Source organism: Thalassophryne amazonica, chromosome 10 (assembly GCF_902500255.1).
Source record: "Thalassophryne amazonica chromosome 10, fThaAma1.1, whole genome shotgun sequence".
NCBI lineage: Eukaryota > Metazoa > Chordata > Actinopteri > Batrachoidiformes > Batrachoididae > Thalassophryne > Thalassophryne amazonica.
Genome location: NC_047112.1, coordinates 97,863,897 through 98,440,612, shown reverse-complemented (window position 1 = coordinate 98,440,612; position 576,716 = coordinate 97,863,897). Strand labels below are relative to the sequence as shown.

The 576,716-nt window shown below is 42.6% G+C and overlaps 5 protein-coding genes and 1 long non-coding RNA gene across 12 annotated transcripts in view; 1 reads left to right on the top strand and 5 right to left on the bottom strand.

Annotated features, from left to right (window-relative positions):
• The window catches only part of shroom2a (shroom family member 2a), a 126,258-nt gene extending 122,216 nt beyond the window's left edge, over positions 1 to 4,042 (bottom strand). Inside the window, exon 1 of the mRNA XM_034180587.1 lies at positions 3,836 to 4,042. Within this exon, the coding sequence (XP_034036478.1) occupies positions 3,836 to 4,036 (201 nt within the window). The 5' untranslated portion in view covers positions 4,037 to 4,042. The remainder of the gene's footprint in view (positions 1 to 3,835) is intronic.
• Positions 4,043 to 135,094: 131,052 nt separating this feature from the next.
• On the bottom strand, positions 135,095 to 139,940 carry LOC117519585. The gene is made up of 2 exons (XR_004563358.1): positions 139,853 to 139,940; positions 135,095 to 136,008 (listed from the first exon to the last, which is right to left on the bottom strand). It is a non-coding gene; the product is annotated as an uncharacterized LOC117519585 (long non-coding RNA).
• Positions 139,941 to 142,155: 2,215 nt separating this feature from the next.
• Positions 142,156 to 247,514, bottom strand: LOC117519257 (AP-1 complex subunit sigma-2). 6 transcript variants are annotated; one of them, XM_034180579.1, is made up of 7 exons: positions 247,384 to 247,514; positions 246,778 to 246,956; positions 229,235 to 229,343; positions 229,004 to 229,141; positions 185,010 to 185,083; positions 164,467 to 164,475; positions 142,156 to 142,666 (listed from the first exon to the last, which is right to left on the bottom strand). In XM_034180579.1, exons 1-5 carry the CDS (start codon positions 247,384 to 247,386, stop codon positions 185,036 to 185,038), a joined length of 477 nt encoding a protein of 158 aa, XP_034036470.1. In that variant the 5' UTR covers positions 247,387 to 247,514; the 3' UTR covers positions 142,156 to 142,666; positions 164,467 to 164,475; positions 185,010 to 185,035. The 6 variants fall into 6 exon arrangements, with proteins under 6 accessions (XP_034036470.1, XP_034036468.1, XP_034036469.1 ...); XM_034180576.1 differs by lacking the exons at positions 142,156 to 142,666; positions 164,467 to 164,475; positions 185,010 to 185,083 and adding exons at positions 175,363 to 175,951; positions 180,918 to 180,980; positions 208,668 to 208,698; XM_034180577.1 differs by lacking the exon at positions 185,010 to 185,083 and having other exon boundaries at positions 247,384 to 247,513.
• Positions 247,200 to 278,072, top strand: LOC117519256 (retinoschisin-like). Of its 2 annotated transcripts, none has more exons than XM_034180575.1 (6): positions 247,200 to 247,279; positions 256,629 to 256,654; positions 256,743 to 256,920; positions 268,387 to 268,528; positions 268,608 to 268,803; positions 277,791 to 278,072. In XM_034180575.1, exons 1-6 carry the CDS (start codon positions 247,264 to 247,266, stop codon positions 277,941 to 277,943), a joined length of 711 nt encoding a protein of 236 aa, XP_034036466.1. In that variant the 5' UTR covers positions 247,200 to 247,263; the 3' UTR covers positions 277,944 to 278,072. The 2 variants fall into 2 exon arrangements, with proteins under 2 accessions (XP_034036466.1, XP_034036465.1); XM_034180574.1 differs by lacking the exon at positions 247,200 to 247,279 and adding an exon at positions 256,165 to 256,343.
• Positions 278,073 to 297,437: 19,365 nt separating this feature from the next.
• On the bottom strand, positions 297,438 to 353,444 carry LOC117518169 (cyclin-dependent kinase-like 5). The gene is given in 14 exon segments (XM_034179227.1): positions 297,438 to 298,403; positions 298,479 to 298,640; positions 307,013 to 307,135; positions 310,229 to 310,334; positions 310,478 to 310,601; positions 319,143 to 319,248; positions 319,637 to 319,738; positions 320,093 to 320,696; positions 320,698 to 321,132; positions 325,498 to 325,664; positions 341,161 to 341,241; positions 344,254 to 344,443; positions 344,618 to 344,708; positions 353,435 to 353,444. Coding segments are annotated over 14 exon segments (2,664 nt in total). The 3' UTR covers positions 297,438 to 298,040.
• A 239-nt stretch (positions 353,445 to 353,683) lies between these two features.
• On the bottom strand, positions 353,684 to 540,360 carry LOC117518168 (cyclin-dependent kinase-like 5). The gene is given in 19 exon segments (XM_034179226.1): positions 353,684 to 353,742; positions 356,360 to 356,465; positions 356,854 to 356,955; positions 357,310 to 357,508; positions 357,510 to 358,346; positions 362,708 to 362,874; positions 378,360 to 378,384; positions 378,386 to 378,438; positions 381,460 to 381,497; positions 381,500 to 381,569; positions 381,571 to 381,649; positions 381,824 to 381,914; positions 388,985 to 389,044; positions 389,604 to 389,724; positions 392,545 to 392,681; positions 392,778 to 392,823; positions 481,651 to 481,685; positions 510,630 to 510,845; positions 540,342 to 540,360. Coding segments are annotated over 18 exon segments (2,325 nt in total). The 5' UTR covers positions 510,730 to 510,845; positions 540,342 to 540,360.
• Positions 540,361 to 576,716: the final 36,356 nt, after the last annotated feature.

The window sequence follows — 576,716 nt, the reverse complement described above, 5'->3', positions numbered from 1 at the left end:
CATAATGAGGCATCTGACCTTGAAATACACTTGCAATATCATCCCAAAGTCATCTCTAAGGGCCCCATCACACATAGCAAGAATGAGCACGAATGAAACTGAATCAGGCCCATTTTTGGGGGGATGGGGGGGCAATTCGTGCCACATCTGGGAGGGAATAAGAAATGCGTAAGAATGCCGTCCAATTACTCATATTGTGCTGTCCGACCCACCATCGAATGATCCCTGCACATGCTGTGTGTAATGTCTCCAGAACGCAGTTCAAATGTAGGTGTAACAAAGTACAAATGCCAAAATGCTGTCAGAATGCAGCATGATTAATACCCACCATCACACCAGAGGCTGAATGAACCCAAATGCAGTCCGAATGGAAATTCAGACCACATTCGGGAAGTGTCGAGGTGCAGACAAAAATGTCAGACAGCATTCTGAGAGCAGTCTAAACAGTTGGGCACAGTTGTGTGGTGATATAGAGCACATGCTCTCTACTTTCAAGGTGTTTGAGGTGGAAAATGTCAAACGCCGATCAAAGTGCAGTCTGACTGCAATCTAAATATTCGAGTTGGCACCCCAACAATATTCAAAGCAATCTGATTGCTGTTGGGGATGAATTTAAAGCGGGCCACGTCACATCCAGCCAGAATGGTCCTCCTCCACAGCAGCTACAGGGTACAATTATCACCACCACAACATCATTACAAATGCCATCATTTACTGGCCGTATATGAGCCGGATGACAATATATATATTTAGAGGAATACATCATGTGCTCAGATCCATATACAATGAGGCAAATAAGTATTTAATCCACTGTCGAATTGCAAGTTTTCCCACCTACAAAGAATGGACAAGTCTGTAATTTTTAAATCGTGGGTGCACTTCAACTGTGAGAGAACAAAAAAAAAAAAAAAAAAAAAAACAGAAAATCACATGATTTTTAAGTAATTAATTTTCATTTTATTGCATGAAATAAGTATTTGATACGATACAACAGAAATACAGACCTTAATATTTGCTACATTTGTTTGCAATTACAGAAGTCAGATGTTTCCTGTAGTTCTTGACAAGGTTTGCACACACTGCAGCAGGGATTTTGGTCCACTCCTCCATACAGTACTCCTCCATACAGTTCTCCTCCAGATCTTTCAGGTTTCGAGTTTCAGCTCCCTCCAAAGATTTTCTATTGAGTTCAGGTCTGGAGACCGGACATGTCGGCACAATTTCACGTGCCTGTCCATGGCAAATTTCCCTCGAACGTGATCAGATTGTTTCAAATGCTGTTTTCACACCATGAGAATATTTACAATGCAGACAGAATGCAGTTAGAGTCCACCTCGACTGCTGTACGATATATTTCCACCTCAACAATTGGGTGCATTTGCTCAACATTCGGGCTGGCTGTACAACTATGCCGGACTATTTTAAATGCACCTTGACACTTCCCGAATATTGGTCGAATTTCCATTCAGACTCATTCGGCCTCTAGTGTGATGGGGGTATAAGACATACACAAATGTTTTAATTTTCACAAGAAACCTTTGTGGCATTATTTTTGTTGGAAGGCTAGTCTTTGGATACTGCAAATAACTAGAAATGAAGTAATGCTGATTGTATATCTACATTTTTCTCAAGGAGTCTCACAACAGGACAATTTTGGAGCCCTCATATGTTACCAGCTAGTACTCCTTGTGGATGCGAGTTTGTACAATACAGGTTTTACATTAATGCTCTCAAGGTTGATGACAACACTATTATTTATTAATTATTTATTTTAGTCCATGTAAGAAACACAATGAATGAACCAGTAGTAGCACACTGAGAATAACAATCCTCATTAATAATTTGTTACAAGTATAATGAAAAACTGTAGTTTTAAAATCTGCAAAATGCAATTTATACTTGTCCATTCAATGTCAGATTTTACAAATAGACTAACAATTTGACTTTGGTAAAATCTGTAAGGCTTTTTGTCATGTAGTGATGAATAATCAAAAATCAATCATTTTATCCATTTCATTTATCAGGGTTTGCATTAGAGGTTTTGACCACCGTGTCCTGGGGCACAGTAGGTATTGAAAATGTGAGTTCCAAGGTCCAGCACTGTCCCAGCACCTCGAGGCTTTGCCACCTTACACAAGCGCTGAATTCAGTACAACCAGAGCTGCTAATTTCAGGAGTTACTCAAATGTGCTGCAGTGTGCTAAGAAAGGTGGAAAATGATGCCATGAAAGAATAGTGTGTCCAAGATTAGAATCGGCTGGAAATGTGCTAAGATCTTTTTGATCTAATAGCCAGGGGCTAGATTTGATCTAATCTAGCCCCAATTTGAGCCAATTTAATTTAAATATGATGCATACTTCATATTTCATTATTTTGTTATATTTCATGTCATATATCAGTCATAAGTAATGTTAAAATAAATTAATATTGGATGGATATTCTGTTTGTCTGGTATCCATTCTACTGCCTTTTACAGATCTATGCACAACACACAGCCTGTTGTGGAAAGGAGAGAAGCTGACACCAGCAAGGAGAATCAAAGAAAACAGACAATGTTAATTGAAAAAATCAATTTTTGAAAGGACATCCAGTGCATTTTCAAATGGGCGTCATTATCCGCATCCTGAGGACATAGTACATTTTATATCTTGGGTCCAGCCTTGATAATTTTGCATCAGGACATCAGCATGAACCCTGTTTATAAATGATCACATACCAAACATTCTGTCCACTAGTTAACTCCAAATAAAATATTTAGGTTATTTATATTACATGTACTACATTTCTATTCCAATACGAACTGCCAGCTGTCACCCTGTCAATGAGTGTCTTATACTCATTGGTGTCACATTCACTTGGTGTTGTGGCTGTTGTCTCAGTCTGCTCTGACTGTGTTAATAATGCCTCTGTGAGAGAGACCTTTGATTTAGAGCTTCACTCTGTGACTGGAAACTGCCCCAGAGGTGATACTTTATTGGTCACGGGTGATTGCAATAAAACCATTGGCTGGCGACAAGGACTGCATTAGTCCACGTGGATCTGATAACCGTGGTCGACTTTCAAGGTTGCAAAGGGAGCTGAGAAGGTGGGCAGTGATGGCCCTAAAAGTGGACAAGGAGGTGCTTGTTGGAGGAATTTGAGATCAGGTGACATACCACCTTTGGTTTAGTGACCAAAAATGTACCTATTTATAGAGGAATCAAAGCATGTTGCTCCTACAAACAGACACCTCATCCACTACAGTTATGGTGGAAGACCGTTCAGTCCTGACAGGTGCCTCTGCTGTACAGCTACTTTGAGTGTGTGTATAAGACTGATCCTCCTGCAGGATTTTAGACATCTGTGGTGCCAGGGTTCTTGTGGCTGATTTTCCTGTCAACTGTGACTCACTGAGTGTTGGTGAGATCTCAAAAGCAATGAAACAGTTGAGGGCAAGGAAACCTCCAGAGATCTGCAGCATTGGAACAGAGTTCCTTTAGGCAGGTAGATATGTTGTTCTTCTGGCATTGTAAACAATCTTTATTTCAATCTTTAAAATGGGTATCATCCTTACAGATGGCAAGAAAGGATTTACTGTCCTAATCTGAAAAGGGGTGACTGCACGTATTGTAGTAACTATAGGTGTATAACACTGTTCTCTGTGCTGGGGAAGATGCTTTCAAGGATTATTCTCAATAAGACTCAGTAAATTATCTGAAGTATTGCAATGTATAGCAGTAAAAACATACCATGGCCTATGTATCATACACAAGCTCTTTGCCAATAACCAGCACAGCTACACCACAGCAATTTGCAGCTGTCATGGAAATAAAACACTGTTTTACACAATGTTTACCTTAGTTATGAGCAGAGGTTCTCTGTGTTCTAGTCCTCCCCTGAGTGTAAATCCCCATGGTGCACCTCCTGAAAGAAAGACATCAACCAGCTTACAGCTCTCTCCTTCTCTGCTCCTGTGCGCCACATCTCCTGATCTCTCCTGCATCACTTGCCAAAGGCTCTCCTCCCCTGTATAGTGCGGTTCATCTGCGCCATCCATTGCACTGTGAAAGAGACACAGAAAAACAAATTATCAATATCATCTGAAATTAATTCCCCCCACCATTCACCTGCAAACAAGTGCAGGTGAATATGAAAAAAGTGCCATCCTGCTTCATTCGCTTGAGCTTTATTGTGTCAAAGCCAAGTCAACATGAACGTCTTGAAGCATTTATTTTGAATCAGTTGGTGATGTACTGAGGCCTCATCCAGCACAGCTCTTGATGTTTTCCTTTTTGATACAAAGCCCGAGCAATCATCAATCAATTAATCAATCAATTTTTTTATATAGCGCCAAATCACAACAAACAGTTGCCCCAAGGCGCTTTATATTGTAAGGCAAGGCCATACAATAATTATGTAAAACCCCAACGGTCAAAACGACCCCCTGTGAGCAAGCACTTGGCTACAGTGGGAAGGAAAAACTCCCTTTTAACAGGAAGAAACCTCCAGCAGAACCAGGCTCAGGGAGGGGCAGTCTTCTGCTGGGACTGGTTGGGGCTGAGGGAGAGAACCAGGAAAAAGACATGCTGTGGAGGGGAGCAGAGATCGATCACTAATGATTAAATGCAGAGTGGTGCATACAGAGCAAAAAGAGAAAGAAACAGTGCATCATGGGAACCCCCCAGCAGTCTACGTCTATAGCAGCATAACTAAGGGATGGTTCAGGGTCACCTGATCCAGCCTAACTATAAGCTTTAGCAAAAAGGAAAGTTTAAGCCTAATCTTAAAAGTAGAGAGGGTGTCTGTCTCCCTGATCTGAATTGGGAGTTGGTTCCACAGGAGAGGAGCCTGAAAGCTGAAGGCTCTGCCTCCCATTCTACTCTTACAAACCCTAGGAACTACAAGTAAGCCTGCAGTCTGACAGCGAAGCGCTCTATTGGGGTGATATGGTACTACGAGGTCCCTAAGATAAGATGGGACCTGATTATTCAAAACCTTATAAGTAAGAAGAAGAATTTTAAATTCTATTCTAGAATTAACAGGAAGCCAATGAAGAGAGGCCAATATGGGTGAGATATGCTCTCTCCTTCTAGTCCCCGTCAGTACTCTAGCTGCAGCATTTTGAATTAACTGAAGGCTTTTTAGGGAACTTTAGGACAACCTGATAATAATGAATTACAATAGTCCAGCCTAGAGGAAATAAATGCATGAATTAGTTTTTCAGCATCACTCTGAGACAAGACCTTTCTGATTTTAGAGATATTGCGTAAATGCAAAAAAGCAGTCCTACATATTTGTTTAATATGCGCTTTGAATGACATATCCTGATCAAAAATGACTCCAAGATTTCTCACAGTATTACTAGAGGTCAGGGTAATGCCATCCAGAGTAAGGATCTGGTTAGACACCATGTTTCTAAGATTTGTGGGGCCAAGTACAATAACTTCAGTTTTATCTGAGTTTAAAAGCAGGAAATTAGAGGTCATCCATGTCTTTATGTCTGTAAGACAATCCTGCAGTTTAGCTAATTGGTGTGTGTCCTCTGGCTTCATGGATAGATAAAGCTGGGTATCATCTGCGTAACAATGAAAATTTAAGCAATACCGTCTAATAATACTGCCTAAGGGAAGCATGTATAAAGTGAATAAAATTGGTCCTAGCACAGAACCTTGTGGAACTCCATAATTAACTTTAGTCTGTGAAGAAGATTCCCCATTTACATGAACAAATTGTAATCTATTAGACAAATATGATTCAAACCACCGCAGCGCAGTGCCTTTAATACCTATGGCATGCTCTAATCTCTGTAATAAAATTTTATGGTCAACAGTATCAAAAGCAGCACTGAGGTCTAAAAGAACAAGCACAGAGATGAGTCCACTGTCCGAGGCCATAAGAAGATCATTTGTAACCTTCACTAATGCTGTTTCTGTACTATGATGAATTCTAAAACCTGACTGAAACTCTTCAAATAGACCATTCCTCTGCAGATGATCAGTTAGCTGTTTTACAACTACCCTTTCAAGAATTTTTGAGAGAAAAGGAAGGTTGGAGATTGGCCTATAATTAGCTAAGATAGCTGGTCAAGTGATGGCTTTTTAAGTAATGGTTTAATTACTGCCACCTTAAAGCCTGTGGTACATAGCCAACTAACAAAGATAGACTGATCATATTTAAGATCGAAGCATTAAATAATGGTAGGGCTTCCTTGAGCAGCCTGGTAGGAATGGGGTCTAATAAACATGTTGATGGTTTGGATGAAGTAACTAATGAGAATAACTCAGACAGAACAATCGGAGAGAAAGAGTCTAACCAAATACCGGCATCACTGAAAGCAGCCAAAGATAACGATACGTCTTTGGGATGGTTATGAGTAATTTTTTCTCTAATAGTTAAAATTTTGTTAGCAAAGAAAGTCATGAAGTCATTACTAGTTAAAGTTAATGGAATACTCAGCTCAATAGAGCTCTGACTCTTTGTCAGCCTGGCTACAGTGCTGAAAAGAAACCTGGGGTTGTTCTTATTTTCTTCAATTAGTGATGAGTAGAAAGATGTCCTAGCTTTACGGAGGGCTTTTTATAGAGCAACAGACTCTTTTTCCAGGCTAAGTGAAGATCTTCTAAATTAGTGAGACGCCATTTCCTCTCCAACTACGGGTTATCGGCTTTAAGCTACGAGTTTGTGAGTTATACCACGAGTCAGACACTTCTGATTTAAAGCTCTCTTTTTCAGAGGAGCTACAGCATCCAAAGTTTGTCTTCAATGAGGATGTAAAACTATTGACGAGATACTCTATGTCCCTTATAGAGTTTAGGTAGCTACTCTGCACTGTGTTGGTAATGGCATTAGAGAACATAAAGAAGGAATCATATCCTTAAACCTAGTTACAGCGCTTTCTGAAAGACTTCTAGTGTAATGAAACTTATTCCCCACTGCTGGGTAGTCCATCAGAGTAAATGTAAATGTTATTAAGAAATGATCAGACAGAAGGGAGTTTTCAGGGAATACTGTTAAATCTTCTATTTCATACCATAAGTCAGAACAAGATCTAAGATATGATTAAAGTGGTGGGTGGACTCATTTACTTTTGAGCAAAGCCATAGAGTCTAATAATAGATTAAATGCAGTGTTGAGGCTGTCATTCTCAGCATCTGTGTGGATGTTAAAATCGCCCACTATAATTATCTTATCTGAGCTAAGCACTAAGTCAGACAAAAGGTCTGAAAATTCACAGAGAAACTCACAGTAAACGACCAGGTGGACGATAGATAATAACATAAAACTGGTTTTTTGGACTTCCAATTTGGATGGACAAGACTAAGAGACAAGCTTTCAAATGAATTAAAGCTCTGTCTGGGTTTTGGATTAATTAATAAGCTGGAATGGAAGATTGCTGCTAATCCTCCACCCCGGCCCGTGCTACGAGCATTCTGACAGTTAGTGTGACTCGGGGGTGTTGACTCATTTAAACTAACATATTCATCCTGCTGTAAACCAGGTTTCTGTTAGGCAGAATAATCAATATGTTGATCAATTATTATATCATTTACCAACAGGGACTTAGAAGAGAGAGACCTAATGTTTAATAGACCACATTTAACTGTTTTAGTCTGTGGTGCAGTTGAAGGTGCTATATTATTTTTTCTTTTTGAATTTTATGCTTAAATAGATTTTTGCTGGTTATTGGTAGTCTGGGAGCAGGCACCGTCTCTACGGGGATGGGGTAATGAGGGGATGGCAGGGGAGAGAAGCTGCAGAGAGGTGTGTAAGACTACAACTCTGCTTCCTGGTCCCAACCCTGGATAGTCACGGTTTGGAGGATTTAAGAAAATTGGCCAGATTTCTAGAAATGAGAGCTGCTCCATCCAAAGTGGGATGGATGCCGTCTCTCCTAACAAGACCAGGTTTTCCCCAGAAGCTTTGCCAATTATCTATGAAGCCCACCTCATTTTTTGGACACCACTCAGACAGCCAGCAATTCAAGGAGAACATGCGGCTAAACATGTCACTCCCGGTCCGATTGGGGAGGGGTCCAGAGAAAACTACAGAGTCCGACATTGTTTTTGCAAAGTTACACACGATTTAATGTTAATTTTAGTGACCTCCGATTGGCGTAACCGGGTGTCATTACTGCCGACGTGAATTACAATCTTACCAAATTTTCGCTTAGCCTTAGCCAGCAGTTTCAAATTTCCTTCAATGTCGCCTGCTCTGGCCCCCGGAAGACAATTGACTATGGTTGCTGGTATCGCTAACTTCACATTTCTCAAAACAGAGTCGCCAATAACCAGAGTTTGATCCTCGGCGGGTGTGTCGTCGAGTGGGGAAAAACGGTTAGAGATGTGAACGGGTTGGCGGTGTACACGGGGCTTCTGTTTAGGGCTACGCTTCCTCCTCACAGTCACCCAGTCAGCCTGCTTTCCCGGCTGCTCGGGATCTGCCAGGGGGGAACTAACGGCGGCTAAGCTACCTTGGTCCGCACCGACTACAGGGCCTTGCTAGCTGTAGAAATTTTCCACGGTGCGGAGCCGAGTCTCCAATTCGCCCAGCCTGGCCTCCAAAGCTACGAATAAGCTACACTTATTACAAGTACCATTACTGCTAAAGGAGGCCGAGGAATAACTAAACATTTCACACCCAGAGCAGAAAAGTGCGGGAGAGACAGGAGAAGCCGCCATGCTAAATCGGCTAAGAGCTAGTAGCTACGCTAAGCTAGCGGATTCCTAAAAACACGCAAAGTGAATAATGTGTAAATAATTTAGAGGTGATTCAGCAGAAGGAGTGCTTTAGTTAAGGCGCGTAAAGATTACACTGGGAAACAAATCGTAATCTAGATAACTAGACCAATCTAACTGCGCAGATTAAACAGCTAACAGATACAGAAAAACACCGCTGTGCTCCGGAACAGGAAGTGATACAATACCGCAGTGAGAGCCAACCACCAGTAGAGGCAAGCAAGCCGATGTGTGTTCATAACAGATTTTGAAATACTACCGAAGTGTGTTTTAAAGGTCACTTCAGTAATTTCTAGAAACAAGAAAAAGTTTGGCACGATCCCTAGTAGCTACTTGTTTTATCTACTGTTTAAGTGCAGTTTTAGTTTCCTGTCTTGTAAGTAGCTGAACACCCTGCGATTTTGCAAGTTCTCCCACTTAGAAATCATGGAGGGGTCTGAAATTTTCATCTTAGGTGCATGTCCACTGTGAGAGACATAATCTAAAAAAAAAAATAAAAAAATCAGAAAATCACAATGTATGATTTTTTAATAATTTATTTGTATGTTACTGCTGCAAATAAGTATTTGAACACCTGTGAAAATTAGTGTTAATATTTGGTACAGTAGCCTTTGTTTGCAATTACAGAGGTCAAACGTTTCCTGTAGTTTTTCACCAGATTTGCACACACTGCAGCATTGGATTTTGGTCTACTCCTCCATACAGATCTTCTCTAGATCTTTCAGGTTTGGAGTTTCAGCTCCCTCCAAAGATTTTCTATTGAGTTCAGGTCTGGAGACTGGCCAGGTCACTTCAGGACCTTGAAATGCTTCTTACAGAGCCCCTCCGTAATTACCCTGGCTGTGCGTTTGGGGTCATTGTCATGCTGGAAGACGACAGCCAGACCCATCTTCAATGCTCTTACTGAGGGAAGGAGGTTGTTTGCCAAAATCTCACAATATATGACCCCATCCATCTCCCTTAAATACAGTGCAGTCGTCCTGTCCCCTTTGCAGAAGATCACCCACAGAGTATGATGTTTCCACCCCCATGCTTCACGGTGGGGATGGTTTTCTTGGGGTTGTTCTCATCCTCTAACATGGTAAGTGGAGTTGATTCCAAAAAGCTCTATTCTGGTCTCATCTGACCACATGACCTTCTCCCATGCCTCCTCTGGATCATCCAGATGGTCACTGGTGAACTTCAAACGGGCCTGGACATGTGCTGGCTTGAGCAGGGGGACTTGCTGCCCTGCCGGATTTTAAACCATGATGGCATCATGTGTACTAATGTAATCTTTGTGACTGTGGTCCAGCTCTCTTCAGGTCATTGACCAGGTCCTCCTGTGTAGTTCTGAGCTTTCTCAGAATCATCCTTACCCCACAAAGTGAGATCTTGCATGGAATCCCGACCGAGGGAGATTGACAGTCATCTTGTTGTTTCTTCCACTTCTAATAAATAATCATAACAGTTGTTGTCTTCTACCAAGCTGCTTGCCTGGTGTCCTGTAGTCCATCCAGCCTTGTGCAGATCTACAGTTTTGTCCCTGGTGTCCTTAGACAGCTTTTTGGTCTTGGCTACGGTGGACAGGTTGGAGTGTGATTGATTGAGTGTGAAACAGGGTGTCTTTATACAGGTAACAAGTTCACAGGTGCAATTAATGCAGGTAAAGGAGTGCAGAATAAGAGGGCTTCTTAAAGAAAAATTCACAGGTCTGTGTGAGCCAGAATTCTTGCTGGTTGGTAGGTGTTCAAATACTTATTTGCAGCAGTAACATACAAATAAATTAAAATCATACATTGCGATTCTGGATTTTGTTTTTTAGATTAACCCCCAATCTCAATTCACTTTTGTACCCTTTCCCTTTGGCCCTACCCTACGCCTACCCCTTTAAACAAGGGGTAAGGGAAGGGGGTATGCCTCTAGCCCTATGAATTGGGACACCCCCTCCGCCTTAGGAGAAAAAAAAAACTGCCTTGTCAAACTGCCGCCTTCACTGTTTAACATGGCAACCGAAATGCAACTGCTGCAGCAGCCTGTTTGCTCTTTTTATTTTCTCGCCTTTCTGCGTAAATTGCAAGAAAACAGAAGTCGCAGATTTCTTTGACGCATCGCAATCATGTCATGTTAATTAATTTAATTAATTTGTAATTTATAATAGTATTAATAATTAATTAATGTTAATAATACTGCTAATAATTAATCAATAATAGCAATAATTAATATTGTTTGATTAATCATTAATTGATTGATTAGCAATTAATTAGTAATTAAAATAAATAAACACTTGAAATATATCAGTCTGTGTACAATGATGTATACAAGTTTCACTTTTGAAATGGAATTACTGAAATAAATCAACTTTTTCATGATATTCTAATTATATGACCAGCACCTGTATGTACGTTATTGTGGTGTATCTAGTTCTGTTAACCTTGTATTTCTTTTTCAAATTCTCCCATTTTTGCATCCAGCCCTATTCCTTGACAAATAATAACAGTCTATTAGGACATCAGGTTATGTGTTACACATATACATACATGTATGTGTATATATTTTCCAACTTTTTCCCATTAATGAAACTTCTCATTTTCTACCTGAAAGCTTATAGGAGACGAGTGTGCTCAGAGCTCCATTTGTTTACAAAATACACACGTGTTACAGCCCTTGAAATCCAACAGCAGGATCATGTTTCCATTTATGAACAGACGAGTTAACATGCTTATCCTTTATCATGATTTTCACCATGGTGAGATATAAGTGTCTTATTGTAGTGTTTGTGTGTATGTGCATTATAACGCCTCAGTGCATGAGCGAAGTTACGATATTCTTCAAAACAATATACGCAACATGCATCCAGCAGCATACATGTTGCTGTCATAGGCAACTGCCTGTAAAGTTTTTTGGCAAGTTACGAGGTCTGTCCAAAAAGTAACGGACCTTTTTATTTTTTTCAAAACTATATGGATTTGAATCACGTGTGATCAAGCTTGAACCTTCGTGCGCATGCATGGGTTTTTTCACACTTGTCGGTTGCGTCATTCACCTGTTGGCAGGCTTTGAGTGAGCACTGGTCCACCCCCCTCGTCGGATTTTTATTGTCAGTGAAATGGTTGAGAGACTGCCGCTTTGCTCCATGAAAATTTTCAGAAACTGTTAGAGACAGCCAGTTGGAAACCATTCGAAACATTCAGATGGATTTTGGTGAAGATTCTGTCGGAGTCACACGGATTAAGGAGTGTTAAAACCTTTTTAAAGACGGCCCACAGCGGCGGAGGGCGCGCGGCGCACCGAGCAGCCATCGACAGACTGGATCGACCAGATCATTTCTAAACTGAACGCTGTGTTGATCCGGGACATCGTGTGACTACCACAGAAATGGCAACAGAGCTGGACATAGCACTTTTGCGTACATTCCACTGTTACAGGAGATTTTGTAATGAAAGACGTGCGGAGGATGTCCCACGTCGGCACGGAGCCGCTCATTGTGCGTAACAAAAAAAACACCTCTGTGTTGGAAGTCTCACAGGACATGTTGTGGCATGTGCAGCTGTTACACAATTTCTCGGATACTCACGCGACTGAAAAACCATCGAAAGCCGTCTGAATCTTCTGAATGGTTTCCAACAACGGCTTCTGTACTACAGCATCCCCACGAGGGGGGTGGTCCGCCGTGCTTCAAACACTCGTGAGCTGCAGAGTTCAGTGGCTGCAGCTTAGCATGGTGGAAGAAGAGCTAATTCAGCTAGCACCGTCTTTGCTGAAGGCAAATGTTTGGGCGCATTTTGGATTTTATTATTTGCTGCTTAAGAAGGAGCTTGACATGACTTGTGCAGTGTGCAAAATCTGCAAAATGAAAGTCAAGTACTTCGGAAACACTTCAAATCCGCAAGCCCACATGCTACGCCATCACCCGGAGCTAAAAGAGTGGAGCAGCAGTATCTGCCGACTACTGACCAGCGCTTCGCTAAACTGCAGCCAACTCTGAACGAGCAAAGCAGATAAGTAAATTTATATCTAGAATCACTTGATTAACCTTGTAAAGCTGCATTTTCTTAAACATAAACATTTTAAGTAATATAACCATTGACAGAGCTCTTTGAATCGAAAATCGAATCGTCACCCCAAGAATCTGAATCGAATTGAATCGTGAGTTGTTGTACGATTCACATCCCTAGAAAATATTACCATCATCAGACATATTCAGGAGGGAAAGAGGCCTGGTCAGCAGTGTCAGACCGCATCCAGATTACCTTGTCCACACCTGCATGATGGCATCCAAAGCGTATGTGGACAACAGTTTAGGTGACACAGACTGCTGTCAGATGGCCATAAAAGGCACTGAACACTGCCTGATGTCCAACATCATGGATAGCAAACACAGCACAGGAGTGGGAGGCAGCACTGTGTTCCTGTCGTGCACATGCACGTGAGTGTGCGTGACTCAGCTGCGTGTTCATAAGGGCTGTATGCGTGCACCACTGGACACCTTTGCTTAAAGTTTGCTGGCAGTGGGCCAGCAATCGCACCATGCGTCAGACGGAGCCTTTCCAACAAACTTTAATTCTTTTTTCTTTTCTGCTTACTTCAGGAGCACAAGACAACTCTCTAGACCATGATGTCGGTTGGATTATCACATGGGATTTAATTTCTGCATGGTTATTTGCAGCATACAGCAGCCCGAGTGAGAGGCTTTTCACCACAGGTCGTGGTTTGGCTCCTGTGTGCTGTCCCTGGTTCCATGCTGGAGGTGAGCTTCATGTTTAATAATCTTGTCATGGCCTGGCACTACAGTTCCAACATCACACCACCTACAGAGTTTAGATGGTGATCAGTCAATCAGTCAGATCAATATATGTACAGTTGTATGTAAACATTTGGGCACCCCTGATGATTTCCATGGTTTTCCTTTATAAATCACTGGTTTGTTTGGATCAGCAATTTCAGTTAAATATAACATCCAGTAGACACACAGTGATATTTGAGAAGTGAAATGAAGTTTATAGGATTACAGAAAGTGTGCAATAATTTTTTAAATAAAATAGGCAAGTGCATAAATTTGGGCACCCAACAGAAGCTGGCTTGTCCAAATGTGCTTTAGCATACCTCAAGCGACTCAGTTTGTGGCGTGTACGCAGAAAAGGCTTCTGCGCATACAGCATCTCCTTGTGCAAAGTGCGCTGTATAGTTTGAACAATGCACAGAGACACTATCTTCAGCAAGCTCATGTTGTAGGTCTTTGGAGCAGGGCTGTGGGTTGACTATGACTGTTCTCACCATCCTTCGCTTCAGCTTATCTGAGATTTTTCTTGGCCTGCCACTTTGGGCCTTAACTAGTACTGTGGCTGCAGCCTTCCATTTCCTCACTATGTTCCTCACAGTGGAAACAGAGCTGAAATCTCTGAGATAGCTTTTAGCATCTTTCCCCTAGGCCATGATATTGAACAGTCTTTGTTTTCAGGTCATTTGAGAGTTGTTTAGAGGCTGCCATGTTGCCACTCATTAGAAGAGATTCAAAGAGGAGAAACATTTGTAAATGGCCACCTTAAATACCCTTTCTCATGATTGGATTCACCTGTGTAAGTAGGTCAAGGGTCAATGAGCTTCCCAAACCAATTTTGTGTTCCAATAATTAGTGCTAAATGTATTCAAATCAATAAAATGACAAAGATGCCCAAATTTATGCACCTCTCTAATTTGGTTTAAATTATTGCACACTTTCTGTAAATACTACAAACTTCAATTCATTTCTCAAATATCAGTGGTTTGTCTGATATGACATATTTAACTGAAATTTTTGATTCAGACAACCAATGATCTATAAAGGAAAATCATGAAAATTATCAAAGGTGCCCAAACTTTTACATACAACTGTATATTACAGCGGTGAGTTATATTCAGCTCTGTGCCTGAAGTGCGTTATGATGCACTGCACATGAAACCACGGAGAGGCGCAGCAGCACACGGTACTTTCGGTTTGATTGCACGCTGTTCACATTCACTGTCTATGATGAATGTGTGCCCCATATCAACATTACATATCAACATTTTCTTTGCCCTCCCTCACCAGGGCCCAGTGGAGGTAGACATCCCACAACATGTCGGCAGGCTTTGCTGTGACCAATCAATCTCAGAGCTCAATTCAATTCAAAGAGTTGAATTCAAGCCACAGTTCACAGTGAAGACAGTGAAGCATGGTGGTGCAAGCATCGTGATATGGGCATGTTTCTCCTACATGCCCATGGTGTTGGGCCTATATATCGCATACCAGGTATCATGGATCAGTTTGGATATGTCAAAATACTTGAGGTCATGTTGCCTTATGCTGAAGAGAATATGCCCTTGAAATGGGTGTTTCAACAAGACAATGACCCCAAGCACACTAGTAAACCAGCAAAATCTTGGTTCCAAACCAACAAAATTAATGTTTTGGAGTGGCCTGCCCAATCCCTGGACCTAAATCCAATTGAGAACTTGGGGGTGACATAAAAAAGCTGTTTCTGAAGCAAAACCAAGAAATGTGAATGAACTGTGGAATGTTGTTAAAGAATCTTGGAGTGGAATAACAGCTGAAAGGTGCCACACGTTGGTGACTCCATGCCACGCAGATGTGAAGAAATCATGACAAACTGTGGTTATACAACTAAATACTAGTTTCTGTGATTATAAAACTAACATGGTTCTGCTGACAAAACTGCTCCACTTTTTGGATACTGTGGCTCATATTACATATATCACAAATTCACTGCACAAGAACTAGACAGCACACTTAAAGGCCCTTTTCCATTCCACAGTTCTAGCACTGCTCGGCTCGACTCTACTCAGTTTTTTTGCTTTTCCATTAGGGATAGTACCTGGTACATGGTGCTTTTTTGGTATCTGCTCAGGCAAAGTTCCAAGCGAGCTGAGCCAATACTAAAATGTGACATCAACAGGCTGCCAACCACTGATTTGTCAGATTTTGTTATCACTGGAGGAGTCACAAGCGAAACATACAACCATAGACATGAGAATCAAAGCCGCCGTTTTTAAACAGCGGCAACAGCGTTAAGGACCTTTCAAATCACACGCTTCATCAGTGTCAAATAATGCCTCCCTTCGCATCTGACGCATGGGATGCGTCTAACGTGTCACATCGGACGCAACAACAGTGGCAGAGATTTCTACATCACACTGTGGCTTTTCCAAAGCCCCAAAAAAGCAGAGCAGTTGCCACCTTGGTTTTGCATCTGCCAGAAACACAAAAAGCTGAAAAAGTAACTGGCAGTAGAGTGAGTCACCAATCACACTGCTGAACAAAGCTTTTGTTCAGCGACTTTTCAGAGTGACGCCGAGCCAAGGGAGGACTGATCAGATGTCGGGCACACACAGCAGTCGGGTCACAATGCTGGGCAGAGCGAGATACTGCAATCAGGGGTGATGGAGCAGACCCATTCAACCTGAAATTCCTCACTTTTGATATGTACAAACACCCAGTTTGACCAGTGGAGCTTAGTTCTACAAATCTGTCTGAGGTAAGAAAATTTAAAAATAAAAATGTGACGTTGCTGCACTATATCACTACATCGAAGCTACATCACAGCGCACAGTGGTGAAGGTGGATTGTGTTGAAGTTTGACCGCAGCAGCTTGGCGACAAGCAGCAATGAACTTGGGTCATGAGCTTGGATCAGTCTGGGTAAATCGTGGGACCCATAGATTGTTCAGCTAAGGCTAAGCTAACGTTAGCCTATTAAACTGGTGCACTAAATACCATACAAGAGAAGATGCCCTTGATTTTATTCACATGCACATTTGGAGAACCTGAGCAGGCCAACCCTGTAATGCAAATAAAGGTTTCAAAATAAAGATTTTGAAAATTCTTCCCAAAAGTTTTCATAATAAAGGATGCACATCATCATGCCATGCCAAGCCATATCCAAAAGCTGAGGCCGATCTGACAAACAGAGGGATATGCGAGCCACGTACTCACACCCACAGACATTTCTTGCTTTATAGATAGATGTCTGTAAAAACACTCCTAAAACTGTGGGAGTTCAGAGATATCAAAGGTGATTCTGCACAAAAGGACTCCTTTAATAATTATCTTATTAGACCGAAGACCATTTCATATCTGTCCACTGAACACCAAAATCTGGATGAAAAACATGAATCAAACATTTTGAATCTGTTTTAAGCCTGTTCGAGTTCCATGACAATGCTGATTAAAGATTGTTAAAGCTGAACCGATGTTTTGTGCATGAGCGCCAGTAAACGTACAAACTCCTACATTTGAGATTTAGCAAGTTACTTTGGTATAAAAAGTCCTGCATCTAACCCAGTTATTCATCTCAAAAACAGGTCCTTATTTACAGATCAAGTCACTGACATCAAAACAAAATGGAGCAAAGTCATGACAAAACAAAATGGAGCAAAGTGCGTTATAGGTGCTGTAATTAATTAATTAATTAAATTAAAGCTTTATTTTGACAGCCACAATTTTAATACGCAATAACGACAGCTTGCGGTCATTACCACATTGCGCACTGGACTTATTTACAAGCTACCTAGGAAGCTAGCGATAGCTACAATTAGCTTACCCTCACGCATTAGGGATGGGTAATGATAAGATTTTAATCGATATCGATGCCATTATCGATTCCGCTTATCAATCCGATTCCTTATCGATTCCCTTATCAATACCTCCTGTGAATTTTCTGTGTACTAAAAGTAGACTTTACAGGTTTTCTATGTCAACAACATTTTACAGTCTTAAAGTAAATAAGTATGAAATTGGTCACTGGATCCTTCATCTCTACACATAAATAAAATCTGTACATGGTGGATCCTAGATCTCTGGACATAAAAATAAAATCTGTAGCTTTTGTCAAAAGCATTTCCTTTCAGATATTAACGAGACAAATGTAACTCCAAACATAGCCTCTGAGCTTGGCTCAGCCGACTGCGCTGCAAGTCAGCATCAATGTATACTCAACAAAAATATAAACGCAACACTTTTGGTTTTGCTCCCATTTGTATGAGATGAACTCAAAGATCTAAAACTTTTTCCACATACACAATATCAACATTTCCCTCAAATATTGTTCACAAACCAGTGTAAATCTGTGATAGTGAGCACTTCTCCTTTGCTGAGATAATCCATCGCACCCTCACAGGTGTGCATATCAAGATGCTGATTAGACACCATGATTACTGCACAGGTGTGCCTTAGACTGCCCACAATAAAAGGCCACTCTGAAAGGTGCAGTTTTGTTTTATTGGGGGGGGGGATACCAGTCAGTATCTGGTTGTGACCACCATTTGCCTCATGCAGTGCAACATCTCCTTCGCATAGAGTTGATCAGGTTGTCAATTGTGGCATGTGGAATGTTGGTCCACTCCTCTTCAATGGCTGTGCGAAGTTGCTGGATATTGGCAGGAACTGGTACACGCTGTCGTATACGCCGGTCCAGAGCATCCCAAACATGTTCAATGGATGACATGTCCGGTGAGTATGCTGGCCATGCAAGAACTGGGACATTTTCAGATTCCAAGAATTGTGTACAGATCCTTGCAACATGGGGCCGTGCATTATCCTGCTGCAACATGAGGTGATGTTCTTGAATGTATGGCACAACAATGGGCCTCAGGATCTCGTCACGGTATCTCTGTGCATTCAAAAATGCCATCAATAAAATGCACCTCTGTTCTTCATCCCATAACAGACGCCTGCCCATACCATAACCCCACCGCCACCATGGGCCACTCGATCCACAACATTGACATCAGAAAACCGCTCACCCACACGACGCCACACACGCTGTCTGCCATCTGCCTGAACAGTGTGAACCGGGATTCATCCGTGAGAGAACACCTCTCCAACGTGCCAAACGCCAGTGAATGTGAGCATTTGCCGACTTAAGTCGGTTACGACGACGAATTGGAGTCAGGTCGAGACCCCGATGAGGACCACGAGCATGCAGATGAGCTTCCCTGAGACGGTTTCTGACAGTTTCTGTGGCATTGTGCTGTGTGATAAAACTGCACCTTTCAGAGTGGCCTTTTATTGTGGACAGTCTAAGGCACACCTGTGCACTAATCATGGTGTCTAATCAGCATCTTGATATAGCACACCTGTGAGGTGGGATGGATTATCTCAGCAAAGGAGAAGTGCTCAGTATGACAGATTTAGACTGGTTTGTGAACAATATTGAGGGAAATGGTGATATTGTGTATGTGGAAAAAAGTTTTAGATCTTTGAGTTCATCTCATACAAAATGGGAGCAAACCAAAAGTGTTGCGTTTATATTTTTGTTGAGTGTAATTCTTAAAGAACGGACGGCGTCTTCTTTTGGGAGGAAAAACAAAAGTTTTGGTCTGTTGAAGTTAGTCTGTATGACAGCGTTTGGATAGAGGTGTCCTTTGATTTAAAACGGCGAATCGTTTTGACGTTATTAATTCTGAACGGACTCTAACTTGACTCGACAGAGAGTGGCACACCATTTGGAGAGGTCCAAAAGGAACAGAGGACGATTCTCACTTCTTGCCATCAACAAGACAAGAGTCCCAGTTAGTGACTTTAATCCACACAAAAGTGACTCATGTTTGACATCTTGAAATGGCTTTGAGAGGGGTTAAGAAACAGACTTGCTACTTCTGAAAAGCAGCGAAGCAGAGAACCAACGAATCAGGGGGTTGGAGCACAGCATCATTGCTTTCAAGCTTCAAACAGAGCCGCCGCAGAAGAAGCAGCTGATTGCAGACCCGCTGCAGGGTCTGCAATCAACGTAGAGAAATGATCACTTTCCTGATAAACACCCTCAAAACCAACGGCCGCTCTGAAGGACGAATAAGGGAATCATTAGCAAAAAGGCTACTGATGTCAGTGGATCTAATCATTTCTTAATGATTCTCAAAACAACAACAAAAAAAAAAACTGTTTGATACCCAACCCTATCATGCGTCGTCTCTTAGCAGCTTGTGTCCTCTAGTCTTTAGCTGCACTGACACGAGCATGCCTTTGCATGCGTGATGTGTCGTGCTGGACAGTAAACGCATCTTTAATGGGTGCAGACAGGATGCCAGTGCAAGCTATTGCGCACAGAGAATTTTGAAATGTTCAAAAAAATCTTTCATGCACAAATGTCGTGCTATGCGGCGCGATCTAATCTCCAACACTATGTGCAGCTCGTCAAGCGGAGTAAACAAGAAGTGAACAGAGCGAGTGGTGACGTCAGTGGGTCATATCAGAGTGCAGCTCGTCTGATGGATTATAACAAGAAATCAAATCTGTTATAAACATACTTCAACAGCTGCACACAAGAAGCAAAGAACACGCAACTGTTTTATCAAGTCATGATAATGTAAACATGACAAATAATTACCTTTTTAGATGGCTCAAAATGCTTTCTGCAGCTTGTTAGGCGCACACGTGTGCGAACTGCTCCGGCTGCAGCCTCCTCTGTGATTCAGGAAGTGATTAGAACAGTTTCAACAGCCAATTTGCAGAAAAAAAAAGATTAATCACCACACAAAATAATTGATTCATATATGCAGCGTCCAGCACAGAGTATGTGGCAGCCAGTAGAACAAAGAATGGCGTCCAGCTGTGAACACAGCGGGTCGGATCGTCACGACGACGTTCATGCTGTTGCGTGAATTAAAAACAGGCTCGTGTCAGGACACCTTTTGGCTTCATACTGTTGTAAGGCTTCCCAAAGTCCTCCTGTATTTTTCAAGCGTGTTTCATCTCGCTGCCTGCATCCTTCTCTTAAGAACCCACAGAGAAAGCAGCAAGGACACCATCCACCTCGATGTTCTCCATTGTTTATGTGTCGCGTTTACATAGACGTCACGGCAGTATCGCGCAATACCCACGTTGAGGAGGTTCTCAATTGTAATGGAAAAAGGATATGCCCGGCACTAAAACGAAAGTAGAGTCGAGTCAAGCAGAGTAGTGTCAGCCTTTATGAAATAGGGCTGTGTGAAATAAAATTGTGAAATCTGAGGAAAATTTGCAGGGGGTCTGCGGTCTAGGGCCCTGTGGGGCCCCAGAATTAAATGGTAAATGGACTGCATTTATATAGCGCTTTTCCATCTGAATCAGACGCTCAAAGCGCTTTACAATAATGCCTCACATTCACCCCGATGTCAGGGTGCTGCCATACAAGGCGCTCACTACACACCGGGAGCAATAGGGATTAAAGGCCTTGCCCAAGGGCCCTTAGTGATTTTGCAGTCAGGTGGGGATTTGAACCCATGATCTTCTGGACTCAAGCCCCAACACTTTAGCCACTAGACCATCACCTCCCAGAATTACATTTTTATCTAATGATACATTTTCAGCATCTCCTGGAGAACAAATCTCAAAATTAGTGCATATTTAAATGATCCTTTATTCAACCTTTATTTGACCTGTCAATGATAATGTTGAAATAACAGAATATAAACATGGAAGTAGGACCTGGAATGAATTTCCTTTTGAGTGGTTAAACCCAAATTATGCATTAACTCAGAACAGATAAACTACATGAAATTCATGAAGACTATTAAAGCATTTCAAAAATCACAGCTAAAGCTTGGAGAATACTTGGAAATCATGGTAAAATATCAATAACATACCTTATAGTAAAAAGTCACATATTCTTGTGTAATTCATGTAGCCTAAATCCATTCAAAGTCACAATGTCTTTTTTCCAATAAAATAAAGTCTAGATTACTGAAAAAAAAGTCACATAATCTTGTCTAAAATCGTGTTTGAACAGGCACAATGTTTATTTTCCAGAGAGAGAAAAATTCTTACTGTTTCCTGAGTGCACAGTTCGCTTTTTCCGTTTCTTTTATCTTTCAGGTGTGTTCATGAAGCCAGCAACAATTCATCTTCTCTGTCCGACGTCGGTCCGTGACACGGACATGCTGCACATTTCTTTCAAAAACTTCAGAGCTCTAAAGGTTTGCAATGTCCACATGCTACGTTTAGCTTAAGCGTCGCACAGGAGCCACACAGCGTCGCCGCAGCAACCAACCAGCCCCGCTTTACAACTGTCGCAACAGCCACGCTTTGAGAGAGGGATTTTTCTCCTCGAAACTCCGTGGATCCGAGGACACTGATTTGTATCTGTAACACACAGATCAGTGTCTGGGACTTACAGTGAGGAAAATAAGGATTTTGAACACCTTGCGGTTTTGCAAGTTCTCCCACTTAGAAATCATGGAGGGGTCTGAAATTTTCATTTTAAGTGCATGTCCACTGTGAGAGACATAATCTAAAAAAAAATAAAAAAAATCTGGAAATCACAATGTATGATTTTTTAAATAATTTATTTGTATGCTACTGCTGCAAATAAGTATTTGAACCCCTATCAACCAGCAAGAATTATGTCTCTTTAAGAAGCCCTCTTATTCCGCACTCTTTACCTGTATTAATTGCACCTGTTTGAACTTGTTACCTGTATAAAAGACACCTGCTCACACAATCAATCACACTCCAACCTGTCCACCATAGCCAAGACCAAAGAGCTGTCTAAGGACACCAGGGACAAAACTGTAGACCTGCACAAGGCTGGGATGGACTACAGGACAACAGGCAAGCAGCTTGGTAGAAGACAACAACTGTTATGATTATTGATTAGAAAGTGGAAGAAACACAAGATGACTGTCAATCTCCCTCGGTCTGGGATTCCATGTAAGATCTCACTTTGTGGGGTAAGGATGATTCTGAGAAAGCCTCAGAACTACACAGGAGGACCTGGTCAATGACCTGAAGAGAGCTGGGACCAAAGTCACAAAGATTACATTAGTAACATGATGCTGTCATGGTTTAAAATCCTGCAGGGCAGCAAGGTCCCCCTGCTCAAGCCAGCACATGTCCAGGCCCGTTTGAAGTTCACCCAGTGATCATCTGGATGATCCAGAGGAGGCATGGGAGAAGGTCATGTGGTCAGATGAGACCAGAATAGAGCTTTTTGGAATCAACTCACTTACCATGTTTAGAGGATGAGAACAACCCCAAGAAAACCATCCCAACCGTGAAGCATGGGGTGGAAACATCATACTCTGGTGGTGCTCTTCTGCAAAGGGGACAGGACGACTGTACCGTATCGAAGGGAGGATGGATGGGGTCATGTATTGTGAGATTTTGGCAAAAAACCCTCCTTCCCTCAGTAAGAGCATTGAAGATGGGTCAGGGCTGGGTCTTTCAGCATGACAATGAGGCCAAAACGCACAGAAAGGGCAACTATGGAGGGGCTCCATAAGAAACATTTCAAGGTCCTGGAGTGGCCTGGCCAGTCTCCAGACCTGAACTCAATAGAACATCTTTGGAGGGAGCTGAAACTCCAAACCTGAAAGATCTAGAGAAGATCTGTTTGGAGGAGTGGACCAAAATCCCTGCTGCAATGTGTGCAAACCTGGTGAAAAGCTACAGGAAATGTTTAACCTTTGTAATTGCAAACAAAGCCTACCGTACCAAATATTAACACTGATTTTCACAGGTGTTCAAATACTTATATGCAGCAGTAACATACAAATAAATTATATATATAAAAAAAAAAAAATCATACACAGCGATTTCCAGATTTTTTTTTTTTTTTGATTATGTCTCTCACAGTGGACATGCACCTAAGATGAAATTTCAGACCCCTCCATGATGTCCAAGTGGGAAAACTTGCAAAATCACAGGGTGTTCAAATACTTATTTTCCTCACTGTATTTGCACGATGTTATAAAAAAAGAAAAGAAAGAACACTTTGCGACAGACATTTAAAAAAATAAAGTCAGTGACGATCACGATTACAGAGTAAAAAAAAAAAAAAAAGACTAACACCCCCCTCCTCCCCATGATGAAATCCACAGAATTTTGTGGATCCGCAGAGTTTTCACAGCCCTGATAAAAGGAAAAGGACCTTTAAGCTCCTTTCACACAAGGGCCAACGCAGAATTGCGTATTGTGGCGTACAGTCTACGCTGAGTTATGCAGCACTACGCCAGGTTTAAGCCACTCTATGCAGAGGTTTTGCTCCCTATGGAGCAGTATGCTGAGGTCTTCGCGAGGAGGACCTTTTTTTTTTTTGGCAAGTCTGCGCAACACGGCGCTACTGCATGCAAACCTGTGCAACACTGATCTACTGTACACATCCAAAACTGAGTGTGCGCATACAGACTTTTAAAGTGCAGTCGACCGCGATCAGGTTTGATCAAACCTCAATAAGGGCTGTGACTCTCCAAAACTGAGTGTGCGCATACAGACTTTTAAAGTGCCAGTCGACGCGATCAGGTTTGATCAAACCTCAATAAGGGCTGTGACTCTAAACTTAAACACCATCGCTGACGGTGTGATCAGGTCTGATCACACCTGATTTTGGTCGACTGGCGCTTTAAAGTTTAAATTATCACAGCGCTTCAATATTCAGGTCATATCAGACCTGATCAGAAAGCAACCAGAGCTTTAAAGATGAAAGAGTCACAGGACTTCGTTCACTGCAGCGTTTACCACAGCCAGACTCATCAGCATTCTGTACGCAATGAAAATGATCAACCAAGACAAAAAAAACAATAAATAAAATAAAGTTAAATTACTATGTTTCTGACCCGCACCACACCGTGCAGTACTGACCTGAATCACTCTGGTGGCAATGGGGGTGTCGGGTACATGCTGGTCGACAAGGTGTAACAACTGCATTAATGTGTGCTAGCGTTTTAATGAATGGTTTGACAAAGCAACCATACGCTACTATAAGCAAGTCTAGGAACGCAACCAAACCCATCACACACTAGCCTACACAGGGACTACACCAAACGTGCAATTTTCCAGCTTACCTCATACGCATTTTAGCGCAACTGTATGCAAGCCCAGTGTGAAAGGGACTTTAGAGAGCACATACCACCACTAGGTATTTGATGAACTCGATGCCCATAGGCTTCATGCTCAGCTTCCCTGGGTTTTATTGTAATTATTACAAGGTTAGTCAGACAAACTCTTGATGGTTATGGACCAGCAGGTATGAAACCAGTATGGTGGAGGGATATTGCTGAAAGAGTTGTACCATTGTCTTGTTGGGGGAGATATAGATAGTCAATGCCAACAAAGAGTTCACCAAAAAAAACCTCAATGTAGGAGTTTGAGTGGATTGAAAAGTTTAAATCAGATATAAATATCTTTGACAACTTTTATAGATGGAGCACGTGGTGAATATTTATTGAAATGGAATGAATCGTGTATCCGAAGCAACTCGTTCCAGGGATTGTTAACTCCAGATGGATGAATGACACTACCAAAAGCTCATCTGACTTTTCGGTGGATGAGCATAAAGAATTACAACAACAGTTGAAGTCTTGTGTTTTCCCACTCAGGATTCTTTGCTCTGTTGACAAAGGAAAAAGAGGAAAACAAACTGAAGTTGCATAATCCCAGAGCACAGAATACTGGAAAATGATGTACAATTTAAATTTAATTTATTCTTTTGACATACTTTGTAATGCATTGCATATTTGATAAAATATGTAACACTGATTAATCATTCAAGCCATAACCTAAAATAGAAATCATTCGACTGAGCTGTTTCTGTGACTCTTTACAGAGGTTGTACAGAAAGAGCTGAAGATGCCCGAAACTCCCATCACTCATGTTTACATTACGATCCAGTACGTGTGAGAATATAGGTGGAAAGATCCAACAATAAACTGGCCAATTGACACAGATATTGTTCGTGACATGGCACCAAAGTTTCAAATATGAGGAACAATATGTAAAAGATGGTAATTGGACACTTGATGACTCAATAGCTCTTTCGATTCAAACAGAGATGTCTTTGCAGGTATTTGTATAACATCTCAGACAACATAACAGACTGACTGGTAAACAGCATTCTTAGCTTCCACACATCATATTGCAATGATTGTGAGAAATACTGAGTTTAAGTTTTACCGTATGGCAAAATTCAGGGTTTGCATTTATATTACCCAACTTATCGAGGCTTAATGAGCAAAAGCCCAGCAAAGCACATTTTAATATGCACCATATTGGCTCGAATATGGGAGTACTTTTTTGTTATCACCAACTGCTAACGAGAGGTATGCATGCCCATCATCAACAGGCTAATATCATGGTCTTAAATGCAATTTACATTATGGTGCCAAATGTCACTTGTCTGCAATTTAACACCACAATCATTCACACAACTTTAACAAAATCACCACAAGAACCAGAATAACATTCACAAATAACACATTAAATCAGCATTTACAATGACATATTTTACAGTTATCCCAGAAATCCTTGTAGCTGCTGTGCCAGTGATATTCATTTCTGACCACTGTGCTGGCTATTTTGACACATGCTCAAAACCTCTCTTGTTGTCTCCAGGTCCGAATTTTAAACAATATGTGATGGTTCATGTCTCTGGTGTTTGCCTTTTGTTACGACGTCTCTTTTATAACAGCTACTTAATGTCTCCTCATGCTCGCCAGTGTTTCTCATACATGGCATTGTTCCGCAAGTCTGACAGGAGTGATTACTGTTAACCACAACGTAGATCAGCTTCTAGATGTTTTGTGCTATTGGATAAGCTGAACTAAACTAATGGCTAAGATAAGCGAGGCTACTGGGAGAAGTCTGAAGATTGAGAAATGCTGTTTTCCTGTGGACAAAAGACTGAACCATACGGTGAAATTTGACGTGTGTGTGTGTGTACACACACACACACACACACAAGTGAAATCAGAGACACCACTTTCAAGCTATGCAATCATTACCTCTGCCAAAGAGGTTATGTTTTCAGTTGCGTTTGTTTGTCTGTTTGTCAGCAGAATAACTCAAAACGGTTTGAACAGATTTTGATTCAATTTTGTGGAGTGGTTGGAAATGACGAGAGGAACAAGTGATTAAATTTTAGTGGTGATCCAGATCCCGATCCGGATCCCAATGCTAACGCGTTAGCATATCTATGGCAATTTTCAATGTTAAAAGTTAGCATTAAGCAGTTGCAGCTGTCATCACGTTCGGGTGCATTTGTTTTCAAATTGTAATATTTCTTAAATTTATTTTTGTTTATATATTAATAATCTAATGATTATTATATACAATTTTAGACAAAGAGACAAAAAGAAATAGATCACTGTGTCAAGGAGGGAATCTCTTTAAGGTCAGTGACCCTATGGCCTTGTTAGAGAAGTGTTTCATGAATGTTAAAAAATTCATATATTTGCAGTTTAGTTGAATAATAAATTGAATTTTGTCTCTTATTTGTTTTTGTCTATAAGCACATGCAATATCAATATCAGTGCTCAGATGACAGCAGCTTCTGGGAAAGGTGCACGTTGCAATAAACTGTAATGCCAAGCGCTAAGGATACATGCTATCGAGTCACAGCAGATGAAACTTTTTTTTTTTTTTTTACTACTGAGCAAACATCATTGTTAGACTTTTTTAGGTTCAATGATTCCACGGCGTGTAGATGTTATGGCATCAGTGACCCCATGGCCTTGGCGGAGGTTTGCACTCTCTGAGTGCTTCTAGTTTGAAACATGTTTCAGGCATCCATTTCATAATGAGCAGATAGTTGCACAAAAACAATAAAGTTTATCAGTTTGAACATTAAATATCTTGTCTTTGTGGTGTATTCAATTGAATATAGGTTGAAGAAGATTTGCAAATCACTGTATTCTGTTTTTATTTACATTTTATACAACATCCCAACTTCATTGGAATTGGGGTTGTAGTATCATCAGTAAACATTCAGACAATAGAAATTATGGCCTCAAGCAAGTCATTGCAAACAAAACAGGTCCTAAAGCACTTCTTGGTGGTTATGATGCCACTAACTACTGACCACCTTAATAATTCTCCATTCACTCCAACACCTTCCCAATGGCCACCCCAAAACCACTTGATCCAACTGTGGATTCTGCTGTAAAAACCATATCCACATAGCTAAAGCTAAATCTTAGCCAATAGTTTGGTTTCAAAGATGAAGTAGTAAGAACAAAGTGGTGTAACATGCCCTGCTGCTTATAAAACCATGCCAACAATCTGGACAATACCCCAAGTATTTTGTCCTGATGTATTGATTCAAACATTTCAACAAACATGTCACACTCACTGATCTATAGTTTTTGAAATCAGAGTTCTTGAGCTTCTCCCCCCCCCCCCCCCCCCCTTTCTGTTATTTTTACACTGTTGCAATGGACAGATCTCACATTAATTGCGGAAGGTAAGACTGCCATTATTATCTTGGCATAAGTTGGTGTTCTGCAACCCCAGCTTCGTATTACATTATATATATATATACACATACATACACACACACACATTACAGTATTACATAATAACTTCTAGTTATTATTGCAGTCTTACTGAGACAATTTTTTTGTTGTTTTCTGAATACACCGCAGATTTATAAAGAGGCAGAGACAGACACATGTTGATCGCAAGAATTTGATTTGAAAGACAAATTAAAGCCATATTACATTTGGAGACAAAAACAAACCAGATTGAATGTGTGTACTGGTTTAAGTCATGAAATGGACTGTAGCTGAACACATGTGGAGTGACATTCAAGCAACCAATGTTCTCTTTTATGGCTAAAAGTAACTGAATCTGTGTGCATTTTTCAGACATTGTATGAAAATGGCATTTCTAATTTTATTTCTTCATATTTTTTTTTATCAGCTACATCAGGACTCGCACAAGTTAAAGAGTTGGAAGTAATGATTCATAATCTGGTAATATATTTTTTAAAAGATAAGTGTTGATTGGAGTGCGATATGCCCTTTAAGTTCATATTTCGGAAGAAAAATGAACTACTTTCATTTATTCTTCCAAATGTTCTGGATGGAATAAAGTCATCATATAGCTTCAACTGGCTGGCTCACTGCTACACAAGTGCCTCGCACAGACAGCCGAGCTGACCCCGCCTCCTGCAGTGAGCAGAGACACAGGGGCAAAAGCAACACTACTTGATTAAATGTAAGTGACCTTTATGAAAACAAACACGCATGTAAAGCACAATATAGAGGCCAGTAAAATGATCCCGTTTATTTTTATATATCGAATTCTAAGTTGATATAGTAATTGGCGTGAATGGAGATCCCCAGATACATACACACAAAACCAGATAGATGATGTGACAATTACCCATAGATGGAGAAGAATCATCATGGATGTTCACACCTATAGAGGGGAAGATACTGGATCCGACCACTCACTAGTAGTGGCTAAACTTGAACTAGAATAACCAGAGTGAAGCGTAACAGTTTGCAAAAGGCATCTCGCTATGACACATCAAAACCTCAAACATGGGGAAGACGAGTGATTTTAGCAACAATCTCAAGGGCAGATGTCAGCAACCAACAAACTGAAGCACGGAAAGCCACCAGGCCCTTAAAACATACCACCACAGGAAATCGAGACTAATATAGAGGTGATTGTAAACAAAGTGTCTTCTGCAGGATATATGGGAAAAAGAACCCCAGGATACATACTGAAAGTAGTTTAAATATGTAGATGAGAAGGTTTAATATGTATGAACCACAAGTGACTGCCAAAACTGGAGAGAAATCAGAGTGTTGTCACTACCTAGCAAGTTCATTACAAGAATCACCCTAGGAAGAATGCAAGAAGCTGTTGATGCAAGGCTACACAAGGACCAGGCAGGATTTTGTCCAAGCAGCATCATGCACTGATCAAACACCAAATTTATCGATCATCACTGAACAGTCTATTGAATGGAAATCACCATTATGCCTTCAACTTCAAGAAAAACTTTCAAATGATCCACAGGCCAACCCAACAAAGTGTGTGCAAGTAGGTGAAGTCGAGGCATCAATGTAAAGAGCTTTTAGCTTCTGATTCAGATGGAAAAGCGCTATATAAATGCAGTACATTTATTTACAATCTGATATATCAAAGCAGGAATTATCATTTTTGTATACAGTCCTTGATGTTAACCTTAACTTTGTCATAATGAGGCATCTGACCTTGAAATACACTTGCAATATCATCCCAAAGTCATCTCTAAGGGCCCCATCACACATAGCAAGAATGAGCACGAATGAAACTGAATCAGGCCCATTTTTGGGGGGATGGGGGGGCAATTCGTGCCACATCTGGGAGGGAATAAGAAATGCGTAAGAATGCCGTCCAATTACTCATATTGTGCTCTCCGACCCACCTCGAATGATCCCTGCACATGCTGTGTGTAATGTCTCCAGAACGCAGTTCAAATGTAGGTGTAACAAAGTACAAATGCCAAAATGCTGTCAGAATGCAGCATGATTAATACCCACCATCACACCAGAGGCTGAATGAACCCAAATGCAGTCCGAATGGAAATTCAGACCACATTCGGGAAGTGTCGAGGTGCAGACAAAAATGTCAGACAGCATTCTGAGAGCAGTCTAAACAGTTGGGCACAGTTGTGTGGTGATATAGAGCACATGCTCTCTACTTTCAAGGTGTTTGAGGTGGAAAATGTCAAACGCCGATCAAAGTGCAGTCTGACTGCAATCTAAATATTCGAGTTGGCACCCCAACAATATTCAAAGCAATCTGATTGCTGTTGGGGATGAATTTAAAGCGGGCCACGTCACATCCAGCCAGAATGGTCCTCCTCCACAGCAGCTACAGGGTACAATTATCACCACCACAACATCATTACAAATGCCATCATTTACTGGCCGTATATGAGCCGGATGACAATATATATATTTAGAGGAATACATCATGTGCTCAGATCCATATACAATGAGGCAAATAAGTATTTAATCCACTGTCGAATTGCAAGTTTTCCCACCTACAAAGAATGGACAAGTCTGTAATTTTTAAATCGTGGGTGCACTTCAACTGTGAGAGAACAAAAAAAAAAAAAAAAAAAAAACAGAAAATCACATGATTTTTAAGTAATTAATTTTCATTTTATTGCATGAAATAAGTATTTGATACGATACAACAGAAATACAGACCTTAATATTTGCTACATTTGTTTGCAATTACAGAAGTCAGATGTTTCCTGTAGTTCTTGACAAGGTTTGCACACACTGCAGCAGGGATTTTGGTCCACTCCTCCATACAGTACTCCTCCATACAGTTCTCCTCCAGATCTTTCAGGTTTCGAGTTTCAGCTCCCTCCAAAGATTTTCTATTGAGTTCAGGTCTGGAGACCGGACATGTCGGCACAATTTCACGTGCCTGTCCATGGCAAATTTCCCTCGAACGTGATCAGATTGTTTCAAATGCTGTTTTCACACCATGAGAATATTTACAATGCAGACAGAATGCAGTTAGAGTCCACCTCGACTGCTGTACGATATATTTCCACCTCAACAATTGGGTGCATTTGCTCAACATTCGGGCTGGCTGTACAACTATGCCGGACTATTTTAAATGCACCTTGACACTTCCCGAATATTGGTCGAATTTCCATTCAGACTCATTCGGCCTCTAGTGTGATGGGGGTATAAGACATACACAAATGTTTTAATTTTCACAAGAAACCTTTGTGGCATTATTTTTGTTGGAAGGCTAGTCTTTGGATACTGCAAATAACTAGAAATGAAGTAATGCTGATTGTATATCTACATTTTTCTCAAGGAGTCTCACAACAGGACAATTTTGGAGCCCTCATATGTTACCAGCTAGTACTCCTTGTGGATGCGAGTTTGTACAATACAGGTTTTACATTAATGCTCTCAAGGTTGATGACAACACTATTATTTTATTAATTATTTATTTTAGTCCATGTAAGAAACACAATGAATGAACCAGTAGTAGCACACTGAGAATAACAATCCTCATTAATAATTTGTTACAAGTATAATGAAAAACTGTAGTTTTAAAATCTGCAAAATGCAATTTATACTTGTCCATTCAATGTCAGATTTTACAAATAGACTAACAATTTGACTTTGGTAAAATCTGTAAGGCTTTTTGTCATGTAGTGATGAATAATCAAAAATCAATCATTTTTATCCATTTCATTTATCAGGGTTTGCATTAGAGGTTTTGACCACCGTGTCCTGGGGCACAGTAGGTATTGAAAATGTGAGTTCCAAGGTCCAGCACTGTCCCAGCACCTCGAGGCTTTGCCACCTTACACAAGCGCTGAATTCAGTACAACCAGAGCTGCTAATTTCAGGAGTTACTCAAATGTGCTGCAGTGTGCTAAGAAAGGTGGAAAATGATGCCATGAAAGAATAGTGTGTCCAAGATTAGAATCGGCTGGAAATGTGCTAAGATCTTTTTGATCTAATAGCCAGGGGCTAGATTTGATCTAATCTAGCCCCAATTTGAGCCAATTTAATTTAAATATGATGCATACTTCATATTTCATTATTTTGTTATATTTCATGTCATATATCAGTCATAAGTAATGTTAAAATAAATTAATATTGGATGGATATTCTGTTTGTCTGGTATCCATTCTACTGCCTTTTACAGATCTATGCACAAACACACAGCCTGTTGTGGAAAGGAGAGAAGCTGACACCAGCAAGGAGAATCAAAGAAAACAGACAATGTTAATTGAAAAATCAATTTTTGAAAGGACATCCAGTGCATTTTCAAATGGGCGTCATTATCCGCATCCTGAGGACATAGTACATTTTATATCTTGGGTCCAGCCTTGATAATTTTGCATCAGGACATCAGCATGAACCCTGTTTATAAATGATCACATACCAAACATTCTGTCCACTAGTTAACTCCAAATAAAATATTTAGGTTATTTATATTACATGTACTACATTTCTATTCCAATACGAACTGCCAGCTGTCACCCTGTCAATGAGTGTCTTATACTCATTGGTGTCACATTCACTTGGTGTTGTGGCTGTTGTCTCAGTCTGCTCTGACTGTGTTAATAATGCCTCTGTGAGAGAGACCTTTGATTTAGAGCTTCACTCTGTGACTGGAAACTGCCCCAGAGGTGATACTTTATTGGTCACGGGTGATTGCAATAAAACCATTGGCTGGCGACAAGGACTGCATTAGTCCACGTGGATCTGATAACCGTGGACGACTTTCAAGGTTGCAAAGGGAGCTGAGAAGGTGGGCAGTGACGGCCCTAAAAGTGGACAAGGAGGTGCTTGTTGGAGGAATTTGAGATCAGGTGACATACCACCTTTGGTTTAGTGACCAAAAATGTACCTATTTATAGAGGAATCAAAGCATGTTGCTCCTACAAACAGACACCTCATCCACTACAGTTATGGTGGAAGACCGTTCAGTCCTGACAGGTGCCTCTGCTGTACAGCTACTTTGAGTGTGTGTATAAGACTGATCCTCCTGCAGGATTTTAGACATCTGTGGTGCCAGGGTTCTTGTGGCTGATTTTCCTGTCAACTGTGACTCACTGAGTGTTGGTGAGATCTCAAAAGCAATGAAACAGTTGAGGGCAAGGAAACCTCCAGAGATCTGCAGCATTGGAACAGAGTTCCTTTAGGCAGGTAGATATGTTGTTCTTCTGGCATTGTAAACAATCTTTATTTCAATCTTTAAAATGGGTATCATCCTTACAGATGGCAAGAAAGGATTTACTGTCCTAATCTGAAAAGGGGTGACTGCACGTATTGTAGTAACTATAGGTGTATAACACTGTTCTCTGTGCTGGGGAAGATGCTTTCAAGGATTATTCTCAATAAGACTCAGTAAATTATCTGAAGTATTGCAATGTATAGCAGTAAAAACATACCATGGCCTATGTATCATACACAAGCTCTTTGCCAATAACCAGCACAGCTACACCACAGCAATTTGCAGCTGTCATGGAAATAAAACACTGTTTTACACAATGTTTACCTTAGTTATGAGCAGAGGTTCTCTGTGTTCTAGTCCTCCCCTGAGTGTAAATCCCCATGGTGCACCTCCTGAAAGAAAGACATCAACCAGCTTACAGCTCTCTCCTTCTCTGCTCCTGTGCGCCACATCTCCTGATCTCTCCTGCATCACTTGCCAAAGGCTCTCCTCCCCTGTATAGTGCGGTTCATCTGCGCCATCCATTGCACTGTGAAAGAGACACAGAAAAACAAATTATCAATATCATCTGAAATTAATTCCCCCCACCATTCACCTGCAAACAAGTGCAGGTGAATATGAAAAAAGTGCCATCCTGCTTCATTCGCTTGAGCTTTATTGTGTCAAAGCCAAGTCAACATGAACGTCTTGAAGCATTTATTTTGAATCAGTTGGTGATGTACTGAGGCCTCATCCAGCACAGCTCTTGATGTTTTCCTTTTTGATACAAAGCCCGAGCAATCAATCAATCAATTAATCAATCAATTTTTTTATATAGCGCCAAATCACAACAAACAGTTGCCCCAAGGCGCTTTATATTGTAAGGCAAGGCCATACAATAATTATGTAAAACCCCAACGGTCAAAACAACCCCCTGTGAGCAAGCACTTGGCTACAGTGGGAAGGAAAAACTCCCTTTTAACAGGAAGAAACCTCCAGCAGAACCAGGCTCAGGGAGGGGCAGTCTTCTGCTGGGACTGGTTGGGGCTGAGGGAGAGAACCAGGAAAAAGACATGCTGTGGAGGGGAGCAGAGATCGATCACTAATGATTAAATGCAGAGTGGTGCATACAGAGCAAAAAGAGAAAGAAACAGTGCATCATGGGAACCCCCCAGCAGTCTACGTCTATAGCAGCATAACTAAGGGATGGTTCAGGGTCACCTGATCCAGCCCTAACTATAAGCTTTAGCAAAAAGGAAAGTTTTAAGCCTAATCTTAAAAGTAGAGAGGGTGTCTGTCTCCCTGATCTGAATTGGGAGCTGGTTCCACAGGAGAGGAGCCTGAAAGCTGAAGGCTCTGCCTCCCATTCTACTCTTACAAACCCTAGGAACTACAAGTAAGCCTGCAGTCTGACAGCGAAGCGCTCTATTGGGGTGATATGGTACTACGAGGTCCCTAAGATAAGATGGGACCTGATTATTCAAAACCTTATAAGTAAGAAGAAGAATTTTAAATTCTATTCTAGAATTAACAGGAAGCCAATGAAGAGAGGCCAATATGGGTGAGAAATGCTCTCTCCTTCTAGTCCCCGTCAGTACTCTAGCTGCAGCATTTTGAATTAACTGAAGGCTTTTTAGGGAACTTTTAGGACAACCTGATAATAATGAATTACAATAGTCCAGCCTAGAGGAAATAAATGCATGAATTAGTTTTTCAGCATCACTCTGAGACAAGACCTTTCTGATTTTAGAGATATTGCGTAAATGCAAAAAAGCAGTCCTACATATTTGTTTAATATGCGCTTTGAATGACATATCCTGATCAAAAATGACTCCAAGATTTCTCACAGTATTACTAGAGGTCAGGGTAATGCCATCCAGAGTAAGGATCTGGTTAGACACCATGTTTCTAAGATTTGTGGGGCCAAGTACAATAACTTCAGTTTTATCTGAGTTTAAAAGCAGGAAATTAGAGGTCATCCATGTCTTTATGTCTGTAAGACAATCCTGCAGTTTAGCTAATTGGTGTGTGTCCTCTGGCTTCATGGATAGATAAAGCTGGGTATCATCTGCGTAACAATGAAAATTTAAGCAATACCGTCTAATAATACTGCCTAAGGGAAGCATGTATAAAGTGAATAAAATTGGTCCTAGCACAGAACCTTGTGGAACTCCATAATTAACTTTAGTCTGTGAAGAAGATTCCCCATTTACATGAACAAATTGTAATCTATTAGACAAATATGATTCAAACCACCGCAGCGCAGTGCCTTTAATACCTATGGCATGCTCTAATCTCTGTAATAAAATTTATGGTCAACAGTATCAAAAGCAGCACTGAGGTCTAAAAGAACAAGCACAGAGATGAGTCCACTGTCCGAGGCCATAAGAAGATCATTTGTAACCTTCACTAATGCTGTTTCTGTACTATGATGAATTCTAAAACCTGACTGAAACTCTTCAAATAGACCATTCCTCTGCAGATGATCAGTTAGCTGTTTTACAACTACCCTTTCAAGAATTTTTGAGAGAAAAGGAAGGTTGGAGATTGGCCTATAATTAGCCAAGATAGCTGGTCAAGTGATGGCTTTTTAAGTAATGGTTTAATTACTGCCACCTTAAAAGCCTGTGGTACATAGCCAACTAACAAAGATAGACTGATCATATTTAAGATCGAAGCATTAAATAATGGTAGGGCTTCCTTGAGCAGCCTGGTAGGAATGGGGTCTAATAAACATGTTGATGGTTTGGATGAAGTAACTAATGAGAATAACTCAGACAGAACAATCGGAGAGAAAGAGTCTAACCAAATACCGGCATCACTGAAAGCAGCCAAAGATAACGATACGTCTTTGGGATGGTTATGAGTAATTTTTTCTCTAATAGTTAAAATTTTGTTAGCAAAGAAAGTCATGAAGTCATTACTAGTTAAAGTTAATGGAATACTCAGCTCAATAGAGCTCTGACTCTTTGTCAGCCTGGCTACAGTGCTGAAAAGAAACCTGGGGTTGTTCTTATTTTCTTCAATTAGTGATGAGTAGAAAGATGTCCTAGCTTTACGGAGGGCTTTTTTATAGAGCAACAGACTCTTTTTCCAGGCTAAGTGAAGATCTTCTAAATTAGTGAGACGCCATTTCCTCTCCAACTTACGGGTTATCTGCTTTAAGCTACGAGTTTGTGAGTTATACCACGGAGTCAGACACTTCTGATTTAAAGCTCTCTTTTTCAGAGGAGCTACAGCATCCAAAGTTGTCTTCAATGAGGATGTAAAACTATTGACGAGATACTCTATGTCCCTTATAGAGTTTAGGTAGCTACTCTGCACTGTGTTGGTATATGGCATTAGAGAACATAAAGAAGGAATCATATCCTTAAACCTAGTTACAGCGCTTTCTGAAAGACTTCTAGTGTAATGAAACTTATTCCCCACTGCTGGGTAGTCCATCAGAGTAAATGTAAATGTTATTAAGAAATGATCAGACAGAAGGGAGTTTTCAGGGAATACTGTTAAGTCTTCTATTTCCATACCATAAGTCAGAACAAGATCTAAGATATGATTAAAGTGGTGGGTGGACTCATTTACTTTTTGAGCAAAGCCAATAGAGTCTAATAATAGATTAAATGCAGTGTTGAGGCTGTCATTCTCAGCATCTGTGTGGATGTTAAAATCGCCCACTATAATTATCTTATCTGAGCTAAGCACTAAGTCAGACAAAAGGTCTGAAAATTCACAGAGAAACTCACAGTAACGACCAGGTGGACGATAGATAATAACATAAAACTGTTTTTTTGGACTTCCAATTTGGATGGACAAGACTAAGAGACAAGCTTTCAAATGAATTAAAGCTCTGTCTGGGTTTTGGATTAATTAATAAGCTGGAATGGAAGATTGCTGCTAATCCTCCACCCCGGCCCGTGCTACGAGCATTCTGACAGTTAGTGTGACTCGGGGGTGTTGACTCATTTAAACTAACATATTCATCCTGCTGTAACCAGGTTTCTGTTAGGCAGAATAAATCAATATGTTGATCAATTATTATATCATTTACCAACAGGGACTTAGAAGAGAGAGACCTAATGTTTAATAGACCACATTTAACTGTTTTAGTCTGTGGTGCAGTTGAAGGTGCTATATTATTTTTTCTTTTTGAATTTTTATGCTTAAATAGATTTTTGCTGGTTATTGGTAGTCTGGGAGCAGGCACCGTCTCTACGGGGATGGGGTAATGAGGGGATGGCAGGGGGAGAGAAGCTGCAGAGAGGTGTGTAAGACTACATCTCTGCTTCCTGGTCCCAACCCTGGATAGTCACGGTTTGGAGGATTTAAGAAAATTGGCCAGATTTCTAGAAATGAGAGCTGCTCCATCCAAAGTGGGATGGATGCCGTCTCTCCTAACAAGACCAGGTTTTCCCCAGAAGCTTTGCCAATTATCTATGAAGCCCACCTCATTTTTTGGACACCACTCAGACAGCCAGCAATTCAAGGAGAACATGCGGCTAAACATGTCACTCCCGGTCCGATTGGGGAGGGGTCCAGAGAAAACTACAGAGTCCGACATTGTTTTTGCAAAGTTACACACCGATTTAATGTTAATTTTAGTGACCTCCGATTGGCGTAACCGGGTGTCATTACTGCCGACGTGAATTACAATCTTACCAAATTTTCGCTTAGCCTTAGCCAGCAGTTTCAAATTTCCTTCAATGTCGCCTGCTCTGGCCCCCGGAAGACAATTGACTATGGTTGCTGGTATCGCTAACTTCACATTTCTCAAAACAGAGTCGCCAATAACCAGAGTTTGATCCTCGGCGGGTGTGTCGTCGAGTGGGGAAAAACGGTTAGAGATGTGAACGGGTTGGCGGTGTACACGGGGCTTCTGTTTAGGGCTACGCTTCCTCCTCACAGTCACCCAGTCAGCCTGCTTTCCCGGCTGCTCGGGATCTGCCAGGGGGGAACTAACGGCGGCTAAGCTACCTTGGTCCGCACCGACTACAGGGGCCTTGCTAGCTGTAGAATTTTCCACGGTGCGGAGCCGAGTCTCCAATTCGCCCAGCCTGGCCTCCAAAGCTACGAATAAGCTACACTTATTACAAGTACCATTACTGCTAAAGGAGGCCGAGGAATAACTAAACATTTCACACCCAGAGCAGAAAAGTGCGGGAGAGACAGGAGAAGCCGCCATGCTAAATCGGCTAAGAGCTAGTAGCTACGCTAAGCTAGCGGATTCCTAAAAACACGCAAAGTGAATAATGTGTAAATAATTTAGAGGTGATTCAGCAGAAGGAGTGCTTTAGTTAAGGCACGTAAAGATTACACTGGGAAACAAATCGTAATCTAGATAACTAGACCAATCTAACTGCGCAGATTAAACAGCTAACAGATACAGAAAAACACCGCTGTGCTCCGGAACAGGAAGTGATACAATACCGCAGTGAGAGCCAACCACCAGTAGAGGCAAGCAAGCAGATGTGTGTTCATAACAGATTTTGAAATACTACCGAAGTGTGTTTTAAAGGTCACTTCAGTAATTTCTAGAAACAAGAAAAAGTTTTGGCACGATCCCTAGTAGCTACTTGTTTTATCTACTGTTTAAGTGCAGTTTTAGTTTCCTGTCTTGTAAGTATCTGAACACCCTGCGATTTTGCAAGTTCTCCCACTTAGAAATCATGGAGGGGTCTGAAATTTTCATCTTAGGTGCATGTCCACTGTGAGAGACATAATCTAAAAAAAAAATAAAAAAATCAGAAAATCACAATGTATGATTTTTTAATAATTTATTTGTATGTTACTGCTGCAAATAAGTATTTGAACACCTGTGAAAATTAGTGTTAATATTTGGTACAGTAGCCTTTGTTTGCAATTACAGAGGTCAAACGTTTCCTGTAGTTTTTCACCAGATTTGCACACACTGCAGCATTGGATTTTGGTCTACTCCTCCATACAGATCTTCTCTAGATCTTTCAGGTTTGGAGTTTCAGCTCCCTCCAAAGATTTTCTATTGAGTTCAGGTCTGGAGACTGGCCAGGTCACTTCAGGACCTTGAAATGCTTCTTACAGAGCCCCTCCGTAATTACCCTGGCTGTGCGTTTGGGGTCATTGTCATGCTGGAAGACGACAGCCATGACCCATCTTCAATGCTCTTACTGAGGGAAGGAGGTTGTTTGCCAAAATCTCACAATATATGACCCCATCCATCCTCCCTTAAATACAGTGCAGTCGTCCTGTCCCCTTTGCAGAAGATCACCCACAGAGTATGATGTTTCCACCCCCATGCTTCACGGTGGGGATGGTTTTCTTGGGGTTGTTCTCATCCTCTAAACATGGTAAGTGGAGTTGATTCCAAAAAGCTCTATTCTGGTCTCATCTGACCACATGACCTTCTCCCATGCCTCCTCTGGATCATCCAGATGGTCACTGGTGAACTTCAAACGGGCCTGGACATGTGCTGGCTTGAGCAGGGGGACCTTGCTGCCCTGCAGGATTTTAAACCATGATGGCATCATGTGTTACTAATGTAATCTTTGTGACTGTGGTCCTAGCTCTCTTCAGGTCATTGACCAGGTCCTCCTGTGTAGTTCTGAGCTTTCTCAGAATCATCCTTACCCCACAAAGTGAGATCTTGCATGGAATCCCGACCGAGGGAGATTGACAGTCATCTTGTGTTTCTTCCACTTTCTAATAAATAATCATAACAGTTGTTGTCTTCTACCAAGCTGCTTGCCTGTTGTCCTGTAGTCCATCCCAGCCTTGTGCAGATCTACAGTTTTGTCCCTGGTGTCCTTAGACAGCTTTTTGGTCTTGGCTACGGTGGACAGGTTGGAGTGTGATTGATTGAGTGTGAGAACAGGTGTCTTTTATACAGGTAACAAGTTCACAGGTGCAATTAATGCAGGTAAAGAGTGCAGAATAAGAGGGCTTCTTAAAGAAAAATTCACAGGTCTGTGTGAGCCAGAATTCTTGCTGGTTGGTAGGTGTTCAAATACTTATTTGCAGCAGTAACATACAAATAAATTAAAATCATACATTGCGATTTCTGGATTTTTGTTTTTTAGATTAACCCCCAATCTCAATTCACTTTTGTACCCTTTCCCTTTGGCCCTACCCCTACGCCTACCCCTTTAAAACAAGGGGTAAGGTGAAGGGGTATGCCTCTAGCCCTATGAATTGGGACACCCCTCCGCCTTAGGAGAAAAAAAAACTGCCTGTGTCAAACTGCCGCCTTCACTGTTTAACATGGCAACCGAAATGCAACTTGCTGCAGCAGCCTGTTTGCTCTTTTTATTTTCTCGCCTTTCTGCGTAAATGCAAAGAAACAGAAGTCGCAGATTTCTTTGACGCATCGCAATCATGTCATGTTAATTAATTTAATTAATTTGTAATTTATAATAGTATTAATAATTAATTAATGTTAATAATACTGCTAATAATTAATCAATAATAGCAATAATTAATATTGTTTGATTAATCATTAATTGATTGATTAGCAATTAATTAGTAATTAAAATAAATAAACACTTGAAATATATCAGTCTGTGTACAATGAATGTATACAAGTTTCACTTTTTGAATGGAATTACTGAAATAAATCAACTTTTTCATGATATTCTAATTATATGACCAGCACCTGTATGTACGTTATGTGGTGTATCTAGTTCTGTTAACCTTGTATTTCTTTTTCAAATTCTCCCATTTTTTGCATCCAGCCCTATTTCCTTGACAAATAATAACAGTCTATTAGGACATCAGGTTATGTGTTACACATATACATACATGTATGTGTATATATTTTCCAACTTTTTCCCATTAATGAAACTTCTCATTTTCTACCTGAAAGCTTATTAGGAGACGAGTGTGCTCAGAGCTCCATTTGTTTACAAAATACACACGTGTTACAGACCTTGAAATCCAACAGCAGGATCAATGTTATCCATTTATGAACATACGAGTTAACATGCTTATCCTTTATCATGATTTTCACCATTGTGAGATATAAGTGTCTTATTGTAGTGTTTGTGTGTATGTGCATTATAACGCCTCAGTGCATGAGCGAAGTTACGATATTCTTCAAAACAATATACGCAACATGCATCCAGCAGCATACATGTTGCTGTCATAGGCAACTGCCTGTAAAGTTTTTTGGCAAGTTACGAGGTCTGTCCAAAAAGTAACGGACCTTTTTATTTTTTTCAAAAACTATATGGATTTGAATCACGTGTGATCAAGCTTGAACCTTCGTGCGCATGCATGGGTTTTTTCACACTTGTCGGTTGCGTCATTCACCTGTTGGCAGGCTTTGAGTGAGCACTGGTCCACCCCCCTCGTCGGATTTTTATTGTCAGTGAAATGGTTGAGAGACTGCCGCTTTGCTCCATGAAAACTTTTTCAGAAACTGTTAGAGACAGCCAGTTGGAAACCATTCGAAACATTCAGATGGATTTTGGTGAAGATTCTGTCGGAGTCACACGGATTAAGGAGTGTTAAAACCTTTTTAAAGACGGCCCACAGCGGCGGAGGGCGCGCGGCGCACCGAGCAGCCATCGACAGACTGGATCGACCAGATCATTTCTAAACTGAACGCTGTGTTGATCCGGGACATCGTGTGACTACCACAGAAATGGCAACAGAGCTGGACATAGCACTTTTGCGTACATTCCACTGTTACAGGAGATTTTGTAATGAAAGACGTGCGGAGGATGTCCCACGTCGGCACGGAGCCGCTCATTGTGCGTAACAAAAAAAAACACCTCTGTGTTGGAAGTCTCACAGGACATGTTGTGGCATGTGCAGCTGTTACACAATTTCTCGGATACTCACGCGACTGAAAAACCATCGAAAGCCGTCTGAATCTTCTGAATGGTTTCCAACAACGGCTTCTGTACTACAGCATCCCCACGAGGGGGGTGGTCCGCCGTGCTTCAAACACTCGTGAGCTGCAGAGTTCAGTGGCTGCAGCTTAGCATGGTGGAAGAAGAGCTAATTCAGCTAGCACCGTCTTTGCTGAAGGCAAATGTTTGGGCGCATTTTGGATTTTATTATTTGCTGCTTAAGAAGGAGCTTGACATGACTTGTGCAGTGTGCAAAATCTGCAAAATGAAAGTCAAGTACTTCGGAAACACTTCAAATCCGCAAGCCCACATGCTACGCCATCACCCGGAGCTAAAAGAGTGGAGCAGCAGTATCTGCCGACTACTGACCAGCGCTTCGCTAAACTGCCAGCCAACTCTGAACGAGCAAAGCAGATAAGTAAATTTATATCTAGAATCACTTGATTAACCTTGTAAAGCTGCATTTTCTTAAACATAAACATTTTAAGTAATATAACCATTTGACAGAGCTCTTTGAATCGAAAATCGAATCGTCACCCCAAGAATCTGAATCGAATTGAATCGTGAGTTGTTGTACGATTCACATCCCTAGAAAATATTACCATCATCAGACATATTCAGGAGGGAAAGAGGCCTGGTCAGCAGTGTCAGACCGCATCCAGATTACCTTGTCCACACCTGCATGATGGCATCCAAAGCGTATGTGGACAACAGTTTAGGTGACACAGACTGCTGTCAGATGGCCATAAAAGGCACTGAACACTGCCTGATGTCCAAACATCTGGATAGCAAACACAGCACAGGAGTGGGAGGCAGCACTGTGTTCCTGTCGTGCACATGCACGTGAGTGTGCGTGACTCAGCTGCGTGTTCATAAGGGCTGTATGCGTGCACCACTGGACACCTTTGCTTAAAGTTTGCTGGCAGTGGGCCAAGCAATCGCACCATGCGTCAGACGGAGCCTTTCCAACAAACTTTAATTTCTTTTTTCTTTTCTGCTTACTTCAGGAGCACAAGACAACTCTCTAGACCATGATGTCGGTTGGATTATCACATGGGATTTAATTTCTGCATGGTTATTTGCAGCATACAGCAGCCGAGTGAGAGGCTTTTCACCACAGGTCGTGGTTTGGCTCCTGTGTGCTGTCCTGGTTCCATGCTGGAGGTGAGCTTCATGTTTAATAATCTTGTCATGGCCTGGCAATACAGTTCCACATCACACCACCTACAGAGTTTAGATGGTGATCAGTCAATCAGTCAGATCAATAATATGTACAGTTGTATGTAAACATTTGGGCACCCCTGATGATTTCCATGGTTTTCCTTTATAAATCACTGGTTGTTTGGATCAGCAATTTCAGTTAAATATAACATACAGTAGACAAACAGTGATATTTGAGAAGTGAAATGAAGTTTATAGGATTTACAGAAAGTGTGCAATAATTTTTTAAATAAAATTAGGCAAGTGCATAAATTTGGGCACCCAACAGAAGCTGGCTTGTCCAAATGTGCTTTAGCATACCTCAAGCGACTCAGTTTGTGGCGTGTACGCAGAAAAGGCTTCCTGCGCATTACAGCATCTCCTTGTGCAAAGTGCGCTGTATAGTTGAACAATGCACAGAGACACTATCTTCAGCAAGATCATGTTGTAGGTCTTTGGAGCAGGGCTGTGGGTTGACTATGACTGTTCTCACCATCCTTCGCTTCAGCTTATCTGAGATTTTTCTTGGCCTGCCACTTTGGGCCTTAACTAGTACTGTGGCTGCAGCCTTCCATTTCCTCACTATGTTCCTCACAGTGGAAACAGAGCTGAAATCTCTGAGATAGCTTTTAGCATCTTTCCCCTAGGCCATGATATTGAACAGTCTTTGTTTTCAGGTCATTTGAGAGTTGTTTAGAGGCTGCCATGTTGCCACTCATTAGAAGAGATTCAAAGAGGAGAAACATTTGTAAATGGCCACCTTAAATACCCTTTCTCATGATTGGATTCACCTGTGTAAGTAGGTCAAGGGTCAATGAGCTTCCCAAACCAATTTTGTGTTCCAATAATTAGTGCTAAATGTATTCAAATCAATAAAATGACAAAGATGCCCAAATTTATGCACCTCTCTAATTTGGTTTAAATTATTGCACACTTTCTGTAAATACTACAAACTTCAATTCATTTCTCAAATATCAGTGTGTTTGTCTGATATGACATATTTAACTGAAATTTTTGATTCAGACAACCAATGATCTATAAAGGAAAATCATGAAAATTATCAAAGGTGCCCAAACTTTTACATACAACTGTATATTACAGCGGTGAGTTATATTCAGCTCTGTGCCTGAAGTGCGTTATGATGCACTGCTGCACATGAAACCACGGAGAGGCGCAGCAGCACACGGTACTTTCGGTTTGATTGCACGCTGTTCACATTCACTGTCTATGATGAATGTGTGCCCCATATCAACATTACATATCAACATTTTCTTTGCCCTCCCTCACCAGGGCCCAGTGGAGGTAGACATCCCACAACATGTCGGCAGGCTTTGCTGTGACCAATCAATCTCAGAGCTCAATTCAATTCAAAGAGTTGAATTCAAGCCACAGTTCACAGTGAAGACAGTGAAGCATGGTGGTGCAAGCATCGTGATATGGGCATGTTTCTCCTACATGCCCATGGTGTTGGGCCTATATATCGCATACCAGGTATCATGGATCAGTTTGGATATGTCAAAATACTTGAGGTCATGTTGCCTTATGCTGAAGAGAATATGCCCTTGAAATGGGTGTTTCAACAAGACAATGACCCCAAGCACACTAGTAAACCAGCAAAATCTTGGTTCCAAACCAACAAAATTAATGTTTTGGAGTGGCCTGCCCAATCCCTGGACCTAAATCCAATTGAGAACTTGTGGGGTGACATAAAAAAGCTGTTTCTGAAGCAAAACCAAGAAATGTGAATGAACTGTGGAATGTTGTTAAAGAATCTTGGAGTGGAATAACAGCTGAAAGGTGCCACACGTTGGTTGACTCCATGCCACGCAGATGTGAAGAAATCATGACAAACTGTGGTTATACAACTAAATACTAGTTTAGTGATTCACAGGATTGCTAAAAAAAGCAGTTGAACATAATAGTTTTGAGTTTGTAACGTCAACAGCAGATGCTACTATTATTGTGAACACCCCCTTGTCTACTTTTTTTTTTTCTACTAATAGACCAATTTCATAGCCTTACGAGTGTGCATATCATGAATGCTTGGTCTTGTTGGATTTGTGAGAATCTACTGGTACCTTGTTTCCCATGTAACAAAAAGAAATATACTCAAAACCTGGATTAATCTTTTCAGTCATAGCACTACTATTATTCTGAACACTAGTGTATGTAGACTGCGATCAGATGATGCAAAAACTGCATATAGACCGCCGTCAGATGTGCATTCCATCTCGATTGCGCCAAGAGTGTTTTGAACATGTGCAACACACTCGGGACAGGTGAGCGAATGGGACCAAATATGTAGATGCTCACAGATGTTTGTCCGTTGGTCTTTGGACCATAAGTCAATAGTTCCCAATTGTGGCTGGATGTGTCATTCTGACGCAGTTCGGCCACAATCGATGTGTGTGATGGGAGTATTAAGTGAAGAGGAATTCAACCCTTTTTGATTAATGTAAATTTTAGTTCAAATGGTTAGCCAGAAGATAGGCACATGTGAGCAATAATCATGCTGTCTAGTCAGCATTTTGATATGCCAAACCTGTGAGGTGGGATGGCTTACAGTGCTCACTAACAGATTTAGACAGATCTGTGAACAACATTTGAGAGAAATAGGTCTTTTGTGTATATAGAAAATGTTTTAGATCTTTGGGTTCAGCTCATGAAAAATGGGAGCAAAAACAAAAGTGTTGCGCTTATAGTTTTGTTCAGTGTATATTACAGATATTTACATTAATTGTGAAGATTTTAGTATCTTATTTACAATTTGTAAATGTTCAATCAAGCCCCTCTATTTTTTCCACTTGATAATTTTTCAAGGACCACAATGGAAAAAAGTGTTTATGCTTTACTGTGTTATCTATGTGTCATTGATATATTCACTTCTATTTATATTGATGTCTCAATTCATCATAAACAATATTTTATTTACCTTTTAATGGCATCTACAGGAGGGCGTGTGTGTGCGCCTAGATACATGAGCTTTTGAAAAGACCCGAAGTTACCTTTGACTGTGTGCGATGCACGTGCATGCTGACATCTGTGCGATGTCTTGTAAATCACTCCAGAGGTGTTATCAGTTACAAAAACAGCGTTTTCAGTTTTAGAAGTGTTTATGTCTCACTAGCTTTTACATAATATATGAGAAACATGTTTGATTTACACAGAAACACGCGGTTTCGGAGCGGATTGCATCATGTTGGATTAGCAACCAGTCACGTCCCGGTGCCTCACTACTCTGAATGGCTTTCACCGTGTCCTTCTCTAAATTTAGATCTCCATGGCTTCCACTACCCCTTACTGAACTGAGTGATCTACACAGACTGCCGGCTCACATGGACGGTTTATGCATGTACAGAACATGCTTGATGGCTGTCTGCTGTCATCTCATCAGTGTATTTAAATGCAAATTTTTCAGACAACCGCTGCTGGACATCAGCCAGCACACAGTTGATCTGAGTCTCCACTAATCTCACCTGGTGTGCACGAGGCCCAGACCTGCACTGCATGCAGCAAGAGTTGTTTTTAATCAGAGCACCAGTTTCTGTTTTTGACCAAAGTGATTGGACATAACGCTTACATTTCAAAACAACAAATCTCTCTTCATTAGTTATTTCTGGTACAAAAGTGAACATCAGTGATAGATATGAATGGTAGACACAGGCAGCTCTAACAAAAAGTGAAAAGTAGTGTAAATTGAATGAATGAATGAATGAATGAATTAAGCTTGATATGTCTTATGCAGACTTTTTAAATGTCATTTTATCAAAACAATAAAAAATAAAATCACTAAAAAACAATTTGGTACATTACATATTTTCATTCTGGACATTTATTATACACCTTCTTCTTTTTCTTTTGGCTGCTCCCGTTAGGGGTCGCCACAGCAAATTGATTGTTTCCATCTCACCCTGTCTTCTGAATCCTTCTCTGTCACACCAATCACCTGCATGTTCTCCCTCAGCACATCCATAAACCTCCTCTTTGGCCTCCCTCTTCTCCTCCTGCCTGGTGGGTCCATCCTCAGCATCCTTCTCTCGATATACCTTGGATCCCTCCTCTGCACATGTCCAAACCATCTCAATCTCACCTCTCTGACTTTGTCTCCAAATGTCCCACCTGAGCTGTCCCTCTGATATGTTCCTTCCTAATCCTGTCCATTCTCAGGAATCAACATCTCCAGCTCTGCCAGTCTTTTTGTTAATCTACAATTTACTTCATATATTAATCACTTTTGTAACCCAGACTTTGATAAACACATTTCTAACACCAAAACAATTTGTCCATATGAATAAATGTGCATTTTCAATCAAGATTTGAAGAATTTTCCTAAATTGTCACATTTCTCTAGACAGTGTTTGACACAAACATACATAACATATTCTGAAAGCTGAGATTCTTTTGAACATCTTGATATGGAATACATGGGTATTAAAAAAAAATAAATCCTTGGAAGCTGGAGGGTTAAGCAAACAGTTATAGTGCAAACTATTGCAAGCCAAAGCTCAGCGACTCAGTTTATCTATAGAGAGCCCCCGTTTTATCTTGCCACAATCTTGGACCCTGGAGGACTGCTATTTTAACAAAGCAAAAAAAAAAGAAAAAAGGGTAAGCTATAGAAATGCACCAGGCCAAGGTGATCGGTGCAACAGCAGAGAACATGTATGACCTATAAGTGAAGAAAACCAAGGCAGATGGCAACGTCTGGCAACATATGAAGAAATCATCACACACACACAATTTCACAAAACAGCTGAATGCCCTGATTCCCTTAACAGAGCCCAATGGAATACTGGAGAAGCACAATATGGCTCACTTGGACGTTTGTTTTCTGCTGCTGCAAATGTTACTGACAAAATTGAAATAGAATTAGGTATGAGAAGGACAGGTTGCTTATTTTAAAATAAGAAAAATCTCCTAATGATGCCCTCACACAGCAAATATAAAAGACAATGTTAATGAAAAGAGGAAAATTATGTACTTTTGAGGTGGGTAGGAAATGCTGATATTGAAATCAATCAATCAATCAATTTTTTTTTTATATAGCGCCAAATCACAACAAACAGTTGCCCCAAGGCGCTTTATATTGTAAGGCAAGGCCATACAATAATTATGTAAAACCCCAACGGTCAAAACGACCCTCTGTGAGCAAGCACTTGGCTACAGTGGGAAGGAAAAACTCCCTTTTAACAGGAAGAAACCTCCAGCAGAACCAGGCTCAGGGAGGGGCAGTCTTCTGCTGGGACTGGTTGGGGCTGAGGGAGAGAACCAGGAAAAAGACATGCTGTGGAGGGGAGCAGAGATCGATCACTAATGATTAAATGCAGAGTGGTGCATAAAGAAACAAAAGCAAAAAAGAAACAGTGCATCATGGGAACCCCCCAGCAGTCTACGTCTATAGCAGCATAACTAAGGGATGGTTCAGGGTCACCTGATCCAGCCCTAACTATAAGCTTTAGCAAAAAGGAAAGTTTTAAGCCTAATCTTAAAAGTAGAGAGGGTGTCTGTCTCCCTGATCTGAATTGGGAGCTGGTTCCACAGGAGAGGAGCCTGAAAGCTGAAGGCTCTGCCTCCCATTCTACTCTTACAAACCCTAGGAACTACAAGTAAGCCTGCAGTCTGAGAGCGAAGCGCTCTATTGGGGTGATATGGTACTACGAGGTCCCCAAGATAAGATGGGACCTGATTATTCAAAACTTTATAAGTAAGAAGAAGAATTTTAAATTCTATTCTAGAATTAACAGGAAGCCAATGAAGAGAGGCCAATATGGGTGAGATATGCTCTCTCCTTCTAGTCCCCGTTAGTACTCTAGCTGCAGCATTTTGATTTAACTGTTGGCTTTTTAGGGAACTTTTAGGACAACCTGATAATAATGAATTACAATAGGCCAGCCTAGAGGAAATACATGCATGAATTAGTTTTTCAGCATCACTCTGAGACAAGACCTTTCTAATTTTAGAGATATTGCGTAAATGCAAAAAAGCAGTCCTACATATTTGTTTAATATGCGCTTTGAATGACATATCCTGATCAAAAATGACTCCAAGATTTCTCACAGTATTACTAGAGGTCAGGGTAATGCCATCCAGAGTAAGGATCTGGTTAGACACCATGTTTCTAGGATTTGTGGGGCCAAGTACAATAACTTCAGTTTTATCTGAGTTTAAAAGCAGGAAATTAGAGGTCATCCATGTCTTTATGTCTGTAAGACAATCCTGCAGTTTAGCTAATTGGTGTGTGTCCTCTGGCTTCATGGATAGATAAAGCTGGGTATCATCTGCGTAACAATGAAAATTTAAGCAATACCGTCTAATAATACTGCCTAAGGGAAGCACGTATAAAGTGAATAAAATTGGTCCTAGCACAGAACCTTGTGGAACTCCATAATTAACTTTAGTCTGTGAAGAAGATTCCCCATTTACATGAACAAATTGTAATCTATTAGACAAATATGATTCAAACCACCGCAGCGCAGTGCCTTTAATACCTATGGCATGCTCTAATCTCTGTAATAAAATTTTATGGTCAACAGTATCAAAAGCAGCACTGAGGTCTAACAGAACAAGCACAGAGATAAGTCCACTGTCCGAGGCCATAAGAAGATCATTTGTAACCTTCACTAATGCTGTTTCTGTACTATGATGAATTCTAAAACCTGACAAACTCTTCAAATAGACCATTCCTCTGCAGATGATCAGTTAGCTGTTTTACAACTACCCTTTCAAGAATTTTTGAGAGAAAAGGAAGGTTGGAGATTGGCCTATAATTAGTTAAGATAGCTGGGTCAAGTGATGGCTTTTTAAGTAATGGTTTAATTACTGCCACCTTAAAAGCCTGTGGTACATAGCCAACTAACAAAGATAGATTGATCATATTTAAGATCGAAGCATTAAATAATGGTAGGGCTTCCTTGAGCAGCCTGGTAGGAATGGGGTCTAATAAACATGTTGATGGTTTGGATGAAGTAACTAATGAAAATAACTCAGCCAGAACAATCGGAGAGAAAGAGTCTAACCAAATACCGGCATCACTGAAAGCAGCCAAAGATAACGATACGTCTTTGGGATGGTTATGAGTAATTTTTTCTCTAATAGTTAAAATTTTGTTAGCAAAGAAAGTCATGAAGTCATTACTAGTTAAAGTTAATGGAATACTCAGCTCAATAGAGCTCTGACTCTTTGTCAGCCTGGCTACAGTGCTGAAAAGAAACCTGGGGTTGTTCTTATTTTCTTCAATTAGTGATGAGTAGAAAGAAGTCCTAGCTTTACGGAGGGCTTTTTTTATAGAGCAACAGACTCTTTTTCCAGGCTAAGTGAAGATCTTCTAAATTAGTGAGACGCCATTTCCTCTCCAACTTACGGGTTATCTGCTTTAAGCTACGAGTTTGTGAGTTATACCACGGAGTCAGGCACTTCTGATTTAAAGCTCTCTTTTTCAGAGGAGCTACAGCATCCAAACTTGTCTTCAATGAGGATGTAAAACTACTGACGAGATACTCTATCTCACTTACAGAGTTTAGGTAGCTACTCTGCACTGTGTTGGTATATGGCATTAGAGAACATAAAGAAGGAATCATATCCTTAAACCTAGTTACAGCGCTTTCTGAAAGACTTCTAGTGTAATGAAACTTATTCCCCACTGCTGGGTAGTCCATCAGAGTAAATGTAAATGTTAAGAAATGATCAGACAGAAGGGAGTTTTCAGGGAATACTGTTAAGTCTTCTATTTCCATACCATAAGTCAGAACAAGATCTAAGATATGATTAAAGTGGTGGGTGGACTCATTTACATTTTGAGCAAAGCCAATAGAGTCTAATAATAGATTAAATGCAGTGTTGAGGCTGTCATTCTCAGCATCTGTGTGGATGTTAAAATCGCCCACTATCTCGAGGCTGATGTAGTTTCTGTCTTGGCACTGTCCAGTCTCTAAGAATAAACAGGCTAGTTTGAGGCCACTCTTTTTTCTTTAACTCATATATATTTTTCCACTTTATATCCCCAACTGAAACGTGGCACTGTAATATGGATTATGTTCACAGGACATTTGTCCAGCTGACTGTTCTGTTATTATTAGAACCTCGCATCTGACAGGTTGAGACAGACGTCTTGCAGCTATGTTTCGGCACTGATTCACATGCAGGCTGATGAACTCAAACTTTCATTTGAACTACAGATTATTTTGGTTCTTCGAAAACCTTCTATTGTATTTTAATTTACTGACCTCCTGGTGTGGCCAGAATCTTTTTAACTGCATGTAATGACTTTTTGTCATCCATCATTAAAGTGGAGAAACTTTTAAATTATTAAATTTAATAGTGAGAGATTTGAACCGTCACATTGATGATTCATCCTGTAATATGGCTGCTGAGCTCACGTCAATCACAGGCTTTTAACCTTAGGCAGCATGTTTCTGTCACACACATCAAGCGTCACACTTTGGATCTTGTTTTTATCCCCTGGGTTTCAATATAAATAATGGATGTGTGGAGGATGTACAGGTAAGTGACCATAACTGCATATTTTTAAATTTATCATTTTATTTGGATCTCCTTCCTCCTAAACTGATGACTAATGGATAATGAACGATTGTGCCGCTGAAAGCTTCTCTGCTTTGTTTGATTCAAGTATCACTGGTAATGATGTTGACACTTACGTTCTGTCCTTCAACAATCAGTGGAAATCTATCGTAGATATAGTGGCACCTCTGAAACAAAGCTTTCTCCACCTTATAAATCCTTGTAATTGGACAAATAAAAATAGTCATAATTTTAGGAAGAAAAAAAAAAACTGCTGCAAGATGAAAAGCTACCAAGCTTGAAGTCCATAGGTTGCATCTTAAAGATTTAACTACTTATTGCTGCCTATTTCACTGATCTTATAGCTTCAAATAAGAAACACCTTAAGGTCTTGTTTGATGCATTTAATACTATTGTTTCTCCCGTTATTCCTTGTGTATTGGTGTGCACAAAATCCGATTCCAATGATTTTCTACACTTTTTTGTGAACAATGTTGTGGCCATCAGATCAGGCATTTCACAATCATCTTAGGGGTTAGGGTTACAAATTTGGGTGTTGTTTTTGACAAGTCAGGGTCCCTTGAGCATCATTCAAAACAGCTGGTTCAAAACTGCATTCATCATTTAAGGATTATTTGCTGGTGTCAAAAGCTGAACTGGAGATAATTATACATGCTTTTGTTTCTTCCCCTTTGAATGAATGTAATGGTCTTTTTACTTGTCTTAACACATCAGCCCTGGAATGCCTTCAGACTGCACAGAACGCTGCTGTATGACTTAACCAGCACGAACAGAAGAGCTCATATCACTCCAGTTTTGGTCTCTCTTCACTGGCTGCCAATAAATAGTTTTAACTTTTAAGGCCATACATGGATGAGCTCTCCAGTACATCACAGAGTGCTATATAAATAAATCTTACACCGAGCAAAAAAGCAACCATCATGGTAACTTTTAATCATATGATGGTTGATGTGTGCAGTGCCTGAATGCATCGTTTTCTTGTCACCACAGTACTACTACACGCACAGACAGACAGCCTCATTACTACCCAGGCGTTATTATATTCCTTCGACCAGTAAGGTATTAATTTTTTCAATTTAATTTATTTTCATTTAAATAGCACCAAATCACAACAGAGTTGCCTCAAGGCGCTTCACACAAAGTCTAACCTTACTAACCCCCAGAGCAACAGTGGTAAGGACAAACTCCCTCTGAGGAAGAAACCTCAAGCAGACCAGACTCAAAGGGGTGACCCTCTGCTTGGGCCATGCTACAGACATAAATTACAGAACAATTCACAAAATGAATACAATGTCTGTGATCCCAACACTTTTGTTGTGTGTCGGGGGGTGTGGCTGGAGGTTTTGGTGTTGTTTTCTTTTCTTTGCTCCTCAGGTGGCATGGAAGCTGATTTGTCTGTGGAAAAGAAGGTGCTGGCTGAAGAATCCTCACCCTCGTCAATATCATGTGAGGCACCTGGGACTGGTGCTCACGTGCAGCCCTAAAGACTTTCAGCTGTAGCAGATAATTGGATGGCGTTCTGCTTTTAAGGCAGGTGTGAGCCAAGCAGAACTGCCGGGAACTCCACCTTGTGATGTTCGTTTGTGAGACGCTGAGGACCGCACCTGGGTTTGACACATTAAGCCTGTGAAGCAGGGAAGGGTGAGGACACATGCTGTCAGCACACAGTAAAGGTAATTAACTGTTGGACTAATTGTAGATAATAACGTGATGTTTTGCTACATAGTATACGTGAAATTGTGATGAGAATGGTGTGGCTTGCTTCTCACTGTTGTGGCGTGCAGGATAAGTGATCCTCCACTTATTGTGAGAAGCTGCTCATGTGCATAAAGATAAAAAGTATAAACCTTGATGTGTTGCTGATAGCATGTGTTTTGTGAAAGAAATTGCTATAATTGCTAACGTGCCTCACATCTTCTGTGCTTCAACAGAGAGTCAGTTTGTCGTGTCCACCTGGGGGGTGTCTGTTTGATGGTAGTGAGTCCAGGAGCATCGGACGTCTCTCCCCGTGAACACTGGAGAGCGTGCCAGCAGTCACTCCTCTTGAAGGACATTGGGTTGGGGTTTTTTTTGTAATTTATTTAGGCAAAGGTGAAAAATAAATTGTTTTATGTTGATGGAACCGCTTCCTGGTTATTTTTAGTGCTGGGTCCTGTCTGACGCAGGTTCGCTCCTCAATCTGCGTCGACACATAACAACTTTGTCAGGAAAGTATGCTAAAGATTATATAAGGACACATCCGACTCACTTGGCTGTGGCTTAAAATTATGCATGAGTCTATGGGAATGCAGAAACTACAACAGTCTTCGTATAATACATGGCCTCAGATGCTGTTGGCCTCGAGTTATTGTAACTCTGTATTGGCATTGGCCTTGGAGACCAAGGACTTGGACCCACCCACTTGAAGTCCACCTCGGGGAGAGGTAGACTCAAGTACAACATGGCTAATCAGTGGAAACAGGAAAACATTTCAAGTTAAAAAAAAAAATTACAAAAGAACTTACAAGATAAATCTCTAGGGACCAGTTCACCATGCCCTCTGTAGATAAAGCAGTAATAATTCTGCAAAAACCTTTTGTTGAGAGATGCATGTTTTGTTTTTTGTACTTGAGGGAGACATATGTCAATGCATTTAATGAACTTGTATTAAAGATATATGAAAAATATTAGACTTAACATTCTATACAAAAACCAAACTCATCCGCATGGACGAAAAGTCATAGATCTACATGACCACTTTTCCATTTCTTTGTTATGCATAGTATTGTTATTTGCAGATAAACCAACTAACTAACGGCCCCTCCCACCAAAAAAAACTGGTCCGCCCTGTCTTCACTGTGCATGCGTCATTTCAGAGCTCAGTAGCATCATTTCTGAGCATCATCAGCGCTTCACTGATTATCACCTTGTTTCTGCTTAAAACTGCACCTCAGTCATCATCTCAGTGACAGATATCTGAAGCTTTTGTACAACAATCATTTCCACATAAATTCAGCATTATTTCATTATAAAAGACGGCGGACTGATCAGAGGGCAGCAGCAGCATTTCAGAGCGTCAGTATCGACTCGGCAATTATCGCCTCGTTTTCTGCTCAAAATGGCCTCATGTGCCGCTGCACCTCTCAGTGGTCTCATGCAATAATTCGTCATAGCACACGTCAGGTACGGAGCTGAAGGGATCTCACCGCTGTAATATACAGATTACTTGATCACTCTCTAGGAAGTGCGATGTGGAACTCTATCGCCAGGCCATGACAACGTTATTAAACATGAAGCTCACCTCCAGCACGGAACCATGATAATTTCACAGCACAGAGCGCACAGGAACCAAACCACAGTCTTTGGTGAAAGCCTATCACCAGGCTGCTATTTTCTGCAAAAATTAAATCCCATGTGATAATCCAACCAACATCATACGCTGAGTACCAGCAGGGGCTGTGCAAAGGGAGGAACACAGCGCTCCCTCCCACTCTGGTCCCGTGTTGGCCATCCAGACGTTTAGACACCGGACAGTCTTCAGCGCCTTTTATGGCCATCTTATCTGACAGCAGTCTGTGTCATCTACAACCCCAATTCCAATGAAGTTGGGACGTTGTGTAAATTGTAAATAAAAACAGAATACAATGATTTTCAAATCCTCTTCAACCTATATTCAATTGAATGCACCACAAAGACAAGATATTTAATGTTCAAACTGAAAACCTTTATTGTTTTGTGAAATATATTGAATATAGGTTGAAGAGGATTTGCAAATCATTGTCTTCTGTTTTTATTTACATTTTACACAATGTCCCAACTTCAATGGAATCGGGGTTGTATGTTCAATTGAATATACCACAAAGACAAGATATTTAATGTTCAAACTGATCATCTTTATTGTTTTTGTGCAAATATTTGCTCATTTTGAAATGGATGCCTTCAACACGTTTCAAAAAAGCTGGGACAGTGGTATGTTTACCACTGTATTACATCACCTTTCCTTCTAACAACACTCAATAAGTGTTTGGGAACTAAGGACACTAACTGCGAGTGTCATGACTGGGTATAAAAGGCGCATGCCAAAAAGGCTCAGCCGTTCACCAGCAAAGATGAAGCAAGGATCATCACTTCGTGAACTACTGCGTGAAAAAAAAAAAAAAAAAAGAAGTCCAACAGTTGTGTTGTTTCTCAACGTTCAATTGCAAGGAATTTAGGGATTCCATCATCTACAGTCCATAATATAATCAGAAGATTCAGAGAATCTGGAGAGCTTTCTACATGTAAGCGGCAAGGCTGAAAACCAACACTGAATGCCCATGACCTTCGATCCCTCAGGCAGCACTGCATTAAATACTGACATCATTGTGTAAAGCATCTTACTGTGTGGGCTCAGGAACACTTCAGAAAATCATTGTCAATTAACACAGTTCGTCGCTACATCTACAAGTGCAAGTTAAAATTCTACCATGCAAAGCGAAAGCCATACATCAACAACATCCAGAAACACCGCCACCTTCTCTGGACCCGAGCTCATTTGAAATGGACAGACACAAAGTGGAAAAGTGTGCTGTGGTCTGATGAGTCCATATTTCAAATTGTTTTTGGAAATCATGGATGTTGAGTCCTCCGGACAAAAGAGGGAAAAAAAAAACACCTTCCAGATTGTTACCAGTTCCAAAGCCAGTATCTGTGATGGTATGGGGTGTGTTAGTGCCCATGGCATGGGCAACTTACACATCTGTGATGGCACCATCAATGCTGAAAGGTACATCCAGGTTTTGGAAAAACACATGCTGCCATCCAAGCAACGTCTTTTTCAGGGACGTCCCTGCTTATTTCAGCAAGACAATGCCAAGCCACATTCTGCATGTGTTACAACAGCATGGCTTCATAGTAAAAGAGTGCGGGTACTAGACTGGCCTGCATGCAGTCCAGACCTGTCGCCCACTGAAAATGTGTGGCACATTATGAAGCGCAAAATACGACAACGGAGACCCCAGACTGTTGTACAACTGAAGTTGTACATCAAGCAAGAATGGGAAAGAATTCCACCTCCAAAGCTTCAACAATAAGTGTCCTCAGTTCTCAAACAATTATTGAGTGTTGTCAGAAGGAAAGGTGATGTAACACGGTGGAAAACATACCACTGTCCCAGCTTTTTTGAAACGTGTTGCAGTCATCCATTTCAAAATGAGCAAATCTTTGCACAAAACAATAAAGTTTATCAGTTTGAACATTAAATATCTTGTCTTTGTGGTGTATTCAATTGAATATAGGTTGAAGAGGATTTGCAAATCATTTTATTCTGTTTTTAATTTACATTTTACCCAATGTCCCAACTTCATTGGAATTGGATTTTTACCTGTTGTCTACATACGCTTTGGATGCCATCGTGCAGATGTGGACGAGGTAACGCAGCTGCATTCTGACACTGCTGACCACGCCTCTTTCCCTCCCAACTGCATCCGATGATGGTAACATTTGCTGTTCCGGCACATTCATGCTGTCTGTGATGGGGGCTTTACTCTTCTGGGTGCACAAACCGCAGATTATATATAGATCTTTTAAAAAAATAAAAAATGTAAACTTGTCAGCATCGCCCAGGAAAAGCAGTTAACTATCTGTTTAAGTTGTTCATTTCATGCAGCCCTAGTCGATGGGATAATACAGGCATAACAAAAGTTACTCTTTCAATCAATCTGGGTTGGTTTCATAAAGCAGTCTAATCTTGTTTAGTCGACTAAACTCACTTAGTCGACTAATGCTTTGATGTTACTCGTTGCACAAAGTACTTAGTCAGCTAAAGTTTTGCGTTAGACGACTTTTTAGCATGGTACAGAGGAAGGTAATCTTCTGTAGTCGACAAAACGTCAGCGTCTTACCTCAAAAATGGCAGCTACCATGGACCACCGATTGATGGAGCAGGAAGGAAGGAGAGCCTTGCAGCGGGACCAGAATAACCCACTGAAGATGTTTACACATGCCGAGGCTGGGAGCACCTTTCCCCTGGTGCAGGGGACTCGGTCATGTTTGCAGCCGATGACTAACCCAGAAAAAACAAAACTCATGTATTGGAGGCGTTTTTTGTCAACGGCACTGGGGAGGCCGCTTATGTCGTCAACTAACATTAGACGGCTAATCTACAAGTTAAACAGAGATGTGAAAGGGAGCTTAGACGGCTAATGTTGGACGACTAACCTTAGCTGACCAAGTAAGATTACTAGACTGCTTCATGAAACCAGCCCCTGATTGCATCAAAGTTCACCAGATGCAATAGGGTTTGTTCTCATATGTTCTTTTAATGTGGTGAGTTACAAGGCGATTGGATTCATGTTTCAGTTATTGTCTACTATTGATGTCACAGGTGATCTGCACGTGAAAGCAGCCTTGTCTGCTTCATGACGTATTTATAGGCTTTGTAAAGGGATTAAACTGGCATCAGTGATCATAGTATTCCTAACTGAAACACACACAGTGTTCATACTTTATCCATAGAACTGCACATGCAGTCCATTAACAGATTACAGAATGTACCATTAATCATTTCACACTATGTTTAACACTGTGATAGAGTCAAAACCTAAAAAAAAAAAGAAGCAAGCACAACAACAACAGTCAGTTCTTGTCTTCTGATTTACATTTTAGGTGACAAGGAATGACCTTTTTTATCTGCAAAACATTGCAATGATTAGTTCACTTATCTCTGTGGCTGATGCAGAGACAGTGGCTCATGCTTGTGTATCTTGCAGAATTAATGATTGCAATGTTTTGTTTTCTGGCCTGTGACACTACCACTTGGCAGTATAAAAAGTCTTCAAGTGATCCACAATAATGCAAAAAATCTGACTAGGAAGGAGGAAATTTGATCATATAATTCCGGTGCTAGCTCCACTGGCTCCCTGTCCGAGCAGGTGTTAAGGTCTGCTGATAAAAAAAGAAAAAAAAAAAGAAAAAAAAAAAAAGCAACCACACACTGAATGACTGTGCTAATCCTTATTTTATGGAACTTACTGAGTACTGGCGTGAGGTCTGAGGTCTCACAGGACTGATCTGGGGTATGTTCTCAGTGTGAACAAGCTGGCAGATTGTCGGTTCTTTGCTTTTTGTGCTCCAGCTTTAAATGATATGTCGCACCAAAATCATAACAATTTAGATTTAGGCTGTTAGTGACCATCTGATGATCAACTGGGATTACCTTGTGCACAACTGAATTTGCAATTGAAAATAAGAAACATTCTGAAAGGTTTGTTTTTTTTTTTTGTTTTTTTTTAATTACTTACAGAAAGCATTTGATACTATAGATCATACTGTGATATTGGATAAACTACAGAAGTATGGTATCAGGGGACTGGCACAAGACTGGATAGCAAGCTATTTATACAATAGTATCAGTGTGTACATATTGGTGGGGCAAACTCTGAATTCATGAAAAGTACTTGTGGGGTGCCCCAGGGATCCATTGTTGTTTCTTCTATATATTAATGACATATGTTTAGTTTCCAACTCCATCAGTTGTATTTTGTTTGCTGATGATACACCAGTGTTTTGTAGTGTTTTCAGTTGGGACAGACCTTGGACATGATGGAGAAGGAGGATAAAAAGTTTAAACAATGGTTTGATTCAAACAAATTACTGTTCCACTTTGGTAAAACTACGTATCATATTTGGAAACAAGTCCAGGAATTTCTGCAGAAATTTATCATTAAATGATATTGAAATTGTAATGGATACTAAATTTCTTGGCGTTGTTATTGATGATAAACTGACCCGGAAAACACATTAACTTTGTTAAAGCTAAAATGTCAAAAGCCACTGCAATTTTGCATAAAGCAGAAGATTTAATTTTCCAGTGCTCATCAATTATTTTATATCATTCATTGCTCGTTCCATAGATGACCTATTGTATTGAGGTATGAGGAAATACATATAAAACTAATACTAATCTAATATTTTTGTTGCAGAAGAAAGCTATAATTATCAGTAACAAATCATATTGTGAGCCAACAAATCCATTGTTTGCCTACTTACATATTCTAAAATTGTGGGACTTGGTTGAGTACATCACAATACAAACTATGTATGAAGTTAAAAAATAACTGTTGCCACAACATGTCCAGGATCTGTCTAAACTGAGGGACTCCGGTTATAATTTGAGAGGAATTTTAGTTTTTGACAAAAGGATCCGAACTACTGCAAAAAGTCATTGAGTTGCTGTTAAAAGTGATAACATCTAAAATAAAAATATTAAAGTACTTGGTACTTTAGTAGGCTTTAAAAGGCATTACAAGCATAATAATAAAATTGCTAGCTCTAGTTTCAAGACTTAGGTCGATTAGGGCCCGAGTAGGAAAAAGTCCTACGAGGACCCTATTGTAACTGCGCTGTTTTTTTATTATTATTCTTCTCACTTTTGAAATCCAAATTTCGGCCTTTTCCAATGCTCAAAAACTCAAACTTTGCAAAGTTGTCCGGCCGAATCCGAAATTCGATATTTTGGGGGTCTCGCACATGGTTGCAGCAAAATGGCGCCCCTAGAAATTTTTAAAAAACCCTCGCCATTGTTTTTTCTTTTTTTTTTAATTGTAGCCTCACGAAATTTGGTACACATATTTACCATGCTAGGACGCACAGAAAAGTCTCTCAACGTCATGGTGAAATGTCGACAAGAAGTTGGCCATTTTGATTTTAAGTTTCGATTTTGAGGTAATTTTTGCCATTTTTGGCCATTTCCACTACTTACATTTGAACAAACCCGTCCTAGGGATTTCATCCAATCGTATTCAAATTTGGTCCTCATCATCATGATGAGGCCCTGAATGTCTGCATATATTAACTTCCCACCTAGGCCATAGCGCCCCTCAGTGGTAACAGGAAATGTCCTATTTTTAATTTAACAGGTCCTGATGTCACATAGTTAACCCAATCAACTTCATTCCACTTCTAAAACATGCAGAAGAACAAGTTGGTGAATATAGGCGATGATCGCCGTAAAGCATGGGTTAAAGCAATACATTTTCATCTGACTGAAATTTTTTCCTGTCAAAAATCAATGCCAGCAATTTCTTAAAATGGGGCGCAGTGGGGGCACACACTTTTTTCCCCCCTCAATAAATACAATTAACACATTATACAGTATACAAATCTATTCTAAATAGCCCCTAAGGAGAGAGAGAGAGACAAAGCATAAAAAGAATGCAAAAACTGAATATAAAAGGGTGGTGGGGGGCGGCGTGTAATCTTGATTCTGGGCAGTCTGGGGGATGTCCCCCAGAACATTTTTAAAAGAGCAAGTCAAATTTTGTGTATTCTGGTGAATTTTAATATGTATGAAGCCATCTGAAACAACAAAAACTCACTTCAAACTGTGAAGTAAAAATACAGTATTGATTATGGGGGGTCTGGGGGATCTCCCCCAGAAAATTTTTAAAAGAGCAAGTCAAATTTTGTATATTCAGGTGAATTTTAATGGGTATGAAGCCCTCTGAAACAAAGAAAACTCACTTCAAACTGTCAAGTAAAAATTCTTTGTCTTCTGCAGTATTTAGATCGGTTCCATTCTGGTAAATGCACCAAAAGGGTGCTGTGTCACTGGTTGTACAGTCAATAAAATACAAAATTAGGGCCCAAAGAAACTGACAACATTGTTCTGCTGTGCACAAAGTAACACTGTCACCCGTTTTGAAACACACATGTGCACTGAGAAACTCAAACTCGCTTATTCACATTTAATCGGTAAAATGCTCTCACTCGTAAAACAAACTAGGGCTGCAACTAGCGATTATTTTAGTAATCAATTAATCGGTTGATTTTTTTTTTCAATTAATCATTTTTTACTTACATGTCAGTTTTGCCATTATTTCTTTGAGTTATTATTAAAAGGCCTTTGCCACGCAACATCAACGTTTGACCTTAGGGCCCTGTCCCACTGGGGAGAGGATTAATTGCGCATGAATTGAGTATACAAATTGTGGGCATTCGTTGTTGTCCACAACAAAAATGGCCAAAAATGACAAATGTCCCAGTATGAATTACAGATATATTAATAATATATAGCGAATATATGATGAACAATCACGGTTATATAACGCATGTAGTGAGGAAACTGGTCTGACACACTGAGATTATCACAGCAGTATTATGGGTGTATTATGAATGCATCGCATACGTGTTGCGCGTGCACGGCATCTGCATTGCGGTCATAAAATAAGCTCACTCGGGCCGTCGGCATCACTATTCACACCAACAATACAGGCTCTGGAGCATTTGCTGGACCTTACAAGTTGATCACAGAGTTAATGTTCTTGTTGTCATGCGAGGGTTAACTGTTCATGAGTTTGGGGAGCAGGAGGGGGAAGCCACTCGGGGTGTGATACTGTTTTGTTTTTTTTGAGAGTGTCACAATAAACAGACTTCAGCGCGAGTTGTGTCTACACAGCAACTCTTCCTTTTGTTGGTGTTAGGGCTGTGCAATTAACCAAACTTCGATCGCGATATCGATATTTGTATCAAACGATCTCCAAACTCGTATAATCGAGTGAAACGATTTAAGGGACTTTCATCAGGCCAATCCGTCAACGTGTCCCAAGATGCATGACGTCAGACGCGTCGCTTCGGAAGTGGCAAGGGGGCGGGATTGCTACGTCACACTCTGGCTGTTTCCACAAACTGAAAAAAGTTCAGCGATTGCCTTCTTGAATTTGCGTCGCCTGAACCACAAAAAAGCTTTAAAAAACAGCAGTAGAACGACAGCGAGCCAATCCGCACGGAGAAGCCGGCCTTCAGGCATCATTCCTGGGCAGAGCGAGGCAGGCAGCCAGGGTGATGGAGCAGACCCACTCAGTCCGAAATCTCCCACTTTATGGATATATGCGAAGTCCCAGTTTGCCCAACGGAGTTTAGTTCTGCAGCTTTATCGAGGTGAGAATAACGTAAAAATAAAACGTGACGTTTACTGAACTGCTGTGAAGGTTTAATGATCGGCTAACATTAGCTTAGCCTTTTAGAACAGTTGATCTGAGTGAACGCTTTAATTTGTAAATGGTTCAGTCTTTTTTTCAGACACCACAAAAGCTTAACTTTAAATAACTTATTTTTTCGGGCGTTTTTTTCCATTGTTTTTCACCATTTTTTTTTCCTTTTTTATATATAAACTGTTTAGTGTTTCTTTATATTTATTATTTTGTTTGGTTATGTATGGTTATGTTTATTTACTTTGTTTCTTGTAAATTTCTCCAAAAGGAGATAAGGAGACGTGGTCAAGGGAATGATGACAAAAACACAAACTAATGAACATGAATTGAAACAAAAACAATGCAGCTGCACTATGTCCTAGTAGCACAAGTCAGGGAGATGCTCAAAGACACTGACCAGTTGGTCAGTGACAACAGGGAAGGGAGAGGAAAACAGAAAAATAATATATAATATGATATTTTTAATATTTATTTTATTCATTTTATGTTTTATACAGGTAAGATACAGTACACTTTCAATTTGGAGGTTTTGCGCACATTGTCTATAACAATTGTTTTTTTTTTTAGAGTGAGAGAAATGCTGAATAAATGCATTGTGTAACTAAAAAAAATAATCGTTTGAATAATCGTGATTTCAGTATTTACCTAAATAATCGTGATACTGATTTTTTCCATAATCGAGCAGCCCTAGTTGGTGTTAAATAAAAGTCCTGGATTGCAGCAGCTATTACGTCTTTGTGGATTTACATAGCCGGACCAGCACTGACTGGCAGGTATGTCGCTTTCTGCCACATACGAGGTCTGTTAGAAAAGTATCGTACCTTTTTATTTTTTTCAAAAACTATATGGATTTGATTCATATGTTTTTACGTCAGCCAAGCTTGAACCTTCGTGCGCATGGATGAGTTTTTCCACGCCTGTCGGTTGCGTCATTCGCCTGTGGGCAGGCTTTGAGTGAGCACTGGTCCACCCCTCTCGTCGTTGTTTCATTGCGAGGAAATGGTGGAATGATTTGGGCTTTTTTTCCCATCAGAATTTTTTCAGAAACTGTTAGAGACAGGCAGCTGGAAACCATTCGAAAAATTTATCTGGCTCTCTGTGAAAATTTTACGGGCTTCACACAGAATAAGGAGTGTTACTACAGCTTTAAGGACGGCCCACAATGGCACATGGCGCGCCGCACTCCGAGCCGCCATCGAGAGGCAGAAACCACCACATCATTTCTAAATGGATGGCTGTGTGGAGCCGGGACCGTCGTGTGCAATTTCTCTGGTTATCACAAGAGCTGGACATCATCCGATGGCGGCTCGGAGCGCGGCGCGCCATTGTGGGCCGTCCTTAAAGCTGTAGTAACACTCATTCTCTGTGAAGCCCGTAAAATTTTCACCGAAAGCCAGATAAATTTTTCGAATGGTTTCCCGCTGCCTGTCTCTAACAATTTCTGAAAAAATTCTGATGGAAAAAAAAGCCCAAATCATTCCGCCATTTCCTCGCAATGAAACAACGACGAGAGGGGTGGAGCAGTGCTCACTCAAAGCCTGCCCACAGGCGAATGACGCAACCGACAGGCGTGGAAAAACTCACGCATGCGCACAAAGGTTCAAGCTTGGCTGACGTAAAAACATATGAATCAAATCCATATAGTTTTTGAAAAAAAATAAAAAGGTACAATACTTTTCTAACAGACCTCGTATAATACTGTGGGTTTACGTGACGTGTTTGTTATGCATTCACAGATTGTCCGCAAATCAGCTGCAAAGAAGATGTAATAAAAACGCTTTATTCATGGCCAATCTGTATGCAGTCGCTACAACATATTTTAGTTTGTGATGTGGACATGATGGGCACGCAATATATCTGTTTTAAACACTGTCCCCGTCCGCTGTCAAGCCGCAAATCCCTGTCAGTTGCGGATATCAGCAGTTAACGGCAGATATACAGCGCATAGAGTGAGTATGTAAGGCGGATGTTATCCGCAAACAGATTTTTGAACAGCTCAAAAATCCTGGCTGCGGACATGCGTGCCTCTGCGGATGATCACGGGCGTGTTCGGATGATGGCCGACTCATACAGGCATGTTACGTGGATATTGCGGATGTTTGGCGAATATGGGCCAATTTTGTGCACAATCCATACGCAAATCCTCCTAAACTCCAGTGGGACAGGGCCCTTAGTTATGATGTTATATTCTCATCAAAAACATACCTTGAGTAGTGTTTTGTTTTATTTTGCACATACATACACATCACCGACACACCACCAAGAGATTTCCATTAGGTTTCACCTGATTATGAGCATTTTTAGATGCCTACAGAAACTATCTCAACCACTGACAACATATTACAGCAAGAGTCCACAAACGTTTTTTGAAGGCCTGACTAAAGTGTAATATGTTATCTTTAATAAGATATTTTCATGAAAAAAGACAACTGTGCAATTTACTGCATTTTATTTTTTTTTCTTGTGTAAAAACACAGCTTAGATGTGGTTTGACCAAAACAAATTGTCATTAAACTTAAATAAAACAGGGATGAAGTGGAGGTGTAAGAGTAATTCGGTGTTCACAGCAAAAAGCTATTTATTTCTATATTTATGTTCATTGTTAGTTGGTTTTATCTTGTGTTGTTTCTTTTTGTCTGTTTCTCTAAAATTGTATTGTAGCATTATTAGTTATTATTACTATTATTGCTGTTGCTATTATGAATATATAAATAAAACTAAATAAAATATTACAATTTGTAATATATGTTTGACTCTTTTACAGCTTAATGCTAACTTGAACATTGAAAACGCCATAGACATGCTAACGCATTAGCATCGGTCCCATTTTTCAGTTATAAAATACATCTATCAACTGTTTCAGAAGACCTTAACAGGTAGATAATGGTAAATATTACTCACAGACATATGCTCTTTAGAGTTTTAGCGGGGAAAAATTAAGATAAAGCGAAATAAAACAAAGAACCGAAGCAGCAGATCGAAGCATTGCTTCATTGCTTCAAAGCAAAGCCACGCCCTGCTCTACTTGGAGAAGGTCTGGCAATGTTGCCACGAAGACAGGAAGGAGAAGGACTGCGGCTCATGGCAAACAGTAACAAACAGGAAGTCTTCTTGTCTTTTTGGCGTGATTTCCACACGTTGTATTTGAAAGAACTCGTCCTAGGGATTTTGTCCAGTGCACTTCAAATTTGTTTCAGATCATCCAGAGACAATACTGATCAAAAGTTATCGAAAGCTTTTTTTTCTATGTCGAAGGGTGTGGCCGCTATCGCGCCGCCATTTTGAATCTTCGACATGGAACATCAAGTCATGATAACTCCTTCACACATTACCTGATTGACTTGAAACTTCACATGAGTAATGAGGGTCAGCCCCTTAACACACATGACCCCTCTGTTTGTGCACTGAGCGCCCCCTAGTGGATGAACAATCATCTTCTCATAACTCCATGCATTGTCTGATTTGCTTGAAACTTGAACTGTGTAATAAGGGTCACCCCCTGTATGCACCTGCCTACTTCCAGTCACAAGGAGACACGCTGACCTGGGTCAGTGGTCGCGCGGCACGAGGGCCTGTATATGACTGCTTGCAGTCCTAGTTGATTTTGTTATCATTTTCGGGATTGTGTGTTCTGCGCCATTGTTTGTCTGGCTGTGTATTGTAAATTTGAGTTCACTCACTAATTTTGCATGCTTTTTGGGTATTTAAAAGAGAGAAAAAAAAAGCTTGCCAGCTCCACTGAGAAAAAAAAAACACAACAGGGTGACTTTTTCCAATTAACAAATCCCTCATGGTGTCAGGAAACTGTGCATCAAGGAGTGGAGTGTTACGAGCTTTCCAAGCGACGCAGAGAGGCCAGAACCAAGCAGACTGCCCGGAAATCCACCGGAGGGAAAGCTCCAAGGAAGCAGCTGGCTACCAAAGCCACCTGGAAGAGCGTTCCGGCTACCGGCGGTGTGAAGAAGCCTCACCGTTACAGGCCCGGCACCATGGCTATCAGAAATCCACAGAGTTGCTGATCCACAAGCTGCCCTTCCAGTGCCTGGTGAGAGAAATTGCTCAGGACTTCAAGACTGACCTCCGCTTTCAGAGCTCTACTGTGATGCTCTGCAGGAGGCCAGCGAGGCTGACCTGGTTGGCAGCTTGCGGATCAGCAGCTCAGTGGATTTCTGACAGTGGTGGATCTCTCTCAGCGCCACAGTGCCGGGCCTGTAACAGTGAGGCTTCTTCACACCGCCGTTAGCCGGAGCGCTCTTCCGGTCGGCTGTGGTAGACAGCTGCTTCCTCTGAGCTTTTCCCCCGGTGGATTTACAGGCGGTCTGCTTAGTTCTGGCCATACTGAGCTTACGCTGTGAAACTACCGGCCACTTCATTACATCGTCATTAAATTCACTATCCGCTATAACTATGGATCCACTGAACCAACTGCTACACATCGATCACGATAGACAGCTTTATCTCGAGGGTTTAAAGCCTCATAATAAGCTTTCCATTCTCTCTATTTTCTTTCACGCACCACCCGCATAGCAATCCACGATGGAGACGGAAACTGTCCCGCAGCAAATCGGTCACGTTATTGAAAACCCTCTATATTTTTGGTAGCCATATTGAAAAACTGCCACAGTCTATTAGACTTTAGCACTGATTGTAAAACATTTCAGAAACACTTTTCAGTTAGTTTATGATACTCATTTAAAATGTGATATCTTACCAGTACGCTCACAGACCACTAGGAGTCATTCACAGAACACTGTCACCAGATTTCAGTAACAGGGACTGTATATGATCATATTTTTTAATGTCCACACTTGCTTCCCTCAAACCTTCATGGAAATCTGAGGACTTTTTTGGGCATTTGCCTGTGTCAAAATTCCTGGGAGTACATTATCAAATCAATTTCATTTATATAGCGCCAAATCACAACAAACAGTTGCCCCAAGGCGCTTTATATTGCAAGGCAAAGCCATACAATAATTACGGAAAAACCCCAACGGTTAAAACGACCCCCTGTGAGCAAGCACTTGGCAACAGTGGGAAGGAAAAACTCCCTTTTAACAGGAAGAAACCTCCAGCAGAACCAGGCTCAGGGAGGGGCAGTCTTCTGCTGGGACTGGTTGGGGCTGAGGGAGAGAACCAGGAAAAAGACATGCTGTGGAGGGCAGCAGAGATCAATCACTAATGATTAAATGCAGAGTGGTGCATACAGAGCAAAAAGAGAAAGAAACACTTAGTGCATCATGGGAAGCCCCCAGCATTCTAAGTCTATAGCAGCATAACTAAGGGATGGTTCAGGGTCACCTGATACAGCCCTAACTATAAGCTTTAGCAAAAAGGAAAGTTTTAAGCCTAGTCTTAAAAGTAGAGAGGGTGTCTATCTCCCTGATCCGAACTGGGAGCTGGTTCCAGAGGAGAGGAGCCTGAAAGCTGAAGGCTCTGCCTCCCATTCTACTCTTACAAACCCTAGGAACTACAAGTAAGCCTGCAGTCTGAGAGCGAAGCACTCTATTGGGGTGATATGGTACTATGAGGTCCCTAAGATAAGATGGGACCTGATTATTCAAAACCTTATAAGTAAGAAGAAGAATTTTAAATTCTATTCTAGAATTAACAGGAAGCCAATGAAGAGAGGCCAATATGGGTGAGATATGCTCTCTCCTTCTAGTCCCTGTCAGTACTCTAACTGCAGCATTTTGAATTAACTGAAGGCTTTTCAGGGAATGTTTAGGACAACCTGATAATAATGAATTACAATAGTCCAGCCTAGAGGAAATAAATGCATGAATTAGTTTTTCAGCATCACTCTGAGACAAGACCTTTCTAATTTTAGAGATATTGCGCAAATGCAAAAAAGCAGTCCTACATATTTGTTTAATATGCGCATTGAATGACATATCCTGATCAAAAATGACTCCAAGATTTCTCACAGTATTACTAGAGGTCAGGGTAATGCCATCCAGAGTAAGAATCTGGTTAGACACCATGTTTCTAAGATTTGTGGGGCCAAGTACAATAACTTCAGTTTTATCTGAGTTTAAAAGCAGGAAATTAGAGGTCATCCATGTCTTTATGTCTGTAAGACAATCCTGCAGTTTAGCTAATTGGTGTGTGTGTCCTCTGGCTTCATGGATAGATAAAGCTGGGTATCATCTGCGTAACAATGAAAATTTAAGCAATACCGTCTAATAATACTGCCTAAGGGAAGCATGTATAAAGTGAATAAATTTGGTCCTAACACAGAACCTTGTGGAACTCCATAATTAACCTTAGTCTGTGAAGAAGATTCCCCATTTACATGAACAAATTGTAATCTATTAGATAAATATGATTCAAACCACCGCAGTGCAGTGCCTTTAATACCTATGGCATGCTCTAATCTCTGTAATATAATTTTATAGTCAACAGTATCAAAAGCAGCACTGAGGTCTAACAGAACAAGCACAGAGATGAGTCCACTGTCTGAGGCCATAAGAAGATCATTTGTAACTTGTAATTTGAGAAAGTCTAACCAAATACCGGCATCACTGAAAGCAGCCAAAGAGAACGATATGTCTTTGGGATGGTTATGAGTAATTTTTTCTCTAATAGTTAAAATTTTATTAGCAAAGAAAGTCATGAAGTCATTACTAGTTAAAGTTAAAGGAATACTCAGCTCAATAGAGCTGTGACTCTTTATCAGCCTGGCTACAGTGCTGAAAAGAAACCTGGGGTTGTTCTTATTTTCTTCAATTAGTGATGAGTAGTAAGATGTCCTAGCTTTACGGAGGGCTTTTTTTATAGAGCAACAGACTCTTTTTCCAGGCTAAGTGAAGATCTTCTAAATTAGTGAGATGCCATTTCCTCTCCAACTTACAGGTTATCTGCTTTAAGTTGCGAATTTGTGAGTTATACCACAGAGTCAGGCACTTCTGATTTAAGGCTCTCTTTTTCAGAGGAGTTACAGCATCCAAAGTTGTCCTCAACGAGGATATAAAACTATTGATGAGATAATCTATCTCACAGAGTTTAGGTAGCTACTCTGCCCTGTGTTGGTATATGGCATTGGAGAACATAAAGAAGGAATCAATCATCATCGATCTTATGTCATTATATAAATGGTGAGCTAGAGACCAAGAGGACATGACAAGGTAGGTCAATTTGCACTATTTATTGCACCACTTTATTGCAGTTTATACTGCTTTATTATTACTTTATTCAACCTCATCCATTTCCTTTCCTCTTTCAATGTGCTTTCATTAGCATTACTTTCACCTCAAATTATTTTCCTTTTAAAATTAAGACATTGTCTTCAGAGTATTTTTACTAGCGTGCACTTTAATTACAAACTGAAAAGGCCAGCCCGAACCACATGCAAGCTAAAGTGCATGTTTTTTAAATTAAAATGTACCTGCTGTGTATGGCATGTCAGAGCATTGCAGTGATATGACATGCTATCACCTTTTCACTTCAGACTCATGAATGTCATAACCTGCTCTACGAAAATTAATGACAACACACACACACACACACACACACACACACACACACACACACAAAATGCAACTTACTACACCGTAAGTAAAGTGACATGAAATATACAATGACATAGCTAAAATTCTTCTCTAGTACCTGTGCGCAGAACGGGTAGCTCAGCTAATTCATAAATAAGTCTCTCCAAGCTGCCACACAGTAGAAAGCTTTGAAGTGCAGGGTCAGGTAAAAGATCCATTGTCTAAGTTTCTTCATCACATTTTCCCCAACCATGATAAGCAGAAAAGCTGCCCCGCACAATACATGTTGCTGTCTTCATATCCACTGCAACACTGTGGATTAACTGATGGAGGCCATTATTTCAAAAAATATCATGAACTGCAAAAAAAAACTATACTAAAATGCAGAAAAACTAGTTACGTGGGTGTTCTGATCGATGCATCAACAGGGTGCACAGCCGATTCACTGAGGCATATCTGAAAAGATTAATGCAGAAAAGTTGCAGTCCATAGCCATAGGAACATCATTGCCAATGATGCTACACTTTGTAGTTTGTGAGAATACCAGACAGCCTCCCTCACCACTACTGACTGACACTAGTGTGCCTTGAATAGAGAGAGCGGCGTCAACTCAGAAGATGGTCCCATTTTGGTTCCAACTGTGCTGAACTACTGAATGAACCTTTAATGTTTTCAGCATTTTTTAAAATCATTTAACCACATACAGCAACACATCCAGGTACAGGTACTATTAAAATAAATATAAAAATAGTTAAGGTATCAAATTTACAATTTATGATGATTTATTTAATTAATTTAAAGCCTAATTTATGCAGCTGCACAGCTGTAACTCCGTGTCATGCAATGACATGTGCGACAGTTTAAAGTTCTCTGTCTCTCGATTATGCCTTATTCTGGACTAATTTGACCCTCAACAAGCTTTTCTTTCTACAATCATCACCTCCAAATCAAAGGTAAGCTGTACATTTTCCTGTTTTATGGACTTTGTGCTGTAAATTTGCTGACTTTTCTGATCCATTTGTAATCAGCACGCACTGTAAAAACTATTATAATATGATGACAGACAAAGGATTGAAAGCAGAAAATGTGTGTCTGATTTAACAGGTGCACGTCAGGCTTCAGGTCCCAGTCTGAACACGGTTTAAAAAAAAAAATAAACGGTCAGACTTAATCACAGAAATCACTCCGGTCCCTCTTTCCTCTAATCAACCAGTGTCAGAGCTCTGAACTTTCATTTGTACCTCCGCACGTCCAAACTGTTCGGGGATTTTAATGGAAATACATTGCGATCAGGAAGGAACATTTATCTGATATGAGTGAGATGTATGTAACGGATTAGTTACAATCAGAAGGCGCCGAACATCTACGGGGAATCCTGAATCGGGACCTGCGCCTCATTTAATGACCGGGTCAAAATTTCCTTTGAAATTTTTTTTTTTCTGCCAAATGTATTTGATTCATTATCAAAATGCAGCCTGACGTGCTCTGAGTCTGAGCACAGTGTGAGAAAAAAAAATGGTCAGGCTTTTAATCACGGAAATGTCCCACATGCGAGGGGTTTAATGGAAATATACTTGGACGGGACATTTTATCCGATGTGAGTGAAAAATCTGTTATATATGATGTTTATTACTTGGAAACAATACAAAAACTTTGGGACTTTTTTTTGTCTGGTAACTGCGAATATCTTATTTATACGATGATGGTTTAGGTGAGTTTTACTGTACATGGGACTGAACAATAAATTTACCTCTCAAAGCTTTGACGATGATGTCGGCTTCTACCCCACACAGGTGACTTTATTTTCCAAAATTTTTCTTCTGTTCGGATCTGAAGGGAATCTGTACATCTTGAAGCCCTTGCTATGTCTTTTTGTGTCTCAAAATGCACAACCTGGCATTTTCAGTGAATAAATAAATGGAGTTCCATGCAGACAGATTAACAGCGAACGCTATTTAATAGTTCCGTTAATTAGTTAATTAACATTAATTAGTTAATAATTAGTTAGTTAATAGTAGCCATGAGTTACGTGACTGACTTGTCATGTCGCCACTCTATCAAGGCACACTAACACCCCCCCCAACATGTGAGTGTTTGCATGGTAAATATAGCTTCTTACATCATTTTCTCAGTTGAACACCCATTGCCACATTGAACGCACCAAGTTTAGGGCCCCTTCACACATAGTACAAATGTGGTAAAACTGCGCACGAAGCAGGAAACGTATGCAATTCGTGTAAAATCGGAGCTGCCTCTAACGCCACGTACAGCTGTCGCTACAAGTTGGAGCTGCCTCTAACGCCTCGTACACCTGTCACTACAACGACTGGCGCACACGAGTGGCTGAAAGACAGAGGCCCAATCTTAATTCTCTTTTGTACCCCTTCCCCTACCCCTTTAAAACAAGGGGTAACGCGAAGGGGTATGCCTCTAGCTCTATGAATTGAGACACCCCTCTGGCTTGGGGGGGGGGGGGGGGGAACCTGACCGTCTCAAACTGCCGTCTTCACTGTTTGTCAACATGGCAACTGAAGCGAAACTTGTTGCAGTAGCCCGTTTGCTCTTTTTATTTTCTCGCCTTTCTGCGAAAATGCAAAGAAATAGAAGTCGCAGATTTCTTTGACAAATTGCAATCATATCTGAGAATTTTGTGGCATTAATAATTAATTTAATTCATTCATCATTTATAATAATAATTAATAGTATTAATAATTAATGTTAATAATACTGATAATTAGTCATTAATAATATAATAGTAATTAATTACTTAGTAATTAAAATAAACACTTGAAATATATCAGTCTGTGTGAAATGAATGTATACATTATACAAGTTTCACTTCTTGAATGGAATGCCTGAAATAAATCAACTTTTTCATGATATTCTAATTATATGACCAGCTCCTGTATGTATGTTATGGGCTGCATCGAGTTCTGTTAACCTTATAGTTCTTTTCAAATTCTCCCATTTTTTGCATCCAGCCCTATTTCCTTTAGAAATTTCCTTGACAAATAATAGTCTATTAGGACATCAGGTTATGTGTTACACATATACATGTGTGTGTATATGTTTTCCAACTTACTCCCATTGATGAAACTTCCCCTGATTTTCTGCCTGAAAGTTTATTAGGAGACGAGTGTGCTCAGGGCTCCCTGTTTGTTTACAAAATACACATGCGTTACAGACCTTGAAATCCAACAGCAGGGATCACTATTATCCAAAGATTTATGAACATATAAATTAACGTGCTTATCCTTTATCATGATTTTCTCCATTGTGAGATATAAAAGTGTTTTATCGTAGGATTCATGTGTATGCGCATTATAACACCTCAGCACACAAGCTATTACGATATTCTTCAGAACGACAATATACGCAACATGCATCCAGCAGCATACATGTTGCTGTCATAGGCAATTGCCTGTAAAGTTTTTTGGCAAGTTATAACTTTCTAAATAGCGTAATTTGTAATGACAGCCGCTTTCATTTGTGCGGCTCTGGGCGCCATGTTTGTTTCTGTGGAGACAGCAGTAAGCTCCTCCTACCCCTCCAAACGGAGGGAATCTGGATGCACATTCCGTTTGGAGGGGTTTGAAGCCCTTCGCCTTCCCCTCTGCCTCGCTCAAAAAAGAGAATTGAGACACCCCTTTGTCTCTCGTGCCCGCGCAAAATGGAGGGGAAGGGGGAAGGGCCAAGGGTGTTGTGTGGGCCGCTGAAGAGGAGGTACTGCTGGCCCACCACCACCAGATGGCGCCCTGCTTGAAGTGCGGGCTTCAAGCATGAGAGGGCGTCATAGCAACCGGGAGTGACAGCTGTCACTCGTTATCAGCACCAGCTGTCACTCATCCACATCACATCACCACCACCATAAAGGCCGGACTGCAACTCCACCTCCCCGCCGAGATCAGAAGAGGTAATTTCTCTGCTGAACGTGAAACTACATTATAGTCTGGACTCTTTTTGCAGCCGTATTCCTGTGGTGTTCCTTATCCGTTGGATTGGCGTTAGGTGTGATCAGCGACGGCTTCGCTCCACACTCCATCCAGATAAGTGGTTAGACAGGAGCTGCACGAGTGTGTGATTGGAAATGGAGGTGCTCCCTCCCAAAAGAATACAGACTGTGGGATTACTGAGTTTGCGAACTCACACTCATCAATAGTTTTTCTGTTCTCTGCCAGCAGTACCAGGTCTGACAGCTGGAGACGGTGACCACCTGGGGACCCAGGACTTGGCAGCTCTGGTGTTCTTCAGATCCGTTGGCGGTGAAGGCCGTGTGGGATCCGGCTTGGCTCAGGACGGATGTCTCCTATCCTCAAGCCTGCCCACACGTCACTCAAATCTGTAATTCGGTGGTACCTAAACTGTGATTGTCTGTATTTCGTTGTGCACTACAACATTAAATTGTTACTGTTTGGCTTATCCATTGCCCGTTCATTTAACGCCCCCTGTTGTGGGTCCGTGTTCCTACACCTTCACAACAAAGGGGTAGAATTGAGATTCAGCTGTGCCCTGTGAGAGCCCATTCAATCCCTCTCGCGGCAGGTCTCTGCCAAATTCCATCTGACACACACAATTATCCAACACGGCTCGCTTGACACTTAGAAAATGTGTGGCCATTCGCGCTGTTAGCACGAAAACAGTCAGAAGGCGATCACTTTTGAGCTGGATGTGAAATTTGTCTAAGTGTGGCATTGCAAATGTACTCTGTGTGCGCTCCGACAGCCAGGTCAGAGCACACACAGCACCGGGAGGCGCCTCCCAGCTGCTGACCAGACACAAATGAAACATTTTAGTCCCGGGTCATCCCATGTCAATTCAACGAGGGCCTCACGCACTTTGTCTCAGATTTTCTTCAAATTTTAATAAAATATTCCCAGACTATTCAGAACAACAAATCTGAAGTTTGAGGTCTGTAGGCCAAGTACTTTCTGAGATATGGCCAATTTAGTATGCATGGGGTCTGCCGTTTTTTAGGCAAAAATTATGGCCATCATTTCTGGAGCCATCTTCAAGGTAGAATATCTCAGCAAATAATGGACTTAGAGGCTTGAAATTTTCTGTGGCAGTTGTCATGAACACCCAGACTTGGACTATAGTCAAACAACAGACATTGACACTAAACTGTGAAGTTTATGTATGCTCAAACTATGGAAAATATTACATTGCCTATTGCGAGCATCCATGTTTGAGACACTGAAGCATATCATTACACTCAAAGAAGCCTTTCCATTTCTTGGCTACTTAATGCCAGCTATACTGGCTATGAAATATGTAAATTTGGCACATCTGTGATAAACGGTTATTGTGGGAGAAACCTCTGAAATCTGAAAAAAAAAAACATTTTGTGGTCAAATTTTATTAGAAGAAAAGCTCATGTGGGCAGTACATAAAACTCTTCAGTTTCCATTTTGAAGGTATTGATATCTACTTTATGTGTTATAAATATGGCCTTCTTTATGAAACTCCTTCCTGGTTAATTTAAGCATCCAATTATGGCAAATCTTTGCACTCGCGAATGTATTTCTAGTGCTGAAATGACTATTTCATTTTAATAAGCCTAGCAACCGTGGAAACCTTGGGGAATCCCCCTGGCAGATCTATATGCAAGCATTCTGGGATGTGCCATGAATCATATGAATGCAGTGTGTGCACACAATTAAAATGAAATTGCATACAGAGCACGAGCAGCCTGATTCAAAATCTCCACTACTGGACTCCACTTCAACTGCAACTTAATACGCGCATTGTTTTGAAGCAATGAAGCACTGGTCCGACCCGCTGCTTCGGTTCTTTGCTTCGCTGCCTTTCAGAAGTGACACATCCACCTCCTAACCCCTCTCAGAGCCATTAAAATATGTCAACCGTGAGTCACTTTTGTGCAGATTAAAGTCACTAACTGGGACTCCCGTCTTGTTGCGAGAAAGAAATGTTCTATTTAAACAGCTCCAAACACTGCGCTTTCTGCCGAGAGAGTCACGTTAGAAAGATAGAGTCCGGTCGGAATTAATAACTTCAAAGTGAAAAGCTGTTTAAATCAAATGACACCTCTTTCCAAAAGCTGTAATATAAACAATAAACTGCAATCGATCAAACATTTTTTCCTCCCAAAATGAGACGTTCAGCGCTGACATGCAGCAGCTGTTTCAGTTCAGCTCAGACTCTATGGCGAGACATTCATGCCAAAATGTCTGAAAGGAAATGCTTTTGACAAAAACTAAAGAGTGTTTTCAAGTGTTCGTTTGCACTGGAAATTATTTGTTGCTTATTTGTTCTGTAAGAAAACTGGAGTTTAAAATTACCAAAGCTGAAAAATAAAACTCAAGATTTGTACTATGTGTAATGTAATTTTGTTTTTGTTAGAAATGATCTTATGAGATTGGTATCGAAAAAAGTATCGTTCAGGAACCAGTATCGAAGAGAAGGTATCGAAATTTTTTTATTGATGTCCAGCCCTACTTTTACTTGGTAATAAAGTCGTCCATTGAAGAGGAACATATTTTCTTTAGCACTGTAACATAGCATTATAAAACATCAGTGTTGTTAAACATGACATCACTGTTATAAAGTTATAGCAAAGACATATGTGTGCTAAGGCTAATGGAATCATCATCGTTAATGTTAACATTTAAAGCTAAGTAAGTAGCTCACTACTGATGTTAATGTTAGCGGCTAACTACCTCTCCGCTTCAGAATCAGGCATAACGTGTTCCCATCTCAGATCATCCTGCATCGCTGTTGTACTTCCGTGGAAGGCAAGTTCTGCCTTGCAGATTTTGCATTGCACATTTTTCTCTTTAATTTGGTTAAAATGCTCTCAAAGTTTTGAGCTTCATTGTCAGCAAGCCATGATATTGTTTGAGTATACCATTTCCGGTGACATCACAGCTGACCCGGATTAGCACTACTGCACATGTGCATCAAGGACAGAAAGGCAGTGGAAGATACAGCAGCAGTTTGGAGAGAAAAACAAGGCTTAAAAAAACCTGATGACGTTGATTATTAAATTAGTTGCCAATTATTTTGATAGCAGATGTAATTGTGACTAGCCGACTAATCTTCGCAGCCCTAATAATAATACAAGTTGACTTTAAAAAAAGTACACAACAGTTATAGTGGTTTGAGTGACCAACCTAAAGTATCACTTATTTTACATCTAGTTTGAATTTTACAAGAGATTGTATGCCTGATTTTTTTTTTTTTTTTTTTTTAATAACTTACCCGTTATGTCACACACTGCTTTTTGGGGCATTCATAAACTTGTATTTTCTTACTCATTGTTCTGCTATTGAGAATACCCATTTTGAATATATGTCTTCTTTTGAAAGTTCATTCATTTTCTGAATCCCCCCAATTAAGGGCCATTAGGTTCCCAGTGGTCACTGGGTGAGAGGTGGGGTACACCCTGGGCAGGTCGTCAATCTCACAGGACTGCATACAGATAAATGGATTCACGTCTACGGTCAATTTAGAATCACCTAGTCACCTAACCTGCATGTCACTGGAAGAGGGAGGAAGCCTGAGCACCCAGATGGAACACACGTGAATAAAGGGAGAGCATGCAAACTCCACACAGAAAGGACTAGGGAGGAAAGAATCCCAGGACCTTCTCACTGTGTTGCAACAGTGCTAACCACTAATCCACCATGCTGCAAATTTTAAAGTTATTTATTTGTATTTGATTTGGGAAAATATTGATACTTTACTGTTCAAATGCATTTAATTTTTATTTAACATGCCAGTTTACATGTATACGGCTGATATGAAAAATGCACATTCCAAAATGATCTACAATTTGTGCATTTTCTTTTAATTACAAGCATAAACCATTTTGTCGATTATACTGCAATCACAGTATTTCCCAGGATAATGACAGTATGACTTTTTCTTCAAATAGGACAGCTCTGATTTGTAGTCTTGACAATATAAATTAGATGTCTCTGCCAAAATTGCAATGCTGGCAACTTCATTAATACATAAAGAATGCAAACATACCACATACAGATCAATTTTGGGAGCACCCCTAGTGCAGGGGTGGGAAATGATGGCCAAGGCAGTGCAGGCTTTCCTTGCAACCAATCACCTCAGCAGGTGGGTTTGCTGATGAGTTTCTCCCCTGAACATAAACACCTGGGCCAGTATCCACGAAGCAGCATAAGGCTCCCAGTGACATTACGAGAGGCTTTAAGAGAGCTCCAAAGGTGCCAAACTGGTAAGAGTTGGGAGGAAGACTTTTAAGAAGCCTAAGAGGGTGTTAAGCAGAGGAGACGGTGGAACAGACAGAGGAAGGAGAGATATTCTCCATATGTAGGATGACAGTGAGTCAGTAACACGCTACCGGCTTGATCTATGTAATTATTTTATGTTAATTGTTTAGGTTTTTGCTCTATGTAATTATTTTATGTTAATTGTTTAGGTTTTTGCCGTCATATACACACTATTAATATTATCATTAATACAGTCCTGTAATACTGTGCAGAAGTACGGTATTAGAGGACTGGCCCTTGATTGGATAGCTAGCTATTTACGCAACAGGTATCATTGTGTCCATTTTGGGGGGGACAAACTCTGAACTTTGCCCCAGGGTTCAGTCCTTGGGCCGTTACTGTGTCTGTTGTATATTAATGATATAGGTTTGTTTTCAAGTCTGTGAGATGTATTTTGTTTGCTGATGATACGACTGTGTTTGGTACAACCCCTGGCAATAATTATGGAATCACTGGCCTCGGAGGATGTTCATTCAGTTGCTCGCCATTAACCCTCTGGGGCTGACGCCGTCATATACGACGGCTGGGACCAAGCTTTACTAAATTGTAAATAACCTTTTAATGATATGAGATAGAAACTTCCTTTTTTTTCTTGCTGAAAAGTTAACTTCGCGGACTTTCGATCCACCGTCGGCCATCTTGGTCCTCCTCATAGAAGATGTGTGATGACGTGCGCAATGTGAGTGTCCAATCGGAATTGTTTCTCCGTCACATGGCTTTCCAAAATCCAATCGTAGGGCAGATTTACCTCACGTGATATGGCAAAGATCGTTTTCAGGAGTGATATCTTACTAGCTGGCCCATTTGAATAGCCCCCCTAACTGCTCCAATTGCATTTTTGCATTTTTTGAACTTGAAAATTCTTCTCTGTTATAAAGTGAATCAATATGAGGACAAAGCTTCAGCTTTTAGCGCATACCTTTTTTGTTAAGGGTCCAAAAAAGAACAATTTATTCATAAAAAAAAAAAATAATAATATCGGCTAATTTATTGGCTATCGGCAAATCAGCCGATTTATCTATCTGCATTTTTTCATCCAAATATCATTATCGGCATCAGCCTCAAAAAAATCCATATCGGTCTGGCTCTATTTTTAACTGTGTGATCAATAATATGTAGAGTTCGACGAATATTATCCTGTGTCTGTCTGTGTCTGACCACATCCATTTCTAATAAAACGCGCACACAATATAATAAAATGAGCGCACCTTTCGTTCAAAATTATATGACTAAAACTGTCATCCTCATGATGGGGAGACACTTCACCCTCAGCATCCTTTTTAATGTACTTAAACTCCAGATGATGCCATGCTGGGTAGCCAGAGTTCTCTATATGTCCTTGTGCGCCCAAACCATGATGATATACCCTGAACACATCCATTTCTAATAAAACGTGCACACAATATAATAAAACGTGCGCACGTTTTCCTTTCGTTCAAAATGACATGACCTAAATTGTCATCCTCATGATGGGGAGACGCTTCACCCTCAGCAACCTTTTTTAATGTACTTAAACTCCAGATGATGCCATGCTGGGTAGCCAGAGTTCTCTATATGTCCTTGTGCACCCAAACCATGATGATATACCCTGACCACATCCACTTCTAATGCGCACATTCTCTCCACATGCAAAACATTTTGCGATGATACTTCCAGGGCTCCGTAGTTTACGTGTGCACGCGCGAACGTGACATGAGGTCCTCAAACTCGAGCTCCTGCAGCTGCAGTTTATTTGTTGCAGCAACAAATAATGAAACTCCCCGAATTGGGAACGTCTCATGAGGATGTTGTGAACCCAGGGACGGCGCCGCTGGTGACGTTTGTCAGCTTTTCACAACAAATGGAGCACTGCAACACGCTCCGTGTGAGAGTCATAAAACGCAGGGAAGACGAAGAAGGCACACTGGAAATTTTTTTTTCATTATTTATTCCTTTTATTGGTTCATTCTACTGGTGCTTATAGTTAATAAAACTTAAAGTTACTTGCACCAGTGCTAGTGCAGTATAAAATGACATGCACCGCTCGAATAATACAACCCCTGGCAAAAATTATGGAATCACCGGCCTCGGAGGATGTTCATTCAGTTGTTTAATTTTGTAGTAAAAAAGCAGATCACAGACATGACACAAAACTAAAGTCATTTCAAATGGCAACTTTCTGGCTTTAAGAAACACTATAAGAAATCAAGAAAAAAAAGATTGTGGCAGTCAGTAACGGTTACTTTTTTAGACCAAGCAGAGGAAAAAAATATGGAATCACTCAATTCTGAGGAAAAAATTATGGAATCACCCTGTAAATTTTCATCCCCAAAACTAACACCTGCATCATATCAGATCTGCTCGTTAGTCTGCATCTAAAAAGGAGTGAACACACCTTGGAGAGCTGTTGTACCAAGTGGACTGACATGAATCATGGCTCCAACACGAGAGATGTCAATTGAAACAAAGGAGAGGATTATCAAACTCTTAAAAGAGAGTAAATCATCACGCAATGTTGCAAAAGATGTTGGTTGTTCACAGTCAGCTGTGTCTAAACTCTGGACCAAATACAAACAACATGGGAAGGTTGTTAAAGGCAAACATACTGGTAGACCAAGGAAGACAAAGCGTCAAGACAGAAAACTTAAAGCAATATGTCTCAAAAATCGAAAAATGTACAACAAATGAACGAATGGGAGGAAACTGGAGTCAACGTCTGTGACCGAACTGTAAGAAACCGCCTAAAGGAAATGGGATTTACATACAGAAAAGCTAAACGAAAGGCATCATTAACACCTAAACAGAAAAAAACAAGGTTACAATGGGCTAAGGAAAAGCAATTGTGGACTGTGGATGACTGGATGAAAGTCATATTCAGTGATGAATCTCGAATCTGCATTGGGCAAGGTGATGATGCTGGAACGTTTGTTTGGTGCCTTTCCAATGAGATTTATAAAGATGACTGCCTGAAGAGAACATGTAAATTTCCACAGTCATTGATGATATGGGGCTGCATGTCAGGTAAAGGCACTGGGGAGATGGCTGTCATTACATCATCAATAAATGCACAAGTTTATGTTGATATTTTGGACAATTGAAAGGATGTTTGGGGATGATGAAATCATTTTTCAGGATGATAATGCATCTTGCCATAGAGCAAAAACTGCAAAAACATTCCTTGCAAAAAGACACATAGGGTCAATGTCATGGCATAGGGTCAATGTCAATGAGCAGATCTGATTTGATGCAGGTGTTAATTTGGGGGATGAAAATTTACAGGGTGATTCCATAATTTTTTCCTCAGAATTGAGTGATTCCATATTTTTTTCCTCTGCTTGGTCTAAAAAAAGTAACTGTTACTGACTGCCACAATCTTTTTTTCTTGATTTCTTATAGTGTTTCTTAAAGCCAGAAAGTTGCCATTTGAAATGACTTTAGTTTTGTGTCATGTCTGTGATCTGCTTTTTTTCTACAAAATTAAACAACTGAATCTCATCCTCTGAGGCCGGTGATTCCATAATTTTTGCCAGGGGTTGTATGTGCACAAACAAGCACATGCACGTACTATTTTGACCCCTGACAGAGGGAGGGACTTTTCTTCACATTTAGACACTGTTTTTCGATTTTTTTTTTTTTTAAAGGACGCTTTTTGTGGATTATTTATTCAGATGAATCCCACTGAAACTAACAGGTAAGAATTTATATTTGCTACATATATTTTACTCTGCCAATCAATGCATTAATGGATGTATTTTGGTTGTTAAACCCGTAGGGTTCAAAGCATGCAAAAAAAAGGCAGCTTTTAGCTTGTAAATGATGGTGTATATAATACCGAGAAACTGACTTCTAATACTGTGTTTTACTGCTTTTGAAAGATGATGACAGTGTTTGGGGTTTTATTTATTTTTATTTATTTATTGTTCATGTATTCTTTGTGTTTGTGATCCTTGAATTTACCCAGCAGACCCTGCGGCACTTAAAGTGAAACTGATTTATCAGAAGCAGACAGTGTAATCTGATGTGGCCGCGTCCAAATCAATACTAATAGTTATTGGTTATCTGTAATAAAGATAATTTTTTAGCAGTTAATCGGTTTATCGTCATAAAAAAAAAAAAAAAAAACGTTTCAGTTATCTGATTAATGGTTATCGAAGCTAACTTTTGGTTAGCTGTGCCCACCACTGTGTGTATATAGCAAATGGTGAAAGGGAGCAGCGTTTATAGGCTTTTGCTTCAGCCTTCACCCTTTCGGCCGCACAAAACTGGGAAATTGTTTGAGTTTTTGTTTTCTTTTGTATTATGAGAGATTCTTTTGTTACGTATGTGTGTGTGCGTGCCGATTAAAATTCATTCATTATTTTTAGTATTATTAATATTGTTATTTTATCATTTGATTCTTAAATGGACCACAATGGAAATAAGCGTTTTCACTTTCTTGTGTCATGCACGTATTTTGAACATATTTACAATTGTACTTGCAATGAACTTACTAAATAAACTCATGCATGCTTTTAATATATAGATATTCAGCACTTGAATGATATACGTTCAAACATTTTCAAGCTGCGTAACAATTTATTTAATTTTACTGTTTCATCATTACATTAGTTATCCTCACAATTACACGTCTTGAATTCACTGTCCATTCATGACTAGGAGCAAAGAGCGCATTAGTTTTTTTTTTTTTTTTTCTCCTCCCCTTTCCGTGACAACCAATCACAGCTCTTAGAGGACTGCATCATGCCTAGCAAGAGGGTCAACCCAGCCTCCTCACAAAAATAAGTGTTTCTGTCCCTTCCTTGCTCAGACTTGCTCTCAAACACCCCCTGTCTGACTCTTAGGCTAAGAGTCCTTGCCAGGAAACTTTAGGCTAAGTAGCAGATACAGGCCCTGATCGTCAATTAAATCACTTGCTGAGGTGACTGGTAGAAAGGGAAACATGCAATATCTTGGCCCTTCATGGTTCATGATTGCCCACCCATGCCCTAGTGCCACATGCAGCCACATCTGCCATACTACAGAATCACCCTGGGTCTTGAATGGCAACCAACCAGGCAGAGAATTGGTCCTCCATCCTGACATCTCTGAAGTAACCATCCATCTGTACCAAGTACATCTAAACATCACCTCAGGTGACCGTTGAACATTCAAGTCTCACAAAAGACAGTCAAGGTCTGGACATTTGTTCTCCTGCATCACTGGTATCACTGCACACCTCTGTCCAGTGAAATCACGACTCCATCAGCTCTTCCCAGGTGTTTCTCACTCTCAAAGGCAGGGGACCCAGAGACACAAATATCTGTTACAGCTAGCCTGATTGTGGAGGGTGCTGCCCTTGTCTTCTTGCACCCTGTCCTCCCATGCCTCCGCCACACCTAAATTCATCAGTTTCCCTTCACCTTCCCAAACCAAGCAGCAGGATCTGTGATTCCATAATTGTGTCTGTAGCCAGACGTAAAGCTGTTAAATTTATCTGAGCGGCTAATTTAACGGTCATTCAGCGCTCTAGGTGTCGACCCACTGGTTTTGAGTTTCACCTTCATTTGAAGGCCGTGCATAATTTCCAAAACTGACCAGCAGTTCAAGACTAACTTTTACCCGAGGCTAAAATATGGTCATCGGGTATTGAGAAGACTTTGTGTCTGTCCGCCCACCCGTGCTCAACATAAATCCGTTCCCATTACTGCCAGGGTCTTAAAATTCACAGGGATTATTCTTGGGATACAGAACTTGGACAAGTTCAAAGACGGATAACCTTGACCTATTTTAAGAGGTCTAAAGGTCACATTCTGTTTCCTATATTTATGCTCTTACGGCCGAGGGTATTTCAGCATTGCATTATATTTCATCTTGTCAGAGTGCTCAGCTTTTGTGTGTGTTCCCCACAACAAGTACTTTAGTTGAATACATTTTCAGAAAGTTGTGTGGTCTGCTCTGGAGCAAAGAGGAGAACCGTTTATTCCCGTTTCTCTCTGTCACACACTCCTGCTGACGGCATTAATAGCCATGGCATTCAAACAGAAAGCATTGGACATTAGAATCTGGCATCTAATTCACAGCTTTTTGACTCATATGTTTGAACATGACCCCTCCAAATATATTTTTATTCTGTAGATGTTTGTTCACGAATTGTTGTCCATTCACGTCATACATAGGTTCCTTAAAAAATAATGTGATTTTTTTTTAAAGCTCCTCCTCAAATCAAACATCTGCACTCCTAAATCCAAGGTTTTTCTTAATGTGATTTTTGTGATGTTGGTCAAAGAGCAGCAACTTTAAGTCCATCACTGTGCTCCACCTAACTGGCGCCCTGCAGGCCACATGAGACCTGGCCTCTTTTGTGTGGCCATACTTCACCAGGGTGCCAGATGTAAAGAGAGAGAGAAAAAAAGTGGATGCACATGCAACACATACGATGAGTATGTAATTAATTCCACTTGGACGGTAGAGAAAGACACACCTTTGCCAAAAATACAAATTATACAAATAAAGGAACTGAATTAATCTTTACCTCTTTCTTGTTGATTACTTTCATTGGATATAATTTCCCCCCCAAACTCATTAAGATTTTTTTAAGTCTAAGGGAAATAAATAAATAAAATCCCCCTGACTCAAAGGATGAAAACTCCTCCACATGGCCTCTGTACAACAAAAACAATGGAGCTGAAATTAAGCAATCAAAATGTGCTTTTGTGTGTAGCAATTATAAATATATAGCATTAACCATTTATGAATTATAGTCACTCACAGCATTGCACATTTTTTCTAATCGTAGTCATAGAAACTTATAACTCCTGAGTCATTTTCCTTGGTGGCTTCCCTCACTCGTCTCCTTTAGTCCGCAGCCCAAAATGGGTATATGTGCACCCTCCCTCCACAACTCTATGAACCTATATTTCAGAAAGTAAACAAAACAGAATGCCAGGGATTACTTGTGCCCCTGGATGCTTCAATAACAACCTCAGGGATAAACGCGAACTTCTATGTATTTCCTAAGAATGTAACACTTAGAAACAAGTGGCTTCACAATATTGGAAGGGCTGGAAATAAGAGTAAGTTTAGTAACATCAAGCCTACAGCAGCCAGAAAACTTACATGGTAGACACACCAGCAGTTTTTCCACTCATGATTTTCATCAAAACCACCAATACAGTTTTGTCCGCAACTTGCAGCAAAATCGCAGCCACAATTTGACGTGTAACTTAGTAATCCCTCTTGAACCCCCACGCCCACCCAGAGCAACTTTCTCCTGCAGTGTTTTAGTGCAGCAACAACTCTCTTTCTCTTTCTTCCGAGGTTCTGAATCCCATCCAATGAGAAATGCATGTACTTGGCTCAGCACAGAGATGATGAACCCTTACTGGTACAAATGATTTCAAAGATGTATAGCCAAGATTACCTACATTACAACAGTTTTTTTTCCCTTGGAAAAAGCCCAAACATTAAGCATTTTACAAACATTTAACATACACAACCCCTGGCAAAACTTATGGAATCACCGGCCTCGGAGGATGTTCATTCAGTTGTTTAATTTTGTAGAAAAAAAGCAGATCACAGACATGACACAAAACTAAAGTCATTTCAAATGGCAACTTTCTGGTTTTAAGAAACACTGTAAGAAATCAGGAAAAAAAATTGTGGCAGTCAGTAACGGTTACTTTTTTAGACCAAGCAGACGGAAAAAAAAGATATGGAATCACTCAATTCTGAGGAAAAAATTATGGAATCATGAAAAACAAAAGAACGCTCCAACACATCACTAGTATTTTGTTGCACCACCTCTGGCTTTTATAACAGCTTGCAGTCTCTGAAGCATGGACTTAATGAGTGACAAACAGTACTCTTCATCAATCTGGCTCCAACTTTCTCTGATTGCTGTTGCCAGATCAGCGTTGCAGGTTGGAGCCTTGTCATGGACCATTTTCTTCAACTTCCACCAAAGATTTTCAATTGGATTAAGATCCGGACTATTTGCAGGCCATGACATTGACCCTATGTGTCTTTTTGCAGGCCATGACATTGACCCTATGTGTCTTTTTGCAGGCCATGACATTGACCCTATGTGTCTTTTTGCAAGGAATGTTTTCACAGCTTTTGCTCTATGGCAAGATGCATTATCATCTTGAAAAATGATTTCATCATCCCCAAACATCCTTTCAATTGATGGGATAAGAAAAGTGTCCAAAATATCAACATAAACTTGTGCATTTATTGATGATGTAATGACAGCTATCTCCCCAGTGCCTTTACCTGACATGCAGCCCCATATCATCAATGACTGTGGAAATTTACATGTTCTCGTCAGGCAGTCACCTTTATAAATCTCATTGGAACGGCACCAATCAAACGTTCCAGCATCACCACCTTGCCCAATGCAGATTCGAGATTCATCACTGAATATGACTTTCATCCAGTCATCCACAGTCCATGATTGCTTTTCCTTAGCCCATTGTAACCTTGTTTTTTTCCGTTTAGGTGTTAATGATGGCTTTCGTTTAGCTTTTCTGTATGTAAATCCCATTTCCTTTAGGCGGGTTCTTACAGTTCGGTCACAGACGTTGACTCCAGTTTCCTCCCATTCATTCCTCATTTGTTTTGTTGTGCATTTTCGTTTTTTTGAGACATATTGCTTTAAGTTTTCTGTCTTGACGCTTTGATGTCTTCCTTGGTCTACCAGTATGTTTGCCTTTAACAACCTTCCCATGTTTGTATTTGGTCCAGAGTTTAGACACAGCTGACTGTGAACAACCAACATCTTTTGCAACATTGCGTGATGATTTACCCTCTTAAGAGTTTGATAATCCTCTCCTTTGTTTCAATTGACATCTCTCGTGTTGGAGCCATGATTCATGTCAGTCCACTTGGTGCAACAGCTCTCCAAGGTGTGATCACTCCTTTTTAGATGCAGACTAATGAGCATTTCTGATTTGATGCAGGTGTTAGTTTTGGGGATGAAAATTTACAGGGTGATTCCATAATTTTTTCCTCAGAATTGAGTGAGTCCATATTTTTTTCCCTCTGCTTGGTCTAAAAAAGTAACCGTTACTGACTGCCACAATTTTTTTTTCTTGATTTCTTATAGTGTTTCTTAAAGCCAGAAAGTTGCCATTTGAAATGACTTTAGTTTTGTGTCATGTCTGTGATCTGCTTTTTTTCTACAAAATTAAACAACTGAATGAACATCCTCCGAGGCTGGTGATTCCATAAGTTTTGCCAGGGGTTGTATAACCTCTAAAGTTGTGCAATTTACCCACATCACTCACAAGGTAATAACTCACAGAAGCAAGTTAGTCAGAACTTACCTCTATTAGATCCTTTTTCTTGCCCTTTTAAACTTGCAGTTCTACACTTTAACCATCTTTTTTAGTTCCGCTACTGTTGCTGCCTCGAATGGTGAATTAATAACAGCTCCAGGTACATCTTCTGGATCCAGAATTGGTTTACAAGTGCAGCACCTCTCTTTGTTTACATCCATAGAAGGCATACAGATGATCCCATGACACAATGTGTGAGGGCAACTTCCAGGTATGCACACCAACACATGCAATCCCCCTATCTTAAACCTAACCATAACAACAACAACAACAACAACAACCCCTAACTGCAGCCCCTAACCTCAGGCTGGGTATCAATCAAAAATTTTCGATATTGGTACCAATTCAGATACCTTCACTTTGATACCGGTTCCTGAACAATACTTTTTTGATACCAATTTTATATGAGTCTAGCAAAAGAAAATTACATTACACATAGTACAAATCTTGAGTTTTATTTTTCAGCTTTGGTAATTTTCCACTCCAAGCAGTTTTCTTACAGCAAAAATAAATAAATAATTTCCAGTGCAAAAGAACACTTGAAAACACTGTAGTTTTTGTCAAAAGTACTGCCTTTCAGACATTTTGGCAGGACTGTCTCTCCATACCTCTGAGCTGAACTCAGCCTGCTGCTGCACATCAGCGCAGGACATTTTATTTTGGGAGGAAAAAAACATTTTGATCGATTGCAGTTTATTGTTTGTATTACAACGTTTGGAAAGTGGTGTCATTTGATTTAAAGTTACTAATTCCCACCGGAGTCTATCTTTCTAACATGACGGCAGAGAGTGGCGCAGTGTTTTGTGCTGTGAGAACCAATCGGAGGATGAGTCTCGTTTCTTTCTCGAAACAAGACAGGAGTCCCAGTTAGTGACTTTAATACTCACAAAAGTGATTCATGATTGGCATATTTTAATGGCTCTGAGAGGGTTTAAGAAGCGGATTTTCCGCTTCTGAAAGGCAGTGAAGCAAAGAACTGAAGCAGCGGGTCGGAACAGTGCTTCATTGCTTCAAGCTTCAAAGCAATGCATGTTGTTGGTACTCTCAGATGAAGTGCAGTCCGGTGGTGGAGCTTTTGAATCAGGCTGCTTGTGCTCTTTAACATCCACACGCGGACTTGAATGCTGAGAGGAGGACGGGTGGGGACTGCTCTTCTTGCACGTGATTACCCTCTGGGTACCGAAATTTGACACCAAAAGACAAGGTATATATCAATACTCGGTACTACCAAAGCATTTCGGTCGGTGCAACAAAAGAACCGAAGTTTGGTACCCAGCCCTACCCTAACCAGGCTGCAGCTACTTCCATATTTTTACAGTGGGCAGAGCGGTTTGCTTTTAGAAGGAATTAAACATTTGTGTTATTGGTCAAACTGTGCTATGTCAGGGGAAGTGGAGCCAAAAATTGTCCATTTATTACAAGTCATACCCCTATCACAATACTGAACAGTGATTTCACACAATGCAAGTTTTCCTCCTATCTTAATGCAGACAGAGTAGCCCTATTTAATGCGTCCAGGTATCAGAAATACAGGACGGATTTGGAAATGGTCCCAACATGTATTGGTTCTTTCAAATTAAGAGTTCAAATAATTAAATCAGAACTCCACAAGTGATGCTGTAAATTGAACAGCCTGGAAATATTTGTGCTTGCTTGGCATTTTAAATTGGTTTCCTCTGTTCGTATTTTGATTAACTACCAAAACCAGGCCAACTTGACAGGCACTCTGAATTTTAAGCATTATTGTGTTAGTTGCTACAGATCCGGTATTGCGGCATAATCGGCCCCCCTGCCTTCACTGCGCATGTGTCGTTTCAGAGTGTCAGCAGCGATTAACAGATTATTACTTCATTTCTGCTTAAAACTGCACTCCAGTCATCATCTATCTCAGGGACAGATCTTTGAAGCTTTTGTACAACAACATAAATTCAGCACTATTTCATAATAAAAGATGGGAGGGGGGGGACCAATCTGACTCTCTATACCCAAACCGATCAAAGGGAATAATGATTATTAACATCAGATGACAAAGTAAAACCTCGTAAATCATTCTGAAGTGCCGTTTTAAGCAGAAACAAGGCGATATCAGTTAATCGCTGCTGACACTCCGAAATGACACATGCACAGTGAAGGCAGGGGCACCGATTACACCGCGATACCAGGTCTGTAGCAACAGTCAAAATAATGCTAAAAATCCAGAGTGCCTGACTAGTTGGCCTTGTTTTGGTTGTTGATCAAAATATGAACAGAGGAAACCAATTTAAAATGCCAAGCAAGCACGAGTATATTCAGACTGTTCAATTTACAGCATCACTTGTGGAGTTCTGATTTAATTATTTGAGCTCTTAATTTGAAAGAACAAAAACAAATGATGGCAAAAGGGTAATTGCTGTTTTCACGGGGAATTACAAATACGGATCGACGTGTCATTAAAGCATAAATTCGTTGAGGTTATGTAAAGCTGTGTTGCCATACCTCAGACTGACACGCTGACTTAATGCTCTTAAAGAGAATTAAAAAAAAAAAAAAAACAATGGAGCAGCACAATGGAAACCGCCTGCATCGACAACAAGCAAAACACGGCTCAAAACACACCCGCTTCATTTCACAGCAGGGTTTTTACTCAAACACGAACTTCTCACTGAAACGTTGTACAAAAAAAACAAAAAAACAAAAACAGACATAAAACTCCCAAACCTTACCGTGAAATTCCACTTGTGGATAAACCCCGATGAACGAGCTCGCTTCCCACGCAGCTGCCCTTCTTCCAGGTCTGGCGTTACGTTACACATACTTCATTTTTTAAATAAAATAAAATAAACAACAAAAAAAAAAACTTTGAAATACCTATGAAAACTTTTGGATTTACTGCCCACTTGTGCGAACAGTTTTGTAGAAGAACGAGAGTTTGGCGGCCGGTTTTCAGCACTTCAGTCGGTATCTTACCTCCAGATACGCAGAGACAACAAGTGAGTCACAGCAGCAGAGTTTAAATGAGCTAAGCTAACTAACCTAGCTGCGTCCATCCACAAATGGAGTTCATTACGGCTCGAGCGTGCCACCTACCGTCAATTAGCACACACAATAAAACAACCCCGGGAAAGACCGTGTGCTGTTATTGAAAGTTAGAGACATAAACGTTACAAATGATACTCTGTGGAGGTTGTCAGATATTTCTAACACAAGTAAACTCGCTTTTAGACTTAGTTACCGATTATATCGGGCAAATGCTGCACAGCGTTTCCATGACAACCAGCTAACCTAAGACTGGCAATGAAGGTCAAACACAACAAAATTGCGGAATGTTGTTGCCAGGTCCAGTCATTACAAGCAAAATTAGACTTGCTTTTGCAAAAGAAAAGAAAAAAAACATTTATTTTAATTGTTTATTTATGAAACTGAATACTTTATTGCTGCACTTCTGGTACATAGTTGAAGTAATCTACAAACAATAAAGACAAAACATATATACAGAAATGACATAATGAAAAAATACAAATAACAAGGTAGCAAACAAGGTAGAAATATAACATAGTTAAGAAAATTTATGTATGTATGTCCGGGAGTTGCAGTTATGTGGACGTGTTCCTAAAATACTGTATAATGTGGACGTGGCTTGCTAGTTATGATCCAATGTTATGATATGCTTTTACAACCCCAATTCTAGTGAAGTTGGGATGTTGTGTGAATGTAAATTTAAAAAAAGAATACAATGATTTGCAAATCATCTTCAACCTATATTCAAGTGAAGACACAACAAAGACAAGATATTTAATGTTCAAACTGATAGACTTTTTTGTTTTTGTGCAAATATTTGCTCATTTTGAAATGGATGCCTGCAACACATTTCAAAAAAGCTGGGACAGGGGCAACGAAAGACTGGGAAAGTTGATGAATGCTCAAAGAACACCTGTCTGGAACATTTCACAGGTGAGCAGGTTAATTGGAAACAGGTGATTGTCATGATTGTGCATAAAAGGACCATCCCCAAAAGGCTCAGCCATTCACAAGCAAAGACGGGACAAGGATCACCACTTTGAACAACTGCATGTACAAAATAGCCCAACAATGTTTCTCAACGTTCAATTGCAAGGAATTTAGGGATTCCATCATCTACAGTCCATAATATAATCAGAAGATTCAGAGAATCTGGAGAACTTTCTACACATAAGCAGCAAGGCCGAAAACCAACATTGAATGCCCGTGACCTTCGATCCCTCAGACGGCACTGCTTTAAAAACTGACATCATTGTGTAAAGGATCTTACCGCGTGGGCTCAGGAACACTTCAGAAAACCACTGTCAGTTAATACTGTTCGTCGCTACATCTACAAGTGCAATTTAAAATTCTACCATGCAAAGCAAAAGCAATACATCAACACCATCCAGAAACGCAGCCATCTTCTCTGTGCCTGAGCTCATTTGAAATGGACAGACGCAAAGTGGAAATGTGTGCTGTGGTCTGATGAGTCCACACTTCAAATTGTTTTTGGAAATCATGACGTCGTGTCCTCTGGACAAAAGAGGAAAAAGACCATCCAGATTGTTACCAGCGCAAAGTTCAAAAGCCAGCATCTGTGATGGTATGGGGGTGTGTTAGTGCCCATGGCATGGGCAACTTACACATCTGTGATGGTACCAACAATTCTGAAAGGTACATACAGGTTTTGGAGCAATACATGCTGCCATCCAAGCAACGTCTTTTTCAGGGACGCCCCTGCTTATTTCAGCAAGACAATGCTAAGCCACATTCTTCATGTGTTAGTAAAAGAGTGCGGGTACTAGACTGGCCTGCCTACAGTCCAGATCTGTTGCCCATTGAAAATGTGTGGCACATTATGAAGCCCAAAATACGACAACAGAGATCCCAGACTGTTGAACAACTGAAGTCATACATCAAGCACGAAAGGGAAAGAATTCCACCTACAAAGCTTCAACAATTAGTGTCCTCAGTTCCCAAATGCTTATTGTGTGTTGTTAGAAGGAAAGTAGCACCGGTATCACAGTCTTTTATACAAAGACACTGGTAGCATTTTTTGAAAACATGGCTGTGATTGGTCCATCTGATACGTCGGCCGCTATTGGCTATCACGCCACTCTCTGTGATTGGCTGTGGCATACCGCCGAAAATGTAAGTTGTTCCACTCCTCCAGAGACTGTGGTACCAGTGCTACATTGTAACAAAGGCTGCAGCAAATCAGAGAGCGGTGTGTCTCAGCCAATCAGCAAAACGTCAGAATCCTGACTAAAAGTCACATGACCAAATAACCCCATACCGAATCATTTGCATTGACTGGGGATGTGGAACCAACTTAGAAGGAAAAGTGATGTAACACAGTGATATACATACCACTGTCCCTACTTTTTTGAAACGTGGTGCAGGCATCCATTTCAAAATGAGCAAATATTTGCACAAAAACAATAAAGTTTATTAGTGTGAACATTAAATATCTTGTCTTTGTGGTGTATTCAATTGAATATAGGTTGAAGAGGATTTGCAAATCATAATATTGTTGTTTTATTTACATTTCACACAATGTCCCACTTCAATGGAAAAGGGGTTGTATTTGCACAGGATGAAAAATATATAACTATTGAAAATCTTGAGTAAAATGGTCAAAAGACATACATACAATTATATATATAATATATAGATATATATAATATATATATATATATATATATATATATATATATATATATATATAAAGCTGACTCCAAGTGTAGAAGGTCAGAGGCCTCTGAGTTGCATGAAAATTATTTTGAATTTGAGAATTTTGATTCCCTGAGTTTATGTAAAGGTCAAGGTGACTGAGTTGTGAAATGAGGAACAAAACAGGGAAAGAAAAACCTAATGAAATTGACTGGTGCTCTCCAATTGTGCGAATAATGCTGGAGAAATATGGGGACAGTTGTCTCATCCATGTGAATATATGGGTGAGATATTTTGAGTTCCCAGCAGGAGGTAGCTTAAACAGAAATCAAGTGGACAAACTAAAAGAAAATATGGATAAACAGAAGGCAAAAGTTATGTAAAAAATGAGAGACAGTGGATGTGACAGAGAAATGTTATACCGCGTATGCCATATGAACGTGATTTGAGAAATAAAAATAGAAAGAAGGGAGAAGGAATGTTGAAAAGGACCTAGAGAAAAAAAAAGAGGCGCGCGCGCACGCGCGCACACACACACACACACACACACACACCACACCACACACACACACACACCACACACACACACACACACACCACACACACACACACACGCAGGTACCCGCGGGACAAACCTTATCAGCTAATAATCCCTTCTCTTCTCTTCCTCCACCTCCCTACTCCCCCAACACCCTCTATCCGAGCCTGGCTGTGCCTGAAGTCAAAGGTCCAAGTCCGCGAGGGGAGGACTGGTGTTCTGTTTATCCCTGGCCCCAACCAGATTCACTAGTTGCAACGTCGCTACAGGAAAAGTGACTGCTTTCTGTCACGCCTGGAGACTGACAGGTGAAGAACTGCCCAGCCTTTTAAAGACACTTGTTCCAGTCCAACCATACCTGAAAATCCAAGCTGTGGTTGAAAGACCATCTGCACAAAGACTGAGAGCTGAAACCATCACCTGGGAAAACGCCAGCAAGTACTGTACTGATAAGTTAATGAGTTGCAGTTTTACCCCCTGCCACTAGATGGCTGCAGATATGACGTACCCATGGATGTGTGTCTGTGCGTTGGAAGTCATCAGTAGATGAAGAATGAACATACATATCACTGTGTACCTGTATCCTCCTGACTCACTATGTTAATAAATAAGTTTAATGACGAACCCAAGTTTCTTTCATAACATTAGAAACATTACATGGTACCAGGAGTGGTCCAACAGATGTCATGGAAAGTGTGAAGCCGCCTGAACCTCTGAATTGGACTGGAAATGTGGACTGTGAGTGGTGAACGTTCAAACAACGATTCAAGTTGTACCTGCAAGCACTGGGCCTGGACACAAAGCCAGACGCGCGGAAAATAGCACTGCTTCTCACCGTCGAGGGACCTCAGGCTGTGCAAGTATTTAATACGTTCGTATTTGCTGAAAGGGATCACCAGGAGCAGTTCGACAAAGTCGTGGAAAAGTTTGATGAACACTGTTCAAAGAAGAACGAGACCTTCGAACGGTATGTATTTCGATCCCGCATACAATTGCAAACTGAAAGTTTTGATGCTTTTGTGACAGATATGAAATTGAAAGCAAAAACATCTAACTTCGGAGACTGAAAGACTCAATGATTCGTGACCAAATAGTGTTCGGAGTGCACGACAAAAAAGTGAGAGAGAGGTTACTACGAGAAGCTGAACTAAAGTTAGCTGAGGCTATTAAAATTGGCAATGCGAGCGAACTGGCTAAGCAGCATGCAAAAACATTCAGTGGGCAGAAGGATCAGGAGGGTGCAACGGTGCCCGTGGCTGCAGTGAATAAGCAAATGCAGAAACAGAAAAAACAGAGTAAACAACAAAAACACATGGAGACGTTTTCATGCAAATGATGTGGCAATCAGCATGCACCTAAGCAATGCCCAGCATTTGGCAAAACGTGTAGCAAATGTAAAGGGAAGAATCACTTTGCTAAGCAATGCTTTTCCAAAGGGAAACAGAGTGGCAGTGATCGAGTCCACACAGTGGAAGAAACGGAGCTTGCTGATTCGTTCTTTGTCGGCATGGTAAGCGCAGGCTGAAGATAGCATGGCAGCACAGCCAAAAGACATTGAACAGTGCACAAATGCAACCTGTGTTGGAAAGGACAAGTGGATGGTGCCACTGGAGATAAACGGTGCTGTCATTCCACTGAAGTTAGACACAGGGGCAAAGGCCAATTTAATCAGTGAGTGCGACATCAGAGCAATGAAGGTGAAACCACGCATCCATCCCAGCTCAGTGAAGCTCAAAGCCTACAATGGACACAACATTGACACAAAAGTCACATGCAAACTAAAAGTGAAAATTAAAGGGAAAAGAGCATCACCTTATGTCCGTTGTTGTTCCGGATGGACATGACTCATTATTAGGTGACACTGCATGTGAAAATTTAGGGTTAGTGGAAGACGGTTTACTGCATTAACAATGTTAATAGCCAGACCAGTGTGGAGTCAATAGTGAACCAATACCCAGACATCTTCAAGGGGTTTGGAGTCTTACCATTCACCTACAAGATACAACTGAAGGATGACACACAGCCAGTTGTCCATGCTCCCAGGCGTGTTCCAGCTCCCCTACGAGAAAAGCTGAAACAAGAACTGGATAGAATGATGTCACTGAGTGTGATAAAGAAAGTGGAAGAGCCCACGGAATGGGTGAATTCGATGGTGTGTGTCAGAAAATTGAATGGAGAACTACGTGAGTGCATGGATCCAAAAGATCTGAATAACAACATAAAAAGAGAACATTATCAAATACCTACCAGAGATAACAAAGCGAGATGGCCAGTGGCCAAAATACTTCAGTAAATTGGACGCCATCTCAAGGCTTCTGGCAGTTAAAAACGGCATGAGGACAGTACAAAGTACTGCACTTTCAATACACCATATGGGCGCTACTGCTTCCAGAGAATGCCTTTGGCATATGCTCCGCTCCAGAAGTATTCCAATAGAACGATGGAGCACATCATAGAGGGCATTGAGGTGTACGGGTATTAAAACTTTCCTTTTGCTAAAAGCTTATAGTTAGGGCTGGATCCGGTGACCCTGAACCATCCCTTAGTTATTCGTGCTAGTACTCATAGACTGCTGGGGGTTCCCATGATGCACTGAGTGTTTTCTTTCTCTTTTTGCTCTGTATGCACCACTCTGCATTTAATCATTAGTGATCGATCCTGCGCCCCTCCACAGCTGTCTTTTTCCTGGTTCTCTCCCTCAGCCCCAACCAGTCCCAGCAGAGACTGCCCCTCCCTGAGCCTGGTCTGCTGGAGGTTTCTTCCTGTTAAAAGGAGGTTTTCCTTCCCACTGTCGCCAAGTGCTTGCTCACAGGGGGTCGTTTTGACCGTTTGGGTTTTTACGTAATTATGTATGGCTTGCCTTACAATATAAAGCGCCTTGGGGCAACTGTTTGTTGTGATTTGGCACTATATAAATAAAATTGATTGAATTGATTGATTGATATGTCGATGTTATGGGGATCTACTCTTGAGCAACACAATGAAAGGCTCATCAAAGTGCTTCAGAGAGTCCAGAAGTACCAGCTGAAGCTGAACAGATCCAGGTGTCAGTTCGGAGTGAAGGAAATCACCTTTCTTGGTGATAAGTTGTCAGCAGCCGGTGTTGAACCAGACAAAAGCACGATCAAAGCAATACTGGAAATGCCAAGACCGAAACACAAAAAAGGTGTGCTGTGTACATTAGGCATGATCAGTTTCATTGGAAAATTCATACCGAACTTATCCTCCAAGACTGTACACTTAAGAGAGCTACTGCATGACAGGTGTGATTTCAAGTGGACGTCTGAACATGAGGCAGAATGGTCCCGTCTGAAAACAACTCTTACAACAGAGCCAGTGTTGACGTTTTTCGATCCATCTAAAAGGATAAAGATATCCACCGACTCATCAAAGGATGGTACTGGAGCTGTTCTGCTGCAGGCATGTGGAGAAGACTGGAAGCCCGTCGCCTATGCGTCAAGAACGATGACAAGTGCAGAGTGCCGCTACGCTCAAATTGAAAAAGAGTGTTTGGGACTGGTGTACGGTTTCCAGAAGTTCCATGGCTATGTTTTGACATGCAGTTTGTACTTGTAATGTTTCTAATGTTATGAAAGAAACTTGGGTTCGTCACTAAACTTATTTATTAACATAGCAAGTCAGGAGGATACAGGTACACCGTGATATGTATGTTCATTCTTCATCTACTGATGACTTCCAACACACAGACACACATCTGGGGGTACATCATATCTGCAGCCATCTAGTGGCGGGGGTAAAACTGCAACTCATTAACTTATCACTAGATCCCCTTTTTCTTGAGATGAAAACATCACACACAAACTATTTTACCAGCAATCTCATAACTAGCAATTTTATCTAGCAATCTTTATCTAGCAGTCCGTATCTGTGTATTATTGTTTTTCTTTTAACACTCATATATAACTATGAACTCATTGTTTTTTTTTTCTTTCTTTCTTTTCAACTGAACATTACTTAATAAACAACATAAACATGAACTCAAATTTCAATGAAAAGGATACAGCTCATAGTCCTTATACGAGGTCTGTCCATAAAGTATTGTACCTTTTTATTTTTTTCAAAAACTATATGGATTTCATTCATATGTTTTTACGTCAGACATGCTTGAACCCTCGTGCGCATGCGTGAGTTTTTCCACGCCTGTCGGTGACGTCATCGCCTGTGAGCACGCCTTGTGGAAGGATTGGTCCGCCCCCTCGTCGGATTTTCATTGTCTGGAAGGGCGGAATGAAAAGGACTTTTTTCCATCAGAATTTTTTCAGAAGCTGTTAGAGACTGGCACCTGGAAACCCATTCGAAAAATTTATCTGGTTTCAGTGAAAATTTTACAGGCTTCACAGAGAATAAGGACTTTAACCTACAGGTTTAAGGACCCTTTAAAGGACGGTCCCGGTGCGCCGGCGCTGCGAGCTGCGACGATGTGGCACAAACCACTGGATCATTTCTAATCTGATGGCTCTGTGATACGAGACCGTCGTGTGCTCTTTCTCTGTTATCACAAGACCTGGACATCAGCCATTTTCAGGCAGATTTCACTTTTAACAGAGATTTTGTCATGGAAAGCCGCGCGGAGGCTTCGCGCGTCATGACCGATTCGCTGATGAAGCGAGACAAAGGAACACCTCCGTTTCGGCGTGTTAGAGGACAAGTTGGGACATGTCTATCTCGGCTTTCAGTGCTTACCAGTCAAGTGAGTATAAAAGAACTTGTGGAGAGCTGGACATGTCCCAACTTGTCCTCTAACACGCCGAAACGGAGGTGTTCCTTTGTCTCGCTTCATCAGCGAATCGGTCGTAGACGCGCGAGCCTCCGCGCGGCTTTCCATGACAAAATCTCTTGTTAAAAGTGAAATCTGCCTGAAAATGGCTGATGTCCAGGTCTTGTGATAACCAGAGAAAGAGCACACGACGGTCTCGTATCCACAGAGCCATCAGCTTAGAAATGATCCAGTGGTTTGTGCCACATCGTCGCAGCTCGCAGCGCGGCGCACCGACCGTCCTTTAAAGGGGTCCTTAAACCTGTAGTTAAAGTCCTTATTCTCTGTGAAGCCTGTAAAATTTTCACTGAAAACCAGATAAATTTTTCGAATGGTTTCCAGGTGCCAGTCTCTAACAGCTTCTGAAAAAATTCTGAGGGAAAAAAAGTCCTTTTCATTCCGCCATTTCCAGACAATGAAAATCCGACGAGGGGGCGGGACCACTCCTTCCACAAGGCGTGCTCACAGGCGAATGACGTCACCGACAGGCGTGGAAAAACTCACGCATGCGCACGAGGGTTCAGCATGTCTGACGTAAAAACATATGATGAAATCCATATAGTTTTTGAAAAAAATAAAAAGGTACGATACTTTACGGACAGACCTCGTAGATTCAGCCTGTCAGGTGCTTTGACAGTGCGCGATGATCTTCTCAACACTGGCACGTCAGTCTCTACAGCTCTCTGGTGGATCATCTGGCGGTGGATCATCTGATGGCGGTGGGGGCTGGATCTCCCTGAGAATCTTCATCTGTCTGTTTTTGCCAGGTGTCTTGTGTTTTTAGTAGACTCCGTTGATTTCTTCTGAGAACTTGACCATCTTCTGTTTTGACATTGTAAGATCTTGGACTCACTTCCTCAAGAACTGTTGCTTCTTACTCCAGGTGTTGGAATCATGTATTCTCACTGTGTCATGCCTAGCCAGTGGCACTAAGCTTTTGTTGACTTGTCATAATTTGCTTTTGTCTCTTTTGAAGATGTTTTTGTTTTTGCTTCACTTCCTTTTGTTCTGTTCTGAGGTGTATGGAAGTGTGGTGCGTAGTCTGCGTCCCATAAGAATTTCTGCAGCTTAAAACCTTCCTTTTTGAAAAAGCTTATAGTTAGGGCTGGATCAGGTGACCCTGAACCATCCCTAGTTATGCTGCTATAGACTTAGACTGGCTGGGGGGTTTCCCATGATGCACCCAGTGTTTCTTTTATTCACCTCTTTTTACTCTCTATGCACCACTCTGCTTTTAATCATTGGTGATTGATCTCTGCTCTCTTCCACAGCATGTCTTTTCCTGGTTCTCTCCCTCAGCCCCAACCAGTCCCAGCAGAAGACTGCCCCATCCCTGAGCCTGGTTCTGCTGGAGGTTTATTCCTGTTAAAAGGGAGTTTTCCTTCCCACTGTCGCCAAGTGCTTGCTCACAGGGGGCGTTTGACCGTTGGGGATTTCTGTAATTATTGTATGGCTTTTGCCTTACAATATAAAGCACCTTGGGGCAACTGTTTGTTGTGATTTGGCGCTATATAAATAAATTGATTTGATTTGATTTGCAGGGGACAGGCCATGCTCCAAGAGGCGACGCTCGATAACTCAGCAGGAGCTAAGTATGGATCTGAATGACTTTCTTGCAGCTGTTTGACTATGTGCATACCTTTCTCTGCCTTTCCATTTGATTGGGCATACAGGGGACGAGAAGTCACATGGCGAAAGTCATATTCTGTGCAAGATCCTGAAACTCTTTGTGTTTATAACTTTGATCACGGACAAACTGAGGAAAGTGGACATTTACCGTTTGGCATGCTTTGTATTTTGAGTCAAGGGTGAACGCCACCAAAACGGAACGTTGATAGGACAAATATGTTTGGAGAAACTACGGATATTAGCTAACAACACTGAACAACGGATGTTGATAATTACATTCTGGACTCACTCACCATTCCAGCAGGGGGCTGTAAATCATCTATGTATTAAAAGCAAAGTGTCGTCTGTGTACATGTTTATGTGCATGTGTGCATGATTTTATTTAGTAAGTTCAATGTAAAAATATATGGATGACACAAGAAAGTGAAAACACTTATTTCTATTGTGGTCCATTTAACCCCTTAATGCCTATTGTTGCATATATGCTACAATATTTGACTCAAATATGCAACATACCAAATTGACCAGTATGCCTGTTGTCGCAAATTTGCAACATACCATTATTATTATTATAACACCAACATTACCAAAATACCAAAATTACTATTTATTTTTTGTGCAAAAGTGAAATGAATAATCTCAACATTATTTACCATCTACTTAAAGGCAAAAACACACACAAACATTTTTTATATACAGCTATATAAATTCAGGCGTTAAGGGGTTAAAAATCAAATGACAAAATAGAAGTAATAAAATAATAATAATCCTGATAATAATAATAATCCTGATAATAATAATAATAATCATAAGGATAGTGTTTATATGACAGTGTTTATAGGATAGTAAGTTAACATAAAAAATTATGTAATTATCAGGAAATAAAGGATTGGTTCTTACTCTAAACACTGTTGAGGTCTAAGATTCTAAAAACTTTCTGGACTCACACGCCATTCCAACTCATTGTAAAAACTTTGCATAATTTATTACCACCCTTGATAAATGTCAGCTACCTATTTTATAAACACTACCCAGTGTGTTTGAAAAATGAGCGCTAGTAAAAATATATATTATTTCACTTTAACCTTCCCTTCACTACAGAACCACATTGGATCCTGGTTAGAAACCACCCAGACAAACAACTGGTCAGTCCCTACCCTCAAAAGCAGCCATATGTCTGCCACAGCCAGGTGACACATGTGTGTCTCCTTGACCTTCTCTAGCCACGGTGGCCAACACTGAGGCACATTGCATGAGGGATCATGCCCAGAGAAATGTGCTACATAGTAGTTGTGCCCTTGCAATACAAGTCATACTCCTCTGCTTGGTCATTCTGGCAGTACCTAAGGATACTCCAAAGAGACCAAGTATCAAGACATCTAGTCAGACTCTCTTTGGCCTGTTCACATTTGTAAATGGAGTTCATACATGTTTGTGGAGGGAAAAAAACCTCATATTTAAGGCATTAAAACAATAAATCCCGACTGTCTAGTTCAGCAGAGTTTCGTGCGAACGTAAACTGCAGACCTAACATCATAGTCTGTGTGTTGACATTGACAATGAACAATCCTTGCAGATATCCAGATTTATTTTGACATTATTACTGTATTAGTGCTGTATTGATGGTCTCTTGCCTTTTTATTGCTGTTGTTATCCCTCATGGGAGGTCTTCCAAGCATGTCCAGCTGGGAGGAGGCCATAGGAAAGACCCAGTTCACGCTCCCTAAAGTGTGCCGTGGATCCCAGATGGGTTGGAAATGCCTCAGGATTTTTCAGGCAGAGTTGGAAGATTTAAACTGAGGATAGGGAAATGTGGGATGAGCTGCTTGCTCTACTGCCGCTGCAACATGGACCCGCATAGGCCGAAAATTAATGAATGAGGCTATGTGCTATAAGTAATAAGTCCCGTAGGCCCTGAGGTCCACTGATGCAAGCCTGTTGTGTGGGCCGCCTGAAGAGGAGGTACTGCTGGCCCACCACCAGAGGGCGCCCTGCCTGAAGTGCGGGCTTCAGGCACGAGAGGGCGCCGCCGCCACGGACACAGCCGGGGGTGACAGCTGTCACTCATTATCTCTTGACAGTTGTCACCCATCTACTCTACATCATCTCCACCTCGTTGCCGAGATATCATCTACCTGTGAAGGTAATATCCTCAGCCAGAAACTAACTGTGTTCTAGTCTGAATTCATTTTGCAGCTGCTTTCCTGTGGAGTGCCTTATCAGTGAGGTTGGCGTAATCCACAACGGCTTCGCTTCACACCCCAACCAGATAAGTGTTTGACGGGAGCTGCACGAGTGTGTGTTAGAGGTGGAGGTGACTTTCCACCTTCTGACTGTTTTTATTACTGGGTGTGCACACACCCACGTCTCACTGTTTGTGCTCCTCGCCAGCAGTACCAGATCCGACAGTCGGGGATGGTGATCACCTGGGAATTTGGGACTTGGCGGCTCCAGTATTCACCGGGTTCTGTGGCGGTGGAAATCGTGTGGTTCCGGCTCTTCTCAGGACAGACGTCTTCTATCCTCGAGCCTGGCCACACGTCACTGTTGTGGATTGCCTGCTATCAGATTCGTTGTGCACATTCACAACATTAAATTGTTACCTTTTGGCTCATCTATTGACCGTTCATTTGCGCCCCCTGTTGTGGGTCCGTGTCACTACACTTTTCCCAACAGGATATCTCGGCTAACGTCATGGATCCCGAGGGGCGTCAACCATCTGTTGGACAGCCAATGGAAGAGCAGGGTGCACAGGCGTCGGCTGGAGGCGTGATTGGTGAGTTGCAGCACATCCTCACCGCCTTTACCGCTCGGATGGACCTGATGACCGAGCAACACATCATCCTTAATCGCAGGATGGAGGCTCTCACCGCACAGGTGGAAGCGTGCACTCAGGGCGCTGCTGCAGCTCCTCCTCCTGCCGACCCGGTGCCGAATACAGACATTCCACTGGTCATTCAACGACCCCCCCCCCCCACCATCCCCTGAAGCATACATAAGCACCCCAGAGCCATACGGAGGTTGTGTGGAGACGTGCGCGGACTTATGCAGTGTTCGCTCGTCTTTGCACAACGTCCCGTGATGTACGCGTCTGACGCCAGCAAGGTGGCTTACGTGATTAATTTGCTTCAAGGTGAGGCACGCGCTTGGGCTACAGCGCTTTGGGAACAAAGTTCACGGCTCCTTGCCTCTTATACTGGGTTTGTGAGGGAGCTCAGAACTGTTTTGATCACCCTAACAGAGGCGAAACCGCGTCTACCGTGCTGCTGTCAATGAGACAGGGGCGCCGGAGCGCAGCCGCATATGCAGTCAACTTCCGCATCATGGCTGCGAGATCCGGCTGGAATATGACTGCGCTCCGCGCCGCCTTCATAAACGGACTGTCGTCGGTCCTGAAGGAGCACCTGGTGGCTAAGGAGGAACCGCGGGATTTGGCTGAGCTTATCGATTTGGTTATACGGTTGGACAATCGGTTAGAAGAACGCCGACGGGATTGAGGCGAAGGGCGCGGTCAGGCACAAGCCGTCCCTCTTCCTCCCGGGTCTGAAAGGGAGCCGTCTTCCCCACGCTCCACAGCAACAGCGCTCCGTGTGGCTACAGCTCCCCCTGCTGATGATGCTAGGGACACGAGCAGGGCCACATTCAGACAAAGGAGGCTGGTCCGCGGGGAGTGCTTTGTCTGCGGCTCGAGTGAGCATCAGCAGAGAGACTGCCCCAAACGGTCAAAACACGAACGCCCGCCCTTAGAGACTGGGCTGAGGGGGGGTCAAAACATTCACGTGGGTCATACTCATCTTTCAACACGACTCCCAGTTACAATCCTGAGCGGGGATTTAACCCTTCAAGCCCCAGCACTGGTGGACACGGGGTCAGAAGGGAATCTGCTGGATAGCAGATGGGCAAGGGAGGTAGGGCTCCCTCTAGTGGCGTTTTCTTCCCCAGTGAGGGTGCGAGCACTAGATGGCACTCTTCTCCCTTTTATCACACACAAGACACTACCTGTAACCCTGGTAGTGTCTAGGAATCACCGGGAGGAGATTGAGTTTTTTGTAACTCCTTCCACCTCCCGCGTGATTTGGGCTTCCCATGGATGATTAAACACAATCCCCGGATTGATTGGCCATCTGGGGTTGTGGCTCAGTGGAGCGAAACCTGCCACCGGAATTGTTTAGGATCCTCGGTTCCTCCCGGTGTAAACGTTAAGGAGGAGGTTAAAGTCCCTCCCAATCTGACGGCGGTGCCGGTTGAGTACCACGATCTTGCTGACGTCTTCAGCAAAGATCTGGCGCTCACCCTTCCCCCGCACCGTCCGTACGATTGTGCCATTGATTTGGTCCCGGGCGTTGAGTTCCCGTCCAGCAGGCTGTACAATCTCTCACGTCCCGAGCGCGAATCAATGGAGACCTACATCCGGGACTCATTAGCTGCCGGGTTGATCCGGAATTCCACCTCCCCAATGGGTGCAGGTTTCTTTTTTGTGGGCAAGAAAGATGGCGGACTCCGTCCATGCATTGATTACAGGGGGCTGAATGACATAACGGTTCGTAATCGATACCCTTTACCCCTGTTGGATTCAGTGTTCACACCCCTGCATGGAGCCCAAATTTTCACCAAACTGGACCTTAGGAATGCGTACCACCTGGTTCGGATCCGGAAGGGAGACGAATGGAAGACGGCATTCAACACCCCATTAGGTCATTTTGAGTACCTGGTCATGCCGTTCGGCCTCACTAACGCCCCCACGACGTTCCAAGCATTAGTAAACGACGTCTTGCGGGACTTCCTGCACCGATTCGTCTTCGTATATCTGGATGACATACTCATCTTTTCCCTGGACCCTGAGACTCATGTCCAGCATGTACGTCAGGTCCTGCAGCAGTTGTTGGAGAACCGGCTGTTTGTGAAGGGCGAGAAGTGTGAGTTCCACCGCACCTCTTTGTCCTTCCTGGGGTTTATCATCTCCTCCAACTCCATCGCCCCTGATCCGGCCAAGGTTGCGGCGGTGAGAGATTGGCCCCAACCAACAAGCTGTAGGAAGCTACAACAGTTCCTTGGCTTTGCGAATTTCTACAGGAGGTTCATTAAGGGCTACAGTCAGGTAGTTAGCCCCCTGACAGCCCTGACCTCTCCAAAAGTCCCCTTCACCTGGTCGGATCGGTGCGAAGCTGCGTTCAAGGAGTTGAAACGCCGGTTCTCGTCTGCACCAGTTCTGGTGCAGCCCGACCCTAGCCGCCAGTTTGTGGTTGAAGTGGACGCCTCTGACTCAGGGATAGGAGCCGTGCTATCCCAGAGCGGAGAGACCGATAAGGTTCTTCACCTGTGTGCCTACTTTTCCCGCAGGTTGACCCCAGCTGAACGGAACTATGAAGTCGGCAATTGAGAACTCCTTGCGGTGAAAGAGGCTCTTGAGGAGTGGAGACACCTGTTGGAGGGAGCGTCTGTGCCGTTCACGGTTTTCATTGACCATCGGAACCTGGAGTATATCAGGACAGCCAAGCGGCTGAACCCCAGGCAAGCCCGCTGGTCACTGTTCTTCAGGCGTTTTGACTTCCAAATCACCTACCGCCCCGGGACCAAGAACCAGAGATCGGATGCCTTGTCCCGGGTGCATGAAGATGAGGTCAAGACTGAGCTGTCGGATCCACCGGAGCCCATCATTCCGGAGTCCACTGTCATGGCCACCCTCACCTGGGACGTGGAGAAGACCATCCGGGAGGCCCTGGCACAGAGCCCGGACCCCGGAACTGGGCCGAAGAACAAACTCTACGTCCCACCAGAGGCCAGGGCTGCTGTCTTGGATTTCTGTCATGGTTCTAAGCTCTCCTGTCATCCAGGGGTGCGAAGGACCGTGGCAGTGGTCCGGCAGCGCTTCCGGTGGGCATCCCTGGAGGCCGACGTCCGGGAATATATCCAGGCCTGCACCACCTGTGCCAGGGGCAAGGCAGACCACCAGAAGGCACAGGGACTTCTTCAGCCACTTCCCGTGCCTCATCACCCCTGGTCCCACATCGGTCTGGATTTTGTCACGGGCCTCCCGCCATCCCAGGGCAACACTACCATCCTCACGATAGTGGACCGATTCTCCAAGGCGGCCCACTTCATGGCCGTCCCGAAGCTCCCCACGGCCCAGGAGACTGCAGACCTTCTGGTCCACCATGTCGTCCGTCTGCATGAGATACCCACCGACATCGTCTCTGATCGTGGTCCCCAGTTTTCCTCACACGTCTGGAGGAGCTTCTGCCGGGAACTGGGGGCCACCGTGAGCCTCTCGTCCGGGTATCACCCACAGACCAATGGACAGGCGGAACGGGCTAATCAGGAACTGGAGCAAGCCCTGCGCTGTGTGACGTCCGCACACCCGACGGCCTGGAGTGAACATCTGGCCTGGATTGAGTATGCGCATAACAGCCAGGTGTCCTCTGCCACCGGCCTCTCCCCATTTGAGGTGTGTTTGGGGTATCAGCCCCCATTGTTCCCCGTGGTGGAGGGAGAGGTCGGTGTGCCCTCGGTCCAGGCCCACCTGCGGAGGTGCCGTCGGGTGTGGCGCTCCGCCCGTTCTGCCTTGTTGAAGGCCCGGACGAGGGTGAAGACCCATGCAGACTGCCGGCGGTCCCCGGCCCCTGCTTACCGGCCCAGGCAGGAGGTGTGGCTATCCACAAAGGACATCCCTCTCCAGGTGGTCTCCCCGAAGCTCAAGGACAGGTACATCGGACCTTACAAAATCCTCAAAATCCTCAGTCCTGCCGCAGTGAAGCTCCGCCTCCCAGCTTCACTGTGGATCCACACGGTTTTTCACGTGTCACGAATCAAACCTCACCATACCTCACTCCTCTGTGCTCCCGGACCGGCGCCGCCTCCTGCCCGGATCATCGACGGGGAGCCGGCTTGGATGGTGCGCCGGCTCCTGGACGTCCGGTGGATGGGCCGGGGGTTCCAGTATTTGGTGGACTGGGAGGGGTATGGCCCAGAGGAACGCTCCTGGGTGAAGCGGAGCTTCATCCTGGATCCGGCCCTCCTGGCCGATTTCTACCGCCGCCACCCAGACAAGCCTGGTCGGGCCAGGAGGCGCCCGTTGAGGGGGCAGGGTCCTGTTGTGTGGGCCGCCTGAAGAGGAGGTACTGCTGGCCCACCACCAGAGGGCGCCCTGCCTGAAGTGCGGGCTTCAGGCACGAGAGGGCGCCGCCGCCACGAACACAGCCGGGGGTGACAGCTGTCACTCATTATCTCTTGACAGCTGTCACCCATCTACTCTACATCATCTCACTCCATAAAGACCGGACATCATCTCCACCTCGTTGCCGAGATATCATCTACCTGTGAAGGTAATATCCTCAGCCAGAAACTAACTGTGTCCTAGTCTGAATTCATTTTGCAGCTGCTTTCCTGTGGAGTGCCTTATCAGTGAGGTTGGCGTAATCCGCGACAGCTTCGCTTCACACCCCAACCAGATAAGTGTTTCACAGGAGCTGCACGAGTGTGTGTTAGAGGTGGAGGTGACTTTCCACCTTCTGACTGTTTTTGTTACTGGGTGTGCACACACCCACGTCTCACTGTTTGTGCTCCTCGCCAGCAGTACCAGATCCGACAGTCGGGGACGGTGATCACCTGGGAATTCGGGACTTGGCGGCCCCAGTATTCACCGGGTTCTGTGGCGGTGGAAATCGTGTGGTTCCGGCTCTTCTCAAGACAGACGTCTTCTATCCTCGAGTCTGCCCTACGTCACTGTTGTGGATTGCCTGCTATCAGATTCTGTGATTGTCTGTATATTCGTTGTGCACATTCACAACATTAAATTGTTACCTTCTGGCTCATCTATTGACCGTTCATTTGCGCCCCCTGTTGTGGGTCCGTGTCAGTACACTTTCCCCAACACAAGCCTTTATCCCCTGAAGTGGATGAGAGTCTGCAACTCCCCCTAGATGAAGCACCAGTCTGACAGAGTTTAATTCCCCAGCCAAAGCTGGTAGCCTTTACAACTGGGTGGACTGAGACAATGCACATGAATTGTCTTGCTAAAGGAAACAGACAGGCAGCCTGACCAAGAACTGACCTTAGATTTTTGAGGGGTGATTGAGAAGTTTTGAGCCTGACCCAGAAAAAGTAGGCTGTAGTTCTCCATCTTTTGTATTTTCAGAAACCACATTTTTCATGAATTTCTGCAAAAATACATACCCAGAGGGAATGTCAAGTACAGTTTCCCCAGTGATTACTTAAAATGTAGATTTCTTATCCTTACATTATTATTGTTATTCATTCATTTATTCATTTTCTACACCTGCTTATTCCAGTTAAGGATCACGGGGACGATTTTGTTGCTGTTGTTGTCATTAGGTTATGTGTATAATAAGGGGGAAACTAACAATAGCTTCAATTTAAAAAAAACAAACAAAAAACTGTAATTTCACTGCTTGTTTCCTTCGTAAGATATGGCAAAATCGTTGCGGAAGTGGTGAGCTGTGAAATGTCATCAGGCGCTTCGGCTAACTGTCTTCAGATAATAAAGAGAATTTATAAATTTTATCTAAAATCATATTAAGAGAGTATTGTAGAAGTTGTGTTTTGGCAAAAAGACAAGCCGAAACTTTTCTCATTAAGACTCCTTGAGTCGCGTTTATTAACAGACTACTTATAAGAAAGTGAATTATGCCGTAAGTGTTGAGAGCACTACACATGCCCCCCCCAGAATTCACTTTAACAGGACACCTGAAAAAAAGAAAAAAAAAAAGTATCAACAGCATGGGGGAGCGAATCAAACGTCCAGTGTGGCTCCGCCGTATGAGAGAAGGCGGAACCGCCCCCTCAGTGGCCGTCTGCAGGGCTCCCCTGCGGCATGGTCGAGGGGCAGGGGGAACAGGAAAAGGGGGCCTAGTCAGAGGCCGTCCTCATTTTGGGGGTTGCGCCAACTCAACTTGCGTGGCCAGATCTAGGTGAGCTGGCTTAAGGCGGTCCACAGATATACACTCCGGTTTGCCCCAATGTCTACCACAAAGTGCTTGTCCCCAGTTTCCACAACACGGAAAGGGCCCTCGTAAGGCGGACGGAGAGGTCCGTGGTGACCATCTGCTCGAATGAAAACATAGCCAGCAGACTGTAGGCTACTGGGGACGTGAGAGTTCGGCAAACTGTGACAGGAAGTAGGAAGTGGAGCAAACAGCCTGGCATTATCCAACAGGCTGGAGCGCTGGAATGTGGCTGACCAAGGGGTCATGGCGTTAGGGACAAAATCCCCGGGGACCCGTAGTGGCTGACCATAGACCAGCTCTGCAGAGGAGGCCTGAAGGTCTTCCTTCGGTGCTGTCCTGTTGCCCAGCATGACCCATGGGAGCTTGTCAGCCCAGGAACTGTCCTTCAGGCTAGCATGCAGGGAGGCTTTCATTGACCCGTGAAAACATTCGCAGAGGCCATTACTCTGGGGGTGGTAGGCCGTGGTGCGGTGGAGTTTAACTCCCAAGCTTCCTGCGACAGCGTTCCAAAGTTCAGAGGTAAACTGAACGCCCCAGTCTGAGGAAATGTCTGATGGGGTGCCAAAACGGGACACCCAGGTGCCAATAAATGCCCGTGCCACATCAGCCAATGTTATAGATGACAGTGGAACTGCCTCTGCCCACCGTGTGGTCCTGTCGACCATAGTGAGCACATGAGTGTAACCCTGCAAGGGTGGAAGTGGGCCAACTAGGTCGATGTTGACGTGGTCGAAACGTCGTTCTGGCACTTGAAACTGTTCCAGTGGCGCTTTGGTGTGGCGGTGTACTTTGGCACGTTGGCACTCCACACAGGTGTTCGCCCAGTCCCTCACGTCCTTGTTAAGACTGTGCCACACAAACTTGGCTGCCACCAGCCATTGTGAGGCCTTGGTTCCAGGGTGTGAGAGGCCATGGATGGCATCAAAAACAGGTCGCCTCCACTTCGCAGGCACAACAGGCCTAGGAGAGCCCATGGAGACGTCGCAAAGCAGAGTGGTGCCAGCGTCGCCAAATGCCACATCCTGCAGCTGCAGCCCAGTAACGGATGAACGGCAAGCCTGCACATCCGGGTCTGTGGCCTGCTATGCTGCCATGCTGTCGTAGTCCAGCAAAAATCCTGGATGTGCGGTACTGGGTAGCGGTCGGGCGTTGTCGCGTCGTTGAGCCGTCGGTAGTCCCCGCAAGGACGCTAGCACCCCCCGGCTTGGGGACGAGGTGTAGGGGGGAGGCCCAAGGCCTGTTGGAGCAACGAACAATCCCCAGGCGCTCCATGGACTCGAACTCTGTCTTGGCCACGGCAAGCTTGTTCGGCTCGAGGCGTCGAGCGCGGGCGTATACAGGCAGGCCAGTGGTGTCAATGTGATGCTCGACACCGTGCTTGGCTGTGGAAGAGGAGAAGGTGGGCTACATGAGTGCTGGGAACTCGGCGAGCAGACGCTGGAAACTGTCCGTGACAGAGAGCAGGCTGGAGAGGTGCAGTGCATCAGAGTCGCTGAGGGCGCATGCATACGAACAGAAAGTGACGGCGTCGATCAAGCGCTGATTTTTAACGTCCACCAACAGTCCATATGTACACAAAAAAATCTGACCCTAAGAGGGGAACGGCTACTTTGGCAGTCACAAAGTCCCAGCCAAAGCGTTGGCCCCCAAAACACAGTTCAACATGCCTTGTGCCGTACATACAGATGGGGCTACCATTGGCGGCTTCCATGGGGGGGCTGTGGGTGTCAGCTACCACGTCCACCTGTGAAGCAGGCAGTATACTCCGCTGTGCCCCTGTGTCACAGAGGAAGCGTCGGCCGGAGACGGAGTCGTGGATGAAGAGCAGCCTGCCAGCATGGCCGATGCTCACAGCCACTAGTGAGCGCCGGCCTTGGCGTTTCCCACTCCACTGAAGCTGCATGGAGAGCGGCATCGTTTGGCCTTGGGGCCAAACCTGGCATGGTAGAAGCACACACCTGAAGACTGCTGCCGACGCGGGGCTGCTGCTGCGATGAGCATATGATCATCCGGTACCTCTGATACAGCACCAGCAGGGAGAAGGGCGGCTGCGCAGGGCTGCTGACTCGCCAGGAAACACTTGTCAGCCTCAGCAGCCAGTGCTCTGCAATCAGTGCTGGCAGTGTTGGCCAAAGCAGCTCTCACATGAGCAGGCAGTTGGTGTAGGAAAAGGTGGAGGAAAAGGAAATCTGGCTTGTTGTCGCCAAGCAGGTCGAGCATTCTGTCCATTAGCTCTGAGGGCTTGCTGTCACTGAGTCCTTGAAGAGAGAAAAGCCTATTGGCCCTCTCAGCGTCAGACAGTTCGAATGTTTGAAGTAAGTATTCCTTCAGAGTTTCATACTTTTCCGTCAGAGGAGGACGTTTAAGAAGGCTCACCACTCTCGATGCCGTAGAACTTCAGAGGGCAGATACCACGTAGTAGTATTTAGTTTCATCAGCGGTGATCTGACGCAAGGCAAACTGTGCCTCAGTCTGAGCGAACCAGGCTGAAGCAGAAGATTCCCAGAATTCTGGAAGCTTGAGAGACACAGCATTGGCGGTCATGGCGATCTGGATACGTCCAGTAAACAAACGTCGGGGTCACCAGTGTAGAAGTTGTCTTTTGGCGAAAAGACGAGCCGAAACTTTTCTCATTAAGACTCATTGAGTCGCGTTTATTAACAGACTACTTATAAGAAAGTGAATTATGCCGTCAGTGTTGAGAGCACTACAGTATGTTAAATAGCTGGGGGTGTGTGGCTGGGACTGAATAACAAAATGTCAGTTTGTGAAACTGAACCGACGGCTGCTGCTTGCGGTCAGCAGACAGAAGTTGTCCAATAAGTTTCAGGTTTGGGTGGTTTTTGTTGTGGGCTGGGATGTTTGGCTGGCTTGGTTTTTGTTTTCTGTTTCTCCCACCAGGTGGTATGCATTCAGGACTGAGTGGCTGAGCATTAGGACCTCACCCTGAACACCTGAGGCTTGTTTTCACGTGCAGGTCATCAGGACTCACAGCTGTGGTGTATTTTGTCTTGATCAGAGATTGCTGCATTTAAACCTTGAATGCACAGTGTGTGATTGCCAGAGACTCGACCTTGTGAGCAGACGTGTGAGATCGACGTCAGGAGAACAATCTCACCATCACGGACGCAGAGACCACTCCAGGTTTGACGTCACAGTCTGTGAAGGAGGATTGGGTGAGGTCTCACGCTCTTCAGCACACTTCCTGAGGTAATTTGGTTTTGGTGACTTTTATGAAGTAATGACAGTGGATTTGGTGTCCCTCACACCTTGTTGTATTGAGCTGTCACATTATGCTAATTGTCTAATCAGCTTCTGCTGCAGTGGAGATTTGAACTGAGTTGTTCCGTGCCTGCAGGGTGAGAAGCTGATGTATAGATTTAAGCCAGGAAGTGTTTGTTGATTGCGTGCACCTTTGAGTTGTGTCTCTCTGTGTGGAGTTGGACTCACCTCCATGTTTTCTCTCTTCAGACTTGGTTTGTCGCGGCCACCTGGGGGGTGTCGGCGGGGTCCCTGGGTCCGAACTGCTGTGGCTCCGGACCGTTTGCGCTGTTGAGAGCGCGCCGTGTTTCCACCTCACCAGACCGCGGACTTTTTAGTTGTTTAGCACTTCACCCACTGTTATGTTTATTAAATTCTGTTATCTTTTGAACCGTGCTCTGCTTATTTTATGCTGGGTCCTGTCAAACGCTGGGTCGGTGCTCCGACCGCGTCCGACACATAACAGTTTTTGGAGGCAGTAGGCATTTCATTTTGTGTACTTGCATGCTTGACTGATGTAAATTAAATTGATCATGTGATAACACCATGTCATGAACTGATTGATTCCAAATAAAGTATTTATTCACTCGAATGCATCACATTCCATAATATCATGATGTAGGGGAGACCGGGGCCAAAGAAATGTTTTACATTTATATTCCTCTGAAACATTGTGGCCTGCATTTTGAGGGTCAAATTTTGTTAAGTAAAGCCATAGGTTTTTTTAAATCTTTATTACAGCCTTACTTTAAAGCCAAAAGAAGCGAGACATCAGGCTAAAATATGGAAGAGTGTAGAAATGTATGTCACTGCACAGGAGCATCAGAACTGCTAATTTATACACAGCAGTTTACTACAGAAAAAAAATCTACAAATGTATTACTTTTTAACTTCAAGATTAATTTCTGATTACTCTACATTTTGAAGTTAAAAAAAAAAAAACACCAAAGAAGGGCCTTTATAAGCCCTGAAAGCAAAAACTTCAGTGGGATCGAAGCCTAAGCAGTCCACGGACCCCTGGCTTCTTGTGATTTTTCCATCCCATTACGCTGAGAAAAAAATCCTGCTGAGAACCCTGGCCTATAGCATGGACTGTATTGTGAATGTAATAATTTAGAATTGATTTTTTTTGTGTGTGTGTGTCATGAATGTTACATGCTATAAATGTTGTACATACCAACATGACATTGTGAATGTACAGTACTTTGCAAAAGTATTTGGCCCCTTTGTATTCCATGCATTTTAAATTATTTATACAATTTCAAATACAAAAAGTAAATCAGGTTTCTCAATATAAAAATTTGGAAAATTATGTTCCTTAAACTCAAACCTAAAACAAATCTCTGCAACTTGACATTAATTAATAGAAAATATAAAGGCCAAGATGATGGCTTGCAAAAGTAACGGGCCTCTTTGGTATAATACCTGTAAATAATCAGCTTTATTGCCAGTTTTCTTCAGACAAGTCAGGGGATGGATACATGAACATTTCCAAGTCACTGAATATGTCTTGGACTTTATTTACTGCAATTATGAAGAAATACAAACAGTATTGCACTCTATGGTAAATGTGCATAGAGTGGACAGTTCTCAAAAACTAAGTGACTGTGCAAGAAGGAGAAGAGTGAGGAAAGCCACCAAGACACCCAGAAAGTCCAGAAGAAGTTGAAGTTGAAGAAATTGTGCACAGTGCAAGTTTTGCATTTTGCATCACCAGTTATACAGCTTCATGATGAAGTGGTACAGAGGAGGGTTTTATTTAAAAAAAAAAAAAAAAGACCTGAAAGTTCAGCTACAATTTGCCAGGAGGTACATCTGAGATGCAAGCCTAGATTTGATGTTTAAGCGATCAAAGTACAAGCCAGAGGATACCGATGATGAATGCTGTGCTAGCCTTGGTCTTCGGTGTACCGACCTACAGTATGCCAGTGCAAAAACTGTGACAACATGGAACCTGTACTATTCGATGCAGATGAAGGTTCAAATAATCCAGTTGATTATTCTGATAATGAGGAGGCAGGGGAGGAAGATTTTGATGAACAGGGCAGTAAATAATCAGTTGGGCTTAACTGCGCCTTGCACAATGTTTGTATATTCAGTTGACCAATCTAAGAAGAGCTACAAGTATATTGTATTATAGTCTGCTAAGAATTTGTGTTCTTCCAGTTCTTTCAGTGTTGCACAACATATATGTTAATGGCACTGCATATTTTTATCCATAATTGTAGTGCATGCATAGCCCCATCATGAATGGTCAGTTGATAAACTACTTTTTAAATTAAATTTTTATTTCATACTTGTTAGATTGTTGTAGTGTTTACTCAGAAAAATAATTTGGGGTGAAGGACAGGCCAACATAACTTGTTGCAGTTTAATTTTAAATTTCATTAAATACATGTATAACAACACTTTTTTTAATGGGTGAAATTTTATTGTTTGTGGGCAGCATTCTGTTCCAATAGATATTTTCTATAGTTTGATAAATGAAAAGCAAAACAATTGAATATCAGTTAGAACTTATTTGCAGTACACGCTGCCCTTTCTCTTTTAAAGGGATGTCCTTGGAGTATCACTCTAAAAAATGTTTTATCCATCTGTGCACTATTTTGAAATACCCCTTGTGTCCATGAATTGGAGGTAATTATTCATGCTTTTACAGCACATCTAGAAAGTATCCACAGCACTTCACTTGTCCACATTTTGCAAGTAAATAGATGGGTATCAGTGGGGGGCATCTCTAATAGAGTTGTAAATTAAATCAGTCTGTGAAGGTGTGTATTTATTAATGCGTAATGTAATTAATGTGTATGTTTAATTTGTAATTAATGTGTATTTATAAATGAAAAGCAAAACAATTTAATATCAGTTAGAACTTATTTGCAGTACACGCTGCTCTTTCCCTTTTAAAGGAATTATTGTAGAAATTGTATTTTTACTAATTAGTTTATTATCTCATTAATGGGACAGAGGATTTTGGAGAACAGTGGTGTTTTTTCTTAAGTATCTGTTGTGTGGGCCGCTGAAGAGCAGGTACTGCTGGCCCACCACCACAAGATGGCGCCCTGCTTGGAGTGCAGGCTCCAAGCACGAGAGGGCGTTGGCTTTGCTGGAGGTGACAGCTGTCATCAATCAACACAAGCTGTCACCCATCATCACCACTACAAAGACCGGACTGCAACTCCACCTCCTCGCCGAGAAATCAACTACCATTCAGGTAATTTCTCTGCTGCCTGACACTGTGTGTGTTTAACCTGAACTTCTATTTGCAGCCGTTTTCCTGGAGTGTTTCCTTATCTGGAGGATTGGCGTTTGGTGTGACAGCGACGGCTTCGCCTCACACCCCAACTCAGATAAGTGGTTGACCAGGAGCTGCACGAGTGTGTGTGATTGGAGGTGGAGGTTTTCCCTCCTTTACTTAAGACAGACTGTGGGATTACTGAGTGTGCAAACTAACACTCATCTGGACTGTCTCTGTTTTCTGTCAGCAGTACCGGGTCTGACTGCTGAAGACAGCAGCCACCTGGGGCGCAGGGCTTGGCGGCTCTGGTGTTCTTCAGATCCGCTGGTGGTGGAAGCTGTGTGGGGATCCGGCTCTTCTCTCTCCAGGCGTCTTCTGTCGTCGAGCCTGCCCACACGTCACCTGGTGTATGATTGACAGTCCACCATATTGTTATTGTCTGTACGTTGTTGTGCGATTCACAACATTAAATTGTTACTTTTTGGCTTATCCATTGTCCGTTCATTAACGCCCCCTGTTGTGGGTCCGTGTCACGTCACTTTCACAACAGGATTTCTCGGCCAGCGTCATGGATCCTGAGGGGCATCAACCATCGCTTGAACAGCCAATGGGAGAGCGAGGTGCACAGGCAGGAGGCGTGCTGGGTGAGCTGCAGCACATCTTAACCGCCTTTGCCGCTCGGTTGGACTTAGTTACCGAGCAGAGCAGTGTTCTCAATCGCAGGATAGAGGCTCTCACCGCCCAGGTGGAAGCGCGTGCTCAGGGCGCTGCTGCAGCACCTCCTCCTGCTGACCGTGTGCCAGAAACAGACATTCCGCTGGTCGTTCAACGACCCCCCCCACCTTCCCCTGAAGCATACATAAGCCCTCCGGAGCCGTATGGAGGCTGTGTGGAGACGTGCACGGACTTCTTGATGCAGTGCTCGCTCGTCTTTTCACAGCGTCCCGTCATGTACGCGTCAGATGCTAGCCGGGTGGCTTACGTTATAAATTTGCTTCGAGGAGAGGCACGCGCCTGGGCTACGGCGTTTTGGGAGCAGAATTCACGGCTCCTAACGGTTTATACTGAGTTTGTGAGGGAGTTCCGACAGGTGTTCGACCACCCTCATAGAGGCGAGACCGCTTCAAGTGTGCTGCTGTCGATAAGACAGGGGCGTCGAAGTGCAGCGAAGTATGCAGTCGACTTCCGCATCGCGGCAGCGCGAGCCGGCTGGAATACTGTTGCGCTCCGCGCCGCCTTTATAAACGGACTGTCTCTGGTCCTTAAGGAGCACCTGGTGGCGAAGGACGAGCCGCGGGATTTAGATGGGCTTATCGACTTGGTTATACGGTTAGACAACCGATTAACAGAACACCGACGGGAGCGAGACGAAGGGCGTGGTCAGGCACAAGCCGTCCCTCTTCCTCCCGGGTCTGAAAGGGAGCCGACTTCCCCACACTCCACTGCCAGGGCTCTCCACGTGACAACAGCTCCCCCTGCTGACGTTGCTATGGAAACGAGCAGGGCCAAAAAACGATCAGATCAGAGACAAAGGAGGCTGATCCGTGGAGAGTGTTTTCTCTGCAGCTCTACTGAGCACACACAGAGAGAATGCCCCAAACGATCAAAACAGCAGCACTCGTCCTTAGAGACTGGGCTAAGGGGAGGTCACAATACCCACGCGGGGAAACCCCGTAAATCTGCACGAATCCCAGTCACGATCCTGAGTGGGGATTTAACCCTTCACGCCCCAGCACTGGTGGACACGGGGTCGGAGGGGAATCTGCTGGATAGCAGATGGGCAAAGGAGGTTGGGCTCCCTCTAGTGGCCTTACCGTCACCATTGTCGGTGCGGGCACTAGATGGCACCCTTCTTCCACTAATCACACACCAGACTCAGCCAGTGACATTGGTGGCGTCTGGGAATCACAGGGAGGAGATTGTGTTTTATGTAACACCTTCTACCTCCCGAGTGATTTTGGGTTTTCCATGGGTGTTAAAACACAATCCCCGGATTGATTGGCCGTCTGGGGTTGTGGTTCAGTGGAGCGAAACCTGCCACCGGGAGTGTTTAGGATCCTCGGTTCCACCCGGTGTGACAGCTAAGGAGGAGGTTTTAGTCCCCCCCAATCTGGCGGCGGTGCCAGCCGAGTACCACGACCTTGCTGACGTCTTCAGCAAGGATCTGGCACTCACGCTGCCCCCGCATCGTCCGTACGATTGTGCCATTGATTTGATACCGGGCGCTGAGTACCCGTCCAGCAGGCTGTACAACCTCTCACGTCCGGAACGAGAATCAATGGAGACCTACATCCGGGACTCGTTAGCTGCTGGGTTGATCCGGAACTCCACCTCCCCGATGGGTGCTGGTTTCGTTTTTGTGGGCAAGAAGGACGGCGGACTCCATCCATGCATTGATTACAGAGGGCTGAACGAGATCACGGTTCGCAACCGATACCCATTACCTCTGTTGGATTCAGTGTTCACGCCCCTGCATGGAGCCCAAATTTTCACGAAATTGGATCTTAGGAATGCTTATCACCTGGTTCGGATCCGGGAGGGAGACGAGTGGAAGACGGCATTTAACACCCCGTTAGGTCACTTTGAGTACCTGGTCATGCCGTTCGGCCTCACCAATGCGCCCGCGACGTTCCAAGCATTGGTTAATGACGTCTTGCGGGACTTCCTGCATCGGTTTGTCTTCGTATATCTAGACGATATACTCATCTTTTCTCCGGATCCTGAGACCCATGTTAAGCATGTACGTCAGGTCCTACAGCGGTTGTTGGAGAACCGGCTGTTTGTGAAGGGCGAGAAGTGTGAGTTCCACCGCACTTCTTTGTCCTTCTTGGGGTTCATCATCTCCTCCAATTCCGTCGCCCCTGATCCGGCCAAGGTTGCGGCGGTGAGAGATTGGCCCCAACCAACGAACCGTAGGAAACTACAACAGTTCCTCGGTTTTGGAAATTTCTACCGGAGGTTCATCAAGGGCTACAGTCAGGTAGTTAGCCCCCTGACAGCCCTGACCTCCACAAAAGTCCCCTTCACCTGGTCGGATCGGTGCGAAGCCGCGTTTAGGGAGTTGAAACGCCGGTTCTCGACTGCACCGGTTCTGGTGCAGCCCGATCCCAAGCGCCAGTTTGTTGTTGAAGTGGATGCCTCTGACTCAGGGATAGGAGCCGTGCTATCCCAGAGCGGGGAGTCCGACAAGGTTCTCCATCCATGTGCCTACTTTTCCCGCAGGTTGACCCCAGCTGAACGGAACTATGACGTCGGCAATCGGGAACTTCTTGCGGTGAAGGAGGCTCTTGAAGAGTGGAGACACCTGTTGGAGGGAGCATCGGTACCATTTACAGTTTTCACGGACCATCGGAACCTGGAGTACATCCGGACCGCGAAGCGTCTGAACCCCAGGCAAGCCCGCTGGTCGCTGTTCTTCGGGCGTTTTGACTTCCGGATCACATACCGCCCCGGGACAAAGAACCAACGATCTGACGCCCTGTCCTGGGTGCACGAAGAGGAGGTCAAGACCGAGCTGTCAGACCCCCCTGAAACCATCATCCCCAAGTCCACTGTCGTGGCTGCCCTTACCTGGGACGTGGAGAAGACCGTCCGGGAGGCCCTGACACGGAGCCCGGACCCGGGGACCAGTCCGAAGAACAAACTGTACGTCCCACCAGAGGCCAGGGCTGCGGTCCTTGACTTCTGTCACGGTTCCAAGCTCTCCTGTCACCCAGGGGTGCGAAGAACCATGGCAGTGGTCCGGCAGCGCTTCTGGTGGGCGTCTATGGAAGCCGACGTCCGGGAGTATGTCCAGGCCTGCACCACCTGCGCCAGGGGCAAAGCTGACCACCACAAGGCCCAAGGCCTCCTCCAGCCTCTGCCAGTGCCTCGTCGCCCCTGGTCTCATATCGGCCTGGACTTTGTCACGGGCCTCCCGCCGTCCCAGGGAAACACCACCATCCTAACGACAGTGGACCGGTTCTCCAAGGCGGCCCACTTTGTGGCCCTCCCGAAGCTCCCGACGGCCCAGGAGACTGCAGACCTCCTGGTCCACCACGTCGTGCGTCTGCATGGGATTCCATCAGACATTGTCTCGGATCGTGGTCCTCAGTTCTCCTCCCAGGTCTGGCGGAGTTTCTGTAGGGAACTGGGGGCCACCGTCAGTCTCTCGTCTGGGTACCACCCCCAGACGAACGGGCAGGCAGAGCAGACAAACCAGGAACTGGAGCAGGCCCTCCGTTGCGTGACCTCCGCGCACCCGACGGCCTGGAGTGACCATCTGGCCTGGATCGAGTATGCTCATAACAGCCAAGTCTCGTCTGCCACCGGCCTCTCCCCATTTGAAGTGTGTTTGGGGTACCAGCCCCCATTGTTCCCGCTAGTGGAGGGAGAGGTCGGGGTGCCCTCGGTCCAGGCCCATCTGAGAAGGTGCCGTCGGGTGTGGCGTACCGCCCGCTCTGCCCTGCTCAAAGCCCGGACGAGGGCCAAGAACCATGCAGACCGCCGGCGTGCCCCGGCCCCTGCATACCAGCCTGGGCAGGAGGTTTGGCTTTCCACAAAGGACATTCCCCTGCAAGTGGAATCCCACAAGTTGAAGGACAGATACATCAGACCTTTCCCCATCCTCAAGGTCCTCAGTCCAGCCGCAGTGAAGCTGGCAGCTTCAGCTTCACTGCGGATCCACCCGGTTTTCCATGTGTCCCACATCAAACCTCACCACGTGTCACCCCTCTGTACCCCCGGACCGGCGCCGCCTCCTGCCCGGATCATCGACGGGGAGCCGGCTTGGACCGTGCGCCGGCTCCTGGACGTCCGTCGGAAGGGCCGGGGGTTCCAGTATTTGGTGGACTGGGAGGGGTATGGACCCGAAGAACGCTCCTGGGTGAAGAGGAGCTTCATCCTGGACCCGGCCCTCCTGGCCGACTTCTACCGGCGGCACCCGGACAAGCCTGGTCGGGCGCCAGGAGGCGCCCGTTGAGGGGGGGGTCCTGTTGTGTGGGCCGCTGAAGAGGAGGTACTGCTGGCCCACCACCACAAGATGGCGCCCTGCTTGGAGTGCGGGCTCCAAGCATTAGAGGGCGTCGGCTTTGCTGGAGGTGACAGCTGTCATCAATCAACACAAGCTGTCACCCATCATCACCACTACAAAGACTGGACTGCAACTCCACCTCCTCGCCGAGAAATCAACTACCATTCAGGTAATTTCTCTGCTGCCTGACACTGTGTGTGTTTAACCTGAACTTCTATTTGCAGCCATTTTCCTGGAGTGTTTCCTTATCTGGAGGATTGGCGATTGGTGTGACAGCGACGGCTTCGCCTCACACCCCAACTCAGATAAGTGGTTGACCAGGAGCTGCACGAGTGTGTGTGATTGGAGGTGGAGGTTTTCCCTCCTTTACTTAAGACAGACTGTGGGATTACTGAGTGTGCGAACTCACACTCATCTGGACTGTCTCTGTTTTCTGCCAGCAGTACCGGGTCTGACTGCTGAAGACAGCGGCCACCTGGGGCGCAGGGCTTGGCGGCTCCGGTGTTCTTCAGCTCCGTTGGTGGTGGAAGCTGTGTGGGGATCTGGCTCTTCTCTCTCCAGGCATCTTCTATCGTCGAGCCTGCCCACACGTCACCTGGAGTATGATTGACAGTCCACCATATTGTTATTGTCTGTACGTTGTTGTGTGATTCACAACATTAAATTGTTACTTTTTGGCTTATCCATTGTCCGTTCATTAACGCCCCCTGTTGTGGGTCCGTGTCACGTCATTTTCACAACAGTATCAACCATATAATCAATTAATAATGATAGTGTGTAAAACCAATCAGGGGTGACCCTCTGCTTGGGCCATGCTACAGACATAAATTACAGAACAGTTCACAAAACGAACATACAGAAAATGCTATTGGTGCAGGACAGGAGGGTCTCCAGCACAAATATCACACCCATCTCTGGATGGAACTGCACCTTAAACAGAGAGAAAAAAAAAACAGAATCCGGCATCAGAAAGACAAGAAATACAATATAATTTGTCAGCATTAAACAACAAGAAAAACTTGAATTACTAAGGTGATTGCCGGCGACGAGCCCTAAGCTTCACTAAAAGACTCAGAATTTAGGTAAAGTTGAGGCCGCGGTATGCTCCGTTTCCTAATAAAATTAATTAAAACAGTAAAAAGCATAGAACTATACTGTGCCAGTATGCTAGCCATACGAAAGGGAAAATAACTGTGTCTTAAGTCTGGACTTGAAAGTCTCCACAGAATCTGACTGTTTTATTGACGCAGGGAGATCATTCCACAAAACAGGAGCACAATAAGAGAAAGCTGTATGACCTGCAGACTTTTTATTCACCCTAAGGACACAAAGTAGTCCTGCACCCTGAGAACGCACAGCCTGGGCTAGCTGACCTAATTAAACGTAAGATTTAATTAGGTCAGCTAGGTAGGGAGATGCCAGTCCATGAACAATTTTATAGGTTAGTAGCAGAACCTTAAAATCTGATGTCACTGGGACGGGAAGCCATTGAAGAGACGCCAAAATAGGTGTAATGTGGTCAAACTTTCTGTTTCCTGGTAGATGTCTGGCTGCAGCATTTTGAACCAATTGGGGAGCCCTAATGCTGGACTGCGGAAAACCAGAAAATAGAACATTGCAGTAGTCCAATCTTGATGAGATAAACGCATGGATCAGGGTCTCAGTATCAGCCATAGACAGGATGGGACGAATCTTCACTATATTTGACAGGTGGAAGAAAGCAGTCCTCGTAATATTTCTAATGTGGAGGTCAAAGGACAATGTAGGATCAAAAAGTACCCTAAGGTTCCTCACTTTGTCAGTGTGATGTATGACACATGAGCCTAGGCTGAGCGTTAACTGGTCAAATTGATGCCAATGTCTCACTGGACCAAGAACCATCATTTCAGTCTTATCAGAGTTTAAAAGTAGGACGTTTCTAGATATCCAACTTCTCACTGATGCAAGGCAATCTTCTAAGGATTTTATGTGAATGAGATTACCAGCAGTTATCTGCATGTATAACAGTATTATCAGCATAGCAGTGAAAGGTAATCCTGAAACACCACAATATGTGCCCAAGGGGTGCTATATAAAGGGAGACAATCAGGCGGCCTAAGATGGACCCCTGTGGAACCCCAAATTTCATATCACTAAGGTTAGAGGTAGTGTTACTGTACAAAACACAGAACAACTGGTCAAGTATGATGGCAACCATGCAAGGGCACTCCCATGAATCCCAAAATGATTTTCCAGCCTATCAAGTAGAATATGATGATCCATGGTATCAAATGCAGTGCTGAGATGTAACAGCACCAGAACCATAGTGGTGCCCGAATCCATTTCAAGCAGATCATTCACCACTTTAGTGAGAGCCATCTCTGTGGAATGATATTTTCTAAAAGCAGACTGAAGTGGCTCAAAGAGATTATTCTCAGTAAGACAGTCCATGAGCTGCGTGACACTTTTTCCAGAATTTTAGAGAAAAATTATAGATTTGATATCGGCTAATAGTTTTTCAATACACTAGGGTCAAGATTAGGTTTCTTAAGTAATGGCTTAATCACTGCAGATTTGAAACATTTAGGAACAGATCCAGCAGTTAAAGAAAGATTAATAATTTCCAGCAGTCAGCCCAAGAGTGGGCCACAGGTCCTTAAACAGTTTTGTTGGTATAGGATCAAATAAACAGGTTGTACTTTTTGTTGACGTTACAAGTTTCCTCAACATGCCTAGAGAGATACTCTCAAATTCTGTAAATCTAGGTAATACCTCAGTAATGGCGGCCACCTCAATAGCAGGGTGTAGTGGCTGGGTTAAGGCATGCTGGGATATGTTTAACCTAATGTCTTCTATTTTCTTCTCAAAGTAATCCAGGAAATCATGTGCTGTAAAAGGAGAGTGAACTACAGGTGGTTGTCCATGTATAAGTGTTGCCACCGTGTTGAACAAGAACTTTGAGTTATGCTTGATTTTGTTGATCAAATCAGAGTAATAGGCCCACTTTGTAGCCAGTAGTGCATGCTTATAGTCTAAGATAGCATCATGCCATGCAAGGTGGAATACTTATAATTCTGAACTACGCCATTTCCATTCTAGACCTCTAGCCTTATGCTTGAGGTCATGCAGGTAATCATTGATCCAAGGTGACTGTGTTTTGGGGGAGCACAGTTTTAAAACAGGTGGCGCAATCATGTCGAGTGTAGTTTTGAGCACTGAGTTTAAACTATCCATAAGACTGTCTACTGATTGGGTATTTGCCAAATGTGAAGCTAAGACATCAGGCAGACTAGCTTCGAGTTCAGTCGTAGTTGAGGAGTTAATGCATCGCCGTATTGATATATAAGGTTGTTGTTCCACTAAACACAGCAGCGAAACGGTAAACTTAATAAGTGAGTGATCAGAGACCACTGATGTAAGAGGCATGATGTCAATATTCGTGACAGCAATACCACGTGCGAGAACCAAATCCATGGTAATGTGCATCGAGTACCGAATGCATTGCCGAAATCCTAATGCATCCACAATTTCCATAAATGATTTGCAGAGGGGATCAGAAGGCTTATTTATATTAATGTTAAAGTCACCAATGATCAGAATATTATCTGCACTAGTTAACAAGTTAGAGATGAACGCACCAAATTCATCTAAGAATTCAGAATATGGGCCAGGAGGCCAGGATGTTCTGACCTTGGCAATGCGTAATATCCTGAGCAGAGCAGAGAATCAGATACTCAAACAAGTTATATTTGTGACCCCAACAACTAATAAGCTAAACCTAGATTTATAAATAAGAGCAACACCCCCGCCTTGCTTCACATCACGAGGGATGTGACTAAATGTATATGCTGGTGGGCAGGCCTCATTTAAGAGGAGGACAGCTGTAGGTTTAAGCCAGGTTTCACATAACCCAATCATATCTAAGTGATGATCAATAATTAGATCATTAATCAACAATGATTTTGAGGATAGTGATCTTGTGTTAATGAGACCCAGACTAAGGATCTCAGTGGGGTTGACAGTTGAACTGTTTGGGTTCAGGCGTGTTTCCAGAGTAGCATATATACACTCAACAAAAATATAAACGCAACACTTTTGGTTTTGCTCCCATTTTGTATGAGATGAACTCAAAGATCTAAAACTTTTTCCACATAAACAATATCGCCGTTTCCCTAAAATATTGTTCACAAACCAGTCTAAATCTGTGATAGTGAGCACTTCTCCTTTGCTGAGATAATCCATCCCACCTCACAGGTGTGCCATATCAAGATGCTGATTAGACACCATGATTAGTGCACAGGTGTGCCTTAGACTGTCCACAATAAAAGGCCACTCTGAAAGGTGCAGTTTTGTTTTATTGGGAGGGGGATACCAGTCAGTATCTGGTGTGACCACCATTTGCCTCATGCAGTGCAACACATCTCCTTCGCATAAAGTTGATCAGGTTGTCAACTGTGGCCTGTGGAATGTTGGTCCACTCCTCTTCAATGGCTGTGCGAAGTTGCTGGATATTGGCAGGAACTGGTACACGCTGTCGTATACACCGGTCCAGAGCATCCCAAACATGCTCAATGGGTGACATGTCCGGTGAGTATGCCGGCCATGCAAGAACTGGGACATTTTCAGCTTCCAAGAATTGTGTACAGATCCTTGCAACATGGGGCCGTGCATTATCCTGCTGCAACATGAGGTGATGTTCTTGGATGTATGGCACAACAATGGGCCTCTGGATCTCGTCACGGTATCTCTGTGCATTCAAAATGCCATCAATAAAATGCACCTGTGTTCTTCATCCGTAACAGACGCCTGCCCATACCATAACCCCACCGCCACCATGGGCCACTCGATCCACAACATTGACATCAGAAAACCGCTCACCCACACGATGCCACACACGCTGTCTGCCATCTACTCTGAACAGTGTGAACCGGGATTCATCCGTGAAGAGAACACCTCTCCAACGTGCCAAACGCCAGCGAATGTGAGCATTTGCCCACTCAAGTCGATATTGCTGGAACAACCATTGGGCCATCCTCAATTTCAGCATCATCCAATGTAGTAATGGGTATTAAGTTTGCAAAGCATATCCCTCTGTTATTTTTATGGACACATCTACAGAAGCAGGCCACAGTCTCAACTTGTTGAATTTCCCTCCCTGACAGATAAACTGCACTATCACCATAGTGGATTTTCTGCACTAATTTCCCCGCTAAGCTAATGGATTCCACACTCACATTTGAATAAGCCTTGCAGGGTCACTAATCACCTGCTCCGTGGCCTGCTGTAAATTCCTAATGTTACCCCCCCCGTAGAGCTTTATCTATATTCACAGACAAGATGGCGGTGCCTTCCACAGTAGGGTGGAGGCTGTCTGGCATCAGCAAGCCACAGCAGCCCCAGAACGAAGGCCAGGTATCAATAAAGCTAAAGCCTTGCTGCCTACAAAATTGCACGAGCCAACTATTTAACGATGTCAGCCTGCTAAACGCCTCATCAGTACCCCGGGAGGGGAGGAGACCAGAGACTAGACTGAGATGAAGAACAGATGTATTAATCATTAAGAGAAACTTGGTCATATATCTTTTGCCAGATATTGGGAAAACATTGTTATTACCTCCAATATATAATGGAGGGGTGTGCTGATTTACCTCAGACTCCAAATCACAAATCAATGTAAACAAGTTTGGTGTCAGACAGTCTGTGGTGGGCTTTAGGGAGCTCCCACATTATGTTCTTTTGGCACAAACATAAGATAAGACTGTGCAGAGAGATTGAAGATATTTGTGATGTGATGAAGCAAGAACTTTAGTGATGAGATGAAAAGAAAAAATTAAACAGGATCTGGATCACCACCGAAATTGCATCAACATCTGTCTCCTTGAGCGCCTTGGGGCAACTGTTTGTTGTGATTTGGCGCTATATAAGAAAAAAGTTGATTGATTGATTGATTGACTATTTTGTTAATTGACTGTCCAATAATTAAAATTTGTTTGCTACTTTTTGTTTCAGTATCTTGTAGTCAGACTGTGATAAGGACATAATTATCTACCCCTGTCATCAGTAGGTGGAGCTAATAGTCAGAAGTTGACAGTTTTGTTCTCAGGTGCTGCTGTGCTGCCATGGGTCGGTTATAACCAAGAGGAAACAATGCAGCATCAGATTTTAGCTCTCTCAGCTGTGAGTCTTAACATAATACAAAACCCTTCTTCTAAAACAGAAAATTCTTTAGCTCTATTCAGCATGCGTATAATATTTCTGTGAAGGCTCTCAGTTGTCCAGGTGGTTTCCATAGTAGAGAAGCTTGAATCTTCGACTAGAATGGGTTGCTTGACGCGAGGACGTTTCGCTTCTAATTGCAGAAGCTTCCTCAGCTAAAATTCTTGCTCTGGTAGTCTGACTTCTGTCTTGACTCTTGTAGAGAAAAATAACAGAAGCCAGCAAAAGCTGGAGTTTTAAACCTAACCAGACCCCTCCTACCGAGAGGCAGACTCCTATTAGCTAGTGACTAACAAATGCTTTAATTAGCACATATTGTGCTCTAGTTAGCACCCTCCTAATGACAGGGCAGCTGTCCCTCCTAACAATGGGACTGAGGCCTCTCCTGACGCCTCTCCTGATGGCTCTCCAGGTGACGTGAATGACTCATTACCATGAAGAAAAGACTGGAACTGCTTTGACCTGAGTACCCCATTGTAAACAGGGGACAAAGCGTGTCTCAGTCCTACTCTCCAGTTAAGGCTGGGTTTCAACTGTTTCACATACAATGCTTTTTTCACTCCCCTCTCAAACCATTTCTTTTCTCTGGCTAAGACTTTAACTTCCTTGTTCTCAAACATGTGGTTAGTGTATTTAAGGTGGAGATGAAATGCAGACTGAGGTCCACCGGCACCTTCTCTGCGGTACTGGTATAGCCTTTTGTGCAAAGGCTGCTTACTCTCACCTATGTAGTGTTCGTTACATTTTTCTGACATCTGATAGAATGCACTGCATTGCTGTGTTTGTAACTAGGGATCCTGTCCTTAGGGTGAACTAATTTCTGTCTCAAGGTGTTAATAGGTTTAAAGTAAACTGGGATTTTGTGCTGTCTGAAGATCCTCTGGGGATGCAGGGGAACAATGACTTATAAAGCGCTTTACAGCACCGACTGGTGTCCAAAGTGCTTAACATTAAAAACACAAATTTACAAAAATAAAACACATATAAAATAAAATTTTAAAACAACACATAAAAAAAGAACATAAAAATAACAGAACATGTCACCTCCCCACTAAGTGTTAAAAGCCAGTTTAAATAAAGTCTTTAACTTAGATTTAAAAAGTGCTAGGTCAGGAATAGTACGTAACTCAAGAGGTAGCTCATTCCACAGTCTGGGGCCAGCTACCGCGAAAGCATGATCACCCCAGTGTTTATATCTTGACCTTGGAACATCTAAGTAAAGCTGGCGAGATGCCCTTAATGTAGTTTAGAACAGTTTAGAACAGTTTATGATGGGTTTACTCAGTGGCACGCCAGATTACGTGCCAGAGCGGGGCTCAAATTCGTGCAAATGTCAAGGTGTTTGGTCGGTTAAATCAACTCAACAGTGCAAAATCAAATCTTATTGGAGTAGAGCCACTTGAATTGGCAAGACTGTCGCAGACCGAACGGTCCCCCCCTAAAAATTCGTCCGCCCTGCCTTTACTGCACATGCCTCATTAGCTGCAGCTCACTGATTATCACCTCGTTTCTGCTTAAAACTGCACTCGAGTCATCATCTATCTCAGCGTCAGATATCGGAAACTTTTGTACAACAATCATTTCCACATAAATTCAGCATTATTTCTTCATAAAAGATGGAGGAAGCGATCAGAGCACTGCAGCCACACAGGCTGCTAGCTGTTGCGTTCTGACAGGAGGTTTGGTTTGGACACAAATGCAAGACTCACAAACACACCTGTGGTTGACAAAACGCTCGACCGAACAGGCTTGACGTTACTGACGTGGAAAGTTGGGTGGATGCGCATGGACCGAGGGAGACGGAGACGGACCGAAACAGGATTGACGACTTTGGAGACCAGAAAGGGACCGACGAACCTGTGAGCCAACTTCCTAGGTACGCCCCGAAGCGACAAATGCCGCGTAGAGAGCCACACCTGCTGCCCCGGGATGTAGGACGGGGCAGCGGTCCTCCGACGGTCAGCGGCCATCTTATAAGTTCCCACGGAATGGGACAAAATAGTCCGTGCACGCTCCCAGGTTCACCGGCAACGAAGAATCAAACTGAGAGCCGAGGGAACTGAGGAGTTAAGGTCAACCGAGGGAAAAAACGCAGGCTGGTGACCAAAAACAACATGGAAGGGGGAATAACCGGTGGAAGTTGAGGGCAAACTATTATGGGCAAGTTCGACCCAAGGAAGTTGGTCCGACCATGAGGCAGGGTGCAGCGATGCAAGCAACCGCAGGCCTTCTCCAGGTCCTGATTAATCCGTTCCACCTGCACACTGGCCGAACCCGAGGTCAAACTGGAAGTAACCCCGAGGAGATGGCAAAACTCTCGCCAGAAATGGGATACAAACTGCGGGCCCCGGTCGGAGACTATATCCCGTGGTAAGCCGTGTAGTTTAAAGACCTGGTTTAACATAACCATAGCTGTTTCCCTAGCTGACGGTAGTTTCCGGAGAGGAATAAAATGAACCATCTTGGAGAGTCGATCGACCGCAGTTAAAACCACAGTGTGTCCCTTGGAGGGCAGGAAGCCGGTTACAAAGTCCATGGCAATATGAGACCACGGACGAGACAGAATTGGCAACGGTAACAGGGACCCTGCAGGTGGTTGGTTAGAGGATTTATGCACTGCGCATACTTGGCAGGCGGATACGTATTCAGAGACGTCCTTTACTAAGCCTGGCCATCAAAATCTTTGCTGCACTACAGACAAGGTCTTCTTAATTCCGGGATGATAGAACATCCGACAGTCATGACACCAGCGGATCGTCTCACTCCTGAGGTCTGGTGGAACAAAAAGTTTTCCCTGCGGACACCCAGAGTGTTCCATCCTTCTTTTCTACAACGAAGAAACCCGCCCCTGCTGGAGAAGATGAGCGTATTAACCCTGCCGCTAAGGACTCCTGTATGTACTCATTCATAGCGCGGCGTTCTGGTGCAGATAGGGAGAATAGCTTTCCTTGAGGTGGAGTCGCCCCAGGGAGAAGCTCAATGGCACAGTCATAACTGCGGTGCAGTGGTAATGATTTAGCTTTTGCTTTGCTAAAAACTGCTGTGAGATCATGGTAGCACACAGGGACCCCAGTAAGATCCGGGTTGATTTCCTGCGAACTACAGACAGTTTTTGGCAAACATACATTGATACATGATGGACTCCAAGATATAATCTCGCCTTTCATCCAATCAAAGTTTGGTCCATGGCGTTGAAGCCCCAGAATGATCGGGTGAGTCATATTATCCATTACATGAAAGCTAATTGATTCAGAGTGAGAGTGGGAAATTAGCAGTTTGACAGACTGAGTGCAGTGAGTGATTTGACCAAGTACGTGACCATCCACGGCACGTACCACCGGGGGCGCAGGAGCTTAAACATCTTAAGGTGAAGGAGCCTGGCAAGAGAGGACAAGATCAAATTGGCATCAGAACCAGAATCTACAAAAGCAGATATGTCTATGGTGGTATGGTCAGATGTTAATTTGGCTGGGATTATACTTTGAATAGAAACAGAGGAGATGGAATTTAGACTCACCCGTACCTCGGATCTAGGCTGCACGGTGGCACCCCTGGCCTGAAAATTGGAAATCAAGTGTCCTGAATGTCCATAGTAGAAGCAGAGGCCTTGCTCACGGCGGTGCTGTCACTCCGTTTGTGATAGTCGCATTCTCCCCAGCTGCAATGTCTCCTCTGAACTGTGTGGTGGGGGGGTCAGAGTGAGTGGAGGAGGAGGAGTTACGGGCTGGAGGCGTGTCCATCCGGTGGTCGGGATTGCGGTTTGCTCGCCGTGGACGGTCCTGCAGACGGCAGTCAGTACGAATAGCCAGTGCTATTAATTCATCAAGATCATCCGGCAGGTCGGCGGCTATTAATTGATCCTGGATGTCAGAAGACAGACCCTGGAAAAATACATCGAGGAGGGCCGCCTGGTTCCATTCACTCTTGGCTGCGAGGATGCGAAAGTCGATCATGTAGTCTGTTACCTGGCGGCTGCCCTGCCTCAGCCTCATGAGGGAGCGCGCTGCCTCGCGTCCCAGAGCTGTGTGCTGGAAAACCTGTTGAAGAGCCGTGGTAAACGCCGGGAGAGAAGCGCAGGCGGGAGATTGTCGGCTCCACTCCGCTGTTGCCCAGGCAGCCGCTCGACCAGAAAGGTGAGTGATCATATACGCGATCTTTGTTCTGTCTGTCGGGAACATGGGGGACATTAGTTCGAAGTGGAGCCCACACTGTGTAATAAACGGTCTGACGTCGGCGCATTCTCCAGAGAAACGTTCCGGTTGCAACAGTTGGTTACAGACCACTGGGGCTGATGCAGGAATCGGTGCGGCTGCTAGCGGCCCCGGTGAAGGTGGGCTGGAGACCCCGGTGGCCGCGTCCGATGCAGCCTGAGGACTGAGTTGTGCCTGAAGCTGACTCATGGTTTGGACACAAATGCAAGACTCACAAACACAGCTCTGGTTGACAAACTTTAGTGGTATGACAAGCAGTGGTCGGTACACGGGTAGACAGTCCAGAAAACACAGCAGCAGTATTATTATCATCAGGCTTAATCGTGGTCGGAACAAACGGGCAGGAGGTCGAAATCACTATGAGGCAGGCATGACTATAGAACACAAACGAGAGCTGGAAAGAAGGCACAGGGCGCATCAATCTGGCGAAAAAACAAAGCAGAATGAGCAGTATATATGCACCCCAGTGACGAGCTGAAAATTGAAAACAGGTGAGCATGGAAAGCACTAGAAAGGGGGGGCGTGACCAGGGAGAGAGAGAGAGACAGACACGCCCACCATCAAAAAAGAAAGACCCAAACAGAAAAGAATCCAACAAGAAGATAAACAAAAGAGAAGACAGCCTACAGACAAAAACAGATTACAACCAAGAAATAAAAGCAGATCAAACACACCCCCTGACACGTTCACTGCACATCCGTCATTTCATGCATCACCAAGTATCGCCTTGTTTCTGCTTGAAACTGACTTTAGAATGATTTAAAAGGTTTTACTTTGCCATCTGATGGTTAATAGAGTTTTTGCTGATTGCTTGCACACATTTTGTAAAATTTGGCTCGCTGTGTCAGAACTCTACGTCGGGAGTATGTGCTTGTAAGTCCCATACATTCATCACTGACACATGCATTTGACGGCAAAGAGTTGTTTTGCAAGGGGATGCCAGAGTTTAGCAATTTGTGTGTGATGTTTGGAGTTTTGTGTGTGCAGTTTTGAAGAAAACGTAGTTTTGAGAAACGTGTTTTAGCAATCGGAAAAAGACTGTAAAAGAGAAAACCAAACTTTAACACAAATTTGAAATGTTTGAGTCCTAAACAACCCCACTATAAGTATTAAAATTACCAGATGTGTTTTGCATTTTTATTAAAAGTGTGTTCCAATGATAACAAGGTATTTTATCTTTGAGTTCAGTGTCTAATGTAGGACTGTGTGTAATGTTCTGCAACAACTGTGTTGAAGAATTGCAAGCAACATGCAAAGCAGAAAATGTGTTTAAGGTATTGTCACAATGTGTTTTAGCTATTGTTACAAGAGGTTTTGGATTTGAAGCTTTAGTTGAAGTATTTGCTTTTTGGGTGTAAGCAGTTGGCAAAAACTGAAATCCCATTAATCCATTTGATCACTTTGGGTGAAGACAGTCTGTCTCACAGGGGCTGCTGTGGTCGTAAATGACACATGCGCAGTTGAGGCACGGCGGACCAATTTTTAGGGGGGGACCATTCGGTCTGAAGCAACAGTAGAGCTGATCTCACTCTATAACAGAGTGTATTTTACTTTATTTAGACTGAGACCAAATGTTATCTCGGCAGAGTACATTTTACTCAGCAAAATTTACTGTGTACATGCTTCATTTTATTATCAACTCTTCTTGCCTTAAGGTTTATCATGCAAGGGTGAACTCTTGACATTGCAATAAAAATTATTTTGTGGTTGTTTCAGCACCGCAATGAATTAGACTGCTATGTGATGCGATGATGAGGTATACTGACCTGCAGACTGTTGTGCACGAGATTCAGAGCTGGAGTGTTAAATCTAGATTCTTGACCTCATAAAAGTTTCTAATACAATAAGCCAAATCAATTATTTGATTGTAAAATCCAACACACTGTTGGTAAAAATACATATAGACTTCATAGTGTGGTTGGGCACGTGCACAATCGCGTGTGTACGCCTAATAACTACATGCACGTAGGGACCATCTACAAAGTACAAAAATGAAAAGAGACACCAGAAAAATATTCAATAAATTCAGGTGTGGTGTCACCAGATTCACTGAACATGTCAATGGTCTCCTGCTGGTTATACTACAGCACTCAGTTTGGAAAAATGGCTTTTTAAATTTTTATTGGAATTTTTCATTGTTTAAATTTTCCATAGCATCATTGTTATAAGGTGTAGTGACACATTTACTACACACATGTGACCGCAGGACCTTTGTGGCCGGGACGGCGGTGGAATCGAACCCAGACGGCTCGCACTAAAGGCCATTCCTCTACCAGGTCAGCCAAAGGGGAATTCCCCGTTAGCCATCTAGCAGGAACGTCTTTTCAATCAGGACCCGGGACCTTCATCCCGCTACACACATCAATGGTCTCCTGCTGGTTATACTACAGCACTCAGGTTGGAAAAATGGCTTTTTAAAATTTTATGGGAATTTTTCATTGTTTAAATTTTCCAAAGCATCACTGTTATAAGGTGTAGTGACACAATATTTACTACACACATCACTGGGGTCCTACTTGTTATACTACAGCACTCAGTTTGGAAAAATGTGCAAAAATGGATTTTGAATGATTTCAACATTAAAATAATGAAATAAGCAATAAAATTCACTAATTCACTAAAATTCCGTTTTTGCACATTTTTCCACACTGAGTGCTTTTAGTATAACCAGCAGGAGACCATTGATGTGTTCAGTGAATTTGTTGACACCACACACGCAAATTTATTGAATCATTTTCTGTTTCTGGTTTTTTCATTTTCGTACTTTGTAGATGGTCCTTACGCTTCCGTTTCTCAGCCACCTGTTCAGTTCAGTGTTATTTTTCCAGCTCAGAGGACAGTTCATATGTATAAAGAATAAGGCTGTACCTCGTTGTCTATCTTACTGAGGTTAGAAACTAGTGCTTGTTTATCTACAATGTTTCTCTTAAGATTACTGAGCCGTAAACTTCAAATCTGTGAATATCTTTTTAACTTTACCGGAGTCACCAGGGCAGGTTTTTTTGTCCTCCCTGAGTTTGACACTATGTTGCCGTTTGACAGGTGGATCATCAGTCAAACTCCACACCTACTGCTGTCCCTGGAGCCGGTCGAACGCAATCGTCACCAGAAACGAGAGCCACTCTGGGCTCACCTTCCCACCTCACCTGCTGTAGAAACCTAAAACTAAAATCCATAAATTATTTGAACTGAAAAATATATATATTATGAGTGATGTTTGCAAAACCTGCGTTCACGTTTTGGGAGATATTTTTTCAGTATTCACATTTTGCAATTAATGGTTTGCAGATAATTCATGATTTACAGCTGATATGCATTTTGGAGGTTAACAATGTATAGTAAATGAAATTAAGTTGACCACACAAAAAATGAAATATCATTGGTTCATACCAGCTGCAATGAAAAAGTAAATGTTAAGAATCACTGTTGGGGTTTTTTAAAATGCATTTTCTATATCATCCCAACTTTTTCTGATTTTGGGTTATATTTATTATGGAATACATCTGCCCCTTTAGAAACTGTAAACCAGCGTTGGAAAAAAACAACACATTTTTGTAATATCTGCAAATCTTTTGAAATTTGATACCTTGATGTTAGGACATCCTGCTGTTAGCCGTTAGAAAAGCACTAAATTGCAACAGCAGTTGTAAATCAAACACAGAATCCTGGGGGGTTTGAGAAATTACTATTTCTACAATCCACATTAACCACAATGCGTTGTTCTACTTGCATGTAAATGTAAACACTTGTGACTTAAAAGAATCATTTCTTTCATACATGAAACACCAAAAGGTTTGAAAACTGAAGCTTAAAATCCACCCAGTTTTGGTATTAAAAAACAAAACAAAACCTCCCAAGATGTTTAACATACAAACTACACATTCAGACACTTTGTTTTACTTTTTTTTTTTTTGTGACACTGTAGACTGTGAAATAAACCATTGCTGAAGTGAACAGGGAAAAAGCCATCATTCTGCTTTATTGTCAACTAAACAAGGTGTCCTCTATAATAAGCACAGTGTCTAATGTGTGACACTTACTGCAGGTGTCACCTTCCACCAACGTCTGCTCACACATCTGACATCTGTCATACACAGTAAAGTAGGAATGGATACGCTGCTTTTGAAATGATGCAAACACACTCATACAGACATTTCAATATGCACAAAAATAAGCAAATATGCACAAGTTGTAAAACCAAAATTCATAACATTTTCAAGACAATTTTGGTTCATACATTAGCAGCTGCTGAAGAAAGGACACAGTAAACAGGAACATAAACATGAAATACCAGTTTGAGATATTTGTTTAGACAAGTGACAGAAGCATTTTGGAATGAATGGCAAGTTGGTTGTTTTTTTTTGTATTTCTGTAGCATTCTTTTCATCTAGCAGATGCACAAATCGCTTTACAATGATCACTGACATTTACTTCCCCAGTAAAGCCAAACTACTTATCCAAGTGGCCACAAATCACTGTTTGAGTACAATAAAATATCTCTGCTACAATTTACCAGACTACTGCTATTCATGTATACCCATAACTCAAACAGGCAGCAAAACTATTTTTTTTTCCATCTCGGGTGTCACAGTAATAAATACAGTTTACATGCTGTCCACAATGTCTGTAATAATGACTTTGTAATATGTTTATACTGGAACCTTACCAGTTTTGGTTCAATCTTGAAACGGCTTCGATAACTATAGAGCTAAATACTGCAGCAGAGGTGAGTCAGCATTACATTGATATGAGTACAAATTAGTTAAAGATGTAAATATTGTTTTTGACAAAGGATAATACTTTTTTTTTTAATAAAGGAATTTGATTAAAGTCAGGATCATGCTTAATTCACATAAACGTGAAACTACACAGTGGTGGGGCAGAGCTAACCAAGACATTAGTCTTGATAACAGTTAATCCACTTAATGAAAAGTTAACTTTTGTAAAGCTAAACCGATAAACCACTAAAAAAAAATATATCGGAAGTCACAGCTAAAAACTAAACCGATAACTTTCAGTATTGACTCCAGTACATTGCCAGCTACTGATACTACTGAATAAATTCCAAAACAATCACAAACAGCAGCAAGCCAGTGCTTCTGCCTAAGATCAGCCTTCTCTCAGCAAAATAGATATAGTGACCAGAGGAAAAAGCAGTGAGGAAAAAAAAAAAAAAAAAAACCCCACCTCAAGTGATCATTTATTTCCACAGCCATACAGTCTTGCAGAGGTGTCACAGAAGTCATGCACAGCAAGGCAGTTTTGACTTATGGTTAAAAATTTAAACAAATTAATTCCGTACAAGTTATCGAAATTAACATCACCTATGTCATTACAAAATGAAAATATCAGCTATATGTTTTAGTTTTAAAGTAATGCACAAATTCTGAAGGTTTGACATTAAACAGACACGTGCCGAAAAGCATTATGGGAAAATTCAAATGACTTGTTCTTATCACTTCCTTCCACCACGCCATGTCAAAATACAGAGAACACTGCCATCTACTGAATGGGAGTGTAAATAACACACAAACCTACACACACACACACACACACACACACACACACACACACACACACACACACACTGTAATTTGTGTGTGAGAAGTTTCAAATCCCGCAAAATGTCACAAAATTTCAGAGAGTTCGCACTGAGACTGTCTGATCAGGCTGCAGTTTAACCGCTGTACTGCACACGAACAACAGCATTAACATCATCCCAACATAAAACTCTTTGTATATTGTTCCTAAAACTCTTGTGAATATATGAGCTGGGTTTATAGACGTTGTTATTGTGTTTATGTAAACCTGTGAGAAGCTCATGTTGTTTCACCATTATTTACAGTGGGCGGGGAATCGCTGTGAGCTGTGATCGCTTCATGCTCATATAATTCTATCTGGAGGAAACTGATGTTTGCTCTTTAACATCTTGCTTATTGTCCTTTACAGCACAGTTTGTTCCAAAGTAATATATGTAAAATGTTTGAAATTCAGTCTGTGTTTATGAAATTCCACGCAGGCTAAACATAGCAGACATGGAATATTTGTTTTAGCACATTCTCATGCAGCAATCTCTTAAAAATGTTATGAAAGGCACAAAAGTTACATTTTGGTCATATAATGTTCATTTTCAATTATTGTCATGTAGTTTCTCTGAGTTATGTTGACTGCACCAACTCACGGGTGCGCAAGGGATTACGGGATATCTAAATGGGGTGAATTTTGGTACTTTAAAATGAAATGATATACTGATGTGAAACTGAAAAAAATTGACATCTGTGAAAAAACTGACAACTGATCTGTGACCCACTTATATTGAGACGTTCTGAATATGCTGGTCTATTTATACTCCCATCCAGTAGATGGCAGTGTTTTAGGGGAAGTGATGGTCTAGTGGTTAAGGTGATGGGCTCAAGTCCCCACCTGACTGGAAAATCGCTAAAGGCCCTTGGGCAAGGCCTTGAATCCCCTATTGTTCCCGGTGTGTAGTGAGCGCCTTGTATGGTAGCACCCTGACATCGGGGTGAATGTGAGGCATAATTGTAAGGTGCTTTGAGCATCTGATGCAGATGGAAAAGCGCTATATAAATGCAGTCCATTTACCATTTATTTTGACAGGGGAGGAGGGGGGTTGTTGGAGGAAGTGAGGAGTGCAGCTCATTTGAATTTTCCCATAATGCTTTTTGGCACATGTGTCTGTTTAATGTCAAAACTTCAGAAGCATGACTGCATTACACCACTACTACTTTACACCAAAAACATATAGTTGATATTTTCACTTTGTCAAAATGACAGAGTTGCCATTATTTTCCCTAAAGTGTCTGGAATTAGTTGGTTTAAATGAAACCATGAGTGAAAGGTGCTGTGCTTCATGTCTCCTGCCCACTCTGAGTACCAGCATGTTGAAAGTAAATGTTTTTTGTGCGCATGGGTGCAATAGCAGCTGATCTGTTCACTTACCATGGGAGGACTGAGTCTCTCACAGCAGTCTTATTGCAAAGCACATGACAGAAAGTAACATGTGGGGTTTTAAGTTTTACAGATGTTTCTGACTGTTCAGTTTTATCTCTATGCCAGCCAAAAAAAAAAAAGTTAACAGACTGAAAGTTATTGGAACTAAACTTAGCAGAAGCTAATTGGTCTGCTGATGGTTTTCAAAGTTAACTGAAAAGCTAATCCGCTAAGAAAAATGTTAGCTTTGCTAATTAGCAGCAGGCTTGGGGAGTAACAGAATACATGTAACGGCGTAACGTAATTAGGATACAAAAAAAAAGGTAACTGTATTCCGCTACAGTTACAGAAAAAAAAGACGTATTCAGATTACGGGTATATTTAGTAAAAATGGGGATTACTTCGCAGGATTACAATTTTAATGCATTTTATGATATTATCCAGGGTTCTAGCTAGCGCAAACTTGCGTTACGGCCCGTTATGCTATAATTTTGGACCGTTACGCTTATTTTGGACCGTTACGATTTTCAATTCAATGGCTCGTGCCTCTTTGGTTCGCTGCTCTTCAGAAGCGGTAAGTCCGCTTCTGAACCCCTCTGAAAGCCATTAAAATATCATGAGTCACTTTTGTGTGGATTAAAGTCACTAACTGGGACTCTGGTCTTGTTGCAGTCTAGAAACGAGAATCGGCCTCCGTTTTGTCACAGCTGCAAATGCTGAGCGGCTCTCTGACTCTGTCTCTCTGAGACAGAGTCCGCTCGGAATTAATAACTTCAAAACGAATCGCCGCTTTAAATAAAATGACACCTCTTCAAACGTTGCAATACAGACAATAATCTACAATCGACTAAAACGTTTTTTTTCCTCCCAAAATGAGACGTCCTGGATTCATTCATGCCAACAATAATGTCTGAAAGGAAATGCTTTTGACAAAAACTAACAGATTTTATTTCTGTTTATGTCCAGAGATCAAGGATCCACCATGTAGAGTTTATTATGTCCAGAGTTTAAGGATCCAGTAACCAATTTCATATTTATTTACTTTAAGACTCAATAAAATGTTGTTCAATTTCAATTTAATCAGCTTATAAAGCGCCAAATAACAAAAGCCACCTGTTTCTTGAACTTCTATGTGCGCAAATCACTAACTTGCCCGGAATTAAAATGGCGACCACACCTCCTTATTGACAGTATTTACTTAATGGTTTTCATTATGCTGTTGTTCTTATTTTGAAAGTTCAATAAGTGGACTGATATGTTAAACATGGTGCGAATTTACTGAACAAGTAGCAGACTTTTTTTGTTTTGTATATTGTTCTGCAAGCCACTTTTAATTACAAATTCATCTGCACACACCTGAGGTTTCATTATCCTTCATTTGTTTGCCATTTTCTGTTGAAAATTTAGCAGGTGAACACCAGGTGTGTTTAAAACAATATTTTGCTCTTAATTCATAATGTGAAGTAAAACAGAGCATGCCATGTAAAAGAAAGTTTTATTTTTGCTTAATAAACTGTACTATGTAGTCAAGACTATTTCTATTTAGTTTCTTTTGTCTGTATTAGCATATTTGATATTGGAGTAATCCAGAAGTAAATGAAAGTAATCAAATTACATGAATTTAATATTATGGTACTTGGATTACGTTACTGATTACATTTTTCAACAGGTAACTAGTAACTGTATCGGAATACATTTTTAAAGTAACCCTCCCAACCCTGATTAGCGGTTAGCAGATCTGTGCCCACCACTGAAACTCCATGAATCAAAATTTCTTTGGTGAAGTGAATCCAGCAAACTGAAGTTTTACGGAGCTTATTAAAGTTCTGTAAAGCTGTGTAGTTGTAATTTACAGCTGTAAAGTTGTGTTTTACAACTTTCATCCACTCAGTTTGTGCCAGCAGCAGCCAGCCGGTTGGAACAAACAAAGCTCTAATTTAAAAAAAAGTCTCATTCAAGCAGCAAACTCAGCTGCAAGATAATATTTTTGGAAAAATTGGTTTGGCAATAGTTACCAAGTTACCTCCAAGACTGTAGAACTCAGAGTGGAAGAAACATATACTCAACAAAAATATAAACGCAACACTTTTGGTTTTGCTCCCATTTTGTATGAGATGAACTCAAAGATCTAAAACTTTTTCCACATACACAATATCACCATTTCCCTCAAATATTGTTCACAAACCAGTCTAAATCTGTGATAGTGAGCACTTCTCCTTTGCTGAGATAATCCATCCCACCTCACAGGTGTGCCATATCAAGATGCTGATTAGACACCATGATTAGTGCACAGGTGTGCCTTAGACTGCCCACAATAAAAGGCCACTCTGAAAGGTGCAGTTTTGTTTTATTGGGGGGGATACCAGTCAGTATCTGGTGTGACCACCATTTGCCTCATGCAGTGCAACACATCTCCTTCGCATCATCTGTGAAGAGAACACCTCTCCAACGTGCCAAACGGCAGCGAATGTGAGCATTTGCCCACTCAAATCGGTTACGACGACGAACTGGAGTCAGGTCGAGACCCCCATGAGGACGACGAGCATGCAGATGAGCTTCCCTGAGACGGTTTCTGACAGTTTGTGCAGAAATTCTTTGGTTATGCAAACTGATTGTTCCAGCAGCTGTCTGAGTGGCTGGTCTCAGACGATCTTGGAGGTGAACATGCTGGATGTGGAGGTCCTGGGCTGGTGTGGTTACACGTGGTCTGCGGTTGTGAGGCTGGTTGGATGTACTGCCAAATTCTCTGAAACACCTTTGGAGACGGCTTATGGTAGAGAAATGAACATTCAATACACGAGCAACAGCTCTGGTTGACATTCCTGCTGTCAGCATGCCAATTGCACGCTCCCTTAAATCTTGCGACATCTGTGGCATTGTGCTGTGTGATAAAACTGCACCTTTCAGAGTGGCCTTTTATTGTGGGCAGTCTAAGGCACACCTGTGCACTAATCATGGTGTCTAATCAGCATCTTGATATGGCACACCTGTGAGGTGGGATGGATTATCTCAGCAAAGGAGAAGTGCTCACTATCACAGATTTAGACTGGTTTGTGAACAATATTTGAGGGAAATGGTGATATTGTGTATGTGGAAAAAGTTTTAGATCTTTGAGTTCATCTCATACAAAATGGGAGCAAAACCAAAAGTGTTGCGTTTATATTTTTGTTGAGTGTAGAAACTTAGGGGTGTCGCAAATCTGTGGCCAACGCTGGAAAATGTGCAAATAATGATTTTGTGGTTTACGATAAATACCACACCGTGTTACAGTAGCTCTGAAGAAAAAAAAAAGTTTAATAATTGATGAACGTTACAACAGAACATGCAACAGACACACATAAACGTGTGAGTTTAATATTGATTATTTTTTACTCCGGTAGTTTCAGTGGATCTGATGTGCTTCTATGCACTTATTCCATCTTTTTAATGGCTGATTAGACCTGGTCAACTCCGGCTCAGTAGGTGGTTAAAAACTAGTTCAAAACACATTTTGCACAAATATTCTCACTTTGAAAACCCTTCAATGCACAAGTTAAAGAAATGAGCGATAATGAAGTGTGGCAGCTGCACACACAGGAAACCCGGGAGAGGGTAAAAAAGTTTTCGTGACACTGTGTTGAAAATTACAGCACCAATCACTGTTGTAACAATACAGTCGAATATATTCACCACAAAATGGTGCAACAGTTAAAAAATAATAATAATAATAAAAATATTAGATAAATAATACATAAATGAGAAGAGTTCAGTGGATTTACTGTCAGACTCAAGGACGGTGTTGCAGAACTAACTTTAATTCTTAAGTTTAAAATGTTGGTCAAAAGAATGAGCCAGCAACACATTTTCCCATGTTAAGGTTTTGGGACAACCATCACAGACGGATGTATTCCGCCTCTAAAGTGACTTTGCCATTAGAGACCCAGCAGATGAATGGAGCAATGATGGTGTCTGTAAACTGAGGGACTACTCAGATCTAACATCTGAGCTCATGATCATCACAATGCAATGTGACAAAATACAGTAACTCTTTGGTTCTGTTAATATAATACTTAAAAAAAAAAACAGTACAGCAGATAACTGCAGGTCTGATTAACACATTACATGTTTAAACTACTAGTTACATTCTGGTCAGACCATATTTGAAATTAAGAAATGGTTCAACAGTGGTGGTGCAACACAGAATACTCATTATATGAGCAATGTCACACTGAAATAAATTAGTTCACAAACAGCATCTTTGAGCAAAACACACACACACACAAAAAAAATCATGCTGCCTTTTCCCTTTGCAACATCCAGCATTACACTAAATAAAAAAAGAAGTCAGGGAATTCCCAAACAGTTACATTGTCTGGTTGAATGCAGAACATAATAAAGGCAGTGTTTTATAAAACAGATGCACAGGAGACTTGTGTGATGAGGAAGAGGTGGTCACGTGTACTTTAAGGTGATTTGGAGTTGTTACGCTACATACAGCACAGTAGCTGGCAAATGGAGCTTGGGGAAAAGGGTGAGAACCATGTTTATGTCAGCCCGATTTCCTCCAGGACGCTGCGTGGAGTCTCTGCTTCCTGAGGAGGGAGAAAAGAACCACACTAAACTACAAAATCATGTTTTATAGTATCACTGTACAGGTCAACCTTTCAGTTGTCAAAGTCATGCAAAAAAAGATGAAACATGACTTTTTAGGCATACAAAATGGGAAGTACAATCAGAAATACAGTCGGGTACTTAAGTATTTGGACAAGCTCAGGTCTGGGAGTGTGCTCTGCGTCACTGCATCCATCACACTATGAAACCGCTTTGGGTCTTGGATAGCAACTATAGAAAAAAAACAACCAATCTGTCTCTACCTCTTAAAAATAACCAGCCATCTGCCTCAACCAGGCAAAACACAGGCATCCCTTTGGCCTCGTCCAGCTGCTGGGATCCTCAACGCTGAGGCACCTGCATGCTGAATCATCCTCAGAGAAACACACTAAATGGACAAAATGTCAAAGGGTGATCTTGTGTCTCCCTAACTACAAGACCATGAGGTATAGCACAAGATCCGGTAAGCATCCAGTGCCTTTGGCCGCCTATCACGCAGTGCATTCCTCAATTGTGGTATCACTATATCCAAAAAGGTCTCAGTCTACAAAGCCATCTGCATCTCTACCCTGCTCTATGGATGTGAGGCTTGGACCATCTACAGAGCCCATATCAAGAGCCTTGAGGCCTTTCAGATCTGCTGCTTGCAACTGATCCTAGGTATCAGTGGAGTCAGAAGTGTTCCCCACACAACCATCCTGCAGTCTGCAGGTTGCGTAAGCATAGAGGCCCACTTTACCCAACAGCTTGGTAGGTCACATCTGGCGAATGCTTGAGGATCTCTTGCCCCAAAAACTGCTCATTGTTTAACTCAGAGTCCGTCACCCAAGTGTTGGAGGTCAGAAGAAGCACTTCAAAGATCATCTCAAGGCTACATTAAAGAAGTGAGGCATCCCTCCCTCCAACCTGGAGTGACTCACTATCAACCGAGCTGAGTGGCACTTACTATGCCACAGGGTCATGCAGACCTTTGATGAAAACTGCACTCAACGTCAAAAAGAACAACACAGTCGCCATCACAAGAGTTTAGGATGCAGGCGTCTCTGTTCCAGGGAGGATATCTCGTGTCCGACCAGTGAGAAATGCTGTGTTTCTAACTTGGGCTCCATAGCCATGAAAGAAGTCACCAAAGACATGGCCCTCCTTAGCATCCAGTCAAGGTCATTAAACCTTTCCTCGCCAGCCAAGGCAGAAGCCACTGACTTAGATAATGAAGGAACCAGAACCCTTCCCAGGTGAACACCAGTCTTCACTGGGCAAAAATCAGACTCTGTCCCAGCTATAGTATCCGTATATAGGTGTGATGTGAAACAAAATTTTGGTGAGCTAGTGCAGTGGTTCTCAAACTGGTACTCAAATACCACCTAATCTCCACATTTTCCATCTGAAAATATGGAGGCTAGTTGGTATTCACAATTAATTCACAGAACGTCTCAGACAACAGCCCAGTTAAACCAATCAAATGGTTTATGAACATTAACATAAGCTATCAGAAAGCAGTCCTAATATGCACACTTGCCTTCAATGAGCACTCACAGAACTAGAATATGGCCAATAGTTGACTTCTTGAGTGTGAAGACAGAACTAGAATATGGCCAATAGTTGACTTCTTGAGTGTGAAGACAGACTTTTACAGGGTTATGAGTGGAAAATAAACAAAATCCTGTTAAAACTAATCCTTGCAAGCACCTTTACTGACACAGAGAGCAGTGTAATACTACTGTAATTCTTGCAATCCCAGTCATCACCCTTTCTTTTACAGAATTCTCTCCCCCCCCCCCCCCCCCCCCCCCCCACCCCCAATTCATAGGGGTGATACCAGTCTCCCAGACTGAACAACACATTGCTTGTAATGCCACAAGAACAGCATCTCCATCCATTTGGAGGTGCTCAACTCCAATACCACACATTACTGAAGCTTCTGTGACTTTGGATATTTCTCTGCTTTTGTGATCTCACCCCCTGGTCTTCCAGACATGTCCAACTGGGGGGAGGCCCCAAGGAAGACGCAGGACACACTGGAGGTATTATATTTCTCAGCTAACTTGGGATCACCTCGGGATCTCCCAGAAAGAGTTGCTGGCTGAGAATACGGAAGTGGGGATGAGCTGGTTGGTGTGCTCCCACCATGAACCGGACGTGCATCACAAAATTAATAAATTAATGCATCCAACAGTCCTCCAAAGAGAGCTATCAACAAAGGCATTGTTCACTGGTCACTGGTTAGCATTCAAGTTTCACAATCTTACTGTAAGCTGTGGGTGTAGATTGTTGTCCCCTCCACCACCACCTACACTACAAACTTTAGAATTTGTTATGATACTTGCAATCACCACTCGCATCATCAGTAACAGCATATACTTAGTTCCACTGGCAACCATAGGCGTCCATGCCATAACTCAGTCTCCACCATGATTGACAGATATGGGGCATGCTTCAGATGAGCCATTAGTTTCCTTCTCCATTCTCTTCCATCATTCGGCTTTAACTTTGGTTTATTTGTCCTTATTCCATAACTGGGTAGGTTTTTTGTTTTCGGCCACAGGCTAATTTGGCCTTCTCATTGAGCATTACCAGTCATTTGTAACTTGCCATAAACTCTGCATTTACATTCATGAAGGTGTGTCTTAATTGTCAACTTTGATAATTATTTGCCGACAGCACCTCAGTCACAATGATCTTCACAGGGCTATCATACAGTTTTGTGGACTTCAGTGGTCTTCCAGGAATTTTGGCCTTTAGATCAGCAGAGCATTAAGAAAGTACCAAATTGTTGATTTGACCACCTAAAGTTTCTGCTACCTGTCTGAAACATTTATTTTTTTTTGGCCCAATTATGGCCTCCTTTACTTATACAACCCCTGGCAAAAATTATGGAATCACCAGCCTCGGAGGATGTTCATTCAGTTGTGTAAAAAAGCAGATCACAGACATGACACAAAACTAAAGTGATTTCAAATGGCAACTTTCTGGCTTTAAGAAACACTATAAGAAACACTATAAGAAATCAAGAAAAAAATTGTGGCAGTCAGTAACGGTTACTTTTTTAGACCAAGCAGAGAGAAAAAATATGGACTCACTCAATTCTGAGGAAAAAATTATGGAATCACCCTGTAAATTTTCATCCCCAAAACTAACACCTGCATCAAATCAGATCTGCTCGTTAGTCTGCATCTAAAAAGGAGTGATCACACCTTGGAGTGCTGTTGCACCAAGTGGACTGACATGAATCATGGCTCCAAAACAAGAGATGTCAATTGAAACAAAGGAGAGGATTATCAAACTCTTAAAAGAGGGTAAATCATCACGCAATGTTGCAAAAGATGTTGGTTGTTCACAGTCAGCTGTGTCTAAACTCTGGACCAAATACAAACATGGGAAGGTTGTTAAAGGCAAACATACTGGTAGACCAAGGAAGACATCAAAGTGTCAAGACAGAAAACTTAAAGCAATATGTCTCAAAAATCAAAAATGCACAACAAAACAAATGAGGAACGAATGGGAGGAAACTGGAGTCAACGTCTGTGACCGAACTGTAAGAAACCGCCTAAAGGAAATGGGATTTACATACAGAAAAGCTAAACGAAAGCCATCATTAACACCTAAACAGAAAAAAACAAGGTTACAACGGGCTAAGGAAAAGCAATTGTGGACTGTGGATGACTGGATGAAAGTCATATTCAGTAATGAATCTCGAATCTGCATTGGGCAAGGTGATGATGCTGGAACTTTTGTTTGGTGCTGTTCCAATGAGATTTATAAAGATGACTGCTTGAAGAGAACATGTAAATTTCCACAGTCATTGATGATATGGGGCTGCATGTCAGGTAAAGGCACTGGGGAGATGGCTGTCATTACATCATCAATAAATGCACAAGTTTACGTTGATATTTTGGACACTTTTCTTATCCCATCAATTGAAAGGATGTTTGGGGATGATGAAATCATTTTTCAAGATGATAATGCATCTTGCCATAGAGCAAAAACTGTGAAAACATTCCTTGCAAAAAGACACATAGGGTCAATGTCATGGCCTGCAAATAGTCCGGATCTTAATCCAATTGAAAATCTTTGGTGGAAGTTGAAGAAAATGGTCCATGACAAGGCTCCAACCTGCAAAGCTGATCTGGCAACAGCAATCAGAGAAAGGTGGAGCCAGATTGATGAAGAGTACTGTTTGTCACTCATTAAGTCCATGCCTCAGAGACTGCAAGCTGTTATAAAAGCCAGAGGTGGTGCAACAAAATACTAGTGATGTGTTGGAGCGTTCTTTTGTTTTTCATGATTCCATAATTTTGTTCCTCAGAATTGAGTGATTCCATATTTTTTTCCCTCTGCTTGGTCTAAAAAAGTAACCGTTACTGACTGCCACAATTATTTTTCCTGATTTCTTATAGTGTTTCTTAAAGCCAGAAAGTTGCCATTTGAAATGACTTTAGTTTTGTGTCATGTCTGTGATCTGCTTTTTTTTCTACAAAATTAAACAACTGAATGAACATCCTCCGAGGCTGGTGATTCCATAATTTTTGCCAGGGGTTGTATCTATACCTGTTTGGAGTCAATACTGACAGTTCCAATCAACAGCTACCAAATGCAAATTCAACAGTAGAAAATCAAACCCAGATCTTTTATCTACTTAATTTGCCATGTAATAATGAGGGAACTCCTCATGCCTGGCCATGAAACTGCTTTCTCGTCAAGCATCCAATTACTTATCGCCTCTGAAAAGGGCCCACATATATGAATGACTAATTTCTAAATTCTAATTGCAATATTTTGCAATTGACGTGGGGCGCTCCATGTTGTGCGACCGAGCAGGATACCCAGCCTTACTTTGCGTGTTCTTAGTTGTTTTAGCCAGTGTTTTTAAGTCAGATGTGGGAGTGAACCTGTCAGTGCTCCAGAAATGCAGATACTGGAGACTATGGTTAAATGTATTGCCCTGTTCTGTGTGTCAGTGCTACTTTTTCACTCTTCCTTGCGTTACGCTGTGAAGGGACACAGCGGGTCAGGGAGAGTTTCTCTTAGTTGGGAGCGCATCTTATATTTACGGACCTCTTCTGCTGGCAATGTCCCTGCACACATCCTGACAGAGCTTTGTAAATCGGCTAAGTCAGTTCGAAAACGGGGAATGACAGGTGGAATACGCCAAAGATTAAAGGAGCTCCGGCCTGACAGCCGCTGTAAGTTACCGCCCCTTCTCACTGTCTCTCAAATGTGTAATCTATCTGACACAAAATGGATGAACTTGAAGTGAGTGCCAAGTTTCAACGAGAATTAAAGGACACTTGTCTCCTTGCATTTACGGAAACTTGGCTCAGTGAATTGGTCCCGGACTCGGACCTGGAGCTAAGTGGGTTTGGAAGACCGATTCGCCTGGACTGGTCCCTGGAGACCACCGGGAAGAGCTGTGGAGGAGGCATATATTTCTATGTCAACCAAAGGTACTGTAAAACCATAATAGTTAGAAAGAGGATACGTACGGCAGATGTGGAGCTACTGTATATCTCTCTCCACTCCTATTACCTGCCTCACGAATTCCAACAACTGTTTTATATGCTGGTGTACATTCGTCCACGAGCTAACGCATCAGCTACTGCTCAGCTGTTTGCTGACGTCACACAACACCTCAACTCAATTTGCCCAGATGCACCCAAATTCGTCCTCAGGGATTTAAATCATTGTAAACTACTACATGGAAGAACACTACACTATATGGTTTAGTGAGTGAAGCATACATGTTTTTGCCTTCTTTTGGTGTTTCATATCATAACAGTGTTTTTCTCATGCCTGTGTATAAACCTCAAGTGCTTTCAATGCCTCAAACGCTGGGAACGGGCAGTAAAAAGGTGGTCAGGCACGCTTTGAGTGCACAGAGTGGCAGTGCTTTTATGATGCATGTGAGGATGTTGATGAACTTACAGAGAGTACAGTAGTGTTCAGAATAATAATGCCATGTGACTAAAAAGATTAATCCAGGTTTTGAGTATATTTCTTATTGTTACATGGGAAACAAGGTACAGGTAGATTCAGTAGATTCTCACAAATCCAACAAGACCAAGCATTCATGATATGCACACTTTTAAGGCTATGAAATTGGGCTATTAGTAAAAAAAAGTAGAAAAGGGGGTGTTCACAGTAATAGTAGTGTGGCATTCAGTTAGTGAGTTCGTCAATTTTGTGGAACAAACAGGTGTGAATCAGGTGTCCCCTATTTAAGGATGAAGCCAGCACCTGTTGAACATGATTTTCTCTTTGAAAGCCTGAGGAAAATGGGACGTTCAAGACATTGTTCAGAAGAACAGCGTAGTTTGATTAGAAAGTTAGAAGACGCCTGTGTGAAGCCGATTTATTTGCAAGAATCCCCCGCAAAGTCGCTCTGTTAAATAAAAGACGTGCAGAAGAGGTTACAATTTGCCAAAGAACACATCAACTGGCCTAAAGAGAAATGGAGGAATATTTTGTCGACTGATGAGAGTAAAATTGTTCTTTTTGCGTCCAAGGGCCGCAGACAGTTTGTGAGACGACTCCCAAACTCTGAATTCAAGCCACAGTTCACAATGACATCAGTGAAGCATGGTGGTGCAAGCATCATGATATGGGCATGTTTCTCCTACTATGGTGTTGGGCCTATATATCGCATACCAGGTATCATGGATCAGTTTGGATATGTCAAAATACTTGAAGAGGTCATGTTGCCTTATGCTGAAGAGGACATGCCCTTGAAATGGGTGTTTCAACAAGACAATGACCCCAAGCACACTAGTAAACGAGCAAAATCTTGGTTCCAAACCAACAAAATTAATGCCTCACAGATGTGAAGAAATCATGAAAAACTGTAGTTATACAACTAAATACTAGTTTAGTGATTCACAGGATTGCTAAAAACGCAGTTTGAACTTAACAGTTTTGAGTTTGTAGCGTCAACAGCAGATGCTACTATTATTGTGAACACCCCCTTGTCTACTTTTTTTTAACTAATAGCCTAATTTCATAGCCTTAAGAGTGTGCATATCATGAATGCTTGGTCTTGTTGGATTTGTGAGAATCTACTGGTACCTTGTTTCCCATGTAACAATAAGAAATATACTCAAAACCTGGATTAATCTTTTTAGTCACATAGCACTACTATTATTCTGAACACTACTGTATATCCTCTTACATTACCTTCTGTGTGGATCTGGTTGTCCCCCCTAAGGAAGTGGTTACTTACCCTAATAATAAGCCTTGGGTCACAAAAGAACTAAAATCAGTTATTAACAAAAACAAAAGGTTTTTTTTTTTAATTGTTTTGATCCATTAGAGATAAAGGCTGTCTCCAAGGAGGTAAAGGTGGAAGTAAGGAAGGCAAAACTGAAGTATAGGGATAAAATTGAAAATCAGTTGAGTGGTGGAGACCTAAGGGCTGCATGGAGTAGAATTAAGTCCTTAGCATCCATCATTCAGTCCACCCAAATTAGGCATCCTGTTACAGTTGGTGGTGTGAGTAGGAATGAATTGGCAGATGTTTTTAATTCTTTTTTCTCTCATTGGAAAAGGACTGATTTCCTTCATAATATTTCTGTGTTGAAGGAGTCCCTTGTTAATAATTCTATCCTTGTGATTGCTCATGAAACAGTCACATCTTTGTTCAGTAAAGTTAACATGAGAAAGGCCGCTGGTCCGGACTGATCTGTGGGCGCTCAGTGCCGTGTTCACTCAGCTTTTTCACAGGTGTGCTGTTAGCGGTGAGATTACATCCATTTGGAAAAGTGCAACTATAATTCCTGTGGCAAAGTCAAACAAACCGAGGGACTTGAATGATTTTAGACCTGTGGGTCTGACATCCTTGGTGATGAAAACATTTGAATCTTGAAAGAGGAAGTCATCTCCTTAACTGAGGGCAAAACTTTATCCAATACAGTTTGCCTATCAGACTGGGAAAAGTGTGGATGATGCCAAGCTTTTTATTTTGGATGGAGTCTATACGCACCTGGAAAAGCCAAGATCTCATGCCAGACTTTTATTTGCTGACTTTTCGTCAGCTCTTAATAAAATGCAGCCCCATATCTTTGAGGGACTCTCCTCTCATTTTAAATTGCCTGGTCAGGTTTTATTAATGCTCTTAAATTTTTTAACAACTAGAGTTCAGCAGATTTTAATGAATGGTCACATGTCCAAGCCTTTAATGTCCAACACTGGTTCTCCTCAGGGCTGTGTCCTCTCTCCCCTGCTTTTTATTCTGTACACAGACAGCTGCAGGGCGGGTCAGGAAAGCAGGTATCTGGTGAAGTTTTCAGATGATACAGCTCTGCTGTCTCTTCTTCAGGGTTCTGAGTCAGGCCATGCGACACTGTGGATGTTTGTTAAATGATGTGATGACAGCTTCCTTGATCTTAATGTTCAAAATACAAAGGAACTGATAATTGACTTCAGAAGGACTGGCCAGGGGCCTCCACCAGTAGCTAGCATCATCCATGGTGAAGATATAAAAATTGTTGAGTTCTTCAAGTACCTTGGAACTGTGTTTGACTCTGATTGAAAGTTTGTTCAGAACATAGAGTCAATAGTTAAACATGGACAACAAAGGATTTACTTGTTGCAGAAGCTGAACTCTTAGTGTTTCAGAAGGCCTCTTACCTTGTTTTTATTATTCTTTTATTGAAAGTCTTAACATTCTCTTTAATCTAGTGGTTCCATGGATTAGCCTTAAAGGACAGAAACTGCCTGAACCAGATCGTAAAAGTCTGCTCCAAGATTATTGGAGTCCAGCTGAGGGACCTGAGCTCTGTCTGGAGAAACCGTGTGGTCCAGAAAGCCAGAGGAATCATTGATCAGCCTGGACTCATTTTCTCTCATGCCCTCAGGGCAGCGCTGTTATGCACCCCCAAGGAAAATGAACAGATACTGTAATTAATTTATTCCTTCAGCCATGAGGCTGTTAAATGCTGGGAAGTAGGTCAAGGCTGATTATGGCCTGCACTGAAATTGGAGTCTGAAGGGTGTTTTACAGTCAAGTTATTTTATCATTATTGCTGATCTGTGGGTAATGATGGGGGAGGGCAATTGTTGGTAGGCTGTTATGGAAAGTCTTGTATGTATTTTGTTTGTTCCTTATTATTCAAACGGTTCAATAAGGTGGGTAACTGTGAACTGAACTGCCCCTCGGGGATGAAAAAAGTTGTCTGATTCTGATCCTCAAATTAAAGATGAAGGTCTATAGCCTAAGCACATACAATTTGATTTTTAATTCACTGTGGTGGTGCACAAAAAGGAAAAAAAATACAAAAATTTTGTTATGTCCTAGTACTTATGTATCCGACTGTAAACCCACAAATAAATAAATGATAAAGATACAGACATAAGACGGGTAACCTCAAATGTCATCATAGGGCCTCAGTGTTACAGAAGTAAGTCTTATAGTTGTGGTTGAAGGTTTACATACACTCATCATGAGTATGAATGTCATGCTAATTTTGTAGTTTTATTGTTATTGTTTTATTGACAGTTTTTTGTTTTTAACCAGGGTGGAATGACTGCACAGCATTAATGACTTCATAAAACAGATGTGCATGACAGCATTCACTGGACTGACCAACATTCAGAACAATGGGAAAATCCAAGTAACTCAGTAAAGATCTAAGGAGAATGAAGTAGGGAGGTGCTAGTCCGTGAATAATTTTATGAGTTAATAACAGAACCTTAAAATCCAATCTAACAGAGACAGGAGACTAGTGAAGAGATGCCAAAATAGGAGTAATGTGGGTGAAATATTTGCTTACTGTCAAGATTCTGGCAGCAACATTTTGAACCAATTGGAGATACCTAATACTGGACTATGGTAAACAAGAAAAAAGAACATTGCAGTAGTCCAATCTAGAAGAGACAAATGCATGGATCAGGGTCTCTGCATCAGCCATAGACAGGATGGGACGAATCTTTGCTGTGTTTCGCAGGTGGAAGAAAGCAGTCCCAGTAATATCTCTAATGTGTAGGTCAAAGGACAGTGCTGCATCAAAAATCACCCCAGGGTTCCTCACTTTGTTAATGTGAAAGATGTATGATATGCAAGCCTAGGCTAAGTGTTAGATGGTCAAACTGATGCAGATGTCTCGTTGGACCAAAAAACAACCCCCCCCCCCCCCAAAAAAAAACAAAAAAAAACAAAAAAAAAAAAACACAAGTTCAGTTGTATTCGAGTTTAAAAGGAAGAAATTGCTGGATATTCAGCTTTTCACTGACACAAGCAATCCTCTAAGTACTTCATGTGTACGAGATTACCAGCAGTTATCGGCATGTATAACTGGGTGTCATCAGCATAGCAATGAAAAGTAATCCCAAAATGCCACAGTATGTACCCAAGGGATACTATATAAAGGGAGAAAAGCAGGGGGCCTCAGATGGACCCCTGTGGAACCCCATATTTCATGTCAACAAGGCTAGAGGTAGTGTTGTTGTACAAGACACAATGAGAGTGACTGGTTAGGTACGACGTCAACCATGAAGGACATTCCCAGTAACCCCAAAATGATTCTCCAGCATATCAAGTACAATACGATGATCCACCTTATCAAATGCAGTACTAAGATCTAACAGCACTGGAACCGTAGTAGTGTCTGAAATCCACTGCGAGCAGAATATCATTTCCCACTTTAGTGAGAAATGTCTCTGTGGAATGACAGATTCTAAATGCAGACTGCAGTGGCTCAAACAGATTTTTCTCAGTATAAGGTAGTCCACAAGCTGGTGTGAAGCAACCACTTTTTCCAGAATTTTAGAACAAAAAGATAGGTTTCATATCGGCCTATAGTTTTTCAATACACAACAGTCAAGATTAGATTTCTTAAGCAATGGTTTCATTACTGTGGATTTGAAACACTTAGCAACAGATCCCAAGGTTAGTGACAGGTTAATAACTTCCAACACAGGTGGCCCAAGAGTGGTCAGTTTTGTTGGTATAGGGTCCAACAGACAAGTTGTGCTTTTTTTCCAGATGTTACAAGTTTCGTCAGCATGCCCAGTGAAATAACGTCAAATATAGGTAATGAATCAGTGATGGCACACACCTCAGTAACGGTGTAGTGGCCGGACTAAGTCATGCTGGGATATGTTTAACGCAATATCATCTATTTTCTTTTCAAAGTAATTTAAAATGTCTTGGGCTGTAAAAGGAGAGCGACTTACAGGTGGGTGTCCATGAATAAGTGTTACCTCTGTGTCGAACAGGAACTTTGAATTCTACTTGCTTTTGTTGATCAAATCAGAATAATAGGCCCACTTTGTAGCCAGTAGTGCATGCTTATAGTCTAGAATAGCATCACTCCATCAGGCGAGGTGGAATACGTCTAGTTTTGAACAATGCCATTTTTGTTCTAGACCTCTAGACCTATGCTTGAGGCCATTGAACCAGGCGAATGTGTTTTGTTTTGTTTTTTTGGGGGGGGGGGGGGTGTTAATGTAGGTGGATCAATCATGTCGAGTGTGGTTATGAGCACTGAGTTTAAGTTGTCCACAAGACAATCTACCGAATGGTCATTTTCCGAAAGTGACATTAAGATATTAGGCAACATGGCTCCAAGTTTTGACAAAGTTTTTTAATTCGGCACACAAAATATTCAAACAGAAAAAAATGAACAATTCCACAAACACAGACAAAACTAGTGAGTCCGAAAGGGTGTGGGCTGAAGCAAAGCTTATTAGCGCCCACCCCTGCTCGTACAAGTCCAACAATTCTAATCAGTCATATTTACATAAATATAAATTCACTACTACATGTCGACACACAGACATACACATCAATATACTATTCACTTATAATTATATTTATATAGTACCAGATCATAAGAAAGTCAAATCAAGGCACTTTATGCCAGTAAGGACTAACCTTACCAACCTTATCAATTGTAGTTGAAGAGTTAATGTGTCACTGCAATGATAAATAAGGTTCTCGTTCCAGTAAACAAGGCAATGACATGAAAATTAATAAGTGAGTGATCTGAGACCACTGAAGCGAGGCACAATGCCAATATTTGTGAATGCAATACCATGAACGAGGACCAAATCCAGGGTATTTCCACGAATGTGTGTTGAACCCTGAATGCATTGCTGGACTCCTAATACAGTGGGGGAAATAAGTATTTGATCCTATTGTGCACGTTTTCCCACCTACAAAGAATGGAAAGTTCTGTAAGTTTTATCGTATGTACACTTCAACTGTAATCTACAAAAAACATTCAGAAAATCACATTGTATGATTTTTAAATACAACCCCAATTGCAATGAAGTTGGGATGTTGTGTAAAATGTAAATGAAAACAGAATACAATGATTTGCAAATCCTTTTCAACCTATATTCAATTGAATAGACTACAAAGACAAGATATTTAATGTTCAAACTGATAAAATGTATTGTTTTTGTGCAAATATTTGCTCATTTTGAAATGGATGCCTGCAACACGTTTCAAAAAAGTTGGGACGGGGCAACAGAAGACTGGGAAAGTTGATGAATGCTCAAAGAACACCTAACTGGAAACAGGTGAGTGTCATGATTGGGTATAAAAGGAGCATCTCCAAAAGGCTCAGCCCTTCACAAGCAAAGATGGGGCAAGGATCACCACTTTGTGAACAACTGTGTGAAAAAATTAGTCCAACAGTTTAAGAACAATGTTTCTCAATGTTCAATTGCAAGGAATTTAGGGATTCCATCATCTACAGTCCATAATATAATCAGAAGGCTCAGAGAATCTGTTGAACTTTCTACACATAAGCGCAAGGCCGAAAACCAACATTGAATCCCTGTGACCCTCGATCCCTCAGGCGGCACTACATTAAAAACCGACATCACTGTGTAAAGGATCTTACCGCGTGGGCTTAGGAACACTTCAGAACCAGGTGAATGTGGTTTTTTTTTTGGGGGGGGGGGGGGGTGTTAATGTAGGTGGATCAATCATGTCGAGTGTGGTTATGAGCACTGAGTTTAAGTTGTCCACAAGACAATCTACAGAATGGTCATTTTCCGAAAGTGACATTAAGATATTAGGCAACATGGCTCCAAGTTCAATTGTACTTGAAGAGTTAATGTGTCACTGCGATGATAAATAAGGTTCTTGTTCCAGTAAACAAGGCAATGACACGAAAATTAATAAGTGAGTGATCTGAGACCACTTGAAGGGAGGCACAATGTCAATATTTGTGAAAGCAATACCATGAATGAGGACCAAATCCATGTGTGTTGAACCCTGAATGCATTGCTGGAATCCTAATACAGTGGGGGGAATAAGTATTTGATCCGATTTTGTACAAGTGCAAGTTAAATCTCTACCATGCAAAGCAAAAGCTATACATCAACAACATCCAGAAACGTTGCCGTCTTCTCTGGGCCTGAGCTCATTTGAAATGGACAGACGCAAAGTGGAAAAGTGTGTTGGGGTCTGATGAGTCCACATTTCAAATTGTTTTTGGAAATCGTGGACGTTGGGTCCTCTGGACAAAAGAGGAAAACGACCATCCTGCTTGTTACCAGTGCAAAGTTTAAAAGCCAGCATCTGTGATGATATGGGGGGGTGTAAGTGCCCACGGCATGGGCAACTTATACATCTGTGATGACACCATCAATTCTGAAAGGGACATCCAAGTTTTGGAGCAACACATGCTGCCATCCAAGCAACGTCTTTTTCAGGGATGTCACTGCTTATTTCAACAAGACAATGCCAAGCCACATTCGGCATGTGTTACAGTAATAAAGAGTGCAGGTACTAGACCGGTCTGACTGCAGTCCAGACCTGTCGCTCATCGCAAATGTGTGGCGCATTATGAAGCGCAAAATACGACAAGGAGACCCCAAACTGTTGAACAACTGAAGTCGTACATCAAGCAAGAATGGGAAAGGATTCCACCTACAAAGCTTCAACAATTAGTGTCCTCAGTTCCCAAATGCTCATTGAGTGTTGTTAGAAGGAAATGTGATGTAACACAGTGGTAAACATACCACTGTCCCAGCTTTTTTGAAAAGTGTTTCAGGCATCCATTTCAAAATGAGCAAATATTTGCACAAAAACAAAGTCTATCAGTTTGAACATTAAATATCTTGTCTTTGTGGTGTATTCAATTGGATATAGGTTGAAGAGGATTTGCAAATCATTGTATTCTGTTTTTAATTTACATTTTTCACAACGTCCCAACTTCATTGGAATTGGGGTTGTAATTAATTTGCATTTTATTGCATGAAATAAGTATTTGATCCACTAGAAAAACAAACTTTAATATTTGGTACAGACACCTTTGTTTGCAAATACAGAGGTCAGACATTTCCTGTAGTTCTTGACCAAGTTTGCACACTGCAGCCTCCAAAGATTTTCTATTGAGTTCAGGTCTGGAGACTGGCTCGGCCACTCCAGGACCTTGAAATGCTTCTCACGGAGCCCCTCCTTAGTTACCCTGGCTGTGTGTTTGGGGTCATCGTCATGCTGGAAGATTCAGCCACGACCCATCTTCAATGCTCTTATTTTTCAGAATTTTATTTTAGATTCTGTCTCTCACAGTTGAAGTGTAAGTATGCTAAAAATTGCATACCTCTCCATTGTTTGTGGGTGGGAAAACCTGCAAAATTGACAGTGGATCAAATACTTATTTTACCTACTGTACATCTATAACACCCATGAATGATTTGCAGAGGGAATATGAATGTTGAAGCCACATAAGATAAACACATCAAATTCATCTAAGAAACCAGAATATGGGCCCGGGGGCGATATATGGTGACAAAATGATTGATTTGATTTTTATTCTTCTGACCTTGGCTATACATAGCATCCCAGGCAGAGCAGAGAGTCAGATTATTAAATGAATTATATTTTAGACACCCAACAGCTAGCAAGCTACATCCAGATTTATGAATTAGAGCAGTGATTCTCAACCGGGGTGCCGCGGCACCCTAGGGTGCCGTGATCGATCGTCGGGGGTGCCGTGGGTATTTTTCATATTCGCGATTATTTTTCATATTCGCGATTACCGTGAATTATTTATTTTATCCATAAAGCATAAAACGACTCAGAATCTGATGTCAAACATGCTGCAGCCTCGCTCTCGTCTTAAGGCGGGACAATAACAAGGAGGCTGACGACCGATTAAAACAGTGTCGTCTCCTTCAAAAGCCGTCTAAAATGCGGAGCTGTCGGTGTGTGTGTCTGTGCTTGTGTGCGCGCGCGCGGAGTTTGCAGGCTGCAGACTGCGAGGGAGGGGGGTGGCTGGGTGATTCCTGAATGCAGGCGCGACACGTTCAGTGCGCAGCGAGCACGGAGCAGAGAGAGGATTTTAACCCGAGTAAACAAAACCAAAACATGAAGCTGCCTTTACTTCTCTCTGAACTTTCTCTAAAGGTGTGATTCTGCCGTTACCGTCCTGTTCACACCATGTGCGCGTCGTATGCTGAATCTATGAGATCATGAGATGAAATAAACGGCCAAATATCTTTAAAAACATATTTAAAAAATGAAAAGATATGAATGAACTGAGCCACAAAAACAAAAACAAAAAAAACAATGTTCAGACGCAGAGATCACAAAAAGCAGGTGAGAACTCTGAACTTTAACAGCTGTTATTTTCCAAAGGTACGAGTATTTATTTGTTCAGTCTTGAGCTTAATGTAGTGTTTAAGCACAAAACGTGACTGATGAGGAGAAACAATTTCAGAAATGCAACAGAAACAACCACAATTCAGAAAAAGTTGGGACTGTATGTTAAATGAAGATAAAAATAAAAATGTTGCACTATTCCCAGTTTCTCCACTCACAGAAGCCAACTGTTCTTCCAGAGTTGTGTAATTATACTACAATAGTAGAATATAAAGAAGGGAGAAAAAGAAAAAAAAAATAGACAATATATTCGTCAATTGCAATTATTTGTCTGACAATTAATCATCTCCAGAAATTTCTAATCGTGACAGCCCTACTTGAGATCAGAGCGCAAAATGCTTGGGGATTTTCGAAATGCGGTGTTTTCTGTATCGATTTTCTATTGCGATAATTGGTTTTGCGCAAAACCAGAGGTAATAGCATTATAATATAACACTGAATTAGAGCAACACCCTGCCTTGCTTTGTATAACAAACAGTGTTGCCAGTTACTTTGAGTTACATTTTAAATTACTTTACACATTTACTTCATTAGTAGCTTTATGCAGTTACTTTATTAGCAGCTGCCGGCACCTTGTAATTAATATGTAACTAATAAGGTAACAACTAATCTAACTTGTTTACTCTTAGCCCCTTAATGCCTATTGTCGCATATATGCTACAATATTTGACTCAAATATGCAACATACCAAATTGACCAGTATGCCTGTTGTTGCAAATTTGCAACATACCAGTATTATTAGTATAACAACATACATTATTACCAAAATTACTATTTATTTTTTGTGCAAAAGGGAAATGAATAATCTCAATATTATTTACCATCTACTTAAAGGCAAAAACACACACAGAACATTTTTTTATATACAGCTATATAAATTCAGGTGTTAAGGGGTTAAGATTGAGTAATCAGCAAAGTAATCAGCAAAGTCATTAATAGCTACTTTTCTGATGACTCAATCTTGAAAATAACCAAGTTAGATTACTAGTTACTTTATTAGCTCCATTTACCAGCTGCTGACAAGTTGTCCGCAGCGGCTCATGAAGTAACTGTAAAAACTAAATAATAAAGTAACTTTTCAAAGTTACTGTGGCAACACTGATCATGAGGGACGTGACTAAATGTGTACATCAGTGGGCAGGCTTCATATATCCTCCTGACTCCCATATATATATATATATATATATATATATATATATATATATATGTGTGTGTGTGTGTGTACTGGTAGTAAGGAGGTTAAGGGGAGGTCAGCAGTAGGTTTAAGCCAGGTTTCGCATAAACCAATCACAACTAAGTGGTGTTTCATAATTAGATCATTTATCAACAGTGATTTTGAGGACAGTGACTTTATGTTAATGAGACCCGAACTAAGGACCTCACTGTGGTTGACATATGGACTACTGCGATTTGGGGGTGGTCCCAGAGAAATATACAGTGAGACAAATAAGTGTTTGATCCACTGTCTAGTTTGCACATTTTCCAACCCACAAAAAAATGGAGATGTAATTTTTTTTTTTTCATCATAGCTACACTTCCACTGTGAAACAGAATATTAAAAAAAGAGAAAATCACATTGTATGATTTTTTTTTAATTATTAATTTGCATTTTGTTGCATGAAATAAGTATTTGATACAATAGAAAATACAGATCCATACAGATCTTTCAGGTTTGGAGTTTCAGTTCCCTCCAAAGATTATCTATTGAGTTCAGGTCTGGAGACTGGCTCGGCCACTCCAGGACCTTAAAATACTTCTTATGGTGCCACTCCTTAGTTTCCCTGGCTGTATGTTTCGGGTCATTGTCATGCCGGGAGACCCAGCCACGACCCATCTTCAATGCTCTTATTGAGGGTAGGAGGTTGTTTGCCAAAATCTTGTAATACATGACCCCATCAATCCTCCCTTCAATACGGTGAAGTCGTCCTGTCCCCTTTGCAGAAAAGCCCCCCCCCCAAAAAAAGATGTTTCCACCCCCATGGTTCACAACTGGGACAGTGTTCTTGGGGTTGTTCTCATCCTCCAAACATGGCAAGTGGAGTTGATACCAAAAAGTTCTATTTTGGTCTCATCTGACCACATAACCTTCTCCCATGCCTCCACTGGATCATCCAGCTGGTCACTGGCAAACTTCAAACGGGCCTGGACATGTGCTGGCTTAAGCAGGGGGACCTTGCGTGCACTGCGGAATTTTAATCCATGATGGCGTAGTGTGTTGCTAAGGGCCCTGTCCCACTGGCGTTTAGGAGGATTTGTGCATGAAATGAGGAGACAAAAGCTGAGCGTCCGCAACAAAGGTGGGCGGAAATGACAAATGTCCCGGGGTGGATCAGCGAATACATGAGGAAGAAAAGCGGATATAACAGGGAACAGAAGCGAAGGCGACTGCAGAGGCACCCCCAAGAGGGGCACAGTGGGCGTGATGCACTCGCTCCATCCGTGTCCACTCTGTCTGCATGTGCGACTGTGATGTGGCCGTGCTGGGCACGCGTCATCTGTTTTGCACGCTGTCCCGGTCCGCCGCCAAGCTGCGCCAACCCGTTGGTTGCGGATATCAGCGGATGACAGGGGATATGCGGCGAGTTGGTTGTGTATGTGCTGTGTATGTCTTCAGTATGTGTTCAGGCAGTGATGCGGATCTCATCCGCAGCAGGATTTTTGAGCCGCTCAAAAATCCTGGCTGCGGACATGCGCGCCTCTGCGGATGATCACGGACATGTTCGGATGGTGGCCAACTCATACAGGAATATTACACAGTTATTGCGGTTGTTTGGTGGATGTGGGCCACTTTTGTGCGCATTCCATCCGCAAATCCTCCTAAACGCCAGTGGGACAGGGCCCTAATGTAATCTCTGCGACTATGGTCCCAGCTCCTCCCGTTGTTTCTGCACTTTCTCAGAATCATCCTTACCCCATGAGGCGAGAGCTTGCATGGAGCCCCAGGCCGAGGAAGATTGACAGACATCTTGTGTTTCTTCCATTTTCTAATAATTACGCAACAGTTGTTGCCTTCTCATCAAGCTGCTTGCCTGCTGTCCTGTAACCCATCCCAGCCTTGTGCAGGTGTACATTTTTGTCCCTCGTGTCCTTAGACAGCTCTTTGATCTTGGCCATGGTGGATAGGTTGGAGTGTGTAGACAGGTGTCTTTTATACAGGTAACGAGTTCAAACAGGTGCCATTAATACTAACAGGCCTGTGAGAGTTCTTGTATAATTTCTTGCTGGTTGGTAGGTGATCAAATACTTATTTCATGCAATAAAATGCACATTATCCATCCATCCATCCATTTTCTTCCGCTTTATCCGGAGTCAGGTCATGGGGGCAGCAGCTCAAGCAAAGCCGCCCAGACCTCCCGATCCACACACCCCTCCCCGGCTCCTCCGGGGGAACCCCGAGGCGTTCCCAAGCCAGCCGAGTAATCCCTCCAGCGTGTCCTGGGTCTTCCCCGGGACCTCCTCCCGATGGGACGTGCCCGGAACACCTCTCCAATGAGGCATCCAGGGGGCATCCGGAAAAGATGCCCGAGCCACCTCAACTGGCTTCTTTCGATGTGGAGGAGCAGCGGCTCAACTCCGAGCTCCTCCCGAGTGACCGAGCTCCTCACCCTATCTCTAAGGGGGCGCCCAGCCACCCTGCAGAGTAAACTCATCTCGGCCGCTTGTACTCGCGATCTCGTTCTTTCGATAATGAGCCAAATCTCATGACCATAGGTGAGGATCGGAACGTAGATCGATCGGTAAATCGAGAGCTTTGCCCCCCTACTCAGCTCTCTCTTCACCACGACGGTCTGATACAGCAACCGCATCACTGCAGATGCTGCACCGATCCGTCTGTCGATCTCACACTTCATCCGTCCCTCACTCGTGAGCAAGACCCTGAGATACTTAAACTCCTCCACCTGAGGCAAGGACACTCCACCGACCTGAAGAGGGCAAAGCACCTTTTTCCGGTCGAGAAAATGCACATTAATTATTTTAAAATCATACAATGTGATTTTCTGAATTTCCTGTTTTTTTAGATTCTGTCTCTGACAGTTGGAGTGTGTCCACAATAAAAAAATTTCCAACTCCTCCATTCTTTGTAGGTGGGAAAATTTGCAAAAATCAACAGTGGATCAAATGATTTGACTTACTAAAATTCTTAAAATTGCCTAAAATTAGGTTTCGGTTTATGAAGGCAGCAGACTTGGAACACTTGATGTTGCAGGAACAGCCAGTGGGGCATTTACAATTTTACCGTTTTCCAATGTATTTCAGAATTTCAGACTCACCTTTATTGTCACTGCACAGTAAACCAGCACGACAAAATTTGCTTGTGCATCCTCAAAAAACAATGCCTGCACTCACACATAACTTACCCACACACATTCTCATATGCACAAGCACCTGCGCACACACATACCTCAATAAATATTAACATCAGATTTTTTGGGGGGGGAGGGGGGGGGGTGAGACACCTCTACATTATATCTTGTAATGGGAACTAAGTTTGCAAAACATATCCCTCTAAGTTCTTTATGAGTGGAAACAGGCCACAGTCTCAAGTTGAAGAATTTCCCTTCATGCCACATAAACTGCACTATCACCATCGTGGATTTTCTGCGCTAATTTCCCCACTAAGCTAATGGATTCCATGTCCACATAAATTGTAGGCCCTGCAGGTTCTCTAATCACCTGCTCCATGGTCTGCTGTAGAATCCTAATGTTACCCTCCTGTAGAATTCTATGTTCACAGAGTAGATGGTGGCACCTTTTCCAATAGGGTAAAGGCCGTCCGGCAACAGCAAGCCATGACTACTCCAGAAAGACAGCCAGTTATCAATGGAAATAAAGCCTTGCGGTCTACAAAATTGCGCCAGCCACCTATTTAGTGACATCAGCCTGCTAAACGCCTCATAATTCTCCTGAGAGTGGAGGGGGGCGAGATACTATTAATTGATGCCGATATCTTTCTGGCGAGGTCAAAAGTCCTCTCTATGTCCATTTTTATGAGTTCTGAGTGTCTCATCCTAACATCATTGGGGCCGACATGAATAACTATGTGGCTATAGTGTTGTGTTCCTTTAGCTGACTATTCTTGTGCAACATCAACACACTAAGATGAAAGGAAATGTCGGGTGGTCTGGCCTCAGGAATACATTTAATGTCAGCTGGCGTCTGTAATCTAACTTTGCGGATGATAGAATCCCCTATCATTAATGCACAGAGTTTCGGCCTGCAGATGGGGGTAGAAGTCACCCGTGGGTTTGGAGGGCTATCAACAGGCATGTCCGAGGCTGTGAAACAGTTCACAGTTGACAGGTAGCAGAACAGGTAGCAGAAATAAGAGGAACAATTACAACCTTGTATTACTTAGAAGAGCGCCGCCCAGTCCAGTTACCAACGATGCAGTCCATCCGGGAAAATGTTGCCAGCACCCAGTTGCCAGATGGTACTGAAGCAGGAGGACTACCTACAAATTCTTTAACGTCACCTCAAATCATCAGCTTGATAGTTGAAACATGGTCATAAATGGGTGTTCCAACAGAACAATAATCCTGAACACACGACAGCTGTAGGTTGGCTAAAATAGGCTAAATTTAAGCTTTTGGAAAGGCCTTCCCAAAGCCCCGACCTCAGCCCGTTGAAAATTTGTGGACTATGCTTAAAATCTGGGATAGTGCCAGGAAATCAACCAATTTAAATGAACTCTCTCAATTATGCCAAGATAAGTAGTCAAATATCCAACCAGAATTATGCCTGAAGCTTACTGATGGCGACCAAAAGCATCTGGTCGAGGTGAAGCCTGCAAATGGACATATAACCAAATATTCATGGATACGTATGTATATATTGAGGAATTCTGTACAATCACTCCACACTGCAAAAGAATAGTTCAAAATTAAAAGGCCCAAAATACCACAACATAAATATGAATGATAAGTGTATGCAAACCTCCGACCACAACTGTATGTAGACCCTGAGGCCCAATGGTGCAGGTGCTCATCTCCAGATTCCCTAGAGTCAAAAGTGGATGAGAGATTATGACTCCCCCTGGATGGGATGCCAGTTCGACACAGGTCACTTTCCCAGCTTATGCTGGCACCCATTTAGAGTTGGATGGACTGAGACAATGTAGCTTAAGTGTAAACTATACAGGAACATGTAGCATAAATAAAGTGTAGCACTTACTTTGGCATCCTAAATACGGTTCAGCATAAAATAAAGAAAGACACTGCATCAGAACAGTGAAAAAAGAGAACACATCCCATTTCAACATTGTGACAGCTTAAATGATATTCCATTTTTAAAACAGTAACATTTGACATTCACAAATGATAGATTTTTACAGACTTAATACTTAAATCCTTGTCACCTGTTATGTGGGGTAAACACTTTTTCTACAAATGAGGAGCTGTTTCTATTGCATTTTGAAATAAAGCATTTGCTCTTCAGAAAAAACAAAAATCCTCAAACTTAAGATATTCTCAATGTAACATTATGTTAGCCATGAACATAAAACCAGGAGCTGATCAGTCATATCAAAGAGACATTTGTTGACAAATAATTTATTATCTATTTTATACATTGAACACAATGTCAGAATTGAACAATCACTAAGTGTTTCATCTTTATTCATAACTAAATAAATTATTTATTTTATACATTGAACACAATGTCAGAATTGAACAATCACTAATAATATAAACATTTTAAGTGTTTCATCTTTATTCATAACTAAATAAATTACAATAGTTTCATGTCTATTTCATTATATAAAGTCCAGTGACAAAACCTACAGATTTTATTCCTACTGTATTGGCCCAAACACAAGACAGCCCTGATAATAAGACAAACTCACGTTTTCAAGATGGTTTTGGAAAAATAATTTCAGTCTAAATTTTTTTATTTTTAAAGATTTGAAAAAAAAATGTTAATGAAAGCACAACTGAATACAACAAAAGTGGTGCAAACTGGTGTACCTTACTTAGCTCCTCAGATCATCACGTCAATCTATAAGCTAAATCAGTGTTATCCACACACATGCGCTCTGGAGCAGGTTTTCATCCACAATGTTTTTGCACAATGCTATATTCATCTTTCCCTCAATCCTGACTAGTCTCAAACTTCCTGCCGCTGAAAATCATCCCTACAGCATGATGCTGCCACCACTATGCTTCACTGTAAGGATGGTGACTGGTTACCTCAAAACATGACGCCAGGCATTCACACCAAAGAGTTCAATCTTTGTCTCATTAGATCAGAGAGTTTTGTTTCTCATGGTCTGAGAGTCCTTCAGGTGCCTTTTGGCAAACTCCAGGTGGGCTGCCACGTGCTTTTTACCTAGTGGCTTCCATCTGGCCACTCTACCATACAGGCTTGACTGCTGATGGTTGTCAATTTTGAGCTTCATGGCAAAGGCTGCGAATACTTATGTACATGTGATGTCTTATGTTGTTTTAAAAATATTTAATAAATTTGCAAAAATCTTTAAAGAAAAAAAAAAGCCTGCAACAACAACAAAACAATATCATTATGGGGTATTGTGTGTAGAATATTGAGGGAAAAAAATTAATTTCATCCATTTTGGAATAAGGCTGTAACATAAAATGTGGAAAGGGTGAAGCGCTGTGAATACTTTTGGGTTGCACTGTAAGATACAGATAAGCTTTATATTTAAAAAAAAACCTAGAAATGGACCGGTCTCAGTCTCTGTACCCTGTGTGTTGCATGGACATGCAGGTTTTACTCATCTTTCAGTTTAAGATACTCGTTAATATGCACATACATGAAAGAGGGCTATTTGCTTGTTGCCGATGACTCGTTTTCCCACCCATCTGACAGCTGTAACAGATCGTGAATTGTCCTCTGACAGCTGCCAACTGCAAAAGCTCAGTAAAGACTTACAGTGTTTCTTAACAACCTCCCATTTTGTCTTCTTTTGTTAGTATTACAGGGGCATTTTGTAGTGCGAGTGCATAAGGTAGAGCCATAAGCTCTTTCTTCTGCTTCCTATCTATTTTGTAGCCCCATTCCACCCCCCCAATTCTTTCAAAACATAAATTTTTCCAGTGCTCAAAATTTTCAATATTTACATTGTGGTCTTCCTTTATCATGTGTTTTGGGTAATCATGAACTCTGACCCGGCACAGCATCCACCAAGTGTACCGAGATACTGAATTCGCCAATTCCCCACAAGGTGAACTTTCTGTGCATGCTGGACTTTTTAGTTGGGAATATCCCAAAATACTCCTTAAAGATTCCTGTGAAGGAATGAGGAAAGCAACTATGGAAATTTTCAAACATATAAATTAGATAAATAAATCTAAGTTTTGATGGGCAGAGACACAATCTTAATACAAAAGGGTTAACACACCCAACTGTCACAGGATGCTAACAAAGAGTTGTGACATATCGCACATGAAGTCTGCAGCTGCTGCACTCTGTTCTGAACACGACAGAAACTAGTATCAACAACGCACAATGTGGTGTGATTCAGCTGGTGTCTTTATCAAGTTAAAATCTCTACTGAAGCAGTTTGAGCAGCAAAAATAACTTGGATCTATCTTTGAAATAAAAGGAGAGTTACATATGTAACTACGGTCCTATGAATTCTGGATGGCAGCCAGAGGGCGGTGCTTTAGTGCCTGGATTATTCCATGTGCGCATGCGCAGAGGTTGAGGCTTATACCAACAAAGTCACGCCAGGATGTGTGACCTAGGTGACGTCAGCGACAGTGTATGAGCGTACATTACTCAGCATTCAGTTCTTTTGGAATCTATTGCTTAGACTCCGAGTAACAACCAAAATCTGGCAGTCATCTGGAATTCATAGAACCGTAGTTACCTACGCAACTCTCATTCTATTTCATTCCTCCTGACCGCCAGAGGGCAGTGCTTTGGCACCTAGATGACCTTATACCAACAAGGTCACGAGGAGTGTGCACTTACCAAACCTCAAGTGTGCACTTACCAACCACAGCTGCAGTTTGAGGAGGCCGATAATACAGCTGTCACCACAGGGTGAAGCACAGCTACATTAACTCTGTAGAAGCGGGCAAAAGTACAGGAGGAAGCCCATGTTGCTGCAGTACAGATGTCATTCAGTAGCACACCTCTCAGGGCAGCCCAGGAGGTGGATATGCCTCGACTTGAATGACATTTCACGAGAGGAGGTTGAGAGTCGCTGTTCCTGAAAGCTTGTAATATAGCATTAACAACCCACTGTGACAGTCTTTGCTTGGACAAGGTGCATCAGTTTGGCAAAACGCAGCTGTATATGTATGTAATGTGTAAGTGCACGAACAGGGACAACAGACTAGAATTAGCTTCTGGAGTAGATTGTGGGGTAAAGACAGCAAAGGTACCCAGATGGTTAGCATTGAAGGGTAAAACCGTCTTTGGTAAAAAGGAGGGGTTTGGCCATAGAGTAACCTCTGACCCATCAGAATTCCAGCCCATGCAGTTGTCAGCAACTGCATGGGCTGGAGCTCGCCAATGCGCTATGCGGATGAAATAGCAAGGAGGAATGCAGTCTTAATTGAGAACCAGCTGAGGTCACTGGCACCCAGTGGCTCAAACGGTGAAGAGCATAAACCCTCAAGAACCAATGGAAGATCCCAGGATGGCACACGTGCAATCCTCGGAAGCCGAAGGTGAAAAGCACCTCTTAAAAAGCGACATATCAGGGGTGCGATCCTATTGATCAACCATCTATCATAATGTGGTGAGCAGAGACAGCAGTAACATAAACTTTAGTTGTAGAGACAGATAGACTGCTGTCAAACAATGATTGAAGATAGCTCAGCAGCACTGGTACAGTACAATATTCAGGGTCCACACCTTGCTTACTGCACCAACGGGTAAAAAGCTTCCATCTATTGCTGTATAATTTCCTAGTGGAGGGCGCACAGGCATTCAGTATAGTCTGCACGATAGCTTGATAACAAGAGTTCAGCATGGAGTCTGTCCCTTCAGGGGCCACACATACAGTTGAAGATGCTATAGGTGAGGACGCCAAATGTTCCCCTCCAACGGCGACAAAAGGTTCCTCCTCTGTGGGAGAGGCTCTCTGCTGAGGAGCATCAGAATCATGGGGAATCATGTCCTGCCCGGCCAGTACGGGGCTATGAGCAACACTGTGTGACCGGCCATGCATATTCTGTGTAGCATCAGTGTGATCAATGGAAGAGGAGGAAATGCATATAGTAGACAGGCTGACCAAGGGTGACCCAGAGACAATCACAGGCGACAGTGTGCTGTGGTGTTCAAGGCAAACAGATAGACTTCCACCTTGCCAAACCTGTCCCAGATCTGTAGAACTACATCTGGGTTGAGGCGCCACTCACCCAGTATCGGTTTCTGACGTGAGAGAAAATCCACAGCATAGTTCTGCATGCCCGGCAGATGCACAGCCCTGAGACTCAACATGAGAAACAAAGGCCACTGGAGAGGTTCCTGGGCTTCTCTCAGGGAATGAACAGACCTGGTGCCTTCTTGATGTTTTATATGGTACACTAGCAATGTGTTCCCTTACCAAACAAGCACATCTCCCCTCTAGGGCAGGAGAGGAATAGCTCATGGCTAGATGGACAGCACACAGGTCTAGTAAATTGATGTGCTGGAGCCTCTCCTGAGGGCCCCAGACACCCCTGATCATTCTGTGGTTCCACACTCCACCCCAGTCGGAAAGTGAGGCATCTGTTAGAATGACCTCCTGGTGGAAGAGTACAAAGGCCAGAGGAACACCACGTGTTAGGAACTCCCTTTCCCCCCAGGGACAGATGTCAGACAGACTGAGCTGTCCTGTGTTAATGCAGCATGGGGTTGAGGCCCAGGCTGTTGAGTCAAATTTGTAAGGAGCGCAAGGACTAGAGTCCCACAGGCATGACTGCTGACACTGCTGTCAGTTTCCCCATGAGCTGGAAGAGCAGACTGTAAGTCAGTCTGGCATTCCTGCAAACATGACAGACCAGAGTGAGAATGTCGTCCACCCTTCTTGGGGATGGGTGAGCAGTCATTGCCAGTGAGTCTTGTGCCATGCCAATAAATACCACCTGTTGGCATGGGGTCAAGGAGCTCTTTGCAAAGATCATAATGAGCCCTAGCTGTGACATGTTGCAGTAGGGTGCGAGTGTCATCAAGTTATTGCTGCTGGCTCTGTGTGCATACAGGCCAATTGTCTAGATACGGAAGAACCCGTATCCAATGAGCCTGCAAGGGAGGGAGTTCTGCTGCCACGAACCTGGTGAAGGTGCGGGGAGTGAGTGAGAGCCCAAAGGGGGAGGACTCTGAACTGGTATGTCTGTCCCTTTAAGGCAAACCGGAGGAATTGCCTCTGGTGAACTGACACTGGGATGTGAAAATAGGCATCCTTCAGGTCGACACTGGTAAACCAGTCCCCCAGCCAAATTACCTGGAAAAGCAGCACTTTCACATATTGATTTAAATTCCTGAGGTCGAGGATGGGGTGAAAGACACCATCCTTTTTTGGAACTACAAAATAAGTTGAATAAAACCCCCTTAGGCGATCTGAACCGTGGACCCGCTCTATGGCTCTTTTCTTCAGGAGCTCGAGAATCTCCTGCCGGAGAATGAGAAACTTCTCTGGGTCTGTAACATCTGTGACTTTTTCACCATGAAACTTGGGGAGACAGCGACTGAACTGAATATTGTAGCCCCCGACCAACGTGGAAATCACCTATTGATCCAAGACCAATTCCACTACAAAATAAGTTGAATAAAACCCCCTTAAGCGATCTGAACCGTGGACCCGCTCTATGGCTCTTTTCCTCAGGAGCTCGAGAATCTCCTGCTGGAGAATGAGAAACTTCTCTGGGTCTGTAACATCTGTGACTTTTTCACCATGAAACTTGGGGAGACGGCGACTGAACTGAATATTGTAGCCCCCGACCAACATGGAAATCAGCTATTAATCCGAGACCAATTCCTGCCACCGGTTGAGCTGTGTCTGGGAGAAATTGACTGGTGGCCCTGTACTGGGCGTCAAACCCGACTACTGCGGCCCCATGATGATTTTCAGGGGCGAGCAAGACGGGCCTTCCATCATGGCGGCAATTTCTGTGTGGTCCACCCGTGGGTGGCCGAAAGGTGGACTGCTGGGAGGGCTGACGCGGTACACCCCGATTCCAGGAAGCATGTCTGTTTGCTGGAAGGAAGCCACCTGTGCACTTAGGTTGGCGCCTGCGACTTCACTGTATTTCAGCAAATTGCTGCCGAGATGTGTTCGCCTGAACAGCATGCTCCAGGATCTGCAGGGCCGAAAACCTGACCTGGGATAACAGGCAGTGTGTGTAGTGATCCCCTGCAAGCCTCAGACAGAGGGGACTGGAGCAAACACACCTGGTGCCGGGTTATGGTCAGAGTGGACATCAGTCTGCCAAGCTCCCGTGACATGTAGGTGAAAGCCCGGCGTGAAGCACCACTCAGGCTCTGTGTGTCAGTGTCAGTGCCATTGTCCTGGAGAGTGCAAGGGCAAGGTGAGACAAGGAGTTCCCCAGATGACCAATTCGAGCTGCAGTGTCATAGCTCTTGGTAAGGAGGTTATCAGCGACCTTACATTGAGGTTGTGGGCAACGGGCCTCTGGCCGGGCAGCATCAGCAGGGTCTACAATCAGGCTACTAACAACACTGTGTCCACTGAAGGCATGTGTTCTAAGCCATACTGCGGTGCATCAGACATTGCCCACAGTGCCCTGCAATCCTGTGGCATATGGGTGAAGGATTTAGGGTCAGACCAGCACCTCTTCAATATATGGCAGCGTCAAGACAGTGCAGCATGTCCTACAGCGTGTAGGACATGTGTGTGGGGCATGTCCCACACACAGTGGTGGTAACAAATTAACGCACATTCGTAGGAAAATGAGAGTGACACATCCCGCACACAGTAGCGGAAAACAAGTGAAGCCACAAACGCTCACTCATAGTAAAACAGAATTACTCACAGAGCTGAGGCCACTTCAATCAAACACCTGCAGCAATTGGGTTACTCACCCCCCACAGCAGTAAGCAGAACAGAGTAAAGAACTCATGGTCTTGCAGCCTCTGCAGGGTGTGTATGCGCACGTTTAATGAGGCTCTGATCAACAAGCAATCTGAAAAGTTCAACCTTCTGCTTCCCATGCGAGAGATGAAATAAGAATTGAATGCTGGGTAACGTGCGCTCATATACTGTCTCTGACGTCACCTAGGTCACATCTACTGGCATGACTTTGTTGGTATAAGACTTGACCTCTGCGCAAGCATCCATGGAATAATGTAGGTGCTAAAGCACTGCCCTCTGGTGGTCAGGAGGAATGAAATAGAACTGTGGGAGTAAAAAAAGGAGTTCCACTAGCAGTAGTCAGGAGGAGACCAATCTAATGTCAGAACAGAGTGCAAGGGCTTTTGAGGGAACTGTAATGATAAATAATTGTGTTACTCTGTTATTTGAGAATGTCTCTATGTTGGTTCTTGTGGTGATCTTACTAAAGATATGTCAATAAGTGACTGCAATGTTAAAATGAAGAAGCAACATTTAGCACCGTGAGTGTAAATTGTATCTCACAGACTGACTTTCACCTCTTGTATGGATGTTGTGGAAGGCTGGGGGGGAAAAAAAAAAACAACAACAACAAAATGTAGTTTAAGGGTTACTGTTGTCGCCTGCTATTGGGGATGTATACAATGTGGAAGTCTAGTCTGAGATTATTAGATAATCCTGTGTTTTTCCAATTGTATAAAAAAGAAGCTTGTTTTATATACAGGTCAATCCAGTATTAAGATCACAAACATGACTTATGTTGAGCAATCTTTTTTTTGTGACCAATTTCAACAGATATTCCATGTTAAAATAATTTAAACAATTTAGAAAATTAACTAAAGTTACTGCTGACACATATTAAAAAGGCAATGGGCAGTACACACACACCTTTTGATTTTCATACTGAAAACTAAAAATCTGAGTAACATAAAAATTCAAATGCATATAACTTGAGGTGAGGACATAGAAAACTGAAATGGAAATACACAAGAGACAACAAAATAAAATGAAAGGTGGCTTCTACTGCATTCACCTTCCACACATCATGGCTGATGTGAATTATGTCACAGAAAAACAGGACCACTGAGGAAAACCAAACAGACACTAAAAGTAACACTAATTTGTGCAAAAATGGAAAGTCAGATAATACACCCCAAAAGTACTAGAACAACAAGACAAACTTATTTATTGTTGCTAATCATTGCAAACATTTGGGTTTGAGATCAAGCGATTAATATGAGAAAACAGTTTGGAATGTCAGCTTTTTCTGCCATGTACACTGAAATGTTTTAAATGTCAAAATGTAGCACCTTTTGTATCACACCAACCAATTTTGTGCGTGATCAACAATAATATAATAAAGGTTCATCTTTGTCTCATCAATCCATAAAACCTTTTCCCAAAACAATTATGGGTGAGCGCTGTACGTTTTTTTTTTTTTTTTTGAATGAAGTTTTCTGATTCTTACTGCCGATCAGTGGTTAATATTTTGTGGTGCGGCTTCTATATTTCTGCTCTGCATCATTTCTAATAAATAGTGGACTGTGATACCTTCACCCTCATGGAGGTTGTTATGTCACTATCTGTTCCAGCCTTCTTCTTCCTCTGTAGACATTCCAAACTGTTGTATCAGTTATGTCCAGCATTTGTGAAATTTCTTGTGATGGTATTCCAGAAACACCTGTCAGTAAAATATTCCAGTACTTATGCTTGCCTAAATACTGGGTGGTGTGATTCAAATGGTGCCATGTTCTATGTTGTATAACAGAGCTACATGTAAACAACAGAAAGTAACATTCTAAAATGCTCCTATTCATCTCTTGTTATCAAACCCAAATGCCTTCAGTGTTCAGCAAAAACAAATGAACTCGCTTTGAGGTTCCAATACCATTTTAGAGGGGAGCATGTTTTGACAAAGTAACCTTTGAGTAAGCTTTGAGAAGTTGTAGATGAATACTGAAATCTATAGTGCACTTAAAGAGGATAAAGATATCAGTACTGTGGTTCTCAAACCTTTCACATTAAGTTGTCTTGGCCCTTTTCCACTCTGCTGATGTTAACACTTTAGACACTGTTCTTCATATTGTTTGCATAAATTCCACCAACCTGGGTTTTCATGGCCTACTAGAGTCAGAGAAGTTTTCTAAAATCTTTTAAATCACAGCCCGACAACTGTTGTACATTTTTGGATGATATCCCTGCAATGGCTTTGTGTCCAGTTTGTGAACCACTGGAGCAGTATACACATCATTATTCTGCAATCTGTGCAACAGGGGCACACTTTCCTCATACAGGGTAATGTGACAAAAGCACCGGACAGGCAAAAGAATTTCTGGAATACCATCTAAAGACAATTTTGTGTTTTGATACAAATTGTACTTTCATCTTATACAGTATTTGTTGTATATACAAATGTGGTCTTGCATGATGTGGAAAACTGATCCAGTAATTTTTCTGTTCTGCTAAGAACTGCACAGTAAACCTAATGTGGTCCATTCCACGAGTGTGAAATTACCTCTGCAGTCCTGGTCACAATTATTGGTAATGCTGTATTTTAAGAACAGAAATGAAGATAGGATCAGAAATAAATGCAAATTAAACAATTCTGAATAATGAGAAAGTTTATTAAAATATCAAAACTTATTGAACAACAATAATGCTTTCATCGAATGAAATTAAAAATATACAGATATAAAATGTATGTGTGACATTTACTGGTATACTTTGATGATTTCACAGTAAGCTCTCACTTTCACATCCTGGTTTCTTTCGACAAGGCAGAGAATGGATCCACAAATGTTTCCAAGTCACTACTGTATATCTTGGATTTAATATACACTACCACATTGCCCGTGGGGATCCACGGGCTCCAGATGGGTAGTGTTTATAAAATAGGTAGCCAACATTTTTCCACGGGTGGTAATAAATTATGCAAAGTTTCTATAATGAGTTGGAATGGCGTGTGAGTCTAGAATGTTTCTAGAACCTTAGACCTCGACAGTTTTTTAGAGGAAGAACTCACCCCTTTTATTTCCTGTTAATTATGTAAATTTTTTATGTTAATTTACTGTATTAACGGCGGTCTGCGTAATTTGCTCGTCTTAAGTGCAAGTCATTGCGTCAGTGCGCACACAGCGGAGCTCATCTGATCCATTATAACAAGATGTTAAAGCTATCATAAACATATTTTACAGCTGCTTATAAAGAAGGAATGAACATGCAACTGTTTTACCAAGCTATTACAATATAAACATTACAAATAATTACCTTTTAGGCTGTTCCAAATACCTTCTCCACCTCAGCACATGAGAGAGATGAAAAAAGGATCCACATGAAATAGTATACAGTGTCCAGTGCACAAAGCAGGTGGGATTGTCATGATGAAGTGCGCGAAACGGCAGAGCCAAAATAGCCTGTCCAAAATAGTCCTGTCCTCGTAGCCGCCAGGTGCTCAGATAATGGGCTTCTAACAGCCTCATCACCACAAACATGCCTCTAAAATCCTCATTTGTCCTCATAGTACCTCGTACACAAACTGCCCCATGCTGTTGCTAAATTTTGAGCTTCTTGAAATTAGCGCCACGCTCAGAGAAGAGCCTCCTTAGCTGGATATTCTGCCCCTAAGAGCCTCTCAGAGCCACTATTGTCCCACATTTGTTGTATAACTGGACTCGTAACAACCCCCCCCCCCCCCCCCCCCCCAAAAAAAAAAAAAAAAAAAAAACATGCTACGTGGCTTATTGTTCATCATTCATTATTCAGTGGGACCAGGGCTTTAATGATTGATGTGAATGAGACCAAGACGTATTTACTGACTTGGACTTATTTGTGTATCCATCTCTGGTCATATTTAATGAAAACTGGCTATGTAACTGATGATTTACTGTAAATTATTCAAAGTATGTCAGTAACTGTCACACAGACATTTTACATCTATTTGTCGTTTCACTAAAGCATTTTTGTTGTTGTTCATCGACTTTGGATTTTTTTTTTTAAATATTTCGAATATACCAGATTGCTTAATTTGTATTTATTTCTGAATCGTTTTTAGATTCTGCACTTGTAATATAACAATGGCAATAATTTTGACCAGGGCTATATTTAAAGGGTTAAACCATATTAATCATCACTCACAGTTAATTTACTCCATAGAGTTGATTTAGCACAATATGGGGCCACATTCACTTGCTGCAGTGTCAATTTAACACTGCAAAAAGTTACCTTGTACCACATTTTATAAATTAGTAAGATGAACTGAAAAGGGGTGAACAGTTGTGTGAAGACATCACAAGATGCAGTAATGTTACTTTAGATTGTTAACAATACTGAGCGGTGTCGACCCACTGAAATGGTACCAACAATAAGCAATGACAGTAATAACATCCTTGCAGTGAAGAATTTGCAATATTAACTTAGTATTACTACAATCATGTATCATGACTTATGTATGGAACTGAAGACAGAGGTGACCACATTGTCAGAGTGCCAAACAAATGTGAATAACAGGTGCGCAGAGGGCAGAATGAATGGTGCCAGACACTGAGGAGCTCAGCATGCAGGAGGGATAGGATCAGCATCAGCGGCAGCGATGGCAGCCAGTCAGTACACAGGCACGTTAAAGTACTCATGACAGGGCTGAGGGAGAGAAATGCACACCACATCAGTCAGGCACTTCATCCACAGGACATGCAGAAGAAAAAGCTGCAGGCAGGAAGCATCACTCAGCGACCAAAACAAAAAACATTTCCCTGTCTTATTGGATTAAAAATCATTTTCCTTTTCAAGACTACACAAAGTAAAAAAAAAAAAAAACAAACAAACAAAAAAAACACTAAGTGATGTCATGTCTCTGTATTTAGTTCCAAAGTATTATTACATTATTTCATGGATGTCTTCTCATTCTGGGTAAATGCAGCTGAAGTTAACATCCATCTTATCTAATAGATCTCAAACAGCTTTCCTCAACAGCACACGTTTCATCCTAAACTATGTGTGTGAAGTCAGTTATGTGTTGTCCATTTCCAGCTAGAGTGTGTCAAACACAAAGTCCAAGTGTAACACTGTGTACCAAAGGCTTTGATAGACTACTGTAAGTTGTGTGCTTCTTCAAACAATCAAGACTTTTGCAGATGATTCCAGAAACTGCTGTAATTCATTTTACAAGCTTGCAATTGGCCAATTAATACTTTATAGAAGAAGCTGTGCTGGTGTCGCAGACTGAACGCCCCCCTCCCCCAAGAATCGGTCCGCTCTGCCTTCACTGTGCATGCGTCATTTTGGAGCGTTGGTAGTATTTCACCGATTATCACCTCGTTTCTGCTTAAAACTGCACTCCAGTCATCATCTATCTCAGCGACAGATATCTGAAGCTTTTGTACAACAATCATTTCCACATAAATTCAGCATTATTTCATCATAAAAGACGGAGGAAGCGACCAGAGCGCAGCAAAAGCACGAGCTGTTGGTGCTGCGTTCACTGTGCCACCACAGTTTTCAGGGTGGGGGGGTGTTCAGTCTGCGACACCGGTTTAAGGGAGGTATCACAAGGCTTAAGCCAAACACAATCTTGAATTCACTGTTTAACAAGGTAGCTCTAATGAACACCCAGCACCCACATCATCCAGCATTCAGAGAGTACACCTCACTGTGACCTCAAGGCTGCTGACCAAGAAGGAAGCCACTGATTTAAAATGTACATAACTAACAGCTCAATAAACGTTGGCAGTTCATCACCAGGACATAAGCCTGAAACGTTCTCTGCTCAGATAAGATTAAAAAAAAACAAAAACAAAAAACAGTTCAGTCACAGATCAGCACTTGGTATGGACAGGACAGTGTGGGGCACCTCCATGTTCTGGGAGAGTTTTGGTGAGAAAGGGACTGGTGCACTCCAGGTAATATATGGAGCATCACCTGGAAATGCATAAGCAACACTTCAAGACATCAGGCAGAAAGATGTAGCTCGGTTGCAACTGGGTCTCCCAAATGGACATTAGTCCCACACAACTGTAAGGTTTTCGCACAATGGCTTGCAGACAAAATGTAAGTGGTGTAGTGGCTTTGCTGAACCCCTGACCTGAAAATGTGTGCATGCAAAGAAAAGTTTAAATAAAATCTCCCTCCATCATTAGTTTGAGTAAAAAACTCTAGTAAGAATGGAATTAAACATTCTAATTGATTTAACATGTTTTATTTGGAATCATGAAATGGGTGGAGTTGAGGAACAGAGTTTGAAGGGTTTTAGGCAAGGTAAGAAGAAAAAAAAAAAAAACAAAAAAAAAAACATAAAACCCATCTCTTTCATTGTGAGTGAGAGTGGTTGAACAGACTGAAACTAAACCATGAAAAACATTTGCACAGTAATTTGAACTGTTAAATGTATCTGCAGAGTCATAGTGCAGAACTTAAACCAAAACTTCAGTGTGCACACTGTCAGGGGGAAGAAAAAAGAAAAATGACATACAAAGGAAGACAAAGACAGACATGAATGATGTTTTCAGTGTAAACATGTAGTGTGAGTTGTACAGAGACAGCTTCTACTGATGAGACCAGGACTGAGTCAATATCTACACTGTCCTAATGAGCAGAAGCTACTATACACAAGACTAAAGGTGTCCTGACACTTGTACGACTTTGATCCGCGCACTTGCACGCACTTCGTTGTGACAATCCCATCACTGTGTTCCCAGTTGGATGCCATGCTTTGTTTCGCTGGACACTGCGCTTTAGTGCGCTGCACGCTGCTTATATAAAATAATTATTTTGTGGCGGATTAATCATTTTCTGTCAGAATTGGCTGTTGAAAACACCTCTATTCACATCCGGAACCACAGAGGACCATTTCAGCTGGACCTTTTTTTTTTCTGTCTCACTCTCATCCGTTGCATGAGATGGAGAACATATTTGGAACAGTCTAAAACAGGGGTGCCCAAGTTTGGTCCTCGAGATATACCTTCCTGACACCGTTAGTTGTCTCGCTGTTCCAACACACCTGAATCCAATGAAAGGATCATTAAAAGCCTGCTAGTGAGTCTTTCATTGGATTCAGGTGTGTTGGAATAGGGAGACAACTAAAGCCTCGGTCCCACCAAGTGAAGAAGGAGTGAAGAAGGAGCCACGCACCCTGTTTTTTGTTTAGTGAGCTATCGTGACAGTATAGTGGCTCAGAGTGGCTCTTTGAGGCATTATCTTCAATTAACGAGGCTCCTCTCTGAGCGTGGCGCCAATTTCAAGATGTTCAAAATTTAGCAACAACAGCGTGGCGCAGTTCGTGTTCGAGTTACTGCGACGGCTTAGAGGCATTTGTGTGGTGCTTACGAGTCTGCAAAAAGTCCATTATCCGTGCGCCTGGCACCTTTGCAGGACCTGAGAGGCTATTTTTGGAGCGGCTCCTCTTCTTGCGCACACAACTGCACCTGCTCTGTGTGCTGGACTATATTTTGTAGTGGATTAATCATTTTCTGCCAAACCTTGGATGTTGAAATCACTTCTGGCATCACAGAGAACTGTTTCATCTGGATGCTTTTTTTCCCCTCTCTTTCCTGATCCATGTGGGATGTATTTTGAACAGCTTAAGGTAATTATTTTTAATGTTGTTTTTTAATAGCTTGATAAAACAGTTCCTAGCTGTAAAAGTATGTCTGTATGTTGATGTCTGTTGTATGTAAAAGTATGTTGATTTAATATCTTGTTAATGGATCACATGAGCTCCGCTGTGTGTGCGCACTGAGGCAGGACCTGAGAGGCTATTTTTGGAGCGGTTGTCCTTTGCGCACCAAATTCCACCTGCTCTGTGCGCTGGACTCTATATAAAATAAATATTTTATAGCGGATTAATCATTTTCTGTCAAACCTTGGATGCCGAAAATACCTGTAATCACTTCTGGAATTAATGGATCAAATGAGCTCCGCTGTGTGTGTGCGCACTGAGGCAGGCTTCAAACGAGGCTTCATCACGCTTCAAACGAGCATTTAGGCAGAATGCCAGCTCACAAAAGAGTGATATTTCAGTCAATATTGGACGAACACAAAGTTAAAATTTGGGTGACTGAGTGAAAGTGGATGTGTGTTTAAAGCCATGGAAGATAATAACTCCAGTGGAGCAGCTAAGAGCAGGAGCTGTGCGGCAACACAGGTGGAGAGCGCGCAAAAGACCGATTTTGAAGACATAACACAAAGTTAAAAGTTGTATCATGGTGACTTGTAAGCTGTGGAAGAAATAAAGAAATATATATATATATATATAAAATGATCCACAGGTGTATATAATAAAACGGCCACCTCATTCTGTATGCAGAACGGCACCGCGCGCAAAAGACTGCTTTTGCAGAAATAAACGGACGAACACAAAGCCAAAAGTGGATTCACGTTGTAAAAATGATTGTGTTTAAAGCCAGGGAAAAAATAAAGCCAGCAAGCCACGGATGGAAAGGAAGCCACTAGCAAGAGCAGAGAGGTGGCTGTCCATGAAAGGACAACAGCAGTGCGTGCACAAAAGAGCGATTTTGCAGAAATAAACGGACAAACAAAGTTTTGTGTGTTTAAAGCCGCAAAAAAAAAAAAAAAGAAAAAAAGAAAAAAGCCAGAGAGCCGCGGAGCCAGCGAGGAGCACAGAGGCGGCTCTCCAGGAACCCGTGGTTCGGGTCTAGCTGGTCTGGTCCATTACAGGTGGACAACAGCCTGGCGCACAGCGCACAACTGCGGAACTGTGATGGAGTGTCTATTTTTGGACTGCGTTTAAATTAAAAAAAAAAGAAGGGACATCTTTAAATGCTGCTGTGAATCTGTGAATTGAAAACCCACTTTAAAGGGACCAGGTGTGGGAGGGCTGGAAGTTTGGATCAAACTCATGCCTAAACATGCGCCAACATGGCGTTATCATGGCGCTATCATGGAACTACGTGGCTTAGTGTGGCTGATGCGAGCCATTCGAGGCTGTAGTGACAGGTCAGTCGTGGCTCACTAGAGGCTGCTACGCGGCACATGCGGGGTACAGAGAGGCACATAGTGGCACCTTCATAGTGGATACGTGATAGATGAAAACGTGGGTCATTCTTCAAATAATCACCCCACACCCATGCGTGGCTCCTTCTTCAGCCTTCATTCTTTGGTGGGACCAAGGCTTAAGAGTGTCAGGAAGGTAGATCTCGAGGACCGAACTTAAGCACCCCATTCTAAAAGGTAAGTATTTGTAATAGCTTGGTAAAACAGTTGCATGTTCTTTCCTTCTTATGACTAGCTGTAAAATAATGTTTATGATAGATTTAACATCTTGTTATAATCATTCAGATGAGCTGTGCTGTGATGCAGTGTGCTGATGAAATCACTCGCACTCACACACACAGTGTTTTTGAATTGTTTGCGCAATGTTCACGTGCTGTTCACATAGTTAATGTGTGATGGAGATTTTGAACATTTCAAAATTCTCTTTGCGCACTTGAACGGAACCACGCACAGTTTACAATGAGTTTACTCTCCTGCACGGCAGAGAGTGTGCAAGTACGTGGATCAAGGTCATGCAAGTATCAGGGCACCTTAACAAAACTACATCTGACAACAGGGCTCTAGTAGTACAGAGAATGTAAATCCACAGAATATTCACCTCAGCAGGCCTAATTCTTGAAAAGACCAGATGACTCGGAGGCCATATTTGGGACCATCACACCTGTGAGGCAAACAATGTGTAAGGACAACGCTGGTCATGTGAAAACCTCTCAGGAATTTACAGGATGTGCTCAGAAAGCAAGGAGTTAAGCTGGGCACCACCACAATAATGTTGCCCTCTTTATGGGGACATCTCTGCTCAATTTAGCTCTGATGTCTCACCAAATCTTCAGAGGAATCATTATTCCTTGCCTGGATGATGTGCTGGCTGGCACCAATGCAGAGACCAGCTCCTCAGAAACGGTTCATTAAACACTTATTAAAATAGCTACACCCAAATCCCCTGTGGTGTGTGTTCCATGTAATTAATACACTATGCACCTTTAATGTCCAAAAGCCCGCTGCACTAATTCCAAAATGTACACCCCCTAAAACGCTACATCATTCACATCAGCCACATTTTTTATTTCTTTTTTTTTTTGGTCAAAGTACTCTGTGTTTGGCCACAGTGCTGTGCAAAGTGCTGGCTTTCTAAATGCTGCTTTCACATTGGCAAAAAAAAACAAACTCTCATCTTAGCAGAATTCCTGCCCTATGCAGACTAGCTAATTCAAAGACAGAGTTTTAGCATTTTGCACGGCATTATAAATAAAACAGGAACGCCCTGGCACTGATAACATCTTAAAAATGTACTTTTTTCTGAGGTTATAGATTAATTCCTCTCTGTACTATCACACATATTATTTATGTTTACCCTATTACAACTAAACGACTCTCTGCACTTAAATAATCCATCTCTCCTATTTCTGAATGAATGAATTTATTTGGCACACAGACTCAACAATAAAGGAAACCTCATAAATGGGACAATTTAACAGTGAACCTGTGTGACCGAAAGGGTGTGGGCAGAAGCAAAAGCTTAGAACCTCCTCATTAACAATAAAACAACAACCAGTTTCCTTTTCTCTGTGGTAAGCTGCAAAAGTTGAAAAATTTTACTTTAGCTGCAGTAACAAGGACAAAGTGGCTGTTGTTTTATCTTAAATCACAAGACAGACAATGTGACAGTTATTGAAAAATTATGGTGCCCCGCATTGTCACTTAGATTCTGTCGCTGCAGATGACAAGAATTCTAAGCATAAGTGGTTTAGCAGCTAAGTTCTAATCAGGACCTACTCTGCTCAACCTGAGATCTGACAGAATCAGATGAGCACAGAGGGGCACTGCTGCATTAAAATCTGATTAAATACATGACTCTACAACCCCAATTCCAATGAAGTTGGGACATTGTGTAAAATGTGCCTATGAGTACTATCTTCATAGAGTGTACATTCCATACCCAGCTCCCACTTCGTGTAGTGAACAAATATAACTGCAGCCATTTGTATGAACTTGGGCAAATTGTTCCAAAAAAATGAGATGCAATAGACCATCGACTAGCAAATACCTGCATGAAAGTGCAGTTTTTCTGTTGTTTAGATATGACCCCAATTCCAATGAAGTTGGGATGTTCTGTAAAATGTAAATAAAAACAGAATGCAATGATTTGCAAATCCTCTTCAACCTATATTCAATTGAATACACCACAAAGACAAGATATTTAATGTTCAAACTGATAAACTTTATTGTTTTTGTGCAAATATTTACTTATTTTGAAATAGATGCCTGTAACACATTTCAAAAAAGCTAAGACACGGGCAACAAAAGACTGGGAAAGTTGATGAATGCTCAAAGAACACCTGTTTGGAAACACGCATGATTAGTTATAAAAGGAGCATCCCCAACAGGCTCAGCCGTTCACAAGCAAAGATGAGGCGAGGATCACCACTTTGTGAACAACTGCATGAAAAAAGTAGTCCAATAGTTTAAGAACAATGTTTCTCAACATTCAATTGCAAGGAATTTAGGGATTCCATCATCTACAGTCCATAATATAGTCAGAAGATTCAGAGAATCTGGAGAACTTTCTACATATAAGTGGCAAGGCCAAAAACCAACATTGAATGCCCATGACCTTCGATCCCTCAGGCGGCACTGCATTAAAAACCAACATCATTGTGTAAATGATCTTATTGCGTGGGCTCAGGAACACTTCAGAAAACCACTGTCAGTTAACACAGTTCATCGCTACATCTACAAGTGCAAGTTAAAACTCTACCATGCAAAGTGAAAGTCATACTTCAACAACATCCAGAAATGCCACCACCTTCTCTGGACCCGAGCTCATTTTAAATGGACAGACGCAGAGCGTAAACGTGTGCTGTGGTCTGATGAGTCCACATTTCAAATTGTTTTTGGAAATCTTGGACATTGTGTCCACCGGACAAAAGAGGAAAAAGACCATCCAGATTGTTACCAGCGCAAAGTTCAAAAGCCAGCATCTGTGATAGTATGGAGGGTGTGTTATTGCCCATGGCATGGGTAACTTACAAATCTGTGATGGCACCAACGATTCTGAAAGGTACATCCAGGTTTTGGAGCAACACATGCTGCCATCCAAGCAACGTCTTTTTCAGTGACGTCCCTGCTTATTTCAGCAAGACAATGCCAAGCCACATTCTGCACGTGTTACAACAGCATGGCCTCGTAGTAAAAGACTACGGGTACTAGAATGGCCTGCCTGCAGTCCAGACCAGTCGCCCATTGAAAATGTGTGGCGCATTATGAAGCGCAAAATACGAAGACGGAGACCCCGGACTGCTGAACAACTGAAGTTGTACGTCAAGCAGGAATGGGAAAGAATTCAACCTTCAAAGCTTCAACAATTAGTGTCCTCAGTTCCCAAATGCTTGCTGAGTGTTGTTAGAAGGAAAGGTGATGTAACACAGTGGTAAACATACCACTGTCCCAGCTTTTTTTGAAACGTGTTGCAGGCATCCTTTTCAAAATGAGCAAATATTTGCACAAAAACAAAGTTTATCAGTTTGAACATTAAATATCTTGTCTTTATGGTGTATTCAATTGTGAAGGGACTTTTTTTATTTGGTGATAAGTAAACAATGCGAAAAATAAGTAAAAATGAATAGCCTTTAGCCATCCTCGGATTATTCTTTGAGGCTGGATGATGCAGAGGCCAAGGCCAGACAGTCATTACATAGCGAAGTCAAGGCATCAATAAATAAATAAAATAAAATTAAAAAATTCAGCCTCAAGGCCTCTAACACTACAGACAGGTCCATGGTATCTTACATAAGCAAAACAAAGATTTTTTTTAAATTGATCTCATACATCAAGTTCTCGAGAGGCAAGTGGATTTGTCCACATTACATTTTTTTTTTTAATGTGGTGCGTTGTAAATGTAAAAATGTAATGTAAAAATAGTGCACAGACAGGCTTTCAAAGATGCATTATTTTAACACATCATTCAACCAAATTCCACTCAGTGCTGTTAGTAAAACAGGTTGGTTTCACAAAAGCAGCAAAGCTCTGACACTAGGAAATTGCTCCTATGAAATCCAACCGTTCCCTCCGCCAAGGAGCTAATGTTTTCACCAGTGTTTATGTTTGCTCTCTGTGAGCAGAATAACTTAAAAAGTGACTAATGATTTCAATGAAAGTTGGTGAGAGGAATGATGATGTTCAAGGAAAAAAGCAATTCAATATCAGAAATGATCTGGAATATATTCTGGAAGTGACAAACAGAAGAATGCTTGGCACACAGCAACATTTAATTCAAAATATTGTGAGTGCAGGTTGATGAAATTTGATCATCAAATGGATAATGTCCTAGAAAATGAGGGATTCTATATTGAATTTGATGAGGAAGACATTTTCCCAGAACACATGTGGCCTTGGCAGAGGTATGCGCTCTGAGTGCCTTCTCAGTTGCTCACATGCAGTCATTACCAAAAATATTTATGCTGTAATAACGTAAGAAAAAAATTTAATTTACTAATTACCAGAAAAGAAAAAGTGTTAACTTGTGCCAAAACAGACATGGTTTCTATTTGTGTTCATGTCTGTTCTGACTTGTTGTGTCGTGTTTTTCCCCACTCAGAATCATGACTGACAGCCACATTATCATGAAGGCAGAAGATCACAGCACACAGTGGAAACCCATGCTGACCGACTGCATCAGTCTGGTATTTACCAATAGCCTGGATGACTTTACACTCTTTATAAGTTCTCCTCATTGGGTAAACTTCCCCAGTCTTCACTCTGGCTCTATGAATACAGAAGTGAATCAATCAGAAACCTCTCTCCCTCACAGGGAGGATATGGCATAGTCACCCTGATGTTCCTAACTTTTTTTTTCTGGAGGGGAAAGATTAAGCAAATCATATAAAATAAAATTATATATGTAGTATGCTAAATTACTAAAATATTTATAATATAGAACAGTCTCTATGAGCATTTCCATAACTGACAAATATGTTTTTAAAACAGAAACTGAAGTCTACATTGATCTTTTTAATGTCCAACACAAATCATCCCAAAATAAAGATATTCATAGCTCCAAAAATAAATGAAATAAATCCTCTGGGGAAAAAAAAAAAAAAAAAAAATCGCAAAGCTACAGTTACTAACAGTAAAGTAAGTCCCTTCTGCTTCTCCCTTGGTTTCACTCGGGGTTACCACATGCAGATCCGAGGTGGATCTGCATGTTGATTTGGCATCAGTTATACGCTGGACGCCCTTCCTGAAGCAACTCCACATTACATGGAGAATGGGCAGGTGTGACCTTGAACCGGTGTGACCGACCGAATGGTCCCCCCTAAAAATCGATCCGCCTTTTGCATTTGCGCATGTCATTAGCCGCGGTTCACGGATTAAAACCTCATTTCTGCTTCAAACTGCACTCCAGTCATCATCTATCTCAGCGACAGATATCTGAAGCTTTTGTACAACAATCATTTCCATATAAATTCAGCATTATTTCATCATAAAAGGCGGTAGAAGCGATCAGAGCGCAGAGGGTAAACGAGCTGCTAGCTAATGCATTCACTGCGAGTCGAGCATTTCAAAGTGTCACGGAATTTCGCAGAGTTTCTGCTTAAAACAGCCTCATTTCTGCTTAAAACTGACTTTAGAATGATTTAAGAGGTTTTACTTTTATTATGGTTAATAATCCCATTAATCCATTTGATCGCTTTGGGTGAAGAGACAGTCTCAGATGTGCTGCTGTGGTCCGAAGTGATGCATACACAGATGCAAAAGGTGGACCGATTTCTAGGGGTGGACCATTCGGTCTGCAACACCGGGACTAGAAACAAGTACACTTAACTGCTTGGCCACCACTCCCTTAACTGTTACTAACAATACATAAATTAAATCTTACGTAAACTTTGTTTGTAATTTCAAAAGAAATCTCTTTTATTCTTCAATAAAAATCTTTTAGACTGGTCCAAATTTGTTTCCTACTCAAATTCCCCAAATGACTATTCCAGAAATGAACAGGTTTAGGAATAGAGGAAAATTCATTCTGGCATAACTATTACCACTATTATCCTTTTTTCTTTTTTTGAAAATGGTGAAAAGCAAGTCTTCCACAGCTGTTCTGTGCTGTTCCCATGGACATTTTCAGTCCTTTCTGTCCAAAATTGCAGCAATGTGACTGCAGAGCCATCAAGCAGCTGTTGTCCAAATAAACAAACAAAAACAACAACAAGAAAAAAAGGCACCAAAGTTTCATCTCTTTACGTCTATACTCTTTGACCAGCACTTACTGCTCACTTAAATCATCTTCTTGTTTTATGGCATTTGGTATCCACCTTAATGGTGCTTTACTGCCACCATCTGCTCGTGTGTCAATCAGACAGTACCGCATTCAGATCAGTACACATGAGCAACTACATGATGCCATCCTGGAATATTAGTCACAGGACCAGCCAAACAAGTAAATACAGTAACTTCAGTTGCATAGCTCTGCTGTAAAATACGCAATTCTAGATCTTAATAGGACTGCACGAAGACCACAGAATGACAGTATTTGAATTATACACCTCTTAACTGCATATATGGGGTGTGTCCAACTTCACTTTGCCATTTACATAGAGCATAATCTGAAAGCAAAGTAAGGCGAAGGGCACAAAGAGGATATATCTACAACCCCTGGCAAAAATTATGGAATCACCGGCCTCGGAGGATGTTCATTCAGTTGTTTAATTTTGTAGAAAAAAAGCGCATCACAGACATGACACAAAACTAAAGTAATTTCAAATGGCAACTTTCTGGCTTTAAGAAACACTATAAGAAATCAAGAAAAAAAGATTGTGGCAGTCAGTAACGGTTACTTTTTTAGACCAAGCAGAGGAAAAAAATATGGACTCACTCAATTCTGAGGAATAAATTATGGAAGCACCCTGTAAATTTTCATCCCCAAAACTAGCACCTGCATCAAATCACATCTGCTTGTTAGTCTGCATCTAAAAAGGAGTGATCACACCTTGGAGAGCTGTTGCACCAAGTGGACTGACATGAATCATGGCTCCAACACGAGAGATGTCAATTGAAACAAAGGAGAGGATTATCAAACTCTTAAAAGAGGGTAAATCATCATGCAATGTTGCAAAAGATGTTGGTTGTTCACAGTCAGCTGTGTCTAAACTCTGGACCAAATACAAACAACATCGGAAGGTTGTTAAAGGCAAACATACTGGTAGACCAAGGAAGACATCAAAGCGTCAAGACAGAAAACTTAAAGCAATATGTCTCAAAAATCGAAAAATGCACAACAAAAAAAATGAGGAACGAATGGGAGGAAACTGCAGTCAACGTCTGTGACCGAACTGTAAGAAACCGCCTGAAGGAAACGGGATTTACATACAGAAAAGCTAAACGAAAGCCATCATTAACACCTAAACAGAAAAAAACAAGGTTACAATGGGCTAAAGAAAAGCAATCGTGGACTGTGGATGACTGGATGAAAGTCATATTCAGTGATGACTCTCGAATCTGCATTGGGCAAGGTGATGATGCTGGAACCTTTGTTTGGTGCCGTTCCAATGAGATTTATAAAGATGACTGCCTGAAGAGAACATGTAAATTTCCACAGTCATTGATGATATGGGGCTGCATGTCAGGTAAAGGCACTGGGGAGATGGCTGTCATTACATCATCAATAAATGCACAAGTTTACGTTGATATTTTGGACACTTTTCTGATGTTTGAGGATGATGAAATCATTTTTCAAGAAGATAATGCATCTTGCCATAGAGCAAAAACTGTGAAAACATTCCTTGCAAAAAGACATATAGGGTCAATTTCATGACATAGGGTCAATGTCAACGAGCAGATGTGATTTGATGCAGGTGTTAGTTTTGGGGATGAAAATTTACAGGGTGATTCCATAATTTATTCCTCAGAATTGAGTGAGTCCATATTTTTTTCCTCTGCTTGGTCTAAAAAAGTAACCGTTACTGACTGCCACAATCTTTTTTTCTTGATTTATTATAGTGTTTCTTAAAGCCAGAAAGTTGCCATTTAAAATGACTTTAGTTTTGTGTCATGTCTGTGATCTGCTTTTTTTCTACAAAATTAAACAACAGAATGAACATCCTCCGAGGCCGGCGATTCCATAATTTTTGCCAGGGTTGTAGTAATTAATCGGGTGTAACTTTGCCTTTTAGAGCCAAGTGGGCTGGCAGAGAATGGAGTAGGTACGCTACTAGCTCCCTCTAAATCTTTTCACTTTCCAAGTCAAACTCTGTTTTTATCCTCACAATCTTGACTCTGAGTCTTTACTGACAACTGGATCACTGGCACTCCAGAAAACATTAGTAAATTGAGAAACCACACCCTGGGCTTTTAACCAGAATGTTTCCCCAACTGGTTTGTTCCCAATAGAAACAGTATTTTAACGTTTCCGGTTTTGGGTTCCACCCCAAAATTGACATTCTCTAACTGGTTAGAACAAAAAATATAATTTCAGAACCGGTTACCAGCATTCCATATCAGGTGTGGGACATGATGCCAGACCTGTATGTGGTGCTGCAACGATCCCATGAAAAACAGAAGGCGGCAATACAGCGTTCTGCAGCTGGCAGAAGAAGCGGGACACTGAGTAAAATAAAGCCTTTTAAACAAAAGAGCATCGCCGCTGATCATCTGAAATAGGTATTTAAAGTGAAGCAGTGTGCTCATGTATTTTTAAAAGACATGGTGCTGTGTTGCTCTCTGCCTCACAGGCCAAAATAATGGACCAAGCGCTAACCAGCAGCTAATGCGCCAGTCCTCACATGATCATTCATACAGTTCTGACTGTTTCAAATATTAAAACCATTGACACACTGAGTAAATATAAAGAAAAAACTGACCTATTATGTCATTTCAGTGAGATTCATCATCACAGCCTGACAAGATGTTCTTGTTTCAGAAGACGACGTCTGGGAAATACTTTAATTCCTTGACATGGAAATTACTGAAGAAATGCAGCATTTTTAAAGAATTTCCTCATTACTGCACTCCATTTATTCACACCAGCATGCAGGAATCTGTTGTCTCAAAATACATTCTATAAAACTCCAAATTCCAAAAAGCATAATAATGGCAATAAACATGGTGTTTTTAAAATAGTAACTTGATGTCTGTCTTCTCCTGGTGCATTTCTCAGTGTGAAACAGGATGCGGCACTTTGTTCCACCAACAACAACCAAAATAAGTGAACAACAGGAATACATCATTGCTCATCACTGCTCATTATATGCCGCCACACACTGTTCATCCTTGTCTGTTCGTGGACGCTCTCCCTGGCTGATTTATATCTATAGATGTATTCTTGGACTTCTGCCTTCATATTTGTGTAGAAACCTCAGTGCTTTCTCAGGACGTCATACTGATGCAGGTCTCAAGAGTCAGAACTGAATTGGGCAAAAAGGCTTTTAAAATTGCTGCCCCATCTACATGGAATATTTTGCAGAAGGACTTCAAATTGACATCTTGTAACTTTGGGAGAATTTGAAACAATCATAAAGGACAGAGAATTAACAACAATTGGATTGTGTTATATATATATATATATATATATATATATATAGTAATGGATTTGTAAAACTGTTGCATTTTCATTCCTTCTGAGTTAGATTATGTATCTGTAAAATTATGTTTGTTACTGATGTAACTGTTAAGGATTTTATATATATATATATATATATATATATGTTATCACTGTTAAACATTTGTAGCTTTGTCTTCTTTCTCATGAGAACGGTGTTGTGCTGTTTTGCACTTCACCCTGAGAACGTACGTGTTATTCAACCTTGTTTTAGCTTTGTCTTCTTTCTCATGAGAACGGAGATGTGCTGTTTTGCACCTGTCTTAATGCAATCCTGAGAATTCAATTTGTTTTAGCACTCTGGGGTCAATCTGAACTGGGAATGAAGGACTGGATGTACTTATTGTTATAACATAACTTTGTTTTCGTAGCCGCTAACGACTGGGAGTAAAAGAACTGAAGGTTGAATTTTGACTGATTGTGATGCTTAGTGTTCCAGGCAGATGCAAAACAGCTGATAACTGCAACAGACGAACGAGATGTGCTGACCTGAAGTGTTCTTCCTTACAGCTGCACTTGACGTATGCGTTTATGTTATGGGAAGAAACTTGTCTTGCGTCATTACCCCCACCCTTAGGACAAGTTTCTTGTTTATGTGATGAGGGCGTCTCTTAATAAAAAGAGCGGAAAAGCAGGCCAGACTTTAGTGTAGCCTTGGTGTACAGCCTGGCCGCACTCCGCGCGTAATATTTGACTTTCTGTCTCACTGGTGTTTCTTGACTCTGTTTGTCTTGTTAAAGGTTTAAAAATGTTTGGAGGAGAAAATACCCAACATTGACTGGGGGCTCGTCCGGGATCTCAACAATACCGGAGGTGTCCAGCGGAGGTCGTCAAGTCCAGACGTAAATCCTTGGCCAAGGTCCGATCGATTGATCGTGTCTGCAATTGTCGACCACCGTTGGCATCGTCTGGTTGACGAGATTTTCCCGAAGAAGACAGACAGGAAGTCGAGTCAGTGAGTAGAATTTCTTTGTAAATAGTACTGAGTGAGTGGTGATCAGATCACATAAACAGTTAAATTCCGCAAGCGATGATACAGAATCGTCTGTTAATGCAAAGCAGTTAAACTCTGTAAGGAGGGTGCGGACTCCTCTGTTTATATACGCGTACCGGTAGGGGATAAAAGTGATCACATAAAACAGTTAAACTCCGTAAGCGATGATACAGAATCGTCTGTTAATGCAAAGCAGTTAAACTCTGTAAGGAGGGCGGACTCCTCTACGGTTGCGAGGGACGCAAGTAGTTAAATTCCGGAAGGAGGATACGGACTCCTCTGTTTTAATACGTAAAGGAAATCCCGGGTAGAAATACGTGCACTGTAAAAAGTAGTTAAATTTGGCAGGGACGGCGGAGTCCCCTAATGCAGGACATTAGTTAAATTTCACAGGAGGGTGAGCTCCCCTGGCATAAGAATACGCGTACGATTATTAGGAGTGTTTCTATGTGTAAATAGTGTTTTGCGCAAGTGTAAATAACTGTGTGAAAACTGTGTGTGTGTAATACTTTGGACAACGTTAGTGACAACCGTGCGTGTGGAAGCAGCAGGCAAGTGATTCCGCTTCCTACGGGGAGGTGAAAGGAATCAACCACACGACGGCAAATTAATTGTCACGTCCAAAGAAAGTGTGAAAACTTCAGATTTAGAACACCCTAGGTGTGCCCCCGTCTGAAGTCCAAATTATAACAAGGGATAATAAAAATGGGGGGTAAGACGTCTATAAATAAGGAAAATTTATCAACTGACGACTGGAAATTTATGGAAGCAAAAAATCCAAAAACAACAAAAAATTGGAGACCTGGATTAATAAACATGACTTTGACGGACGACTGAACCTGATCAGTATACAGAAGCTGAAGAAGGAGTTAGAACAGCAACATAAAGGTGATGAGAAAAAGATGCAGAAAGTAGGGGCAGATTTAGTGGCATTTTGGGAGGAAGAAGCAGAGAACAGACAGAAGGGAGCAGAGAAGCGACGATTAGAGAAAGCAAGAAAAAAGAAAGCTGTAGGTAAGGCAGAAGAAGATGTGATAATTCAGCACAGAGAACCAGAACAGCCTCAACAACCACCGCCGGCTGGACCGTCGGTGGCAAAGAGACCTTTATCTCCTCTACCAGAGGATGACGATGTATTGCCACCACAGTATGATTTGGCAGTAAAACCTAAGGTAAAAAGAGAAAAACCAGAAAAACCACAAACACGCAGTCAAGCAAAAGTGCCTACAGCCCCTCCCATGGTGGAACATAGTGATCAGGGAGGTGCCTATCCTATGATAGAAGTACCAAATCCTCGTGCAGAAACAGCAGGACAGCTACCAACCATGCTCGTTTATCGGACATGGAATGCTGATGATATCAAAGCAGCAGTCGACATGATACCATCGCCACATGTCGACATTGAGGGATTTATGCAGGATATAGAAAACATTAGAACATCTTACCACCTTAATGGACCTGAAGTCCAACAGGTGTGGATGAAAGCATGTGGCCCTAAATGGAGTCAGGTACGTGGAGACTGGAATCCTGCAGATCAACAAGGCGTACCACTGACACATGATGATCTAGTCTTGAAAACAAGAGTGGAAGCTACGATTACACGTGCAAAAGGAGTGTTAGGACCAAAGATAAATTATACTGAAATTACCAGGACAACTCAGAAAGAAGGAGAACCATGGATAGAGTTTAGATGCAGATTTGAGAGTGTATTTAGAGTCCATAGTGGCATATTGCCAGGAACACCAGTGTATGAAAACAAATTGAAAAATATTTCACCTGTGAAGCTGATAATGACCGATTTGATTCATGATGGCAACTCAACAGCTGTCATAACAGTAACAGGTGCCACTGAAGATGTTTTAAAATTGAGATTCACAGGTATGCCATTACATGTGTCACTTTGTAAACCATATTTGACAGAATGGCAAGAATTGGGACTGACAGTCATAACAGCTTTGTCAGCCACTGATTGGAGCAGAGTTGGACCACGAACGGAGTTCAGTCCATCAACTAAATTGTATAAAGTGCCAGTTAATGTCTCATTGGTGCTGACAGCTGGAACACAGATTGATGTGTCCACTTCACAATCCTGAGTGTTTCAGTTGAGTCCTGAAGAGGACGATCTTCTCTCTTCTGTACCATCAGGATTGTGGACAACAGGTCCTTCAGACGTAGGACTGATAAAAAAATGCACAACCTGTAGTTATAAGACCAAAAACAGAATACAGACCATGTGTAAGACAGTATCCATTGAAACCTGATGCAATTGAAGGAATCAGGCCAGTAATAGAGAATTTATTAACAGCAGGAGTAATAGTGCCATGTCCAGATTCACCATGTAACACACCCATATTTCCTGTAAAAAAAAGGCTCCGCCCTCAGTGGGATGGAGAATGATTCAAGATCTGCAGGCAGTAAATGCTGCTGTAGTAAAAAGAGCTCCATGTGTACCAGATCCGCACACACTGTTAAGCTCATTGAGATTAAATTCTAGTTGTTTTTCTGTAATAGATATCAGTAATGCATTTTTTTTTTTTTCCGTACCAGTACACCCAGATAGTCAATTCTGGTTTGCTTTTACCTTTAAAGGACAACGATATACATTCACCAGATTACCGCAGGGTTACGCAGAGAGCCCAACTATTTATTCTCAAGTCATGTCAGCATGTTTAGCTAATTTCGTTCCACCGGCAGATAGCCAACTATTAGTGTATGTTGATGACATTTGATTGCCTCTGACACACGAGAAAACTGCATAACTGACACAGTAGCATTATTATGTTTCTTATTTGATAATGGCCACAAAGTGAGTAAAAACAAAGTTCAGTTGTGTAGGGATAAAGTAAAATATTTAGGACATGAATTATCAGCCACAGGGCGCACAATCCTGTCTGACAGGAAGGAAGCAATTTTGCACGCTCCAAAACCACAAACCAAAAAGCAGATGATGTCATTTTTTGGACTGACTAATTACTGCAGGGCATGGATTCCCTGCTATGCAGAATTGACTAGTCCACTTTCTGATTTGATGTACAAGGATGATATTTCAATGTCAACCGTGTTGGAATGGAACAAAGATGCTGAGGAAGCTTTTGTAAAAGTAAAACAAACAGTGTCATCCACAGTTTTGGCACTACCAGATTATAGTAAACCATTCATTCAAACAGTTGATTGTAAGAATAAGTTCATGACTAGTGTTTTGGTTCAAGTGTATGGCTCAAAATTGAGGCCAGTTGCCTACTACTCATCTAAATTGGATGCAGTAGCAAGTGCTCTACCACCATGTGTACAGGCTGTTGTTGCAGCCTCTATGGCTGTTCAAAGTAGCAGTAATGTTGTTCTATTCCATCAGTTGACACTGAAAGTTCCACATGCAGTCTCTGCACTTCTGTTGCAGACAAACATGAGCCTTTTGTCCCCAGCAAGACATCTTTCGTGTATGTCCTTGCTATTATCACAACCACATCTTACGGTAGAGCGATGTACAACATTGAATCCATCCACATTGATACCCTTACCTGAGGATGGTGAGCCGCACAATTGTCTTGATGTAGCTACGGTCTGTACGAAAGCACGTCCAGACCTCCAGGACACACCCATCCCAAACAGTACAATTGTGTATGTGGATGGTTCTTCCACTAAAAACGCTTATGGACAAACACAATCTGGATATGCTGTTGTCACAAATTCAGAAGTATTGGATTCTGCTTCATTGCCATCCTCATTTTCAGCACAAGCAGCTGAATTAGTTGCTTTAACTGCAGCTTGCTATCTGTTTAAAGGTACGGCTGTATCAATTTATACAGACAGCCAGTACGCTTTCAGTACGCTGTGAAATTGCCTAACCAAATTGCTATATGCAAATGTGCGGCTCACACCAAAGGCTCTGACAGTGTTTCAAAAGGAAATGACGTTGCTGACAAAACCGCAAAGGCGGCAACAGCTCTTTCTATTTTTCTCCTATATGACACCCCTCCGGATATGACCACAAAAGAAACCCATATTGCCAAAAAAAAATATGTTTAAATGGGCAGCTATTATGAGCCATGGCGTGACGCATGTCTCATCAGGGGGTATGATATCGCAATTGCAATCTATTTTTTGTCTTTATGGGTTCGATGCATATGCAAAACAGCATTGTAGAGCATGCATGACATGTGCAAAACACAACTCACAAGGCAATTTGAGACCCCAAAGAGGTAAATTTCCAACACCACAATATCCCTTTCAAGTGATTCATATGGATTATATACAGCTGAGTAAACATGAAGGGAAGGAATTTTGTTTAGTCATAATTGATGCCTTCTCAAAATGGGTAGAATTGTTCCCTGCAAAACATGCAGATGCACTTACAGTGGCTAAGGCATTGTGCAAAGACATCATTCCATGATTTGGAATACCAGAAACAGTCTATTCAGATAATGGAGCGCATTTTGTTAATACAATAGTGCAATACGTAGGAGAAGCGCTACAGGTCAATCTCAAAACTCATTGCGCTTATCATCCACACAGTGCCGGATTAGTGGAAAGGACAAAGGGCACAATAAAAATAAGATTAAGGAAATGTATAGAAGAGACAAAACGAACCTGGATTGAATGTTGGACCTAGTAAAATTGTATATGAGAATAACACCAACACCATCAGGGTTAACACCATTTGAGATACTTTATGGACGACCATATCGTCTACCAATTTTGACATGGATACTAAAACAGCAGATGAGGAACAAACATTAGCAAATTTTATGAAAAAGACATTAACACAGAAAGAGATAACTTAAACACATTTACTGCCGAATAATTTTGATCTTCCACAGGACGGCCTTCCAGTAGTCTAGCCAGGAGACTGGGTGTTCATCAGAGTGATTAAGAGGAAGAACTGGTCCAGTCCTCGTTGGGAAGGTCTATACCGAGTGCTGTTAACAACACCAACTGCAGTAAAGATAGCGGAGAGATCAACGTGGATACATCACTGTAAGATACAGCGTGTGTTGGCGGCCTCCACAGTGTAAGGGGAAGTCTGGCTACAAAGGGAGTCTATTTAATTAGCAATAGATTGTCTCAATGCCAGTGAAGCAGGGAGATCCTTGCACTATTAGGTGAGGTGGTTAACAACACTGTATCCTAGCAATCATGACTGAACTACAGCAGACCCCGGAGCGGCGTGCTCAGCGCCGCCGCTGCCGGACTGTTGGTAGGGCAGCCGGTTGTGTTGTGATCTTAGTGTGTTTCGTGCTCCTCGGATTCCTGGCCTGGTGGTTGACCCAAGAATTGCAGCTCACTGTGGACCGAGCCAGAGAACAACGCAAGCAACATCAGAAGAGGTTTATTCATAATGTGAACGAGACAGATGGACACCCTCATATATACCATACTAATATGTGGTACAGATATGTTCATTTATTGGCTATGGAATTACGTTACTTATTATTATGTTTGTTCGCAAATACCTATATCCTCAACACACCCAGCTCTGACGGCTAAACCGTACCCTGCTAGGGTGACAGAATGTCTTATCATACGGATGCATAATCAAACTGTATTTCGGGGGCAGCAGTTCTCAGCAAATCTGATAAGATGTAACACCACTTGCCTCAGTGCAACCACTTATATGATAGGGATTTCAACAGAGGACGTACAAGCGTGCCCAAGTGCTGCTCCATTGACTAGACTGAAGGGAAACGCAAAAATATCATCACGTTAAATTGTCATCACAACGGCCATTCCCAATTTGCTTTTACGGGACAGGGAATAAAAATGTAGGTAAAATTAAGAAACGTCTGTGTACCCAAACGTATGTTTTATCAAATAATTTAAGCCTAACCAAAACATAATATGTGGATGGTACTTATCTTCATCACATTGGACGGGGATGTAATTATACAGGCTCCTGTCCATGGGGAACGGATGAATCATGTGCTTATGTTAGTAAGTTTTGCTACCACCTGTAAATGGTACTCCGGTGTATGATGACATCTATTGGCTTTATGGTTCCAGACTGTACATGAGTCTCCCACCAAATTGGGGTGGTGTGTGTGCACCTACCCAGGTGACTGACCATACATATGTGGTAAGACCTCCACAGAGAAGAATGGCAGCACCAGACGGAGGAGATTGATATACCCAGATGTGTTACCACATAATCACATGTGGGGCTCGGATGTACTAAAGGACCAAAAAAATTGTGGTCTGTAGGAGATAAAATAGCACATTCATTGTTCCCCTGGATAGGAGTGGGAAAAAATTCATTAATGATTGAAACTCTGAATTATTGATTGGGTCTGTTCATGAATGTAACAAAAAAAATAGTAGCAGCTCAAAACACTGAAATAGATGCTTTACGTACCATGGTGATGCAAAATCGCATGGTTTTAGACTTGCTTACTGGTTCACAGGGAGGAGTTTGTGTTCTGCTGAACACAACATGCTGTACTTTCATCCCAGACTCCATTCATTCAGTGGATATGCAGGACGCATTGGAGGAGCTGAATGAACTTCGTGATGCAATGCATAAAGACACCCTAGCCGTGAACCGGTGGAATCCCTGGTCCTGGTTGACTTCAGGACCATGTTGGCAGTTACTATTGAAAATGGTGTCAAATACATTTGTACAGCGTAATCTGGCCTTCCAACAAACTATGCCAAAATATCAAGCATTGAAACAGTCAGACCTTAGTGGAGAAAACTGTAATGACTGTACTGAGAATTATGATGATATTGAAAAGCTCACAACTCCAGTTCAAGCTTGAACTGTTGACGTGATGAGTTAACACACTCTTAGCCTATGAAGCTTTAGCTGAAAAAGTAATAAGACAAGTGGTGTAGTCGAATAATACAGAAAAACGGTTCATTTATACCAGTCGGTAGGAGTGATGTATGGTGGTGGTGTGGTGATAACAGAATCTTTGATAGACTGCCACGAAATGTGTCAGGTTATTGTGCATTAATATCATTATTGTTACCCATGACCCCTGAAGACGTTACGACATATGCAGCCTCTTATTCCTGAGGATTGGCAGAAAGGCATAGCCAGACATAGAGTAAAAAGAGATTGGAAAGGAGTAGGAAATCCAACATATATTGACGCAATAGGAGTCCCCAGAGGAGTGCCTGACGAGTATAAACTGGTTGATCAAATAGCAGCTGGATTCAAATCTTCCATCTGTTGGTGGTGTTCAATTAATAAAAACGTGGACAGAATAAACTAAGTTAATAAACTAACTAACTAAGCTGGGTGGTGCCTGCTATACGTTTAACAGGTGATAAACAGGTGGGAAATGTTAAGGATTTTATATATATATATATATATATATGTTATCACTGTTAAACATTTGTAGCTTTGTCTTCTTTCTCATGAGAACGGTGTTGTGCTGTTTTGCACTTCACCCTGAGAACGTACGTGTTATTCAACCTTGTTTTAGCTTTGTCTTCTTTCTCATGAGAACGGAGATGTGCTGTTTTGCACCTGTCTTAATGCAATCTCGTAATAATCGTTCAGATGCACTGCGGCAATGAGATGCATTGACAAGCTGAGTGTTTTTGAATAGGTTGCGCAATGTTCACAACTAGTTCACAAAATTAATGCGTGCCCTAAGTTTTAAAATTTCAAAATTTTCTGTGTGCACTGGCTCACAGTCGACAACAGTTTACGACTTTACTCACTGGCATGGCAGATTGAGTGCCAGTGCGGGGATTAAATTTGTGCAAGTGTCAAGGAACTTTTACTGGCATCTCAGCATAGTAAGTCCCTTCGGCTGCTCCCTTGTTTGCACTCGGGGTCGCCACAGCAAATCCAAGGTGGATCTGCAAGTTGATTTGGCACAGGTTTTACGCCGGATGCCCTTCCTGACGCAACTCCACCTTACATGGAGAAATGTGGCAGGGGTGGGATTTGAACCCGGAACCTTCTGCACTGAAACCAAGCGCATTAGCCACTTGGCCACCACCCCTTACTGGCATCTCAGCATGAATGTCAAAATTTTAAGCTTAGTGAAATTTTTCCAGGACCACGACGAACATCAACATTGTTCGACTACAGTCGACTTACATAGCTCCTGTGGAGTCTGGTGGACAGCGGTGTTGGTCAATGGTGAGCAACTTTTTATTTTCCAGGGGCAAACCTCAAGCTTATCGTCACAGTGTGAATGGGCCATGAATTCAAAAATTGAAAACATCAGTGGTTTTGTGAACCATATCCGTCTGCACACTGCTGAATGTGCTTTTGACTGGAATCATAACTGCAGTGACAGTAATTGTTGTTCCTGTACAGAAGTGTTTGTGTGGTCTTGAACAAAGAGGCTTTGTTTTTGAACTTCAACTTGATCTATCCTCAATCACCCAGCAACAAGGTCTGAAAAGACTGGAAAGAATGTGTGGATTTTTAAGCACAGAATAACAGATTTGGTTATTGCTGTAATCACATTTGTAAATGCACAGCTTAAACTAACATCCAAATTTTCCACAAATGGTACAAAGTTTGTATTGCTATAGATTCTGTGCCCCTTACATGAATAAATCATGATTAGTCTTTATTTGCCACCTTGGTAGGCAGGAACGATTTGCTCCATTTGCTGCAACTAGAGAATCATTCAACACATTCTTCAATATTCTCTCTTTTTGAAGTTTGTGGCTCCAAGGACAAATGGTAATTTCATGTGGGAAACAACTATACCAATCAGCATGAAAGAAAGAAGGGTATTTTGTTTAACAGCTTTCCACTAGACCCAGAAAGGCAAGCTAAATTATGAGCAGCAGTGAAGTGGGAGAACTGGGAGCTGCCTTCAACAATTAAGATATGCAGAAGACATTACAGAGAACAGCTGTTGCCAGCAACAGCAGAAGTGTCCACTCTTTACATCACTGGTCCCCGGGTAAATTAATGCCTTCATATGTAATAATTTGTTCCTTCTCTGCAATATTTTCTGAAGTTGATGAGTTAATTACGAGACAGAATTAATGTCAGGTGTCAGACCTGTTGCTGCCCCTTACCCCCACTGCTCGTTGACGAGTGGTGCATTATGTATATTCATTTTGTTTCTGATCTTGTTCACTGGATCAAACTAACTTGGGGTCACCTTCAAATTACACCACCCCCGCTCCCCCCGCCTTTGGCTGCCCCATTTGCTTGGGAGTTGCAACAGTGGATCCTGTACAGTACCACATAGTCATCTTGCACAAGTCTTATACCACATGCCTTACCTGACTCAACGTGAGTTCTACATAGAGAAATATGCTGCTCCTGGGATTCCCATGCGGTCTCCCAAACACATCAAGCCTGGACAAGAAATATCTGAAGATAGGTTTTTCAAAGGTTTTATGGACAGATGGGCCCATGGCAAGATCATTAATGGACAGATAGCACCAGTGAGTCAGATACCAGGAGGAGGATGGGCTGCTATTACTAAGGATGAGCTAGTTGGATGTTTTCATGTTGACGATGGACTTCTTTTAAAAAGATATTTTCTTCAAGTAGTGGTACAGGAAAAAGTCGCCATCATCCAAGAAGGTTGCTGGTGTACACAAAGTTGATTGTCAACAGATCAAGAAACAGACATGGATGGAAGGCTCATGGCAAGTACTGAAAATGGTTAGTGTAACAGAAACAATCCTTCACTTGGTGATACAAACATCAGATTTGGCATGAATGTTTTTCATAAATCAGTGTTTGAGAAAAAAAAGTGCTGGTGACTTGAAAATCCAACATGGCAACCAGGTAGGGGTCAATGAAGAATTACACAAGGCTCAAAATTTAGAAATGCTCCAATCATATTGAGAAGTATAACATTATTTGTCTGATCATAAATATTCCAAAAAGGTATAGTCTGGACCACCTATGACTGCTGGGATTATTCTGCCTTACAGGAACCTGGTTACAGCAGGATGAATATGTTAATTTAAATGAGTCAACACCCCTGAGTCACACTAACTGCCAGAACGCTCGTAGCACGGGCCGAGGCGGAGGATTAGCAGCAATCTTCCACTCCAGCTTATTAGACAGACAGAGCTTTAATTCATTTGAAAGCTTGTCTCTTAGTCTTGTCCATCCAAATTGGAAGTCCCAAAAACCAGTTTTATTTGTTATCTATCGTCCACCTGGTCGTTACTGTGAGTTTCTCTGTGAATTTTTGGACTTTTGTCTGATTTAGTGCTTAGCTCAGATAAGATAATTATAGTGGGAGATTTTAACATCCACACAGGTGCTGAGAATGACAGCCTCAACACTGCATTTAATCTATTGTTAGACTCGATTGGCTTTGCTCAAAATGTAAATGAGTCCACCCATCACTTTAATCATACCTTAGATCTTGTTCTGACTTATGGTATGGAAATTGAAGACTTAACAGTATTCCCTGAAAACCCCCTTCTGTCTGATCATTTACATTTACTCTGATGGACTACCCAGCAGTGGGGAATAAGTTTTATTACAGTAGAAGTCTTTCAGAAAGCGCTGTAACTAGGTTTAAGGATATGATTCATTCTTTATGTTCTCCAATGCCATATACCAACACAGGGCAGAGTAGCTACCTAAACTCTGTGAGTGAGATAGATGATCTCGTCAATAGTTTAATATCCTCACTGAGGACAACTTTGGATGCTGTAGCTCCTCTGAAAAAGAGAGCTTTAAATCAGAAGTGCCTGACTCCGTGGTATAACTCACAAACTCGCAGCTTAAAGCAGATAACCCGTAAATTGGAGAGGAAATGGCGTCTCACTAATTTAGAAGATCTTCACTTAGCCTGGAAAAAGAGTCTGTTGCTCTATAAAAAAGCCCTCCGTAAAGCTAGGACATCTTACTACTCATCACTAATTGAAGAAAATAAGAACAACCCCAGGTTTCTTTTCAGCACTGTAGCCAGGCTGACAAAGAGTCAGAGCTCTATTGAGCCGAGTATTCCTTTAACTTTAACTAGTAATGACTTCATGACTTTCTTTGCTAATAAAATTTTAACTATTAGAGAAAAAATTACTCATAACCATCCTAAAGACATATCGTTCTCTACCAGGCTGCTCAAGGAAGCCCTACCATTAATTAATGCTTCGATCTTAAATATGATCAATCTGTCTTTATTAGTTGGCTATGTACCACAGGCTTTTAAGGTGGCAGTAATTAAACCATTACTTAAAAAGCCATCACTTGATCCAGCTATCTTAGCTAATTATAGGCCAATCTCCAACCTTCCTTTTCTCTCAAAAAGTCTTGAAAGGGTAGTTGTAAAACAACTAACTGATCATCTGCAGAGGAATGGTCTATTTGAAGAGTTTCAGTCAGGGTTTAGAATTCATCATAGTACAGAAACAGCATTAGTGAAGGTTACAAATGATCTTCTTATGGCCTCAGACAGTGGACTCATCTCTGTGCTTGTTCTGTTAGACCTCAGTGCTGCTTTTGATACTGTTGACCATAAAATTTTATTAGAGATTAGAGCATGCCATAGGTATTAAAGGCACTGCGCTGCGGTGGTTTGAATCATATTTATCTAATAGATGACAATTTGTTCATGTAAATGGGGAATCTTCTTCACAGACTAAGGTTAATTATGGAGTCCCACAAGGTTCTGTGCTAGGACCAATTTTATTCACTTTATACATGCTTCCCTTAGGCAGTATTATTAGACAGCATTGCTTAAATTTTCATTGTTACGCAGATGATACCCAGCTTTATCCATCCATGAAGCCAGAGGACACACACCAATTAGCTAAACTGCAGGATTGTCTTACAGACATAAAGACATGGATGACCTCTAATTTCCTGCTTTTAAACTCAGGTAAAACTGAAGTTACTGTACTTGGCCCCACAAATCTTAGAAACATGGTGTCTAACCAGATCCTTACTCTGGATGGCATTACCCTGACCTCTAGTAATACTGTGAGAAATCTTGGAGTCATTTTTGATCAGGATATGTCATTCAATGCGCATATTAAACAAATATGTAGGACTGCTTTTTTGCATTTGCACAATATCTCTAAAATTAGAAAGGTCTTGTCTCAGAGTGATGCTGAAAAACTAATTCATGCATTTATTTCCTCTAGGCTGGACTATTGTAATTCATTATTATTAGGTTGTCCTAAAAGTTCCCTGAAAAGCCTTCACTTAATTCAAAATGCTGCAGCTAGAGTACTGACAGGGACTAGAAGGAGAGAGCATATCTCACCCATATTGGCCTCTCTTCATTGGCTTCCTGTTAATTCTAGAATAGCATTTAAAATTCTTCTTCTTACTTATAAGGTTTTGAATAATCAGGTCCCATCTTATCTTAGGGACCTCATAGTACCATATCACCCCAATAGAGCACTTCGCTCTCAGACTGCGGGCTTACTTGTAGTTCCTAGGGTTTGTAAGAGTAGAATGGGAGGCAGAGCCTTCAGCTTTCAGGCTTCTCTCCTCTGGAACCAGCTCCCAATTCGGATCGGGGAGACAGACACCCTCTCTACTTTTAAGATTAGGCTTAAAACTTTCCTTTTTGCTAAAGCTTATAGTTAGGGCTGGATCAGGTGAGCCTGAACCATCCCTTAGTTATGCTGCTATAGACTTAGACTGCTGGGGGGTTCCCATGATGCACTGAGTGTTTCTTTCTCTTTTTGCTCTGTATGCACCACTCTGCATTTAATCATTAGTGATTGATCTCTGCTCTCTTCCACAGCATGTCTTTTTCCTGATTCTCTCCCCTCAGCCCCAACCAGTCCCAGCAGAAGACTGCCCCTCCCTGAGCCTGGTTCTGCTGGAGGTTTCTTCCTGTTAAAAGGGAGTTTTTCCTTCCCACTGTCGCCAAGTGCTTGCTCACAGGGGGTTGTTTTGACCGTTAGGGTTTTTCCGTAATTACTGTATGGCTTTGCCTTACAATATAAAGCACCTTGGGGAAACTGTTTGTTGTGATTTGGCGCTATATAAATAAAATTGATTTGATAGGCTCCAGCTCCCCACGACCCTTAATTGGACTAAGCGGTTGAAGATGAGTGTGTGTGTGTGTCGACTAATTCAGCGGCACACCAAAGTCACATGGCCAAATTAAGAGGACCTACCATCAAATACACCAGTCTGAATCTCTCCGTTTGAATGAGTGTTGAAAGTTCGGACATCAGACTATATATATATATATATATATATATATATATATATATACACACACATACACACACACACATACGTGGTCTATTAGTTAAAAAAATAAATAAATAAAAGGGTCGGTTTATTAACTATATGGATTTGAATGACGTGCGATTACACCAATCATGCTTGAACCCTCGTGCGCACGCGTGAGTTTTTTCACGCCTGTCGGTGACGTCATTTCCCTGTGGGCAGGCCTTGAGTGAGATGTGGTCCCGCCCTCTCGGCTGAATTCCTTTGTTTCACACGCTGCTCGAGACGGCGCGCGTTGCTTTATCAACATTTTTTCTGGACCTGTGAGGAATATCCGAGTGGACACTATTCGAGAAATTAAGCTGGTTTTTGGTGAAAAGTTTAACGGCTGATGAGAGATTATGGGGTGTTTCTGTCTGTGTAAGGACTTCCCACAGAGCAGGACGTCGTGCAGCGCTTCCAGGCGCCGTCGTCGGTCTGTTTCGAGCTGAAAACATCCTAATTTAAGGCTTAATTCACTCAGGACGTCATGAGAGAACAGAGAAGATTCAGAAGAGGCCGGCGTGAGGACTTTATGCGGACATTCCACTGTTTAAGGACATTTTTTAATGAAAGACGTGCGCGCAAATTCGCCAAGTCGTTTCCTTGACGACTCGGCAAATCTGTGTGCGCCGCGACAGGAAAAACACCTCCGTGTTGATAACCATTTGTAAAATTCAGGCGGCTTTTGATGGCTTTCAACAAGTGAGTAACTGAGAAATTGTTTAACAGCTTGGGCATGTTCCAACTTGCCCGTTAAGGTTTCCAACGAAGGTGTTTTTCCTGTCGCGACCCCCCGTGGTCGGGTCCAGCCCGACACGCGACTCTGCCCGCACGTTCTTTCATTACAAAATGTCCGTTAACAATGGAATGTCCGAATAAACTCCTCATGCCGACTTCTTCTGAAAGTTCTCTGTTCTCTGACGACTTCCTGGATCAACAGAGCCTGAAATGTGGAAGTTTTCAATTTGAAACGGTGAGACGCTGCCGCCTCGAAGCGCAGATCGCCGTCAGGCACCGTGGGCCATCCTTACGGCCATCCTTACTACCAGACCAAAATCTCTCATCAGCCATTAAAATTTTTACCGAAAACCAGCTGAATTTATCGAATGGTGTCCACTCAGTTGTGCCTTACAGTTTTGAAAAAATTTTTATCAAACAAAGCAGCAGTCTCTAAGCCATTCCTAAACAATGAAAAAATGATGAGAGGGTGGGCCACTCCTCACTCAAAGACTGCCCACAGGCGAATGACGTAACAGACAGGCGTGAAAAAACTCTCGCATGCCCACGAGGGTTCAAGCATGTCTGATGTAATCACACGTGATTCAAATCCATATGGTTTTTGAAAAAAATAATAAGGTCGGATACTTTTCTAATAGACCTCGTATATAAAAAAATCACTTAAATTGTGCTGCTAGGCCTAGTAAAATCTGAATCATGATTAACAATTTACGCCATGCTTTTTCCTAAATATTATGGTCATGTTTGGGGCACGTTTCATGCATGAAATGTGCCCCAAACAGGAGTTTCTCTTCTTTCTCTACTCTCTCGCCAGAGCAATTGCAAGGGAAAAAAAACCAAACAAACAACTTCCCCTTTATCATTGGTGGAAAAATGCATGACCTAAACCGGGGTGGGCAATCATGTGCCATGAAGGGCTGAAACACTGCAGGTTTTCCTTGATACCAATCACCTCAGCAGGTGATTTCACTAATGATAAGGTCTCACAGCAGGTGATTTCATTGACGATCAGGTGTTTATGTTCAGGGGAGAAGCTCATCAGCAACCCACCTGGTGAGGTGATCGATTACAAGGAAAACCTGCAGTGTCTCAGCCCTTGTTACCCACCCCTGACCTATACCAATCAAAAATGATCACCAGCCCACGTATTTGGTTGCTGATGAGAAGATTGTGCGAGTGACAGCGCAGAAAGAGAGACACAGATAGTGATTATAAAGTTTGGAGATTTGAGAGATTTAGCGTGTTTGGACTGTATAGTTGATGTGTAGTGGAGTACATTTAGCATGTAGTGTAGCTAGTGTGTAGTGTTGTCGTTTGTTTTTTGCGTCAACAATGAAGGAACGTATGCATGTGAAGCAGGGAAACGCAGAGCCAGAGGGAAACGTAGATGATATGGACAAGTGCTACCGGACTTGCTAGCACTTTGTAATAACTAGACATAAATGGTAATAATTAAGAATGACTCATACTTTTGCACTTAACTAATACATTTAATTAATGCTTTACTTTTAATGTTTAGAAGCAAAGTTGCATTAATTAATGTACTAGTTAATTATTTAAGTATGAGTCATTAATTATTTGTTACTATTAGGTATTTAGTCATGCTTAGTTAAAGCTGAATAAGCTGTAGTTATAATAAAGTGCTACTGGATGTTTTGTTTGGAATTGATCCATGCTTTACATATCTTAGCCCACAAGTCTCCTGTGTAAATTCATACAATTAAGCCTGAGCTGCTGTACTTCTTACATCATCTTTCCTGACAAGATTTAAACCATATCACATTACTGTACTTATATGGGCAACTTAACTAACTGTTAAAAGAATATTATAGCTTTTTGTACTGACATCACTAATGCTGACTCTTAAAATTAAAATTTAAGCATGAACACTCTCCGGCACTGCACACTCCAGTATTATTACTTTAATTTGTACAGGCATTTCCCAGGAAAGTAAAGTTGACAGTTATTGGTTAGTGTCTTAGATTACTGCCACTTATTGTGGCTTATTAAAGATATCTGGGTTGAAGTCATTATAATGGCGGGTGGGGGACAAAAACAACAACTCCACACCAGCAACTTCAATATTTATGGTATGTTGCCAAGAGTACACAGGTGCTCATATATACACGAGGGCTGTCAAAGTAACGGTCCTTTTTATTTTTTTCAAAAACTATATGGATTTCATTCATATGTTTTTACGTCAGACATGCTTGAACCCTCGTGCGCATGCGTGAGTTTTTCCACGCCTGTCGGTGACGTCATTCACCTGTGAGCACTCCTTGTGGGAGGAGTCGTCCAGCCCCTCGTCGGAATTCCTTTGTCTGAGAAGTTGCTGAGAGACTGGCGCGTTGTTTGATCAAAATTTTTTCTAAACCTGTGAGACACATCGAAGTGGACACGGTTCGAAAAATTAAGCTGGTTTTCAGTGAAAATTTTAACGGCTGATGAGAGATTTTGAGGTGATTCTGTCGCTTTAAGGACTTCCCACGGTGCGAGACGTCGCTCAGCGCTCTCAGCCGCCGTCGTCAGCCTGTTCAAGCTGAAAACCTCCACATTTCAGGCTCTATTGATCCAGGACGTCGTGAGAGAACAGAGAAGTTTCAGAAGAAGTCGGTTTCAGCATTTTATCCGGATATTCCACTGTTAAAGGAGATTTTTTAATGAAAGACGTGCGGACGGGTCCGCGCGCTCCATCACTCCAGCACTGTATCAAATCATTTCCAGCAACGCTGATTAAAAGAGAAAAGTATGGTAGGAAAATATTCTCAAGCAACAGGGATGATCACGGCCTCAAGAAGGCTGTTAAACAAAGCCAGTTCAAGAGCTTGTTGGACCTTCACAAGAAGTGGACTGAGGCTGGAGTCAGGGTATCAAGACCCACCACACACAGACTTGTCCAGAAATTGAGCTAAAAGTATTACATTTCTTGTGTCAAAACATTCCTGAACCAGATGTCGGAAGTGTTTTACCAGGGCTAAGAAGAAAAAGAACTGGACTGTTGGTCAGTGGTCCAAAGTCCAATTTTGACTTCATTTGGAAATCAAGGTCCCAGAGTATGGAGGAAGAGTGAAGAGGCACAGAATCCAAGTTGCTTGAATTTGGGGTACTAGGTCTTCTGCTGGTGTGCTCCACTGTGTTTTGTCAAGCCCAAAGTCAAAGCAGCTGTCTACTAAGACATTATAGAGCACTTCATGTTTCTGTCTGCTGATACACTTTATGGAGATGCAGTTTCTTTTTCCAGCAGGACTTGGCAATTGTCCACAGTGTCAAAACTGCAAGTAACTGGTTTACCAACCATGGCATTACTGTACTTGACTGGTTAGGCAACTGGCCTCACCTGAACCCGATAGAGAATCTAAGAGGCATTGTCAAAAGGAAGAGACAGCACATCCAATAATACAGATGACCTGAAGGTCACTATCAAAGCAACCTTAACGTCCAACACCTCAGCAGTGCCATGGGCTCTCCCACACCACATCAATGTAGTAATTTGTGCAGAATGAGCTCCAGCCAAGTACAGAGTGCCTAAATGAACATACTTTTCAGATGTTCAGCATTTCAGTATTATAAATCCTTTTTTAAAAAATGATCTCATGAAATTTTCTTATATTTTGAGATACTTTTTTACTATTTTTGGAGCTGTAAGTCATAATAATCAAAATAATAATGATTTAAACATTTTACTTTATATGTAGTGAGTCTAAATTTTCACATTCCTGACAAAACTGTCAAAAAATGTTAAATTTTTCACAGTATTCAATTTTTTTTAAGATGCACTTGTACAGTATATTGCTTTTGCTGGGATGTTGTTGGCTTTAGTGCTGTAGTAAATCTACTTCTAAGGATACTCGTATTCTACTTCTACAACTACAAGAATTGGTGTTTGCGTTTTCACCAACTGTACCTGCAAATAGACGCATCTGAAAGTCTATATTCTGTAAATCACAACAGCAAATAGAGATGCAAAGAGAGAAAATGTCAGTTCAAATCAAGATGAAACACTAAACTGCATGTAATAGTGCTAATAACTGGGGGAAAAAAGACAATTCAAAGGTAAGCAACATTTCAGTGTCATCAGCGTACTACATTCATGCAGGAAATAAATGGAAACATGAGAGAGAAAACTGACCCACCTTTCGTCAAAAAAGTGACAGCTGCCAATCAAAATCGACTACGTCACTAAGCCCCGCCCCTCTATGACGTCACAGCCTATCAGAATCGATGACGTCACTATGTCCCGCCCCTAAGCCCCTCCCCTAGTACCGCCTCCAAGCCCCGCCCCTTATGATGTCACAGCCAATCATAATCGATGATGTCACTATGCCCCGCCCCTAAGCCCCACCCCTAGTCCCGCCTCCGAGCCCCCGCCCCTTATGACGTCACATCCAATCAGAGTCGATGACGTCAGTATGTCCCGCCCCTAAGCCCCGGCCCCTCCCCTAGTTCCGCCCCTGGCTCCTCCCCTAGCCCCACCCCCAAGCTCCTCCCCTAACCCCGGCCAAGCACCGCCTCCAAGCCATACCTCCCCTCCCACCCAGGGTCTAATATTTTAATGTCATTTTATTTCATGAATTAAAGAATGATTAAAAATACCTAGATCTTTTTAATGTATTAAAGAATTAACTAATTCTGAAATAATTAAACATAAATCAGTGTCTATTATTTAATGCCCCTTTAATATTTTTAATTCTTAAATTATTACGCTTCCTTTCCTGTTTTTTAATTCGTAAATTAAAGAAGGGAAACAAATAGCCGTCTCTCGGCTGTAAGTCTTTGCAGCAAGACGGTCAAATACCCACGCATAGAGCCGCTCGCGGAAACATGACCCCACGGCTGTAAAACCTGTTGCAGACACTAACTGTGTCTGTGTGAGTGCGTGTGTGTGTGTGTGGGTGTGTGTGTGTGTGTGCGTGTGTGTAGCGGGACACCCGCTGAGCGGAGATGCTGCCCCGAGGTGATGAACCCGAAGAACAATAAACAATGCTCCTTATCACTCACGCCAGATGATGTTTTCTTTTAAGATATTAGCCGATCGATCATGGGGCGCGGGACACCCGCTGAGCGGAGATGCTGCCCCGAGCCCGAACAATCAACAATGCTCCTTATCACTTACGTCCCTGGGAACGAGTCAGCGAGCATTTCCACTACGACCGGTGAAGAGTGAAGATGCCTGGACCCCCAGCTATGGGTATAAAATAGAATAAATTTGCGGAAAAAATCCTGGAAAACCATGTTGTTTAAGTTTTCTTGTCTTCGAGCAGAGTGCGAAAACCGCATCAGCTTTCAGGGTAAGTGATTTAAGTAATCTGTTTTGATAGAAATGAGTGTTTTTAAATGATGCACGCCGTGTGAAACTGTCTTTTTTTTTTTTTTAGACAAAACCACGCAGACGGTCCAGAGCGCGTTCGGACCCGTCCTCGGTAATATATTTGAAATAGTACAGAATATCCGCTTGCGAGGGTGATGCTTTGTATTCATTTCTTTATGTTAATTCTAGAAATCAAGTCAGAGCCCCCTGAAGAAGTTCGAAGGCTGGAACCCCCGACTTCACCACGCAGATGTAAGTACAGCGATCGAGATTAAATCACGGTTAAAACTCTGGAATAACCCGATTTTTTCTGTCACAGCCCATGGAGAAGCGGGTCAGCGGGAGAGACCCGTAAAACGATCCGCGGATGTACACGGTAAGGAGTCGGAGTTTATGCATTTATTTATTTTAAATATTTAATAACTAACGATTTTCTCTTTTTTCAGCAGGCGGTGGAGGGAGACCGTCTATTTTCCACCGACACGCAAGGCTCGAAGATATTCTGAGCTGGGATTAACCTCATCTCGCAACTTTCTTGAAAATGTGTAGTCTGTTTTTATTTTTTTATTTTTTCTCTTATTCCGATGGAATGGGAGAATTCATTTGAAGAGGTATATTAACTGAATTTCTCGAGGTAGATTCTTCCTGCTACAGATTTTAAAAGATGGAAGGAGAGAATTCACATCGGGAAAAAAACTTCGGACGTGTATTGGATTTAAACGCTTCAATAATCGACTCAGCGGGGAGCGCTCCTGGAGCAGATGGCCCATTTCACCGCCTCGAAATAACATCGAGTCCGGAGAGAGACTTTTAAGCCGTGTTCGTTTAACACCGTTAAATGAGGCTCTTAACAATTTAGCGGCTGAACGAGAATCGGAAGAAATTAACCCCTACATCATTTCTGCCATTAACGCTATAAATTCGACGGTCCAGTCTGATACTGAAGAGCCCCCTGACCCCCCGCACACCCCGCCTCCAGACGAGGCCGGTCCCGCGGCGTTGAACCAGGTACGCCTGACTCCGTTAAATAATGCCGTAAACCTCCTCGCGTGTGAAGTTAATCCTCACGTCCAATCCGCGGTAGATGAATTAAATCAAACGCCTAACGACGCTCGCGCTTTTTCACCTTTAAGAAGTCCCTCCCCGCGCAATGCGCGCGGAGAAGAGATTTTAAACAGAGCTCGTTTAACCCCGATAAACGCGGCGATCTCTGTTTTGATGGAAGACGGGGATGATGCACGACCGGGGTCCAGCCGGCACTCTCCCATGACGGGCGGTGGGGCTGCTAACGTCATCAGGAGACCTGCGTTTAACAATATCGAAATCAGGCTGCCTCTAAATTTCCAGCGCGCCGACGAAATTCCCGACTACGCGGAATTTTACCGTAACGTCGTAGGGGCTCTTCATAACTCGGTCGAAAAGGCTTTAACACACGCCAGGGCCGGGGACTTTATCCAAATGGAGATTCGTGGGGACTCAGTCTACAATGAGGCCGCTTTGATCAGCTCATATAACGACGCTGGTGATGTGACGGGCTTCCAAAATCTGTTAGAACGATTGATACAATCGAATTCCAACGTTTTATCCGACGAGTCTTTGGAATTAGTGGTTCAAGTCATCCGCAACCAGAACGGCGCGGGGAAGCGCAGAATAGATGACCTCCTCCATCACGAGGTTCTGAGGAAAAATCCAAATGCCTTAATATCGTGTATAATCCTGACAACAGTTTATGTTTCGCGATAAACCTCGTTCAGTTATTGAATCCTCATCTGAGTACGCACGAGGCGGAGCAGCGCGGGCTGGCGTTACAAAATAGCGTCGGATTAACGGAAGCTACGCCGGTATCTTTAGAGCAGGTGGGAAAATTTGAAAACGTTCTGGGTTGTAAAATTGTGGTGTTTTTCAGAGCCGAAGGGGAGAGAAAGCTGACAAAATTCCAGACAGGAATACCGGCGCAGCAGAAAACTCTTTTCGTTTTTCTGTTTAATAATCATTTTTACGGAATCATCGATTTAAAGAGATTTTTGGGAGTGAAATATGTATGTAAGTTTTGCTTTGAGGGGTGCAATAACCCCGCCTCCCATAATTGTCCGTCATATTGTAAAATTTGTGAATCCACGCAGTGTTATGAGAAAAATAACCCTGTATTCTGCAGCGAATGTAACAAGGAGTGTCGCTCTCCCACCTGTTACGGCCTGCATAAACAGCCGAAGTATCGTCCTTCCGCCGGTAAGTTCGTTAATGTGTGTGATAACAGAAAAAAACGCTCTCGATGTAAACGCGAGTATTACATAGCGTTTTCTAAAAACAGCGCTCCGCACGTGTGTAAGCAGAAGAGGTGTCATATATGCGGCGAGGCTCTCCAGGAGCCGAGCGAGGGTCACCTCTGCTATATGACCCCGCTCAAAGCTGAAGAGACGCATTCAGAGAAATATGTTTTTTATGATTTTGAAACGTATGCCGATAATAACGGGGAACACGTACCGTTTTACGTCAGCGCATGGGGGGCAGACTGCGTAGCCCGCTTCTTTAAACATTTTAGAACGAGAAAATTCAAAGAATACGTGTTCATCGCTCACAACTCAGAAGGTTTTGACGGCTATTTGCTTCTAAAGTATTTAGTCCAGCAGGGCGTAACCCCCGCTGTGATTATGACCGGGAGTAAACTATTACTCATGACAGACGCCGCCTTTAAACAGAAATATATAGATTCGTTATCTTTCCTTACAATGCGCTTATCTCAGATGCCTAAAGCCCTGGGAATCCGGCTGAAAGACGAAATCGTCCGCAAAGGTTACTTTCCGCACCTGTTCAGTTCAGAAAAAAATCTGAACTATGTCGGTCCGTACCCGGACTCAGCGGCTTACGGGGTCGCAAATATGTCAGAGGGAGAAAGAGAGGAATTTAACGCGTGGTACGTGCGGAAAAACCCCCCGCAATTTTCGATTTTAAAGCCGAGGCCGTTATGTATTGTGATAACGATACAAAAATCTTGGCTGCAGCCTGCTCCAAATTTATGTCTGAATTCATCGCTGAAACACTTGTGGATCCTTTTACCTGCGTTACAATCGCCTCGGCGTGTATGAAAGTCTTCCAAACTAACTTTCTTGCTCCAAAAACGCTGGTGATCCCCTCCGCCGACAATTATAGAACGAGGCATAAAAAATATTCGGACGTGGCCGTGCAATGGTTAGAATGGGTTGCTGAGACGCAAAACATTATCATCGATCATGCTCTAAACAGGGGCGAGAAAAAAATAGGAGGTTATTATGTTAATGGGTATGCCCGGATTGACGGCCGGATAAAAGTGTGGGAGTTTCTCGGGTGTTTTTGCCACGGGTGTGCAAGGTGTTTTACACAGCACGAAATAAACCCTCTCACAAACACCTCATTTGGAGAGCTCCACGCAGCATGTCAGAAAAAAAATAGCCTTTCTGCGGGCTATGCCGGACGTCACCCTCAGCATAATTTGGGAGCATCAGTGGCTTGAAATGAGGCTGAGGGATGAGAGCGTTCGGCGTTTCCTCGCCCGCAGGGAGTTACCGGCCCCCCTCGAACCTCGCGACGCTTTATACGGCGGTCGGACTTGCGCGGCCCGTCTGAGGTACACCGCTAAGCAAGATGAGACGGTCTATTACGTCGACGTGACCTCGCTGTATCCTTACGTTAACGTAAATTTCACATATCCCACGGGGCATCCGGAAATTATCGAGAGAAATTTCCGAGACCCCAGGACTTCAAGACCCACCACACACAGACCCCGGGGGCTAAAATTCCCCGTCCTCCCACACAGAACTCCTCACGGTAAACTGGTGTTTACTCTGTGTCGCACCTGCGCTGATGAAAATAATCAAGCTGCAGCGTGCACACACAGTCAGCAGCAGAGAGCTCTGTCTGGGACTTGGACGACCCCGGAATTCCACAAAGCTCTGGATACAGGCTATGCTGTAGCTAAGATTTTTGAAGTCTGGCATTTTGAGGAAAAAAGTGATAAAATCTTTGAGGGGTACATAAACACCTTCTTAAAACACAAGCAGGAAGCCTCTGGTTTCCCTCCCGAATTTGATAAAGACCCCGAGAGCAGAGAAAAATATATCACGGACTACTGGCTGAATCAGAAGATTCGTTTAGACCCAGAAAAAAATCAGTCACAATCCGGCAAAACGACAGATGGCTAAGATCTGCCTCAACTCCTTCTGGGGGAAATTCGCCCAGAGGGCAAATCTGACGCAGACCGCGCTCGTTAAAAACGCTGACGATCTGTTCAGGTATCTGTTTTCTAAAGAGTACGAGGTCACATATCTAACATTCCTCAGCAGTCAGGCGGCTATGGTTCAATGGAGGTACGGCCCGCAGCACGTCAGCCGACCGGGTAAAACCGTCAATATTTTCATCGCTGCGTTTACAACGGCGTACGCGCGTTTGACCTTGTACGGTTTTATGGAGGCTGTGGCAAATCCTGACAGGATTCTGTATTATGATACCGATAGCCTGATTTACGTTTGTAGGCGGGGTGAAACCCCGCTGCCTACCGGTAATTATCTGGGGCAGCTCACCGACGAGTTGAACGGCGACGTCATCACAGAGTTTGCAGCGGCGGGACCTAAAAGTTACGCATATAAAACCGCACGAGGTAAAACGGTCATGCGTGTGAAGGGGATCACTCAAACCCACGAAAGCTGTCAGAAAATAAACTTTGACAGCGTCAAAGATCTGGTCGAGGGTTATATAAAAGATCCCGCCCTCGCTGCAGCTATCATAACGCCGCAGCAGGGAATTAAACGTCATAAAAGCAGTTTCAGTTTGACAAACGTGTCATTTCAAAAATCCTTCAGGGTGGTGTATGACAAGCGGCGTCTTTTAAAGGACGGGGAAACCGAACCGTTCGGATTTTGAAACATGTCTCACTCTGGAAATACAGTGGAGATTGACCCCAGACTTCAGCTCCCATTCTCCTCTCTCATCGTTGGACCGAGTGGTTCGGGAAAGACTGTTTGTGAAAACATTGCTGGAAAATTGTAGCCACGCTATGAGATATGTGCCTGACAACATTGTATGGCTGTATATGTCTGAACAACCTCTGTATTCTGAACTGAAGAATAAAAATATTAAATTTGTAAGAGGACTCCCTGACTCATTTCTGGACGACAGCCTTTTCCCTGAAGGTCAGAGCCATCTGGTTATTTTGGACGATCTCATCTTTCAAGCAACGGGCGGATCATCCTGAAGTTGTAAGAATTTTCACCCAGTACAGACATCACCGGAATATGAGCGTCATCATGATCACACAGAACGTGTTTCATAAAGGGCAATACAGTCGAACCATCAGTTTGAATTGTAATTATATGGTGCTGTTTAAAAATCCCAGAGACAAGTTACAGATGAACATTCTGGCTCAGCAAATGTTTCCCGGCAGAAAACAATTTTTTTTGGAGGCACTTGATGATGCTACGAGCGTACCTTACGGGTATTTATTACTGGATTGCACGCAGGAGTGTCCAGATCAGTTCAGACTGAGATCGGGATTACTCCCGCACGAGTGGCCCACAGTTTATTTACAGAAAGATAAATGGATATGAGCTCTCTTTTAAAAAGGAACGCCCCCGCTCTTAAAGCGCTAATCAGAGCCGGGGCGAGGGAGCGTCACTACAGCCTGAAGACCTGCAGGCCGGAGCTTCTGAAAACTTTATCCGAGATCGCTTTGAATATATTAAAGGGGAATATCGCCTTGAGCGACTCTCAATTCCGGGCCTTGAAAAAACGAAAAAGAGTTTTACGTCTTCTGGCCGACAGAAAAACCAGTTATAAAAAGAAGCGGGGAGCGTTGATTCAGACGGGCGGCTTTCTCCTGCCACTGCTCGCCGCGGCCCTGCCCGTTATAACGAGTCTAATAGTACCCAGAGGATAATGGCCTTCAAAGCGGCGCAAAAGATGTTTTTACTCACTCCACAGCAGATGCTTCAACTCGGTCATTCCGTTCCGCCGAGCGGAAATAACATCAGACAAACGGCGGAAAATGATTTAGACTCGCGAATGCGAGGTATACTGGAAGAACGTACTCACTCTCCTTATGAAAAAATTAAAAAGTATGAGGCTCTGCTGCAGCGCTATTTAACCCTGATCAAGCAGGGGGAACTCGAATCACGCGTTTCACCCCCACAAGAGACTCGCGTCGCTAAGCAACCTGAGGAGGAGGGGGTGGAGGAGGAGGAGGAGGATGAGACTGTCACAGAGGTCCTGAAGAATATCCCCTCCAGAGAGCGTAGAAACGCTGAATATATTATGAGGAAATTATCGAAGGGTGATACGCGCTGGAGTCCTTCGGGGGAATTTATTTACAAGGGGAAAGTCGTGAGGGGGTCTCACGCCATAGATCTTATGAAACATCTCGGATCCTCGTTCAAGAAATCGAGCCCCCGTACAGGCTGGGTGAAGTTCCTCAATATTTTACAGGAGCGGAACATTCCGGTGGCGTGCGTATCAAACCCGCAAGCCCGCGAGCAGCTTCAGAAGCTTAAAAAAGGCCGGAGCAGCTCGCCGGATGAATCCCTTCTTTTAATCGATTCGCCGGCCAGGAAGAAACTTAAGAAAAAAAAAAGACTTCCAACGCTGGGAAGGTTTCTCACCATAAAAGGAGGGTATCGAATTAAAAACTGACTGGATATTATGATCAAGATTCTTTAAAATACATCGCAGTCAGTCACGTTTTTGTATATTGTTACTAATAAAACACCGACTGAAACTCATCTCCGGCCTTCATCACTTTTATTCGGTATACCGTTTAAAAGACAACTTTCAACACTTCTCTACTTAATAACAACGATGCAAAAACATTAAAGGTATGATCGGGGGTGCATTTTCTACACATCCGGAACATTTTTCACAAAAAAACACATAAAAAAAAAAAATCAAAGGTCAAAGCTTCTTTCTATGTTTAAAAACAGGGGTTTACATCATGCAAACGCGATAAAACTTTAAAGGTATGATCGGAAGGCCGCTCTCACACATCCACCCCGTTTTCAGGCGCAAAAAACACACAAAAAAAAAAATTTAGGATCAAAGATTAACACTTCTTTCTGTACTTAATAACAATGTTTTAAAGCGTGCAAACGCGATAAAACTTTAAAGGTATGTTCGGAAGGCCGCTCTCACACATCCACCCCGTTTTCAGGCGAAAAAAACACATAAAAAAAAATCAAAGGTCAAAGCTTCTTTCTACGTTTAAAAACGGGGCTTTACATTATGCAAACGCGATAAAACTTTAAAGGTATGTTCGGAAGGCCGCTCTCACACATCCACCCCGTTTTCAGGCGAAAAAAAACACAAAAAAATCAAAGGTCAAAGCTTCTTTCTACGTTTAAAAACGGGGGTTTACATTATGCAAACGCGATAAAACTTTAAAGGTATGATCGGAAGGCCGCTCTCACACATCCACCCCGTTTTCAGGCGAAAAAAAACACATACAAAAATCAAAGGTCAAAGCTTCTTTCTACGTTTAAAAAACGGGGGTTTAAATTATCCAAACGCAATAAAACTTTAAAGGTATGATCGGGAGAGCGTTCTAAGACGGGGGTTACATTTTCACACGGAAAAACATAAAAAAATAGGAACGCCGGTTAACACAAGCCGTGACAATATTTAAACTCATGCAGAGGCCCTGCTAGCTGGTTACAGGAGGTATTGCAGCTTTTCTTAAGGCAATAACGATATCTTTTCACAAAATCAGAAACCAAATCATCGTTCGCGATAGTATTTTCGGAGTATAAAGACACCACGTCCCGGTACGACTTCCCACTGGCTCTGTTATACAGATAATACACGCAGTGTTGTCCGCATACGTCGGATAACTCATGCTGAAGCTGCTTGTTGTGATACAGAATGTTTTTAACATCTGGGAGATTCTCCAGATATTGCAGGATGCTTTTAGGGTAGTAATCAAAGTCAGGGCTGAGGCCGAACGAGTCAAAAAATGTGGCTCGACCATTTTTTTCAACGGTGAGCGCTAACCAGTGTTCCCCCGGTAAATGTCTAGGGTGGGTGTTTACAATGAAATATACGGGAGGGTCCGGCTTGATCCGGAATAACTCGTCAGACGCAAAAACACCGGCAAACAGGTCTCCTATTAAGCCCCTCATAACAGCGTCCAATTCCAGGGTGTTCATCAGTAAAAATCCACAAGGACCTGTCGCTTGGAATTAATCTCCAGGAGAGAATCATAACACGCGTACACTATCAGCGTGGTGATATGCGGAGTCGCGACTGAATCTCATTTCAAGTCGCAGGGTGCCTGTGGAGACGGGGCTCAGAGCGCCGCTGTCCTCCTCCGGGTTTAAATTGAAGACGTACAGCGCGTAGCCGTGCGCAAAATCCTCCCGGTCTATACAGAGAGGCTGGTCTTTGAGGTGTCGTCCGGTCGCGGTGTAGAGATTGTAAAACTCCCTGACAGAGTTCGTTGTTAAATTCAGGCTGGAAAGCTTTAGCCGGCAGCTGTCTCCCGTTTTGACTGAGTGCGAGGTACTCCAGGTCATAGTGTGCAAATTCAAACGGGGACAGATCTCTTCTCCCACTGAATGCATTGTGATTCACCATACCCAGAACCACATATTTGGGCATGGTTCCTAAAAACAGGTTCTCCTGGTTGCATATCCTGGAATGGCTGGGGATCACGTAAGTCTTAACGTTGATTCGTGATAACGGGTACACGGCGTTCCCTTTCATGAGAGCCGCGGAGTGGCCCAATCTCACTGCAGGGGATACGGTGACTTTCTTAACGAATAGGGACGCGCCCAGAATTTTCAGCTTGAAAGTGGAGGCCGCCAGCCCCATCAGGCAGAAAGCATCGCTGGCTCGAATTAATTTAACTCTTAGATCAATGTTATTCAGAAGAAGCCTCTCGCAGAAAAATATGTCCGCGTGCAGCGGACCCTGAACTTGAAATTCACGCGATTCGGCGCTAAAGCGCGCTCTGCTCACGAGGCCTTTATTCGGGCCCGCGTCATCCACAGCGGTCGAATTGTGCTGACCCGGGGTGTCCTTGTAAAACAAACCGCCCGTGAACTGAGATTTCAATGAAGCGGGGGAAAAGTTCAGCAGCGTCTCAATCATTGCCCTGTACGGGTGCGTCGCGCTGGACTGGGAAATCAGCCGGTCACCCAGAGTCACGTCGACTTGTGAGAAAATTGTATTGAGAGGATAATTTATGACGCCCACGCGGGCGTCATTAGCCAGGTCAGTCCCGTCGGCGTTTGTAATTTTCATTCGCAGATAAAGCAGCGTATTATTGAGGTCTAAATACCTCTCACCGTCTCCGAGGATAAAAAACTCGATAGGGCCCATGTCCGTCAGGGCTGATAACGGGCTGACTTCAACGTATTGGCTTTGTTCGATGGACAGCTGGGTCCCGGGGACGGCGAATAAATCCAATTCGCTCATGGTGCATTCGGGGGAATTATTTCGCAAAAGAGGCATTGTTTAAGAGAAAATATCCCCGGACAACCTCCTCTTCTTATGCTTCCTTCGAACTGTTCTGCTTTTTCCGGGGGTCTTTTGCTTTTTAACCGTTTTGACCCGTTTCCCCGGGGGGCGTTTCCGGGGCCTTCTTGAGAGCACCATGATCCCGGACCCCCGCTGCTGCTCGGGCTCCTGACTCCGTCCGGCCTTCTCAACAACGCGGCTCACTACGTCGGAAGTGATGCTTCGGGCTGCGTTTTTCAGGTGAGGTTTGGCGATCGTGTATCCTTGTTTAATCAGCAGCGACACAAATTTGAACAGTTTCGAAAATATGTTCCCGAGCCCGCGCCCGTACATAACAGGAGCGCCGTGGAAGCCGTGAAGGCCGTTCCCGACTTGATTTTCATAGTAAGGCACAAAGCTATAAATATCGGCTTTGTGCGCTGCCCCAGCAATTTTTTTTTTTTTTATCCCGCCGGTTTAAAATGTAATGTCACAACCACTTTACCGTATCTGAAATCCACCGTTTGATCTTGATCGCTTTTGATTTCGATGCGTATTGTCTCAATATGTCTTTTGGAGACCGGGATGTAATAAGCGGGGTTGAATTTCTTTGTAATTATTTCCCCGAAATGACCTCCAATTTCGAACGCTCGGAGGAGAGGAGCAAAAGCGTCACCCACCGCCTGAGGCTGTACAACGTCTGTATAACAGAACAGGTGATACATCCCTGCTTTTATATCGGGGTAGCGGGGACAGCTCGTGACCCCGGGTCCGCATCTCAGCCATTGATTAGGGTGCATCCCCAGCATGTACGCCGTCGGGGCTTCAAAATATACCTGGCTGGTACCGTCTCCTTCCCACAGAAACCTTTTCTGGATATCGTCATATTTTAAAGTCAGATGCGGATCTATAGTCTTCAAACGAGGGTTTATCAGCCCTGCAATAACCTCAAAGTTATCATAATATCCCGTGTCAAAATATCGCGAGTGAACGGCAAGTTTGTTCTTGCCCGTAATTTTCATCACCTGGAACGTACAGGAAGGCTTTTCCGGGATATTTAACCAGGTGTGCGGATAAGAAATTTCAGTCAGCGCCACATCCCAGTCACCCTCTAGATCCAGGTGTCGAGCCAAGTCCACCTGGTAGCATGAAATTGTGTTGTCCGGGAATACTTTTAGGCTGGCGTTTGAAGGCAGAGTCATATAAAATCCGTGTTTCAGATCCCGATCCATTTCTCATATGTCGGTTGAAGATGGAAGTTCTCATATTTATACGGCCATCAGCTGGTCCGCGGGAAGCCAGGAGTTAAATTTCTCGGGCCAATTTTTCCATCTGACAAATACAAATTTCTTTCCCTTGGTAAAACGTTCACGAATAATTTCTTGAACCTGATACGGTCTGTCTTTTGCTATTTTAACCTTCTGCAATTCCGGTTCATAGAATGAACCTTCAATGATCTCGCCGTCATAATCTTTCAATTTATAAACGGGCGGCGTACGTTGTATACATTCTGACACCGTGAACATTTCATCCGTAAAACTTTGTTCATATTTTTTTTTTTTTTTATCAAAAACTCCCTTGAGCTTGGAGACCCTGACTATATCTCCGACCTTATATTTACACTTCACAGGCCTCCTGCGTAGGGTGGATGCCCCGTACAAATTTTGAAACACTTGATCGACATTTCGATCATTAACCTCATTCGGCCTCATCTTAATGCTTTTATGATAACTCTCGTTATAAGCCGTGAGTAAAGACGGTAGGACGTCGATGTATCTTCTCGCGTTTTTAGCAGTAAAATATCTCCACATTCTCGTCTTTAGCGTGCGATTAAACCTCTCGACAACCGAGGCTTTCAGATCACTTGCGGTGGCAAAATGTAGAATCCGGTGTTTTTTCATTAAATCCTTGAACGGTTTGTTAAAAAACTCTTTCCTGGCATCAGTCTGCATCTTCAGAGGCACCCCGCTCTGCTTTAAGAGTGAAGCAAAGGCCTGTGAGACTTCGCGCCCTTGCTTTGACTTCAGAGGTCTGGCATACGCTTTTTTTGAGAAGATATCGATAACGGTCAGCAGGTACTTGTACCCGTCGTTAAAATCTGATAACCCTTGCATGTCGCATAAATCCGCCTGAAATTGGTTAAGCGGGTTTGTGACAAATACTCTATTTCTTGGAAAATGCGTCCTGGCAGGTTTGTGTAATGTGTATGCATCTTCCCCCGACAGGAAATCTCTGATATGCTTCATACGAATTTTAGAGCCGTGTTGATCGGTCATAGCCCTGTGTAAACGCTCCGGCCCTCCAAAACTCCCCGGATTTACCGGACTATAATATACATCCTTCATTAAACCCTCATCACCCATCTTTTAAGACGGATCTCTTCAGAATGATGAACCGGATAGTCCTTTTGCATTTTTATGTGTTTTAGCGACCATAAATATTAGTCTTTTGTTTTAAATAGGAGCTCTTGGAAACGTTAAATTGAACTCTGATTCAGCACCGCGGAGAGCGCTCACAGAGCAGCCTCGAACTTTTAATAAGACCGTGTTAAAACCCCTCATTAATTCATACGAGCACCTTTTTTCCACCAAAACCTCGTTTGTATGACTCTGTCTTGCAATATGAAGCGCCTTGAGGCAACTGTTTTGTTGTGGTTTTGGCACTATATAAATTTGATTTGTAAAACATTTCACCCTTTTTCAACATTATAAGAAAGAACACAGGCTGTATAAGGTTTAGAATATATGCTTTATTACATTCATTAAAGTCACACACAGAGAAAAAAGCAATTGTTCATGTTTATTAAACACAACATGCGTGAAGGAAAAAAGTATACGTTTTAAATAGCAGCTCTTGGAAACGTTAAATTGAACTCTGATTCAGCACCGCGGAGAGCGCTCACAGAGCAGCCTCGAGCTTTTAATGAGACCGCGTTAAAACCCCTCATTAATTCATACGAGCACCTTTTTTCCACCAAAACCTCGTTTGTATGACTGTCTTGCAATATGAAAAACATTTCACCCTTTTTCAACAATATTATAGGAAAGAACACAGGTCGTATAAGGTTTAGAATATGTGCTTTATTACATTCATTAAAGTCACACACAGAGAAAAAAGCAATTGTTCATGTTTAGTAAACACAGCATACGTGAAGGAAAAAAGCATACGTTCACGTACAAAACTGGAAAACTCTCAGTAATACATCTCCCCCGCATTTACGGTTTATTTCAGTATTCAGCTGTAAAAGTGTAGGAACAATCTCCCCTCTGGACACCCCCATCTGTTTCACCCGGCACGCTATCACATCCACAAACAGAGTGTATAATGTAAGCAGATGCATCGTATTACACCGTGTAAAATCGTCAGTGGTCAAAACAGAGATTTTCAGTAATACGTTGTACAGAGATTTTTCAGATGAATGGAGAGCCGCGCTGTAGATATGATCTGTCCAGACTCCGGGCCCGGGGCGACGTCTGATAACGTCGAAGACCCTCTCCAAAGCGCATGAAGGCGGGGCGTCTGGGATCTCCAGCCTGCGAATGACTACCCGCTCCAGCTTATACGAGAGTCCACGTATAATATAAACTTCCCGCAAGCTTTGAAAGAGAATCATCACACAATTACCCATGACTGTAAAACAATATAATGATATTTAAAAAAACAAACAAAAAAAAGCAGGTTTTTCTTCAGTCGTCTGGGTTATAGACGGCTACCATCCCCTCCAGGTCGAGATCTGCGTCTTCACCGAAACATGTGTACAGTTCGTTGATCTTTGCTTCAAAAATTATCAGTGTATTTCAGCTCAGTGAGGATGTTTTCTACCACCCCCTGAACCCTCGCAGCCGATTGGTTGAGGAGGCGCTGGGCTAGGAGCTTTACCACAGCCGGGATGAAGGTCGGTCTCCAGAGTCTCACCATTAATCTCTCAAAATGTCCGGTAAAGAAATATTCATTTAACGGGTCCAGGCATTCGTGCTGGCGCTGGCTGGGGTGATCGATCTCACACCCGTAACAGAGTTTTTGTCTGTAACTTTTGATCACAGCCAAAAGTAAGTGTGCCACGCCGACTTTCACCGTTTTCAGGAATTCCTCTGACAGGAACCCGTCAGGCCGGTCAGATGCGAAAGATGTGGCGTATTTCTCAGCCGGCTCGAGGTCTTGTACCTCCCGCGGACTCGCGGCCTCCGTGACAGCGGGAAGAGACCCCACACCTCCCGGGCTGGAAAGCGCGTGAGAAGGATGGATCTCGCCCCAGACCGCCTCGAGCTGAACTCCCCACGGGCTCTCGTTCCCGCCGCGGGTCCGTGAAGCCTGGCTCAGGGACGACAGGTCTCTTCCACAGTCGAGCGCGCAGTCACAAGCGATGTCGTCGGCCGCTGCAATGGGAGAGGTTGAGGAGCTCATGCTGGTTCGTCGTCCGATGCTTGAATGAGATGTGGTCCCCTGGTTTTTATAGAAATCCCCGTGCATGCGGGGAGGAGCTACGTCAGAGTTTTTTTTTTTTTATTATTTATTTATTTATTTATTTTTATTTTTTTTTAAGTAAAAAGAGGGGCCAAGTTTTTTCGGACTTCGATAACGTCCCTCCAGGCCAGGCACCTTGTAAGGAGGCCCGTAATCCTGTCGTTGCAGGTGTTGAACATCTCATGCCAGCTCTCAGCCGCAGCTGTGACGCTTCTGACGTGGCCGCTGGCACTAACCCGCTCCAACTTAATTTCACCCTCAGAGACAGTGTCAGGAGGTCCACGCTGGAATATCACCCTATAGCGAGGCCCCTGGGTGCTGAGCCAGGTGAGTTGGAAGCGTGTTTTCTTCTTTTCCGGCGTCCGATCTCCTGGAGGTTCAGGGTTGACCGTGTCGCGAATCATCGAGCCTGCCGCCGCGGAGAAGACACCCCAATCGGCGGAAGTAAGCGCCACCCGTGGGGTTCCTCGAGTGGCAGTCTCACCCTCGGCCAGAGTGAAGAAACTTACTTGGGCATAATACGGGTCGAACGTGTAAGTTAAACGTTCGTGCCCCTCCAGGCTGTACGTCAGATCTTCCTCCGGTATCGGCTGGCTCAGACGGCTGACGTACATCCTCGCTTTTTTTGGAGCGAGCGAGCCTTCTGTTGTCATGGTGATGTTAACCGGGGTCTCGCAGATGTAGCGGAGGATCGGAGTTCGTCTCGCCATGGTGAATGCTGTATGTCACTCTGTCGTCGGAAAGGGGATTTTTAAACCCTTCTTCGTCCGCAGGGCGTAAGTCCTTACCTTTTGCTCTAAAAAACACCGTTTGGCGTAAGTGATAAGGAGCATTGTTCATTGTTCTTCGGGTTCATCACCTCGGGGCAGCATCTCCGCTCAGCGGGTGTCCCGCTACACACACACACACGCACACACACACACACGCACTCACACAGACAGTTAGCGTCTGCAACAGGTTTTACAGCCGTGGGGTCATGTTTCCGCGAGCGGCTCTATGCGTGGGTATTTGACCGTCTTGCTGCAAAGACTTACAGCCGAGAGACGGCTATTTGTTTCCCTTCTTTAATTTACGAATTAAAAAACAGAAAAGGAAACGTAATAATTTAAGAATTAAAAATATTAAAGGGGCATTAAATAATAGACACTGATTTATGTTTAATTATTTCAGAATTAGTTAATTCTTTAATACATTAAAAAGATCTAGGTATTTTTAATCATTCTTTAATTCATGAAATAAAATGACATTAAAATATTAGACCCTGGGTGGGAGGGGAGGTATGGCTTGGAGGCGGTGCTTGGCCGGGGTTAGGGGAGGAGCTTGGGGCGGGGCTAGGGGAGGAGCCAGGGGCGGAACTAGGGGAGGAGCTGGGGGCGGGGCATACTGACGTCATCAACTCTGATTGGATGTGACGTCATAAGGGCGGGGGCTCGGAGGCGGGACTAGGGGTGGGGCTTAGGGGCGGGGCACAGTGACGTCATCGATTATGATTGGCTGTGCCGTCATAAGGGGCGGGGCTTGGAGGCGGGACTAGGGGAGGGGCTTAGGGGCGGGACATAGTGACGTCATCGATTCTGATTGGCTGCGACGTCATAGAGGGGGCGGGGCTTAGTGACGTAGTCGATTTTGATTGGCAGCTGTCACTTTTTGACGAAAGGTGGGTCAGTTTTCTCTCTAACATGGTCATAAGGAATCATCAACATCAAGTCTAGTGAGATCACTTGCACCAGCAACATTACGCAGGACTAATAACTACACTCCCCTTTGATTTCATCCAATGCCCGGTTGATTACACCTACTCTAGTTAATGTTACGAAGTTCTGGTCACTGGTTATAGAAATATTCAAGCTTCTTCAACAAGAAGAACTGCATTTCTACAGCAGTCTTCCATCTATCATATGCTCAAAGCACTTTACAATGATGTGTCACATTTACATCCCCAGCCAAGGCTGGAACCCATTTACAACTGGGTGAACGTAGATTATGCAGTTTAAGTGTCTTGTCCAAGGACTCAGGAAGGTAGCATGTGCAGGATTTGAACCCACGTCTACATATTAACAGGTGTGCTCCTTGGCCACTGGGCTACCTACTCCCCTTGTTATTAGATTTACATTCTGTTGTTTAATGCATATTACTATCAATTTATAGCCAGACGAACATGATATGAATTTAAAATGAAGTGCATAGTTCATCCAGAAAGTATTCACAATGCTTCATTTTTTCCAGATTTTATGTTACAGCCAAATTCCAAAATGGAGTAAATTCAGTCCCCCACCCCCACCCCCCAAAAAAACATTCTACTCTCAACACCCCATAATGACAACAGGAAAAATGTTTTGGAAATTTTTGCAAATTTATTCATATAAGTGAAGCGTCGCAGTGGCGCGAAGCTCACTCATGGTACAGGGCGTCCTAAACAGGAAGTGTCAATTTTCAGAAAAAAAAAATCTGCCAGGGTATGTAAGCTTAATTACTCTAATTAAGATGTAGAAACATCTGAGGGATGATCAGTGGAAACAGGAGGCACCACAGCGCAATTCTGAGCTTCATGACAAAGGCTGTGAATACTTACGCCCATGTGATTTCTTAGTTTTTTATTTTTAATAAATTTGCAAAAATTTCAGAAAAAAAAAAACTTTTTCACATTGTCATTATGGGGTATTTTGAGTAGAATTTTGACTAAAATTAATTTCATCCATTTTGGAATAAGGCTGTAATATAAAATGTGGAAAAAGTGAAGTGCTGTGAATACTTTCCAGATGCACCGTCGATCACAGACCATCAGAAAGCCAAACCATGTAAGTGAAGTCCCTCTGGTTGCTCCCTTGTTTTCACTCGGGGGTGTGAAACCAAAATAAATGACAAAGACCTCAATAATTACTTTTATAATTAAGAGTTTGACAAAACAACAAAGATTCATTTGAGTGTCATGTTAAAATAAATTACAATTTAACAATGTGTTTTAGCTCCAATAAACCTGTATAAGATTCCTTCTGAGGACAATTGTATACAGGTGTAGCAGCTTTTACAAAACTATTCTAAGATGTGTGCTTCCCTTTGGGTAAGCCAAAATAACAGCTTTGACATATCTGCTGTACTTGTATTTTTGCAAAATGTTGACAGAAGTTAAAATCTTTCATGGTTAATATATTTGCAGACATAAAAAATCTCTCTGCCTTTAAGTAAATGTATAGTTATAATGTATTTTTAAATGCTTCCAATCAAATTTAAGTAAAATGTTTCCTATCTTAATGAGAACAGTTCAACACTCTAGCCCTCAGGTAGAGTGACTGGTAAATAGTGTTACAGGCCTTAAATGCAGGAATAGATGTTAAATAATCTATATGAAGTTGACCACACAAAATATGAAATATCTTGGGTTCATACTGTCTGCAATGAAACAGAAGTCAACGTAACTAAGAATCTGAGTTGGGTTTTTCTTTTCTTTTTTGCATTTTATATACTTTTTCTGATTTCAGGTTTTATAAAATATCTTTATTGAAGTTTTAAATTACAATGGTGACAAATTACCACCAGTCAACATCTGAAAAGACATTGTTCCAGCAAAATAAAGCATCAAAACACCTGAAATTTGTATTCACTCCTCAGTCTTAACAAGATAATTTTTAATAGACGTTTCCAACTCTTCCCTGAGCAGACCTTTGAGGGGATAGTGAAGGTACTGATTAGATAGTTTTGGTTCCCAATCTGAATTTTGTGATACTGACAATTTGCTTTCAATACCAAGTCAGAAAATGTTGCTGTCAAACGATTTCAAATATTTTTCTTGTGTTTCACAATACACTCATAAAACATTTTTAAAACCTCTCATACTTAAGCTATTTAAATATGTTAAACAGCTGAATAACATCAATGTGAAAATATGGTAAAATCAAAGTGTTTTTTAAACAAATGGTTTCAAGTTGACAAAAACCCCAGACTGCTGCTTCCTGAAAAGCAGTACACTTTAACAACAAAGTAAAGCTAACAAAACATTATCACTATTAAAATGTTATTCATTTCCTGCTACAGTCAGTCAAAAATAACATGACTCAGCTGAAGTCATCACAGATGAAATTCAGTTGGATCTACAATGTCTACAGTTGATATTTCACATATTTTAATAGTTTATGCCATTTCAAATACAAAAAAATACATAAATAAATAAATAGAAAAAATCTAAACTTATGATCCTCAAAATAAAAGCAGATCTCTACAAGTAGATATAAATTAATTAAAAATATAAAAGCCAAGATGATGGGTTGCATAAGTAATGGAATGTTTTGGTATAATACCTGTAATTAGTCAGTTTTATTGACAGTTTCCTTCAGACAAGTCAGGGGAAGGATACATGAACATTTCCAAGTCACTGAATATGTCTTGGACTTTATTTACATCAATTATAAATTATGTTTTGTATTTGAAATGGCATAAACAAATTAAAATGTGTGAAATACCAAGTGTTCCGATACTTTTGGAGTGCACTGTATAAAATGTTTGAGTGGTGGCATGTTATGGGGAAATGGTATTTTAAACTACAAGAGCATGCTAATGTGCTGTAAAAGAAAAAAAAAGAAAAGAAATATTAAAACTGGCTCTGCTTCATGCTTTTAGAAGTGCATCAGAGATGGGAAAGTAGAGAGATGAGGTGAAACAAGTCTATGCGATAAAACAACCGGACTTGTGTGGATCAGGGTTAATTTTGTTTGCTTTTGTGAGTGATATACAGTCTAAACTGTTGTTAAGCACATTTTTTTTTCACTATACAAACAAATTATTACTATTATTATGACACAGATCCTTCATAAAATGCCCAAATCAAATACTATTCTCCGAACTCACATTTGGACACCCTTAGAAACAGACCTTAACTATATGTTAGTTATGTTTCACTTTTGTTCCCCTTTCCAACATATATTTGTTGTAAAGATTCAGAAATGTTAGCAATTATGAAAAATTAATTATCAAGTGGCAACAAATAATGAATTTTTGTTGCTGGTTTGAGTTCAACATACCTCCTGTAGCAGGTCAGCCTGCTCAATGGCCTTCAATACATTCTTTTTAGAAGTCTCTTGAGCCTCCCCACCAAGCAAGAACTCATCCAGAATGAAGTACGCCTTCTCAAAGTTGAAAATAATGTCCAACTCACAAACCTATTACACCCAAAATAAATATCAACTGTTAATAAGATGAATTTTGACTCGTCTCAAAAAAAAAATATAATGGAACACAACACTGTAACGCACACTGCCAAAGTACTTATCCAGCAGTTCCACATATCTGTGGATGATCTCCAGTGTGATAAGCTCATTGTCTTGGTCTTCTATGGCACAGCAGAAGTACAGGCTGGCATATCTGTAACAAAGATCAAAATAATACCAATTCAGTACTTTGTGCCCGAGTTTAAATGCATTTTAATTAAGAACTTTCCAAGTTAAAAATTAATATCAACCATACAAAGAAAACACAAAAACACCCAGTTTAATACACAAGACATTTTTTCAGATTGCTATATCGGTTCCTAGCCCACTGGAATAGTGCTGACAGAGCATGTCTCTATTATTAAGAAGTGTTGTTTGTAGTGTGCAGGGCATTTATAAAATCCAGAATGGTAAATGGACTGCATTTATATAGTGCTTTTCCATCTGCATCAGACGCTCAAAGCGCTTTACAATTATGCCTCACATTCACCCCGATGTCAGGGTGCTCACTACACACCGGGAGCAATAGGGGATTAAAGACCTTGCCCAAGGGCCCTTAGTGATTTTCCAGTCAGGCGGGGATTTGAACCCAGGATCTTCTGGGCCTTAACCACTAGACCATCACCTCCCCTAAGAGAAGAAGCTGGATACAAGAGACCTCATTCAACCTCATTCTGCCAAGGTTCTTTATCCCTGATTATCCCTAAGGTCTTCTTTCAGCGTGTGATGATTTACGTACTGGGCTGGAGTGGAGCCTAAAATACAACCACAAAACGTAGTGGTTTGAAACCTGACAGAAACAGAATATTTTTAAGTTACCCGTTTGTCATTTGTGGATTTTTTTTTTTTTGCAACAAACAAGTCTTGAAAAGAAAATGAAAATTGACTGCCCCATGCCACGTGTGTAAATGAAAGCAGGCAGAGTCAAGCTCACAAAGCAAAACAAATTCAGTTGTGGTGCAGAGAAAAGCAAAATCATATGCCATGTCATCAGGCACGGCAAAAGAAGGTGAGGTCAGAGAATGCCAAGGTCACATAGAATTGTCTCAAAATAACAAGCCTCTCTGTGTTTATTTGGTAGTTAGAGCCTGTGTTAAACGAGTTTTTATTCATGTGAATCAAACTTAAATTTTGATTCAACAAAGACTTTATGGTCATGATAGGATGTTCTTTAGCAAAATGAAGTTATTTATTAATTTGTATCTATTTCTAGTAAAGTGCTCTTATGGCTTAGGTCTTACTTGTCGCAATGTGTAGTCTTGTGTGCTTTATACACACACACACACACACGCACCTGCTCACAGACAATGAGCCTGGTATTGCTAAACCTGAGGCTTGTCTGGTTGCAGTGCAAACTGAGATGTCATCTAACTTCCTATTGCTAAAGACTGATGTCAGACTGAAATGCAACTATTGCAATAATCAGAACAATTTTCGTCTTAAAGTGTCACAGTTTTGATTTGTGCATTTGTGCCACCTAGAATTGATTACTGTAATTTTGTGTTTTCAGGTCCGCCACTTAAACACATTATAAGTCCTCAGGTGATTAACAATCTGGTTGCTTGAATTTTAAATGGAATTCAAAAATCTGACCATACAGTATTAAACCAGTGTTTGCTACTCTTCAGTTGCTGCGTGTTCATGCAGGTGTGGATTTTAATGCTCTGTTATTACCCTATAAAATAAACAGTTATGGACAGGTTTATATGGCTCAGATGGTTCAGCCACATGTGCCGGACCATGCACTGTAACCACAGAGGGCCAGCTGCTGTGTGTATTTTCATTTTGTGCTCCATTACTGTGGAACAGTCTACCCGTTGCGATCAACTGTGACTTTGAAGACAAGGCGCATCTGTTCTTGGCTGCTGATAATCACTGATGGAAGGTGATTTGCATCTTAATGTTTTTATTCTGCTGTTACCTTGCTATCACTTTTAAATTACTGAGTTTTAATATTTTGGTGTTTTATTGTATTTGATACTGTGAAGCAGTTTGTATGTGTTAAAGTACTATACACATAAAATGAGCGTTATTGTTACAGCAACTAATAAGAAACACTGTATCTAATAAAAAATGGAAATGGTCATTACGAGTGAAACACAGCACAAAACCAAGGAAGGAAAGTTAAATATTTAACGATTATAGTATCAAAATTTCATTAAAATCACTAAGGAAGAAACTTTATATGTGGAGGGAGTGAAAGTGAAGTAGAGTGCAACCAAGGAAATTGTTTTGTCTAATATTAATGTACTCAGTCTCTAAAGCAGGACGGATTGAAGTCAATCCCAGGGGTCACAGGGCAAAAGACAGGATACACCCAAAACAGGCTGTCAGTCCTGTCACAGGTCAACACACATACAGACAAACCCATTTTTATTCTCACACTAACAGCCAATTGATTCACCTAACCTGCATGTTTTTAGAAAGTGAGAGGAAGCCAGAGATAACCCATACACAACCAACGAAAACATGCAAACTCCACACAGAAAGGGCAGGTTGGAAGTGACTGAGTGCCTTATTTAAAAATGTGAACAAAACTTCTGATTATATAAAAATATAATGTGCACAAAGTTATGTATGAACCCTACTGGGGACCATAAAACTATGGAAACCAATGTGATTCAGTCAGACCTGGAAAATGACTTGACAACAAAGGTAAAGTAGTATATAGTATCATTATAATATGTCTGACTCAATACAAGACATCAAGCTTTATGTCCACAATAATAAGTCAGATGGAAAAGCACTTTAGCAAAGCAAACATTTTCCACTACTCCTACCCAACACATCATTATTAGGAGGTGTGCAACACTGTGCATCCAGAAAGTATTCACAGCTCTTTACTTTTGCCAGGTTACAGCCTTATTCCAAAATGGAGTAAATTGATTTTTCCTCATAAAAATTCTACTCACAACACCCCATAATGACAACATGAAAACTTTTTTTGAAGTTTTTGCAAATGTATTAAAAAAAAAAAACTATGAAATCACGTGTACGTAAGTATTCACACCCTTTGCTCAATACTTTACTGATGCACCTTTGGTAGCAATTACAGTCTCAAATCTTCTTGAAGCTTGGTGCACCTATCTTTGGGCTGTTTTGCCCATTCCTCTTTGCAGCACCTCTCAAGTTCCGGTTGGATGGGGAGCATCAGTGCACAGCCATTTTCAGATATCTCCACAGATGTTAAATCTGATTCAGGTCTGAACTCTGGCTGGGCCAGCCCTTGGAAATTTACAAAATTGTCCTGAAGCCACTCCTTTGATATCTTGGATGTGTGCTTAGGATCTCTGTCCTGCTGAAAGATGAATCGTCACTACAGTCTGACATCAAGAGCGCTCTGGAGCAGGTTTTCATCTAAGATGTCTCTGTAAATTGATACATTCATCTTCCCCTCAATCGTGACTAGTCTCCCGGTTCCTGCGGCTGAAAAACATCCCCACAGCATGATGCTGCCACCACCATGCTTCACTGTAGGGATGGTGCCTGGTTTCCTCCAAACATGACGCCTGGCATTCACACCAAAGAGTTAAATCTTTGAATCATCAGACCAAAGAATTTTGTTTCTCATGGTCTGAGAGTCCTTCAGGTGCCTTTCTGGCAAACTCCAGGCAGGCTGTCATGTGCCTTTTACTAAGGAGTGGCTTCTGCCTGGCCACTCTACCATACAGGCCTGACTGGTGGATTGCTGCAGCAATGGTTATCCTTCTGGAAGGTTCTCCTCTCTCCACAGTGGAATGACAACACTCTGACAGAGTGACTATCAGGTTCTTGGTCACATCCCGAACTAAGGCCCTTCTCCCTCAATTACTCAGTTTAGACAGGCAGCCAGTTCTTGGAAGAGTCCTGGTGGATCCAAACTTCTTCCATCTACAGATGACGGAGGCCACTGTGCTCATTGGGACTTTCAAAGCAGCAAAAATGTTTCTGTATCCTTCCCCATATTTGTGCGTCAAGATAATCCTGTCTCGGCGGTCTGCAGACAATTCCTTTGACTTCATGCTTGGTTTGTGCTCTGACATGCACTGTCAACTGTGGGACCTTATATGTAGACAGGTGTCAAATCATGCCCAATCAACTGAATTTACCCCGTAGACTCTAATTAAGATGTAGAAACATCTGAAGGATGATCAGTGGAAACAGGATGTAACTGAGCTCAATTTTGAGCTTCATGGCAAAGGCTGTGAATACTTATGTACATGTGATTTCTAGTTTTTCCACTTATAATAAATTTGCAAAAATCTTAAAAACCAAAAAAAAAAAAAAAAAAAAAAAAAACCATGCCTCTTCACATTGTCATAATGTCAAATGACAATCAAAAAGAAGAGCAACAAAGCACTCCTGACCTCGGTGTCTGTAAACATCTTCAATGGATTATTCCAGTCCCAGAACACCCACGAGTCTCTCCTTCCTTCCACCTCCATCAAGTGGTGGTACATGATAGCCGCCTTTTTTTGGAGGTCAGACACTGAAGTTTTGTCGACCACAATAAGACTCTTTTCGGGAGTCACTTGGGAGGAGCTCGGAGTCGAGCTGCTGCTCCTCCACGTCGAAAGGAGCAAGCTGAGGTGGCTCAGGCATCTTTTTCGGATGCCCCCTAGACGCCTCGCTGGAGAGGTGTTCCGGGCACGCAGTGGTGGGCACACTTCTGATAATCCGATAACAGATAATTATCGAAGATAATGTTTTCACTATCAGATTATCTTTTTAGCTAACTTTAAAAACCATTATCGGACTAATTATCTTCCAATAAATTGTCGTCTGATAACTTTTAGACCGATAACGTAGTAAACCAAGCTGCACAGCGGCAAACATTTTTAAAATTTAAAATCAGGTGAGACCTACCTGTTAAAATGTATACATGCATAGTTCTATCCTCTGCAAACAGAAGAGAGTTGCTTTCAGGAGAAACCACTCTATCCTCTGCAGGCAAAGGAGAACTGGTCACACACAAAAAAAAAAAAAAAATTCTTTAACACCATACTGATACACTGGCAGTATCACCCAAGTCATCCAGAAGCATACATTTTTAACTTATGGTTCAAATTTTGGACAAGTTATTTAAAATTACTGTCATGTCTGAAGTTTTATAAAGTGAAAATATCAGATGTATGTTTTAGTTTTAAAGTAATGTGCTAATTTTTAAGGTTTTGTGAGCACATGCTGTGCCCAGCAGTGCATTATGGGTAGGCTAGGGTAATCTCAGTACGTTCACGACAGGACAAATGCATTTCAGACACTCTGTTTAGGCCCAAGGACAACAGCATTAAACTCTAGTGCCTAAAACTCTCATGAATATATTCTCTGGGTTTATAGACATTATTGTATTTGCGTTTGTTAAATTCCACGCATCTTAAATGTAGAAGACACGGATTATGTGGAATTTTGTTTTGGCAAGTTTTCAAGGCCTCTACTGCCAGTGTTCATGGCAGTATTCGCCCTAAGTACTAAGCATCTGGGCACCAGCAGATGACAGTGTTCTATTTATTTTGACCCCGGTTATATCAGATGGTTGTCAAATCAACTTTTTGGCTTTGCAAATGGCTTTTGTTTTTTTTGTTTTTTACAAATTGAATGTGAAGTGCAATACCAGGAAAGCTAACATCCTGGAGTCGGTCAGAGCTGCGTGTCGTCAGAGTGAGCTGCAAAACGTTTGTACCTGAGTTTTCAGAGGGTGTTTGTGGTTGCCATCTGCCACGCCGGTGTTTGCCAACCCGGACAGTGGGAATACCACCTCAACCGGCAACTTAGCCCCGCGACTGGACAGCAACAACGTCCGAGGCCCAACGTGGTGAATTCACTGAGGCCGCGCGCTGCGTCATTAGAGCCGCGCGTCACGAGTGCCGCTTCCCCGAGGCCTCGTGCAGCCACCGCGGATCCATCAGCGCGGAAACACCGAGGCCGCGCGGCACCAGCGCAGTGCAGATCCATCCCGGTGACAAACAACGCAGGCTGTTAACATCGGCGATCGACAAGCTGCTCATAAGCCGACCATGGGGCCTAAGAAGGTTCTGACAGCGGAGGAAGGTGACGATATTAAAAAATCTCTGGACTTTCTATCAGAGATTTCTGTTGTGAAGCAGCAACAGAAATCAATCATGGATCTGGTGGAGGAGGTGAAGGCATTACGGCTCCAGAATGCCGAGAAAGACCGGCATCTGGTGCAGCTGGAAAATAGAGTGGCTGAATTGGAGCAGTACACCAGAATTAACGACGTCATCATCACAGGTCTTCATATCAAACCACGGTCCTACGCACGGGCGGTAACAGATGAGAGCGGAGGGGATCCCAGTGAACAGGAGGTCAGCTCTGTGGAAAAACAGGTTGCTGATTTCCTCCTATCTAAAGGTATAGAAATGGATTTAAATAACATTGAAGCGTGCCACCCTCTGCCCCGGAGAAATGACAGTGATAAACGAACCGTCATCATGAGATTCATCAACAGAAAACACAAAACAGCACTGTTAAAACAAGGAAGAAAACTGAAAGGGACAAACGTATTCATCAATGAACATCTCACCAAACGGAATGCCGACATCGCCAGGAAAGCACGCTTCTTGAAGAAACAGGGAAAAATCCAGCACACATGGACTTCAAACTGTAAAATATTAATCAAACTGAACGGATCACCAGAACAAGCAAAAGTCATGGCAATAAGGAACATCGAGGAGCTGGACAAATATGAACAATAGTGTTTCTTAAAGCGAGGATCTGGACAAATATGACCAATAAGGTATGAGGACACAAACACATCACAACACCATGACACAGACCAGAGGAACCTATTCATCTACTACCTACTCATCTACATCTGGAGACAAGAAGGATATAACTCAAAGGATTGCTGATCATGGAAAAGTAGAACTGAGAACATTTAAATACACAGACCACAATGTACTGGACTTGGAGCACGATATAGACCCGGACAATAATTTCTTCTCAAATATCAATGACAGTTGTTGCTATTATACAGATGAACAGTTTAATTGGATCATTAGAACGGATAACAAATTATCAATAATCCATTTCAACAGCAGAAGTCTATATGCAAACTTTAACAACATTAAAGAATATTTAAGTCAGTTTAAAAAAATATTTAACATAATTGCTATATCAGAAACATGGATCAATGAAGATAAAGGAATGGATTTTGAACTGGATGGATATGAATTTAATTGTGTAAACAGAAAAAATAAGAGTGGAGGAGGAGTGGCTGTGTATGTGGATAAGAACATGGATTATAAAATAGTAGACAATATGACAACTGTGATTGGTAACTTATTAGAATGTATAACTATTGAAATATGTGAAGAAAAAAGCAAAAATGTATTAGTCAGCTGTATATATAGAGCACCAGGATCTAGTATTGAAACATTCACTGACTGTATGGGAAAAACGTTCTCAAAAACTAATCAAAAAACTGTGTTCATTTGTGGTGACTTAAATATTGATCTGCTCAATCCAAATAAGCATAAAATAACAGATGAATTTATCAGTATAATGTACAGTATGAGTTTATATCCAAAAATCACCAGGCCAAGCAGAATTACATCCCACAGTGCCACCTTAATTGATAATATATTCAGCAATGATATTGAGAATAACACTGTGAGTGGATTATTAATCAATGACATTAGTGATCATCTACCAGTTTTCATCGTTTATAATAGAAACCATCGGCGGAATCAGCCAGAGGAGAAAATAAAATACAGGCGAGTGCGGACAGAGGAAAACATGAACACACTAAAGAAGGATTTACAGGAGCAAAACTGGGAAAAGGTATACAGTGAAAGTGATGTTGATAGTGCATATGAAACTTTTTTTACAAATATTTACATCATTATATGATAAAAAATTGTCCAATTAAACAAGACTACAGAAAACAAAAAATCCAAGCTCGACCATGGATGACGAAAGGGTTACGAAATGCATGTAATAAGAAAAATACACTGTATAGAGAATTCATAAAACTAAAGAGGCAGAAAATAGATATAAGAAATACAAAAATAGATTAACTAATATTATACGGGTATGTAGGAAGGAATATTATAGTAACATATTATATAATAACAAAAACAATATTAAAGGAATATGGGATATATTAAATAGCATTATCAAAAATGGTAATAAAAAACAGAGTTACCCTCAGTATTTCATTGATAATAATGTCAAGAAGGAAAATAAGGATGAGGTAGTCAACGGTTTTAATAATTTTTTTGTAAATATTGGACCAAGCTTGGCAGAAAAAATTCCCGATTCCCAATCTGAGGATTGGGATAATAATCTTATAGAAAGAAATCCCTGTTCAATGTTCCTCACAGCAGTGGATGGAAATGAAATTATAGACATTGTGAATAATTGTAAATATAAAACATCTACCGATTTAAATGAAATTGATATGGTGGTGGTAAAACAGGTCATTGAATGGATTGTAGAACCATTAACATACATCTGTAACTTATCATTTCAAACCGGTAAATTTCCCAATCAAATGAAAATAGCTAAGGTTGTGCCGCTGTATAAGACTGGGGATAGACACCACTTCACAAATTATAGACCTGTTTCTTTGCTTCCACAATTTTCCAAATTATTAGAAAAGTTATTCAATAATAGATTAGACAAATTCATAAATAAACATAAATTACTTACTGATAGTCAATATGGATTCAGAGCACATAGTTCAACATCACTTGCATTAATAGAATCAGTTGAGGAGATTACAAACGCCATAGACCACAAATTACATTCAGTTGGAATATTTATAGACCTTAAAAAGGCTTTTGATACAATTAATCATGACATATTAATCAATAAACTTGAACAGTATGGGATTAGGGGGTTGGCGTTGCACTGGGTGAGAAGCTACTTAAGTAACAGAAAACAGTTTGTGAAGTTGGGGGAATATACATCACCATGCTTGGACAATGCTTGTGGCGTCCCACAGGGGTCAGTATTGGGTCCAAAACTGTTTCTAATTTATATAAATGATATTGTCAATGTTTCCAAAATATTAAAATTAGTATTATTTGCAGATGACACAAGCATTTTTTGTTCAGGGGGGGATTTGCAGGAGTTACTGAGGAGGATCAGTATAGAAATGGGAAAATTGAAAATATGGTTTGACAGAAAAATTATCATTAAACTTAAGTAAAACAAAATACATGTTATTTGGCTATTGTAATACAGACATACAGGTTCAGTTACAAGTCGAGGGGGTAGATATTGAAGGGGTACATGAAAATAAGTTTCTGGGGGTGATAATAGATGATAAGATAAACTGGAAGACTCATATAAAACATATACAAAGTAAACTGTCAAGAAGCATTTCAGTTCTAAACAAAGCGAAACATATTCTGGACCACAACTCACTCCGCATTCTTTACTGCTCACTGGTTTTACCATATTTACAGTACTGTGCAGAGGTATGGGGTAATACTTATAAAGGTACAACACAATCACTATCAGTAATGCAGAAAAGAGCTATAAGAATTATTCATAATACTGGCTAGAGAGATCATACAAATCCACTATTTTTACAATCCAAATTCTTAAAATTCACAGACTTGGTTCATTTTCAAACAGTACAAATTGTGTATAAAGCAATAAACAATTTACTTCCAGCAAATATTAAAAATATGTTTTTTAACAGATCAGGGGATTACAGTCTGAGGGGGAAATTTAATTTAAAGCATCAGTGGGCACGAACAACATTAAAAGGTTTCTGTATTTCTGTCTGTGGGGTGAGGATGTGGAACAGATTGGGAGTGGGGCTCAAGCAATGTCCAAGCAAGAACCAGTTCAAACAGCGGTACAAAAATGTTTTTTTCTGGGTATAGGGAGGAGGAAGGGTAATGAGGGTTAGGGTGTTTTTGTTTTTTGCTTCGGCTTGTAAATATATAGTATTTTGTATGTAAGTAGGTATGTGTAGGTGTATATTTATGTTTGTGTATATATATGTATATATATATATATATATATATATATATTGATATCGGTTTAGGTGTGTAGGAATCTATGTGTATATGTGGCAAAGGGTATTACTGGTTGTGGGGAAGAAGGGGTAGGGATAAATAAGCTGATGCTTCACCCTACCCCTTTTCGGACATGTTGGGTACACAGTAGGAACTTTTTTGTTGTTGTCTTTACTGATCTATCTTGTAATTGTTGTTGTATCAAATGTTCGAAATAAACAGTTTTCATTCATTCATTCATTCAAATTAAGTTTAAAAACAAAACAACAACAACAAAAACATTACAAGACAGGTCTGGGGTGTTTGCACAGTGCGAGCGGTTGGATGCTTGTAGCTCTGCAGCAGCAGGATACCCTCACGACGGCTGACCATAATAGTAGCAAACAGGTTTGATTTTCATTCGACCATACAATGGGCGATCAGGAGGTGGTCGTGAGATGTTGAACGCAGCTTGTTACTCCATGTACACTACACGATGCAGGACACACAATTAACCTGAAACTCAGTCCAAAAAAATTCTCCCACGAATGAAAGATCATATGAAAAAGGGCCAAAACCCACAGTGTAAAGCCAACATTTATGTGTCAAGACAATATTGAGTGCATGTTTTACAACAACATAAAATGTGCGCACATTCTCTCCACATGCAAAACATTTTGCGATGACACTTTCAGGGCTCCGTAAAAATGCCTGTTTTTAACAAATAAAAAATGGAATATTTTACAAAAGCACATTTATCTGTAAATGCCAACACACGACACAAGTCACATTAACGTGTTGGTTTACATAATGAATGACTGAACCAATCAGTGTTTAGCAGAGGCACTTTTATCCAGAATCCTTTGCGATCTGTCTGTGTTTGTTACAAAACCTCAGAATTAGTGCATTATTCAACATTAAAAGACGTGTTATATTTTAACTTTGTACAAATGACAGAAATGACATTAACTCATTGAGTGCCATTGACGCTTAAATGCGTCTTTTCAGATAGTAACGCTCAGTGCCAAAGACGCATTATCGTGCAAATTACACTTTTTTAATGGGGGGGGGGGGGGGGTAATCAGCTGATCTAGCTTGTGTTAAAAAATTAGAGTTGTAATCACAAGGGAACCCATTCTGTGGGTGGTAGCAGTGTGAGTGTGGACCGGAGCGCAGCTCGCTCTCCACCGTTGTGCGGACGTCTTACGGTTGTACCGCTCCTAATCTGACTGGTTTCCATCTGGCTGTCTGTCAAACTGTGATGCAGTCGCGCTGCTCCAGTCGTTCCGTCTTTTTCCTTGAATTAAAAAAACGCAGAGCGCGCGACACACACTTCACACAAAGGCTGCTTACAAGCAAATGATGCAATCGACAGGCTCATGCAAGCACGTGATTCAAATCCATCAGGTTTTTGAAAAAAATAAAAAGGTCCGATACGCAGGAGCCAGAGGGAAAAGACGCGCCGCCGAGAGAAGAGACAGACGGAGTCCCTCCCCTGACTTTTTTTTTTGGTGCATTATACAATAGGATCACTTTTCATAATGTTTGAGATGTCACTGAAGCAAAAACAATTATAATCAAAGACATTTTCTCCTTGAAATGTTGCTCGTCAAAAAAAGCCAATTTTCTCAGTTTTTTGTCAGAAATCAGCATTTTTAGTGATACCCACCCATGTTCTGCAGACAATTACTAAAGAATGGAAAGAGGTACAAACAAACGTTTTGTTTTTTTCCTGATGATAAAGGAAAGTCTGAAGTTTCTTTTGGTATGTTTGTTGTTGACATGGACATAAAACTCAATTTTCTATGGGTCTTGAAAAAAAAAAAACACTCAAATGCTGAAAAATTCTGGCACTAGGATGTTCTGAACTTTGAAAATGGCTGGCACTCAATGAGTTAATGGAGTTATTCTATCAGTATTCACTCAAAACCATAAGTCAGTATTACTTTATTTTTCAAGACCTCCACCTGACCGGAGCATTCTGATTGGTAGAGAGCTGGCTTTGTGGCTGCTCTCAGGGTGCTTCTGTGCTGTAGTCGTGTAGCTTCTAGCATGTTCAAACATAGAAGTACTGGCTCATTGTTTGGGTCTTATGTCGCTTTTGATGCTTCCAAAAGCGATCGTGGTGTTACAACTCAAATTCAGCTTGTTAATAGTTGCAAATGTACCAGAGACAATACTGGAATTTATCGGTTATCTGTAACTTCCGATATCTGATTATCTGTTATCGAAGTTAATTTTTTGGTCATCTGTGCCCACCGCTGCAGGCACGTCCCATCGGGAGGAGGCCCCGGGGAAGACCCAGATCACGCTGGGGGGCTACGTCTCTCAGCTGGCTTGGGAACGCCTCGGGGTTCCCCTGGAGGAGCTGAGGGAGGTGTGTGTGGATCGGGAGGTCTGGGCGGCTTTGCTTGAGCTGCTGCCCCAGCGACCCAACCTAGGATAAGCGGAAGAAAATGGATGGATGGATGGATGGATGGACATATTCATATTGGACTGTTATCGTTCTCTCTCTACATTTATCGATCTGGCTGGCTTTGACTTCAGCAATTTGTGATTTTATAACAATGGATAGTGTCCTAAAATAAAATTTGATACAAGTAAAGCTGCATATTTATCACATGCAATATTTATCACATGAATATTTCACACCCATGTAACAGAAGAAACCATAAAATGCAGATTTGGCAGGCTAACATTTCACATTTACATGGAGACCATTTGAAGTAAATTCATCCCAAATACACAGTTTGATTTGTGTGAAATAACATCAACCGACAACAAATTCCATAAAAAACATCACATAATAAAATCAAAGACTTACCAGGAGTGTTAGCTTTTATGTATAAACGATGACTAAAAAAAGTCAGGCCGGCATTTTGGTCCTTTTTACTTGAACCATTCTCATTTGACTTTATTCCTGAAGAACTTTCAACACAGGTTGCTTTTTAAAGTCTCTCAGTCGCTGCTGTGTAGTCAAGCGTTACATTATCCTTCAGTCGTGGATCAGGACATGAAAATGTGAGACTCAATATCTACTGTGACGTCTCACCAAAGACGTTTCCAAACAGTTTTACAAATACAAACATTGTGAAGATGGATCACAGACTAAATCAGACACGGGCCAGGAAAACAAAAATAACAGTTCTTCTTCTTCTTTTGAGTTTATTGGCAGTTTGCAAACCAATACGGTCCAACTGTTTGGGTGTGGAGCATTAATGGATTCTGAACTATGCTATCAAAAATAATCCAGAAATGTTCACCATTAAGTAAAAATCTGGATTTTCGGGAATTCCCGGATAACGTCCATCACTAGAAAATGGTAAAAGTCAAAGGGTGTGAGATCCAGGGTGCGACAGCCAGACTGTGTTGTAAGATTTAAATTCTGAGCTGCTGCATTGCATCCTGCATTTTGCCGACGTGTGCACATAAGTCCTGTTATGCTGAAGAATTGCATATTTTCTTGCATGCAACTTTTGCAAAATGTCCACCCGCACTTGATGCCGTGCACCGGTAGCTATGGGCCGGGTCCCGCAGACTCATGGCTGGATTTTCATCCTGGCTCTGATACTGGCTTGTTCTCAATTTGGAAGGCAGGTCGTTTGAATCTCGTTAAAAAAAAAAAAAAAAAAAAAAAAAAAATTATGCACCTTTTCTGGTTGATTTTTACCCGAGGCCATCAAATATGGCCATCGGGTATTGCCGTCCGTCTGTCTGTCTGTCCTCAGCATAGATCCAGTCCTATTACTGTCAGAGTCTTCAAATTCACAGGTAACATTCTTGGGACACAGACCTTGGACAAGTTCAAAGATGGCTAAACTTGACCTATTTTAAGAGGTTAAAAAGTCACATTCTTTTTTATTCTGTTCAGTTTTTGTTTTTTTTGTAAGTGAGGGGTGTCAGCCAATCAGAGCAGAGCCGCACCGTGACGTCAGTGGTCTAGCTAGCTGCAATCTCTGGGTTTTTTGTGTGTAAATATAACCTATTTGTCATATATTATGTAAAAGCTAGTGAGAAATAAACAAATCAAAAACTAAAAATGCTGTTTTTGGAACCTAATAACACCTGTGAAGTGATTTACAAGACATTTCGCAGACACCAGCATGCACGCTAATGTCCGCTCTTGTCAAACGCTCATGTATGCACACACGCACACCCTCCTGCAGATGCTGCTAAAATGTAAACATTGTTTATGACAGATAGATAGACAGATATAGCTATCCCACTTGCACACCAATTAAACAACTGCAAATTATAAAGAAGACAATGCTCATACAGCCAAGGGTATTTTAGCATTGTGTTATATTTAATTTTTCTTCTGACCAAATCCCAGTTTAAAAATTTGTGTCCTCTCCCCATGTGCATCCATGACTTGTGTTATTACTTTTGTTTCTTTGTTCTTCTAATGCTTAATGACAGACTATAACCTGCCTGGGCAGCACAGGGGCTTAGTGGTTATCACACAGCATGAAGGTTATGGGTTCAATTCCCACCTGGACCTTGCTGTGTGGAGTTTGCATGTTCTCCCTGCGTTTGAGTGGGTTCTCTGAGTGCTCCAGCTTCCTTCCACCTCTAAAGACATGCACGTTAGGTGAACTGAAAACTTTAAATTGACCATAGAGTAGGGCTGTGCACTTAACCGAATTTCGATCGCGATAGATATTTGTATCAAACGATCTCCAAACTCGTATAATCGAGAGAAACGATTTAAGGGCCTTTCATCAGGCCAATCCGTCAACATGTCCCAAGACGCATGACGTCAGACGCATCGCTTCAGAAGCAGCAAGGGGGCGGGATTGCTACGTCACACTCTGGCTGTTTCCACAGCCTGAAAAAAGTTCAGCGATCGCCTTCTTGAATTTGCGTCGCCTGAACCACAAAAAACCTTTAAAAAACAGCAGAACGATTCTCCCATCACCCTGCTGGGAGAAGTTTTTTTCAGCTACTTTTCGGAGTGACGCCAACTGAGGGAGGACTGACGACTTGGTGGAATATCGATCGAACCGCGACAGCGAGCCAATCTGCACGGAGAAGCCGGCCTTCAGGCATCATTCCTGGTCAGAGCGAGGCAGGCAGCCAGGGTGATGGAGCAGACCCACTCAGTCCGAAATGTCTCACTTTTTGGATATATGCGAAGTCCCAGTTTGCCCAACGGAGTTTAGTTCTGCAGCTTTATCGAGGTGAGAATAATGTAAAAATAAAACGTGAAGTTTACTGAACTGCTGTGAAGGTTTAATGATCGGCTAACATTAGCTTAGCCTTTTAGCACAGCTGATCTGAGTGAACGCTTTAATTTGTAAATGGTTCAATCTTTTTTATTTTTACCAAATAAAGCTACAGCTTTTTTCAGACACCACAAAAGCTTAATTTTAAATAACTTATTTTTTCGGGCGTTTTTTTTTTTTTTTTTCCATCATTTTCCCCCGTTTTTTTTTCCTTTTTTATATATATAAACTGTTTAGTGTTTCTTTATATTTAAAGAAATATTTATTTGTCCTAATCAGGAACATTTGCTGTGCAGACAACCAAACTTCCATTAATGAGCTGAACACCACATCCAGTTAAAAGAAAACATCTCTGTTCTTCAAAATATGACAAAAGTGTCTTCAGCAACACCAACACAGTTCAAAGCTGCAGAAGAGACCTTCATCTGGTCCCAAGAATTCCGCATAACATCACCTGCTTCTAAATAAAAGGCTCTTTCAACAGCAACTATTTTATTATTTTTAAAAAAGCTGTTTCATTTTATATTTTAACAATAATTGAACGGATAAATTTCCCCAAAAAGAGGAGACGTGGTCAAGGGAAGGATGACAAAAACAAACTAATGAACATAAATTGAAACAAAAACAATGCAGCCATACTATGTCCTAGTCAGGGAGATGCCCAAAGACACTGACCAACTGGTTAGTGACAACAGGGAAGGGAGAGGAAAACAGAAAAATAATATATAATATGATATTTTTAATATACTCAACAAAAATATAAACGCAACACTTTTGGTTTTGCTCCCATTTTGTATGAGATGAACTCAAAGATCTAAAACGTTTTCCACATACACAATATCACCATTTCCCTCAAATATTGTTCACAAACCAGTTTAAATCTGTGATAGTGAGCACTTCTCCTTTGCTGAGATAATCCATCCCACCTCACAGGTGTGCCATACCAAGATGCTGATTAGACACCATGATTAGTGCACAGGTGTGCCTTAGACTGCCCACAATAAAAGGCCACTCTGGAAGGTGCAGTTTTGTTTTATTGGGGGGGGGATACCAGTCAGTATCTGGTGTGACCACCATTTGCCTCATGCAGTGCAACACATCTCCTTCGCATCATCCGTGAAGAGAACACCTCTCCAACGTGCCAAACGCCAGCGAATGTAAGCATATGCCCACTCAAGTTGGTTACGACGACGAACTGGAGTCAGGTCGAGACCCCGATGAGGACGATGAGCATGCAGATGAGCTTCCCAGAGACGGTTTCTGACAGTTTGTGCAGAAATTCTTTGGTTATGCAAACCGATTGTTCCAGCAGCTGTCCGAGTGGCTGGTCTCAGACGATCTTGGAGGTGAACATGCTGGATGTGGAGGTCCTGGGCTGGTGTGGTTACACGTGGTCTGCGGTTGTGAGGCTGGTTGGATGTACTGCCAAATTCTCTGAAACGACTTTGGAGACGGCTTATGGTAGAGACATGACCATTCAATACACGAGCAACAGCTCTGGTTGACATTCCTGCTGTCAGCATGCCAATTGCATGCTCCCTCAAATCTTGCGACATCTGTGGCATTGTGCTGTGTGATAAAACTGCACCTTTCAGAGTGGCCTTTTATTGTGGGCAGTCTAAGGCACACCTGTGCACTAATCATGGTGTCTAATCAGCATCTTGGTATGGCACACCTGTGAGGTGGGATGGATTATCTCAGCAAAGGAGAAGTGCTCACTATTACAGATTTAGACTGGTTTGTGAACAATATTTGAGCGAAATGGTGATATTGTGTATGTGGAAAAAGTTTTAGATCTTTGAGTTCATCTCATACAAAATGGGAGCAAAACCAAAAGTGTTGCGTTTATATTTTTGTTGAGTGTATTTATTTTATTCATTTTATGTTTTATACAGGTAAGGTACAGTACATTTTCAATTTGGAGGTTTTGCACACATTGTCTATAACATTTTTTTTTTTTTTTTTTTAGAGTGAGAGAAATGCTGAATAAATGCATTGTGTAACTAAAATAAAAAAAAATAAAAAATCGTTTGAATAATCGTCATTTCAATATTTACCTAAATAACCGTGATACTGATTTTTTTCCATAATCGAGCAGCCCTACCATAGAGGTGGGTGCAGATGTGAATGGCAGGTTTGCTGACTGCTCAGCAGCTCAACTGCTGTGTCTGTCCCTGAGTGGGTCATTTGGGTTCACAGATATTCTGCCCATCTGTTGGCATGGCAACAGGATATAATGAGGCAAAATTAATACTCTCTCTCCTTCTGTAGTCTGAGTACAACCATGACGCCTTTAGCTCCCCAATATTTGTGCTGGTTTGACTAACTGAACAAGATGTACTTGGAAAGTGTGGGGGGGAAAAAAATGTATTCTACCTGTACTCATCCACACAAAAGTCCAAATTCTACCTACCTCTTGTAAACAATCTTGAGGTCTCTCCACTCCAGGAAGCTGCACATTTTGGGTTTTCGAGCCAACACAGTCTGCACCAACTCTCTGGTGATCTTCTTTTTCTCCTTATCCGACAAAGGCACGTACCATTTTTGGAGCCTGAGCTTGCCTTGTCGACTGAAGAGAAGCATGAACTGCATCTGAATGAGGAGACGGGGGGGAAATTGCAGCCATGAAGTGAGAGGGAGGAGGATGAGTAACCGGATATCAAACAAATCCAGACCAATCACCTTCTAATGTGACGGACAGTCTGAATAAGTTAAACGTGTTATGTTGGCACTTGGATAAAACCTCATACTTTACAGTGGTAATGTTAGAACAAATTAAGGATACAAATAAACGCACACTGTGGTTTCAGGAGCTGTTTCTACTGAAAACATCATTTCACCTCAATCTTCATCACTAATCAACACATGCTAAAGGAAGTACCGTTATCACCAGCGGCTAATGTTAGCCGGCTCAGGTAACCTTCACTTTTCCACACGACACGCGAGTAAACCTGTGAGGGTATTTTAACCTCAGCGATAAAATAATAATAATAAAAAAAATACGGTTAAAACTACTTACCATGGGTAAAAACGGTGGCAATTCTTGTGAAAAAATAAACCAGCCAACGCTACCCTGAATCGCAGCAAGTGAGCGTCAGGCTTCTGATTGGACAAACAAACGCTTGCAATGCACATGAGTGGCTAAAACTTTTGACAATCCCCGCCCATCCACCACTTTAACATGATATCTTGAATATAATTGGCTAATATGAAAATCAATCACAATGCAATTTGTTGATCTGTCCCGTGGTAATTGTGCCTTCATGGTCTTCATACAGGCGAATGAATGAGGATAATGTTTAAAAGGAAACAGAATCTTACTATGGAATGAAATCATCAATTTGAAAAATATTATTGCATGGGTTTAAAATGGGGCAGCACGTTAGTAGTTAGCACTGTTACCTCATAGCAAGAAGGTCATGGGATCGATTCCCTCCTGTGGCCTTTCTGTGGAGTTTGCATGTTCTCCCCGTGTTTGTGTGGGTTTCCTCCTAGTGCAGCAGATAACAAAATATTCACAGCGGAATCCTGCAAATGGTGATAAAAGCATCAAATTCGGCAGAAATACTCCTCAGACACTCCTCTTTTGAAAAACCGATTGGCCACTTGAATTTTCAGTTGGCGTTCAGGTACGGGTCAATTGAAGAATTACACAGGACTCAAAATTAAAAGATGCTCCAATCATATTGAAACCTATGCCACATTATTTGCTTGATCATAGATTCCAAAAAGGTATAGTTTGGCCGGTCTGTAACTGAATTCTATTGAGTTAATGGGATAAAAACAGCAAGAATGGTGACAAAGGTCAGTGTTGGCTTGTGCAGGGGTCAAAAGTTAAAGTTGCTCTAATTTTGGTAAAAAGTGATGCAAATTACTAGTTGAGTTAACACGGTTTTAGAAAGGAATAGTTTGGACCATGTATCATCCTTATCACGTTACGGGGTAACATACGAGGTCTGTCCAAAAAGTATCTTACCTTTTTTATTTTTTTCAAAAACTATATGGATTTGAATCACGTGTGATTACATCAGCCAAGCTTGAACCTTCGTGCGCATGCGTGTTTATCCACGCCTGTCGGTTGCGTCATTCGCCTGTGGGCAGGCTTTGAGTGAGCACTGGTCCACCCCACCCGTCAGATTTCTTTTGTCTGAGAACTTGCTGAGAGACTGCTGCTTTGCTCCATGAAATTTTTTTCAGAAACTGTTAGAGACAGGCAGATGGAAACCATTCGATAGATTCAGTTGGATTTCGGTGAAGATTCTGTCGCCGTCACGCGGATTATGGACTGTTAAAACCTTTTTAAAGACTGCCCACAACGGCGGAGGGCGCGCGGCGCACCGAGCGGCCATCGACAGCCTGGATCGACCAGATCATTTCTAAACTGAACGCTGTGTTGATCCGGGACATCATGTGACTACCACAGAAATGGCAACAGAGTTGGACATAGCACTTTTGCGGCACATTCCACTGTTACAGGAGATTTTGTAATGGAAGACGTGCGGAGGATTTCGCACATCGGCACGAAGCAGCTCAGGATGCGCAGCAAAAAAAAAAAACACCTCTGTCTTGGAAGTCTCACAGGACATGTTGTGGCATGTCCAGCTGTTACACAATTTCTCGGATACTCACTCGACTGAAAGCCATTGAAAGCCGTCTGAATCTTCTGAATGGTTTCCAACACGGAGGTTTTTTTTTTTGCTGGGCGTCCTGAGCTGCTTCGTGCCGACGCGCGAATTCCTCTGCACGTCTTTAATTACAAAATCTCCTGTAACAGTGGAATGTGCCGCAAAAGTGCTATGTCCAGCTCTCTTGCCATTTCTGTGGTAGTCACATGATGTCCCGGATCAACACAGTGTTCAGTTTAGAAATGATCTGGTCGTTCCAGCCTGTCGATGGCCGCTCAGCGCGCCGCGCGCCCTCCGCCGCTGTGGCCCGTCTTTAAAAAGGTTTTAACAGTCCATAATCCGTGTGACGCCGACAGAATCTTCACCGATATCCAACTGAATCTATCGAATGGTTTCCAACTGCCTGTCTCTAACAGTTTCTGAAAAAAATTTCATGGAGCAAAGCAGCAGCCTCTCAGCAAGTTCTCAGACAAAAGAAATCCGACGGGAGGGGTGGACCAGTGCTCACTCAAAGCCTGCCCACAGGCGAATGACGCAACCGACAGGCGTGGAAAAACTCACGCATGCGCACGAAGGTTCAAGCTTGGCTGATGCAATCACACGTGATTCAAATCCATATGGTTTTTGAAAAAAAATAAAAAGGTCCGTTACTTTTTGGACAGACCTTGTATGTCACATGTCATAGAATCCAGTAGACGTAGATCTTGTTTGACCTTTACTTTGGAGACCAAGCATTCAACATTGTCAAATCTATTCCATTTGAACAAATTGTCATTAAATTGGTCAAAAAACAAAATGTTGTTATTTGGAAATTATAAATTGGATGTACAAATACAGTTAAATATACTTGGGGTAAATCTAGATTGTGTCAAGGAAAATAAGTTTTTAGGTGTGATTATTGATGATAAAATTAACTGGAAAGCTCATATTCATCCTATTCAAAAGAAAGTTTCTAAAAGTATTGCAATATTGAATAAGGCAAAGTACATTTTAGATGGTAAATCACTACATACTTTGTATTGTACATTGATTGCACCTTATTTGACATACTGTGCGGACGTTTGGGGTAATAACTACAACCCCTGGCAAAAATTATGGAATTACCGGCCTCGGAGGATGTTCATTCAGTTGTTTAATTTTGTAGAAAAAAAGCAGATCACAGACATGACACAAAACTAAAGTCATTTCAAATGGCAACTTTCTGGCTTTAAGAAACACTATAAGAAATCAAGAAAAAAGATTGTGGCAGTCAGTAACGGTTACTTTTTTAGACCAAGCAGAGGAAAAAAATATGGAATCACTCAATTCTGAGGAAAAAATTATGGAATCACCCTGTAAATTTTCATCCCCCAAATTAACACCTGCATCAAATCAGATCTGCTCATTGACATTGACCCTATGCCATGACATTGACCCTATGTGTCTTTTTGCAAGGAATGTTTTTGCAGTTTTTGCTCTATGGCAAGATGAATTATCATCTTGAAAAATGATTTCATCATCCCCAAACATCCTTTCAATTGTCCAAAATATCAACATAAACTTGTGCATTTATTGATGATGTAATGACAGCCATCTCCTCAGTGCCTTTACCTGACATGCAGCCCCATATCATCAATGACTGTGGAAATTTACATGTTCTCTTCAGGCAGTCATCTTTATAAATCTCATTGGAAAGGCACCAAACAAAGGTTCCAGCATCATCACCTTGCCCAATGCAGATTCGAGATTCATCACTGAATATGACTTTCATCCAGTCATCCACAGTCCACAATTGCTTTTCCTTAGCCCATTGTAACCTTGTTTTGTTCTGTTTAGGTGTTAATGATGCCTTTCGTTTAGCTTTTCTGTATGTAAATCCCATTTCCTTTAGGCGGTTTCTTACAGTTCGGTCACAGACGTTGACTCCAGTTTCCTCCCATTCGTTCCTCATTTGTTTTGTTGTACATTTTTCGATTTTTGAGACATATTGCTTTAAGTTTTCTGTCTTGACGCTTTGATGTCTTCCTTGGTCTACCAGTATGTTTGCCTTTAACAACCTTCCCATGTTGTTTGTATTTGGTCCAGAGTTTAGACACAGCTGACTGTGAACAACCAACATCTTTTGCAACATTGCGTGATGATTTACTCTCTTTTAAGAGTTTGATAATCCTCTCCTTTGTTTCAATTGACATCTCTCGTGTTGGAGCCATGATTCATGTCAGTCCACTTGGTGCAACAGCTCTCCAAGGTGTGATCACTCCTTTTTAGATGCAGACTAATGAGCAGATCTGATATGATGCAGGTGTTAGTTTTGGGGATGAAAATTTACAGGGTGATTCCATAATTTTTTCCTCAGAATTGAGTGATTCCATATTTTTTTCCTCTGCTTGGTCTAAAAAAGTAACCGTTACTGACTGCCACAATCTTTTTTTCTTGATTTCTTATAGTGTTTCTTAAAGCCAGAAAGTTGCCATTTGAAATGACTTTAGTTTTGTGTCATGTCTGTGATCTGCTTTTTTTCTACAAAATTAAACAACTGAATGAACATCCTCCGAGGCCGGTGATTCCATAATTTTTGCCAGGGGTTGTATAAAACTACTCTACAATCATTAGTCATCCTTCAAAAAAGAGCATTAAGAATAATTCATAATTCAGGGTTTCTGGATCATACCAATCCGTTATTTATTAAATCAAAGATATTAAAACTTTATGATATGTTTACATTTAAGACTGTTCAGCTGATGCATAAAGCAAGAAATAAACAATTACCTCTCAGAATTCAAGAATATTTTACACTGAGAGAAGGAATGTATAATTTAAGGGGTACGTTTTATTTTAAAAATGCGGGTGTTAGGACGACTAGGAGGTGCTTTTGTGTTTCCATTTGTGGCCCCAAAAAATGGAATAATTTACCAGAGAAACTTAAGCAATGTCCAGATATTAACCGGTTCAAACATTTATACAAACAAATGGTATTTGGTAGCTATGTATTAGATTAATAGGGTTGAGTTGTGTTATACATATGTAGAGGCTGTTGTACTGAAACCTTCATTTTTTTTTCTTTATTTCTTTTATTTATTATATTTATTATAATATTTGACTCCTTTTATCTGTAACTAGGTGCTGCTGTGTTCAGATTGTGTTGGGTATTAATGTCTATGTACAGGCATATTTGCCTGATGATTTTATACAGGAGGGAAGGCGTGGATAAGCGTTGCTTCTGCCTACACCTTTAGGCACCATGTATTTGATTTATATTCTTATATCTCTTTGTTTTGACTTTTCTGTTATGAGTTTGGTCATATGAGTGAATTTCTGTTATGCTTGGGTGTCTAATAAATTATTATAATCAAATTATTATTATTATAATCAAATTTATTAATCCTATTAGCTCAACCAATAATTTGCATCACTTTTTACCAAAATTGGAGGAACTTTAACTTTTGACCCCTGTACAAAATGAAACTGACCTTTGTCACCATTCTTGCTGTTTTTAATCCCATAACTCCATAGAATTCAGTCACAGATAGTCCAAACTATACCTTTTTGGAATCTTTATGATCAGGCAAATAATGTGGAATATTTTTCAATATGATTTGAGCATCTTTTAATTTTGACCTCTGTGTAATTCTTCAGTTGACCACCGATTGAAAAGTCAAGTGGCCAATCGTTTTTTTCAAAAGAGGAGTGTCTAAGGAGTATTTCTTCCAAATTTGATGCTTTTATCACCATTTACATGATTGTTTCACTTATCTGCTGCACTATCCGGGTGCTCCGGCTTCCTCCCACATCCAAATATACATGCAGGTTAGGTGGATTAGAAACTTTAAATTGTCTGTAGGTGTGAATGTGTTTGTTTGTCAAAATGTGGCCATGCAACAGACTGTACCCCGCTTCACACCCTTTGACTGCTGGGATAGGCTCCAGACCCCCATGACCCTTAACTGAAGTAAGTGGTTTAAGATGAGTGTGTGTGAGAAGTATAAAATGCAGGCAAATTACATGTTCACAGTTATAACAATTAAAAAGTTCCCTCAACAGGTTACTTCCTCTAACAGTTTGTTTTTGAACAGCCTGGAGCCCACAATTTTTCATATATAGTTATGAAATTTTTACTGAAGATTCATATCCCAATAGGCATCCCTATCTTTAACATTGAACTAATATTCAAAAATTCATAATTCTGTCAAAAAAGATCAAATATTGTTCATATTTGAGAGTGTGATGTAGGATGGTATCCTTTATCAAGTGACAAAGTTTGATCTGGATCTGATCCACATTACAGATTTTGTGGCCATTTAAATTTAACATTGAAAACCCCATTTAATGTATATTTTACATTATATCTTAATCAAACATGCCCCAATCACTCTCATATTTGAAAGTGAGGTGCAGACTGACACTCACTATGACCTGACAAAGTTTGATCCAGATCTGATCCAGACTGTGGATTTGTGGACATTTGAGTTTAACACTGAAAAGTCCTTTGCATTATATTTTAGCTTATGAAAATTCACTTCTAACAGGACTTTGACCTTGAAAATTCTTTACAAGGTAAAAACTTGTGGAATTGGACACTAGTGTTGGCGGAGGTTTGCGCTCTGAGTGGGGTGCTCTAGTTTGTAATTGAATTTGCAACCATTATGCTACATGTAGTAATAATAATAATTAGAATAATACAGTGAGGTGCTTTATTGTGCTATTTAAATCTATTTAATTTATTTTAAAAGTGTTTTTTTATATATATCCTCCTACAAGACCCACAATTTTGTGTGTGTGTGTGCATTTAGAAACTGCTCGAACATTTCAGATATGAAACAACGTATTTAACACTTCTGTAACATGGAACAAATGTTTGCTTGCTTAATAAGACACAAACACACACACTGAGCAGGTATGCACTTTGTAAGACACGCTCACTGAGTTGTTCTGCATTTTGTGAGACACTACACAGTAAATTTTGCTGAGTAAAATTTACTCTTCTGGGATAACATTTGGTCCCAGTCTAAATAGAGTAAAAAAAACACTCTATTATAGAGTGAAATCAGGTCTACCGTCATGTCAAATCAAGTGTTTCTACTCCAATAAGAGTTAATTTTACACTGTGATAGAATTGATTTTCCATTGTGATAGAGAATATTTAACTCTATTTGGACTGGGACCAAAATTTACTGTGTACCATTGAGTTGGTCTGCACTTTGTGAAACGTGCCCAATGAGTCGGTTTGCACTTTTTGAGACACACCCACTGAGTTGGTCTACACTTAGGGAAACACGCCCACTCAGTCGGCCTGCACTTTGTGACACACTCCCATTGAGTTGGTCTGCACTTTGTGACACACTCCCACTGAGTTGGTCTGCACTTTGCAACACACTCCCATTTAGTTGGTCTGCACTTTGTAACACACTCCCATTTAGTTGGTCTGCACTTTGCAACACACTCCCATTTAGTTGGTCTGCACTTTGTAACACACTCCCATTTAGTTGGTCTGCACTTTGCGAGACACTCCCATTTAGTTGGTCTGCATTTTGTAACACACTCCCATTTAGTTGGTCTGCATTTTGTAACACACTCCCATTTAGTTGGTCTGCACTCTGCGAGACACTCCCATTGAGTTGGTCTGCGCTTTGTACCACACTCCCATTGAGTTGGTCTGCACTCTGCGACACACTCCCATTGAGTTGGTCTGCACTTTGCGACACACTCCCATTTAGTTGGTCTGCACTTTGTAACACACTCCCATTTAGTTGGTCTGCTCTTTGTACCACACTCCCACTTAGTTGGTCTGCACTTTGTGAGACATGCCTAACGACCCGGTTTGCACTTTGTGAGACATGCCCACTAATCTCATTTGCACTTTGTGAGACAGGCTTACTGGGTTGGTCTGCACTTTGTGAGACACACCCACTGAGCCAGTCTGCATTTTGTGAGACACACCATCACAGTCTGTCGGAGAGAGAAGGAATCAATCAATTGTGCATTGCAAGCAGTGCCTCTTTCACTATAAAGCAGAGGTGGGATGAAGTCAGCATCAAGTCTCTTTCAAGTCATGAATCAGCAAGTCCCAAGTCAAGTCTCAAGTCATAATGACCACCAATTGTATGTTTCAATTTATTCACTCATTTTAATTTTGATTTTGAACTGTTTTGTGTGAGGCACCTTGAAGCAACTTTTGTTTTGATTTGGTGCGTTATAAATTGAATAAATTGAGAGAATGGTGGGTCCCGTTCACTGGATATTTACCCGGATGTCTACATCAGCTCCTCTTGCAAACTATTACCCCCGCTTTGTACAGATTACATCTAACAGTTGATAGATTACATCTATCCCAAGTCACCAATTTTTTGAACATTTTCAAAACTTTGCTGACTTTGCAAAAATATTTTACAAAACTATTTTTACGACATCTTACACCTGATGTCCGGCGGCGATTGGGTATCTATGAGGTTTTACACCAAAAACATTGCCAGTCAGGTGTCATAAATTGGCAATGGAAGACAGGCCTAAGAAGAGGAATTTTTGGTTGCAAACTTTAATATCTCCTTGATGAGCACTTCCTGACCGAGAGGTATTATCTTGCTGATGTAACGGAGGCCAGCAGGTGTCGCTGTGCGGATGTAGTTAGTAAATTTCACTCCTAACAGCTCAAGAGGATTCTCTGGTCACAAAGCCAGAGCCCTGGGTTTTAGCCTTCTGGTTAGAGAGTCTGACCTCCATGCCAGAGATTGTGAGTTTGCGTTCCGAGGGGAGCAAATGGGCGGAGTCATAACAACACAACGCAGAGTGCAGCCGCTACAATGAGCAGGTGTATAATATGAACTGTTTAATGTCTTGATGTAATGCTCTCAAAATCCTTCTTGTGGTTCAAACTCTAGCAGCAACATTTGGACTATTTGAAGATTCATACTACTCCGTCCTGGATAAACAAAAGCATGAATCCTTGTCTCTGCACAACCAGAGACAAACTTTGGTCAAATCTCTGCAAATTTTGTCAGAGTAAAACTGAAAAAAAAACCCAAAACAAAACAAAAACCTGTATCTGACACAGTAGTCACACTATTCAAACAGGTGAATGGATTGTGATGTTGTTAGATGAGACGACTGTAATTTGAACAACACCTTCACAGTGAAGAACGATTCTTAATTCATGAGGTGATATATTTAACAGGTTGAGTGTAACAGACGAGGTGAATGGAGGTGTTTATAGGCCAGTAAACGGCATTAGATGAAGCCATCGGGGGCCTGTGGATTACAGTAATCCTATCTGCTCACGTTGGGTATCACACACATCACATTCCAGCACCAGTGAAGACAAAGATGGAGCTCAGCGTTCGTGGTGTTGCTGCACTGCTGCTCCTCCTGCTTTTATCTCAAGGTGAGTTCCTGTGCACCTGCGAGGAAGATCATAAATCACCATCACTCTGCACAAATTAACACGACTCTCACTTCCAATTTAGTTCATTCTTATGTGTAAACGTTGTAGAATGTGACACCTGTATCACTGTGGGGAATGAGCAGCTGTGTTTATGACTGTCAATATAATCAAATTCTTTTCAATATCATCATTATTATTATTATTGTTTCAAATGAGGTGTTTTCTGAACTGAGTCAGGGATAATATTTACTTTTTTTATTTCATGTATCTATTTGCATGATTTAGCCCTGACTGCTGTTCACTCACAAGAGGTGAGTGAACAATTTGAAACCACCTAAACTGTGATTTTAAGAGACTGGAGGAAAACTCTGGATTAACTCCTTCTTGTTTGTCCTTCAGGAGGAGGAGCTGGAGGAGGAGGACCAGCAGATCACTGAGACATGGACACGCAATGTGAAAGCGTGCACCTGTGACTGTGAATCTTCTGGTTCACCCACACGAATCCCCACCATGGTTTCTCCTCTTCCACCGACCTCATTGCCACCGGCACCACCTCAGGGTCAGACCTGCATGCCCGGTGAGGGTTTCTTCTCACCCTGGTCACCTGACTCGAATGATCTTAGAGGCATTATGCTTGTGAACTTAATTATGGAATCTCATTTACACCAGCTGAAAACCTGGTGCTGACTATAGTTGTGAGATAATATTTTACAATTATAAAATTCTTTGATAAAATTGTGAGGAAATTGCTCATATTTATTACATGCTAAGTCATAAAGAAAATGCTAGCTGCATTTATTCACACCCCTCAAATTTAAGTGCATTAATTTAAAATATGTTTGAAATAAATGGAAATTAATACATTTTATATCATCAGAATACTTAATAAAATACTGTATATTCTAATCAACTCAAAAACAACAACAACAAAACAAAATGCAGTGGGGGACACAGTTCTGCTATTCTGAAAACAGTGATAAGATATTTTTTCATTAGCATATTAGTTTTTAGCTAACTTGAAAAGCTATTAGCTGACTAATTATCTTCTGGTAAATTTAGTTCCGTTAATTTTAAGCTCATCCATCTAAATCCAAAATATCTATGCAGATTACAAATCAAATATCGATACTTGATTGGTTGAGGTACACATGTTAACGACCACCAGCGATGCTGTTGCCTAACAGGTTTCTTGTGAAAACTGACCAACTGCTGGGCAATGAAGAAGAGTGTCGGGAGAGGAGGGAACTTAGAAGTGTGGAAGTGAGAGTCGGGACTTCAAATGTTGGCAGTATGACTGGCAAAAGTGGCGAGCTGGTTAATATGATGGAGAGAAGAAAAGTAGACATGTTCAAGAGACCAAGTGGAAGGGAAGTAAGGCCAAGAACATTGGAGGTGGTTTCAAGTTCTTGTATCATATTGTGGATGGGAGTAGAAATGGTGCTGAGGTCATTTTAAAGGAAGAGCATATTAAGAGTGCATTGGAGGTTAAGCGAGTGTCTGACTGGTAGATGAGTGTGACGTTGGAAATTGAAGGGGTGATGATGAATGTCATCAGTGCATATGCCTCACAGGAAGGTTATGAGATGAAGGAGAAAGATTTCTTGAGTTAGATGAGGTGGTGGTGAGTGCACCCAAGCATAGATTAGTGGTGATAGAAGCAGACTTCAACTGGCATGTTGGTGAATGGAACAGAGGTGATGAGGAAGTAACGGGTAGATATGGTATCTGTTGTGTGAAATTCAGGGAGGACGCACTAGATGGAGGTTGTGATTTTGGACAATTGGAAAAGTTCCACAGATGTGATGAGGGAGACAACTAGGAAGGTACTGCGTGTGACATCTGGACAGAGGAAGGAAGACAAGGAGACTTGATTGTGGAATTAAGATATCTAGGAAAGTATAAGGAGAAAAAGGTTGGTGAAGAAAATTTGGGCTAGTCAGAGGGATGATGAAAGCAGAGAGAAGTACAAGGAGATTTGTCATAAAATGGAAAGTCAAGTAAGTCAAATAAGGAAAAAGGCATAAGGTGAAATGTACATGAAGTTAAACAGTAAGGAAGGAGAAAATGACTTGTACTGATTGGCCAGACAAAGGGTCAGAGCTGGAAAGATGTGCAGCAGTTTACGGTGATAAAGGATGCAGATGGCAATGTGCTGACAAGCAAGGAGAGTGTGTTGAGAAGGTGGAGGGAATAATTTGAGGAGCTGACGAATGAAGAAAATGAGAGAGAATGCTGGATGATATAGAGCAGAGGTCTTCAACTCATTCAAGAAAGGTCCAAGAGGGTTCAGGTTTTTGTTGCAGCCCACTCCACTCCATCTGCTCAAAGATGTTAATCAGTGAAATCACATGGTGGAGTGCGTTGAACCCTCTTGGCCCCTTCTGGAATGGGTTGAAGACCGCTGATGTAGAGAGTAAAGCAAGAGGTTAGGAAAAATGATGATGACAGCTATGAAGAGGATGAAGAGTGGAAAGGCAGTTGGTCCAGATCACATTCCATTTGAGGCATGGAAATGTTCAGGAGAGATGGCAGTGGGGATTGTTACCAGATTGTTTAATAACATTTCGGAGAGTGAGAGGATGCCTGAGGAGTGGAGGAGAAGTGAATTGTTCTGATTTTTAAGAACAAGGGTTACGCTGTTTTCCTGGGATTGCAAATCATTTTTGTTTTAGTCTGGTAGACAGGTATCATCCCTTCAGATTGGAAGAAAGAACTTATTCCAATATTGAAAGGAAAGGTTGATAGTATGGATTGTAACAACTACATAGGTAGCACACTGCTGACTGTGCCAGGGAAAGGTTCTTGCAAGGATCATTTTTAATAGAATTAATTTTGAGATATTTGTGCATCAGCGACGAGAACAGTCTGGCTTTACACCCAAGAAGTCAACTGACGACCACATTTGAGCCCTGTGAGTGCTCGTAGAATGTAAGCGTGAGTATCAGCAGTGCTTCTTTACAGCCTATGTTGATTTTTGCAAAGTGTTTGATTCAGTTGACTGCTCTCTGGAACATCCTGAGAATTTGTGGAATCCCCAAGAAGTACTGGACATCACAGCTAGCCAAAACACAGATACTGTGAGTGCTGTGGAGGCAAACACTGAGTTTTACGCAATAAAATCTGGCATTTGTCAGGAGTGTGTTCTGGGTCCGACACTGTTCAAGGTTTGCATGGACTGGGTGTTGGGCAAGGTTGTGGAAACCAATGACTTAGGTGCTTTTGTTGGCAAGGAAAGGTTTACTGACCTTGACTTTGCAGATGATGCTGTGATCTTTGTGGAATCAATGGATACTCTGATTGCAGCACTTGAGAAACTGAGTGAAGAATCATAGTGTCTGGGTTTGAGACTGTCCTGGCTCAAGACTAAGATTCAAGCTTTTAAACACTTCTGGGACTCAGCCATCAGAAGTGTACAGATTCTGGTCATATAATTAGAATATCATAAAAAGTTGATTTATTTCAGTAATTCCATTCAAAACGTGAAACTTGTATATTATATTCATTCATTACACACAGACTGATATATTTCAAGTGTTTATTTCTTTTAATTTTGATGATTATAACTGACAACTAATAAAAATCCCAAATTCAGTATCTCAGAAAATTAGAATATTACTTAAGACAAATACAAAAAAAAAAAAGGATTTCTAGAAATGTTGGCCAACTGAAAAGTATGAACATGAAAACTATGAGCATGTACAGCACTCAGTACATAGTTGGGGCTCCTTTTGCCTGAATTACTGCAACAATGCGGCGTGGCATGGAGTCGATCAGTCTGTGGCACTGCTCAGGTGGTATGAGAGCCCAGGTTGCTCTGATAGTGGCCTTCAGCTCTTCTGTGTTGTTGGGTCTGACGTATCACATCTTCCTCTTCACAACAGCCCATAGATTTTATATGGTGTTAAGGTCAGGCGAGTTTGCTGGCCAATTAAGAACAGGGATACCATGGTCCTTAAACCAGGTACTGGTAGCTTTGGTACTGTGTGCAGGTGCCAAGTCCTGTTGGAAAATGAAATCTGCATCTCCATAAAGTTGGTCAGCAGCAGGAAGCATGAAGTGCTCTACAACTTCCTGGTAGACGGCTGTGTTGACCTTGGACCTCAGAAAACACAGTGGACCAACACCAGCAGATCATATGGCACCCCAAACCATCACTGACTGTGGAAACTTTACACTGGACCTCAAGCAATGTGGATTCAGTGGCTCTCCTCTCTTCCTCCAGACTCTGGGACCTTGATTTCCAAAGGAAATGCAAAATTTACTTTCATCAGAGAACATAACTTTGGACCACTCAGCAGCAGTCCGGTCCTTTTTGTCTTTAGCTCAGACAAGACGTCAAGTCAGCAGTCTTCCCCATGATTGTGTAGCCTACAGAACTAGACTGAGAGACCAGTTAAAGGCCTTTGCAGGTGTTTTGAGTTAATTAGCTGATTAGAGTGTGTCACCAGGTGTCTTCAATATTGAACCTTTTCACAATATTCAAATTTTCTGAGATACTGAATTTGAGGTTTTCATTAGTTGTCAGTTATAATCATCAAAATTAAAAGAAATAAACACTTGAAATGTATCAGTCAGTATGGAATGAATGAATACATTATATAAATTTCACTTTTTGAATGGAGTTACTGAAATAAATCAACTTTTTCATGATATTCTAATTATATGACCAGCACCTGTATCTGTATGTGGTGAAAGAATTGAACTGGTAGATACATTCACTTTTCTCAGCCGCAAAATACATGGGTCTTCTGCCTTTGAGATCAAGAGGCGCCTGGGAAGAGCTTGTGGAGTCATGAGGTCACTGAACAGAAGTATTTGGTGATGCCATTATCTTTGCAAGTGAACAAAGGTCCAAGTCTTTAGGGTTGTGGTGCTGCCTGTCTTGTATGGTTGTGAGACTTGGATGCTAACTAGTAACCTATAAAGCAATGACTAAATGTCTTTGGTATTAGGTTTCTTTGGAGCATCCTTGGGTACTGCTGAAATGACTTTTGTATCAAACGGGCAGTTATTAAGCAAGACTAGGATGAGGAGTATCACTAACATTGTGAGGGAGCATTAGACATTTTGGCCATGTAGCCCTCATGTTCCTGCAGTGGAAATGAGCCTCTAGTGACAGTTTGACTGCTTGGGCCTGTATGGAGGACAAAAAGAGCAAGCATAAAAGGACCTGTGGAGAACCAGAAGTACTGTACAAGTATGTAGGAGGTTGGAGGACCTATTATGACTAGTCTTCTCTGACCTATGGGTAAGAAAGTATATTATCCATAAAATCTGCTGAAATGATTAATGAATTTCTCAGCAAGAATATGACAAAGTTTGAGTTGTGAGTCACCATATCATGACAAAATCACAAAATTATTAACTCTGAAAATAGCTTGAAAACACATCATTCTTATGTGAAATTTTCTCAGGAATTCTGAGGAAAAAACACCTCCGTGTTGGAAACCATTCGGAAGATTCAGATGGCTTTCAATGGCTTTTCAGTCGAGTGAGTATCCGAGAAATTGTGTAACAGCTGGACATGCCACAACATGTCCTGTGAGACTTCCAACACGGAGGTGTTTTTTTTTGTTGCGCACCATGAGCGGCTCCGTGCCGACGCGCGAATTCCTCCGCACGTCTTTCATTACAAAATCTCCTGTAACAGTGGAATGTGCTGCAAAAGTGCTATGTCCAGCTCTGTTGCCATTTCTGTTGTAGTCACACGATGTCCCGGATCAACACAGCCTTCAGTTTAGAAATTATCTGGTCGATCCAGCCTGTCGAATGGCCGCTCGGTGCGCTGCGCGCCCTCCGCCGCTGTGGGCCGTCTTTAAAAAGGTTTTAACACTCCTTAATCCGTGTGACGCCGAAAGCCATCTGAATCTTTCGAATGGTTTCCAACTGGCTGTCTCTAACAGTTTCTGAAAAAAATTTCATGGAGCAAAGCAGCAGTCTCTCAGCCATTTCACTGACAATAAAAATCCAACGAGGGGGGTGGACCAGTACTCACACAAAGCCTGCCCACAGGCGAATGACGCAACCGACAGGCGTGAAAAAACTCACGCATGCGCACGAAGGTACAAGCTTGGCTGATGCAATCACACGTGATTCAAATCCATATAGTTTTTGAAAAAAATAAAAAGGTCCGTTACTTTTTGGACAGACCTCGTATCTGCTGCCTGAAAAGCTTAAATGTCAACTTGTAACAACACAACACAAGAACTAGGAATAAAGCTTATGTTACATCTTAAAACATACTTTCACTAGTTTATTCCTTGGAAAAAATTACAACATAAAAAAATACTGTCACAGTATTTTTTTTGAAAACACAAAAAATAGCACTTAGGTCACAGACATTTCTAAGTGCTAATATCTGAAAGAGCAGCTAGTTTTTTTTTTTTTACCTTAGAAAGCAACAACAAACACTAAGAAGTACCATTTTTAATATAAAATTTTTTTTCACATATTTTTCACAAAGTTGTGACTCTGAATTTGAACAATGTCATATTTAGCAGCAAAATGTTAAGAACTGAGGAAAGTCAGGAAGCAAACATCCGACTGTGAATTTGGAAGATTCCACATACTTGTGGTTGGTATCTGCAATGAATATGTTTACATCATCAACCATTCTGCCAGTGCAATAAGCAAACTGAAGTGGATCCATCTGTGAGTCTATCACCTTCGCAATATGGTTTTTAGCGTAGAGAAGGGTTCTTTGGCTCAGTGGGAACTGTCATATTCCAGTTTCAACCAATTACCATTTCCGACCTCTGTTAATAACCTTCTTCATTGCGTTCATGTCAAGAGAAGTAAGGGCCACCGGGCTCACATCTTTCAAAGCTTTCTTCAGTATGGGAATAAATGAGATATCATCACAATTACAATCTCATAAATATGAAATTGCATCCCATAGCAATGGTAAAGCAAGAATGTAACACCATGTGCATTACAGCGAATAGCAGTGATATACTGTATTGGTGGAAAACACAGTGATTGATCACAGAGTTAAAGGTTGCTTGGTGTGGGATTATCTGAGGTGGTGCATAATTATCACTGTGGTGCTGAAAGTGTATCTTCAGACTGGGGTTCGGTCAGGCCTGGAATGGGATAAGAAAGACACTGTAAGGTAATCTAATTACCTGTGCAGTAGTGTGATGAGCAGATTAAAGAGCTCAGAATAAGGCGTGCCCTTTACCTAATCCTTTCCTTGCATTGTGAGGGAAGTGTTGTGTTTCTCTTGGCACGATCCTGCACTGTCTCTCACAGTTGAAGTGTACCTACGATAAAAATTACAGACCTCTCCATTCTTTGTAGGTGACAGTGGATCAAATACTTATTTGCCTCACTGTAAATAACATAAAACTCTGCGGTATATATGAGATCTGGTTTAGCTTTGGTGTGCGAGCATGATTAAAAATGGTTAATTTAACTGTAAAATAAGTGAAGCTAGGAACTCAAATGTGGAGAAACTGAGAAACAGGTGTTCAACAAGCCAAAGTTTAAAGTATGAAGTAGAACAGCGCCATCTAAAGGAGAGCAGCCTCTATCCAGTCTCTTGTGTGTTGTTTACTGTGTAGATTTTCTATTGTTGTACCAAGTTTTCCCATATTTTCATTTTCTTCCTATGGGAAGGTGATTATGATTTACAAACAAGCACTTTAACCTTTACTTTAACCTTGAAATTTAATTTAAAATGCGTATTTGGACATTTACTGCAAAATGTGGGCTCTACACTGCTAAATAATCATGCGTCCTACCACCAAGAAAGAAAAACAAAAAACAAATTATGGATCTGCCAGTTTGTGCATGGCATCCAAAAAAGAATGCCCTCATATACAGCACATTATGGTCAACCACGGTCATTCCTGTCAAATCCTCATGTGTGTTCTTCTAAACATTATGGCAAACACTGTTGTTTAATGGTGTGTTTCATGTATTTCTGTTTTTAACACCTTCCTGGAGTCAGCCAACAGAAGTGTATCTGTATGTGGTGAAAGTGTTAAACTCAGCAGTGACATACATGTCTCTGGGTCCTCGGCCTTTGAGGTCAAGAGACGTTGGGAAAAGCTTACAGAGTCATGAAGTTGCTGGACAGAGGTGTTTGCTGATATCTTTAAAGGGGAATGAAGGTCCAAGTGCTGCCTGTCTTGTGTGGTTGTGAGACTTGGACGCTAACCAGTGACCTAAGGCGATGACTGGATGTTTTTACTTGCATGACTTTGATGCAGGCACTTGCACGCACGTCGTTGTGACGATCCCACCCCCTGTTTTCCCAGCTGGATGCTGTGCTTTGTTCCACCACCTGCCACGCGCTCTACGCTGGACGCTGCATATATAAAATAATTATTTTGTAGCGGATTAATCATTTTCTCGGCAAGTTTGTTGAAAATGGCTCTAATCGCTTCCTGAATCACAGAGGTCCGCACCAGCAGCGCCGTTCACGCGTGTGTGCGCTGAATGAGCTGGAGAAAGCATTTGGAGCCATCTAAAAAGGTCATCATTTGTGTACATTGTCATGGCTTGGTAAAACAGTTGCATGTTCTTTCCTTCTTATGTGCAGCTGTAAAAGTAAGTTTATGATAGATTTAACTTCTCATTATAATAATTCAGACGAGCTGCGCTCTGATGTGATCTGATGACACAACCACTCTCTCTGTTCACTTCTTCTTTGCTCCACTTGACGAACTGCACATCGTGTTGGCGAGCAGATCATGCCACGTAGCACGACATTTATACGTGAAGGATTTTTTCAACATTTCAAAATTCTCTTTGCGCAATTGCACACGTTAGCGCCCCTCTCATGATCAGATTGTACCCTTTAAAGACGAGTTTACTCTCCTGCACGGTGTCCAGCTGGGAACACAGCGGGTGGGATTGTAATGACGACGTGCGTGCAACTGCGTGAATCAAAGTCATACAAGTGTCAGTGCACCTTCAGATGAAGTCACTTGCACTGTGAGGGACTGTCAGTTTAGACATTTTGGCCATGTGATTCGTTTCTCTGTACATGATCCAGCACATAGGGGCCTTGGTTTTTAGGACCCCAGTAACTGGAGAAGGCCAAGGGGATGTCCATTTTTCACCAGGCTGCCAGTTGGTAGGTAGATGGTTATTTTACAGATATGTGAGTATGGACTTGCTGTCTCCCTGGGTGGTTGCCATCCAGGACCCAAGGCGGTTCCGTGGTGTTGTAGATGCGGCAGAGTACAGCATCAGCACCTGCTCCCAGACTTCGCTTGACTTAATTCATTCAGTCCTCCCTTAAAGTATTGGAACAACAAGGTGCCTTCAGTTGTTTTTAAATGCTGAAGAAATTTGTGTTTGAAATCAAATGATGAATATGAGAAGATAGTTTAGAAAGTCAGCTTTTATTTCAAGGTGTTTACATCTGGACACATACTGTAGCATCTTTTTGCATGAGATCATCCAAACTTGAAGTGTTATTTACTTGAACACAGTAATCAGTTAAAATGTTTTGCTCACCCAAGAATTGGATTGTTCTTTTATTTAGTCAATGAGAGAAGTTGACTGAGAGTTAAAGTGAGACATCACATTTGTAGAAGTCAATCAAGTGAGATGAATAAGATGAAACCTGATTTTTAAACACATGATGTTGGAACAAAGCTTTCAAAGTTTTTGGGGTCAGATTTCAACTCTGATAATATATGAGAACTAGAGTCCGAACTCCCAATGCTGCCTACTAAATGCGAACGTCCCTTCATGGACAGCGACATGACACCTCCTAACCAGACAAAATACTGATGAAGTGCCCAGATGTTAAATGTTTCATGTGCATTTTCAGTGCGGATACGTGAGTGAAGACACACAGAAAAAAGCTTGCAAAATACGTGTTAATATACTGTTCTGACCTGGATATCAAGCCAGTTAAATTAATTTACATTAAATTATGTAAGCAAAGTATTAAAGTTACTCTGACACCCACACATTTGGAAATGTTAGTGCTACCGTAGTTCCAGCTTCAATAAATCAGCAGCTCAGCTGAAATGTCCTGCTGCTGCTGTGTTCAGTGCAGTGTGACTCATCAGTTCATTACAATATATATATATGTGTGTGTGTTATAAATTATTAACTTTGAGAGGATTCCAAATGAGTTCTCCACCGGGCGACGCGGACAAGACACTTGCAGGTGTAAACAGTTTCTAATTCTATGAGCAAATGGTTTCATCAGCCAATAGTTTTGAAAGCAAATGTGTCATCAACTGCAAAATTATTATTTTATTTTATTTTATTTTAGTGTTGAAACTTTAAACAGATCCGATATGTTCCAGCTTCCAAATTCTGCAGACATGAAGACACAATATCACACAATCCAGACGGGGCACACAATTAATTAATTCCACCCAGTCCGCCTTAATTAAATCCATTTTTGTATAGTACTGAACAAATTCAGCTTTGAATAAAATTCCATTCAAGGTGGTTTCTAAATCCTCAGATTTGGTACATAGGCATGATGCTTTACACCAGTTTAATCACCCAAAAATCATGGAAAAAGTAACAAGAATAACCAAAACTTCTTAATTATGGAAGAAAATGTCTCCTTTCTCCCTCTGTGGCTTTGCCAACATGCACAACTTTCCAGCATTTTGCACCTGTTTCTTGACAAGACTCACTGAGCGTCAGTGCGCGCTGCCAACTGAGTTGCCTTGATCCAAAATGGCGACCACGCCCCCTTGCCGGACACGTCTCAGTGCGACTGTGGACTCTAGTTCTCATATAGGGTTCTGTCTGTGGTGACACCTCAGGTTTGGAGCTGTGCTGAAGTTTGTTCAGCTGTTACTAAGGTGACCAAACCACCAAAACACATTTTATTGAAATCTGACACCAGGTCAAGAAAGAGTTGGATACATTTTGAGGTAGGCGTAGACCCAGTAGAGTTTTCAATGAATATCATCAAACTGTCACATAATCATACTATAAGTTGGGAAGTGTTGGGTTGTGTTTGTTTGTTCCACTACTTCTCCACGGCACCTGGGCTAATTTCCAAACAAACTTGCTGTGTCGATGTAGATTGGTCTCAGAATTGCCCTAAAAGGGGTTTGTTTTTGCAAGGGTCAAGGTCATTGGGGTCAAAGGTCAAATTTTTGATTAATCCTCCCAGGTCCTTTGGCCAGTTTCCACCAAACTTGACACATGGATGATAGTCAACCCCTGGACGTATGCCCGCCTATACCAGCGTTTTTAATATGGTCGGCATACACAGGCTAAATCATCAAGGTGTGACAGAGCCTTAAGGTCAAGGTAATTGGGGTGAAAGGTCAAAATTGTGTCATTATAAGGTCTACCAAACTTGGCAAATGTATATAAGTGGACTCTAGAACTACCCAGGTGACAACAATTTCACCAAAGGTCAATGTTATTGGTTTCAAAGGTCAAAGTTTAAAATCTTTTACTACAATTTGCATCAGAACTTTCATTGAACAGAAATTGCTGTTAAATAATTAGTTTGAACAAAGGTCAAGGTATTTGATTCTGAAATTGATTTGGATCAAATGTGGATCACGTTTTGGTGAATACCAGAGCAGCCCTGGTAAGGATAAAGTCAGCAGGATGTCAGTCACTGAGGTGAAGGTCAAGGTCACTGGCATCAGATGTCACATTGCTGAAGTCATTATTGTCTTCTTGTCCGTGGGTACTACTGCCTAGCTTGTAGAATCTATCAAACTGAGTTTCATGTTATTTGTAACTGGATGGAACAGCGCCACACCTGAACTTCAGCTCATAAACAGAGGACGGCTGGGTAGAAGTATGCATTCAGTTTTTCTGCTGTGGTGAGGAAAGAAAATTTGTGCAAACACAAAAGTGAGCATTACAAGCAACGTAGGCTTTTTTTTTTTTTTTTTGGTAGCATCAGAGAGCAGGTCCCGTCAGATTAGAGAATAAAGTCCCACTTCTCTAAATTAAGCATGTTTATTTAACATTTGCGTGCACACACACACACACACACACGCACACACACACAAAAAAGGGGAAGAAGTTCAGTTTCATATCTGTTGTGTGTTTCAATGGCTTCATCCTGATAAGAGTTTTTTCTCCACAGAATGTCCCTATCACAGAGCTCTGGGGTTTGAATCCGGATCTGTAACGTCAGACCAGATCAGCTGCTCCAATCAAGAGCAGTACACCGGCTGGTACTCCTCCTGGATCCCCAACAAGGCTCGTCTTAACAACCAAGGCTTCGGGTGAGTCTCAATAAATCCATTTACATCACAAGTACCTGATAATACCAATAACAACTGTCAATAATAAACATTTTGTTAGATGTGCGTGGCTTTCCAAGTTCAATGACCAGCACCAGTGGATCCAGATTGACCTGAAGGAGGAAAGCGTGGTGTCCGGGATTCTGACTCAGGGCCGCTGTGATGCTGATGAGTGGATTACTAAATACAGCATCCAGTACCGGACTGTGGAGACCCTCAACTGGATCTACTACAAAGACCAGACAGGCAACAAGAGGGTGCGTGAACGCAGCACTGAACTTGATGTAATTATGAACACTGATAAATTTACCATACAGGAGTCGAAATACATTTTTAACCTACTTGCACTGGTGCTAGTAACAGAAAACAAAAAAAAAAAATACTTGCACCAAAAAACAAAAACACACTGGAAATTGTTTTTTTCCTTATTTATGCCTTTATTGGTTCATTTTACTGGTGCTTATACGAGTAGTTGATAAAACTTGGATAAAGTTACTTGCACCAGTGCAAGTGGAGTATAAAGTTACGTGCACCGCTCAAATAGTATGTGCACAAACTAGCACATGCATGTACTATTTCGAGCCCTGCCATATTAAAACATTTCCAGTACAGCTCACATCTGAATCCTCTCCAAGTCAAGCGAAATAAAACTCAAAGCAAATATGAAATTTATTGATGCAGCAAATAAATAAACTTGTTGTCAATTACATATTATTTAAATATTTTAATCACTTTTTAATCTTCATTAATTATACACTTTACATTAAAATCATGTAGATTGTCCCTTTAATAATTGACCTGTAGTTTCTACTACATCAGGGGTGGCCAAGTTCGGTCCTCGAGAGCCACCTTCCTGACACTCTTAGTTGTCTCCCTGCTCCAACACACCTGAATCCAATGAAAGGCTCATTAAAAGTCTGCTAACAAGTCTTTCATTGGATTCAGGTGTGTTGGAGCAGGAAGACAACTAAGAGTGTCAGGAAGGTGGCTCTCGAGGAACGAACTTGGCCACCCCTGTACTACATCTTATCATTTACTGTGAAACAGACTGCGGAAGCTTATGACACTTTTAACTTGCACATCTTTTGTGTTTTCTTACATGACTGCATATTTTATGTTTTAATTTTACATTTTCATTTCATTTATATCATGTTGTACAGATTAGTTTTCACTATGAGTTTAAAGGACATCATTTCAGAAATTTTAATATAAAGAAGCCTGAACTGTTATTATTTTTGTAAAGTTCGATGTACGACCCCAATTCCAATGAAGTTGGGACGTTGTGTAAAATGTAAATAAAAACATAATACAATGATTTTCAAATCCTCTTCAACCTATATTCAATTGAATACACCACAAAGACAAGATATTTAATGTTCAAACTGATAAACTTTCTTGTTTTTGTGCAAATATTTGCTCACTTTGAAATGGATGCCTGCAACACGTTTGAAAAAAGCTGGGACAGTGGTATGTTTACCACTGTGTTACTTCACCTTTCCTTCTAACAACACTCAATAAGCGTTTGGGAACTGAAGACACTAATTGTTGAAGCTTTGTAGGTGGAATTCTTTACCATTCTTGTTTGTTGTACGACTTCAGTTCAACAGTCCGGGGTCTCCGTTGTCATATTTTGCACTTCATAATGTGCCACACATTTTCACTGCGCGACAGGTCTGGACTGCAGGCAGGCCAGTCTAGTACCTGCACTCTTTTACTATGAAGCCACGCTGTTGTAACACGTGCAGAATGTGACGTGGCATTGTCTTGCTGAAATAAGCAGGGACGTCCGTGGAACTTTGGGGGGGTGTCAAGATGGTGCCGTTGTGTCTGGCTGCTCGTCTGCTGCTCTGCAGTCTGTTATTTTATTGTTTTTAACTGCGGGTGTATGATCGCCAAACACTGCTGGATCTCCAGCCCCCGGTTCGGGGTGCGGTGCGGTTATCAGCGGGTGGACAGAACTTTCCGCCCCCATTTCTATCGGAGGTGCTGGCTTTTCTGTGCCATGCTCCTGCCCTGCCTTTTTGCTGAAAGCGCAGTCGTCGCTGCAGGAGATGGTGTTGGGGGTCACAAATATAATTCCTTTGAGCATCTGACTCTCTGTTATGCCCACGATGCTAAGTACTGTCAGCGTCATAAAACTGGAGCTCAGCTATGTTGTTTTGTCACTGCATATAGCCCCCCTCGCCCATATTCTGATTTCTTAGATGAATTTGGTGCATTCATCTCTAGTTTGTCAACTAGTGCAGATAATATTTTGATTATTGGTGACTTCAACATTCATATAAATAAGTCCTCTGATCCCCTTAGCAAATCATTTATGCAAATTGTGAATGCTTTAGGATTCCAGCAATGCATTCAGGACCCGAAACATTAGTGGAAATACCCTGGATCTGGTTCTTGTACGTGGGTTTGCTGTCACGAATATTGACATCTTGCCTCTCACATCTATAGTCTCAGACCATTCACTTATCAGGTTTACATTTACGCTGCCATGTTTAGTGGAACAACAACCTTGTCTACTGCGGCGTAGTATTACACCCTCAACTATGACTGAACTTTAGGCTAGACTACCTGATATTTTAGCTTTGAGTCTGGAGAAGGCTAAATCAGCAGACAGCCTTGCAGATTGTTTAAATTTAGCGCTTAAAACTACACTTGATAAGATTGCGCCTCCTCTTTTGGGGCCATGCCCTCCCAAGGCGCAGTCACCTTGGTTCAATGGTTACTTGCGTGACCTCAGGCATAAGCAGTGTTGCCACAGTTACTTTGAAAAAGTAATCCAATTACTGATTACTGATTACTCCTTGAAAAAGTAACTTAGTTACTTTACTGATTACTCAACTGTAAAAGTAACTAAGTTAGATTACTAGTTACTTTTTTAGTTACTTTCCCCAGCTGCCGACAACAACCTTCTGCCACCTCAACATGACAATGATACTTGTTTTGCCAAAACTCACTTTATAGTCACCCTTTCTTGACTTCAATGAAAATAAATACTTGTTTCATAAAAAGCAAAATAAAGACCTCTTTCTTGACTTCATATTTAACTGTTGACAGCATTGTAACAGTAAAACCTGCTATTTGTAACCTACATTGTTTATAAATGTAACTATTAAATTCTTTCTAACATTTTTCTAACATTTAACATTCTCTCTAAACATTTTACTTGTCGAAATTATTATTATTATAAGTAGTATTAGTAGTTGCAGTAACAAAAAGGCTTCAAAACTGGACCTTTAATCTAGGGGTGTTGTGGGGGGGGGCATCCTTGCCCTATGTCCCCATTCCATCTGGATTCGCCCCTGCTTTGGCGTTTGAGCACAAAGAATGGATAACATTTATTTATGCAGAAAACATGACCAGATTTACAGGTAAGAAAGTTTTATTGCGTTTTCACATCATGTGGTCCTCAGAAAGAGAGTTTAGGTGCATTTGAGTGGAAAAAAGTGTTAGTTGTTGACGAGTCGCTGAGGATCAGCTGTTTTTAACGAGCAGATACAGAGCGGCTCAGCTCAGAATTCTAAATAAAGGAGGGAAAAAAAGCATAAAAATGTCTTTGTAAAGCTCAGTGCAGGTGTGCTGTTGTCACCGCGCTTTAAGAGGTGAGGACAAGTCGTAGCTGCTGCAGAAACCCGCAGATGAAAAGCTCACAGCTCGCTTAAAGTGGACAGTTCAGTCGAACACCAAGTTTAATGCTGCTATCGACCCACAATGCAAAAATAATTGTAACGCACAGTGACTTGGAGAAGTAACTTTAATCTGATTACTAATTTGGAAAGATTAACGCATTAGATTACTCGTTACTAAAAAAGTGGTTAGAGTTAGAGTAACGTGTTACTAAGTATCGCGTTACCGGCATCACTGGGTAGAAGGCTAGAGGTTTGGAATGGAAATGGCGTAGTTCCAAATTAGAGGTGTTCCGCCTTGTGTGACGGGATGCTATTTTAGATAATAAGCATGCACTACTGGCCACAAAGTGGACCTATTACTCTAATTTGATCAGTAAAAACAAACATAACTCAAAGTTCTTGTTTGACATGGTAACATTTCTTATTCACAGGCAGCCACCTGTTAGTTGTTCTCCCTTTTCAGAGCAAGATTTCTTGGATTATTTTGAGAAGAAAATAGAAGATATTAGGCTGAGCATATCTCAGCACGCCTCAGCCCGGCCATTGAAACCTGCTATGGAGCTGGGCGCTACCATTGAGGTGTTACCTAGATTTACAGAATTTAATAGTATTTCATTAGGCATGCTGACGAAACTTGTGGTGTCTACAAAAAGCACAACCTGTTTATGTGATCCTATACCAACAAAACTGTTTAAGGACCTGTGGCCCACTCTTGGGCCGACTGTGCTGGAAATGATCAATCTGTCATTAACCTCTGGATCTGTTCTGAAATGTTTTAAATCTGCAGTGATTAAACCATTACTTAAGAAATCTAATCTTGACCCTAGTGTATTGAAAAATTACAAGACGATATCAAATCTATCATTCTGTTCCAAATCAGTCTGCTTTTAGAAAATATCATTCCATAGAGACAGCGCTCACTAAAGTAGTGAATGATCTTCTGTGAGCAATGGACTCAGACACCACTACGGTTTTGGTGTTGTTTGATCTCAGTGCTGCTTTTGATACCGTGGATCATCATATTTTGCGCAATAGGTTGGAGAATCTTTTTGGAATTACTGGAAATGCCCTTGCATGGTTGACGTCATATCTGTCCAGTCGTTCTCAATGTGTCTTGTATAATAACACTACCTGTAACCTTAGTGACATGAGATTTGGGGTTCCACAGGGATCCATTTTAGGCCTCTTGCTTTTCTTCCTGTATGTAGCAACCCTTGGACGTATACTGCGGAGTTTTGGGATTGCCTTTCATTGTTACACTGTTGATACTCAGTTGTACATGGTGATAACTGCGGGAAATCTCACTCCCATAAAATCCCTGGAGGACTGTCTTCTATCAGTGAGAAGTTGGATATCTAGTAACTTCCTATTTTTAAACTTTGATAAGACTGAAATGATGGTTCTTGGTCCAGCGAGACATTGGCATCAGTTTGACCAGCTGGTGGTTGGCCTGGGTTCGTGTGTCATACATCATACGGACAAAATGAGTAACCTTGGGGTAATTTTTGATCCCACGCTGTCTTTTGACCTCCACATCAGGGATGTTACTAGGACTGGTTTTTTCCATCTGCGAAATATAGCGAGGATACGCCCCATCCTGTCTGTGGCTGATGCTGAGACCCTGATTCATGCTTTTGTTTCTTCTAGATTACATTATTGTAATGTTTTATTTTCAGGATTACTGCAATCCAGCATTAGGGGTCTTCAGCTGGTTCAGAATGTTGCTGCCAGACTTTTGACATGTAGCAGAAGGTCTAAACATATCACACCCATTTTGGCATCTTTGCACTGGCTCCCTGTCTCTGTGAGAGCAGACTTATTGACTTATAAAGTTGTTCAAGGACTGGCGCCATCTTATCTGGCTGATCTGGTGGAACTTTATGTGCCGGCCGAGGCTTTGTGGTCGCAGGATGCGGGACTTCTCTGTGTTCCCAGGGTGAAGAAGAAGTCAGCAGGTCAAAGAGCCTTTTCTCATCGTGCACGCACCCTGTGGAACAGTCTTCCTGTGACCATGAGGCAGTCGGAGTCTGTGAATTTTTAAGTCAAGATTGAAAACCTTTTTTCATTCTCTTTCTTATGAAGTTTTTTTTTATTATTATTTTTATGTTTTATTATTTATTCATTTTTAATTAATTTATTTAAATTTTATGTTGAATTGCTCCGTCTAAGGTGCCTTGAGATGGCTTTTGCTGTGATTTGGCGCATTACAAGCTAATTAAATTGAAATTGAATTGAAATTGTCCCTCCCTGTTTTATCATTAGTATTTTATATGATTGTGTGTCTTTTTTTTATTCGTTTTATTTATTTTACTTCTTTTACCTTTTTATGGTTAAATTTTTTTTATTGTGTTTTAATTTGTATTTCATTTTATTCTGTTTTTAAATGTTTGTGAAGCGCCTTGAGGCGATTTGGAGCTATATAAATTAATAAATTATTATTATTATATTATATTATATTATTATGAAATAGACATGCTTGGATGGCAGCATGTGTTGCTCCAAAACTTGGATGTACCTTTCAGCATTGATGGTGCCATCACAGATGTGTAAGTTGCCATGCCATGGGCACTAACACACCCCCATACCATCACAGATGCTGGCTTTTGAACTTTGCGCTGGTAACAATCTGGATGGTCTTTTTCCTCTTTTGTCCAGAGGACACGACGTCCATGATTTCCAAAAACAATTTGAAATGTGGAGTCATCATACCACAGCACACTTTTCCACTTTGTGTCTGTCCATTTCAAATGAGCTTGGGCACAGAGAAGATGGCTGCGTTTCTGGATGTTGTTGATGTATGGCTTTTGCTTTGCATGGTAGAATTTTAACTTGCACTTGTAGATGTAGCGACAAACTGTGTTAACTGACAATGGTTTTCTGAAGTGTTCCTGAGCCCACGTGGTAAGATCCTTTACACAATGATGTCGGTTTTTAATGCAGTGCTGCCTGAGGGATCGAAGGTCACAGGCATTCAGTGTTGGTTTTTGGCCTTGCTGCTTACGTGTAAAATGTTCTCCAGATTCTCTGAATCTTCTGATTATATTATGAACTGTAGATGATGGAATCCCTAAATTCCTTGCAATTGAATGTTGAGAAACATTTTCTTAAAATGTTGGACTATTTTTTCACGCAGTTGTTCACAAAGTGATGATCCTCGCCCTATTGCTTGTGAACGGCTGAGCCTTTTGGGGATGCTCCTTTTATACCCAATCATGACACTCACCTTTTTCCAATTAGGTGTTCTTTGAGCATTCATCAACTTTCCCAGGATTTGTTACCCCGTCCCAACTTTTTTGAAATGTGTTGCAGGTATCCACAAAAAAAACAAAAAACAAAGTTTATCAGTTTTAGCATTGAATATCTTGTCTTTGTGGTGTATTCAACTGCATATAGGTTGATGAGGATTTTCAAATGATTGTATTCTGTTTTTATTTACATTTTACACAATGTTCCAACTTCAATGAAATTGGGGATGTAAGTGCAAAATTCAGACATGTAAAAGCTCAAGAGATCACAAACTTTTGAGCATCACTGTAAACAGGGACATGTCGTGGATCAGTAGTTACTTGGAGTCTAGCTACCACCATCAACGAAGTTGGAGGAGGCTATGTTTTTTGCCCCTGTTTGTTTGTTTGTCTCTTTGTTTGTTTGTGAACAGCCTGTAACCCACAATTTTTCAAATATCGTTATAAAATCTTTTAGTGAACATTCATGTCCTGATAGGCAAGAAAGGATTAAATTTTTAAGGTCATAGGTCAAAGGGCAAAGTCAGAAAAATCATGAAATTTGGAAAAAAAAACTCTATCTTTAACATTGAACAAATGTTCAAAAATTCACAACTCTGTCATTAAAGATCAAATTTCTTTCATATTTGAGAGTGTTATGTAGGATGTTATCCTTTATTGACTGATAAAGTTTGATCCAGATCCGATCCCAATTACAGATCTTATGGCCATTTAAATTTAACATTGAAAACCCCATTTAATGTCTATTTTACATTATATCTTAATTTTATTTGAAAGTGAGGTACAGACTGGCACTCACTATCACCTGACAGAGTTTGATCCGGATCTGATCCGGATTGTGGATTTTATGGACATTTGAATTGAATATTTAAAAGCCCATTTGGTGTACATTTGGCTTTACAATGAAGGAAAATTGGCTTTAGATTTTTAACATTTTTTTTTAACAGGTCATTATTTGCTCCCCATATTCTCTGGCAGGTGTACTCTCTAACCAGAAGCCCAAACCCCAGGGTTCTAACATTGTGGCCAGAGAATCCTTTTAACTGTTGGAGAGTGAGGTTTATTAACCGCGATTGCACAGCGACTCCTGCTGGCCTTCATTACACATTAGCTTCACGTGAAGGTGGTGGGTGCTGGTTTTATGACTGAGGGTTGAAAAAAGAACAATTTTGCAGTTCTCAAGATATTTAAGGCCTTTAAGGTTGTTTTTATATTTACCAACTTGGTGATTCAGAAGCAAAGCAGGCTCATCACATCATGTACTCACCACATCATGTACTCATTTGATGATGTGATGAGGGCTTGGATTGATAAGTGAACTGGTCGTGTCTCTCCAGTGTCCAGCAAGTGAACGATGTCAGTATCGGACCCAGTACCAATACTGGATCAGATCGGGCCCATCTGTCGTTTAAATTGAAATAAAAATGGGCAGTCAGAAGTCTTGTTGAGCCTTGTTGCTGACCGACCGGTACCCCCTAAAAATCAGTTGGCCCTGCCTTCACTATGCATGCGTCTTTCTGAGCGTCAGTAGTGGTGCACCGATTGTCCACCTCCGTTTCTGCTTAAAATTGCACTCCAGTCATCATCTGTCTCAGCGACAGATATCTGAAGTTTTTGTACAACAATCATTTCCACATAAATTCAACATTATTTCACCATAAAAGACGGAGGAAGCGTTCAGAACACCACAGCAGCAAGTGCTGCTGCGCCTACGTCATTTCGGTGCGTCAGTAGTGACTTACCAATTATCACCTTGTTTCTGCTTAAAACTGACTTTAGAATGATTTAAGAGGTTTTACTTTGTCATCTGATGGTTAATAATAACATTATTCCCTTTGATCGCTTTGGTTGTAGAGACTCAGTGTCAGATCTGCTGCTGTGGTCCAAAATGACACATGCGCAGTGAAGACAGGGTGGACCAACTTTTAGGGGGGACCGTTCGGTTGGCGATACCCTGAAAGACTCTAGATGTATCTGCCCTGCAATACCTCTCACCCAGTGACCGCTGACATAAACAAGCTTTGTTTTAATTAAACCATTGTACGTTGGTACAAATTTTCTCAAACTGCATACTTTGGGTTGACACTAATTCAGTTGTTGCTTGTCAGTCTGCAGCAAAAATACTGAAGAAATTTTACACCCTATAATGCTTGGGAACACATGGCAGGCAGCCGTGGTTCCAGGTACTGGCGTCAAGTGTTTTGCTTGTGTAAAGGTGAAAGCAGTTTAGGGAACCCCTGGGGTCAGCTTTGCCCGGATTTGTAGAACAAAATTACTCTGTAAATTCCTCATGAATGCTAAAGTGTAAGGAGGAGGAGCGATGTGACCAATCAAATAACCCAGTGCGTATTTACTTTCCTGCTCTCCCAGGTGTTCTACGGGAACGCTGACCGCTCATCTACAGTGCAGAACTTGCTGCGCCCACCGATTGTGGCCCGCTACATACGCATACTGCCACTGGGCTGGCACACCCGCATCGCTATGAGGATGGAGTTGCTCATGTGCATGCACAAATGTACCTGAAGTGTACTCATGCTGTTTTTCCTCACTGTCCTTCATTTCCTCCCACCCTCCACTTGCCAACAAAAAAAGGGGAAAATTTGTCCAACACTACAGATTAGACACATTAGATTGAAATATTCATCATACTTCCATCTTATCACCAAGTCTGGGCAGGTGGGTAAGTAGTTCTGTGATATATGAGGTCTATTAGAAAAGTATCCGACCTTATTTAAAAAAAACAACAAAAAAAAAACATATGGATTTGAATCACGTGTGCTTGCGTGAGCCAACCTTGAACCTTCATGCGCATGCGTGATTTTTTTCACGCCTGTCGGTTGCGTCATTCGCCTGTGAGCAGGCTTTGAATGAGGAGTGGTCCACCCCCCTTGGCGGATTTTCATTGTCAGGTAAGCACTGAAAGGCATGTCCCAGCTTGTCCTTCTGGCACTCCGAAACGGAGGTGTTCTTTGTCTCGCTTGCCGTCGTGACGCGCGAAGCGTCCGCTCCTTTCCATGACAAAAACTCCTCGTAACAGTGGAATGTGCTGTTCATTTCCAAACTGAACACTGTGTTTTATCCGGGACGTCATCTGGACTAGCGCGTCATGATGGATTCGCTGCTGGAGTATATCTTTATGCCTGAATAAATTATTTTAATATATAAATGACAGATTGACTTCTTTTTTAATGTACGAGGTCTATTAAATAATACACCTACACTTTTATTTTTTTTTAACTATATGGATTTGAATGACGTGCGATTACACCAATCATGCTTGAACCCTCATGCGCATGCGTGAGTTTTTTCACGCGTGTCGGTGACGTCATTTCCCTGTGGGCAGGCCTTGAGTGAGATGTGGTCCCGCCCTCTCGGCTGAATTCCTTTGTTTCACACGCTGCTCGAGACGGCGCGCGTTGCTTTATCAACATTTTTTCTGGACCTGTGAGGAATATCCGAGTGGACACTATTCGAGAAATTAAGCTGGTTTTCGGTGAAAAGTTTAACGGCTGATGAGAGATTATGGGGTGTTTCTGTCTGTGTAAGGACTTCCCACAGAGCAGGACGTCGTGCAGCGCTTCCAGGCGCCGTCGTCAGCCTGCTTCGACCTGAAAACATCCTAATTTAAGGCTTAATTCACCCAGGACGTCGTGAGAGAATAGAGAAGATTCAGAAGAGGCTGGCATGAGGACTTAATGCGGACATTCCACTGTTTAAGGACATTTTTTAATGAAAGACGTGCGCGCAAATTCGCCGAGTCGTTTCCGTGACGACTCGGCAAATCTGTGTGCGCCGCGACAGGAAAAACACCTCCGTGTTGAAAACCATTTGTAAAATTCAGGCGGCTTTTGATGGCTTTCAACAAGTGAGTAACTGAGAAATTGTTTAACAGCTTGGGCATGTTCCAACTTGCCCGTTAAGGTTTCCAACGGAGGTGTTTTTCCTATTGCGACTTCCTGGATCAACAAAGCCCGAAATGTGGAGGTTTTCAACTTGAAACGGCGAGACGCTGCCGCCACGAAGCACAGATCGCCGTCAGGCGCCGTGGGCCGTCCTTACAGCGACACTGCCGGACCAAAATCTCTCATCAGCCATTAAAATTTTTACCGAAAACCAGCTGAATTTATCGAATGGTGTCCACTCAGTTGTGCCTTACAGTTTTGGAAAAATTTTGATCAAACAAAGCAGCAGTCTCTGAGCCATTCCTAAACAATGAAAAAACGATGAGAGGGTGGGCCACTCCTCACTCAAAGACTGCCCACAGGCGAATGACGTAACCGACAGGCGTGAAAAAACTCTTGCATGCCCACGAGGGTTCAAGCATGTCTGATGTAATCACACGTGATTCAAATCCATATGGTTTTTGAAAAAAATAATAAGGTCGGATACTTTTCTAATAGACCTCGTATATATACTTTTTGTTAAATGAACTGGACACCTGTTTCCAACAAAATGGTTGCATTATATACATCATACTCTGTATACGTATATATCGTACTCTTGCGTCAGAGTTCCCTGGGCGTTCAGCGCAAAATTCTACTTGAAGAGGGGGAGGGCCAATACACATTACATTTCATCAGAATGTCCATTTCAACAAAATGTCTGATTTCATCACAAATAAAAAAAAATACATCAGAAATAGCTCACCTGTTTGTGTACAGTTTTGTCTTGTACAAATCCTTTTCTCATTTACGAAATGTGTTCCTTGTCAGGTGATGTCCGCTGATGTCCGGCAAGTTGGTTGGAAAGACGTGTGCATGCGCAAACGTTAAGCAGACATCAAACAGACATCAAACAGAGAACTTTCCAGATGGTTACACATTTGTTTTGTTCTGTAGTTGGTGGTAGTTTGCCAGTGGACGTCCATTCAACTGTAAGATGCTTTCTCATGTTGACATACAGTACAACAGGATTCCGTCTGCAGTAGCAGACTGCAGGAGGTGATGTGAGGCGCTGCCATTTTTAAATGATAATGATCCATCTCTGGCTGTCATTTTTCCTCATTAAAGTTAATCATCCAGTTTGTCCTGTTGTTGCCACAGACAAGATTCAAACTCTGAAAATAACAGAACATCCAATTTGTCTTGTTGCTGACTGCAAAGTAAAGGCAGTTTTATCCGTGTTTTATCTGTTTATCTTCTGTTGGCATCCAGATACGATGTGTTTTGGCATTCAGTGATTGTCTATTTGTTCCATCAGACCCCGAAATCCACCGGAGACCAAGATGTTAGACAATTTTTGCGACCAGGCCAATGAATTAAATCCATTTTAATCAGTTTACTCCACCCATCACATTGTGTGACTATTACCACAACTCTCAGGCTGCAAACTGTCAAATTGATGTCATTGTCATGTGGCTACTACCAGCACATACTGATGACCCAGTCACAGGTAAGATGCTGAAGAGACGAGAAAACATCATAAAGTCATTATTTTTTGCTTTTCAAGTGTTGGGGTAATAAAGTGTATTTATTTTAGGTGTTGCATTTAATAAACTTTCTACAAAAAAGGGAGTGGCCTGATGCTCAGCAAGGGGAGGTCTAGCACATGGATACGACATGTTGGACATCATTATTTTCCTTCATGCAAATTTGAGGGGTGTATACTTGTGTGTATATATATATATATATATATATATATATATATGAAGTAAGTCCCTTCGGCTGCTCCCTTGATTTCACTCGGGCTCACCACAGCAAATCCAAGGCCCTACCTGATTCAACTCCACATTGCGCATATATATATATGTCCACTGGCAGATCCTTACTCTGGATGGCATTACCCTGACCTCTAGTAATACTGTGAGAAATCTTGGAGTCATTTTTGATCAGGATATGTCATTCAAAGCGCATATTAAACAAATATGTAGGACTGCTTTTTTGCATTTACGCAATATCTCTAAAATCAGAAAGGTCTTGTCTCAGAGTGATGCTGAATGCTGGACTAGTCTAGGCTGGACTATTGTAATTCATTATTATCAGGTTGTCCTAAAAGTTCCCTAAAAAGCCTTCAGTTAATTCAAAATGCTGCAGCTAGAGTACTGACGGGGAGTAGAAGGAGAGAGCATATCTCACCCATATTGGCCTCTCTTCATTGGCTTCCTGTTAATTCTAGAATAGAATTTAAAATTCTTCTTCTTACTTATAAGGTTTTGAATAATCAGGTCCCATCTTATCTTAGGGACCTCGTAGTACCATATCACCCCAATAGAGCGCTTCGCTCTATGACTGCAGGCTTACTTGTAGTTCCTAGGGTTTGTAAGAGTAGAATGGGAGGCAGAGCCTTCAGCTTTCAGGCTCCTCTCCTGTGGAACCAGCTCCCAATTCAGATCAGGGAGACAGACACCCTCTCTACTTTTAAGATTAGGCTTAAAACTTTCCTTTTTGCTAAAGCTTATAGTTAGGGCTGGATCAGGTGACCCTGAACCATCCCTTAGTTATGCTGCTATAGACGTAGACTGCTGGGGGGTTCCCATGATGCACTGTTTCTTTCTCTTTTTGCTCTGTAGCACCACTCTGCATTTAATCATTAGTGATCGATCTCTGCTCCCCTCCACAGCATGTCTTTTTCCCTGGTTCTCTCCCTCAGCCCCAACCAGTCCCAGCAGAAGACTGCCCCTCCCTGAGCCTGGTTCTGCTGGAGGTTTCTTCCTGTTAAAGGGAGTTTTTTCCTTCCCACTGTAGCCAAGTGCTTGCTCACAGGGGTCGTTTTGACTGTTGGGGTTTTACATAATTATTGTATGGCCTTGCCTTACAATATAAAGCGCCTTGGGGCAACTGTTTGTTGTGATTTGGCGCTATATAAAAAAAAAAAAAATGGAATTGAATTATATATATATATATATATATATATATATATATAACAAAAATAACAAAAATATAAACGCAACACTTTTGGTTTTGCTCCCATTTTGTATGAGATGAACTCAAAGATCTAAAACTTTTTCCACATACACAATATCACCATTTCCCTCAAATATTGTTCACAAACCAGTCTAAATGTTGGGAAAGTGTAAGTACACGGACCCACAACAGGGGGCGCAAATGAACGGACAATGGAATAGGTCAAATAACAACACTTTACTGTTGCGAACGTGCACAACAAACACAACAGATTCCACAATTGATCAAAGGTCAAATTACAAGGTGTCGTGTGGGCAGGCTCGAAGATAGGAGACGCCTGTCCAAAGCAGAACCGGAACCACACGATTTCCTCCGCCACAGACCCCGGGAATACTGGAGCCGCCAAGTCCCGAACTCCCAGGTGGCCACTGCCTCCGCGTGTCGGACCTGGTACTGCTGGCGAGGAACAAAAACACAATTAAACGTGGGTGCGTCTGCACCCAGCAATCTGCACGGCAGGGAAGCTACCTCCACCTCTCGTTGGAGAAAAAGTCTGTTATCACTCACAAAATCACAACAAAAAGGCTTTCTATCAAGCAGTCAGGCTGAGGATATTACCTTTCAGGTAGAACGATATCTCGGCAAAGAGGTGGAGATGACGTCTTGCTGATATACCGATGCAGATCAGATGAGTGGTGACAGCTGTCACAGGTGATGAGTGTCAGCTGTCACCCCGGCTGCTCCTGTGAGGCGGCAGCGCCCTCTGGTGCCTGGAGCCCGCACTCCAGGCAGGGTGCCCTCTGGTGGTGGTGGGCCAGCAGTACCTCCTCTTCAGCAGCCCACACAACAGGACCCCCCCCTCAACGGGCGCCTCCTGGCGCCCGACCAGGCTTGTCCGGGTGGCGGCGGTAGAAATCGGCCAGGAGGGCCGGGTCCAGAATGAAGCTCCTCTTCACCCAGGAGCGTTCTTCAGGTCCGTACCCCTCCCAGTCCACCAAATACTGGAAACCCCGGCCCATCCTACGGACATCCAAAAGCCGGCGCACAGTCCAAGCCGGCTCGCCATCGATGATCCGGGCAGGAGGCGGTGCCGGACCCGGATTACAGAGGGGTGAGGTGTGATGTGGTTTGATTCGGGACACGTGAAATACAGGATGGATCCGCAGTGAGGCCGGCAGCTGAAGCCTCACTGCGGCTGGACTGAGGACCTTCTGGATTTTGAAGGGACCGATGTAACGGTCCTGTAACTTGGGGGAGTCCACTTTGAGGGGGGATGTCCTTTGTCGACAACCACACCTCCTGCCCTGGCCGATACGCAGGGGCCGGGGTCCGCCGACGGTCTGCATGGGCCTTTGACCTCATCCGGGCCCTCAGCAAGGCAGAACGGGCGGCACGCCACACCCGACGGCACTTCCGTAGGTGGGCCTGGACCGAGGGCACACCGACCTCTCCCTCAACCACTGGAACAAAGGCGGTTGGTACCCCAGACATACCTCGAAAGGGGAGAGGCCGGTGGCTGACGACACCTGGCTGTTATGGGCATACTCGATCCAGGCCAGATGGGTACTCCAGGCCGCCGGGTGCGCGGCTGTCACGCAACGCAGGGCCTGCTCCATCTCCTGGTTGGCCCGTTCTGCTTGCCCGTTGGTCTGGGGATGGTACCCGGATGAGAGACTCACCGTGGCCCCCAGTTCCCGGCAGAAGCTCCTCCAGACGTGCGAGGAGAACTGGGGACCGCGATCTGAGACAATGTCTGTTGGGATCCCATGCAGCCGGACGACGTGGTGAACCAGGAGGTCCGCTGTCTCCTGGGCTGTCGGGAGCTTCGGGAGGGCCACGAAGTGGGCCGCCTTGGAGAATCGGTCCACTATCGTGAGGATGGTGGTGTTGCCCTGGGACGGCGGGAGACCCGTGACAAAATCCAGGCCGATGTGGGACCAGGGGCGATGGGGCACGGGCAGCGGCTGGAGCAGACCCGAAGCCCTACGATGGTCAGCCTTGCCCCTGGCGCAGGTGGTGCAGGCCTGGATATAATCCCGGACGTCGGCCTCTAGGGACGCCCACCAGAAGCGCTGCCGGACAACTGCCACGGTTCTTCGCACCCCTGGATGACAGGAGAGCTTAGAGCCGTGACAGAAGTCCAGGACTGCAGCCCTAGCTTCTGGTGGGACGTAAAGTCTGTTCTTCGGCCCAGTTCCGGGGTCCGGGCTTCGTGCCAGGGCCTCCCGGACGGTTCTCTCTACGTCCCAGGTGAGGGTGGCCACGATAGTGGACTCCGGGATGATGGGTTCCGGTGGATCCGACAACTCCGTTTTGACTTCATCTTCATGTACCCGGGACAAGGCATCCGATCTCTGGTTCTTGGTCCCGGGACGGTAGGTGATCCGGAAGTCAAAACGGCCGAAGAACAGTGACCAGCGGGCTTGCCTGGGATTCAGCCGCTTGGCGGTCCTGATATACTCCAGGTTCCGGTGGTCAGTGAAAACCGTGAATGGCACGGACGTTCCCTCCAACAGATGTCTCCACTCTTCAAGAGCCTCTTTCACCGCAAGGAGTTCTCGATTGCCGACGTCATAGTTCCGTTCGGCCGGGGTCAACCTGCGGGAAAAATAGGCACACGGGTGAAGGACCTTATCGGTCTTCCCGCTCTGGGAAAGCACAGCTCCTATCCCTGAGTCCGAGGCGTCCACTTCAACCACTAACTGGCGACTAGGATCGGGCTGCACCAGAACGGGTGCAGACGAGAAGCGCCGTTTCAACTCCTTGAACGCGGCATCGCAACGATCCGACCAGGTGAAGGGAACTTTGGTGAGGTCAGGGCTGTCAGGGGGCTAACTACCTGACTGTAGCCCTTAATGAACCTCCTGTAGAAATTAGCAAAGCCGAGGAACTGTTGCAGCTTCCTACGGCTAGTGGGTTGGGGCCAGTCTCTCACCGCCGCAACCTTGGCCGGATCAGGAGCGACGGAGTTGGGGGAGATGATAAACCCCAGGAAGGACAAAGAGGTGCGGTGGAACTCACACTTCTCGCCCTTCACAAACAGCCGGTTCTCCAACAACCGCTGCAGGACCTGACGTACATGCCGGACATGAGTCTCAGGATCCGGAGAAAAGATGAGTATATCGTCTAGATATACGAAGACGAATCGGTGCAGGAAATCCCGCAAGACATCATTAACTAATGCTTGGAACGTCGCGGGGGCGTTGGTGAGGCCGAACGGCATGACCAGGTACTCAAAGTGACCTAATGGGGTGTTGAATGCCGTCTTCCATTCGTCTCCCTTCCGGATCCGAACCAGGTGATACGCATTTCTAAGATCCAGTTTAGTAAAGATTTTGGCTCCATGCAGGGGGGTGAACACGGAATCTAATAATGGCAACGGGTATCGGTTGCGAACCGTAATCTCATTCAGCCCCCTGTAATCAATACATGGACGAAGTCCGCCATCTTTCTTGCCCACAAAAAAGAAACCTGCCCCCATCGGGGAGGTGGAGTTCCGGATCAGCCCGGCAGCTAATGAGTCCCGGATGTAGGTCTCCATTGATTCGCGCTCAGGTCGTGAGAGGTTGTACAGCCTGCTGGACGGGAACTCAGCGCCCGGAACCAAATCAATGGCACAATCGTACGGACGGTGCGGGGGAAGGGTGAGTGCCAGGTCCTTGCTGAAGACGTCAGCAAGATCGTGGTACTCAACCGGCACCGCCGTCAGATTGGGCGGGACTTTGACCTCCTCCTTAGCCTGGGAACCGGGAGGAACCGAGGATCCTAAACACACCCGATGGCAGGTTTCGCTCCACTGAACCACCACCCCAGACGGCCAATCGATCCGGGGATTGTGCTTTAACATCCATGGGATGCCCAAAATCACGCGGGAGGTGGCAGGAGTTACAAAAAACTCAATCTCCTCCCGGTGGTTTCCAGACACCACCAGAGTTACTGGTGGTGTCTTGTGTGTGAGTAAAGGGAGGAGGGTGCCATCTAGTGCCCGCACCTGCAATGGCGTAGGAAGCGCCACCAGAGGGAGCCCTACCTCCTTTGCCCATCTGCTGTCTAGCAGATTCCCTTCTGACCCCGTGTCCACCAGTGCTCGGGCTTGAAGGGTTAAATCCCCGCTCAGGATTGTGACTGGGAGTCGTGTGGCAATTTGTGTGTGTCTCACTTGAATGTCTTGACCCCCCCTTAGCCCAGTCTCTAAGGGCGAGTGTTGACGTTTTGGCCGTTTGGGGCAGTCTCTCTGTGTGTGCTCTGTTGAGCTGCAGAGAAAACACTCTCCACGGATCAGCCTCCCCATTTTGGCCCTGTGCGTTTCCCTAACAACGTCAGCAGGGGGAGCTGTTGCCCCACAAAGCGCTGCGGCTGTGGAGCGTGGGGAGGGCGGCCCCTTTTCGAACCCGGAAGGGAGAGGGGCGGCGCGTATCCGGTCACGTCCTTCGCCTCGCTCCCGACGGCGTTCCTCTAACCGATTGTCTAATCGTATAACGAGATTAATAAGCCCGTCTAAATCCCGCGGTTCGTCCTTAGCCACCAGGAGCTCCTTCAGGACCAACGACAGTCTGTTTACGAAGGCGGCGCGGAGGGCAGTGTTATTCCAGCCGGACCTCGCAGCCGCGATGCGGAAGTCGACTGCATAAGCAGCTGCGCTCCGGCGCCCCTGTCTCATTGACAGCAGCACGGCTGAAGCGGTCTCTCCTCTATTTGGGTGATCGAACACTGTTCTGAACTCCCTCACAAACCCATCATATGTCAGAAGGAGCCGTGAATTTTGCTCCCAAAGCGCTGTAGCCCAAGCGCGTGCCTTGCCGCGAAGCAGATTAATGACATAAGCTATCTTACTAGCATCAGTCGCGTACATGACGGGACGTTGTGCGAAGACGAGCGAACACTGCATAAGGAAGTCCGCGCACGTCTCCACACAACCTCCGTACGGCTCTGGAGGGCTTATGTATGCTTCAGGGGAAGGTGGGAGGGGTCGTTGAACGACCAGTGGAACGTCACTGTTACGCACAGGGTCGACAGGAGGGAGAGCCGCAGCAGCGCCCTGAGGGCGCGCTTCCACCTGCGCGGCGAGAGCCTCCACCCTGCGGTTAAGGAGGACGTTCTGCTCGGTCATTAAATCCAACCGAGCCGTGAAAACGGTGAGGATCCGCTGCAACTCACCGATCATTCCTCCTGCGGGCGCCTGTGCGCCCTGTTCTTCCATTGGCCGTTCAACAGCCGGTTGACGCCCCTTGGGATCCATGACGTTGGCCGAGATATCCTGTTGGGAAAAAAAAAAATGGAATTGAATTATATATATATATATATATATATATATATAACAAAAATAACAAAAATATAAACGCAACACTTTTGGTTTTGCTCCCATTTTGTATGAGATGAACTCAAAGATCTAAAACTTTTTCCACATACACAATATCACCATTTCCCTCAAATATTGTTCACAAACCAGTCTAAATGTTGGGAAAGTGTAAGTACACGGACCCACAACAGGGGGCGCAAATGAACGGACAATGGAATAGGTCAAATAACAACACTTTACTGTTGCGAACGTGCACAACAAACACAACAGATTACACAATAGATCCGAGGTCAAATTACAAGGTGTCGTGTGGGCAGGCTCGAAGATAGGAGACGCCTGTCCAAAGCAGAACCGGAACCACACGATTTCCTCCGCCACCAGACCCCGGGAATACTGGAGCCGCCAAGTCCCGAACTCCCAGGTGGCCACTGCCTCCGCGTGTCGGACCTGGTACTGCTGGCGAGGAACAAAAACACAATTAAACGTGGGTGCGTCTGCACCCAGCAATCTGCACGGCAGGGAAGCTACCTCCACCTCTCGTTGGAGAAAAAGTCTGTTATCACTCACAAAAATCACAACAAAAAGGCTTTCTATCAAGCAGTCAGGCTGAGGATATTACCTTTCAGGTAGAACGATATCTCGGCAAAGAGGTGGAGATGACGTCTTGCTGATATACCGATGCAGATCAGATGAGTGGTGACAGCTGTCACAGGTGATGAGTGTCAGCTGTCACCCCGGCTGCTCCTGTGAGGCGGCAGCGCCCTCTGGTGCCTGGAGCCCGCACTCCAGGCAGGGTGCCCTCTGGTGGTGGTGGGCCAGCAGTACCTCCTCTTCAGCAGCCCACACAACACTAAATCTGTGATAGTGAGCACTTCTCCTTTGCTGAGATAATCCATCCCACCTCACAGGTGTGCCATATCAAGATGCTGATTAGACACCATGATTAGTGCACAGGTGTGCCTTAGACCAGTGATTCTCAACCGGGGTGCCGCGGCACCCTAGGGTGCCGTGATCGATCGTCGGGGGTGCCGTGGGTATTTTTCATATTCGCGCTTATTTTTCATATTCGCGATTACCGTGAATTATTTATTTTATCCATAAAGCATAAAACGACTCAGAATGTGACGTCATTGTGCTGCAGCCTCGCTCTCGTCTTAAGGCGGGACAATAACAAGGAGGCTGACGGCCGATTAAAACAGTGCCGTCTTCTTCAAAGCCGTCTAAAATGCGGAGCTGTCAGTGTGTGTGTCTGTGCCTGTGTGTGCACGCGCGCGGAGTTAACAGGCTGCAGACTGTGAGGGAAGGGGGGGGGGGCTCAGGGAGGGGAGGGGGTGGGTCAGGGAGGGGGTGGGGTGAGGGAGATTCCTGAATGCAGGCGCAACACGTTCAGTGCGCAGCGAGCACGGAGCAGAGAGAGGATTTTAAATGGAGTGAACGTGTTAACAAAACGAAAACATGAAGCTTTTACTTCTCTCTGAACTTTCTCTAAAGGTGTGATTCTGCCGTTACCGTCCTGTTCACACCATGTGTGTGTCGTATGCTGAATCTATGAGATCATGAGATGAAATAAACGGTCAAATATCTTTAAAAACATATTTAAAAAATGAAAAGATATGAATGAACTGAGCCACAAAAAAAAAAAAACAATGTTCAGACGCAGAGATCACAAAAAGCAGGTGAGAACTCTGAACTTTAACAGCTGTTATTTTCCAAAGGTACGAGTATTTATTTGTTCAGTCTTGAGCTTAATGTAGTGTTTAAGCACAAAACGTGACTGATGAGGAGAAACAATTTCAGAAATGCAACAGAAACAATCACAATTCAGAAAAAGTTGAGACTGTATGTTAAATGAAGATAAAAATAAAAATGTTGCACTATTCCCAGTTTCTCCACTCACAGAAGCCAACTGTTCTTCCAGAGTTGTGTAATTATACTACAATAGTAGAATATAAAGAAGAGAAAAAAAAGAAGAAAAAAAAATAGAAAATATATTCGTCAATCGCAATTATTTGTCTGACAATTAATCATCTCCAGAAATTCCTAATCGTGACAGCCCTACTTGAGATCAGAGCGCAAAATGCTTGGGGATTTTCGAAATGCGGTGTTTTCTGTATCGATTTTCTATTGCGATAATTGGTTTTGCGCAAAACCAGAGGTAATAGCATTATAATATTATTTTGGTTGGTGGTGTGCCGCAGGATTTTGTAAATATAAAAAGGGTGCCGCGGCTCAAAAAAGGTTGAAAATCACTGCCTTAGACTGCCCACAATTAAAGGCCACTCTGAAAGGTGCAGTTTTGTTTTACTGGGGTGGATACCAGTCAGTATCTGGTGTGACCACCATTTGCCTCATGCAGTGCAACACATCTCCTTCGCATAGAGTTGATCAGGTTGTCAATTGTGGCCTGTGGAATGTTGGTCCACTCCTCTTCAATGGCTGTGTGAAGTTGCTGGATACTGGCAGGAACTGGTACACACTGTCAGAGCATCCCAAACATGCTCAATGGGTGACATGTCCAGTGAGTATGCCGGCCATGCAAGAACTGAGACATTTTCAGCTTCCAAGAATTGTGTACAGATCCTTGCAACATGGGGCCGTGCATTATCCTGCTGCAACATGAGGTGATGTTCTTGGATATATGGCACAACAATAGGCCTCAGGATCTCGTCACGGTATCTCTGTGCATTCAAAATGCCATCAATAAAATGCACCTGTGTTCTTCATCCATAACAGACGCCTGCCCATACCATAACCCCACCGCCACCACGGGCCACTCAATCCACAACATTGATATCAGAAAACCGCTCACCCACACGACGCCACACACGCTGTCTGCCATCTGCCCTGGACAGTGTGAACCGGGATTCATCCGTGAAGAGAACACCTCTCCAACGTGCCAAACGCCAGCGAATGTGAGCATTTGCCCACTCAAGTCAGATGAGCTTCCCTGAGACGGTTTCTGACAGTTTTTGCAGAAATTCTTTGGTTATGCAAACCGATTGTTTCAGCAGCTGTCCGAGTGGCTGGTCTCAGACGATCTTGGAGGTGAACATGCTGGATATGGAGGTCCTGGGCTGGTGTGGTTACACGTGGTCTGCAGTTGTGAGGCTGGTTGGATGTACTGCCAAATTCTCTGAAATGCCTTTGGAGACGGCTTATGGTAGAGAAATGAATTCAGTACACGAGTAACAGCTCTGGTTGACATTCCTGCTGTCAGCATGCCAATTGCACGCTCCCTCAAATCTTGCGACATCTGTGGCATTGTGCTGTGTGATAAAACTGCACCTTTCAGAGTGGCCTTTTATTGTGGGCAGTCTAAGGCACACCTGTGCACTAATCATGGTGTCTAATCAGTATCTTGGTATGGCACACCTGTGAGGTGGGATGGATTATCTCAGCAAAGGAGAAGTGCTCACTATCACAGATTTAGACTGGTTTGTGAACAATATTTGAGGGAAATGGTGATATTGTGTATGTGGAAAAAGTTTTAGATCTTAAGTTCATCTCATACAAAATGGGAGCAAAACCAAAAGTGTTGCGTTTATATTTTTGTTGAGTGTATATATATAAATATATATATATATATGTATATATATATATATATATATATATATATATATATATATATATATATATAAATATATATATATATATATATATATATATATATATATAAATATATATATATATATATATATATATATATATATATATATATATATATATATATATATATATATATATATATATATATATATATATATATATATATATATATATAAAGAATGAGGGAAAAACCCACTCTGCAGGGAAAGACTTATATGACATTGTTTTATTTGAGATTTACTGTTACATATGTAAACATGAAGATGCTAAAATCATTATGCATTCATTTATGGATTTAGTTTCTCATGTAATTACTCTAATGGAAAAATAAGCAGATAAACACTAGCTATGCTACTAATTTGTGTCTGTAATAAAGCACAAACGCAATACTTGATTTCAATTAAACTTTTGATAAATACCTTCTTTTATAAATATTACCAAATATGTAGTCACACGTCAGTATTAATATAATACACAGTGCTCCGTCAGTGAAACAGTAATCCAAAGAGAGAAACGTACTGTGTAGAGAACAGAGTGTACACACACTTACAGATGCACAATATGTAATACAACACAGTCATGTTTGGAATCAGCGTGCACTGTGGGAGCTGTGCACATGATCATCAGCAAGTGAGGAAGAATTTACAGAGTCAAAGCAATATTGCTGTGCAACATTAAAAAGTGTCAGATTAATTTCTACCGGGCTACTTTCAAAAAATAAAACAAATTTACCGTATCGAGCTTCTGTGTATATTACTTCAAACCTCATCCCAAGTGGCTCAGTGCATGCAATTAGATAAAACAATTGCTTTTTTAAAAAACAAAAAGTACAACACACACACACACACACACACACACACACACACACACACACACACACACACACACACACACACACACACACACACACACACAATGGCTTATACTTCCTTCTAGCTGCTGCAAAAACCTAGAAAAAAAAAACCCCCCTCTATTTTCTCACAGCGGTTAAAATATAGATTAATTTTTGGTTTCACTGTAAGTTCCTTTATCCAGTTGACCGTAAGGAACCACTTGGAATTAGGTTTGGTGAAATCTTTACATATATAAGAAAAGTGCAAAAAAATAAATAAAAAGATGTCCTTAAATCGTAGCCGTGGGAGGAGTTAGAATTACATCATTCACACTCCAAATTCAAATGTTCTTTGCCATAAACTGGATTGTTAGTTTGCTCAAAGCAGTGAAGAGTAACTATCCAGTATTACTGCTGTCAGTCATACACCAGGCCACGTTATTACACTTGACAAACAAATGTTCACATACAATCATATTCGTGTTTGCAGTATCAATCCCAAGGAACACTTGACAAACAAATGTTCACATACAATCATATTCGTGTTTGCAGTATCAATCCCAAGGAACTTCTTGTATGATCTGCACAAACACACACTCCAGTATTTGGCACATCGTGGTGCAGATATGTGAACAAAACCCAGGAAAGATGTTAACTTCTGGCAGGAAGCATGTAAGTTTTCACACAAAGGTTTTAAAACATGCTGAGTCAGAAAAGATCAGGAGACATTTGATACAACAAATGTAACTACCTCAACAGTGATTTTATTCAGGTGAGTTTCTTTGGCACATCCTTTTTTCCCCACTCAGTATTGCCACAGCACATCCGAGATGGATCTGCATGTTGATTTGGCACACGTTTTACATCAGATGACCTTCCTGATGGAACTTCACATTACATGGAGAATGGATGACCTTCTTCTGGAAGCAATTAGCTACCACACCTGACGTTGTGGGTGCCTAGTGCAAATTTTTGACAGTTTGTGGTGCAGATATCCTTTACCGGTCAGTCACTGACCAACATCCCTTTGGGGATTCTCCATCTTTGGTTGTTCTGCATGGGTCTATCAGATAGGCTGCCGATAGCAGACACATCAGGCCTGATTTACTAAAGGTAAAAATGTGCATAAACATCATAGCTCCTGCAAAAAAAAAAAAAAAAAAGTGCATGAGGATTGCGTCTTTCAAAATTGCAAAAGAGAACATATTGTCTATTTAACACATTTGCCTTCTTGAATATACAATTTAGGGTGTGTCCACCTGAATGTGCATAACTGTGTGTGTTGAACACGCAGTTTGAACACACAACAGGATTTATCAAGACTAAAAGTGATTTCAGTGGTTGAAATTGCTTCTGTAATGTAGCACGTTTGCAACGTTGGTGCTAACTTACCCAGTGTTGCAGGCAGACACACATAATTCTGATTCAAAGTTATTCCCCAAGAGTTGTTTGTGTATGTGTTTATTCTGATGCATTTATTCTGTATTTTCACTCAGTAATCTTCTTTGATATAGAAAACACGATTGGACATTCATATATAGTGGCCTATATTAACACGAAACATCCACTGCTTAAATAAAATTACATATGACATTTATCATGTCTTTCTATATAATAGGAATATGAATAGAAAGTCCTGTGTGTGTGTGTCTGTCCAGTGTAGCATGGAAGGTGACAGCAGTCAGCGTCACAGCCTAAGGTCAGCTCTGTGGACAGTATGGACATGGCAGCCACGTTCATATGAAACATGTACAAATGATTCTCATTCAATATCACATCCTGTGCTTGTTCTGTTAGACCTCAGTGCTGCTTTTGATACTGTTGACCATAAAATTTTATTACAGAGATTAGAGCATGCCATAGGTATTAAAGGCACTGCGCTGCGGTGGTTTGAATCATATTTATCTAATAGATTACAATTTGTTCATGTAAATGGGGAATCTTCTTCATAGACTAAGGTTAATTATGGAGTTCCACATGGTTCTGTGCTAGGACCAATTTTATTCACTTTATACATGCTTCCCTTAGGCAGTATTATTAGACGGCATTGCTTAAATTTTCATTGTTACGCAGATGATACCCAGCTTTATCTATCCATGAAGCCAGAGGACACAAACAAATTAGCTAAACTGCAGGATTGTCTTACAGACATAAAGACATGGATGACCTCTAATTTCCTGCTTTTAAACTCAGATAAAACTGAAGTTATTGTACTTGGCCCCACAAATCTTAGAAACATGGTGTCTAACCAGATCCTTACTCTGGATGGCATTACCCTGACCTCTAGTAATACTGTGAGAAATCTTGGAGTCATTTTTTATCAGGATATGTCATTCAATGCGCATATTAAACAAATATGTAGGACTGCTTTTTTGCATTTACCCAATATCTCTAAAATTAGAAAGGTCTTGTCTCAGAGTGATGCTGGAAAACTAATTCATGCATTTATTTCCTCTAGGCTGGACTATTGTAATTCATTATTATCAGGTTGTCCTAAAAGTTCCCTGAAAAGCCTTCAGTTAATTCAAAATGCTGCAGCTAGAGTACTAACGGGGACTAGAAGGAGAGAGCATATCTCACCCATATTGGCCTCTCTTCATTGGCTTCCTGTTAATTCTGGAATAGAATTTAAAATTCTTCTTCTTACTTATAAGGTTTTGAATAATCAGGTCCCATCTTATCTTAGGGACCTCATAGTACCATATCACCCCAATAGAGCGCTTTGCTCTCAGACTGCAGGCTTACTTGTAGTTCCTAGGGTTTGTAAGAGTAGAATGGGAGGCAGAGCCTTCAGCTTATAGGCTCCTCTCCTCTGGAACCAGCTCCCAATTCGGATCAGGGAGACAGACACCCTCTCTACTTTTAAGATTAGACTTAAAACTTTCCTTTTTGCTAAAGCTTATAGTTAGGGCTGGATCGGGTGACCCTGAACCATCCCTTAGTTATGCTGCTATAGACTTAGACTGCTGGGGGGTTCCCATGATGCACTGAGTGTTTCTTTCTCTTTTTGCTCTGTATGCACCACTCTGCATTTAATCATTAGTGATTGATCTCTGCTCCCCTCCACAGCATGTCTTTTTCCTGGTTCTCTCCCTCAGCCCCAACCAGTCCCAGCAGAAGACTGCCCCTCCCTGAGCCTGGTTCTGCTGGAGGTTTCTTCCTGTTAAAAGGGAGTTTTTCCTTCCCACTGTCGCCAAGTGCTTGCTCACAGGGGGTCGTTTTGACCGTTGGGGTTTTTACGTAATTATTGTATGGCCTTGCCTTACAATATAAAGCGCCTTGGGGCAACTGTTTGTTGTGATTTGGCGCTATATAAATAAATAAAATTGATTGATTGATTGATTGATCCTCTACGATTATGTGACAGTGAATGAAATACTTTAACACCAAAGCGAAATACACCCCGTCATAGGGCTCCTTCACACATAGTGCGAATTTGGCTGAATTGCACAAGAAGTGCACATGAAACAGAAATCGTATGCAAAACGTGTAAAACCGTAGCTGCCTCGAACGCCTCGTACACCTGTTTCTACAATTATTTGCGCACACCAGCAGCTGAAAGACAGAGTGTGCGCTGTGAGAGCCCATCTAACCCTCTCGCGGCAGGTGTCAGCCAAATTCCAGCTGACACATACAAACGTGTCTTTGTTGATTTCAGGAATTTTTCCGCACTGATAAAAAGGCCAGCGATGGTAGCGCACTGGTAATGTTTCCATCTGGTAATCAGAGCTTACAGGTTTGAATCCCCTGAGTGACATTTTTTTTAACCAGGGTTATTTAACAGTGGGGTTCTGATTTCCGCCCCCTTTTATGTATTATTTATACCAACCCAGTGATATTCACTAATTATACAGCTGGTTTTTATTTTATTGTTCTCCACATCAGCGAAGTGATGTGGTGCAGCTGCTCGCATTGTGTTTCTGCTCGAAAGACACCGTCACGTGCACGAACCGTCGCACTGGGATCGTGCATGCCTGCCCGTCAGCGCAATGTTTTTGTGGTTCACTCATACGTGCTGTTTCGCTGTCTGTCACCTTGAGTTGTACTTATTCGTACTATGTGTGAAGGGGCCCATAGGAACGCACAACATTTGAAGATCGTCGCCTTTAACCCACAGTTTATGGTGATTGGTACTGAATTTAGACTTGTGCACACCTCCCATGACAAACCATTTTCAAGGCAAATTCATTGTTGATCTGATAAATGATCAATAAATGACCATTTCAGTGAAAATGTGTGTGTTTGTGTTATGTTGTGCATAGCTGCAACTGGCTGATTAAACCTCAATTTTGGCTTATGGTCACTAACGCATGCAACATCCTTCGTCATGTTACCACTCACTGTCATTTGAGCAGTTATTCTTAGTAAATTAACTGCAAAATGTTCACCATCCCAACACGCAAAAGTCTGGAAAGCCCACACAACGTAGCAGTTATGTGGGATCCATGGTGACCAATTTGCTGGTTGCAGACTTTTTGCTGGAAGACTTCCCAGCCTCACTTTCTTTTGCATGTCCACTTTTAGATTACTTTTTTAAACATTCACAATGGAATAGCCTCAACTCTACTGCAAAGTATGGAATAGTCTCAACTCTACTGCAAAGTATTGACTTCATCACCGACATAACCTGAAATTAAACAATGTATTTCAAGATTGTTTGAACTGTGTTTTGCACCAGATTTTGTCCTGAACTGCAAAGCAAGTGACAAAGAATTGATTCTTAAATTCTACAAAATTTAGCACCACAAAACATCAATGCTGATCAGCAAGTGCATGAACATATGTCAGGTCACTATTTTACACCAGTGTAGACACAAGTACAATACTGATGATTTAGTTGGCCTTAAATAGAACACAAACGGCATTGATTAAATGGGCATTCAATAAGCATTTTTTGAATGCCCATAGTCACCAGAGTTGGTACGAACAGCTGTGATGTTGTATTTTATGCATCTAGCACGAAATGTCCATTGCATAGAGATTAAACAATACTATATTGAAAATAACTGTATGCTCACGCTAATGATACATGCCAGTAAAGGACATCTGAAGTCGTGGTGACATCACAGTCCCAGATGCACTTGTACTCTACACCACGAACAGTGAAAAATTGAAAGGGGGGGGACAAAAAGTCTCAACTTCATTTTTGAGGATGTTACACTGGTTGCATCAAACGTCTCCTCATCATTTCTGGGTCAACATATCTTAAAAACATTTATACATCAGTTTTCATGCTTTCTACCAAAGATGAACATCTTGAACTCATATCTGCCCCCCCAACATTACAATAACATCGGAAAATTGTAGTTAATAAAATATACACTTCAAAACACATAACGAAATACGTAAACCCCTAGAAACATTAATACTCCTCAGTAAGAAAACAGTAAATGTAGTGCTTCATGATGGCCAACAGAGGGCGATACAGGTTAGGGTGTCTATGTATTGATGGCACCACCATTTCTAAAATGGCTGCATTAAAAATGAGATATAAAGCTAAATGTCCTGAAAAGATGAAGTCTCAGTGTTTAAGATTGTCAGTGCCTACTAGGGCTGTGTGCAGCATGTGTCGACAGAGCACATCCAACTGCAACACAGCTCAGACAAATTGTTCCAGTCTCAGGTGAGGTAACACGACGCAAAGTTACTGTAACAACTGATAAAATGTTATCTGTTTAAAATGCCTTAGTTACGCTTAAGGAAATACTATGCAATAAAATGTACTATATTTCTATTCAATAGAGAGAACAAAAAATACTTACACTTCAAATCTACACTTTAGCTATCCATTTATAGATTTAATATATTTACTTTATATACAAATTATAGTCAGACTTACTTAAGTAATAATATAAACTCTATCAAACATGGAAGCTTTAAAAAAAATTAAGACATAAAAAGGCCTTAACGTGTGGCCTGTCTGTAAGCAGTGCTCAAACTGAATGTTTGGTATCTGTGTGTTTACATGTGTGTATGTTGTGTCACGGTAGGCGTGTGTCTGAGCCACAAAGAGGACACAGAAGGGCGCACAGTGAGGGCCATCACAGAGCCGTCTCTTTCAGATCATTCAGGTTTGGTAGACGAGAGCGAGACGGGCGTCCAAAGCCGTGCCCGTTCTTGTTCCCCTTGATGCTCATTTGCTCTGGGTATGGGTTTCCCTCTGCACGGCTCAAGCCAGATGGGTGCCAGCCAGAGTCTAGCTGTCCAGGTAGTGGGTAGCCCGTCTGTCTGCTCTTCAGCTGTGGCGTGCTGACCCCTGAGTGCCCTCGACTTTCAGAGAACCCCCCTTGGGTAGAAGTGGGATTGGGCAATGGCTGATAGCGCATATCAGGTGCTGGAGTCTGGTTGGATGACGATGATGATGAAAGGTGCAGGAGCTTGCGCAGTGACTTCAGCGGCTGACTCTGAAAGAGTTACGACACATTAGACATCATCAAAATAGGAGGATCTTTTTAATGAGGAAACCTATGGGAGGGTACCGGAGAGTGTGAATCAGACAGTTTGTCAGGGGGCCAGTCCTTGTCACGGTCACGCTCTTGGTCTCGATCTCGACTCTTGTCACGGGTCCTGTGGCGGCTGCTCTGGTGACCAGAGGACCTGGATGTCTTCTGGAGGACTGTGTCCACTCCTTCATTGGCAACCTGTCACACAGTGCAAACAGGTTCATTCAATCTTCCAAAACACACGACTTCAGACTTCTACCCAAAGTAGGCGTGCACAGCATGAACAACAAACATGTAGCATGTGCTGAGAACATTTTACTGAGATGCATTAACAGATATTTAAAGCTTTCTCATAGTGTGCTCAGAACCTAGTCTTTATACAGACTCACCACAGAGGTACAGTGAGGAAAATAAGTATTTGAACACCCTGTGATTTTGCAAGTTCTCCCACTTAGAAATCGTGGAGGGGTCTGAAATTTTCATCTTAGGTGCATGTCCACTGTGAAAAACATAATCTAAAAAAAAAAAATAAAAAATCCAGAAATCACAATGTATGATTTTTAAATAATTTATTTGTATGTTACAGCTGCAAATAAGTATTTGATCCCCTACCAACCAGCAAGAATTCTGGCTCTCACAGACCTGTTAATTTTTCTTTAAGAAGCCCTCTTATTCTGCATTCTTTACCTGTATTAACTGCACCTGTTTGAACTTGTTACCTGTATAAAAGACATCTGTTCAAACACTCAATCAATCACACTCCAACCTGTCCACCATAGCCAAGACCAAAGAGCTGTCTAAGGACACCAGGGACAAAACTGTAGACCTGCACAAGGCTGGGATGGACTACAGGACAACAGGCAAGCAGCTTGGTAGAAGACAACAACTGTTATGATTATTTATTAGAAAGTGGAAGAAACACAAGATGACTGTCAATCTCCCTTGGTCTGGGATTCCATGCAAGATCTCACTTTGTGGAGTAAGGATGATTCTGAGAAAGCTCAGAACTTCACAGGAGGACCTGGTCAATGACCTGAAGAGAGCTGGGACCACAGTCACAAAGATTACATTAGTAACACATGATGCTGTCATGGTTTAAAATCCTGCAGGGCAGCAAGGTCCCCCTGCTCAAGCCAGCACATGTCCAGGCCCGTTTGAAGTTCACCAGTGACCATCTGGATGATCCAGAGGAGGCATGGGAGAAGGTCATGTGGTCAGATGAGACCAAAATAGAGCTTTTTGGAATCAACTCCACTTACCATGTTTAGAGGATGTGAACAACCCCGAGAAAACCATCCCAACCGTGAAGCATGGGGGTGGAAACATCATACTCTGGGGGTGCTCTTCTGCAAAGGGGACAGGACGGCTGCACCGTATTGAAGGGAGGATGGATGAGGTCATGTATTGCGAGATTTTGGTAAACAACCTCCTCTCAGTAAGAGCACTGAAGATGGGTCATGGCTGGGTCTTCCAGCATAACAATGACCCCAAACACACAGCCAGGGCAACTAAGGAGGGGCTCTGTAAGAAGCATTTCAAGGTCCTGGAGTGGCCTGGCCAGTCTCCAGACCTGAACTCAATAGAAAATCTTTGGAGGGAGCTGAAACTCCAAACCTGAAAGATTTGGAGAAGATCTGTATGGAGGAGTGGACCAAAATCCCTGCTGCAGTGTGTGCCACCCTGGTGAAAAACTACAGGAAACGTTTGACCTCTGTAATTGCAAACAAAGGCTACTGTATCAAATATTAACATTGATTTTCACAGGTGTTCAAATACTTATTTGCAGCAGTAACATACAAATAAATTATTAAAAGAGTCATACATTGTGATTCCTGGATTTGTTTTTTTTTTTAGATTATGTCTCTCACAGTGGACATGCACCTAAGATGAAAATTTCAGACCCCTCCATGATTTCTAAGTGGGAGAACTTGCAAAATCGCAGGTTGTTCAAATACTTATTTTCCTCACTATATTTGAGCACATTTCATGTTTTATGCTTTTCCCTGACTGTGCAGACCTACACTGTCAGAAGTCTGAAGATGATTTATGAGATTCCAATAATAATTTTAAATTAAACATGCAGCTAGAGGCAGAAATTATAAGCACTCCCCGAAGAAGCTTTTTTGAATGAAGGGGTCTTCAAGGAACTAAAGTCCAGTTGATGTGACTCAACCTACTTAAGGTGCCTTGACACTTGCACGCATTTTGGCTCCGCACTCTCACGCACTTCGTAGTGACAATCCCACCAGCTGGATGCTGTGCTTTGTGTGCTGGACGCTGGGTATATAATATATTTATTTAATTGCAGATTAATCATTTTCTCTTAGAGTTTCAGGCCAGTGGCTATTGAAAACACCTCTAATCGCTTCTGGAATGACAGAGGATCGTTTCAGCTGCCGCTTTTTCCCTCTCTTTCTCCTGTGCTTCATAAGGTGGAGAATGCATTTGGAACAGTCTAAAAGATAATTATTTGTAATATTTATATTGCAATAGCTTGGTAAAACAGATGCATGTTCATTCCTTCTTATGAGTAGCTGTAAAATTATGTTTGATAGATTTAACATCTCATTATAATCGATCAGATGAGGTGCGCTGTGATGCAGTGTGCTGACGCACTCACTCACACTCCCACGCAGTGTTTTTTAATCATTTGCACAATGTTCACGTGAAGTTCACGTAATTAATGCGTGACAGAGATTATGAAGATTTCAAAATTTTCTTTGTGCACTTGCACGAAGCTGTGCACAGTTTACAATGGTTTACAATGAGTTTACTCTACTGCACGGCAAAGTGCGTGGAAGTACGTGGATCAAATTTGTGCAAGTGTCAAGGTGCCTTTAGATACCATGACCAAGATGACAGAATCTCCACAGACATTCCATGAACTGAGGAGAAACAACTACTGGTGTGAGTGATAACTAAGTGAAACTCTTCGCGTGATTTTAGACTCATGCAAGACTTAGAGCCAGGTCCATACGTAACTGAACAGTGACATAATTTTTGTAATTTTGTCTCTGTACATCACCACAGTTGAGTTGAAATAACAATCAAGATGTGCGTGCAGTGTAAACTTTCAGATATAACCAAAAAGGTTTTAATTAAAAAGAAAAAAAACTAACTGTTCAAGTATTACAGCCATTTGAATACATAAAGGACATGTTCAAGGGCGCAATTTAGAACGAGAAATTGGGGGGACAAAGTGCGACGCCCGCAGGGCCAAAGCCCATAAGCCAACAGTTTCTAGATAAGCTCAGATGCATTCTGAGCATCCAGAACAGTAATTTTAATGTTTTGAGAAGACCATAAAGTGGACACCATTTGACTTATGCAATTTGAAACTGTGTATATACGTACTTTATTCTGCGAATAGCCAGCATTGATTTTATTAACATCCTGGTGTAAATAAGGTATCACCACATGTGTAGAACTCAAAAAGAATGATAGGTTGAGTTTTCATTAAAAAAAACAACTGCAATGTGGTAAAATGTATTCATAAATATGAAAGAACAGGCTCTTAATAATTATTAACTATCGCATACTGTATTTTTTTCTCAAGATTTGTTTTTGCATAAGTCTGAAAAAACAACAGATCATAAGTTTAGGATAAATTACTTATCATGAATTTAATTTTCAAAGTGGCACTAATGACAACACTCATACTGAACATAATTTCGCTTGCATAGACTGATTTTGGAGATCAAGCAATAATTGCAGATGGGCTTTCTGAGGTCCCAGATAGCTTTTCTGATTTCCTTTTCTAACTTGCAGAATTTAGTAAATTAGCATATGGCCCAATGATACTTATGTGTAGACACTAGTCCTTAGAGGCAACTATTTTTGGTTTCAAATCTGGGCAAATGCAGTCCCAGAAAATTCTGAATGTGACAAACAAGAAACAGGTGTTGTAAACAAGTCAATGCTGCTAAAAATACAAACTTGCAGAAACAAAGATACTATTCTGTACTATTCTGACATGGTTTGCACATAAGACTGGCATAGCATGTTTCAAGTACACACATATATGTCAGAAGGTGGGGGGGACATACCATATTCTGTCCCCCCAGTTGAAAAGGTGGGGGGGGCACATGTCCCCCCTATCCCCCACCAAATTGCGCTCATGGACATGTTATTTGACAACATCAAAGTATTTATGACTGTAAGTATCTGCGCACATGCGGTAATAATTAGTGGTCTCTGATGTGTTTTATTGCTAATTATTCCTCTCACTCAGTGAGTCAGCAGTGCATTCCGGAAAATGTCTTACTCTGTATTTTTGACCATTTCTAAGCATGTGACATTTTAGCAAACAAAGAAACATCTCACAGGACATGCTGAACTCCGAAAAATGATGCCCACCTCTTCCACCATTCGGATGATTCAGACAGCTTTCGGTGGCTTTTCAGTCGTGTGATTATCCGAGAAATTTTGGAAGAGGTGGGCATGTCACAGCATGTCCTGTGACATGCCATCAGCCATCAGCAGCTTCACACGACGGTCCCACATCACCACAGTGTTCACTTTGGAATGATCTGGTCATTTCAGCATGTTGATGGCCGACCGGAGCGTGGCTCGCTCTCCAGTGTTGTGTGGACGTCTTTAAACCGGTTGTACCGCTCCTTAATCTGTGTGATGCCCATAGGATCGTCACCGAAAGCCGTCTGAATCTTCCGAATGGTTTCCACCTGGCTGTCGCCCAGTTTCTGGCAAAATTTGATGCAGTCGTGCTGCTCCAGTCGTTCCGCCATTTTCCTTGCAATGATCCGATGAGAGACTACACCCATCCTTACACAAAGGCTGCTTACCAGCAAATGACGCAATCGACAGGCGTGAAAAAAATTCATGCATGCGCACGAAGGTTCAAGGTTGGCTCATGCAAGCACACGTGATTCAAATCCATCAGGTTTTTGTAAAAAATAAAAAGGTCAGATACTTTTCTAACAGACCTCGTATTTGTGGCGCTGTTGGCTTGTCATATTGTTACAGTCCTGCGACACTCATGTTCACTACCAGCTCGAAAGTGATCATCTGCTCACTACTTTCATGTTGACAGCGTGAATGGCAAACACATTTTCTAAGTGTCCAGCGAGCAGTGTTGGATGTTTGTGTGTGACACCTGCCGTGAGAGGGATCGAATGGGCTCTCACAGGGCACTCTCTGTCTTTCGGCTGCTGGTGTGCACGAATAGTTGTAGCAACAGGTGTACGAGGCTTTGGAGGCAGCTCTGATTTTTCACAACTGGCATGCAATTCCTCTTTCGTGCGCCAGTTAGCTTCAATCGAGTTATGTGTGAAGGGGCCCTAATGGATGTGCATGCGCACTGAGTCTTCTCACAGTGCGCATGCACCTGTTTGAGGTGCGTCTCCATAAAGAGATGGGTGTGGTGTCTGCTTTGAAAACCCTCCTGTCATGTGCACCGGCAACATTTCCTCTATATGGTTTTGTAATTTCTGTCAGTAGCGTGGCCCAAGCATTTGAGATTGAAATTTATTTACATCAATTATGAAGAAACAAACAAACAAACAGTATGGCACTCTATGGTATATCTGTGTGGAGTAGACCGTTCTCAAAAACTGAGTGACTGTGCAAGAAGGAGAAGAGTGAGGAAAGCCACCAAGACACCCAGACAACTCAGAAGAAGTTAAAGGCTTCTCTGGCTGTGATTAGAGAAACTGTGCATAGTGCATGTTTTGCATTTTATATCCGCAGTTAGTATACAGCTTCATGATGAAGAGGTATAGAGGAGGACTTTCTTTCACCAAAACAAATCTAGGTTTGTAGCTCAGATGTACTTTCTGGCAAATTGTAGCTGAACTTTCAGGTCTTCTTTTTAATAAAATAATCCTCTATACCACTTCATCATGAAGAATTGTTCTGGACTGAATCATGGCGCATCCACCTGAATCACACTAACTCATTCCAGAATAAAAAATATCATCCCTGAAGTGTACTGTAGCCCATGTCTTACAGTAGAAGGTAGAGATGCATTCATCTATTACAAGCACAACCTAATTGTTTCATTTCAACTCCACAGATACGGTGCACAGAGGAAAAATAAAAACAAAAATAATAACTGTGCTGCGTCCAAATACTTATGGGCCAGAGTGTATGCGTTTTCAGCAGACATGACATTTTCCACCTTGCCTATCTGATTCTTTCTGGTAACATTGCATTTATTTGTGCTTCATCATCCCCAGTAACCCACTTTCACCAACTGAACAAACAACCAAACAGAAATAGAAATATCAAAGGATGAAAGCGGTTCAAAAACATGTCGTCAAGACTGAACAGAAGAAACTCATCAGCGATGTGGTACATCTTCTTTCCTGATGTATTCTCTATCATGAAATCAGCATAAAGATGCACCTGTACTTACACTCTCTGTGATTACACAGGCTATCAAAGTTCTGTTCTTCAATGTGATGGTTGATAAGTATTTTAGCCCCACGTGACTGAAACCATGCACGATGTGAGCGACAGCAGTGACAGGTTACTATGCAATCCCTATGGAAGGATGCGTTGTGGCGCCAAGCCACGCAACGTGACGCCAAGCCACGCAACGTGACGCGATGGACGCGAATGAAGTGACGTGAATGAAGCGATTTTGAGAGATTGGCGTGTTTCTGCGGCGATATCACATCACGTTACCTAGCGTTGCCCTCCTCCCCAAGTTGAAAAATCTGAACTTTTTCGTCTTGTCGCGCCGCGATGACCAATCAGGGACTGGATATGTAGTGATGTGGAAATGTCTGGAGTTTGACTGAGTTGGATGTGAACATGTCCTGTCTCTGGTAGCAGGACTTATGTCCCTTTTGTCCTTTATTTCACAATTATGACAGAGTGGGCAGCTGAGTTTTTTTTTCTTTCACGTGCGCGTGTGAGCGAATCGTCCGTGCAGATTATTTTATTTATTAACCACACAGATGTATAATAAAACAAATGGTGACTGGATTATAACACAATTATGACAGAGTTTGGGGGAAGAGCGAGCAACAGCAGGGGCAGTGGAGTTTTTTTTTTTAATTGTTTACATGTACATGCATGAATGGGACAGGAGGTCCTCAAACTGGGTCCTGCAGAGGCGGCCGTCATCCAGACGCAGCTCCTGCAGCAAATAATGAAACTCCCCATGAGGATGTTGTGAACCCAGGGACGGTGCTGCTGGCAACATTTGTCAGCTTTCCACAACAGTTAAGAGCACAGCAACTCGCTCCATGTGATCAAGGTCTGTCATGTTAACTTGACTGACAACCAGAGCCTGCGAGCGGAATGGAAGCTCCTCCTATTTGATGACGCACTGGGGCGAATTTTCGCAGCGAAAGCAGAGCGACAGACCGGGCGACGGACGCGAATTTGTGGCGTCTGGTCGCGCCCAGTGTGAACGCGGCATTAGTTGTCTCCCTGCTCCAACACACCTGAATCTAAAGAAAGGCTCATTAAAATCCTGCTATTGAGTCTTTCATTGGATTCAGGTGTGTTGGAATAGGGAGACAACTAAGAGTGTCAGGAAGGTAGATCTCGAGGACCAAACTTGGGCACCCCGGTCTAGTGGTTAAACCGTTGGAGGATCCTCAGTTCAAATCCCAGCCTGACTGGAAAATCACTAAGGGCCCTAGGGCACGGTCCTTAATCTGCCAGTTGCTCCCAGTGTGTAGTGGGCGCCTTGCGTGGTAGCAGACTCACATTAGGGGTCATTGTGAGGCACTGATTTGTAAAGCGCTTTGAGCGTCCCATGCAGATGGAAAAGCACTATATAAATGCAGTCCATGTCACCATTTATGTTGTTTTTACCCTGTAACTCCAGAACATTCAGTCATAGATAGTCCAAACTATACCATTTTGGAATCACTATGACCAGACAAATAATGTGATACAGTTTTCAACATGATTGAAACATTTTTACATTTTGACCTCTATGTAATTGTTCATTGACCCTTAGCTGATTACAGCTACCACCCTGGCATGTTATCATACATTTTTTGTGTAGGCCATGGTACACTGAGGCTGGATTCTAAGTGTCATTTCGTCACCTTACGTGTTAACGATTAAGTTAAAATTGATGACTGGCTCATAGACTAATACTTTCTGAGGTTCTGAATTAGACTGTTTGAAGCTTCCATTAAAGAATGCTGGCATGAGCTCGTTTCTAACTTTGTCTAAGTTAGAATTGAACAAATTAAGGTTAGCTTGTTGTGATGACTTTAAGACTTTTTGATCACTGAAGCACACTCTTGCATTGTACTGGGATCCCTTTACGTATCCTCGACTGTCACTGTACAGCTCGCATTTTCAGCCATAAACTTAATGACACTGAGCTTTGTAAAAGTAACTACACTTTTTTCTGACATTTAAAAAAGTGATTTGTTTTAGTAATCAGCAGATGCTGCACCTGATGAGATTAGTTTGGCTGTTTGTCAAACATTATTACTGTATGTGAGCGAGCCGTATTTCACCATGTCTAACAAAAATGATCAAACACCACCTCAGAAAATGAACCAGTAAAGCAAGCCTGATTTGAGTTAGCGCATGCAATGATGCACCAGTGCCACGGCATTAGGAGAAGGATGGTGTACCATGAGAGAGGACACAACAGGGAGGACTCTCACAGAGGAGCTATGCTTTATGTTATTCTTTGGACTAAACAGAGGGAAAAGACATTTCTTGATGGCAGGAGGCCTCCCAGCAGGGACATCCATCTGTAATATAGAGGGACATGACTGGTGGCACACAGAAACACACTGCATATCTCAACAACAACACAGGAATTTTAGCTTCAGCTCAGGTACAAATAAGGCCAAACAATTCAAAAACAGAGGCACATTTACTCTATGTGCACAGTTTTACAAACAAGATATTGGCCTTAAACCACATACAGCACTGTGCAAAAGATTTCAGGCCCTTTAATCTTCATTTAAAAAAAGTTGCCAAATCTCTGATCTTTATCAATAAGTCAAAGGTGTGCAAGCGTTTGACCTTTTGTCCTGTCCTGGTATCCTAATCTTGCTCTCTGAGGGGTTATAAGAGCACTGTTGATTAGGTTAACTGAATTATTCCATCCTGTGAGAACAGTATTTACTTTTACTTTATCATTATTATTATTAGTATTTATTTTTTTTATGGTGCTAACCTTATTTGGTTTTAATAACTGAATTTCAAAAACATTTAGTATTTAAATATACACTGTTCTGATGTTGCAAAGCATCTGGAAATAAAGAATGTTGTAGATTCTTTGTATAGTAATTATTTAATTGTATTTGTAGAATTATTCTTAATAAATAATAACTTATTTATATAGGAATTTAAATGGAAAAATGTACAAAGTGCTTAACATAATAAAACAATATCAAAACATCTTATATTGAATGTCAAATACAACACAAAACAAAAAATAAAAAAATAAAAACAGCCATTGTAGCCTAGTTACGTATTTGCATTGCAACTTGGGTGGCAGTATTGTGGTTAGTATTCTTGGCTCACAGCAACAAGGGCACAAATTTAAACCCACAAATAGCACAATTCTTCTCTGTATTAAGTGTGCATCCTCTTAAGCATGCACACTAGTATCTTTGTCTTTGTAGATCTGGAGTTGCCAAGAAGGCCACCTGGCTTAAAAATGTTTGTCTCTCCAAAATGCACATCATAAAAATCAGAGTTCCATAATACAACAGTCAGTTTATAGTTTATAATTCACCTAACCTGCATGTCTTTAGATTTGGGAGGAAGCTACAGCACCCACTACACAGAAGGAGATCCAATAGGTAGCGAACAGAGGATCTTCTCACTGTGAGGCAACAATGCTAATCACTAAGTCACTGTGCCACCCCAAAACACATCAGGAAATCTTAAAGATGTTATGATTTATGGAGATGATGAACCCAACTTGCAGACAGCGAGGATACAGGAGATATATATCAATCCAGGTGATTTATTTTGACAAAGAGTTCAATGAGTGCAGAGGTGACAACAGTCCAAAAAATATCTACAATCCCAGGGAAGACATAAAATCAGATGAATGCATGGAAAACTATCCAAAAACCTGAGCAAGAGCTACACAGGACCACAGCGGGGAAGCACAGGGAAATGGTACTTACACAGAGTGCAGCGCGCAAACAGATATGGTTCAGACCCTGACATAGACGTAGACATTGATGGAGACATTCACAATGAACTGGCAAATGCTGATGGAAAGCTTAAATAATGAAGGATGAATTGACAACAGGTGTGCAACAAATGAGGAGGTGGAACTAAAACACTCACGTCAACGAAACAGAGCGCAGGGAGATAATTAACTGAACAGACAAAAACTGGTTGTTACAATAATAATATGGACAACAAAAGGTGAGTAAGAAATAAAATACAATAACCAACCAAAACCGCAGAAGACGAGAAATAAAAACACACAAATAAATGACAACCACGGAAGACAACGAAGTGCAAACAATATGATAACTGAGAATGACATATCAAGGTGATACAACATCATGACAATCAGAACCAAACTATAATCAAAATCCAGAACACAACAGAACAAGGACGTGGAACAAAGACTAAACCGTGCGCGCACAGGAAGCAGGTGGACAACAGACTCGGGACTGACACATTAACCAAAACAGAATGATCCAGGATAGAAACACATGCCAGACACAGAACAGAAGATGGACAGAGACAACGTGCATGACACACACAGAAACACAGACTGCAGGGAGACAGGTGCACACGAAGGACTAGGAGAGACGCACCCACACGCATACACACACGGTGGACCAGGGGAGACAGGGACGGGGACGCATGCACGCACGCGCGCGCGCACACACACACACACACACACACACACACACACACACACACACACACACACACACACACACACACACACACACACACACACGAGGGATGAAACAAAAACAGAACATAGTGTATAAACTACAAGACTGGAATCACAGACAGACAGACAGATAGCAACCCAAAACACCACGGCCAAACAGGCCGCTGGGTGGAACTGTCACAAAAGAACTCCATGGCAGGCTTTGAAAACGTCAGGTCAGGGATTTAATCAAGGAAATAGGTATTCATGTTTAGAAAATGTCTTAAACTAAGTCAAATAAATGAATAATAACATGATTTACAACTTGTTGTTTTACAACTTCTGATTACATTTTAAAAATAAACACGTTTGTGTGCAATTTCAAATTTTGTAACAAATTTGAAAACAAAGACATTTTCATCTATTTATTTTTAATGACCTCTAAAGGTCCACCTGCTGTACCATCAGGGTCCACCAAGGGACTTTGGGAATCACTGCACAACATATCTTTTTAAGTAGCCTCGCAATTAATAAGATAGTGGATGTATTTAATCAGAGTTTTACATTTTTTTATTATTTGAGTGATCCTCAGCCTCTGTGTAGTCATGTAACAATAACAGTTTCAGGAAAGCAAATTCACACTACATTTATCAGGCAGTACACCTAAGAAGCTAAATAAACTACTTATTTATTTCAAAATTAGGTTTGTATCTTAATAGATTAAGTTCAACAGTGGAAATGTAAAAACAATGTCACATTAGATTTTTCTTTGGACAGGACTGTTTGAGCATTTCAAATTGGACTTTCTGTTCATCCACTGATGAAGAAGTACAAACATCAAACTCATTTTTTTTTTTTTGTGGGAAAAAGGTACCGAAAATATTTGCACAGTAAAATATGTGTGAAACAATGCCTCCACACACAACACATCACAACACTTTTGAATCACTGGGTATCAGTCAGAATGACTTAATGTATTACTCACCATCTGAGATTTTTTCTTTTTTTTCTTTATTGCTCTGAAGAAACCTTGCTTCTCCTTTTCTTTTGCCGGCTCAGAGGAGTTCAAAACGACAGTGTCAGGGCCCGTCCTCAAAGGAAACAAAGGGCGTCAAACATGTTGTAGCTCACCTCTGTTAAAGCTGTCTCACTGACCAGTGTGAAACGCAATATGAAACTAAAGTATTCCACAGTCAAGAGTAACATTGTTGGTGTGATAAGACAACATAATTACCAAGGGTCAAACGATGGCTGACGTTTCGAGTGGTTACTCATACTGCTGCCATCCGCCGGCATGCCTAGGCCCCGGCTCTGACCCCGGCTGTCCAGGAAAGAATTGTCTGGCCGGGGAGAAGGGACTGTTTCAAAAACATGATAAATAAATTAATTCACCTTTAATATAATCTGTTACGCTACCTTTTGAATAGAGATCAAAATATTTATCCTGATAAATTATGTTGCCATGAAGATGTTTTTGTTAGTTTATTTTTGTATTGTTTTTCTCAATTCAGTGCCATAGTCTTTTGGACACAATCAAACATCACACAATGCTGTTTGAACATCATTATTTGAAGTAAAATTCTTTATCTACAAATAACAAACTGTGTAAAAAAATATCCTTGAATTCGGAATTTATTTGATTTCAATTTTAAAGCATAATGTGTGTAAGCCACTACGGAGCCAGTAAGTTACATCTCACACACACACACACACACACACACACACACACACACACACACACACACACACACACACACACACACACACACACACACACACACACACACACACTTAACTCGCGTATGCACAACTTGCATTTTGGAGTGGCCTGTCTGGCTGGATGGTTGTGAGACTTGGACACTGACCAGTGACCAAAGGTGGCAACTGGATGTCTTTGGCACTACGTGTCTTTGAAAAGAGCGCTTACTAAGAGAGGCTAGGATGAAGAGTGTGTGGCATCGTGAGGGTGTGGTGGAAATTACATTTACAAGGCCAATAGTGCCAGTAGTTAAAGAATCACCCAGTATGGGATGCCAAGAGACCTCGTGGAGCCTTCGGTGCGGCACACAACCAAGCCTGATCAGCCTGTGGTGGGCCAGCCTCGGGTGAGGGTGTATTATGATAAAAGCCTGAAATTGTGTGGCCTTTTTTTTTTTGAAAACTGCATTTATGATGCTCTCAGACTCTCTTGTCTTTGCCATTGTCAGAAAGAGAGTGGAAACAAATATGACCTTTTTTGCATTCATTGGTTAATTCAAGTCATGTGATCACTGATAAACACAGGTGGATCTGATTTGTTTTGTATTTTGGTTGAGGAATGAATTTCATGAAATGGGTGCCAACAACTGTGTCAGCATACATTTTTTGTCTGTATTTTTGTAATTTCAGTCTTTGAAAGGGTTTTGCTCTTGTTGTTTAATAACCTTGGTACTTTCATTCAATGTTCTGATTGAACAAATTTGGTACTTATGCTTTTTTTTCCTGAAGGTTTCACACAGAGATGTCCGGGAGTCTATATAACTACTAACTCCAGCATTTTGTTTTGTGAACTGTAGGATAACCTTGATGCAAGCAAATTTTGTGAAGGAATCAACATTCACATAGCTCAGAACTGAAAGACAATATCTGTTAATGCTCTTCGTGGGAATTACTCTGCTGCCTTCCATACAACATAAAGGTGATGGAGGGGAAAGACATCCAGAACCATGACCTTCTAACAGACAAAACAATCTGAGAGTTGAAAGGGTCATGCATCTTGAGAGCAGCGACTGTTGTGTTGCTAAGGTGTCATCCCCTCCACAGGTCTTTAACTGAGGCGCTCATATGAGTGGGCCCATGGAATGTCCTCTCACTTAGTAAGGACAGCCATCTTTGGCTGTAGCTGAGGAAGTCTGGAAGATGCATCATTGCAGTGGCAATGACCTCTGGGGTTCGCAGAAGCCACCAGATCATGGTAGGTGGGTAGACCTATTTTTGGTGTTATTGCTAGTGTATCAAAAGAGTGGAATATGCTGTGGTGAATCAGCCAACCCCCCAGGGGTATCGGATATTACCGCTATAAACTAAAAATAATAGGGTATAGGGCTGGTCAGGCTCTGTGTCACTTCCACTCTAATGTCACCTGAAAACCCTTTAGCTGCACCACCAGTGGGAAGACATTCACACTGAAAAAATGCTACTTTGGATCAACTTAAAAAAATTGATGTAATTTGTTACAGCTAATTTTTTTATTTTCTCACAATGTATATTTATCATTTTGTAAAGTGATTCCAACAGATTTAAACTGGAAACCACAATTTTCCATTAGACCAATGTAAATAAGTACTTTGAATGAAGTGCACTGTGTTTCACTTTTTTCAGTGCAGGATCTTCAGGAATCTTGAGAAACACAATCTCATTAAGTGTGGATTCTTCATCCCTTCATTCAGGACGATTGCTGGTGTTTAAAGTTGTTTTGTTTTAAGAAGCAGTGTAATTGTGACGGTTTCAATATTTTATTCCTCATCCTGAGAACATTAGCAAGCCTTTGCAGAAAAAACTAGTGTAAAGATGACTTTGAAACTTATGGCAGAAACCACAATTTTGTCTAGTTTTGAGGTTTAGTCATTCCAGAATGTTTTCTATTTTTGCTGAGAAATACAGTGGATCACAGTGTTCTGGAGATAAATTTATAGAAATGGACCACTTCTTCTATTTACTTTTTAAATTCTTTGTTTTCCTTTTAATCCTTTGTGTCTGGAGTCTTGAGATTTTGAGGGGGGAGGTGATGGTCTAGTGGTTAAAGCGTTGGGCTTGAGACCAGAGGATCCTCAGTTCAAATTCCAGCCTGACTGGAAAATCACTAAGGGCTCTTGGGCAAGGTCCTTAATCCCCTAATTGCTCCCAGTGTGTAGTGAGTACCTTGTATAGCAGCACCAATGGATACCTGCAACACATTTCAAAAAAGCTGGGACAGTGGTATGTTTACCACTGTGTTACATCACCTTTCCTTATAACAACACTCAATAAGCATTTGGGAACTGAGGACACTAACTGTGAGTGTCATGATTGGGTATAAAAGGAGCATCCCCAAAAGTCTCAGCCATTCACAAGCAAAGATGGGGTGAGGATTACAACTTTGTGAACAACTGCGTGAAAAAGTAGTCCAACAGTTTAAGCACAATATTTCTCAACATTCAATTGCAAGTAATTTAGGGATTCCATCATCTATAGTCCATAATATAATCAGAAGATTCAGAGAATCTGGAGAACTTTCCACACGTAAGCGGTAAGGCCGAAAACCAACACTGAATGCCCGTGACCTTCGATCCCTCATTCGGCACTGAATTAAAAACCGACATCATTGTGTAAAGGATCTTATCGCGTGGGCTTGTAAACACTTCAGAAAACTGCTGTCAGTTAACACAGTTCGTTGCTATATCTACAAGCGCAAGTTAAAACTCTACCATGCAAAGCAAAAGCCATACATCAACAACATCCAGAAACGCTGCCGCCTTCTCTGGGCCCGAGCTCATTTGAAATGGACAGACGCAAAGTGAAAAAGTGTGCTGTGGTCTGATGAGTCCACATTTTAAATTGTTTTTGGAAATCATGGATGGCGTGTTCTCCAGACAAAAGAGGAAAAAGACCATCCAAATTGTTACCAGTCAATTGGTAAAAGTCAGCATCTGTGATGGTATGGGAGTGTGTTAGTGCCCATGGCATGGACAACTTACACATCTGTGATGGTACCATCAATGCTGAAAGGTACATCCAGGTTTTGGAGCAACGCATGGTGCCATCCAAGCAACGTCTTTTTCAGGGACGTCCCTGCTTATTTCAGCAAGACAATGTCAAGCCACATTCTGCACTTGTTACAACAGCGTGGCTTCATAGTAAAAGAGTGTGGGTACTACACTGGTCTGCCTGCAGTCCAGACCTGTCGCCCATTGAAAATGTGTGGTGCATTATGAAGCGCAAAATACGACAACGGAGACCCCGGACTGTTGAACAACTGAAGTCATACATCAAGCAAGAATCGGAAATAATTCCACCTACAAAGCTTCAACAATTAGTGTCCTCAGTTCCCAAGCGCTTATTGGGCCTCATGTATCAACGTTGCGCGCTTGTGGCATAAATTTCCGGTGTAAATTGGAAGTACACCAAAGTTGCCGTGACATGTATCAAGCAGTGCGCACCTGCCCATTTCCGGCGTACGCCCGACGTGACCTTGATAAATGCGGCAGGTGAAAACAATCGTAACTGTAATGAACACGCCCATAAATATTCAGACTCCGCTTCAGACACACCCTCATTTCATGACATGGAAGCAGGAAGACGGCAAAGAAAACGAACTTCACCAATCACGACGCGTGCCAATAGAGCATCAAAAGCGGCCCTCGTATTAACTGTTTTGTAGCATAATCAAAAAAGTGTTATTCTCTTTTCACATGTCAATAATTCTTGACATGTGGATATTTGCTAGCTCAATTAATAAGACATGCCTTATTTTTCAAATTTCTTTATTTTTTTAATTTATTTCTTTATTTATTTTATGTTAACAAACGAATGGAGAAAACAAAACCTGATTGCAGCACGGGCGAAGGGAATAACAACACTACAGTTGTAATTATCAATTTCATTGTCTAAAACGATCACACCACATAAAGTTAAGCTCAGCGCTGCTCTGGCTCCAGGCTCGAAGTCTGGAGAAAAAGGCAAGCAGCGCTTTCTTTGCAGTCAGTGCTGTGGCCGCGGATCGTGTTCCATAGACCAACAATGGGATTTGTATTAATTATTATGTAGTATAATCAAGAAAGTGTTATTTATGTAACATATGCATTGATTTGTATAATGGCACTGTTTATCATGTTGATCATTTTCATTTTTATGTGGATTCCAGTGCTGGTTCATTTTGGTGTATAATTTACACCACCTCTCGACGTGTATATTTTCAGCGCACCGTACGCCAACGACCACATTGATAAATGCCAAGTAGTGCAGCCATTTTGGCGTACACCCCATATACGCTCAAATATCGCCGTAACACAGTAGTAAACATACCACTGTCCCAGCTTTTTTGAAACGTGTTGCAGGCATCCATTTCAAAATGAGCAAATATTTGCACAAAAACAATAAAGTTTATCAGTTTGAACATTAAATAACTTGTCTTTGTGGTGTATTCAGTTGAATATAGGTTGAAGAGGATTTGCAAATCCTTGTATTCTGTTTTTATTTACATTTTACACAACGTCCGAACTTCATTGGAATTGGGGTTGTGTATGCAAACATGAAAGAAAAGCTACAATGTTGTGGTAAGTTACCGCATTAATACAGAGTTGTGGTATTTTCACTCGGTGTTTGTTTCTAAGTCTTCACCAGTGGGTCAACCCAAGATCACCAAAAAGTATGATTGATATGTAAAATACTGTGGTTTAAAGCAGCTGATATGACCCATGTGTGATTATAGCTGTACTCATATTTAACAGTAGCCGTCTCCGAGGTAACGACTACTTCCGTTACGTCACACAAGCAACCCCTACTGTGAGGCTCAGAAATAGGCACAGTATATGCTTAGACTGCAAGTAATATCTCTGTGAGGAAAGAGTTTTACTCATAACTTTTCTCAGTGGTTGACAGTTGTCACTGAGGCCACACTATTCTGGTCATGGATGACTTCAATGTGACCACAGGTACTGACACAGCTGGACTCTTGGACCGTATCAGTGCCCACCATGTGACAGTGAAAGTACCTCAGTACCTTGGCTTAGCAAAATATAAGAGACTACAAGTTTCATGTTTTAATTATTCTGACACAAGTATAAAATGCATTAATGCAGCACATTGTTCTGCAAAGTGCAACCAGTGTGCACGTGCACATGCATCAGAAGGAGATGCATATAAATCTTTCTCCTTGCTCGAGTAACAGTCATCGAAACCAGTCAGTCAATGTACCTGAGCCCATGCTCCCCCAGGTTTTACCATTTTTATGAGGCAACACAGATCTAGGGTTGAAAAAGTACTACATTGAGTAATTTATTAACTAGGCTTTTTTTTTGTATGGTAGTAATTGTACCTTTAATTGAGTATAGACTTTCAGTGCTCTGGCAAGGGTGGTGGCCAAGTGGTTAGTACACTTGTGCCCAAAACAGAAGATTCCCAGTTCACGACCAGCCCTGCCTGTTCTCCATGTAACACTGAATTGCATCAGAAAAGGTATCTGGTGTAAAACATGTGCCAAATCAAGTGGCTCTGCTCTGATAACACTGAGTGAAAAAAGGGACAAGTCAAAGGAATGTTAATAGATTTTTTTTCAGTACTCTAACCGCCCACTTGCACTTTGAATTGCACCGCTTGACATGGTATTGCAATATTGGTGCACTGATTATTCTGATAATTCTGTTGTGAACTCATTTTACTATTTACTCATTTTTATTGAGTGGAAATTAGTACAACTGTTTTTGAGTATCTCTGCTCTCAAACCAGCAATGGAAAAATTAACAGAAAACATAACCTTGGTGGTGGCACGAAACATGCATCGAATAATAAAATAGTGTTGTTGTGTGTGGCGGAGCAGATATGTGTAACGATTGTGCATTTATGGTAAAAATGTCAAATTTTGCATAGACATTGCTTGATTATATATACTCAACAAAAATATAAACGCAACACTTTTGGTTTTGCTCCCATTTTGTATGAGATGAACTCAAAGATCTAAAACTTTTTCCACATACACAATATCACCATTTCCCTCAAATATTGTTCACAAACCAGTCGAAATCTGTGATAGTGAGCACTTCTCCTTTGCTGAGATAATCCATCCCACCTCACAGGTGTGCCATACCAAGATGCTGATTAGACACCATGATTAGTGCACAGGTGTGCCTTAGACTGCCCACAATAAAAGGCCACTCTGAAAGGTGCAGTTTTGTTTTATTGGGGGGGGGGATACCAGTCAGTATCTGGTGTGACCACCATTTGCCTCATGCAGTGCAACACATCTCCTTCGCATCATCCGTGAAGAGAACACCTCACCAACGTGCCAAACGGCAGCGAATGTGAGCATTTGCCCACTCAAATCGGTTACGACGACGAACTGGAGTCAGGTCGAGACCCCGATGAGGACAACGAGCATGCAGATGAGCTTCCCTGAGACGGTTTCTGACAGTTTGTGCAGAAATTCTTTGGTTATGCAAACCGATTGTTCCAGCAACTGTCCGAGTGGCTGGTCTCAGACGATCTTGGAGGTGAACATGCTGGATGTGGAGGTCCTGGGCTGGTGTGGTTACACGTGGTCTGCGGTTGTGAGGCTGGTTGGATGTAGTGCCAAATTCTCTGAAACGCCTTTGGAGACGGCTTATGGTAGAGACATGAACATTCAATACACGAGCAACAGCTCTGGTTGACATTCCTGCTGTCAGCATGCCAATTGCACGCTCCCTCAAATCTTGCGACATCTGTGGCATTGTGCTGTGTGATAAAACTGCATCTTTCAGAGTGGCCTTTTATTGTGGACAGTCTAAGGCACACGTGCACTAATCATGGTGTCTAATCAGCATCTTGATATGGCACACCTGTGAGGTGGGATGGATTATCTCAGCAAAGGAGAAGTGCTCACTATCACAGATTTAGACTGGTTTGTGAACAATATTTGAGAGAAATGGTGATATTGTGTATGTGGAAAAAGTTTTAGATCTTTGAGTTCATCTCATACAAAATGGGAGCAAAACCAAAAGTGTTGCGTTTATATTTTTGTTGAGTGTATATATATATATATATATATATATATATATATATATATATATATATATATATATATATATATATATGCAGATATCCTGTTCTAATGTGGCAGGAATGGATTCAACCAGTGAGAGAACAACACTTCATTTGCATCTGTGTGACACATAGTAGTAAAGACAGAGCATTTTGAAGATATTCGTGAACTGCATGGCAACCATATTGGATTTTGCTATTATCGAGAGGAGAAAAATTGGGCATGGCATGATATGCAAAAATTAATTCAATGATTCTGTATACCTGCTTCCAGCAGGGGTGGTGGCCAAGTGGTTAATGCACTTGATTTCAGTGCAGAAGGTTCCGGGTTCAAATCCCTCCCCTGCCACATTTCTCCATGTAATGTGGAGTTGCATCAGGAAGGGCATCCGGCGTAAAACCTGTGCCAATTCAACATGCAGATCCACCTTGGATTTGCTGTGGCGACCCCTAGTCGAAGGGACTTACCTATTCTGTATACCTGCTTCCTCTAATCAAAACTCATGGGAGTGAGTGAGTGTGTGTGTTTGGGGGGGGGGGGGGGGGGGGGGGGTTGCAGCCTATCTCAGCAGTCACAGGCTGTGAGGTACGGTACACGTCAGACAGGACACAGGGCATGATATCAAAAATTTCTTATCATAAATTAAACAATGTTTGTGCAAAATTTGGTGCTCATATCTGTGAAACCCCCAGTCCTTTCAGATATCTGCCCCACTATGTGTCATATAGACACAAATGAAGTGTCATTTTTTTTATATTTTCTTACATGCTGAATCCACAATCATTGAGTTGAGAAAAATGTGAGCTTGGCATGATATCTAAAAATATGTCAATGTCTTTTCAAAAATTTGGTGCTTTTCCCATAAAACATGCAATAATAGTAATAATTTACACATATCTGCTGTGCTATGTAGTAGTGTGATAATTCACAGATAAGAGACAAAATTATAGATAAAGATTACTTTGGTGTCAACAGAACAACTTATTTTCCTTAAGACGCTGCTGTCTATTGAATAGATATGAACTGTGAGAAATTACTCTTCATAAGTGACATAAACTGCAGCCAGCTTGCTGGTGACTGACTGAATTGGCACCTAAATGTTCACAGTGATGTGAAGAAATGATCTCACTGTGACTAAACCAACCTCTGTAGAAGCTGCCCACTCTTCTCGGCATGGACTCGCTGTAGATGTTGCGGTTCTCTTTGGAAGAGCTCCCTTCTTCTGTTTGCTGGTCATGATACAGACCAACCTGGGTCACAACAGAAGAACCAATCACACAAAATGCACAGGCTGACTGCTTTGCATGCCACAATGTCTGAGCTGATATTAATATTTATCTGTAAGAACAGAGGGAAAAGGAAATGTGCTGATTTTAAAAGTGGCCTTTGTAATAGTCGTCTGCAGCTACTATAAATAGTATTCTGGAAGAAAATTGAAATGCAATGACAAGCTGTGCTATCTTAAGTAGTCACAATAAAAGGAAGCAAAGCACACAGAGAAAATGAAGAGGCATCTGATGTGCAGAGAAAGAGAGAGAGAGAGAGAGAGCAGTTCATGACAGCAGTAACCACCCACATCCAGTCTTCTGAGAGTGTGGATGTGGGTGGAAAACGGTGGGTGCAGGCAGAATGTCGGACCTCGCTTTTTTGCCGCTGTGTGTGAAAAGATGCTGTGTTGTCCCTTGTGGAATCCCTTATTGGGGGTCTGCTGTGGGTGACCTCAGTGGGTGCCTGTTCGCTCTGTTAATGGAAAGATGATGAGGCATGAAGTGAGCTTCACATTACAGCACGCACAAACATGCAAACGCACTATATACTACACACGAGCGTGGAAATGTGCAGATAACAGCATTAGTTATATTTTATACTAGCAAGAAGCCCACGCCATTAAGACTTGTGACATACATTGGACCATGCAGCAGTAATGCTAACCCTGCCTTTCCTGTATTCAACTACCAACACCTGGACGAACAGCTAGAAGCACATCTGAATATGTTCACATGCACACTTCCTGCACGAGTTCACCAATGTAACCTGCTGCAAGGATCTGATATGATGATAATACTGCTAGTGGTGGGGGGGCTGGTGACTGACCCTGCTCATGTCTTCTTCTCTGGAAGAGCTCCCGGAGTGGTGAGGCAGCGTGCGGTGCTGCAGCTGTGGAGACAGGAGCTGGAGGCTGCTAGCTCTGGTATGCATGCCCTGCCCCACCAGCAGCCCCTCATCTGCCCCATGTGTCCTCTGGTGGTCCCTCCGTACATACATGGAGTGGCGATGTGGCCGTTGTTGGGAGGAGAAAGGGCTGGTGTATCCCTGACTGTAAGACAAAGGGTCATGAGGGGCAGATAGAGAGTGAGCATGACTTCCTCCACTTTCCCCTGGGTCCAGCGAATCTGGAGATTTGGCCTCATCTGAGGCCTTGCGGCGAGAGGAGGAGCGTCTGTAGGAGGAGTCCAGGGTGTTGCTCTCTCTGTCTGACCGCAAGCTTCCTCTTCCGCCTGTGCCGGGTCCAAGCCTTTCCACTCGGCGAGCTGCAGGACTGCTTGGCGCTGTCAGGTCCAGGCAACTGGAAGGAAAATAGCGAGGCATAGGCTCATCTGTATAAAGGTGCACATCATTCAAGTTCCCAACTGACTTTGCATCACTCAGTGTGCCATAGCTCTTGGAAAAGTTCAGGTAGGAAAACTTGGAGGAGGAGGGGCGTAGAGCTGTGGGCTTCCATGTAGCTGTGTCGACTGTGTTTCTCCCCTGATTGTAGCGTATTTGTCTTCCCCTCCACAAAAGAATGACGGTTCTGCTGTGAGCGGAAGTTGGACTTGAGGTACTTGGCTCCGGGGCCATCTGAAAACTTGGACCCTAAGTTCATGTCAAAGTCACCCTTGCTCTTGGCTTCGATGGGACTGAGCAGATGAGACAGATTGCTGCTGGCCAGATCCATACTGTATGCAGTTGAGTGGTTGAAGATCTGCGGCTGGTAGTTTTTCGGATGCAGGGTGGGACTGAGGTTGATTACTGCAGACATGTTGCCGTTGAGAAAGCTGTCATTGCTGGGGTTGAGGTCTTCATGTCGAGGCAAGCTAGAGCACTCTCTGCTGCTGGAGCGGTGGCTTCCCGAGCTCTTTCCTCCATGGCTCCTGATCAACAGTCAAGAGGCAGGAGGGACAGAGAGTCAGTTGAATGAAATTGCTTATAAGACTGCACCAACCTGGAATAAAAAGTGAGATATCCTGCAAAATTGAATGATAATGTGACTTTACAGCTAATAAAGAACTGATATTAACACTTGATGGTCAGGTGATGTCCTGATGATTGGACAATGCCGTTGTCCCATCGAGATGAGCACTTCATCTCGACGACGCAGAACACCGTAAATGATCATCTCGATAGAACACCGTAACTACCTTATGCAGCACACACCGTAAATGATCATCTCGACAGAACACCGTAACTACATTATGCAGCATGTGTAATTGTGTCAAGATGAGTTAGCATGCATGCTAACGCTGAAACAGTCTCGGTGTACTGCTGCAAATGCTAAAAAGGATGGTTTCACTTTAGAAAAGAAAATAAGGCACAGTGCAATAGTTGCAACATACTATTCTCACTGGCAGTGAAGAGGACGCTGCCAAAAAGAAAACTGAGTATTGCTGATGTGTTGAAGCTTCAATTTCCAAACAAATGTTTCACAAAAAGCTTCACGAGTTGAAACTTCATTTAACAACTCATTAGGAAATCCAACTTACTACTTGTAAAATAGTATGTGTCACACTATGATATTTCATGTCGGAGGACACATGGCACAATTTATTCAATATGCAACAGCAATTAATAGTACAGTTATTATTGGCTGAATAAACAGATGGACTGAATGAACAACACCATCACAACTAGCAGACAGTTTAACTTGACTAGACTGAACTTGATCTACACTGTTTCCTTGTATTTTTACAGAAAAATCCTGGCAACTAATTGCAGTAAATTTACAGTAAGAAATATATAGGAACTGTACTGTAAATTTAATACAGTACAGTATTGTATTTATACAGCTACTGTGATTTTCTTTACAGTTAAATACTATAATTTAATATTTACGATATATTTACAGTGACTGAGTTGCCAGGAACAGCTGAGCCTTTTGGGGATCTTCCTTCTTACCCAATCATGACATTCACAACTAGTGTCCTCAGTTCCCAAATGCTTATTGAGTGTTGTTAGAAGGAAAGGTGATGTAACACAGCGGCAAACATACCACTGTCCCAGCTTTTTTGAAACATGTTGCAGGCATCCATTTCAAAATGAGCAAATATTTGCACAAAAACAAAGTTTATCAGTTTGAACATTAAATATCTTGTCTTTGTGGTGTATTCAATTGAATATAGGTTGAAGAGGATTTGCAAATCGTTGTATTCTGATTTTATTTACATTTTACACAACGTCCCAACTTCACTGGAATTGGGGTTGTATGAATAACACAAAAACAGCATTGTTGACAAGGCGCCGGAAAGGAATCCAACTTACTGCCAAGCACCCAAACACAGCTCTCACTTTGTAAGTACAGAGATTGGATGGACCTGAGAAGGGACAGCCTTACTTCATACTCCCACAGGACCTCCCACAGTATCTACTGAGGTACCCGATCATACGCCTTCTCCAAATTCATAAAACACATGTAGACTGGATGGGCATACTGTCCCAGACCTCAATGCAATGTTGAAGAGACATTTCATCCAAGATAGTCCCTCCACAGCCACTGCTAGGGCCATTTCACACATAGTATGAATAAGTATCAACACAGGGCGAATTACGGTGGAACAGCTCATATGAGCAAACCACGAAAACATCGAGCTGACGGGCAGGCGTGAACAATGCCATTGCGACGGTTTCGTGCATGTGTAACCACATCGTGCAGCTGCTGTGGAAATAAAAAATAAAAATACATGCCACCCACGGGATTCAAACCTGCACTTTCCAACAGCTCTGACTGCCAGCCAGAAACTTTACCACTGAGCTACCATTGCTGTCTTGTAAAAGGTGCGGGAAAATGCCCGATATCAAGAAGGACATGGACGTATTTAAAAAACTAAAACCACACACCATATAAAAATGCCGCATTTTATTGAATGCCTCTTATCAAGCGGAAAATACAAGTATAATTCATCTGTTCCTCTGTAGATGAACCATGGTCACAGACGTACAGTCATGAAATGACATGAATGATGAATCAGGGCGCCCTTATCATGTCCACATATGCTGGCGGCTTGTCCAGCTGGCCCTGCCCGCGTGTCCTGCCCGATGCGCATGTCTTGTGGACGGCGTGCCGCAGGACAGACATCGCATCATGTGGAACAGAGCTCACGTGGGTGACGTGACCGTTCTCACCCTGCACGCGGTCTATTCGAACCACTCCCCTAGGGCAGGAGGCTACGCCATAAGAACAGTTTCTTGCCCTCTGCCGTTAGACTCATGAACACTTCATAACTCAGTCACCTTAACCTTAACTCTGTCACTTTATCATTTTATCACAGGTCACTTTAGACAAGTGTACTTTGGTTTCTAATTGCACTCCTCCCACTGCACTGTTGTTCTGTTTGTGCCGTTGCACATAGCCTTTCATATTTCATATTTTATCTTATTTTAGCACATATTTTATCTTAGCATTTTATACTGCTCTCTGTTTAATGTTGCACCATTATACCAAAGCAAATTCCTAGTCTGTGAATCCTGTTCATTGGCAATGGCAATAAAGTTCTTCTGAGTTCTGAGTTACATTCAGATCGCCCACTGCATGTTATGACCTGACGGTCTGTTTCACCTGGGGTAGCCTGTCAATGTGTGAGCCGTGCGTGCACTCGCTGCAGCCCATTGCAACAGTAATATGTGTTTTTATGTACGAGGTCTGTCCAAAAAGTATCGTACCTTTTTATTTTTTTCAAAAAGCTTGAACCTTCGTGCACATGCGTGAGTTTTTCCACGCCTGTCGTTGCGTCATTCGCCTGTGGGCAGGCATTGAGTGAGCACTGGTCCACCCCTCCCGTCGGATTTCTTTTGTCTGAGAACTTGCTGAGAGACTGCCGCTTTGCTCCATGAAATTTTTTCTCCACGAAATCCTCCGCACGTCTTTCATTACAAAATCTCCTGTAACAGTGGAATGTGCCGCAAAAGTGCTATGTCCAGCTCTGTTGCCATTTCTGTGGTAGTCACATGATGTCCCGGATCGACACAGCATTCAGTTTAGAAATGATCTGGTCGATCCAGCCTGTCGAATGGCCGCTCGGCGCGACCTCCACCGCTGTGGGCCGTCTTTAAAAAGGTTTTAACACTCCTTAATCTGTGTGACGCCGACAGAATCTTCACCGATATCCAACTGAATCTATCGAATGGTTTCCAACTGCCTGTCTCTAACAGTTTCTGAAAAAAATTTCATGGAGCAAAGCGGCAGTCTCTCAGCAAGTTCTCAGACAAAAGAAATCCGACGGGAGGAGTGGACCAGTGCTCACTCAAAGCCTGCCCACAGGCGAATGACGCAACCGACAGGCGTGGAAAACCCACGCATGCGCATGAAGGTTCAAGCTTGGCTGATGTAATCACACGTGATTCAAATCCATATAGTTTTTGAAAAAAATAAAAAGGTACGATACTTTTGGACAGACCTCGTATGTCCACGTGAGGACAGCAAGCAGACACACATGTGTCACAGTGGGCAGTTGTTAGTTCATCTCCATCCAAACACAGTATGTGTTCCCCAGCCAGGACGTCCAGAGCCAGAGATCTCCACAGCTGCTCCTGTTGGCGAACACACCCCGTCAGTTCAGCACACACACCAATGTGCCACTGTGTCTGCTTGCAAAGCCACACTTGTGGGGGCACTTAGACAAATTTCACATCCAGCTCGACAGTGATCGTCTGCTGACTGTTGTCGTGCTAATAGTGCAAATGGCCACACATTTTCTAAGTGCCAAGCGAGTGGTGTTAAATGTTCGTGTGTGTCAGCTGGAATTTGGCTGACACTTGCCACGAGAGGGTTTGATGGGCTCATACTCTGTCTTTCAGCCGCTGGTGTACGCAAATAACTGTAGCAACAGGTGTAGGAGGCGTTGGAGGCAGCTACGATTTTACACGTATTGTATCTGATTCCTGCTTCATGCGCACTTCATGTGCAATTCAACCACATTCGTACTATGTGTGAAGGGGCCCTTACAGTACCAGTGCACTCCAAATTAATTGGTTTTTACCAAGATAAAAAGAAACCTTTAGATTTGGAAGTGTTAGATCATTTATCTTGTTAATTTCTTATAAGTGTTTGACATGCTCATTTCTAGATTTAACAAACTTAATTCAAGACATCTTGTCAAGTGAAATGACCTGTCCACGCAGCATGACAATTTCCCTCAGATTTAGTGTTTTTATCTCATTTTTACATACAACCTTTTTGCAGTGTGTTCTCTAAACATCATGGACATGTTGAAAAGCTTAAATTATCTACAGTGTGCATTGCTGACCTGCTGGGGGTGGTATTGTCTCCATGGTGAGGCTTTCTTTTGGAGGAGCGTACAGGTGTGGGTGTGGGTGGGCCGGGCCGCTCCACCATCCGTAGGGTCTGGAAAGCATGGTGGTTCAGGGTCTGCTCTGTTAAAAAGCGTTCTGTTGGGTTCAACAAGAGCAGGTTCTGATGACCAAATGCAAAAAAAAAAAAAAAAAAAAAACACCTGTGAGTGCTTGAGACACCCTAAATATTCACATCTTGCAAACACAGTGAACAGTCATGTAAATATGAGTCACCTCCATTATGATAAAAGTCAGACTGTGCCATTTAATTATGTCTTACAGGCCCCATATAAACCCAGTGACAATCTGAAGAATGATTCCTGACATTTTATGGTTACTTACTGAAGTACTTGATTCCGTGAATTGATACAGGAACATAAAAATTGAACTCTGGAGTGGTGGTGTTCCCACTTCATTAAAATTGATCATGCCTTAATGTTGCCCAACAACAGAACAAAAAAGACAGACAATTGTGCTTTGAAAGCCATGCTGCTTTGCAATTATGCCTGCAAAAAAGAAGACAGATGGCAGGCCTTTATAAAGTCAGTGTTGGAATCCCATTATTCCCTTCATTGACAGTGTAGGACTTGCACAGCAAAGAAGTATGCGTAGGTGAGTGAGTAAGTGAGTGAGTGGGTTAGTCTATCTCCGCTAGGTTGTGTAAGCAGTAACTCAAAAACAAACAATGCTATCATCTTGTAACTGACCAAATTAAAATAGCACATAAGGATGATGAAGTCATCAAACGGTGGTTAACCTTTATGCACCACATCAATAGAAAAAGCAACTTTGCTTATCCTATGCAAAATCCCATACTGCTGTCTGCACATACAAGATGCAGCGCCTGTCTTCAGGTGAGCTTCTTCTAAGACAAGCTATGAACCACAGAGAGAAAAATGATGCCCACTATGTGGCTAAATACAGTTGAAATACATAACAGAATACGTAAGTAAAACCAGAATTAAACAGTGGATAGAACATGGAAATAGAGATTTTAACAAAACTTTTCATCTGTGTTGCAAATTACCGATAGCAAACTCAATGCTTCAAAACCTTTGCAACACCTGTGTTTGGGAAAATGTGGGGGGTTCATAACAAAAGGAAGACAAGATGTGTTATGCTAAATGGGGCCAACTGTTACGAAACAAATGTTCTGAAACTTTCCACTTGATTAGCTCTCTCTAGTGTTCAAATACAATGAAGCACAAGTGAATGAATGGCTTTAGTCAGTGCAGGGTCAGTACTTGCACGAGATGTATGTTGACTGTGTTAGCAGTGAGTCATTAACTCCAGGGTGCAAGTGCACTGGCACTGCCCACATTATTGACTTGGAGCTCCTGTTTACAGTGCGGACACAGCAGTAACAGTGGTACTAGAATCACAACATCAGCTCAGAGGTGCTGAAGCACTGCTGAGAGCCACCATGCTGTCACAACGTAAACACAATGATGCAACCATCAGAAAGTATTTTCCATAAAGTGTACATAACATAGCCATAGTTTATGTCCTCATGAAAGATAGTGTCATACAACCTCAATTCCAATGAAGTTGGGCTGTTGTGTAAAATGTAAATAAAAACGGACTACAATGATTTGCAAATCCTCTTCAACCTATATTCAATCGAGTACACCACAAAGACAAAATATTTCATGTTCAAACTGATAAACTTTATTGTTTTTGTGCAAATATTTGCCCATTTTGAAATACACAACAAAAATATAAATGCAACACTTTTGGTTTTGCTCCCATTTTGTACGAGATGAACTCAAAGATCTAAAACTTTTTCCACATACACAATATCACCATTTTCCCTCAAATATTGTTCACAAACCAGTCTAAATCTGTGATAGTGAGCACTTCTCCTTTGCTGAGATAATCCATCCCACCTCACAGGTGTGCCATATCAAGATGCTGATTAGACACCATGATTAGTGCACAGGTGTGCCTTAGACTGTCCACAATAAAAGGCCACTCTGAAAGGTGCAGTTTTATCACACAGCACAATGCCACAGATGTCGCAAGATTTGAGGGAGCGTGCAGTTGGCATGCTGACAGCAGGAATGTCAACCAGAGCTGTTGCTCGTGTATTGAATGTTCATTTCTCTACCATAAGCCATCTCCAAAGGTGTTTCAGAGAATTTGGCAGTACATCCAACCAGCCTCACAACTGCAGACCACGTGTAACCACACCAGCCCAGGACCTCCACATCCAGCTCATCTGCATGCTCGTCGTCCTCATCGGGGTCTCGACCTGACTCCAGTTCGTCATCGTAACCGACTTGAGTGGGCAAATGCTCACATTCGCTGGCGTTTGGCACGTTGGAGAGGTGTTCTCTTCACGGATGAATCCCGTTTCACACTGTCCAGGGGCAGATGGCAGACGCGTGTGTGGCGTCGTGTGGGTGAGCGGTTTTCTGATGTCAATGTTGTGGATCGAGTGGCCCATGGTGGCGGTGGAGTTATGGTATGGGCAGGCATCTGTTATGGACGAAGAACACAAGTGCATTTTATTGATGGCATTTTGAATGCACAGAGATACCGTGACGAGATCCTGAGGCCCATTGTTGTGCCATACATCCAAGAACATCACCTCATGTTGCAGCAGGATAATGCACGGCCCCATGTTGCAGGATCTGTACACAATTCTTGGAAGCTGAAAATGTCCCAGTTCTTCCATGGCTGGCATACTCACCGGACATGTCACCCATTGAGCATGTTTGGGATGCTCTGGACCGGCGTATACGACAGCGTGTACCAGTTCCTGCCAATATCCAGCAACTTCGCACAGCCATTGAAGAGGAGTGGACCAACATTCCACAGGCCACAATTGACACCCTGATCAACTCTATGCAAAGGAGATGTGTTGCACTGCATGAGGCAAATGGTGGTCACACCAGATACTGACTGGTATCCCCCCCCCCAATAAAACAAAACTGCACCTTTCAGAGTGGCCTTTATTGTAGGCAGTCTAAGGCACACCTGTGCACTAATCATGGTGTCTAATCAGCATCTTGATATGGCACACCTGTGAGGTGGGATGGATTATCTCAGCAAAGGAGAAGTGCTCACTATCACAGATTTAGACTGGTTTGTGAACAATATTTGAGGGAAATGGTGATATTGTGTATGTGGAAAAAGTTTAGATCTTTGAGTTCATCTCATACAAAATGGGAGCAAAACCAAAAGTGTTGCGTTTATATTTTTGTTGAGTGTATGTGCTGGCTGAAACCTGTAAATATGAAATTCAAAATTTGAAAATGTAGTAAGGTTGATGGATAATTGACACTTTTTTCTTTTTTTAAATTTAAATTTTTGTGGTGTTGCCTCTGTACACCACCATAGTGGAGCTGAAATGAAAAATAAATTAAGACTGCAGTGCAGAGTTAGATAACATAATTATGTTAGTATTTTGAATTTCCCTTCACTAATTATCTTTACAGATGAAAAGTTCTATTCAAAATAGTTCTATTTTATCCCTGTTGCATCATGCTTCTCTAGTTTAGTTGTTAGCTGACACTGATGTGAAGGGGAGCACCGGACAGCAAAGCACACCAGTGAGAACATGATGTGCACAACTATTCAGCAGTCAAAATAAATTTACTTTTTGTGACTGATCTGGTGAGCCTGTTGTGAAAGTGTAGGAACACGGACCCACAACAGGGGGCGCAAATGAACGGACAATGGAGGAAGTCAAATAACAACACTTTACTGTTGTGAATAAGCACAACAATCACAGCAGATTACAATAATAGTTAATGAAGTCAATTCACAAAAATGTGTCACGTGGGCAGGCTCGAAGATAAGAGACGTCTGTCCAAAGCAGAACCGGAACCACACGATTTCCTCCGCCACCGAACCCCGGGAATACTGGAGCCGCCAAGCCCCGAACTCCCAGGTGGCCACTGCCTTCGCTTGTCGGATCTGGTACTGCTGGCGAGGAACAAAAACAGATGTGGGTGCGTCTGCACCCAGCAACACGTATGGTGGAAAACCACCTCCTCCTCTCGTCAGAAAACTGGTCAGTGCTGGAGTGTGAGTACTTATCAAAGAGGTAGGGAAAAAGTCCAACACAGTCTCCAGCTGTAAATACTCACTGTCTGCTATCAAACACACAAAGCAACAAAGTATTATTGTCGGGAAGACAACACAATCGGCTGAGCACTTTAACCTCCTCGGTAGAGCGATATCTCAGCAAAGAGGTGGAGATGTCGTCTTGCTGATATACCACTGAAGATCAGATGATGGGTGACAGCTGTCGTAGGTGATAAGTGACAGCTGTCACCCCGACTGCTCCTGTGAGGCGGCAGCGCCCTCTTGTGCCTGGAGCCCGCACTCCAGGCAGGGCGCCCTCTGGTGGTGGTGGGCCAGCAGTACCTCCTCTTCAGCGGCCCACACAACAGAGCTAACCACTATCTGTGTCACACTGTGACAGATAGAGAAAATGGAATAGTTTCATATTTAAATATTTTGTCTGGTGGCAAATTTGTGCAATCTGTTGGTCTCCCGTGGATTTGGAGCTCTGATAGACAGAAGATGCCACATTTCCACGGACAATACAGGGAGCTGCATTCAGCAGAACAAATTTCCTGATTTCAAGCAAGTGGTAAACTTCGATAGCCTCACATGAGGCCCTCCCGGAAGTACAAAATGTTGCAATTCCTTGACTGGCCGCTTGGGGCTGGCTCAAAACCACAGCACATTCCCATAGGAGTCCATTTTTGTCCAACTTTAGAGCAGAAATAAACATCTTTACAGTCTGGTACAGAAAACTGTTGCTGGTCTCTATACAGTGTTTCCTCCCTCCATGACAACGGTACGGGGGAGGAGGGGATTTTTTTTCTAACTTATATGAGGTCTGTCCCGTAAAGTATCGTACCTTTTTTATTTTTTTCAAAAACTATATGGATTTCATTCATATGTTTTTACGTCAGACATGCTTGAACCCTCGTGCGCATGCGGGAGTTTTTCCACGCCTGTCGGTGACGTCATTCGCCTGTGAGCACGCCTTGTGGAAGGAGTTGTCCCGCCCCGTCGTCGGATTTTCATTGTCTGGAAATGGCGGAATGAAAAGGACTTTTTTTCCATCAGAATTTTTTCAGAAGCTGTTAGAGACTGGCACCTGGAAACCATTCGAAAAATTTATCTGGCTTTCAGTGAAAATTTACGGGCTTTCACAGAGAATAAGGAATTTAACTACAGGTTTAAGGACCCCTTTAAAGGACGGTCGGTGCGCCGCGCTGCGAGCTGCGACGATGCGGCACAAACCACTGGATCATTTCTAAGCTGATGGCTCTGTGGATACAAGACCGTCGTGTGCTCTTTCTCTGGTTATCACAAGACCTGGACATCAGCCATTTTCCGGCAGATTTCACTTTTAACAAGAGATTTGTCATGGAAAAGCCGCGCGGAGGCTTCGTGCGTCACGACCGATTCGCTGATGAAGCGAGACAAAGGAACACCTCCGTTTCGGCGTGTTAGAGGACAAGTTGGGACATGTCCAGCTCTCCACAAGTTCTTTATACTCACTCGACTGGTAAGCACTGAAAGCCGAGATAGACATGTCCCAACTTGTCCTCTAACACGCCGAAACGGAGGTGTTCCTTTGTCTCGCTTCATCAAACACACAAAGCAGCTAAGTATTATTGTCGGGAAGACAACACAATCGGCTGAGCACTTTACCTCCTCGGTAGAGCGATATCTCGGCAAAGAGGTGGAGATGTCGTCTTGCTGATATACCACTGAAGATCAGATGATGGGTTACAGCTGTCATAGGTGATAAGTGACAGCTGTCACCCCGACTGCTCCTGTGAGGCGGCAGCGCCCTCTTGTGCCTGGAGCCCGCACTCCAGGCAGAGCGCCCTCTGGTGGTGGTGGGCCAGCAGTACCTCCTCTTCAGTGGCCCACACAACAGGACCCCCCCCTCAACGGGTGCCTCCTGGCGCCCGACCAGGCTTGTCCGGGTGGCGGCGGTAGAAATCGGCCAGGAGGGCCGGGTCCAAGATGAAGCTCCTCTTCACCCAGGAGGGTTCTTCGGGTCCGTACCCCTCCCAGTCCACCAAATACTGGAAGCCCCGGCCCATCCTATGGACATCCAAGAGCCGGCGCACAGTCCAAGCCGGCTCGCCATCGATGATCCGGGCAGGAAACGGTGCCGGACCCGGAGCACAGAGGGGTGAGGTGTGATGCGGCTTTATCCGGGACACATGGAAAACAGGATGGATCCGCAGTGAGGCCGGAAGCTGAAGCCGGCTGGACTGATGACCTTGAGGACCTTGAAGGGACCGATGTAACGATCCTGCAGTTTAGGAGAGTCCACTTTGAGGGGAATGTCCTTTGTCGACAACCACACCTCCTGCCCTGGCCGATACGTAGGGGCCGGGGTCCGCCGACGGTCTGCATGGGCTTTAGCCCTCGTCCGGGCCTTCAGCAAAGCAGAACGGGCGGTGCGCCACACCCGACGGCACTTGCGCAGGTGGGCCTGGACCGAGGGCACACCGACCTCTCCCTCAACCACCGGAAACAACGGGGGCTGGTACCCCAGACACACCTCAAAAGGGGAGAGACCGGTGGCAGAAGATACCTGGCTGTTATGGGCATACTCGATCCAGGCCAAATGGGTACTCCAGGCCGCCGGGTGCGCAGGCCGTCACGCAGCGCAGGGCCCTGTTCCACCTCCTGATTGGCCCCGTTCTGCTTGCCCGCTGGTCTGAGGATGATACCCAGACGAGAGACTCACCGTGGCCCCCAGGTCCCAGCAGAAGTTCCTCCAGACATGTGAGGAGAACTGGGGACCGCGATCGGAGATGATGTCTGTGGAATCCCATGCAGCCGGACGACGTGGTGGACCAGGAGGTCCGCTGTCTCCTGGGCCGTAGGGAGCTTCGGGGAGGGCCACGAAGTGGGCCGCCTTGGAGAATCGGGTCCACTATCGTGAGGATGGTAGTGTTGCCCTGGGACGGCGGGAGGCCCGTGACAAAATCCAGGCTGATGTGGGACCAGGGGCGATGAGGCACAGGCAGCGGCTGGAGCAGTCCCGATGCCCTGCGGTGGTCAGCCTTGCCCCTGGCGCAGGTGGTGCAGGCCTGGATATAGTCCCGGACGTCGGGCCCTCCAGGGATGCCCACCAGAAGCGCTGCCGGACAACTGCCACGGTCCTTCGCACCCCCGGATGACAGGAGAACTTGGAGCCGTGACAGAAGTCCAGGACTGCAGCCCTGGCCTCTGGTGGGACATAAAGTTTGTTCTTCGGCCCGGTTCCGGGGTCCGGGCTCCGTGCCAGGGCCTCCCGGACGGTTTTCTCTACGTCCCAGGTGAGGGTGGCCACGATAGCGGACTCCGGGATGATAGGTTCCGGTGGATCCGACAACTCCGTTTTGACTTCGTCTTCATGCACCCGGGACAAGGCATCCGATCTCTGGTTTTTGGTCCCGGGGCGGTAGGTGATCCGGAAGTCAAAACGGCCGAAGAACAGTGACCAGCGGGCTTGCCTGGGGTTCAGCCGCTTGGCGGTCCTGATATACTCCAGGTTCCGGTGGTCAGTGAAAACCGTGAATGGCACGGACGTTGCCTCCAACAGATGTCTCCACTCTTCAAGAGCCTCTTTCACCGCAAGGAGTTCTGGATTGCCGACGTCATAGTTCCGTTCGGCCGGGGTCAACCTGCGGGAAAAATAGGCACACGGGTGAAGGACCTTATCGGTCTCTCCGCTCTGGGAAAGCACAGCTCCTATCCCTGAGTCCGAGGCGTCCACTTCAACCACAAACTGGCGACTAGGATCGGGCTACACCAGAACGGGTGCAGACGAGAAGCGCCGTGTCAACTCCTTGAACGCGGCATCGCACCGATCCGACCAGGTGAAGGGGACTTTTGGAGAGGTCAGGGCTGTCAGGGGGCTAACTACCTGACTGTAGCCCTTAATGAACCTCCTGTAGAAATTTGCAAAGCCGAGGAACTGTTGCAGCTTCCTACGGCTGGTAGGTTGGGGCCAGTCTCTCACCGCCGCGACCTTGGCCGGATCAGGGGCGATGGAGTTAGGGGAGATGATAAACCCAGGAAGGACAAAGAAGTGCGATGAAACTCACACTTCTCGCCCTTCACAAAAAGCCGGTTCTCCAACAACCGCTGCAGGACCTGACGTACATGCCGGACATGGGTCTCAGGATCCGGAGAAAAGATGAGTATATCGTCCAGATATATGAAGACGAATCGGTGCAGGAAATCCCGCAAGACATCATTAACTAATGCTTGGAACGTCGCGGGGGCGTTTGTAAGACCGAACGGCATGACCAGGTACTCAAAGTGACCTAAGGGGGTGTTAAATGCCGTCTTCCACTCGTCTCCCTTCCGGATCCGAACCAGGTGATACGCATTTCTAAGATCTAGCTTAGTGAATATTTGGGCTCCATGCAGGGGCGTGAACACTGAATCCAACAAGGGCAACGGGTATCGGTTACGAACCGTGATGTCGTTCAGCCCCCTGTAATCAATGCATGGACGAAGTCCGCCATCTTTTTTTCCCACAAAAAAGAAACCTGCACCCATCAGGGAGGTGGAATTCCGGATCAACCCGGCAGCTAAAGAGTCCCGGATATAGGTCTCCATTGATTCGCGCTCAGGTCGTGAGAGGTTGTACAGCCTGCTGGACGGGAACTCAACGCCTGGAATCAAATCAATGGCACAATCGTACGGACGGTGCGGGGGAAGGGTGAGCGCCAGATCCTTACTGAACACATCCACAAGGTCATGGTACTCCACCGGCACCGTCTCAAGATTGGGCGGGACTCTGACCTCCTCCCTAGCTTGGGAACCGGGAGGAACCGAGGAACCTAAACATACCCGATGGCAGGTCTCGCTCCACTGAACCACTACCCCGGACGGCCAATCGATCCGGGGATTATGTTTTAACATCCAGGGGAACCCGAGAATCACACGGGAGGTGGCAGGAGTCACAAAAAACTCGATCTCCTCCCGGTGGTTCCCTGACACCACCAGAGTTACTGGTGGTGTCTTATGTGTGATTAGAGGGAGTAGGGAGCCATCTAGTGCCCGTACTTGCACAGGTGAAGTAAGTGCCACCAGAGGGAGCCCTGCCTCCCTGGCCCATTTGCTGTCTAGCAAATTCCCTTCAGAGCCCATGTCCACCAGTGCTGGGGCCTGAAGGGTTAAATCCTCGTAAAGGATTGTAACTGGGAGTCGTGTGGCAATATGGGTGTGTCCCACGTGAATGTCTTGGCCCACCCCTAGCCCAGTTTCTAGGGGCGGGCGTTGGTGTTTAACCGCTCGGGGCAGTCCCTCACTTGATGCTCTATCGAGCCACAAACAAAGCACGCTCCGCGGACCAGCCTCCTCTGTCTATCCGGTGGTCTAAATGTGGCCCTGCTCGTGTCCATAGCTTCATCAGCAGGGGGAGCTGTAACCACACGGAGCGTAGAGGCCGTGGAGCGTGGGGAGGGCGGAACTCGGTCGGAACCGGAAGGGAGAGGGACGGCGCGTGCCCGGCCACGCCCTTCGTCTCGTTCCCGACGGCGTTCTTCTAACCGATTGTCTAATCGTATAACGAGATCAATAAGCCCGTCTAAATCCCGCGGTTCGTCCTTAGCCACCAGGTGCTCCTTCAGGACCAACGACAGTCCGTTTACGAAGGCGGCACGGAGGGCAGTGCTATTCCAGCCGGACCTCGCAGCCGCGATGCGGAAGTCGACTGCATAAGCAGCTGCGCTCCGGCGCCCCGTCTCATTGACAGCAGCACGGCATGAAGCGGTTCCTCCTATTTGGGTGATCGAACACTGTTCTGAACTCCCTCACAAACCCATCATATGTCCAGCTCTCCACAAGTTCTTTTATACTCACTCGACTGGTAAGCACTGAAAGCCGAGATAGACATGTCCCAACTTGTCCTCTAACATGCCGAAACGGAGGTGTTCCTTTGTCTCGCTTCATCAGCGAATCGGTCGTGACGCGCGAAGCCTCCGCGTGGCTTTCCATGACAAAATCTCTTGTTAAAAGTGAAATCTGCCGGAAAATGGCTGATGTCCAGGTCTTGTGATAACCAGAGAAAGAGCACATGACGGTCTCGTATCCACAGAGCCATCAGCTTAGAAATGATCCAGTGGTTTGTGCCGCATCGTCGCAGCTCGCAGCGCGGCGCACCAACCGTCCTTTAAAGGGGTCCTTAAACCTGTAGTTAAAGTCCTTATTCTCTGTGAAGCCCGTAAAATTTTCACTGAAAGCCAGATAAATTTTTCGAATGGTTTCCAGGTGCCAGTCTCTAACAGCTTCTGAAAAAATTCTGATGGAAAAAAAGTCCTTTTCATTCCGCCATTTCCAGACAATGAAAATCTGACGAGGAGGCGGGACCACTCCTTCCACAAGGCGTGCTCACAGGTGAATGACGTCACCGACAGGCGTGGAAAAACTCACGCATGCGACACGAGGGTTCAAGCATGTCTGACGTAAAAACATATGAATGAAATCCATATAGTTTTTGAAAAAAATAAAAAGGTACGATACTTTACGGACAGACCTCGTATGTTTTAAGCCATAAAGTTCTGTAAATTTAAAGGTGTAACATCTCTGCCTCTCATAGTGACCATAGGCTGATGCAGATGGTAGCTGCTGTAGAGGCTGTGTCTGTCATAAGGAGTATTTTATTACAAATACCTGGAAAAAAATATGGGTTGTTGTGTGGTGAAACATCCTAATGAATCATCTAAGATGTCTCTGTTGCAATACTTGCGCTGAGTTATATTGCATGGTGACAGTGTTAGCACTTTTAGCTGCTGTCGGAAGCTTTGTCTGTTGGAGTCAATTAATGCACAATTACTTAGAAAATAAGCACCTCATAACTTTTAACCCGTTTATGCCCAGATTTTTGTTTTTTTTTATACGTGGAAAAAGTTGCATTAGTACCTTTGAGATTTTTTATTGTGAGTAGAAAATGACAGTGATACACTTCAGCAACAATTGTTGCCAGTGGGGCAAAACAGGTTACTGTACACATTAAAACAAATCGTTAGGAGAACAGTTGCACAGTCCCCAAAAATATGATATAATAAACATCCGAACTGAGGCTACCCTGTTCCCGAACTTGAAGAGAGGGGTTTGTTCAGGCTTCTTTTGTCACACACTGAACCACCCATGGTCCACCCCTTTTCATTGTGAATCAGCGTGGCAGGGGCTGCCAACATGACAACACCCAGACACAGGCTTCATATCTGGCGTTCTGGGTCTCTATAGAACACCCATGGGTGACGTCATGCAGACTATGTCCAGTATATATACAGTCTATGGTTTCAAGATATATATGCGTGTTGTGGGAAGCTGGATTTGACCGGGATTCACTGAGGTCTGAAAGCAAATGTTGATAGAATCCAGCTTGCTCGGGGATCATGCCTTGATATTTCCTCACTATGTTTGTGCACTGATCTTATCACTGTGTTGGGCTTCAATGCGACTGCAAGGGCACATATATCAAACAATTCTGCAGCACCTTTTCGCCAAGAGAATCTGTTGGGCACTTTGACTTCCAGATAAAAAAAGATTAAAAAGCATAAAGCCATGCTGTCTTTTTCTTCAAGCCTGACCTGGAATAGATGCACTGCATACTGCTGCCTCGGGTCCGTTCTCTGCTCATGTAGAATTCACACCCCAAGCTCAACGTTTGGCCAATCAGAAGCCCAGTCTGAGGCATCGGACAGTAGCATATAAATGCATGAGTATTGTAAAAGTAAATAACAAGTAGAGGGCAAAATGGTAAACAAACGTGCAGGCCTTGGGAAAGCTCTCCACCTGATGTCCACTCAAAGTTCTGAGCATGCACAAAACATTTTGATGGACTTGGCGGACATCAGCTGACAAGGAACTCATTTTGTGGATGGGAAAAGTACACTCAACAAAAATATAAACGCAACACTTTTGGTTTTGCTCCCATTTTGTATGAGATGAACTCAAAGATCTAAAACTTTTTCCACATACACAATATCACCATTTCCCTCAAATATTGTTCACAAACCAGTCTAAATCTGTGATAGTGAGCACTTCTCCTTTGCTGAGATAATCCATCCCACCTCACAGGTGTGCCATATCAAGATGCTGATTAGACACCATGATTAGTGCACAGGTGTGCCTTAGACTGTCCACAATAAAAGGCCACCCTGAAAGGTGCAGTTTTATCACACAGCACAATGCCACAGATGTCGCAAGATTTGAGGGAGCGTGCAATTGGCATGCTGACAGCAGGAATGTCAACCAGAGCTGTTGCTCGTGTATTGAATGTTCATTTCTCTACCATAAGCTGTCTCCAAAGGCGTTTCAGAGAATTTGGCAGTACATCCAACCAGCCTCACAACCGCAGACCACGTGAACCCACCAGCCCAGGACCTCCACATCCAGCATGTTCACCTCCAAGATCATCTGAGACCAGCCACTCGGACAGCTGCTGAAACAATCGGTTTGTATAACCAAAGAATTTCTGCACAAACTGTCAGAAACCGTCTCAGGGAAGCTCATCTGCATGCTCGTCGTCCTCATCGGGGTCTCGACCTGACAAGAGTTTGTCGTCGTAACAGACTTGAGTGGGCAAATGCTCACATTCGCTGGCATTTGGCACGTTGGAGAGGTGTTCTCTTCACGGATGAATCCCAGTTCACACTGTTCAGGGCAGATGGCAGACAGCGTGTGTGGCGTCGTGTGGGTGAGCGGTTTTCTGATGTCAATGATGTGGATCGAGTGGCCCATGGTGGCGGTGGGGTTATGGTATGGGCAGGCGTCTGTTATGGACGAAGAACACAGGTGCATTTTATTGATGGCATTTTGAATGCACAGAGATACCGTGACGAGATCCTGAGGCCCATTGTTGTGCCATACATCCAAGAACATCACCTCATGTTGCAGCAGGATAATGCACGGCCCCATGTTGCAAGGATCTGTACACAATTCTTGGAAGCTGAAAATGTCCCAGTTCTTGCATGGCCGGCATACTCACCGGACATGTCACCCATTGAGCATGTTTGGGATGCTCTGGACCGGCGTATACGACAGGGTGTACCAGTTCCTGCCAATATCCAGCAACTTCGCACAGCCATTGAAGAGGAGTGGACCAACATTCCACAGGCCACAATTGACAACCTGATCAACTCTATGCGAAGGAGATGTGTTGCATGCATGAAGCAAATGGTGGTCACACCAGATACTGACTGGTATCCCCCCCCAATAAAACAAAACTGCACCTTTCAGAGTGGCCTTTTATTGTGGGCAGTCTAAGGCACACCTGTGCACTAATCATGGTGTCTAATCAGCATCTTGATATGGCACACCTGTGAGGTGGGATGGATTATCTCAGCAAAGGAGAAGTGCTCACTATCACAGATTTAGACTGGTTTGTGAACAATATTTGAGGGAAATGGTGATATTGTGTATGTGGAAAAAGTTTTAGATCTTTGAGTTCATCTCATACAAAATGGGAGCAAAACCAAAAGTGTTGTGTTTATATTTTGTTGAGTGTATATTTGTAGGACAAAATGTAAATATCGGATATCTAGAATTTGTATCAGCTCCTCAAACATTTCCTTGATCCAGCATGGTGTGACACAGGCTTCTTCATTATCTGATCTTTTAACTTGGTGAGATATAAGATTATATAATTTATTGTTTTTGAGTTATTGCTTACACAAACTGGCCAGGAAGGACTAAAGCCCTGGTCACACGGCACTAACAATGGACACCAATGCCAAAACGAAACAAGAAATCTGGGCTTGCATTGACTTTCTGAGACATCGTTTAACAGTCGTAGCGCCTGTAGCTGGCGCTTCGTCAGAATTTTCAAACTGTTGAAAAATGTGAACAAATCCCGATGACAACTTCAAATCTTCTGTATTCCATTTTGCTTTCTGAACGTTTTATCAACTACTTTAACTATTTATACATGTTCCAGCCATTTGTGGCTGGATCGGCTGTGCGCACAGGCACGTTCATCATGAATGTTTCATTTTGGTTTTGTTTAAAGCATCAAGGTCTGCATTCGCTTCTTTTTTCTTGTGTTACTTTCGGTTTTGTTTCATTCCTTTATGCGCTCTTGATTCACAGGTTTTTTTGGTGATGCTGGAAGCACAGGATCATTTATCCACCTTTTCTCGATGATTTGACTTTGTGATTTTTTTCCTTTGTTCAGCTATTGTTGTGTGTCATGTGTGCCGGGCCCTAATGCACAAACTCATCAAAAATTTTGCTGTACAAGTCTGATGTTGTTACCAGACTGCAAATAGACTGCAATTAGTCTAAAACTCTGCTGCATTACAGTGCTAGTGCACAGCATTTAAGTCACTCTCTACCATACTGTCTCACCTACAGTGACAGCACAGCTGTTTTGTTTTTATTGTCTATACAAATGTACAGGCACGTTCAGCATATTACACCAACTTAACTGTAGGATCTAACTGCTTGTATGGGGAAGAGATACTGTAGGGGAGGTTTGTGCTTGATGTTTCCATGTTTATTGTGTTTCTCATTTGCATGGCGTATGCATGTACACAGTGATAACTTACACCATATATAATCTAGAGCAGGGGTAGGCAACCTGTTCCAGAAAGAGCCATGAGGGTGCAGGTTTTCTTTGCAGCTACTGACTCCACCAGGTGATTTCACTGATTAACTGATTCCATCTGCTCAAAGTGATATTAATCAGTAAAATCACCTGGTGGAGTCAGTGGCTGCAAAGAAAACCTGCACCCTCATGGCTCTTTCTGGAACAGGTTGCCTACCCCTGATCTAGAGCATGATATATGTGATACAAATGCCAGTTTGTGTTTTGTTTCCGTACCACAGCATGATGTGTAGGGAGTCCACAGTTTGCACACTGATAGTAGAACAAAACTAGATTTCATGTTTTATGACACATCATGATCATGTGTGTTTAAATTTGTTGATCAGAAACTCTATGGGCTACTTTGGGAGTTAACGCTCCAAGTTAACACTCATAATTTGGCAAACTACATTAATACATGTCAACATTAACCCATGACAATTTATGTTATAATTTGAGAAAGGAAACTAGTATTTGAACCCATGTTCACTTGTTAACATTACAAATGAATGGATGTATTTACATTAACACTATAACAAATATCAAGGTTTTTTTTTTTGGCTTTGTTTTTTTCCCCTGGAAAAAAAGTCAAGATTTTGAAGGGAAAAAAAAAAATTAAAACAGGAAATTTTCAAAGCATTAATTTTCTAAATCTTAAAAAATCGAATGTAAAACTTATTCTACAAATGAGAAAATCATCATACAAAACCAACCCAAATTGAATGAAATGTTAATTTGCACTCACACAACCACTACAAAGAATGTGTCAACCACTCCAACATTAGTGTTTCCTGTTTTAAGGAGGCAAAAACACTCGTATACACATCTGTCCTAAGTGTGACATCACTGGAGCAAATATCGACATTGCAGTAACACTCACAATGCTATGTCAACTCAACAATATATAGTAAGCTCCATTTGATGTTGATATGCAACGAACACACCAGTACATCCCATAAGCCACTGTGCAGGTCAACATTTCACAAAATGCACATATTATTACATTTATTATAAGCTATTCTATGTCTATGATTTCTACCTTCAGCAGGTCCAGCAGGGCTCCACCAATGATCCCCAGGTATCTTCGCTCCAGGGTCTGTGGGTGATTCACTGCAGGGAACTGGGGGGCAAGAAGAAAGAAAAAAGTACCAGAAATAATCTGCAAATATTCAATGAACTGTGTAATGATTATTAAGTTGAAGAAAGACCAGTAATATCAATAACTGTTTTTGTGTAGAGTATGAAAAAACAACAATAATTAAATTGTAATATTATTTGTACAGCTGTTAATCTTTTGTGGAAGTTGTTGGAGAGATGCAGTGTTTTCAATATGATGTGTGCCGAACATGAACACAAATTGTTTTCATTATATGCTTGCATGAAATATCACACAACATTCTTCTAACATCAGCTTTCGTGAACTTTGTCTGATTTTGCAGATAGAAAATAATGTTACCCAACAAACTGATGGATTTTATTTGTAGTGCATCAAAGCCTATTTCAACCCTTTTTTTAACCCTCACCACCACACCTAGGGTCCAAGCAAACCCTACATATTTTGAAATATATTTTTTGCACTTATTCAGATGAAATTTACATTGTCACCTGTACAGTTTATCTTCAATTTCAATGATTTTGATTGAGTTTGATTTGCATCAGAGCAACTGCAAGAAGTAAGGGGCAATTACCGAATTTTTGTATTGACGAGTCATGTTCAAAAAGGAGAAAAAATGAACAAAAGTCTTTCAAAATTAAATGTGGTTTATCAGCCTGTTAATCAAAAGACTTTTTTAAAAACAGATGCAAAGTGATGCAGATGGTAGCATCACTTAGCCCTGGGCTATATTCAAGAGATCTGCAAGAATGCTATACATAAAAACTTTAACCCTATAATGTCTAACCCAAGAAATGTATGTATCAAAAATGATACATACAGCATTACATAATTAACATTATTCAAAGTCAAAGTAAGCTTTACTGCCAATGCCATATTTAAATTGCAGTACATCAAATCACAACAGAGTCAAGGCGTTTCACACAAGTATGGTCTAACCTTACTAATCCCCAGAGCAGCGATGGTAAGGAAAAACTCCCTCTGAGGAAGAAACCTCAAGCAGACCAGACTCAAAGGGGTGACCCTCTGCTTGGGCCATGCCTCAAACATAAATTACAGAACAATTCACAAAAGGAATATACAGGAAATGCTGTTGGTGCACAGGACAGGAGGGTCTCCAGCACAAATACCACACCCATCTCTGGATGGAGCTGCACCTTAAACAGAGAGAAAAAACAGAATCAGGCATCAGAAAGACAAGAAACAGTATAATTTGTCAGCATTAAACAACAAGAAAAACGGGAAATATTAAGGTGATCGCCGGCCACTAGCCCTAAGCTTCACTAAAAGACCCATAATTTAGGTAAAGTTGATGCCGCGGCACACTCCATTTCTTATAAAATGAATTAAAAGAGTAAAAAGCGTAGAACTATACTATGCCAGTATGTTAGCCATACAAAAGGGCAAATAAGTGCGTCTTAAGTCTGGACTTGAAAGTCTCCACAGAATCTGACTGTTTTATTGATGGGAAGGCATCATTCCACAGAACAGGGGCACGATAAGAGAAAGCTCTATGACCCGCAGACTTCTTATCTACCCTAGGGAACAAAGTAGCCCTGCCCTGAGAACGCAAAGCCCGGGGCGGTACGTAAGGTTTAATTAGGTCAGCTAGGTAGGGAGCTGCCAGTCCATGAACAACTTTATAGACTAGTAGCAGAACCTTAAAATCTACCAATAGACGAGGCTCTCTGATGGTAAAGCCACTGAATATGTCTTGGACTTTATTTACATTAATTACAAAGAAATACAAACAATATGGCACTTTATGGTAAATCTGCATGGAGTAGACAGTTCTCAAAAACTGAGTTACTGTACAAGAAGGAGAAAAGTGAGGAAATCCACCAAGACACCCAGACAACCCAGGAGAAGTTATAGGCTTATGTCACCGTGATTGGAGAAATTGTGCACAGTGCAAGCTTTGCATTTTACATCACTCTTAGCTTCATCTAAGAGTAGAGCAGAGAAGGATTTTCTTCACCAAAAACAGATCAAATCCAGGCTTGCATCTCGGATGTACCTTCTGGCAATTTGTAGCTAAACTTTCAGGTCTCGTCCACAACTACTACAAAAGACTCCAAGCTGTCATTGATGTTAAAGGGCAATACACAGTAATAAGAACAGGGGTATGTAAACTTTTGATCAGGTTAATTTGGGTAGTTCTCTTGTCATTTTGATTTAAAAAGAGGAAACACAGTTGTTTGACAATAAATGGCTTCAATCAACCATTAACCATGAGTGAAAAAAAAAGTTTTGTGTTGTCATTTATATTCTCTTAAAAATGGGCAAAAAAGCAAAAGTTCTGACAGGGTATGTAAACTTTTGAGCACAACTGTATAATCAAAGATTAGTTTTGTTCTGGGACTGTCTCATAAAAGAGATTCTTGGTGGCAATGGGACTTAAAATAAAATAAAAGTCAAATTACATGAAAATCCATTTAGGTAATATATTCTTTTTTTTTTTTTTTTTGCAAGTACTAGCATTTGCAGATGTGTGATGCGTTACGCAGGAAACACTTTCTTCCAGTCTGCATGCACTGAGTAAATTTAATGTAAGAATTTATTTAAGAATAGACCCACATTACCGACACCCATTCACTCATTTTTTTCAGCTTTGTGAATTGGGGGCATTATCAGTGGGTATTTGCTGTCAGGCATTCACAGAGGGGCAGTTTTAGAACGAGTAATTACAGCCTGAGATGTGGGCATGAAGGGGAAGAGAAGGACGACTGCGGTCTGAAGAGTATAACAGCGCTCCTTTCCAGAGCATAAAGGATAAGTGATACACCATGAGTCATTGTGATCCAATCAGTCACACCACAGCAAACTCAGGCAGGAGAAAAATAAGAGTGCACAGACATTACAGAGAGCGAGAGAAAGAACTGCATAAGGAAAGAAATGAGGAGGAGGCAGAAAGAGACAGCAAACGAGAGAAAGCATCAACTTGAAAACAGTTGGGGAAAAAAGCACTGAAGACAGTGAGGATGGATGACTGGGTCAGAGTGTGAGGCCTGATGTTACCCGCAGCCCGTGGAAGCGAGGGTTGTTATAGAAGAGCTTCATCTGTTCTGGTGGCAGAGGCCCCAAAACCTTCTGGATAGTAAAGAGCTGATCAATCTCACTTTCTCCTGGGAAAAGAGGCTGCCCGTCACTCAGCTCTCCTAAGATGCAGCCCACTGACCACATGTCTACCGCCTTCCCGTACGGGGCCCTGAGACCACAGATTTAAATCCAGAGAATAACCATTAAAAGCAATAGTAACCTAGAATAGGAACTCACTTAATGTCCACTTAACTACAAGTAAATGACGACAAAAAAATAAATAAGATACTACTACTACTACTATACTACTACTACTAATAATAATGATAATAAGCAGACCTACCCGAGCAGAAGCTCTGGAGAACGGTACCATCTAGTGGCCACATACTCTGTGTAATTGGCATCTGTCCCCTCAGAGAGATTACGTGCAAAGCCTGATAGGAGGGGCAATAAAGGAAAACAGAAATGTTTTGATAGTGAGAACAAGTATTCCCTACACATTGTACGTATGGTACTGTTTGACACATTCTGAAATTCACTACACAGCTTTAACAGTGTGTACTTCACTGTTATTATGATCCAACTAAACGCTAAAAATACAGGTTTCTAGAGTGCCACTCTGCTCCTTTTTGATATATTGCCTTGACATTTGGCAAACATGCTTAACTCGGAATGGGCCAGTACATACTTAACTATCACTGGTAATCCCATCAGAACACTAAACATTATTTCAATTCCAAAAAACCCTCCCTGAAACACAGAGGTTCCAAAGTCCCACTTGCCTCTTATGCATCCTGTTACAATTTGAAAATGTTTCACCTCATTGCCTCCAATTAATTTTCATTACAAACTGACCAAGATTCCAAGTATGAAGTTCAAATAAAGCCATTCTTTTCAAATTTGATAGACCTCCTCTAAACCTGCCTCACACATTCATCTCAAGCTGAGGCAATACATACAGTACATATATACACATATATATACAGTGAGGAAAATAAGTATTTGAACACCCTGCGATTTTGCAAATTCTCCCACTTAGAAATCATGGAGGGGTCTGAAATTTTCATCTTAGGTGCATGTCCACTGTGAGAGACATAATCAAAAAAAAAAAAAAAAATATATATATATGGAAATCACAATGTATGATTTTTGAATAATTTATTTGTAGGTTACTGCTGCAAATAGGTATTTGACCCCCTACCAACCAGCAAGAATTCTGGCTCACACAGACCTGTTAATTTTTCTTTAAGAAGCCCTCTTATTCTGCACTCTTTACCTGTATTAATTGCACCTGTTTGAACCTGTATAAAGACACCTGTTCACACACTCAACCACACTCAAACCTGTCCACCATAGCCAAGACCAAACAGCTGTCTAAGGACACCAGAGACAAAACTCTAGACTTGCACAAGGCTGGGATGGACTACAGGACAACAGGCAAGCAGCTTGGTAGAAGACAACTGTTATGATTATTGATTAGATGTTGTGTGGGCCGCCAGAAGAGGAGGTACTGCTGGCCCACCACCAGAAGGCGCCCTGCCTGAAGTGTGGGCTTCAGGCACGAGAGGGCGCTGCCGCCTCAGGAACAAGCCGTGGTGACAGCTGTCACCCATCATCTGTGACAGCTGTCACTAATCCATACATCTGGTATAAAAGCAGGAAGACACCTCCACCAAACTGCCGAGATATCATCTTCATTTGGAGGTACTACTCTCAGCCTTTTTTGAGATTTATAAATCTGTGATTGTGAGTGTTTGCAGGAGAACCGGTCGTTTTGGTGGAGGCTATGCATGACGGCGCTCCTTTTCCTCTGAGACCACTGCAACGTGTTGAGTGAGAGGTGGAGGTGGCATTCCCACCATTGTTGCTGGGTGTTCACACACCACCCTTTGACTGTCTTTTGCTTTCTGCCAGCAGTACCAGATCCGACACGCCGGAGAGGTGGCCACCTGGGGACTCCGGGACTTGGCGGCTCCAGTATTCCTCGGGTTCAGGTGGCGGTGGAAATCGTGTGGTTCCGGTTCGTTTCCTGACGGGCGTCTCCTATCGTCGAGCTTGCCCACACGACACCTTTATTAATTGACTGTTGCACATTCTGATTCTGCTGTGTTTGGTTGTGACATTCACACCAGTAAAGTGTTATAATTTGACTTCTTCCATTGTCCGTTCATTTACGCCCCCTGTTGTGGGTCCGTGTCACTACACTTTCCCAACACAAGATGACTGTCATCCTCCCTCGGTCTGGGATTCCATGCAAGATCTCACTTTGTGGGGTAAGGATGATTCTGAGAAAGCCCAGAACTACACAGGAGGACATGGTCAATGACCTGAAGAGAGCTGGGACCACAGTCACAAAGATTACATTAGTAACACATGATGCTGTCATGGTTTAAAATCCTGCAGGGCAGCAAGGTCCCCCTGCTCAAGCCAGCACATGTCTAGGCCCGTTTGAAGTTCACCAGTGACCATCTGGATGATCCAGAGGAGGCATGGGAGAAGGTCATGTGGTCAGATGAGACCAGAATACAGCTTTTTGGAATCAACTCCACTTACCATGTTTAGAGGATGAGAACAACCCAAAGAAAACCATCCCAACCATGAAGCATGGGGGTGGAAACATCATACTCTGGGGGTGCTCTTCTGCAAAGGGGACAGGACAACTGCACCGTATTGAAGGGAGGATGGATGGGGTCATGTATTGCGAGATTTTGGCAAACAACCTCCTTCCCTCAGTAAGAGCATTGAAGATGGGTCATGGCTGGGTCTTCCAGCATGACAATGACCCCAAACACAGAGCCAGGGCAACTAAGGAGGGGCTCCATAAGAAGCATTTCAAGGTCCTGAAGTGGCCTGGCCAGTCTCCAGACCTGAACTCAATAGAAAATCTTTGGAGGGAGCTGAAACTCCAATGTTGTGGGCTGGGGTGTTTGGCTGGTTTGGTTTTTGTTTTCTGTTTCTCCCACCAGGTGGTATGCATTCAGGACTGAGTGGCTGAGCATCAGGACCTCACCCTGAACACCTGAGGCTTGTTATCACGTGCAGGTCATCAGGACTCACAGCTGTGGTGTATTTTGTCATAATCAGAGGTTGCTGCATTTAAAGCTTGAATGCACAGTGTGTGATTGCCAGAGACTCGACCTTGTGAGCAGACGTGTGAGATCGACGTCAGGAGAACAATCTCACCATCACGGACGCAGAGACCGCTCCAGGTTGACGCCACAGTCTGTGAAGGAGGATTGGGTGAGGTCTCACGCTCTTCAGCACACTTCCTGAGGTAATTTGGTTTTGGTGACTTTTATGAAGTAATGACAGTGGATTTGGTGTCCCTCACACCTTGTTGTATGAGCTGTCACGTTATGCTAATTGTCTAATCAGCTTCTGCTGCAGTGGAGATTTGAACTGAGTTGTTCCGTGCCTGCAGGGTAAGAAGCTGATGTATAGATTTAAGCCAGGAAGTGTTTGCTGATTGCGTGCACCTTTGAGTTGTGTCTCTCTGTGTGGAGTTGGACTCACCTCATGTTTTCTTTCTTCACAGACTCGGTTTGTCGTGGCCACCTGGGGGGTGTCGGCGGGGTCCCTGGGTCCGAACTGCTGTGGCTCCGGACCGTTTGCGCTACTGACAGCGCGCCGTGTTTTCACCCAAGACCGCGGACTGTTTAGTTGTTTAATATCACTCACTGTTATGTTTATTAAATTCTGTTATCCTTTGAACCGTGCTCTGCTTATTTTATGCTGGCTCCTTTCAAACGCTGGGTCGGTTTTCCGACCGCGTCCGAAACATAACATCCAAACCTGAAACATTTGTAGAAGATCTGTATGGAGGAGTGGACCAGAATCCCCGCTGCAGTGTGTGCAAACCTGGTGAAAAACTACAGGAAACGTTTGACCTCTGTAATTGCAAACAAAGGCTACTGTACCAAATATTAACATTGATTTTCACAGGTGTTCAAATACTTATTTGCAGCAGAAACATACAAATAAATTATAAAAAAAAATCATACATTGTGATTTCTGGATTTTTTTTTATTTTTTAGATTATGTCTCTCACAATGGACATGCACCTAAGTTGAAAATTTCAGACCCCTTCATGATTTCTAAGTGGGAGAACTTGCAAAATCGCAGGGCGTTCAAATACTTATTTTCCTCACTGTATATATATATATATATATATATATATATATATATATATATATATATATATATATATATATATATACGAGGTCTGTGAGAAAAATATCTGACCTTTTTATTTTATGCAAAAAATATATGGATTTGATTCATATGTTTTTACGTCAGCCAAGCTTGAACCTTCGTGCGCATGCGTGAGTTTTCCCACGCCTGTCGGTTGCGTCATTCGCCTGTGGGCAGGCTAAGAGTGAGCACTGTTCCACCCCTCTCATCGTTGTTTCATTGCGAGGAAATGGCGGAATGATTTGGGCTTTTATTCTATCAGAATTTTTTCAGAAACTGTTAGAGACAGGCAGCTGGAAACCATTCGAAAAATTTATCTGGCTTTCGGTGAAAATTTTACGGGCTTCACAGAGAATAAGGAGTGTTACTACAGCTTTAAGGACGGCCCACAATGGCGCTCGGCGCGCCGCGCTCCGAGCCGCCATCGAGAGGCAGAAACCACCACATCATTTCTAAATGGATCGCTGTGTGGCCAGGACAGGACGTCGTGTGCAATTTCTCTGGTTATCACAAGAGCTGGACATAAGCTATTTTCCGGCAGATTTCACTTTTAACAAGAGATTGGAAATGGAAAGCCGCGCGGAGGCTTCGCGCATCACGACGGATTCGCTGATGAAGCGAGACAAAGGAACACCTCCATTTCGGAGTGTTAGAGGACAAGTTGGGACATGTCCAGCTCTCCACAATTTCTCTTATACTCACTCGACTGGTAAGCACTGAAAGCCGAGATAGGCATGTCCCAACTTGTCCTCTGGCACTGACTGACTGACTGGTTTGTGCGCTGCCCTGATACACAGAAATATCAGCAAGACGGCTGCACCCCAGCATTTCATCCCTCATCAGTCTGTCATGATTAATGAGTTGGCCAATGCTGTGTAATCTCAGACTGTTACCCCCCCCCCAAGCCTTCACCCACTTTGCCTCAATTCGGATGACGGACTGCTTCAAGTTTAGAGCACATAAACAATGTCAAATGTATATGTGTTGTCTTTAATTTTGATGTGTGCCATTGTTACGGTAAACAAGTAATAATTGTGGATTAATTGCTGTATTTTGTCTGAGGTAATTGGAGTGTAAATGTAATTGCCCTTTTACGGATCAATAAAGTTGTCTGAAATGTCTGAAAATTGCTGTCCTGTAAAAGGACAGTGACTGTAGCTCAGTGGCAGCGTTTCTGGCTGGCAATCAGAGCTTTTGGAAATTGCAGGTTCAAATCCCATGGGTGGCATGTATTTTTTATTTTTCACAGCAGCTGTGTGATGTGGTTACACATGCTTCGGCTGCTTGCACTGTGTTCTCGCTGCCAAAACCGTTCAGCGGCATAGTTCAACGTCGTCGGCTCGATGTTTTCAATGTTCGCAATGTAAATAAGTACTTTGAATGAAGTGCACTGTGTTTCACTTTTTTCAGTTCAGGATCTTCAGGAATCTTGAGAAACACAATCTCAGTAAGTGTGGATTCTTCGTCCCTTCTTTCAGGACAATTGCTGGTGTTTAAAGTTGTTTTGTGTTAAAAAGCAGTGTAGTTGTGACGGTTCCAACATTTTCTACCTCATCCTGAGAACGTTGGCAAGCCTTTGCAGAGAAACTAGTGTAAAGTTGAGTTTTGAAACTTGCAGCAGAAACTACAATTTTATCTGGTTTTGGGGTTTGGTCATTCCTGAATGTTTTCTATTTTTGCTGAGAAATACAATGGATCACAGTGTTGTGGAGATAAACTTATAGAAATTGACCACTTCTTCTATTTACTTTTTAAATTCTTTGTTTTCCTTTTAATCCTTTGTGTCGGGAGTCTTGAGATTTTGAGGGGGGAGGTGATGGTCTAGTGGTTAAAGCGTTGGGCTTGAGACCAGGGATCCTCAGTTCAAATTCCAGCCTGACTGGAAAATCACTAAGGGCTCTTGGGCAAGGTCCTTAATCCCCTAATTGCTCCCAGTGTGTAGTGAGTACCTTGTATAGCAGCACCAATGGATACCTGCAACACATTTCAAAAAAGCTGGGACAGTGGTATGTTTACCACTGTGTTACATCACCTTTCCTTATAACAACACTCAATAAGCATTGGGAACTGAGGACACTAACTGTGAGTGTCATGATTGGGTATAAAAGGAGCATCCCCAAAAGTCTCAGCCATTCACAAGCAAAGATGGGGTGAGGATTACAACTTTGTGAACAACTGCGTGAAAAAGTAGTCCAACAGTTTAAGCACAATATTTCTCAACATTCAATTGCAAGTAATTTAGGGATTCCATCATCTATAGTCCATAATATAATCAGAAGATTCAGAGAATCTGGAGAACTTTCCACACGTAAGCGGTAAGGCCGAAAACCAACACTGAATGCCCGTGACCTTCGATCCCTCATTCGGCACTGAATTAAAAACCGACATCATTGTGTAAAGGATCTTATCGCGTGGGCTTGTAAACACTTCAGAAAACTGCTGTCAGTTAACACAGTTCGTTGCTATATCTACAAGCGCAAGTTAAAACTCTACCATGCAAAGCAAAAGCCATACATCAACAACATCCAGAAACGCTGCCGCCTTCTCTGGGCCCGAGCTCATTTGAAATGGACAGACGCAAAGTGAAAAAGTGTGCTGTGGTCTGATGAGTCCACATTTTAAATTGTTTTGGAAATCATGGATGGCGTGTTCTCCAGAAAAGAGGAAAAGACCATCCAAATTGTTACCAGTCAATTGGTAAAAGTCAGCATCTGTGATGGTATGGGAGTGTGTTAGTGCCCATGGCATGGACAACTTACACATCTGTGATGGTACCATCAATGCTGAAAGGTACATCCAGGTTTTGGAGCAACGCATGGTGCCATCCAAGCAACGTCTTTTTCAGGGACGTCCCTGCTTATTTCAGCAAGACAATGTCAAGCCACATTCTGCACTTGTTACAACAGCGTGGCTTCATAGTAAAAGAGTGTGGGTACTACACTGGTCTGCCTGCAGTCCAGACCTGTCGCCCATTGAAAATGTGTGGTGCATTATGAAGCGCAAAATACGACAACGGAGACCCCGGACTGTTGAACAACTGAAGTCATACATCAAGCAAGAATCGGAAATAATTCCACCTACAAAGCTTCAACAATTAGTGTCCTCAGTTCCCAAGCGCTTATTGGGCCTCATGTATCAACGTTGCGCGCTTGTGGCATAAATTTCCGGTGTAAATTGGAAGTACACCAAAGTTGCCGTGACATGTATCAAGCAGTGCGCACCTGCCCATTTCCGGCGTACGCCCGACGTGACCTTGATAAATGCGGCAGGTGAAAACAATCGTAACTGTAATGAACACGCCCATAAATATTCAGACTCCGCTTCAGACACACCCTCATTTCATGACATGGAAGCAGGAAGACGGCAAAGAAAACGAACTTCACCAATCACGACGCGTGCCAATAGAGCATCAAAAGCGGCCCTCGTATTAACTGTTTTGTAGCATAATCAAAAAAGTGTTATTCTCTTTTCACATGTCAATAATTCTTGACATGTGGATATTTGCTAGCTCAATTAATAAGACATGCCTTATTTTTCAAATTTCTTTATTTTTTTAATTTATTTCTTTATTTATTTTATGTTAACAAACGAATGGAGAAAACAAAACCTGATTGCAGCACGGGCGAAGGGAATAACAACACTACAGTTGTAATTATCAATTTCATTGTCTAAAACGATCACACCACATAAAGTTAAGCTCAGCGCTGCTCTGGCTCCAGGCTCGAAGTCTGGAGAAAAAGGCAAGCAGCGCTTTCTTTGCAGTCAGTGCTGTGGCCGCGGATCGTGTTCCATAGACCAACAATGGGATTTGTATTAATTATTATGTAGTATAATCAAGAAAGTGTTATTTATGTAACATATGCATTGATTTGTATAATGGCACTGTTTATCATGTTGATCATTTTCATTTTTATGTGGATTCCAGTGCTGGTTCATTTGGTGTATAATTTACACCACCTCTCGACGTGTATATTTCAGCGCACCGTACGCCAACGACCACATTGATAAATGCCAAGTAGTGCAGCCATTTTGGCGTACACCCCATATACGCTCAAATATCGCCGTAACACAGTAGTAAACATACCACTGTCCCAGCTTTTTTGAAACGTGTTGCAGGCATCCATTTCAAATGAGCAAATATTTGCACAAAAACAATAAAGTTTATCAGTTTGAACATTAAATAACTTGTCTTTGTGGTGTATTCAGTTGATATAGGTTGAAGAGGATTTGCAAATCCTTGTATTCTGTTTTTATTTACATTTTACACAACGTCCGAACTTCATTGGAATTGGGGTTGTGTATGCAAACATGAAAGAAAAGCTACAATGTTGTGGTAAGTTACCGCATTAATACAGAGTTGTGGTATTTTCACTCGGTGTTTGTTTCTAAGTCTTCACCAGTGGGTCAACCCAAGATCACCAAAAAGTATGATTGATATGTAAAATACTGTGGTTTAAAGCAGCTGATATGACCCATGTGTGATTATAGCTGTACTCATATTAACAGTAGCCGTCTCCGAGGTAACGACTACTTCCGTTACGTCACACAAGCAACCCCTACTGTGAGGCTCAGAAATAGGCACAGTATATGCTTAGACTGCAAGTAATATCTCTGTGAGGAAAGAGTTTTACTCATAACTTTTCTCAGTGGTTGACAGTTGTCACTGAGGCCACACTATTCTGGTCATGGATGACTTCAATGTGACCACAGGTACTGACACAGCTGGACTCTTGGACCGTATCAGTGCCCACCATGTGACAGTGAAAGTACCTCAGTACCTTGGCTTAGCAAATATAAGAGACTACAAGTTTCATGTTTTAATTATTCTGACACAAGTATAAAATGCATTAATGCAGCACATTGTTCTGCAAAGTGCAACCAGTGTGCACGTGCACATGCATCAGAAGGAGATGCATAAATCTTTCTCCTTGCTCGAGTAACAGTCATCGAAACCAGTCAGTCAATGTACCTGAGCCCATGCTCCCCCAGGTTTTACCATTTTTATGAGGCAACACAGATCTAGGGTTGAAAAGTACTACATTGAGTAATTTATTAACTAGGTTTTTTTTGTATGGTAGTAATTGTACCTTTAATTGAGTATAGACTTTCAGTGCTCTGGCAAGGGTGGTGGCCAAGTGGTTAGTACACTTGTGCCCAAAACAGAAGATTCCCAGTTCACGACCAGCCCTGCCTGTTCTCCATGTAACACTGAATTGCATCAGAAAAGGTATCTGGTGTAAAACATGTGCCAAATCAAGTGGCTCTGCTCTGATAACACTGAGTGAAAAAAGGGACAAGTCAAAGGAATGTTAATAGATTTTTTTTCAGTACTCAACCGCCCACTTGCACTTTGAATTGCACCGCTTGACATGGTATTGCAATATTGGTGCACTGATTATTCTGATAATTCTGTTGTGAACTCATTTTACTATTTACTCATTTTTATTGAGTGGAAATTAGTACAACTGTTTTTGAGTATCTCTGCTCTCAAACCAGCAATGGAAAAATTAACAGAAAACATAACCTTGGTGGTGGCACGAAACATGCATCGAATAATAAATAGTGTTGTTGTGTGTGGCGGAGCAGATATGTGTAACGATTGTGCATTTATGGTAAAAATGTCAAATTTTGCATAGACATTGCTTGATTATATATACTCAACAAAAATATAAACGCAACACTTTTGGTTTTGCTCCCATTTTGTATGAGATGAACTCAAGATCTAAACTTTTTCCACATACACAATATCACCATTTCCCTCAAATATTGTTCACAAACCAGTCGAAATCTGTGATAGTGAGCACTTCTCCTTTGCTGAGATAATCCATCCCACCTCACAGGTGTGCCATACCAAGATGCTGATTAGACACCATGATTAGTGCACAGGTGTGCCTTAGACTGCCCACAATAAAAGGCCACTCTGAAAGGTGCAGTTTTGTTTTATTGGGGGGGGGATACCAGTCAGTATCTGGTGTGACCACCATTTGCCTCATGCAGTGCAACACATCTCCTTCGCATCATCCGTGAAGAGAACACCTCACCAACGTGCCAAACGGCAGCGAATGTGAGCATTTGCCCACTCAAATCGGTTACGACGACGAACTGGAGTCAGGTCGAGACCCCGATGAGGACAACGAGCATGCAGATGAGCTTCCCTGAGACGGTTCTGACAGTTTGTGCAGAAATTCTTTGGTTATGCAAACCGATTGTTCCAGCAACTGTCCGAGTGGCTGGTCTCAGACGATCTTGGAGGTGAACATGCTGGATGTGGAGGTCCTGGGCTGGTGTGGTTACACGTGGTCTGGTTGTGAGGCTGGTTGGATGTAGTGCCAAATTCTCTGAAACGCCTTTGGAGACGGCTTATGGTAGAGACATGAACATTCAATACACGAGCAACAGCTCTGGTTGACATTCCTGCTGTCAGCATGCCAATTGCACGCTCAAATCTTGCGACATCTGTGGCATTGTGCTGTGTGATAAACTGCATCTTTCAGAGTGGCCTTTTATTGTGGACAGTCTAAGGCACACGTGCACTAATCATGGTGTCTAATCAGCATCTTGATATGGCACCTGTGAGGTGGGATGGATTATCTCAGCAAAGGAGAAGTGCTCACTATCACAGATTTAGACTGGTTTGTGAACAATATTTGAGAGAAATGGTGATATTGTGTATGTGGAAAAAGTTTTAGATCTTTGAGTTCATCTCATACAAAATGGGAGCAAAACCAAAAGTGTTGCGTTTATATTTTGTTGAGTGTATATATATATATATATATATTATATAATATATATATATATAATATATATATATATATGCAGATATCCTGTTCTAATGTGGCAGGAATGGATTCAACCAGTGAGAGAACAACACTTCATTTGCATCTGTGTGACACATAGTAGTAAAGACAGAGCATTTTGAAGATATTCGTGAACTGCATGGCAACCATATTGGATTTTGCTATTATCGAGAGGAAAAATTGGGCATGGCATGATATGCAAAATTAATTCAATGATTCTGTATACCTGCTTCCAGCAGGGGTGGTGGCCAAGTGGTTAATGCACTTGATTTCAGTGCAGAAGGTTCCGGGTTCAAATCCCTCCCCTGCCACATTTCTCCATGTAATGTGGAGTTGCATCAGGAAGGGCATCCGGCGTAAAACCTGTGCCAATTCAACATGCAGATCCACCTTGGATTTGCTGTGGCGACCCCTAGTCGAAGGGACTTACCTATTCTGTATACCTGCTTCCTCTAATCAAAACTCATGGGAGTGAGTGAGTGTGTGTGTTTGGGGGGGGGGGGGGGGGGGTTGCAGCCTATCTCAGCAGTCACAGGCTGTGAGGTACGGTACACGTCAGACAGGACACAGGGCATGATATCAAAAATTTCTTATCATAAATTAAACAATGTTTGTGCAAAATTTGGTGCTATCTGTGAAACCCCCAGTCCTTTCAGATATCTGCCCCACTATGTGTCATATAGACCAAATGAAGTGTCATTTTTTTTATATTTTCTTACATGCTGAATCCACAATCATTGAGTTGAGAAAAATGTGAGCTTGGCATGATATCTAAAAATATGTCAATGTCTTTTCAAAATTTGGTGCTTTTCCCATAAAACATGCAATAATAGTAATAATTTACACATATCTGCTGTGCTATGTAGTAGTGTGATAATTCACAGATAAGAGACAAAATTATAGATAAAGATTACTTTGGTGTCAACAGAACAACTTATTTTCCTTAAGACGCTGCTGTCTATTGAATAGATATGAACTGTGAGAAATTACTCTTCATAAGTGACATAAACTGCAGCCAGCTTGCTGGTGACTGACTGAATTGGCACCTAAATGTTCACAGTGATGTGAAGAAATGATCTCACTGTGACTAAACCAACCTCTGTAGAAGCTGCCCACTCTTCTCGGCATGGACTCGCTGTAGATGTTGCGGTTCTCTTTGGAAGAGCTCCCTTCTTCTGTTTGCTGGTCATGATACAGACCAACCTGGGTCACAACAGAAGAACCAATCACACAAAATGCACAGGCTGACTGCTTTGCATGCCACAATGTCTGAGCTGATATTAATATTTATCTGTAAGAACAGAGGGAAAAGGAAATGTGCTGATTTTAAAAGTGGCCTTTGTAATAGTCGTCTGCAGCTACTATAAATAGTATTCTGGAAGAAAATTGAAATGCAATGACAAGCTGTGCTATCTTAAGTAGTCACAATAAAAGGAAGCAAAGCACACAGAGAAAATGAAGAGGCATCTGATGTGCAGAGAAAGAGAGAGAGAGAGAGAGAGCAGTTCATGACAGCAGTAACCACCCACATCCAGTCTTCTGAGAGTGTGGATGTGGGTGGAAAACGGTGGGTGCAGGCAGAATGTCGGACCTCGCTTTTTTGCCGCTGTGTGTGAAAAGATGCTGTGTTGTCCCTTGTGGAATCCCTTATTGGGGGTCTGCTGTGGGTGACCTCAGTGGGTGCCTGTTCGCTCTGTTAATGGAAAGATGATGAGGCATGAAGTGAGCTTCACATTACAGCACGCACAAACATGCAAACGCACTATATACTACACACGAGCGTGGAAATGTGCAGATAACAGCATTAGTTATATTTTATACTAGCAAGAAGCCCACGCCATTAAGACTTGTGACATACATTGGACCATGCAGCAGTAATGCTAACCCTGCCTTTCCTGTATTCAACTACCAACACCTGGACGAACAGCTAGAAGCACATCTGAATATGTTCACATGCACACTTCCTGCACGAGTTCACCAATGTAACCTGCTGCAAGGATCTGATATGATGATAATACTGCTAGTGGTGGGGGGGCTGGTGACTGACCCTGCTCATGTCTTCTTCTCTGGAAGAGCTCCCGGAGTGGTGAGGCAGCGTGCGGTGCTGCAGCTGTGGAGACAGGAGCTGGAGGCTGCTAGCTCTGGTATGCATGCCCTGCCCCACCAGCAGCCCCTCATCTGCCCCATGTGTCCTCTGGTGGTCCCTCCGTACATACATGGAGTGGCGATGTGGCCGTTGTTGGGAGGAAAGGGCTGGTGTATCCCTGACTGTAAGACAAAGGGTCATGAGGGGCAGATAGAGAGTGAGCATGACTTCCTCCACTTTCCCCTGGGTCCAGCGAATCTGGAGATTTGGCCTCATCTGAGGCCTTGCGGCGAGAGGAGGAGCGTCTGTAGGAGGAGTCCAGGGTGTTGCTCTCTCTGTCTGACCGCAAGCTTCCTCTTCCGCCTGTGCCGGGTCCAAGCCTTTCCACTCGGCGAGCTGCAGGACTGCTTGGCGCTGTCAGGTCCAGGCAACTGGAAGGAAAATAGCGAGGCATAGGCTCATCTGTATAAAGGTGCACATCATTCAAGTTCCCAACTGACTTTGCATCACTCAGTGTGCCATAGCTCTTGGAAAAGTTCAGGTAGGAAAACTTGGAGGAGGAGGGCGTAGAGCTGTGGGCTTCCATGTAGCTGTGTCGACTGTGTTTCTCCCCTGATTGTAGCGTATTTGTCTTCCCCTCCACAAAAGAATGACGGTTCTGCTGTGAGCGGAAGTTGGACTTGAGGTACTTGGCTCCGGGGCCATCTGAAAACTTGGACCCTAAGTTCATGTCAAAGTCACCCTTGCTCTTGGCTTCGATGGGACTGAGCAGATGAGACAGATTGCTGCTGGCCAGATCCATACTGTATGCAGTTGAGTGGTTGAAGATCTGCGGCTGGTAGTTTTTCGGATGCAGGGTGGGACTGAGGTTGATTACTGCAGACATGTTGCCGTTGAGAAAGCTGTCATTGCTGGGGTTGAGGTCTTCATGTCGAGGCAAGCTAGAGCACTCTCTGCTGCTGGAGCGGTGGCTTCCCGAGCTCTTTCCTCCATGGCTCCTGATCAACAGTCAAGAGGCAGGAGGGACAGAGAGTCAGTTGAATGAAATTGCTTATAAGACTGCACCAACCTGGAATAAAAAGTGAGATATCCTGCAAAATTGAATGATAATGTGACTTTACAGCTAATAAAGAACTGATATTAACACTTGATGGTCAGGTGATGTCCTGATGATTGGACAATGCCGTTGTCCCATCGAGATGAGCACTTCATCTCGACGACGCAGAACACCGTAAATGATCATCTCGATAGAACACCGTAACTACCTTATGCAGCACACACCGTAAATGATCATCTCGACAGAACACCGTAACTACATTATGCAGCATGTGTAATTGTGTCAAGATGAGTTAGCATGCATGCTAACGCTGAAACAGTCTCGGTGTACTGCTGCAAATGCTAAAAAGGATGGTTTCACTTTAGAAAAGAAAATAAGGCACAGTGCAATAGTTGCATACTATTCTCACTGGCAGTGAAGAGGACGCTGCCAAAAAGAAAACTGAGTATTGCTGATGTGTTGAAGCTTCAATTTCCAAACAAATGTTTCACAAAAAGCTTCACGAGTTGAAACTTCATTTAACAACTCATTAGGAAATCCAACTTACTACTTGTAAAATAGTATGTGTCACACTATGATATTTCATGTCGGAGGACACATGGCACAATTTATTCAATATGCAACAGCAATTAATAGTACAGTTATTATTGGCTGAATAAACAGATGGACTGAATGAACAACACCATCACAACTAGCAGACAGTTTAACTTGACTAGACTGAACTTGATCTACACTGTTTCCTTGTATTTTTACAGAAAAATCCTGGCAACTAATTGCAGTAAATTTACAGTAAGAAATATATAGGAACTGTACTGTAAATTTAATACAGTACAGTATTGTATTTATACAGCTACTGTGATTTTCTTTACAGTTAAATACTATAATTTAATATTTACGATATATTTACAGTGACTGAGTTGCCAGGAACAGCTGAGCCTTTTGGGGATCTTCCTTCTTACCCAATCATGACATTCACAACTAGTGTCCTCAGTTCCCAAATGCTTATTGAGTGTTGTTAGAAGGAAAGGTGATGTAACACAGCGGCAAACATACCACTGTCCCAGCTTTTTTGAAACATGTTGCAGGCATCCATTTCAAAATGAGCAAATATTTGCACAAAAACAAAGTTTATCAGTTTGAACATTAAATATCTTGTCTTTGTGGTGTATTCAATTGAATATAGGTTGAAGAGGATTTGCAAATCGTTGTATTCTGATTTTATTTACATTTTACACAACGTCCCAACTTCACTGGAATTGGGGTTGTATGAATAACACAAAAACAGCATTGTTGACAAGGCGCCGGAAAGGAATCCAACTTACTGCCAAGCACCCAAACACAGCTCTCACTTTGTAAGTACAGAGATTGGATGGACCTGAGAAGGGACAGCCTTACTTCATACTCCCACAGGACCTCCCACAGTATCTACTGAGGTACCCGATCATACGCCTTCTCCAAATTCATAAAACACATGTAGACTGGATGGGCATACTGTCCCAGACCTCAATGCAATGTTGAAGAGACATTTCATCCAAGATAGTCCCTCCACAGCCACTGCTAGGGCCATTTCACACATAGTATGAATAAGTATCAACACAGGGCGAATCACGGTGGAACAGCTCATATGAGCAAACCACGAAAACATCGAGCTGACGGGCAGGCGTGAACAATGCCATTGCGACGGTTTCGTGCATGTGTAACCACATCGTGCAGCTGCTGTGGAAATAAAAAATAAAAAATACATGCCACCCACGGGATTCAAACCTGCACTTTCCAACAGCTCTGACTGCCAGCCAGAAACTTTACCACTGAGCTACCATTGCTGTCTTGTAAAAGGTGCGGGAAAATGCCCGATATCAAGAAGGACATGGACGTATTTAAAAAACTAAAACCACACACCATATAAAAATGCCGCATTTTATTGAATGCCTCTTATCAAGCGGAAAATACAAGTATAATTCATCTGTTCCTCTGTAGATGAACCATGGTCACAGACGTACAGTCATGAAATGACATGAATGATGATCAGGGCGCCCTTATCATGTCCACATATGCTGGCGGCTTGTCCAGCTGGCCCTGCCCGCGTGTCCTGCCCGATGCGCATGTCTTGTGGACGGCGTGCCGCAGGACAGACATCGCATCATGTGGAACAGAGCTCACGTGGGTGACGTGACCGTTCTCACCCTGCACGCGGTCTATTCGAACCACTCCCCTAGGGCAGGAGGCTACGCCATAAGAACAGTTTCTTGCCCTCTGCCGTTAGACTCATGAACACTTCATAACTCAGTCACCTTAACCTTAACTCTGTCACTTTATCATTTTATCACAGGTCACTTTAGACAAGTGTACTTTGGTTTCTAATTGCACTCCTCCCACTGCACTGTTGTTCTGTTTGTGCCGTTGCACATAGCCTTTCATATTTCAATTTTATCTTATTTTAGCACATATTTTATCTTAGCATTTTATACTGCTCTCTGTTTAATGTTGCACCATTATACCAAAGCAAATTCCTAGTCTGTGAATCCTGTTCATTGGCAATGGCAATAAAGTTCTTCTGAGTTCTGAGTTACATTCAGATCGCCCACTGCATGTTATGACCTGACGGTCTGTTTCACCTGGGGTAGCCTGTCAATGTGTGAGCCGTGCGTGCACTCGCTGCAGCCCATTGCAACAGTAATATATGTTTTTATGTACGAGGTCTGTCCAAAAAGTATCGTACCTTTTTATTTTTTTCAAAAAGCTTGAACCTTCGTGCACATGCGTGAGTTTTTCCACGCCTGTCGTTGCGTCATTCGCCTGTGGGCAGGCATTGAGTGAGCACTGGTCCACCCCTCCCGTCGGATTTCTTTTGTCTGAGAACTTGCTGAGAGACTGCCGCTTTGCTCCATGAAATTTTTTTCTCCACGAAATCCTCCGCACGTCTTTCATTACAAAATCTCCTGTAACAGTGGAATGTGCCGCAAAAGTGCTATGTCCAGCTCTGTTGCCATTTCTGTGGTAGTCACATGATGTCCCGGATCGACACAGCATTCAGTTTAGAAATGATCTGGTCGATCCAGCCTGTCGAATGGCCGCTCGGCGCGACCTCCACCGCTGTGGGCCGTCTTTAAAAAGGTTTTAACACTCCTTAATCTGTGTGACGCCGACAGAATCTTCACCGATATCCAACTGAATCTATCGAATGGTTTCCAACTGCCTGTCTCTAACAGTTTCTGAAAAAAATTTCATGGAGCAAAGCGGCAGTCTCTCAGCAAGTTCTCAGACAAAAGAAATCCGACGGGAGGAGTGGACCAGTGCTCACTCAAAGCCTGCCCACAGGCGAATGACGCAACCGACAGGCGTGGAAAACCCACGCATGCGCATGAAGGTTCAAGCTTGGCTGATGTAATCACACGTGATTCAAATCCATATAGTTTTTGAAAAAAATAAAAAGGTACGATACTTTTTGGACAGACCTCGTATGTCCACGTGAGGACAGCAAGCAGACACACATGTGTCACAGTGGGCAGTTGTTAGTTCATCTCCATCCAAACACAGTATGTGTTCCCCAGCCAGGACGTCCAGAGCCAGAGATCTCCACAGCTGCTCCTGTTGGCGAACACACCCCGTCAGTTCAGCACACACCAATGTGCCACTGTGTCTGCTTGCAAAGCCACACTTGTGGGGGCACTTAGACAAATTTCACATCCAGCTCGACAGTGATCGTCTGCTGACTGTTGTCGTGCTAATAGTGCAAATGGCCACACATTTTCTAAGTGCCAAGCGAGTGGTGTTAAATGTTCGTGTGTGTCAGCTGGAATTTGGCTGACACTTGCCACGAGAGGGTTTGATGGGCTCATACTCTGTCTTTCAGCCGCTGGTGTACGCAAATAACTGTAGCAACAGGTGTAGGAGGCGTTGGAGGCAGCTACGATTTTACACGTATTGTATCTGATTCCTGCTTCATGCGCACTTCATGTGCAATTCAACCACATTCGTACTATGTGTGAAGGGGCCCTTACAGTACCAGTGCACTCCAAATTAATTGGTTTTTACCAAGATAAAAAGAAACCTTTAGATTTGGAAGTGTTAGATCATTTATCTTGTTAATTTCTTATAAGTGTTTGACATGCTCATTTCTAGATTTAACAAACTTAATTCAAGACATCTTGTCAAGTGAAATGACCTGTCCACGCAGCATGACAATTTCCCTCAGATTTAGTGTTTTTATCTCATTTTTACATACAACCTTTTTGCAGTGTGTTCTCTAAACATCATGGACATGTTGAAAAGCTTAAATTATCTACAGTGTGCATTGCTGACCTGCTGGGGGTGGTATTGTCTCCATGGTGAGGCTTTCTTTTGGAGGAGCGTACAGGTGTGGGTGTGGGTGGGCCGGGCCGCTCCACCATCCGTAGGGTCTGGAAAGCATGGTGGTTCAGGGTCTGCTCTGTTAAAAAGCGTTCTGTTGGGTTCAACAAGAGCAGGTTCTGATGACCAAATGCAAAAAAAAAAAAAAAAAAAAACACCTGTGAGTGCTTGAGACACCCTAAATATTCACATCTTGCAAACACAGTGAACAGTCATGTAAATATGAGTCACCTCCATTATGATAAAAGTCAGACTGTGCCATTTAATTATGTCTTACAGGCCCCATATAAACCCAGTGACAATCTGAAGAATGATTCCTGACATTTTATGGTTACTTACTGAAGTACTTGATTCCGTGAATTGATACAGGAACATAAAAATTGAACTCTGGAGTGGTGGTGTTCCCACTTCATTAAAATTGATGCCTTAATGTTGCCCAACAACAGAACAAAAAGACAGACAATTGTGCTTTGAAAGCCATGCTGCTTTGCAATTATGCCTGCAAAAAAGAAGACAGATGGCAGGCCTTTATAAAGTCAGTGTTGGAATCCCATTATTCCCTTCATTGACAGTGTAGGACTTGCACAGCAAAGAAGTATGCGTAGGTGAGTGAGTAAGTGAGTGAGTGGGTTAGTCTATCTCCGCTAGGTTGTGTAAGCAGTAACTCAAAAACAAACAATGCTATCATCTTGTAACTGACCAAATTAAAATAGCACATAAGGATGATGAAGTCATCAAACGGTGGTTAACCTTTATGCACCACATCAATAGAAAAAGCAACTTTGCTTATCCTATGCAAAATCCCATACTGCTGTCTGCACATACAAGATGCAGCGCCTGTCTTCAGGTGAGCTTCTTCTAAGACAAGCTATGAACCACAGAGAGAAAAATGATGCCCACTATGTGGCTAAATACAGTTGAAATACATAACAGAATACGTAAGTAAAACCAGAATTAAACAGTGGATAGAACATGGAAATAGAGATTTTAACAAAACTTTTCATCTGTGTTGCAAATTACCGATAGCAAACTCAATGCTTCAAAACCTTTGCAACACCTGTGTTTGGGAAAATGTGGGGGGTTCATAACAAAAGGAAGACAAGATGTGTTATGCTAAATGGGGCCAACTGTTACGAAACAAATGTTCTGAAACTTTCCACTTGATTAGCTCTCTCTAGTGTTCAAATACAATGAAGCACAAGTGAATGAATGGCTTTAGTCAGTGCAGGGTCAGTACTTGCACGAGATGTATGTTGACTGTGTTAGCAGTGAGTCATTAACTCCAGGGTGCAAGTGCACTGGCACTGCCCACATTATTGACTTGGAGCTCCTGTTTACAGTGCGGACACAGCAGTAACAGTGGTACTAGAATCACAACATCAGCTCAGAGGTGCTGAAGCACTGCTGAGAGCCACCATGCTGTCACAACGTAAACACAATGATGCAACCATCAGAAAAGTATTTTCCATAAAGTGTACATAACATAGCCATAGTTTATGTCCTCATGAAAGATAGTGTCATACAACCTCAATTCCAATGAAGTTGGGCTGTTGTGTAAAATGTAAATAAAAACGGACTACAATGATTTGCAAATCCTCTTCAACCTATATTCAATCGAGTACACCACAAAGACAAAATATTTCATGTTCAAACTGATAAACTTTATTGTTTTTGTGCAAATATTTGCCCATTTTGAAATACACAAAAAATATAAATGCAACACTTTTGGTTTTGCTCCCATTTTGTACGAGATGAACTCAAAGATCTAAAACTTTTTCCACATACACAATATCACCATTTTCCCTCAAATATTGTTCACAAACCAGTCTAAATCTGTGATAGTGAGCACTTCTCCTTTGCTGAGATAATCCATCCCACCTCACAGGTGTGCCATATCAAGATGCTGATTAGACACCATGATTAGTGCACAGGTGTGCCTTAGACTGTCCACAATAAAAGGCCACTCTGAAAGGTGCAGTTTTATCACACAGCACAATGCCACAGATGTCGCAAGATTTGAGGGAGCGTGCAGTTGGCATGCTGACAGCAGGAATGTCAACCAGAGCTGTTGCTCGTGTATTGAATGTTCATTTCTCTACCATAAGCCATCTCCAAAGGTGTTTCAGAGAATTTGGCAGTACATCCAACCAGCCTCACAACTGCAGACCACGTGTAACCACACCAGCCCAGGACCTCCACATCCAGCTCATCTGCATGCTCGTCGTCCTCATCGGGGTCTCGACCTGACTCCAGTTCGTCATCGTAACCGACTTGAGTGGGCAAATGCTCACATTCGCTGGCGTTTGGCACGTTGGAGAGGTGTTCTCTTCACGGATGAATCCCGGTTCACACTGTCCAGGGCAGATGGCAGACAGCGTGTGTGGCGTCGTGTGGGTGAGCGGTTTTCTGATGTCAATGTTGTGGATCGAGTGGCCCATGGTGGCGGTGGAGTTATGGTATGGGCAGGCATCTGTTATGGACGAAGAACACAAGTGCATTTTATTGATGGCATTTTGAATGCACAGAGATACCGTGACGAGATCCTGAGGCCCATTGTTGTGCCATACATCCAAGAACATCACCTCATGTTGCAGCAGGATAATGCACGGCCCCATGTTGCAAGGATCTGTACACAATTCTTGGAAGCTGAAAATGTCCCAGTTCTTCCATGGCTGGCATACTCACCGGACATGTCACCCATTGAGCATGTTTGGGATGCTCTGGACCGGCGTATACGACAGCGTGTACCAGTTCCTGCCAATATCCAGCAACTTCGCACAGCCATTGAAGAGGAGTGGACCAACATTCCACAGGCCACAATTGACACCCTGATCAACTCTATGCAAAGGAGATGTGTTGCACTGCATGAGGCAAATGGTGGTCACACCAGATACTGACTGGTATCCCCCCCCCCAATAAAACAAAACTGCACCTTTCAGAGTGGCCTTTTATTGTAGGCAGTCTAAGGCACACCTGTGCACTAATCATGGTGTCTAATCAGCATCTTGATATGGCACACCTGTGAGGTGGGATGGATTATCTCAGCAAAGGAGAAGTGCTCACTATCACAGATTTAGACTGGTTTGTGAACAATATTTGAGGGAAATGGTGATATTGTGTATGTGGAAAAAGTTTTAGATCTTTGAGTTCATCTCATACAAAATGGGAGCAAAACCAAAAGTGTTGCGTTTATATTTTTGTTGAGTGTATGTGCTGGCTGAAACCTGTAAATATGAAATTCAAAATTTGAAAATGTAGTAAGGTTGATGGATAATTGACACTTTTTTCTTTTTTTAAATTTAAATTTTTGTGGTGTTGCCTCTGTACACCACCATAGTGGAGCTGAAATGAAAAATAAATTAAGACTGCAGTGCAGAGTTAGATAACATAATTATGTTAGTATTTTGAATTTCCCTTCACTAATTATCTTTACAGATGAAAAGTTCTATTCAAAATAGTTCTATTTTATCCACTGTTGCATCATGCTTCTCTAGTTTTAGTTGTTAGCTGACACTGATGTGAAGGTGAGCACCGGACAGCAAAGCACACCAGTGAGAACATGATGTGCACAACTATTCAGCAGTCAAAATAAATTTACTTTTTGTGACTGATCTGGTGAGCCTGTTGTGAAAGTGTAGGAACACGGACCCACAACAGGGGGCGCAAATGAACGGACAATGGAGGAAGTCAAATAACAACACTTTACTGTTGTGAATAAGCACAACAATCACAGCAGATTACAATAATAGTTAATGAAGTCAATTCACAAAAATGTGTCACGTGGGCAGGCTCGAAGATAAGAGACGTCTGTCCAAAGCAGAACCGGAACCACACGATTTCCTCCGCCACCGAACCCCGGGAATACTGGAGCCGCCAAGCCCCGAACTCCCAGGTGGCCACTGCCTTCGCTTGTCGGATCTGGTACTGCTGGCGAGGAACAAAAACAGATGTGGGTGCGTCTGCACCCAGCAACACGTATGGTGGAAAACCACCTCCTCCTCTCGTCAGAAAACTGGTCAGTGCTGGAGTGTGAGTACTTATCAAAGAGGTAGGGAAAAAGTCCAACACAGTCTCCAGCTGTAAATACTCACTGTCTGCTATCAAACACACAAAGCAACAAAGTATTATTGTCGGGAAGACAACACAATCGGCTGAGCACTTTACCTCCTCGGTAGAGCGATATCTCAGCAAAGAGGTGGAGATGTCGTCTTGCTGATATACCACTGAAGATCAGATGATGGGTGACAGCTGTCGTAGGTGATAAGTGACAGCTGTCACCCCGACTGCTCCTGTGAGGCGGCAGCGCCCTCTTGTGCCTGGAGCCCGCACTCCAGGCAGGGCGCCCTCTGGTGGTGGTGGGCCAGCAGTACCTCCTCTTCAGCGGCCCACACAACAGAGCTAACCACTATCTGTGTCACACTGTGACAGATAGAGAAAATGGAATAGTTTCATATTTAAATATTTTGTCTGGTGGCAAATTTGTGCAATCTGTTGGTCTCCCGTGGATTTGGAGCTCTGATAGACAGAAGATGCCACATTTCCACGGACAATACAGGGAGCTGCATTCAGCAGAACAAATTTCCTGATTTCAAGCAAGTGGTAAACTTCGATAGCCTCACATGAGGCCCTCCCGGAAGTACAAAATGTTGCAATTCCTTGACTGGCCGCTTGGGGCTGGCTCAAAACCACAGCACATTCCCATAGGAGTCCATTTTTGTCCAACTTTAGAGAGAATAAACATCTTTACAGTCTGGTACAGAAAACTGTTGCTGGTCTCTATACAGTGTTTCCTCCTCCATGACAACGGTACGGGGGAGGAGGGGATTTTTTTTCTAACTTATATGAGGTCTGTCCGTAAAGTATCGTACCTTTTTATTTTTTTCAAAAACTATATGGATTTCATTCATATGTTTTTACGTCAGACATGCTTGAACCCTCGTGCGCATGCGGGAGTTTTTCCACGCCTGTCGGTGACGTCATTCGCCTGTGAGCACGCCTTGTGGAAGGAGTTGTCCCGCCCCGTCGTCGGATTTTCATTGTCTGGAAATGGCGGAATGAAAAGGACTTTTTTTCCATCAGAATTTTTTCAGAAGCTGTTAGAGACTGGCACCTGGAAACCATTCGAAAAATTTATCTGGCTTTCAGTGAAAATTTTACGGGCTTCACAGAGAATAAGGACTTTAACTACAGGTTTAAGGACCCCTTTAAAGGACGGTCGGTGCGCCGCGCTGCGAGCTGCGACGATGCGGCACAAACCACTGGATCATTTCTAAGCTGATGGCTCTGTGGATACAAGACCGTCGTGTGCTCTTTCTCTGGTTATCACAAGACCTGGACATCAGCCATTTTCCGGCAGATTTCACTTTTAACAAGAGATTTTGTCATGGAAAGCCGCGCGGAGGCTTCGTGCGTCACGACCGATTCGCTGATGAAGCGAGACAAAGGAACACCTCCGTTTCGGCGTGTTAGAGGACAAGTTGGGACATGTCCAGCTCTCCACAAGTTCTTTTATACTCACTCGACTGGTAAGCACTGAAAGCCGAGATAGACATGTCCCAACTTGTCCTCTAACACGCCGAAACGGAGGTGTTCCTTTGTCTCGCTTCATCAAACACACAAAGCAGCTAAGTATTATTGTCGGGAAGACAACACAATCGGCTGAGCACTTTACCTCCTCGGTAGAGCGATATCTCGGCAAAGAGGTGGAGATGTCGTCTTGCTGATATACCACTGAAGATCAGATGATGGGTTACAGCTGTCATAGGTGATAAGTGACAGCTGTCACCCCGACTGCTCCTGTGAGGCGGCAGCGCCCTCTTGTGCCTGGAGCCCGCACTCCAGGCAGAGCGCCCTCTGGTGTGGTGGGGCCAGCAGTACCTCCTCTTCAGTGGCCCACACAACAGGACCCCCCCCTCAACGGGTGCCTCCTGGCGCCCGACCGGCTTGTCCGGGTGGCGGCGGTAGAAATCGGCCAGGAGGGCCGGGTCCAAGATGAAGCTCCTCTTCACCCAGGAGGGTTCTTCGGGTCCGTACCCCTCCCAGTCCACCAAATACTGGAAGCCCCGGCCCATCCTATGGACATCCAAGAGCCGGCGCACAGTCCAAGCCGGCTCGCCATCGATGATCCGGGCAGGAAACGGTGCCGGACCCGGAGCACAGAGGGGTGAGGTGTGATGCGGCTTTATCCGGGACACATGGAAAACAGGATGGATCCGCAGTGAGGCCGGAAGCTGAAGCCGGCTGGACTGATGACCTTGAGGACCTTGAAGGGACCGATGTAACGATCCTGCAGTTTAGGAGAGTCCACTTTGAGGGGAATGTCCTTTGTCGACAACCACACCTCCTGCCCTGGCCGATACGTAGGGGCCGGGGTCCGCCGACGGTCTGCATGGGCTTTAGCCCTCGTCCGGGCCTTCAGCAAAGCAGAACGGGCGGTGCGCCACACCCGACGGCACTTGCGCAGGTGGGCCTGGACCGAGGGCACACCGACCTCTCCCTCAACCACCGGAAACAACGGGGGCTGGTACCCCAGACACACCTCAAAAGGGGAGAGACCGGTGGCAGAAGATACCTGGCTGTTATGGGCATACTCGATCCAGGCCAAATGGGTACTCCAGGCCGCCGGGTGCGCAGCCGTCACGCAGCGCAGGGCCTGTTCCACCTCCTGATTGGCCCGTTCTGCTTGCCCGCTGGTCTGAGGATGATACCCAGACGAGAGACTCACCGTGGCCCCCAGGTCCCAGCAGAAGTTCCTCCAGACATGTGAGGAGAACTGGGGACCGCGATCGGAGATGATGTCTGTTGGAATCCCATGCAGCCGGACGACGTGGTGGACCAGGAGGTCCGCTGTCTCCTGGGCCGTAGGGAGCTTCGGGAGGGCCACGAAGTGGGCCGCCTTGGAGAATCGGTCCACTATCGTGAGGATGGTAGTGTTGCCCTGGGACGGCGGGAGGCCCGTGACAAAATCCAGGCTGATGTGGGACCAGGGGCGATGAGGCACAGGCAGCGGCTGGAGCAGTCCCGATGCCCTGCGGTGGTCAGCCTTGCCCCTGGCGCAGGTGGTGCAGGCCTGGATATAGTCCCGGACGTCGGCCTCCAGGGATGCCCACCAGAAGCGCTGCCGGACAACTGCCACGGTCCTTCGCACCCCCGGATGACAGGAGAACTTGGAGCCGTGACAGAAGTCCAGGACTGCAGCCCTGGCCTCTGGTGGGACATAAAGTTTGTTCTTCGGCCCGGTTCCGGGTGGGGCTCCGTGCCAGGGCCTCCCGGACGGTTTTCTACGTCCCAGGTGAGGGTGGCCACGATAGCGGACTCCGGGATGATAGGTTCCGGTGGATCCGAAACTCCGTTTTGACTTCGTCTTCATGCACCCGGGACAAGGCATCCGATCTCTGGTTTTTGTCCCGGGGCGGTAGGTGATCCGGAAGTCAAAACGGCCGAAGAACAGTGCCCAGCGGGCTTGCCTGGGGTTCAGCCGCTTGGCGGTCCTGATATACTCCAGGTTCCGGTGGTCAGTGAAAACCGTGAATGGCACGGACGTTGCCTCCAACAGATGTCTCCACTCTTCAAGAGCCTCTTTCACCGCAAGGAGTTCTGGATTGCCGACGTCATAGTTCCGTTCGGCCGGGGTCAACCTGCGGGAAAAATAGGCACACGGGTGAAGGACCTTATCGGTCTCTCCGCTCTGGGAAAGCACAGCTCCTATCCCTGAGTCCGAGGCGTCCACTTCAACCACAAACTGGCGACTAGGATCGGGCTACACCAGAACGGGTGCAGACGAGAAGCGCGTGTCAACTCCTTGAACGCGGCATCGCACCGATCCGACCAGGTGAAGGGGACTTTTGGAGAGGTCAGGGCTGTCAGGGGGCTAACTACCTGACTGTAGCCCTTAATGAACCTCCTGTAGAAATTTGCAAAGCGAGGAACTGTTGCAGCTTCCTACGGCTGGTAGGTTGGGGCCAGTCTCTCACCGCCGCGACCTTGGCCGGATCAGGGGCGATGGAGTTAGGGGAGATGATAAACCCAGGAGGACAAAGAAGTGCGATGAAACTCACACTTCTCGCCCTTCACAAAAAGCCGGTTCTCCAACAACCGCTGCAGGACCTGAGTACATGCCGGACATGGGTCTCAGGATCCGGAGAAAAGATGAGTATATCGTCCAGATATATGAAGACGAATCGGTGCAGGAAATCCCCGCAAGACATCATTACTAATGCTTGGAACGTCGCGGGGGCGTTTGTAAGACCGAACGGCATGACCAGGTACTCAAAGTGACCTAAGGGGGTGTTAATGCCGTCTTCCACTCGTCTCCTTCCGGATCCGAACCAGGTGATACGCATTTCTAAGATCTAGCTTAGGGAATATTTGGGCTCCAGGCAGGGGCGTGAACACTGAATCCAACAAGGGCAACGGGTATCGGTTACGAAACCGTGATGTCGTTCAGCCCCCTGTAAGTCAATGCATGGACGAAGTCCGCCATCTTTTTTCCACCAAAAAAGAAAACCTGCCCCATCAGGGAGGTGGAATTCCGGATCAACCCGGCAGCTAAGAGTCCCGGATATAGGTCTCCATTGATTCGACGCTCAGTTCGTGAGAGGTTGTTACAGCCTGCTGGACGGGAACTCAACGCCTGGAATCGAAATCAATGTCACCAATCGTACGGACGGTGCTGGGGGAAGGGTTGAGCGCCAGATCCTTACTGAACCAATCCACAAGTCATGGTACCCACCGGCACCGTCTCAAGATTGGGCGGGACTCTGACCTCCTCCCTAGCTTGGGAACCGGGAGGAACCGAGGAACCTAAACATACCCGATTGCAGGTCTCGCTCCACTGAACCACTACCCCGGACGGCCAATCGATCCGGGGATTATGTTTTAACATCCAGGGGAACCCGAGAATCACACGGGAGGTGGCAGGATCACAAAAAACTCGATCTCCTCCCGGTGGTTCCCTGACACCACCAGAGTACTGGTGGTGTCTTATGTGTGATTAGAGGGAGTAGGGAGCCATCTAGTGCCCGTACTTGCACAGGTGAAGTAAGTGCCACCAGAGGGAGCCCTGCCTCCCTGGCCCATTTGCTGTCTAGCAAATTCCCTTCAGAGCCCATGTCCACCAGTGCTGGGCCTGAAGGGTTAAATCCTCGTAAAGGATTGTAACTGGGAGTCGTGTGGCAATATGGGTGTGTCCCACGTGAATGTCTTGGCCCACCCCTAGCCCAGTTTCTAGGGGCGGGCGTTGGTGTTTACCGCTCGGGGCAGTCCCTCACTTGATGCTCTATCGAGCCCACAACAAAGCACGCTCCGCGGACCAGCCTCCTCTGTCTATCCGGTGGTCTAACTGTGGCCCTGCTCGTGTCCATAGCTTCAATCAGCAGGGGGAGCTGTACCACACGGAGCGTAGAGGCCGTGGAGCGGGGGAGTGCGGAACTCGGATCGGAACCGGAAGGGAGAGTGGACCGGCGCGTTGCCCGGCCACGCCCTTCGTCCGTTCCCGACGGCGTTCTTCTAACCGATTGTCTAATCGTATAACGAGATCAATAAGCCCGTCTAAATCCCGCGGTTCGTCCTTAGCCACCAGGTGCTCCTTCAGGACCAACGACACAGTCCCGTTTACGAAGAGTCGGCACGGAGGTGCAGTGCTATTCCAGCCGGACCTCGCAGCCGCGATGCGGAAGTCGACTGCATAAGCAGCTGCGCTCCGGCGCCCCGTCTCATTGACAGCAGCACGGCTGAAGCGGTCTCTCCTCTATTTGGGTGATCGAACACTGTTCTGAACTCCCTCACAAACCCATCATATGTCCAGCTCTCCACAAGTTCTTTTATACTCACTCGACTGGTAAGCACTGAAAGCCGAGATAGACATGTCCCAACTTGTCCTCTAACATGCCGAAACGGAGGTGTTCCTTTGTCTCGCTTCATCAGCGAATCGGTCGTGACGCGCGAAGCCTCCGCGTGGCTTTCCATGACAAAATCTCTTGTTAAAAGTGAAATCTGCCGGAAAATGGCTGATGTCCAGGTCTTGTGATAACCAGAGAAAGAGCACATGACGGTCTCGTATCCACAGAGCCATCAGCTTAGAAATGATCCAGTGGTTTGTGCCGCATCGTCGCAGCTCGCAGCGCGGCGCACCAACCGTCCTTTAAAGGGGTCCTTAAACCTGTAGTTAAAGTCCTTATTCTCTGTGAAGCCCGTAAAATTTTCACTGAAAGCCAGATAAATTTTTCGAATGGTTTTCCAGGTGCCAGTCTCTAACAGCTTCTGAAAAAATTCTGATGGAAAAAAAAGTCCTTTTCATTCCGCCATTTCCAGACAATGAAAATCTGACGAGGAGGCGGGACCACTCCTTCCACAAGGCGTGCTCACAGGTGAATGACGTCACCGACAGGCGTGGAAAAACTCACGCATGCGACACGAGGGTTCAAGCATGTCTGACGTAAAAACATATGAATGAAATCCATATAGTTTTTGAAAAAAATAAAAAGGTACGATACTTTACGGACAGACCTCGTATGTTTTAAGCCATAAAGTTCTGTAAATTTAAAGGTGTAACATCTCTGCCTCTCATAGTGACCATAGGCTGATGCAGATGGTAGCTGCTGTAGAGGCTGTGTCTGTCATAAGGAGTATTTTATTACAAATACCTGGAAAAAAATATGGGTTGTTGTGTGGTGAAACATCCTAATGAATCATCTAAGATGTCTCTGTTGCAATACTTGCGCTGAGTTTATATTGCATGGTGACAGTGTTAGCACTTTTAGCTGCTGTCGGAAGCTTTGTCTGTTGGAGTCAATTAATGCACAATTACTTAGAAAATAAGCACCTCATAACTTTTAACCCGTTTATGCCCAGATTTTTGTTTTTTTTTATACGTGGAAAAAGTTGCATTAGTACCTTTGAGATTTTTTATTGTGAGTAGAAAATGACAGTGATACACTTCAGCAACAATTGTTGCCAGTGGGGCAAAACAGGTTACTGTACACATTAAAACAAATCGTTAGGAGAACAGTTGCACAGTCCCCAAAAAATATATATAATAAACATCCGAACTGAGGCTACCCTGTTCCCGAACTTGAAGAGGGGTTTGTTCAGGCTTCTTTTGTCACACACTGAACCACCCATGGTCCACCCCTTTTCATTGTGAATCAGCGTGGCAGGGGCTGCCAACATGACAACACCCAGACACAGGCTTCATATCTGGCGTTCTGGGTCTCTATAGAACACCCATGGGTGACGTCATGCAGACTATGTCCAGTATATATACAGTCTATGGTTTCAAGATATATATGCGTGTTGTGGGAAGCTGGATTTGACCGGGATTCACTGAGGTCTGAAAGCAAATGTTGATAGAATCCAGCTTGCTCGGGGATCATGCCTTGATATTTCCTCACTATGTTTGTGCACTGATCTTATCACTGTGTTGGGCTTCAATGCGACTGCAAGGGCACATATATCAAACAATTCTGCAGCACCTTTTCGCCAAGAGAATCTGTTGGGCACTTTGACTTCCAGATAAAAAAAGATTAAAAAGCATAAAGCCATGCTGTCTTTTTCTTCAAGCCTGACCTGGAATAGATGCACTGCATACTGCTGCCTCGGGTCCGTTCTCTGCTCATGTAGCATTCACACCCCAAGCTCAACGTTTGGCCAATCAGAAGCCCAGTCTGAGGCATCGGACAGTAGCATATAAATGCATGAGTATTGTAAAAGTAAATAACAAGTAGAGGGCAAAATGGTAAACAAACGTGCAGGCCTTGGGAAAGCTCTCCACCTGATGTCCACTCAAAGTTCTGAGCATGCACAAAACATTTTGATGGACTTGGCGGACATCAGCTGACAAGGAACTCATTTTGTGGATGGGAAAAGTACACTCAACAAAAATATAAACGCAACACTTTTGGTTTTGCTCCCATTTTGTATGAGATGAACTCAAAGATCTAAAAACTTTTCCACATACACAATATCACCATTTCCCTCAAATATTGTTCACAAACCAGTCTAAATCTGTGATAGTGAGCACTTCTCCTTGCTGAGATAATCCATCCCACCTCACAGGTGTGCCATATCAAGATGCTGATTAGACACCATGATTAGTGCACAGGTGTGCCTTAGACTGTCCACAATAAAAGGCCACCCTGAAAGGTGCAGTTTTATCACACAGCACAATGCCCAGAATGTCGCAAGATTTGAGGGAGCGTGCAATTGGCATTCTGACAGCAGGAATGTCAACCAGAGCTGTTGCTCGTGTATTGAATGTTCATTTCTCTACCATAAGCTGTCTCCAAAGGCGTTCAGAGAATTTGGCAGTACATCCAACCAGCCTCACAACCGCAGACCACGTGTACCACACCAGCCCAGGACCTCCACATCCAGCATGTTCACCTCCAAGATCATCTGAGACCAGCCACTCGGACAGCTGCTGAAACAATCGGTTTGTATAACCAAAGAATTTCTGCACAAACTGTCAGAAACCGTCTCAGGGAAGCTCATCTGCATGCTCGTACGTCCTCATCGGGGTCTCGACCTGACAAGAGTTTGTCGTCGTAACAGACTTGAGTGGGCAAATGCTCACATTCGCTGGCATTTGGCACGTTGGAGAGGTGTTCTCTTCACGGATGATCCCAGTTCACACTGTTCAGGGGCAGATGGCAGACAGCGTGTGTGCGTCGTGTGGGTTGAGCGGTTTTCTGATGTCAATGATGTGGATCGAGTGGCCCATGGTGGCGGTGGGGTTATGGTATGGGGCAGGCGTCTGTTATGGACGAAGAACACAGGTGCATTTTATTGATGGCATTTTGAATGCACAGAGATACCGCGACGAGATCCTGAGGCCCATTGTTGTGCCATACATCCAAGAACATCACCTCATGTTGCAGCAGGATAATGCACGGCCCCATGTTGCAAGGATCTGTACACAATTCTTGGAAGCTGAAAATGTCCCAGTTCTTGCATGGCCGGCATACTCACCGGACATGTCACCCATTGAGCATGTTTGGGATGCTCTGGACCGGCGTATACGACAGGGTGTACCAGTTCCTGCCAATATCCAGCAACTTCGCACAGCCATTGAAGAGGAGTGGACCAACATTCCACAGGCCACAATTGACAACCTGATCAACTCTATGCGAAGGAGATGTGTTGCACTGCATGAAGCAAATGGTGGTCACACCAGATACTGACTGGTATCCCCCCCCAATAAAACAAAACTGCACCTTTCAGAGTGGCCTTTTATTGTGGGCAGTCTAAGGCACACCTGTGCACTAATCATGGTGTCTAATCAGCATCTTGATATGGCACACCTGTGAGGTGGGATGGATTATCTCAGCAAAGGAGAAGTGCTCACTATCACAGATTTAGACTGGTTTGTGAACAATATTTGAGGGAAATGGTGATATTGTGTATGTGGAAAAAGTTTTAGATCTTTGAGTTCATCTCATACAAAATGGGAGCAAAACCAAAAGTGTTGTGTTTATATTTTTGTTGAGTGTATATTTGTAGGACAAAAATGTAAATATCGGATATCTAGAATTTGTATCAGCTCCTCAAACATTTCCTTGATCCAGCATGGTGTGACACAGGCTTCTTCATTATCTGATCTTTTAACTTGGTGAGATATAAGATTATATAATTTATTGTTTTTGAGTTATTGCTTACACAAACTGGCCAGGAAGGACTAAAGCCCTGGTCACACGGCACTAACAATGGACACCAATGCCAAAACGAAACAAGAATCTGGGCTTGCATTGACTTTCTGAGACATCGTTAACAGTCGTAGCGCCTGTAGCTGGCGCTTCGTCAGAATTTTCAAACTGTTGAAAAATGTGAACAAATCCCGATGACCAACTTCAAATCTTCTGTATTCCATTTTGCTTTTCTGAACGTTTTATCAACTACTTTAACTATTATACATGTTCCAGCCATTTGTGGCTGGATCGGCTGTGCGCACAGGCACGTTCATCATGATGTTTCATTTTGGTTTTGTTTAAAGCATCAAGGTCTGCATTCGCTTCTTTTTCTTGTGTTACTTTCGGTTTTGTTTCATTCCTTTATGCGCTCTTGATTCACAGGTTTTTTTGGTGATGCTGGAAGCACAGGATCATTATCCACCTTTTCTCGATGATTTGACTTTGTGATTTTTTTCCGTTGTTCAGCTATTGTTGTGTGTCATGTGTGCCGGGCCCTAATGCACAAACTCATCAAAATTTTGCTGTACAAGTCTGATGTTGTTTACCAGACTGCAAATAGACTGCAATTAGTCTAAAACTCTGCTGCATTACAGTGCTAGTGCACAGCATTTAAGTCACTCTCTACCATACTGTCTCACCTACAGTGACAGCACAGCTGTTTTGTTTTTATTGTCTATACAAATGTACAGGCACGTTCAGCATATTACACCAACTTAACTGTAGGATCTAACTGCTTGTATGGGTGAAGAGATACTGTAGGGGAGGTTTGGCTTGATGTTTCCATGTTTATTGTGTTTCTCATTTGCATGGCGTATGCATGTACACAGTGATAACTTACACCATATATAATCTAGAGCAGGGGTAGGCAACCTGTTCCAGAAAGAGCCATGAGGGTGCAGGTTTTCTTTGCAGCTACTGACTCCACCAGGTGATTTCACTGATTAACTGATTCCATCTGCTCAAAGTGATATTAATCAGTAAAATCACCTGGTGGAGTCAGTGGCTGCAAAGAAAACCTGCACCCTCATGGCTCTTTCTGGAACAGGTTGCCTACCCCTGATCTAGAGCATGATATATGTGATACAAATGCCAGTTTGTGTTTTGTTTCCGTACCACAGCATGATGTGTAGGGAGTCCACAGTTTGCACACTGATAGTAGAACAAAACTAGATTTCATGTTTTATGACACATCATGATCATGTGTGTTTAAATTTGTTGATCAGAAACTCTATGGGCTACTTTGGGAGTTAACGCTCCAAGTTAACACTCATAATTTGGCAAACTACATTAATACATGTCAACATTAACCCATGACAATTTATGTTATAATTTGAGAAAGGAAACTAGTATTTGAACCCATGTTCACTTGTTAACATTACAAATGAATGGATGTATTTACATTAACACTATAACAAATATCAAGGTTTTTTTTTTTTGGCTTTGTTTTTTTCCCCTGGAAAAAAAGTCAAGATTTTGAAGGGAAAAAAAAAAAAATTAAAACAGGAAATTTTCAAAGCATTAATTTTCTAAATCTTAAAAAATCGAATGTAAAACTTATTCTACAAATGAGAAAATCATCATACAAAACCAACCCAAATTGAATGAAATGTTAATTTGCACTCACACAACCACTACAAAGAATGTGTCAACCACTCCAACATTAGTGTTTCCTGTTTTAAGGAGGCAAAAACACTCGTATACACATCTGTCCTAAGTGTGACATCACTGGAGCAAATATCGACATTGCAGTAACACTCACAATGCTATGTCAACTCAACAATATATAGTAAGCTCCATTTGATGTTGATATGCAACGAACACACCAGTACAATCCCATAAGCCACTGTGCAGGTCAACATTTCACAAAATGCACATATTATTACATTTATTATAAGCTATTCTATGTCTATGATTTTCACCTTCAGCAGGTCCAGCAGGCTCCACCAATGATCCCAGGTATCTTCGCTCCAGGGTCTGTGGGTGATTCACTGCAGGGAACTGGGGGGCAAGAAGAAAGAAAAAAGTACCAGAAATAATCTGCAAATATTCAATGAACTGTGTAATGATTATTAAGTTGAAGAAAGACCAGTAATATCAATAACTGTTTTGTGTAGAGTATGAAAAAACACAATAATTAAATTGTAATATTATTTGTACAGCTGTTAATCTTTTGTGGAAGGTTGTTGGAGAGATGCAGTGTTTTTCAATATGATGTGTGCCGAACATGAACACAAATTGTTTTCATTATAGCTTGCATGAAATATCACACAACATTCTTCTAACACAGCTTTCGTGAACTTTGTCTGATTTTGCAGATAGAAATAATGTTACCCAACAAACTGATGGATTTTATTTGTAGTGCATCAAAGCCTATTTCAACCCTTTTTTTAACCCTCACCACCACACCTAGGGTCCAAGCAAACCCTACATATTTTTGAAATATATTTTTTGCACTTATTCAGATGAAATTTTACATAATTGTCACCTGTACAGTTTATCTTCAATTTCAATGATTTTGATTGAGTTTGATTTGCATCAGAGCAACTGCAAGAAGTAAGGGGCAATTACCGAATTTTTGTATTGACGAGTCATGTTCAAAAGGAGGAAAAAATGAACAAAAGTCTTTCAAATTAAATGTGGTTTATCAGCCTGTTAATCAAAAGACTTTTTTAAAAACAGATGCAAAGTGATGCAGATGGTAGCATCACTTAGCCCTGGGCTATATTCAAGAGATCTGCAAGAATGCTATACATAAAAACTTTAACCCTATAATGTCTAACCCAAGAAATGTATGTATCAAAAATGATACATACAGCATTACATAATTAACATTATTCAAAGTCAAAGTAAGCTTTACTGCCAATGCCATATTTAAATGCAGTACATCAAATCACAACAGAGTCAAGGCGTTTCACACAAGTATGGTCTAACCTTACTAATCCCCAGAGCAGCGATGGTAAGGAAAAAACTCCCTCTGAGGAAGAAACCCTCAAGCAGACCAGACTCAAAGGGGTGACCCTCTGCTTGGGCCATGCCCTCAAACATAAATTACAGAACAATTCACAAAGGAATATACAGGAAATGCTGTTGGTGCACAGGACAGGAGGGTCTCCAGCACAAATACCACACCCATCTCTGGATGGAGCTGCACCTTAAACAGAGAGAAAAAACAGAATCAGGCATCAGAAAGACAAGAAACAGTATAATTTGTCAGCATTAAACAACAAGAAAAACGGGAAATATTAAGGTGATCGCCGGCCACTAGCCCTAAGCTTCACTAAAAGACCCATAATTTAGGTAAAGTTGATGCCGCGGCACACTCCATTTCTTATAAAATGAATTAAAAGAGTAAAAAGCGTAGAACTATACTATGCCAGTATGTTAGCCATACAAAAGGGCAAATAAGTGCGTCTTAAGTCTGGACTTGAAAGTCTCCACAGAATCTGACTGTTTTATTGATGGGAAGGCATCATTCCACAGAACAGGGGCACGATAAGAGAAAGCTCTATGACCCACAGACTTCTTATCTACCCTAGGGACACAAAGTAGCCCTGCACCCTGAGAACGCAAAGCCCGGGGCGGTACGTAAGGTTTAATTAGGTCAGCTAGGTAGGGAGCTGCCAGTCCATGAACAACTTTATAGACTAGTAGCAGAACCTTAAAATCTACCAATAGACGAGGCTCTCTGATGGTAAAGCCACTGAATATGTCTTGGACTTTATTTACATTAATTACAAAGAAATACAAACAATATGGCACTTTATGGTAAATCTGCATGGAGTAGACAGTTCTCAAAAACTGAGTTACTGTACAAGAAGGAGAAAAGTGAGGAAATCCACCAAGACACCCAGACAACCCAGGAGAAGTTATAGGCTTATGTCACCGTGATTGGAGAAATTGTGCACAGTGCAAGCTTTGCATTTTACATCACTACTCTTAGCTTCATCTAAGAGTAGAGCAGAGAAGGATTTTCTTTCACCAAAACAGATCAAATCCAGGCTTGCATCTCGGATGTACCTTCTGGCAATTTGTAGCTAAACTTTCAGGTCTCGTCCACAACTACTACAAAAGACTCCAAGCTGTCATTGATGTTAAAGGGCAATACACAGTAATAAGAACAGGGGTATGTAAACTTTTGATCAGGTTAATTTGGGTAGTTCTCTTGTCATTTTGATTTAAAAAGAGGAAACACAGTTGTTTGACAATAAATGGCTTCAATCAACCATTAACCATGAGTGAAAAAAAAAGTTTTGTGTTGTCATTTATATTCTCTTAAAAATGGGCAAAAAAGCAAAAGTTCTGACAGGGTATGTAAACTTTTGAGCACAACTGTATAATCAAAGATTAGTTTTGTTCTGGGACTGTCTCATAAAAGAGATTCTTGGTGGCAATGGGACTTAAAATAAAATAAAAGTCAAATTACATGAAAATCCATTTAGGTAATATATTCTTTTTTTTTTTTTTTTTTGCAAGTACTAGCATTTGCAGATGTGTGATGCGTTACGCAGGAAACACTTTCTTCCAGTCTGCATGCACTGAGTAAATTTAATGTAAGAATTTATTTAAGAATAGACCCACATTACCGACACCCATTCACTCATTTTTTTCAGCTTTGTGAATTGGGGGCATTATCAGTGGGTATTTGCTGTCAGGCATTCACAGAGGGGCAGTTTTAGAACGAGTAATTACAGCCTGAGATGTGGGCATGAAGGGGAAGAGAAGGACGACTGCGGTCTGAAGAGTATAACAGCGCTCCTTTCCAGAGCATAAAGGATAAGTGATACACCATGAGTCATTGTGATCCAATCAGTCACACCACAGCAAACTCAGGCAGGAGAAAAATAAGAGTGCACAGACATACAGAGAGCGAGAGAAAGAACTGCATAAGGAAAGAAATGAGGAGGAGGCAGAAAAGAGACAGCAACGAGAGAAAGCATCAACTTGAAAACAGTTGGGGAAAAAAAGCACTGAAGACAGTGAGGCTGGATGACTGGGTCAGAGTGTGAGGCCTGATGTTACCCGCAGCCCGTGGAAGCGAGGGTTGTTATAGAAGAGCTCATCTGTTCTGGTGGCAGAGGCCCCAAAACCTTCTGGATAGTAAAGAGCTGATCAATCTCACTTTCTCCTGGGGAAAAGAGGCTGCCCGTCACTCAGCTCTCCTAAGATGCAGCCCACTGACCACATGTCTACCGCCTTCCCGTACGGGGCCCTGAGACCACAGATTTAAATCCAGAGAATAACCATTAAAGCAATAGTAACCTAGAATAGGAACTCACTTAATGTCCACTTAACTACAAGTAAATGACGACAAAAAAATAAATAAGATACTACTACTACTACTACTACTACTACTACTAATAATAATGATAATAAGCAGACCTACCCGAGCAGAAGCTCTGGAGAACGGTACCATCTAGTGGCCACATACTCTGTGTAATTGGCATCTGTCCCCTCAGAGAGATTACGTGCAAAGCCTGATAGGAGGGGCAATAAAGGAAAACAGAAATGTTTTGATAGTGAGAACAAGTATTCCCTACACATTGTACGTATGGTACTGTTTGACACATTCTGAAATTCACTACACAGCTTTAACAGTGTGTACTTCACTGTTATTATGATCCAACTAAACGCTAAAAATACAGGTTTCTAGAGTGCCACTCTGCTCCTTTTTGATATATTGCCTTGACATTTGGCAAACATGCTTAACTCGGAATGGGCCAGTACATACTTAACTATCACTGGTAATCCCATCAGAACACTAAACATTATTTCAATTCCAAAAAACCCTCCCTGAAACACAGAGGTTCCAAAGTCCCACTTGCCTCTTATGCATCCTGTTACAATTTGAAAATGTTTCACCTCATTGCCTCCAATTAATTTTCATTACAAACTGACCAAGATTCCAAGTATGAAGTTCAAATAAGCCATTCTTTTCAAATTTGATAGACCTCCTCTAAACCTGCCTCACACATTCATCTCAAGCTGAGGCAATACATACAGTACATATATACACATATATATACAGTGAGGAAAATAAGTATTTGAACACCCTGCGATTTTGCAAATTCTCCCACTTAGAAATCATGGAGGGGTCTGAAATTTTCATCTTAGGTGCATGTCCACTGTGAGAGACATAATCAAAAAAAAAAAAAAAAATATATATATATGGAAATCACAATGTATGATTTTTGAATAATTTATTTGTAGGTTACTGCTGCAAATAGGTATTGACCCCCTACCAACCAGCAAGAATTCTGGCTCACACAGACCTGTTAATTTTTCTTTAAGAAGCCCTCTTATTCTGCACTCTTTACCTGTATTAATTGCACCTGTTTGAACCTGTATAAAGACACCTGTTCACACACTCAACCACACTCAAACCTGTCCACCATAGCCAAGACCAAACAGCTGTCTAAGGACACCAGAGACAAAACTCTAGACTTGCACAAGGCTGGGATGGACTACAGGACAACAGGCAAGCAGCTTGGTAGAAGACAACTGTTATGATTATTGATTAGATGTTGTGTGGGCCGCCAGAAGAGGAGGTACTGCTGGCCCACCACCAGAAGGCGCCCTGCCTGAAGTGTGGGCTTCAGGCACGAGAGGGCGCTGCCGCCTCAGGAACAAGCCGTGGTGACAGCTGTCACCCATCATCTGTGACAGCTGTCACTAATCCATACATCTGGTATAAAAGCAGGAAGACACCTCCACCAAACTGCCGAGATATCATCTTCATTTGGAGGTACTACTCTCAGCCTTTTTTTGAGATTTATAAATCTGTGATTGTGAGTGTTTGCAGGAGAACCGGTCGTTTTGGTGGAGGCTATGCATGACGGCGCTCCTTTTCCTCTGAGACCACTGCAACGTGTTGAGTGAGAGGTGGAGGTGGCATTCCCACCATTGTTGCTGGGTGTTCACACACCCACCCTTTGACTGTCTTTTGCTTTCTGCCAGCAGTACCAGATCCGACACGCCGGAGAGGTGGCCACCTGGGGACTCCGGGACTTGGCGGCTCCAGTATTCCTCGGGTTCAGGTGGCGGTGGAAATCGTGTGGTTCCGGTTCGTTTCCTGACGGGCGTCTCCTATCGTCGAGCTTGCCCACACGACACCTTTATTAATTGACTGTTGCACATTCTGATTCTGCTGTGTTTGGTTGTGACATTCACACCAGTAAAGTGTTATAATTTGACTTCTTCCATTGTCCGTTCATTTACGCCCCCTGTTGTGGGTCCGTGTCACTACACTTTCCCAACACAAGATGACTGTCATCCTCCCTCGGTCTGGGATTCCATGCAAGATCTCACTTTGTGGGGTAAGGATGATTCTGAGAAAGCCCAGAACTACACAGGAGGACATGGTCAATGACCTGAAGAGAGCTGGGACCACAGTCACAAAGATTACATTAGTAACACATGATGCTGTCATGGTTTAAAATCCTGCAGGGCAGCAAGGTCCCCCTGCTCAAGCCAGCACATGTCTAGGCCCGTTTGAAGTTCACCAGTGACCATCTGGATGATCCAGAGGAGGCATGGGAGAAGGTCATGTGGTCAGATGAGACCAGAATACAGCTTTTTGGAATCAACTCCACTTACCATGTTTAGAGGATGAGAACAACCCAAAGAAAACCATCCCAACCATGAAGCATGGGGGTGGAAACATCATACTCTGGGGGTGCTCTTCTGCAAAGGGGACAGGACAACTGCACCGTATTGAAGGGAGGATGGATGGGGTCATGTATTGCGAGATATTTGGCAAACAACCTCCTTCCCTCAGTAAGAGCATTGAAGATGGGTCATGGCTGGGTCTTCCAGCATGACAATGACCCCAAACACAGAGCCAGGGCAACTAAGGAGGGGCTCCATAAGAAGCATTTCAAGGTCCTGAAGTGGCCTGGCCAGTCTCCAGACCTGAACTCAATAGAAAATCTTTGGAGGGAGCTGAAACTCCAATGTTGTGGGCTGGGGTGTTTGGCTGGTTTGGTTTTTGTTTTCTGTTTCTCCCACCAGGTGGTATGCATTCAGGACTGAGTGGCTGAGCATCAGGACCTCACCCTGAACACCTGAGGCTTGTTATCACGTGCAGGTCATCAGGACTCACAGCTGTGGTGTATTTTGTCATAATCAGAGGTTGCTGCATTTAAAGCTTGAATGCACAGTGTGTGATTGCCAGAGACTCGACCTTGTGAGCAGACGTGTGAGATCGACGTCAGGAGAACAATCTCACCATCACGGACGCAGAGACCGCTCCAGGTTTGACGCCACAGTCTGTGAAGGAGGATTGGGTGAGGTCTCACGCTCTTCAGCACACTTCCTGAGGTAATTTGGTTTTGGTGACTTTTATGAAGTAATGACAGTGGATTTGGTGTCCCTCACACCTTGTTGTATGAGCTGTCACGTTATGCTAATTGTCTAATCAGCTTCTGCTGCAGTGGAGATTTGAACTGAGTTGTTCCGTGCCTGCAGGGTAAGAAGCTGATGTATAGATTTAAGCCAGGAAGTGTTTGCTGATTGCGTGCACCTTTGAGTTGTGTCTCTCTGTGTGGAGTTGGACTCACCTCATGTTTTCTTTCTTCACAGACTCGGTTTGTCGTGGCCACCTGGGGGGTGTCGGCGGGGTCCCTGGGTCCGAACTGCTGTGGCTCCGGACCGTTTGCGCTACTGACAGCGCGCCGTGTTTTCACCTCACCAGACCGCGGACTGTTTAGTTGTTTAATATCACTCACTGTTATGTTTATTAAATTCTGTTATCCTTTGAACCGTGCTCTGCTTATTTTATGCTGGCTCCTTTCAAACGCTGGGTCGGTTTTCCGACCGCGTCCGAAACATAACATCCAAACCTGAAACATTTGTAGAAGATCTGTATGGAGGAGTGGACCAGAATCCCCGCTGCAGTGTGTGCAAACCTGGTGAAAAACTACAGGAAACGTTTGACCTCTGTAATTGCAAACAAAGGCTACTGTACCAAATATTAACATTGATTTTCACAGGTGTTCAAATACTTATTTGCAGCAGAAACATACAAATAAATTATTAAAAAAAAATCATACATTGTGATTTCTGGATTTTTTTTTATTTTTTAGATTATGTCTCTCACAATGGACATGCACCTAAGTTGAAAATTTCAGACCCCTTCATGATTTCTAAGTGGGAGAACTTGCAAAATCGCAGGGCGTTCAAATACTTATTTTCCTCACTGTATATATATATATATATATATATATATATATATATATATATATATATATATATTATATATATATATATATATATATACGAGGTCTGTGAGAAAAATATCTGACCTTTTTATTTTATGCAAAAAATATATGGATTTGATTCATATGTTTTTACGTCAGCCAAGCTTGAACCTTCGTGCGCATGCGTGAGTTTTCCCACGCCTGTCGGTTGCGTCATTCGCCTGTGGGCAGGCTAAGAGTGAGCACTGTTCCACCCCTCTCATCGTTGTTTCATTGCGAGGAAATGGCGGAATGATTTGGGCTTTTATTCTATCAGAATTTTTTCAGAAACTGTTAGAGACAGGCAGCTGGAAACCATTCGAAAAATTTATCTGGCTTTCGGTGAAAATTTTACGGGCTTCACAGAGAATAAGGAGTGTTACTACAGCTTTAAGGACGGCCCACAATGGCGCTCGGCGCGCCGCGCTCCGAGCCGCCATCGAGAGGCAGAAACCACCACATCATTTCTAAATGGATCGCTGTGTGGAGCCAGGACCGTCGTGTGCAATTTCTCTGGTTATCACAAGAGCTGGACATAAGCTATTTTCCGGCAGATTTCACTTTTAACAAGAGATTGGAAATGGAAAGCCGCGCGGAGGCTTCGCGCATCACGACGGATTCGCTGATGAAGCGAGACAAAGGAACACCTCCATTTCGGAGTGTTAGAGGACAAGTTGGGACATGTCCAGCTCTCCACAATTTCTCTTATACTCACTCGACTGGTAAGCACTGAAAGCCGAGATAGGCATGTCCCAACTTGTCCTCTGGCACTGACTGACTGACTGGTTTGTGCGCTGCCCTGATACACAGAAATATCAGCAAGACGGCTGCACCCCAGCATTTCATCCCCTCATCAGTCTGTCATGATTAATGAGTTGGCCAATGCTGTGTAATCTCAGACTGTTACCCCCCCCCCCAAGCCTTCACCCACTTTGCCTCAATTCGGATGACGGACTGCTTCAAGTTTAGAGCACATAAACAATGTCAAATGTATATGTGTTGTCTTTAATTTTGATGTGTGCCATTGTTACGGTAAACAAGTAATAATTGTGGATTAATTGCTGTATTTTGTCTGAGGTAATTGGAGTGTAAATGTAATTGCCCTTTTACGGATCAATAAAGTTGTCTGAAATGTCTGAAAATTGCTGTCCTGTAAAAGGACAGTGACTGTAGCTCAGTGGCAGCGTTTCTGGCTGGCAATCAGAGCTTTTGGAAATTGCAGGTTCAAATCCCATGGGTGGCATGTATTTTTTATTTTTCACAGCAGCTGTGTGATGTGGTTACACATGCTTCGGCTGCTTGCACTGTGTTCTCGCATGCACAAAACCGTCTCAGCGGCATAGTTCACACCTGCTCGTCGGCTCGATGTTTTCACTGTTCGCTCATATGAGCTGTTCCACCATGATTCGCCCTGATTTGTACTTATTCGTACTATGTGTGAAGGGGCCCTTAACAAAGCAGTAAAAGTTCACCTGCCTCGTAACTGATTAAAATACAATATCCACATGTCAGAGTGCCCAGGACCGAGCATCAACCCATCTTCTTTTTTGAAGAAAGTTGGTTAAAGGCCAACCCCAAATTAAATTAATTTGTATTAGAATTGATTAAATACCCACCAAAAATTAAATAGTTTTGTGACCCCAACACACTGTAAAAAGCAAAATATAGTTTTCATGATGTTTTTCTCATCTCTTCTGCATCTTACCTATGACAATGTCATTAGTGTGCACTGGTAGTGGAATCAAAGTTTATGTTGAAATGTTCTCTTATTTTGAAACACTCATGCAAGAAAACAGGAAGTGTTCCGGGATAATAGCTAAAGCTAGTCATCAGTGGATTTCAGGCTGTGATGGAATGAGTGGACAAACACAGACTGCTGTGTGCACCGTGCCTCACGTGACCTCCTACAGTCTACTGCTGCAGATGGAATTCTGCTGTGAGGGTTTTTCTGCTGCAGACATGAGAAAGCAGCTTAACTACTACTGTTGCTGAATTCTACCTTAGGTGTGGTTTTTCCGGCGAACTGATTCTGCTCTTTTTCTCTCTGTCCCAGGTGCAGAGGGCATTGCATGGAATTGGCATCAGCGGACAACGGGATACTGGACTGACTGCGAGATGCCATGCCTGTTGTTTTGATTTGCTGTTTTCCATTTCTTCAACTTTGTAAAACTTTGTAAAAACCTTGTAACTGTTAGAATGGCCTAAACAGTGGATCACCCCTCTGAGTCTGGTCTGCTTGAGATTTTTTCCTCAATATCATCAGAGGGAGTTTTTCCTTACCATTGTCGCCTGTGTGCTTGCTGTAGGGGTTGGTAGGGTTAGACCTTACTTGTGTGAAGCACCTTGAGGCAGCTTTGTTGTGATTTGGCGCTGTATAAAATTAAATAAATTCAAAATGTCATCTGGCAAGTTATTAACAAGTACAGGACAAAAGAACCATTTGGAAAGTTCTCCGTTTGATGTCCGCACAAAGCTTTGAGCATAAACATAACTTGCTGATGGACTCGCCAGACATCAGCTGACAAAAAAGGGTGAACTATTTGTGATTTATTTTTTATTTCTGATTAAATCAGACATTTTATTGAAATGGATGTTTCATCGAACATAATATTGGCTGTGTTTGTGCATGTGCGCACCCCCTCTTCAAGCAGAATTTCGCATGGAAAGCCCTGTGCACTCTGACATGTGAATACGGGAATTAAATAAAACTGTGACTACAATCACAAACTGTTTGATTTACAACAAAGAACAGTTAAAGACTAGCTTGTAATGCGTACAGTGATAAAAACACTCATCCTCAGCAGAGACACAGTGTCTGTACAATCTGCTATCACAGATAAGGTTTTTTGTTTCTATTGTGATAGATTTTACATGATAAATCAAGCTGACTGTGGACAAAAATGGTAAAAACAAGCTTCCCCTACTGTGAGGGTGAAAAGTTTTTCTCTGTTGAATCAGTTGCCTGCAGATTTTTTTTTAAGGAGTTTGTTTATTCATTAATTTATTTTTTAACAGTACACAGCAAACAGCAGTCTGTCACTCTTGACTGTTAACCTGATGTTGGCTATGTCATGTTTAACATTTCCCACCATTTTGTTTGGGTGATCTAACTGGACCGGATTAAAATGAACCATGATTAGCCTCGTTTTCCAGCACGCTTCTTTAAATATAAAGATGAGATGTAGGACTGGCTGCACACTTTTGTTGAGTTTTGGATAATCCAAATATAGCATCTGCAAAAAATATTCCTTTTTTGTCACAGTTTTGAATGTCGGGCCATCTTCCTTAAAGCATTTGACAGATGTGCTCACCGAAGTCACATAGCTTGAGGATATCATCAGCGCTGATGAGAAGGTTTTCTGGCTTTATATCTGATGAAGAAGAGCACAGATGAGGAGTAAGATCACAATTTCTCATACCGTGTTTTCATTTAAATATGTAACTTTCCATTAAGAAAACATTACAAACAAACAAACAAACAAACAAAAAAAAATCCAAAGATTTAGAAATTTCTATCGGTGAAAATTCACAGATAATAAACATATATATGAAATGCCTCCACAACAGTGGCATATGTGTGTCTGGATATACTACAGGCCATTTGAAAGCCTGCTCTATTGCTATCAGTGTGCCAAAAGCTCACATTGGCCATCTGGCTTCCTGTTCTGCTGCCACTGATTTGCCAAAAGCTCACTTCTTGCAAATAATAAAGTGGATGGTGCATAGTTTCCACAAATATAAGCACAGATGGCATCCAGTGATGGTGCAGTCATAAAAGACTGTGCTTTTTGGACCTACAAAGACCTCTGCCAGTCTCAGATCCAAACAGTACAGAATTAGCTCTGTACCCATGAAGAATGCTTCCCTGACAGTGATTAAATTATGGTATTTAAATTAAGGTATTTAAAAAAGGAAAAAAAGGGAGCTTACCACGGTGAACAATGTCATGCTTATGGCACCAGTGAATTGCTTTGATTAACTGGAAGATGTAGTTGCGAGCTTTGTCTGCTGGCACACCATTGGGTAAGTCCTCAAGCAATTCAAGCATATTCTGAAAAAGAAAACACAAACAAAAAGTTCCACAATAAAAAAAAAGAGCTACAGCTTTTTTTTTTTTTTTACGTTCTAGAAAGTTCTAAACGTTTCTTGAAATTTCTAGATAATTCTGGAAACTTCTAGAAAATTCTGGACAGTTCTAGCAGTTAAAGAATATTCTAGAAGACTAATCAGTAGTAGTGAAGGCGAATCGAGAATATTCTTGAAAACAGACAAATTTCATAATATCATTGTCCTGATCACAGAAGCAAAGTTTCTGTGGAATAACAGCTATTTTCTATTTATTTAAGGCATAACAGGTTAGGAAAACACACTGTGTACCCAGGAACAAAACAAAAATAAAAATTTGTTACATAGTGTTTATTTAATATTTTATGTACTGTGAATAAATGAATGGAATGGAAACAACTGTTTAATTTAATTTGTCCATTTAATTATGTACATCTGTGTACATGATCATCTGATCTTGGCTGAATCTTTTTCGGATCCTCCAGGTTTATGCTTAAACATATGAATATTTCATCTCTTTAAGTCTGTTTTTCAGGGTTTTAAAGCAAAAAACAAACAAAAAAAAACCCAAGACAAATTCATATACAGTCATAAAAGTTTCTGATGTACATTTGCACAGGGCCACAGCCCTTTGGATGCCACTACCATTTTCATGTAAGTCCACTATGTTCTTAATTTTTTTCTGGGAAGTTCTTTGGTTAACAGATTCCAGCTGCATCACAGCAAGGTGTTGTGTAGTTTGTTTGCACACTATGGAGGTAAGAGATTATCTGGGTGGCTTTTGACTACCATTACCACTTTTCTGCCTTCCTGGCCTCCTAGATTACACATCTCTAAAAGAAACAGTTTCAAAATTAAAGCCCACAACATGCTGCTTTCAAATTCTGTCTTCAAACTTTTTTAAAACCATTTTTAACTGCATAGCTCCAGATGTACTGCAGATAATAAATACTCTCTTAAAGCAGGCCAGTTTCCCCAGGCCGTGAAAACTGCAGTAATAAAACCTCTCCTAAAAAAATCAAATCTGGACGCCACAACAATTAGTAACTATAGGCCAATATCAAATTTGCCATTTTTGGTGAAAATTATTGAAATGGTTGTCTTTCAGCAAATCCACATTTTTATGATGCAAAACAATCTTTTTAACATATTTCAGTCTGGATTTCGGCCACATCACAGCACCGAGACGGTACTTAGCAAAGTATGATATTCATCAGAATAATGATGCATGTAAATCCTCTGTCCTGGTATTACTAGATCTCAGTGAGGTATTTGATACAGTTGATCATAATATACTACGTAGCAGATTGGAAAAGTGGGTGGGACTCACCTGCACTGTGCTACGATGGTTCAAATCTTACTTACAAGATAAGGACTTTATGTTTAATTGGTAACCATGAATCTGAGCGAACAATGATCACATGTGGGATTCCTCAAGGGTCCATTCTCAGACCACTTTTATTCAACATCTATATGCTACCCCTAGCCCAGATTATGGAACATCACAAAATCTATCATACGTATGCCGACAACACACAATTCTATATCTCAGTGTCATCACACGACTACAGTCCCTTACTCTCATTGAGTAACTGTGTTCATCAAATCAATGAGTGGATGTGCCAGAATTTTCTCCAGCTAAATCCAGAAAAGACAGAAGTATTCATTTTTGGCCCTAGAAATGAAAGGGCAAAGATCAGCGCCCACCTTGGCTCTATGTCATCGACAGCTACAAATCAAGCCAGAAATCTTGGTGTTATTATTGACTCAGATCTGAACTTTAACAGCCATTTAAAGTTTATTACTAAATCTGCCTGTTACCACCTGAAAAATATAGCTAGAATTAAGGGGTTTCTGTCTAAACAAGACATGGAAAAACTTATTCATGCATTCATTTTTAGTAGGTTGGATTAATGCAAGGCTTACTTACAGGCCTTAACAAAAAAAATCAGACAGCTGCAGCTGATTCAGAACACTGCCGTCAGAGTCCTTACAAACTCCAGGAAACTGGACCATATTACACCGGTCATTAAATCACTACATTGGCTTCCTGCGAGTCAAAGAATAGATTTTAAAATCTTACTGCTGGTCTACAAAGCCCAAAATGGTCTCGGACCAAAAGGCAAGCTTGATCTACTGGTTCCCTGCGAAGCATCCAGACCCCTTAGATCATCTGGAACAGGTTTGTGTTGTCTTCCAAGAACAAGAACCAAGCAAGATGAGGCAGCATTCAGTTATTATGCTCCTCACCTGTGGAACAAACTTCCTGTAGATCTGAGGTTTACTCAAACCGTCAGCTCCTTTAAATCAGGGCTAAAACACTATTGTTTACTGAAGTGTACTCTTAGATTAACCTGCTGTATTCTACTGCCCATACCTTTTAACTACAGCTGATTTATGCCTTTTATTATTCTACTTCTTTTCTTATCCTGACTGTTCAATGTATTGAGCCTGTTTTTATTTTACGTTACTGTATTTCTCAATTTTTATTTTCCTTTTTAATCAACTGTTTATATTATTTTAAATTATTTCTTGTTACTTTTAATGTCTCAGTAAAGTATTTTGAATTACCTTGTGTTGAATTGTGCTATGCAAATAAACTTGCCTTGCCTTGCCAACAAATGTTGATGGAGTATTCAGATATGCAGTGGACTGTGACATACTGTTAAATATACTAAGCTAGTGTAAGTATTTGTGTGTAGCCTAGGTGTACCCGGGTTACCAAATGTTACCACCGTTACATTTTGAGTAATCCACCTAACAATCAAGCAGTGGTAAAACTGACAGACTGTATATAAGAGCATACCTTCTCCACATACTCAAAGACAAGATAGAGTTTTCCTCTCCTGCGGAAGGCCTCTTTCAGCTCAACAATGTTCTCTTGCTTGAGTGTGCGGAGCATCTTAAGCTCCCGCAGCGTTGTTTCTTTGACCTCCTCATTCTCTGAATAAGGTAAGACAGAGGAGAAACGTGAGTATTACTCATTAAAATGCTTCCGGCACACATCAGTTCTCTTCAGTTCTCGTTCAGTTCTCTTACCTTCACTGTCCTTAAATTTCTTAATTGCCACAATTTCATTGGTCTCCTGCAAAGAAAACTCATTGAGACACAAATCGATGTGATTATTGAAAGAAGGCACAAGAGATTAAAAATGGATCTGTGAATCCTATTTGACACCTGTATCACTGAGCTCCATTGATGATGTGCACATGCCACCAATGAAGTTGAAGAATGATGGAACTGATTGACATAGAACAGTCATTATATGGAGAGAGAGAGGAAAAAAACATCCAGGTGATAAGTTACCGCAGAGCCACAGTTTGACAGAGACCGTTCTTCGAGCTTTTGAGAGTTTTCTGTGAGACGCCACACCAATAGCCTCGTTTCTCAACATGTCCTACTTAGACCTGGTATTTCTGAGCCTAAGCCGATGCCTCGGAGCTGTGCTCCAATTTCTTTCCTCAGAAAGCCAAAGGCAGCATTGCACCGCTCCAACATGGATCACAGCAAACAGTGAGCCTTCCTCCCAGCACAGAGAAGTATAATATGACTCACGGTGTGGTTAGCTTCATCATCATCATCATCATCATCATCATCATGACAGCACTGGGCACACACTAGTCAGAGTGAATGGAAATGATGTACAGCAGAGCATAAATTAAAAACCTGTGAAATATTTATCATCAGACCAATTATTATTAGCAACAAATGTAGTTAATGAGAGTGCATCAGCAGCAAGAAAGCATTTAAACACACACCAGGATCATTTTTTTTAAACTGTTGGCTGTTGTAAAACAGCTGCACCCTAGTTCTACTCTGCATGTAGGTCACCTGGGCTTGAAAGACCAAAGTACAATTATCTGGGTAAATATATTTTTAGCAGATTGTTCAAAAGAAATTCATTGATGTAATGACCGCCATCACCACCATAACTGGCGGCGGGGAAAAAAGTGTCTCCTACGCAGCACACTGTAATCTGGAGCAAATAGTTCCCATCACGACTGAATGCTGATGACACTTTGATATAATGTGAGACTGAAGATATTAAAAGGGAAAGAGCTGCCATGTTTAAGAGTTTAGGCAGAAAGATAGGACTAGTTACAGTTACATCGAGCCTCCAGTTTATTATCTGTGGGTAACATAGATAAAGGGCCCTATCTTGACAATGTACATTTCACAGTCTAAAGAGCACAGCATGTGTACTGTAGATTTGGAGTGTGTCTATTATTTACTTGGCATGTAAGGTGAGTGCAAAGTAAGACACAGGGTTGCATTTAAGTCTCTTCAAGTGGCATGACAGTATTTTCAAGGACATCAAGCAGAAAGGTTTCAAGTCGCAACCCATCCAATACTCTTTAAAGAGTACATCAATGCTTGCCAAAACTGCGCTATACACAAAACGTCTACTCAACGCACGGCAGGCAAGCTGCTATCTCTGTCAATACCTAGGCACCCCTTGTGCCATATAGCCACTGATTTTGTCAGTGATCGTCCGGAGTCCCAGGGGTTTACTGTTATCATGACAGTAGCAGACAGATTCTCCAAGATGAGCCACTTCATTCCTCTGCCAAAGCTTCCCAACGTGAAGGAAACTGCCGAAGCCTTGATTGTGAGTGTGTAAGTTTCATGGATTCCCATAAGGCACTGTCTCGGATAGGGGTCCACAATTCATATCCCATTCCTGGAGAGAATTTTGCAGGTTACGGGGAGCAACAGTGAGTCTCACTTCCATTTACCATCCTCAAGCAAATGGTCAAGCAAAGCGAACTAATCAGGAGTTGGAAAAGGGCTTACATATTCTTGCATCCCATAACCCGTCGACCTGGGCAGCCCAGCCTCATTGGATGGAATTCGCACACAACCTGTTACACTCATCTGCTCCTGCCTTTTCACCATTTCACATTGTTCATGGTTATCAACCTCCCCTGTTTGCCTCCACAGACTCCTCTTAATCTGTGCATCTGCCATAGCACAGATCCAGCGCTGCAAGAGACTCTGGGAACAGGCCCAGCCTGGTAAAGACCTTTGCTTCATACAAGACCTCACCTGACTGCCAGCAGGACTCTGCCTTGTCTTACATCCCTGGTCAACAGGTATGGCTTTCCATGTGGGATATGCCGCTCCATGGGATGACCTGCAAACTGGCACCAAAATTCATTGGGCTCTTCCCTATTTTGAAGATCATCAATCCAACAGCAGTTGGTTTTCGGCCGTACAGGTCCCTGAGAGTCCACCTGTCCTTCAACGTAAGTCGCTTTAAACCTGTGTTGTCCAGTCCGCTTTGTCCTCCCGCCAAGCCCCCGCTACCCCCCGGTTTGTAGATGGTGATCCTGTGTTCTCTGTTTGCCACATGCTGTCGTCTCATCGTCGGGCCACGGGGTGCAGTATCTGATTGACCGGGAGGGTTACGGGCCAGAAGAGTGGTCCTGGGTGCCATCCCAGTTCATTCTGGACCCTGCCTTGGTTCGGGAGTTTCACACCTCTCATCCTGGGGCTCCTGGGACATCTGGAGTCGGCCATGGGGGGCAGGGTGCTGTCATGATTGGGATCTGTGAGATACTGTGGTTTGTTTTTTTGTGTCTCTCTGTTACTATTTTTGTTTGGGTTTTGGTGGGATTTTCCTTGTCTGGTGCGGTATGCTTGGTGTTGATCGTTTTCCTTTCTGTCCTCTCTCTCAGCCTGCCATGCCCTGTTCCTGTTCTTTCCTCCACACCTGTTTGGTTTTTCCTCAATCACTTCCTCTTTATAAGCCGCACTGTTCCCTTCACCTGGTGCTAGATTGTTGTACTGTGTGCTGCTTTCAAGCCTTCTTTTGTCTTCAGAGTATATGCCTAGTTTTTTGCTAGCCAGTGTACTGACCTGTTTGCCTGTTTTTCGGATCCTGTCTCAGTCTAATGTTACGGACACTGTTGCTTATTTCTGCCTGCCTTTTAGTGTACCGAATCCTGCTTAGCCCAACATTAAACTATGAAGCCAGCCCTCCTGAACCCAACATTTATGTCCAACCACCTCGAGCTATTATGACTGACAGTACAAAGCCTTTGTTAGTAATGACAGATTCAAGATAGCTCCTATATGGACAAACTCGTCCCATGCATTGCTAAGATGTGATTTTGGTCCACTCTTCCACACAAACAGTCTTCAAATCTTGAAGGTTCTGTGGACCTCTTCTATAAACTCTGATCATTTGTTTTTTCCATAGATTTTCTGTTGGATTCAAGTCAGGTGATTGGCTGGGCCATTCTAGCAGCTTTATTTCATTCTCTGAAACCTTGGCTGTGTGTTTGGTTCCATTGTCTTGCTGAAATGTCCACCTTTGTTTCATTTTCATCATCCTGGTAGATGGCAGCAGATTTTTATCAAGAATGTCTTGGTACATTTTTCTATTCATCCTCCCTTCAGTTCTATGACATTTGCTAGTGCCATCCATATGCTGAAAAACAGCCCCACACCATGATGTTCCCACCTCTAAACTTCACTGGTGGTGTTTTGGGGTTGATGTGCAGTGCAATTTGACCTCAAAACATGGTGTGTATTAGGATCCATAGAGTTCAATTTTGGTCTCATCTGACTATACTATATTCTCTCAGTATTTCACAGGCTCGCCTAAAGCTTGTGTAGCAAACTTTAAATGAACTTCAACATGCTTTTTCTTCAGCAATGCAGTCGTGTGTGGTGAGCATACATACAGGTCATGGTGGTTGGGTGTATTACTTATTTTCTTTGAAACAATTGTACCTCCTAATTTCAGGTCTTTCTGAAGCTCTCCACAAGCAGTCCTTGGCTCTTGGACAACAACTCTTTTGATCATTTTTTTCCACTCCTCTGTCAGAAATCTTGCGACGAGCACCTGGTTATGGCCGGTTTATGGTGAAATGATGTTCTTTCGCCTTCTGGATTATGACCCCAACAGTGCTCACTGGAACATTCAAAAATTTAGAAATCCTTCTCTAACCAATGTCATCAGTATGTTTTGCAATAACAAGGCTACAAAGGTCTTGAGCGAGCTCTTTGCTTTTATCCATCATGAGATGTTTCTTGTGTAACACCTTGGTAATAAGACACCGTTTTATAGTCCATCAGTTGGAACTGAACTAGCTCATGTTAATTTGCACTGAAAGGTGCAGGACTACTTTCTAATTACTGACAGATTTAAGCTGGTGTCTTGGCTTTCCACATTTTTTTGCACCTCCCTTTCTTCTGGCGTCAATACTTTTTCCTGTGCCATTTCACATTATTCTACATAATTTATGGACATCTATGGTTTGATTTCTTTGTATGTGTTATGGTTTGCCCCCTGTGTTGATTGTCACTGTGTTCTGTCCGTGTCTTTCTGTTAGTTATATTCATGATCTGTCTCCTGTCTGTGTTGCAGTTCTGTGTCCTCTCATCTGCTTTTCGTGTTGCTTTCCTGTGTTTGCACATATTTGCTTCTTTGACTTCCATGTTAGTTTTCTGCCTTTGGTTTCTTGGTTTTGTGCTTGGTTGTTTTGTGGTTTTCCTTTTTAGTTTGATTAGTATTACGAGATGGTTTTGGTTCCTCCTGTGTTATTTGTGAGTATTTGAGTATCTTTGTCACCTACTGTATGTAGCTTTGTTACTGTTTGTTATTTTTTTTTTAAATTCAGGTTTTTATTGGAGTTTTCACTTGGTGTATGGCAATCACAGAGTGCTTTCCAGCATCAACAAGCATGGCTCCCATACGCAAATGAAAAACACCAATAGCACTACAATATGGGGAAGCTTTCGGGAAGAAAAAAGAAATAAATAAATAGAATAAGTAAACAAAATAAATTAAAAAACCAGAGGGAAGGAAATCACCCGTCGCCCTGTTGACAGGCAATAAGACCAATAAAAGACCAAAATGACTCCCAATCTGGTGCTGTGGTACCATCCCTGTTATTTAACTTATAAAGCATACATACTGCATAAGCAGCCTTTATCATCATATTTACCCATTCTTTAAACTGTGGGGCTTTGGGGATTTTCCAGTGTTTAAGAATAATCCTAGCTGCCAATGAAACTCCAGTCATGATAACAGAGAGTTTTCCTTTTGGTATGTTAGCTATCTGTCATTGGACAGAGTCTTGGACAGAGTAACACAGTTCTTTCTAACCAGTCACTTAGAATGTGTACAACAATCATCCAGAAGCGTTTGATAATTGGACATTCCCACAGACAGTGTATCAGGGTACCATTATCATTTTGACATTTACAGCACAATGAATTATTCATAAGGCCTAATCTATTCAGTCTCACAGGGTCCAATATCTTTGTACAGTCTTATCTTGTGGAAATTTGCCTTTACATTCCCTTACAAATTTTCCACATTGTGAAATTATTTTCATCCATTCCCCATTCCTGAAAACAACCCCAAAGTCCTTTTCCCATAAAACCTTCAAAGTTTTTTCATCAGTGCTGAGTGTAGAGTTCATTCTACTATAGAATGTTGAGGTGGTACAAAAAAACAAGTAAAACCAAGCACTCCAAAATTTGCCAAAATTCTTCCATTTGCTGGTCTAATAACATGACACAGCTCCTTATCTGAAGATATTTCCAAAAGTGGCCCTTTCCCTTTAGGTTATATTTACTCCACACATCATTATAAGACATAAACACTTCACCATCATACAAATTATCCAGTGTGCATATTCCATGGTTGTGCCATCTCTTCCAGTAGACTGGTAATTTACCAACACAGATTGTAGGATTTTGCCACAAAAACGAATATGACTGCTTACAATGAGATAATTTAAGCATTTTGTGCATCTTCATCCAAACTACCTTAGAATGCAACATAACAGGACTAGAGACTCTACAGGGATTTTAAGAGAGGACCTCTATGGGTGTAAAAAGGAAAGTATAAAGATTTTTGTATAATGGCCATTCTAAATTGTATTGTCCTGTCCAATGTATGGCATGTTTCGCCATCTCAAAGGAGATATATTACAATCTTGGGTCAGGTAAGCCCAACCCTTCCTTCTCCCTGGGTAAACATAACTTGGTTAACTTGATCCTGGGCCTTTTCCCTTCCAAGAGAAACTCCTTAACCAGTGTGTCATACTTATTAAAAATGGATGGTAGCACTGTAACTGGCAGCATCATAAGAGCATAGCTAAACTGCGATGAAATCATTTTAATTGCATTCACTCATCCCCACAAAGTCAACCTTATTTTATTCCAACTGTCCAAATTAATTTTTATCTTTTGTAAAACTGGATCAAAGTTTAGATGTGGCATTTCTTCCACCTCCCTTCATATTTTAATTCCTAAATATTTAATTCCATTTGGTATCCACATAAAAACCAAATTTTGTCATTATATCTCCACGACTAATACCAGATATTGGCATTGCTTCAGACTTTGTCCAATTCATTTTATATCCTGATACATTAGAATAAAGTTGTATTGTATCCATCCATTTATGTTCAAATCTCAAACAGTTCCTGGATTGACAGACGAGATCCTATGGAATCTTGCGGGATTCACAGATGAGATCCCATGGAATCTCGCGGGAACTCAGTGGCAAGATCACACTCAAACAGGAAGTGCCGAATTCTCAGTCACAGTGAAACAGGAAATGTTGAACACTTCCTGGCATGGGTGGAGCTAGAGTGGAGGATGAGGTTTCACTGGACTCCTCTGAAATCTGATTGGACACAGATGATTGACATGTCACAGCACCACGTCTGGTTGAAAGAGCTGCATTTTCAAATCAGTGAGTCACATTGACTGCTAGGTTCCTCCTGTCCAGTAGTTGGTGCTGTGTAGCACAACAAGTTCTAATCCACCTTAGAAGAAAAAGAAAAATGTTTGCTTCAGATTTGAACTGAACACGTCGTTTGAACTATGGACTTCTAATCACACCAAACTTATATTGGTGAGTAAACGACCGTATTTTATGCCAGAAATGAGGTCCAGGTTGTTAAAAGCAGGATTTTTCCTTTAATCAGGTTGCCATGTCTGTCTGTTAGCTGTTTAAGAGTACAAACATGTTTAAACTAACAGAAAACAGCTGGTTCGTGTTGGCTTATTTGTGCAGCAGATAACTGCACGAATCCTTCAAATGGTGATACAAGCATCACATTCAGGACAAATACAGCTGGAACAAAATTAATGGAACAACTTTAACTTTTGACCCCTGTTACAAACTGAAACTGACCTTTGTCACCATTCTTATCATTTATCATTCTTATCACTTATCATGTTTCCAGAAAGTGGCATCGGTGCATCCCTAGTTGTTACTGACAGCTGGTGAAAATTTCCTGTCAGTAGCACCTTTCAAAACATATTTACTGAGAAGAATGGTGACGTGTTCAATACTTGTTTACCCCTTGTATATAGTATGTGTCCTTTCTATCATTTTTCTATTAATCATATCTTCCTATTTCACCCTTTTCACCAACGTTACATTTTTATAGGGGGTTTCACCTAATAAAATGGAACTATATCTATATGATTCTCATTCCATGCGACATCCTTTACAGTTATATATATATATATATATATACACACACTCAACAAAAATATAAACGCAACACTTTTGGTTTTGCTTCCATTTTGTATGAGATGAACTCAAAGATCTAAAACTTTTTCCACATACACAATATCACCATTTCCCTCAAATATTGTTCACAAACCAGTCGAAATCTGTGATAGTGAGCACTTCTCCTTTGCTGAGATAATCCATCCCACCTCACAGGTGTGCCATATCAAAATGCTGATTAGACACCATGATTAGTGCACAGGTGTGCCTTAGACTGCCCACAATAAAAGGCCACTCTGAAAGGTGCAGTTTTGTTTAATTGGGGGGGATACCAGTCAGTATCTGGTGTGACCACCATTTGCCTCATGCAGTGCAACACATCTCCTTCACATCATCCGTGAAGAGAACACCTCTCCAACGTGCCAAACGCCAGCAAATGTGAGCATTTGCCCACTCAAGTCGGTTACGACGACAAACTGGAGTCAGGTCGAGACCCCGATGAAGACGACGAGCATGCAGATGAGCTTCCCTGAGATGGTTTCTGACAGTTTGTGCAGAAATTCTTTGGTTATGCAAACCGATTGTTTCAGCAGCTGTCCGAGTGGCTGGTCTCAGATGATCTTGGAGATGAACATGCTGGATGTGGAGGTCCTGGGCTGGTGTGGTTACACGTGGTCTGCGGTTGTGAGGCTGGTTGGATGTACTGCCAAATTCGCTGAAACGCCTTTGGAGACGGCTTATGGTAGAGAAATGAACATTCAATACATGAGCAACAGCTCTGGTTGACATTCCTGCTGTCAGCATGCCAATTGCACGCTCCCTCAAATCTTGCGACATCTGTGGCATTGTGCTGTGTGATAAAACTGCACCTTTCAGAGTGGCCTTTTATTGTGGGCAGTCTAAGGCACACCTGTGCACTAATCATGGTGTCTAATCAGCATTTTGATATGGCACACCTGTGAGGTGGGATGGATTATCTCAGCAAAGGAGAAGTGCTCACTATCACAGATTTCGACTGGTTTGTGAACAATATTTGAGGGAAATGGTGATATTGTGTATGTGGAAAAAGTTTTAGATCTTTGAGTTCATCTCATACAAAATGGGAGCAAAACCAAAAGTGTTGCATTTATATTTTTGTTGAGTATATAAACAGTGTCACTTGCCCATGACGCGAGTAACGCAGATTAATCTCATGGGTCAAATCAAATATTTTACATCTCATCAGGTGAGGTGTGCTTTGTTAGCTACATCAAAGACAGGAGGCTACAGAAGGAGATTTATTGGCTAAAAGAATGCTGACATTTAAACAATGCAGAACACATGTAGCACAAATATTCCAAAGGCTTTATTCTGGGTTTGGTCCAACCCACGTACAACATATTTTTAAAAGCCATTCATGTGGCACTTAAACGATCATGAACTGAATATTGCACCTCTGACCATTTGCTGTTGCTAGAAAACAGACGCCGCATGCTTGAATATTTAGAAGCCTAAATGAGTGCATCAGGTGCCTTCTTGCCTCTTAAGTGTTGATTTACTTTTGCAGAATTGTGTGTTGCTTTTACCTTTATTCAAAATTTATTATTCAAAATGCCAAGGCAATATATTACCAAAAGACAGGGGTGATGTGCAACAAAAGTCCAATTCTAAATTCCCATTCTAATACAGTGTCATACAAAAACATGATTGTCCACAATGTGGAAATTTGTCTTTGGTTTTTACCATAAAAACCTTGTATAAAATGTCAGATATTATCACAGCAAAAAAGCTAAAAAAAAAAACCCCATCTAAATCACAGTTCATACATCAGCCGATCTGCTCTGTGTAAGCCTGATCCCGTCAGATCTCAGAAGCTAAGCAGTGTGGGACCTGGTTAGTACTTGGAATGGGAGACCTCTTTGGAACACCAGTCGCTGTGTGTGTTTCTCCAGGTAACACTGGAGTTGCGTCAGAAAGGGCATCCGGCGTAAAACCTGTGCCAAATATCAATGCGGATCTGGTTGTATCCGCTGTGGCGACCCCGAACACAAAAACGGAAGCAGCCGAATGGACAACAACAACAGTTCATACATACCATACACATTCCTATGAATAAAATTAAAACTCCCAGTGCACAAACCTACACAAAACATCTATTGCATCCATATCACACTGAACTAATGCAAAGATAGGAGAATACTCCTAGGTCATAGGTCTACAGGGTCATCACTTCAAAAACTCTAACAGCAGTCTGCACAAAGGATGGCTTGTGGATACAACCCCAAATTTGAAGAAGTCGTGGTGATATAAAAAACATATTTGACACATATTTCATTGCAGACCATGTTAACCCAAAATATTTAAACGTTGCTCCATTTGTTAAATATACATCCATTCCCGCATTTAAAGCCTGCAATACATTCAAAAAAGTTGGGACGAGGGCAATTTTGAACTAGCAATGAGGTTAAATACATTAAATAAATGAATAAAATAATGATATTATTTCAAGTAAGTGATGCCAACAGGTGACTGGAATCATGATTTGGTACAAAAGCAGTATCCACCAAAAGGCTGAGTGTTTGAGGAGCAAAGATGGGAAGAATCTTTGCTCCTGCTATCTTCAAAACTACTTTTTTTTTGCAAAAACTAGACCAAGAAGTATCATTGTGCCAAATTTGGTGCTTGTATCACAAAATGAAAGATTCTTATGATATATTAATTTATCTGCTGCACAAATATTTTATTTCCTCAAATTACAAGTATACAATTAGTAATTATGTTGAGTCAGAAAAAAAAAATCTTTACTATCAAAAAACACTTCAATCTTTACCTGTTAGTACAACCCCAATTCCAATAAAGTTGGGACATTGTGTGAAATGTAAATAAAAACAGAATACAATGACAAGATATTTAATGTTCAAACTGATAAACTTTATTGTTTTTGTGCAAATATTTGCTCATTTTGAAATGGATCCATGCAACACCTTTCAAAAAAGTTGGGATGGTGGCAACAAAAGACTGGGAAAGTTGATGAATGCTCAAAGAACACCTGTTTGGAACATTCCACAGGTGACCAGGTTAATTAGAAACAGGTGACTGTCATGACTGGGTATAAAAGAAGCATCCCCAAAAGGCTCAGCCATTTAAAAGCAAAGATGGGGTGAGGATCACCACTTTGTGAACAACTGTGTGAAAAAACAGTCCAACAGTTTAAGAACAATGTTTCTCAATGTTCAGTTCCAAGGAATTTAGGGATTCCATCATCTACAGTCCATAATATAATCAGAGGATTCAGAGAATCTGGAGAACTTTCTACACGTAAGTGGCAAGGCCGAAAACCAACATTGAATGCCCGTGACTTTCGATCCCTCAGGCGGCACTGCATTAAAAACAGACATCATTGTGTAAAGGATCTCAGGAACAGATGTAGTTCGTCGCTACATCTACAAGTGCAAGTTAAAACTCTACCATGCACCATACCACATGGGCTCAGGAACAGATGTAGTGTATGTGCACTTTAGTTTCAGTCGTTCCACTTAATACATTGCTGCTCTCTCTCTCTTTGCTGCTAATCACTGGACATACTGTCATATATAAGGTTTAGAGTTGGTATTTTATTCTGTTTTAGTATTTTAATTTGCTTCATTTTACCATATTTTACTCTGCTTACCTGTCACATTTACTTATGCTAAGTCAGTGGGAACTGAGTACTGCATTTCACTCCTGCATATGAATGGGTGGAATGACAATAAAGAATTTCTGATCTGCAAAACTGAACAGTGATGTCAGTGACATCAGTGCTTCTGTGTGTTTGTGCGCACATGCAGCCATGACAGTCAGCTGAATCACACCACAGAAACACTCCTTTCAAGTAATTATTCATTCCACAGAAAAATGAACTCATTAGTAGGCCTATTTCATCTTTTGTCTGCTTGATCTGGGACATGGTCCAAATTGAAGCACACCACAGAACACCTCTGTAAGTCGGGCAGATCTGCACCAGCAGGCTGCCCTGACCACGACCCAGAACGGTCACCCTCGTCAAGCAAACTGGACTTTGTAAGAGCAATGCACTCGGGTGCGGTCCAGACTACACAGTTTGAGTTCACCCAAAATGAATAATTCCACTGCTGCAAATTTTACTGAAAAAAACCCCTCATATTTTTAAAAACCTGCTCTTTTGTGCACCATAGTGCCTTCTGTCATGAACTTGTGTGGTAATTGTGGTGCACTTGTTAAAACTTTCAACACACTATCACTTAATTAAGACATACATCTATGGATACAGGAAAAGTTGGCCTGACGCAAACTCTACCCCAGGTGTGAACTGGGCCTGGGGTCGAAAGTACCCCTAACCCAAGCCTAACCTGAGCTGAGTTTTTAATCCAGGCTGAGTTCTCTTACCCACATCTACAAGACAAATGTGTCAGGGTGCATTATGGAAAAAAACTATCAGGGTGTGTCTGTTTATGTCAGCCAGTGTGTCATCGTAGGTGAGTTCACATGTTGAGCCTGCCTCACAACTCACAACGTGTGGTGGACACGTATGGGTCACAGGGAGGGGCAGCCCGCAGGCGTTCCGCAGGCATCCAGGGGAAAGTCTGTGAAAGAGCACGGGCATGGCACTTGTCACATAAAGGCTGTACAGCTGCCGATGCACATGATCCGCAAGTGTCCAGTGAGTGAGGAATGCGTGTGACCTGTAATTAACCAGTGTCATAAGCCTGGAGTACCTTTAACACACATGGTTAGCATGTGACAATCACTCCTGATTAGCATGTCAGCAAAGCCAATCAGTTCATCCATCTCCTCAGCTTCTATCACCTGCCTATAGTGGTCCAACACCCTCAGTCATTGCATTAGTATGTTTGGGGTGGGAGGCAGAAAAAAAGATGAGCTTTCCATTACGGAGCATTCTAAGCAACAATTCAAGAGTGCTATGGCAGCATGATAAACAATTCCGATGCTTAAAAATGCAACGTTCCATTAATTTGTGGAAAACATTCAAGTGTACTGCTCCAGTGAGTTGTCATGAAAAGAAAACTAAATATTTTTCAGGCATGTAGGAATAGTAAAAGGTGCAGTGTAAGCAGTGATGCTGACAGCAGTGAGGGATCATAGCACAGCAAGATAGAAGTGAATCTCAAGCTCCATTGGCATCCCAGAGCACATCGCTATAATGCAAGACAGAGCCACAGCGGCCATTTTCACTCTTCTGTTTCAGCACCTTGGACAGCACCTTTCAGGCGATCACATTTCCTCTCTTTAAAAACCAAAACTAACAAACAAAAAAACATGATGCATCAGATTATTGGGGGGGGGGGGGGGGGGGGGGGGGCAATCATTTGCAGCTGTATCATACAGACCAACATTCCACGTCAATGCATACAGCAAAACACACCCACGCCACTTTGCCACACTCTGGCTGTGCCGCTATCCAAGGTGGTGAAAGAGAAAACTAAAAACACCCGCTGTGGGTCTGTGCTGCTTTATACCACTACACTCTGGCAGTCATCACCATGATGAAGGAAACTGATGTCTGATCACATCTCCAATCTTTAAAAAAAGAAAGAAAAAGTATGTAAGCTTATTGAAAGGGGGGCAGGCTGGTGTGTACTATTGAATATAATCTCTTACAATGCTACATGCTACACGATCTCCCCAGTATATATGCCCAGTCTTGCCACTTGTGTGGCATGGAAGTCACATGCACGCCACACATAGGGGTGGACAATGAGACGGACGTCTGTCTTGCTGGCCACACAAATAGCAGGTGTGGAGTACTTCTGTAGTACATCTAACGCATGCAATGACTGTACGCTTTACTGTCATCGCCCAGCCCATACTAGCCATTCTCCTGAGTTGGATCAGGCATATGACAGCAGTACGACCCCGTATGTGTTGTATGTGTAGAAAACCCGTAGAATTTGCATGTGCTGACAAAATGGTCTACGACCTTCTATGGCACTGAACACATGCACATGATGCGCACGTCTCACACATGGATTTGCCATTTTTCACCAATAGCCCGTTCGTAACAGCGTGTACAGCGAGTTGTGGGGGAAGCTTTAAATTCACACCTCTTTCACCAGTTCATCATCTCCATTGATAAAAGCATGTTTTTCTCGATAATAAAGTCCTTTAAATCACTTATCCATAATTTATTGTTTGAGAAATCTCTATTCATCTTTGTATGTACAGGACAGGATGTATTATGACACCTAAATACAACCTCAATTCCAATGAAGTTGAGACATTGTGCAAAATGTAAATAAAAATAGAATACAATGATTTGCAAATCCTCTTTGGCCTATATTCAATTGAATACACCACAAAAACAAGATATTTAATGTTCAAACTGATAAATTTTATTGTTTTTGTGCAAATATTTGTTCATTTTGAAATGGATGCCTGCAACACATTTCAAAAAAGCTGGGACAGTGGTATGTTTATCACTGTGTTACATCACCTTTCCTTCTAACAACACTCAATAATGTTTGGGAACTGAGGACACTAATTGTTGAAGATTTGTAGGTGGAATTCTTTCTTGCTTGACGTACGACTTCAGTTGTTCAACAGTCCGGGGTATCCGTTGTCGTATTTTGCACTTCATAATGCGCCACACATTTTCAATGGGATAAAGGTCTGGATTGCAGGCAGGCCAGTCTAGTACCCGCACTTTTTCACTATGAAGCTATGCTGTTGTAACACGTGCAGAATGTGGCTTGGCATTGTCTTGCTGAAATAAGCAGGGACGTCCCTGAAAAAGACGTTGCTTGGATGGCAGCATGTGTTGCTCCAAAACCTGGATGTACCTTTCAGCATTGATGATGCCATCACAGATGTGTAAGTTACCCATGCCATGGGCACGAACACACCTCCATACCATTGCAAATGCTGGCTTTTGAACTTTGCGCTGGTAACCATCTGGATGGTCTTTTTCCGCTTTTGTCCAGAGAACACAACATCCATGATTTCCAAAAACAATTTGAAATGTGGACTCATCAGACCACAGCACACTTTTCCACTTTGCGTCTGTCCATTTCAAATGAGCTCGGCCCAGAGAACGCGGCGGCGTTTCTGGATGTTCTTGATGTATGGCTTTTGCTTTGCATGGTAGAGTTTTAACTTGCACTTGTAGATGTAGTGACGAACTACATCTGTTCCTGAGATCCTTTACACAATGATGTCGGTTTTTAATGCAGTGCAGCCTGAGGGATCGAATGTCAGGGGCATTCAATGTTGGTTTTCTGTCTTGCCACTTACGTGTAGAAAGTTCTCCAGATTCTCTGAATTTTCTGATTATATTATGGAATGTAGATAATGGAATCCCTAAATTCCTTGGAATTGAACACTGAGAAACATTGTTCTTAAACTTAAACTTTTCACGCAGTTGTTCACAAAGTGGTGATCTTCGCCCCATCTTTGCTTGTGAATGGCTGAACCTTTTGGGGATGCTCCTTTTATACCCAATCATGACACTCACCTGTTTCTAATTAACCTGTTCACTTATGGAATGTTCCATACAGGTGTTCTTTGAGCATTCATCAACTTTCCCAGTCTTTTGTTAAATATAAAAGATATTAAATATCTTGTCTTTGTGGTGTATTCAACTGAATATAGGTTGAAGATGATTTGCAAATCATTGTATTCTGTTTTTATTTACAATTCACACAATGTCCCAACTTCAATGGAATTGGGGTTGTAGTTTCTTGTTATTTGATTGGTGAATTGCATGTCACATGATATTATTTGTCCCATTATAGAGAAACAGTCCACTGTATGCCAGACATCATTTTTCATGCAATTTGTTCCATTTATCGTACAGTGCAAAACAGTCTGAATGTGCGCACCAAGAAACATCGCACTGACGGACAGAGAGCTTGTGCATGCAACTGTGTCTTTTTGAGCACGAACAGTGCGAGGTGCACCACATCGCGCTGCATATGTGGAAGTAAAAAAAACAAAACAAAACGGACGGTACCTGTGGGACCACATCGTGCCGCTTATGTGGAATAAATAAAAAATAAAACCAGCTGGTACCTGTGGGACCCCATCACGCCGCTTGTGTGGAATAAATAAAAAAAGAAAAAGAAAAACACAAACCACCCACTAGACGCAAACCCGTGCCTTCCAAAAGCTCTGATTACCAGTCAGCAACTTTACCACTGAGCTACGTAGCTGTGGAATCTGCCTCATATCAGGAAGGACTTGGAAGTATTACAAAAAAATAATTAAAATCACACACCATATAAAAACACATTTATCAAGCGAGCAATACAAATATGATCCATCTGTTCTTCTGGTGATGACCCATGGTCACAGACATACAGTCATGAAATGACATGAATGAGAAACAGTGTGCTCTGATGTCACACATCTACTTGTCCAGTGCGTCCAGTCAGCCGTGCGTGTGTCCTGCCCGACACGCATGTCTTGTGGACGGCGTGCCGTAGCACAGGCACCACGTCATGTAGAACAGAGCTCATGTGGGTGACGTGACAGTCAGATCACCTGATGCGTGTTCTGATCTGACAGCCTGTTTCAACCGAGGGGGCTGTCAGTGTCCGCTCTGTGTGCGCACTCGCTTGTTGCAGCTTGTCGCCACCACAGCGATACATGTTTTTATTTATGTCCACGTAAGTACAGCAATCAGACACATGCGCCTCACAGTGGACAGTCGTTAGTCCACGTCTGTCCAAACACAGTAGGTGTTGTCCAGGTGGAACATCCAGATCCACAGATTCTCACAACTGCTTCTGTCAGAAGCCATGCCTCCTGTGAGTGGAACGCACACACCCACGTGTCAGTGTGTGTGTTTGCAAAGTCACACTCATGGGGAACTTAGACAACTTTCACAGCAGTACGGCAGTGGTTGCCTGCAGTCTGCTGTCGTGCCAAGAGTGCGACTGGCCACACATTTTCTAAGTGCCATGTGAGCGGTGTTAGATGTTCGTGTGTGTCACCTGGAATTTGGCCGGCACCTGCCGCGAGAGGGTGCAATGGGTTCGCACAGTTTGTGTGAAGAGGCCTGTTGGATTTATGTATATATGGATATGTCAGTTATCACACATTCTTTTATTATACATTCTTCTAGTCTATATTCCTTATATTATACATTCTTTTATTAATACTTTAGTAATGGAAATAAACTCATTGTATCTGTTAGAAGTCTGTTGCTGACTTCTTGATGACCTCTTGATAAAGTATGTTACAAATGAATGATTACATGAGTTGTTTTTATCCTTGCAGTTAGAGAGAAAAAGGAACTTATGTGATGTTGCAAAGCGAGGTCAGAAGAGTTGATGTCCAAAACAACTTATCAAACCATTAAAAATATAATAAAATATAAAATAAATAATAAGGAATGGAAATGTTTGTATATGATCATATGAATTGCTTTTGTGCAAAAGAATTGTAAAGATTGAATATGATTCCAAAAGAAAGTATGCTGTATTGCAAATTGTGTTACTAGCTGTGTTGCCAAATGATGTTTCTACTGCACGCATGTGGTTTCAACCACAGGAAAGAACAAAAGGTTAACCGACATGTGCTGACTGAAGATAACACCTGAAGAACGGAGCCCAGGAGAGAAGTCCTGACCGCACCTTCCCCAAACCAGTAGCCTGAGGTCGCAGAAACCAGAAGTCGCAAATCTTGCTCAACTGTAGTTGCAAGACCTGTTTATGATTGCTCAACTGCTTATGCCACGTATGCTGACAACCGCACCTGTATGACGTCCTAATAAAAAGAGCGAGAGTGCAGCCAGAGTTTAGTGCAGTTTGGAGATTGTTAGAATAGTTTGTCTCTGTGCTGCACTCCTCACGAGCATTTACAATTGAATTCTACTCTCTGACTCTTATTTGACTGTTGTGTCTTTCTCTGTTACAGTTTTATGATGTTTAGGTGGTTTTAAACCTAACATTACTTTGGTCCTTCGAGCCGGATGTCAACATACCTGAAGGGTTCCAGCGGACGAGACTGACACCAGGAAAATCCTTGGCCAAGGTACCGAGACCCTTTGACGGGACTGGCTCGGTCCGCCGGCTGGGATCCGGAAGGTTGAAGACTAATCCGTGAGGGGAAGACAGCGGTTGAGTGAGTAGAATTTTAATTGAAAAACAAACTATAAGTATGTGTGGTGACAGGTAGTCACATAAACGGACAGGACAGTGAATAGTGACAGGAAGTCATGTTAAAACCCTGAGAATTCTAGACAATGTCAGGTAATGTTAAACGCAGTTAAACCCCGTAAGGGTGAACAGAATCCTCTAGTATCGAACTAGTTAAACTCTGTATTAGGAGGCACGGGCTCCTCTGGCGTCTAAATTAATACCGGTGAAAAAGTGTGACAGTGTAATAAAGGTGACTGAATGAGAGTGACGGGTCATTAGATCCTCCTCTATATAAAATTACGGGAAAGTAAACAGCGACCACTGGTCAGAGGCAGAGGCAAGGATTTCCCGCTTCCTTCGGGGAGGAGAAAGGGAACTCACTGGCTGGTGGAAAATTAAATTCGCTGTCCCGTAAGAAGCACATAACCAGTGTTTAGAACACTGTAGGTGTTGAAAACCCACTGGTCTAAATTTTATCTTTATAAAAACAAAAAAGATAAAAATAACGTAAAAATGGGGAAGTCAAACAGTAAGACACAAAGGCAGGCTCCGCGGGACCGTCTAGGTAACAAAGATTGGAAATTTATGGAACAAAAAGATCCTACACATGTCTCATATTTAGACACATGGATTACAAAACATGGATTCGACGGCCAAATAAACAGACCATCATTGTCAAAATTAAGAGAATCTATTAAAAAGAAAAACAAAAATGATGAGTGGAAAATGATGAAGGAGGGATGGAACAAAATTATTGCATGGGAGGAAGCTGCAGATCAAAGACGAGAAGGTGAGAGGAAGAGTAGGGAGAAAGACAGGGAAAAACAAAACAAGACTGAAGGAGGAAATTCAGAAATTTTCTTGCACAAAAAGGAGGACGATGAAACCACCTGTCCACCCATAAGAGTGCAAGTGTATGTTGAAGAAAGACGCGGAGAAAAGGAACAGATAAATGACACCAAATCAGAATCAAAACAAACTGAAAAAATGACTGATTCTACAAAACCAAGTCTGTATCCAGACCTGGAGCAACAAACGGATGACAAACCACCAGCATATCACTCACCGCCGCCCCAGAGACCAGTTACAAGGTCCTTGACACGATCTCGAGAAATTCTGTCCCCTCCCAGTGCACCTGAAGCATCAGGGTGGGATTGGGTTAAACTAAAGGGCTCAAAATCACCACCCGTATACTCACTTGATGGTACAGAACAGTACCCCATGATACAAGTAGCTAATCCAAATGTGGCGGTGGATCAAAGACCTACACTTTTGGTCTACCGCACTTGGACAATGGACGACATAAAGTCCGCATTAACAGGGGTGGCGAATCCTCAAGAAGATGTTGAACAGTGCTGTCGAGATTTAGAAAACCTCCGTGGTTCATATAATTTAGATGGCACGGAGGTCCAGCAGGTTTATATGGGAGCTTTAAAGAAATACTGGGGGGTTGTAAAAGGGGATTGGTCACCTGCAAGTGGCGACGGCACAGCTTTACCACATAATAGCGACATACTGACCCAGCGAGTGACAGCGTTACAAAAACGAATCAAAGAAAAATTCAAAAAACAAGCTAATTATGCTGATATTAATCGTACTAAACAAAAAGACGATGAACCTTTTGAAGATTACAAGTTAAGAATGGAAAAGGTTTTCCGTGCAAACAGTGGTCTAGTACCAGAGCAGGAAGAAGGAGTATACGAACAACAACTCAAAAACGCCCTCCATCAAAACAGCAAACAGGGAGTTAAACATTGGATTGAAAAACACATGATAAATTTTCCCACATCCACGTTAGATAACTATGTTGACCATGCTATGCATGCTGATAAGGTCCAAAGTCAGAAGAAAAATACAGGGAAAACACCTGCTGTTTTCCTGGCTGACCTGACCGATGATCCAAAAGAGGACCTCTATTATCAAAGAGGATACCCGGATCGTGGTCAACAAGGCCGAGGGAATTTCAAGGGAAGATTTCAGGAAGGACGCCGACACATAGAACAGAGAGGTGGACCTCCACGTTGGAGTCAAAATAGCGACAGATTCAATGACAGGGGAAATCAGAAGAGACAGGACTTTCCACCACCAACAGGGCCGCGACAGTGTTGGATCTGTAATGAGGAAGGACACATCTCTCGGGACTGTCCTCGCAGAGGACAAAACACACATCAGAGTAAATGACTAACCGACCAATCACCAAAATTAGGTCTAGACATGCCTGTTGATCTTGATCTGCAGGAACTCATGTCAGTTGAAAGTGTCCGACCAGAAATAACGCTTTTGGTGAATGGACACTCTGTGTCCTTCTTGTGCGATTCAGGTGCCTGTAAGACAACCTGTAATGTGAAGATTCCTGGTGTCCATCGCGGAAGCGAAATATATTGGGTTCGATCAGCAAATGGGAAAATTACACCAGTCCCACTGTCTGACCCAATATGGCTGCGGGACCCTGAGGGACAATCATGTTACATGCCTATTTTACTGATGCCTGAATGTCCAGTTAATCTGTTGGGCAGAGATGGACTTTGTCAACTGAGACTAGCACTGGTGCCTCAGGGGAATAATATGATTGTGAAGCGAAAAAATGATTTACAACCTACAGATCTTAATGTCCTGACCACTGATGCAACTGATAAGTTTTATTACACATTGGATATTCCAAATGTTGAACCGCAAAACTTTGCTTCTTTACTCCTAAATTGGGGAAGGGACACCCTAACACAGGTCCAGGACGAAATGTCAGCAGAACAACTCCACATAACTATGTGGTACAAAAATACGCCAGGTCCCGACTTGCAATATGAAACCACCTTACGCACTCTTCCTACTCCACGACCGTTGGTGACCTATATCTACAGTGATGGGATCTCCAACGCGGCGTGCGGAGTGGAACAGTTATCGGACGCTGTGATGCATTTGTACAAACAAAGCGGGCCACCACACGTTTCCCTGTTCAAAGATTCTGTTGTCCCTTGGCATTGCTTATCAGCACTAGTGGACATGGGACAAAAAACCACCAATTGGGTGAGGAAAACTAGGGATATTTGGGAAAGCCCTCAGACAGGGTTGACTAGGACTCAAATTTATCTTCCAATCGACGCTCCTGTTGGAGTTCATACTGATGATAGCTCTGATGCATGAAATTTTGTACTAACTCAAGAAGAGCAGTCACTCCTTACGGAAGTACCGCCACATTTGTGGTCTTCAGGGCCAACTGATGTTGGACTAGTCAAGGGAGCACTACCTGTAGTCATCAGGCCAAAGACTGAATACAGACCTTGTATCAGACAATATCCATTAAAACCCGATGCATTGGAAGGCATCAAACCCGTCATAGCAGATCTTATTCAAGCAAAGGTCATTGTGGAGTGTCCTGATTCACCATGCAACACTCCAATTTTTCCGGTGAAAAAGGCAGCTCCTTCCACTGGTTGGAGAATGGTCCAGGACTTGCAGGCTGTTAATAATGCTGTAGTCCAGAGGGCACCTTGTGTACCTGACCCACATACATTGCTGAATTCTCTTCGACCTGATGCTACGTTCTTCACGGTTGTGGACATCAGCAATGCCTTTTTCTCCGTTCCTGTAGACAAGGATAGTCAGTTCTGGTTTGCTTTCACCTTTGCGGGAAAGCGATACACGTTTACTCGCCTACCGCAGGGCTATTGTGAAAGTCCCACAATTTATTCGCAAGTAATGTCTGCCAGCATGGCATCCTTTGTTCCACCAGGAAACAGTCAAATTCTCCTGTATGTTGATGATATTTTGCTGGTCTCACCCGATAAAACAACATGTGTAGGAGACACTCTTGCTCTATTATTCCACCTGGCGAAAGAAGGTCACAAAGTCAGTAAGAATAAATTGCAGTTGTGGAAAAATTAAGTAAAGTATTTGGGTCACAATTTGAGTTGTGAAGGACGAACAATCGTAGCAGACAGGAAAACAGCCATTCTACAGGCCCCCAAACCACTGACTAAACGACAAGTGATGTCCTTTTTGGGCCTGACAAACTATTGCAGAAGTTGGGTGCCTGACTATGCACAAATTGTGCACCCTTTAAACAGATTAATGTACACTGAAGACATTTCAATGAACACAACTGTTAAATGGACCTCTGAAGCAGAAGACGCATTTTCAAAAATAAAACAAGCATTAACCTCTGCAGCTGCTTTGGCACTTCCAAATTATAACAAAACTTTTGTACAAATGATTGACTGTAAGGGCCACTTTATGACTTCCGTACTCACACAGCAACATGGAACCAAACTCCGCCCAGTTGCGTACTACTCTGCCAAATTGGATAGTGTGGCTTGCGCCCTCCCCCATTGTGTACGTGCTGTTGTGGCAGCATCAATGGCTGTGGAATGCAGTGCTGGCGTAGTCCTCTTCCACCCACTAATCCTCAAAGTGCCACACGCAGTGTCGGCATTGCTGCTACAAACCAACATGACCTTTTTATCACCGGCACGCCATCTGTCTTGCATGGCCACGCTGCTGTCCCAACCGCATGTCACAATCGAACGATGCACCACACTGAATCCTGCAACTTTGATTCCACTTCCTGATGACGGGGAACCACATGACTGTCTAGATTCGACTCAGACTGTAGCAAAATCCAGACCGGACTTACAAGACACGCCCCTGACACTTGGCGATGTAGTTTTCGTGGATGGATCTTCTAGGAAGAATGATATGGGCATAACTTTAACAGGTTATGCTGTAGTCACAAATACTCGCGTTCTGCGAGCCGAGCGCCTGCCACCGCATTTCTCGTCTCAGGCTGCAGAGCTAATTGCTCTCTCACATGCCTGCACCTTATATAAAGACAAACCAGTCACTGTTTACACTGACAGTCAATATGCATTTGCGTCCGTTCATGTATTTGCTCAACATTGGAAAAACAGGGGGATGGTGACCTCCACTGGTAAACCTGTCACACATGGAGAACAACTAAACCGCCTCCTGGCTGCTGTTCAGTTACCCTCCAAAATTGCAGTATGCAAATGTGCAGCTCACACAGGGAAATCTGACTCTGTATCTCAAGGAAATCATTATGCAGATATTTCTGCAAAGGCTGCTGCAGCAGGAGAGCTTAGTGTACTCCATGTTGACCCAGTACAGGACGTCACACTTCCTGTTGACAAACACAGTTTATCTTCTCAAGTTCTCTCTGATATGCAACATCAGAGTTCAGATGTAGAAAAGGACTTATGGACTAAACGCGGAGCTACTATCCGTGATGGCATTTATTGCTGACCATTGGGGAAACCCATTTTACCTAAAAATTTGTATAGATGGGCTGCCATATTGAGCCATGGAATTTCTCATGTCTCCACAAGGGGGATGATGAGCCAGATTAATGCCATCTATACAACCTTTGGATTTAACACGTACTCTAAACATTTTTGCAGAGCATGTCTCACGTGTGCCAAACACAACTCCCAAGGCAATTTGAGACCTAAAAGAGGAAAATTTCCCACTCCACAATATCCTTTTCAGGTTATACATATGGACTACATTCAACTAAGTAAAAGTGAGGGCAAAGAATATTGTTTAGTAATTGTGGATGCCTTTTCCAAATGGGTAGAACTTTTTCCAACCAAACGACCTGATGCATTGACTGTAGCCAAATCGTTATGCAAAAACATCATACCCCGCTATGGCATACCTGAACGAATCTATAGTGATAATGGCGCTCATTTTGTAAATGAAGTCATTAAAAACATAGGAACTATGTTTTGCATTGAACTAAAAAACCACTGTGCGTACCACCCTCAGAGCGCAGGATTAGTAGAAAGAACAAATGGAACAGTAAAAAACCGACTCAAAAAGACAATGGAAGAAACAGGGAGACCATGGACTCAGTGTCTTGAACTAGTACAGCTGTACATGAACATCACTAGTACTATAGGATTGACACCATTTGAGACCCTTTTTGGAAGACCATTTAAATTGCCTCACTTTAAAAGTCCCTGGGACATAGAAGATGAACCTAACCTAGCAGATTATATGAGAAAAATGCTCGAGAAACAGAAAACACCCACTGACGAAGAAACCCCCATCTCTCCACAGGACGACCTGTTGGTGAAACCGGGTGACTGGGTTCTAATCAGGAGCATCAAGAGGAAATGTTGGCATTCACCTAAGTGGGAAGGACCATATCAGGTCCTGTTGACAACCCCAACAGCCCTTAAAATAGCAGAGAGAGGAACTTGGGTACACCTCACACATGTTAAAAGAGTCATCTGGGCAAACCCGGTAATCAAGTAAGGGAAGTGAAGCAAAGTCTGGTAATAGTGTGGGATTCTGGTGTTAAGATCCAGGGTTGACACGAAAGCCAGTGAAGTTTTTACTGCCACTGACCTGAACTTAGGCTGACACCGGCTTTGACAAGATGGCCTTACCTAAACTGATGTGTATCACAGGAAGTATACAGGTGGTACTCCTGTTACTTATCTATTGGGGATGGTACTCATGGATTTCACAACGGTACTCGTGTAAAAGAATACCCCTAAGGGGGAAATTGGCTGAAAATTGGACAATTGACACTGTAAATAGAACTGAACAGGTGATCCATGAGTATGATCCTACGGTTAACAATTATGATTATGACCCTGCAATTGATGATTATAATCGCAACAGAGTGAGACGCTCTTTTTGTAGGGGAGGATGTACTGGGACTGCTGGGGCCAGACAGTTCACTAATCCTTGCTCCCCGACTACAACTGATACAGTCATTACCAGAGACCTTTATGTCTGTTACAATGCCACTCAGTTTGTTTCAAAAATTGTTATACCTTTTTCAATCATACGGGTGGGAGGACAGGCCACTCCAGAAATGAGTTCCGGCACTCACTGGAAATGGCATGAATGGTATCTCTCCAGTGTTGATTGGGACCAAGATTGGGGAACAATTTTTACGTATACTGGTAGTGACTGGACACCATATCCTACCACCCAGCATGCCAAAGAGTGGAAGCGTAGACTAACTCTGACTCGACATGATAACCATCTCCTGCTGTCGTTTAATACTACCGATCAGCCGCTTCTAGAAAAACCTCCCAGAATACACTCATATACAGAGGCATCTTGTTATCATTTAACATTATTTGTGTACAGGCCCGGTGTTTACACTGACCCACATACCGACTTCTCAATTTGTACTAACATAACAAAACGAACTGACTCTTCTCCGACGACACCCACAGCGGTAGGACTGTCATTGGGTCCACAAACGTCTGTGACAAAAATTCAGATCATAAATGGGAAAATTGAAACCGATGATTGGTTTTTGGTGACCACAGGAATTAGTGGACAAAGAAACAATTGGTTGCTCATGGCAGAGCAGGCAGCAAAACCTGCCAAAAAAGACTGTGTAGTGTGCTTAGGGCCTCGTCCAATACTGCGTGTAGTACCAGCCCCATTGACCTCCGATTGTTTGCTTGAAATTATGGTGAACACGTTCATTCCTTTGAATCACAGGTGCATAAGTTGGGATACCATCTATCCTGTGGCCAACATGGCCAAAAATAAACCCCTGTTCTCTGAAGATGTGGCAGAGGGAAATTTTACCTGTGTTAAGCTTCCAGGTACTGGTCAAAAGTTAGGGGAACTAAATGAGACCGTGTGGTGTAGCCACACTCTCACACCACCAAGCCCTTTTAAACCCATTGCTAGAAGCGATGTGTGGTGGTGGTGTGGAGATAATAGGATTTTTGATAGATTACCAAACGATGCCTCGGGTCACTGTACTCTAGTATCATTCCTTTTGCCTGTACAAGTGTTGCCCATGACTGGTGAAGAACTAACTTTAAATGCCAAAGCAGTCGTCCCTGAACATTGGACCCGCACTAAGCGAAACGCATGGAAGACTGCTGGAGATCCAACTTACATTGACGCCATAGGGGTCCCTAGAGGGGTTCCAGATGAGTATAAATTAGCTGATCAGATCGCAGCTGGTTTTGAATCCTCTATTTGTTGGTGGTGTACTGTTAACAAAAATGTAGATAGGATCAATTACATCCATTACAATGTTCAAAGATTAAGCAATTGGACTGAGGAAGGATTCCGAGCAGTGCGCTCCCAACTAGCCGCCACATCCTTGATGGCATTCCAGAACCGCATAGCCCTTGACATGCTGTTGGCTGAAAAGGGTGGGGTTTGCGCCATGTTTGGAGAACAGTGTTGTACGTTCATTCCAAACAATACAGCGGCTAATGGCAGCCTGACCCTGGCTATCGAGGGTCTGCGCACCCTGAATCATAAAATGAAGGAGCACAGCGGAGTTAACACTGCGTTTTGGGACTCGTGGTTGGATATGTTTGGGAGATATCGCACGTTAGTCTCATCTGCACTCATCTCTATTGCTGTCTTTGCTGCTATTTTGACCTTGTGTGGATGTTGTTGTATACCCTGTCTACGATCTCTAATCACTAGAATGATCACCACTGCTATCTCACCAGCAGGAAAAGACAATGCTCAGATGTACCCCCTCTTAGGAGACAACCCTGACACAGATGATAAAGAAGGCTGCTGTCATGATGACTTTGATGACAGCGTGCACTTGCCCGACCTGTTCCCAGACCCAGGTGACTACGGTGAACCTGATGACGACAATGACCTCCAAGCCTCCCGAGTGTAAATGCACCCTTACCACTGTTGGATGATCCCACAACTGAAAATCTGAAAAGAAGTGGTTGGAATAAATTTTGTTCATGGGTGAATGTTCTATACCGTAAGAATGCATGATAAACAGGGGGGAAATGTTGGATTTATGTATATATGGATATGTCAGTTATCACACATTCTTTTATTATACATTCTTCTAGTCTATATTCCTTATATTATACATTCTTTTATTAATACTTTAGTAATGGAAATAAACTCATTGTATCTGTTAGAAGTCTGTTGCTGACTTCTTGATGACCTCTTGATAAAGTATGTTACAAATGAATGATTACATGAGTTGTTTTTATCCTTGCAGTTAGAGAGAAAAAGGAACTTATGTGATGTCGCAAAGCGAGGTCAGAAGAGTTGATGTCCAAAACAACTTATCAAACCATTAAAAATATAATAAAATATAAAATAAATAATAAGGAATGAAAATGTTTGTATATGATCATATGAATTGCTTTTGTGCAAAAGAATTGTAAAGATTGAATATGATTCCAAAAGAAAGTATGCTGTATTGCAAATTGTGTTACTAGCTGTGTTGCCAAATGATGTTTCTACTGCACGCATGTGGTTTCAACCACAGGAAAGAACAAAAGGTTAACCGACATGTGCTGACTGAAGATAACACCTGAAGAACGGAGCCCAGGAGAGAAGTCCTGACCGCACCTTCCCCAAACCAGTAGCCTGAGGTCGCAGAAACCAGAAGTCGCAAATCTTGCTCAACTGTAGTTGCAAGACCTGTTTATGATTGCTCAACTGCTTATGCCACGTATGCTGACAACCGCACCTGTATGACGTCCTAATAAAAAGAGCGAGAGTGCAGCCAGAGTTTAGTGCAGTTTGGAGATTGTTAGAATAGTTTGTCTCTGTGCTGCACTCCTCGCGAGCATTTACAATTGAATTCTACTCTCTGACTCTTATTTGACTGTTGTGTCTTTCTCTGTTACAGTTTTATGATGTTTAGGTGGTTTTAAACCTAACAAGGCCCTTACCACTGTTCTCAGAAACTTTTATTATTGTATAATAGTGTCTGTTATTTCATGTGGATTCTCACAGGGATCAAACAAAGATTTGCCAGTCAGTTTCATCCAAATAGTCTCTCAGCTGTCTCAGTGTTTCTGCTCTGCCCTGTATTGTGGGAGTAGAAGTACGTATAACATAATGAACAGACCACCCCAGGGCTGGCCTTCAGACAGATTTATCAGGTATACCTCACTTAACCAAAGTACGTGACTTATATTATTTATTTAGAAACAATCCAATTATGTCTCCTTGAAAACACTGGTGCACTATTACTTTCCACCTTGAAGTTTCAATGAATTCAAGAAGCTAATTTAGGAGGAGATGCACTTATCCATGGAAAAATTGACAGGTCTTATAATAAACAGAAATTATGGGCATACTCTGGCTCTAAGTCAGAAGTCTGATCCTGGACCTGATGCAGATGGGCAGCATTCACCTGGGCATGTAATGGCAATAATCCAGACATTTATCAATGTGATGTAAAAGTGACTCGATCTACGATTGGTGAAGCAATGAGAAGGACCAGGAAATGGATGTGAATATTCACCAGCAAGTGAAAAACATCTCCTGTGGTTATTTTCTTGCTGTGACATTTGAGATGTTTGAGATGAGTACTACAATTACTGATTTGGAGCCCTCAAAGTCATTTTATAATGGCTTTGCACCACAGGAGGTTTTTCTAAGACCACAGGTGAAACAGTGCTTCACCAATATGTCACCCTGACATACTCAAAAAAAAAAAAAACCAAAAAAAAAAAAACCTAACAATCACGTTTTTCTTCCTGAAACACAGAAATGTGGTTGTTATCATGCCACAGACATAAGCCTGTTTTTCTTAAACCAGCTACTTACTATTACAGTGGTTGAAACTGTCACCCCAGCCCCAGTGTTATTACACCACTTCACTAGCATTTATAGTTGTACATTTCAATGTCATGTTATTTGACCTATTTGAGCTAGTCCATCCCCTCTCTGCCGATAAACAGTCTTATGGAATACGTCCCGCCTGCAGGAATCTATAGGCATTCCAAGCATAAATATAATACTGACACAAAACTCTGACCTATCATGACATTTGTTTTGGTTGAAGCGTCTTACAAAAAAAAAAAAATTATTTTGTTGGAGATGTCCCCCATACACAAAATAATAAATTGCATCAGACCTATGACTTGATTCCTGACTACGTTGTCACTCATGAAATCAAAGTTCTGCTTTCTCGGAGTAGCTGCTGTGAGGACAAAATATAAATTTGATGGTGTTCAGTGAACAAAGGTGTGTGGAAAGATCGTGTAAGAAGGTATTGTGTATGTGAGAATGGCAGAGGTTTGAACAGGCATGTTTGTGCACAGCACTTAGACCCCTGCCACACATAGCAAGAATGCGCAGGAAATAGGCCAACACGGCAAAAATGGCCATAATCTGGACAATATTTGTCAAAGAGGTTAATAACCTGAACATTTTGCTCGTCAGCCATGCACCAACCAAAATGACCTACATGTAGTTCTATCTACGTCGAATCAGTGATACAATGTACAGAAAGCCAGTAGAGTCATGGAGCAGGGTTGACATTTTAACATCAGTTTAATACCAGTATCTGCCTGCCAAGTAACCTGTGAGCATTGACACCCCTCCCCAGTCAAACCAAACTAGCCAGTTATGAGTATCAGTAACAGCATGTACACAGGTGTAAACATGACATGACAATGATTTTTTAATATAAATTATTTATAAATGAGTGGTTAATTTTAGTTTAGAAATGGCATTATATTTTTTGAGAGTAAATGTTTTTATTTACTTATTCTACCCTTAATATAACGCAAATCAATCACATATAAATAAGTGTATTTTCATCTCTTGAGGCTATATTCTGACAATTTTCACCTGGTATCATTCAAATTCACATAAAAATCAATCCATGGAAGGAATTTTAAAGATCAAGAAAATCTGGAAAGGTTCACTCGTGACATGACATGTCAATGTGACGTGTGCTTTCTGTGACAGTTGTCCCAAAGGTTGCAACAGCTGGGCTCGGTCTTACAGACTACATAGATCGATGTTTTAGAACACACTGAAATAGTCTCTCTCTATCAGGGGACAACCAAGATATCAATATTCAGACCAAGAAATACTTCCCACCCCCTTTATCTGGCTTTCACACTCTCTTCTTGAATTCTAATGAAACCACATGTGCAAGTGTTCCAGTCAAGGTGACCTAGTTAATGATAGATGTGGAAATCCGTATTTTCTCTCCTGCCCCAGTTTCTCTTCACTGGGTGCAAAAGTATCCACTCACTTCAAAGGGGCAGACTGACTTTTTCCACCAATAATTCTAGATGTTACTGCCAGCCACTCAGCCGATTTAAAGAGAACAGATTTTAAGCTTATTCTCTTATCTGTGCAAAGAAAAAAAAAGCTGCACTGATTATTCAGCTGTAAAATGTAACTGCAGCAATGCCGAAATAACAGCCAAAAAGGAAGATAATTTATGATTAAGATAAACAAACACCAGATGACTACAGCACTATGCTGACTCACTCAGCGCTACATAGCCGCTCCTAAAACACTGATGGGTCGAGCTGATCGAGTCAATATAATAGATTGTGTGATGTCTCCATTAAATGGACATACAGTGAGCAACACAGATACTGCAATGCTTACCTGTAATCTGCAAATACACCTTGGAGTGCAGTAGGATCTAGAGTAGTACCAGCTGAGCTCGCTCATCAACTTTACCGGCCCTGCAACACCCTTGGGTGCCCTGATGGGTTACACGAGTGTTGACACACAGGGCACCCTCCACCCACTAAGTTGACAAGAGACAGAGCCACGAGGAAACAAACCTAGGTAAACTATAGAGATACCACCCCAGACATTCCACAAGCTCATAATTGGGCTATTGGTCTTATGTGCCCCTGAAAGGATCCCAGCTTGCGGTCTTTCCCAGCTATCAGCAGGACTTTCTCTGCAGGCAAAACAGCCTTCTCTGATCATGTGCCTGTTTTTATGAAATGATCGTGTGGAGCTAAAACAGTCACATTTTGCAGAGACATTCAAGTCCAGATCAAAGACGCATCTATTCTCCCTCTCATATGGCTAGAATACTGGCATAGTATGGAACTATGCTTTCTATCCCTTTAGCTCACCTAATTAGCAATGCAACAGGTCTCGCCCTCACTTCATCTAAATTCTGTGTCTGTTAGTGAAGCTCAGGGCTAGCTGCTGGCGACCAACATAGTATTTTCTCTGCTTCCCTGTCAATTTACTGCTGGTAAACTCATACCTTAGGTGTAATATTTCTGGCTGACTAATTCTGCTCTTTTTCTCTCTGTCCGAGGCACTGAAGAGATTGCATGAGGCTGGCAGCTACACACTCCAGGGCACTGAACTAACCACAATATGCCCTGGCTGAAGCTGACGAAGCGGCCCATGGACCACCTTGCTGAGGGTGACCTCTCCAAGCCACTGTAGTCTGCTTTTGGAATGCAGTCTTCCATGAAGAGAGTTTTTACTAAAGTGAAACTGACAAGTGAAACTGATGAGGCGATGGATGGACGCAGGCCCTGCATCCCTGGGTGTTGTACTTATCTCAAACCGCCTGTGGCATCAGTGACTATGTGCTCACCTCAATAATGCTCATTGTTTTTGAGGCTATTCTGTTTTGTATTTTTTCCTGTTTCTTCAGCTTGGTAAAACTTTGTATAAACCTTGTAGCTGTTATGGGCCTTTCACGCTGAGCATAGAAATGTGGCGTGCATCGCTCTAAAACATGCCTGATAATATCTATCTGTGGTGCAAATTTGGTGTGAGAATAAGTGAAGTCATTTTGAAGTAGTTCTTCAAAGCCTATATAAAGGGAAGTCTTGATCCAGAAAACTAAATCCAGATCACCTCCAAAATTCAGTGGAGTCTTTCATATCCTAATATCTATCTGTGGTGCAAATCTGGTGAGAATCCATGAAGTAGTTTTGATGTAACCCTTCAAAGTCTATAATAAAGTGAAACTTGATCCAGAATCCGGATGCAGATGACCTCCAAAATTTAATGAAGTCTTCCATAGCCTAATATCTATCTGTGGTGAAAATTTTGTCAAAATCCGTGCAGTAGTTTTAGATATAATCTTGCTAAAAGACAAACAAATAAATAAGCGCTGATGATTTTATTACGTCCTTGCCGGGTGTAATGACCATTTACATTGGACTGTCTCAGGAATCAAAGCACTAAACAAAATAACCTCTAATGATAAAAGAACAAATGCCAATTAATGAAAAGTAAATTATAATAATGCACAAAAAAATCACAAATTAAAGAACTGATAATACAGAAAAAAGTCAGGATTTATACTCCAGTGTGACTTAAATATGGGTTTTTCCTCTTCATGAGACCTTTTTTAGCAGGTGTGAGTTACACTCCGGTGCCATTTATCCTCCAGAAAATATGGTAGCTTCTTCCAGTGAGGGTGTGTGTCACACAAGTGCAATTTGGTCCTGTTCTGGATAGAGATTCGCATTTGGCATGTTCTTGGCTCTTGGCAGATGGTATTTACTCTAATATGGGCTGCTGTAGCTTTAAATCGGCTACAACATTTTGGATTGTACATGTTGCTTCTCTGATGGCTCAACATGTTCACAAAGAATGGCCTCAAGCTGGCATCTTCCTTTAGCCCTCAGGGGTTGAGTGAGCTTAAATCGTGCCAGGAAAATACAACCCCACGCCATAGTGGAGCTGCCAGCAGGCCTGTGCCTCGATGATTTCTTTTTGTGTGCCACATACAGTATATTCTTGTTCACTAACTAATAATAGGCTGACTCATCCATTCATGTGATGTTTTCTGCTGCTCAGAGGAACACCATCGCTGGTCTTTTAAATTTAACTTCCAAAAATGCGTTTTACACATTCAAAAACGCACTGCAATTTAACAGTGGTCGTAGCTGCAAAGTTTAGTACAACAGATGCAACTACACAACATACACAGGAAAACAATTTATTTACTAATCACTTGTTTGTCGACTGTAATCAAATGCTTGTACATTCATGCTGATATGACTGTTTCCATTAGATTGTCGCCACCAATGTCGGGTAATTAAAGATCAACTTGTAGAATATCCTACTCACTGGAGTCCAGCCATGTGCATTAAAAAAAAAAAAAATCTGTTTCATTAAAATAATTTCTGCTCGTGCTGCAATATCATCTCAAATGCATTTCAAGCATCAGAGCTTTTTATTATTTTTTGCTGAAAAAAAGAAGCTATGCTTAAATCCAAAATCATTGAAACTAAAATCCTTTACTTCATTTCCAGAAATCAGACACATTTGTCTTGCATAAATAAGACATTTGTCTTCTTCACCTCAAAGAAGTAATGTATAGTAGTGTTCAGAATAAAAGTAGTGCTATGTGACTAAAAAGATTAATCCAGGTTTTGAGTATATTTCTTATTGTTACATGGAAAACAAGGTACCAGTAGATTCAGTAGATTCTCACAAATCCAACAATACCAAGAATTCATGATATGCACACTCTTAAGGCTATGAAATTGGGCTATTAGTAAAAAAACGTAGAAAAGGGGGTGTTCACAATAATAGTAGTGTGGCATTCAGTCAGTGAGTTCGTCAATTTTGTGGAACAAACAGGTGTGAATCAGGTGTCCCCTATTTAAGGATGAAGCCAGCACCTGTTGAACATGCTTTTCTCTTTGAAAGCCTGAAGAAAATGGGACGTTCAAGACATTGTTCAGAAGAACAGTGTAGTTTGATTAAAAAGTTGATTGGAGAGGGGAAAACTTATACGCAGGTGCAAAACGTATAGGCTGTGTTGTGTGGGCCGCCAGAAGAGGATGCACTGCTGGCCCACCACCAAAGGGCGCCCTGCCTGAAGTGCGGGCTTCAGGCACGAGAGGGCGCTGCCGCCACGGACACAGCCGGGAGTGACAGCTGTTACTCATTACTTCCTGACAGCTGTCACTCATTCTTCATCATCTCACTCCATAAAACCCAGACGTCATCTCCACCTCATCGCCGAGATATCATACTTCATTGAAGGTAATACTCTCAGCCTTTTTGTAAGATTTGTAAATCTGTTATTGTGAGTGTTGCAGGAGTACCGGTCCTTTGTTTGTGGAGGCTGAGTGAGTGCAGACGGCACTCTTTTCCTCTGAAGGATCACTGCTGTACTCAGCAATATAGTGAGTGAGAGGTGGAGGTGGCATTCCCACCGTTGTTGTTACTGGGTGTACACACACCCACACTTGACTGTCTTTGTTCTCGCCAGCAGTACCAGATCCGACAGTCGGGGACAGTGATCACCTGGGAATTCGGGACTTGGCGGCTCCAGTATTCACCAGGTCCGGTGGTGGCGGAAATCGTGTGGTTCCGGCTCTTCTCAGGACAGACGTCTTCTATCCTCGAGCCTGCCCACACGTCACCTTTGTAATTTGACTGTAATCATATTCTGAGATTGTCTGTATATTCGTTGTGCACATTTCACAACATTAAAATTGTTCCTTTTTGGCTCATCTATTGACCGTTCATTTGCGCCCCCTGTTGTGGGTCCGTGTCACTACACTTTCACAACAGGCTGTTCATCTACAATGATCTCCAATGCTTTAAAATGGACAAAAAAAAACAGAGACGCGTGGAAGAAAACGGAAAACAGCCATCAAAATGGATAGAAGAATAACCAGAATTGTTGTGTGGGCCACTGAAGAGGAGGTACTGCTGGCCCACCACCACAAGATGGCGCCCTGCTTGAAGTGCGGGCTTCAAGCACGAGAGGGCGTTGGAGCGACCGGGAGTGACAGCTGTCACTCATCATCCGTACCAGCTGTCACTCATCCACTACTCAACACCATCACCATAAAGGCCGGACTGCAACTCCACCTCCCCGCCGAGAAATCAGCTACCTTGGAGGTAATTTCTCTGCTACACTTAACTATGACTTAGAGTCTGAACTTCTTTGCAGCCGTTTTCCTGTGGTGTGCCTTATCTGAGGGACTGGCGTTAGGTGTGATCAGCGATGGCTTCGCTTCACACCCCAAACCAGATAAGTGGTTAAACAGGAGTTGCACGAGTGTGTGATTGGAGGTGGAGGTGCTCCCTCCTAATTGAACTCAGACTGTGGGATTACTGAGTGTGCGTACTCACACTCACCTGTGCTGTTTCTATTCTCTGCCAGCAGTACCAGGTCTGACAGCTGAAGACGGTGACCACCTGGGGACCCAGGACTTGGCGGCTCCGGTGTTCTTCAGGTCCGTTGGCGGTGAGGGCCGTGTGGGATCCGGCTCGGTTCTGGACGGGCGTCTCCTATCCTCAAGCCTGCCCACACGTCACCCAACGTGTAATTGACTGTAGTCCCAAACTGATTGTTGTCTGTATTCCGTTGTGCACAATTTACAACATTAAATTGTTACTGTTTGGCTTATCCATTGCCCGTTCTTTTACGCCCCCTGTTGTGGGTCCGTGTTCCTACACTTTCACAACACAGAATGGCAAAGGCTCACCCATTGATCAGCTCCAGGATGATCAAAAACAGTCTGGAGTTACGTGTAAGTGCTGTGACAGTTAGAAGACGCCTGTGTGAAGCTAATTTATTTGCAAGAATCCCCTGCAAAGTCCCTCTGTTAAATAAAAGACATGTGCAGAAGAGGTTACAATTTGCCAAAGAACACATCAACTGGCCTAAAGAGAAATGGAGGAATATTTTGTGGACTGATGAGAGTAAAATTGTTCTTTTTGGGCCCAAGGGCCGCAGACAGTTTGTGAGACGAACCCCAAACTCTGAATTCAAGCCACAGTTCACAGTGAAGACAGTGAAGCATGGTGGTGCAAGCATCATGATATGGGCATGTTTCACCTCCTATGGTGTTGGGCCTATATATCGCATACCAGGATTCATGGATCAGTTTGGATATGTCAAAATACTTGAAGAGGTCATGTTGCCTTATGTTGAAGAGGACATGCCCTTGAAATGGGTGTTTCAACAAGACAATGAGCCCAAGCACACTAGTAAACGAGCAAAATCTTGGTTCCAAACCAACAAAATTAATGCCTCGCAGATGTGAAGAAATCATGAAAAACTGTGGTTATACAACTAAATACTAGTTTAGTGATTCACAGGATTGCTAAAAAAGCAGTTTGAACATAATAGGTCTGAGTTTGTAGCGTCAACAGCAGATGCAACTATTATTGTGAACACCCCCTTTTCTACTTTTTTTTTTTACTAATAGCTACTACTACTTTTTTTTACTAATAGCCCAATTTCATAGCCTTAAGAGTGTGCATATCATGAATGCTTGGTCTTGTTGGATTTGTGAGAATCTACTGAATCTACTGGTACCTTGTTTCCCATGTAACAATAATAAATTACTCAAAACCTGGATTAAACTTTTTAGTCACATAGCACTACTATTATTCTGAACACTACTGTAAATGCCATTCATAATCTTTTGGCCTTGTACAATATAAGTGGCAATTACAGCTGAAAAATAATACACTTAAATTATCATAATTTACAGCAATACTTAGTTGATGAACAAAATTTTAACTGTCATGAGGAATCTTTGTGCAAACATCCAAATAACGCATTCTTATGCTTTTTCATTGCCAAGAATGTAATGAATATAATGTCAAAAAGAAACTTTCACACAATATTTACATTAGCCTTTTTCAAAAATACAATTTGTAATGACATTTATTTTTAAAACAAGCAGTGATTAAATAAATGTGATACATACACCTCATGTACTACAGATATTTTTCATGTTACAGGCCATGTTTATAAGATGTTTAGCCAAAGCGAGCAGCAACTTTTATGTCATGTGTTATGCACATTGGAACTGGAATTTATTTTGATCTGACTAACATTCAATCAAAATAAAAGCCAGAACATCTCTGCAGCAAGTGCTGTGGCTTTTTATAAAGCGCCTTTGATGTTATACTTCCATGATTCATGAAATCATGTTAGATATGTTTTTTCTTTAAATGTTAAATTTTTTAACCACCTTCATTTACAGCATTTACTGCTTAGATTACCTAGTTCCCTTTACAAATTTAACATAAAACAGCAGTGTTTAACCATGATGGAAAAAAATAAAAGAAAAATGTAAAATGGTGACATAAGAAGGCTCACTGTCTTGTAAATAAAACGATACAACTTCACACTGAGAAGTATAGCTTCTAACTTCCATTTTGTTCCTCAGGTTGTTACAGCCTCAGAGTGGTAGTTGCGATCAGATCACACTGCCTATAAAATGTCCCCATGGCATGCATCTCACATACCCTTAGTCCAACTCTTGGCCTTCAGGTGGTGGAGCCATTCTAGACTAACAGGAGAAGGGTAAAGGGTGGGCCTTCGGGTGGTGGAGCCATTCTAGACGCTTGTTAACCTTGGTTGGTAACTCAACAGAAAACTGATTTCACACCTCTATTGCCTCATGGTTATAACCGTATTTGGGAAAAGCTCCAGTAATATTGTAAACCTCAAGAAAATCAACAGATGAGTCCCTTAGGCAGTTTGACACTGACTGCAATTTAATTCTGGCAACTCCTGCGATGCCATCACTGCACAAGCTGTATTGGCACTTGCCTTTCCTTTGGATCACAGCAGAGAGACATGGAGAATAGGAGACCTGCTATATTGGCAACAGCCGGTTCACCAAAGCAATCTGCCTAGGACTGAACACTTGTGAGAATTCCAGTATCACCCTGGAGCGAAAACTCCAACGTCATCAAATGGGAACCACACAACACGGAAGCAGCAATCTATGCCAACCAAGCCTACTGCTCCACTGGCATAGAGCCAGGCACCAGAAGCTGCTTCTGACAATAGGAGAGATTTTCAGATCTCACTGGGCAGCTACCTCCTGCCTGAAGTTGGCCAGCCACCAGTCAAAGTCTGCTGCACCACAGTCTGCTTTGCTCATTTGGTGTATGGGGACAGGGGTCGACTCTGAAAAGCAAACTGTAAACATCATAGCTGGCAACAGAAAACACTCAAAGAGACCAGCTCTGAAACTGGGATGTTGGAATGTGTGGATGATAATGACTGGACTTTGTGAAATCCTCCAGGACATTGGTGATGGCCGAAAATCAGCCATAATCAACACTGAACTGAAGAGGCTTCAAGCAGACACAGCCGCATTCCAGGAGAGATGTCTCCTTGGGTCTGGCCTACTGAAAACGAAGGGCTACACCTTTCTCTGGCACTGAAAAGCCCCTGATGATCCAAGAGAATCTGAAATTGACTTTGTAGTGAGGAACCTGCCAGTGAAGATGGTGGAATGTTGTAAGAAAGGGGCAGAGTGACTATACATAGCATACACGATACATAGCATTTGTTCGTGCATACACACCCACATTGGACTCAAACCCTGAAGCAAAGGATGCATTCTATAAGAAAATGGACACTATATTAAAGAATATCTCCACTCATGAACAAGCTAATTTGCTAGGGAACTTCAATGCAAGACAGGGTGCTGACTTTGACTCGTGGCCTTCCAGCTTGGGACACTTCGAAGTGGGAAAAATCAAGAAGAATGGGCAAAACTCAGAATTCACCTCTTACTGTGATCTACACATGACTATGCACAGTGGTGGGCACAGTTCCACTAATCCTCTAACCGCTAATTATCGAAGCTAACGTTTTCATTAGCAGATTAGCTTTTCAGAAAACTATCTTCCAATAAATTTAGTTCCGATAATTTTTAACTAACATGTTTTTGCAGGCATAGTGAATAAAGCTTAACATTTAAAAACATTTGTGAAGTCTGAAATCACTATGAGTAGTACAGCTCTATCCACTGTAGGCAGAGGACAGTTGACTACCAGACAGAAAGAAAGAGGGAGGGTAAAAAAAAAATTCTCTTCACACTATACAGACTCGCCGGCATATCACACAAGTCATGCACAGGCAGACAGTTTTGAGTTATGGTTAAAATTTTAAACAAACTAATTCCGGACAAGTTATTGAAAATAATGTTAAATTAATGCCTGTCATTTTACAAAGTTAAAATATCAGCTCTATGTTTTAGTTTTAAAGTAATGCACTAATTTTCAAGGTTTTAGCATTTAGACACACATGCTGCAATGCATTTTGGATAAATTAGTTTCTTGATGTAAGTGGTTGGATGGTCGGTAACACACTTTGCCAATATGTCTTTTTTTTTTCATTTGTAAAAAAAGACAATTTGAAAACTAAAAATTCAGTTTGTTAAGTGGATTCAGCACTTTTAGTGACTGTGTGGCAGCAACTGTTTTCACACTGCCATGAACAGCATTTGCCGCCACACAACAGTCTATCATTGGGCAAAACACCAGGAAATGATGACATTCCTCCAGATCTGATCAAGTCCAGGACATGCAAGATGACAAAATTGTCACAGTGTATAAGAACAGTGGCGCTTAGAGTGACTGCAACAGGTACAGGGGGATATCGCTTCTTAGTACTTTTGGCAAGATGTTTCTTCATGTCCTACAAAACAAACTCCAAAGGTTAGCTGAGCATGTTTCCACTGAGCTGCAATGCAGGTTCTGTGCTAAGAGATCCACAGTGGATATTACGAGGTCTGTCAATAAAGCAACGGTCCTTTTTATTTTTTTCAAAAACTATATGGATTTCATTCATATGTTTTTACATCAGACATGCTTGAACCCTCGTGCGCATGCGTGCGTTTTTCCACGCCTGTCGGTGACGTCATTCGCCTGTGAGCACTCCTTGTGGGAGGAGTCGTCCAGCCCCTCGTCGGAATTCCTTTGTCTGAGAAGTTGCTGAGAGACTGGCGCGTTGTTTGATCAAAATGTTTTCTAAACCTGTGAGACACATTGATGTGGACACGGTTCAAAAAATTAAGCTGGTTTTCAGTGAAAATTTTAACGGCTGATGAGAGATTTTGAGGTGATTCTGTCGCTTTAAGGACTTCCCACAGAGCGAGACGTCGCTCAGCGCTCTCAGGCGCCGTTGTCAGCCTGTTCAAGCTGAAAACCTCCACATTTCAGGCTCTATTGATCCAGGACGTCGTGAGAGAACAGAGAAGTTTCAGAAGAAGTCGGTTTCAGCATTTTATCCGGATATTCCACTGTTAAAGGAGATTTTTTTAATGAAAGACGTGCGGATGGGTCCGTGCGTCGGGACGCAGCCGACGCGGTGCGGCGGCACAGGAAAAACACCTCCGTGTTGATAACCATTTGTAAAATCCAGGCGGCTTTTGATGGCTTTCAGTGGAGTGAGTATATGAGAAATTGTTTAACAGCAGGACATGTTCCAACTTGTCCTTAAGGCTTTCAACAGAGGTGTTTTTCCTGTGGCGGAGCGACGCGCGGACCCGTCCGCACGTCTTTCATTAAAAAAATCTCCCTTAACAGTGGAATATCCGGATAAAATGCTGAAACCGACTTCTTCTGAAACTTCTCTGTTCTCTCACGACGTCCTGGATCAATAGAGCCTGAAATGTGGAGGTTTTCAGCTTGAACAGGCTGACGACGGCGCCTGAGAGCGCTGAGCGATGTCTCGCTCTGTGGGAAGTCCTTAAAGCGACAGAATCACCTCAAAATCTCTCATCAGCCGTTAAAATTTTCACTGAAAACCAGCTTAATTTTTCGAACCGTGTCCACTTCGATGTGTCTCACAGGTTTAGAAAAAATTTTGATCAAACAACGCGCCAGTCTCTCAGCAACTTCTCAGACAAAGGAATTCCGACGAGGGGCTGGACGACTCCTCCCACAAGGAGTGCTCACAGGCGAATGACGTCACCGACAGGCGTGAAAAAACTCACGCATGCGCACGAGGGTTCAAGCATGTCTGACGTAAAAAAAAAAAGAATGAAATCCATATAGTTTTTGAAAAAAATAAAAAGGACCGTTACTTTATTGACAGCCCTCGTATATTCTTTGTATACCAGCTTCAAGTGCAGAGAAAAATGACAGGCCCTCTTTGTCGCTTTCATTGACCTCACAAAGGCATTCGACTTGATCAGTAGAGACAGCCTGTTACAGGTCATTCTGAAGATCAGCTACCCACCAAAGCTGCACAGTGCAATGAAGTCATTCCATGAATGCATGAAAGGAACAGTACAGTATGACAGCAGTACATCCAAAAAAAACCAAAAAAAAAAAACCTTTTGTATCATTAGTGGAGTCAAACAGGGGCATGTTCTTGCTATGACTCTTTGGAGTTTTCTTCTCTCTGCTCCTCACAGAAGCTTTTGGGCCTTCTACCAAAGAGGTCTACCTTCACACCATGTCAGATGGATAGCTTATCAATCTTGCACATCTTTGAGCCAAGACTAAAACACACAAAGTCCTCATTGGAGATCAGCTTTTCACTGATAATGCAGCACTTGTAGCCCACTGCAGGCAGCATGTCCAGCACCTGATTGGCCAATTTACCCAACTCACTGTCAGTCTAAAGAAGACAAATTTCATGGGCCAGGATGTAGTTGCTCCACCATTCATAAGGATTGACAACTACAATGTCCTGGAGGTTAATCATCAGTTTACATACTTGAGATCAATGGTTATAGATACCCTCTCCCTGGATGCATAATTCAACAAACCTGGAAACTTGGAAAACATGCAAGTCATGAGAAAAGCTGAATTCCTTCGATTCAATCATTTTCAATTCCTTCCATCTGCGCAGTCTCTGACATGATTCTCAGGATTAGTGCTGTCACGATACTACAATTTCAAACTCGATTCCGACACCCAGGAAAGTACTCGATACTTGATACCATTTTTGATCCCTTGAATGGTAACAAACAACTAAGTGCCTTCTTTTTTTGCTGCTGTAATAAAGCTTAGAACAATCCAAATAATAACATCAATGAAAACACAATTTTTAGGTTGTCTGATGCAGCTGTTTGTCTAACAGCTGCCAAGGTTTTGGTCAGGGTCGCCACAGCAGATCCATCAAGGATCTGCATTGGAATTTGGCACAAGTTTTGCACCAGATGCCCTTCCTGATGCAACTCCAGTTTTACCTCAAGAAATACACAGAGCCTTTGTCTTCCAAGTACCAGCCAGGACCTACTCTGCTTAGCTTCTGAGTTCGCTTGGCCATATCATTGGTCACATGGTCACTGGGTGCATCCCAAAAACCATCAATTATGGTGAATTGGCAGTTGGGAAAAGGTCTGCTGGATGTTCACAGTTGCGCTACACAGATGTCTGCAAAAGGGACATGAAAGCTCTGGACATGTACTCAAAGCACCAAGACAAAACTTGATGATGATCGCACCAAAAGGTTCATTACCAGTGTAATGAAGGAAACTCTCAAAAAGGGTGAGGAAAAACTGACAAGGCAAGCTGAGGAAAAATGTTCCCAAAATGTTCCAGGGACAATCTTAAAATGAGCCAAGAGAGGAAGAATTTGTCTGTCCCACATCGACTTGATTAACCACAACAAAAGCTGTACCAAGAACACTGGAAGCCACTACTAGTGCACATCATCACATTCAGCTACAACTGATAGAGGCCAGAGAACTTACATTAACATCCCATAATGTAAAATCATTTTACATAAGTCTTATAGACTATGAGTCAGAATCATGGATGGTATATACACTGGACAAAGCCTGCATGACATCACCCATAGGTTTTCTATACAGACCCAGAACAGCCGATCTGAAGGCCATATCTGAGCAGCGTCATGTTGACAGGAGCGACAGCGCCGACTTTGGCTATGTTGCAATGAACCCATAAATCAGTAAAGAGGTTTAGCATGGGTGGATCCATAAAGGATTCCTGGTCTGGTGTTCCTCTGTGCACATGGTGTTGTGTGTTGGAGGGTTTGGCTGGACATTTTGGTGCTGTTTTCTTTTCTTTGCTCTCCAGGTGTTATGCAAACTGGTTTTTTCTGTGGAGAAGGTGCTGGCGGAAGAGTCCTTCACCCTCATCAGAACTATTGGCTGCACCTGTGGAGGATGTTCACGTGCAGGCCTAACAACTTGCAGCACCTGTGGATGATGCTCACGTGCAGACTTAAAGACTTTCAGCTGAAGCAGATAATGAGATGGCGTTCTGCATTTAAGCCATGAGTGATTGGAGCAGAATTGCCGGGAACTCGACCTTGTGACGTTCGGTTGTGAGACGCTGAGGACCACGCCAGGGTTTGACACATCGTGCCTGTGAAGGAGGACGGGTGAGGGACACATGTTGTCAGCACACATCAGAGAGTCAGTTTGTCGTATCCACCTGGGGGGTGTTCGGCGGTGAATCTGAGTCCAGAAGTGCCGGGCTTTGATCCATTTGGGCGCTGGAGAGCGCGCAGTCCTTCACCTTGCCAAGACAGCTGACTATTTATGTTGTACACGAATTATTGCACATGAGGGGGAATAAATTTGTTTCTTGGAACCGCTTTCTGGTTATTTAGTGTATTTAGCGCTGGGCCATTGTCAGATGCTGGTTCGGTTCTCTGACCCGCGTCAGCACATAACAGCAGTTCCCGGCCAGTACAAAATGGACCCAGCGGCAGAAGCGGTTCCATTTGCGGAAAGAGTTCAAGAACACTTGGAGAAGATATGGGAGCAATTACAGCATCTCGCAAACCAAATTAAACAAACAGATGCCCGCGTTACGGAGCTCGTAGCGCAAGCCGTTCCGCTTCCTGCTGCTCCAGCTGCGGCACCATCGATACCGGTGCAGATAACTCCGTCACCCAGAGAGTTGGCTTCCGAACCAATTATTTGTCATCCGGAACCTTATGCGGGAAACGTCGAAGCCTGTGCTCCGTTTTTGATGCAATGTTCTCTGGTTTTTGCTCAGCAACCGGCTTCCTTCTCTTCTGATGGTAGCCGTGTCTCATATGTGACAAATTTGCTTCGAGGTGATGCCTTAGCTTGGGTCACTGCATTGTGGAGCAATAACTCTCCATTGTTAGGATCCTTTAAGGATTTCTCCGGGGAGTTCCGATTGGTTTTTGACCATCCGGTGAAAACAAATACCGTTGCCCAACGGTTGCTGAATCTCAGGCAGGGGAGGCGGAGTGCTGCGGATTATTCCGTTGATTTCCGAATTTTTTCTGCTCAGTCCGGTTGGAATGCCACAGCTTTGAGAGGAGTGTTTGTGGATGGTTTGAACGATTTATTAAAAGACGAGCTAGCAGTCCATGACGAACCAAAGGATTTAGATGAGCTAATATCTTTGGTTATTCATCTAGATGATCGGATAAAGTAGCATGGACGCGAGAGAGGGCGGACATCTGAGCGGGTCTTTCCGTCTCGGGGCTTTCCCCGACACAGATCAGGGCCGCCTCTTCTTTGCCCCACTGAGACTCCTCCGACGGGACCTCTGGCTCCTCTTGCGGATGAGCCCATGCAGCTTGGATGAGCTGAAACAGCCATATCGCCCCGGTCACATAAGCATCAAGAAAGATAACGATGACGTATCTCCAGGTGTTTTTGGACAGGCATAATATATATATATATATATATATATATATATATAAAAAAGGGGGCAGACCTCTGGTTATTTAGTTATTTGGTCTGTTTTTGTTTTCATGTAGGGGTTATAAAATGTTTAGGGAATTAGAGGCTGTTCTGGTTGGGTGAACGACTGGCATTTCGGAGCTCGGCTGGACTCAGGTAATCGTATGTCTTCATTATTTGAACTTAGGTAATTTTTGTTTGTGGATTGGGTCGTTTTGTCTTGTTGTTTTTTATTTCCCTGTTTCCCTACCCCAACCTCACGTACTCTAAGACCGTTTGTCTTTTGGGTTGTGGGGTGGTGCAGGTTGGTTACGCTGAGCATTTCTCAGAAAACCTCTGCGCCTAGGGGGGGGTTGTCAGGGGCGTTTTTTTGTGTTTGGTTGATACCCGGTTCCACTCCAGCCCTGGTGGGCCTTTGACCGTTCGTCATTGGCGTTACCGGGGTGTAGTGCAGCGGGAACGTACCTCAGTCGGAGTGGTGGGCCGATCTGTGCCGTTCGCCATTTCGGTAGTTCCACCCCTCCCAATAGGCTGGTGGTATGGTCGGTTTAGGGGCACCGGATGTATTTCCGGTTTTCCGCTGCGCTTAGGGGATAGGACTGGGTTAGTTTTTCCTGTTTCCTTCCCTGGCTTGGTAGTTTTGTGCCGTTCGCCGAAACGGTACTGACGATAGGCTCTGGGAGTAATCTGGGGTCTTTCGGGGTGCTGGGGAGAGTAACAGGGTTTCCAGTTGTTTTATTTGCCCCCGGGGTGGTTTAATGGAGTCCGCCGGGGGTTGGATTTTTATGTTTTTTTTTGTTTCCTTCCAGGTTCCACCTCCAGGGTTGATGGGACGGTCATCTGGGGGGGAATTGATTGTGAGGCCGACTAGCCAAGTGTGGCCTGGTCTGGGTTCCTGGGTTGTGGGGAGGGTGCTGGTCTGGGGGGGCGCTGTTGCTCCATGTATACCTGGGGACCTCTGTGGGATTCCGGCTTTGGTTATTACTCCTGGAACTGGCGGTAAAGGTCTTCTGGGGGGTGTTCAGCTCTACACGTCGTCTGGAGGGGTTGTTTGTTATTATCTTTGTGAAATTGTGTTTGTATTGTGTTGTCGGGGCTATGTTGGGTTATTGGATTTGGGAGTTTTTCTTTTCTTCCCGGGGTTGGATGGGACGGTCCCCTGGGGAGGGTTTGGGTGGGTTTTGTATTGTTCTTGTATGTTAGGTTGTACTTGGTACTCTTTTGGGGTTTTTGTTGATGCCAGCCGGCCTTCCAGCCGCGGTGCCCTGTCCTGCTGTCTGCTGTGGACTTTGGGGGCGTTACACTGTCTGCTTCCTGTCGTGGACCCCGGAGGGAGGTGCTGTTCTCGGGCCTGGTCTGTTCGGTCGCCGGGAGGCTTCCCGTTGATGGGGGGGTACTGTTGTGTGTTGGGGGGTTTGGCTGGACATTTGAGTGCTGTTTTCTTTTCTTTGCTCTCCAGGTGGTATGCAAACTGTTTTTTTCTGTGGAGAAGGTGCTGGCGGAAGAGTCCTTCACCCTCATCAGAACTATTGGCTGCACCTGTGGAGGATGTTCACGTGCAGGCCTAACAACTTGCAGCACCTGTGGATGATGCTCACGTGCAGACTTAAAGACTTTCAGCTGAAGCAGATAATGAGATGGCGTTCTGCATTTAAGCCATGAGTGATTTGAGCAGAATTGCCGGGAACTCGACCTTGTGACGTTCGGTTGTGAGACGCTGAGGACCGCGCCAGGGTTTGACACATCGTGCCTGTGAAGGAGGACGGGTGAGGGACACATGCTGTCAGCACACATCAGAGAGTCAGTTTGTCGTATCCACCTGGGGGGTGTTCGGCAGTGAATCTGAGTCCAGAAGTGCCGGGCTTTGATCCATTTAGGCGCTGGAGAGCGCGCCGTCCTTCACCTTGCCAAGACAGCTGACTATTTATGTTGTACACGAATTATTGCACATGAGAGGGAATAAATGTGTTTCTTGGAACCGCTTTCTGGTTATTTAGCGCTGGGCCATTGTCAGATGCTGGTTCGGTTCTCTGACCCGCGTCAGCACATAACAAATGGAGGGGTTCTGGTCACAAAGTAAGATAACTTCACTCGCAGATTTGTTGTTTCCTCGCAGTTATCGAGAAATTAAGGACCTTTTGAAAAAAAAAAAGAATAAAATAAAAATGGAATTAAAAAAGGGATCAATATATGCATTAACTTACATATGAATGCCTTCGGTGACTGCATGTCATGCTGGTTTGCATTTCTTTTCCTTGTGTGTGAGGAGATGTGATGCCATTTTTGTCATTTACAACTGGAAAATTGGACCGTAATCCCTACGAGCGCGCATGGGATGAAGGGAACCTGAAAGACTATTACATGATTAAAGAACCCTGAACATGCCCCTATGTTCAAGTCCAGACCAGCTATGCTAACAGGCTAATCTTGGCTCGGGTATTTATTAAATCCTATTTTTGGGGACTACGCGGTAGTTCTCATAACAATTTGCTTTGGGGTGGGCAAAAAGCTATGAGCCACTTATTTTCTCAGGAATCATGCATTAAAGGACATGTTGCACATTTTTAAACGTCCCAGAAAGCAATACAACATCAAAGTACTCATGATTGTAAGTCTCTCCGCGCACTAGTCTCTGATTTTTTTTATTGCTCTCCCTGAGTGATTTAACAGGTGCATTTTCGGTAAACCTCTTACTCTGCAATTCTCGGCGTGTGACATACATTTTAGAATGAGCAGAAACATCCTGATGGCTGACAGACAGAGGAAAACGAATGCAGTTATGTCCAATAACAAAGCTTCTGAGTTTTCCTTTGAAAATGGTGGCACGGATTGAAAGAAATGATGACACACTTCACCCTGAAACTAACTTTTTCAGAGTCTGTCCATGATGCTGGTTTACTGCTGTTGTAAATGTGAAGGACCTGGACTGTCTCCACCATGCTGTTTTTACATATTGCCTGGACATGCGGATGTATTTTTACATTGGATAAAGTCAGAATACATTATTTTCAGGAGACAATGGGCCTGTAATTCTGAGGCCATGGTTCTCAGCAGGAAACCGATGGATTGCCTACTCCGGGTAGGGAATGAATGCGATCTTGCTTCAAGTGAAGGAGTTCAAGTACCTCAGGGTCTTGTTCACGAGTGAGGGGACAATGGAGTGTGAGATTTGCCAGATAATCGGTACAGCAGGGGTGGTATTGCATTCGCTCTAGCGTACTGTTGTGACGAAAAGGGAGCTGATCCAAAAGGTGAAGCTCTCGATCTACTGTTCAATCTTCGTTCCTACTCTCACCTATGGTCATGAGGGTTGAGTCATGACTGAAAGAACTACAAGCCGCCGAAATGGGCTTCCTCAGGAGGGTGGCTGGTGTCTCCCTTAGAGATAAGGCGAGTAGCTCGGTCTTTTGTGGGGAACTCAGAGTAGAGCCACTGCTCCTTCACGTTGAAAGGAGCCAGCTGAGGTGGTTCGGGAATTTGGTAAGGATGCTCCCTGGGTTCACAAAGTGCTGATCCTCGCCCCATCTTTGCTTGTGGATGGCTGAGTCTTTTGGGGATGCTCCTTTTATACCCAATCATGACACTCATCTGTTTCTAATTAACCTGTTCACCTGTGGAATGTTCCAAACAGTTATTCTTTGAGCATTCATCAACTTTCCCAGTCTTTTATTGCCACTGTCTTAGCTTTTTTGAAATGTGTTGCAGGCATCCATTTCAAAATAAGCAAATATTTGCACAAAAACAATAAAGTTTGTCAGTGTGAACATGAAATATCTTGTCTTTGTTGTATATTCAATTGAATACAGGTTGAAGAGGATTTGCAAATCATTATATTCTGTTTTTATTTACATTTTATACAACGTCCCAACTTAATTGGAATTGGGCTTGTAAGTACACTTGTTCAATTGCTTGTTAACACAAATGGCTAATCAGCCAATCACATGGCAGCAATGCAATTCATTTAGGAGTCTACACATGATGAAGATGACTTGCTAAAGTTCAAAGAGAGCATCATAATGGGGAAGAAAGGGGATTTAAATGACTTTGAACGTGGTATGGTTGTTGGTGCCAGACAGGCTGGTCTGAGTATTTCAGAAACTGCTGGTCTACTAGGATTTTCACGCACAACCATCTCTAGAGTTTACAGAGAATGGCCCAAAAAAGAGGAGATATCCATTGAGTCACAGAGGTGTGGACAAATATGTCTTGCTGATGTCAGAGATCAGAGGAAAATGGGCAGACTGGTTGAATAGGCGAATGGGTTTCAAACACCTTGTTGAATCCATGCCACAAAGAATTAAGGCAGGTCTGAAGGCAAAAGGGGGTCCAATCCAGTACTAGCAAAGTGTACCTAATAAAGCAGCAGATGAGTGCATTACACTGGTATATAAATTTTTAGAAGTTGAAGATAAGAAGAAGAGGTTTATTATTTAACGTGGGTAGCCAAGGAAAGCACTTCATCAGCAGCTTATTTCCAGAAGGGCCCACAGCATGACTCTCTTATTCCTCTCCAGCACATCTGTTCAGGGTTCCAGTTGGGAAGTGCAATTGGGAAGTGAACTCGCATCGCTGGCATCCCAGTCCCACGTGTAAACCATTACGCCACCACCTCCCTTCCAGAAATACCAAACCTGCAACTTCACCATTAGACGACACTAAATCATTCACAGTGTAGTTTTATAATCATCATAACCATAAATCAGACTGACAGTACCTAATGCAACATCTAATACAGCACCCAAGAAAAGCCTTCTGTTCCAACTGATATTTTTTCCTGTAAGCATGGGAAATTTGGCAGGTTGCAGTCTTTCTCTTTGGTGGAAAACTTTAGATAAGCACTGAATATACTGTAACTAAATTATGAATGCTAGTACTTTAAATTTTCTCCATGGTATTCTGAAGAGACAGAGGCCTGATGCTGTCAATGTTTAACCCATGTGTAGACAGGGTGGCTTGCAAAAGCAGTTCACAGGATGATAAGCACATTCACAGTTCCGCTATGTGTAGCATGAATTCCAGATAGCTGTTCCACACTTGAATAAATACCGCAGCAATGTTTACCTTCTCACTACGATTTCACATGCCGCCACATGCAAACACTTTGCCAGCAGCCATGTATGGGCCTTTACCAATGCTTAAATTTGCTATGTGAGTAGAGAAGATTCTGCATTTGACGAACCCAGACCTAAGTGTGAACTTGCTGTCTGTGAATGGGTTTAATTTGTACATGTACCACTTCCAGACGTTAATGTGAAGCCTTATAAAACACAAATCTATACACAAGGAAAAAAGAACGTATGTCAGGTGTTCAGGAAACAAAAAGAGACACCTTATTTTACAATCTTGTTATAGCTTTTTGTACAGGGTGTCCCAAAAAATGTGCCACAAAATCATTTGTCTGTAATTCTGCAATGGCTAATCTGAATTCCGTTTTCTTTCCCAGACATCAAGATATATGTGAGGAATTTTTTCCAATGAGGATGGCACTTATAATTGAGCAAAAAGACAAACTGGAGGAATTCTACTTTGAGACCAAGTTGATCGTGCAAACCCAACAACAATGTCTATATCATTTTGCAGTTAGAAAAGCTCCAGACAGAAAGACAATATGTAGGATTGGAAAGAAGTTGAAAACTGATTGAACTGTTCACAATGTTAAAGTGAGATCTGGCTAATCCAGAGGAGCGGGGTACATATTTAGCACATCTTGTGAATGCCAAAACTCTTACAAATTGAGGTGAAATTAGAAATGAACACCAGAGATTAAATTGAGATATGCTTCAAGATTACAAATAGCAGATATCAGTATCCAAAAGTGTGTAGATTTTCTATGGCTTTATTTTTATGCCACTTTTTTGGGACACCTTGTATTCTACATATCTTTGCTTTTCTATCAATCAAAGAGAGAAAACCACAGCACGTAAGACAAAGTAAAATAATATCAGCTTGAAAAACATGCAAGGCTCAGGAGAGACAAAACAAGTGCCTGTGGTCAATTTCACAAAATAATTTACACAAAATAACCAGTTTTACAACAAACAGTCCTGATAAGGGCATCCGGCGTAAAACCTGTGCCAAATACCAATGCAGATCTGGCTGTATCCGCTGTGGTGACCCCAAACAAAACAAACGAATAGTCCTGATAACTTACAATAAAAGCTGAGCACCCACCCCCGTAAATCACATGCAACCGTAGTCATCATTTTTCGATGGGTGGGTCTTTTTTCATGAAAAGTGTATCTTATTCTTGGTTGTTAACATTATCACAGTAAATTCTCTAATTTGGTACTAGCAAAAATTGGGGTCACATGTCTGTGCAAACAACAATATAATGGGGATTTTTTTTGTCAAGTACAAGCCGAATCACTGCCAAATAATTATACATCCTCTGACGCTCTGGTACTGCGAGTTGTCACATCCACCACACTACAGATTTGCCTTGGGTCCTGGATGGCAACCACCCAGGCAACTGATCCATTTCCACCTCTAAAGAGCAGCCATTTGCTGAAGTCGCCAATAATAAGGCACCCACATGGTGGAACATATCCACAGAAACAAACCACATGGCCAAAATATAGCTGACGTTCCCTCATAATCCAAGTGATACTCCTCATCTGAGTCTCCCTAAGTTACCACCTGTTTGATCCTAAGTATTCCAGCACTACCCAAAGGATCCTTTGAAGAAATATAGGACCAAACACATTTAGTAGTTGCCTCAGCTCACTGGTTAGCATCCAAGTCTCACAACCATACACTAAGACAGGAAGCACTGGGACCCTAAAGATATGGCCCTGCCTTCTACTGCAAAAATACTGGCATTTCTCTGTTTAGCAACTTTATGACCCCAAAACCTCTTCCCAGGCTTTTTTCCATTTCAATCATAAAGGCAGAGGACCCAGAGACTTAAATGTCACTGCTGAGATAAGCGAATGTCTCTTCAAGTTCAACACTGTCACCACATACAGATACACTACTGATGGCCTAATCCAGGAAGTCATTGAAAGCCTGGATCTTATTCTTGATCCAGGACAATCACAAGCCCAGACACTGAGCTTCCTCACTCAGCAACTCAAATGCTGCAATGAGGCTATCCACTGATCCTTCAAAGCTATGTTAGGAGGGAAAAGTAGAGGCAGTTAGAAGATTATGAGACTAGATATACCTGGCGTGATAAAAAATTTACATTGATGGTGATTTAAAGACATATAGAATTGGATAGGAAAACTGTCTGGATAATCTTATTTGTGTCAATGGCACAAATTAGCACACAAAAATAGTCATTTCAGATCAGGATGCACATTACTGACAGTCACCACAGTATTTATTGGAAGTTACATTCATAAAATCTCATGTTTTCATTCATCTTTCATTTCAGTCACGGTGAGTTCATAACTCTTCACCAAATGGACTACACCACTTGAACTAGAAAAACACAACAAATCTATAACACCAACAACACTGCCAAACCAACATGTACTACAATAAAAATAAACAACAACAACAAACCCCAAACTCCTATAATGCATTGCAGCAGCAGCATATCAATTCAGGAATGGCTCACCTGTGTTGCGTATGGGACCCTCTGCTGGGGCTGATGCGCCCACAACCCAATCCTGGATAAACGGTTGAAGATCCGGCATTTATATTATTTATATTTTTTCATATGCCTCACATGTTCATAAAAAGTTCAGTTCAATTCAAAGGGGTTGGCAAGGTTAGACCTTACTTGAGGCAGCTTTGTTGTGATTTTGTGCTGTATAAATGAAATAAATTGAAACTGATTTGAATTCCAGACTTGAGGAACTTTTGTCAAACTTAGCCATTAAAATGTGCTTCAGACCCCTCTCCAATACTATTTAAAAACACGTCTCAACCTTCAGGTGGAGTCTGATCTCTTTTCCACAAAAAGTGCTGAACAACTGTTGAACAACTCGAGGTGCATACTATGAATAAAAGGACAAAGGTAGTCGACTGTTGACACATCAGCTAATATATAGGGCAGCCTCTCGCATCATACCTCAAATTAAAAATGACTCAATGATTATTGTCACCTATCGTGATTAAACTAATAGTACTTTTAAATCCTTTTATTCCAATTTGTATAAGTCAGATTTCCCATTGGATACCAACAAAATGTACCAATTTGTAGCTACTATGGAAAATCAAATGATTACCTCCAGTTGTGCTGAGGAGTTGGACACCCCACTCTCCCTTGATGAATTGAAAGTTGCATTCAAAGCAATGCAGTCAAATAAAACCCTAGGTCCAGACAGATTCTCAACAGACCTCTTTAAGAAATTTAAGGAGAAATTAGCACCTGTACTTTTATCAATGCTTAATGAATCCCTGGGAAATGGTTTGCAGTCGACATTAACTCAAGCCTCCATAGCTCTTCTCTTAACACATGGTAAGGATCCCACTTTCTGTGGCTCTTTTAGACCCCTCTCATTGTTAAATGTTGATGTCAAAATTTTGGCCAAATGCATCACGCTCCGTTTGGAAAGAGTAATGCCAAGTATTATATCTGAAGAACAAAATGGTTTGTCAAAGGGCCTCATTTATCCTCATTTATTTTTTAATACTCACACTCTTTTCAATATACGAGGTCTATTAGAAAAGTATCCGACCTCCAGCTCTTGTGATAACCAGAGAAATGGCACACGATGGTCACGGATCCAGACAGCCATCCATTTAGAAATGAAATGGTCGTTCAGCCTGTCGATGGCGGCTTTGGAGCGTGGCGCGCCCCACAGCCGCTGGGGGCCATCCTTAAAGCGACAGTAACACTCCTTATTCTCTACCAAGCCCATAACATTTTCACCGAAAGCCAGATAAATTTTTCTAATGGTTTCCAGCTGCCAGTCTCTAACAGTTTCTGAAAAAATTCTGATGCAAAAAAGCCCAAATTATTCCGCCATTTCCTGACAATGAAAAGCCGCCGAGAGGGTGGACCACTCCTCACTCAAAGCCTGCTCACAGGCGAATGACGCAACCGACAGGCGTGGAAAAACTCACGCATGCGCACGAGGGTTCAAGCTTGTCTGACGCAATCACACGTGATTCAAATCCATATGGTTTTTGAAAAAAATAATAAGGTCAGATACTTTTCTAATAGACCTCGTACAGGTGCTCGTCCATATAATTAGAATATCAAGAAAAATTTATTTCAGTAATTCCATTCAAAAAGTGAAACTTACACAAAGACTGGTATATTTCAAATGTTTGTTTCTTTTAATTTTGATGATTATAACTGACAACTAATGAAAATCCCAAATTCAGCATCTCAGAAAATTTTAATATTACTTAAGACCAATACAAAAAAATAATTTTTAGAAATGTTGGCCAACTGAAAAGTATGAACATGAAAAGTATGAGCATGTACAGCACTCAGTACGTAGTTGGGGCTCCTTTTGCCTGAATTACTGCAACAGTGTGGCGTGGCATGTAGTCAGTCTGTGGCACTGCTCAGGTGGTATGAGAGCCCAGGTTGCTCTGATAGTGGCCATCAGCTCTTCTGCATTGTTGGGTCTGACGTGTCACATCTTCTTCAGGTCAGGCGAGTTTGCTGGACAATTAAGAACAGGGATACCATGGTCCTTAAACCAGGTACTGGTAGCTTTGGTACTATGTAAAGGTGCCAAGTCCTTTTGGAAAATGAAATCTGCATCTCCATAAAGTTGGTCAGCAGGAGGAAGTATGAAGTGCTCTACAACTTCCTGGTAGATGGCTGTGTTGACCTTGGACCTCAGAAAACACAGTGGACCAACACCAGCAGATGACTTGGCACCCCAATCCATCACTGACTGTGGAAACTTTACACTGGACCTCAAACTGTGCCTCTCCTCTTTTCCTCCAGACTCTGGGACCTTGATTTCCAAAGGAAATGCAAAATTTACTTTCATTAGAGAACAAAAATTTTGGACCACTCACCAGCAGTCCAGTCCTTTTTGTCTTTAGCCCAGGCAAGACGTCAAGTTGGCAGTCTTCCCCATGATTGTGTAGCCTACAGAACTAGACTGAGAGGCCAGTTAAAGGCCTTTGCAGGTGATTTGTGTTAATTAGCGGATTAGAGTGTGACACCAGGTGTCTTCAATATTGAACCTTTTCACAATATTCTAATTTTCTGAGATACTGAATTTGGGGTTTTCATTAGTTGACAGTTATAATCATCAAAATTAACAGAAATAAACACTTGAAATATATCAGTCTGTGTGGAATGAATGTATAAATTATACAACTTTCACTTTTTGAATGGAATTACTGAAATAAATCAACTTTTTCATGATATTCTAATTAATGACCAGCACCTGTAATTCATTTGTCCCAAGCTGAAAGTATACCCAAGGTTTAATTTCATTAGATGCCAAAAAGGCATTTGACAGAGTGGAGTAGGAATATTTATTTGCACTTTTATATATTATATATTATATAATATATAATATTATATATATATATTATATATATAAAAAAAGGTTTTGGAGATAAATGTATCAATTGGATTCGACTGCTACATTGTATACACATCGCCACAAGTGTACAGACAAATGGTATGGACTCCTAATGGTGGTGGGCACAGATAACCAAAAAGTTAACTTCGATAACAGATAATCAGATAACTGAAAAGTTATCTTTGATAAAGATAAAACAATAAACCACCCAAAAATGTATCAGAAGTTACAGATAACCGATAAATTCCAGTATTGTCTCTGGTACATTTGCAACTACTAGCAAACTGAATTTGAGTTTTAACACCACGATCGCTTCTGGTAGCATCAAAAGCAACAACAGACCCAAACAATGAGCCCGCACTTCTGTCTTTGAACATCATGCTCCCTGCTGGAAGCTCTTGTTTACTACAAAGCTTCCAGCATAGAAGCACGCTGAAAGCAGCCGCAAAGCCCAACTCTACCCAACCACGACACTCCGGTCAGGCGGAGGTCTTGGAAAATAAAGCAGTACTGACTTATGGTTTTGATTTATAAATAACATTAATACCGATAGAATAACTCCATTAATGTCAATTCTGTCATTTGTACAAAGTTAAAATACAACATATATCTTTTAATGTTGAATAAAGCACTAATTCTGAGGTTTTGTAACAAACACAGACAGATAGCAAAGGATTCTGGGTAAAATGTGCCTCTGCTAAACACTGATTGGTTCAGTCATTTACTATGTAAACCAACACGTTAATGTGACGTGTGTCGTGTGTTGGTGTTTACAGACAAATGTGCTTTTGTTAAATATTCCATTTTTTTATGTGTAAGAACAGGCATTTTTACGGAGGCCTGGAAGTGTCATCGCAAATTGTTTTGCATGTGAAGAGAATGTGCGCTCATTTTATTATATTGTGTGCATGTTTTTTGATGTTGTGCGCATGTTTTATGATGTTGTGGGCACGTTTTATTATATTGTAAAACGTGCACTCAATATTTTCTTGACACATAAATGTTGGCTATTCGCCCTACTGACGTTTCAAATTCCGCAAAACCTCGGAGAGGTTGCCGCTCTGCGAGATCTCAGTAACATTGAGAACTGCACTGAGACGCTCTGATCACGCTGCACTAACCGCTGCACACAGACAACACCATTAACATCGCAACATAAAACTATTTTTATATTGTGCCTAAAACTCTTGGGAATATATTCTCTGGGTTTATAGATGTTGTTATTGTGTTTATTTTATGTAAACATGCGAGAATCACAAGCTGTCTCTCCGTTATTTTCCAATGGGAGCTGCTGTGAGCTACGCTCGCTTCCTGATCATGTCGTTCTGGAGGAAAGTAAAGTTTGCTCTTTAAAGTCTTGATTATTGTTCTTTACAACACTGTTTGTCTTCTTTGTTCCAGACTAAAATATATATGTCTGAAATTCGGTTTGCGCTTATTAAATTCCACGCAGATTAAAAGTAACAGACACGGATTATTTGTTATAATTGTTTTAGCAAGTTTTCAGGGTATCATGCATGCAGTCTCTTATTAACGTGACGAAAAGCATAAAAAAATACATTTTTGTAGTATAATATTAATTTACAACTGTCATCGTGTTGATTCTCTATATTGTTTGACTGCAGCGACTCTGGCACACAAGGGATTATGGGATACGTCAATAGGGTGAATGAACACTACTGGCCAGTAGATGGCAGTAGAGACCTTGAAAACTTGCCAAAACAATATTCCAGATAATCCGTGTCTGCTACATTTAAGATGCGTGGAATTTAATAAACGCAGACACAATAACATCTATAAACCCAGAGAATATATTCATGAGAGTTTTAGGCACTAAAGTTTAATGCTGTTGTCCGTAGAGCCTGATCAGAGTGTTTCAAATGCATTTTTCATGTCGTGAACGTACTGAGATTACCCTATCCTACCCATAATGCACTGCTGGGCACAGCATATATCCACACTAAAACCTTAAAAATTAGCGCATTACGTTAAAACTAAAACATATATCTGATATTTTCACTTTAGAAAACTTCAGACATGACATTCATTTTAATAACTTGTCCGACATTGGTTTGGTTAAAAGTTGAACCATAAGTTAAAAATGTATGCCTCTGGATGACTTGAGGGATACTGCCTGCGTATCAGTATGGGGTTAAAAGAAATGAGTTTTTTTTGTGGGACTAGTTCTCCTTTGCCTGCAGAGAATAGAGCGGTTTCTTTTTAAAGCAGCTCTTCTCTCTTTTCCAGAGGGTAGAACTACACATCAGCTACGAAACATTTAACAGGTAGATGCTCAACTGATTTTAAGTTTTATAAATATTTGTAGCTGCTCAGCTTTATTTACCATCAGTCTAAAAATTATTGGACAAAACTTTATCGCAAGATAATTAGTCCGATAATGGTTTTTAAAGTTATCTAAAAATCCGATAATGAAAACATTATCTTCGATAATTATCGGTTATCGGAACTGTGCCCACCACTGACTCCTAATATTTCTTCTTAAAATGTAGTACTCGGCAGGACTGCCCTTTATCACAATCTCTTTTTGTTTTAGCTAACTAAATATTTGCAAAACAAGCATGAAAAATTGACATTATTATTTGATATTTTGGCATATAAAGTTTTGTATCAATGAGTCTTTTCAAAAATGCAAAATATAAATTTTTTAGGACATTGTTTATACCTGCAAATTGTGGGCAATACTGCAGAGGAAGTCCAAGCGATCACGCTCTATCTTAGGGGTGGTGGGATGGCCGGAGGGGAAAATTTTATGATTGGGCTTTTCATATTCAGAAAATATGATTTTGCTTTGATGCTCCTAATCTATCATGTAAAATGGAGGCTTCATCTTGCTCTTCTTCGTCCTTCTTATCTGCTCTTACATATTTCTCTCTGCCAACTAAGATATCAATGTACGTGAAAAACCTGGTTGTGCTTACAGTAAGATAATATAATCCTTTAATAGCCTGGCGACAGGCAAATTTATGATGTTACAGCAGCACAGGGACAGTCACAAAACAACCGTGCAAGTATGCAAAATAAGGTACAGGAATAATAAACACTAAAATACACAAGTCAGGTTCCATGCGGAATAACAATATATACAGCAGAATAGATTACTATTATACACACAGAAAAACAATGTTTTGTAATATTGCACATGAGTGTCCAAGTATTATTGGACAGAATGTGTAGTATTATTGCAAATGGCTTAAAAATTGTTGCTATAACAATATTAATAATTTGAGTGATCTGAGTGATCTACTGAGAACAGTGCTGGTTGTGGAGTCTAACAGCAGCAGGAAGGAAGGACCTGCCGTATCGCTCCTTCATGCACTCTGGGTGGAGCAGCCTGTCACTGAAGGAGCTTTCCACTGCAGTCAGCGTGTCACGCATAGGGTGGGAGGTGTTCTCCAGCTTAGCCATCATCCTCCTGTCTCCCACCACCTGCACCGAGTCCAGGGGACTTGCCAGGGCAGAGCTGGTCTTCCTAGTCACGTTGTCAAGTTTCCTACTCTCAGCACTTGTGATACTGCTGCTCCAGCAGATCACTCCATAAAAAATGGCTGATGCCACTACAGAGTCAAAGAAGGTCCTCAGGAGCGCCCTCTGCAATGCAAAGGACCTGAATCGCCTCAGCAGGTAGAGTCTGCTCTGGCCTTTCTTGTAAAGTACAGTACTGTTGTTTAACCAGTCCAGTTTATTGTTTAGGTGAACACCCAGCTACTTGTAAGAGTCTACTATCTCAATATCTGTTCCCTGGACCATCACTGGTGTCGTAGGAGACTGAGAGTGCCTGTGAAGAAAACATTTTAAATTTGTATCAGCTTCCCTCTCAAGTCCATTATGCAACAACCCCCCTCCAACCAAGACTCTGCTTTCACTACCTGGCATAACAAAGCTATACACAGTTTTGTTGACTTGTATTCTGATTGTCTTTTTTTTTAATGTTTTTTTAATTTTCATCTTTATGAAGACACAAGGAACAGTAAAAATAAACAAAAGGCAACAACCAAAAACAGCAAACTGCGAGACCAGAGACAACAAAGTGGTATAAACATACAACTGACGAGATCTATATCAAATTTACACAATCAGAAACTTTTATCCATGTGCAATAATCTGGCTTTGAGCCAGAAAAGGTCCCCATATTGCAGCATGTCTGTGTTGTCTGTCCGTATTGTCCAGGCGAAAACATTCCATCTGTATCGCTGAGACCATTTCTCTAAGCCAATGTTCAAAACATGGAGGGTTGGTGAATATCCAGGTCATCAGGATACGTTTTTTAGCAACTACCATTCCGAGTTGTAATGCTGACCATAAATTAGTTGTGTATCCCGAGCTGATAGAAGAACATCCGAATATTGCAATATGGTGATCTGGTTTAATATCTTTGGAACAACATTTAGAAAACCAATTAAAAATTGCAGACCAAAACCCAAATACTCTGGGGCAAAACCAAAACAGATGTGCTAGTGTACCTTCAACAGAAGGACATTTATCACATTGAGAAGATACATTGGGAAACATTTTGCTTAGTTTTGTCTTTGAATAATATAATCTGTGAATTACTTTGTACTGGATAAGTCTATAGCGACTGTTAATGGAACAGGAGTGAAAATTGTAATGAACACTACATAGGTGAGACTAAGCAACCTTTACACAAAAGGCTATACCAGCACCACAGAGAGGGCGCCAGTGGACCTTAGTCTGCAGTTCATCTCCACCTGAAAGACACTAACCACACGTTTGAGGACAAGGAAGTTAAAATCTTAGCCAGAGAGAAGAAATGGTTTGAGAGAGGTGTCAAGGAAGCATTCTTTGTAAAACAGTTGAAACCCAGCCTTAACCGGGGAGGGGGTCTCAGACACGCTTTGTCCCCTGTTTACAATGGGGTACTCAGGTCAAAGCAGTTTCAGTCTTTTGTTCATGGTAATGAGTCATTCACGTCATCAGGAGAGTCATCAAGGGAGCCATCAGGAGAGGCTTCCGTCCCATCATTGGGAGGGACTGCCCTGTCATTAGGAGGGTGCTAACTAGAGCACAATAGGTGCTAATTAGAGCTACTGTTTAGTCACTAGCCTGTAGCAGTCGGCCTCTCGGTAGGAGGGGTCTGGTTAGGTTAAAAACTCCAGCTTTTGTTGGCTTTCTGTTTTATTCTTCTCTGCAAGAGTCAAGACAGAAGTCAGACTACCAGAGCAAGAATTTTAGCTGAGGAAGCTTCTGTGATTTGAAGCTAAACGTCCTCACGTCAAGCAACCCAATCCAGTCGAAGAATCAAGCTTCTCCACTATGGAAACCACCTGGACAACTGAGAGCCTATACAGAAACAGGAGTGAACCTTTGACATGGCTTCATCCCACAGTTCATATGGTACTTCTGAATTGAGATCTTTAGCCCAGGATACACGCAGATGTTCAGTGGAAACATGAATGATAAAACTATCAACAAACTTGGAAATCAAATGTTTAGAGTTGGGACAAAGCCTTAGATTCTCATAAAATTGTGTGTTTGGAATAAATTCAAAGTATTTAAATGTTTGTTTCATATAGTGCCTAATTTGTAGACAGCGAAAGAAATGTGAATTTGGAATATTGTACTTATGATGTAGTTGGGCAAATGAGAGAAAATGACCATCTATATACAGATTGGCAAAAGATGAAATGCCCCTCTCTCTCCAAATGTTGAATGCAGCATTCATCTGCCCAGGTTTAAAGAGATAATTGTTGCAAATCTGAGCATAGGTACAGTCTTTAGAGAGTTTATTTCCCATTTTAATCTGATGCAAAATATGCACAGAATTTCTCAAAACAAAGTTTTGCTGGTTCAAATTTTCCAGTGTGACACTTGAAAATAAAAGTGTATGTAGTGAAATGTTATCAGCATCGGGAGCCTCAAGTTGTAACCAAGAGGGGATGGCACCTCACCCCTCTCGTTTGATAGAGCTCCCTTGTTTCCAATAGGTGAGGGCCCTGGAGTTGGCGGCCCAATAATAATGTTTAAAGATTGGGAGACCAAGGCCTCCTTTATTTGTTGATTTATAGAGATGAGCCTTAGATATCCTATGAGATTTAAATCCCCAGACAAAGGGTAGGATAATAGAGTCCAATTTTTTAAAAAAAAGGATGCACTAAGATAAATGGTTCTGAAACGTTCTGAAACAAGTATAAGAATCTTGGCAAAGTAACCATTTTAACTGCATTGACTCGTCCTATCATAGTTAGTGGTAAGATTCTCCAGGTCTCAATATTACTTTTAAGCTTTTCCATTGAATCAGAAAAAATTGCCTTAAATAGATTTTTAGGATCTTTAGTTAATTTTAACACCAGGTAATTGAAATGACGATTTACTACACTAAAAGGAACAGATTCTAGAAATACTTTGGGCAGTTTATCCCCAAAAGGCATAAGCTCACTCTTTCCCCAATTTATAATATACCCAGATATATGGCCGAATGAGTTGACATAGTCCAAAAGGATAGAAATAGATGTTTTTGGATCAGATAAACAAATAAGCAGATCATCTGCATAGAGAGTTACACGAGTCTCGATATCGCCCAACTTAATACCTTTAATATTGGGATGTTCGCGAATCCCTATGGCCAGTGGTTCCAGTGCAATGTTGAAAAGCAGGGGGGACAGCGGATCACCCTGCCTCACTCCTCTTCCCAGAGAAAATTGTTTAGATTTGTTTCCATTAGTAAGAATTGAGGATCTGGGATCAGTGTACAAGATCTTGACCCACTGAATAAAGGTATTACCTAGACCATATTTTTCAAGTGCTTTGATAGGGCCATTCTATGGTATCAAAGGCCTTTTGTGCATCTAAAGACAGTATGGCAGCACCATCAATTTTATTTTTATCTGAATACAGGATGTTCAGGATCTTCTGAACATTGCAAAATGAATATCTACCGGGGATAAACCTTGTTTGATCGGGATGTAAAATATGCTCTATGCATTTTCCTAATCTTGTTGCTAAAATTTTGGCAATTATTTTTAGATCATAATTTAATAGAGCGATGGGTCTATAGCTGCTCAGGTCAGCGTCATCCTTTCCCTTCTTCAACAGGATACAAACATTTGCCTAGCAAAGAGATGATGGCAATAGCCTATTGGAAAAGTGTGACCTATCATTCTTAATAACTGTGGGACCAACTTGCTTCCAAAGGCCTTATAAAACTCTGGGCCATTCTGACTGTCTTTTTGACAGTTTGAATAACTTATCATCATGATACGAGTTGCCTAAAAACAGTATTTTTAGGTATTTCCAAATTTGAATGTTTATCTCTAGGTCTTTCCCCAGTTTCCTCTCCCTACCTCCTCAGAAGTTAAGTGATGATTTTCTCATTTTCAAAAAAAACAGTCGAGGAATTATTTCTGAGACTTATAGTTGTATGTTAGATCTTTGTGATCAATCAAATCCAAAAAAGGAGGGGAAGAGGAGCCGGGATTGCAATTTAGTGAGGGTTGGTGGGAGAAAGTTGTGAGTGGGATACACACGGTATCGTCTTGTGCTCATCTTGCTCTTATTCATTTCAAGATAATATACAGGGTCCACTTCTCGAAAAAAAGACTATCCCAGATTTTTCCAGAGAAAGAAGACAAATCTGAGGGCCCCTTCACACATAGTACGAATGTGGTTGAATTGCGCATGAAGCAGTAATCATATGCAATACATGTAAAATCGAAGCTGCCTCCCACACCACAGCTGAAAGACAGAGTGTGTGCTGTGAAAGCCCACACTTGGCAGGTGTCGACCAGATTCCAGCTGACACACATGAACACACTGCTCGCTTGGCACTTAGAAAATGTGGGGCCATTCGCGCTATTAGCACAACAGTCAGCAGATGATCACTTTTGAGCTGGCGGTGAAATTTGTCTAAGTGACCCCACGACTGTGGAGTTGCTCGTTACATGTGGTGTGCCAGAGTGTCGGCTACCCCACAACACGTGTGCTTGTGTTTCGTGTGCTCCCCCTCCCCCTGCTCCCCACCCCAACATGTGTGTGTGTGGTTCACGCCCCCCACAGGCGAGGCACCTCTCATCTGACACCTTGGTCTGTGCGCTGACCGGACAGGGAGGGTGGCTGGCGCGGATGGCTGGACGTTACTGCTGCAGAACACGTACCATGTTTTGATGGACACACGTGTGTGTGTGTGCTTGCTGTCCTCACATGGAAATACATAAAAATATATACCGCTTTTGCAACGGGCTGGATAGCGCACACATTGACAGGCTGCCCCAGCTGAAACACACCGTCATGTGGACACGCAGCAGGTGATCTGAATGTCACGTCTGTCTGACAAGACACACGTCGTCCTGTGAGCAGCATGCCGCAGGACTATATGACAAGCCAACAGTGTGACAAATATGTCACTTTCAGTCACGTATCAGCAGAAATACGCCGTATCAAATTACGTTTGGTCAGTTATCACAGCGCGCTTTTTTTCTTTCTTTTTTTTTTTAAAGCTTATATCTTTGTAGATTTCAGGCCATTTTTCCTCACCTTTTACAGGACAGTGATGGAATTGCAGTGGTAAAGTTTCTGGCTGGCAATCAGAGCTTTTGTAAACTGCTGGTTCGAATACGTAGGTGGCATGTATTTTTCTTTTTTCACAGCTGCTGCATGATGTGGTTACACATGCTCCAGCTGCTCAATTTCAATTTATTTTCATTTATATAGCACCAAATCACAGCAAAGTTGCCTCAAGGGACTTCACACAAGTAAGGTCTAACCTTATCAACCTCTCGCACTGTGTTCCCGCTGTGACGGTTTCATGTACGAGCGTGCACAAAATCGTCACAGTGGGATCATTCATGCCTGCCCGTCAGCTGGATGTTTTCGTGGTTCGCTCATATGAACTGTTCCGCCGTGATTCGCCCTGATTTGTACTTATTCATACTATGTGTGAAGGGGCCCTGATGGATGCTCCAACAATCAGTGTAATTTGAGCCATGTTTTTTCTTGTTAAAAACTACACACATTTCTAGATTCACCATATTAACTGGTATACTGGGCATTCCTTTACATTGTGCACTGATAGCAATCTTTGGTGCTCCAAATGAGACCATGCATTTAAACTCTGTGCAACTGGAGATTTATCCGATGTACCTCATTAGTAGCCAAATGCCATTTGCTTTTACTATGGAAAGCTCCTCACCCACCAACTATTTCACTCTGGCTTAGGGATATTGAATTCTTTCTCAAGCTGGAGAAAATTAAATATACATTGAGAGGTTCCACACACAGGATTTTTCACACATGGGAAACATTTCTGACCTGCCTGGCCACCTTACAAACATTGAAGACTGAGAGTAACTTGAGTATTTACACATAGATTGACTGACCTCTACGAGACAGTGCTGTGTATGAGTGCTGAGTCTTATGAGCCAGAATGGGTCAGTTATTCTTCATTTTTTTCCTCTCTCCTTTTTATTATTTATTGTAAAGAATAAATTATTTTTTTCCTCTTTCTACTTAATGTCTGTATTCAATTAATTAGTTTTTAGTGTTTGGTGTTGTGTTTTTTCTTTTTAAAAAGTAAATGTAAATTGCAATTTAATTTGATGTTAATTAAAAAAATTATATAAAGAATCTGCCACAAGTTGATTAATTCATTTAGGTGTGCAACCAATCAAGTACTAACACCTACAGATGATATCCAGCATGCCCTCAGAGAGCAAACACTTGTGAAAACTGGTGAGTCCAAAGAAAAACTTTTGGCAGCCTTCATCGTCTTATTGTAAAAGAATTCCCACATTCCATTTGACTCATTTATTGTATATACGTTTCAAAGTCCTCTAGCCAGATGATATGAAAACTAACAACAAAAGAGTCTGATCTCTGTTTCAGATTCAATCTGGGACACCAAGCAGAAGGCAGTCTATGGGACATCAACAAGGAAGCTACAACAAGTGTGTAGTCAGAGTTCACAAACTGGGCACTTCTATAGAACTTGCAATTCTGCAGGAGTCTCAGGCCTTGTCCACATGGAAATGGAACTTACCCTATTCAATCTTTTCCTTTATCATTTTCTAAAAGTGAAATATTTCCTTCCATATGAAACTGCTGAAAATGCTGTAGTACATATGCCTGGCTTGTATGTAGTGCTATAACGCTTCCACAAAAAAAAAATTTAAAAAATGGAGAAGACGACGTGGAGCTGAAGCCTATGAAGCCTTTTGTTGTGTCTGTTCAGCTGGATTCATCATCACAGCCTGACAAAAACAAAGCTGCCGCCTTGTTTTGGAAGACAACATCTGGAAATACTTTAATTCCCTATTGTGGAAATTACTTGTGAATTAACACAGTGTTTTTAAAGAAGTCCTTCTGTCTTTGCTCTGGGTGCATTTCTCAGCCTGAGCCAGAGGACACCGCCACTTTGTCCCGTCACCAACAATAAGTAAAAAAAAAAAACATAACGGAATGCTAAAATATCCTGGCCGTATGAACATAAAAACAGTAAATAGAATGTGACCTTTTGACCTCTTAAAATAGGTCAAGGTTAACCATCACTGAACTTGCGCAAGGTCTGTATCCCAAGAATGTTACCTGTGAATTTGAAGACCCGGCAGTAATAGGACTGGACTTATGCTGAGCACAGACAGACGAACGGACGGATGCAAAGTCTTTACAGTACCCGATGGCCATATTTTGGGCTCAGGTAATAACAGTTTAAAAGCTGAAAGTCTTTTCTGCAGTTCTTTTATTAGTCACAACTGTGCCAGTGTTCACTCCAGCCATCCCTTGTCTTTTCAGCATTCTACTAGCAATGAAAATAAGTTCCATTAAGAATCCACTAAAACCAAAAAATATATATTAAATTACACTGTTAACAACAACAACAACAACGTCATTCATTATGGGCAACTGAGCTTAGAGAGATGGGGCTATGATATTGTCATTTCAGAAAAGTTTCTTATTACTTGTCCACACAAAAATGCAAAGCCACATTTTCAGATTTGTCCATTCTGGGACCCGTATTCACAAGAAGTAGCATTTTCAGCCGCTGAAAATGGCGGTTCTGTGTAGACAAAACACCAATACAATGCAAAATTTTTGTGGACACACCTGAACCCATGTCCATGTGGATGGGGCATCAAACTTACTACAAAAACTCCATTGATCTCTTTAGCTACACCAATGGAAATATCCCTGTGGTGTCACTTTGAACACTGAAACCAGGATCCAGCAGCTTGTGAGCCTCAACATTTTGCAAAGTCAGGGAGCACTAAACATTTTCCTCATGGTTGCCAGATCCATAAAGATTGGCACAGCCATGGTAACTGCTCTGTCAATGCCCCTGACCAGAGGAGTGTCATCTCTGCAGCAGTCCTCAATCACCAAATGAAGGTATCAGTAAAACCTCACCCTCACTGAGATATCACTTACTGCAGTCAAAATAAAGACAAAGACAACAGGACACCTGAAGAATACCTGAGTCTCATATTATGTTTGCTGACAGGGCTGCTAACTAACACCATCAGAAACAGCCGGTTCAATTCAATTCAATCAATTTTTTTATATAGCGCCAAATCACAACAAACAGTTGCCCCAAGGCGCTTTTGTCACACCAACTGCCAGTCCGGTCCTGGGATATCACATTAAAATGCTTCTGGGACTGTAGGTGGTCCTCAGCATGCAGCTATCTAATTTTTTTGGGGGGGATGTTGCTGGCAGGATTGGTACCCCAGCAAGATCGGTACCCCAGCCAATGTAAAACACCTTATAAAGCTTGGCACCAAAAAATAAGATCTTTCCAAACTCTGTGGGAGTATCTTTGCTGTTGCCTGACATAGCAGAATATCATGTATTATAAAAGGGATCTGGGAAAGTTGTTTGAGTCCTCATCCCTGGAAATGAAGACGCCACTGGAGAACACCAAGGTTCCTGTTTCTAGAGAGGACTGATGTGGTGGTGACTTGTCCTCTACTGCACTGCAATGTCCAGGTCCAACCTGGAAGATCCTTCCTCTCCATAACTCCCTTATTCCACCGGGCACTGTTCTATTACGATCACCCACAATAAAAAAAAAAAGGTGCAAAAAGTGGATGAAACAACTTACTCAGACTTGCCTCCTAAGAGGCTGGCTTATAAAGTGCAGACTTCGCAACCCACCCAAAAAAGAAAGTAAAGTAAGGAACTATGCCTGGCTGAGCCCTCAGCCAGAACTGCAACAAATGCTGCTTCTGCTTCAAATTTTTACCCCGATGGAGCAGGATCAAACAGTTTCCAGCTGTCCACACTAGGACTACCCCGTTTAAAGACATTCAAACATGATTGAAGCTGTTGAGACTGTGAACAGCCAGAAGTTACCACAAACTAGCGACGATTAGGCGAACCGGGATGAAATTTTTGAACAGCTCAAAAATTTCATCTCCATTTCAAAACTGGTGTCGATGATGGTCACAACTATTATGTATACCAGGTTTGTTCAAGATGGACAAAGATCGAATGAGAAGTTAATATGACTCTTCAAAACATGCCCTATTCTGTGGAATAGCTCATAATGTTGTGGGACCACAGTGGAACCAAAAAATAAATACATTTCTTTCTTCAATCCATTCCCATGGACAAGACTTTAATAAAAAAAAATAAGCCAGAAGTACAAGATAAAGCTTCTTTGTTTCCTGCAGTGCTAAACACTTTTCACACAACATGCTGCGGTTTCAATCTTGTATTCTTTTTTCCAGTAAAGATGACACAAATTCAAACGAAATGATTGTAAGTTTCAACAAATATTACAAAGATTATCCGCACAAAACCGGTCCTTCTACATTAACAAGTATTATCAACAATAACATCCCAACTGTTGTGTCTTGGTTCTATCCAGTCTGTTCTGAGAGTATTTGACTGAAAAAGCTGGACAACATACTGAACAAAGTGTAGACATGTTTACATACTGTTCTAAATTCATAACACACCTCATGATTAAACATGAGTCTAATTTATTATGAGTAGAAACAAAATGACCTATGTCAACATACAATTCTCACAAATGCCTGCCATCAATAAAGACAACAACTTCTACTATCTCAAGAACATCAGATGAGTGTAGTTATGGTATGGCAGCACACAGCTGCAATGTGAAAATTTAAGAATTTCTGTAACACCAACTCACAATGAGATCGCCTCAAGGCACTTTACACAACACAATACCGAAAACAGAGAAAAAAATTTAATAAAAAACTAAAAACACAATAAAAAGACAAACATAAAAGAGCACAAGAATCAAAACACATAGTAACACAATAAAACAAGGAAAACAAATGGGTTTTCAATCTTGATTTAAAAGTCTCCACATTATCTGACTGCCGTATGTGCCAGGAGATCATTCCACAGAGCTGGGGCACGGTAGGAGAAAGCTCTGTCACTCTGGTAACACGCAAAAGACCTGCACCCTGCGAGCGCATGGCCCGAGCCGGTACGGAGGGCTTGACCAGGTCATCCAGATAGGGAGGTGCAAGTCCATGAACAATTTTAAAAGACAATAACAGAACCTTAAAATCTGATCTCACTGGGACAGCAAGCCAGTGAAGGGATGCCAAAATGACCGTAATATGGTCAAACTTTCTGCCTTGAATCAAAAGTCTGGCAGCAGCATTTTGAACCAGTTGAAGACCCCTAATGTTGGACTGCGGCAAACCAGAAAATAGAGCATTACAACAGTCCAATCTTAAAGAAACAAATGCATGTATCAAAGTCTCAGCATCAGCCATAGACAAGATGGGACAAATCTTCGTTACATTTCACAAATGTAAGAAAGCAGTCCTCGTAATGTGACTCTACTGACACATCGCTCTAATTGATCATGAAGATATACATGAACCACGCTTACTCGAATATGGGAAAATGCAGAATACTGCACATTCATCGACTCAGAAATACAGGCAGCTGCCATCTAACATGAAAGAGTATAATTTAAACCTCCAATCAGTAATCCAATCCTCTTAGACATGATCCATCTGTTTCACCTACAGCCCAGCTGACTCTTACAAGCCAGCATACAGATGTTGTTATATAAAATCCTGCAGCCTGGTTATCTGATTCAGATAACTGAGTGGAACACGGTCTGTACACACATGGTTTATTTTTATTGTTTCTAAATTTGGATCCGGGTCTTTTCTGCTTAACCATTTCAACTGAATACATGTATTATATAAACCAAATTTGAGAGGTGTGGCAGTGGTGAAATAAGTAGGCTATACTCTGTAAGCAGGAGCAGCTGCCATGTTCTCACTCCAGCACACGCCCCTGCCCACGGTCAGAGTGTTCAGTTCACACAGCATGTGTGATTCTGCATTGTGCTTGTGCATGCATGGTTCTCTGCATGTGACTTTCTGTATGTATATGCACGTGGACGTATGCCGCAATTATACACTACAGAGCTGGTAGGGGACAAAATACAACAACAACAAAAAACAACACTGGCTCCTTCACACTAACAATCCAAGAATGTTGGAGAGTAACTTGTTACATGTAACAGTTACCTAATTAATAAAAGTTGTGTTGTGAAAGTGTAGTGACACGGACCCACAACAGGGGGCGTAAATGAACGGCCAATGAAAGAGTCAAATATGAACACTTTACTGTTGTGAATGAGCATAACACAGAGGAATGTGAAATTTACAGACAGTCAATCACAAGGGTGACGTGTGGGCAGGCTCAAGGATAGAAGACGTCTGTCCTGAGATGAACCGGAACCACACGATTTCCTCCGCCACCGAACCCGGAGAATACTGGAACCGCCAAGTCCCGAGTCCCCAGGTGGCCACCGTCTTGGACGGTCGGATCTAGTACTGCTGGCAGGGAGCAGAGACAATAAGATATGGGTGTGTGCACACCCAGTAGCAACAATGGTGGAGAGTCCACCTCCACCTCTCACACACACTCGTGCAGCTCCTGTCTCAAACACTTATCTGGTAGGGGTGTGAGGCGACTCCGTCTCTGGTCACACCGAACGCCGGTCTCACAGACAAGGAACACCACAGGAAAACGGCTGCAAATAAGAGTTCAGACTGACACACAGTTTACTTTGAAGGCTGAGAATACTACCTGAACAGTTCGACGATATGTCGGCAATGAGGTGGAGATGACGTCCGGGTTTTATGGAGTGAGATGATGAAGCATGAATGAGTGACAGCTGTCAGGAGATAATGAGTGACAGCTGTCACCCCCGGCTGTGTCCGTGGCGGCAGCGCCCTCTCGTGCCTGAAGCCCGCACTTCAGGCAGGGCGCCCTCTGGTGGTGGGCCAGCAGTACCTCCTCTTCTGGCGGCCCACACAACAAGTTGCTGAGGAAAAAAATATGTAATTAAATGACATTTGCTAGTTAAAATATTGGTGCTTACAAACACGGCTGGACTGGTTATCTGGCGTACCGGGCAAATCCTGCCGGGCATTTTAGGCCCCCTGAGGTCTGTCATTAAAAAATATATGCATATAATTATATTTTTTTATTGACTGCGACAGTAAAAAATGACACATAGAGGCCCATTGGATGCTTCTCCTGAGGCACATTGGGCTAGTCCAATGAAATTTCTTGGTTCTCGAAGGCCCGCCCCTCTCTACAGGCCCCCACCTGACCCAAGTCATCACTCAAAGTTTTGGCTATTCGGTCCAAGCTCGAGTGGAGAACGGAGAGCTGTGCGCAAAATGGAGAAGCAAAACAGTGGAGCTGAGAAGCAAAAGGAAAAAAGAAAACAGAAATTAAAAGACGACGCAGCAAAATGTGCCAAAATCACAGATATGTTTAAAACCACAAGCTCAACCTCGGGTTCGGGTAGTGGGGCCGCCGGTCCATAATTTCAAACTAGCCCGGGACTGGCGTCGAGAGCACAGGTGGTGGAGAGTGAGCAGGAGGAGGAGGAGGAGACGGAGACAGAGACGGAGAGAGACGTGACCCAGCAGGGAGAGATTGAGGTTAGAATTCATCTCAACACTTACTAGTAGCTAGCCAATGCAGTGTAGCTATTCACCGCTTCAGCGTTTCGTTTCCCATTTATTGCCTGAAACTAAGACTAAGTCGTCATCCTGACTTTCTCAAATCAGTCACGAACATGTACCCATTTGATTTATTTTCATACACTTTGACTTCTCTTGTATTGTTACGCCAGCATATAGAACTCTTCCATTTGTCTTGAACTGTCACAAGGACGACCTGTGCTGTGTATCTAAAGTAATTGCTAGTGCGTGTTAGTTATGGCATCCCCCCCTTTCACTTTCTCAAATCCAACTAATATCTTATTTCTTCTTTACTGCTTGTCGTGTTGTGCAACTATGATTTTATATAAAATGTATTTTTGTAATCTTTTCCTTCTGTAATGGCATGCCATGTCATTATCAAGATATCTCGTATTAAGTATTAGCTACCTCGTGGCATGGTAGATGGATAGGTAAGAAGCCGACTAGCTGTGCTACTGTTTAGCAATTGCTAGTAGCCGTTCCAAGGTGGAGTAGCTACTGCAGCCTGGTGAGAAGGGGCAGAAAGACGTGTGATACGCTGTGGAATTGGCATAAAATATTTTTGGTTGTTATTAACATTCCATTCAGTAAGCTCACTGACAGTATCTCTCGACTAGAGCAATTGTAAGCTGAAAGTATGAAAATGTTTAACCTAGGAAATTATTACTAAGGGATTAATTTTATTCAGTAAGACTTAGAACACACAATAGCAGCCCAGATGGAGTTGTGCACAACACAGCCCTTTTCTTACTGTATATTAACAGAAATCATATTTACCTCATGGCCTATGCAGCACAATTTCCCTACTGTTTCCATGTTATTCATATGACCATCTATATTTAAGGACATAATACATTAGGGAATTAAGAGTTGGAGCACCTGTGTGTGTGTGTGTGTGTGTGTGTGTGTGTGTGTGTGTGTGTGTGTGTGTGTGTGTGTGTGTGTGTGTGTGTGTGTGTGTGTGTGTGTGTGTGTGTGTGTGTGTGTGTGTGTGTGTGGTGCCTTAGCTTTGGTGTCAAATAATGCTCTGACTAGATTTGGTGTCCAACTTACAGTGTTGTGTGTGTTAGTGAAATACTGCTTTGCTTAACCCTCGTAAGGTGTTTGGGTCTATGGGACCGTTTTCAGTTTTTGCTTAAGGAAAATGGTATGAATATATATATATTTTTTCCACATTGAGATTCACTGGCCAGGGCTCATATCAGGGCTCATACCAGGGCTCATAATCAGGAAAAAAAAAGTTAGTGACCTTATCCTCCTCTCTCTCTCTATCTCTCACCCTCAAAAACATACATACACAGAACTTCACATACATTCTTCTTTAGCATATGCTTCCAGACATCATATATAGGTCTATATATATATCGTATATGTAACGGCACTGGGCCCTCAGGTGATCAAAAAGTGCCCGGGCCCTTTTCAGATGCCAGTCCAGCCCTGCTTACAAATGGATTATATTTGGCTATAAAAATGGCATGTGTAAAATATTCACTAGATTTATGTTTCCTTCCATCTTTACTCGCAGAAATGACATTTTTCTGAAAATCATGAGTCACCAAAAGCTGCTAACACAATTTTGATTGGTCTTTATTTTGCCTGGCTAAATAGCTTGTATTGCCAGGTTACTGTTGCTATCTCGTTCAACCCCCTATAATCAATGCATGGACGAAGTCCGCCATCTTTTTTGCCCACAAAAAAGAAACCTGCGCCCATCGGGGAGGTGGAATTCCGGATCAACCCGGCAGCTAACGAGTCCCGGATGTAGGTCTCCATTGATTCGCGCTCAGGCCGTGAGAGGTTGTACAGCCTACTGGACGGGAACTCACTGCCCGGAACCAAATCAATGGCACAATCATACGGACGGTGGGGGGGAAGAGTGAGAGCCAGATCCTTGCTGAACACGTCGACAAGGTCGTGGTACTCCACCGGCACCGTCCCCAGATTGGGCGGGACTCTGACCTCCTCCTTAGCTCGGGAGCCGGGAGGAACCGAGGAACCTAGACACACCCGATGGCAGGTCTCGAACCACTACCCCGGACGGCCAATCAATCCGGGGATTGTGCTTCAACATCCAGGGAAATCCTAAAACCACACGGGAGGTGGCCTGAGTCACAAAAAACTCGATCACCTCCCGGTGATTTCCTGACACCACCAGAGTTACAGGTGGTGTTTTATGCGTGATCGGAGGGAGTAGGGAGCCATCTAGTGCCCGAACCTGTACAGGCGAGGTAAGCGCCACCAGAGGGAGCCCTATCTCCCTGGCCCATTTGCTGTCCAACAGATTCCCCTCAGAGCCCGTGTCCACCAGTGCTGGGGCCTTCAGGGTTGAGTCCTCATAAAGGATCGTGACTGGGAGTCGTGTGGCAATGTGGGTGTGTCCCACGTGAATGTCTCGGCCCACCCCTAGCCCAGTCTCTAGGGGCGGGGCGTTGGAGTTTAACCGCTCGGGGCAGTCCCTCATATGGTGCTCTATCGCACCACAAACAAAACAAGCTCCGTGGGCCCTTCTCCTCTGTGCGTCTGGTGCCCTAAATGTTGCCCTACTCGTGTCCATAGCTTCGTCAGCAGGGGGAGCTGTGGCCCCACGGAGCGCAGGGGCCGTGGAGCGTGGGGAAGGCGGAGCGCGGTCGGAACCGGAAGGGAGAGGGACGGCGCGTGCCCGGCCATGCCCTTCGTCTCGTTCCCGTCGACGTTCTTCTAACCGGTTGTCTAACCGTATGACAAGATCGATGAGCCCATCTAAATCCCGCGGTTCGTCCTTAGCCACCAGGTGCTCCTTAAGAACCAATGACAGTCCGTTTACAAAGGCGGCGCGGAGGGCAGCGCTATTCCAGCCGGACCTCGCAGCCGCGATGCGGAAGTCGACTGCATAGGCAGCTGCGCTCCGACGCCCCTGTCTCATCGACAGTAGCACAGTTGAAGCGGTTTCTCCTCTATTGGGGTGATCGAACACGGTTCTGAACTCCCTCACAAACCCATCATATGTCTGAAGGAGCCGTGACTTTTGCTCCCAGAGCGCTGTAGCCCAAGCGCGTGCCTCGCCGCGAAGCAGGTTTATTACATAAGCTACCTTGCTAGCATCAGTCGCGTACATAACTGGACGCTGTGCGAAGACGAGCGAACACTGCATAAGGAAATCCGCGCACGTCTCCACACAGCCTCCGTACGGCTCTGGGGGGCTTATGTATGCTTCCGGGGAAGGTGGGAGGGGTCGTTGAACGACCAGTGGAACGTCAATGTTACGCACAGGGTCTACGGGAGGGAGAGCCGCAGCGGCGCCCGGAGGGCGCGCTTCCACCTGCGCGGCGAGAGCCTCCACCCTGCGGTTCAGGAGGGCATTCTGCTTGGTCATTAAATCTAACCGAGTCGTGAAAGCGGTGAGGATCCGCTGCAACTCACCGATTACCCCTCCTGCGGACGCCTGCGCGTCCTGTTCTTCCATTGGCCGTTCAACAGCCGGTTGACGCACCTCGGGATCCATGACGTTGGCCGAGATATCCTGTTGGGAAAGTGTAGGAACACGGACCCACAACAGGGGGCGCAAATGAACGGACAATGGAGAAAGTCAAATCACAAAGTTTTACTGTTGTGAACTCACACAACAAACACAACAGATTACAAATACAGCAGTAACCGAATTCCAAAGGTGTCGTGTGGGCAGGCTCGACGATAGGAGACGTCTGTCCGAGTCGAACCGGAACCACCCGATTTCCTCTGCCACCGAACCCCGGGGATACTGGAGCCGCCAAGTCCCGAACCCCAGGTGGCCACTGCCTCCGCTCGTCGGATCCGGTACTGCTGGCAAGGAACAGAAACAGTCAGGTGTGGGTGCGGCTGCACCCAGCAACACACAGGGTGGAAACACCACCTCCACCTCTTGTCAGGAAAATACAGGTGAGTGCAGGAATGTGAGTACTTATCCAAAATACAGTCTCCTGCTGTCTTTTCTCTTTCTGTGTAAAGGCAAAAAGTATTTAATGGTCAAAAGATGATCTGTTTGGCTGGATACGTTACCTCCTTGGTAGAGCGATATCTCGGCAATGAGGTGGAGATGCCGTCCTGCTGATATACCTCCCTGTTGATTGATATCAGCTGTCTCGTCTCAGGTGATGGGTGACAGCTGTCACCCTGGCTGCTCCTGTGAGGCGGCAGCGCCCTCTGGTGCCTGGAGCCCGCACTCCAGACAGGGCGCCCTCTGGTGGTGGTGGGCCAGCAGTACCTCCTCTTCAGCGGCCCACACAACATTTCTTTACACAAGCATTTTTTATTCCCTTAGTCAGCCATAGTTTATTTACGCTTTTCTTACAAATTTTTATTAATTTAGTTTTTATTATATGATTTCATCAGTATTTTCATAAATGAATTATATGCTACATTAACGTCGCCGACATAAACTTCTTCCCAATTTTGATTTTTAAGGTCGTAATTTAATGCCTCTAAGGCTTTTACTGACTTATCTCTTTTAAAATTTATAACAGTTTTTTTTTTCTTGTACCAATTTTTGTATTTAAATATTGAAAAAACTGGTAAATGATCACTAAGATCTGTCATCAAGATCCCATTTTTAATAATTTCATCTGTTCTATTTGTGAATATATTGTCAATTACAGTTGCACTTTGCGATGTAATTCTGGTTGTTTTGTTATCAAGGGGAATAAACCCAAACTATACATTGAATTCACAAAATCACTTGTTCTTTGGCAACTGGAGCTTTCTATATTAATGTTAAAGTCTCCACACATAAAAAGCAATTTGTTTTTGATTTGATGGAATAATTCTATTATTTTATCTGTAAATTTCACAACGCAAGTGTCTGGTGCTCTATATACACAACTGATTAGAATATTCTTAGATGTTTCATGTACAATTTCCACTGTTACAATTTCTATGACATCATCTATAATTGTCATTTCTTCTACAATTGTACATGTCAGATCTGTTTTAGTGTACAAAGCAATACCTCCACCTTTTTATCTCTTCTGTTTACAAAATACAGCTCATATCCCTCCATTTGAACATCAGCCATGAGGTCATCTTTAAGCCAAGATTCTGTGATTGCAACAATGCTGAATCTATTTTTAAACTGATTTAAATAATCTTTTATTTTTTACATTTTACAATACAATCTTCGACTGTTTCAATGTATAAGTGACAGGGTATCTTCTGTAATTTTTTCACTATTTAGCTGTTCTTCCATATAATACTCACAACCAATTGTTTTTAAGTCAAATATACTTTCATCAACGTTGGTGTCAATGCCATATATTTTATCATCTGTTTCCATGTTTGATCTGATTTTTGTTGGTCAAATTACCAACTGGCGTCATACTTAATTGTCTATTCAGGTCTGTATTTTGTAAGGTGATCCATGTTTTTGATTTGTATGCCATTTGTTCCTTCTTTCACTCCTTTCCTTCTCTCACCCATGTAGGAACAATGTGTTTCTGTTTTTTTAGTAGTTTTGCTTCCCTAGCAATATCTGCATTTTTTTTGTTAGATGCTCATTTATATAGACACTTGTTCCTTTCAGATTCTTTGCCTGTCTTAATAATTCATTTTTGTATTTTCTGCTTGTAAATCGTATAATAATGGTAGATAGTTTATTGTTACTATCTTTGGATGGAATAGTATGACAGTCTGATATAGTGTCTTGATGGATGACAACACCTTTTTGATATAAAAAAATTGTAAATTGTTGTTCCAATGTTTGAAGTTCTTCAGGTGGTGCATCCTCCCAATTGGCTCCACTAGAATCCACTACCCTTACATAAGACCGATGTTTTGTTTCTAAACCAGATATTATAACATGGTCTTTTCTAGAGTATTGTTCAAGTTCATCCACACGTTATTCAAGCTTCTTAATAATCTTGTCCTTCTCTTTAACAAGATTTTTGAGCTCTTTAATTTCCTCCGTCAGCTTGTCTAGATTAGACATGTCTTTTGATATACAGTTTAATGAGGTCTTTATCTCCTCTATGTCTTCCTCAAGTTTATCTGTTTTCTTAGGTGGTGCCATGTTGACTATTGTGATTTAGTACTGGCCACTATTAACTGTGAAACAATTCTCACTTATAGTCTCCACCACCACAGGTCCGGTCACCACACACCGACCCGCCCCGATGTTAGCCTCAGATATAGCCACCATCAGTCTCGGTCGTAGCCGCCGTTAGCCTCGGATCAAAATGGTTAATGTGTGTCTCATATGGCTACCATTCTGGCATAGTATGGTACTGTGTGTTGTGTGGGCCGCTGAAGAGGAGTTACTGCTGGACCACTACAAAAGGGCGCCCTGCCTGAAGTGCGGGCTTTAGGCATGAGAGGGTGCTGCCGCCTCACAGGAACAGCCGGGGTGACAACTGTCACTCATCAACTATGACAGCTGTCACCAATCACCTGGTCATCACCCACACACACAAAAGCTGGACGACATCTCCACCTCGTCGCCGAGATATCATCTACCTTCACTGTAAATTCTCAGCTGTTGTTGTGTTGACGCACGTTACTTGTTTTCGTGTGTGTTGAACTGTTTGCAGGCGTCTTGATCACTACTTTCAGCTGGAGGCTGGGTTCGTGGATGGTGGAGGAGTGACGCACTTCACTCCTCACTCCGAACTTCAATAAGTAGGAATACAGACTCTGCATAAACTGTGTACTTGAGATGGAGGTGTCTTTCCCATCCGACTAATACAAGAAGAACTTGCTGACTGTTTACTGGGTGTGTTTTTCACACACTCATTACTTCTGTCTTCTGCTTCCTGCCAGCAGTACCAGATCCGACAGTCGGAGACGGTGACCACCTGGGGACTCAGGACTTGGTGGCTCCAGTATCCTTCGGGTTCGGTGGCAGTGGAAATCGTGTGGGATCCGGTTCTACTTGGGACGGACGTCTCCTATCCTCGAGCCTACCCACACGTCACTTTGTATATTTTGATTGTGAACTAAATTCTGCATTTCTCTGTATTTCGTTGTGCACATTTCACAACAGTAAAGTGTTGTATTTCTGACTCATCTATTGTCCGTTCATTTACGCCCCCTGTTGTGGGTCCATGTCATTACACTTTCCCAACAGGATATCTCGGCCAATCGTCATGGATCCCGAGGGACGTCAACAATCTGTTGGACAGCCAATGGAAGAGCAGGGTGCACAGGTGTCTGCAGGAGGCGTTATTGGTGAGTTGCAGCAAATCCTCGCCGCCTTTACTGCTCGGTTGGATCTAATGACCGCGCAGAACGTCATCCTCAATCGCAGGATGAAGGCTCTCACCGCGCAGGTGGAAGTGTGCGCTCAGGGTGCTGCTGCAGCTCCTCCTCCTGCTGACCCGGTGCCGAATATAGACATTCCACTGGTCATTCAACGACCCCCCCCCCACCACCACCTGAAGCATACATAAGTCCTCCAGAGCCGTATGGGGGTTGTGTGGAGACGTGCGCGGACTTTTTAATGCAGTGTTCGCTCGTCTTTTCACAGCATCCCGTGATGTACGCGTCGGACGCCAGCAGGGTGGCTTATGTAATTAATTTGCTTCGAGGCGAGGCACGCGCCTGGGCTACGGCGCTCTGGGAGCAGAATTCACGGCTCCTTACCTCTAATACTGGGTTTGTGAGGGAGTTCAAAACAGTATTTGATCACCCAAACAGAGGCGAGACTGCTTCTACAGTGCTGCTGTCAATGAGACAGGGGCGTCGGAGTGCAGCTGAGTATGCGGTCGACTTCTGCATCGTGGCTGTGAGGTCCGGCTGGAATACCGCTGCACTCCGCGCCGCCTTCGTAAACGGACTGTCGTCAGTTGGTGGTGGTGAGCCGTGGGATTTAGATGGGCTTATTGATCTGGTCATACGATTAGACAATTGGCTAGAGGAACGCCGTCGGGAGCGAGACGAAGGGCGTTGGTGGGTACGTGCCGTCCCTCTCCCTTCCAGGTCCGAAACGGCACCACCCTCCCCACGCTCCACTGCCTCAGCGCTCCGTGTGGCGACAGCTCCCCCTGCTGACGATGCTATGCACACGAGGAGGGCTAAAGTCAGAGCCACTAACAGACAAAGGAGGCTGGCCCGCGGAGAGTGCTTTATCTGTGGCTCAAGCGAGCATCAGCAGAGAGACTGCCCCAAACGGTTAAACACCAAACGCCCGCTCTCAGAAACTGGGCTAAGGGTGGGTCAAGAAATTCACGTGGGACAAACCCGTCTTTCTGCACGACTCCCAGTTACAATCCTGAGTGGGGATTTAACCCTTCAGGCCCCTGCACTGGTGGACACGGGGTCAGAAGAGAATCTGCTGGACAGCAGATGGGCAAGGGAGGTAGGGCTCCCTCTGGTGGCGCTTCCTTCGCCATTGAAGGTATGGGCACTAGATGGCACCCTTCTCCCTTTAATCACACACAAGACAGTACCTGTGACTCTAGTGGTGTCTGGGAATCATCGGGAGGAGATTGAGTTTTTTGTGACTCCTTCTACCCCCTGCGTGATTTTGGGTTTTCCATGGATGATTAAACACAATCCCCGGATTGATTGGCCGTCTGGGGTTGTGGCTCAGTGGAGCGAAACCTGTCACCGGGAATGTCTAGGATCCTCGGTTCCGCCCGGTTTGACCGCTAACGAGGAGGTTAAAGTCCCCCCCAATCTGGCGGCGGTGCCAGCCGAGTACCATGATCTTGCTGACGTCTTCAGCAAAGATCTGGCACTCACTCTTCCCCCGCACCGTCCGTATGATTGCGCCATTGATTTGATCCCGGGCATTGAGTACCGGTCCAGCAGGCTGTACAATCTCTCATGCCCAGAGTGCAAATCAATGGAGACCTACATCCGGGACTCATTAGCTGCCGGGCTGATCCGGAATTCCACATCCCCGATGGGTGCTGGTTTCTTTTTTGTGGGCAAGAAAGAAGGCGGACTCCGTCCATGCATTGATTACAGAGGGCTGAACGAGATTACGGTTCGCAATCGATACCCGTTGCCCCTGTTAGATTCAGTGTTCACGCCCCTGCATGGAGCCAAAATCTTTTCAAAGTTGGATCTTAGGAATGAGTACCACCTGGTTCGGATCTGGAAGGGAGATGAGTGGAAGACGGCATTTAACACCCCATTAGGTCACTTTGAGTACCTGGTCATGCCGTTCGGCCTCACCAACGCCCCCGCGACGTTTCAGGCTTTGGTAAATGATGTCTTGCGGGACTTCCTGCACCGGTTCGTCTTCGTATACCTAGACGATATTCTCATCTTTTCCCCGGATCCTGAGACCCATGTCCAGCATGTACGTCAGGTCCTGCAGCGGCTGTTGGAGAACCGGCTGTTTGTGAAGGGTGAGAAGTGTGAGTTCCACCGCACTTCTTTGTCCTTCCTGGGGTTCATAATCTCCTCCAACTCCGTCGCCCCTGATCCGGCCAAGTTTGCGGTGGTGAGAGACTGGCCCCAACTGACAAGCCGCAGGAAGCTGCAACAGTTCCTCGGGTTTGCGAATTTCTACAGGAGGTTCATTAAGGGCTACAGTCAGGTAGTTAGCCCCCTGACAGCTCTAACCTCCTCCAAAGTACCATTTACCTGGTCGGATCGGTGTGAGGCCGTGTTTAGGGAGTTGAAACGCCGGTTTTCAACTACAGTTCTGGTGCAGCCCGATCCTGGCCGCCAGTTTGTGGTTGAAGTGGATGCCTCGGACTCAGGGATAGAAGCCGTGCTGTCCCAGAGTGGGGAGTCTGATCAGATACTCCATCCTTGTGCCTATTTTTCACACAGGTTGACCCTGGCAGAACGGAACTATGATGTGGGCAATCGGGAACTCCCCGCGGTGAAAGAGGCTCTTGAGGAGTGGAGACATCTGTTAGAGGGAGCCGCGGTGCCATTTACGGTTTTCACGGACCACCGGAACATGGAGTATATCAGGACCGCCAAGCGGCTGAACCCCAGGCAAGCCCGCTGGTCATTGTTCTTCGGCGTTTTGACTTCCAGATCACCTACCGCCCCAGGACCAAGAACCAAAGATCGGATGCCCTGTCCCGGGTTCACGAAGTCGAAGTCAAAACTGAGCTGTCAGATCCGCCGGAATCCATCCTGCCCGAGTCCACTATCGTGGCCACCCTCACCTGGACGTGGAGAAGACCGTCCGAGAGGCCCTGGCACGGAACCCGGACCCAGGGAACGGACCGAAGAACCACCTCTACGTCCCACCAGAGGCCAGACCTGGCGTCCTGGACTTCTGTCATGGTTCCAAACTCTCCTGCCATCCAGGGGTGAGAAGGACCGTGGCAGTGGTCCGGCAGCGCTTCTGGTGGGCGTCCATGGAAGCCGACGTCCGGGACTATGTCCAGGCCTGCACCACCTGTGCCAGGGGTAAAGCTGACCATCAACGGGCACAGCGACTCCTCCAGCCGTTACCTGTGCCCCATCACCCCTGGTACCACATCAACCTGGACTTCGTCACGGGCCTCCCGCCGTCCCGGGGCATGACTACCATCCTCACGATAGTGGACCGATTCTCCAAGGCGGCCCACTTCGTGGCCCTCCCGAAGCTCCCTACGGCCCAGGAGACAGCAGACCACGTCGTGCGTCTGCATGTGATACCCGTGGACATCGTCTTGGATCGAGGTCCCCAGTTCTCCTGTCAAGTGTGGAGGAGTTTCTGCCGAGAACTGGGGGCCACCGTGAGCCTCTCGTCCGGGTATCACCCGCAGACCAACGGACAGGCAGAACGGGCCAACCAGGAACTGGAGCAAGCCCTGCGCTCTGTGACATCCGCACACCCGACGGCCGGGTGTGAACATCTGGCCTGGATTGAGTATGCACATAACAGCCAGGTGTGCTCTGCCACCGGCCTCTCCCCTTTTGAGGTGTGTCTGGGGTACCAGCCCCCATTGTTTCCTGTGGTGGAGGGAGAGGTCGGTGTGCCCTAGGTCCAGGCCCACCTGCGGAGGTGCCGTTGGGTGTGGCGCACCGCCCGTTCTGCCTTGTTGAAGGCCCGGACGAGGGGTATGGAGGCCCATGCAGACCGCCGGTGTTCCCCGGCCCCTGCATACCAGCCTGGGCAGGAGGTGTGGCTTTCTACGAAGGACATCCCCCTCCAAGTGGACTCACCCAAACTAAAGGACAGGTACATCGGTCCATTCAAGATCCTCAAAGTCCTCAGTCCGGCTGCAGTGAAGCTCCAGCTCCCAGCTTCACTGCTTCACCCCTCTGTGCTCCCGGACCGGCGCCGCCTCCTGCCCGGATCATCGACGGGGAGCCGGCTTGGACTGTGCGTCGGCTCCTGGACGTCCGCCGGAGGGGCCGGGGTTTCCATTACTTGGTGGACTGGGAAGGTTATGGACCTGAAGAACGCTCCTGGGTGAAGAGGAGCTTCATCCTAGACCCGGCCCTCCTGGCCGATTTCTACCGGCGACGCCCGGACAAGCCTGGTCGGGCGCCAGGGAGCGCCTGTTGAGGGGGGGGGGGGGGGTCCTGTTGTGTGGGCTGCTGAAGAGGAGGTACTGCTGGCCCACTACCAAAGGGCGCCCTGCCTGAAGTGCGGGCTTCAGGCGCTGCCACCTCACAGGAACAGCCGGGGTGAAAGCTGTCACTCATCAACTATGACAGCTGTCACCAATCACCTGGTCATCACCCACACACACAAAAGCCGGACGACATCTCCACCTTGTCACCAAGATATCATCTACCTTCACGGTAAATTCTCAGCCATTGTTGTGTTGACGCACGTTACTTGTTTTCGTGTGTGTTGAACTGTTTGCAGGTGTCTTGATCGCTACTTTCAGCTGGAGGCTGGGTTCGCGGATGGTGGAGGATGGACGCACTTCACTCGTCACTCCGAACTTCAATAAGTAGGAATACAGACTCTGCATAAACTGTGTACTTGAGGTGGAGGTGTCTTTCCCACCCGACTAATACAAGAAGAACTTGCTGACTGTTTACTGGGTGTGTTTTTCACACACTCATTACTTCTGTCTTCTGCTTCCTGCCAGCAGTACCAGATCCGACAGTCGGAGACGGTGACCACCTGGGGACTCAGGACTTGGCGGCTCCAGTAGCCTTCGGGTTCGGTGGCAGTGGAAATCTTGTGGGATCCGGTTCTACTCAGGACGGATGTCTCCTATCCTCGAGCCTACCCACACGTCACTTTGTATATTTTGATTGTGAACCAAATTCTGCATTTGTCTGTATTTTGTTGTGCACATTTCACAACAGTAAAGTGTTGTATTTTTGACTCATCTATTGTCCGTTCATTTACGCCCCCTGTTGTGGGTCCGTGTCATTACACTTTCCCAACACTGTGCTTTCTATGAGGTCTCTGCCTCAACTTTATCTACAACCCCAGTTACAATGAAGTTGGGACATTGTATAAAATGTAAATAAAACAGAATACAATGATGTGCAAATCCTCTTCAACCTATATTCAATTGAATACACCACAAAGACAAGATATTTAATGTTCAAACTGATAAATTTTTGTGCAAATATTTGGTCATTTTGAAAACGGGGCAACAAAAGACTGGGAAAGTTGATGAATGCTCAAAGAACACCTAATTGGAAACAAGTCAGTATCATGATTGGGTATAAAAGGAGCATCCCCAAAAGGCTCAGCCATTCACAAACAAAGATGGGGCGAGAATCACCACTTTGTGAACAGCTGTGTGGAAAAATAGTCCAACAGTTTAAGAACAATGTTTCTCATCATTCAATTGCAAGGAATTTAGGGATTCCATCATCTACAGTCCATAATATAATCAGAAGACCATTACCTCTTAGATTTATTTAGAAGCAGGGTCCACGATTTATTCATCAACCTCTGTCAAAGCCATTTAAAGATGTCAATCGTGACTAGTGGGATTCGTGTCTGTTGTTGCGGGTAGCAAAAGAGAATTGTCTGCCATTTAATTCAGGTTTTTTTTTGTCCCTCAAAACGTGTCTTTTTCTTGGGACAGCGCATGAAGGTTTTCTGGTATGGACTGTGGAAGAACTTTTCCACCAGAGCTCACTACGGGGCACGATGCAAGAAAACGTTTCCCTCAATGCTCGCTGCATGGCTATGGGAAAAGTTCTTCTGTGTGCCAAGCAACGAGTGCTGCAAATGTGAGGATTTGTCAGGGAGAGGGCAGACATTCTCCCCTGAAAAATTTTTAAATTTATAACCCTTTGAAACACTACTGCCTGCATTTTGAGGGCCAAATTTTGTGAAGCAAAACCATAGATTTTTAAATCTTTGTTACAACCTTACTTTAAAGCCAAAAGAAATGAGGCATCAGGCCAAAACATGGAAGTGTAGAAATGTCTGGCACAATGAACCAGGGCCAGAGGTCTCTGGATCTGTTCAGTAATTCTGCCCCACAGCATATTTGTAACATAAAAATACTAGTCAATCATTCTGGGAAGGGGCTTGGTCCTTGCCATCAGACTTATAGGCATCAATACTTCATTAATTTGCTGTCAAATGTCAATATAATACTAGTATTAATATATTGCATAACTACAAACCCAATTCCAATGAAGTTGGGACGTTGTGTGAAACGTAAATTAAAAACAGAATACAATGATTTGCAAATCCTCTTCAGCCTATATTCAATTGACTACACCACAAAGACAAGATATTTAATGTTCAAACTGATAGAAGTTTTTGTTTTTGTGCAAATATCTGCTAATTTTGAAATGGATGCCTGCAACAAGTTTCAAAAAAGCTGGGACAGGGCAACAAAAAACTGGGAAAGTTGATGAATGCTCACCTGTTTGGAACATTCCACAGGTGAACAGGTTAATTGGAAACAGTGTCATGATTGGGTATAAAAGGAGTCATGATTGGGTATAAAAGGAGCATCCCCAAAAGAATCTTACTGCGTGACCTCAGGAACACTTCAGAAAACCATTGTCAGTTAACACAGTTCGTTGCTACATCTACAAGTGCAAGTTAAAACTCTACCATGCAAAAGTGAAAGCCATACATCAACAACATCCAGAAACACCGCCACCTTCTCTGAGCCCGAGCTCAGTTGAAATGGACAGACGCAAAGGGGAAAAGTGTGCTGTGGTCTGATGAGTCCACATTTCAGATTGTTTTTGGAAATCATAGACGTTGTGTCCTCTGGACGAAAGAAGACAAAAACCATCCAGATTGTTACCAGCAAAAAGTTCAAAAGCCAGCATCTGGTGATGGCAGTGCTGAAAGGTACATCCAGATTTTGGACGTCCCTGCTTATTTCAGCAAGACAATGCCAAGCCACATTCTGCACGTGTTACAACAGCGTGGCTTCGTTGTAAAAGAGTACAGGTACTAGACTAGCCTGCCTGCAGTCCAGACCTGTCACCCACTGAAAATGTGTGGCGCATTATGAAGAGCAAAATACGACAATGGAGACCCCGGACTGTTGAACAACTGAAGTCGTACATCAAGCAGGAATGGGAAAGAATTCCGCCTACAAAGCTTCAACAATTAGTGTCCTCAGTTCCCAAACACTTATTGACTGTTGTTAGAAGGAAAGGCAATGTAACACAGTGGTAAACATACCACTGTCCCAGCTTTTTTGAAACGTGTTGCAGGCATCCATTCCAAAATGAGCAAATATTTGCACAAAACCAATAAATCTTATCAGTTTGAACATTAAATATCTTGTCTTTGTGGTGTATTCAGTTGAATATAGGTTGAAGAGGACTTGCAAATCATTGCATTCTGTTTTTATTTACATTTTACACAAAGTCCCAACTTCATTGGAACTGGGGTTGAAGACAATCAGGTAACAGCTCAAAAAACAGGTTTAATAACACTAACCCAAACTGATATCGAATTGGTTTGGAATGAAATATTTGATTCTGAATCTTAAGAATCTGAATCGAATCAATTCTTGAAATTTGTGTCGATACCCAGCCCTAGTCTTTAGCTAGTCAGGGCCATGATTGGACATTTAGTCATAAATTGGAGAAACACAAAGTGGTACATCAACCCTGAGCAGGGCTCATCCTGCTCTACAGACATGAGGAAAACATTCTACACACCCCATAATGACAATGTGAAAACAGCTTTTTTTAGAATGGTCCTCAACACTCATGGACAAAGAAACACCCCACATGGCCAAAATGTCATGCTCCCTGATGCTCCCTGACAAAGCAAGTGATAGTCTGCAGCCCCCTGGTTCATATTCAAGTCCTTTTGTTTAATCCAGAAGTGATAAACCACTTGTTTCACCACATCTGTGCTTCTCCACAGGTTTAGAGGCTACATTAAATGAGCACTGCTGCATCTGCTTCATATTAAAAGTGCACCTCCCGCCCCACCCCCAGAACAACACAAAAAATAAATGCAACACAAAGTAACAGCAGCGCTCCATTTCGTATCTGTTCCAGTTTTAGTGGTCTGCAACAGCACATTGCTAATGTGTTTTTGTAGTTTAATGCATAATTTAAAAGTCAATAGCCCTAAAACATTGGCATGTGTAAAAATGAGCAGAAACACATTGCACGTTGGATTGATGTGACAGGCTGTGTCACAAACACACGCACATCTCAGGGCATATGGGATGATGCACGCATGTCTGTGTGTATATTCATGTGGTGAAACACACTTAAACTGTGCACACACAGTTGTGCACTCCGCCGGCACACAGCCACCTGTCTGTGCGTTTTCCCAATGCACTTAGCTACCTGTGCCTTACCCCTCAGACTCCTAGTTGTGTGCAGTGTCAGGATTCAAGTGTCGTGTCTTTTCCACCAGATGGCGCCTGCAGTTTTTGTTTTACACCTGGATTATCTGATTAACTGATTTCTGAGAGAACACGTGGATCTTATGAGTAACTGATTTCTGAAGACTATTTAAACCTGGGCTTTCGGTTCATGTTTGCCGGATTCTTGATTGGTACATGAACTGTCCGTGCCATGGTTGATTGTTCTCTGTGCTATCAAGCCAGTCGATACCAGATACTACTGTAGACTTCCACATCTGTTCTCTGTGCCTTGCTTAACCGTTTGCCTCACCAGCCTTCATGCATCTCCATGCTCCAGACGGAGATCAGAGGGTTTTACCTGACTGCTGCACCGTGCCCTTGAACACGTCTCTAGCTGTGCGCTAAGACGCCAAAGCGCCCTACAGCTTATACTGAGGTAACACTGGCCTGGCCATCTAATCTCCACATTAGAACAAACTGTCTTCTCCTCGTGTTCCAGAACTACCCGGTACTGCTTCCATGCGGACCTCGCCCCTGGTAGTGGCTACCAGTTCCACACTTCTTTGTGAAAACCCGTCGGCTCCCGACGTGGAGCACTCCTGGACTAAAACACAAATTAAGTTCTGCCCCCTTTGTGTGGGATCCCGCTCTCACATTCCTCAGACTGTGACTGTATTTTGGCAAAGATCTATTCAAGAACTCTGCTTAAGAACTGCCTGAACTTTGGTATCAAACAACTGAGAATGCTGCCCAGCTGTATCCAGTCCTGCTTGATTGGAGCTGCGCTTCAGCCTGCAGCGCTTGACCCTTGACCTTGGAGACCACTCATGAACTATGAACAATTGCTGAAAAGTTACAGATATTATTTTATGCATTCTTGGATCATCTGTGTTAAATCCTGTTATCAACAGTGACTGTTTGTGGTACAGCGTAACGAGTGCATTCCACTTACCCAGTATGTCTTCTTCCATAGTTCCTGGTTGTAAAGGCGAGTGTCCCACCTGGTCCTGGTCCTAGAATCCTTACTTGACACGTTCCTTCAAAACTCGCCCTGTATCCAGCAGCACCCCGATTTCCACCACTAGAAGGTTGGTCAACACTCTCTTCAGCAGACCACTTTATTTTCTGGTTTTGTATAATAAATCTCCTTTCATTTGCATTCCGTCTTGGTTATTGTTCCCTGCGTTTAAGTCTATTGCCAAGTAACGGTCCAGTCCCATCTGGACCCATAAACATTAACACACAGTGCACACAGCTGTCTGTGAGGGATGATGCATGCACATCGATACATGCTGCATGTGCATTACTGTGCGCATCAATAACAAATCAACAAATTGTGTTTTGAGTTGTCTTCCATGTGTATTACATCTGGGTGAAGAGGTGCCTTGTACCTGCATCCAGTAACTTAAGTGGCTCATTTCATTTCAGTTTGCACTCATGGCCATTAACACATGCAAAATCCTCATTTACATACTGCTGTCTGTCTGTGCGCACTATTAACTGCGCATTAATCACTCACAAAACTGTCTTGACCCAAATGAGCAAAAGTTTTCACTTTGCACACAAGTCAGCATTTCTTATCTGGGATCTTTGAGAATTAGGCCCCAAGTTTCTTTGCCCATGTGTAACGCGAGGCTGAATTTGCTTCCTTCGATGTCTCAGAGTCTCTGCTGAACACAGAACAGGTTGATCATTTCTGCTGACTCATTTTCTAAATTTAACTGTGACAAAAATAACAATTAGAAAAATAAAGTTCAGTTTATCAGTAAATAAAATGCGCAAACGAATTCTTCAGGAAGCAGCAAAGTCTGAGTCTTGTTGTTATAAATGTGGACAGCGATGAATCTCCATGGAAACAATGTGAAAAGTGCATTGTGCTGTATCTTCATGCTGCCATTATTCAACTGTCAAACATTTGGGATGACTAGACTGTAATTTCTTTATTTGTGTTGCACGACACAGGGAAAATATCTATTTTTTAAAATGCAGATGCTCAAAATTAAACAACTCTGATGGGGAGGAAACTAATAAATGAATAATCAGTATTTACATAAAAGAGAGAGAAAAAAAAAAAAAAAACATCCATCAAGAAAGTAAATGTAGCTGTTGTGTGCAGTTTTCCACCAGAATGTTTCATAATACAACTGTGGTGAAACTGAAGGATTTTTGCAAATACCCGCAGTAAAGAAAACATGACAGGAAACATCCTCCTTCTGTCGCATGGAGCTATCTGAGACTTACTGACGTAGTACTCGTTGCATAACATGGAAACATTGTTTTTTTTATAGCCACCCAGGATCAATCAGTCCGAATAAAGCCCAGTAATTAGTGGGTATGATTAAAGCAGGACCTTGTTTTTCTTCTTGCATTCTCTCTCGCTGTTGTCTGTTACAAATCTCAGATTTAGGCTCACTCTATGGTACCAGGAATCCCACTGATGGATGTAGAGAGTAAGGTCACAGCTGTAATAAGCACTGGAATGAAAGGTTTATGTAAGGCTACTGTCAAACAAGAAAAACATCAAGGATGTTGACGAGGAAAGGCTCAGAAAATGTTTTGCACTTTTCACAAACCCTCCGTAGGAGTTAGCGTCTCTTACTCATGCTGGATTGCTGTCAAATCCTTGCAAAGTCTTTTCCGTAAATGGACTATGAGATGACAAGGCTATTACTGCAGTGTGGGCCTGCTGCTTTTCATAGTCCAACTGGGTTTTTTTCTTTTGAATTTTGTTTTTTATTTGCATGTTTTAAAAATGAAACTTATCAGAGCAGCTGATTTTACATTCATTGAAACAGTGAAGAGGCAGAAGCGAGGAAGAATAACAGCCTGCGAGACAACACAAATGACAGAATTGTTGCTGCTATTCACAGTAGACCTCATTCACTGATCAACCTAAGCAGAGACAAAAGGACAAAAGCTAAGTACCCACTCATCCACAGCAGCAGCAGCAGCCAATTACAGCAGCTTGGTAATTGCATGGCTGAGAACCACTGTGATAAATAAAGTGAATTGACCAGGTGCATGAAACCCTGCAGCTCCCTATCAAAGCTTTTCTTGGTTTCCAAGTATATCACACCATCCATCATGTCGAGTCCACAATATGTGAGATGTACATACACCACAATGGGATATGGAAAAAGGAACGAGTCATAAAGGTGGTTATGCCAAAATTAACAAGAACTTACCTTGTGTCTGCACTTCAAAACAACACCATAGGCACCTAAAAAAAGAAGAAAAAAAGAAACAAAGCATGTTTAACTCTGAGACACACTGCAGCAAATTACATTATGAATATTTAAAACAGTCATGCTTTCCCAAAGCTATTTTGCCTCTCATCTAGGTCAACTTTATATGAAAGCAGACATATGAGAAAGGGGCATAAAGTGATAGCAAAATTTATAAAATTTTAAGAAATATTAACACATTACATTGGGATTGGCTGTGTGTCCATTGCTCACACTTAAATCCCCAAGTTCTGTACCAAAAAACAATCTATTTCCTGACAATTTTTCAATTTATATACAACGGGTAAAATTAGTACTGAACATGTGGCCATTTTTCTCAGTAAATATATTTTTAAAGGTTCTACCTACATCAAATTTTCACCAGATGTCGGTAACAACCCAAGTAATACCCACATACAAAGAAACCAAAACAAATAAATACAGAAATTAAGTTATTTGTAATAAAATGGAATGACACAGGGATGACACACACTGAAATTTATTTAATCATGATCTTCTTTCGGCTGATCTTGTTAGGGGTCACCACAGCAGATCAATTGTTTCCATCTCACCCTGTCCTCTGTATCTTCCTCTGTCACACCAACCACCTGCATGTTCTCTCTCAGCACATCCATAAACCTCCTCTTGGGCCTCCCTCTTCTCCTCCTGCCCGGTGGCTCCATCCTCAGCATCCTTCTCCCGATGTACCCTGGGTCCCTCCTCTGCACATGTCCACACCATCTCAACCTAATCTCTCTAGCTGTCTCCAAACCAACCCACCTGAACTGTCCCTCTGATATGTTCATTCCTTATCCTGTCCATCCTCGTCACTCCCAAAGAGAACTGCAACATCTTCAGCTCTCCCACCTCCAGTTCTGCCTCCTGTCTTTTTGTTAGTGTCACCGTCTCTAAGCCGAATAACATAGGTGGTCTCACTGACTACTGTCTTATAAACTTTCCCCTTCGGTCTTGCTGATATTCTTCGGTCATAAATCACGCTTGACACCTTTCTCCACCCTGTCTGCAGTCTCTTCTTCACCTCTATACCACACTCTCCATTACTTTGAACAGTTAAACCCAGGCATTTAAACTGATGTGCTTTCACCACCTCTACTCCTTGTAACTACATTATTCCACTGGGCTCCCTCTCATTCACACACGTACTCATTCACACACGTACTCAGTCTTGCTCCTACTGACTTTCATTCCCCTTCTCTCCAGAGTGTATCTCCACATCTCCAGGCTAGACTCAACCTGCTCTCTACTTTCACTACAGATCACAATGTCATCTACAAACATCATAATCCATGGAGACTCCTGTCTGATCTCATCTGTCAACCTGTCCATCATCATTGCAAACAAGAAAGGACTCAGAGCTGATCCTTGGTGTAATCCCACCTCCACCTTTAAACAATGTCATTCCTACTGCACATCTCACCGCTGTCACATTATCCTTATACATTTCCTGCACTACCCTCACATACTTCTCTGCTACTCCAGACTTCCTCATACAATACCACAACTCTGCTCTTGTCACTCTGTCATAAGCTTTCTCCCAATCCATAAACACACAATGCAACTCCTTCTGGCCTTCTCTGTACTTCTCCATCAATACTCTCAAAGCAACCATGCAGGTATTCATTTAACACACACACACACACACACACACACACACACACACACACACACACACACACACACACACACACACACACACACACACACAGAGTTGTGGATAGACGTTGACATACACGTACACTCATCATGGGCATGAATGTCATTGTTGCCAGCATAAAAAGGACGTGTTTCACAGTACCCATTGGGCTGAACAAGGCTCAGAACAATCAAAAAGTCCAAAAACTCAGTGAATATCTAAGAAAGAGAACTGTAGATTTACACAAGATTTACACACACACACATATATATATATATATATATATATATATATATATGGAGGTGTGTGTACATTATACCGCCATCACACATATGCCGATTGACAATCTGTAAATATTGAGGTGTGGTCTGAAGACCAACGGACGGCAGTCTGTGAGCATCTACATATTTGGTCCCATTTGCTCAGCTGTCCTGAGTGTGTTGCACATGTTCAAAACACTCTTGGCACCATCGAGATGCGACGCACATCTGACAGCAGTCTATATGCAGTTTTTGCATCATCTGATTGCAGTCTATATATTCTGACAGCATCAAAACAGCATCTGAAACAATCTGATCACAGTTGATTGAGCTCTGAGATCGATCAATCACAGCAAAGCCTGCCAACATGTTGTGCCGCGGATGTCCATCTCCACTGGCCCTCGGCGAGTGAGGACAAAGGAAATGTTGATATGTAATAACATTTATGTGACATGCATTCATCATATACAGTGGGTGTGAATAGCGTGCAATCAAACCGAAAGTACCGTGTGCCGTTGCTCCTCTCCGTGGAGTCATGCACAGTAATGCATCATAGCGCATGTCAGGCACGAAGCTGAATGGATCTCACTGCTGTAATGTACATATTATTACCTGCTAACCATTTAAACTCTGTAGGAGGCGTAACGTGGAACTGTATTGCCAGGCAAGAGCGCAGAGGATCCAAACCACAGTGAAAAGCCTCTCACCAGGCAGCTGTGTGCTACAAATAACCACGCAGAAATCAAATCCCATGTGATAATCCAACTGACATCATGATGTACAGACCTGCTTTGTGCTCCTGAAGTAAGCAAAAAAGAAAAAAGAAATTAAAGTTCGCTGGAAAGGCTGCATCTGATGCATGGTGTGACATTGCTGCAAACTTTCAGCAAAGGTGTCCAGTGGCACGCGCGCATGATCACCCTGAGCACACGCACGGGGCTGGAATTGTCACTCACCTGTGTGCGTGTGTGTGTTCATAACGGCTGCATGAGTGGGCCGCATGTGCGCGCATGCCACTGGACACCTTTGCTGAAGGTTTGCTGGCAGTAGGCCAAGCAGTCACACCATGCATCAGACGCAGCTCTGACACATATGGCGTGAGTCCGGTCCATAAATTGGTTGTACTCCAGTGTTCAGTACCGGCAGGGCCTGTGCAAAGGGAGGAACACAGTGCTCCCTCCCACTCTGGTCCTCTGTTTCTCATACTTATATATTTGGACATCGGGCAGTCTTCAGCGCCTTTATTTGGCCATCTGGCAGCAGTCTGTGTCAACTACCTGTTGTCCACATAAGCTTTGAATGCCATCGTGCAGGTGTGGATGAGGTAATCTGGATGCGTTCTGACACAGCTGACCACGCCTCTTTTCCTCCCAACTGCATCCGATTATGGTTCCTGCACATTCTTGCCATGTGTAAGGGGGGCTTTAGACTCGACAGTGTCTCATGATGCCCGTGAATCTCCTAATGAGGACCCTGATTAGTGTATTTGAGAAGATTAAAAAAACTGCTTTTCAGTAGTTTTGGCTTTAGATTCCCACCCCGCTCCTAAATGAATGAAGGTTCCCACATTACCTGACAGTTATGGTAATTCAGAAGTACTGTAATTCCATCAGTTGCAGGACTCTTCTGGTATATTCTATATTCTATAAAGAAGCATTAATCTTGGTTTGTTTATACACTGTTGACCCATGGGAAATCTGGAATGGTGCAAAAAACATAAAAATAAAATGTGTAACTATTATTTTTTAAACAACTTTATATTGAAATAAAGTACATATTCTAATTGGCCCGACACATATTTGATATACTGGAATATATGCATTAGGAGAAACAGAGTATGACTGTTTTTAGCCAAGGTGCAGTATGTAAATAAATAAATATCTGCAAATGTAAAAGCTATTGTTTGTGGGAAAGATCTCACCCCAATGCAAAACTCTACATGATAGGTGGACAGGGTCAGGTGGAGAGACACTGACATGCATGTACAGAGTATAACATGGAAGTAAACAAAGAAACCTTATGGATTATGTGCAGAGTGAACATTTTTCAGTGAAATGAACAGTAATCATCTGGGAGTCCAGTATCCCATAGACGCCTTTACGGTGTCAAATCTCCCGCGTAATCACGTTCTCGCTGGGGACGCCGAGATTTCGTTGTCAGTGTAAACGGCAACTTGTTTGCAACTTTGCGTCGTTATGGAGGTGAGTTCACCCAAAATATGTATTTAGGTGTTTAACTAAAATAATTGTGAGTGTTTAATGTGAGGGTTTTTTTTTTTTTTTTAGGGTGTTGTTGTTAGGGTTGCGTGTCGGGAACTGGTTCTTTTCGGGTATCCTTAAGAAATGATTCGATCCATCGAATAGCCTTTTTGCTTAATGATTCCCTTATTGGTCCTTCAGAGTGGCAATTGTTTTTGGGGGTGTTGGTCAGGAAAATGATCAGTTCTCTACATTGATTACAGACTCTGGAGTGGGTCTGTATAATCAACCATTTTGTCATGCTTCTGTCCTATCTGGGCTCCTGTCTTCGTTCCCTTTTCTTTTCTTTCAGTTTAGCCCATTCTTGACTTTGTTTTTATGCTTGGCTGCTTGTTTATTTTCTTGTCCGTTTCTGATTATTCATGTTGATGTATTATTCTGTGTTCCTGGTCTTGGTTCTCATGTATTGCATTTTTGTTTTAGCCATTCATTGCTCTTCTTTGTCACTAGTTTCATTGTTGGTCATCTTTTATTTTATTAGTCATGTATATTACTTTAGCTTTTCACATTCTTTAAATTATGCTTAGTCACAGGTTTTGCTTATTTTCCACTTTGCTTTGTCACATTATCTCCTGGTTTTTTCCCCTTTTGTTTTGCTCACGTTTATTATTTTCTGCCTTAAGCACATCTCATTTTTCTCTGTTAATTTTCCAGTCACTTAGTTCTTTTGGTTTGCCTGCATTGCGTTTCCTCCCTCATTCTCTTGCACCTGTTCCTCATCTGCCAGCCACGCCCCCCTTTCCAGATCCTTCATCCTCATGTGCACCTTGTTTTCCTGTCACCGCCTTCTTTATTTAAACTGCGTCTGTTCATTTGCTCACTGCTAGTTTGTCGATGATGTTCATCACTTACCAGCGCTTTGTCTCGTTCTGCTTTTGCTCTTGCCGGGTTTTGATTCTGCTCTGTTTACCTGACCCTGTTTTTGCCTCAGCTCTGAAAACCCAGTTTGCTCGTGTACTGACCCTGCTAATTTTTGACCACGTCCTCTGTCTCGTCCTTGTCTGGTACTTTTGCTCCACGGACTGTCTTCCTGTTGCCGAACCCCTGCCTGTAATAAAGACCATCCTTTTTACTCATATGCCCTGTTTGAGAGCCTGAATTTGTGTCCAGCCTGTCTATGCCTCGCCTCCACTCAGTCTTGACATGTTTTTCCAGCACAGCCTTGCGCTGAACCTTGAACCAATGAAGCAGTGATTCGATCTTTGATCTGCTGCTTCGTTGGTTCTGTGTTTTATTTCGATTTATCTTAATTTTTCCCCACTAAAACCCTAAAGAGCATATGTCTGTGAGTAATATTTACCTTTTTCTATGTTAAACCCAAAGGAAACCCCACACAGACAAAATCGACCTATGGTACACAAATGTCCTGCGTAGTCGTCATTTTCACATGCAGCATGCACGTCCTCTTAAAAACAATATAACTTCCACTCTTGTGGCCATGTTGGTTTGCGGATAAAGTGTGGTTTGTAGAACAGCAAAAACTAAGTCTAAAGTCTCGGGCTGCAACAGGGAGATGCGCCTTACAAACGTGGCATCACCACACTTGTCGTGTCTGCACATATCATCCCCAGTCACTTGTAACAGTGAAATATTCATATGAGAATGTATTATGGCCACTGGAGGCAAAGAAAAAAAAAGGCAGAGCAGGAGGGAAAATAAAACAGTCAACTAAAGAGGACTCTGTCTGTCTGTCTGTCTTGGTTGCTCATCACATTCTGTGTCATGCAATAATGAATTAAGGAAAACAACATGAAGAAAGGCCACAAGTGGGAATCGATCCCATGACCTTCTTGCTGGGAGGCAACAGTGCTTATCACTAATCCACCATGCTGCCTATGTCCTGTCTCAAACCACTACCCCCCACCCTTCACCAGTGGAGAGAGATTAAAGAAAGTGCACTTGAGGAATTTGTGGGCTCCTGTTATCATTTGTTGGCTCAAGTAATGAGGTCAAATTTCCACTGTGCCTTATCCACTTGTCTTTTTTTCCCTTTCTTCCTTCTTATGTTACTTTAATAATTGGGATGTCTTATGTAGATTAGGAATTTTCTTTCCTGAGACATTTTGTTCATTTGTTGTTGTACTGTTTAAGTTCTGTGCTGTATAAAACCCAAATACAGAACCTTTAATTAAAACAGAAAGAAGAAAGAAAAAGAAAGAAGAAAAGAAAGAAGAAAAATGATCCCCAAAACACCTAAAAAAAAAAAAAAAATAGAGGCTCGGTTGACAAATGTTGAGTTTACCCTTTAACACGACTGCTCAAACTGGAAAAATATGGTAGCGCTTTCATATTATTTTTTTATTATTACTGGCAATCCCCAATGGTGCAATAGCATAATAAAAAAGATTTTTTTAAATCAATAAATAAATGCAGTGACCACATTATATTTTTCAGAGAATGAATTGTTGGAAAAGCACTGCAAATACTGGCCATGGCTGCTGTCATTTTTTGAAGGAAAAACAGAAGCAAGTTGGAGAAATGAAAACATCTCTGATCACATTACATATACTACCAGCTATACTCTACTGGCTTCCAAAAATGCACAAAAATCCAATAGGTAGTAGATTTATAGTAGCCTCTAGTGCATGTACAACTAAACCATTTTATCCCAACTGCTAACCTCGGGCCTTAACCTTCTGGGGCCGACGCCATGGTATACAACGGCTGAGACCAAGCTTTACTAAATTGTAAATAACTTTTTTAATGATATGAGACAGAAACTTACTTTTTTTTTTTTGCTGAAAAGTTAACTCCGCCGACTTTCAAGCCACCGTCCACCATCTTTGTACTCCTCATAGAAACTGTGTGATGACGTGAGCAATGTGTGTCCAATCAGAATTGGTTCACCGTCACATGGTTTTCCAAAATCCAATCATAGGGCAGATTCACCTCACATGACACACCAAAGATTGTTTTTAGGAGTGATGTGTTACTAGTTTATTATAGTTTGCTGTGTGTTTTGAATAAATGTGTGTGGAAAATAATTTACCACTTTACTTTTTCCTTTCTTATTTCTGATTGTAAACCTTTATTACACACACTTATAAAACACAACTATAGCATATATATATATTGAAAACACAGGTTGTCCTGAAAAAAAAGACATATAAAACTTGATTGTGGGATGCAGGGAGAGCTGTTAACAGCAATAATAAAACATTTATGCCAGGCAAGTGAACTGTCCAAAAAATGCCCTCGGACCCCAGAGGGTTAAAAGAGTTACAAAACATTTCAAACAATACTGTGAAGGTAGCTCGGAACACTGGGGGTCAGTAAGAGAATTTTCAAACAAACAATAGGGATACCTATGGGAACAGATTGTGCTCCATTTTTTAGCAAACCTTTTCCTTTTTTATTATGAATATAAATTCATGAAAGATAAACTTAAAACAGATAGCCAATCAGCAAAAACCTTCAGTAATACGTTCCGTTACACTGATGACCTACTTACTTTAAATAACTCTAATTTTGAAAATGAAATTAAAAATATCTATCCATCAGAATTAGAGCTTAAAAAGATTACAGAAAACAATAACAAACTCTCATACTTAGATATAGAGTTGAGCATTATAGATTGACAGCTTAGAACAGCAGTTTTTGACAAACAGGATGATTTTAACTTTCATATTGTAAAATTTCCTTATATGAGAGTAGTGACATCCTCCGCACGTCTGTCTCAATGTGCCGAAAAAGTGCTGATGTCCACGTCTTTTCACAATTCCTGTGCTAGTCAGACGACATACCGCATCAAGACAGTGTCCAGTTTAGAAATGAACGGCACATTCCACTGTTACAGGAGTTATTTTTATGGAAAGAGGAGCGGAATTCCGTGCGTTGCGGTAGAGCCGCATGGCGCATAGCAACGCCGTGATGAAGCCTCACAGGACATGTTGGGGCATGTCCAGCTCATGCTCAATTTCTCGGATAATCACACGACTGAAAAGCAACCGACAACCGTCTGAAATCCACCTGAAAGCCGTCCTGTGAGACCAACATGGAGGTGGTTTTGTGCCGCGTTATGAACGGCTCCGTGGCGCGTTCCTCCGCTTTTCTTTCCATGAAAAAAACTCCTGTAACAGTAGAATGTGCCAAAAAAGTGCTGATATCCACGCCTTCTGCCTTTTTGTGAAAGTCAGATGACGTCCCGGATCAACAAAGCCTTCACGTTGGAAATGATCTGGTTGTTTCAACGGGGTTTGAGCCTGTCGATCGGCGCTCGGAGCGCGGCGCGCTCTCAGCAGTTGTGGGCGGTCTTTAAACTGTCTGAATCACTCCTTAATCTGTGTAATCCCCATAAAATCGTCCCTGAAAGCCATATTAATTTTCCGAACAGTGTCCACCTGGAGGTCTCTCACAGTTTCTGGAAAAAAATTGATGCAGCAAAGCTCCAAATCGTTCAGACATTTATTCGCAATAAAAAACGACAAGAGGGGTAGACCAGTGCTCACACAAAGCCTGCTCACAGGCGAATGACGCAATTGACAGGCGTGAAAAACTCACGCATGCGCACGAAGGTTCAAGCTTGGCTGAAGCAATCACACGTGATTCAAATCCATATGGTTTTTGAAAAAAATAAAAAGGTCGGATACTTTCTAACAGACCTCGTATATATATATATATATATATATATATATATATATATATATATATATATATATATATATATATATATATATGCCAGTTAAACGTTGTTTTATCAATCTAACGGGGACTAGAAGGAGAGAGCATATCTCACCCATATTGGCCTCTCTTCATTGGCTTCCTGTTAATTCTAGAATAGAATTTAAAATTCTTCTTCTTACTTATAAGGTTTTGAATAATCAGGTCCCATCTTATCTTAGGGACCTCGTAGTACCATATCACCCCAATAGAGCGCTTCGCTCTCAGACTGCAGGCTTACTTGTAGTTCCTAGGGTTTGTAAGAGTAGAATGGGAGGCAGAGCCTTCAGCTTTCAGGCTCCTCTCCTGTGGAACCAGCTCCCAATTCAGATCAGGGAGACAGACACCCTCTCTACTTTTAAGATTAGGCTTAAAACTTTCCTTTTTGCTAAAGCTTATAGTTAGGGCTGGATCAGGTGACCCTGAACCATCCCTTAGTTATGCTGCTATAGACGTAGACTGCTGGGGGGTTCCCATGATGCACTGTTTCTTTCTTTTTTTGCTCTGTATGCACCACTCTGCATTTAATCATTAGTGATCGATCTCTGCTCCCCTCCACAGCATGTCTTTTTCCTGGTTCTCTCCCTCAGCCCCAACCAGTCCCAGCAGAAGACTGCCCCTCCCTGAGCCTGGTTCTGCTGGAGGTTTCTTCCTGTTAAAAGGGAGTTTTTCCTTCCCACTGTAGCCAAGTGCTTGCTCACAGGGGGTCGTTTTGACCGTTGGGGTTTTACATAATTATTGTATGGCCTTGCCTTACAATATAAAGCGACTTGGGGCAACTGTTTGTTGTGATTTGGCGCTATATAAAAAAGGAATTGAATTGAATCTTTATTTTAGGGTTTTGTTTTCATTTTATTTTCTTACGATGAGTTTGCTACCTAAGTGGTAACTAGGCCTACCACTGTCAATGTTAACTTACCTGGAATTTATCCCTCTCCGTTAAGCTAGTTAAAGGTTACTACATGCAGCCACGAGCCCTGAGTTCTCCTTAGCCGGGAGTGGTTCCACCTCAGTATCCTTTCACTAAGGTACTTATATCTTGTCTCCATATACATTTCATCACGCTTTATGGTTGTGAATACATACAAATGTCCCTTTTCTTGTTTTTTTTTTATATATTATTATATTACTGATAAAAATGGAGGAGTGGGGTACAACTAGTTAAACCTAACAGCTAACGTTAGCTTATCGAGCCGGCTGCAGCACCGTTTATCAAAGCTAACAATATAGTCGGTTCTGTTCTGTTTTGGAAGCTAACGTTAATACGCACTTTTGTTTACATTTGTTGTTATATGTATTTGTTAATACCATTATTGTAGGGTTAAACTACGCTATTGTACTTTATATGCTAGTTACTGGCTTTGTTTAACCTTGTTGACTAGCAAGATACACTTGGCAAATTAACAGCTAAATTAATGGTAGCTCATCTATTACATGGTGTAGATTTTTAATGGTTCTTCAGTTTATGGGTTCTTTAATAGATATCAACAAATAGTATCTCAGTTTGGGATTTCTATGGATTTTGTCTTCCTATAGTAAGCTAGCAGGGTGAACTTTAGATAGATACCTAAAACATATTACATCATAGCTTCTGTTTCTATAATAAAATAACCAAATTTATAGCTTAGCCTACTAGCTATAATTTAATTTTACAACAAGTCTACAGACTAGGTATATGTATACTACAATCTTCTCCTGTATGAATATTTATGTTTTAGAAGCTAACTCCTATCATATTATGTAATTTTAATTTAATTTAATTAGCTTATAATGCGCCAAATGACAGTAAAAGCCGTCTCAAGGCGCCTTACATAAAACAAGTCAACATAAAATTGAAAAAATAATTAAAAATGAATAAAAATTCAAATACATAAATAAAAACAGAAGTAAAAGAATAAAACAAATAAAAATAAAAACTATCCATAAGAAAGAGAATAAAAATAGGTTTTGAGTCTTGACTTAAAAATGTCCACAGACTCAGACTGCTTCACGGTCGCAGGAAGACTGTTCCACAGGGTGGGTGCATGATACGAAAAGGCTCTTTGACCTGCTGAATTCTTCTATGTAGTAACTATATTTCTTGTATATTTTGTTTATTACCCTGATTGTGTTAATATCACTTATATACATGCTGTCCATTTTCTTGAGCCACTTAGATGGGTAGGGAGAGTTCCCATGGGATCAAAAAGCTTTTCAACCTACCATCCCTGGTTCTCAAGACCAGGCACCAAAGTGGCTCTACTCTTTTTTTTTTTTTAATATTTAGATATACTTTAGTATACACCAGTAGAGTTCTACCTTAGAATTGGAATGTATTATAGAAGACATACCTTACTGAATTTTCATATAAGACCAAATCCAGTGACATAATTAAAAAATGTATTTATTGTCTTCCAGACCTCCTTATGTTCATTACCACATTCACTATGCAACAAAAACAGTTAAGGGCATGTTGATTTGGCACAGGTTTTACACCGGATGCCCTTCCTGATGCAACGCCATATTGCGCGATGAATGGGCAGGGATGGGATTTGAACCGAGAACCTTCCACACTGGAGATAAGCATTATCATGCATCATACTTTTGGATGCTAACTGTGTTAGCATTTTTAGTAGCTATCAGTAGCTTCATGATGTTAGGTTGTTAATCCATACTTACTGAAGAAATAACCAGGTCAGAAATTTTGATGCCCACACCAAAGCAAAACAGTTATGAGAACCACCACACGATCCTCAAAAACATGATGCAATAAATGCAATAAACGCCTGAACTGAGGTTAGAATTTTAGCTGAGCTTGTCAGTTTTCAAGTTTATTTGTCCTGCCCAAGTCATATGGTCTCATCAATTTTTTATGGGGTGGGCTTTATGCGATGACTCATTGAGGAGTGCCGAAGAGCTACTGTGTGGCTCCCACTGATATGAAATGATTATTTGAAACAGTTTTCTCTTCTATTTTGAACAACGTGGGTAATATAAAGTCTGCAAAAGAAGAAGAGTGAACTGCTCTAAAAGCCTTTCTTTGTAAGAAAGATGGGTTTGCCTTTGTTGTGTGTTGGGGGGATTGGCTGGATGTTTTTGTGTTGTTTTCTTTTCTTTGCTGTCCAGGTGATATGCAAACTGGTTTTTGTCTGTGGAGAAGGTGCTGGCAGAAGAGTCCTTCACCCTCATCAGCATTATTAGCTGCACCTGTGGAGGATGTTCACGTGCAGGGCTACTGACTCGCAGCACCTGTGGATGATGCTCACGTGCAAACTTAAAGACTTTCAGCTGAAGCAGATAATGAGATGGCGTTCTGCACTTAAGCCATGAGTGGTTCAAGCAGAATTGCCGGGAACTCGACCTTGTGACCTTCGTTTGTGAGACGCTGAGGACCGCGCCAGGGTTTGACACATCGTGCCTGTCAAGGAGGACGGGTGAGGGACACATGCTGTCAGCACACATCAGAGGTGATTATTGTCTGAATGATCGTTAATAGTAATTTGGCATTCTGTTACGCAGTATATTTGAACATTGATGAGAATTGTGCAGTTTGCTTCTCACTGCCGTGGCGTACGGACTGATGATCCTCCACCTGTTGTGAGAAGCTGCTCATTTACATAAAGCTTAAATTCAGACCTGAATGTGTTGCTGATAGTGTGTGTCTCTGAAGGATATTTGCTGTAGCTCTGTTGACTTACCTCACCTTTTTCCATCCTTCACAGAGTCAGTTTGTCGTGTCCACCTGGGGGATGTTTGGCGGTGAATCTAAGTCCAGAAGCGCCGAGGCTTCGATCCTTTTGGGCGCTGGAGAGCGCGCCGTCCTTCACTCCGCCAGACAAACCAAATATTTATGTTGTACACTAATTATTGCACTGGAGGGGAAATAAAATCGTTTTGTTTGTGGAACCGCTTTCTGGTTATTTAGCGCTGGGTTCGGTCAGACGTTGGTCCGCTCCTCAACCTGCGTCTGCACATAACAGCCTTACTCTCGGCTGCACGTTTGTACAGTTGAGACTAGTGGGGTTACTGCTCTGCCTATGCCACATGCATTGCTGCTCTAATTGGTTGTACATTTGTGTTGAAAATAACAGCAGTGTGTTTAAAAAAAAGAGAGTAATAGCTTTATACTTAGCTATTATATTTATATAAAGGCCCTGTCACACTTTGACGATTAGCCAGCATATGCCGACAGCCCTGTTTCCACCCAGTGGTTCAGGTCGGTACTGCATGTTGAGGTGCCGGTCAGAAACAGGGAATTTAACATTATTTTATTTTTTTCATTTTCATTTTTTTATCTTGATGGACCATTTTCACTGTGTACAGAACGCTGATGATTCGACTGGTTGTGGTAAACGCTGTTGTGACGAATGAAGTGCTGTCTCTTTAAACTTTTAAAGCGCAGAGCGGCTGCTTTCAGGTCCGCTGAACAGACCTGATCAGGTCTTCACAGATCTGAATAATGAAACGCTGTGATGGTTTAAACTTTTAAAGCGCCAGTCAACCGCAATCAGGTGTGATCTGAATGAAGTGCTGATCTTAATGCACTTTAAACAGTGCATTAATCAGGCGTGACCACACCTGATCAATCAGGTCATCTGATAATCACACCGACAGCAATGACACTGTAAAGAGTTACAGCGCATTACTCAGGGTGTGATCACCCTGATCGATCAGGTCTTCTGATGATTACACCACAGCGATGGCGCTTTAAAAATTTAAATCATTTCAGGGCTTCTGTCTGATCAGAGTGCGACACCGTCATGAGAAAAGCACCTGGAGCAGAAAAACTAATGAGGGACTTGCTTTAAAACGCTATGTTTCCAGCCACGAATTAAAGTATTTCCAGATGTCATTTTCAGAAATCAGTCACAACTCATGCATTGAAATTTTTCAGCATGCCCACAATTTTTTGAGCAGCTCAGCTTATTAGGATGTACATCAGAATCAGAATCCTTTTGTTGTCATTTTATAGTGTACACAGTACAAAGTATAACAAGATTAAAAAGTAGCAATTCTTTTCAGTGCAGTTGATGATAAATAAAAGATAGAGTTGAAATAAAATAGAATAATAACAAAGAAGTAAAGCAAAAAACTACACAATATACAAAATACAAAATACAAGGAATGTGCAAAGATGTATGACACTAACTGCAAATATAAGAAGAGTTCTGTAGGAGAGGAACATTATATTGCACATGAGTGGGAAAAAAAAATTGCACAGTTCTGCTACTATTTCTGTTTTCTAAATTCCTTTTTGGTGGCGTTAAGGGCAATAACGGCTGAACAGTCTGAAAAGGTGGTGTCCAGGGTGGGCGGAGTCTCTGCTGATGTTGTGAGGTCTCCTGGGGCAGCGGGAGTTGTAGATGTCCTCCAGAGAGGGGAGGGGGCAGTCAATTTTTCTAGGCTGTGTTAATGACCCTCTGGAGAGCCTTCCTCTCCACAGCAGTGCAGCTGCAGAACTACAATGCGATTCCACAGCTCAGCACTGACTCCACCGAGCACCAGTAGAAGGACAACAACAGTTTGGTTGACACTATGCTCCTCCTGAGTAGTCTCAGGAAGAACAACTCTGCTGTGCATTCCCCAGGAACGCAGTGGAGTTAGCAGTCCATGACAGATCCTCTTCAATGAGGGTGCCCAGAAACCGAAAGACTTGCACCCTGTCCACCAGGTCCCCATGGATCTTGACCCTTGACCGGCTGCAGATCTGAAGTCAACGATCAGTTCTTTTGACTTGCTGGTGTTAAGAGTATAAAGCGCCTTGGGGCAACTGTTTGTTGTGATTTGGCGCTATATAAAAAAAAAATTGATTGATTGATTGATTGAAGAGTGAGGTTGATGATGGTACACCAGTCTGACAGATGCTCCACCTCTCTCCTGTATATAGTCTCATCTCCCCCTGAGATGAGCCTCACCACCATGGTGTCATCTGCAAACTTGATTATGGAGTTGCATGCATGGATGGGGGTGCAGTTGTGTGTGAAGAGGGTGTAGAGTAGGGGCCTAAACACAAAGCCCTGTGGAGAGCCAGTGTTGGTCCTCAATGCTGGGGAAAGGTGGGTTCCTACTCTCACCCTCTGGGAGCGGTCAGTCAAAAAGTCCATAATCCACATGCAGATGTTCTCAGAGAGGCCCAAGTCCCCCAGCTTGCTCACCAGCCTGCTAGGTATGATTGTATTAAATGCTAAGCTAAAGTCTAGAAACAGAAGCCTTGCGTAGCTCCCTCGGTGTTCCACGTGAGTCAATGTGGTGTGTAGAACAGTGGCGATGGCATCCTCTGTCGACCTATTTGCTCTGTAGGCAAACTGGTGAGGGTCCAGTGTGGTGGGCAGGGACGAGGTGATGTACCTCCGGACAAGTTTTTCAAAGCACTTCATAATGATGGGCGTGAGTCCTACTGGCCGGTAGTCATTGAGGGTGCTGATAGTGGTCCTCTTTGGAACAGGGATTATCGTGGAGGACTTCAGGCAGGGGGGATGAAGCATTGGGAGAGGGACTGGTTAAAGATGCTGGTAAAGACATCAGCCAGTTGATCAGCACAGTCCCTCAGTACTCTCCCGGTCACGCCGTCTGGTCCTGCAGCCTTCCGGGGATTCACTGTCCGCAGAACACGCCTGACCTACAGGGCTTGCACGGTGAAGGTCTGGGTGTCAGGGGTTGGTATCTGCCGTGCGGCTTCAGCAACTGTCTCCACCTCAAAACGGGCAAAGAAGTGGTTGAGCTCCTCTGCCAGCGAGATGCTCCCTGTTGCTGCAATGATGTTACTGGACCTGTAGTTGGTAAAGTGCTGAACCCCTTGCCACACCTGCTGGCTGTTGCTGCTGCTGAGGTCCTCCTCAATCCTCTCCCTGTAGGCTGATTTGGCTTCTTTGATGCTTTGCTTCAGGTCTGCTCTGGCACCACTGTAATGTTCTCTGTTACCAGACCTGAAGGCTCTGTCCCTCTCCTTCAGCAGAATCTTGACACTTTTGGTCATCCAGAATTTTTCATTTGGGAAGAGCCGGATACGCCTGTCTACTGTGACAGTGTCCACACAGTGTTGAATGTAGCCAAGTACTGCAGAGGTGTATTCTTCCAGGTCCTGGTTGCAGAAAACATCCCAGCTGGTGTTTTCAAAGCTGTCCTGTAGCTGCTGGGAGGCACCATCAGCCCAACACTTAACAGTTTTAGCTGTTGGAGGGATTTTCCTTGTGAGTGGGATGTATGCTGGTATCAGATTCAGTGACATGTGGTCAGAGGAGCCCAGGTGAGGCAGCCACATAGTCCTGTATCCATGCTTGATATCAGAGTAGGTTTTATCCAGGGTCCTTGCTTCTCTGCTTGCACATTTGATGTGTTGGTGTAGTTTTGGTAGCACTACTTTCAGATCAGCGTGGTTAAAGTCACATGAGATCACTTGCACTGCTTCTGGATATTTGTCTTGGTGCTGGTTGATAGAGTACTCCAGGTGGCTAAGGGCTATGCTAGTGTTAGCATCCGGTGGAATGCAAACAGCAGCAGTGTTGTATAGTAATGAAGTAAAAAGACTTCACTACTGTACTTAAGTACGTTTTGGGAGACTTTATACTTTACTTGAGTTTTTTAAATTCAGCTTACTTTCACTTTTATTTCACTACATTTCCGACCTTAATTGCATACTTCTACTCCGATACATTTTCTATTCGCCATGCCATTACTCATTCCAAAAAAAAAAAAAACGTGCGAAAAAAAGTCGTGTTTTCACCCAGAGACACCAGTGATTACTAGTGACTGCAGCGAAGTCAGGCCGATTTGTCTTGAGGCATGTCCGGTAGGCTTTTTTGCAGTTGCACACTTGGGGGGTGTTTGTCAGGAAAATGATCATTTCTCTACATTGATTACAGACCCTGCTGCAGGTCTGTAATCAACGTTTCTGCAGCGCGGCTTTGCTTTGAACCTTGAACCAGTCAAAGCAGTGATTCGCAGGTTGAAGCAGTGCTTCGATCTATGATTCATGGATTTTATTTCGCTTTATCCTATTTTTTTTCCCGCTAAAACCCTGAAGAGCAAATGTCTGTGAGTAATATTTAATATTTTTATGTTAAACCGACCTGTTATGGTCTTCTGAAACAGTTGATAGATGTATTTTATAACTTAAAAATGGGACCGTCTATGGCGTTTTCAATGTTAAAGTTAGCATTAAGCTGTTCGCATCAACACATTTGTGTTGATTTGTTTTCTGCATAATTAATGGCTCAGCGTTCATTGTCGTAAGAGTCAAATTGTAATTTTTTAAATTTATTTTTATTCATATATTATAGCAACAACAATAACAGTCTACATAATAGATAATAATAGTCAATAATAATAGACTAATAATGTTACAATTTTAGAGAAAGAGACAAAAAGAACCCAATGAAACAAAACACAACAGAAAAGATAAAACCATGTAACAATGAAAATAAATAAATACATATAGAAATAAATAACTGTTTCCTGTGAACACCTAGTGAGTAGCCTACTCTCGTTTAGGTTTTGAAACCTTGTTTCTGAAGTGTTTTTGTGTGATGTGCACAATTTTCAGTATTTTGACTAATACTACCAGTCATTTACAAGCCTAGATAAAGTTTTATAAAAAATAAATCAGACCATTTTTGATTATTAACATTTACTTGTACTTTTACTTTCAATACTTGAGTACATTTAGTTGTACATTACTTGTCATACTTAAGTACAATAAATACTAGATACTTTAAGACTTTTACTTGAGTAGCATTTCAATCAGTGACTTGAACTTCTACCAAAGTCATTTTTTTAATGGGTATCTGTACTTTTACTTAAGTGTGATTTTCCGGTACTTTATACAACACTGAACAGCAATCACCACAATGACATTAAACTCATGCAGGAGGTACAGTGGTCTGCACTTTACGGTCACAAACTCCACGTTTGGGGAGCAGTATTTGTCTATGATGGTGGCATCCGTGCACTAGCTGTCCCTCTTGTTGGTGAAAGATCTTGCATTGGGTTGGAGAGGAAAATACTAGGAATCAGTAGTGTGTGCTTTCGTCTCCGCAGCTGCGCTAGGGTGCCGACCCAGTAGCCCCGCTTTTGTTTCCTCTCCTTCCACCGTCTCCTTCTCTTGTCTGTGGGGAAGATTATCCACAGGGAGCCCAGTGTCCGGGCGATGTCCTGTGGTATGTTGTTACCATGGATGAAGTCTGCAGTTACACGTTCACTCCGTAAACCAATCCGTAAGAGATCTTGTTGCCTGTAGTCAGCGACCACACAACAGGATGGCCAAAAAGATAGAAAAACACACTGAAAACTAGAGGAGCTAAGAGCCGCTGCGACTAGGCGCGCCACCATCTTTGAAGTGAGCTTCAGCGTGTTTCAACATGCTCTTACTTATCAAAAAACTTACCCTTAACTTATTGGACTTATGCCAGCATTTGTAAATACGACTGGCATACGCTGGCTAAATCGTCAGGGTGTAACAGGGCCTTAATAGCTTTTATTTCCATACATGTATCGGGAACACTGCACATTCTATTCCAAACCAAAACAAGCAGAAAAATGTATCAAATTTGTTATTACTTTACAGAAAGTGGAAAAAACGAATACAGTAAAATTTGCCTAAACCATCATTGTATAAACTGGATACTCGCATTCACCAGACAAAAGCAAAGGTCCCAATATCTATGTATGGTTTTCCATGTAATAAACACTGTATATATACACCAGATTTTATATCATGGGTTTTTGCTCACTTCGGACACAACGTCCCATCCCATCTTCACATCTGTGTTGCATGGAGCCAACTGACTTTTGACTTAGACAACTTTATTCATCCCATCAGGGGCAATTAATTTCAGCAGCCTGCATACCGGCACATCACAGAAAAAAAAACAAAAAAAAAAACATACTACATCCACATAAAATGTGCAACATACTACGTCCCCATACCCATACATCCACACCTTACAAGGAATTTAAAAGACGGATAGCAGAAGGAATAAAAGATTTTAACAACCGATTCGTCCTGCAGACAGGTGAAACATAACGACGGCCTGAAGGCAACAAAGAAAATTCACCTGCCAGCACATGTCCGGGAGAAGACAAGATACAATTTGCCTTCCTCACCATTTGCTGTTCACAAAAACTAGCTAGGTCTCTGGTTTCCACTCCAATGATCTTTGAACATGTTTTTGTGATACTATGCAAGCTCCTTTTATCTTTCAGTGCCAGGCTAGGAAGCCAGCAGATGAAAGAAAAACATAAAAGACTTTCAATAATAACAGAACTAACAGAGAAGAACTTCAATTTGCGAAGGAGGTACACTCTCTGTTGCCCTCGCTTCACAATGTCTGCCGTATTTATGTCAAATCTCAACTTCTCATCAAAAAAAGTGCCCAGATATTTATATGCAGGAACTTTTTCTACAGCTTTCCCATGAATAATGCTGTCTATAGCAAACCCTTTGTTACGTCTAAAATCAATTATCAGCTCCTTCGTTTTAGATACATTTAACTCCAAGTGATTTGTATCGCACCATGAAACAAAATCAGCAAGGGCCTCCCCATGTCCTGACTCCTCTCCCTGAAGAAGGGACAGCAAAGCAGTATCATCAGAGAACTTAACTAAATAGCTGCGTTGCCTGACACTTCTGCATTCATCTGTATATAAGATGAAAAGCAAGGGGGAAAGAACACAGCCCTGTGGTGAGCCTGTGGACAAAACTAAGGAGTCTGAAACGCGTCCATTTACCAAAACTCTCTGTCTCCTATTCGTTAAAAGTCCGCCAACCATTCAACCATCTGGTGAGGCAATTTAAAATCACACCTTAACCTCTTAATTAAAAGGCAAGGCTGCATCAAGTTAAAAGCTGAAGAGAAATCAGCAAATAAAAGCCGAGCATGAGCTTGAGGCTTTTCCAAATGTCTGTAAAGACAGTTGAGAATAAAAAGCTTAGCATCTTCTACTCCTTTACCCGCCTGATATGCAAATTGAAGTGGATCAATATTCCCTTTCATGTTTGACATTATCATATTCTTCATAATTTTCTCAAAGACCTTCATACACAGTGATGTGAGTGCCACAGGTCTAAAATCATTAAACTGTTTAGGAAATTACTTTTTCGGGACAGGAATTATAAGTGATGATTTCCATAAATCTGGCACTCGGCCGCAACTAAGTGACCTCTGAAAGATATAGAGGAGGACGCTACTGAGTTGCTCACCACAATACCTCAGTGTACGTCCACAAATTCCATCTGGACCACAAGACTTCCTTACATTAACCTTCTCCAGAAGTCTTTTCACACTATCCTCGCTAATGATTATACCATCATCAGTGGCAGAGGAAGTGCTCTCAAGGGGGAGTTTATCTGCAACCTCATAGTTCTCAAACCTAGAATAGAAACAGTTAAATGCATTCGGCAGATCCTCATCGTTACTTCCCTCTACTTTAATTGGCGCTCTATTATTATCCTGTTGGACATTAGTAACTGAAGCCATAGATTTAATGCCTATCCAGGCTGCCCGCAGATCACCACTACTGTACATATGTTCTACCTTGTCTTTGTAAGCTCTTTTAGCTTTACGGATTTCGTTCCTAACCTCCTTGTTAATTTCTTTCTTTTCCACATTATCTCCTATATAAAAAAAATTTTTCTTCTTATTTAAAACACTCTTTAAATTTTTGGTGACCCACGGTTTATTATTGGCATAGTTAATAATATTCTTCTGAGGAATGTTGATATCCACACAGAAGGATATATAAGAGGAAACAGTCTGTGTCAGTTCATTCAGATCAGAGCATGTATCATAGAAAACCTCCCACGCAGTCCATTCGAAGCAAGCCCTCAGTTTGTCGATGCAGTCTTCGGACCAACACCTCACAGTCTTTATAGTCCGCTCCCGACGTCTACAGACTGGCCTATAAGTTGGCAAAAGAAGAACACTATTATGGTATGAGGCTCCGAGAGGGGGCATACTGATGGACCTATAAGCTTTGGCTACTGAGCCATAGCACTGGTCAACAATAGAATTCCCCACAGTTGTTGAACAAGTAACATACTGCTCGTATGTCCTCAGTACTCTGTCCAATCGGCAGTGGTTAAAATCCCCCAAAATAAATTTAGGAGCATCAGGGGAAATTGCAGTTAGTTTATTATTCACATCCTCGATCAGCTGGCAAGCTGCCGTGATGTCAGCTCTCGGGTGAATATAAACCAGGGAAAAAAACAACTGAGGAAATTCCCTCGGCAGGTATAAGGGGCGAAGTGAGATACTCAAAAGCTCAATATCTGAGGTGCATATTTTCTCTCGCACCACAACAGTTTTACAGTATCTCTCATTAATATAAAAACAGACCCCACCTCCTTTAGACTTATTTGTAATAAAAGAAGAGCGGTCCAGACGAATGGGGAGTCCAAAGCCGGTTAAGTAGAAATCCTCATTCCTGTCTCGTTCTCCCAGCCATGTTTCAGTGAACGCGAGGAGGCAAGTCTCTCTAAACTCATGTTTCCACTTTGCGTAGATCTCGAGTTCATCCATCTTATTCCTGATAGACTGAACATTGGAAAGAAGGACTGTTGGGAGAGGTGGGAGCCAGCGTCTATCGTCAAGTCTAATTCTTCTCAGCCGGCGCTGGACGCCACCCCTCCTCCCCCTTCTTCTCCGGCGTTTCCTCGGTACCAATCCACTTTCTGCAGTGTCGAAAAACCCACCCGGCAAGCCAGGAGGACGCCAGGACTCTGAACCTGCTTCTGGCAGACGGAGAGACAACAAGAGTTCCCGACTGTAGATAATCCTACCAGCACTCACGTCTCCGCCATCTTGGTAGCCGCTAATGCTCCGACATAACAGAGTCCAGAGAGCAACAAAGATCCCAATGTAAGCTCCCTTCATGTTTCCGCGTAACTCCGCTTAGTCCTCGATAACAGATACAGGCATAGAAGTCCACAGCAGTAACACACAATCGATGACAACAACAACCAGCACTCAGCACTCAGAACATACGCCTCAGCAGGCTGCACAGTGTCGCACAGGTAGACGAGCGCCACTTCCGCTCCATCATCATGTGAGCAGGTACTGCAGCCCAGGACGATTGAATTATATTCCACAATTCCTCTGCATTTCTTGGTTTTGCCTCAGAAACAGCATTTTTGATGTCACCCCACAAGTTTTCGATTGGATTAAGGTCCCATGATTGGGCTGGCTATTCCATAACGTTAATCTTGATGGTCTGGAACCAAGATGCAGCTCACGTGCTGGTGTGTTTGGCGTCGCTATCTTGTTTAAATGCCCATTTCCAGGGCATTTCCTCTTCGACGTAAGGCAACATGTCCTCTTCAAGTATTTTTATGCATTTAAACTGATCCATGATGTTGTGAAAGTGTAGGAACACGGACCCACAACAGGGGGCGCAATGAACGGACAATGGAGAAAAGTAAAGAATTAGTTTTACTGTTGTGAGAAGAACACAACTAATACAACAATTAACAATTTTGAGGCGTAAGCCGAAATCTGCTGGTGTCGTGTGGGCAGGCTCGAAGGTAGGAGACGTCCGTCCTAGTCGAACCGGAACCACCCAGATCTCCTCTGCCACCGAAACCCAGAAGTACTGGAACCGCCAAGTCCCGAATTCCCAGGTGGCCACTGCCTTCGCTCGTCGGATCCGGTACTGCTGGCGGAAAAGAGCACAAACACACAGGTAGGATGCGACCGCACCCAGTAGACGGAGAGGGGCAAAGCCGCCTCCACCTCTTGTCACACTTAAGCAGGAAAGGTGAGTACTTATCCAAACACTTGGCCTTCAGTAGTCCGCTGTCCTGAAAGGGTTATCAAATATTGTCACAGAATATGCTGCTGAGGTGATTACCTTAACTCAAGGCGATATCTCGGCACTGAGGTGGAGACGCCGTCCTGCTGATATACCTCCGTGCTGAGTGGAACAGCTGTGTCCAGTGATGGGTGACAGCTGTCACCCTGGCTGCTCCCGTAAGGCGGCAGCGCCCTCTGGTGCCTGGAGCCGGCACTCCAGGCAGGGCGCCCTCTTGTGGTGGTGGGCCAGCAGTACCTCCTCTTCAGCGGCCCACACAACACATGATCCCTGGTATGCGATAAATAGGCCCAACACCATAGTACAAGAAACATCCCTATGTCATGATGCTTGCTCCACCATGCTTCACTGTCTTCACGGTGTACCGTGGCTTGAATTCATTTCTTGGAGCTCATATGTCAAACTGTCTGTGGCCCCTTGAACCAAAAAGAACAATCTTGCTTTCATCAGTCCACAAAATGTTGTGCCATTTCTCTTTAGGCCAATCAATATATTCCTTGGCAAAATGCAACCTCTTCAGCATCTCAGGGTTTTTTTTTTTTTTCCACAACAGTGGGACTTTGTGGGGGGCTTCTTGCCCATAGCTTGGCTTCACATAGGTGTCTTATAATTGTTACAGTACTCACAGGTAATCTTAGACCTTCTTTGATCACCCTGGAGCTGATCACTGGCTGAGTCTTTGTCATTCTGCATATTCTTCAATCCATTTTAATGGTTTTCAGTTTTATCCTGCGTCTTTCTGGTTTTGGTTACCATTTTAAAGCATTTGAGATCATTTTAGCTGGGCAGCCTATCATTTTCTGCACTTCTTTATATGTTATCTGCTCTCCAATCAACAAATTAATCAAGGTACACTGTTCTTCAGAAGAATGTCTGGAAAGACCCTTTTTACTCAGATTTTCTGAGAGAAATGCACTAGAACCAGCATGTACAACATTTGCTGCCTTCGTCCTTAAATAAGGTCCACGTGTAATTAGGGTCACAAAAAGAAAAATGCAGACACTGCTATTTTTTTGAACAGCCTAATATTTCTTTGTGTTCACTTACTGTAAAATAATCACAAATTTGGCACAGTTTTCTTCATGTTTTGATTTGGAATAGAATGTGCAGTGTTCTCAATGCATTTATGTGTATGGAAATAAAGTTTTTTGAGCATTACTCACTTCACTCACACACTGCTATTATTTTGAACACAAATGTACGCCGATGCAATAATGTCCAGAGGCAGATTTTCTACATCTGACCGCACAGCCCCTGGAAATAAAATGTGAATGGAGAGATACCAGAGTAATTTTCCAAATGAGAAATTAGCTGGCTGTGCCAGACTAGCAGTCAGTCCTAACTGTTTAACAAAATTGACTGACCTCAAGATGAGTGCAGAAAAATCTATGATGCTGTGTTAAATGTTGAATCCTGAGTGCAAAAAAAGCAGTGCAAAGCTTTTATTGTACTTTAACCAGCTCCCTGTCTTAGTGTTTTTGTGTGGCCAATTTTTTGGGATCCTCCAAACTGTGACTGTCTAGCGTTGGGACCAGGAGGCAGAGCTGTGGTCTTATACACCTCTCTGCAGCTTCTCTCCCCCTGCCATCCCCCTATTACCCCATCCCCGTAGAGACGGTGCCTGCTCCCAGACCACCAATAACTAGCAAAAATCTATTTAAGCATAAAATTCAAAAAGAAAAAATAATATAGCACCTTCAATTGCACCACAGACTAAAACAGTTAAATGTGGTCTATTAAACATTAGGTCTCTTTCTTCTAAGTCCCTGTTGGTAAATGATATAATAATTGATCAACGTATTGATTTATTCTGCCTAACAGAAACTTGGTTACAGCAGGATGAATATGTTAGTTTAAATGAGTCAACACCCCCGAGTCACACTAACTGTCAGAATGCTCGTAGCACGGGCCGGGGCGGAGGATTAGCAGCAATCTTCCATTCCAGCTTATTAATTAATCAAAAACCTAGACAGAGCTTTAATTCATTTGAAAGCTTGTCTCTTAGTCTTGTCCATCCAAATTGGAAGTCCCAAAAACCAGTTTTATTTGTTATTATCTATCGTCCACCTGGTCGTTACTGTGAGTTTCTCTGTGAATTTTCAGACCTTTTGTCTGACTTAGTGCTTAGCTCAGATAAGATAATTATAGTGGGCGATTTTAACATCCACACAGATGCTGAAAATGACAGCCTCAACACTGCATTTAATCTATTATTAGACTCTATCGGCTTTGCTCAAAAAGTAAATGAGTCCACCCACCACTTTAATCATATTTTAGATCTTGTTCTGACTTATGGTATGGAAATAGAAGACTTAACAGTATTCCCTGAAAACTCCCTTTTGTCTGATCATTTTTTAATAACATTTACATTTACCCTGATGGACTACCCTGCAGTGGGGAATAAGTTTCATTACACTAGAAGTCTTTCAGAAAGCGCTGTAACTAGGTTTAAGGATATGATTCCTTCTTTATGTTCTCTAATGTCATATACCAACACAGAGCAGAGTAGCTACCTAAACTCTGTAAGGGAGTTAGAGTATCTTGTCAATAGTTTTACATCCTCATTGAAGACAACTTTGGATGCTGTAGCTCCTCTGAAAAAGAGAGCTTTAAATCAGAAGTGTCTGACTCCGTGGTATAACTCACAAACTCGTAGCTTAAAGCAGATAACCCGTAAGTTGGAGAGGAAATGGCGTCTCACTAATTTAGAAGATCTTCACTTAGCCTGGAAAAAGAGTTTGTTGCTCTATAAGAAAGCCCTTCGTGAAGCTAGGACATCTTTCTACTCATCACTAATTGAAGAAAATAAGAACAACCCCAGGTTTCTTTTCAGCACTGTAGCCAGGCTGACAAAGAGTCAGAGCTCTATTGAGCTGAGTATTCCATTAACTTTAACTAGTAATGACTTCATGACTTTCTTTGCTAACAAAATTTTGACTTTTAGAGAAAAAATTACTCATAACCATCCCAAAGATGTATCGTTATCTTTGGCTGCTTTCAGTGATGCCGGTATTTGGTTAGACTCTTTCTCTCCGATTGTTCTGTCTGAGTTATTTTCATTAGTTACTTCATCCAAACCATCAACATGCTTATTAGACCCCATTCCTGCCAGGCTGCTCAAGGAAGTCCTACCATTATTTAATGCTTCAATCTTAAATATGATCAATCTATCTTTGTTAGTTGGTTATGTACCACAGGCTTTTAAGGTGGCAGTAATTAAACCATTACTTAAAAAGCCATCACTTGACCCAGCTATCTTAGCTAATTATAGGCCAATCTCCAACCTTCCTTTTCCTCTCAAAGATTCTTGAGAGGGTAGTTGTAAAACAGCTAACTGATCACCTGCAGAGGAATGGTCTATTTGAAGAGTTTCAGTCAGGTTTTAGAATTCATCATAGTACAGAAACAGCATTAGTGAAGGTTACAAATGATCTTCTTATGGCTTTGGACAGTGGACTTATCTCTGTGCTTGTTCTGTTGGACCTCAGTGCTGCTTTTGATACTGTTGACCATAAAATTTTATTACAGAGATTAGAGCATGTCATAGGTATTAAAGGCATTGCGCTGCGGTGGTTTGAATCATATTTGTCTAATAGATTACAGTTTGTTCATGTAAATGGGGAATCTTCTTCACAGACTAAAGTTAATTATGGAGTTCCACAAGGTTCTGTGCTAGGACCAATTTTATTCACTTTATACATGCTTCCCTTGGGCAGTATTATTAGACGGTATTGCTTAAATTTTCATTGTTACGCAGATGATACCCAGCTTTATCTATCCATGAAGCCAGAGGATACGCACCAATTAGCTAAACTGCAGGATTGTCTTACAGACATAAAGACATGGATGACCTCTAATTTCCTGCTTTTAAACTCAGATAAAACTGAAGTTATTGTACTTGGCCCCACAAATCTTAGAAGCATGGTGTCTAACCAGATCGTTACTCTGGATGGCATTTCCCTGATCTCTAGTAATACTGTGAGAAATCTTGGAGTTATTTTTGATCAGGATATGTCATTCAAAGCGCATATTAAACAAATATGTAGGACTGCCTTTTTGCATTTACGCAATATCTCTAAAATCAGAAAGGTCTTGTCTCAGAGTGATGCTGAAAAACTAATTCATGCATTTGTTTCCTCTAGGCTGGACTATTGTAATTCATTATTATCAGGTTGTCCTAAAAGTTCCCTAAAAAGCCTTCAGTTGGTTCAGAATGCTGCAGCTAGAGTACTGACGGGGACTAGCAGGAGAGAGCATATCTCACCCGTGTTGGCCTCCCTTCATTGGCTTCCTGTTAATGCTAGAATAGAATTTAAAATTCTTCTTCTTACTTATAAGGTTTTGAATAATCAGGTCCCATCTTATCTTAGGGACCTCATAGTACCATATTACCCCATTAGAGCGCTTCGCTCTCAGACTGCGGGCTTACTTGTAGTTCCTAGGGTTTGTAAGAGTAGAATGGGAGGCAGAGCCTTCAGCTTTCAGGCTCCTCTCCTGTGGAACCAGCTCCCAATTCAGATCAGGGAGACAGATACCCTCTCTACTTTTAAGATTAGGCTTAAAACTTTCCTTTTCGCTAAGGCTTATAGTTAGGGCTGGATCGGGTGACCCTGGACCATCCCTTGGTTATGTTGCTTTAGACGTAGACTGTGTTTCATAATTATTGTATGGCCTTGCCTTGCAATGTGGAGCGCCTTGGGGCAACTGTTTGTTGTGATTTGGCGCTATACAAGAAAAAAGTTGATTGAGTTGATTGATGTGCACAATTTTCAGTATTTTGACTAATACTACCAGTCATTTACAAGCCTAGATAAAGTTTTATAAAAAATAAATCAGACCATTTTTGATTATTAACATTTACTTGTACTTTTACTTTCAATACTTGAGTACATTTAGTTGTACATTACTTGTCATACTTAAGTACAATAAATACTAGATACTTTAAGACTTTTACTTGAGTAGCATTTCAATCAGTGACTTGAACTTCTACCAAAGTCATTTTTTTAATGGGTATCTGTACTTTTACTTAAGTGTGATTTTCCTGTACTTTATACAACACTGAACAGCAATCACCACAATGACATTAAACTCATGCAGGAGGTACAGTGGTCTGCACTTTACGGTCACAAACTCCACGTTTGGGGAGCAGTATTTGTCTATGATGGTGGCATCCGTGCACTAGCTGTCCCTCTTGTTGGTGAAAGATCTTGCATTGGGTTGGAGAGGAAAATACTAGGAATCAGTAGTGTGTGCTTTCGTCTCCGCAGCTGCGCTAGGGTGCCGACCCAGTAGCCCCGCTTTTGTTTCCTCTCCTTCCACCGTCTCCTTCTCTTGTCTGTGGGGAAGACTATCCACAGGGAGCCCAGTGTCCGGGCGATGTCCTGTGGTATGTTGTTACCATGGATGAAGTCTGCAGTTACACGTTCACTCCGTAAACCAATCCGTAAGAGATCTTGTTGCCTGTAGTCAGCGACCACACAACAGGATGGCCAAAAAGATAGAAAAACACACTGAAAACTAGAGGAGCTAAGAGCCGCTGCGACTAGGCGCGCCACCATCTTTGAAGCGAGCTTCAGCGTGTTTCAACATGCTCTTACTTATCAAAAAACTTACCCTTAACTTATTGGACTTATGCCAGCATTTGTAAATACGACTGGCATACGCTGGCTAAATCATCAAGGTGTAACAGGGCCTTAATAGCTTTTATTTCCATACATGTATCGGGAACACTGCACATTCTATTCCAAACCAAAACAAGCAGAAAAATGTATCAAATTTGTTATTACTTTACAGAAAGTGGAAAAAACAAATACAGTAAAATTTGCCTAAACCATCATTGTATAAACTGGATACTCGCATTCACCAGACAAAAGCAAAGGTCCCAATATCTATGTATGGTTTTCCATGTAATAAACACTGTATATATACACCAGATTTTATATCATGGGTTTTTTGCTCACTTCGGACACAACGTCCCATCCCATCTCAATGCATTTCAATTAAAAACCACTCGAAAGCTCCCTGTCTTATTTATAAAAATAAAACATGATTCCAAAATAGGCCACAAAGAGCACCAATTCTTAAGTATCATTCTGGCCTTGACCTTACTGAGTTGTTCAAATATGAAGAGCAGAACACTGCAGACTACCAACTTCACTCTGGGCTGTTTACTTAAACACAAACAACGTGGGTAAAAACAATCAGTAGGTTAGTCCATGAAAAGTGTTGTCCTGCTATACATGAAAGGCTTGGATGAAGGTTAAATTGAACTCATAGCTGTTAGGAAACAAAGTTACACATTTTAGGGAAGTAAATGAGTGATCTCACCTTCACCCACAATACCCAGGACTTCAAATTTATTCATTACATCACCAATATCAGGGATCTTCATCAAGTCAAAAGGTGTGATTTCTGAGGTACTTGGCATTCAGAGAGAGGAGGCCCAGCTACAGGATTGCACAAGCAGGCCAGGTGCTGGTTCCCAGGAGACATCTGGCATCTGTGAGCCATAATATCCTCCGCATACCTTCTTCACTCGCTCACCTATACAGAAATGACAACATTTAATAACAATATAGACACACGATGTACCAGAGTCGCATGTTAAACACAAATTTAACAGACCAGTAGTAGCGAAGGTCATAGATGTCAAGAAACAATCTATTTATGCCTTTTTCACAATCAGGGGTCCATCTATGTTGCAAGAAGAAGTAAGTTTAGGGCGTTTGTTTTTTCAAAATTTATTAATGACATATGTGAATCTTCTAAAATGCTATTTTTTTTTTGTTGTTTGCTGATGACACCAGCATATATTATTCAGGAAGTAATCTGTTGGAAATCACAGAAGTAACAGGAGAAGAAATGATAAAAATGAGAAATTAGTTTAATGAAAATAAGTTAGCTTTAAACAGGGATAACACAAACTATATGATTTTTGGTCATCTGAGGAAGCATGATGATGTGAAAATTACCACTGATGGAGTTGGATTATTGAAAGAGTTAATGAAGTTATGAATGAATGAATGAATAAATTTATTTATTTATTCGGCGCACAAATCAACAGTAACAAGAACTCATAACAAAACAACTCAACACGTATCCGTGTGGCCGAAAGGGTGAGGGCAGAAGCAATGCTTATGAATACCCATCCCTTATAGTATAAAAATAAGAAATGCATGCACATATAAACACAACCCCAATTCCAATGAAATTCAGACGTTCTGTGAAATGTAAATAAAAACAGAATACAACGATTTGCAAATCCTCTTCAACCTATATTCAATTGAATACACCACAAAGACAAGATATTTAATGTTCAGACTGATAAACTTTATTGTTTTTTTGAAACACGTTTCAAAAAAGCTGGGACAGGGGCAACAATGCTCAAAGAACACCTGTTCAGAACATTTCACAGGTGAACAGGTTAATTGGAAACAAGTGAGTGTCATGATTGGGTATAAAAGGCGCATCCCCCAAAAGGCTCAGCCATTCACAAGCAAAGATGGGGCGAGGATCACCACTTTGTGAACAACTGTGTGAGAAAATAGTCCAACAGATTAAGAACAATGTTTCTCAATGTTCAATTGCAAGGAATTTAGGGATTCCATCATCTACAGTCCATAATATAATCAGAAGATTCAGAGAATCTGGAGAAATTTCTATACGTAATCGGCAAGGCCGAAAACAAACATTGAATGCCTGTGACCTTCGATCCCTCAGGCGGCACTGCATTAAAAACCGACATCATTGTGTAAGGATCTTACCGCGTGGGCTCAGGAACACTTCAGAAAACCATTGTCAGTTAACACAGTTCTTTGCTACATCTACAAGTGCAAGTTAAAACTCTACCATGCAAAGCAAAAGCCATACATCAACAACATCCAGAAACTCCGCCACCCTCTCTGGACATGAGCTCATTTGAAATGGACAGATGCAAAGTGGAAAAGTGTGCTGTGTGTTGTGTGGGCCGCCAGAAGAGGAGGTACTGCTGGCCCACCACCAAAAGGGCGCCCTGCCTGAAATGCGGGCTTCAGGCACGAGAGGGCGCTGCCGCCACGGACACAGCCGGGAGTGACAGCTGTTACTCATTACTTCCTGACAGCTGTCACTCATTCTTCATCATCTCACTCCATAAAACCCAGACGTCATCTCCACCTCATCGCCGAGATATCATACTTCATTGGAGGTAATATCCTCAGCCGTTGTGTTACAATATTATTTGTATATTGTGAGTGTTTGCAGGAGTACCGGTACCTCTGTCGGTGGAAGCTGAGAGAGCGCTAGAAGGCACTCTTTTCCCCTGAGGAATCACTACAGTACTCTGCAAGTTATAGAGTGAGAGGTGGAGGTGGCATTCCCACCATTATTGTTACTGGGTGTGCACACACCTACACTTGACTGTCTTTGTTCTGCCAGCAGTACCAGATCCGACAGTCGGGGACGGTGATCACCTGGGAATTCGGGACTTGGCGGCTCCAGTATTCACCAGGTTCGGTGGTGGCGGAAATCGTGTGGTTCCGGCTCTTCTCAGGACAGACGTCTTCTATCCTCGAGCCTGCCCACACGTCATCTTTGTGATTTGACTGTAATTATATTCTGAGATTGTCTGTATTTCGTTGTGCACATTTCACAACATTAAATTGTTACTTTTTGGCTCATCCATTGACCGTTCATTTGCGCCCCCTGTTGTGGGTCCGTGTCACTACACTTTCACAACAGGATATCTCGGCCAGCGTCATGGACTCCGAGGGGCGTCACCGGGCTGTTGAACGACCAATGGGAGAGCAGGGAGCGCAGGCGTCTGCAGGAGGCGTGATTGGTGAGCTACAGCACATTCTCACCGCCTTTACGGCTCGGTTGGATCAAATGACCGAGCAAAACATCCTCCTGAACCGCAGGGTGGAGGCTCTCTCCGCGCAGATGGCGGCGAGCGCTCAGGGCGCTGCTGCAGCTCCTCCTCCTGCCGACCCTGTGCAGGATATGAATGTTCCAGTGGTGGTTCAACACCTCCTCCCACCATCCCCTGAAGCATACATAAGCCCTCCTGAGCCGTACGGAGGTTGTGTGGAGACGTGCGCAGACTTTCTCATGCAGTGTTCGCTCGTCTTCGCACAACGTCCCGTCATGTACGCGTCAGATGCTAGTAAAATAGCTTATGTGATTGCTCTGCTTCGGGGTAAGGCACGCACCTGGGCTACGGCGCTCTGGGAACAGAACTCACGGTTGTTATCAGCATACACTGGGTTTGTGGGGGAGTTCAGAACAGTGTTTGATCACCCTAACAGAGGAGAGACCGCTTCAACAATGCTGCTGTCAATGCGACAGGGGCGCCGATGTGCAGCCGAATATGCAGTCGACTTCCGCATCGCGGCTGCGAGGTCCGGCTGGAATGACGTTGCGCTCCGCGCCGCCTTCATAAACGGACTGTCGTTAGTCCCGAAGGAGCATCTGGTTGCTAAGGCGGAACCGCGGGATTTAGATGGGCTTATCGATCTCGTTATACGGTTAGACAATCGGTTGGAGGAACGCCGTCGGGAGCGAGGCGAAGGACGTGGCCAGATACGCGCCGCCCCTCTCCCTTCCGGTTTCGAAAAGGGCCCGCCCTCCCCACGCTCCACAGCCGCAGCGCTCTGTGGGGCAACAGCTCCCCCTGCTGACGTTGTTAGGGAAACGCACAGGGCCAAAATGAGGAGGCTGATCCGCGGGGAGTGTTTTCTCTGAAGCTCAAAAGAGCACACACAGAAAAACTGCCCCAAACGGCCACAACCACAACCGCCCTCAGAGACTGGGCTAAGGGGGGGTCAAAACATTCACGTGAGACACACACAGATTGCCACACGACTCCCAGTTACAATCCTGAGCGGGGATTTAACCCTTCAAGCCCCAGCACTGGTGGACACGGGGTCAGAAGGGAATTTGCTAGACAGCAGATGGGCAAGGGAGGTAGGGCTCCCTCTGGTGGCACTTCCTTCGCCATTGCAGGTTCGGGCACTAGATGGCACCCTCCTCCCTTTAATCACACACAAGACACAACCAGTAACTCTGGTGGTGTCTGGAAACCATCGGGAGGAGATTGAGTTTTTTGTAACTCCTTCTACCTCCCGCGTGATTTTGGGCTTCCCATGGATGTTGAAGCACAATCCCCGGATTGATTGGCCGTCTGGGGTGGTGGTTCAGTGGAGCGAAACCTGCCATCGGGTGTGTTTAGGATCCTCGGTTCCTCCCGGTTTACAGGCTAAGGAGGAGGTCAAAGTCCCTCCCAATCTGACGGCAGTGCCGGTTGAGTACCACGATCTTGCTGACGTCTTCAGCAAGGATCTGGCACTCACCCTTCCCCCGCACCGTCCGTACGATTGTGCCATTGATTTGGTTCCAGGCACTGAGTTCCCGTCCAGCAGGCTGTACAACCTCTCACGACCTGAGCGCGAATCAATGGAGACCTACATCCGGGACTCATTAGCTGCCGGGCTGATCCGGAACTCCACCTCCCCGATGGGGGCAGGTTTCTTTTTTGTGGGCAAGAAAGATGGCGGACTCCGTCCATGCATTGATTACAGGGGGCTGAATGAGATTACGGTTCGCAATCGATACCCGTTTCCATTGTTGGATTCCGTGTTCACCCCCCTGCATGGAGCCAAAATCTTTACTAAGCTGGATCTTAGAAATGCGTATCACCTGGTTCGGATCTGGAAGGGAGACAAATGGAAGACGGCATTTAACACCCCGTTAGGTCACTTTGAGTACCTGGTCATGCCGTTCGGCCTCACCAACGCCCCCGCGACGTTCCAAGCCTTGGTTAACGACGTCTTGCGGGACTTCCTGCACCGATTCGTCTTCGTATATCTGGACGATATTCTCATCTTTTCTCCGGATCCTGAGACCCATGTCCAGCATGTACGTCAGGTCCTGCAGCGGTTGTTAGAGAACCGACTGTTTGTGAAGGGCGAGAAGTGCGAGTTTCACCGCACGTCTTTGTCCTTCCTGGGGTTTATCATCTCCTCTAACTCCGTCGCCCCTGATCCGGCCAAGGTTGCGGCGGTGAGAGATTGGCCCCAACCAACAAGCCGTAGGAAGCTGCAACAGTTCCTCGGCTTCGCTAATTTCTATAGGAGGTTCATTAAGGGCTACAGTCAGGTAGTTAGCCCCCTGACAGCCCTGACCTCTCCAAAAGTCCCCTTCACCTGGTCGGATCGGTGCGAAGCCGCGTTCAAGGAGTTGAAACGACGGTTCTCTACTGCACCAGTTTTGGTGCAGCCCGACCCTAGCCGCCAGTTCGTGGTTGAAGTGGACGCCTCTGACTCAGGGATAGGAGCCGTGCTGTCCCAGAGTGGAGAGACCGATAAGGTTCTTCACCCGTGTGCCTACTTTTCACGCAGGTTGACCCCGGCTGAACGGAACTATGACGTCGGCAATCGAGAACTCCTTGCGGTGAAAGAGGCTCTTGAGGAGTGGAGACACCTGTTGGAGGGAGCGTCTGTGCCGTTCACGGTTTTCACTGACCATCGGAACCTGGAGTATATCAGGACCGCCAAGCGGCTGAACCCCAGGCAAGCCCGCTGGTCACTGTTCTTCGGGCGTTTTGACTTCCGGATCACCTATCGCCCCGGGACCAAGAACCAGAGGTCGGATGCCTTGTCCCAGGTACACGAAGAGGAGGTCAAAACTGCACTGTCGGATCCACCGGAGCCCATCCTGCCGGAGTCCACTATCGTGGCCACCCTCACCTGGGACGTGGAGAAGATCGTCCGGGAGGCCCTGGCACGGAGCCCGGACCGAGGAACAGGTCCGAAGAACCGTTTATACGTCCCACCAGAGGCCAGAGCTGCGGTCTTGGACTTCTGTCACGGTTCCAAGCTCTCCTGTCATCCAGGGGTGCGAAGGACCGTGGCAGTTGTCCGGCAGCGCTTCTGGTGGGCGTCTATGGAGGCCGACGTCTGGGAGTATATCCAGGCCTGCACCACCTGTGCCAGGGGCAAGGCAGACCATAAAAGGTCCCAAGGACTACTCCAGCCGTTACCTGTGCCTCATCGCCCCTGGTCCCACATCGGCCTGGATTTCGTCACGGGACTCCCGCCGTCCCAGGGCAACACCACCATCTTCACGATAGTGGACCGATTCTCCAAGGCGGCCCACTTCGTGGCCCTCCCGAAGCTCCCAACAGCCCAGGAGACAGCAGACCTCCTGGTCCACCACGTCGTCCGTCTGCATGGGATACCCACCGACATCGTCTCTGATCGTGGTCCCCAGTTCTCCTCACACGTCTGGAGGAGCTTCTGCAGGGAACTGGGGGCCACCGTGAGCCTCTCGTCCGGGTACCATCCACAGATGAACGGACAGGCAGAGCGGGCCAACCAGGAGCTGGAACAGACCCTCCGCTGCGTAACATCCGCGCACCCGATGGCCTGGCGTAACCATCTGGCCTGGATCGAGTATGCGCATAACAGCCAGGTGTCTTCTGCCACCGGCCTCTCCCCGTTTGAGGTGTGTTTGGGGTACCAGCCCCCATTATTTCCCGTGGTGGAGGGAGAGGTCGGTGTGCCCTCGGTCCGGGCCCATCTTCAGAGGTGCCGTCGGGTGTGGCGCACTGCCCGTTCTGCCTTGTTGAAAGCCCGGACGAGGGCCAAGACCCATGCAGACCGCCGGCGGTCCCCGGCCCCTGCATACCAGCCTGGGCAGGAGGTGTGGTTGTCGACGAAGGACATCCCCCTCCAAGTACAGTCTCCTAAACTGATGGACAGGTTCATCGGCCCATTTCGTATCCTCAAGGTCCTCAGCCCTGCCGCAGTGAAGCTCCAGCTCCCAGCTTCACTGCGGATCCACCCGGTCTTCCATGTTTCAAGGATCAAACCTCACCACACCTCACCCCTCTGTGCTCCCGGTCCGGCGCCGCCTCCTGCCTGGATCATTGACGGGGAGCCGGCTTGGACAGTGCGCCGGCTCCTGGACGTCCGTCGAATGGGCCGGGGGTTCCAATATCTGGTGGACTGGGAGGGGTATGGACCCGAAGAACGCTCCTGGGTGAAGAGGAGCTTCATCCTGGATCCGGCCCTCCTGGCCGACTTCTACCGCCGACACCCCGATAAACCTGGTCGGGCGCCAGGAGGCACCCGTTGAGGGGGGGGGTCCTGTTGTGTGGGCCGCCAGAAGAGGAGGTACTGCTGGCCCACCACCAAAGGGCGCCCTGCCTGAAGTGCGGGCTTCAGGCACGAGAGGGCGCTGCCGCCACGGACACAGCCGGGAGTGACAGCTGTTACTCATTACTTCCTGACAGCTGTCACTCATTCTTCATCATCTCACTCCATAAAACCCAGACGTCATCTCCACCTCATCGCTGAGATATCATACTTCATTGGAGGTAATATCCTCAGCCGTTGTGTTACAATATTATTTGTATATTGTGAGTGTTTGCAGGAGTACCGGTACCCCTGTCGGTGGAAGCTGAGAGAGCGCTAGAAGGCACTCTTTTCCCCTGAGGAATCACTACAGTACTCTGCAAGTTATAGAGTGAGAGGTGGAGGTGGCATTCCCACCGTTATTGTTACTGGGTGTGCACACACCTACACTTGACTGTCTTTGTTCTCGCCAGCAGTACCAGATCCGACAGTCGGGGACGGTGATCACCTGGGAATTCTGGACTTGGCGGCTCCAGTATTCACCAGGTTCAGTGGTGGCGGAAATCATGTGGTTCCGGCTCTTCTCAGGACAGACGTCTTCTATCCTCGAGCCTGCCCACACGTCACCTTTGTGATTTGACTGTAATTATATTCTGAGATTGTCTGTATTTCGTTGTGCACATTTCACAACATTAAATTGTTACTTTTTGGCTCATCCATTGACCGTTCATTTGCGCCCCCTGTTGTGGGTCCGTGTCACTACACTTTCACAACACTGTGGTCTGATGAGTCCACATTTCAAATTGTTTTTGGAAATCATGGATGTCGTGTCCTTCAGACAAAAGAGGAAAAAGACCATCCAGATTGTTACCAGTGCAAAGTTCAAAAGCCAGCATCTGTGATGGTATGGGGGTGTGTTAGTGCCCATGGCATGGGCAACTTACACATCTGTGATGGCACCATCAATGCTGAAAGGTACATCCAGGTTTTGGAGCAACACATGCTGCCATCCAAGCAACGTCTTTTTCAGGGACGTCCCTGCTTATTCCAGCAAGACAATGCGAAGCCACATTCTGCAAGTGTTACAACAGCGTGACTTCATAGTAAAAGAGTGCAGGTACTAGACTGGCCTGCCTGCAGTCCAGACCTGTCGGCCATTGAAAATGTGTGGTGTATTATGAAGCACAAAATACGACAACTGAGACCCCGGACTGTTGAACAACTGAAGTCGTACATCAAGCAAGAATGGGAAAGAATTCCACCTACAAAGAGTGTCCTCAGTTCCCAAACGCTTATTGAGTGTGATGTAACACAGTGGTAAACATACCACTGTCCCAGCTTTTTTGAAACATGTTGCAGGCATCAATTTCAAAATGAGTAAATATTTGCACAAAAACAATAAAGTTTATCAGTTTGAACATTAAATATCTTGTCTTTGTGGTGTATTCAACTGAATATAGGTTGAAGAGGATTTGCAAATCATTGTATTCTGTTTTTATTTACATTTTACACAACATCTCAACTTCACTGGAATAGATGTTGTACACACACACACACATATATACATATATATATATACATATATATGTATATATATACATATATACATATATACATATATACATATACATACATATATACACACATACATATATATATATATATATGTATGTGTGTATATATATATATACACACATACATACATATATATATATATATATATATATACATATATATATATATACACACATACATACATATATATATATACACACATACATATATATATATACACACATACATATATATATATATATATATATACACACATACATATATATATATACACACATACATATATACACACATACATATATACACACATACATATATATATATACACATATACATATATATATATATACACACATACATATACATATATATACACACATACATATATATATATACACACATACATATATATATATATACATATACATATATACACACATACATATATACACACATACATATATACACACATACATATATATATATATATATATATATATATATATATATATATATATATATATATATATATATATATATATATATATGCCCGAAAACAATATAAAAAAATCGCTAAACCCAAATCTTGAAATTACAACAGTTAATTTTTTTGGTGTTGTGTTGGATGAGAAATTAAAGAGGAAAGCCCACAAAGATTACATAACAAAGAAAGTTGGTAAAAGCATGGGTATTTTATTTAAAGTAAAAGATTTGTTTCAATGTAACTCATTGTGTATGATGTATTGCTCAATGATGCTTCCATGCTTCAGTTGCTGAAGTCTGGGGAAATGGACTAGAAGTGGCGTATTTGTCACACTGTTGGCTTGTCATATAGTCTGGCAGCGCACCTCTCACAGGACACACGTGTCCTGTTAAACAGATGTCCATTTCAGCTGGGACAGCCTGTCAATGTTCGTGCTCGCCAGTCCGTTGCAAAAGCGGTATATGTTTTTATGTATGCAAGTAAGCACATGCATGCGTGCCTCCATCAAAACACGGTACGTGTTCTGCAGCTGTGACATCCAGGACCAGAGATGTCAACAGTTCCTGCTGTTGACAGCCAGCCACGCCCCCGTCCGTTCAGCGCACAGACCAAGGTGTCACTCTGTGAGTAGATGAGAGGCGCCTCGCCTGGGGCACTTAGATAAATTTCACTGCCACCTCGAAAGCGATCGTCTGCTGACTGCTTTCGTGCTAATAGTGCGAAAGGCCACACATTTTCTAAGTGCAAAGCGAGCGGTGTCGGATGTCCGTGTGTGTCACCTGGAATTTGGCCAACACCTGCCGTGAGAGTGATCGAATGGGCTCTCATAGGGCACACTCTGTCTTTCAGCCGCTGGTGTGTGCAAATAGTTGTAGCAACAGGTGTACAAGGCGTTAGAGGCATACGATTTATGCTTCATGGGCAATTCGACCACATTTGTACTATGTGTAAAGAGGCCCTAAAATATGAGACCACAAGAGCGCATGGATTTTTTTTCTACGGATCTTGGAAATTGGGATGTATTTCTTTGTCTATAGACACTACATACTATATGCCAAATGAAGGTATTTCTCAAAATTTATTTCAGCAATATAACCACATAATCTTATGAACCTATTCCAAACATCCATGTTTTTATACCAATATAAAAACAGGATTCTCCCCAGACAATGGAACAACAGTGTAGCACCATTATACTGTTATCACAGCGCTGTTATATTTTTTTTCATCCAGCCAGGCTGTTTGTGCTGAACGGCCTGCTGCCTGCTGTCCCCTCCCCCGCCGGCAGCCAGCCGAGCTGAGCAGAGCCACAGCACCGCAGCTGAGAGTCTCTCAGTGAAAGAACAAAAACTCCATCAAAGACTCCCAATAAAAAGAGCTCCTTCTGCCTGCATAGCTAGTGACACATTAAGGTTTTATTTTACAGATGAAAGCCTTCATGTTTCCAAAGTTTGCTCAAATAAGCCACAAAGATGGTGTGAGAGTGACGAGTCTCTCATTCCCTGAGAGACAGAGAGGGGTGGGGGGAGAGTGAACAGCAGACGCTACACGCTGTAAAAAAAAAAGCAGCGAAGCAATTTTAATCAACCATCATCTTCACCACACAGCCTCAGTGAAACAGTAAAGTGTGACAAACTGATTCAGAAAGTTTTTCCATCCAGGGTTTCATCTTTAAAAGAGCAAATTTACTTCTTTACTTCTTTTTGTTGTTGTTGTTGTTTTCTTTTTATTATTGTTGTTTATGCACCAATGACACCAGATCAAATGACTTGTATGTGACAACTTACTTTGCAATAAATTTGATTCTGAATTGACAATCGAAAATCAGTCCAGGTTTAGCTCTTGTTCAGACAAGATAATTAGGGGTTATATTGTTTTTTTTTTTTTAAAGTATGCAATCCCACTCAGAAATGTTAAAAAGAAAAAACTAAATTGTCAACATGACAGAAAAAACTGCCTGTCTTACTGGATTAAAGGTACAGCATGTCATTTTTGAAGAGTAGAGCAAACGTTATGTCCATCAAACATTAATGTGTTTTTAAACTTTTCAGTGTTATTTATTTTATTGCAGGGGTGGTGGCCAAGTGGTTAATGCGCTTGGTTTCAGTTCAGAAGGTTCCGGGTTCAAATCCCACCCCTGCCACATTTCTCCATGTGGGGTTGCGTCAGGAAGGGCATCCGGTGTAAAACTTGTGCCAATTCAACATGCAGATCCACCTTGGATTTGCTGTGGCGACCCCGAGTGCAAACAAGGGAGCAGCCGAAGGGACTTACTTTTAGTGTTATTTATTTTATTAACTTAGACAGAAACATGCAAAAAAGAACTTTGATATTACAACATAAGTGTCATTTTTGTCTATTATTCTTGCTTTCAATGCATCTAAAACCAGTCAAAATGACTCACAACGCGCGCCGCCTTGGGTGATAATTGCCAACAACACAGCTATACTAAAAATTTCTGGGTAGAACCCTGAAAAACCACTAATATATTTTGTTGGTGTCTCTAAAATATCTCCAACCAGGGTATTTTGAACTTGAGGCAGTTACCACTGCTCATGTTTTTTATCCGTGATGTTTAACGTTCACATGCTCATTAACATTTCATCAACTCCTGTTTTTTTTTTTTCTGGCAAATTTATTCTCAAAAATAAAGCAATACTATGAACAAAGAAATTAACACATAGATCTGATAACATGCCCTCTTCATCAACGAATGTTATTGGCTACTGACCCAAATGCATTCTGACTGGGACCATCCTAGACCTATCAGAAAAGCAAACATTTACTTTCAAAAATACTTTTCTATGCCATGCTTTCTTTCTCTCTGTCCCTTCCCTTACTGTCTCATCAATGGAGCTCATTACTAGGTACACCTGTGGCCACTGGAATACCTGCAACTAATCATTGCTGCAGAGAGAGAAAACTGACCCACCTTTCGTCAAAAAAGTGACAGCTGCCAATCAAAACTGACTACGTCACTAAGCCCCGCCCCCTCTATGACGTCATAGCCAATCAGAATCGATGACGTCACTATGTCCCGCCCCTAAGCCCCTCCCCTAGTCCCGCCTCCAAGCCCCGCCCCTTATGACATCACAGCCAATCATAATCGATGATGTCAATATGCCCCGCCCCTAAGCCCCGCCCCTGATCCCGCCTCCGAGCCCCCGCCCCTTATGACGTCACATCCAATCAGAGTCGATGACGTCAGTATGTCCCGCCCCTAAGCCCCGCCCCCGGCTCCTCCCCTAGTTCCGCCCCTGGCTCCTCCCCTAGCCCCACCCCCAAGCTCCTCCCCTAACCCCGGCCAAGCACCGCCTCCAAGCCATACCTCCCCTCCCACCCAGGGTCTAATATTTTAATGTCATTTTATTTCATGAATTAAAGAATGATTAAAAATACCTAGATCTTTTTAATGTATTAAAGAATTAACTAATTCTGAAATAATTAAACATAAATCACTGTCTATTATTTAATGACCCTTTAATATCTTTAATTCTTAAATTATTACGTTTCCTTTTCTGTTTTTTAATTCGTAAATTAAAGAAGGGGAACAAATACCCGTCTCTCTCGGCTGTAAGTCTTTGCAGCAAGACGGTCAAATACCCACGCATAGAGCCGCTCGCGGAAACATGACCCCACGGCTGTAAAACCTGTTGCAGACGCTGTGTCTGTGTGAGTGCGTGTGTGTGTGTGTGTGTGTGTGTGTGTGTGTGTGTGTGTGGCGGGACACCCGCTGAGCGGAGATGCTGCCCCGAGGTGATGAACCCGAAGAACAATAAACAATGCTCCTTATCACTCACGCCAGATGATGTTTCTTTTAAGATATTAGCCGATCGATCATGGGGCGCGGGACACCCGCTGAGCGGAGATGCTGCCCCGAGCCCGAACAATAAACAATGCTCCTTATCACTTACGTCCCTGGGAACGAGTCAGCGAGCATTTCCACTACGACCGGTGAAGAGTGAAGATGCCTGGACCCCCAGCTATGGGTATAAAATAGAATAAATTTGCGGAAAAAATCCTGGAAAACCATGTTGTTTAATTAAGTTTTCTTGTCTTCGAGCAGAGTGCGAAAACCGCATCAGCTTTCAGGGTAAGTGATTTAAGTAATCTGTTTTGATAGAAATGAGTGTTTTTAAATGATGCACGCCGTCTGAAACTGTTTTTTTTTTTTTTTTAGACAAAACCACGCAGACGGTCCAGAGCGCGTTCGGACCCGTCCTCGGTAATATATTTGAAATAGTACAGAATATCCGCTTGCGAGGGTGATGCTTTGTATTCATTTATTTATGTTAATTCTAGAAATCAAGTCAGAGCCCCTTGAAGAAGTTCGAAGGCTGGAAGCCCCGACTTCACCACGCAGATGTAAGTACAGCGATCGAGATTAAATCACGATTAAAACTCTGGAATAACCCGATTTTTTCTGTCACAGCCCATGGAGAAGCGGGTCAGTGGGAGAGACCCGTAAAACGATCCGCGGATGTACACGGTAAGGAGTCGGAGTTTATGTATTTATTTATTTTAAATATTTAATAACTAACGATTTTCTCTTTTTTCAGCACGCGGTGGAGGGAGACCGTCTATTTTCCACAGAGACGCAAGGCTCGAAGATATTCTGAGCTGGGATTAACCTCATCACGCAACTTTCTTGAAAATGTGTAGTCTGTTTTTATTTTTTTATTTTTTCTCTTATTCCGATGGAACGGGAGAATTCATTTTGAAGAGGTATATTAACTGAATTTCTTGAGGTAGATTCTTCCTGCTACAGATTTTAAAAGATGGAAGGAGAGAATTCACATCGGGAAAATAACTTCGGACGTGTATTGGATTTAAACACTTCAATAATCGACTCAGCGGGGAGCGCTCCTGGAGCAGATGGTCCATTACCCGAGGCGTTAAATTCGCCGCCTCGAAATAACATCGAGTCCGGAGAGAGACTTTTAAGCCGTGTTCGTTTAACACCGTTAAATGAGGCTCTTAACAATTTAGCGGCTGAACGAGAATCGGAAGAAATTAACCCCTACATCATTTCTGCGATTAACGCTATAAATTCGACGGTCCAGTCTGATACTGAAGAGCCCCCTGACCCCCCCGCACACCTCACCTCCAGACGAGTCCGGTCCCGCGGCATTGAACCAGGTACGTCTGACTCCGTTAAATAACGCCGTAAACCTCCTCGCGTGTGAAGTTAATCCTCACGTCCAATCCGCGGTGGATGAATTAAATCAAACGCCTAACGACGCTCGCGCTTTTTCACCTTTAAGAAGTCCCTCCCTGCGCAATGCGCTCGGAGAAGAGATTTTAAACAGAGCTCGTTTAACCCCGATAAACGCGGCGATCTCTGTTTTGATGGAAGACGGAGATGATGCACGACCGGGACCCAGCCGACACTCTCCCATGACGGGTGGTGGGGCTGCTAACGTCATCAGGAGACCTGCTTTTAACAATATCGAAATCAGGCTGCCTCTCAATTTCCAGCGCGCCGACGAAATTCCCGACTACGCGGAATTTTACCGTAACGTCGTTGGGGCTCTTCATAACTCGGTCGAAAAGGCTTTAACACACGCCAGGGCCGGGGACTTTATCCAAATGGAGATTCGTGGGGACTCAGTCTACAACGAGGCCGCTTTGATCAGCTCATATAACGACGCTGGCGATGTGACGGGCTTCCAAAATCTGTTAGAACGATTGATACAATCAAATTCCAACGTTTTAGCCGACGAGTCTCTGGAATTAGTGGTTCAAGTCATCCGCAACCAGAACGGCGCGGGGAAGCGCAGAATAGATGACCTCCTCCATCACGAGGTTCTGAGGAAAAAATCCAAATGCCTTAATATCGTGTATAATCCTGACAACAGTTTATGTTTCGCGATAAACCTCGTTCAGTTATTGAATCCTCATCTGAGTACGCACGAGGCGGAGCAGCGCGGACTGGCGTTACAAAATAGCGTCGGATTAACGGAAGCTACGCCGGTATCTTTAGAGCAGGTGGGAAAATTTGAAAACGCTCTGGGTTGTAAAATTGTGGTGTTTTTCAGAGCCGAAGGGGAGAGAAAGCTGACAAAATTCCAGACAGGAATACCGGCGCAGCAGAAAACTCTTTTCGTTTTTCTGTTTAATAATCATTTTTACGGAATCATCGATTTAAAGAGATTTTTGGGAGTGAAATATGTATGTAAGTTTTGCTTTGAGGGGTACAATAACCACGCCTCCCATAATTGTCCGTCATATTGTAAAATTTGTGAATCCACGCAGTGTTATGAGAAAAATAACCCTGTATTCTGCAGCGAATGTAACAAGGAGTGTCGCTCTCCCACCTGTTACAGCCTGCATAAACAGCCGAAGTATCGTCCTTCCGCCGGTAAGTTCGTTAATGTGTGTGATAACAGAAAAAAATGCTCTCGATGTAAACGTGAGTATTACATAGCGTTTTCTAAAAACAGCGCTCCGCACGTGTGTAAGCAGAAGAGGTGTCATATATGCGGCGAGGCTCTCCAGGAGCCGAGCGAGGGTCACCTCTGCTATATGACCCCGCTCAAAGCTGAAGAGACGCATTCAGAGAAATATGTTTTTTATGATTTTGAAACGTATGTCGATAATAACGGGGAACACGTACCGTTTTACGTCAGCGCTGTAACAAAGACGGGTGATTTTTGGAGCGCATGGGGGACAGACTGCGTAGCCCGCTTCTTTAAACATTTTAGAACGAGAAAATTCAAAGAATACGTGTTCATCGCTCACAACTCAAAAGGTTTTGACGGCTATTTGCTTCTAAAGTATTTAGTCCAGCAGGGCGTAACCCCCGCTGTGATTATGACCGGGAGTAAACTATTACTCATGACAGACGCCGCCTTTAAACAGAAATATATAGATTCGTTATCTTTCCTTACAATGCGCTTATCTCAGATGCCTAAAGCCCTGGGGATCCGGCTGAAAGACGAAATCATCCGCAAAGGTTACTTTCCGCACCTGTTCAGTTCAGAAAAAAATCTGAACTATGTCGGTCCGTACCCTGACTCAGCGGCTTACGGGGTCGCAAATATGTCAGAGGGAGAAAGAGAGGAATTTAACGCGTGGTACGTGCGGAAAAAAAACGCAATTTTCGATTTTAAAGCCGAGGCCGCCGCATATATGACACCTCTTCTGCTTACACACGTGCGGAGCGCTGTTTTTAGAAAACGCTATGTAATACTCACGTTTACATCGAGAGCATTTTTTTCTGTTATCACACACATTAACGAACTTACCGGCGGAAGGACGATACTTCGGCTGTTTATGCAGGCTGTAACAGGTGGGAGAGCGACACTCCTTGTTACATTCGCTGCAGAATACAGGGTTATTTTTCTCATAACACTGCGTGGATTCACAAATTTTACAATATGACGGACAATTATGGGAGGCGTGGTTATTGTACCCCTCAAAGCAAAACTTACATACATATTTCACTCCCAAAAATCTCTTTAAATCGATGATTCCGTAAAATGATTATTAAACAGAAAAACGAAAAGAGTTTTCTGCTGCGCCGGTATTCCTGTCTGGAATTTTGTCAGCTTTCTCTCCCCTTCGGCTCTGAAAAACACCACAATTTTACAACCCAGAGCGTTTTCAAATTTTCCCACCTGCTCTAAAGATACCGGCGTAGCTTCCGTTAATCCGACGCTATTTTGTAACGCCAGTCCGCGCTGCTCCGCCTCGTGCGTACTCAGATGAGGATTCAATAACTGAACGAGGTTTATCGCGAAACATAAACTGTTGTCAGGATTATACACGATATTAAGGCATTTGGATTTTTTCCTCAGAACCTCGTGATGGAGGAGGTCATCTATTCTGCGCTTCCCCGCGCCGTTCTGGTTGCGGATGACTTGAACCACTAATTCCAGAGACTCGTCGGCTAAAACGTTGGAATTTGATTGTATCAATCGTTCTAACAGATTTTGGAAGCCCGTCACATCGCCAGCGTCGTTATATGAGCTGATCAAAGCGGCCTCGTTGTAGACTGAGTCCCCACGAATCTCAATTTGGATAAAGTCCCCGGCCCTGGCGTGTGTTAAAGCCTTTTCGACCGAGTTATGAAGAGCCCCAACGACGTTACGGTAAAATTCCGCGTAGTCGGGAATTTCGTCGGCGCGCTGGAAATTGAGAGGCAGCCTGATTTCGATATTGTTAAAAGCAGGTCTCCTGATGACGTTAGCAGCCCCACCACCCGTCATGGGAGAGTGTCGGCTGGGTCCCGGTCGTGCATCATCTCCGTCTTCCATCAAAACAGAGATCGCCGCGTTTATCGGGGTTAAACGAGCTCTGTTTAAAATCTCTTCTCCGAGCGCATTGCGCAGGGAGGGACTTCTTAAAGGTGAAAAAGCGCGAGCGTCGTTAGGCGTTTGATTTAATTCATCCACCGCGGATTGGACGTGAGGATTAACTTCACACGCGAGGAGGTTTACGGCGTTATTTAACGGAGTCAGACGTACCTGGTTCAATGCCGCGGGACCGGACTCGTCTGGAGGTGAGGTGTGCGGGGGGTCAGGGGGCTCTTCAGTATCAGACTGGACCGTCGAATTTATAGCGTTAATCGCAGAAATGATGTAGGGGTTAATTTCTTCCGATTCTCGTTCAGCCGCTAAATTGTTAAGAGCCTCATTTAACGGTGTTAAACGAACACGGCTTAAAAGTCTCTCTCCGGACTCGATGTTATTTCGAGGCGGCGAATTTAACGCCTCGGGTAATGGACCATCTGCTCCAGGAGCGCTCCCCGCTGAGTCGATTATTGAAGCGTTTAAATCCAATACACGTCCGAAGTTATTTTCCCGATGTGAATTCTCTCCTTCCATCTTTTAAAATCTGTAGCAGGAAGAATCTACCTCAAGAAATTCAGTTAATATACCTCTTCAAAATGAATTCTCCCGTTCCATCGGAATAAGAGAAAAAATAAAAAAATAAAAACAGACTACACATTTTCAAGAAAGTTGCGTGATGAGGTTAATCCCAGCTCAGAATATCTTCGAGCCTTGCGTCTCTGTGGAAAATAGACGGTCTCCCTCCACCGCGTGCTGAAAAAAGAGAAAATCGTTAGTTATTAAATATTTAAAATAAATAAATACATAAACTCCGACTCCTTACCGTGTACATCCGCGGATCGTTTTACGGGTCTCTCCCACTGACCCGCTTCTCCATGGGCTGTGACAGAAAAAATCGGGTTATTCCAGAGTTTTAATCGTGATTTAATCTCGATCGCTGTACTTACATCTGCGTGGTGAAGTCGGGGCTTCCAGCCTTCGAACTTCTTCAGGGGGCTCTGACTTGATTTCTAGAATTAACATAAATAAATGAATACAAAGCATCACCCTCGCAAGCGGATATTCTGTACTATTTCAAATATATTACCGAGGACGGGTCCGAACGCGCTCTGGACCGTCTGCGTGGTTTTGTCTAAAAAAAAAAAAAAAACAGTTTCAGACGGCATGCATCATTTAAAAACACTCATTTCTATCAAAACAGATTACTTAAATCACTTACCCTGAAAGCTGATGCGGTTTTCGCACTCTGCTCGAAGACAAGAAAACTTAATTAAACAACATGGTTTTCCAGGATTTTTTTCCGCAAATTTATTCTATTTTATACCCATAGCTGGGGGTCCAGGCATCTTCACTCTTCACCGGTCGTAGTGGAAATGCTCGCTGACTCGTTCCCAGGGACGTAAGTGATAAGGAGCATTGTTTATTGTTCGGGCTCGGGGCAGCATCTCCGCTCAGCGGGTGTCCCGCGCCCCATGATCGATCGGCTAATATCTTAAAAGAAAACATCATCTGGCGTGAGTGATAAGGAGCATTGTTTATTGTTCTTCGGGTTCATCACCTCGGGGCAGCATCTCCGCTCAGCGGGTGTCCCGCCACACACACACACACACACACACACACACACACACACACACACACACACGCACACACACACGCACTCACACACGCACTCACACAGACACAGCGTCTGCAACAGGTTTTACAGCCGTGGGGTCATGTTTCCGCGAGCGGCTCTATGCGTGGGTATTTGACCGTCTTGCTGCAAAGACTTACAGCCGAGAGAGACGGGTATTTGTTCCCCTTCTTTAATTTACGAATTAAAAAACAGAAAAGGAAACGTAATAATTTAAGAATTAAAGATATTAAAGGGTCATTAAATAATAGACAGTGATTTATGTTTAATTATTTCAGAATTAGTTAATTCTTTAATACATTAAAAAGATCTAGGTATTTTTAATCATTCTTTAATTCATGAAATAAAATGACATTAAAATATTAGACCCTGGGTGGGAGGGGAGGTATGGCTTGGAGGCGGTGCTTGGCCGGGGTTAGGGGAGGAGCTTGGGGGTGGGGCTAGGGGAGGAGCCAGGGGCGGAACTAGGGGAGGAGCCGGGGGCGGGGCTTAGGGGCGGGACATACTGACGTCATCGACTCTGATTGGATGTGACGTCATAAGGGGCGGGGGCTCGGAGGCGGGATCAGGGGCGGGGCTTAGGGGCGGGGCATAGTGACATCATCGATTATGATTGGCTGTGATGTCATAAGGGGCGGGGCTTGGAGGCGGGACTAGGGGAGGGGCTTAGGGGCGGGGCATAGTGACGTCATCGATTCTGATTGGCTATGACGTCATAGAGGGGGCGGGGCTTAGTGACGTAGTCGGTTTTGATTGGCAGCTGTCACTTTTTTGACGAAAGGTGGGTCAGTTTTCTCTCTCTGCAGTAACCTGGCTCTTTACTCCATCATTGCCAGAATCTTACATTCTTCCACATGGTAAACCCAGTCTCAGCTTTGTAGTTGTGAAATCTCCAGTATGTTCTCAATGTAGTTACTTATGAACCAGCCAATAATTTTGTCCATCTTTGTTATCAGTTCCCCACCACCATCAGCTCCACTGGTTCCACCTGGCCCTGGCTTCTCAACTTCTGGCTTCCCTATAGTTGACTGGTGTCTCCACCTTCCATGCCTCCGCAACAGCGCCTGTGATCCACCACCTACCATTACTATAAATAAACCTTGTTTCATTTTAATCTGCTGCCTCCAAGCATTTGAGCCCACCTCATTGGGTTCCAGTCTTGACAGGCACTGTCTACGGACACAACACAATATTTCAGACAATCTGGGTATGTAATTTATTGACACTGTAAATCTGAAAATCATAGCTTTCAAACATTTTTTGTCAACATATCATTGATAAATCGCCAAATAAGCAGAAACTATTTAGAAATCAATGGAGTTATGATGAAATGTTCTGAAAATGTATTTTATATGACAAATTGGTGAAGTTAGTTGCAAAGAAGCCTTGTATGCAGTTATATATTACAAATGCGAACAACTCCCTTGACTGGAATACCTCTGAAATAATATTTAGTACAGCATCATTTGAGAATATTAATAGGAAATTAGTAATGACATCTCTGGAAAACTCACAGCATCTGATAAACATACATTCTTCAGCTGCAACAAAACTCTGTGTGTGTGTGTGTGTGTGTGTGTGTGTGTGTGTGTGTGTGTGTGTGTGTGTGTGTGTGTGTGTGTGTGTGTGTGTGTGTGTGTGTGTGTGTGTGTGTGTGTGTGTGTGTGTGTGTGTGTGTGTGTGTAAACAAATGCCAGCCAATTTATTATGTCCACCAAGGATGTAATAAAATCATTGGTGTTTATTTGTCTGTCTGTTGGCAGGATTATATCAAAACTGCTGCATGGATTTTGACAAAACTTTCATTACAGATAGATAGTAGGACATAGAAGACTTCATTAAATTTTGGAGGTGATCCGAATACGGATTCTGGATCAAGATTTCCCTTTATATAGGCGTTGAAGGATTACATCAAAACTACTTCACAGATTCTCACCAAATGTGCACCACAGATAGTTATTAATGCATGGAAGACTCCACTGAATTTTGGAGGTGATCTGGATCCGGATTGCCGGACTTCAGAAATCTCGGATTGCTCGTCATAGTATGTGCTTTTTTTTAAAAAAAAACAATATTGCTGTAAAGTCATCTCTTAAAAGGTTTAATGCGCTCTCTGTCTCTTCCTCCATCCAGCCATACCCTGCCATGTATAAACCCCAAATCAAAAGAAGTTGGGACAATGTGGAAAATACAAAAACAGGGACAGTAAATGTAAACAGTAATGTAAACAGTGATGTACGAAGTCTGTCAATAAAGTAACGGTCCTTTTTATTTATTTTTTAACTATATGGATTTGATTCATATGTTTTTACGTCAGTCAAGCTTGAACCCTCGTGCGCATGCGTGAGTTTTTCCACGCCTGTCGGTGACGTCATTCGCCTGTGAGCACGCCTTGTGGAAGGAGTGGTCCCGCCCCTCGTCGGATTTTCATTGTCTGGAAATGGCGGAATGATTTGGACTTTTTTCCATCAGAATTTTTTCAGAAGCTGTTAGAGACTGGCACCTGGAAACCATTTGAAAAATTTATCTGGCTTTCGGTGAAAATTTTACGGGCTTCACAGAGAATAAGAAGTGTTACTACAGCTTTAAGGACGGCTTAAAGATGCTTGGCGCGCCGCGCTCTGAGCTGCGACGATGAGGCAGAAAACGGCAGATCATTTCTAAGCTGATGGCTCTGTGGATACGAGACCATCGTGTGCACTTTCTCTGGTTATCACAAGAGCTGGACATCAGCCATTTTCCGGCAGATTTCACTTTTAACAGGAGATTTTGTCATGGAAAGCCGCCCGGAGGCTTTGTGCGTAACGACAGATTTGCTGTTTGAGCGAGACAAAGGAACACCTCCGTTTCAGCGTGTCAGAGGACAAGTTAGGACAAGCCCAGCTCTCCACAATTTCTCTGATACTTACTGGACTGGTAAGCAGTGAAAGCCAAGATAGGCATGTCCCAACTTGTCCCATGACATGCCGAAACGGAGGTGTTCTTTGTCTCGCTCAAACAGCGAATCGGTCGTTACGCACGAAGCCTCCACGCGGCTTTCCATGACAAAATCTCTTGTTAAAAGTGAAATCTGCCGGAAAATGGCTGATGTCCAGCTCTTGTGATAACCAGAGAAAGTGCACACGACAGTCCCGGCTCCACAGAGCCATCAGCTTAGAAATGATCTGGCGTTTTCTGCCTCATCGTCGCAGCTCGGAGCGCGGCACGCCGAGCGTCCTTAAAGCCATCCTTAAAGCTGTAGTAACACTCCTTATTCTCTGTGAAGCGCGTAAAATTTTCACTGAAAGCCAGATAAATTTTTCAAATGGTTTCTAGGTGCCAGTCTCTAACAGCTTCTGAAAACATTCTGATGGAAAAAAAAGTCCAAATCATTCCGCCATTTCCAGACAATGAAAATCCGACGAGGGGGCGGGACCACGCCTTCCACAAGGTGTGCTCACAGGCGAATGACGTCACCGACAGGCGTGGAAAAACTCACGCATACGCACGAGGGTTCAAGCTTGACTGACGTAAAAACATATGAATCAAATCCATATAGTTTTTGAAAAAAATAAAAAGGACCGTTACTTTATTGACAGACCTCGTAAATCTATGCTACCGGCCCAGCAACGCCTCAGTAAGTCACAATAATACATGATATGGATGCACCGATACCACTTTTTTCCAGACTGAGTACTAGTACATACATTTTGACTACTCGTCGATACAGAGTACTGATACGATTACTTGATGATACCATTACAGTTTTATGATGACTTTTAAATCATGTTTTATTCATCAGTTGTTCCTTACTTTTTGACTGCAACTGCTATCAATATCATTAGCTTTGCTTTTATTTACAAATTTTTCACTTAAATCATGTAACATCACTTTTTAACTACAAATTGTCCTTTATCATTAACGGTGTGTTTCTTAGCAAACATGACACTGCCAGACATCTCACTGAAATGTAACCTGTGGACTTCAGCACTACAAAATATACAACACCAGGAACTAAACTGAAACTGTCCATCAATAACTTTGTGAGGAATAAAAGCCTTTTTTGAAAACGTGAGGGACCAATTTATTTTGATGAAAAGAGCTTCTCTGTGTTATCAGCTGTGAGCCTGTTTCTGTTTTTATCTGAGCTAAACAGCTTTCACTCTCCACATTATTTTTTTAACTTTTCATTAAATGCGTACAGGTAACATGCACAAACGCATACTATAAATGTTTGGGTTTTTTTCCCCAAAGGTGGAACATGTAAATATTAGAGGAGCATGGCGTGCATGCGCACGTGCACACAAACACACGCTACTGAAATCCTGATTTGAGTTCTGATGGAGGAACTGGTGCAAAGTCCTGAACTCGTGGAGGAACTTTTTTCAGCCACGTGAGATGTTTTCCAAACTCAGGAGGCTTTGTGTGGATTATTTTTCTTCAAGATCGTATGATGATGAATTCCACTGAAACGAACAGGTAAGACTTTTTATTTATTGTATGTGTGTGAATTTACTCAACATGAGGACTGCAGATGAACAGCATGATGGACAGCATTAATGGATGTATTTTGACTTATGAGTAAATTACATGAAAGCCTGTAAAAATCCATAAATTAGCCGCATCATTGTTTAAACTGCAGTGATCACAACATATGAAAAAAGTAGCGTCTTATAATCTGGAAATTACGGAGCGAAAATCCCACATTAAGAGGTTGACATCATGCTGCTGTAAAGGGGTATCGGGTCATGAAGCATCAAAGACATTTTATGATTGCAAGGACGAGTAAATGAATACGGGATCGGGCCGATACCCGATACTGGAGTGGTATCGGGATCGGTACATCCCTAATACATGAACATTTTCAACTCACCAAATACATCTTGGACTTTGTTTATATCAGTCATTAAGAATACAAACAGTATTATACTGTGTGATAAATCTGTGTCAAGTAGGCAGTTCTCAATAACTGAGTGACCATGCTGGAAGGAGACTAGTAAGGGAATCCACCAAGACACCCATGAAAGCTCTGAAAGGATTACAGGCTTCTGTGGATGTAAATGAAAAAACTAGGAGTAATGCAAATTTTGTCTCTTGCATCACCACTTGAACACCTTCATGATGAAGTCGTGTCACTTCAGATAGAGTAATCTCAAGTAGCAAATTGAAAATACACTGCATGAAAACACATGCATTTGATAAAATGCAAATGTTGCATAAATCCATCCATCCATCCATTTTCTTCCGCTTTATCTGGAGTTGGGTCGCGGGGGCAGCAGCTCAAGCAAAGCCGCCCAGACCTCCCGATCCACACACACCTCCCCCAGCTCCTCCAGGGGAACCCCAAGGCGTTCCCAAGCCAGCCGAGAAATGTAGTCCCTCCAGCGTGTCCTGGGTCTTCCCCAGGGCCTCCTCCCAATGGGACGTGCCCGGAACACCTCTTCAGCAAGGCGTCCAGGGGGCATCCGGAAAAGATGCCCGAGCCACCTCAACTGACTCCTTTCGATGTGGAGGAGCAGCGACTCGACTTCGAGCTCCTCCCGGGTGACTGAGCTCCTCACCCTATCTCTAAGGGAGCGCCCAGCCACCCTGCGGAGGAAACTCATCTCGGCCACTTGTACTCGCGATCTCGTTCTTTCGGTCATGAGCCAAATCTCATGACCATAGGTGAGGATCGGAACGAAGATCGATCGGTAAATCGAGGGGTTTGCCCCCCTACTCAGCTCTCTCTTCACCACGACGGTCCGATACAACGACCGCATCACTGCAGATGCTGCACCGATCCGTCTATCGATCTCACGCTCCATCCGTCACTCACTCGTGAACAAGACCCCGAGATACTTAAACTCCTCCACTTGAGGCAAGGACACTCCACCAACCTGAAGAGGGCAAAGCACCTTTTTCTGGTTGAGAACCATGGCCTCGGATTTGGAGGTGCTGATTTTCATCCCGGACACTTCACACTCGGCTGCAAACCGCCCCAGTGCACGCTGAAGGTCCTGATTTGACGAAGCCAACAGAACCACATCGTCTGCAAACAGCAAAGATGAGATTCTGTGGATCCCAAACCAGACCCCTCTACACCCTGGCTGCGCCTAGAAATTCTGTCCATAAAAATAATGAACAGAACCGGTGACAAAGGGCAGCCCTGGCGGAGGCCAACATGCACTGGAAACAGGTTTGACTTACTACCGGCAATGCGAACCAAGCTCCTGCTGCGGTCGTACAGGGACCGGATAGCCCTTAGTAAAGGACCCCAGACCCCATACTCCTGGAGCACCCCCCACAGGGTGCCCAGAGGGACACGGTCGAACGCCTTCTCCAGATCCACAAAACACATGTGGACTGGTTAGGCGAACTCCCATGAACCCTCGAGCACCCGATGGAGTGTGTAGAGCTGGTCCAGTGTGCCGCGACCACTGGAAACCACACTGCTCCTCCTGAATCCGAGGTTCGACCATCGGTCGAATTCTCCTCTCCAGTACTCTGGAATAGACCTTACCGGGGAGGCTGAGGAGTGTGATCCCCCTATAGTTGGAACACACCCTCCGGTCCCCCTTCTTAAACAGAGGGACCACCACCCCGGTCTGCCAATCCAGAGGCACTGTCCCCGATCGCCACGCGATGTTGCAGAGGCGTGTCAGCCAAGACAGTCCCACAGCATCCAGAGACTTAAGGTACTCAGGACAGATTTCATCCACCCCAGGAGCCTTGCCACCTGTGGTGACTTCGGCCTGGGTAATGGATGAGTCCGCCTCTGAGTCCCCAGTCTCTGCTTCCTCTTCGGAAGATGTGACGATGGGATTGAGGAGATCCTCGAAGTATTCCCTCCACCGCCCGACAACATCCCCAGTCAGGGTCAACAGCTCCCCACCCGCACCGTAAACAGTGCTGGTGGAGAGCTGCTTCCGCCTCCTGAGGCGTCAGACGGTTTGCCAGAATCTCTTCAAGGCCGACCGATAGTCCTCCTCCATGGCCTCCCCGAACTCCTCCCAGACCCGAGTTTTTGCCTCTGCAACTGCACGGGCTGCGGCACGCTTGGCCTGCTGGTACCTGTCAGCTGCCTCCAGGGTCCCACCTACCAACAAAGATAAGTAGGACTCCTTCTTCAGCTTGACGGCATCCCTTACTTCCGGCGTCCACCACCGGGTTCGGGGATTGCCGCTGCGACAGGCACCAGAGACCTTGCGACCACAGCTACGAGCGGCCGCATGGACAATGGAGGTGGAGAACATGGTCCACTCGGACTCCATGTCTCCAACCTCCCCCGGGATCTGGGAGAAGCTCTCCCGGAGGTGGGAGTTGAAGACCTCGCTGACAGAGGGTTCCGCCAGTCGTTCCCATGTTGAATAAACATTTTGCAAAACTGTAACAGAAACACTTTGTTTGCAATTACGAGTCACATGATGTGCAAAAAAAGTCACATCACATTCAAAAATACAAATCAGAAAAAATTGGGATGATGTCAAATATGCTAATGCAAAATTATTTTAGAATGTGATGTAGGGCTGAAATGATTAGTCGAGTAATTCGAATAATTCGATTACAAAAAATGTTTGAGGCAAATACTGTGCCTCAAAGCGTCGTTTAATGTTGTAGTACATATGCCAGGCCTGTGTGTGGCACTGTAATGTCCCCAGAAAAACAAACAGAAGAAGACTACAGCAAGCGCTCATCAAATTAGCACAAAAGCTACAGCTTTCCAACGCAACAAACAGAGGGAAATAAAGCTTTTTAGGAAAAAGACGGTCCACGCTGATCATCTGAAATAGCTTACTGTGCATTTAAAGCAAAGCAGTATGTTTGTTTGTTTTTAAAAAAAAAAACAGTTTCGTCCGCTGGCCATTCTACGCGTGGTGGCCGGCTGCTGCCTCTCTCTGCCCGGTGTGAGTGGCTCAGCTCTGCCCTCACACAGCTCCGTCCCGGCCACAGACAGTCTCTGGAAGAAGTCCACTCTTTCTTCTGTGTTTTGCTTAGACTTGCATTGAGTGTTTCGCTTTTTAATTTTCGCTTTTTTGGGCAACACACAATGCTTCACAACACGGGAACTCAAATAAAAATAATAATAAAAAAAAAACAGTGACTGCGAGGCTGCATGTTCAACCTCCAGTTGAAAATGAAATGCAGTGGCCGAATCGCAGAGAGTGTTAGAAAGAAATTCATGCAGGGACCCAGTCCACCACCTTAATAAATAAATAAAAATGGTTCAATTTTACAAGTTGGAGAAAACAAAAAATAGAAAGCCACAACCCATCGCCATTTCAGCAAAATGTCAAGACTTTGGCCTGACTTTGGCTGAGCTCCTGACAGACACCAGGAAAGATCCAAAACTTGTAAAGATGTGAAAAAATAAATAATTACCCAGGAAAACAGAAAGGGATACACTAAATTTGACAATCTCCGTGATGACACAGTGACATTGTGCCATTACTTAGGGAGAACCCTGGACTGTTAATGTTTTAAAAAGCAAAAGTCATTTTTATCCTATTACTTGCTTAATCGCCAGAATAATCGACAGAATACTTGATTACTAAAATAATTGATTGCTGCAGCCCTAATATGATGTGACTCTCTGTATGACATGTGACCTATAACTGCATAAACTGGGTTTACACTGTGCGGGTTTTGGTCACCCAGTTATTAAAGTGTTTCCATTGCAGTTTTTAAAAATATGCCTTTTTTAAATCACCTGAAGAACCAGCTCATGCCTGCATCAAAACATTTTTTTTAAATATTTAGCTTCTTTCAACGTACGTGTTTCCATTTCAAATTGCACAATTTAGTCTACTTGGCATAAGTGGTAGAAAATTTATGAACTAATGACTGAAAATCTCTCAGTTTGAAAGGTAATGAACCCCCCCCCCCTTCTCTCTCTCTCTCCATGATCTAAACCACAAACACACACACACACACACGCCCATCCGTAAAATGTAATAAAGGCAGAGATTATACAGAGGACTGTTAAAGCTCCTAGGCACCTTTTACGTTAGTAGAGTATCCCAATAGTTGGTACCCCAAAACCCTGGTGTGTTAACAAAGTACTTCCTCCAATCTCCACACGGTCTACTCTGGATCTGAGTCATGATAACACTTTCTCCATCTTCTCCTTGATGGAAAGCTCAAGACTTATCTTTGCTGCTCACTCCCCACAGAGCTGTGGGTACAGGAGCTGCTCATTAGTATGCACAACTTCAAAGCCAACATAAACTCTGTCCTGCTGAACACTAAACAGCACTGTGTGGCCTATTACTGTCCTATATATTCATGTGCACCTTATTCACCAGCTGGATCAGCACAGGTAAAGCAACAGCCACAGGCATATTTAAGGAAGATGACTAAACTGAAACATGTTTAGGTTTATTTGCAGAAAATGCTTTAATCCACCCATTCTTCTTAAACATCAGCATTCCACGACTCATAGGACAGCCTACATGTGGTGGCATCAATAATGTTATTTCCAAAAACAAATTTTTGCCAACAACACAGTCAAACTCAGATCCAGAAGGTTGTACATTTTGGCTATGTTCACATTATAGTTCACAAGTAACATGAACATCTTTTATCTTCTGAAACCTGGCGTTTCATATTGATGATTGTGAGATTGTGTGAGTGTTGAAATCGGTAGCTGAACAGAGTGATACATAAAGGCAGCCAAATACATTCACACTCTCTCTCACGGTCAATTTCAAGTCACCGGGTTCACCAAAACTGCATGTCCTTGGAAGAAAATGAAATCGCAGCACTCAGACGAAATAGAGCAAACTGGGGAAAACATGCAAACACCACACAGTGAGGCAACAGTGCTAACCACAAAGCTACCACCTTGCCCATGCCAACCACAGTGGAGTTTTTAGTGTTTGTTTTTTTAATCAGACATGAGCTCATTTCAATCTGATTTGTGGTAATGTGTTTGCTGTTAGTCAGAAAGTAGTTCACTTAAAAACATGAACGTAAACTGTCCACATTTAAATAAAACACACAAACACATCTGTGTATACACAACAAAATTAAATTTGGATTTCTTCTAATGTGAACATAGACATAGAGACATGTGCCTGATCAGTCTTGATGAATGTCACACCTCCAGAGCTCTGATGAATCAGATCTGAATCATATCGTAAACTAAGTCTAAGGCTCCATTTGCATTACCAGCTGAAGCCACCTGAATCTGACATTTGCCAGATCTGATTTTCTTATGTTTTTTTCTCATTAATGTTAGTAAGTGACCTGTATCTGATCAGACTGTTCTCACAGCAGTCACATCATAAATCCGATCGGAATAAGGTCTCGCATAATATATGCAGCTGGCCCAAATCAATATGAAAACAGGGCAGGCCGATTTGGAATGTTCACACTGCTCAGGAACGGACAAATCTGACTGTTATGACGCTGTTTACAGGAGTCACATCACCAGACAACGAATTTTAAGTCACTGGAGATCCACATGCAAGTGGACCAAATCAGATATAAAGAAACTGGATTTGCCACAAAAAGATCTAAATCAGTTGGCAATGTAAATGCAGCCCTCCTCTGTTTCAAAAGAATGAGTCATGCGTGGTAATGTACTGACTGAGAAATTCAAGATCATAGACTGATCCAGGTGTATCATCACTTTTACTGTAAATAAACAGGGTTACTTTATGCTGCCTGTTCTACTTAAGGTTATGTGACAACACATATTTTTTAAAGATTAGAAGAATAACCAGTAAATATTTCAATGATGAAGAAAGTCAATAATGTGACATACAGTATTCCTTTGTCATAAATGTCCAATTATCATCTTGAATAGGAAAAAAAACAATTCGTAGGATAATGTTTATGTGAAATCACTGCTCTCACTGCCCACAGAATTAACAAAAACCTTAAATCCGCCAATTAGCTAAACATGGTAAACGTACTACACTGAAGACATTCACATTTTCCAAGTTCAGTTTCTCTCCAGTAAAATACTAAACTACTCACGCAGTCAGTGTTTGGAAAAACTGATGGAAACGGGCCCATATATCCATTAAAAAACGCAGATATTTCCCTTTCCAGCAGGCAGCGGCTGTACTGTAACTGGATCGTGTGCATGACAAGCTGCAAGCGGATCACCAGGCAACAGTTTGAGTGACGTCACGTTAACCAATGAAAAGCAAGAAAGCTGAAACACCCACTTGATATCGACCAACCGCAAAGCAGAACAGGCACACGCATAAACTGTTGCGGTTTGAGGGGGGGGGGCTCGTGAGTGGTGGGATATTGTTGTTCTCATTTCTCAATTACATAATTGTCAGGATTAATTCAGGTATGATGATATAACTTAACGTTAACTACACGTAACAGAAGAAATATTAAGAACTGTAAACAACATCTAAGAAAAATAAAATCTTGCAACAAAATCTAAAACAAGAAAGAAAAAACTAACAACATCGAAGAAAGAAAAAAAATTAAGAAAATGTAAACAAGAAAATATCAAGTACACTAACAAATTAAAAATATATATAATACACACACACACACACACACAAATGAAAAGTTCTTGACAAAATAGAAATAATATGATAACAATCTATCTAAATTAGAAAAAATGTAACACACTTTACATGTTTGATACCAATTCGTTCAAATTATAATATAATTATATGATTCTGTGTGATACAGTGATGCCATACTGTATGGTTTTGTGTCCATTCAACGTCTATTTCATGTATTAGTACAAGAAAAGAGCTGGTAAATGAATTGAGACAGATTATTCCTCTCCCTTTAAATTTTGCATAATTTCAGTTTGTCTTTATTGATATTTCATTTTATGATCCATTTAATTATACGTATTTGTTAAGATGCAAATCCGGGCTCATTATTGTGAGTGAACTGTAACCATGGGGACTGAAGGTGACAAAAATTTATTTTGTGTTGAAATATAGTTATTATAAAGTACCTTGATTTCTGAGGTATCACAAAATTACAGCTAATTTTTTGTTGTACTTTTTGCAGGCAACATGAAGGAGAAATTGAAAGAGTGAATCTGTGCAAATGGTCATTTAAATTATTTTACATGTGTGCTGTCAGAGAGTTCTAAGTATATTTTTCACCTATTCAGTGCCAAAAAAGCAGTTGACTGATGGTTCACTTTAAGGCCTTATATTGCTCCATGCAGTTACGAGCATTGTGTAGCTCTTTAGTTCTTGGAGATGTTTGTGTTCACAGTCATTAATGGACAAATTAAAATCTAATCCTAATCTAATCCATTAACCTCAACTGTTGCTGGTGTTGTTCTTGTTATTTTTTGGCTGCTCCTGGTTATTCAGGGTCACCACAACAGGTTCAGTACAGATCCACTGTGGGATTTGGAAGTTTACATGGGATGCATTTCTCACCCAATTCCAGTTCTGCTTAGAGAAACACACAGACCCTGATGTTCCCAAGCGGTTTCCCAACCATGTACCAATGAGGACCTGATCAGGACCTACTCTGATTCACTTCTAAGCTCTGAGGGGATCAGGTGTACAAAGCACCTTTGTACCTGCACCTGCTAACTTAACCCTGTATGTAACCCAAATGTGAACTCTAACGTATCCCCTTGGAGTGTGACTGATTGAGTGTGTGAACAGGTGTCTTTTATACAGGTAACAAGTTCAAACAGATGCAATTAATACAGGTAAAGAGTGCAGAATAAGAGGGCTTCTTAAAGAAAAATTAACAGGTCTGTGAGAGCCAGAATTCTTGCTGGTTGGTAGGTGTTCAAATACTTATTTGCAGCAGTAACATACAAATTAATTATTAAAAATGTTACATTGTGATTTCCGGATTTTTTTTAGATTATGTCTCTCACAGTGGACATGCACCTAAGATGAAAATTTCAGACCCCTCCATGATTTCTAAGTGGGAGAATTTGCAAAACCACAGGGTGTTCAAATACTTATTTTCCTCACTCTATATGTGTGTGTGTGTGTGTGTGCGCCCGCGTTTATATTTTTGGGGGGGAGGTGGGGGAGTCATATTTTCATTTGTGACAAAAATAAAATTAACTAATGCAATACTGATTTAGAGAGCAAATACCATCATGAGTTACCTGACTAGATAATGTTACTGGATAAAAACACTTCTTGTCACCACTGAACAGGTGAAAATGTCATTTGAAATATTTGATAGCATAGAAAGGATTTCTCTGGAAGTAAGTACATGGGTAAACATGGCACTCATTCTGTAAGACAGTCTGTATTCCTGTTATTGCTTGTAAGTGCAGCCTTTGACACAGTTGATCACTGTATTTTGCTGGAGAGACTAGCTTTCATGGCCATTATGTTCAACTCATATTCAGCTTAATGGTATGATAAAAGAGTTTTCTTCAGTGAATTGTGGGAACTGCAAGGTTCTGTTTTGGGTCCAATTCTATTTTCTTTTTATGTGGCATCCCTTGGCCAGGGCCATGAGATTGATTTTCACTGTTATGCTGATGACCTGCAGATGTACATGCCTGCTCATATTGGTGATGTCTCAGATTAGAAACTGAGGTCTTGTCTGATTGCACTGAAAAGTTGGATGTGTTCAGGTTTTCCACTTTTGAACTCAGAGAAGACTGTAATTATTGTTATGAGTCCTGCTAAAAATAAACATCCCAGAATCTATTATTGATTGCACAGCATTATTTATTTCTTGCTTATCCATGGAAGATATATCACATAAGAGTATTAAATGTCTTCAGATGATTCAGAATACTGTTGCTTGAGTCTTAACTAGAACCAAGAGGTTTGACGACATACCATCTATGCTCGTGTCCCTTCACTGGCTTCACTGTGAGTGTGAGAGCAAATTTCTAGGTTCTGCTATTAACATCTGAAATACTAAAGGGCTGTGTACTCTTTCTTAATAAGCTTTGTGTTTTGCATTGTACCCTGTGGTCTCAGGAGGCACATTTTGCCTGCATTCATAGGGTAAGAAGTAGTTGGAAGGATGTTGAGCTCCAATCATATGGAATAATCTGCCTATGGATTGTAATCAAATTTCATCCAACCAGAATGTCTGGGATTGCGATTATTCTAAATCAAGACTAAGATCCAGGCTTTAATAACTTTCTAGACTCTGCCATCAGAAGTGTATCTGTATGTGGTGAAAGAGTTTATCTTGTGGAGACATTCACTTATCTCTGGAGTAACATCAGGTCTATGGGTCCCCTGCCTTTGAGACTGAGCGACACCTGAGAAGAGTTTATGGATTCACTCTGTCACTGGACAGAGATGTTTGGTGATGCCAGCATGTTTGCACTTTGCATCTGTCCATTTCAAATGAGCTCAGCCCTTACCAAAAAGTAGTATATGCAAGTATGTTTGAAGTATACTTCTAGTTTACTTTTTATATACTTATCAGTACTATTTTTTGGTAAGGGAGGTCCAGAGAAGGCGGCGGCGTTTCTGGATGTTGTTGATGTATGGCTTTTGCTTTGCATGGTAGAATTTCAACTTGCACTTGTAGATGTAGGGACAAACTGTGTTAACTGACAATGGCTTTCTGAAATGTTCCTGAGCCCAAGCAGTAAGATCCTTTACACAATGATGTTGGTTTTTAATGCAGTGCCGCCTGAGGGATCGAGGGTCACGGGCATTCAATGTAGGTTTTTGGCCTTGCCGCTTATCTTCTGATTACATTATGGACTGTAGGTGATGGAATCCCTAAATTCCTTGCAATTGAACATTGAGAAACGTGTTCTTAAATTGTTGGACTATTTTTTTTATGCAGTTGTTCACAAAGCAGTGATCCTCGCCCCATCTTTGCTTGTGAACAGCTGAGTCTTTTGGGGATGCTCTTTTTATACCAAATTATGACACTCACCTGTTTCCAATTAACCTGTTCACCTGTGGAATGTTCCAAACAGGTGTTCTTTGAGCATCATCAACTTTCCCACTCTTTTGTTGCTCCTGTTCCAGCTTTTTTGAAATGTGTTACAGGTATCCATTCAAAATGAGCAAATATTTCCACAAAAACAAGAAAGTCTATCAGTTTGAACATTAAATATCTTGTCTTCATGGTGCATTCAATTGTATATAGGTTGAAGAGGATTTGCAAATCATTGTATTCTGTTTTATTTACATGTCACACAACGTCCCACCTTCATTGGAATTGGGGTTGTGTTGGGACGTTGCGTGAAATGTATGTAATAAAACAGAATACAATAGGATAGATAGATAGATAGATAGATAGATAGATAGATAGAGTAGATAGATAGATAGATAGATAGATATATAGATAGTAGATAGATAGATAGATAGATAGATAGATAGATAGATAGATAGATAGATAGATAGATAGATAGATAGATAGATAGATAGATTAGATAGATAGATAGATAGATAGATAGATAGATGATAGATAGATAGATAGATAGATAGATTTTATTATCATTGTCATTACAACAACGAGGATTTCCGCACTCACATTCCACAGATAAACAGCAATTAATCCACAATTATTACTGTTTAATGGCACACATCAGAATTAGGACAACACATATACATTTGACATTATTTATGTGCACTAAACTGAAACAGTCTGTTTTCCAATTGAGGCGATGTGAGTGTGTTGGTAGCGCTGCAACTGAAGTCGCGCTGCCTGCCAGCTTGGGACGAATGGGGCCTGCCGTGGGGGGTGGGGGGGGCATAAGGGAGGTAAAGGAGAAGCTGGAGCATGCTTCAGTCCATGTGTAAGTCAGTTATTGTCTTTGTGGGTTGAGATAGAATGGAGCCGAATAATCTCACCAAGGCCTGAATAAATTCCTCTGGAGGGTAAACAATGCGCAATTGACCTTGAGGTTAGATAAGCCTGGAGTGTAGCAGCTGAGTAATGAAAACACTTTTAACAGTTCCACTTGAACAACCAAATCCCAATTATGAATTAAGAATATTCCCATTATGAATTAAGAATATTCAACGGCCTCCGAAACTTCAGCTTCAACTCCAAGGCACGCATCAGCTCCAAGGTGTCATCCAATTTCCGTCTGAGTTCAAGAGTCAACGCAGTCTGAGAATGCACTGCCTTGCCAACCTCGTAATCATGACGGACAAGCGAGGACCTGTGGTTCTTGATGCCACTGTCTTGCCAATTTTCTGGTAGATCAGGGCAGCACATAAGCCAGAAAGTACCAGACCTGCTGCCATGAGAACCAAAATGAAATAAATCCTCGACATCCTCAACAGAGAAAGGCGCCAAGCATGCAACATGCCAAGACCCCCAGGAGTCGAGGACATAGCCGCAGGATACGTTCCATCTGGGCAGGTAGGATCCCCTGGTCCTGACCTTCTTGTAGAAAAAATGGTGTCAATAGAGTTCAGAGACCAGCTGATCAATTCCATGGTTAATCCAATAGTAGTCCAATAGATCCAGAATCCAATATAGTTTTGAGGAATTCACAGTCTGGTGAAGTAGGGACTTGAAGGTTAAAAGCAGAGAGATAACGGAGAGTGGAGGAGATGCGACCGCCCTATATACGAGGTTTATTAGAAAACTAACTGGCAGTTTTATAAAAAAAAAACTATATGGATTTGAATCACGTGCGATTACACCAGACATGCTTGAACCCTCGTGCGCATGCGTGAGTTTTTTCACGCGTGTCGGTGATGTCATTCGCCTGTGGGCAGGCTTTGAGTGAGCACTGCTCCAGCCCTCTCGGCTGAAATCCTTTGTCTGCGACACTGCTGGAGACGGCGCACGTTGCTTTATCAAAATTTTTTTAGGACCTGTGAAGGATATCTGAGTGGACACTATTCGAGAAATTCTGCTGGTTCTCGGTGAAAAGTTTAATGGCTGATGAGAGGTTGTGGAGTTTCTTTCGCTTTAAGGACAGCTCACAAAGCGGATCGGCGCGGCGCAGTCAGATGTGGCGTCCGTCTGGCTGTTTTGAGCTGAAAACATCCTAATTTAAGGCTCTGTTCACCCAGGTCGTCGTCAGAGAACAGAGAAGTTTCAGAAGAAGTCGGCATGAGGAGTTTATGCGGACATTCCACTGTTAAAGGAGATTTTGTAATGAAAGAACATGCGGGCAAATTCGCCGAGTCGTTTCCCGTGACAACTTGGCGAATCTGTGTGCGCCGCGACAGGAAAAACACCTCCGTGTTGAAAACCATTTGTAAAATTCAGGAGGCTTTTGATGGCTTTCCACAACTGAGTATCTGAGAAATTGTTCAACAGCTTGGGCATGTTCCACTTGCCCGTTAAGGTTTCCAACGGAGGTGTTTTTCCTGTCGCTACCCCCCTTGGTCGGGTCCCGGCCCGACATGCGACTCTGCCCCGCACGTTCTTTCATTACAAAATTCTTTACAGTGGAATGTCCGCATAAACTCCTCATGCCGTCTCTTCTGAAACTCTCTGTTCTCTGACGACGACCTGGGTGAACAGAGCCTTAAATTATGAAGTTTTCAGTTTGAAACAGCGAGACGCTGCCGCCTCGGAGCGCAGATCGCCGTCAGGCGCCGTGGGCCGTCCTTACGGCGACATTTACAGACCAAAATCTCTCATCAGCCATTAAAATTTTTACCGAAAACCAGCTGAATTTATCGAATGGTGTCCACTCAGTTGTGCCTTACAGTTTTGAAAAATTTTGATCAAACAAAGCAGCAGTCTCTGAGCCATTCCTAAACGATGAAAAAATCGACGAGAGGGTGGGCCACTCTCACTCAAAGACTGCCCACAGGCGAATGACGTAACCGACAGGCGTGAAAAACACTTGCATGCCCACGAGGGTTCAAGCATGTCTGATGTAATCACACGTGACTCAAATCCATATGGTTTTTGAAAAAAATAATAAGGTTGGATACTTTTCTAATAGACCTCGTATAATATATATATATATATATATATATATTATTATATATATATACAGTAGTGTTCAGAAATAGTAGTGCCATGTGATATAGATTAATCCAGGTTTTGAGTATATTTCTTATTGTTACATGGGAAACAAGGTACCAGTAGATTCAGTAGATTCTCACAAATCTATATATATATATATATAATATATATATATATATTATATATATATATAATATATACGAGGGCTGTCAATAAAGTTACGGTCCTTTTTATTTTTTTCAAAAACTATATGGATTTCATATGTTTTTACGTCAGACATGCTTGAACCCTCGTGCGCATGCGTGAGTTTTTCCACGCCTGTCGGTGACGTCATTCGCCTGTGAGCACTCCTTGTGGGAGGAGTCGTCCAGCCCCTCGTCGGAATTCCTTCTGAGAAGTTGCTGAGAGACTGGCGCGTTATTTGATCAAAATTTTTTCTAAACCTGTGAGACACATTGAAGTGGACACGGTTCGAAAAATTAAGCTGGTTTTCAGTGAAAATTTTAACGGCTGATGAGAGATTTTGAGGTGATTCTGTCGCTTTAAGGACTTTTCACGGTGCGAGACGTCGCGCAGCGCTCTCAGGCGGCGTCATCAGCCTGTTCAAGCTGAAAACCTCCACATTTCAGGCTCTATTGATCCAGGACGTCGTGAGAGAACAGAGAAGTTTCAGAAGAAGTCAGTTTCAGCATTTTATCCGGATATTCCATTGTTAAAGGAGATTTTTTAATGAAAGACGTGCGGACGGGTCCGCGCGTCGGGACGCAGCCGCCGCGACGCTCCGCCACAGGAAAAACACCTCTGTTGAAAGCCTTAAGGACAAGTTGGAACATGTCCTGCCTGTTAAACAATTTCTCATATACTCACTCCACTGAAAGCCATCAAAAGCCGCCTGGATTTTACAATGGTTATCAACACGGAGGTGTTTTTCCTGTGCCGCCGCACCGCGTCGGCTGCGTCCCGACGCGCGGATCCGTCCGCACGTCTTTCATTAAAAAAATCTCCTTTAACAGTGGAATATCCGGATAAAATGCTGAAACCGACTTCTTCTGAAACTTCTCTGTTCTCTCACGACGTCCTGGATCAATAGAGCCTGAAATGTGGAGGTTTTCAGCTTGAACAGGCTGATGACGCGCCTGAGAGCGCTGCACGACGTCTCGCACCGTGAAAGTCCTTAAAGCGACAGAATCACCTCAAAATCTCTCATCAGCTGTTAAAATTTTCACTGAAAACCAGCTTAATTTTTCGAACCGTGTCCACTTCGATGTGTCTCACAGGTTTAGAAAAAATTTTGATCAAAGAACGCGCCAGTCTCTCAGCAACTTCTCAGACAAAGGAATTCCGACGAGGGGCTGGACGACTCCTCCCACAAGGAGTGCTCACAGGCGAATGACGTCACCGACAGGCGTGGAAAAATCTCGCATGCGCACGAGGGTTCAAGCATGTCTGACGTAAAAACATATGAATGAAATCCATATAGTTTTTGAAAAAAATAAAAAGGACCGTTACTTTATTGACAGCCCTCGTATATGCCTCTGGTGCTGTCTGTATTTATGGAGTTCATGGATACTCCGTACTATTTATCCACAGGGAAAAATGGGGGAAAAGCCTTTATAATCAGACCACAGTACTGTGGCATACTTTCCAATGTGACTGGAGCATTTTTCAGTGGTGACACCTGTGTTATCCTTCACTGACCCCTAACTGGCTGCCACCCTGGGATGACCAACATACATTTTTGTGTAGACCATGGTATACTGAGGCGGGATTGCAAGCGTTGTTTAGTCCCCTTAAGTAGTACCAAGTAGGTCAATATTGGCTTCAGGCTCATTGATCCACTTTAGATCTCACTTATAGTTGTTATCATCTTTTCTGGTAGTCCACTTCCATAAACTCTGTTCATGCACTGAAAGAAACACTTCTCAGCAGAAGTGTATTTCTCTCCAGTCAGTGTACACAATCATATCACCCATTTTTTTTATAGATGGTGCATTATTCCTTTCTTCCAGTCCAATGGCCATTCCTTTTCCCCACACTTATGTAAAATATCAGCCACTTCTCTTGCTCTTCCTTTTATATCAGCTTTTAAAGCTCTGGTGGAATGCTGTCAATCTATGGAGCTTTCTGTTCTTTTCAATGCTGTTTTAACTTCTTTTTACATTGATTTTCCCAGGTTTATATCTGCTATCTCTTGAACTTCTTCAATGTCAATCTTGTATTGAATGTAATGGATCTTCATTGAAATGTTCTGCCCATCACTTTAACCACTATGTTGCGTGACTCCATCCTTTCCTCTCGCCCATCTGTTGTGTCTTTCTTTCCCAAGATAACATCTTGTAATTCTCCACTCCCTTTTCAACTTCCCCTGCCATGTCGTACCATCTCCTTCTGTCCTCACGGGCACGTCTCTGTAAAAACATATGAATCAAATCCATATAGTTTTTGAAAAAAATAAAAGGACCGTTACTTTATGACAGACCTCGTAAATCTATGCTACCGGCCCAGCAACGCCTCAGTAAGTCACAATAATACATGATATGGATGCACCGATACCACTTTTTTCCAGACTGAGTACTAGTACATACATTTTGACTACTCGTCGATACAGAGTACTGATACGATTACTTGATGATACCATTACAGTTTTATGATGACTTTTAAATCATGTTTTATTCATCAGTTGTTCCTTACTTTTGACTGCAACTGCTATCAATATCATTAGCTTTGCTTTTATTTACAAATTTTTCACTTAAATCATGTAACATCACTTTTTAACTACAAATTGTCCTTTATCATTAACGGTGTGTTTCTTAGCAAACATGACACTGCCAGACATCTCACTGAAATGTAACCTGTGGACTTCAGCACTACAAAATATACAACACCAGGAACTAAACTGAAACTGTCCATCAATAACTTTGTGAGGAATAAAAGCCTTTTTTGAAAACGTGAGGGACCAATTTATTTTGATGAAAAGAGCTTCTCTGTGTTATCAGCTGTGAGCCTGTTTCTGTTTTTATCTGAGCTAAACAGCTTTCACTCTCCACATTATTTTTTTAACTTTTCATTAAATGCACAGGTAACATGCACAAACGCATACTATAAATGTTTGGGTTTTTTTCCCCAAAGGTGGAACATGTAAATATTAGAGGAGCATGGCGTGCATGCGCACGTGCACACAAACACACGCTACTGAAATCCTGATTTGAGTTCTGATGGAGGAACTGGTGCAAAGTCCTGAACTCGTGGAGGAACTATTTTCAGCCACGTGAGATGTTTTCCAAACTCAGGAGGCTTGTGTGGATTATTTTTCTTCAAGATCGTATGATGAATTCCACTGAAACGAACAGGTAAGACTTTTTATTTATTGTATGTGTGTGAATTTACTCAACATGAGGACTGCAGATGAACATGATGGACAGCATTAATGGATGTATTTGACTTATGAGTAAATTACATGAAAGCCTGTAAAAATCCATAAATTAGCCGCATCATTGTTTAAACTGCAGTGATCACAACATATGAAAAAAGTAGCGTCTTATAATCTGGAAATTACGGAGCGAAAATCCCACATTAAGAGGTTGACATCATGCTGCTGTAAAGGGGTATCGGGTCATGAAGCATCAAAGACATTTTATGATTGCAAGGACGAGTAAATGAATACGGGATCGGGCCGATACCCGATACTGGAGTGGTATCGGGATCGGTACATCCCTAATACATGAACATTTTCAACTCACCAAATACATCTTGGACTTTGTTTATATCAGTCATTAAGAATACAAACAGTATTATACTGTGTGATAAATCTGTGTCAAGTAGGCAGTTCTCAATAACTGAGTGACCATGCTGGAAGGAGACTAGTAAGGGAATCCACCAAGACACCCATGAAAGCTCTGAAAGGATTACAGGCTTCTGTGGATGTAAATGAAAAAACTAGGAGTAATGCAAATTTTGTCTCTTGCATCACCACTTGAACACCTTCATGATGAAGTCGTGTCACTTCAGATAGAGTAATCTCAAGTAGCAAATTGAAATACACTGCATGAAAACACATGCATTTGAAAAATGCAAATGTTGCATAAATCCATCCATCCATCCATTTTCTTCCGCTTTATCTGGAGTTGGGTCGCGGGGGCAGCAGCTCAAGCAAAGCCGCCCAGACCTCCCGATCCACACACACCTCCCCCAGCTCCTCCAGGGGAACCCCAAGGCGTTCCCAAGCCAGCCGAGAAATGTAGTCCCTCCAGCGTGTCCTGGGTCTTCCCCAGGGCCTCCTCCCAATGGGACGTGCCCGGAACACCTCTTCAGCAAGGCGTCCAGGGGGCATCCGGAAAAGATGCCCGAGCCACCTCAACTGACTCCTTTCGATGTGGAGGAGCAGCGACTCGACTTCGAGCTCCTCCCGGGTGACTGAGCTCCTCACCCTATCTCTAAGGGAGCGCCCAGCCACCCTGCGGAGGAAACTCATCTCGGCCACTTGTACTCGCGATCTCGTTCTTTCGGTCATGAGCCAAATCTCATGACCATAGGTGAGGATCGGAACGAAGATCGATCGGTAAATCGAGGGGTTTGCCCCCCTACTCAGCTCTCTCTTCACCACGACGGTCCGATACAACGACCGCATCACTGCAGATGCTGCACCGATCCGTCTATCGATCTCACGCTCCATCCGTCACTCACGTGAACAAGACCCCGAGATACTTAAACTCCTCCACTTGAGGCAAGGACACTCCACCAACCTGAAGAGGGCAAAGCACCTTTTTCTGGTTGAGAACCATGGCCTCGGATTTGGAGGTGCTGATTTTCATCCCGGACACTTCACACTCGGCTGCAAACCGCCCCAGTGCACGCTGAAGGTCCTGATTTGACGAAGCCAACAGAACCACATCGTCTGCAAACAGCAAAGATGAGATTCTGTGGATCCCAAACCAGACCCCTCTACACCCTGGCTGCGCCTAGAAATTCTGTCCATAAAAATAATGAACAGAACCGGTGACAAAGGGCAGCCCTGGCGGAGGCCAACATGCACTGGAAACAGGTTTGACTTACTACCGGCAATGCGAACCAAGCTCCTGCTGCGGTCGTACAGGGACCGGATAGCCCTTAGTAAAGGACCCCAGACCCCATACTCCTGGAGCACCCCCCACAGGGTGCCCAGAGGGACACGGTCGAACGCCTTCTCCAGATCCACAAAACACATGTGGACTGGTTAGGCGAACTCCCATGAACCCTCGAGCACCCGATGGAGTGTGTAGAGCTGGTCCAGTGTGCCGCGACCACTGGAAACCACACTGCTCCTCCTGAATCCGAGGTTCGACCATCGGTCGAATTCTCCTCTCCAGTACTCTGGAATAGACCTTACCGGGGAGGCTGAGGAGTGTGATCCCCCTATAGTTGGAACACACCCTCCGGTCCCCCTTCTTAAACAGAGGGACCACCACCCCGGTCTGCCAATCCAGAGGCACTGTCCCCGATCGCCACGCGATGTTGCAGAGGCGTGTCAGCCAAGACAGTCCCACAGCATCCAGAGACTTAAGGTACTCAGGACAGATTTCATCCACCCCAGGAGCCTTGCCACCTGTGGTGACTTCGGCCTGGGTAATGGATGAGTCCGCCTCTGAGTCCCCAGTCTCTGCTTCCTCTTCGGAAGATGTGACGATGGGATTGAGGAGATCCTCGAAGTATTCCCTCCACCGCCCGACAACATCCCCAGTCAGGGTCAACAGCTCCCCACCCGCACCGTAAACAGTGCTGGTGGAGAGCTGCTTCCGCCTCCTGAGGCGTCAGACGGTTTGCCAGAATCTCTTCAAGGCCGACCGATAGTCCTCCTCCATGGCCTCCCCGAACTCCTCCCAGACCCGAGTTTTTGCCTCTGCAACTGCACGGGCTGCGGCACGCTTGGCCTGCTGGTACCTGTCAGCTGCCTCCAGGGTCCCACCTACCAACAAAGATAAGTAGGACTCCTTCTTCAGCTTGACGGCATCCCTTACTTCCGGCGTCCACCACCGGGTTCGGGGATTGCCGCTGCGACAGGCACCAGAGACCTTGCGACCACAGCTACGAGCGGCCGCATGGACAATGGAGGTGGAGAACATGGTCCACTCGGACTCCATGTCTCCAACCTCCCCCGGGATCTGGGAGAAGCTCTCCCGGAGGTGGGAGTTGAAGACCTCGCTGACAGAGGGTTCCGCCAGTCGTTCCCATGTTGAATAAACATTTTGCAAAACTGTAACAGAAACACTTTGTTTGCAATTACGAGTCACATGATGTGCAAAAAAAGTCACATCACATTCAAAAATACAAATCAGAAAAAATTGGGATGATGTCAAATATGCTAATGCAAATTATTTTAGAATGTGATGTAGGGCTGAAATGATTAGTCGAGTAATTCGAATAATTCGATTACAAAAATGTTTGAGGCAAATACTGTGCCTCAAAGCGTCGTTTAATGTTGTAGTACATATGCCAGGCCTGTGTGTGGCACTGTAATGTCCCCAGAAAAACAAACAGAAGAACTACAGCAAGCGCTCATCAAATTAGCACAAAAGCTACAGCTTTCCAACGCAACAAACAGAGGGAAATAAAGCTTTTTAGGAAAAAGACGGTCCACGCTGATCATCTGAAATAGCTTACTGTGCATTTAAAGCAAAGCAGTATGTTTGTTTGTTTAAAAAAAAAACAGTTTCGTCCGCTGGCCATTCTACGCGTGGTGGCCGGCTGCTGCCTCTCTCTGCCCGGTGTGAGTGGCTCAGCTCTGCCCTCACACAGCTCCGTCCGGCCACAGACAGTCTCTGGAAGAAGTCCACTCTTTCTTCTGTGTTTTGCTTAGACTTGCATTGAGTGTTTCGCTTTTTAATTTTCCGCTTTTTTGGGCAACACACAATGCTTCACAACACGGGAACTCAAATAAAAATAATAATAAAAAAAAACAGTGACTGCGAGGCTGCATGTTCAACCTCCAGTTGAAATGAAATGCAGTGGCCGAATCGCAGAGAGTGTTAGAAAGAAATTCATGCAGGGACCCAGTCCACCACCTTAATAAATAAATAAAAATGGTTCAATTTTACAAGTTGGAGAAAACAAAAATAGAAAGCCACAACCCATCGCCATTTCAGCAAAATGTCAAGACTTTGGCCTGACTTTGGCTGAGCTCCTGACAGACACCAGGAAAGATCCAAAACTTGTAAGATGTGAAAAATAAATAATTACCCAGGAAAACAGAAAGGGATACACTAAATTTGACAATCTCCGTGATGACACAGTGACATTGTGCCATTACTTAGGGAGAACCCTGGACTGTTAATGTTTTAAAAAGCAAAGTCATGTTTTATCCTATTACTTGCTTAATCGCCAGAATAATCGACAGAATACTTGATTACTAAAATAATTGATTGCTGCAGCCCTAATATGATGTGACTCTCTGTATGACATGTGACCTATAACTGCATAAACTGGGTTTACACTGTGCGGGTTTTGGTCACCCAGTTATTAAAGTGTTTCCATTGCAGTTTTTAAAATATGCCTTTTTTAAATCACCTGAAGAACCAGCTCATGCCTGCATCAAAACATTTTTTTAAATATTTAGCTTCTTTCAACGTACGTGTTTCCATTTCAAATTGCACAATTTAGTCTACTTGGCATAAGTGGTAGAAAATTTATGAACTAATGACTGAAAATCTCTCAGTTTGAAAGGTAATGAACCCCCCCCCCCTTCTCTCTCTCTCTCCATGATCTAAACCACAAACACACACCACACACACACGCCCATCCGTAAAATGTAATAAAGGCAGAGATTATACAGAGGACTGTTAAAGCTCCTAGGCACCTTTTACGTTAGTAGAGTATCCCAATAGTTGGTACCCCAAAACCCTGGTGTGTTAACAAAGTACTTCCTCCAATCTCCACACGGTCTACTCTGGATCTGAGTCATGATAACACTTTCTCCATCTTCTCCTTGATGGAAAGCTCAAGAACTTATCTTTGCTGCTCACTCCCCACAGAGCTGTGGGTACAGGAGCTGCTCATTAGTATGCACAACTTCAAAGCCAACATAAACTCTGTCCTGCTGAACACTAAACAGCACTGTGTGGCCTATTACTGTCCTATATATTCATGTGCACCTTATTCACCAGCTGGATCAGCACAGGTAAAGCAACAGCCACAGGCATATTAAGGAAGATGACTAAACTGAAACATGTTTAGGTTTATTTGCAGAAAATGCTTTAATCCACCCATTCTTCTTAAACATCAGCATTCCACGACTCATAGGACAGCCTACATGTGGTGGCATCAATAATGTTATTTCCAAAAACAAATTTTTGCCAACAACACAGTCAAACTCAGATCCAGAAGGGTGTACATTTTGGCTATGTTCACATTATAGTTCACAAGTAACATGAACATCTTTTATCTTCTGAAACCTGGCGTTTCATATTGATGATTGTGAGATTGTGTGAGTGTGTGAAATCGGTAGCTGAACAGAGTGATACATAAAGGCAGCCAATACATTCACACTCTCTCTCACGGTCAATTTCAAGTCACCGGGTTCACCAAAACTGCATGTCCTTGGAAGAAAATGAAATCGCAGCACTCAGACGAAATAGAGCAAACTGGGGAAAACATGCAAACACCACACAGTGAGGCAACAGTGCTAACCACAAAGCTACCACCTTGCCCATGCCAACCACAGTGGAGTTTTTAGTGTTTGTTTTTTTAATCAGACATGAGCTCATTTCAATCTGATTTGTGGTAAGTGTTTGCTGTTAGTCAGAAAGTAGTTCACTTAAAAACATGAACGTAAACTGTCCACATTTAAATAAAACACACAAACACATCTGTGTATACACAACAAAATTAAATTTGGATTTCTTCTAATGTGAACATAGACATAGAGACATGTGCCTGATCAGTCTTGATGAATGTCACACCTCCAGAGCTCTGATGAATCAGATCTGAATCATATCGTAAACTAAGTCTAAGGCTCCATTTGCATTACCAGCTGAAGCCACCTGAATCTGACATTTGCCAGATCTGATTTTCTTATGTTTTTTTCTCATTAATGTTAGTAAGTGACCTGTATCTGATCAGACTGTTCTCACAGCAGTCACATCATAAATCCGATCAGAATAAGGTCTCGCATAATATATGCAGCTGGCCCAAATCAATATGAAAAACAGGGCAGGCCGATTTGGAATGTTCACACTGCTCAGGAACGGACAAATCTGACTGTTATGACGCTGTTTACAGGAGTCACATCACCAGACAACGAATTTTAAGTCACTGGAGATCCACATGCAAGTGGACCAAATCAGATATAAAGAAACTGGATTTGCCACAAAAAGATCTAAATCAGTTGGCAATGTAATGCAGCCCTCCTCTGTTTCAAAAGAATGAGTCATGCGTGGTAATGTACTGACTGAGAAATTCAAGATCATAGACTGATCCAGTGTATCATCACTTTTACTGTAATAAACAGGGTTACTTTATGCTGCCTGTTCTACTTAAGGTTATGTGACAACACATATTTTTTAAAGATTAGAAGAATAACCAGTAAATATTTCAATGATGAAGAAAGTCAATAATGTGACATACAGTATTCCTTTGTCATAAATGTCCAATTATCATCTTGAATAGGAAAAAAACAATTCGTAGGATAATGTTTATGTGAAATCACTGCTCTCACTGCCCACAGAATTAACAAAAACCTTAAATCCGCCAATTAGCTAAACAAGGTAAACGTACTACACTGAAGACATTCACATTTTCCAAGTTCAGTTTCTCTCCAGTAAAATACTAAACTACTCACGCAGTCAGTGTTTGGAAAAACTGATGGAAACGGGCCCATATATCCATTAAAAAACGCAGATATTTCCCTTTCCAGCAGGCAGCGGCTGTACTGTAACTGATCGTGTGCATGACAAGCTGCAAGCGGATCACCAGGCAACAGTTTGAGTGACGTCACGTTAACCAATGAAAAGCAAGCAAGCTGAAAACACCCACTTGATATCGACCAACCGCAAAGCAGAACAGGCACACGCATAAACTGTTGCGGTTTGAGGGGGGGGGGGCTCGTGAGTGGTGGGATATTGTTGTTTCTCATTTCTCAATTACATAATTGTCAGGATTAATTCAGGTATGATGATATAACTTAACGTTAACTACACGTAACAGAAGAAATATTAAGAACTGTAACAACATCTAAGAAAAATAAAATCTTGCAACAAAATCTAAAACAAGAAAGAAAAAACTAACAACATCGAAGAAAGAAAAAAAATTAAGAAAATGTAAACAAGAAAATATCAAGTACACTAACAATTAAAATTATATAATACACACACACACACACACACACAAATGAAAAGTTCTTGACAAAATAGAAATAATATGATAACAATCTATCTAAATTAGAAAAAATGTAACACACTTTACATGTTTGATACCAATTCGTTCAAATTATAATATAATTATATGATTCTGTGTGATACAGTGATGCCATACTGTATGGTTTTGTGTCCATTCAACGTCTATTTCATGTATTAGTACAAGAAAAGAGCTGGTAAATGAATTGAGACAGATTATTCCTCTCCCTTTAAATTTGCATAATTTCAGTTGTCTTTATTGATATTTCATTTTATGATCCATTTAATTATACGTATTTGTTAAGATGCAAATCCGGGCTCATTATTGTGAGTGAACTGTAACCATGGGGACTGAAGGTGACAAAATTTATTTTGTGTTGAAATATAGTTATTATAAAGTACCTTGATTTCTGAGGTATCACAAAATTACAGCTAATTTTTTGTTGTACTTTTTGCAGGCAACATGAAGGAGAAATTGAAAGAGTGAATCTGTGCAAATGGTCATTTAAATTATTTTACATGTGTGCTGTCAGAGAGTTCTAAGTATATTTTTCACCTATTCAGTGCCAAAAAAGCAGTTGACTGATGGTTCACTTTAAGGCCTTATATTGCTCCATGCAGTTACGAGCATTGTGTAGCTCTTTAGTTCTTGGAGATGTTTGTGTTCACAGTCATTAATGGACAAATTAAAATCTAATCCTAATCTAATCCATTAACCTCAACTGTTGCTGGTGTTGTTCTTGTTATTTTTGGCTGCTCCTGGTTATTCAGGGTCACCACAACAGGTTCAGTACAGATCCACGTGGGATTTGGAAGTTTTACATGGATGCATTTCTCACCCAATTCCAGTTCTGCTTAGAGAAACACACAGACCCTGATGTTCCCAAGCGGTTTCCCAACCATGTACCAATGAGGACCTGATCAGGACCTACTCTGATTCACTTCTAAGCTCTGAGGGGATCAGGTGTACAAAGCACCTTTGTACCTGCACCTGCTAACTTAACCCTGTATGTAACCCAAATGTGAACTCTAACGTATCCCCTTGGAGTGTGACTGATTGAGTGTGTGAACAGGTGTCTTTTATACAGGTAACAAGTTCAAACAGATGCAATTAATACAGGTAAAGAGTGCAGAATAAGAGGGCTTCTTAAAGAAAATTAACAGGTCTGTGAGAGCCAGAATTCTTGCTGGTTGGTAGGTGTTCAAATACTTATTTGCAGCAGTAACATACAAATTAATTATTAAAATGTTACATTGTGATTTCCGGATTTTTTTAGATTATGTCTCTCACAGTGGACATGCACCTAAGATGAAAATTTCAGACCCCTCCATGATTTCTAAGTGGGAGAATTTGCAAAACCACAGGGTGTTCAAATACTTATTTTCCTCACTCTATATGTGTGTGTGTGTGTGTGCGCCCGCGTTTATATTTTGGGGGGGAGGTGGGGGGAGTCATATTTTCATTTGTGACAAAAATAAAATTAACTAATGCAATACTGATTTAGAGAGCAAATACCATCATGAGTTACCTGACTAGATAATGTTACTGGATAAAAACACTTCTTGTCACCACTGAACAGGTGAAAATGTCATTTGAAATATTTGATAGCATAGAAAGGATTTCTCTGGAAGTAAGTACATGGGTAAACATGGCACTCATTCTGTAAGACAGTCTGTATTCCTGTTATTGCTTGTAAGTGCAGCCTTTGACACAGTTGATCACTGTATTTTGCTGGAGAGACTAGCTTTCATGGCCATTATGTTCAACTCATATTCAGCTTAATGGTATGATAAAAGAGTTTTCTTCAGTGAATTGTGGGAACTGCAAGGTTCTGTTTTGGGTCCAATTCTATTTTCTTTTTATGTGGCATCCCTTGGCCAGGGCCATGAGATTGATTTTCACTGTTATGCTGATGACCTGCAGATGTACATGCCTGCTCATATTGGTGATGTCTCAGATTAGAAACTGAGGTCTTGTCTGATTGCACTGAAAAGTTGGATGTGTTCAGGTTTTCCACTTTTGAACTCAGAGAAGACTGTAATTATTGTTATGAGTCCTGCTAAAAATAAACATCCCAGAATCTATTATTGATTGCACAGCATTATTTATTCTTGCTTTATCCATGGAAGATATATCACATAAGAGTATTAAATGTCTTCAGATGATTCAGAATACTGTTGCTTGAGTCTTAACTAGAACCAAGAGGTTTGACGACATACCATCTATGCTCGTGTCCCTTCACTGGCTTCACTGTGAGTGTGAGAGCAAATTTCTAGGTTCTGCTATTAACATCTGAAATACTAAAGGGCTGTGTACTCTTTCTTAATAAGCTTTGTGTTTTGCATTGTACCCTGTGGTCTCAGGAGGCACATTTTGCCTGCATTCATAGGGTAAGAAGTAGTTGGAAGGATGTTGAGCTCCAATCATATGGAATAATCTGCCTATGGATTGTAATCAAATTTCATCCAACCAGAATGTCTGGGATTGCGATTATTCTAAATCAAGACTAAGATCCAGGCTTTAATAACTTTCTAGACTCTGCCATCAGAAGTGTATCTGTATGTGGTGAAAGAGTTTATCTTGTGGAGACATTCACTTATCTCTGGAGTAACATTCAGGTCTATGGGTCCCCTGCCTTTGAGACTGAGCGACACCTGAGAAGAGTTTATGGATTCACTCTGTCACTGGACAGAGATGTTTGGTGATGCCAGCATGTTTGCACTTTGCATCTGTCCATTTCAAATGAGCTCAGCCCTTACCAAAAAGTAGTATATGCAAGTATGTTTGAAGTATACTTCTAGTTTACTTTTATATACTTATCAGTACTATTTTTTGGTAAGGGAGGTCCAGAGAAGGACGGCGGCGTTTCTGGATGTTGTTGATGTTGGCTTTTGCTTTGCATGGTAGAATTTCAACTTGCACTTGTAGATGTAGGGACAACTGTGTTAACTGACAATGGCTTTCTGAAATGTTCCTGAGCCCAAGCAGTAAGAATCCTTTACACAATGATGTTGGTTTTTAATGCAGTGCCGCCTGAGGGATCGAGGGTCACGGGCATTCAATGTAGGTTTTTGGCCTTGCCGCTTATCTTCTGATTACATTATGGACTGTAGGTGATGGAATCCCTAATTCCTTGCAATTGAACATTGAGAAACGTTGTTTCTTAAATTGTTGGACTATTTTTTTTATGCAGTTGTTCACAAAGCAGTGATCCTCGCCCCATCTTTGCTTGTGAACAGCTGAGTCTTTTGGGGATGCTCTTTTTATACCAATTATGACACTCACCTGTTTCCAATTAACCTGTTCACCTGTGGAATGTTCCAAACAGGTGTTCTTTGAGCATCATCAACTTTCCCACTCTTTTGTTGCTCCTGTTCCAGCTTTTTTGAAATGTGTTACAGGTATCCATTCAAAATGAGCAAATATTTCCACAAAAACAAGAAAGTCTATCAGTTTGAACATTAAATATCTTGTCTTCATGGTGCATTCAATTGTATATAGGTTGAAGAGGATTTGCAAATCATTGTATTCTGTTTTATTTACATGTCACACAACGTCCCACCTTCATTGGAATTGGGGTTGTGTTGGGACGTTGCGTGAAATGTAAATAAAACAGAATACAATAGATAGATAGATAGATAGATAGATAGATAGATAGATAGATAGATAGATAGATAGATAGATAGATAGATAGATAGATAGATAGATAGATAGATAGATAGATAGATAGATAGATAGATAGATAGATAGATAGATAGATAGATAGATAGATAGATAGATAGATAGATAGATAGATAGATAGATAGATAGATAGATAGATAGATAGATAGATAGATTTTATTATCATTGTCATTACAACAACGAGATTTCCGCACTCACATTCCACAGATAAACAGCAATTAATCCACAATTATTACTTGTTTAATGGCACACATCAGAATTAGGACAACACATATACATTTGACATTATTTATGTGCACTAAACTTGAAACAGTCTGTTTTCCAATTGAGGCGATGTGAGTGTGTTGGTAGCTGCTGCAACTGAAGTCGCGCTGCCTGCCAGCTTGGGAAGAATGGGGGCCTGCCGTGGGGGGTGGGGGGGCATAAGGGAGGTAAAAGGAGAAGCTGGAGCATGCTTCAGTCCATGTGTAAGTCAGTTATTGTCTTTGTGGGTTGAGATAAGAATGGAGCCGAATAATCTCACCAAGGCCTGAATAAATTCCTCTGGAGGTAAACAATGCGCAATTGACCTTGAGGTTAGATAAGCCTGGAGTGTAGCAGCTGAGTAATGAAAACACTTTTTAACAGTTCCACTTGAACAACCAAATCCCAATTATGAATTAAGAATATTCCCAATTATGAATTAAGAATATTCAACGGCCTCCGAAAACTTCAGCTTCAACTCCAAGGCACGCATCAGCTCCAAGGTGTCATCCAATTTCCGTCTGAGTTCAAGAGTCAACGCAGTCTGAGAATGCACTGCCTTGCCAACCTCGTTAATCATGACGGACAAGCGAGGACCTGTGGTTCTTGATGCCACTGTCTTGCCAATTTTCTGGTAGATCAGGGCAGCACATAAGCCAGAAAGTACCAGACCTGCTGCCATGAGACCAAAAATGAATAAATCCTCGACATCCTCAACAGAGAAAGGCGCCAAGCATGCAACATGCCAAGACCCCCAGGAGTCGAGGACATAGCCCGCAGGATACGTTCCATCTGGGCAGGTAGGATCCCCTGGTCCTGACCTTCTTGTAGAAAAAATGGTGTCAATAGAGTTCAGAGACCAGCTGATCAATTCCATGGTTAATCCAATAGTAGTCCAATAGATCCAGAATCCAATATAGTTTTGAGGAATTCACAGTCTGGTGAAGTAGGGACTTGAAGGTTAAAAGCAGAGAGATAAAGGAGAGTGGAGGAGATGCGACCGCCCTATATACGAGGTTTATTAGAAAACTAACTGGCAGTTTTATAAAAAAAAAAACTATATGGATTTGAATCACGTGCGATTACACCAGACATGCTTGAACCCTCGTGCGCATGCGTGAGTTTTTTCACGCGTGTCGGTGATGTCATTCGCCTGTGGGCAGGCTTTGAGTGAGCACTGCTCCAGCCCTCTCGGCTGAAATCCTTTGTCTGCGACACTGCTGGAGACGGCGCACGTTGCTTTATCAAAATTTTTTTAGGACCTGTGAAGGATATCTGAGTGGACACTATTCGAGAAATTCTGCTGGTTCTCGGTGAAAAGTTTAATGGCTGATGAGAGGTTGTGGAGTTTCTTTCGCTTTAAGGACAGCTCACAAAGCGGATCGGCGCGGCGCAGTCAGATGTGGCGTCCGTCTGGCTGTTTTGAGCTGAAAACATCCTAATTTAAGGCTCTGTTCACCCAGGTCGTCGTCAGAGAACAGAGAAGTTTCAGAAGAAGTCGGCATGAGGAGTTTATGCGGACATTCCACTGTTAAAGGAGATTTTGTAATGAAAGAACATGCGGGCAAATTCGCCGAGTCGTTTCCGTGACAACTTGGCGAATCTGTGTGCGCCGCGACAGGAAAAACACCTCCGTGTTGAAAACCATTTGTAAAATTCAGGAGGCTTTTGATGGCTTTCAACAACTGAGTATCTGAGAAATTGTTCAACAGCTTGGGCATGTTCCAACTTGCCCGTTAAGGTTTCCAACGGAGGTGTTTTTCCTGTCGCTACCCCCCTTGGTCGGGTCCGGCCCGACATGCGACTCTGCCCGCACGTTCTTTCATTACAAAATTCCTTTAACAGTGGAATGTCCGCATAAACTCCTCATGCCGTCTTCTTCTGAAACTTCTCTGTTCTCTGACGACGACCTGGGTGAACAGAGCCTTAAATTATGAAGTTTTCAGTTTGAAACAGCGAGACGCTGCCGCCTCGGAGCGCAGATCGCCGTCAGGCGCCGTGGGCCGTCCTTACGGCGACATTTACAGACCAAAATCTCTCATCAGCCATTAAAATTTTTACCGAAAACCAGCTGAATTTATCGAATGGTGTCCACTCAGTTGTGCCTTACAGTTTTGAAAAATTTTGATCAAACAAAGCAGCAGTCTCTGAGCCATTCCTAAACGATGAAAAATCGACGAGAGGGTGGGCCACTCCTCACTCAAAGACTGCCCACAGGCGAATGACGTAACCGACAGGCGTGAAAAAACACTTGCATGCCCACGAGGGTTCAAGCATGTCTGATGTAATCACACGTGACTCAAATCCATATGGTTTTTGAAAAAAATAATAAGGTTGGATACTTTTCTAATAGACCTTGTATATATATATATATATATATATATATAATATATATATATATATATATATATATATATATACAGTAGTGTTCAGAATAATAGTAGTGCCATGTGACTATAAAGATTAATCCAGGTTTTGAGTATATTTCTTATTGTTACATGGGAAACAAGGTACCAGTAGATTCAGTAGATTCTCACCAATCTATATAGATATATATATTATATATATATATATATATATATATATATATATATATATATATATACGAGGGCTGTCAATAAAGTTACGGTTCCTTTTTATTTTTTTCAAAAACGATATGGATTTCATATGTTTTTACGTCAGACAGGCTTGAACCCGCGTGCGCATGCGTGAGTTTTTCCACGCCTGTCGGTGACGTCATTCGCCTGTGAGCACTCCTTGTGGGAGGAGTCGTCCAGCCCCTCGTCGGAATTCCTTTGTCTGAGAGTGCTGAGAGACTGGCGCGTTATTTGATCAAAATTTTTTTCTAACCCTGTGAGACACATTGAAGTGGACACGGTTCGAAAAATTAAGCTGGTTTTCAGTGAAAATTTTAACGGCTGATGAGAGATTTTGAGGTGATTCTGTCGCTTTATAAGGACTTTTCACGGTGCGAGACGTCGCGCAGCGCTCTCAGGCGGCGTCATCAGCCTGTTCAAGCTGAAAACCTCCACATTTCAGGCTCTATTGATCCAGGACGTCGTGAGAGAACAGAGAAGTTTCAGAAGAAGTCGGTTTCAGCATTTTATCCGGATATTCCATTGTTAAAGGAGATTTTTTTAATGAAAGACGTGCGGACGGGTCCGCGCGTCGGGACGCAGCCGCCGCGACGCTCCGCCACAGGAAAACACCTCTGTTGAAAGCCTTAAGGACAAGTTGGAACATGTCCTGCCTGTTAAACAATTTCTCATATACTCACTCCACTGAAAGCCATCAAAAGCCGCCTGGATTTTACAAATGGTTATCAAACACGGAGGTGTTTTTCCTGTGCCGCCGCACCGCGTCGGCTGCGTCCCGACGCGCGGATCCGTCCGCACGTCTTTCATTAAAAAAATCTCCTTTAACAGGGGAATATCCGGATAAAATGCTGAAACCGACTTCTTCTGAAACTTCTCTGTTCGCTCACGACGTCCTGGATCAATAGAGCCTGAAATGTGGAGGTTTTCAGCTTTGAACAGGCTGATGACGCCGCCTGAGAGCGCTGCACGACGTCCTCGCACCGTGAAAAGTCCTTAAAGCGACAGAATCACCTCAAAATCTCTCATCAGCCGTTAAATTTTCACTGAAAACCAGCCTTAATTTTTCGAACCGTGTCCACTTCGATGTGTCTCACAGGTTTAGAAAAAATTTTGATCAAAGAACGCGCCAGTCTCTCAGCAACTTCTCAGACAAAGGAATTCCGACGAGGGGCTGGACGACTCCTCCCACAAGGAGTGCTCACAGGCGAATGACGTCACCGACAGGCGTGGAAAAACTCTCGCATGCGCACGAGGGTTCAAGCATGTCTGACGTAAAAACATATGAATGAAATCCATATAGTTTTTGAAAAAAATAAAAAGGACCGTTACTTTATTGACAGCCCTCGTATATGCCTCTGGTGCTGTCTGTATTTATGGAGTTCATGGATACTCCGTACTATTTATCCACAGGGAAAAATGGGGGAAAAGCCTTTATAATCAGACCACAGTACTGTGGCATACTTTCCAATGTGACTGGAGCATTTTTCAGTGGTGACACCTGTGTTATCCTTCACTGACCCCTAACTGGCTGCCACCCTGGGATGACCAACATACATTTTTGTGTAGACCATGGTATACTGAGGCGGGATTGCAAGCGTTGTTTAGTCCCCTTAAGTAGTACCAAGTAGGTCAATATTGGCTTCAGGCTCATTGATCCACTTTAGATCTCAACTTATAGTTGTATCATCTTTTCTGGTAGTCCACTTCCATAAACTCTGTTCATGCACTGAAAGAAACACTTTCTCAGCAGAAGTGTTATTTCTCTCCAGTCAGTGTACACAATCATATCACCCATTTTTTTTTATAGATGGTGCATATTATTCCTTTCTTCCAGTCCAATGGCCATTCCTTTTCCCCCACAACTTATGTAAAATATCAGCCACTTCTCTTGCTCTTCCTTTTATATCAGCTTTTAAAGCTCTGGTGGAATGCTGTCAATCTATGGAGCTTTCTGTGTTCTTTTCAATGCTGTTTAACTTCTTTTACAATTGATTTTCCCAGGTTTATATCTGCTATCTCTTGAACTTCTTCAATGTCATCATCTTGTATTGAATGTAATGGATCTTCATTGAAATGTTCTGCCCATCACTTTAACCACTATGTTTGCGTGACTCCATCCTTTCCTCTCGCCCATCTGTTGTGTCTTTCTTTCCCAAGATAACATCTTTGTAATTCGTCCACTCCCTTTTCAACTTCCCCTGCCCATGTCGTACCATCTCCTTCTGTCCTCACGGGCACGTCTCTGCTCTTCTTTTTCCCCTGGTTGTCCTCATCTTTCCTTTAGTCTTTCTGATTTTGTTCCTTTCATTTTTACCTTTACCTTTATCATGCATACAATAAAATGTGTCCTCTGCATTTAATCCATACAAATTACAGTTATAATGTGTATTTCTGGCCCATGGTGAGTGAGTGACATCCAAAACATGATTTTCTGCAACTTGTTCCCTGTCTGCGTTGTCTGATGAAGCCATGCTGCCCTCTTCAGGATGAAACTAAAACTGAACAGGCACAACGTGCACGTTGCCATGTCGTGCAGCAGATAAGAGAATATTTAGAGCGGAATCCTACAAATGGTGTGATACGAGCATCAAATTGGCACAAATACACCTTGGACATTCCTCATTTGAAAAAACTGACTGGCCACTTGAATTTTCAATAGACAGCCAGGTAGGGGTCAGTTGAAGAATTACACAGGGGTCAAAAGTAAAAGATGCTCCAATCATATACCACATTATTTGCCTGATCATAAAGATTCCAAAAAGGCATAGTTTTGACTATCTGTGACTGAATTCTATGGAGTTATGGAGTAAAAACAGCAAGAAGGGTGACAAAGGTCAGTTTCAGTTTGTACAGGGGTGAAAAGTTAAAGTTGCTCCAATTTTGGTAAAAAAAAAAAAAGTGCTGTACATTATTGTTTGCATTAATAAGGTTTTAAAAAGAACTAGTTTGGACCATGTATCATGCTTAATTATCACGTTATGGGGTAACATATGTCACATGTCATAGAATCCAATGGACGTTGACCTTTTTTGACCTTTACTTTGGAGTACAAGCATTCAACACTGTCAAAACTATTCCATTTATTAATCCTATAGCTCAACTAATAATTTGCATAACTTTTTACCAAAATTGGAGGAACTTTAACTTTTGACCCCTGTACAAAATGAAACTGACCTTTGTCACCTTTCTTGCTGTTTTTATCCCATAACATTCAGTCACAGACAGTCCAAACTATACCTTTTTGGAATCTTTATGATCAGACAAGTAATGTGGTGTAGTTTTCAATTTGATTGGAGCATTTTTCAATTTTGATCACTGTGTAATTCTTCAGTTGACCCCTACCTGGCCGCCTATAAAAAATTCAAGCAGCCAGTTGTTTTTTTCTAAAGAGTAATATGTAAGGAATATTTGTGGTGAAGCTGATGCTGGTATCGCCATTTGAAGGATCTCATTTATCTGCTGCACTAACTCTACAGCAACACTAAAAGCAGAATTTTACAGTAATAATAATAGTACATATACATATATACATATAAAAGCATATAAAATATAAATATAATAAAATATAAAAGTTTGAAAGGAAATTCTAAAAATACTATAACCATTGAAACATATGTTAAAAACCCAGAAATCCAAAATATGCACATAATACATGCGACTAGAGCACCATGCTTGTACAGTGCAAACCTCTGCCAACACGAGTTTCCAATTCCACAAAAGGTTAACTGTTAGAAGTGGCTTTTCATAAGCTAAATTAGATGTGATCAAATGTCAGGAGTACTGTATGTATTTAGTTTATGCATTTTAATCAAAGGAGTTTTTTTGTGATGTTGTCAGGTTTTTTTTTCCAACTTTTTTAGTTTCTGAATTCTTTTTCAGATCATTTCACAGAACATTGGTTATCTCTGCTGTGCACAGTTCGTCATTGCTTTTTGGCACTTGGTTCTGACTGATAACCTGGAAGACAGGACAACAGGCATAAAATTGGAACCTCCACCCAATTTTGATGGTATAGGTAAATCCAAAACAGAAAAATAAGAGAGTGATTGAGGCACTTTTGATTGAGAAATAATACGAAATGTACACCAAATGGGTTTTTTCAATATTAAATTCAAATGTCCACAAAATCCACAATCTAGATCAGACCTGGATCAAACTTTTTCAGGTGGCAGTGAATGCCATTCTGCACCTCACTTTCAAATATGAAAGTGATTGAGGCATATTTGTTTAATATAATAATGTAATGATATAATGTAAAATATGCATTAATTCAGGTTTTCAAAGTTAAATTAAAATGGCCACAAAATCTGTAATCTGCATGAGATCTGGATCACACGTTGTCAGTCGATAAATGATACCATCCTACATAACGCTGTCAAATATGAAAGTAATTAGATTTTGACAGAATTATGAATTTTGGAAAATTAATTATATGTTAAAGATATGGATTTTTCCAGTTTTCCAAGATTTTTCCTGACTTTGAACTTATCTATGACCTTGAAAATTGAATCAGTTCTTGCCTATCACGATATGAATCTTCAGCAAAAATTCATAAAAAATATATGAAAAATTGTGGTCGCCAGGCTGTTCACAAACAAAGAGACAAACAACCAAACGGTGCGATAAGTGGCCGAAAACATTACCACTTTTGCATTACCCACTGGTATTATAATAATACCAACAAACAAGAGGAACAAACCCTGTTCCCTTTGATTAGCTTTGATTTAGTTCTGAGGCGGAACTGGACAACATCAAGGGGATGTCCACGTTTCACCTGACTGTGGTACAACCCCAATTCCAATGAAGTTGGGACGTTGTGTAAAATGTAAATAAAAACAGAATACAATGATTTGCAAATCCTCCAACCTATATTCAGTTGAATACACCACAAAGACAAGATATTTAATGTTCAAACTGATAAACTTTATTGTTTTTTGCAAATATTTGCTCATTTTGAAATGGATGCCTGCAACACATTTCAAAAAAGCTGGGACAGTGGTATGTTTACCACTGTGTTACATCACCTTCCTTCTAACAACACTCAATAAGTGTTTGGGAACTGAGGACACTAATTGTTGAATCTTTGTAGGTGAAATTCTTTCCCATTCTTGCTTGATGTATGACTTCAGTTGTTCAACAGTCCGGGATCTCTGTTGTCGTATTTTGCGCTTTATAATGCGCCACACATTTTCAATGGGCGACAGGTCTGGACTGCAGGCAGGCCAGTCTAGTACCTGCACTCTTTTACTATGAAGCCATGCTGTTGTAACACGTGCAGAATGTGGCTTGGCATTGTCTGCTGATATAAGCAGGACATCCCTGAAAAGACGTTGCTTGGATGACAGCACGTGTGCTCCAAAACCTGGATGTACCTTTCAGCATTGATGGTGCCATCACAGATGTGTAAGTTGCCCATGCCATGGGCACTAATGGGCACTCATGGATGTCATGCCAGAGGACATGACGTCCATGAGTTCCAAAAAACAATTTGAAATGTGGACTCATCAGACCACAGAACACTTTTCCACTTTGCGTCTATCCATTTCAAATGAGATGTAGCGACGAACTGTGTTAACTGACAATGGTTTTCTGAAGTTTTCCTGAGCCCATGCGATAAGATCCTTTACACAATGATGTTGGTTTTTAATGCAGTGACAACTGAGGGATCGAAGGTCATGGGCATTCAATGTTGGTTTTTGGCCTTGCCACTTACCACTTGAAAGTTCTCCAGATTCTCTAAATTTTTTGATTATATTATGGACTGTAGATGATGGAATCCCTAAATTCCTATATATATATATGTATATACAGATATATGTGCAACATGTTAGCCAGGTCCATGAATAGTTTGGGACTTTTGTAAAAATTATACACACACAAAGCCAAATATCCATTTGGCTTTGTGTGTGTACATAAACGCGCAGCGAAAAATGACACATACGGCGTAAAAATACTCATAAATCAAGTTATACTAGGCCTATTAACAAAATTTAAAAAGTGCTACAAAGGTTGAAGTCTCCCCATTCAACACACATTTAAAGGGAGCCTCAGAGTGCAACAGATTGAATGTTACATCCACTTAATTAGGTCATGTGTGTTGTGGGCTGGGGTGTTTGGCTGGGTTGGTTTTTGTTTTCTGTTTCTCCCATCAGGTGGTATGCATTCAGGACTGAGTGGCTGAGCATTAGGACCTCACCCTGAACACCTGAGGCTTGTTTTCACATGCAGGTCATCAGGACTCAACAGCTGTGGTGTATTTTGTCTTAATCAGAGATTGCTGCATTTAAACCTTGAATGCACAGTGTATGATTGCCAGAGACTCGACCTTGTGAGCAGACGTGTGAGATCGACGTCAGGAGAACAATCTCACCATCACGGACACAGAGACTGCTCCAGGTTTGACGCCACAGTCTGTGAAGGAGGATTGGGTGAGGTCTCACGCTCTTCAGCACACTTCCTGAGGTAATTTGGTTTTGATGACTTTTATGAAGTAATGACAGTGGATTTGGTGTCCCTCACACCTTGTGTTAGTGAGCTGTCACGTTATGCTAATTGTCTAATCAGTTTCTGCTGCAGTGGAAATTTGAACTGAATTGTTCCGTGCCTGCAGGGTGAGAAGCTGATGTATAGATTTAAGCCAGGAAGTGTTTGCTGATTGCGTGCACCTTTGAGTTGTGTCTCTCTGTGTGGAGTTGGACTCACCTCATGTTTTCTTTCTTCACAGACTCGGTTTGTCGCGGCCACCTGGGGGGTGTCGGCGGGGTCCTTGGGTCCGAACTGCTGTGGCTCCGGACCGTTTGCGCTGTTGAGAGTGCGCCGTGTTTCCACCTCACCAGACCGCGGACTTTTTAGTTGTTTAGCACTGCACCCACTGTTATGTTTATTAAATTCTGTTATCTTTTGAACCGTGCTCTGCTTATTTTATGCTGGGTCCTTTCAAACGCTGGGTCGGTGCTCCGACCGCGTCCGAAACATAACAGTAGTCTCTGGACATTTAACAATGGACCAGCGGAAGCAGAGACGGTATTTTTGCCGGGAAGGCTGCAGCAGATGTTGGAGTTGATCCGGGATCAGTTGCGGGTGCTCTCCGCCCGGGTTGTGCGCGTTGGTGCGCGCATGGTGGAGTTTACAGCTTGGGTCGCGTCGCACCCCGCTGTTACGGCTGTAGCCCCGTCTCCTCCCGTGCAGCTTGCTCCGACGCCTGTTGTAGCAGCCCCGGTGGTATTTAGTTTGCACTTTAAGCTGTTTGTTATAACCTGCTATCATTTACAGCAGTGTGAATTTTTTACTCTGTTACCACGGGGATTTTCTTATTTGGCACTTTGGCTCCCTCTGTTGGCGACAGAGTCACATTACTGTCCAGGTTCAAAGGATGGAAAACACGTTTTTCCATTCTTTGCACTTGACGATGTAGGCCAATGTTAGTTTTGTTTATTGGTCTATTATCCGTTTCTTGTTTTTAGTATGAGGTGTTTTTATCAGGGGTTAATTTGTTGTTTTGTGGGTTTTAAAGCACTGTCTGTGGTCTGGTGGAGTTGAAAATGCAGGCTGTCTGGAGCATAGTTTGAGCCAGGTGACTTTATGTTTGTCTGTTGGTCTTTCTTTTTTATTTCTTTTGGTTTCACCTCCCAGGGTTTGATGGGACGGTCCTCTGGGGGGTGATGGGGGGGTAATTGGGTTGTTTTTCTCTTTTTTTGTTTTTGTTGCTCCCTCTCTTCTCCTCTGGCTCCAGCCGTGTGAGCCGTACGTTGTCGGCGTTGCTGGAGTGGTGCAGTTTGGTTATGCTGGGCGTTTCCCAGGTAACCTCTGCACCCGGGAGGGGGGGGTGGGGGTGGGGGGGGGGGGGGGTTGGGGTATTTTTTATTTTTTTTTTACTTCCCTGTCTTCTCCTCTGGCCCCAGCCGTGTGAGCCGTAGGTTGTCGGCATTGCTGGGGTGGTGCTGTTTGGTTGTGCTGGGCGTTTTCCCAGGTGACCTCTGCATCCGGGAGGGGGGGGTTCGGGGGTGTTGTTTTTTTTGTTGATTCCCTGTTCCACCTCCGGCTTCAGCGCGCCTTTGAGCCGTTATGCCATCGGCGTAGCTGAGGTTAGGGGCAGTGGAATATACCCGCAGCTGGTGGCTGGTTTAAAAGTCGGAGGGGTGGCGCCGTCTTGTGCCGTACGCCATTACCGCTGTTCCACTCCTCCCGGTTGACTTTTGGGGTATAGTCGTGGTTGGTGACACTGGACGTACTTCCAGTTTCCACTGCGCTGAGGGCGTGGGTTGGGGTTGTTGTTTTGTTTGTATGTTTTTTTTGTTTTTCCCCCAGTTTCCGCCCTCAGGGTGTGACTGTGGTGTCCTCTGGGGGGGAAAGGACTGTGGGTCCATCTAGCCGTAGACGGCCAGGGCTGGGTCTGTTAGTCATGAGGGGGGGGGGGGGGTGTCTCCTGGGGTTTGATGGAACGGTCCTCTGGGAGGCGCTGGGAGTCCCCGTGGGTGACTTTGGATCCCAGAGGGACCTCGGCTGTGGTTATTACTCCTGGAGCTGGTGGGATGTCCTCTGGGGGGTGTTGGTCCCTACATGTCATTTGGCTTTTTTTTTCCCATTAGGCCTGATTCATTCATGCTCATTTGTACTAAGTATGACGGGGGCTTTATACTTTTACTCACCTAACTCCACCTTTTTTTTTTTACATTCCTTTTATATTCCTAGCTGCAGATGGTGATTTGATAGAGAGTCAGAAAACTCAGGTAAGACACTACAAAATAGTAAGTCCCTTCGGCTACTCCCTTGTTTGCAGTCGGGGTCGCCACAGCAAATCCAAGGTAGATCTGCATGTTGAATTGGCACAGGTTTTATGCCGGATGCCCTTCCTGACGCAATTCCACATTACATGGAGAAATGTGGCAGAGGTGGGATTTGAACCCGGAACCTTCTGAACTGAAACCAAGCGCATTAACCACTTGGCCACCACCCCTGCCTTAAGACACTACAAAATACTACAGGAAATCTGCAGATCCAAGAATTCAAACAAGGATTCAGTTGCTCACCTCCTAAACCTGGAGTTTGAATCCAGAAGGTGTTTCATCACATTTTATGCAGTAAAAGACCAGGACAGAGCAACCACAATTCTGGATGCCTACCCATGTTTCAGGGAGGTAGCTTATGTTAAGTATTTTAAAGTTTACCCCTTACAACCAGTTCTGACTTGTTCACTAGTACAGAGAGGGACATCAGTCATCAGTGTCAGAGTACTGGCAATAATGTTTCAGTGAATTTCCTTCCTATTTCCATGTATCTTTCAGGTCCTAGATGAATTACAAAGAATTATGCAGCCAACCAATCCTGGGTATATTTCAGAGATGAAAGAGAAATAGGATAAATTCTACTCTGGGGTGTAGTTCTATGGTGTAATGACGAGGGCAATGAGACCAAAATAAATAAATAAATAACAACTTTGGACGGAGGTAAGTTCACTACTTTGGTTTGTGTATGTTTATATTTAAAGAGCATAGTGACATTACGGTCATTTAAGCTTTTTGAATCATTTGAGTCTTGTTTAGGTCTCATGATGACTGGCTATTTATACTGTTGTGCTTTCTGTCAAAACAGTGGAACATGCAACAGCGGTATTCAGAGCCCTGCCACAGCTCTTCCCATCTATCAACATGCCTCCCAAGAAACTGGGAACAAACAGTGAGGCTATTTTCCACAGGGATAGCTTTTGCAGTGTGTGTTCTAAATGCAGACTGCAGTTGCTCAAAGAGATTATAGTCAGTAAGGTGATCCACGAGCTGATGTGAAACCACTAGGATTTTAGGACAAAATGATGGGTTTGATATCAGTCTATAATTTTTCAGACTAGGGTGTTAGCCATTAGCATCAAGCTATGCAATGCTAACAACTTCCAAGACATAAATGATAAAATCCATCATAAATCACAACTTTAAGGCACTCCCCCTCATTACGTCATCAGCCACAGTCTGAAATTAAATGTAACACGTAAATTAATAACAGTAATGCACCCGTCACACATAGCAAGAATATGCACCAGGCCGACACAGCAAATATTTCCATAATCAGATGCAATCGGGAGGGAAAGAGGCATGGTCAGCAGTGTCCACACCTGCATGATCGCATCCAAAGCATATTTAGACAACAGTTAGATGACACAGACTGCCATCAGACGACCATAAAAGGTGCTGAAGATTGCCCGATGTCCAAACGTCTGGATGAAAAACACGGGATTGGAGTGGGAGGGAGTGCTGTGGTCCTCCCTTTGCACAGTCCCTGCCGGCACTAGACACTAGAGTACAACTAATGTAAGGATCAAACTCACACCATATGTGTCCAAGCCGGCATCGATGCGGTCACTCACTCACTCATGCAATCACACCTCCGATGCCTCCTCTTCTTCCCAAGCTACTGACCTCAAGTGCGTGTGTCTGCATAGAGCAGAGGTGTTGGACTGATGATCGCTGGGTGTGAGTGTGTGTGTCTGTGTGTGTTCATACCGGCTGAATGAGCCGGGATGCGTGTGCGCGGGGGGCACAAATGTACGTGGTGTGCTTGTGTGCGGGGCATACGTACGTGCCGTTGTCAGCTAATGGACACTGCTGATAGTGGGCCATGCAGTCCCATGTGTCAGATACAGCCTTTCCAGGGAACTTGAATTTCTTTTTTTGTGTGTTTTGGCTTTCTTCAGGAGCACAACGCAGGTCCGTACACTGTAATGGTTAGATATCACATGGGATTTATTCTTGCCGTGGTTGATTCTAGCACACAGCAGCCGGGTGAGATGATTTTAACCACAGGCGGTGGTTCCGGCTCCACGTCCACCCTGCGCTGTGAAACGCTCCTGGGCTGTTGCTGGAGGTGAGATTCATGTTTATAATGTTGTCATGGCCAGTGTTGCCACAGTTACTTCGAAAAAGTAATCCAATTACTTGATTACGCCTTAAAAAAGTAACTTAGTTACTTTACTGAATACTCAATTGTAAAGTAACTAAGTTAGATTACTAGTTACTTTTTAGTTACTTTCCCCAGCTGCCGATAACAACCCTCTGCCACCTCAACATGACAATGATACCTAGTAAGTCCCTTCAGCTGCTCCCTTGTTTGCACTCGGGGTCGCCACAGCAAATCCAAGGTGGATCCTCTTGCTCTTGCTTGCCTCTACTGGTGGTTTGGCTCTCACTGCGGTATTGTATCACTTCCTGTTCCGGAGCACAGCGGTGTTTTTCTGTATCTGTTAGCTGTTTAATCTGCGCAGTTAGATTGATCTAGTTAACTAGATTACAATTTGTTCCCAGTGTAATCTTTACGTGCCTTAAACTAAAGCACTCCTCTGCTGAATCACTCTAAAATTATTTACACATTATTCACTTTGCGTGTTTTTAGGAATCCGCTAGCTTAATGTAGCTACTAGCTCTTAGCAGTTTAGCATGGCGGCTTCTCCTGTCTCTCCCGCACTTTCTGCTCTGGGTGTGAAATGTTTAGTTATTTCCTCGGCCTCCTTAGCAGTAACGGTACTTGTAATAAGTGTAGCTTATTCGTAGCTTTGGAGGGCCAGGCTGGGCAAATTGGAAGACTCGGCTCCGCACCGTGGAAAATTCTACAGCTAGCCAGGCCCCTGACTAGTCGGTGTGGACAAGGTAGCTTAGCCACCGTTAGTTCCCCTCTGGCAGATCCGAGCAGCCGGGAAAGCATGGCTGACTGGGTGACTGTGAGGAGGAAGCGTCTAGCCCTAAACAGAAGCCCCGTTGTTCCACCGCCAACCCGTTCACATTTCTAACCGTTTTTCCCCACTCGACGACACACCGCCGAGGATCAAACTCTGGTTATTGGCGACTCTGTTTTTGAGAAATGTGAAGTTAGCGACACCAGCAACCATAGTCAATTGTCTTCCGGGGGCCAGAGCAGGCGACATTGAAGGAAATTTGAAACTGCTGGCTAAGGCTAAGCGTAAATTTGGTAAGATTGTAATCCACGTCGGCAGTAATGACACCAATTACGCCAATCGGAGGTCACTAAAATTAACATTAAATCGGTGTGTAACTTTGCAAAAACAATGTCGGACTCTGTAGTTTTCTCTGGGCCCCTCCCCAATCAGACCGGGAGTGACATGTTTAGCAGCATGTTCTCCTTGAATTGCTGGCTGTCTGAGTGGTGTCCAAAAAATGAGGTGGGCTTCATAGATAATGGCAAAGCTTCTGGGGAAACCTGGTCTTGTTAGGAGAGACGGCATCCATCCCACTTTGGATGGAGCAGCTCTCATTTCTAGAAATCTGGCCAATTTTCTTAAATCCTCCAAACCGTGACTATCCAGGGTTGGGACCAGGAAGCAGAGTTGTAGTCTTACACACCTCTCTGCAGCTTCTCTCCCCCTGCCATCGCCTCATTACCCCATCCCCGTAGAGACGGTGCCTGCTCCCAGACCACCAATAACCAGCAAAAATCTATTTAAGCATAAAAATTCAAAAGAAAAAATAATATAGCACCTTCAACTGCACCACAGACTAAAACAGTTAAATGTGGTCTATTAAACATTAGGTCTCTCTCTTCTAAGTCCCTGTTGGTAAATGATATAATAATTGATCAACATATTGATTTATTCTGCCTAACAGAAACCTGGTTACAGCAGGATGAATAT

Bases quoted from the DNA above. Each gene is read 5' to 3' on its own strand.
- LOC117519257 (XM_034180576.1), bottom strand. The intron at 229,344-246,777 runs GTAGGTAGAATT...TCTTTGTTACAG, and splicing joins CTCAAGATTGTTTACAAGAG to ATATGCCAGCCTGTACTTCT. The intron at 180,981-208,667 runs GTACAGTTGGTG...TTTGCCTCACAG, and splicing joins TCAGATGCGTCTATTTGCAG to GTGTGATGGTCCCAAATATG.
- LOC117519256 (XM_034180574.1), top strand. From the start codon at position 256,286: ATGGAGCTCAGCGTTCGTGGTGTTGCTGCACTGCTGCTCCTCCTGCTT. The intron at 268,529-268,607 runs GTGAGTCTCAAT...ACATTTTGTTAG, and splicing joins CTTAACAACCAAGGCTTCGG to ATGTGCGTGGCTTTCCAAGT. The intron at 268,804-277,790 runs GTGCGTGAACGC...CTGCTCTCCCAG, and splicing joins ACCAGACAGGCAACAAGAGG to GTGTTCTACGGGAACGCTGA.